We start from the raw sequence: 576,716 nt of genomic DNA on the forward strand, positions 1-576,716 counted from the left end.
GGGATTACCTGGAAAAGGAAGAAGCGATTGAAGTATCTGTATAGTGTCATAATCAGAATTGTTGTAAGGTGGCCTGGGTACTCCTTTAGAATTATCTTAGAAAAACAAGGATACAGGTGAACAGAGGGAATTTATGGGGCAAGAACATTAGGGCAGAGCAAGATGTTACTTTCATAGACAGACTCTTGAGATACCTGTTGTCCTGTTGAGAATTCCCCATACCGATCAAAAAGAGAGACCACTAGTACAAATTTTGTCTTCCATTGATTCTAGGGCTCGTTAAGAAAAAATTATCTAAAACTTGGAAATAAGCCAAAGACACATTAAGGCATTATCCAACAAGTCTCCCCTAGGGTCCTCTGCTTCTTGGGTGAGTGGAATCCCCTTGGGAGGTGGGTGAATTTGTCTTGAACTACATGTCACACACACACACACACACACACACATGCAAATAGTGCCTGACAACCAGCTGGGGGGTGGGTGCCTGTTTTCTTACAAGAGGTTAGAAAATTGCTTAAATTTTGTCTAGAATTGGGGTGCCTGGGTGGCTCAGTTGGTTGAGCGACTGCCTTCGGCTCAGGTCATGATCCTGGAGTCCCTGGATCGAGTCCCGCATCGGCCTCCCTACTCGGCGGGGAGTCTGCTTCTCCCTCTGACCCTCCCCCCTCTCATGTGCTCTCTCTCTCATTCTCTCTCTCTCAAATAAATAAAATCTTTAAAAAAAAATTTTTTTTGTCTAGAATTGCTAATTTCCTCCTATTAATGGCTTGTGAATTACATCCCTCAAAAAAACATACCAGATTTGGGACAATTTTCCCTTCACAGACATCACATGTTCAAGAGCAAATGATTCAGCCCAGACCTGCAAGTTACAGTAGAAAAGTCCAGAAGTCCAGTTTAACCCCTTCCAAATTTTAAATACCTCCTTCTCTGAGGGTCTTCTAACGCTTCCAGGATCTAACCTGTTTATAGGGTCTAACTTTTGGCAGAGACCCAATACTGAGTAGAAACTGGACTTGCTGGTCACATCAAAGCACCTAAGTTGGTCAAGGTCTCCTAATTACCAAGCAGCCATAAATCCCAGGGTGTCAGGGTCCCCCCCCAATAGTTACCTTCTGATCAGTGGGCTTCCTGCTCCTCCGTAGAGCAATCAGCAGACAGGCTCCTGAAAAACCACATTTGAGGGACTCCCAGCCTTCTGCCCTTTCAAAAGAACACCCCAATCTTCTACTTTCTATTCGTTAGCCATTTCATTTTATAACTTAAAAGAAACAGAACAAACTTTACATTCTAAGAAAAGTTAGGACCTAGAGCAAAAAATTAAGAGGGTGAGTCTTTACTAGTTCAGTAAACAGGTTATATGGGCGCCCCCCCCCCACAGTGGTATTTTAAATGAAATTGTGTTTATGTCTTCAGTGTTTTGCTGCTGTAGGTAAAGAGTACACTCTTCCTCCCATCCCCGGGGTAATGTGCAGTATTTTTGTGTCTCAGAACATGACTGCCACCCAGCATTTAGTTTTGGAGAGCTTAATCCATCAAGGGAGGTTAAACTGGATTATCCTAGCAGGGGAGGGATGGGGACTTTGAGAAGAAGGGATTATCCAAGTGGAGAGCTGGTGCTATGCTTGGGGGGCGGGGGGTGAGAATGACCAGTGTTGAACGATGAACCCATGGGTCTGGATTCTGAATCTAGGTGTACTGGACATTGGCCGGGGTGGGAGAGGTTGAAGATGGCCTTGGCCGCTTCAAGCCCAACTGGGGGCTGGCCGTGTCTCACCCCCTTAAAAGCCTCCTCACAAATTTAAGATGAATAAGCTATAGCTTGCACATCAGAAAGGTTATCCCGTAGCAGGTTACTCTGTTTATTTCCTTTTTGTCATCCCCGAGTCTGGGGTAACCCAATCCCTGCTCCGTCCCCCAGGAATTAGGGACTGGAGCAAACCCCTGGTCGCGGCGGTAGGAAGAGCAAGGCGCGGCCGCGGGGCGTGAGCAGCTGGAAGGAATGTCGGCGAACAGCCAGTTCCCTCCGGAGGAGGAGTCTCCCTCCCGCGAGAACTTCTGCGACGCGGACCGACCCGATTTTACCGAGGAGGCCGAGAATGCTGCTACTAGTGGGCGGAGCACGGGGTGGCGCTCTTCCTCGTAGGGATCTTGCAAAAGTTAACGGAGCTGGTGAAAGTAAAAAGCACAGAGTGTGGACCAATACAAGGGCTCAGCCAACGGTCTCCGTTATTAGCCCAGTCGTGAACCCGTTACTTAGCACTGGGGTGGAAAGAGAAACCACGGAGAACCGGAAAGGTCTGCAAAAGGGGCGGGACGCGGGAACCTCGAATTGAGGAAGGGGGTGGCGGGGGCGATCCCACGCTAGCAGCCAATCCAGCTGTCCCGGGGAGGAAGAGGAGGAGCCAGGCCGCCCCCGGGACTCCGCACTGCTTAGTCCCGCGCTGCCGTTCCAGCCGTCTCGGCTGCTGGGCCCCTGGAAGCCGCCACCGCAGCCGCCACTCCGCGCAGACATGGCCTCAGGTGCCACCCCCACGGCAGTGAAGGTGAGAGGAGCCGTCCCGGCGGCTGCAGTCCGCCCTGCTGTGTGCGCTCGCTCCCGCCCTGGGGGACCGCGCCCCAGGGCCACGCGCCCGGCCTGTGCGCCCCCGCCTCGGCGGGCAGGGTCTGGGGTCCGGCCCCGAGCTCGCTCGCCCAGGGGCGGGGGTTGGGGGAGAGGGAACGCTTGCAATCTCGCCTCCCCCACCGCCACCACCTTGGGCTCAGCCGTACCCGCGCCGCGCCGGGAATGGGCAAGCCCCTTTGGAGAAGAGCAGGGGGCGGAGGCTGCACCCCCCCCACCCCAGCCTTCTCCGGCACCATTCCTTTCCGGGGGCCAGCGGGGGTGCCGGCAGGGTGGGCGCCTGCAGCTGCTGAGACCAACTCCTCGTGCCTGCCGGACTCGGGCTTCCGCTCCGACTCGGCTCGCTGAGCCCACGTGAACTGGGTGCTCGCTTTTTTGCAGGCTTCCGGCTTTTTTCTTATTCTTCCCAACGTAGGGCTTTTCTGGCCTGAAGTTTTCCCTGCAGCGCAATGCTTGGGGAATTCTGAGACTTTTTGACCTCACGGAAAGGGAGCGCAGGGCCGCTCCCGGTTTGGAGGCCTCTGGGTTTAAACTGCTTTTGTTTGCAACCTTGAAAGTTAGAGATCCGTTTCCTTGTGCCCTCAGACCTCACAGGTCTCCGTACAAGGGATCATTGTTCGGTGGGAGCTTTGGCCAGAGGAGGGCACGAGTTCTGAAGGGTGCAGCGAGCTCCCCTGGGACTGTTAAACCCTTATATCCTGGTTGGTGTCTTGGGAGAGAGAGTGGGTAGAATTACAGTGCAGTGGAAAAATTGATGCTAGAACTCAGGATCTCTTCTAGGTTGTTCATGATTGGCTAAGAACTCGGTTAATTTGTTTGCTTTAGAAATTCTTGGTCGATGGAATAGGAAGGTCTGGGATCTTTCTTCGGGTATCTCCTGATTCCCGCTTTTGTGTTCAGTTCTTCTGGGAGAAGGCAGAAATCTGCGCTGTGTATTCAGCCAGAAAGATTAGTTTATCAGGCTCTTGTAGCTCTTAATGAGACACTTAGAAGGAGAAGGGGTAGGGTGGAGAGAGTTGAATTCATATTTGGGGACATGAAATTCGTTTTTCCGTTTTGAAAAGAATCTTGGATTTAACAAATACTTGTAGAACGCCTCTCCCTTATCAGTAGCAGAGAACAAGGCAGAACACTTTCATGAAGCTTATGTGCAGAGTAGGTGAGGCTTAGGTGTCCATCTCTAAGGGGGGATGTTCCTGCAGGGTTTGCTGGGATGGTTACAATTATCTGTCTGGCACACTTGAAACTTATTAAATGTTAGTGCTTACAGGGGAGGGGGAGCTGAATTAATTTTGCATGTCTTTTCTCCAGCAGTTATTGTCATAGGTCTTACTAGGCTGCGGCTTTCAGTGGGTAAGCAGGAAGTGATCACCTCTCCCTTGCAGGAATACCCTTCAATTAAAAGCAGAGAGGGATGATTTTAAAAAAAAAATTTTAAATTCAGTTTAATTAACACATACTGTGTTATTAGTTTCAGAGGTAGAATTCAGTGAGTCACCATTTGCATACAACACCCGGTGCTGGTCATATCACGTGCCCTCCATAATGCCCGTCACCCAGTTACCCCATCCCCCATCCGCCTCCCCTCCAGCCACCCTCCGTTTGTTCCCTAGAGTTACGAGTCTCTTACAGAGAGGGATGATGTTGAACACATCGCCGCAGTCTTGTTTGGCCCACTCCAGCCACACAGCTTCCCGGCAGATCAGCGCAGTGCATTTAACTGCAGAATGGGCGCTGATTAGGGCCCTGATGTAAATATTGAATGACGTTTATTTTTGGGCTTGGCGAGTTGCTGCATGTAAAATTAAGAGGGACAAATAGTGCTAGGCCTGCCTGCTGATGGCTTAGAAAGCAGCTTAGAAAGGTGACAGCTTTGCTCTGAGCATGCACGACGGCAACACCGAATCCCCCAGCCTGCTGACATCCTGTATAGGGGACAGCAGGTGCTAATGTGCAGAGCGAACCAGGCTCATAAAACCATCCCCTTTCCCCAGATCATAGCCTGGAGCGCTGGAATGTTCTGAAGACCATATAGCCACACAGACCCCCTTTTGTGGACATAAAGCTGAGGCCCAGAGAGGTCGACTAAGGTGTCCAGAACTACACAGCTGGACCTAGATAGTGATAGAATTGGGCGTAGAGCCTGGCCTTCCACCAGCCAGATGCTGTGAGGCAGTTCTGAAATCTGACATGTGGTCTTTGGGCCCCGTTTTATTGTGTGAGTGGAGAGATCATGCAGCCTGTGCCCCATGCCCATTGGACACTCTCCCATGGTATTAATGACAGCTGTTTTCTGGGAGGACCTTAGGGAGACAGCGTCCTCCACCATCAGCCGTGGGCAGGTGGTATGCGTGACCATGTGGAGGGCTGAACAGGTGTTTGGCACCCCAACAGAACATTCTAAAGGGCTCTTTCAATGGGCTGTGGCTCCCCCAGGCAGCTGCCCAGCCATTGCTCTGGGGGATTAAAAATAAGCCGTATCAATCATGGTTGTTATGACAAGGAGGGCATATGGTCTCATCATAAGTGGGTAGTGGGCTATCAACAAAATGGTATTAGGAGAGACAGACAAGTCATAGAGTCTAGACTGGGATGACTGGGCCTTCTAAACCCTCCTTTTGGCGCCTGAGTGTGGCTTGCAAAGGCCTTCAGACTGAGAGTCCTTGAGTGACCCTCAGAAACCAGGGGACAACTGACCCTATTGGAAGCCAGAGGACCACAAGCCTTCATTTTTTTGCTTAGGGCCCGGTGGCATTTTGGGCCGGACAGTTCCTCCTTTTGTAGGACTGTCCTGAGCATCGCAGGACCTATAGTGCATCCTGGACCCCTCCCCACAAAATGCCAGTAGCCCTCCCCCGAGTCATCGTGGAGCCAGAAATGTCCCCATGGGTTTCCAGACACTCCCAGGAGAGCCGGTACACACCCGGATGAGGGACCTGGGCCAAGTCCCTGAGACAGAGACTGCCTGATGAGATATAAGAGCAGCCTGGTTTGTGTCCTGACCGGCAGAGAAAGTATCTGTCACTGTTTCTATCCTCCCACCTGCAGGAAAAACAAAATAAAAATAAATCTCCTCTCCAGGCAATGACAGAAGGCCCCTTACCTCCTGGTCTAATGCGTTATTTCACCTGATTCTCATAATTCCACAGAGTAAGGAAGAATCTTACCTTTTTGGTACAGATGAGCAAACGGGATAATAAATTTTTGTGTGCAGTGGACCCTCATCCTTCACTGTGACTATGATCACCGTATTCTAGTCTGTGCCTCAGAAGCATCTAAGGCCGTAGTTCTCAAACTGGGATGCATCCGCACCCACCTGGGGATTTGTTAGAAATGCACATTATCAGGCCCCATCCCAGTCCTGCTGAATCAGAAGCATGGGAGAGGGCGGGGGGAAACCCTGCAGTCTGGGTTTTGAAGAGCCTCAGTATATTCAGATGCCCACGAACGTGTGACAACTGCTAACCCAGAGGGCTTTGAAGAGGCCCAGGCATCTGCGTTTTTAACAAGCCCTTCAGGTAATCCTTGGTGTAAGAGTTTCCTGTGGTTACTCTTAACAGTCACCACAGACCAGACGGCTTAAAACTGTGCCCAGTTCTAGAGGTTATAAGTACAGAATGGGTTCTGGTGGACTGAAACCTGGGTGTTAGGGCAGCTTCTCTTGGAGGATCCAAGGGAGAGTCTGTTTCCTTGCTTTTCCAGCTTCTACAAGTCACCAGCATTCTTTGGCATCATGTCGCCTTCTTCCTCTTATAAGGTGACCATCTTATAAGGAAGCTTATGGTTACATTTTAGGGCCTACCCAGATAATCCAGGATGATCTCCCTATCTCAAGGTCTTTGACTTAGGTAAGGTAACACGTACAGGTTCCGGGAAGTAGGACGCAGACAGGACCTCTTTCGGGAGCATTATTTAGCCTGTGACACTCAGCTGGCCCAGACTGTGGAAGTTCATGGTCTAGGCCCTAGAGTGAAGGTCTCAATGCTGGCGGCACGTTTGAACTACCTGAGGAGCTTTAAGAAAACAAACCTTGCCCTGCCCACTTAATCGAGTCTCTAGAATCTCGGACCTGAGCTTTGGTATGGAAAGCTCCCCGAGGGACTCTGCTATCCAGGGGGAGAGGAAGAGTCCTGCTGTCCCACATGTGGAGAGCTCTACAGAATACAATAAGTGTTGAGGAAAAGCCTTCTCAAAAAAACTGGCAATTTCAGGAGGCGAACTAGGTCTTCAAGAAGGGTGTCTGCCCATTAGAATAACATCCTGACTTTGCGCGGGGAGGCCGGTTAAGTAAAAACGGTGGCTGTCCCGAGCCCTAAGGTTATCTCTGACCAAAATGTCACATTCCTGTATTAGTGTGCTAGGGCCACCCTAACGAAGTACCACACACTGGGTGGCTTAAGCAACAGAAGTGTATTTCTTCAGAGCCTGGAGGCGGGAAGGCCAAGATCAAGGGGTCAGCAGGGTTGGTTGCTTTTGAGGCCTCTCTCCTTGGCTCGTGGACAGCCAGCTTCTTCCTGCGCTTCACACGGTCTTCCCTCTGTGTGTGTTTGTGTTCCTAATCTTGCTTTGTGGGGTCACCAGTCGTGGTGGATTAGGGCCCTCCCTGTGACTTCATTTCACCTTAATTATCTCATCAAAGATCCTCTTTCCAAAAATTGTTACATTCCGAGGTATTGGGTGTTGGGGCTTCAACATAGGATTTGGGGGGGGGGGGTGACTGATGCAGCCCATAACCATCACCTGCAACGGCGGCTTCCAGAGAGGAGCGTCTTGTCCGAGATGGGGCCACCAGCGATCTCTGTGGACCGTATTGCAGGTTTTGAACGGGCCACCCAGACTGAGACATTTGGCCACTCTCTCCCCACACAGCTGGGTTTCTGGGATTTTACAAGGCCCCGGGAGGCTCGAAGCCAGGTTGGCTCAATAAAAGGAGAACTTTTGTCTGTTGCGCTTGCCAAATATGTCCGTGGCAACCAGAGCTGAAGGCCTGAAGTGCTCAGATCAGGGGTCGCCGCCAGCCTGAGCTCCGGTCCTCTCCCCTCATCGGGAGTCTGAAGCACTCAGAGGTGGCCCACCTCCCTGGCATGAGCTAGCCTCACCTGCTTGGGCTTCTGTGTTCTGAGAGTGCCAACATGGAGTGCTAGGTCCTTTGAGCTAGTGTATCCAGGCCTCAAAGTGATGGTGAGTGGTTCTTGAAACCAAGTGGGATATGGGGAATCTCCTGCGTCCAGGTACTAGGGGAAATAGACACAGGGTAGGGGTTCATAGGAGCCCTTTCAGCATTGCTGGAAACAACCAGTCTGGCCAGGTTAAGCTAACATTTAGATAAAGTGCTTGTGCACTCTCAAGAAGTCAAACCCTCTTCTCTTTTTAAGGAAATTGACTCAGTGGTCTGTCAGTGGGAACGTGTGGGATGAACCAGTAGCTGTTAAAAGTCGGCAATGACCATGATTGACCAGGGGTTCTCTGTTTCAGAACTTTATCTCCTGTAAGGAAGTCCTAGCTGGGCAGGATTGGCCCAGAAATTCCATCCCAGTCCTCAAATATATTTCTGTGCAATCTAGGCTTACCTGATGCTTCTGGCCCAGGAGGCCTGGTAAGGTCTTGTCGTTATGTCCCGAGTGTAGAGGAGGTCACTGATGGAGAAGCCCCTTCCTCTTGAGGTGTTTGCTTAGACCCCCAAAATCATTGTTTCTATGCTTGCTCTGTGACCTTGACTTCTCTGAGCATCAGTTTCCTCAGTACATGGAGAGAGGAAGACTTCCCTGGTGGGGTGTGACGTAACAAAGGACTCCAGGGGATATTGGGAGACAGTTCATCGTAGCCGTTGAGTGTGAAAGACCTGCGTTCCTATTGCGGCTTTCCTTCTTATGATTTGTTCTTGGATGAGTTTCTTAATTTGATGCTTTTCTTTTGTCTTTGGGAAAATGTTATTAAGAGAGAGACAAGTCACATAGGGCGTATCTTATGGGGTGGTTGTGAAGATCAAATGGGGGAAGGTGGCTGGAGCACTTAGCACAGTGCCTGGGACATCTGAGTACTCAGACACAGTGATTTTATTACCAAGGCAGGTACTGAATTTAAATTCAGCTGTTGACTTTAGAGGCTCCCGGTGATGCAGAATTAGGCCCTGGTGCTTGGAGTTCCATCCTAGTTGTACTTTGCTGCGGAGCCAGCAGGTGGCGACATTGCTCCATCCTGGCATTGATGCTGGAAAATGGTTAGAGGTCCATTTCCCAGTGTGGCGGTGTGCAGTTGCTACACTCATCCTGGACACCGTGCAAGATATGACTTTCTATAGTCATATCTGTAGGAGCCGGTTGGGTGAGTGGACATGCTCGCCTACAGATAATTCCAGTGCCAGAGACCCCGTCCCAGCCTTTCTGGGGAGCAGTAGAAGCTCTTGCTCTCATGCCCAGTACATGTTCCTCTCGGAGGGCTGAGTTACCAGCTACCTAATGCAGTCATGCAGCCGGGGTGCTGTGGACTGAAGCTTGAGGCTGCTGACCATGGGCTCAAGGGCACTGAACTTCGGCAGGACCCCTGGTCGGCATTTCTTAATCACTGCCACGATGCTGGGCTAGCTTGCCCCAAACTGAGGTGGTTTCACAACAAAGACAGTTTTGTTGTGTATGTGCAAGTATGAGAGTCGAGTGCTGAATCCAGAATATGAGATGCGATGGCCCAGGGGACATCCAGAAACCGCCAAGTCAAAGTGGTAATAAGCCTTGAAAACTTCTGCTCCCCCCCCCTTTTTTAAAAGAGCAACCGAATCCCCCAAGATTAGTCGGCATTCGGTTTTGTGACCTGGGGTGATGACGCAGGCTGGGCAGTTTATTAGCGCCTCCCCCTGTCCCCGCCCCATGGTCTGGGGTGCCTCAGAGATGTATGAAATGAAGGATAAAATGGAGAAGCCAGCTGGAGGAAGGGTTAAGATTGTATAAAACTGATTTACAATTTTTTTCTAGTGGGTGGGCATGATTTGAGTGTACTGACTTAAACGAACACTTCTGTTGATTTAAAAACTGTAATACTGGTTAGTCTTACGATGATCTATGGTGGCAAGGTAGGAGCGAGAGGTGGGGTGGGCCCAGAATGTAGCCTGCTGTGGTTTCAACAACGTACCACAAGGTGGCACCAACTTCAAAAACTGGTTTAGCCACTTCAGGAAGTTGTGGGGACACTGAAAGTTCTGCATCGCGTAACTAGCAGTTCTTCAGTAAAACCTCACTAAATTGCCCCTCCTGCTTTGTTTTTTTTGTCTCCAGAAAACTGAGGGCTGGAGAGATGGCCCATTCATAATAATATAAAATCAACTTGTGTAAACGGATCTGAAAATTATTCAGGTGTTCAGTGACTTCTTAACCTGGAATTTTTTCTCAAGGAGCTGAGTAGAAATTTTACTCAAGTGGCAGTAGACTTAAAGCTTTTCATGGAGAAAAAAATGCTCAGGTCACTTTCCATTTGGTTTCTAATAAAGCGTCCTCTCTCTAACCTGTCACTGATAATTTAAATACTATTTTTCCTTTAGGAACTATCAGCCCAGAGAAGCCTTAATGATTTCCATCATTTAATTTTTAGTTAACAGTTCAGTTAATATTTAGCTGTCTTTGTAACTGTTCTTGTTTGTGTTTCTTAGTCATCAAATTAGATTAACTCTGGAGTTGCAGGACCAGGTTCCTGTAACTCCGATTAGCCCCTGAAGACAAGGGCTGGTAAGTTCATCTCTGGAAAATGCAATACAATACTTGAACTTAGAAAAAAATTTAGAGCTGCCTCTGCATTACCTATTTATATTTACATATATAGGAGGGATAGTTTGATTTTATAAATATACATCGGACTAACTTTCCATGCTTTTCCAGACTCTTCTATCCATGGTCTCTTACAACTGTGATTTTAGTGGCATAGAAAAGAAAATCTTTCTCGTTTCTTTACCAAATGGTATAATGAGGAGGAAACATTACGAGCTGGGTGTACAGAGTATTTTCTGTCCTAGAGGTCTTTTGAACATTCCTTATTCCATAACCCATGTAGTAGAGAAAATAAAATTGGTTAGAAAGTACTGTCTACAACCACATACCTATATTTTAGGTTTGGTTTTCTAACTTAAGCTAGCTAAAGTATCTTTCTGTGCTAATTTATTATTCGCATAGTCAGCAATAAATGTCATACAGTAAAAAACATGACCCCTTCTCTGGTTATTTCTGCAATATGGAAGGCCCTCAAATATTTATTGAATGGGTGATTGCTTTTCAGTAATGTGCAGTTTTTAAAAACGACTGGGCCTGGGAGGAGTAGGGGACCCCAAGGTCGTCTGGTCCCAGGAGTTCAGCTAGATAGCTATCAAATCATCCTGAACACCTGTGAACTCAACCGGAGATTGAAGAAAAGAACAGCTGCAACTCTGCAAATAGAAAAGCGACCACTTTCTGGAAGGTAGGAGGTGCGGAGAAGTGAATCCAAGGCAATATATGGGAAGATAAACCATGGGAGGAGGGAGCCTCCATAAGCTGGCTACTGGCAAGTGATATAACAGTGGAGTGCAAAATCAGAACTTTTTGAAGTCTGTTCTGGTGGGGGACATCCCTGCCTGAAAGGTGCCCAGGTGGTGAAGCGGGGCAGAATCCTAGGTGGGACACTGGTCTCAGGATCCCCGGGATCACAGGGAGACCGGGGGTTCCTGAGTACAGCAGAGCTCCCAGGCATCAGAGCGGGGAAGCCGGCTGCGATGAGCGAGGCCAGGAGTGGGCTCTCCACTTAGGGTTGCCATATATGGAACCCCGGCGCAGTCGGGCCACCGCTCTGCAAGCAGCAGAACCGGCGAGACCCCCCTCCCTGCGGTGTAGGGACAGAGGGAACATACCTCAATATCACCAAAGCCATATATGAAAAACCTACAGCGAACATCATCCTCAATGGGGAAAAACTGAGAGCTTTCCCCTAAGGTCAGGAACACGGCAGGGATGCCCACTGTCACCACTGTTGTTCAACATAGCACTGGAAGTCTTAGTCTCGGCAGTCAGACAACAAAAAGAAATAAAGGGCATCCGAACTGGCAAAGAAGAAGCCAAACTCTCACTCTTTGCAGACAATATGATACTCTATGTAGAAAGCCCAAAAGACTCTACCCCAAAACTGCTAGAACTCATACAGATTCAGCAAAGTGGCAGGATATAAAATCAGTGCACTGAAGTCAGTTCCATTTCTGCATACTAACAATGAGGCCGAAGAAAGAGACATTAAGGAGTCGATCCCATTTACAATTGCACCCAAAACCATAAGATACCTAGGAATAAACCTAAGAGGTAATGGATCTGTATTCTGAAAACCATAGAACACTTATGAAAGAAACTGAGGAAGACACAAAGAAATGGAAAAACGTTCCATGCCCATGGAATGGAAGAACAAATATTGTTAAAATGTTTAGGCTACCCAAACCAGTCTACATAGTCAATGCAATCCCTATCAAATACTGTCAGCATTTTTCACAGAGCTAGAACAAATAATCCTCAAATTTGTTTGGAACCAGAAAAGACCCTGAATAGCCAGAGGAATGTTGAAAAAGAAAAGCAAAGCTGGTGGCATCACAATGCCAGACTTCCAGCTCTATTACAAAGCTGTCATCATCAAGACAGTATGATACTGGCACAAAAACAGGCACATAGATCCATGGAACAGAATGGAGAGCCCAGAAATGGACCCTCAACTCTATGGTCAACTCATCTTCGACAAAGCAGGAAAGAATGTCCAATAGAAAAAAGACAGTCTCTTCAACAAATGGTGCTGAGAAAATTGGACAGCCACATGCAGAGGAATGAAACTGGACCATTTCCTTACACCACACACAAAAATAGACTCAAAATGGATGAAAGACCTAAATGTGAGACAGGAATCCATCAAAATCCTAAAGGAGAACACAGGCAGCAACCTTTTCGACCTCAGCTGCAGCAACTTCTTGCTAGACACGTCACCGGAGGCAAGGGAAACAAAAGCAAAAATGAACTATTGGGACTTCATCAAGGTAAAAAGCTTTTGCACAGTGAAGGAAACAGTCAACAAAACCAAAAGACAACCGACAGGATGGGAGAAGATATTTGCAAATGACATATCAGATAAAGGGCTAGTAGCCAAAATCTATAAAGATCTTGCCAAACTCAACACCCAGAGAACAAATAATCTAATCAAGAAATGGGCAGAAGACATGAACAGACATTTCTGCAGAGAAGACATCCAAATAGCCAAGAGACGCATGAAAAAGTGCTCAACATCGCTCGGCATCAAAGAAATAAAACCACGATGAGATACCACCTCACACCAGTCAGAATGGCTAAAATTAATTAACTTAGGAAACAGCAGATGTTGGCGAGGATGCGGAGAAAGGGGAACCCTCTTACCCTGTTGGTGGGAATGCAAGCTGGTGCAGCCACTCTGGAAAACAGTATGGAGTTCCTCAAAAAGTTAAAAATAGAACTACCCTACAACCCAGCAATTGCACTACTAAGTATTTATCCAGAGGATACAAATATAGGGATCCGAAGAGGTACGTGCACCCCAATGTCTATAGCAACAATGTCCACAATAGCCAAACTGTAGGAAGAGCCCAGATGTCCACTGACAGATGAATGGATAAAGATGTGGTATATATATACACAATGGAATATTACTCCGCCATTAAAAAAAACCCCACGAAATCTTGCCATTTACGATGATGTGAATGGACCTAGAGGGTATGATGCTAAGTGAGATAAGTCAGTCAGAGAAAGACAAGTACCATATGATTTCACTCATGTGTGGAATTTAAGAAACAAAACAGATGAACATAGGGGAAGGGAAGGCAAAAATAATACAAGATGAAAATAGAGAGGGAGACAAACCATAAGAGACTCTGAATTCTAGGAAACAACCTGAGGGCTGCTGGGGGGGGGGGATGGGGTAACTGGGGGATGGGCATTAAGGAGGGCACGTGATGTGATGAACACTGGGTGTTATATGCACTGATGAATCACTAAATTCTACCTCTGAAGCTAATTTAAAAAAAAAAAAGTGACCAGGGCTTAGCAGAAATGGAGAAGAGCATATGTATATGAATAAATGAATTTGCTTGAAATAATGATTTTATTTCTAATGAAAAATGACCAAATATGTTGTCTTTTTATTGTCTCCTTTAGATTGGAATAATTGGTGGAACAGGCCTGGATGATCCAGAAATCTTAGAAGGAAGAACTGAAAAATATGTGGATACTCCATTTGGCAAGGTTAATATCCATCCATTTCGTGGAGATATACCAGCTTTTTCCTTTCTTCTTGCTGGTTTGGTTTTTATGTTAAAATATATATATATATGTATGTATATATGTATATATTTTGGGCGGGTGGGGGGAACGCCTGGGTGGCTCAGTCAGTTGAGCATCTGCCTTCGGCTCAGGTCATGATCCCAGGGTCCTGGGATCGAGTCCCACATCGCTTCTCCCTCTGCCTGCCGTTCCCCCTCCTTGTGCGTGCACGCATGCGTGCTCTATCGCTCTCTCTCTCAAAAATAAATAAGTTCTTATATATATATGTATATACACACATATATACACATATATATGTGTATATATATTTTTTTTTCTTTTTTTTATTGCTTTTGTCCTGGCAGCACAGGGCTGTCTGCCCCGGGCTGAGAGGGCCCAGTAGTTCTGTCATTGGGTTCTACCAGCTGAGACAGTGTCCCTAAGAATGCCTTGGACCTCACAGGATTGAGAACATACTTGCATAACTTCTCAGCTTTTATCTCTAGAAGCCAGATACTAATTTCAGAGATAGCAGTGGTACATCTTCAGACCACTGCATTCAAATTAGCTTCTAATTTGGGGCCTATAGATCTTCCACATTAATTATGCAGACAGGTGGCAAACAAGAACATATAATGCAAAGTGGCCTTTTCTTAGTAAGCCCTGGCCCAAGGTTGGGGTGGATTTTCTGAGGATCCAGAAAGCAAAGCATAACTGAACTAGAAATAAAACACTCCTCCTTTTCTATTAAAAGGGCACTACCGGGACACCCAGGTGGTTCAGTCGTTAAGCGTCTGCCTTCAGCTCAGGTCATGATCCCGGGGTCCTGGGATCGAGCCCCGTATCGGGCTCCCTGCTCTGCAGGAAGCCTGCTTCTCCCTCTCCCTCTGCCGCTGCTTGTGTTCCCTCTCTCGCTGTCTCTCTCTGTTGAAAAATAAACAAAATCTTTTTTAAAAAAAGGCGGGGGGGGCTACTTCTCCCAGCTCCTGTTATCCAGCTAGGATGAGATGTCTACCTTCTCCCAATCCCATAGTGCTACTTCCAAACACAACGGTTCTTCTGGTCCTCCTCGGAGGGATCCATCCGGCAGTTCCTGCCCAACCCTCCTGTCCAGCCAAGTCCTTAGACTGACCTCATGTTCTCTAAGTCCTGCTCTCAGCTTGGCTCATCTCATGGCCTCATGTTTTCTGAGCCCTCTCCAGCTCTGAGGATCTTCCCCTCTGTTTACCTCAGGTCCTCCCATGGCCGTCTTAGACTTGGTGAACATGGCAAGCGGTTCCGGGGCTGATTTCTTAAATTCTGTGACAGTTTCCTCCTTACCGCGTTTCACTCTCACACCTCTCGGACCTGCCAAATTCTTGACACGTCTGTATTTGACCATCGTGACGTGAGAGTCCCCTGGGGTGCTTGCTACAAATAGATCTTACTAAGCGGTACCTGCCCACGCTCCTGAGGCAGGCCTCCCGCTGCCATGAACCCCGTCCTGGGGAGGGCTCAGTGTTTACTGAGGGATTACGTTGGTCAAATCTGGACCCTCTTCAAGTGCATCTTCCGAGTTTTCCATGAATCCTGTTGTGGTCAAAAAATTGAAATGGCGGTTTTTGAATTGTTTGTATGTTGAATGTTTTCAAGTCATTGCGTTGTGACCATTTTTCATTACATTCAGCCTTCTGATGCCTTAATTTTGGGGAAGATCAAGAATGTCGATTGCGTCCTCCTCGCAAGGTAAGGTATTTTAAGCTTTTTGAATGTTGCCACTGAAGGAGGGTTTAGACTTAAGTCCTGGAGAGAGTACTGGTGTGGGCCTGAGTTTTTAGTTGGAAGAGCCAGAGCATCTCAGTCACCTTTATTTACCACTTACAGTTTTGGGCTAAATTATAGTGACTTTGGAGGTCAGAGAGCTCACCCCACTCCCCTTAGGCTGGGAAAGCAGTTAGAATAATCAGTAGGCAATAGAATGAGTCTGACTAAAATTGAAGCTTCTGGTTTCAGTTCAAACTGCGAGAGGAGAGGTGCTTTCCTTTATTTATTGTTTTTCTTCTAATTAATAAGGTGAACGGCTTCATCCACGACCCCTGTGTGGTGATAGTTATAGGTTTGCAGGGAGTGAGTTCCCTTTGGTATCCACACTCTGTTTCTTGACAAAACTGGTGCCGTCCCACTGTTAAAGAGGGGGCAAACCGGGGCGCCTGGGTGGCTCAGTCGTTAAGCGTCTGCCTTCGGCTCAGGTCATGATCCCAGGGTCCTGGGATCAAGCCCCGCATCAGGCACCCTGCTCCGCGGGAAGCCTGCTTCTCCCTCTCCCACTCCCCCTGCTTGTGTTCCCTCTCTGGCTGGCTTTCTCTCTGTCAAATAAATAAAATCTTTAAAAAAAAAAAAAAAAAAGAGGGGGCAAACCATTGTTACCACACAGTTGGAAATTAGTCAGACCACATGTGTTAGTTTTCTCATGCTGTGAACAAATTACCACAGGTTGAGCCGCTTCAAACACAGTGTCCCACAGTTTCTCAGCATCGGGAGTGTGGGCACAGCTTAGCTGGCTCGTCTGTTCAGGGTTATGCAAGGTCACGCAAGGTCACACAAGGTTTACTCAGGGATTTGCTCTCATCTGGCTCCCCAGGTTCTCATTCAGGCTTACCTGCATGTTGGCAAAATTCGGTTCCTCACAGTTGTAGACCTGAGGCCTTCAGCTCCTGTAGGCTTGTCCACGGTCCCTGTCACGTGGTACCCTCCGAGGGCAGAGTTTCCATGATGGGGGCTTGCTTCCTCGAGACCAGCAGGAGGGGCTCTCTGGGGCGGGCTGGTGAGGTGGCACATGATCGTGGGAGTGACCCCCAGCCCCTTTGGTGGAGCCCATTGGCCGGAAGCAAATCTCAGGTCCACCTGCAGTGGAGGGAGGAGGGAGTTACACTGAGCATGAAAGTGGGGGACCAGCCTAGAGTCTGTCTGCCACACTACATTTTTGAAACAGAAGTGACTTTGCTGAATCCAGTAAAACTAAGTTTGAGTTGTCGATGGACACATGGGGTCGATTTCAGGCAACCCTCTTTGTTGGTCCGTGGTCATTGCTGGAGGATTGATTCATTTTTTTTCCAGGCTCTAAGAGAAAGCAGCTGGTGGTGTGACCCTCCGGTGAGGCTTTTGTTATACTCCTGCCCATTGAACTGAGTTGTGTCGGACTATGGTTTGTCCCTCGAATGCAAGTGTTTCTTAATGACTTTGGGTTTTTGAATTTCTTTTGAAAATTTTTATTAGTGTTTTGGAGACCAGCCTTAGGAAAATGCACATACTGTCTGTGCATTCATGGACCTCCACCTTCTGAGAGGTCATCTGCGCACTCAGGGTAAAAACCCTGATAGGCTATGCCTGTCTGAAATTATGTGCAAGGCATTTTGATGTTTTTCACAGTTCTGATGGTGAACAGAAAAGACACTACGTTTTTCTTCTAATAGTAACACGGGATGATACAAGGGATATTTAATAACAACCCTGTGGTGCAGGTAATATTATTCACCATTTTCCAGGTGGAAAAAATTGGCCTGAGAGCGCTGAGTGGCTATGAGGAGGTCACATCACTAGGAAATGGCAAAAGCTAGGATTTGAACCCAGCACTTCCACTCCAAAGCCCAAACTTAATCGTCATCGTAGAAAGTGAGATTTTTGTGTGTTTACCCACTTCCTTGAAAGCCTGTTTCTGCATTATCACACGTAAAGGACACTTGACTTGACACTTGGCCTTTCTGTGGTAGATCATTACACCATTATACTGGTAGTTTTTCAAGCAGAATGATTTTAACTCATTATGAAATAACACTTATATAAGTCTATCATCTAACGTGAATTTTTCGAAGTAATTTTATTTATTTATTTATTTTTAAAGATTTTATTTATTTATTTGGCAGAGAGAGACACAGCGAGAGAGGGAACACAAGCAGGGGGAGTGGGAGAGGGAGAAGCAGGCTTCCCGCCTAGCAGGGAGCCTGATGCGGGGCTCGATCCCAGGACCCTGGGATCATGGCCTGAGCCGAAGGCAGATGCCCAACGACTGAGCCACCCAGGCGCCCCTCGAAGTAATTTTAGAAATTGGGTTGCCTTGACTGGCCGTTTACTGGCTGGTGCTCCTAGTCGTGTTCTGCATCCCAGCGCGGAGCACACACAAGGGCCTCACACCCTCGGGGCTGATTCCAGTGGGAAAGAGAGACACGGGAAAGGAACTGTAGTTTGAGTTACCAACAGAGGTTAGAAAGAAAAGGGGATAGCGACGTGACTGTGACTCAGTGGCTGTGGAAGGCACTTCTCTGCGGAGGTGACATTGGAGTGGAGAGCTCAGCGGGCGGGAGACCTGAGCAGGAATGAGCAGAGATGGGCAGCGAGAAGGCCAGTGAGGCTGACTTGGGATAAGAGCTGAGGTTGCATTAGGACCCTGGTGCCCGAGTGACATGAGGGCCGTGGTTAGGTGTTTGGATTTTATTTGAAGCATGGTAGGAAGTCGGTGGTGGTTGTATTAGTTTGCGGGAACTGGCACAGACTGGGTGGACACAGAAATTTGTTTGCTGACAGCTCTGGAGGCTAGAATTCCAAGATCAAGGTGTCAGCGGGATTGGTTCCTTCTGAGGGCTTGTGGGGGAAGGGCCTATTCCGGGCCTCTTTTTTTTTTGGCTCGTGGATGGCCATCTTCCCCTGTGTCTTCACACGTTCTTCCCAGTGTGCAAGTCTGTGTCCAGATTTCCTCCTCTTGAAGGACATTGGATTAGGGTCCACCCTAATGACCTCGTTTTAACTCCATTACCATATTAAAGACCCTCTGCAAATATGATTGCATTCTGGTGTACTGGGGATTAGGACTTCAAAATATGAACTCTGGGGCGGTGGAGGGAGGGCACAATTCAGCCACTAACAGTGGTCATGCGTGAGGTGACTGGTTCTTGCACAAAACCTGCTAGTGTCAGAACAGCTGGGAACTCTTAATTATTTTGACAGTTTCACTAACATTTGGGTGATCGGACAAAGGAATGGACAGAGTCGACTGGAAACTTGAGTTTCTCTTTCTATTTTGTATCTCTCTTCACTGGCACCTCTAGTTTTCCGTGTTGTGGCTCGTGTGAAATCATCTGCCTCAGATTCTGATGTGTCCGTGCGCCAGAGGATAGACACAGTACATCTTCCTTACCAGCTCTTGATAGAAAAATACATACCATGTAAAGGTGGCCTGCACTTTAAGACCCAGTGGTTTGTATTTACAGTAGGCTAGTTATCCTCTGTCCTCTGCCTATTAAAGTGCTCTGATGGAAAGGGCTGGAAGGCACTGCTGTATGTAAGTTTTCTCTTCTCACAGCGTCCGAGCACCCTGCTCACCCCCCCCCCCCACGTATCCACTCCTTCCCACAGGCATGGAAGACAGCATTCCATCATGCCGTCAAAAGTCAACTACCAGGCGAACATCTGGGCTCTGAAGGAGGAGGGCTGTACACACGTCGTCGTGACCACAGCTTGTGGCTCCTTGAGGGAAGAGATTCAGCCCGGCGATATCGTCATTATCGATCAGTTCATCGACAGGTGAGCAGGGCCTCTGAGATGCTTTAGGCTCGGGTGAGATCGTTCCCAGCTCACCTGGAGGCTGTGTGGGGGCCTGGGAGAGGAGTGGAGGGCAGGCCCACAGATGTGCTCGAAGCTGCGTTGTGGGCAGTTTTTAAACAGGTGCCAACCAGAGTAAGCATCCACTGTCCACTGACCAGTTCCCAGCTCTGCCATCTCGCAGTTCCCTGTGGTCTGTAACGTGAATAGATAAGAACTCTCGTAGACACAAGCGAGTCGCTTCAGGTTTCCTTAACGTTCTAGACACTGCTCCCTTTTTCCCTAATGCCTCACGGGCTTTTTTGAAGTTGGTTTTTTCAAAGAAGATTCCAGAGGGGGTCCACTCAGGACACGTATGAGCTAATAATGTTTGGTCCACCTCCTTTTTTCCCTTTTTCTTGTTGTCCTGCAGTGTCCCCGGTCCGGATTTTACTGACTCCCTCCTTAAGTGTTGGTGCCTTCCCCCGTCCCCTGTGTTTGCTGTAAACCAGTCAGTAGCTCTGGAGGCCTGACGAGAACCAGGTTCACATTCTTGGCAGGAACCCTCCCTTCTTGCATCATATTGGCAGGCATGTAATGTCCAGTCTTTACATGGTGTTAAGATCGACCAGTTGGTTCAGGAGCTGGGGACTTTTTTGTTATTTAATTGTACAAGTAATATATAACGTTCCTTTGCCAAAAAAAAAAAATTCAGCAGTAATAGACTGCCAAGATCCTGGGCTTTTTCTGAATTTAGAAATAGTTGAAGAGGGGCACCTGGATGGGTCGCATTGGTTAAGCGTCCGACTCTTGATTTTAGCTCAGGTCATGATCTCAGGATGGTGAGAGTGAGCCCTGTATCAGGCTCCACCCTCAGCGTGGAGTCTGAGATTCTCTCTCTCCCTCTCCCTCTGCCCTTTCTCCCACTCTCTCTTTCTAAAATAAACAAATAAGATCTTTAAAAAAAAAAACCCAAAGAAATAGTTGAAGAAATCACAAGGGAAAGTGGTCGGTCTCCTAGGGATCCCTTTCCACTGCCCCCTGTCCCCCTACAATTCCTGGTGAAAGGAACCACCTCCCAGGGTATTCCAGGTAGAGACAGGTGGCCACACTCTGTGCCTTGAATCAGTGGTGGGGAGAAGTAGCACAGAGTTTAAGCCATTTGGTGGCTCCTGTTGAAGTCCCCAGACTGTTGCCTCTGTCCATCCCACCCTCCCCATCTGCTGTCATTGAGTTTACTCCACCCAAGCACCCTCTCACCTCTTCCATGGGAGGAAAGTTTATTCAGTCCAGTTCTCTGTGTTTTCTGTCTGTCAGGGATCTGTTCTAATTTAGAGTCCATCAGAAGCATTCTTGATTGTTTCCCGATGGAGTGAAACTGTTAGGTGGGGCTGTGTGAAACTGACCGTTTTCTAGGTCAGAAGTGGTTGAATATCAGCAGTTTCATGTGACTCAGCCTAATAAATAATGGGGGAAGACTAAAATCATTACATGCCCTTCATCTATCATTTTTGCTATTATTTTTTCAGCACCTGACACTATGTATGTATTGTTCGTCTTTCTCTCTAGAATATATGCCGTGTGAGGGCAAAGACCCTATTTGCCACTTTATCCCTAACACACACAACAGTGCATGGCCTATAGTTGCTCAGTCTTTTTAGAGCTATTGAATGAACATGATCGTTCGAAGGAAGAGGGAGGCTGGCATTCTTGATCAAGATCTCTGTGGTTGTCAAAGTCCATGTGTTTGGAGGTAATGACTTAAGAAAATGGTTGTAATATGCTTGTTCAATAGAGCAGAGTGCGTGGGGCGCCCGGCTGGCTCAGTCAGTAGAGCATGGGACTCTTGATCTCAGGGTTGTGAGTTCAAGCCCCACATTGGACATGGGGCCTACTTAAAAAAATAAAGCGGAGTACAAAACTCCCTATTCCAACTGATCCAGATTTATAAAGCATCATAGATGATCCTGGAAAGAAAAGTCTGACTTGGGTATTAAGCCTCGGATTAAGTTGTTACTTCAATGGTATAACTGTACACTCGTATTTGCCAAATCTTTTCCTCATCTATAGTAAATGTAGATGTTTTACATACTGGCTCTTTCAAGAAAGCAGTTGGGGCAGAAAGATGGAGAATAGAAAGGAGAGCAGGTGTTACATCATATCTAGTTTCATTCTCTTAGCAGTCCTTAGACATGTAACCTTAAGATCTTCTGGTATCTGTGCTTTTTTATGTGCTGTGTGGATAACCTGACTCCTTACTCTTTTTTTTTTTTTTAAGATTTTATTTATTTATTTGACAGAGACACAGCGAGAGAGGGAACACAAGCAGAGGGAGTAGGAGAGGGAGAAGCAGGCTTCCTGCGGAGCAGGGAGCCCGATGCGGGGCTCAGTCCCTGGACCCTGGGATCATGACCTGAGCCGAAGGCAGACGCTTAACTCACTGAGCCACCCAGGCGCCCCCTGACTCCTTAACTCTTGCCTTGGAAGTTCAAAGTCTCTATCAAATACCTTTTATGGGATCTAGCACCTGCTACCTGCCTAGTACATGGGTGCCATTATTGTGAATGTGGCCTGTTGGCTGGAGGGGTCTGCAGTTAACGCTGTGTGGTAACAACAGAAGAAAAGGTCTCTGAAGAGGAGGATCCCAAAGGGAATATCATTTAGAAGCAATCTCAAATTTTATATTGATGTGATATATTCCAATGGCAACATTTTGGATTTATTGGGCTAGATAAGATATTAAAGCTAATTTTACCTCTTTTCCTTTTTTAATGTAACTGTTAGAAAATTTAAAATGACATTAGGTGGCTTGTGTTCTACTGATTTTGGTCACTGTTTCTGAATGACACTGCCTCTGGCTCAGTCAGTTCACCAAGCTTGGGTGCATGCATGATTTACCGTATGTTTGTCTCAGAAGAGAAGAGAATCAGCACTTTTTGCCTTATGAGTAATGGCCTTCACGTGTTGTAGTAACACATTCTTGGAAGTGAATCTTGGTGTGTTCAGGGAGGCACCTGCTGCGTCCTCTCGGTGCCGACCTCAGGCCCAGAATGCCGAGCTGGGGGCTGTGCTGCCCACAGCCTGAGCTTCCCGCAGCCAAACACCCAGCCTCAGCTTGGGGAACGAAAGTGCAGCGTTCTGCAAAGCCACCCAGTGGATTATAGCCACGGGGACAGGAGCCCTGGATCGGGAGGTTTTGTTTTGGCTCTCTTTAGCCTCAGGCACATCTGTGGCCCATGGCCCTCTCTCTTCAAAGTCCAAGTTTGAGCTCCACCATCGCTGAGGCTTCTTCTCCCTGCCCAGTCCCCTCTCCAGCACTGATCTGGAAACACACATTTGCTTATTGCTGCCACTTTGCTGGTACATTATCTTAGGAAAAAATATCCTCGTCCTCAAGGGGTCTTCAGAGGTCGAGAGGGATCTTTTTAATCTCCCTAACATAAATTTGTGATAAAGAATCAGGATGGAGGGACGCCTCAGTGGCTCAGTCGGTTAAGCTCCTGCCTTCGGCTCAGGTCATGATCCCGGGGACCTGGGATCAAGTCCCGCGTCGGGCTCCCTGCTCCGCGGGGAGTCTGCTTCTCCCTCTCCCTCTGCAGCTCCCCTTGCTTGTGCTCTCTCGCTCTCTCTCAGATAAATAACATCTTCAAAAAAAAAGAATCGGGATGGAGTAGTGTGGCTGTTCTTACTTAATAGACGACGGAACTAAAGCATGTTACTTTCTCTGCCCTCGGTGCCCAGCATAGGGAAAAACACCACCAACCTGGTCCATTGGCCTTGCCGTGCATACCATAGAGACCATTTAGGTTGAAGAGTGACAGGTGGCTTTGACGTTAGGGTTGTTTTTAAAAACATTAGATTTCTACTCTAAAAATGGAAGACACCTTTAAAGGAGTCTGGTGTTGGGTTGGAAGCTCTTTTAAGAAAATAAGCTCATTGTCTTCTGAAAATAATTTTTTTTCTCTCTGCTATGTTCCTGCCTGTGAAAAGTTGAAGGCCTGGGCCTGAGAGAAGGGGAGTCTTGGGTGCGGCTGACCTGGAGAGAGCAGGACAACAGACAGGTGGGGAAGGGAGTGGCTCCAGGTATTTTTGGGGTGTGGGCAGTCGGGCATCTCTTCCTCAGACATGCAAGGAGATGCCTTAGCTAATATTTAAAGTGAAAGTAACCCTCTTGTGTTTGTTCTTAGGGCAGCTGTGGAAAGCAAAATGGATCTTGGTCTAGAATTTAAATACCAGAAATGTGTTGTTGGTTTTGTCATTTTCCCATTCTCACTGTAGAGGGATAGGTTACTTGACTCTGCCCTTGCCCTGGGTCCGGGGCTCCATGGGCGATGTTCCTCACGAACCAAAGTTAAAAACAGCAGCTGATAACCAAGAGCTTGGAGGAGGCTCGTCCACAGTCAGTGTCTTCGGTGCCTCATGCCTCCTGACGAATGGGGTTTGACGAATCCATTTCTTTTACCTCAACGGAGGTCCTTGTTGTCAGATCCACAAGTCATTTGACAGTCCAGGATCAAACCTGGTTAAGAATGGGACTTGTTTCACTTCTGGATGGCCATTCCACAGTCCATCGGAACTCAGGAAAGAATCTGACCTTCCGTCTGTCCCAAGAGACCATTGTGAGGCTATTTATACTTCAAAAGGATCTCACAAGGGAGATGCTCCAAGATTCATAATTTGGGGGTTCTTCTGTGGTACAGACCTTTGTATGTGTAGCGTACACCTGTCACCCCAAACTACTCTCCACGCCGTACAAGGTACACGTGGGTAGAGAATTCCAGCAGTTCCACACATGACCTCTCCTCTTCACCATCAATCCCGATTGTTACCGTGGAAAGGAATTGAATTCACCATATATCTATAAGCTGTTGGGAAAGATGCCCACATTCTATTAAATTGTTTTTTTAAAAGATGCAGATTAGGGGCACCTGGGTGGCTCAGTCGTTAAGTGTCTGCCTTCGGCTCAGGTCATGATCCCAGGGTCCTGGGATCGAGCCCCAAATCGGGCTCCCTGCTCAGTGGGGAGTCTGCTTCTCCCTCTCCCGCTCCCCCTGCTTGTGTTCCCTCTCTCGCTGCCTCTCTCTCAATGTCAAATAAATAAATAAAATCTTTAAAAAGATGCAGATTAGTAGGACCCGTTCAACTGCTAGGGCTATCAGAACTATCTCAAGCTGTGCCCAGCAAACATATCCCTTAAAGACAAGGATGGGATTCTTACTTCCTAACAGAGGTCTTTATCAGGAATGTTTTACAGATAAGGACTTTGGTTTTGTTTTTTTTGTTTTTTTTTTTAGTTTGTTTTTCTGACCATGAGAAAAATACAACCAAAAAATTAAGATGAAAAACAGCAGGGTGTGATTCCTAGTGGCAGATGTTTTCTGCGAAATGCTGTTACCACGTTGGCCTGGTATGCCTGAGGCCCCTGGTTAGGTTCTGCTTGAAGAATGCCGTGGGAGAAGCCCCAGCTTGGAAGTGCGAACCTCCAGAATTGTTTCCTGGCTCTGCCCCCAAATTCTTCTGTCACTTAGTGTCCTCATTGCAAGATGAGGGTGCTGTGTTGTGATGTCCTCCCTCCTCGGGGAGTCCTGCGTTCACTACATTAGGGAAAGTTTCGACTGAGCGTGGCTGCAATTCTTGCTGGCTTATTCATCAGGAAAGTCCCACAGTACACACAGTGGTAAGGGATTATGTCAGTTTATTTCCCCTCCCAAAGCCCTGGGCTTCCCCTCTCCACCTCAATCATGAGGTAAGATTGTTGGTCCCCGCCCCTGCCGAGGACCGGCCTGGAGGTTGAGGTGTGCGTGTGCTCTGATGCCCATTAATCACTAGTCTTTGAACCTCTGGGGCAGGGCATGGATTTTTATCCACACTCACGGGGGTTATGGTAAACAGTTGCACAGGAAGCCCTCCTTTGGCTCTTTTCCCATTCCTCTGAGCAGCTCTTTGAAACCCTTACTGTCCTCACGGCTTCCTGCCTGTCTTCTTCACTGTGGTTGAGAATGTCTCCTCTTTGTGAGAAAACAGAAGCTATTTGGCATAAACTGACCATGTTCTTTCCCCTTCCCTCTCACCAGTTACTTGCATGCCTGCCCTCTGGCGTCTTCCTGCCTACACCTGTGCTGAGAGCCGGGGTAGCTACTGCCATGGTCCCAGCAGTTCCCGAGTTCTGCTCAGCAACCTAGCTCTCTTATTACTGCCTTGCCTTCTGTCCCTTCTCTTAATAAAATTGCTGATAAGCTCCCAATTTTTGAGGTACTACTAAGTGCCACAAATCACTTAATCCTATTCACCTCGTTCAAGGGTAGTTTTCTCAGGTTATAGTTGAGGAAACTTAAAACTCAAAAATATTGGTCATTTGCCAGTAAGTGGGACCTGTGGAGTTTGAATTCCGTTAGCGTCCAATGTCTGTGACCTCACCTGCCTTTCCTCACACGCACACTTCCAGCTCTGCCCTCTCCCTTCACATTCACTCTCGCCACTAGATCCAGGACAGGATCCCAAAGATACTTCACGCTTTATAATTCAAGATTAAATTATCCTCCATGGGCAGGGGGTTGGGGGAGCGCCTGGGTGGCTCAGTGGGTTAAGCGTCTGCCTTCAGCTCAGGTCATGATCCCGGAGTCCTGGGATCGAGCCCCGCATCGGGCTCCCTGCTCAGCGGGAAGCCTGCTTCTCCCTCCCCCACTCCCCCTGCTTGTGTTCCCTCTCGGGCTGTCTCTGTCAAATAAATAAATAAAATCTTTAAAAAATAAATAAACAAAAATATAATAGAAACAAAGACATGATCAGAAAAGTGCTGGAGGGGCACCTGGGTGGCTCAGTCTGTTGAGCGTCCAGACTCTTGATCTCAGCTCAGGTCTTGATCTCAGGGTTGTGAGTTCAAGCCCTGCGTTGAGCTCCATGCCCATTGTGGAGCCTACTTAAAAAAAAAAAAAAGTGCTGGAAACGGAGCTTCTACTCCTTTCTGGGCAGGCTTGCCCCAGAACCTTTGTTGGTTGGGGTTTTTAGTGAGCAGTGATTAGTACCAGCTCAGAGTTCACAGCACAGTCCAGGGGGGAGGAATTTCCTAACAAGCTCTGTGTGTAGAAGACGTCAGCTCTTCCAGTAATATGATGTCATTTTTTCCTAGTTCCTTTTGTCATCGACGCTAATGATCTTTGACATGTACCTAAAAATATCTTGTCACCTCTGTGGTGGTTTCTTCCATTGCCTTTGTACTTAGTATCCCTGCCCATTTCCCTCTCAGTGAAATATTAGTGTTTATCATCTGGTAACATCTATTCTTCTGAACATGAAGTTGTTATTTCTGGTTAATTTTGAAGTGAAAGAAAATATGAAGCTCTTCCCACATGTCAGATGTTATTAGGTCCTGGATAATTCACATTCACATACCTATTGCTGGTAGAGATAGTTAACAACTCTTTATTTTTTATTTTTATTTTCTTTTAAAGATGTATTTAGTTTTAGAGAGAGAGAGCACGCGAGTGAGAAGAGGGGCAGAGGGAGCGAATCTTCAAGCAGAGTTTGTGCTAAGCTGTGGGGCTCGATCTCACCACCCATGAGATCATGACCTGAGCCAAAATCAAGAGTCAGACGCTTAACTGACTAAGCCACCCAGGTGCCCCTAGAACTCTTTTTAAAAGGCAGTCTGACTCAGTAAGTTTTAAAATATGCATGCCTCTCCAACAAGCCTTCCCTTTTGTGGTTTGTAGTCCTAAGAATAAAAGCACCAAATGGTGTATTTTTCTAGACACATGGAACAAGGATGTGTGTATATTGTTTCTTAAGAGCAGCCTAAGGCGGTGGTTGAACAGCTATCCTGTGGAATGTGGTGAAGTTGTGAACAGGATTTGTTAAAGTTACATACATTGACCTGGAGCCATGTCCATGATACTTTATGGTGAAACAAAGCTGCTTCTGTGGTCCTAACTGTGTTCCTGGTGCTGCTAATTATCACAGCACTAGGAAACATGTACATACCTTTTACATCCCCCTTGTACAGATGAGAAAACTGAGGTCCATCGAGATTGTTACTCAGCCCCTATGTCAGAGCCAGGATTTTGTTATCGTGCTGTTGCTTTGCATGCTCTGTTTAGCAAGACCTCATGAAAAGTAGAAAATAAGAGAAAACTGTACATGTTTATTAAACAGTGTTGCCTCCTTGTTGGGATATAAACACGTACATTTTTCTCCTTTTCTGTGGCACCATAAGCACTTATGAGATCAGAGCGATGGAGGGATCTTAATCACGGGTGTCCAAATTTAGAAGCTCTCAGTTCCTTCTGGTTAAGAGAACAGATTCATTCCATGTCATAATGGGTTGCCATTCATGTCATTCATGTCAAAATTTTTTTTGACTTTTCCTGACTGTACTACTTTTTCTGACTGTAGTTTTAATTTTTAGAAAGTACAAGTGGGGCAGGGCGGGGCGAGGGGTGGGTGGAAAGGGATGGAGAGAGTCTTAAACAGACTCTGCTCTCACCTCAAAACCCAGACATGGGGCTCACATCTGAGGACCCTGAGATCATGCCCTGAGCTGAAATCAAAGAGTCAGAAGCTTAACCGACTGAGCCACCCAGGTGCCCCTCCCCACTGCAGTTTTAAATTCTCTTCCTCCCCCTCAGCGCCCTACCTTTCTCCTCCAGATGAGAACCCTTTGTACCCTAACTCCATGACCCACATCTTCTAGGATTTGACCCTTCACTTATTCACATGCTCGCAACAGGGGCGCCTGGGTGGTGTAGTTCGCTGAGCGTCTGACTCTTGGTTTTGGCTCGGGTCATGATCTCAGGGTTGTGAGATCGAGCCCGGTGTCGAGCTCTGCGCTCAGTACGGAGTCTACTTGAGATTCTGTCTTTCCCTCTCCCTCTGCCCCTTCCACTCGTGCTCTCTCTCTCTCTCTCAAATAAATCTTTAAATAAATAAATAAGCATGCTCACATCAGTGCTGTCCATAAATATGTGTGTGCACACCGCATATATATATACACCTAGACATTTAGAAGGCTCATTCTTAATCCTATTGATCTTAAAGTTATGCTTATTTCCTAGAATATAAATATCCTTTTGATCTAACCAGTTGGTGACCTGGCCTTTTTTGTTTTGTTTTGTTTTGTTTTGTTCTGTTTTTTGCCATCTTCTATTTGTATACTTTTTAAATTTTTAACTTAAATTGTCTTTGGTGTTCTAGTGTGTGCTAAAACTAAAATGCTGTTTAACATAACCTGTGTTTTAGAGCATTTAAAGAGTAATACATATTTGTAATGAGATGAAGTGGAAATAGTAGAGGAGCGTATATGGTAAAAAGTGAAACCCTCCTAAGTTTCTGGTTACTTGAAGGGAAATTTGGTGAAATCTGTCCATTAAACTTGAAAATGTGAGACCTTTGCAACAGTTCCTTTTCTTGGTTTTTTGAGGAACATGTACAAGGTAGCTCATGCAGAGACACTGGTGGTTGTACCATTTTTAATTACCCATTTTTTGTATAATAACTTAAATATACTGATATATCCATGGCCTTCTATTCAGAGCTTGAAACAAGTAAATTTCTATGTGCTGATACAGAAAAGTCTTCAAGATCTATCATCATTAACTAAATCAAGCATATTGTGAGACAGTCCATATTACATACCATTTATATATTTTTTAACACACCCAAAAAATATGTTTGTGTGAAGGAATTCTAGAAAAAGAGGAGTTTGTCTTTTTCTTCTCTCCTAGCTCACATGAGCTAACCATCTCTCTTAGCTTTCCACACGTGTAGTCAGATCCTAACGGACATAACCCTCTGCCATTGCCGGCAGTGTGGCTTATTTAAGCTGCCTGCTAAGTGGGAAATGGGTTGTTTTCAGCTCCCTGTTTGTATTAACTGTGGTTCGGTTAACATTGGTGTGCCCAGTTATCTGTATATTTGTGAATACGAGTTTGTGGTGGCCGTGATGACTTGCTACAGAGAACACTTCCACTTGCCCTCAGAGCCCGGGCTTTAATGAGAAGAGGGATTGGGGGCACCTGGGTGGCTGAGTCAGATGGGGGTCTGACTCTTGATTTTGGCTCAGGTCATGATCTCAGGGTCGTGGGATCGAGCCCTGCATCAGACTCTGAGTTCAGTGGGGAGCCTGCTTGAGGATTCTCTCTTTCCCTCTCCCTGCTCACATTCTCTCTCTCTCTCTCTGTCCCTCCCCCCCCTTCTCTTTGGGGTAAATAAATAAATCTTTAAAAAAAGAAGAAAGAAAAGAGAGATTGGGAGGATTTTTTGTTTTACTTAGGTTTCTTAGAGACTGAGTTTGAGTTTGCCCATGCGCATTACTATTCAGGTATCTTTTAAGTGACGTGGGTAGAATCATTTCCCCAAAACCATGCTAATTATGAGCAGCCGTCGGCCCTGCTTTGCCAGTAGGTTAATTGACTCATGTGCCTGCATGCTGAGGCTTGTTGGGGACATGTGCTTCCTCAGAGATGCGCAGTTGCATTTGTTTCTGCTGTACGACAAGTGTTCTCCTTGTTGCTTGCAACTCCGCTTTTCCTCAGACGGAGATTATTAACAAATGGCTGTCTGAGAGCCGATTCAAGAGTCTACCAGTCAGTCTACCAGCCGATTCAACAACCAACCCATCAGTCTTTCTCTGGTCTTTTCTTTGTTCTGTGTGTGAAAGTGCCCAGTGTTCTCTCCTTAGCAGTCTTGAACATACTTCACTCTTGCCGGTACACAACACAATTTTGCCTCCTTCACTCTTCCATGGGCAGTTTTTGGTTCGGACGCACACTTCACTTCTCTTAGTATGTGTCCCTGTTTGATAGCTTCAAGCGGTTTTTTGTGTACCTTCGACCTGAGGGTCCATACATGTGTCAGGCTCTGAGGTGGGCGCATGAGAAGTACAGGAGCAGATTTTCCATAAATAGTAGTTGCTCGTGCTGAGCACTTGCTTCCCATGTCTCATTCAGTCTTCACATCGACCTTAGAAGGTAGGTGGTATTATTTATTCCCCATTTTAAATATGAGGAAACGGATACAAACTGAGGTGCAGAGAGATCAGATTGACTTTTCTCTGAGGCACAGTTACGGAGTGAGCGGTAAAGCCAGCCAAGTCAGTCAGTCCCAGAGTCTGTTTTCCACTGGGGTCCCAAGCTAATGGGGAAGTGAAATTCGCAGTCCCCTTGCCTAGCTGGGAGGGTTTGCTAATGAAGCAAGAGTTGGGGCTGACCTTCAGCACCATTTCTTTATTACTGTGGAAGCCATAACTGGGTTGACTATATCTTAACCCCCATAAGCACGTGTATTAGTGTCCTGTAGGTGCTGTAACAAATTACAGTTGACCCTTATACGACATGGGTCATGTTGTGCATGTTGTATAAGGTGCTGACCCCTGTTCAGTTGAAAACCCATGTATAACTTTTGACCTCCCCAAAACTTAACTAATAGCCTACTGTTGACCAGAAGCCTTACTGATAACATAGTCGATTAACACACATTTTATCTTGTTATATGCATTATGTCCTATATTCTTATGATAAAGTATGCTACAGAAAAGAAGGTGTTATTAAGAAAATCATAAGCAGGGCGCCTGGGTGGCTCAGTCGTTAACCATCTGCCTTCGGCTCAGGTCATGATCCCAGGGTCCTGGGATTGAGCCCCGCATCGGGCTTCCTGCTCTGCAGGAAGCCTGCTTCTTCCTCTCCCACTCCCCCTGCTTGTGTTCCCTCTCTCGCTGTCTCTCTCCGTCAAATAAATAAATCTAAAAAAAAAAAATCATAAGAGAAAATACATTTACATACTATACTGTATTTACGGGAAAAAATGTGCTCCATCCCCTCCCATTGTAAATCCTATGGCTCTTGGTCAGAATTTCATTCAGCATTAATCATGCCTTATCATTTTATGCTGGACAGGAATATTGCTGTATATAGTGGTTTTAGCCCTGAAACCGTTAGAAATGTTGGTATTAGAGTCTTCTTTTCTTCCTCAGGGCTCCGCCCTTCCCTTGCCCCTACAGGGCTGAGTGCACCGAGGCCCCGCCTCAGCCGTAGCTTCTCCTTGGTGCCGGCTCCGTGTTTGTCGCTAGCCCCTGACCTTGCTTCTGAGCTGCCGGCAGCCGTCTGGACATCTTGGTTGGCTTCATCCTCACGATGCCTGTACAAATGGGTGGATGAACTACATTTTATGATTGGAAATAGAGAATCGAACAGATATGGCAGTTTGCTCTAAGCCCTGTAGTTAGTAGTTAAAGAACTTTGCTTAAAGAGAAAAGTGTAAAATGTTCCACTTGACAGAGGGGATGAACTGTAGTAATAAGTATCAAGTGTATGTGATATAACATAAAGCATAATACATGTTTTGTCTTAAGGTAGACGTTCAGAACAAAGAGGAGGGATTAGGCAAAGAAGGGGTAGAAAGAGAAGAGAGAAGGACGGAGATAGGTAAGGTGCATAGACATTTATGGGGGTATTGCTTCTGGAGGTTTTTGTGGCCCTGTTTTCGTATACTTCATCATGGTTGTAAATGGGGATATTGCTAATATTTGACTCATGGAAGGCTGATACCAAGCCAGAGCTGGAGTATGTGGCCCCATTTTATTGGTTAGTTTTACAAAAAGAGGAAAGCCTCTGTTTATGTGGGCTAGGACGGCCATTTGACCTGTTCTTCAACCCCATCTGGAATTGCTTGGGGGTTAACTTGGCCTTCCCCCAAGACACATATGACAGAGGGCTGGGAGGAGTCCAGGCTAGGTTTTCATCCCTGCAGGGCACTGAGACCTCATTATGGAGCCAGGTGGCTTTGGTGCCAGCTAAGGTCACTGTTTAGTATGTGACAGGATGGAAGGAACAGGTGAATTTTGGTAGGTGGACGCGCCAGCTGTATTGTATAAATCCAACCAGTGTATTTCTCCATGGTGTTCCCTTCCCTCCCGCTCCCGAAAGCAGACATGAAGTGGCCCACCTTCCCCTGCTTTCCCTTGGGCTGTCCCTCGCCAGCCCTCCCCGCCATAGGAAAGATGAAGACTCTCTTTCCTGTATTACTCATGAGTTCAAGTTGAGAACAATATAAAGGACACAGAAAGTACTTTATTCTGAAAACTTTGGGTGAAAAATTGCAGGGTGACTTGGCTCTGGGTTAATTTTAGCCTTTCTTTTGTGGATTCAAAAATGTTCTACCAGAAATTGAACTAAGGTTTCAGAACTAATTACGGTGGGTAGAGGAACAAGCTAGATGAGGTGGCAACGAGAGTCCCGCAAGCGGGGCAGGACAAAGGGCTGCTTTCTTCAGTGGGCCAAAGGCATGAAAAAATACGGTCGGGGGTGGAGGGCGGGAATTAGCCTCATTAGAGACAGGCCAATCAAATGCAAGGTTAGGACCTTGTTTGGAGCTTGAAACTAAAAAAGCATTAGTTAAAAAATAAAAGATAAGTAAAAAAAAAAAATAGGACATTTTTGAGGACATCAGGGAAATTTGCATCTGGTCTGTGTATTAGTTGGTATGGAGGAATTGATATTTATCAAATGTGATCATGACATTACAGTGAAAAATCCACATATTTTGGTCCATCTGAAGTCGGGGTGAAACGACGAAGTCTGAGATTTGCAACCATGGAAAAACGAACAGATGAAGCAAGTTTGACGAAGTTTGAATTGTTGAATCTAGATAATGGACATATATGGGGTTCACTGTACGTCTACGTCTACAATGATTGAGAATTCTGTAGTGACTTCTTAGGGGTTTTACCCAGCGTCCTGAGCCCAGAGTTGAGTTGTACCTACAATCCGCTGTGGTTGTTCTGTCAGTCACCAGGCCACACACACCAACCCAGAGCCAGAAAAGCCACATACTGTCCTGAAGCAGCTTTTCCAACAGTTGCCTTCAGCTTATCCAGAGCTATCGGTTCTGGAGTGAGAACCAAGGTATTGACCTAGGTACTATGGATTCACCAGCCCCCAGAGGATGGAGTGAGGGCTTTTTAAAAAAAAAAAAAAAAAAACTTTTCCCTTTATTTTGTAGGACCACCAAAAGGCCTCAGACCTTCTATGATGGAAGTCATTCCAGTACCAGAGGAGTATGCCATATTCCCGTGGCTGAGCCGTTCTGCCCCAAAACGAGAGAGGTTTGTAGTCTTTCTGGAAGGTGCGCCAAAATAAGTCGTAAGGGCTTGGGGTGGCATCTAGAGTTCGATTAATTGGCTAAGCAGGTAGTCCCTCTTCCCCTCTCCAGTGTGCTTCTTCTGCAAGGTTTCTAGAAGACTTTCCCTTTGTTAGTACTGCCTCCGCTGCTCTCGGTCATCGATAAGCTGAGTCACTCAGACGTGCAACCTGCCTTTTTTATAGGTTTTGATTTTGCTGTCAGAATACCTTTTAAGTCATTTAGCGTATTAGTCCAGAGTGTACAGTCTGGAAAAAGATTACTTGGGATCAAATCTCTGCTCTTGTGCTTAATAGTTGTGTCTTGTTGGACAAGTTACTTAATGCCCTTGGGCCTCAGTTTCCTCATTTGGAAAATGAAGGAAATGGTACATGAACCTCACAGCACTGTGGGAAGGATAAACGAGTGAGCCGTTATTTATAAGTGCTCTGAGCTATGCTTGTCAGTTACGAGCCATCCAACAACTGCTTTTATGAATTCAGTTTTTGATCATCTGTAAATTGTCAGATTGGCATCATTGGCCTTTGAGGCGAGGTTGGCTGTTACTGTCCAGCCTCCTCTCCAGGATTACAGTGAAATCTTAGACCTAAGTGGCTAGCCCTTCAGTGGAAGTATGGAAGCATTTTACTCATTCAGATAATTTTAACACCTACATATGGAAAGTAGATTTATTGCAGCTTTTATGTTCAGCCCTGTGTAATTGTATAAAAGTAGTTTCCTTACAGTTTACAGCAAGGGCTCCTTAACCTCACGGTGGTCTTAAACAAAAATCTAGAATCTGAAGCCAGGAGTCAGGGGGAGCCATTTCAGATATACCACTGCTTGTTGAGTCTCTCTGATTTGTGTGAAAATACACTTTTTATTTGTTTAAAAAAAATGGCAGGTTAAGTGTGTATTTGGGTTTTTGGGATGTGTATGTTTCCAAGTAGTTATCAGCAGAATATATCAAAACGTTGCTGCTAGTCTTCTCTCTGAAACGCAGATCTGTCCACATAATAAATTTGCTTTCCAGGGGTAATAAGATATATATAAGATTCTTGTCCATTTCAAAATGGGGAGAGCTTGGGAAGAAATAGACCAGGGAGAGAATAGGCCTGAGGTCGTGTCCCACAGAAAACACTGAATTCAGGTACTAGCAGTAGAGGTAGGGTAGAAATAAATACTAATGAACTAATGATGTATACAGAATACATGCTCATGTGGTGGCTTGGCGATCAGCAGTTGGAGACCGTTTCCAGTAACAGAGTTTAGCCTCTCTTGAGCCAACATTAACTCAGCTATTCTTGGTCTAGCCAAGCCAGGGGACCCCTCCCTGCCCCATGTAAGACTAAAGGAATGCTAGGAAAGGCAGTTTAAGAAAATGGGAAATGGGGCGCCTGGGTGGCTCAGTCATTAAGCGTCTGCCTTCGGCTCGGGTCATGATCTCAGGGTCCTGGGATCGAGCCCCGCATCGGGCTCCCTGCTCAGCGGGGAGTCTGCTTCTCCCTCTCCCTCTGCCTCTCCTGCTCCCCCTGCTTGTGCTTGTGCTCCCTCTCTCTCTGTGTCAAATAAATAAATAATTTAAAAAAAAAAAGGAAAGTGGGAAAAATAAGCCTTGGAATATAACTTTATTCCTACATACTCTGAAAGAGATTTGTAAATATTGTCCAGAAATGTAGAGTAGATGGTGCTGCCCCTTGGCAATTATCACTTTAACTTAAAACATTCACATGACCTTTCATGTACGGATGAGGAAGGATTGTCAAGGTGAATTGTCAAGTGGTGAACAAGATTTCCGCCACTTGTGTTACATATAAAGAGGTAAATACGACAATATTAACCTGCAGATAGAGTGTTTTTAGAAAATTGACCCAAAGAGGGGCGCCTGGGTGGCTGAGTCGGTTAAGCATCTGCCTTTGGCTCAGGTCGTGATCCCAGGATCCTGCGATCGAGCCCTGCATCGGGCTCTCCTCTCAGAGGAGAGCCTTATTCTCCCTCTCCCTCTGCCTGCCGCTCTCCCTGCTTGTGCTCTCTCTCTCACTATGTGTCAAATAAATAAAAATAAATAAAATCTTTAGAAAATTGACCCAAAGAAACTGGTGGTTTCCCTTGGGGAGGTGAACTGGTTCGCTAGAACATGGGTAGAAAAAACATTTGTCACATATGTGGGGTTAATATTTTGTCCCATGTCACTTCTACCCCCAAAATATTTTCACCTCTAGTCATTTTAGGAGGTAATCGGAAGCACAGTCTTTCAAAGTCTGGACACATAAAATATATTTAGCTTGGTGATCTAATATTGCTAATACATTTGAAGGATGGTGGTAGATTCAGGAGTTCCATTATCATTGCTCAGAACATGCAAATGAAAGCATCTTTGCCTCAGACCCAGAGATCTCTCAGCCTGTGGTTTGTATTGCTGGTTGCTGGTACATGATGTTGGAGTTGTCCGTTCTTGTGGTTGTGGGGGTGCAAAGTGCTGGTTCAAGTGACTGAGACCCCAGGGTCTGTCTCTGTGGCTGGTCCACATCCATAATCCTTCACTTCCTCCTCCTCACCATCATGGCACCCCCCTCCCAGGGTGATGTGAGAACTTAACATGCCGCAGTCCAGTGTACAAGGTAGTTATGATATTCCTCCAGTCATTTCTGGAAATACTGAAGTTTGGCCAAGATATACAGCTTGGTTATTCAGGATTTTAAAAGACATTAAATGAAGATGGGACTGGGCTGGCTATATTTTAATTTGGGGGTGGGGGAGGTAGAGGTGAAGGAAGAGTGATTTAGGCCCTCGAATGTATAACCTGTACTCGAGGGGAAAGTTTTTATTAAGCGTAATCTTATTTTCAGCATATATAGTATAAACAAACATGATACAATATCAACTATTCATTGTGACTTGTCACGCTTCTAAATTTGGTGTTGCCAAGGCTGTTATTAAAATTCTTTCTCCCATTGCTATAGCATAATGAAAATTATTTTTAGAGAAACAGGTTAATTTGCTTATGTGGTTCCAGCATGTGCAGGCTAGACTTTGGCCTGAATTGGAGCCTTTATTGACACTGAGTCACACCATTTTATATATAAAGCACCCCAGGAGTCTGTGCCAGTTATTTGGCAAACAAGGGTGGAAGGTGCCAGTGTTAGTAATTGTTAGAAGACTGATTTAGCTTGTATCCAGTGTTTAAAATGTGCCCAACACAATTCTGTGCTGTATTATTCCTTAGCTCATTTAATCCTCACAGTACTTCTGTAATACAATCTCATTATTCCCATTTTACAGATGAGAAAATGAAAACATACAAAGATTAAGTGAAGTTTTGGCAGTGCTTAAGTGGGTTAACAGTTAATTTTTTTTTTTAATTAAAAAGGAATGTTGAAACACAGGCTAGAAATTAATAACTTGAGGATTAGATGTGTGTTATTAATTAGTCGCTGGAAAAAGTGATCAAACTTTTAAATAATGTTTTTAAAACCCATGCGTGGCCTTGCCGTTAAAGTAAGATGCCATGATAAGTTTATCCCTAGAGAGAAAAAACCAGCACATCCCCGTTCCGGTTTTGTTTTTGGGAGAGACAACAGGCAAAAGAGATTATGAAGAAATCACTTTCCCTTTTATTGGAGGTGGGGAGAGGGAGAGAGAATCTTAAGCAGGCTCCACACCCAGTTCGGAGCCAGCCACAGGGCTCGATCTCATAACCCTGAGATCATGACCTGAGCCGAGATTACGAGTTAGCCGCTTAACCAGCTGAGCCACTCAGGTACCCCAGAAATCATTTTCTAACCAAAAAAAGCTTCTCTAAAAGTCTTCAGATTTTGTGTGAAAGAGCTTGGAAACCGTTCTCAGCATGTCTTTGAGGAGATGTGAATAGGATCGGCACCTTAGCTCACCCTGGGAGGTGAAGGGCTCAGACTCAAGTCCATGTTCACAACCCAGCTTAGTCTTCTTCGAGCTGTTAAGAAATAAGTGAAATTAATATAAACAAATGCCTGGTGTAGAGAAGAAGCTCACTGTTCGCTCTGGTAGCCGGAAGCTGTGTGTGCAAGGGGCCGGGGGAACAGGGTTATGTGAGGGGGTTCGGATCTAGATCTTCCAGGCTCTGTCTGAGGGCCTGCAGGTACTAGCCATTTGTAGTAAAAATCTTGAAGTCATTAACTTGGCAACCATCAGGGGAAAAAAAACAAAATAGTAAGCTGTTAACTCATGTTTGTATTTTCTGAGTGTGTGGTTCTTTGTTTTCTAGGTCCTCATAGAGACTGCTAAAAAGTTAGGACTCCGGTGCCACTCAAAAGGCACAGTGGTCACAATCGAGGGACCTCGTTTTAGCTCCCGGGCAGAAAGCTTTATGTTCCGCACCTGGGGGGCGGATGTTATCAACATGACCACAGTTCCAGAGGTGGTTCTCGCTAAGGAGGCTGGGATTTGCTATGCGAGTATCGCCATGGCAACAGATTATGACTGCTGGAAGGAGCATGAGGAAGCGGTAGGTGGAATTCTCTTCCCAACATGTAAAGCCCCATGGGAGCCTTTGAGAGAGTGTCTTCACCATTTGTTCTACTGTATTCCTTCCAGAAAGTGCCTTTCTGCCAGGTTTTAAAGTCAGCTCTGTATGTGGTCAGGTATTTTCTTTATAGTTCTCGTTGGAAGATACAAACAAAGATCTCCACAGAGAAGAAAAAGACACTTTTATCCACGGATAAACAGTACATTGTGGACATGTAGGTGTGGTGCGAATCATATTGAGACTTGGCCTTATTTTAAGGATGAAAGTGTGTTTTGGTTCTAATTTCCTTATCCTGTGCTACTGGTCATTATGTGTGTTTTCAAAGGGAAAGACCTATTACCTCTGCCTGGTAAGAGGCCTCTATATTCATACCTGTCTGTTGAGCCTACCATGACTGCATGCTGTTGGTGTAGGAATATGACAGCCGACAGACAAGCCTGTGAGGAGCGAATATTCTGAGGCCTTTGGGGGGGTAAGGGGGTGCAGAGATTAAGCCAACCAGTGTAAGAAAGCTCAGGGTTATAAAGAGATAGTGTGGTGAGAACCACATACCCAGTTGGCCCAACCTAACATTTGAAGTCTGGGAGGCCTTTCCGGTGGAAGGGTGGTGGGAAAGACAGGCCCGCTTGGCGGGGAGTGGAGGGAGGGAGGGAGGCAGCACCGTGTAGACTATGTACGTATTTCAGAGGGATGGTCAGTGAGGGGTTCTGGGCAGGAAAGATAGCGAGGTCCAGCTGGTATGTGAAGACACTGACCACTTCAGTCAGGCTTCCAGAATAAATATGCTCACTGTGGAAAACTTCCAACATTGGCAAAAGGAGAGAGGCTAGTATAATGAACCCCCAGTTACCCATCATGTAGCTTTACCATCCACAGCCGGCCTTGTGTCCTGTGTATGCTCCTACTCACTTCCCTCTTGAAGTAAATATTTTTCCAGAAGGCCTTTTTTTAAAAAAAATAAAATAATAGGTGCCTGGGTGGCTCAGTCGTTAAGCGTCTGCCTTCGGCTCAGGTCATGATCCCAGGGTCCTGGGATCGAGCGCCGCATTGGGCTCCCTGCTCTGCAGGGAGCCTGCTTCTCCTTCTCCTTCTGCCCCTGCTTGTGTTCCCTCTCTCGCTGTGTCTCTCTCTGTCAAATAAATAAAATCTTTAAAAAAAAAATAAAATAGGGCGCCTGGGTGGCTCAGTTGGTTAAGCGACTGCCTTCAGCTCAGGTCATGATCCTGGAGTCCCTGGATCGAGTCCCGCATCGGGCTCCCTGCTCGGCGGGGAGTCTGCCTCTCCCTCTGACCCTAACCCCTCTCATGTGCTCTCTCTCATTCTCTCTCTCTCAAATAAATAAATAAAATCTTTAATAAATAAATAAATAAAATAAAATAACAAAATAACTACAATACCACTATTGTACCAAAAAATATTAATTCCTTAGCGTAACCAAATATCCAGACTGTTTACATTTTCCTTGTCTCATATAACCGTTCAAATCAGGGTCCCTTATAATCCACATATTGCATTTAAATTATCTGCCTCTTAAATCTCTTTTAATCTAATATTCCCCTGTCTTTTCACTCCTGGCATTTCACTTGAAGAAACTGGATCATTTGTCTTATCCCCTGTCTCATTTTAAAATAGAGAAAGGGTAGGGGGGCACCTGGGTGACTCGGTTGAGCGTCTGACTCTTAATTTCAGCTCAGGTCATGATCTCAGGATCGTGGGATCGAGCCCCACGTCAGGCTCGCCGCTCAGCATGTAGTCTGCTAGAGATTCTCTCTCTCCCTCGCCCTCTGCCCCGCCCTCTGCTGGTGTGCACGCTCTCTCTCTTTCTCTCTCTCAAATAAATAAAAATATTTAAAATGGAGAAAGGGACAAAATTACAATCAAGGGGTTTTAAAGTGAACAAGTGCAGGGGTGGCTGTTGGGAGCACATTTATGGGACGTGACCTCTTCTCCAAGATGGCCCTTCCCACCATCTCAGAGCTGCTTGTTGTGCTGTCCATTGTCATGGAAAACAGTAAGGTACCCTTGCTGTCAGTCCATCTGTGTATATGGAGTTTGGGTTGTACTTGAACACAGGTTCTTTGTTTTGTGTGAGTACCTTGTCCCGACTCCTCAGTGTAATAAACCATTGCTAACTACTAGGATATTTTGTGTGCAAGAAACTTCCAGATCCTGACACAGCATAATCTCTGACTTGGCAGCTCTGGTCACCTAAGGGACAGCTCAGCCTCATGGTGGTGAGAAGCAGCCTCCAATTAGCAGGAGGCTCCAGTCTCTGCCGCTCCCCGAGAGCAGGTTGCTTCCTGCCTGTGGCTTTCTGCTCAGTCTAGAAACATCTGTCTCCCCTGCAGAGCACGTGGTGCTTTCCTTTACTACATGAGGTTTGGAAAGCAGGCAGTTAGAGCCCCTTGAGTTGAAAGCAGAGACGCTAAGCTGTGTGTAAGTGGTAAGGCATGAAGGCAGATAATGCTAAATGCCACAAGAAAAGCACAGGCGAAAATCGCATCCTCAGCCAGCCGTGTGTGTCACCGTGCTTTAAACCAGATGTGCAGCGTGGCATGGTACAAACGATTTTCGAGTTGCCTACACCCACCTTCAGATTCCTGTTACTCCACTTCCTTGTAACACGGGGCAAGTTCGTTGATCCATTTACTCTTCTGTGGGATGGAGCCAGAGGTGAGGGGTGGAGGTTGTTTACTTACAGTTCTGACCTTGCGGGATTTCTGGGAGAGTGAAACCAAATTAGATACGTAGAGCAGCCCCTATAGAGCTGGCTCCTGAGAAGGCAGTCATCACATGCCAGCTATGATGCAGGGGGGTGGCGCAGAAATGTTTGAGAAGAAAACTGGACATTTGAACTGGGCATTCAACAGAGGGTTAGATTTTACTGTGAGGAGGTTAGTAGAACAGGCATTTTGGGTGGAGCCCAACAGCAGGAACAAAGACGAGAAAAGAGCAATCAGAGTCTGTATGGAAATATCAGTCAAAGGAAGGTTAAGTGTCTGCCTTCAGCTCGGGTCATGATCTCAGGGTCCTGGGATCGAGTCCCACATCGGGCTCCCTGCTCGGCGGGGAGTCTGCTTCTCCCTCTGCTTCTGCCCCTCCCCCCCCCACTCATGCTCTCTCTCTTGCTCTCAAATAAATAAAATCTTAAAAAAAAAAAGAAATATCAATCAAAGGAAAAGCATAAGGAAAAAAGTAAATATAAGGTGAATTTCTTGGATGCTGCATGAGCCTGCATCGGAAGACTGCTTAAAAACGTGCCTCTGCGTGTACTTGCGAGCACCCAGCTGCTCACTGCAGGGTGTTCCCACAGCAGTGGGACTCCCATCTGCTACAGTGCTCGTCAGTTTTTTCTGAACACACTTCAGTGTTTGTGGGATGGATCTGGACTTTATATAAACTCCAGGAAATAGAAAGAAAGGTGTAATCTTTGTGCCCCTGAACCTCAGATACTCTCTAAGTATAGTGAGGTGTGACGAGTACTCCACCTCTGATCATTTTACATTCACAACTTTTTTTTCAACATCCTTATGAAGCAATTTCAGTCATATACAAAAGTCGACGACGGTATGAGCTTTTGTAAATCAACATGCAGCTTCAACTATAAACGTATCAGCTTAGGACCAATTATATTTCATCTGGACTCTGATCCATGATTTTATCCATAAACATCTAACATAACCCCATTATCACTGTCACATTCCAACAGTAATTCCTTAATATATCGAAGCACAGTTCACGTTTCTAGCTATCTCAAATATCACAATTTTTTACTTCCAAGTGTTCTGAAAAGAAACTAGGTCATCTGCCCTGTAGAGTTTCCCATAGGAAATTTTCTGGATCACTGAAATCATCTCCTTGGGGGTAGTTTGACAGATTTCTCTGTCGTCTGTATTTTCTGTAAACTGACAGCTGGTTCCAGAGAGTTCATCCAATTCAGATGTCAAAACCAGTGTTTAGTTTTCCTGTCAGGAAGCTCATCAAAGTGGATTGTTTGTTCGGTTTGGGATTTTTTTGTTGTTGTTCTGTGATGTTAGCCGCCCATCCATTAATTCATTGGGAGCTGTAGAAATGATGATACTCTGATTCCAGCATTTCTCTTCATTAGCTCGAAGACTTCTCTAAAGAGCAATGTGCTTATCTTGTGATTGGTGAGCCAGCGTGGAAACAATTTTAAGACTGGAATCCATTTTACTGTGGACGTGAGAATTAGCCACATCTTTCCAGACCATGCTAACACATTATACATCTGAGATAGTTTCTCAGACATTATATTGAAAACAGCAGTGCTTTTCAGAGATGTCATTGGGTTTCTCCAAGGCACAACCCCCCTGCCCCCACCCCGGGAACGAGCCTGCCTTGAAAAATGCAGAGCTGGTGCTCAGGGGATTGGAATTGGAGTAAACTGACTTTACAGATCAGGTAGGAGCTCAGGAAAATGTTCTGCGGAGAGCAGTGGGATTGTAAATTGCTAGTAACATCCTGTGCTGTTGTTTTTCTAGGTTTCGGTGGACCGGGTCTTAAAGACCCTGAAAGAAAATGCCAATAAAGCCAAAAGTTTACTCCTCACTACCATACCTCAGATAGGGTCCATGGAATGGTCAGAAACCCTCCATAACCTGAAGGTGAGTACCCTCAGCCATCTGCAAGCAGACGCTTCCACAGACCATCGGCTGCCTTTTTCTCTTACTTGCATTTCATCCTTGGTCCAGCTCGTCATGTGTTTTATACTAGTCTAGAAGTTCTCTACAAGTTTTCATGCTCTTTACTACCATACTAACCATTGTGAAATTGAGTAATTATATATTTTGGCGAGTAATGCAAGACTATTGAAAGTTCAGGTGGTGAGAGTTTTAGTATCTCGTCTGCCAGGCTCTTAACATTGTCATGCTTTGCAGGGTATCCCTAAGTCATACTTCAGAAGGTTGATAGTGCTTGTTCTGTACGTGGCTTACATTGCTGACAAAGCGGTTTGCTCTTTGGCAGACCCAGGCAAAGTGTTGGCAGCCTTTAAAGCCAAAATACTAATAGCAATACCAAAACAGTGCCAGGGAATGTCTACTTAGTGTTGATGTTGTATCAGACTAAGACAATGATTAATGATAAACATGGGATGGGTTGTAGACTGGTAGCTTTTCAACTCTAGTAGTAATTCTCAGAATATAATTTAAACTGAGTGCTAAGCTCAGAGACGCATGATTTTTATTTGGACATTTTGTGACTCTCTTGACTAACCACACTGGATAAGGAGTTGCCTCAAATCGATTGGATATTACATTCCCCTAGTATCCAGAGGACGTGGCTAGCATGTCCTAAGGTCTAGCTCATACCTATACTCTTGGGTCTTATGACAAGTAGTTGAGAGAGGATTTGAAAAGTTGATAAAAGCCCTCCCTACCTGACCTGCTACCACTAAGGAGCTCTGGAATGAGAGCCACAATTTTAGTGTGGTGAAGACACTGTGTGGTGGTCAGTGACTGAGAGCTGCTGGGCATTGAGGAGCCATGATTTTAGTGGATACCGCGTGCGTGGTGGAAGTGCTCCAACCCAGCCGGTTTCCAGCTATCAATACAAAACCCCTGAGAGATACACAGGGCCTGTTCTTGCAAGCAGATACGGCAGGCTGCAGTACTCACCCCTGTAACAGGTTGTCTCTCCGCCCTACGCACTGGCAAAGTCAGGAATATTGGAACTTGGATTCCATTTTTTTCCCACCAGACTTTAAGCCCATAAGGGACAGGAAACACATGTGTTGGTTTCAACCTCTATACCTAGGAGCTAAATGTTCTTTAATGAGTAAATGATCGCCCCTCTTTCCCCCATGAAGTGTTGCATCGTAATTGAAATACAGGCAAGCCTTTATTACAAATGTGAAACTAATTTCTAAGAATTGAGGAAAGTCAGTTTAAAGTGGAAACCGTTACATTTCCCTGAATGCAGGGCAACTGGAACGGCAGGATGTTAGCTTGTCTAAATAAGCACGCTATTGATTATGGCAAATATGACTCATGCTTCTGCTGCTGCGGAGGCTAATGTCACCTGCAACATGTGATGGGTTGTTCTTTTGTTTGGGGGTTGGTTTTGTTTTGTTTTGTTTTAGGTTTTCCAACTGACCCCATTTGACCGTAGTCTTTTGAATTTGAAGATAATTTCTCAAGCAATAAATGTATTATTTCAGCTTCATTTTTAAGTAGAAAAGTGCTAGGATGGTAGAAATCCACGTTCTCCTTTCCTTCTGTGAAGTTTCTGGAAGTATGTAAAAATAGTGTGCTTCTGTATGTATGCATTTTTGAAGAGAGTTAATATGTGTAGCTTTCCTCAGATTCTCAAAGAGATACATGATCTAAAGAAAGAAAATGAAGAATTGCTGCTCTAGATGATACTGAGAATCATGGCCTCCGTTCTGTCTCATTAAGGAACACCCTACTAATAACCGCTTATTCTGGGGTAGCGTGTTCAGTCCCCTCTACACTGAAATGCGTATCGTCCATTCACTCATTCATTTCGGAAACACTCAGCACCCACTGTGTGACCAGCTGTGGTTTATAAAGATAGGTAAGGCTTGCAGTGATGAAGAAGGTCCTATTAGGTTTAGAGATACTAATGTACTAAGATTTCAAGGATTTTTTTTCCAGCGGGATAAGGTGAATGACAGAGGTTGATTTACATTAATCCAGGCTGGAGGTTGGTGTATAAAGTGTATCCTAGTGGATGTGCAAGGGGCCGGAGGTCCAGGAGAATCTGAACAGCCTTCTTGAGATAAGCACAACTCACTTTACAAGAAAGGAGAGGGAGGAACTAAGAGTTAGGGGCTATGTCGCAAGTCCCACACCTGGTTGGTTGGTTTTAAGGTTTGGTGAACAGGAGAATTCCCTGGGGAGTTTATTGAAAGTGTGTATACCGTGAGTCCTTAGTCTCTGAAATCAAAATCTGGTTTTTTATAAGTACTCCTGGTGATTATCCTGATCTTCAGAATCACTACCTATAGCAAATGCTTGGTTAACTGTGCCTGTTTTCTTCCTTTTAGAATATGGCCCAGTTTTCTGTTTTATTACCAAGACATTAAACGAGCACTGCTGCCTAGGAGACAAGAAGACTTTCTAATTTCAGCCATTTGAGAAATTTCAGCTTAACTTGGAAAAAACATGGAAAAGACATGCAGCTCTCATGCCCTCGCCTGTTAAGGAGAAGAACATGATAAGACAAGAAGACATGCACTTATCAGAGATGCCTTCTAGAAGGCTTAGGCTGCTTCAGAAAATGACCAATGAACATGTGGAAAAATTCTGACACTTTAGAAAAAAAGATTAGACCCCATTTATCCTTCCCCCAGTAAATTTGTAATAATAAAGGGTGGGAGGTAACATCCAGTTCCCTATGTTACCAAGGAAATATGAAGAAGAAATGGGAATTCTTAGGCTGTTTATTGGTGTGACTGTAAATTTGTACAGTCTTTTTGGAGGGCAGTTTGCTAAAATGTATCAAAGGCTTAAAAATACTTAGACCCTTTGTGCTGGTTACACTACTCCTAGGAATTTATCTTTAAAAAATTATCAGAGATACAAAGAATTATGTATAAAGAAGGATGTCTAATATACCATTAGTTATAATAGTAAATATTCAGAACAATCTGAATATCCAACAGTTGGAGGTAAATTATGGCCTACCTCTAATTGGATTGTGGAGCAGCCAACTGAGGATCGTGTTTTCACATAATATTTAATGTCCTAAAGAAATGGCTGCTCTATAATATGAAAGGAAAAAAGGATATGTGCACACATTTTCCATTGCTAATTTTGTTTTAAAGTTCTACATTAATGTACAAAAAGACCAGAAATGGATATATAATCTTTTGTTACTGTATTTGGGGTTGGGTCACTGAATCATTTTAATTTTCTATTTTTCTGTGTCTTCACATTTTTCTACAATGAATATAATCAAATAATAAAGTTGTCTTAAAAATAAAAAGATCCAGTTCTTGAAAACAACTGATGTGAAGCAAAGTTTAAGATGGTAATTCTAAGAGGAGTTCTGTTTGGGTTCCGTCTTCATTGTATTAAAAAAGAGGATCATTAATAACTGTACAGTGAGAACAATACTTGGGCCTGCAACAACTTGAGAATAACTGGGTGTTTAATCCTCAGAGAGTCTGAAACTCTGTAAGAGACTACAGACACACATGCTTGTGTGTCAGGTATTTTTAAAATTAATATTTGACCTTTGTTTCTACTTTTTATGAGTTGATGAATTATTTTACATAAGTTAATGGTTTGGATTTTTCATAAAACAGAAGCTTGCTTCTTTCTCTGCTTTTTGTTGTTCATTTTATAGGAGTGTGTTTTGTTTTCTCTCGCAGGGAGAGCCTTTTTTTCCCTCAGAGATACTACTATTCACTGTGGCCTGTTACTGGGTCCTTTAGTCATGTAGCTTGTCTGTTTAAAGAATCTGTAAAGTCTGTGTTTGTGTCTAGGAGACTGTCTTCAAGATAATAAGCTGCTAATTGTAAACAACAAAATAAAGTGGTTACCCCCCCCCAGCATTAATATTGAGCTGTTTGGGTTATGTGGGATTATGATTCTCGAATTCCCCAGTGCAGGGATCCAACCCCGGCTGCACATTAGAGATACACAGATGATATAACGGACCTGAACCCAGAACTCCCTGTCTCTGTAAGCCCTGATCCACTACTCTGTAATACTATATATACCTTCTTTGCTTCGTTCTTAGTACATGTCTGAGGATGTCAAGGCAAAAACATGTGGGCATTTTTCTTGCTGCCTTCAGAAAGTACAGTTCTGCCCCAGCAGCTTTCAGGGGTGTCTCCTGATTCAGTAGCCTTTTCTAGCAACCTCATTTTCAGACTTCTCATATGGAGTATACTTCTCTTCTGTTGTTGTTACCCGTCAGCCACTCCTTATACAAAGCCAATGTATTCTTCCGGACACCTCATTCTTGAGGACTTTGCTGACCATTTCTTCCTGGATTGCTTTTTACTTACATCATCTTTCACTTTTTTTTTTTTTTAAGCTATAAAATTAAGTAAACGGTGATCAGTTTGAGTATTTCAGAGTTAACCCAGTGGATTATGGGCATAATGGAAAGTTGTACCTTAGTGACTTAGCCCTTTGGAAGAGTGCCAAGTTACTGATAAGTGCATTTGCATCTACTTAGAAAATGTTATTGGTAATGCATTGTTTTTCATAATTTTGTGGATGAACCAGAATAGTTCATATGTAGAGTGTTAACCAAAAAAAGATGGAGAAGGCTGGAATACCAGGGTTATATTTGAGACCTGAAATGTTTTGCACATTAGCCCCAGTGCATCCTGGAGTTGTTTATAATAGGCAAAAGCTTAGGAATGGCTAAAATTCTCAATGGTGGCATCTAAATAAGGTGCATCAATACAAATAAATGATGCATTATCTTTATGCACCAGTATGGAATTAAGTGGAAATCAGAAAAATTATGAAGTAAAGTAAGAACGCAGTTCAGGTGTGTGGATAGCATATTTATGCTTTCTGTTCATAAGAAGTTTCTGGTAAGAAGCTTAGTAATAGGGGCGCCTGAGTGGCTCAGTTGGTTAAGCATCTGCCTTCGGCTCAGGTCATGATCCCAGGGTGCTGGGATCAAGCCCAGTGTTGGGCTCCCTGCTCAGCGGGGACTCTGCTTTTCCCTCTTCCTCTGCCCCTCCCCCCACTCGTTTTCTCTCTCTCTCTCATATAAATCTTAAAAAAAAAAAAAATGATAATCTCTGAGGTATGACTCAAGAGACCTACTGTCTACTTCATGCCTTTCTGCACTGTTTGAGCTTTTTACCATAATCATCTACTCTCTTTAAGGAGTGGACACTAGAGGAGACCTGGCTTTGTAGCAGTTCATGTAAAATAAGAAACTAATCTCTCTTAATTTGATACTGAATTTGTTAAATCATGTCTGGAACACTATCCTGTTCTGGGCACAACACTTTGAGGAGAACATTGACCATCTAAAGAGCACCAGTTTAGAAGGGTGTGAGCACTGGGAAGACCATGCCACATAAGTAATGGTTAAAGAAATTGAGTATCTTTAACCACTGAAGGAAAAACAGAACTTTAAATATTTAAAGGGCTGTCATTCAGTTAAGGACTTCCCCATCTCCCTCATTATTTGATAAACCTCCATAAAAGCATGAACTTTGTCTTTTTCACTTGGGATCCTCAGTTCCTTGTACTTAGCACAAGTTCAACGAATATTTGTGTAAATGAAAATCTAATTCTGTCTTTCCTGTGTGACTCTCACCTGTCAAAGACCTCACATTAGTGGTTGCCCATCTCTCCATGCTCAAATTTTCCCTCATTGGATCATTTCTCCCAGCACACAAATATGCTGGTACTTCTCCCATTAAAAAAAAAATTCTTGGCCGCAATTAGTGTGCTGTTTGTCTTACTGCTTTGTCTTTTATTGGGATATAGCCCCCGAAGATCTCTTCTGTCTCCCAATTCCTCTTCCTTGTTTCTTCAGCTCACTCCAGTCCAGATTTTGCCAGCACCCCACTTCTAACACCACCACCACTATTCTCAAGGTCACCACCTTACTAAATCTACTGGTCAGTTCTGAGCTTAATCTTTCTTTTCCTATCAGCAGCATATGATACATTTAATCCCTCCCTCTTCCTTGATAAATATTCTTCACTTGGCTTCCAAGGACACCACACTCAGTTTTCTTTCTACCTCAATGGTTGCTACTCAGTCTCTTCTGGTTCCTGCTGTTCTCTCAAATCTTTTAATGTTACCTGCTCCAGGGGTCAACTCTTGGACTTCTCTATCTCCACTCATTCCTCAGTGACTGGTTCCAGTCCCCACCCCCACCCCCAAATCTCTCCCAGTACTTTCCCATCTCGGGCGTTGGAAGTTTCACCCTTCCAGTTCCTCAGACCGAAAACATGGAGTTATCCTTGACTCTTCAAAACCCACACACCAGGAAGATATTTATTCTACCATCCAAAATATATCCAGGAACTGGGGTACCTGGGTGGCTCAGTCAGTTAAATGTCTGCCTTCAGCTCAGGTCATGATACCAGCATCCTGGGATCCAGCCCCACATCAGGCTACCTGTTCAGTGGGGAAGCCTGCTTCTCCCTCTCCTGCTCCCCCTGCTTATGCTCTCTCTGTCAAATTAAAAAAAAAAAAAAAAAAAGTTGTTTCTGCTCTGGACTTAATAAAATCTATTTTAAAAAAGAAAGAGGGGCGCCTGGGTGGCTCAGTTGGTTAAGTGACTGCCTTCGGCTCCGGTCATGATCCCAGGGTCCTGGGCTCAAGCCCCGCATTGGGCTCCCTGCTCAGCGGGGAGTCTGCTTCTCCTTCTACCTCTCCCCCTGCTTGTGTTCTCTCTGCCTCTCTCTCAAATGAATAAAAAAAATCTTAAAAAAAAAATGAGCAATCAACAAAAAGTTGTTGGTTTTACCTCACTCAGTAAACTGAACACACACAGAAATTGAATAGCTGGTCATATCAATAGGATCTTGAGGAAAAGATTTTTGAAAAAGTACAAACACCAAAATACCTAAGTGTTGTAGAATTCAGCATATAATTGAAAAAGATGTGTGCTTGAATTCATAGGTATTTTGTTGCAGAGCACATTTTTTTCCATAATAAAAACAAAAGCATTTGATGATTTCATTTAGGGAAAATTAACAGGAAATTGTCAGTGTTTTCAAACGATGCCCTCAGCTTTATAGATGATTCAGGTTTAAAAAGTCTACACATCGGAATGTGATGATGCGTTCGTTAACTGCTCTTTGTGACCTCACTTTAGTTTACAAATTCTCTGTAAGAATCAAGATTACAAGGTTAAAGCAGTAAGGAATAGGAAAGTCAATTCCAAATGTATACAAAAATACAAAGAATAGTAATGAACTTTATTACCCGGCTTCAAGAATTACCATCTCATAGCCAATGGGTTTCTTCTATACTCCCACCCACTACACTCCTCCCATGTTATTTGAAGCATTTCACATACATCATATAATTTCATCCATGAGTATTTCCATGTTACTTCTAAAGGATAAGTATTTTTAAGGGAGCCACGATACCATTCGCACACATTTGAAAATTAAAATTTCCTTCAAGGCATCAAATATGCAGTGAATATTCAAAAGTTCAAATATCTTGGGGCACAAGGGTGGCTCAGTCAGTTAAGTGTCTGACTCTTGATTTCAGCTCAGGTCATGATCTCAGGGTCATGAGATTGAGCCCTCGACAGGCTCTGCACTGAGTGTGGAGCCTGCTTGAGATTCTCTCTCTCCGTCTCCCTCTGCCCCATCCCCCTTTCAAATAAATAAATTTTAAAAATACATGTCTTAATATATACACAGAAAGAGTATTTCATAAAATTTAAGTCATTCATGGCAAATAAGTTTAGTAAACAAGAAATAGAAATTCCTTAGAATTTAGGAACAGATCAGATATATACTATGAAATACATATTGGATAAATGGTTAGAAACAAAGCCATAGGAAGAGAAAATATAAGAAAACAATGAGACTCTATCTTAAATACCAGGCAGATTAAAAAAAAAAACAAACTAGTACTGAAGAAAATTTAAAATACAGTCAATACAACTAAAAACTCAAAAGAGTAATTCAGAACATTAGAGTTGGAGAGAAAATTGGTTAGCTGGATTATGAACTAAAACTCAGAATGTACAGAGAAATCAAGATGGAAAACATGGCAGACAGCTTGAAATGTAAAACGCAGCAGAAGTCCCAACATAAATCTTACTGGAGAGAATACATGTTCCAGAAAGAGGAAATAAAGAAGATGAGTGGCATTTCTCTGACTCTCAGCATAACAGCATAAGGAACTCTGTGGACAAGCTCACCAGCAAAACCAGTGAAAATTATTTTAAAACAACCAGCTAAAATCTCTGGGTATGGTTGAAGAACACTTAGTAACAAAATAAACACACATTCAAGAGAATTTACTAAAACGTATTAGGAACCATGGCAGTCTGTGGTATTTGAACTGAAAGATCTGCTTCCCCCTTCCTCCCTCCCAATTCAGAAAGATGGAAAATTTACTCTAGACTGGTGCAGCCAAGAACACAGAGTTTCATCTCCCCTAGTTCCCAGTTGGAGAGCTATCATCCCAGGAGGGGCAGGATGTCAGTATTTCTCATCCTGCCCCCCTCCTATCTGCTACTGAGGCTAAGTTATAGGCAAGTGTCAATGAGGGGTGGAGTCTTTCTTCTTCTACCCAGCCCCTAAGGAACTCTACCCTGTAGGTGGTGTTGCTGAGAATACTGGGACCCCAATCATCCTTCCCCCAGCCTGTAACATGAGGAGAGTCAAGCAAAAAAAGCTGAAGGTACTGCCCCCCCCACCCCACCCCCAACCAACCACCACCACTGAGCGCTCAGCTCCTAAACTGAGAGTGTCATTCAGAGAGAAGTTTGCCATTGTCCTCCCTTCCAGCCCCATAGCCATAACTCAGAGATTTTGCCTGGAGGGAGAGTAGGCAATAAATCAGAGAACTCCAATTCTTTTCCTAAAGGAACTGACTTCATTTGCAACAGAGTGTGGAGAAGTTCAAGCCCAAGGGTGCTCCCCAAAACAGTGAAGGTAGTAGTGAAGGGCAATTGGGATGATATTGGTAGAATCATGAGATATATAACCCAAACTGGGCCAGCTCGTGTGCATGAGAGAACCTGGAAAAACATAGCTGACAGAAGACTGTCTGGGATCAGAACAAATATCAATAACTGACTTCCAGAACTATCCCTTCAAAGGAATCCGAATTTCATTGAGTTAGTTTATGAGCATTTATATTGTTGTAAGCAATGAAGAAATCACCTAGCAATAGTTTAACAGCTGGGTATGATCAGGGAAAGGGACAACCGAAGAGAATCTTGAAAAAAAAAAACACTGTTAACCCAGGGTGACTGTGTGCATAACCCAAGGATATGCTCTCTGAAGAACAGTATCAGAAGCGTACTGGTGCAAGAGACAAATAGACTCTAATAAAATAATTTGTTACTAAACAAATAAACAAGCAAATAACAATAAGGAGCACCAAAGGGGAGGCACCAGTGCCCAGATTTGCTACAATATATTATCTAAAGTGTCCAGATTCCAATAAAAATGATTAGTCATGCAAGGAAACAGGAAAGTATGACCCATACACTGGAAAAAAGCAGACAACAGAAACTGCCTGTAGAGCAACCAGATGTCAAGTTTAACAGTTTTCAAAGTAGCCATTATAAACATGTTCAAAGAACTAAAGAGAAACACAAAGAGTTAAAACAGTATGATGAACATGTTGCAGCAAATAGAGGATATCAATAAAGAGATAGGAATTATTAAAAAAATAAATGGAGATTCTAAAGTAGAAAAATACAATGACTAAAGTGAAAAATTCACTAAAGAGGCTCAGCAGCAGTAGATTTGATTTAGAAGAAATAATTACCAAATTTGAATAAAGTTCAATAGAGATTATACAACCTGAAGAGCAGAGATAAAAGAATGAAGAAAAATGAACAGAGTTTCAGAGCAAAATAAACCTAAAGCAAGAAGAAAGGAAATAGATTAGAATGGAAATTAATAAAACAGAGAATAGAAAAAAAATATAGAAAATAAATTAAAAAGCTGATTCTCTGAAAAGAGCAACAAAATTGGCAAAACTTTAGCTTGATTAACCAAGACAAAAGAGATGGCACTCAAATTGCTGGAATTAGAAATGAAAGATGAGGTCCTTCTACTGTTCTCAAAGAAATAAAGAGAATTATAAAAGAATACTATGAGCAATTGTATGCCAACAAATTAGATACCCCAGATAAAATAGGCAAAGTCCTGGAAACACACAAATTTCCAAATTGACTTGAGAATAAAAAGACAATCTGAACAGGCCTATAACAAGAGATTAAATAATAACAGATACAGAAAAACATCTGACAAAATTCAACATCCTTTCATGATAAAACTGTCAATAAACTAGGAACTTAAAGAAAATGACCTTAACAAAGGTCATATATGAGAAGCCCATGATTAACATCATATTGAGCAGTGAAAAATGGAAAGCTGTTTCTAAAACTGAAAAATCAGCAACAAGGCAAGGATGCCTATTCTTTCTACTTCAATTCAACATAGTATTGGAAGTCTTAGCCACTGCAATTAGACAAGAAAATAAAATAAAATGCATCCAAATTGGAAAGGAAGAAGTAAAATTATCTCTGTAGATGGCATAATCTTACATGTAGAAAACTCTAAAGACTAAAAAAAAAAAAAAAACCCAACTACTAGAATTATTAATTCAGTAATGTGGTATGATACAAAGTCAATATAGAAAAATCAGTGGTGTTTCTATACACTAACAATGAACTATGTAGAAAGAAAAAGTCCCATTTGCAATAGCATCAAAAAAAAAGAAAATGCTTTGAAACAAACTTAGCTAATGAGGTGAAAGACTTGTATACTGAATACTTCAAAACATTGATAAATGAGGGGTGCCTGGCTGGCTCAGCCAGTAGAGCATGTGACTCTTGATCTCAGGCTCGTGAGTTCAAGCCCCACATTGGGCACAGAGCCTACTTTTAAAAAATTGATAAATGACATTAAAGAAGACATAAACCAATGGAAAGACATCCTGTATTCATGGATTGGAATAATTGATAGTGTTAAAATGTCCATGCTACCCAAAGTGATCTACCAATTCAAAGCATTCCCTATCAAAATCCTACTGGCTTTTATTCAGAAGAAGAAAAAAAATCCTAAAATTCAAATAGAACCACAAAGGACACAGCCAAACAATCTTGAGAAAGAAGAACAAAGCTAAAGGCATCACAGTCAAGTGGGACTACATCAAACTAAAAAGCTTCTGTACAGCAATGAAAACAATTAGCAGAGTGAAAAGGCAGCTTATGCAATGGGAAAAAATATGTGTGAACCCTATATCTGGTAAGGGGTTAATATCCAAAATAGGTAAGGAACTCCTACAACTCAATAGCAAAAAAATAAACAAACAAAAAACCCCAAAACTTGATTTAAAAATGAGCTCAGGAGTTGAATAGACATTTCTCTAAAGAAGACATGTAAATGGCTATCAGCTTTATGAAAAAATGCTCCAACATCAATAATCACTAGGGAATGCAAATCAAAACCACAATGAAATATCACTTCATGTTTGTCAGGATGGCTATTATAAACAAAACAAAACAAAAACAAAAACCCACAAGTGTGGGTGAGGATATAGGGAATTTGGAACCCTTGTGCACTGTTGGTGGGAATGCAAACTGGTGTAACCACTATGGTAAATAGAATGGAGATTAAAATTAAAAATAAAACTACTACACGATCCAGCAATCCCACTTCTGGATATTTCCAAAAGAACTGAAGGAGGATCTTAAAAAATATTAGCATTCCCATACTCATTGCAGCACCATACACAATAGTCAAAATGTGGAAACAACATAAATGCTCATCAACAGATAAATGGATAAAGAAATTGTGGTATACATATACAATGGAAAAGAAGCCTTTAAAAAGAATTATGCTGAGCAAAATAAGTCAATCAGAGAAAGACATGTATCATATGATCTCAGTGATATAAGGCATTCTTAATCTCAGGAAACAAACTGAGGGTTGCTAGAGTGGTGGGGGTGGGAGGGATGGGGTGGCTGGGTGATAGACATTGGGGAGGGTATGTGCTATGGTGAGCGCTGTGAATTGTGTAAGACTGTTGAATCACAGACCTGTACCTCTGAAACAAATAATATGTTATATGTTAAAAAAAGAAGAAGATAGTAGGAAGGGTAAAATGAAGGGGGGGAATCGGAGGGGAGATGAACCATGAGAGACTATGGACTCTGAGAAACAAACTGAGGGTTCTAGAGGGGAGGGGGGTGGGGGGATGTGTTAGCCTAGTGATGGGTATTAAAGAGGGCACACGTACTGAATGGAGCACTGGGTGTTATACGCAAACAATGAGTCATGGAACACTACATCAAAAACTAATGATGTAATGTATGGTGATTAACATAACATAATAAAATTAAAAAAAAAAAGAAGGCAATTCTGCCATATGCAACAACATGGATGAACCTTGAAGACATTATGCTAAGTGGAATAAACCAGTCACAGAAAGACAAATATTGTATGATTTTACTTACATGAGTTATCTAAAATAGTCAAATTCATAAAATCAAAATGTGTAACTGTGGTTGCCAGGAACTGGAGAAAGGGGAAATGTGAATTATTAATCAACAGCCATACAGTTTCAATAATCTCAAGATGAGTAAGTTCTAGAGATTTTCTCTACAACATTATACCTATAGTCAGTAATACTGTATTGTACACTTAAAAAATTGTTAAGAGGAGTGCCTGGTGGCTCACCGACTCTTGATTTTGCCTCAGGTCATGAGCTCAAGGTCGTGGGAAAAAGCCCTGCATGGGGCTCTACACTCAGCAGGGAGTCTGCTTGATATTCTCACTCACCCTCTCTCTCTGCCCCTCTCCCCCCCACACACACTGCATGCACGAGCTCTCTCTGTAAAGTCTGTAAATTAATTTTTTAAAGTATTTTATTTATTTGAAAGAGAGTGTGAGCGCAAGCGGAGGAAGATCATGACCAAGCCAAAGTCGGACTGCTTACCCAACTGAGCCATCCGAGGCACCCCAATAAATAAATCTTTAAAAAAGATTTTGTTAAGAGGGTAAATCTCATGTTAAGTGTTCTTACTAAAATTAAAGCTTTTTTTTTTTTTTTAAGATTTTATTTATTTATTTGAGAGACAGAGAGAGAATGAGAGAGGGGAGGGTCAGAGGGAGAAGCAGACTCCCTGCTGAGCAGGGAGCCTGACGTGGGACTCGATCCCAGGACTCCAGGATCATGACCTGAGCCGAAGGCAGTCGCTTAACCAACTGAGCCACCCAGGCGCCCTAAAGCTTTTTTTTAAAAAAAGATTTATTTATTTATTCTAGAGAGAGAGAGAGCACATACAAATGGGGGGGCAGAGGGAGAGGGAGAGATAATCCCAAGCAGACTTCCCGCTGAGAAAGGAGCCTGATGTGAATTGAGATGAGACCCTGAGATCATGACCTGAGCCAAAAACAAGAGCTGGATGCTCAGCTGACTGAGCCACCCAGGCGCCCCCTAAAATTAAAGTTTTTAAAAGGAATTCTAAGATGGGTCTCACTGGGTTAGAATTAATGTGTTAACATGGTTGTGTTCCCTTTTGAGGCTGTAGGGGATAATTTGTTTCTTGCCTTTGTGGGTGACTCTCTAGAGGTCACCCACATTCCTTGATTTAGTGCATCCTCCTTCCATCTTGAAAGCCAGCAACATTAAGCTGCGTCTTTTTCACACTGCCATCTCTCTGGTTCTCTTTGTTCTGCCTCCCTCTTTTATTTATAAGAATTGTGATATGTTGGGCCCATCTGGATAATCCAGAATAATCTTTCTCTACTTGGCAGACTGAATAATGTCCCCCCAAATACCTGGACCTGAATTCCTGGAACCTATGATTGTTACTTTTATGGAAAAAGGGACTTTGCCTATGTAATTAAGTTAAGGATCCTGAAATGAGGAAATTATCCTGGATTATCTGGGTGAGCTCTAAATATAATCACAAGTGTCCTTATAAGAGAGAGACCAAGGAGATTTGACAACAGGAAGGTGAAGGAGATATGATGACAGAGCAGAGATTAGAGAGATGTGCTTTGAAGGCAGGGGAAGTCAAGCAATACAAGTAGCCACTTGTTGAAAAAAGCAAGGGATGGGACTTTCCCCTCAGAGCCTCCAGAAAGAACCAGCCCTACATTTTCTTTCTTCTTTCTCTCTCTTTCTCTTTTTCTTTCTTTTCTTTCTTTCTTTCTTTCTTTCTTTCTTTCTTTCTTTCTTTCTTTCTTTCTTTCTCTTTCTTTCTTTCTTTTTCTTTCTTTCTTTCTTTCTTTCTTTCTTTCTTTCTTTCTTTCTTTCTTTCCTTTTTCTTTCTTTCTTTCTTTTCTTTCTTTTTCGTCCTTCCTTCCTTCCTTTTCTTTCTTCTTTCTTTCTTTCTTTTTTAATTTTATTATGTTATGTTAGTCACCATACAATACATCATTAGTTTTTGATGTGGTGATCCACGATCCATTGTTTTCGTATAACACCCAGTGCTCCATGCAGTACGTGCCCTCCTTAATACCCATCACTGGGCTAACCAATCCCCCTCCCCTCTAAAACGCTGTTTGTTTCTCAGAGTCCATAGTCTCTCATGGTTCATCTCTCCCTCCGATTCCACCCCCTTCATTTTTCCCTTCCTTCTCCTAATGTCCTCCATGCTATTCCTTATGTTCCACAAATAAATGAAACCATATGATAATTGACTTTCTCTGCTTGACTTATTTCACTTAGCATAACCTCCTCCAGTCCCATCCATGTTGATGTAAAAGTTGGGTATTCATCCTTTCTGATGCCAGCCCTACATTTTCAATCCAGCCCAATGAAACTTATTTCATTCGGCCTTCTGACCTCTAGAACTGTAAGTGGATAAAATTGTGCGTTATAAGCTACTAAATTTGTGGTGATTTGTCATAGCAGCAATAGGAAACTAATACATCATCTTAAAGTCTGCTGATTACCAACCTTAATTCCATCTCCAACTTTGATTTCATTTTGCCTTGTAACCTAACATATTCACAGGTTCTAGAGATTAGGATATACACATTTTGTGGGGAGGAGCATTATACTGCCTACCACAACTTGACATACATTGAAAATAAATTCTAGGTTGATAAAATATGTAAATGTCAAATAATAACAGAATATATAGGAGAATGTGTGTGTATAATTCTGGGTGTATAAAAGACCTTAAACATGACAACAAAGTTGTAAGACATCTTTTTTTAAAGATTGGTTGGTACATTTGTTTCCATCTAAAAATTTAAATTCTGTAGGTTGAATAATACCATATACAAAGTAATAATACAAGCAACAAGCCGGCAGACATTTGTAATGTATATAACCAAGGATAATAGTCTCAGAGGAAAAGGAAGAAAGAAAAAGTGTTTGAATATATGAAACAGATGTATGTATAACTGTTCTTTAGAGCATTCAATACAAGTAAAAATTGATAACAACTTAAATGTCCATCAGTAGGGAAATGATTAAGTAATTGGTACATTTATCCATATAAAAGGATACCTGCAGCAGTTTAAAAGAACAGGGGAGAATCTTTATGACCTGCAAAAATCTCCAAGACTTATTGATATTTTAGCCAGTTACAGAACAGTGCTTATTTTATGATGCATATTATGTAAGGGGGAAAACAGCATACACCAAACAAAGCCACAAGTCCTAATGATCTCCCCCACCTTTATGAGGATATCAGCATTCACCTCTGTGGGCAACGGTAGCAGCAAAAGGAAACATTAGTTTTGTTTTATATGATTTGAATACAAATACACTCATGTATAAACTGCATAACATAGTTTAAAGCACAGAGTTTTGTCTTGCGCATCATTGTATCCAAGCACCCAGCTCAGTACTACAAAGGTAATGTTTGTTTAGTAACAGAAGTCCAAGGGGGTAGGACTTAACTGCTAATGCTAAGTCCTGTGCCGGTGAGACGTGGTGGTATGCCTAAGTTCTTCCTGCTTCAAGTCCAGCTTGGTCTTTCTCTGGGAACTATTTTGGGTAAACTGAAGGCCAAAGCCAGAGGAGTGTGTGTGTGTGTGTGTGTGTGTGTGTGTGTGTGTGTGTGTACTAGTATGTATAATAATTTATACCCTTTATGTCTAATCCAGGCAACCACTGCAAAATAGCCACCTCTGTACCCATTTTACAAATGAGGAAACTAAGGCTTAGATAAGGCCTAACTAACTGAAATACCCTGATGTCTCTTCTTTTTTTTAATCTTCCTGTTAATGCAACATTGACAGTTGCAGAATTCTTACAAAATAGAATGTGGTCAGTTCTAGAAAAACTTCCTGCTACCAGTGCTTGGCTTACTTTATTAGTTATTTATTTGTATTAGGTAGTTCAAACACTTGTGTTTTTTTTTTAATTATGTTATGTTAATCACCATACATTACATCATTACTTTTTGATGTAGTGTTCCATGATTCATTGTTTGCATATAACAGTGCTCCATGCAGAACGTGCCCTCTTTAATACCCATTGCCAGGCTAACCCATCCTCCCACCCCCCTCCCTTCAAACACTTGTTTTTAAAACTGGTAGCAAATTATATTCTGTACAAAATAAATCTCCCTCCACACAGCCCCCAGCTATCCATGTCCTTACCCTGAGGCAACAATCAACAACATTTTGCATGTCTTTACAGAAATACTCTATGTATGTACAAGCACATATACAAATATTTCTAAAATTTAATTTGAGGGGCGCCTGTGTGGCTCAGTTGCTAAGCGTCTGCCTTTGGCTCAGGTCCCGATCCCAGGGTCCTGGGATGGAGCCCTGCATCGGGCTCCCTGCACCGCAGGAAGCCTGCTTCTCCCTCTCCCACTCCCCCTGCTTGTGTTCCCTCTCTCCGCTGTCTTGCTCTCTGTCAAATAAATAAATAAAATCTTTAAAAAAATAAACAAATAAAATAAAATTTAATTTGAACTATTTTACATACATTTTCCAGTACCACTCTCTTTTTTTACTCTCACGATGTATCTTGAAAATGACTACATTTTTGCTAGATCTGCTGCATTCTGTTTAATAGCTATATATTATTAATTTTAGGGAAGCCTCATAATTTCATTAATCTCTCCTCATTTATGGCCATTGAAATGTTCTTATATCTTTTGTTATTGCAAAACTATAGTTACTATTCTTACACATGGGCCATTTTGCCCATATGTAAATGTGTCTGCAGAATAATTTCTAGAGGTGGAATTACTGAATCAAAGAGATGTCCCTTTAAATTTTTCATCAATACTGCTAATTTTTCTCTGTGGATGTTATATAAATTTACCCCCCTCAGCAATATTATCCACACTATATCTGACACTATGAAAACACTTTGCACAAGAGGAAAAGAATGAAAAGGAAAAAAAAATTGATCTTATTTGCGTATAGACAAACTTAGTTATTTTTAACTTTGCCCAGGGGTTGCATCAACGACCCATTTCCTGGAACAGTACTACCTTCTAGCTGAAACTGTGAAATCGAGTCCCTTTTCTTTAACTTTATACATGATTGATATACTTCATTTAGGATGGGCATGGAAATTATTAATTCTATTCTTCCATGTAGCAGAAAACTCTGCTTTGGGGTCGACTGGCCCCTCACAACCCCGGATCACTTTCTGATTGCACTTTGCAGAAGTATCCACCTTTGGTTCAATGGTGGACCAAGTGGACACCTGCCCCTTTCTGAGAGCTATGTATTTGAGGTACTTTCCCTGGCAGAAAGAGATACACTGTCTCCCCATTTCTCTCTTCCCTCCTTTCATCAATCTCATTTCAAGGGTCCTTAGGAAAACATTTTATTTGATTATTGTTTAGCTATATGCAAAGTAGTTTTCTCAGTGTCCCATCTATATAGATTCCTTGATGTGTAAGGCCAAATTTTATTTTACCTTGCTGTTCCTATCTAAAGCTTGAGAGTATGACAACTAATAAAAACTTTTTACATGTTAAAATAGCTTTAAAATCGTATAGCAATTTATCAGACTTGATTACTTAGAAAATGGTAGTTAGAAGGATCCTGAGATTTACTTCCTGGGTTGCTAACTTCATATTTCACCTGTAACAACAGTTTTCACACCCAAAATCAGTCCATTAAATGATTTATAATGAGAGGAACACGATTTCTCTGTCTTTCTCTCTCCTCATCTCCAATAAGAAAAAATACTGGGTGCTTGGGTGGCTCAGCCAGTTAAGTGTCTGCTTTGGGCTCAGATCCTGATCCCAGGGGCCTGGGATCAAGTCCACATGGGGCTCCTTGCTCAGCGGGGAGCCTGCTTCTCCCTCTGCCTTCTACTCCCCCTACTTGTGCTCTTTCTTTCTCTCTCTCCCTGACAAATAAATAAATAAAATCTTTAAAAAAGAAAGAAAGAAAATACTATCACTAGCTTCTTCTGGGTAGAACATGCTGATTTGATCTCTTACTCATTAAAAATTATCTTTGGTGATCTTTACCAGATCAAGAAGGCTCGGCTTGGTTGGGGAACAGGTATGGTTTTAGTCTGTTAATAATTTTTTCCCCTGCTATGGGGAGGAAGGACTCTCTCAGGAGAGAACTAGAACAGAACATGGGAAGATTTATGACCACCACACATACCTCCTGTTTTGTTTTTAATCTTTCTTTTGAGATGATGAGCCTTTTACTCCTATTGCCTAACACAGTGCCTGGTATACAAGAGGTGCTCAATGATTATTTCTGGAATGAATTAGTGAATGGGAAATTTACTTACAGTTAGAACTCCTCACTCTATCTCTCCTTCAGATCTCACATACATTTTTTCTAGTAAACAAGAGTGCAAGTACTATCTGGGGCAGCTACATTATCCATCTAAATGGAGACAGAGGTTAGGGATTGATTATTCTCAATATGTTCAGAAAAACTTTAAAGAAATCTCAAAGAGTAGTCCATAGACAGAAAACATGTAAGAGCGATTTTCTTTTCTTTTAGATTTTATTTTTTTTATTTATTTGACACAGAGAGAGACACAGCTAGAGAGGGAACACAAGCAGGGGGAGTGGGAGAGGGAGAAGCAGGCTCCCCGCCGAGCAGGGAGCCCGATGCGGGGCTGATCCCAGGACCCTGAGATCATGACCTGAGCCGAAGGCAGACACTTCACCGACGGAGCCACCCAGGCGCCCCAAGAGCGATTTTCTCAGATTTGTTCTTTGGCTGCAATCTCTCAAGAGAAACATTTCTAAGACCAAATTATCTACAGATAGGACTGGCAACACCAAAGTATTATGTCCAATATTTGATGAAAAGACAACTGAGAATTCAGAAAACTGTCGCAGGACAATTCACTCAAAAGAAAAGCTTGAGTAGGAAAAAAGGTGGCTTATAATAATGTAGTCATTTAAAAATATGTTTATTTGCTTATTTATTTGAGTGTTATTGCTTAAACCAGGTCTGTGAGACCTGAAAGGAGGTGCAAGAGCTGGGGAGCCAGCCCTTCCCACCCGGCCGCCTGGGGGTGCGCGGGGCCCAGGGAAGCTCACGGCCGCTTTAGGTCTCAGAGGCGTGGCCGCGTCCAGGACCGTTTCCCGGTTCTCAGTTTGCCGGAGCCAGGCTGCGCTCCGACCCAAGCTTTAAAACGCTGCAGTCCATCACTGCCTTTTCTATGTTTTATCTTTATTCCCTCCCACCTGCCCACTCCCCCTAGCCCTACATACCCCACGGCTTGTCGGTTCGGACATTTGGTCGGTTACCACGGGAAAGCCCCTGTCTCAGAGCTGAGCTGCGATCCTGCAGCCGCGCCTCGCTCTCTCTTCTTCTCCCTTTCTCGCACCCTCCTCTCTTTCTCCCTCTCTTCCTTTCTTAACCATGGAAAGTCGACCTCGCGTTTCTCAGGCGCACCTGTGCCACCCAGGCCCACCTGCGCGACCCAGGCCCAGGCCTGCGCTTCACTCCCAGGTCCCTCCGCGAAGGCGCGGGCGTGGGCGCGCGGGCGTGCGCGCGCTCGGCGTGCGGGGAGACGCGCACGTGGAGCCTCCGCGAGCTCCGGGCAGCGTCGGGCCTCGGAGGGAAGCGCCGCCTGGCCTGAGGCCCCGGGGCTTCCGAGTAGGCGCCAGTGCTGTTCCGGAGGCGCCCACGCCACAGCGGAGCCTGCTGGCCAAGGGTAGGAGAGTGACTCCGGGGCGAGGGGGAGGGGGTGCGCGCGCTCAGGAGAGTTGAGCAAAGAAGAGCGAGCTCCTACAAACCGGAGGAGCGGGAGGAGGAGGAGGGAAGGTGGAAAACATTTGAAGGGACATAGCTTAGTATCAGAGCTAGATACATTCAGAGAAATGGTGGGGGACAGATACCCAGATGGTGGGAAGGCCAGTAGTGGGGCACTGAATCCCAGTCAGGCGGGATGTATGGGGGAAGGAACTTGGTGCATCAGAGGCAGTTGGCCATTATACTCTAATAGAAAACAAAAAACAGAAGTGACATCAGTGCCAATAGCAGGGTTGGAAGCTCCAAGAGCCCATCCCTAAACAGAAACACCAAAAAGATTAGCGTCGGAATTGACTTTGTGGGAACTCTGGAAAGTAGTCACAGGTTTACAGCAACCAAGTGAACTCTTGATCAAGAAAAAGATGACTTAAACACAGCATAATGGGGACATCACTAGCAACCTTAAAGGAATAAAAGGGATCGTAAGAGAAAACTATGAACAATGTATGCTAACAAACCTAAATAAAATAGACAAATTCCTTAGAAACATACAAACTAGCAAAACTGACTCAAGAAAAAAAAAAAAAAGGAAATGTGAACAGACTTATAACAAGTAGAGATTAAATCAGTCGTCAAAAACCTCCTGACAAAGAAAAGTCCAGGACCAGATGGCTTCACTAGTGACTTGTATCAAATGTTTAAAGAAAATTAACACCAGTCCTTCTCTGGCTCTCCTAAGAAATAGAATATTGAACACTTCCTAACTCATTTGATGGGGCCAACATTACCCTGATAAAAAACCAGGCAAAGACATTATAAGAAAAGAAAACTACAGACCAATACCCTTGTGAATATAGATGAAAAAAAAATCCTCAACAAAGTCTTTGCAAACCAAACCCAACAGAATGTTAAAATAATTACACACCATTATCAAGTGAAATTTATCTCAGGAATGCAAGGGGTTTGACATATAAAAGTCAATCAATGTAATATATTAATAGAATGAAGGAAAAAACATACCATCATGTCAATGCAGAAAAAGAATTTGAGAAAATCCAACACTCTTTCATGATTAAAAAAAAAAAATCAAAGTAGGAATGAACAGAACTTCTTCAATCTGATTAAGGTCACTTTTGAAAAAACCATAGGCTAACATCATAATCAGTGGTGAAAGATAGAGATTTCCTGCTAATATCAGGCACAAGAAAAGAATGCCTGCTTTTGTTTCTTCTATTCAAAGTTTTACAAGCAACATTGTCCTGAAAGTTTTAACCTGAGAAATTAGGCAAGAAAAAAAGAAATGAGACATCCATATTAGAAAGAAATAATAAAACTATCCTTCTCTGCAGATATCATGATCTTATATGTAGAAAATCCTAAAGAATCCACTAAAAAACAATTAGGGTTAATAAACAATTTTAGTGAAGCTGCAGGATAAAAGACCAACACTTCAAAATCAGTTGTATTTCTATACATTAACAATGAACAGTCCAAAAAAAAAAAAAATAAGAAAGCAATTCAGTTTTTAGTAGCATCAAACAGAATAAAATAGGAATAAATTTAACCAAATACGTGCAATACTTGTGCACTGAAAACATGAAACATTGCTGGAATTAAAAACTAAATGAATGGAAAGACATCCTGTGTTCATGAATTGGAAGACTTAATATTGTCAAGGTGGCAGTAGGACCCAAAATGATCTACATATACAATGCAGTCCCCATGAAAATCCCAGTGGTCTTTTTTTTTTGGTAGAAATGGGAAAGCTAATCCATAAATGCATATGGAACTGCAAGCGACCCCAGATAAAAGCTTAAAACAGATTAAAATAATTTTGAAAAAGAACAAAGTTGGAGTACTCACAGTTCTCATTTTCCAAAACATACTACAAAGCTACAGTAATCAAATAGTGTAGAACTGATGTAAAGACAGACATATATTTCATGGAATAGAACTGAGAGTCTAGAAATAAACCAGTACCTCTATAGTCAATTGATTTTTGACAAGGATCCTAGATGATTCATTGGCAAAGCATAGCCTCTTTAACAAATGGTGCTAGGACAATTGGATATCCACATGAAAAAGAATGAAGTTAGAGTCCTACCTTATACAATAGGGAAAAACAAACTCAATCAAAATTAAAGTCTTTTGTGCATCAAAGGACACCATCAAGAAAGTGAAATGACAGCACATAGAATGAGAGAAAATATTTATAAATCATATGTTTGATAAAGGTCTAATATCCATAATATACAAAGAACTCTTACAACTTAACAACAAAAAGAAAAACAACTCAATTTAAAAATGGGCAAAGGACTTGAATAGACATTTCTCCTAAGAAAATACGTGAATGACCAATAAACACACAAAAAGATGCTCAACATCTGTAGTCATTAAGAAAATGCAAATCAAACCCACAATTAGATACTACTTTATACCCACTAGGATAGCTTCTAAAAAAAAAAAAAAAAAACAACCCAGAAAATAACAAGTGTTATTGAGGATGTGGAGATATTGGAACCCTTGTATATTGTTGTGGGAATATTTATTGGTACAGCTACTGTGGAAAACAGTTTGACAGTTCCTCAAAAAGTTAAGCAGAGTACTATTACATGACCCAGCCATTCCACTCCTAGGTATATACCCCAAAGAATTGAAAAGTATTCAAACCAATGCTTGTATACGAATATAGCCCTGGTCACAATACCTAAAAGGTGGAAACAACCCAAATATTCATTATGAGATGGAGTAAGTAATGGAATACTACTCAGCGATAAAAAGGAATGAAGTCCTGGTACATGCTACAACATGGATGAACAGCAAACACATTAAGCTAAATGAAAGAAGCCGGACACAAAAGGCAACATATTGTATGCTTCCACTTACATGAAATGTCCAGAATAGGTAAATCCATAGAGACAAAAGAAGATTAGTGGTGGCCAGGGCCTGGGGACAGGGAGGATTTAATGGGTATGCTTAATAGGTGTAGGGTCTCCTTTGGAGGTGATCGAAATGTTTTGGAACTAAATAAATGGTGATGGCTGCACAACATTGTGAGTTTATTAAATGCCAACAAATTGTACAGTTCAAAATTGTTAATTTTATGTTGTATGAATTGCACCTCAAAAAAAAAGTCATGAAGGTATGGTACCCATACTGCAGAGGAGGCAGCATGGCCTCTGTGTGTCAGCTGAGGTTGGAGCCATGTTTCTCCCCCTGCTGTGGTAGAGAAGCTGGAGCTGCTTTTGGTTCAGGTGGTGGTCAGTAGCTACTTCACAGCCCTCTGGAGCCACTGTGGGGGAGTTTCAGAAGGCTGGGTGGGGTGTAGTTGGGGGGCAGCTCTGTCAGGAACCCCCAGGCTGGCTCTGTGGTTGTGGACCATGCTCTGCTGGCTCTGTCATGCAGAGGTTAGGGGAAAATATCCTAAACCTTGAGAGGCTCAGCTCCTGCTGCCAGATACGTAATGGAAGGCCAAGCGTGAGTCTGTCAATCTGAGGTCTCCATGGAGTTTCTCTTCACCACTTGTTTACCCCATTTCATCCATCTGAAGACGCAGGTCTTGACATTTTATCATCTGAAATCCAGAAGTCTTACAATCCATGCTGTGTACTCTTACTGTGGCATGCATTTATCTTTTGGAAAAAATACTACCTTCTAGTCAATGAAATTGGTGTTAAAATTTCTAGTCATGTGTTTGTGTCTTCATTAGTTGATGTCTTTCTCCTCCCTCCCCCTGGCAAGGTGCCATAATAGGTGCTCAATAAATGTTGACTGAACAAATGAGTAAACAAAAAAACACTTTTTTTTTTTTTTAAGTGAACCCTGGCACTACCGCTTGATGGCCGTATGACACAGGAAAGGCCATGTAACCCATTTAAGTTTCGTATCCTTAGTTCATTAAATGTCTGTAACAACAACAGCACCCTGGGGGGTGCGAGGCTGGAAAGAGGAAGTGCCCACATAGGCCTAAAGTTCCAGAAAACTCCAACCCAATAATAAAAAGGCAGAAACAGTGTTTTGTTGGTTTTTTTTAATTTTTTTACCTTTTATAACAATGTATAAATGAAAATACAAATGGAAATCTAGGGGAAGGAGAAGCAGTCTACAGTGTTAAAAAGCGCTATTTGATAAATGGCAACTAAGAAGGCAGGCAAGAGTTGGGTGGGGTGGGGTTACTCTTTTGTTGACTGAAGATCAAACCATTTTGAGGTGTCTTTAGATCTCAATCATTCTTTAAGTCCGGGCTGTCTGCAGAGGGCAGAAAGAAAAAACACATTAGAAACTAGAAATGAAGGGTGTGCGACCCATCCCTCCTTCCCCTCATAGTCTCCCACCCGGTATTCAGACACGTATGAGCAACGTTCTCAGACGGCTTCGCTGGCCCCTTATCAATATCCCCACCCCTCCGCACAGGGTCTGTCCGTGAAGGCTGGACCCTGTCAGCAGCCCGACTCCCCAGCCCCGCAGATACCGCCTGCACTACGCGGCTGGCTGCTCGGGCTCGCCGAGCTCCAGGCCCGCCAGGCGAGGGCAGGGAGGGCGCGGCCATGCCGCCGGCGGGCTTGCAACAGGAAAGCCCGGGTATATAATGCGTGCTGAGGGCATGCCACACACAGCGCCAGGCTCTTCGCGTATCCGTAGGGGTCTCTTGCACCTGACGCAGAGCGACTTGGCGACACGCGTAAGCTGAGGGCACCTGAGGCGCCAGAGCGGCTGGGCAGTATAGGGACATTCGGTTCCAGTCCTGTCGTCTTTCTCCCCAGGCTCCCTCTCCCAAACCCGCTAATGGCTTTCTAAAGTTTCTCGAACAAAATCCACGTTTCGACCTAGCATCCTTTCTTTGACCGTCCTCTCGAGTGATCTCGCCGTGTGCGCGCTCCAGCCGGCCTTTCTGTCCTAAACCGCCACTGTCTTTGCACTTGTACAAAGTGTACAGAGTGCTTCTGCCTCCAGTAGCTAATCTCTTTTCATCAGTCAGGCTCTCTGACCACCCTAAAACCCCCTTCCCATTCAGACTTCACTCTTATCCTTCACAATGGTTTCACAAACTGTCTGAAAATACGTTGTTTATTGCTTAAAGTCTGTTTCCCAGAATGTAAGCTCTATGAGGGCAGGACTCCTGTTTTGTCTCATTCACTTTAAGTCCCATCTAAAATGGAGCTGATTATGTAGGAGGATAAAGGGAAAGAAGGAGGGAGGGATGGAGGGGAGGAAGAAAGGAGTGGACGGACTTGTGTGCTTGGGTCAAATCTCGTAGTTTTGCTTATAAAGCGTTACTCTATTTATTTGCTGGTTGCCGGATTCAGGCACCGAATCCTTCTCTTCAGCTCCTCCCGGTTCTTGCGCCGCGCAACCGGCCCTATGATTGGTCCCTCGCCCTGCGCTGTGTCCGGATGCGAACTTCAGTTGGTGGAGAGAGAGGGTGGGCAGGCTAAAGGAGATTCTTCGGACTTCCCACGCCGAAGGCTCAAAACTCGCTGCATCTCTGGTCTAGGGCTCAGAGCAAGCCTCTCCCCTCTGTCCTCTCAGGCCCCATTAAATCCTAGAGGGTCTAGTGCCCCAATTCTGAGCCAAAATGGGATAGATCTTAGTATCTTCGAAGTTATGGTTTACCTGAAATATTCGTGTTAATTTCATATATATATATGGTTCTCCCTTCAGAAAAAATCAGTAAAGTTGGTACTTCAGGCAGGCAGGAGTGGAAGTGGAGAAAGGGGACCGCAAGAGAAGAAGGCTTTGTGGTTGTAGAAGGAGAAGGCAAGGAGGATCACATGGCCATCTTCCCTCTCTCAGCGATCTCTCTCGCAGAGAAGAAAAAGCTTAAGAGAGGGTCTCTGTTTCTCAGAGAGTGTAGCAAATCCCTGGGTGCAGACTGCCAGCGTTGGAGAGATCTCTCTCCCTTCGGCAGCTCTGGAAAACAACACCGCATAGAGCAGAGGGTCGGATTTAGTCAAAATTTGCCGTAGAGTTGGGGGTGACAGATTTCTTCCAGACGATGCCACGCTGAAATGCTTTTGGAAATAGCAGGGTTGGTCCAGCTACCTATGTATGCTAATACGGAAACTGAGGGTAGCTGAATGGATGCTGCTGCCAGCTAGTTTGGAGGAAGAGGGGCCACTAGACCTCTAGCCTCCAGAGTCGTCGCTGTTCCATAGTCTAGGGCTTGAGCTCTGGGGAGGGTGAGTGTTTGCGGGAATAGGGGTACGGTTTGTGGGATGGGCTTTAATGTGTGGAAATCCATCTAGGCTATTTCCTGTCCGCAGCCCGAGCGAGGTAGTGCGATTGGGACAGTGGGGTTGTCCTACAGGGTGGCAGTGCGAGAGCTGAGGCAAGACCCAAGACCCTGCTCCCCTGGAGCCAGCGTTCTCTTCTGAAAAAAAGGAGTGCCCTGGGCTGCAGAAGCTATCTTGAGTTTCAACTCTTAAATCTGCCACCTCACCTGCCGGGACCTTCCGCAACTTCCGTAAGGGCGTGGCTACCACCTTCGGTGCCCCCCGCAGCTGCGCGCAGGTACCCGGCGACAGCGCGGTGGCCCCGCTCCTCAGCCAGGTCCACGGGCAGGCGGCCCCAGGCATCGCGCACGTCCAGCCGCGCGCCGGCTCGGTGCAGCAGCACGAGCGTGTCCAGGAAGCCCTCCCGGGCCGCGTCGTGCACAGGTCGGGTGAGGGTGGTAGGGTCGGCGCAGTTGGGCTCCGCGCCGTGGCACAGCAGCAGCTCGGCCACGCGGGTGCTGCCCATCATCATGACCTGCCGGAGAGAGCAGAGTGGTCAGGGCAGGGACGGGTGGCAGGGGCAAGACTAAAGAAACTATTTGTGAAGCCCCCACCCCGTGCAGATGCCGGTGCAAGCCACAGGTGTCTAGTTACTCTCTATTTGTTTTCAGTTACCAACTCCCTTAGCCAGTTCTCCTACTCATTTCATTTTTCTGTACACACTGAATTCCATTATATTCTCCAAACTTTTGCTGAGTTCCAGCCACACACAGAACACTGCCAGAGGCACAGACAATAGCAAAAGGGTGAGGGACAAAATGGCTTGAACTACAGCCTAACCTCCTGTATTTCCCCCCTCATTTTGATGCAAAATTATGTAAGGCCCAGAGATTTTGTATGGTTTTCTTCTGTATATCCAAGCCCAGGACGAGGTAATTATTAAAAAGTGAAAATGAAAACAGCAAACCTTTAATTTTTGTAAAACTTTTATTCTACACTTAGCCTCCCAGAATGTTAAAATTCACTTTCTTTAAGTATAAAATGAGCTTTGTCTAACCAGCCCCTAAATTCCTTCTTGTGGTAAGCTAAATAATGCTCCCAAAGATGTCTACTACCTCACACTTAAAACCTGTGAATATAATACCTTACATGGGAGAAGAGATTTGGCAGATGTAATTAAATTAAGTATTTTGAGGGAGATTAACGGGAATTGTCAGGAGGAGTCCAATGTAATCACAGGTTTCCTTATAAGAAGGTTACAGAGGAAAGATCTAAGAATGGAGGTCAGAGAGAAGATGCAGGGGCCATGAGCCAAGGAATGCTGATGGCCATTAGAAGTTGGAAAAGACAGAGAAACAGATTCTCCTCTAAAACTTCCAAAAGAAATGCAGCCCTGTGGATCCATTTTAGACTGTTGACCTCCAGAACTACAAGATAATAAATTTAGGTTGGTTTGAGACATGAAAGTTGTGGTAATTTGTTACAGTAGAAATAGGAAACTAAGAAACTTCCCAAGTTTACACTCTGAGAGTTCATTAAACAGGAGGTGCTCCCCTCATTTGGTTCATAAATCATCTTTGAAACAAAGTCATTACCAAAGAGGAATCTTTAAATAGTATCCACAATTACAGCAACCTTAAAATTTGAGTGTTGCATGGTGGATAGTGAAGGCAGACAATTCCTTTTTAGGGTAACCATTATTTGATTATATTAGCTAGACAACAGTGACTGTATAAAGAGAAATTCCTTATTTTTCATTTCATTCTGTATTGAAGATGCATTTTTTAATTTCTCAAAACCAAGGAAACATAAGTTATACTATAGTGGTTGATTCTTGTCTGGAAAAAGTGAAACTGATTTAATTTTCAAAAAGAGAGAGACAATATCAGTGAACCAAATTACAGCTACAAAAATAAAAACTATTGCAGTGGATTAGAACAATTCACTGTTTTAAAAGAAAAACTGGGAAAGCTCTCACACCTTTACTTAATTATGCAAGACTTCTAACAGATTATGGTGTCAATTTCTAGAACAAAGGGGCCACACCCAAGGATACCATAATCTTTTGGGAGCTCTACTGCAAGTGCCAGAGCTAGAAAACACATGTCTAAAACCTGTTCTTAGAAGAAGTCACCTTCCACATATATATATATATATAATACAGGTGAAAATATAATAGATGAAACATTGTGTTTATCCAATGAAGTACTTCATCATTTAACTGATTTTAAAGGTTTTCATTACATTTTGCAGTATTAAAGTATGGAAGGAAACCTAACATTTAAATATTTAAATCTAAATAGCAATCCAAAGCAAAAAGAAAAAATCAATTAAATGAATATTTGTAGAGTGCTTAAATCCATTTGATAAGACATTATCTTTAATTAAAATTTTCTATAAACTAGTTTTATATTAAACACAAGTTTGGTTAGGATTCTAAACCAAAATCATGCCCCCCTTTCTCTATGTTCTTATCTTCCCTATTAAAAAAAATGGTTAAAACTAATTATCCAATTTTCTTTTTTCTTTTTGTATTTAAACAAATAAAGCCTCTTCTAACATATTCCAGAACTTCAAGGTCAAACTCACAGTCTCCGAGCAAAATTTTAGAGAAATTAGGAATCATGCATGCATTCTTTTTAAAGGACTCATGCTTTTCTTCTACCATCACACAGCCTCTCTCCTCTCAAAATCTCTTTGCACTTCAAATCCCAAATAATCTCAAGTTTTAAGGCATTTTGGTTTTATTTTTATATCTGTATTTTAAAGTGTATAAAATTTATCCTATGTAGCATAGTTTCAGGAAAGGAAGACTGACTTGTGAAATCTGTGAAATGGCAGGTACAATTATTTCCTTTGTCTTGTTATGCTGGAATTTGTGCAGTAAGCTTTTGTTTCACATAGATTTTATTTTTCAGAATCAGAAATCACTGTGGACATTGGGAATAAAACTAGGGTGGTGACTGCCAGGAAGAAATCGTTTTTTTTAGCCTGGATTTAGGAAGTTAGTGAAGGCAAACAACCACAAATGCCGAACACTCCCCCCCCCCACCCCTACACACAACTGGAGTGAGGAGGGGAGAAACGACATTTTTGAACAGTGAGGAATAATAAGTCCCAAATAAGTTAATCTATAGCAAGCAAGTTAAAAATAACAAAAATTATAAGAGATACCTTCAAAATGGTGACTAAATTGACGACATTATTTCAGGCAAGATCACACTAATGTTTTTCTTCATATGTCTGTATTACCTAAATTCTTAGAACACGCATATATTTTCTTTACTTGGTTAAAGTAAAAATAAACACAATATATAGTTGCTTCTGAATAATTTCAACTGATATTTATTCAATTTACACAGCAGAAGGTTTTCACTGCAATCCCCCCCCCCCCAGAAGAGAAGATGATCAGCTCCCTTCGGGGATCTGAGTTCCGGGCTAGTGGACCCAACAAACCTTCCATTTCTTTAAAATCTTGCTTTTTACCTCAAACTTTCGCAACCGTGTATCAGATAAAGAACATACCTCGAACTGTATGAACACGAATAGGTTCACCCCCCCCATCTCCACACCACTCTAAGGATCTGCACCCCACGTGGCTCCTCATTCCTCGTGGCTTCCTAAGCCCCCACGACGTGGACACGGGGAGGTCTCGGCTCCAAACTCCACCTGAGAACTCGCCAAGAAGTCTCCCCTTTACCGAGAATCGAAACGCTGGCCTGGTTCCGACTCCCTTACAAAGCTTGTGCTCCAAAGTCGCCCGCCACCCCCTCCTCCCGCGGCAGGCCGGCTCACCCACCTGAATCGGGCTCCGACCTTGGCGGTTCCGCGCGTTGGGCGGCACCCCAGCCGCGAGCAGCGCCCGCACCTCGTCGGCCCGGCCCTGGGCGGCTGCGGTGGCCAGCCTGTCTGCGGAGGGCTCCATGCTGCTCCCCAGCGCTTGCCCCCTGGCTCCCTCCCTCCCTCCGCCGAGGTCGGGCGCCAGTGGCCCGCCCCAGCCTCTCGTGACCAGCCCGCCCCTCCTCTCTCCTCCTCCGGGGCCGGCGGAAGCCACCCCCCGACTCTGCCCCTCGACTCCTCCTGCAGGAGTCTTTCCATCCAGGAGAGCGCCGTTCTGCTGTATTCCCGAGGAGGCGCCCTTCGCTCTGAACTCGCTGTGAACGTGACACCCCCTGAAGTCGCCCCACGCGGGGCCTCTGCTGTCACGGTTCCGCGGCTCGCCCGGGGGGCTGGCGTGGGGAGTCTGACGAAGCCGTGGCAGGGAGGGAGCCCTGAGCCCCTCCGCAGCCGCCGCTCCCCGCTCCCTCCGCCCTCCTCCCGGCGCTGCGCTCCCCCCGCCCCCAACGGAGACGCTCGCGGTCTCAGAGCGAGTTCACTCGGTTGAAGCGACTTTGCTCTCCTGTTTCCTGCCTCTCTGGTACAACCCCTCGCATTTGAAAGCCACACAGGATTCCTAACCGCCAATTTCGAACCAGGGTGTTTGATGTCGTAGGCAAAGTATTGCTTCCTCTTTTAATCAGAAGAAACAGCTAACTCTTCCTCGCAGTCAGAGCCCTGACGAGGATCGGTGTCACCGGTGCCACTACGAGGCTTCCCTACTTTTAGATAACTCTCCCCCTTCCACCATTCAACACCTGGGTTCGCGTGCTGGGTCCACCATGCCAGAAATCCTTGCTCAAACATTAATTTTGGAGAGTCTGCCCACCCGCCAGCAGCCTGTCCACACACACACACACACACACACACACACACACACACACACACACCATTAATTTTGGAGAGTCTGCCCACCCGCCAGCAGCCTGTCCACACACACACACACACACACACCATTAATTTTGGAGAGTCTGCCCACCCGCCAGCAGTCTGTCCACACACACACACACACACACACACACACACACACACACACACCCCACCTGTAAAATGGATGACGAGGGCGGAGGTTTCCCAAACTTGTGCAATGCCTGGTACTAGCGCTCTGATAAGGGCTGGCTCCGAGAAGATGAGGTCTATTTAACAGGGATGATGGAGATTTCTGCCAACAAGCAGATAGGAAACTGGCGAGGGAGTCATTGGGCTGATAGACTTTGCTCTTAATAAATAATTACTCCTAGGGGTGCCTGGGTGGCTCAGGTCATGATCCCGGCGTCATGGGATCGAGCTCCTCATCGGGCTCCCTGCTCCACGGGAGGCCTGCTTCTCCCTCTCCCACTCCCCCTGCTTGTGTTCCCTCTCTCGCTGTGTCTCCCTCTGTCAAATAAATAAAATCTTTAAAAAAATAAATAATTACTCCTAGACCAGAAAAAAAGTGCTCAGAGCTCTAGAAACAGAGTTGCTTAGTGATTCAGAGTCTATCACATTCACAGCGAGTTCAGAATGAAGGGCGCCTCAGGGCGCCTGGGTGGCTCAGTTGGTAAAGCGACTGCCTTCGGCTCAGGTCATGATCCTGGAGTCCCTGGATCGAGTCCCTGGATCGAGTCCCGCATCGGGCTCCCTGCTCGGCAGGGGGTCTGCTTCTCCCTCTGGCCCTAACCCCTCTCATGCTCTCTGTCTCTCATTCTCTCTCTCAAATAAATAAATAAAATCTTTAAAAAAAAAAAAAAAAAAGAATGAAGGGCGCCTCCTCGGGAAGACGGCAGAACAGCGCTCTCCTGGATGGAGAGACTCCTGCTCCTCTCCCGTCCCCCACATCTCTTCTTCCTCCTGAAAAAGCCTCACAATTATCTTAGTTATAAAATGGGAGGCTAAGAGTGGTCCCTACTTCATAGGGCTGTTGTGAGTTTTAAATGAATTGATGAACATAAGTTCATTTAGAACAGTGTGGCTCATCTTAAGCTAATTAATACCTTAGCTCTTAAATTTTCTATTTTGAGGATTCTCTTACAATCTTGCTGTGAGTCACAGAGAATAAAAGGCTTTGGATAGAATTATGAATATTATATGAAAGGGAAGGCCAAGAAGACCTTAATCACTGAAAAGATAAAGGACACCCTCCACCTCCCTCATATTTAATGAAAAGTTAAACAGAACTAAGAGTATAACAAGCAAAAGAAAATCCAGCATGGTTCTAATTTTACCTGTGGTTATTACTTTTTTCCTGTGGCTAATATATTTTAAAATATGTATTATTTTCAAAAAATGGATCGCTCAGGCTTTGCTAATGCCTTAATAGCACATGTTTCATCTGCCTACTAGATAACACAGCTCTACTCAAAAGTTACGTTTCAATCCCTAGTTGACTTCTCTTCAAGCCCCCAAAATACTTTCAGTTGCTGTTAGTTCAGGGAAAACATGTAGTTTTAAAATGATGCCAGTTGGGGCACCTGGGTGGCTCAGTCAGTTAAGTGTCTGCCTTCAGCTCAGGTCATGATCCCCAGGCTCCTGGGATTGAACCCCAAGTCCAGTCCAGTTGGGCTCCCTGCTCAGCAAGGAGTCTGCCTGTTCAGCGGGGAGTCTGCCTCTCCCTCTGCCCCTCACCCTGCTTGCTCATGCTCTCTCTCCCTTTCAAATAAATAAATAAAATCTTAAAAAAAATAAAATGATGCCAGTTAAGGGCATGTAGAGCATGTGAGTGTTGATCTCTGGGTCATGAGTTTGAGCCCCACATTGGGCTTAGAGATTACTTAAAATTAAAAAAAAAAAAACTAAAATGATGCCAGTTAAAACTCTTATGGGATGTAAAATCTGTTCTAAAAAATGAATTGCTGTGCTTTCTATATTTTCTTCCAGGCACCTCTCTATTATCTGGGCAACAGTGGTGTGGAAAATTCAAACTGTGGTTGAGAACATAAAATTCTTTTTTTTTTATTTTATTTTTTAAAGATTTTATTTATTTATTTGAGAGAGAGAGAATGAGAGACAGAGAGCATGAGAGGGAGGAGGGTCAGAGGGAGGAGCAGACTCCCTGCAGAGCAGTGAGCCTGATGCGGGACTCGATCCCGGGACTACAGGATCATGACCTGAGCCGAAGGCAGTCGCTTAACCAACTGAGCCACCCAGGCGCCCGAGAACATAAAATTCTTTAATGTAGGTATGGTATGATAGGGAAGGGGAAAATAGTGGTTGTGGTATTGGGAAGGAGGGAACAGAGTTTCTTTATAATGTGTCTTGGTTTTAGACCAGTATCAAAATTAGCTTCCATCACTAAAATAATGGCTCTTAATCTTGGAGCAGGGGGAGTAGGGCTTTGATAATCTGTTGAAAGCTGTAGACCCTCTCCCCCAAAAATAAAGTATGCGATAATTTTTTAAACTAGTGTGCTCATTTGCATATATATTTTTAAAAAAGATTTATATATTTATTTTAGAGAGAAAGAGCTCGCTCCCGCACAGGTAAGCGAGGGGTGGGGAGGAGCACAGGGAGAGGGAGAGAGAGAGAATCTCAAGCAGACTCCTTGCTGAGCTGGGGAGGGGGGGGGGGTTGATCTCATGACCCTGAGATCATGATTTGAGCTGAAATCAAGAGTCAGATGCTTAACTGACTGAGCCACCCAGGGACCCCTATTTGCACATGTATTTCTGAATATAACTTTTAGGGAATTTAGAAATTCTTCTAAAACCAACTACGGATTCCTACTCAAGAGCTCTTTAAACTCTTATGCAATATATTGGACTACTGTTGAAGGAAATGCGTGAGGGAACCGTATAAAAACCACCTCTGGATGAATTATATACAGACATGGAGGTTGACTTTTTCCAAGAACAGGTTTTAGACAGGTATATCCTAGCTCTGGCACTTTTGCAGTAGAGCTTGCAAAAGATTATGGCATCCTTGGGTGTGGCCCCTCAAGTCTAGAAATTGATCCCATACTCTATTAGAAATCTTGTGTAAATAAGTAGTTAATAATAGTGTAAAACTTTCCTAGTTTTTCTTTTAAAGAAGCTACCATACTCGAATTTACTCTTCTATATCAGATCAGACCTTAGGGCCAGTACCAAGAAGAAATAGAATATAAAGCCCAGGATCCTGGTGCTGGTTATTCTAGCCTCAGATTGCCCATGTGTAAAATGGAATCATAATATATTTCTCAGGTTGATTAAATAAGATGATGAAGCCAAAGAGCTTTCTGAATCCTAAACTTTGTTACATATTGTTATTATCATTCCCCAACTTAATTTTCTTCTTCCTTGAGAATGTCATGGCCTTATTTAGGTTTGTGCTGCCTTGGCAGTTTTGAAAATCTATGCTATGAAATTTAAACTTGTTTCAATTTTGATCCATTTTTTAAGAAAAAGACTAACACTCCTTCATTCATTCGACAAACTCAGAGGCTAAGGGTGGAGCGTGGTGGTGGGGTGTTAAACATGTGGGTTCTAGAGTAAGACTGCCTGAGTTCAAAGCTGTACTTTTCACTTAATGCTCTATAACTTTGAACAAAGTTACTTACTGCATCTAGGTTTGTTTTCCCATCTGTATACATGAGATAATAATAGTACTTGCCTCAAAGAGTTGTTGTAGGTGTTAAACTGGCATTACATGTAATGTGTGTTGAAGAGCAAATGGAAGCAGAGGATGACACAAGAAAATGAAAAGGGAACCAAACTTCTGGTGGCTCCAGCAGAGGCTGCACAGATGCTGAAAACTGACCCGAGCCTTGGAGAGAGGTGTAGGAGTATAAAGACATAAAAGGAGGAGAAAGATGTTCCAAGCAGAGGTGAGAGCAGGTGAAAAGGCATAGAAGTTTGGGACCACTGAAAATCATTCACTGGGATGTATGGTAATAAGCTGGAGAAATAAACTCCTGGAAAAGAGCCTTCAGAGGAGCCTGGGAAGGGCTGCTCAGATGGTCAGAAGGAAAAGCAGGCGTGTATGGGATGGCAAGGAAGTGGGGACACTATGTGGACTATTTTTTCCCAGCTTAGCTGTGATGGTTCACAGCAATGTCGGGTGATGGGAGGTAGAGGGAAGGGTGGAGGAGGCCTGAGCACACACAAGGAAAGGTCCCAGGCCAAGAGAAGGAAGCTAGAAGAGAAAAAAAGGGAAGTTGAGGACCCAGGCAAGGTAAGGTATTTCTAGGACCTGAGGTTCCTAAAAAGTCAGGAAAAAATGGAATACAAGGCACAGAGAGTGGTTATAAATTTGGATGCAGGAGATATAGCTAGATTTGAGAAAGGAGAAAAGGTCAGGGCAGGGAGGAAGTTAAAGCACTTCCTCTCATGAAGGAAGAGGCTGGCTTGTTTGCAGTGAGGATAAGATGGTGGGTTAGGAAGTGAGACTGAATGGCACGTCTGATAAAGGGCTAATATCCAAAATATATAAAGAACTTATCAAACTCAATACCCAAAAAACAAATAATCCACTTAAAAAATGGGCAGAAGACACGAATAGACATTTCTCCAAAGAAGACATCCAGATGGCCAACAGACACATGAAAAGATGCTCAACATCACTCATCATCAGGGAAATGCAAATCAAAACAACAATGAGATATCATTTCACACCTGTCGGAATGGCTAAAATTTTTTTTAAAGATTTTATTTATTTATTTGACAGAAAAAAAGGGAGCAGCAGAGGAAGAGAGAGAAGCAGACTCCCTGCTGAGCAGGGAGCCCGATGCAGGGCTCAATCCCAGGACCCCAGGATCGTGACCTGAGCCGAAAGCAGACTCTTAACTGACTGAGCCACCCAGGCACCCCAGAATGGCTAAAATTAAACAAGAAACAACATGTGTTGGTGAGGATGTTGAGAAAGGGGAACCCTCTCACACTTGGTGGGAATGCAAACTGGTGCAGCCACTCTGGAAAACAGTATGGAGGTTCCTCAAAAAGTTAAAAATAGAACTACCCTGGGGCGCCTGGGTGGCTCAGTTGGTTAAATGTCGGACTCTTGATTTCAGCTCAGGTCAGATCTCAGTGTTGTGAGATTGAGCCCTGCATGGGGGTCCAGAGTCTCCTTTGAGATTCTCTCTCTCCGTCTGCCTCTGCCCCTCCCCACCTCTCTTAAAAAAAAAAAAAAAAGAAGAAGAAGAAGAAGAAGAAGAAGAAGAAGAAGAAGAAGAAGAAGAAAAAGAAAGAAAGAAAGAAAGAAAGAAAGAAAGAGAAAGAAAGAAAGAAAGAGAAAGAAAGAAAAAGAAAGAAGAAAAAAAGAATTACCTTATGATCCAGCAATCGTACTACTAGGTATTTACCCAAATAACACAAAAATACTAATTCAAAGGGATACATGCACCCTCATGTTTACAGCAGTATTATCTAGAATAGCCAATTATGGAAAGAGCCCAAGTGTCCAGCAACTGATGAATGGATAAAAAAGATGTGGTATACATACACACAGACACATACACAGGAATATTACTCAGCCATCAAAAAGAATGAAATCTTGCCATTTGTAATGAGGTGGATGGAATTTGAGAGTATAATGCTAAGGGAAATAAGTTGGTCAGAGAAAGACAAATACCATATGATTTCACTCATATGTGGAATTTAAGAAACAAAACAAATGATCATAGGGGAAATAAAGGAGAGTCAAACCAAGAAACAGACTCTTAACTATAGAGAACAAACTGATGGTTACCAGGGGGAGGTGGTTGGGGAGAGGGGTGAAATGGGTGATGGGGATTAAGGAGGGCACTTGTGATGAGCACCAGGTATTGTATGTAAGCAATCATACAATCACTAAACGTACACCCAAAACTAATATTAGTGAATCACTAAATTGTACACCTGCAACTAATATTACACTGTATGTAAACTAACTGGAATTTAAATTATGTTTAAAAAAGGAAGTGAGAATGGTGAAGATTTAGAATATGTTATGAGGAGAGAGGGATGGGCTGAGTAGGACTTAGAGAAATATTTCATCAGCCTGGAGAACCCAGCTGAGGGTGGAGATCATGACATTCAGGAGAACCTGACTATTTTACTTAAAGAAAGCCTTGCAATGGTGCTACCCCAGTAACCCTACAAATCAAAGAATTTGGTGGAAAGGGTGGGGAAGTTTGGGAACACTGAAAGTGATTCACTGGGATGTATGGCGAGAAGTTGGAAAATAAAATGGAAAAAGAGACGTCAGAGGAGCCTGGGAAGGGCTGCTCAGATTGTCATTCTAGATGTGACTATTAATTTAACACATCACCAGAAAGAGATAAAAAGATATTTCAGAAGATAGTATCTTGAAATTAGGTTCTGGTTCTGACAAGGCATTGCAGGATTGGCAAGGTACGGTATGCATTGTGTGCAAACATATCATATGATAATATTACTTTATTGGGAAAATAAAAGGTTTGGAGAAGTAGCTCTGAATTGGGACCAAGTGACAGTCCTGATGTATCTAGTGAACTGCTTTTTTGAATATGAACTCCTTTGAGACTATTTTTAGCTTCAATGTCCATATCTTTAAAGTGAGATCTATCTTGTTCTATTCTTTCTACTTCATGAGGTTATTATATCAAGTGAAACACACACAAAAGCTGTGTTTAAAAACATATATCTCTTTGCCATATCCAATATTAGTACTGTTACTAAACAGTTGTTCAAAATATAGTTTGAGGTTAAAAATAAAATATACGTAGAATATCTCTGGAAAGATACAGAAAAGTCTATTAACTGTGGGGGAAGGAAATGAGGAACTGGGATGGACATGAGACTTTCTTTTTCATATTCTGCAACTTGTAATGTTTGAATTTTGTACTATGTGCATATATTAGCTATTCTAATTAATTAAATGAACATGATACATTTATTAGAAAAGTAAGAGTTGCCTTTCTGAAAACCATCATTCATAACTTTGACAAAGAGTAACTGAAGACATATACTGTATGTCAGGTGCTTGGCTTTAAGCTATGGGTACAGAAAAAGAAGGGTCCTTAGTCAAGAGGGTGTATTGGTAACAACCATCAACATGTTTGCTTCCCTGGAGGGGGAAGGTGGTTTTGAAATGGGATGAGCCCTTGAGGGGAGTCTACATTAACAGTATAGGAGAAGGAAAATGCATTCTGATAACTGACACCTCAGACCTGTGTTAGCAGGGAAAAGATGTATTTCAGGTTCTCGAGCGGATCCCATAATTAAGGAGAGGTTCTTAGGAAATAGCTTATCAGAGCAAGGTATTCTCCATGAAAGAGCTTCTGGACACAGCTGGGTTAAGTCTGAATAGATGGGCTCTAAGATTGAATGCTGGGTGCAACAGGATTATTTGAAGACTAAGGCAATGAGAGAATAATTTCATGCACCCCTTTAATATAGAAGAAGTTAATAATGTAAGGAAAAGAGAGCCGCAGGTCTAGCTCTACCGCCTATAACCTTGAGCAGGTCATACATTATTCTGGCTTCAATATCCCCATTTACAAAACAAGTATATTGATGACTGTGCCTCAAAATATTATTGTTCAGCCAAGAAACATGTTCCCCTCTTGAAGTGCCCTTGGGTAAGAATTCTGAAGTTTTCAGTGTCCAATCTGGGTATTTTAAATGGGAAACAAGGACTTCCTTACATGAAAAATGGCAAAGAAAGACTAGGTCTTCCTTTATTTATTTTTCCACAAGAAGAAAAGGTACCTTTAACATGAAAGGGAGACCCCTGAGAAAACAGAGCAGACCTCCAACAAGTTTGCTGAGAAAAGAGGATCCCGGATTAGCTCTATGGAAAATGCAAGATGGAGGATGTTTCCTTCTCTCTTGTAATATTCTCTAATTAAATTCAATATAGCACAATTATTGAATATTTGCTATAAGTAAGGCACTCTTTAGGGACTCCATGACATCTTCGTTCACTCAGAATTACTATAATTTTTCTCTTCCTGCTCAGACAGGACTTTGGCAAGGATCATAAAACTCAAAATGACTTATTATAAACATGATGCATAATTATAGGTAGGTCACAACTTTTCAACTTTAGTTTCCAAAGTATTAACTGAGCATAGAATCTGCAGTACCTATCATCTTCCCAAAATCATTCTGAGGACAATTTAGAAATGTATTACATATTATATAGCAGATGTCTTTTCTAAATTGTGTGCAAAACAAATGTTATTTTAAATCTATGAAGGAGTTTACTATTAAAAGTATCAATAGAGTGGGTTCTTATGAAATGAGGAATCTTTGCAGGTCATGAAAACAATCATTCCAGAATTCAGCTGTTTTGTAAATGTCTGCTTTTGCATATTGAGAAGTTTCTGAGGTGAATTACTTATATCTATCTGTCGCTATTTGGCCAGCTGAGAAAACTAAAATATTAGCATAGTTTGTGTGTTCATGTACATCTATCTAAGTATCTATCTGTAGTATGTATTTGTGTGTATGTGTATAATTTGTTTACTTGCACAGATATTGAGAATTAGCCTCATCCTGAGGAACAAAATAAGTAATAAGGTATATAATTAAAGGAGAGACAGACAGAAATAGAGACAATAGGAAATTCATTCAAAATTGCCAAGAAAATTAGGGTGCCTGGATGGCTCAGTCGTTAAGCGTCTGCCTTCGGCTCAGGTCATGATCCCAGGGTCCTGGCATCCAGCCCCACATTGGGCTTCCTGCTCGGCAGGAAGTCTGCTTCTCCCTCTCCCACTCCCTTTGCTTATGTTCCTTCTCTCGCTGTGTCTCTCTCTGTCAAATAAATAAAATCTTAAAAAAAAATTGCCAAGAAAATCATAATGGCTACCATTTATTGAACTCCAACTATGTGACAAGCATTAAACAGCTTTACCTATATCATTTCTAACCCCACAGCTGTCCTGTGGGATAGAGAGTATTATCCTTTCTTCATAGATCAGAAAAGAAGCCCAGAGTGCTTAAGGAACAATGCACAAGGAGATGGGAGTTCGAACTCAAGGTTAACAGTTCTATCTGAGAGGTCAACACTCTCCCTGGTGTGTCTCCCTGTTGATTGATTTTACAGTACATGGTGGACAACACTCAGCAATGCTTTCTTTTCATTGAGAACTGTGCCCGTGAGCAGGTGGCAAATCCTGGACTAAGATGACAGGATCTCCACTTTCAGAAACTACTGTGTTTCTGAGTGATGTACTGGTGGTTAATAATACACATAATGACAGAAATTTGGATCTTCATGTCCTTTCAAAGTCACTTAACTCGATCATTTTTGAATAATTTTTTCCTGATTATAGTTCACATGTGTAAACATTTTTTAAGAAATGAGATACATAAAGAAAATGAAAAATTACACTGCACAGAAGCAGTGACTGTTAACATTTTGAAATATTTTTTTTCCTTGCTTAGTTCTTGTAGATACAGTACAATTCTGAAATAAGCTTTTCCTCTCACTTCTCATTAAAACATTTCCCTAAATTCTCTAAAATATCACTTTATAAACACCACTTTTATTTATTTATTTATTCGACAGAGAGAGAGCGAGAGAGGGAACACAAGCAGGGGGAGTGGGAGAGGGAGAAGCGATGCAGGGCTCGATCCCAGGACCCTGGGATCATGACCTGAGCCGAAGGCAGATGCTTAACCGACTGAGCCACCCAGGCAGCCCTATAAACACCACTTTTAACAGTTGCAACACATTCCACTGAGACAGTGTTATAGTTTACTTAGTGATGCCCCTGTTGTCAGATATTTTAGGGGTTTCTAATTGCTACAATAAATAGTATTGCAGTTTTTCAAAAAGTATAAGGCTCTGCCACATATTGCAATTTGCTTTTCAAAAAGCTACCCCCTTGATTCATAGATAAGAAAATGGAGGGGTGGTACATTGTCATGGTTGCACAGTTAATAAATATTTGTTGCAGGTCTTGAAATCAATCCTCTCTCCATAATCTTTCTGTGGCTACAGCTACTTACTCTGACTTGGAGAGATGTGGTTGGTGAGAATGTCAACCATATCCTTAACAGTCTTGGAGGAGACACAAATGAAGCATGATAATGAGACAGCCCCAGTCTCTATACCCTCATAGACCCGATCCCTCCTTTACTAGCTCTGTGGGCTTTAATAGTTATGGGAACTTTTTTAAAATTTCAATTCAATTAATAAACATACAGTGTATTAGTATTTTCAGAGGTAGAGTTCAGTGACTCATCAGTTGTATATAATACCCACTGCTCATTATATCAAGAGCCTCCATCTTCCCACCTCTCAAAAGTGGGGAAAATAAAGCTTACCTCATAGGTTATTATAAAGAATAAAGAATGTCAGATATATAAAATCTAAGCACACAGTAGGCTCTTAATAAATAGAACTTCCTTTTTTGGAGAATAGATATGACATTTACTATCATGTTACTCATTTAGGCCATCAAAGTCAATTTCCTCTGGGGTATTTTTGTTGTTGTTGTTACTATACATTCTGGTGGGTACCTGTGGTTTGAACAAGCCAACTCCCTCCCAAAAGGTGTGATTATCTTCTTTGAATTCTAACCCCCTGAAAACAGACCTTCTTCGTAATAAAGTTGGCTGTGTTAAAACAAAAGAACTTGCACAAAAACCTTCATTAAATCATGGGAAGTAACAATGAAGCAAGTGAGTGTTCAGTGTTTTCCCTGCATTCTTTGCCACCCACCACCATTACTTGGTGTGCAGGTCATATATCAGGTACAATGGGGAAACTACAGGCAAAATTGAGGGATTATAAAGTTTACCTTCTTTAAACCTCTATTCCCAACCTCCCTCTTTTTCCCACTCATGGAATAGATTTTCTCCTTTCAAACACATGTTGCCCTCTTAATTGCTAAGCATGAACACATATACTATTCTATTTTTGCTTATGCTGCTGATGTATGTATGTGCTACTAGAATGCAAAGGAACAATTGAAACTCACAGAGAAATAATATTCTTTTAAGTCTTCACTCTTGGGGGTGGGAATTGACTGTTCATGGTTGACTGGATTTAACAGTGACTTAGGATATTCTAATTTCAGGGGGAATCATTTAAGTTGAAGATTTCCTCTTCAAATGGAGAACTGGTTGCCCTCTTTAAGAGTAGCCTGCCTTCTTGGGGCTCTATAGTCCTACTGTTATGTTCAAAACATTTTTTTTTTCCTGGACTTCTGAAGCCAAAATGTCACCTGATACTATAAAAGATTATAATAATTCTTGTTTTGGATCGCTCTTCCTCAAGTGACATTCTTCACCTAATATGTGATTAAACTCCTCTGGAAGGAATCAATTTCATGATGATATGTATCAACTCTGAATAAATCAGGAAATACTTACAGATGTAACATCTCCACTCATGTTTTCCTTTGAGTCTCTGGGTTGAAAGTACAGCTTTGGGGCGCCTGGGTGGCTCAGTCGGTTGAGCATCTGCCTTCAGCTCAGGGCGTGATGCCAGGGTCCTGGGATGGAGCCCCACATCAAGCTCCCTGCTCAGCGGGGAGTTTGCTTCTCCCCTGCCTGCCCTTCCCCCTGCTTGTGCCCTCGCTCTCCCTCTGTGTGTGTGTGTTAAATAAATAAATAAAATCTTAAAAAAAGAGAAAGTACAGTTTTATATTTTTCTTTCTTATGGTTAAGATGATAACTTCCATACTTCATTTTTAAAAAGGCAATGATAACAGAATACAATTTATGTTTACTCTGCACCAGTTTTATACACCTAAGTCAATTTTGCCTTAAGGAAGTTTACATAATATATCTCATCTTTTTGATATCCTCCTAAATGTAAATAATTGCATGCCACCTTCCAAGGCAGAGATTCTGAAGGTTCTGAGGATGACTTTAATCTTTCTACTCCTCTTTCCTTGCATTCTCTCTCTCTCACACACAGCATTTTTATACTAATTTTTTTTTTTTTTTTTACAAAATTCTGTGCCAACACTATTGATTCAGATGTTTAGACTGGTGGCAACCTTCTGGAGGAATTAGGAGTCTACTACCTCAGTGTTCCCTCCAGAAATTATTATATTGAGTTTTTTGATAATTGAAGGCAGGTCAATAACTTTTTTCAGCTTTCTAAAACTAATTTGATTTCTTCATCTTAGAAAGCAGAGGTCATGAATATTGTTTAATATCTACTTAATGATTATGAATACTACAGTTCTGAGTCATACTGTAAAGACCATCATACAGGGTTTCTGTACAGGTATGGGTTAAAAAAAGTAGGCAAATTTACATTGATTTCACATGACACCTTGGAATGTGGCAGGGATTTGAACTGATAAATATATTTTTATTATGATATGTACATTTTTAAAAGTGGAGTTCAGGAATTTCCTGCTAATCTGAATAATTAAAGTCAAATTAAGTAGGCACTTACTGTAAAAGTAAACTAATGTGCTTTTAAGGGCATAGTTTCATTTGGCATTTTAACAACAACTGACAAATGTATGCCAGTTGAAAGTTCCTAATGTATCTTTACATATACTATTATATCTAGTTTTTATTAGATGAATACTATAGGCTACTGTCTCAGGTTTACAGATGAGAAAATGGAAACACTGAGTGCTTTAAGTACTTAGTCCTAATAGTACACACCTAGTAAGTAAAGGAAACAATCTAATCCCAGGTCATGTATTTCAAGAAAGTGACTTTTCTACTTCATGCTTAAGTGATTCTTATGCTTGTGCATAGATTTCCCATTGATTGCTCTTAAGTCAAAGTGGGGAATAAGTAATTTATACTATATATATATATATTTATATTTATATAATAAAATATATATATAAATAAATATAAAAAATATTTATATAATAAAATTATAAGGTGGTAAGTGTGGGCACTTGGGGCAAGAAGCACACCAGTTCAACTGTACGTGAATTACTGGTGAATGACTTTTGGCAGACCATACAACGACTTATCTGAACCCCAGTCTCCAGTCTATAAAACGAGAAAATAAAATCTCTAAAACAGAAGGATAATGTGACAATTGAATGAGATGATGTGAGTTGATGTGTTCTATTACTGTTAGGCCCCTCATAATTATTTTGAAAGAATAGAGAAAGCAAACTTGACCGTAGGCTTTTGGAAGAAAGTTTCAATAAAGCTTCTTTTAAAAATCGTATGTTCCATGAAATATAATCAGCTTCAATTATTCAGCATGTAAACTGAACCGAGTAAAATTCCAAGTGTCCCATGTGGTATGGACATTTAGCAATTATTCCGAAGTTAAAGTACACTATTTGTTCTACAGGTGAGAAAGATTTGCTGGGGGGGAGTCGTCGTTCTTTGGATGGCTGTTGTTTCTTTAAATTGAGTGAAAGAGTTGTAGTTGCTGAGTCAGAGGATCTGGCAGCCTCGGAGATTCAGAGCAAGAAAATGGTGGCACTCAAAAAAAAGAAAGAAAGCAAGCAAAACATAAGCTTCCCTAATACACCAGCAAAGTAGGTATAACATGAGACAAATTGTACTTGAAAGGCAGAAAAATGATAATTTGGAAGGCGTAATATTTTAGTTTTTCTTAGAATGGCTAATTATTTTTTAGCTTACATTAGTTACATATATTTCCTCTCTGGTCGTTGTGCTTTTGCAGAGATACAGAGACCCCATAATTTTGTCCACAAGTGCTTTATGCTCTTTTGGTGACATTCTATGGCAATTTTGCCTTGATCTATAAATACCATTTAAACCTGTGAAACATTTCTCTGTTTTTTTTTTCCTCTCTTACATCATTTTAGATTATCATGTTTACCAGCCTGGTTTCTGTTTGGATAATAAAATGAACTGAGAGAAACCCCTTATTATCTATCTATCTATCTATCTATCTGGAACTATTCATCGTATGTAAGCAGGGGTAAGTACGTATAGTGTTTCAAAAAGATAAAATTTCTAAAATATCATAAATGTTTTATGTGGAAATTTTCTGTCTGGTGCTACAAGCTTTAACACACAAGTATATCCTGTTACAACCTTCCCCCTCCCCAAAATATGTTCTGATAGTAAAAATCTGGCATCTAAAAGATAATCTTCCAATTCAGATGAAGGATCACATAATAATAAAGTCTCCCTTATTTAGTAAAATAGCTCCTTCATTGATTACTCAGATTCTCAGTATCCTTCCTGGGACCCAAAGTGTGACTGACTGATTCTAAAATTTAAATCTTACCTAAAAGGCCAGGGCCTTGATTTAAAAATAAATAAGCAAAAATAAGGTTTAAAAAGCAACACTGTCCATATTTGCCAAATGGTGTTGCAGAAAGGCCACCTGTAACAGAATCCCCCTCAAGCGCTTTTTAAAATGCAGATTCTTGGGACTCACGGCAAATATGCTGAATTAGATTTTCTGGGAATGGGCCCCAGAAATGTATATTCTAAACAGCAGTTCAGGTAATGATGCTCCTGATAAGCCTTGCCTTAGTTCGACTTCTCACTAATCTCATGCTTAAATTGAGAAAGTAAAGGCATATTTATTTACACCACTCTGATTGCACAATTTTATTAGTTTCAGTTTGTTTAAGAGATTACATATCTTTGTTCATATAGTTCTGAACCCCTACAGAACCTTTCTTCCTACTGGCTTGAAACCATTTAAATTATTCTGAGCCCCCCCTTTTTTTTGAGGTGAAGGGGAAAACTGAGATCTTGTCAAACAAGAATTAAAAAGTCATTTGTGATAACATTTTTATATTTTCATGAACAGAGCCATTATAAGACTTACAATATAAAAAATAAAAATCAACTTATTTTTTGAAGGACCTCTGAGGCACTGGAATTTTAAGTCTTGTGGTGGATGGTTTTAATTTTTTTCCCTTTTATTACTTCTTTCTCATTATGTAGGTCTGCCCAGTTGCAGCAATCATTCTAGGGCTCATGAAATAAATAACTGCACTGAGAAGCAGAGATTTTCTTCAATTTTCCTTTCTCTAAAAAACAAATGCTACTGACCCTTAGTAAGTTCAACAACTGTCAATGTACATACACATTGAAATAACATGAATTAGGATATGGTGAATCTGTGCAGGTCCCAAGTTGGTGGGCATTTTCTAGGATGGAGGAGAGCCTTATAGAGGCCTTCTTTCCCCTACTGAACAAAGCCTTTATTTATTCCCAAGGTTTTCTCCATTGGTTGGCTTACTGTCATAGAAGTTGGTCTTGTTTTAATACTTACTGACATTTTTTTTTTTTTTTTTTTAACTGAGGGGAAGTTCTCAAACCTGAGGAAAGCTGCAGTATGAGAAGAAAACAGTTGAGAGAAGAATTTGAGGCAACTTCTTCATCACTGGAAAAATACTACGGGTCATGCTCCTTACCCTCTTGTACCGCAGACAGAGGAACAAAGAGGAGGAGGCCTTTTCAATACTCTTTGGTCACCACCTGGCCCGGAAGGGATAAGCTGCCAAGTTTTGGACACTTTCCTCACGGTGTCTCGGAGTCAACCTGATCCATTCCCGGATTCTCCCCTCTAGAAAAAAAGGCTAGCTAGTTCCAAGCTGGGGAGGTGACCAAGAGACGTCCTCGGTCCTACCTTGCACCTCTCTTGAATCCACGAGGCCACCTCAGCCTCTGCCTGCCCCCACTTCCTCCTCCATCTAGTGAAGCCCCATTCCCGCTCTACGTGTAACCCCTGGTCTGTTACTCTGATCAAATCTTACTTGAAGAAATAGTTGGGGTGTGGGGCGAGGCTCAGGAGCGGCTAAAAGCTGAAGGGGTGCATTCGCGGAGTGGGATGATCAGTGGGCCATGCCTCTCAACTCTTGCTAGAGAGTCCTACGCCAGCTGCCAATTAAATTTCCAGGAATCCGCAGCGTCTCTAGGAATTGAGAGGCTGGGGAGGAGATAGGGTCCTGGAGGCTGGTTGCAGCCGGGAGGTGGGGGAGGCGAGGTCCGAAAAGCTTCGAGTCTCGCTTCCTGCTGGCGGGCTCTTTCTGGGGTTCTGGGGAGGCCCGTTGCAACCCCCGTCCGGCTCTGGGAGGCGGTGAGCCCCAGCTTGAAGTGGTCGGGAGAGGACTCGTGAGAGGGATTCCTAGAAGGGGGCAAGTTTTGTGACAGCAGGCCTAACGCCCAGGCACTTGGGAAATTAACACAGCTATGCATTTATCGTCTAGGTAAAAACGAAGTAGGTTGTGAATAGGCACGGTGTGCGTTAGTCTTAAGTCACAACTCTCTCGTGCTTTCTCCGGACTTTACAAGAACCTTCTTATATATGATACTTGCACAACTCAGTTTCCTCACTGTCTCCCCCAGTCTAACGCTAAGCAGGCTCTAGTTCATCCGTAACGTAGGATCATTTCAGGCTTCGAAAATGACCTATGTTTTTTACTGCTGACGGTCATCACACTTTGGAAAACTGGAAAGTATAACGAAAAAATTAAAGATTACCAATCCCAGTCCCCCCAACCTAAGGAAAGCACTATAGGTATTTTGGTACATAAACAGGGTGTGTATGTGTGTGTGTGTCCAGAGAGAGGAAAAGAGGAAAAGCAAAAATAAGAACTGTTTACTGTTTCGAATCTTGAAAAATCACCTAACCTTATAATGTAATCATTTCACATTCTATTAAATATTCTTCAGAAATGATTGTCTATAATATTCCAGAGTCCAGAATATTCCAGACCATTATTCCAGAGTATAGTTTCATGTCACAATTTAACATCTTATTGTTAGAATTCAAGGCAATTTTCAATTTCTTGCTACTATTTATCTGTCTATTGATCTTTGTCATAATCTTTCTTTCGTTGGATGATGCCTACACAGAGAATAGTTGAATAAAATGTATGAATATTTTTTTCTGATTAAAAAATTTTTAAAGTAAACACTATGCCCTACGTGGGGCTTGAACTCAGGACCCCAAGATCAAGAGTCATGTGCTTTAGGGACTGAGCCAGCCAGGTGCCTCCAAAAATGTATGGATATTTTAAAAGTTCTTCATACCTACAATAACAATGTCCTTGCCAGTGGGGTGTTTAAAAAGTGCATTAATCTCATTAGTCAATAAACAGACACAATATTAGTGATCATTATGTGAGAACGAGAATTTTGATATCTGTAGCTTTTTAAAAAAGCTATTCAATACAATAATTTTATATTTAGAAAGTGAAAGAACATCCATTGTTTACATAATTTAAACTGTAGAAATAAAGCACCACAAAAATTTTTTCTCAAGTCAGATTTTGCAGCAGACAGAAGGATTCTCTGGCCTAAGGTATTTTAGTATGGAGGGGGCAAGTGAGATTGTTATGCTTCTCAAAAAGGATTAAAAATTAAAAAGAATAAAAATACTGGGTCAAATGTTTAGCCTTCCTTTAAGAAAGTATTTTTGAGATGATTTGGATCACTTTACTAATAGGAGTCATTCACGTGTTGGAAAAGTGATTTAGCTTAACTCTACTACGGTAGTTACTAGTGATGAACTCCATGTAATTAAAGAGACTTATAAAATATTACGAACATAGACAAGGTTATGTCCTCCCTACCTTAGGATGACAATGGACTTTTTAAAATTCAAGAGTCCCCAAAGAAGTAAATGAATATTACGTTTTGCTTACTGAAAGTGTCACTGTTTCTTTAGAACATAATACAACCTGGGGATCATGTACACGTTGGGAATAATGGTTTATGCTAATGTACAGTGCTTACCTTGAGAGAACGCTATGCTGTTAAAGGTGATAAAAAACCCTAAGGGTTCCCAAATAGGAGTAAACAAATAAATACTTCATGTCATAAAAATACAACTGTTTTGTAAACACACCAAGGTAGAAGTAACAAATCAATTAATGTAATTCATCAGGCATGTGTGAAAAAGAAACTAGTAATATGGAATTTTATTATATACATTTTCCAGTCATATAAAAATAAAAAGTCATAATGAACATAGTTGCAGAAACCTTAAAAATAAAAAATAATTACATCTTATATATTTGTATTAATATTAAGTAATTCATACAAATAATTTTTTAGCATTGTGGTTCTTAAGAAATTGAATTAGTCCCAATATAATTACCATCCATATATATTCTTAAGTCAGTATAACCATAGGCATAATATATATTTATGTGAAATATATCATCAAACATCACTTATAATTAATACTTCCATATGTCACATATGTGTATAATTTCACAAGTAAAGGATAATTGCACAACTTTTTAAGACATATTCTATTCTACCTAAGTTGTGTGTCCTGTCTTCAGATATTCACTAAAAATTGGGCCAGATATTTACTAAAAATTGGGCTTTTCAAATAGTCAATACATTTTTTTAAAAGATTTTATTTATTTATTTGACAGAGAGAGAGAGAGAGCACAAGTAGGCAGAGTGGCAGGCAGAGGGAGAGGGAGAAGCAGGCTCTCCGCTGAGCAGGGAGCTGGACGTGGGGCTCGATCCCAGGACCCCAGGATCATGACCTGAGCCGAAGGCAGCTGCTTAACCAACTGAGCCACCCAGGCGCCCCTAGTCAATACATTTTTAAATAACTTTACATATTAGTCCTGAAAATTGATTTATACTTAAGTAACAAAAAATAAATGGCTACTTTCCATGAGCCTATTATTTTTATATTTTTAACATTTCATAAAAATATAAAAATACTGTATCTAACTTAAAGTAATTACAGTATTACATTGCGTAGTCCTAAAATAGAAAACACATAATTATGATATTTACATAGATTAAAATTTTCTACTTTGTTATTAGAGATTTCCAGAAGCAACCTAATACTTTAAGTAAATAGCTTTAAGTAGAGAGTAATAGTAACAACTCTGATATTCAAAAACATATGGTGGTTAAACGTTTGCTGGTCAGAATAAAGCACCATAAAAGAAACAAACAAACAGGGTCTTGTTAATGTTTTAAAATGAACTGAAGTTAAGTCCAGCAACATAGCATGAAATCCTTTACAAGCTCTTACTAATTCTTTTAAAAAACTGAACTTTCATAATAATATGAAAAAGAAAATGTGTATTTACCCTATAAGTTGTTTGTAAATTTTTTAAGATTTTATTTTTAAGTAATCTCTACACAAACGTGGGGCTCGAACTTACAACCCCGAGATCAAGAGTTGCCGGCTCTTCGGACTGAGCCAGCCAGGCCCCCTGCTTGTAAATTTTTGTGAATTGAGGCACCTAACTAAACACCCGTAGTTTTAACAGTTTTACACTTACATGACAAAGGCCTATTAACGTTACAATAAAAAAATAATTCCCCTTCTCCTGGCCTTTGCTTTTTCAAAACATCTATACCTGGGGAAAATGGATGCCCCAAGTAAGGTCACAAAAATGAAGCTTCATGAAATTGCTTTTAGATTTATATCCAAATTCTAACTAGGATTCTGCATATTGTAGCAATATAGATTTTCAATTTTTCTGGTCATAGGAAATTACACCGAGTAAAGATTTGTCTGATGTGAGGACAAAACTACCTAGGATTTTGTTTTTCAAGTAGGCCTCATTTTTTAAAAAGTGTTAATTGTGGCCTGATATGATTAAAATATGATCGGTTGTGATTGCTCAGACTCACCACAATAGATATGTTTTTTGCTAAACATTTTGCTAAGCATCATCCCGAGCAGTTTGAATCTGTTAGGGCTCCAAATATGAGATCTCCATCTTACTACCAAAGCCCAACTCTCTACTGACCACAAAAGCAAGTGTTTGCTCCTTCGATCAGTGTTACTATTTCGGGAAGTCAAACCATGTGCGAGCACCCACCCTGGAACATCCTCCACCTACTGTAAGCAGAGAGGGTTGACCTGGCAGGGGAGAAAACAGGTGGCCCACATAAAACCAACACCGTTAGTAATACTTTCCTCCAGGGCGAAATAAAGTGCCCTAGAAATACACCTTCACTGTGTGTGTGTGGGTGTGTGTGTGTGTTGTGTGCTATGTGGGGTGTGTGTGTTATGTGGTATGTGTGTGTGTGTGTGTGTATGTGTGTGTTTAATGACTCCCACCCAGGAAATTCAGGAGTGACTGACTTCTCAGGTGGGTTAGAATCTCCCGCTTCTCCCCGGAGTTTCACTGGATTGAGGAGGTGTGTGAAGGGGGCTCTGGGCTCAAGATATTCGGAGCACCGCACCTCTAAGTAACTGTAACCCGAATGGGGAAAGAGGGGAGAGAGCTTCCACCCCTAGAAACCTCCTCCTCCTATCCTGGTCCGGAAGATGGTTTATCTGTATTAAATCATACCAAACAAAATCTTCCAAGGGCCGACTGCGCCCGGGACTTTTCGAGGCCTTTCTTACCTGCTCTTCTAGGATGCGGCTGCTGCGGTCTGCGACGGCTCCTCACTAGCTTTAACACCAGGGCCGCAGCGGCCCGCACACCCGGCTCTGCCCACTCACCCGCGGGCCGCGTGATCCGCACCACAAAAGCCCTCACTCGCGGCGGGCCACCAGCGCGCCGAATCCGCACTGTGATCAAAAACGCGCGCACCATACTCTCGCCGCCGCCACCTCCTCTGTGCTCCGCGACCGCTGCGCCGCCTTTTGGCATCAGAGGTAGGCAGCGCCGCGCCCGCCCCCCGATCGCCGACTGGGACCCACGCACCGCCCCCCGCCCATCCCCGCCCCGCAGGCGCGCCCCCGCGTTCCCTGCGCGCGCTCGCGCGCCCCCAGACCTCCCCCCGATCTCAGAACCGTTCTGCGCCCGGCGCGCGCGGGAAAGGCCGGTGGTGAAGCCCGAGGGCTGCGCGCGCGCGGGCGGCAAGCACCCAAGGTTCCCCTCCCTCCCCCCGCCTCCTCTTTCCCGCCCGATCCGCGCTCTCCCCCACCTTCCCACCCTCCGCGCCGGCGCCCCACGCGGTGACAGCTCAAGGGCCTGTCGCCAGAACGCATCTCCAGGCCCCCGCCCCCTCGCAACATTTGTCACCTGACACGGCCGTAAGCAGGAACCACCGCATTGCGGCTGCTTCCAGTCCTGCTCGCGCCCCGGCTCCCCAACCCCCCTTCTTTTATTCCTCGCGCCACTCGCTAAGGGTCTTCCATCGCTCCAAACCGGATTATTTAAAAGAGAAAAAGAAAGGAAAAGCAAGGTCATCACAGCGCTGCATCAGCCATTCAGGAGGCTGGATGTCGGTTTTGAAAGAAATGGCGCTAAGCTCCACTTCTAGATTTGGGAAACGAGCGAAATTAAAGGAAACCGCTGCCTGCAGCCGACGCGACATCTGGACACTGAGTGGCGCTGGCGCCGCCGCAGCGGCGGGCTGGCCGCCCCACCAGGTAGGTGGAGCCGAACCCCAACCCCGGGGTCCCTGCTGGGTCGGGGGCACCTCTTCCACCCTCTGCTGCCCGCGTCGCCGAGGGCGCGGGGCTGGGCGGAGAAGCCGGGCAGTTTTTATTTTCGGTTTTAACCTCCGAGACGCAGCGCAACATCTGAACGCTTCTTCCTCTTTCCTCCGCCCGCGGCACTCCCCTCCCCCATGGGCTGCTCCCCGCTTTTCCCGGTTTCCCTGCGGCAGCCTGATGCCCGGCCGGCAGCCCTCCTCCTCCTCCACCCTGCCGGCGCTCCGGCACCCTTCGCTTTCGCTGCCGGACTCCTCCGCGTGGTCGCTCTCCCCGCTCCTCCCTTCCTCCTCCTGCCCCTCTTCTCTTCCACACCACTGATTCTTTATTGCTCGGCCATCCTCCCTCCTCCTCCCCCTTCCCCGCCGTGGTCCACTCAGCACAGGAAAAGCGGGGGAAGGAAAGGAAGCAGCAGCATAAAGGAGGGGTGAGTCGAGGATACAGAGGCGGCCTGAGGACAAGGAGCTCAGTTCCCAGAGCGCAGCCTGGCAGGTCCCCGGCTGCGGGGCTGGATGGAGCTCGGACGCGGGCTCGCTGGCTCCACGGAGGCGGGGAGTCGAGCCCAGGACGCCGCTTTCCGGCGGGCGGCGCTGACTCGGTGCCCCGGCCTCCCCCGCCTGCAGTCAGTCGCGATCGATCTAGAGCCTCGCCCGCTGCAGGCGCGGCCTGGCCGGCCGGGCGTGAGGCAGAGGATGTGGGACTAGCTAGGCCCAGCCTTCGCGGAACCTTAAAGGTGGCCCGCCGCGCTGTGGCTTCTACTTGTGCCCGGGCCTGGTGGTTTAGCGGCAGAAGAGGACCCTCAGCATGAGAGCCGACGGGGCCTTATACATCAGGTGCCAAGCTCCGCGGTACGTGGAGACAGTGAGGTTTGCGTTGCCCAAGCCACCGTACACTACGGAGAGGCCAGGGCTGGCGGCAGGCTTCTGCCCGTTCTCCATCCCTCCCCTCATCGCACGACTTAGCCGCCGACCAGGCCGGTTGCATGAAGTGAGACTTAGGTACCAGTCTTAAATAGCTACTCTAAATATCTAGATCTTCACAAACGCGCCTCTCCCCTCTCCTGTGGGATCCGCTCAGAATTTCCCGAACACCGTGTTCCCTGCTGGGGCTTTGTGCCACTGCCCCCCCCCCCACTCCCATAATGTCCAGGATATTAGTTTCTTCTCTCAGGTAACTCTTGATGATCAGAATTCCATGAGAAACTTGCCACCCCTCCGTCCAGAGGGAATCCCCTTTCTCGGTCTTCATAGGCTAGCTCTTTCTCCTTAAGATCTCAAGTTTCCCTGCTCAGAGACTCTCCCTCTCTCAGGCCCCATCTTATCACCATGGTGGGGTTTTTTTTTTTCCCCCTTTTTGTATAGCATTTAGCGAACAAATTATCCTATGTAATTGTTTACTTGTTTGTGGTTTGTCTCTTACAGTAGTCTGTAAACTCCATGGGAGGCAGATCCTGCTCTCTTGCACTACACCAATGACCCTCTCCCCCCCCCCCCGTCCTCCAAAAAAACCTTCATAATGTATATCATTAGTAAAAATATACAATTATAATGAGGGGATTTCATTTTATGGCCCAGAGGAGGGGCACTTTAGAGGGTGGGTAGTTCAGAGAAAGCATCCTGGAGGAAAAAGGGAGCTGCCAGATTCCAGCATGGTATTATTGAAGGAACCTGGAGAAGTGGAAGAGTGAGGGTTTCCAGGCAGGCGATTAGCTGTGGCACTAAACCATGGAAGAAGACGTGTGTTGCACATCTCCTGAAATTATTAGTTTCCAGAGAAAAATTGGAAAATTTTTATATAAAATTTCTAGAGAAATTCTGTTTCCAGAGAAACAGAACCAATAGGATGGGTGTGCGTGTGCCTGTGTGTATGATTTATTCTAAGGAACTAGCTTATCTGATTATAGGGGCTGGCAAGTCTGAAATCTGCAAGACAGATAGTTGAGGCTGGAGACCCAGGGAGGAGCTGATGCTGCAGTTTTGAGTCAAGCAGCCTGGAGAAAGAATTGCTTCTTTGGAAAAACTGTCTTTTCACTTAAGGCCTTGGTGAGTTCTGCACACATTATGGAGGGTAATCTGCTTTATTCAAAGTCTATGGATTTAAATGTTAATTATACTTAAAAGTACCTTCCCAGCAACATCTTGACTGGTATTTGACAAAACAGCTGGTACTGTAACCTAGCCAAGGTGACACCTAATATTAAATATCATATTATCCCATTATGTCTAGGGTCTGCTGAGCCTCAGTTTTCCAGACAAGTTTAAATTCAGGAATCTGTCTGTATTGATTGGACCCATATAACTTAACCTGTAGCCCTTTCATCTTCACCCAGACTTGTTCTGGGGATAAGGGAAGTTGCCCACTTCAGAGGAATGCCATTTGAGTAAGAGCATTAAGTAAGGTCATTCATTATACAATAAGCTCTGTGTTCAATGAATATAAGTTTTAAAATTTAAACTTAAATCCCATCTTGGTTTTCCCCTGCTGCCCAGTACCTGTGTTTTGTAAGTTGTGGCATGCAGGGGAATTCTATGCAATTTTAATAGTAGAGTAAGCAAAATACAATTACGTAGATGAATCTTTAGCAAAACAACCAATTTGTGGCATTACAAAGACTTTTGGAATTCCAAATGACTTTTGGCTGTGTGCTCTTCAAAAAATGTAGGCCCAAGGCCTGAGCATTATTATGTGTACACCCTTTTACTTGTATTACTTATTGTATCGTACAGTGGCCCTTTGAATTTGGGATTACTGCTTCTATTTTACGGGTGAGAAAACTGAAGCCACAGGGGCTCAAATCTTGGACAGTCTATGGCCAGCAAGTGCTAGGGCTGGAATCATCAAGAAGGTTTTTGGACTATAAGCCTTGTGCTCTTTCTGTTGTACTAAAGGCTGGAGTCAATAGGGAGTGAGCTATCAGTGGGTCATTTGTGCAAATAGAGAATCACTGAATGTGATTTCTTTTCTTTGCTCTTTTCCTTTGGCCTAAAAAACTGATCTCTTAGATCTCTCTTAGTTTTTTTTTTTTACTCATAAGTTTAAGGCATAGATCTCTCTTAGATTTTTTTTTAAAGATGTTATTTATTTATTTGACAGAGAGAGACACAGTGAGAGAGGGAACACAAGCAGGGGGAGCAGGAGAGGGAGAAGCAGGCTTCCCGCTGAGCAGGGAGCCCGATGCGGGGCTCGATCCCAGGACCCTGGGATCATGACCTGAGCCAAAGGCAGATGTGTAATGACTGAGCCACCCAGGCGCCCCCAAAAATATATATATATATATTTTTAAGAGCAGTTATGTTCACAGCCAAAGTAGCTCTTAGTTTTTTAATGGAGGAAAATTATTTTCTATTTTGGATCAGCAAATTCATCCCACAGGCAGAGATAGAAGAGGATATTTTACTTGCTTTGTGCCACTGCCCCCCCCACTCCCATAATGTCCAGGATATTAGTTTCTCCTCTCAGGTAACTCTTGATGATCAGAATTCCATGAGAAACTTCCATAATGCTGCACATGTTCAAGCTGAAAACCCCAAAGGTATAAGACAAAAGTCACCATAAGCAAGATTTTAAAACTATCATTTGAACATATGACAAAAGATTAACTTTTAAAATATATAAATACATATATGAACAAAAAGGTAAACCAATAGAAATATGAGCAAAGAATACAATGGGTAGCTTATAGTAGAGCATATACAAATGGTCAGAAAAATATATGAAAAGATACTCAGTTTTACTCATTAGTAAAGAAAGGTAACAGAAACCATGACATATCTATGGGTGTGGCAAAAATTTAAAAAGGAGCGATAATGTTGGTAAAGTCGTCAGGAAACAATCACACACACTATTGTAACTTGGTGAGATTGTTTTGGAAGGCAACTTTAGACTATTTATAAAAATTGAACATACATACGTGTCCCTTTGACTTAGCAATTCCTCTCCTATAGCTCATATAAGGATGCAAAGATACACATACATAAATATATGCATGGAAATATATATACCATATATGTACTGTGTATATATATGTATGGAAAGAGATATATGCTATGCATGCATGCATGTATTTGTGTTTATGATATTTGTATTTTTATATATACAGATATATGTTTATACACATATATAAAGATACATGTCCCTTTAACTCAGCATTTCCACTCAATAACTCATACCAGTATGAAAAGTATATATCTATTTATGTGCATATATACACACACTCATATGTAATATTGAAGATATACAGACACACATATATACACATGCACATATAAGTTTGGAAAGATTTTACACAGACACACATATGCACACACACTTTGTGTGCATGGGTGTGTGAGAGAGAGATATATTCTTTTTTTTTGAGAGAGAGAGATATTCTTTTTTTTTTTTTTTTAAAGATTTTATTTATTTATTTGAGAGAGAGAGCACATGAGAGGGGGGAGGGTCAGAGGGAGAAGCAGACTCCCTGCTGAGCAGGGAGCCCGATGCGGGACTCGATCCTGGGACTCCAGGATCATGACCTGAGCCGAAGGCAGTCGCTTAACCAACTGAGCCACCCAGGCGCCCGAGAGAGAGAGATATTCTTAACCCTTGAAGTTTCCCTCCTATAAATTTCTGCAGATAGTTCATGTAAGAATGCAAAAAAGATTCTTTATAGCATCATATATAGTAGCAAAAAAAAAGCAAGAAAGGAAAAAGGAGATAATTTATGTGTTTGCCAATAGATTTCTTTTTTAAACTGGGTTTCATCCATAAAATATAAAATTATACAGCCATAAAAAAATGAAGTGCATCTATCTGTCCTGCTAATGGAAGTTGTCTAAGATCTATTACTAATCAAAGAAAACAAATAGTTGTGGGATAGTATGATCCCATTTATGTTTTCCAAATATGTGTACTGTGGGAGAGGTGTTTACAATTATATGTACCTATATTTCTGGAAGGTTAATTAAAAAAATTTAAAAATAGTGGTTACCTCTGGGTAGTGAGAATGGGGAGGGGTAGTGAGGTTTTAGGAGATTTTTACTTAATTTTGTTTATTTTTTGTACTGCTTGAAAGTTTACCGTGAACAAAAATTTTAAAGTAACCACCACAGACATCTCAAATGTAGAGATGCTAATTCTGTAGACCTGATGGTCAGTAAATATAAATTTTAGAACATCTCTCTCTGTAGGTGATTCTAATGTGGAGCCAAGATTGAGAACCATGTCCCTATCTGTTGGTCTCCAATGACTGGCGGGGACAGCACTATCTTTTTAAAGATATAATAAATACCTGAGGTGAATGTAAAATGAAATGTCATTTAATTTTTCTCTAGAGAGAGGATGACATTACATTTTTTGTTTGTTTGTTTATGGTGATATTTAAGCAGATCAAAAGGCTCCTGCAATCCTGGATAGATTTGTATGTGATAACTCTATCAAAGGCAGTCCAGAAATTAGAGTAGTAGAAGACGACCGACTATTTCAGGGAAGGTTAGTGTTTAAAACTCTAGGTGGCATGTTGGGAGGAGATACAGGGGACTACAGACATTTCTCCTGTGCCCTAGGAGAGGTGGTAGAACCCAGCAACTCAGACCCACACAGGTATTGGAACTCTAATGCTTGGGGCTTCTGAGTGGGAAAGGGATTAACAGGTGTTTGGGGTTCCTTTGTAAACTTCCACTATAATGTAGATGGTTGTGAGTCAGCATGTCACCTTCACCTATCTCTCAGGGTTTTTCCCCCACCCCCGGCAAAATCTTTCAGACTTCAAATTAGTGAATCAGAGTTGGATTCTCAGTTTTGATGTACATGCTGATTTATATTAGTGTGCTTGGTATGTAATCCATGCTAGTTACATATTATTTCATTAGTAGCACTTGTTTCAAAGCAAATTTGTGGCAAAATTAATAAAGAAATTATAAATATATAAATATATAAAATTTAAATATTTAAATTAAATTAAAATTTAATTAAAACTTAAAAATTTAGTAAATATATATAAATACTTAAATTTGTATATATTTATAATTATATATTATACATTATACATATTATACAGTTATATAATTAAATATAAATGATAAATATAAATGACTTACAAAAGTTACCATTTCTAAAAGTAAAGTAATTCTTTTCCTTATGCAAGGAATGATATTAAAATCTTCTGAGTGGGGGAGTCAAGAGGCAAGAAAGGAGCCATCCTATTTGTCGTAGCTGAACTTGAGAAAAGTTTTATAGAAAACCAAGGCAGTAGGGAATGAGCAGATTCTGATTATTTTAGGCCTGGGAACATTTCGCAAATCCCATCAGTATGTAGACCATATAAGTTTGTTTTGATTTGATTTGATTAATTCTGTTGAATTACTGACCTTGCACAAAACACCACCAAGCTGTTCCTCCTTGTATTCCTTTTGTTGCTTTCATCTCCTTCTCTGCCCTCCTGAATAGCGACAGGTACACATTTAGGTGATACAGAAGTCTTCCCTAACCAGCTGGTTTCTACTATCCCCCAGGCAAAATTTAAGGACCTAAAGTTTCAAGGAATCCAATAGAAACAAACCAGAAAGTACAGACCCCTAGAAATGGGTCTGTAAGATCCATGACTGCTGTTTACCGAGTTACTTACCTTTGAATGACTATATATTTTAGCATTTTCTCACCTTCGCACTTTGTTCTTTCTGATATCCCCAACCTTCTCTCTCTCTCTCTGTCTCTCTCTCTCCCTCCCTCCCTCTTTTTAAGTAAGCTCTACAACCCAGCGTGGGGCTTGAACTCACCACCCCAAGATCAAGACTCAGAAATCAAGAATCACATGCTCTACCAACTGAGCCAGCTAGGTGCCCCAGCCCAACCTTTTCTCTTGGTTCTAACTCCTAAACCAACCCATTCTAGGTCAGAATCCCTTGTTATGTGCTCATTTTAAAACCACTTTTTCTTTCAGAACACTTACATTAGTTTGCAATGCCTATTTCAGCATTACTTTATAAATCTATTTGGTCTACTTGCTTATCTCACTTTAAGAAACTAATTCCTCTAGTGGCTTTGAGTGGCATTAAGAGAAATGCAAAAAGCAACAGGGAAAATGAGGTAAAACAAAATGAAAAAGACCTGAACATTTAAACTATTAATTTGGAAAGCATCTTTTCTGCTCCTAGTTCTCGCAAATTTGTCTCGCAAATTTGTCTGTAATTTTTCAACTAACTGGTGGAGGTGGTGCTTAATAAAGATTTTTTTCCCTCCCAAGGCTCCAGAATTTTAAAATATGTCTTTCCTCTCTATTCTTCTATGTATCTTTCCTTGACTCTTAGTATGGCACAATTATTACTAATAAAATGTAAGACCCCACTACATTCATATATGCCACAAATTCATAAAGGGGTAAAGCTTTAGTGATGGTAGGGAGCTTTGGAGTTATCTAGTCTAATTCCCACCTTTTATAGATGAGGGGAATGAGGCTAATCAAAGTCACAGGACTCAGGTCATGTAGTTGGAGAACCAGTACTGGGACCCAGGTCTTCCATTTTTCCAATCAGGTCCTAACTTCTCTTTCCTTCCTTCCCTCTTTCCTTCCTTCCTTTCCTTTCCTTCCCTGGCATTATAAATAGGACAGGAGAAGATCATGGAAAGTATTGTGACACAACTATTGTTGCTCCTTCAAATAATTTTTAAACTTAAAATTGTATTTTCTTATTTTCTTACATATGTTCTATCATCTATCATCTCTATGTTCATATCTATTTGTAGCTTAGTTAACTGAACACTGTGAAATTATACCAAGCCCCAAATTATTCAAGTTTTCATAGAATGACTCAATAGGTTGTTAATAATAAAAACTTAGGATGTCAGGGGCACCTGGGTGGCTCAGTCATTAAGCGTCTGCCTTCGGCTCGGGTCATGATCCCAGGGTCCTGGGATCGAGCCCCACGTCGGGCTCCCTGCTCAGCGGGAAGCCTGCTTCTCCCTCTCCCACTCCCCCTGCTTGTGATCCCTCTCTCGCTACGTCTCTGTCAAATAAATAAATAAAATCTTAAAAGAAAAAAGAAAACTTAGGATGTCAGAATTAGGTTGTAATTAGCTGCTAACATATACATGAAAGCAGATCTCTTTTATTTTATTTTTAAATTTTTATTTATTTCTTTAATCTCTGCACCCAATGTGGGGCTTGAACTCATGACCCCAAGATCAAGAGTCAGATGCTCTATCTACCAACTGAGCCAGTCAGGCGCCCCAGACCTCTTCTATTTTAAGTGACACTGACTTTTGCATTTTCTACATAAGGCAGTCCACAGAAGTGCTTCTTCAGATGACTTCTATCATTTTTCCAGATCACCGATTCTACTTGCTCTTCTTCTGGTAGAATCTTGAACTGTGTCTTGAACATTGGAAGAATTATACCCTCTTATAAAAAATAATCAACTAATATTTCTCTATCTTGTTCTCATCTGGGAAATGATACCTATCTCTCCAGTTTACGTATTAAATGAATATATTTTAATGTATGCCTGGCACAAGTTATGTGTCAATAAGTGCTTACATATTTTTTCCAATAAGAAATGCTCTGATTCTCAACTAACTTTCCCCAGTAATGTATTCATTTGGGTATAAGGAATTGATGGGGAAGTAAAGATTTTTTAATTCAATTTAAAGAAACCTCTTCTTTTGGTCTCTCAAATTAGTTTTTTTTCTGTTTCTCTCACTCTCTTTCTCACACACACCCCATAAATCTTTTCCTAGTATGTGTAGCAGTTTTTTTTTTTTTTTTTATAAATTGTTGTCGGTATCATTTATCAATAATTATTATAAAGAGTGAGAGAAGTGAACCTCTTTGAGTCTTTAACATTTCTCAGGAGTTAGTGGTAAATCCATGATCATACATTTTTAAACCAAAATATCTACATCTTTGAGTCCAATCTATTGTTTTTTCTTTATTAAAGCATTGAAGTATCAGTTGTTCCAATGCTGTAAGGAATCAAGCAACACTGGACATTAAATCCCAAAGCAGTACACCTTTAGTTTGCTCAGCAGATATGAAGACATTCCACGAGCCATCATCATATATTTTAAACAGTTTTATACTCAATTTACTCTTTCAGTAACCCTTTGGGAAATACCCCAAAATAATTTACTGGGCAAGTGCCTCAGTTTTCTAAAAGATATTTGGAATATTTCATAGTTTGACCCCCTGAGACACTCTAGTAAAGGAAACGGTCAGAAAATTTAACAAAGAAATAAATAGGTTAAGGATGAATGGGTCTAAGCTTTAGCACTGTGACAGAGCTTCATTTAAAAGCTGTATTTCTTCCTCACCGAGGAGCACGAGTTACTTTGTTATTTAAAGCCTCCCCAGTAAGAGTGTTACTGAAGAACAACTCAAAGTACAAAATATCACAAAATCTTTTCATCTGCGGGGGGGGGGTGGGGTTCTTTATCCTATCGTATATAGATGAAGCAAGTCCTTACAGTTAATCGCGACAGTTGCTCTCCCTACAATCCACCACGTCATCCTGCGCGCTGACTTCTGGAACTCCCCAAGAATCTCCCCTCGACTGAATAACAAACAGCAAGCACCTGCCCCTCTCCGGGAGCTGTTCTGTGTCGTCTTGACCCAGGGATCGTAGAACCTGTGGGCAAATTCAAGGTGGCTCTCGCATCCTCCTTTCCCGTCACTATCCGGTGGAACTGGGCGCAAGTTCCCAGGGCTTCGCAGGTGACTTGGGTGGCAACACACAGCCTATAAAGCCTTGGGCACCTGCTGATGCCCTCTACTGTCGAACTCGTCTTTGGCATCGTTGTCGTCTCCTCAGTCTTCAGAGGTTTCCTTCTAGCCCCCGGCGCCTCAAACCCAGCATAGGGGCTGCCGATATGCTCCTTCAAGGTCAGAGGGCAAACGTGCCATCTGCCTCCTGCTCAAATGCCAACCATCGCCGCCTCCCACTGTGCCGCCAGCGTCTTTCCAGTGAAGTTTGGCAGACACCTGGGGTCGTTAGGGACTTTATAGGCCGCTTTTTGCCAGAAAACCCTGAAAGGAAACGACACCCGGGAGCTTCACGTTCAGCTCCTAAATCTCTCTGGAAATCCATTTGCACCACCTCTGCGTTTGGCTGCACCGTGAGTGTGAGGGCGGGATCCAGGGGAAAAGAAGAAAGAAAAAAAAATGTATTCATTCATGGTCCGCTTCTCCTCCCCCACGGTGAGTCAAGTCTCCTGGAAGGCTTTCAGGCTTTCCGCCGCTCCACATTTGTAGCCTCCCTTGAACTAAGTTGGGGCTGGGGAACAGGGGAGAAAAGAAGTGTCGTTGTGGGCGGCTGGGGGTACCTGCCATCAGTCTCCTGCAGCTGCGCGCAGGTACCCGGCGACAGCGCGGTGGCCCCGCTCCTCAGCCAGGTCCACGGGCAGGCGGCCCCAGGCATCGCGCACGTCCAGCCGCGCGCCGGCTCGGTGCAGCAGCACGAGCGTGTCCAGGAAGCCCTCCCGGGCCGCGTCGTGCACAGGTCGGGTGAGGGTGGTAGGGTCGGCGCAGTTGGGCTCCGCGCCGTGGCACAGCAGCAGCTCGGCCACGCGGGTGCTGCCCATCATCATGACCTGCCGGAGAGAGCAGAGTGGTCAGGGCGGCGGTGGTCAGGGCAGCAAGATGCAGGCCTGGGCCGGGACAGGTAGAACCGTTTCAAAGAAATACCTATTCATGAAGTATCCACCTAACGCAGGGGAGCTTACAAGTCTCAGGAGTCTGGTTATGCTTCGTTTGCTGATGCAATCCCAACACCCTCCCCCCTCTCCCCTGTTATAACTCTACTCAGTCCTAATTGGGTTGCATTTTATTCTCCAAACATGCGGAGACAAGAAAGAGCTGATAATAAAGCTCTAATAGTCGTTGTGCGAAAAAGAAAATTTTGATTTCTGTTGGAACATGGGAATCTATTTTGTTAAATGATTTATGGGCAGAGTTACGTCGAAAAGCTTTTAAAGTCTTAGATTATTTCCCTTGACGCCTCTCCCACCTCAGCCATAATCCGGATCTAAAAATATTTACTAGGCAGTCAGCTGATATTTTTAAGAGAGAAATGCTTTAGAGGACAAATAATGTTTTATTTTTTATTTTTTTAAGAGTTTATTTATTTGACAGAGAGAGACAGCCAGAGAGGGAACAAAAGCAGGGGGAGTGGGAGAGGGAGAAGCAGGCTTCCTGCGGAGCAGGGAGCCCGATTTGGAGCTCAATCCCAGAACTCCGGGACCATGACCTGAGCTGAAGGCGGATGCTTAATGATTGAGCCACCCAGGCGCCCCAGAAATAATGTTTTAAGTTGTTTAGTTTTCCTCTTATATCCCCTGTGGGAGGCTTTTACATTTCATTGTCATATATGTTTGCGCTCATGAACTGAATATAGTCTGACAGTTTGAGCCAAAATTGGAGATAGAGGGGAAAAAGTAATGTCACGTCTAGCCTTATAAGATGATGAAAACAAGTTATTTTTTTAACAAGTGATTTACCATTTTTAATATTTTAAGTTTACATTATAGGTAAGGGATAAAGTTTAAAGGGTAATATATTTAATGTAACATAAACACTATATTTACATTGTACAGGATTTTATAATGTAACAGGATTTTATAATGTTAGATAGTAAATAATTTGCTATGTAAAAAAGAGCTCGGATGTTAGTCAAATCAGAGCAATACATAATTTAGAAAAAAGATGTTTTGGAGCTGTAAGCCTGTAGTGTCCACTTGTGTACATGTACATTATACAAGCATTTACTTTCTTATTTTAACAATAAAACAGTTTTTGATAACTAAATATCCAAAACGGAGTTCTTTATTCTTGTGAGTTTATGTATTTTAAAATGTACCATGTAATTGAAAGACAGTACTTTTTGTTTCATGAATATTAGAAACATCCATTTCCTCCCTTAAAAACCATGATATGTTATCATTTCCACTAGTGATGTATGTCAGATATTTCATATATAGAGGGAAAAAAAAAGTGGTTCTTAGTATCTCCGAAAATGATGAATTAAAACTACAATTAAAATCTCTTTTAAAATTATTAATATCATTTGAAGTCTTTAATAACTACAATATTTTTGTTGCTTTAAACTATCCCTCATTTCTTTTTCTTTTCTTTTTTTAAAGATTTTATCCCCTTATTTGAGAGCGCACGCATGGTGCGTGCACACACACAAGCAGGGGAGGCAGGAGAGGCAGAGGGAGAGGAAGAAGCAGACTCCCCGCTGAGCAGGGAGCTGGAGGCAGGGCTTGATCTCAGGACCCTAAGATCATGATCCCAGGGGAAGGCAGATGCTTAATCGACTGAGCCACCCAGGCGCCCCAAGCTATCCCTCACTTCTTGTAACACTTTTCTAAGAATGCAAAAGGAATGAACATATATTTCTTTAAAAATCTACACAATTAATAAGATTCCTTAATAACAGCTTGGTTCTAGAACGTGACACTGAGATGAATACTAACCATTATAGTCAACAATAAAGCACAAAACATTACCTTGGATTTTAAAGGAATTAAAAAAAATCAGTACTAATTAAAGGGATTCATAAACATACTGAATAAAGGATTTTAACAATGAAGAGGGGAATTATTTATGTAGACCCTCTGCCATTTAAAAAGGACCTAAAAATTGCTGCAAGCATGCTTTTGTAATCTAATCACTGTATAATTAAACAAAAATCTATGGAAGCATATTTTTTCTTATGTAACACTCAAGAGACACTGATAACATAAAAGGAATTAAGTTCTGTGGTCAAGGAATCCTGGCTTATCTCTTTGTATTCAGTTTGCCTCTATGAGAAAAGAATAAGAGAATTTCATATTGCAGCCTAGAAGTGCACGGTAATTTTTTTCATGCACTATGATTCTGCATGATTCCTCAAATCTAATCCAGATTGTGTAATTTTGTCATTTAATTATCTCTATCAATGAAAGTTGATCGATATTTATTGAAAGACAGACAAAAATTTTCCTCCCCAAATAACCCTCCTTCTCCCCCCAATTGAATTTATCCCTTGCATCTGTGATCACAAGACGGGAGAGGGAATATTGACATTTTTTCCACTACTAAAAAGAAAACCAAACTGAAGTAGTGGTTTTTTTCAATCCCTTTCTTTAGGATCCTTGGTGGGGGAGAACCTGCTTTACACCTGGGCTCCACACCTCAAGGAAGAGAGACACAGGTACGTTGGTGAAGATCTCGGTCCCAGCCGCGTCCCACGGAGGCCGCTCCCCTTTGTTCATGCGCCCCCTGCCGGCGAGGCCCCAGGGCCCCAGCTACCTGGATCGGCCGCCTCCCGAAGCGGTTGACTCCGTTGGGATCCGCACCGGTTTCCAGGAGCTGCCGCACGGTCTCCACTTGCCCCTGCGCCGAGGCGTTGGCCAGGCCCGCGTCGTCGCCACCACCACCGAGCATGCCCTTGTCCTCCTCGCGCATTTCGCAGGCCGCAGACGCAGACTGACCGGGATAATCCACCGCTGGCCGTGAGCGTCGCCACACTCCCTTGTTCCCCACCTCGCCTAGGCGCCGTCTCCCCTCCGTGGGAAAGTTCAGGTCAGCTTCAGCCCTCTTTCGCCGTCCTTCTGTCGCCTTGGAGGTCCTTGCAATGCCGTGCCACTCGTGGTTAAACCGGGCTTTTCCCGGCTCACTCCCGGGAAAAAGCGCCTCGCGTGGCCGCAGCCGAGCGCAGGGCGCCTCCGGCCGCCGAGCGCGGGCGCGTCGCAGCGTTCCCACTGCGAAGCCTCGCTCCGGCTAGATGGAGAGCCGGCTGGGAATGAATCCGTTTCACGCTGGGCGGCCGGGCAGGGCATTCCCCACCCCCTTAGGCTCCGCCCTCTGTCCGGCCGGCCGGCGCTGGCACTTCCCACTCCGCTGGCCGGGAGGCCTGGCCCGCAGATGACGTTACAGCCGACGAGGTAGGGGCGGGCGAGGGGGAAGCCAGCCCGGACTGTGCTGGGACGCATGCGCCAGACACCGGGCGTGCGGAGCTTGCTGTCCTGCTGGCCCAGTGTCCTGCAAGGCCTTAGCTAAGGTTTTGGAAAAGTTGAATTAATGCAGTCAGCTCCTAATCCCCTCCCTCCAGCAGGCGGAGCAGAGGATTTCTATTCCTTCAGCCCCCGTGCCAGCTGGTTTCACTCTGGAGACGTTAGTCGTTCCTTGTGCAATTGAACGACTGGCTAAGAGGCATTCAAAATAACTTCGTCTCCCCTAAGATTTCTGAAAGTGACATTTTTGCACCTGTCATGCAGGTTAAATTCATCCCCAGGGAGTACTTGAACTTCACTAGCTTCACATCTTGCATCAACCTTAGCAATTTTCTTTTGGGTGTGTCTTCTTAGTTGAATTAGTCAAAAATCAGTCACAGTGAAAAATCCTGAGAATCCTGTTTTGAATGTGTTTTTTATTCTTTTCATCTTTAAATAATGGATACACACACACACACACACACACACACACACAACTCCAAAAAACAAACCTAGTTTGGGAATGACAATGGCAACCTGGTACATGTGAGACTTTTAAAAAATATAAATATGTATTTTAAGAATCTGAGATTCCAGTTTCATGATATTTGAATAGTATTATTTTTGTTTGCACTCTTACCTATTTAAACCCACTTCGCAAGTATTTGATTTTTATTTATCATGAGTAATAAAGGAAATTTATGCAGTAATAATGAAGCATAATAAAACAGGGGTGTGGTGCTGGGCCTGTCATTAAACAGGCTGAACCTGTCATTAAATCCTCTTCTGAAGATTTAAAGGCCAATTGCCTTTCTTCCCAATCTTCCTAGGTGTTTGAATTAACATATGTATTGCTTTAAAGATTTAAAAAATTGCAGCTGATGTTCGATTAAAATAGGAAGAGAACCACAAGTTATGTATCTGTTCTCTGAAAGCTTTGGTGAGGAACTACATTAGACTGAGCTTCTTCTAACACGGAACAGTTCTTATTTACAAGTTAATTTTGGTTCAGAGTGCAGAGGAAGAGTGCCTAAGGAAGGGCAATTGCTTGCTTACTCATAAATGGGAGTTTGTTTCACATGTTTCTTTTTTTAAAAAAAATTTAAAGATTTTATTGATTTATTTGACAGAGAGAGACACAGCGAGAGAGGGAACACAAGCAGGGGGAGTGGGAGAGAGAGAAACAGGCTTCCCGCTGAGCAGGGAGCCTGAATGCGCGCTCGATCCCAGGACCCTGGGATCTCGACCTGAGGCAAAGGCAGACGCTTAATGACTGAGCCACCCAGGCGCCCCTCACGTGTTTCTTCTAGCATACCTTAGCTTGGGCTCCCCCTCCCCAATCCATTGAAGAATAAGGAAGAGTTCTTCAAAGACAGGGGAGCCCATAGAAGTGGTGGTTAGGGATGAAGATCTACTGACTGAGACAGAGTTGAAATCCACCTGGATAGGGAAGGGGAGGAGGCAGCATTGATAATCTTACCCCATCTCATTTCTTAGTTTTCAGCTTCTTAATTTCTCTATCTTTCCCTCTTATTTGAACCTCCACTCTTATCTGAAAAAGAAAAGTCCTTTTATTTGTTGATGGTGGCTCCATTTCTTGGTCTGGCCAGAGGAATAGAAGTCTACTTCTGGTTGAAAAGCATAGATGAGCTGTTTTTGACCAGTCTTTGGAGCTAGTCCCCACCCATGGTGTACTGGAGATTACAGGTGTATAGGCAGAATGGGAGAAGGAAGAGGAAATAGAGACAGTGGGAAGCCAGAGTTTTGAAATGGATGGCATTGTTTCTTTGGCAGTCACTCTGAGGGGCTGAGTCATCAGACTGATAGTGGTGGATGTGGTGGCAAATGGACTCAGTCCAGAGTATCTTCAACAGAAAGCCTAGCTACCCTGAAATTTAGTGCACAGCCAAATGTAAAAAGGCAGGTTGCCTTTTAAAGGAGTGTTGTTGGGGTCTTTCTTCTAACGGATCCAGTAATTAAATTAGTTCAACAAAATTTAGCTCAGTATGTCCTATATTCCAGGAGTCCACAATTGAGTAAGATATGGGTGCTAGCTTTTAAGAAAGTCTCCCTGGTGGCACTCAAAACTAATAAATAGAGAGTTTCAATTTAATGCAATAACTTTACTGAGGATGTATCTATAGGATATTTTGGGAGTAAGAAGAGGGGAACTTAAATCAAGATGGAGATGCAGAGGAGTTACCAGATGAAGAGTCTCTAAAGAATGCATCAGAAAATATTTCCTGTGTTCTAGATTTGAGCTTTGGATTTCTCTGAAACTTAACAAAAAGGTCAGAAAAAGATAGCATGAGCCAATTTTTGAGCCACCTTCTTAAGTGGTAAGCATGGCCAAAGTGTCTGAAAAAATGAAAACTATTTGGAGTTGATAAGGAGATGGAAGAAAATTGTTTTTAGTTGAAGGGGACATAGACAAAGAGTGGTAAGATAGAGAAAAAGCCAATTAGCCGAATGTCTGAGAATCTTCCACGAGGCAGATATGTGAGCTTCACTCAGTAAGTTGACTGGGAAAGAATTTTGGGCGGGGGAAATGTTGCTAGCGGTACGCGCGATTACTAGCACCACGGACAGCGCCTTCCTAGGAAGCGCATCTAGGTGGTCCTAACCCACTCCAGACTGAGAATTCCTGAGAAAGCTTCACACTTGATATTCCAAACCCCTTTTCTCCCCTGAAATTCAAAGAATCACATGGAAACTCGATGGACTAATTTACAAAACATCTTTACAACGGACTGCTTAATCTGATTTCCAAATATTACTGGATTATCTAATATTCTCTATGTAAAGAACATGAAATCGTCTCTATATTTAAAAGAAGAGAGGAGAAATATACTTAATGTCTACCCTGTTCCAAGTGATTTACAAGTATTTCATTTAACTCTCATAAAACTCCAATGCAAAATGTATCAGTTTCTCAATTTTACAGACAAGACAAAAGGATCAAAGAAATTAAGTAACTTGCATACTAGTTAAGCATTGTTGGAGGTAGGGTCTAACCTGTGTGTCTTCAGAGCCTCTACCCCTAACACTACATAGTGTTTTTAGCAGCTGTCATGGTAGGCTTCACTGGAAAAAAAAGTGCAATGAACTGGCTTATAATTATTTTCCAGCCTACATTGTGTTTTCCAGATGGTTCACCTCACAGCACACCCTTAATAGACTTCAAAGATGACATTTCACATGTAATACAATAGCACATTTGTCTTGGACAATAGGGTGAGATAATGAAACATTTTACCTCTCCCTGAAACCCAGCTGTCTCTAGGATGAAACACAACCTATTGTTAATGCTTTAAACACATTTAAGAGATGAAGTGGATGGGAACATAGCGGGCAGCTGAAACTTAGAATTGTCACAGCTATGCCATTTAATAGGGTGGATAATTTATAAGTGAGAAAAGGGAGAAAGTAAATGGTAAATTGGCATAGAATTTTGGAGGTAAATAGAAGGGAATGAGTAGAGGGGTGGCTGGGTGGCTCAGTCAGTTAAGTGTCTGCCTTTGGCTCAGGTCATTATTCCAGGGTCCTGGGATTGAGCCCCATGTCGGGCTCCTTGCTCAGCAGGGAGCCTGCTTCTCCCTCTGCCTGCCATTCCCTCTGTTCGTGCTCTCCCTCCCTCCCTCTCTTTCTCTCTCTCTGACAAACAAACAAATAAATCTTAAAAAAAAAAAAAAAAAAGAAGGGAATGAGTAGAATCGGTTTCAATATTACAAATAATGCAAATTTCCAATGAAAATGTTCATATTCTAGTTGGTGAAACTATATATGAACTCACTATCAAAGTGTGAATACAAATCAATTTGTATTTGTATGACCCACCTCCCATCAGGAGACTTGATTCTCTCCATTTCATCAGTTGAGATTTATGCTTCAGGATTCATAGTATATCTCTTTCTATATTCCCATATTTATTTCTTCCCTTTTTTTAAAAGAAGATTTTGTTTATTTATTTGAGAGAGAGAGAGAGTGCACAGCAGGGGGGAGGGGCAGAGGGAGAGGGAGAAGCAGACTCCCTGTTCAGCAGGGAGTCCCAGGGAGGGCTTGATCCCAGGATCCCAAGATCACGACCTGAGCTGAAGGCAGATGCTCAACCAACTGAGCCACCCAGGCGCCCCTCCCATATTTATTTAAGTTTAATTGAACAGTGGACATTTTAGCATCTATATTAGTTTTCCAAGGCTGCCATAAAACAATACTATAGACTAGTTGGCTTAAACAATAGAAATTTATTTTCTCAGCTTGGTTTCTCCTGAGGTCTCTCTCCTAGGTTTGCAGATGGTCACATTCCTGCTGCTTCTTCTCATATTCATCCTGTGTGCATGTAAGTCCCTGGTAATCTCTTTTGTGTGTTCAAATTCCCTCTTCTCATAAGGACACTAGTCAGATTGGATTAGGACCCACTCCAACAGCCTCATTTTAACTTAATCACTTCTCTACATGCCCTATCTTCAAATACAGTCACATTCTGAGATACTGACGGTCAAAGATTTAACATATGAATTTTGGGGGGACACAATTCAGTCTATAATGGAGTCTTTCCCAATTTCTACACATATCATTTTTATTAATTTGTTTATTTGAATAAGGGTGAAAATAATGTCAACACATTGAAATTTGTTGATATTGATACCAGTCTCTTGTGTCTCTTTTATATTTTATTTATTTATTTTTTAAATATTTTATTTTTAAGTAATCTGTACACCCAATGTGGGGCTCAAACTCACAACCGTGAGATCCAGAGTCACTTGCTCTACTGACTGAGCCAGCCAGGCACCCCAATTTGTGTCTCTTCTAATCTATAGATTCCTTTCTTTCTTCTTCCTTTTTTTCTTCCTTTCTTTCTTTCTTTCCTTCCTTCCTTCTTTCTTTCTTTCTTTCTTTCTTTCTTTCTTTCTTTCTTTCTTTCTTTCTTTCTTTCTTTCTTTCTTTCTTTCTTTCTTCTTTCTTTCTTTCTTTCTTTCTTTCTTTCTTTCTTTCTTTCTTTCTTTCTTTTTTTCTTTCTTTCTCTTTTCAATTTATTTGTTGCAGGAATGGGATTGTTAGTTCTGGAGTTTTCTGAAGTCTGAGCTTCGCAGAATGCTTCTTCATGATGACAGTTAACATTTTTCTCTGTCACCTGTATTTCTTGTAATTTATTATTTAGATCTAGAGTCTGGATGTGATTCAAGTTTGATATTTTGGCAAAAATACTTTATAAGTACTATAAACTTCTACCAAAAGGCACATAATCTGGTTGCTTCTCCATGATTATAGCAGCCATTGATAATTATTTCTTAAATCTATTATTTCCTTAGTCATGTCACATGTCCATGTCACAAAATGGTGGCATTCTAATTCTACCGTCCCTGCTTCATTTAATAGCTGAAATACTTCTATAAAGAGAAAGCTTCCTTTGCTATCTACTTGTTTGCCCTCAGGTATATATAAGAAAGGCAGGGGAAGTATTCTATTTTCAAATTTATTTATAGGTTTTAAAACTAATGATTTGAGCTTCCAGCATCTTTCAGAGGTGACTAATGATTTTTGAATTATTGTAAACTTGTGGATTTGAACATAATTGATGTGTTTTCATCCACTATAATTATCATTCCTATTGATTCTCAAGGCCTGTCTTTGGCCAGTGAGAGCCTCTGCAAGTTGGTTCCTGAGACTTTTAATGTGACTCCAGTAGTCTTTGACAGAATCCTTGATTTTTGGTATGGCAACGTATTCCAGTTTTATCTTATACTTTTCATGTACTATATATAGAATCAACCATTTCTCCAAGGAGCATTGATTCTTTTTAGTGGAGAATGGTATTTAAAAAGTGCATCGTCAGTGCTGAGGACTTTATTGCCACCCAGCAGGCCATGATATTTCAAGGCCCTTATGTTTACATGTAAAACATAAATTTAGCTTCTTTGCTCAGAATATTTACACATATTTTCACTTACATGAATGTCCAGGGGGTTGTTGAAAATTCAATGGTGTGAGTCTTTGGGCCTATCTTTGAGCCCAGAGGGCCCCCAAGTCATTGTTACAACAAAAAATGCCACCAAAAAATATCCAAAATACCCCATAGGGTGGCTCCCTTAGAAAAATCACTGATTTCAATGACACATGGATAGAAGGAGATGAGATCAAAGGGATGATTTCATTATAAAATAAAAAATCTTCTGCTTTATGATTTGTCTACCTCCCTTCCACACACCCCCAACTGAATCCAGACTTTGTGTGTGCTAGGGAAGTTTGAACTTCTTCAGGTGTACTCATGGAAGTATACTGCACTCAGTTCAGGCATAAAATCATTTATTTCTTCATTTTATCAAATTTTATCTTCCCATTGAAGCTTGTTCTTGAATAAAGTTTTCCTTTATTGTTAAATCATGGCAGAGACCCCACTTAAAAACATTAGGCCAATCTTGGCTTGTGTACCTTATAATACTAGTAATGTACAGTTCTTGTTTGCCAGAAATTTCATGATGAAAGAGCCTTCTCAAGTTGAAGAGAACTCAGTAGGCCATCACATGCCGAGGGGGAGAGCATCAGTATCCAAACATTACCTGCTACTGAAGTGACTTTATGCTAAAGTTAGACATGTTGAATAACACAGTGATATAGGAGTCAGTAATTATTTCTGAAACTAAGTTGTGTGTATCCAGACTTCTCTCTCTCTTATCTTGGAGGTCTGGCATTAATATTAGGATCAAGTGCATCTCACAACTGTTACTCTTGTAAATTGAATATTGAGAGGGGGAGTGAGAGGTTGAGTTAGTGGAAAACATTGTCTCAAAGTAGAGAGAGACTCTGTGAGCTTAATTTCTTGAAAATATGCTGAGGGGAACCTGGGTGGCTCAATCGGTTTGGCGTCTGCCTTTTGCTCAGGTCATGATCTGGGGTCCTGGGATCCAGCCCTGTGTGGGACTCCCTGCTCAGCAGGGAGTCGGCTTCTCCCTCTCCCTTTGCCCCTCCCCTCTGCTCATGCTCTTTCTCAAATAAATAAAATCTTAAAAAAAGAAAATATGCTGAAAAGAGCAACAAATTGAGAATTTTACTTCATCTTAATTTTCTTGTGAAGATTGTTATTTAGCATAAGTTACACATTTAATTTGCTTTTTTCCCCTCACAAATGTGTTACTTCTGAACTATGTTGAGTAATCTTTTTTTTTTAAGATTTATTTATTTATTTGAGAGAGAGAGAGCCCACGTGCGTGTGCTCGTGAGCGGGGGTGGGAGGGGCAGAGGGAGAGGGAAAAAGAGAATCCTCAAGAAGACTCCCCTCTGAGAACAGAGCCAGACATGGGGCTCAATCCCAGGACCCCAAGATCATGACCTGAACTGAAATCAAGAGTCAGCTGCTCAACCAACTGAGCCACCCAGGCACCCCTATGTTGAATACTCTTTCATTAGAGATAATTGATACATTTCTGATAAAGTGTATTTTCTTTCCAGGGCTCTTGCATAAAACCCATCCTAAAAAATGTAGTGATTTTTTGAAACTTTTTTTAATTTTAGGAAGCTTCTTTGTTAAGAAAAAAAAGGCATGCGCGCGCACGCACACACACACACACACACACACCTATACACATATCTCAGCAGAATCAATTGGCTTGAAGATCTGGTAATCTGATATGCTGTGGATCCAGTCCTGCAGTCAAGCTTTCATCTTTATGAGTCATTGTGAATTGGAACCTGAATTTTTTTCTCATCTGAAATTGTTGCTTTTGTGTAGATCCAATCACACAGCACAGACCCAATCAAAAATTAACTTCTGCATGGCCCAAGAAACAGCATAATCAGATGTTAAGATCCTTGGAAGAGGAATGTTATCTCTATTTCCATTCACTCCTCAATCTTCCGTAATCTGGCTTTCACACAGAATTAGTAACCAATTTCACACAAAATCAAGTAACTAATTGCCAAGGTAACCAATGGCTTTCTTCTTGCTAGATCCAGTAATCTCAGCCTTCATCTCTTGCAGTTTCTTCTGTGCAGCTTTGGATCCTGATGAACCCCTTTTTCTTGCTGTTCTTAACTTTCTTGCTTCTGATGAAGCTGTTCTCTCATATATTACTGATCACATATGTCATGTATGTGATGTAAATAATACCAACACGTTTACATCTTTCTAAAAATATATTCTTAATCTACATTTAGTTCATCCATGTTTTTAGTAACAATGCTAAAATAAAATCTTGAATTATTAGCTAGTAAAATATTTACTTATCCATTAAAAATTGGATATTGAATCTCTCGTAAGTATCAGATACTATTTGCTAGGTACAAATGATGAGCGAGTCAGAAACTATTAATTACAAAAGATGGTAACTTCCATGAAATAAAAGCCCTGGATGCTATTTGAATGCATAATGAAAGTCTGGTGGTCAAAGAGATGGAGGGTGTTGAGATCTGCAGAATTACATTGGTATTAACTAATCAAAGGTGTGGGTCAGTAGTTGCAAGGAGGAACATTCCAGGTTGAAGGAATTGCATGTGGCAACCTCTGGGGTGGGACAAAGCATGCGCATATTGAAGGAACTGTGGTTGGAGCACAGGGATGGAGGAGGAGAATATGGCTGGCTATAGTTGGAGACATAAGCACTGCAAAATCCTGTAGGGCTGTATAGGCCATCTGAAGCCTTTTTATCTTTATCTTACAAAAAGAAGCCCGGGGCACCTGGGTGACTCAGTCAGTTAAGTGGCCAACTCTTGATTTCAGTTCAGGTCATGATCTCAGGGTCCTGGGATAGAGTCCCTCGTCTGGCTCTGTGCTCAGTGGGGAGTGCTTGAGGATTCTCTCTCTTCCTCTCCCTCTGCCCTTCCCCCACTGGCACGTGTGCCAGTTCTCTCTCTCTCTCTCACTCAAATAAATAGATCTTAAAAAAAAAGAGAGAAGCCATTTATGGGTTTGAGCAGATAAGCGATATGATCAGATTTTTAGTTAAATTTAAAAAATCACTTTCCATGCACTTTGGAGAATGGTTTGGAGGAGAAGCTAGAATGGATACTGGTGGACCAGTAGTTCAAAGGATAGATTATGGTAGTTTGGACTAAAGTGTTTGCACCTAAGATGGAAAGAAGGAGAAACCTTTAAGATATATTTAAGAAATAATTTCAACAGTTTAGCAATAAACTTGAGATAACAGATGAGGCAGAAGGTGTTAGGCAGGTTTGTACAACTGGAGAGGTTGGTAATTATGGTCACCAAAATAGGGAACACTGGATGAGAATGCAGTTTGAGGTGAAGATGATGGGTTCAGGATCAGAGAGCTTGAAATTGAGACATGGTGATATATCCAGATGGAAATATTTATTGTTAGAAAGATGGGTCTATAGCTCAGAGAGGAGTGCATATTCCTAATATGGACTAATTTATACTAATAAATGAAGAAATGAAAATTTCTGGCACAAATTTTAGTATAGAAGATTAGTTTACTTTTCAATTAATTCTGAACATATTCTACCAAACAAATTTGATAATATATGTTGATACCACCTCTTCTGTCTCTCAGTTTGCTCATTCTGAAGACATTTTTCATAATCCTTTACATTGTTAATCCTGTTTTATTTAAAAAATTGCATGTTCAACATTTTCTTTGATTACTTGTATATAAGGACCAGTTCCCAAGACATAAATATAATTCAAATTCAAACTTAGAATAATCTACTGAAAAAAATTCAGAGAACTAAATGAAAGAAAAAAAAGCCAGGAGAAAGCATTTACTACATACTGTTCCTGATAAGAGTTTCGTCTAAAATTTATCTCTCTATATTCATTCTTACCAAATGAGAGAAAAATGAGCAAAACAATATTATTAGAAAATCATTTAAAAATAACACCCTTTCTGAATGAAGAATTTTTTCATGGTTGTTCTTTCCTATGTACAAGCTGTGTTGATTATTCCATTCATCTGTTAGCTATTCAGCAAATATTTATTGAGCATCTGTTATGTCCCAGTCACTCTTCTAGACCCTTAAGATACATCAGTGACGGTGGGCGGAGCAAGATGGCGGAGGAGTAGGAGACCTGGATTTCGTCTGGTCTCAGGAATTCAGCTGGATAGGGATCAAACCATTCTGAACACCTACAAACTCAACAGGAGATCGAAGAAAAGAATAGCAACAACCCTCTGAACAGAAAAGCGACCACTTTCTGGAAGGTAGGACGTGTGGAGAAGTGAATCCGAGGTGATATTTGGGAGGATAGACGGCGGGGGAGGGGGCCTCCGTCAGCTGCTTCTGGCAAGTGATAGAGCCGCGGAGCACAAAATCCGAACTTTTAGAGGTCGGCTCCGCTGAGGGAGGTCACTCCAGTGGCTAAGCAAGGGGTGGAACCCTCGCGGGACAGTGTGGTCTCAGGACCCTCAGGGTCACAGAAAGACTGGGGGTGCCTGAGTGCGGCAGAGCTCCCAGGTATCAGAGCGGGGAAGCCGGCTGCAGAGATGGAGCCGAGGAGCGGGCTCTCAGCTCGGGGTTGCCATAGACCATGACCCGGGGCACAGTCGGGCCACTGCTCCTCCAGCAGGGACCCAACAAGCGGCAGATCCGGGGAGACTCCCCTTCCTCCCCCGGGAGGAGCAGCGCGGGAGCGCACCGCAGGGATCTGCTGGGTTTGGAGACTCCACACAGGGTCAGGTGCCAGAGATAGAAATGCTCAGTCACAGGCTGGGTGAACACGGAGTGCGGACGGAGACCGGGGAGATGGGAGTGACTGACTGCTTTTCTCTGGGGGCGCAAGGAGGAGCGGGGCCCCGAGTTCTCGGTTCCTCCGGGGCAGAGATTGGGAGGCCGACATTTTCACTCTCCTCCTCCAAAGCTGTACTGAAAGCTTGCAGGGAACAAAAGCTCCCGAGAGCAAACCCCAGCAGATTACTTGGCCCGGACCCGGCAAGGGCGGGGCAATTCTGCCTCCAGCAAAGACATTTGGGAACCACAGCAACAGGACCCTCCCCCAGAAGATCAGCAAGAACAGCCAGCCAAGACCAAGTTTACCGATCAATGAGAACAGCAGAACTCCAGTGCTAGGGGAATACTGCACATAGAATCCATGGCTTTTTTACCATGATTCTGTAGTCTTTCAAAGTTAATTTTTTTAACTGTCTTTTTTTTTTTTTAATTTTTCTTTTTCCCTTGTTCAACCAACATCTTATCAATCCCTTTTTTAAAAAATATTTTTATTTTTCATTTTTAGAGTCATATTCTATCCCTTCATAGTAGTTACCCTTATTTTTGGCATATATATATAAGTTGTTCTCTCTTTAAAATTTTGAGATACAGTTTCTTCTAACAGATCAAAATATACCCTAAATCTCTAGTGTGTGGCTTTGTTCTAGTCTCCTGCCTGATCACATTCTCTCCCCCTTTTTTTCTTTTTTTTTTTTAAATCCTCTCCTTTCTTTTTTCAAACAACTTCTTATCAATTCCTTTTATAAAATTTTTTATAATTTTCATCTTTAGAGTCATATTCCATCCCTTCATCATATCAACCCTTATTTTTGTACATATATAAGTTTTTCTTTCTTTAAAATTTTGGGAGGCACTTCCTTCTAACAGACCAAAATACACCCAAAATCTAGTGAGTGGCACTGATCTATGCACCAGCCTGATCATATTTGATCATATTCTGTTTTTTTTTTTTTTGTTTTGGTCTGTTTTTGTTTGTTTTTATCTTTTTCTTTTTTTTTTCTTTTTCTTTTTTCTCTCTTTCCCTTTCTTTTCCCCCGGCTTCAGGTCTTTTCTGATTTGTTTAGAGTATATTTTCTGGGGACGTTGTTACCCTGTTAGTATTTTGTTCTCTCATTCACCTATTCTCCTCTGGACAAAATGACAAGACAGAAAAAATCACCTCAACAAAAAGAACAAGAGGTAGTACCGACTGCCAGGGACCTACTCAATACGGACATTAGTACGATGTCAGATCTAGAGTTCAGAATCATCACTTTAAAGATACTAGCTGGGCTTGAAAAAAGCATGGAAGTTATCAGAGAAACCCTTTCTGGAGAAATAAAAGAACTAAAATCTAACCAAGTCGAAATCAAAAAGGCTATTAATGAGGTGCAATCAAAAGTGGGGGCGCTAACTGCTAGGATAAATGAGGCAGAAGAGAGAATCAGTGATATGGAAGATCAAATGATGGAAAATAAAGAAGCTGAGAAAAAGAGAGATAAACAAATACTGGATCACGAGGGCAGAATTCGAGAGATAAGTGATACCATATGACAAAACAACATTAGAATAATTGGGATCCCAGAAGAAGAAGAAAGAGAGAGAGGGGCAGAAGGTATATTGGAGCAAATTATAGCAGAGAACTTCCCTAATTTGGGGAAGGAAACAGGCATCAAAATCCAGGAGGCACAGAGAACCCCTCTCATAATCAATAAAAATAGGTCAACACCCCGACATCTAATAGTAAAACTTACGAGTCTCAGAGACAAAGAGAAAATCCTGAAAGCAGCTCAGGACAAGAGATATGTAACCTACAATGGTAGAAACATTAGACTGGCAACAGACCTATCCACAGAGACCCGGCAGGCCAGAAAGGATTGGCATGATATATTCAGAGCACTAAATGAGAAAAATATGCAGCCAAGAATACTATACCCAGCTAGGCTGTCATTGAAAATAGAAGGAGAGATAAAAAGCTTCCAGGACAAACAAAAACTAAAGGAATTTGCAAACATGAAACCAGCCCTACAAGAAATATTGAAAGGGGTCCTCTAAGCAAAGAGAGAGCCTAAAAACAACATAGACCAGAAAGGAACACAGACAATATACAGTAACAGTCACCTTACAGCCAATACAATGGCACTAAATTCCTATCTTTCAATAGTTACCCTGAATGTAAATGGGCTCAATGCCCCAATCAAAAGACACAGGTTATCAGATTGGATTAAAAAACAAGACCCATCGATATGCTGTCTGCAAGAGACTCATTTTAGACCCAAAGACACCTCCAGATTGAAAGTGAGGGGATGGAAAACCATTTACCATGCTAATGGACATCAAAAGAAAGCTGGGGTGGCAATCCTTTTATCAGACAAATTAGATTTTAAACCAGACTGTAATAAGAGATGAGGAAGGACACTATATCCTACTTAAAGGGTCTGTCCAACAAGAAGATCTAACAATTGTAAATATCTATGCCCCTAACATGGGAGCAGCCAATTATATAAGGCAATTAATAACAAAAGCAAAGAAACACATCGACAACAATACAATAATAGTGGGGGACTTTAACACCCCCCTCACTGAAATGGACAGATCATCTAAGCAAAAGATCAACAAAGAAATAAAGACTTTAAATGACACACTGGACCAAATGGACTTCACAGACATATTCAGAACATTCCATCCCAAAGCAACAGAATACACATTCTTCTCGAGTGCCCATGGAACATTCTCCAGAATAGATCACATCCTAGGTCACAAATCAGGTCTCAACCAGTACCAAAAGCTTGCGATCATTCCCTGCCTATTTTCAGACCACAATGCTTTGAAACTAGAACTCAATCACAAGAGGAAAGTTGGAAAGAACTCAAATACATGGAGGCTAAAGAGTATCCTACTAAAGAATGAATGGGTCAACCAGGAAATTAAAGAAGAATTAAAAAAATTCATGGAAACCAATGAAAATGAAAACACAACTGTTCAAAATCTTTGGGATGCAGCAAAGGCAGTCCTCAGAGAAAAGTATATAGCAATACAAGCCTTTCTCAAGAAACAAGAAAGGTCTCAAATACACAACCTAACCCTACACCTAAAGGAGCTGGAGAAAGAACAACAAATAAAGCCAAAACCCAGCAGGAGAAGAGAAATAATAAAGATCAGAGCAGAAATCAATGAAATAGAAACCAAAAAAACAGAACAGATTAACAAAACTAGGAGCTGGTTCTTTGAAAGAATTAACAAGATTGATAAACCCCTAGCCAGACTTATCAAAAAGAAAAGAGAAATGACCCAAATCAACAAAATTATGAATGAAAGAGGAGAGATCACAACCAACACCAAAGAAATACAAACAATTATAAGAACATATTATGAGCAAGTCTATGCCAGCAAATTAGATAACCTGGAAGAAATGGATGCATTCCTAGAGATGTATCAACTACCAAAACTGAACCAGGAAGAAATAGAAAACCTGAACAGACCTCTAACCACTAAGGAAATTGAAGCAGTCATCAAAAATCTCCCAAAAAACAAAAGCCCAGGGCCAGATGGCTTCCCAGGGGAATTCTACCAAACATTTAAAGAAGAATTAATACCTATTCTTCTGAAACTGTTCCAAAAAATAGAAATGGAAGGAAAACTTCCAAACTCGTTTTATGAGGCCACCATTACCTCGATCCCAAAACCAGACAAGGACCCCATGAAAAAGGAGAATTACAGACCAATATCCTTGATGAACATGGATGCAAAAATTCTCACCAAAATACTAGCCAATAGGATCCAACAGTACATTAAAAGGATTATTCACCACGACCAAGTCGGATTTATCTTTGGGCTGCAAGGTTGGTTCAACATCTGCAAATCAATCAACGTGATACAATACATTAACAAAAGAAAGAACAAGAGTCATATGATCCTCTCAATAGATGCAGAAAAAGCATTTGACAAAGTACAGCATCCTTTCTTGATCAAAACTCTTCAGAGTATAGGGATAGAGGGTACATACCTCAATATCATAAAAGCCATCTATGAAAAACCTACAGTGAATATCATTCTCAATGGGGAAAAACTGAGAGCTTTCCCCCTAAGGTCAGGAACACGGCAGGGATGTCCAATATCACCATTGCTATTCAACATAGTATTAGAAGTCCTAGCCACAGCAATCAGACAACAAAAAGAAATCAAAGGCATCCAAATTGGCAAAGAAGAAGTCAAACTCTCACTCTTTGCAGATGATATGATACTTTATGTGGAAAACCCAAAAGACTCCACCCCCAAACTGCTAGAACTCATACAGGAATTCAGTAAAGTGGCAGGATATAAAATCAATGCACAGAAATCAGTGGCATTCCTATACACCCAGAACAAGACAGAAGAAAGAGAAATTAAGGAGTCGATCCCATTTACAATTGCACCCAAAACCATAAGATACCTAGGAATAAATCTAATCAAAGAGGCAAAGGATCTGTACTCAGAGAACTATAAAATACTCATGAAAGAAATTGAGGAAGACACAAAGAAATGGAAAAACGTTCCATGCTCATGGATTGGAAGAACAAATATTGTGAAGATGTCAATGCTACCTAGAGCAATCTACACATTCAATGCAATCCCCATCAAAATACTATCCACTTTTTTCAAAGAAATGGAACAAATAATCCTAAAATTTGTGTGGAACCAGAAAAGACCCCGAATAGCCAGAGGAATGTTGAAAAAGAAAAGCAAAGCTGGCGGCATCACAATTCCGGACTTCCAGCTGTATTACAAAGCTGTCATCATCAAGACAGTATGGTACTGGCACAAAAACAGACGCATAGATCAATGGAACTGAATAGAGAGCTCAACTCTATGGTCAACTAATCTTCGACAAAGCAGGAAAGAATGTCCAATGGAAAAAAGACAGTCTCTTCAACAAATGGTGTTGGGAAAATTGGACAGCCACATGCAGAAGAATGAAACTGGACCACTTCCTTGCACCACACACAAAAATAGCCTCCAAATGGATGAAAGACCTAAATGTGAGACAGGAATCCATCAACATCCTAGAGGAGAACACAGGCAGCAACCTCTTCGACCTCAGCCGCAGCAACTTCTTCCTAGAAACATCGCCAAAGGCAAGGGAAGCAAGGGCAAAAATGAACTTCATCAAGGACTTCATCAAGATAAAAAGCTTTTGCACAACAAAGGAAACAGTCAACAAAACCAAAAGACAACCAACAGAATGGGAGAAGATATTTGCAAATGACATATCAGATAAAGGGCTAGTATCCAAAATCTATAAAGAACTGATCAAAGTCAACACCCAAAGAACAAATGATCCAATCAAGAAATGGGCAGAAGACATGAAGAGACATTTTTCCAAAGAAGACATCCAAATGGCCAAAAGACACATGAAAAAGTGCTCAACATCGCACGGCATCAGGGAAATCCAAATCAAAACCTCAATGAGATACCACCTCACACCAGTCAGAATGGCTAAAATTAACAAGTCAGGAAACGACAGATGTTGGCGGGGATGTGGAGAAAGGGGAACCCTCCTACACCGTTGGTGGGAATGCAAGCTGGTGCAACCACTCTGGAAAACAGTATGGAAGTTCCTCAAAAAGTTGAAAATAGAGCTACCCTACGACCCAGCAATTGCACTACTGGGTATTTATCCCAAAGATACAAATGTAGTGATCCAAAGGGGTACGTGCACCCCAATGTTTATAGTAGCAATGTCCACAATAGCCAAACTATGGAAAGAGCTGAGATGTCCATCGACAGAAGAAGTACATTAGAAGACAGAAGAAGATGTGGTATATATATACAATGGAATATTATGCAGCCATCAAAAGGAATGAAATCTTGTCATTTGCAGTGACGTGGATGGAACTGGAGGGTATTATGCTGAGTGAAATAAGTCAAACAGAGAAAGACATGTATCATATGATCTCACTGATATGAGGAATTGTTAATCTCAGGAAACAAACTGAGGGTTGCTGGAATGGTGGGGGGTGGGAGGGATGGGGTGGCTGGGTGATAGACATTGGGGAGGTTATGTGCTATGCTGAGCGCTGTGAAATGTGGAAGACTGTTGAATCACAGATCTGTACCTCTGAAACAAATAAAGCAATATGTGTTAAGAAAAAAAAAAAAAGAAGATAGCAGGAGGGGAAGAATGAAGGGGGGGAAATCGGAGGGGGAGACGAACCATGAGAGACAATGGACTCTGAAAAACAAACTGAGGGTTCTAGAGGGGATGGGGGTGGGAGGATGGGTTAGCCTGGTGATGGGTATTAAAGAGGGCACATTCTGCATGGATCACTGGGTGTTATGCACAAACAATGAATCATGGAACACTACATCAAAAACTAATGCTGTAATGTATGATGATTAACATAACAATAAAAATTTTTTTAAAAAAAGGTAAACACAATTAAGAAAGAAAATACCGAGTCTTTAAAAACAAAACAAAACAAAACAAAACAAAAAGATACATCAGTGACAAAACAGTAAAAGATGCCTGTCTTCATGGCTCTTTTTTTTTTTTTTTTTTAAAGATTTTATTTATTTATTTGACAGAGAAAGACACAGCGAGAGAGGGAACACAAACAGGGGGAGTGGGAGAGGGAGAAGCAGGCTTCCCGCCGAGCAGAGAGCCCGATGTGGGGCTCGATCCCAGGACTCTGGGATCATGACCTGAGCTGAAGGCAGACGCTTAACGACTGAGCCACCCAGGCGCCCCTGTCTTCATGGCTCTTACATTACAGCAGGGACAGCAATTTCTGTAGTAAAGTCAATCACATTATAGTCATAGCACTTAAAAGAGTGCTTCATGTTTTTATCTTACATGATCAAACATACAAGGTCTGGCCTATGAGAAATCAATACCCACGTTACAGGAAGACTTCTAAAATAATTTTTGTTATATGAATGAATCAATAATAAAACCATTTCCTCAATAATCATAAACAAATTGCAAAGTGATTGTTCATCTCAGAGAAACCTTGGCCGAGTTAAAATAAAAGTTTCAAGAAATAGACTTTGGTACCTAAATAAGGCATGTTAGGTTTAGATTTTTTAAAAGATTTTATTTATTTGACACATATATATAGAGAGAGATAGTGAGAGAGAGAGCACAAGCAGGGGGAGCTGCAGGCAGAAGGAGACGGAGAAGCAAGCTCTCTGCTGAGCAAGGAGCCAGACACAGGGCTCCATTCCAGGACCCTGGGATCATGACCTGAGCCAAAGACAGATGCTTAACTGACTGAGCCACCCAGATGCCCCTAGGTTTAGATTTTTAATTTTGCTATTCCCATACTAAATGCATATGCATAATTCAATGCTGAAAAACTGGATATGGTTATAAACCAAGGCATAGTTGAAATGAAAGTTTCAAAACAAATTAAAATAAAGAATTAGCAAAACATAATCAATATAAAAGCATTGTGATATTAATATTCCATGATTCAGCTGAGCAATAACTTGTTTTCTGTTACAAAATGGATAGTAGATAATCTGAGTATAGAAAATAATATTTCCTATATGGTACCATTCTACCTTCTGCAGTCTCTTGAATTCCACTTCCTGGTTAGTGAGCTATACCTTTAACAATCAGTTTTCTCACAATAGGTTTTTTAAGTCTATTTTTCTAGCTCTAAAGATATAAAGCTCAAAGCTCTTCTTGAAAGAGAATGAAACACATTTCAGTTACCCTTATCACTTGGAATATCTGGTTTCAACCAAAATTTACATGTCATCCTGAAAAAAGCAAAAGTGAGATGTCATCTTCTTTTGAGGAGAGACTTTGAAGTTAAACAGCTCACCAGGTGTTTGGAGCCCATTGGTAATGCACTTCTTCTTTGCTTATAGAATTGTCCTTGGTTCGGAGGTCATTCAGGGGAAGTGGTGAGTGTGACATCTCTGCCTGGGAGGAGCCCTAGGAAGTGTCTGAAACTTATCTTTCTGTTTGCTCCTTTGCCCCTGAGAATGAGTGGGGTGAGAGTCTGGATCAGTAGGTAGTTGCTTCTCTTGTTTTATTTAGTGTATATGTCCTGTCTGGGTATTTGGCAAAAGGTGACTCATTCTCTGACCTTGTTTTGAATGCTCTGGTGTTGATGTATTTTCCTACATTCCAGAGAAAAAAAAATTGCAATGCGAAAATATAAGTGTTACTTACCAGCTGAGTGATTTTGGTCAAGTGATTTAACCTCTTTAGGCTTCAGTTTCCTTATTCATAAGCTATGATAACACAACCTTTCTCCTAGGAGAAGTATTCATTGAAATAGTATATGTACATTTTAGCACACAGTAAGCCCCTAATAAATTCAAATTATTATTAATATATTGTTAGGAAAGAAAGTGCATCAGGGAACAAATGATATAATTTTTTTTTTAAATAATAGAGCTTAAATGCCCACCAACTGATGAATGGATAAAGAAGATAAAGAAGCTGTGGTATGTATATATATATATACGCGCGCGCGCGCACACACACACACACACACACACACACACACACACAGAAGAATACTACTCAGCCATCCAAAAGAAAGAGATCATGCCATTTGCAATGACAAGGTGGATGGGAGCTAGAGTGTATTATGCTAAATGAAATAAGTCAATCAGAGAAAGACAAATACCATATGATTTCACTCATATATGGAATTTAAGAAACAAAATGATGAACATTCGGGAGGGGGGAAGGGGGGAACAAATCATGAGAGACTCTTAACTATGTAGAACAAATTGAGGGTTGATGGAGGGAGGTGGGTGGGGGATGGGGCAGATGGGTGATGGATATTAAGGAGGGCACTTGTTAGGAAGAGCACTGGTATTATATGTAAATGATTAACCACTGAACTGTACTCCTGAAACCAATATTGAACTGTATGTCAACTAACTAGAATTTAAATAAAAATAAATAAATGAAATAAAAAAATATACAATCAAGTCAGTAAACTTTCAAAGCTTGATTAATATGTTCAAGGCACTCTGTGGGGGCACTTGAAACAATAAAATGATAAATGAGACACAGGAAAAGGAGTACTAGGGCAAGGATTCTTTGTGGGCAAAACATTTAGGACTGGATTTTCAAGTGGCCATCTCTTTCACCATTGTAGTTAGGTTTGCTCTATTGGTAGCAAAGAATGTATCTAGTTTCCTTCTTAAATCGGAGTCATGGAGTGTGAGTTAATGAACAAGACTGGATGTATTTGTGGAGCATTTTACATTTTATGCCATCATTTGTGTATCACCATCATAATGTTTGCCCCATTCTCAGACCATCTATCATTACTTTCTTAATAGTTTTCATCAGATTGACTCACCTTTTTTCCAACTTCATTTAAGTCTCATTTGAGCAACATTAGCTATAAGATCATGGATTTGTTGTGCAAGTTTTATTTTTTTAATGCGCTCTAAAAACAAATACTTCAAAAAGTTCCACCTGTAGTCCATATACCACCTATAGTCATCGGAAGTCCCTCCAGCACTATATTACTGTGTTTTGGAAAACACTGCCACACATGATATTCCTTGGTCCTCATAATTGTTATGTGAGGTAAAATAGAGAAAACATAATTATCCCCATTTCAAAGATGAGGAAATCAGGCTCATGGATAAAATCTTATAGCCGGCAAATTTCCAGAACTGGGCCTGGTACTCATGCCTTCTTATTAACCCACTTATCTTATTGCTTCTGCTATACTACTAACTCTTCTAAGGAGTGCAAACTTAGACCTAAAAGTAAACTTTTGTCTATTTAGACCTGACTATTTTGGAATTTTGTGGTAATCTGAATAGAGATGAGACGGAAAAAAGTTAGCAAAGAAAAGGAGAGTCGATTGCCAAGTTGTGGTAGGCAGCCTCTAAGACAGCCCCTGATTATCTCACCATCTAGTATTCATGCCTGTGTAATCCCCTCCACTTGAGAAACTGTTTTCTAACCCAATAGAATATGGCAACTTAGAGGAGGTGTTGCTTCCCTGCTTAGTTTCTAAAAGATTGTGACTTCTGTCTTGCTAGAAGTTTCTCTCTCTTGCACTGATTTTGATGAAGCAAGCTGCCATAGGAAGGGTGACCCAAGCACAGCAGGGAACTGAAGCCCTCAGTTCAACATCCCAAAAGGAAATGAATCCCACCAACAATTCCGTGTGGTTGGTTGGGACCCAGATCCTTCCCTAGGTGAGCCTTCAGATGAGACCCAGCTTTGATGGACACCTTGCCTGCAGCCTTGTGGGAGACTGTGAAGCCGAAGACCCAGCAAAGCCATCTCCAGGGCCTTGACCACAGGCATTTTAAACTCTTCATTTTTGGATATTGGGTTGGGAGAATTAATCTGTTATTCAGCAATATAGAACACAAGTCTACGGGACTCATTTCCGGAAGTGGTTCGGTGGACGTAGGGCCAAGTTATCACCACTGGGCCTGGGCCCCAAGTGTTTGCGGTTCTGTGGCACTGTGATATCTAGCACTGGACACTTTTTCTTTCTCATTTCCTGATTCTTTCCTCCCTACCCTCTCTCTTTCGCTCTTTCCCTTTATTCCTCTTACTCTTTCATACTTCTAATTAATGGAACAGTTGGAAACTTAAAGTCAATAGCGCAAAAGAAAACTCCTCCATCTGCAAAATGTTATCAGCTACACCTTTCCCCAATGCCCTGTGCCAGGCTTCGTATGTTGGCTTCATAGTACTCATGTAGTGCACACATCTAACAAAGGTTTGGCTGTTGGTATTATTGAATCACCATGGGAGTTGAATCAATGCTATCCATTCTGTTTTGTTTTCATTTTTCTACTTATGGAAATATCTTTATTCTTCTGTGGGCTTTGTGTACTCATGTTCCCTCTCTTTTCCTTTGTAGGCAATTTATAGCACTGATCTATCAGAACCTCTCGTGGACTTCGTCAATGTGAAGGCGATTTTTCCTGCAGGTACTCTTTCTACAAAATTAAAAACATTAAGGGGCGCCTGGGTGGCTCAGTTGGTTAAGCATCTACCTTCGGCTCAGGTCATGATCCCGGGTCCTGGGATGGAGTCCCGACCAGACTCCCTGCTCAGTGGGGAGTCTGCTTCTCCCTCTGCCCCTCGCCCCTGCTCATGCTCTCTCTCTTTCTCTCTCTCTCACGTTCTCTCAAATAAGTAAATAGAAAATCTTAAAAAAAATGAAAAACATTGAGCATAAAGAAATGGCATTCATGCTTTTTAAATTTCCTCTAGTTTTTCCATCCACCACATTACCTGAAAGATTTTTGCTTTTGAGCAGTGTTTTCTTCTATTTCACATGCAGAGAGAGAGCTAAAGGGAATTAGGCAAGGAACATTCCAAGTGAGTTTATCTGTAGAAAACCTTGAAAATAATCTGAAGCTAGCCTTGATGGATGGGGGAGGGGTGAGTTATGTGAAAGGATAGTGTAGATGGTGGGGAGGTAAATATATGGACAAATTTGAATCACAAATTTTTCACTATATGCCAGGAATGTTTAATAATAGCACTCCTAAACACACACACACACACACACACACACGTAAATGAGTCACACTATAAAAACTTTTAACAAGTGCTGGCAGGTCCTATGGCAGACTCACCCCGAAACCTGTCTCTCCAATAAAAACCTCATAATTAAAAACAAGGCTGTCCGTAAATCATAACATATAATAACAATTATATGCAACTGGTACAGGACTTGATTAGAAAATTAACATTTAGCTTTCTCAGGTTAAAATTCTAAATTTCCCTCAGAGTGGAAATACCTCTATAATATGTGGCCAGCAGGTTATCATCTATCCCTGTACCGGGAAATGCTTCTTTGTCCAACTGTTAATACCCACTGACCTTGGCCTAATAAAAGACTAAGGTGATGCAGTTTTACTTGTCCCTTAAGAGCAATACTAGTGTTTGCCATGTATTGAGAAAGTGCCTACAACATGCTAGGGGTACTTTGTTCGGCACTGAATGTTTCATTTTCTCTTCTTTCCATGCAGGGAACAGTTAACTATGTTTTACTTCTATAAAACTGAGGCTTCCACTGGTTTACTGACTTTCCTAAGTTTGCACAAGTAGTAAGGGACCAAAACAGGGTTTGAACCTGAACCGGCTTGATTCCCCAAAGGTGCTCTTTCCGCCAAAGGTGTGGCCTTGAGAAAGGACATGAAATTAATGTATATATGGAAGCTGGTGAATAGGATACAGTTGTGGCCTTAAACCGGATTCTGCTGAATATGTGGTAGAATGGATGAGAAGCCTCTTCTCTGTTGCTAACCTGGGAGAAGTCAGTCACCCAGCTTTGCTGGGTTCTTGTTTTTTGTTTTTTGTTTTTTTGATAAAGTGAATCATCTCAATTGGTTATTATCTGATGTGCCTTCCATATTAAAATTATATTATTCTAGTCTATAAATTTATCCACTCAGGCTTTCATCAATCTGACAAGCCTAAACCAAGTAAACCCTGATATTTGTCATGTTTCCTTCAAATTTTACCTCTGACATGGGAGCAGGGTCTGAAAATGGAATGGAAGTTCCATGAAGCTATAGCAACACTTTTTCACTGTGTTCATCTCTCTCCTTTTCTCTTAGGGAGAAGCTGGAGCTGTCCTGTGAGAAGCTGAGGCAAGGAGAAGCTGGAGGTAGAACTGGGGAGGGCTTGAATGAGTTGGTCCGTGAAATTTAGATCCTTGTTTTCTAAAACACTCTTTCCCTGAGGTTTGAGGGACTGGAAGAAAGCTGTACGCATGGGTAGAATGTCCTAGGGTAGCTGTTCACAAAGAAATTGATTGTGGCAAACTCTCACTTGTTAGAATTTCCTAATTCTCTGAAAATATTCTTTATACTCAACCTTCTAAAAATTCTTAATGGCACATTGAAGAGCAGAGGTTGACAAAGTTTTTCTCTAAAGGGCCTGATAGGAAATTGTTTAGCTTCTGTGAGCCCATATGGTTTCTTTCACGGGGCTATTCAGCTCTGCTGTCCATAGCACCAAAGCTGCCACAGATAATATAGAAATGAATGAGAATGTCTGAACGCCGATGCAACTTTATTTGCAAAGACAGTCAGCGGGACAGATAGGACACAAGGGTCCTAGTTTGCTGACCCCTGGTACATGGAAAAAATTCATTTGGAGCTTGATGATGGCTCTTTCACTCTAGCTGGGTATTTTGGGAGAAGATACTTATTTTAGATTTATATAGCTTCATTATCTGTAAAATGGGGATAAAAAACCTACTTCATGAGGCTGTTACGAAGATGAAGTTAAGTAGCTCACTATAGCAAACTGGCCTGCTTTTTAAAAAAATTAGATTTGTTTTTTATTGTAGAGCACACATCTCACGGCGAAGTGCTGCACATACAACTGCAAATCATTTTTGGGAAAAAAGCTATAAAAAAAAACAAAAACAAAACAAACACCGCAACTGCTTTGGTTATGTAGTCCCGTCCTGAATCCATGCTGGTAAAGGAATTCTGGCCCCTGAAAGGGGCCTCTTATGGTGGCTGCCCCAGATTTCTGCAGCCTCAGACCTGGGCCTCTGTAAGACAAGGGCCCCTGGGCTGGTGGCAGCCTGGGGACTGGGAGGGCCTCTGCCCTCTGCAGGCTGGGGGTCTTGGCCCTGGCTGGCTGGCAAGGAGACATTCCTAATGAATCTAGATCATCAAAACCTTGCGACCTTCAAAGATCTGAGTAGGTGGCAGCTGCCAAAGACTTTATTGTTTGTTCCTTTTGTTATCTCTTAAAAGCCCCTTCCCCAGCTCCCATGCCCCTGAGGCAGAGAAGGCCCCAACCCAGTCTGCAGTCCTGAGCCCTGGCCTTGGATGCATGCTCTAGGCAGACAGAGGGGGTGGGTGGGCACCTTCCTATGGGAATGACTTGGAGAGAAGGCCCAAGCTGGCCAATGTAGGAGAAAGGAAAGGGTAAGGAAAAAGCCAGGAGACCTGTAATTATTATTATCATCATTCTAGCATTATTACTTTAATTTCTTTTAGGGTTTTTTGTTGTTGGTGGTGGTGGTTATTTAGTCTAGCTTATGTATTTACAGTAAACCAGTAAGTGCTGTGGAGGGCAGCTGAAACTGGGTTTTGCTGGTTCACCATTGAAGATTCTTCTGCTGGAATTAGAAAATTGTTTTAGAGAGGGTTGGTGCTTATTTCATACTAATTGAGCTAATACCATTCTCTCTTAGGCTTCGGTTTTGTACTTCAAGCCCTTTTTAAAAGAATTGTGCAGACATGGGCGCATCTGTTTGCTTTACTTCTTTATTTTCCTTGTTGGGTAATCACGCGTATATTGATTGGCATCAAACACAGATCTCACCTATCCCCATGGCAGTAAGCTTCCACTGACTTGAATTGAGACCAGCCCTGGTGGCCCTGTGAGTGGGAGCGTCTGGGTGTGTCTAGCTTGGGCTGTGGCACCAGGAGAGGGTGGATACACCTGTTCTACTTGAGTAAATTGGCACCAATATAGTGGTGCTTCTCTGTGTATTTGCCTTGGTAAAAGGTCACTGGCTGATTTGAGCTTTTGGGTTGCGCCCCACATCCTCTGCGTATGACACTGACTTTCTTTTGGTGGCAATTCTGCTTCATTTCTAGAGGTGAGTTTGACTTACAGAAGGAAGACTCTGGCTTTTTGTATTTCTAAATTTCCCTAGAAGTAGACAAGGCTATCACATCTGAGGGTCTTGAGTCATTGTAGAGAGCTTACCTAAAGAGAATTTTTCACCGAGGGAGAAAATTATACAATCACAATAAAGCAGAAGCCACAGGGCCTGGGTTGTTGACTTACTATAAATGTAAGGGCTACAGTTAACAGGCAACTTTCAATTTCTGCTATTGGAAGGGGTGGTCAGTCCCTTTCTTTTATTAAGTCCCCTTTCCCTCTTCTCCTTTTTTCTTTTTTTTCTCTTGTAATGAAGAGTAAAGACAAATAACAACAGATCTGCCTTGGGCGGCTGGTATGGGGATAGGATATCAACTTAATAATAGAAGTTGGGTCAAAATGTACTTTTATCTCTTTGAACTGAAATTAGAGTGTGCATGGGCTAATTGGATTGAAGGCTTTAAACGTGGGTTAGCTTGCAAAAGTGGCTACAGAGAAAGGGCCTAAAACAACCTAATAATATTTAGGGAAAATATTAAAAATCTTCACACCCTGCACGTCAAGATAAAATGTGTTTTTTGTAGGTAAAATAACAATCCAAACACCCCAAAAATTTTAAATAAAAAATCCACTTTAAATCATAATTCTGGAGGTATAACGTAATAGTGATAAATAAAGAGTGCATCATATCTCATACTTTATTAACATATTTGTGCCATTTTCTGCTTTTACTTAACCTTTAGAAAAAGTCTTTAAATTGTATCCAATACCAAGGCAAGTTTATAGCCTAAATTCTTTCCTCCTAGCTGTTTTCTTTCACTTCTATATGTATGGAAATGTTTCTCTCCTAGAGCTACATCATTCTTTTAAAATTGCTATATGAGAGAGTCTGTGGTTTATTTATACTTCTCTATTAATGATTATTTAGCTGGTTAAATTAGTTTACTTAGGAAGGTTTGGGGTTGCATGCTCATGACAAAGTTAGGAGTAATACGTTGATTTAATGGAGGGTGTTTTCTTCTGTAACTCCTCTGGCTTCTTGCATACTTTTGGGAATGACCTAATGAAACAAGCCCAAAATGCCATTGGAAAGGTATTTTAGGTGCTTATACCTCCCTTTCCAGGTCTATTTCCATGGCTTTAGCTGCATCAGAGACCCAGCAGTATAGGTTCAATTCAACATTCAGCAGAAACTACCGTTATGGCTGGATTCTGGTCAGACAAGTTGCCAGGAACCCAACTGTGGGATGGGATCATCCACACTCTCGCATCAACATACCCATTTGACCTTAGCTCCTTTTTGTCTCTCCCTCTCCCTTGATTAATCTCATATAATTATGTGTGTACGTGTCTGAGGGCAGGGACCATGCCTTATTCATCTTTGTATTATTCAAGGGCCTGGCCCACAGTGGTTGCTTAAGAAATGGGTGTTAGAGAAATATTTACATGTATGCTGGAAATTCTCATTCAGATTCCGGTATCCCCGACAACTGATTTCCAGCTTTCTGGATAGGATAAAACAGAATCTTTGGGCTTTAGGTACATTACTATCTTTTGAGAACTGCCCTGTGAGTTCAGAATCCCCCGCAATTGTCCAGTATTAACCTCACTTCTGTCAGTAGCCATGTCTCAATGCTAAGTGACTCTTAGCCTGGCATGTTTTGGCAAGAAAGAACTCTCTACCTGGTTTGCCTAATCTACACTGGCTTCTAGTTTCAACAAGAATTATTTACATGCATTTAATTTTAGCTCTTGGGCTATAACATGTCATTGTTCTTTTTACTTACCTCCTCCCCTCACTTTTGGAATCAGGACAGGAATCTTCAATTCTTGTTGTTCCTGTTTGGTGTGCTTGTAGATGGAGTTTAGCTTTGTCCTTCAGCTCTCATGGCACTCCAAGATATTTTTGAGTCATGTTTCCTGTATAAAGAAAATATAGACTATGTCATCACAAAAGGGAAATGGAGATTGGGGGGCATTATTTAAATCATTCAGGGATCTCATATCCTGGCTTGAAGGAAAATTAAAGCAATGCATTTGGATTAATTTATCTCCTTGGATTGTTCTTCTCTAGTCAACTGACAGGATAATGCATTCAGCTTTTATTCAATTTTATCTGTCACTGTCACGGTGAATCTAGAAGAAAAAAAATGTAGTTGAGACTTAGTTTTTATAAAAAGTCATTGTTAGTAGAATTACTTTTATTTTTTCCCGTATTTAGAAGAGAATGAACACCCTAGGAAAATAATAACGAGCTTTGGGCGAAACAATGTTTTGCTCAGTACACCATGAAATGGAAAGTCCTCACAGCAAGCTTGCAGAAGTGCTCTGAAAAGTCTCTTGGACAACTCTGTATAGTACTTACACAGTCATATTTCTTAATGACTTTCTATAAACAGTTTTTTTTGACAAGAAGCATACAGTCGTAAAAATAGATAACTTTGGTAGAAAATACATTAATGGTTTCTTACTTCTAGACTATGACAGACATAAAGTGACAGATTTCTTTAGTAGTTTTCCTGTCAATTGTGGAGGACACAGGAAATGCAACACAGGGTAGGAGGTATCAGTTCGCCACCTAGAGGACATATGTGGAATTCCACATTTCTCCAAACAGCTTCAGTGGGATTCATTCATTCATTTATTCATTCATTCACTCACTCATTCATTCATTCAGTTATTTATTTATTTAAAAATAGTTAAGTACTTATTAGGCTTTGTTGTACCAGTGCAGATTTGATAATCTAACGAGGAGCTATGAGCTCAAAAAAGCATTAAGTGTCTCTTATTTTGATTGCACAGCTGCCTCTTTATTTATTTATTTGAAGATTTATTTATCTATTTTAGAGAGAGCAGAGTGGGAGCAGGGAGGAGAAGGAGAGGGAGAAAGAATCTTAAGCAGACTCCCCACTGAGTGTGGAAATCTGACTGAAAAAGGCATCATCATAACCAGAGCCGAAATCAAGAGTCAGATGCTTAACTGACTGAGCCACCCAGGTGCCCCACGGCTGCCTCTCTTTAAAATCTTCTATTTTTAGGGTGCCTGGATGGCTCAGTCGTTAAGTGTCTGCCTTCGGCTCAGGTCATGATCCCAGGGTCCTGGGATCGAGCCCCGCATAGCATCGGGCTCCCTGCTCGGCGGGAAGCCTGCTTCTCCCTCTGCCACTCCCCCTGCTTGTGTTCCTGATCTTGCTATCTCTGTCTCTGTCAAATAAATAAATAAAATCTTTTATTTTTAAAAGACTGTAGCTCAAATATCTGGACAATTCTAAATATCCATATTTGCGATGTCTATTACTTTTAGCTCTTGGGCTATAATAAAGCCTTATTGCTTTTTATTTGTTCCAACCCTTTGCAGTGTAACTATTAGGGTCTTCTCTATACAAATTGGGAAATGGAGTCTCAGAGAAATTAAATAACAAGTTTCAGGTGTCACAGCTACTTCATAATAGTGCCACTGTCTGAACCCATGCCAGTCTAATACCAGAGCCATCACCCTGCTCCGTTCTGGTCTAGTCCAGATGCTCACAAACAGCCAGACCACAGCTGGGGGTGTGGACAGTGCTTACAGGTTGAAAGGAGATCATGGCCAGTAGCAAGTTCATAAAGCAGGCTTGGGAGGAGCTTGATGAAGCCAACCAACTGGACAGCGTCTACTAAAGATGGTAGGATTGTTCATGGGTATGAATTCCTTGTATCCAGAGGAATGAACTCCACAATTTCCCTGAGTTAGTCCAGTCCTGGCAAGAGTAGACAGAGGGCTGGGGGCAGCTGGTGTGCGTGAGTGCACCACATCATCAACCACCACATCTCATGGGGTACAGAGACGTACAATTTATAAATTAGTGCAACATAAAACTCCTGCGGTCTGATTCAGTTTAATTGTCATTTCTGTCAAGCACACAGGGCCACGAGCGTACTCCTTAGGTAGAGGAGGAAACTGAACTACTCAAGAGGTTCCCTGAATTCCAAGACCACCAGGTAATCCTTGGTGCCAGCACCAATCCCTAGATTTTCTGATTTCAATCCAGCATTGTCTCTATCATTTCTCACTGCCAGTAAGATCAGCTTTGCTTGCTGTGATGTTTCTAGTCAGTCCTGTGGTTTTATACCCCCCTCCCCTGCCGCTTAAGTAACTGTCTGTCAAGGCAGAAATAGCCATGAAAACAGAAAACAACTGTACCAGAGACGTTGATGGTATAGGAGATAAAAAAGAGATAAGAAGGCCTGTTGCAAAGTGGTATCCTTCAATGCAAGAAAGAAGGGCTATATTCGGGGGAAAGGAAATGAGAGAAAATTAAAGGCAATCAGTCAGTGCTGAGATGGTGAGGAGAATAATTCTTACACGTGTATCTGAGCTTCTTCACAAGGTGTGATCCTGAAGATTTGTCACTACGGTGGACAAAAGTGTAATGCACTGTGGAAATGGTCAAGCTGTTGGGTTCCTACCGTAAACCATTTTTTAAAGTAAAGAAAACTCTGATCAACCTCGAGTTTGTTTATGGAGAGGACTTTGCCCAGCTGCACCCAGAAAGCTTGAGAATGCCAGACAAGCATAACCCTGAGACAATTTTTCTTTGCCAGGAAAATTTGCTGAAAAAGGAACATTAAAATCTGTTTAATTCTACTGTATGGACATGTGATAATGTGCATGGTGACCTTCTATTGTAAACTTGAAAGACTTAACCTTTCTGCATCTATTACTGAGGGACAAAGGAGAACATTTTCTTAGAGCTTTGAACTACTTCAGTGGAAATCTGACTGAAAAAGGCAACACCAAGGACTGTATCTTACTTATTTTGTATCTTTCTCTGCATCTAACAATTTTCTCGAGGATTAATAAAGGGTGCTGCTTTTTATTTAGATTCCAGATATTATTATTCAATAGATTTTAATTATTTTAAAGACATTTGGAAGAGTTTACATTAAAACATTGAATCAATTTGACTTACATTTCCCTCTTGTTGAAAACTCACAGACTCTTGGGGTGCCTGCGTGGTGACTCTGTCGGTTAAGTGTCCGGCTCTTGATTTCAGCTCAGGTCATGATCTCGGGGTCGTGAGATCGAGCCCTGAGTTGGGCTCCGTGCTCAGTGGGGAGCTGCTAGAGATTCTCTCTCTCCTTCTCCCTCTGACCCTCCCCGCTGCTCACACACACTCTCTCTCTGAAATAAATAAATAAAATCTTTTAAAAACAAACAAAAAAAGAAAACTCACAGACTCCTAAGCAACTGTTTTCTTTTTGAAAAAAAAAATTTTTTTTTTCAAAAATCACCCAGAAGTAAGAGGGAGTGGCCCTGATCCTTGTGCTTTTATTTATGTGTGGTTAAAGTTCAAATTTCTCAACATACCATAATCTCAGTGTACTGGCCAAATTCCACGGTGGTTAATTAGATCGAGTTTACCGGGGCAGATCTGGATGTAGAGAGAGCAGTCACACTGTACTTCTGGGAATCTATGAGCCAAGCTGACTGTGTTTGACACCTGAGTGGTGGGACTCACCTCACCTGCTGACTGGCCTTGCCCAGCAGGTTCTACAGGTGAAATCACTGCTTGGCTGGCTCCTTGCTGGACCTGGTAGGCACAAGAGGCCATGAAATAAATGGCTTGATTTGGGGTCTCGAAAGTTCTCTTTCCTATTTCCTCTCCCAAAGCCCTTCTCCTGCCAACTCTCTAGGGACCGAAGCCTTCATTTATAAATTCATTCATTCAACACATATTTACTGAAAACCTATAATGTGTCAGGTACTGACCTGGGCTCTAGAAATATAATAGTGAACTCGGTGTTTTCTACCTTCAGGCACTTATAAATGAAGAATTATAATACTCAGTGGAAAATTTTGCTATTGACAGAGCTCAGTAACCCAGATCGTTGTTATTTCTGTCTTTAAAGAGCAGGAAGTGCACAAATGCTCTTTGGGAAGGTATGGCATAGAAATGTATTTGTAGATTTCAACACATAAAATGAATGAGTGGAGACCGGTTCATTCGTCACTGTGAGATCAGAGTTAACCCCACCCTCCCTGCTGTACCCTGACCCCACCTTGTCCAATGGTGCCCCTGCCATTACGTGCACACACACACACACACACACACACACACACAACTTCAGTTGTCTTCAGATCTATGCAGCATTCAGTTGCCGAGCACATATTAATATACTCATCTAGGTGGAGAAAGAATTTCCCCTCAAGGAACTTATAATTTAGAAAGTAAGACATTTGCCTCTTTCAAACTGTGACACTGCTTCCCCACTCCTTCGACTGTGAAAACAGTCGTTGGTGCTTTAGCTAATTGTTTCCCAAACTCCAGTTGTTCACGGACCACCTTCATAATTTTTGCTAGAGTCACATACCACCTGTGCTGTTATGCCTCTGTAAATATACTGCGATTTTAACTTAATTAAGTCTATTCAATAGTAATATCTTTTAAATCACTAGGTTGATGTGCTAGCTATAACATTTTCAAATATACTTTAATATAACTATAGGACTACTAAATTAAATAGATATCATATATTTTAAATATATATTAAATATATAAATAAAACAAATTAATTATATAAAATAAATATAAATAATAAATGATACAATATATAATACATACAAATAAGTATAAAATAAATTAAATATATAAAATATACATGTTATATTCAATATACATATTTAATTTAGTAGTCATATATTAGTACAAATAAGTACAAATTAGTACATATTTGGGCTAAATTAGTTATTTAGTAATACAAATATAATTATATATATGTATACACACACACACACACACACACACACACATATTTGTCTGTATGCATCCCCAAATCTTCTCAAGTGCTCTCAAGTATGACACATATCATATTTTGGGAGGCTTTACAAAAGTAGGGCCCACCTTTGGGCGCCTGGGTGGCTCAGTTGGTTAAGCGACTGCCTTCGGCTCAGGTCATGATCCTGGAGTCCTGGGATCGAGTCCTGCATCAGGTTCCCTGCTCAGTGGGGAGTCTGCTTCTCCCTCTGACCTTCCCCCCTCTCATGCTCTCTCTCTCTCTCTCATTCTCTCTCTCAAATAAATAAAGAATCCTAATAAATCTTTAAAAAAAAGTGGGGCCCACCTTTGAGAGTGAAGAATGGCAGGAAAAATAAAATGCATAAGTAATGATAATAATCATAGCAACGGTCATGAGAGCTATTATTTATTGAAGGCTTTACGTGTGTCATTTAATTTTATCTTATTTAATCTTTGCTCTCTCACAGGCATGCATATCACAGAGAGGTGATACAAAGGGGAGAGGAGGAGGGAAGAGCAGAAGTGGAACTTTCTCATTCCTTGCCTAGGGCAGCTATAATGAACACATGTCATGATGTTTTCATTTTTATTCTTTTCTTTAGTTGACTGAGATTTCACATCTGATTATTTTATGTAAACTGGATGTGATGGTGGCAGATTAAAAAACTTTTTTTTATCAAATACATTTGTTAATCAAACAAAATAATAACCCCAGAAAAAGGATGTTAGTATAATTACACCCATTCTAGGAATGCAGGATCAAGTGAGAGAAATCAGATTAAAACACATTTTCTTTTCTTTAGTTATTGGTTTTCTGTTTCTCCAGTTGCTAATCTCTGTCCTATTGACCCAAGGCATTTATTCAAAAGCTTTTTGCACTCTCTGGCATAAGTGCCTAACTTATTAAAGACACAATTCTTCTAGCTCTCTGCTAAAAAATAGTGAAATAAATATTGTTCTAAACATAGCATCACAAAATATTAATGCTGGAAGAGACATACAGGACCTAAGACAGCTCCCTCACTTTATAGAGGGAAAAAAGTTGAGTCACCATAATAATTATGAAAAATTTCCCTGTGTTTTCATAGCTGATATTTTCATCATAGATTTTATGACATGCACTTGGTTGTTTTTTTTTTTTTTTTTTTGCATGCCTGAATTTGGCTTCCAACAAATGGTGAGCTCCAAGTACAAACCATGCCTTATTTGTTTCTCACTCTGCGTTTTTAGCAGAGTGCCATGTACTTGGTGCTGAATAAACATTTTTCAACTAACTAAATGGTACGATATACCCCATAAAACCTGCCTTTTAATTCTTCTTTGACATGAACTTTCTAGATACACCTCATTTAGCATTCCATTGTTTATCTTCCCTGTAAAAATGTCGAAGACAGAGTATCTGAGAGATACTTTGGTGAATAATAAAGACTTAAATAGCTGGAAGAGTATGCTGTCCATTGTCCCGTTTATGTATTCTGGGCATAGATAATATATTTCAGGTCAAAACTAGAAAGATGAAACATCTAAAGGTGCTTGGACTATGTTGATTAAATATTTTCATTGGACATTTACATAAATGGTGGGAGCTGTAAGAAATAATGAATTTATCTCAGCAATTTTGATTAAATATTTTCATTGGACATTTACATAAATGGTGGGAGCTGTAAGAAATAATGAATTTACCTCAGCAATTATTATGGAACAAATTAGCTAAAGATTATAAGGTACTTAGAAAAAGATTAAAATACACTAGTTATTTCACATAATTAAACTATCAGACAATTACACTGATTGTTTTTCTTTTTTCCTCAATCTTTATTGAAATATAGGTATACAAAAACTGCACATAATTAATGCTTATAATTTGATGATTTTGGACATATGTGTACACTTGTGTAACCATACTCTGATTATTTTTCACAATAGTCTAATTAAAGTACAGCTTTGGATTTATTAGTATATTTGAACATGAATGTTTTAGAGGTTTTACCCCTGGCTTTCCCATGAAGGCTCACACAGATTTTTTGTTATTATCTTGTAGATAACTGAATTATAGCATAGTAATTCATTAAAAAACCACTTTGATTATTAACACTCTTTGGTGTGAAGTATACTTTAAGAATTGTTCTATTTCCAGGGCCCTGCTTTTACTTGTGAAGGTCAGTGCTTCCTCCTTTTTAATCCTCAAGATTGGTTTTTTATAGCTTGATGAGATATGACATGCTTCTCCAACCTCCCCCTCCTTCCGGGACCTTTTTCCTCCACCAGTTTTTTTGTTTTTTCCCTTCCGATTCCTCCTGGCATCTGGATTTCTTTTTCTGCCAGATGAGTCAGTTAGAGTGGAAATGTTGAACCCACATTTTTTTTTTTATCTTGGCTGGGAAAAGAGGTTGAAGGCAAAATGTGCCTGATTATGTTTCACGAGGATCCTCACACAGCCCTCCTGACCCTCTCCTGAGAACACTACTCTGGATTCAAGGTAGAAAGTGCCAAATGATCCTCCACTGCACGTACATTTCACAAACTCAATGCTCAGAAAGTTGTTCTTTGAAGACAGAAGTAGAAAAATATTATTTATTTGTGTGTGCTTTTTTCTTAATACCTCATCTCCCTCCACAAAGGATTTAAGTGAGTTTTACAAAACAAATAATATAGTAGGGTTAAGAGTGAAAGGAAAGATATATAGATTTTTAAAAAGGGGGAAAGAAACATGGGCAGATTTATAAAGTGAAAATGAATTGTTTGTATCCTAGCATACAGTAGTAGCTACTGTATTGAGTGTTTCTTATATACTAGGTAAAACACTAATCAAAATATCTAACCTAATTGAATGACATAAACACTGTTTTGAATTTGTTTAGATTTTGTAGGTGTAGGAATTGAGGCTTAGAGAGTTTAATTCATTCAACTCCACTGCTAAATTAGTGGTGGGGTGGGATTTGAACCCTCTGGTAGTCTCACTGAGTCACTGCTATAACCTCTGTAGCTTGCTTTTTGACACAAGTATTTATTATTAATGGTAATTCATAGAACTGTCTCAAAAATGTAGAAATAACTTAGCTTCATTAAGTTAGTCAATTATTTTTTTTTCAACTGTCAGTGCTTAATAAGTGGAATAGGTTTGGGGAGTGGTAATTGTTGGGTGCTGGTGTGGTTTTGACGGAGGAAGTAGTAAAATACATTCCCTGGTCTTTGTCATAGTGCAGGTCAAAAATTAGTTCATTTAAAGTCGCAAGTTATTCTTGGAGGTTGTATTCTTTACCAAGATCTTGGTGTTAGGGGATGCCTGGGTGGCTCAGGTCATGATCCCACCTCTGGCTCCTTGCTCAGCAGGAAGTCTGCTTCTCCCTCTGCCCACCACTCCCCCTGCTTGTGCTCTCTCAGACAAATAAATAAATAAAATCTTTAAAAAAAAGATCTTGGTGTTAGATGAGCCATATAGATTTAACAATATGTTATAAAAGTGAAGATACAACAGTAGAAAGGTCTATCATGATGTAAATTCCTCAAAATTGTGGTTTGAGCTCTTTAAAATCTTCATAAATCATCATGCACATTCATTTAACAATATTTTATACATACATACAATAATACAATACTGTATTGTAGTATCACAAATTGGACCTAAAATGAATTTATTGGCTATATTAAATATTAAATATTTAATAGGTTGAAATTTTGTTTGCTGTGGGCTGAGAACATAAGGAAACAAATTTGGGACAACTTAAATAGCCCAGCTCTCTTGAGAAAGTTCTCAGCTTCTTTGACAGCTTCTTTTCTTCCAGATAAATTTCCCTGTAGCAAATAGGAGCCATCAGAATGACTCCCTAGACCTTAGAGCAACCTCAAAGTACAGTTTATTGAGCTAGATCAGAGCAATAATTCGAGAAAAATGTACTGACTCTTATTATGTCTTAAGCACCACGGTAGGAACTTTATGCACATCATCTTGTTTAATTTAATTTTTTTTTCCATTTTTTAAAATTTTAGTAGCAACTCCATGAGATATTATTATCCCCATTTTAGGGATTGAGGAACCACAGAAAGATCAGAGAAGTAAAATAATGTGCGCTTCCAAGGCCACATCAATGATGGACCTGGAATCTGAACCCACATAGGATGTGAAAGCCCTTGTACTTAACCCCCTAGACGGCCTGCCCCCTCAAGGGACCACTAAGGTTGTCAAGGAGACTTGACTCTGTATAGATAGTTGCTGCAAGAGGAAGAAGAATGCAGGAGGATTTGGTGCATAGGTTTCAACTAGACATCTGTGCTCAATTAAAAGGTAGAACTATTGTATTCTATTTATCAAGTAGACATGTATAATGTTCCATGTATTTTTCCACTCCATACACTGTCCAAGGTGATAAAGGTGTTTAGGAAGGGGGATTAGGATATATCTGCTATGTTTAGGTCAAAGCCAAATCACAGGATTAACATCTACCTCTTCTTTCTCCTACATCCAGTCTCTATTTTGATGAGAAGAATAAACCTCATTCTTGTTCAGTCATATTGACCAGCGAAAAGACTTCTGTCTTCTTGGCACCAGATATATGTTATCTACACTTACAGAATTGAAAGCACACATCAAAGGAGGCTTCTCTTGGGAAGAGGGCTAATGAGATACAATGAAAGAGATTGGGTATTTTTAAAATCCTAGAGACCTAGGATTGAATCCTGGGGTTGACACTTTTTATTTTATTTTATTTTATTTTATTTTATTTTATTTATTTATTTATTTATTTATTTAATTTTATTTTATTATGTTAGTCACCATACCTTACATCATTATTTTTTTTTACATCATTAGTTTTTGATCTAGTGTTCCATGATTCATTGTTTGCATATAACACCCAGTGCTCCATGCAATATGTGCTCTCCTTAATACCCATCACCAGGCTAACCCATCCCCCCACCCCCCTCCTCTCCAAAACCCTCAGTTTGTTTCTCAGAGTCCATAGTCTCTCATGGTTCTTCTCCCCCTCCAGTTCCTCCCGTTCATTTTTCCCTTCCTACTATCTTCTTCTTCTTTTTTTAAAAGATATAATGTATTATTTGTTTCAGAGGTACAGGTCTGTGATTCATCAGTCTTACACAATTCACAGCACTCACCATAGCACATACCCTCCCCAGTGTCCATCACCCAGCCACCCCATCCCTCCCACCCCCCACCACTCCAGCAACCTTCAGTTTGTTTCCTGAGATTAAGAATTCCTCATATCAGTGAGGTCATATGATACATGTCTTCCTCTGTTTGACTTATTTCGCTCAGCATAATACCCTCCAGTTCCATCCACATCATTGCAAATGGCAAGATTTCATTCCTTTTGATGGCTGCATAATATTCCATTGTATATATACACCACATCTTCTTTATCCATTCATCTGTCGATGGACATCTCGTCTCTTTCCACAGTTTGGCTATTGTGGACATTGCTGCTGTAAACATTGGGGTGCACGTACCCCTTTGGATCCCTACATTTGTATCTTTGGGGTAAATACCCAGTAGTGCAATTGCTGGGTCATACGGTAGCTCTATTTTCAACTTTTTGAGGAACCTCCATACTGTTTTCCAGAGTGGCTGCACCAGCTTGCATTCCCACCAACGGTGTAGGAGGGTTCCCCTTTCTCTGCATCCTTGCCAACATCTGTCGTTTCCTGACTTGTTAATTTTAGCCATTCTGACTGGTGTGAGGTGGTATCTCATTGAGGTTTTGATTTGGATTTCCCTGATGCCGAGCGATGTTGAGCACTTTTTCATGTGCTTGTTGGCTATTTGGATGTCTTCTTTGCAGAAATGTCTGTTCATGTCTTCTGCCCATTTCTTGATTGGATTATTGGTTCTTCGGGTGTTGAGTTTGATAAGTTCTTTATAGATTTGGAATACTAACCCTTTATCTGATATGTCATTTGCAAATATCTTCTCCCATTCTGTCGGTTGTCTTTTGGTTTTGTTGACTGTTTCCTTTGCTGTGCAAAAGCTTTTTATCTTGATGAAGTTCATTTTTGCCCTTGCTTCCCTTGCCTTTGGTGATGTTTCTAGGAAGAAGTTGCTGCGGCTGAGGTCGAAGAGGTTGCTGCCTGTGTTCTCCTCTAGGATTTTGATGGATTCCTGTCTCACATTGAGGTGTTTCATACATTTTGAGTCTATTTTTATGTGTATGGTATAAGGAAATGATCCAGTTTCATTCTTCTGCATGTGGCTGTCCAATTTTCCCAGCACCATTTATTGAAGAGACTGTCTTTTTTCCATTGCATATTTTTTCCTGCTTTGATGAAGATTAGTTGACCATAGAGTTGAGAATCCATTTCTGGGCTCTCTATTCAGTTCCATTGATCTATGTGTCTGTTTTTGTGCCCATACCATACTGTCTTGATGATTACAGCTCTGCAATAGAACTTGAAGTCCGGAATTGTGATGCCACCAGCTTTGCTTTTCTTTTTCAACATGGGGCTGGCAGTTTTTAGTAGTGTGGCCTACTTTACTATTTTGAGCACCAGTTTCTTTTTCAGGAAAATGAGGGGGATTCAGATTACCTCCAGAGTTATCACAAAGGTAAAATGCAAGTTATGCAGGTAAATTTATGACACTGATAGACAGAAAACAAACTGGATGGGAAAAGAGTCTTTTTATCTCCTGTCCTTGCTGAAGCCCCTATCCCCTCCCCTTCAGCTTCTCCCCTCCCCTCTCCCCCCCTTCTCTTCTCTTTTCCTTATTTTTTTTTCTGTGCCCAATTTTGCACAAGCTCTACTGTTATGTATATGTGTCTTATTGCAGCCACTGTGTATAAAGGAGAAACTGAGTGTTTGATTTCATTTATATGCTGATAGAAGTATTTTATCCTCACAAGTTTTAGAAGGAAAGTCTGGATGCTGGTGAACTGGTGAGAAAGAAGCAGTTGTTTCTGAGATTTAACTTTGACTCAGGCATCAGAGAGACACTCTTTCACCGCTGTTGCAACTTCATGCTTCCAAGAACTGCTGAGCCGAAGCCCTTAGCACTCGTGATTAGCCAAGCAGCAAGTCTGAACCCAGCAGAGCAGCCTATAACGCTGCACTGCATTACACATGCTAAAATGTATCATAACTATTATTTAATCTGATTCATATAGCTCAAGTTCAATTGTACAAAGTTCCTTATATCATTTTATGATTCTAAAGAAAATATATTGCAAAAGAGAGCTAATTTATAACAACAGCAGCGACAAAGAAACAAGGACCTACTCTATAACTTCCTCCTAAATTTTTCCCTTTAAGGGGATTTTGAGATCCAGCTTTTCCGTGGTTAGATACTAGATGAACAAATATTAAATTGGAAACCCAAGGTCGATGTATACCGTCGGGTATATTTTGGATTTCATCAACAACTAGCTTGTCACTATCATCCTGTCAATGTCTTTCTGTACTAACCTCACTGCCCCAGGGCATGGGCCTCTACGGTTGAGGCTGGTGGGAAATCTCCCAGCGGGGGCAGGCTGTAGGAGTGAGGGAGCTGGCCAAAGGACACATACCAACCAAAGCTCCTCATCATATTGGCCTACCTCTCCTGATCTTGCATTTCTCAACAAAATCTCTTGTTTGCCTTCTCTTTTGTATAATTCCAGTGGAATACCTTCATTGAATTGCATGGAAAAGACTATTTATGGGGCTAGTCTGGCAGTTAGGGTTCTCCATTGGATTATTAGGTTTCACAATCCCTTGCATAAATTGCATGTACCCTTTTCTTGGAGTCAGAGTTCATTCTCAAGGCCTTTTAAGTTAAATGTCTTTAATTGCTTCTCTTAAGGTTTTACTGTTTTGGGAGGAGGCAGAGATAATTTCATGGAATATACTGAGTCAGCAATCCCTTTTAGCGAAGCAATAGGACAAATGAATGGATTTTTGGACTGCCTTGGGTGAACGAAGAAGATATTTGGGAGGACACTGGAGAAGTGGGGAGGCAGGAAGGGGTGGATATGTGAAAATGTTCCATGATTCTAGCCTCCACTCTACCCTCCTTTGTCATTTTGGTGGCCATTTTGACAATGAGAAATACTGATGACAAACTTTGCCTTCTCATTTGAAAATGAGAATCATAACAGTGCTTGCCTCAGAGGGATATTGCAAAATCCAAATGAAATAACTTGCGTAAGAGGGGTAGCACTATGCTTTCCATTGTGTAAGGGCTCAACAAATGTCAGCCATTCACATATTATTATTACTCCCGCTTTAAAAATGCTGTTGTTTAAACCTTCCCAGTTGGTGTTTCTAGGTAATTTCTAATAACTAAGCTAATATGCTCTGACATTCTTCTAGGGTTAAAGCATTCTGGTGAAGCATATTAGACACCTTTCCTGAGTCAGTACTGCTTTTTAGGACCAAATTTGAATGCCTATTTGGAATGTATCTAACTCCAAAGCAACCACCTGAGGTAGCAGGTGGGGATAGGAAATAACAACTTTTTAGACATTAATCCTAACGGAATAAAATTCCCAAATAGCTCATTGCCACATCTGAAGAGTAGTTTTTCTCTAAATAGAATGACCAGAGAATATAAGAAAATTTCTTCCTGTTCTATGGCACTTACCCAAGAAATGCAGCCCCTCAAAACTGGGTCCCGTAGGTGCTTTACTTATGAACCTTCTTTGTCTGCTTCTTTGGGAACTCTTTTTTCACACCTCACCCCATGTCACCCTCCAGTAACTGTCCGCTCCTAAATGAGGGGCCACAGAGGGACTGACCCACAGACCAACCAGAGCACATGGCCCAACTTGTAATGGCAAGGCAAAATGCCCAAGCCCCAAGCAGGGAAAAAAGAGAAGCCCAGTTTCCTTCACAGAGCTAGAATGGCTCTAATTAAGATTGAGGGCCCCAAAGCCAGACAGATTTGAATTTCAGTATCAGTTCAGACAATGCATTTGTTCAGAAACTTAGGCATACTGTATAATGTTATTAAATAATACACATGTCACGGGATTGTAATTGTAATGAAGAGAAAGTGAAATAATATCTGTAAAGTGCTTCATAAATTGGCCGGCATAAACAATAATCAGTTGCTCTTCCTGCTTTTCCCTCAAAATACTTTGTTTCTGGCCTCCTGCCGTCAGGAAAGCCAGTCTTCTGTAGATTCCATGACAGAGACTTGGAGAGAAAAATAGTCTGAAGAATTTAGACAACTGTTTTTTCCCCTAAAACTAAGGGTGGCGATTTTGTTCCAAAATATCTAGATCGTCTTTATCACTTAACTTACTCAGGTACTTGGTCAATCGACACTTCTCTTTTATGCAATTGGAAAACATTAAAAGAGTTGTATGGAAAACATTAAAAGTGTGTATGCACACACTTAAGTATTTATATATGAATATACACCTTCGGTAGCCTTTTGCTCATCTGTTTTCTCCTATGGCTTCAGAAGCATGTGAAGTAGGTTTTATATTTCCGATTTTATAATTAAAGGAAAAGGGAACACAGAGAAGTAATCTGGCTGAGCCAAAAGCCTTGCAGCGGATTAGGGATAGGGCCGGGGGTGTTCTGAGCCCTGGACAGTTTTTCTTCCTCCCTACCGCTCAGATGACTGTGGAAGTGAACTGCACTAGAACTTGGCTGCCAAAGAAGTCCCAGCGGAGAGGTAACCAAAGGAAGCAGCGTGGCTGACATCCAATTCAAAGTTAAAAGCCCACCAGGCAATCTCTCCTTAACTGAGGACAGGAATTGCTGTCACTGCGCAGCCTAGCCACTTTGCGAGCGGCAGCGATGTTAGCAAGCGCTCCCGGTGAACGGTGAAGGGCGCCTGCTTCCCAAGGGAGCGCTGATTGCGTTGGCCGGATTCTGCCCTGGCTGTTTTCTGGGGATGAATTGGCTGTAGTCAGACGATCAGGGGCGGTAACCTTTTCTAATAACCACCTCAAGCTTTTGGCACCTAACGCCCTGGCACTGTCTAGGGAAGCTCTTTATGCTCCTTCTTGCTACTTGTCAAGTCAAGCCGCTTGTCTCATTTTGCTGGGACATCGGCCCCTGCCCGTCAAGTCGCTCACCCCCGTGGGATCCCGCGCGTGCCCTGCAGAGTGCTCAGAGAGGGCTCTGGTCATGTCTGACACGTCTGAAAGAAAACGACCCCTATCCGTGGTTCCCTGTTGTTTGAAATCAGGATGTGGTCCCGCGTTAATGACACGAGGAAACACTTCGATGCTTGGATTGCCTGCTTGGTTTTCTTGAACCTCACATGGACTGGCTTCATCCTGCCCCGGACTCCATAGCCCCGCATGTGCTCTCCGCTTCCTGTGCAGGCCTTCCTCTGGCTTGTGGGCTGTGCCCGGCGTCTGTTCCTTCCAGGCGCTCGCTCACTAGCCGCTGCTCCGAGTTTTTGTGGGTGGCTTCTGCTGCCTGCTCATCAGCCAGCCCCAGGCTCAGGCTCCGGTCTCTTTTCCGAGTTTTAAAACCTGAAATAGCTCTCTCCCAGTTTGTCCGTAGCTTTCCCTTTCAACTCTCCCTCCCGCCTTCATAGTGAGTAAGCAGGAACTAGGCTCCTTTTCCAAACCTTGATTTTATAATACCTACATTTCTGCGGAATGATGTTTAGAAGGCTAACCGAAGTATGTTAAACTTGGTATTGATTCCTTGCCAGATTTTTGTTGTTGTTGTTGTTTGTTTTTTTGTTTTTTGTTTTCTGAAAGAGCCCGCTTAAAATCTTTGCTCATCTACTTGAATTTCCTCCTAAATGCAGTTACATAGAATGCCTCTTAAAACTAATTCTCTGCATTTGCCATTTGGCAGCCTCCTCTGGCACTCTGGGAGGGCTAATAAGTCCTGAAGATTAGGTCTTCATAAGGGAAGTATGAAAGTCCTGATGTAGGTAAATACCACTTAAGACTCTAAATTTCGAGGAAGATTGGAGATTTTTGTGGAGATCTTTAAAGTGCGCTCTGTCAGGGGGCGCCTGGGTGGCTCAGTCATTGAGCGTCTGCCTTCGGCTCAGGTCATGATCCCAGGGTCCTGGGATCGAGCCCCGCATCGGGCTCTCTGCTCGGCCAGGAGCCTGCTTCTCCCTCTCCCACTCCCCCTGCTTGTGTTCCCTCTCTAGCTGTCTCCCTCTCTGTCAAATAAATAAAATAAAATCTTAAAAAAAAAAAAAAAAGTGCGCTCTGTCAGTTGCTACCATGAACTTTCTTCCTCTAGTTTATATTATGTTCACATTGAATCGTTCCATGCATATACCATATATGTTTCTTTTTTTTTAAGATTTTATTTATTTATTTGAGAGCGAGCGAGAGCATGCAAGAGCGGGGGAAGGGCAGAAGGAGAGGGAGAAGCAGACTCCCTGCTGAGCAGGGAGCCCCACGCCCGGCTGGGTCCCAGGACCCTGGGATCATGACCCGAGCTGAAGGCAGACACTTAACTGACTGAGCCACCCAAGTGCCCCTATATGTTTCTGATCTGGGTAGATAAGCCACATTTATAGTTTAAAGAAGATTGTATCAGCTGCTGCTGGGAAGTTTTTCCTGAGTTACTTAAGAACCTGTGAAACTTAACTCTTAAGAGTTAAGTTTCACTAGCTGTAGTTTGTAATAAAATCAACTTTCGTCTAGACCATGGTTGTATGGTCCTAATAGCACGGTAGAAAGAAAGGGCAAGCCCTTATTCTTATTTCTGACATCCCTACAAGTTTATATTGTGACCTTGATTGAAGGACTTCTTGCCTTGCCCAATGAAAATCATTGCAAATTTTAACACTTGCCTCCAACCAAAAATAAAATTATAGGGCTTTATTATTTTTCCAGTGCTCTTAAAGATTTCAAGTTTGGTCTGGAGGCTTCCCAAGGGCATGGACTGTGTCTGATTCATTTTATCCACAGACACTTACATGGTGCCTGGAGCACCATTCATTCGTTGAACGAATGAAATTAATGAAAGAATGGAAAGATAGAACCAGAGTCACATTTTAGTGGCCTACCTGTATATTTTCAGGGTAATGTAGTATTTAAAAAGGGACAGAGATAACACATTTCTAAAAGGAGATGAATGGCATATTTAACACTTCCCAAGAAGGTGGAATCCAGCTTCTATCGCTTAATCTAGGTCTTCGATTACAGAGGCATTGAGAATTCCCCGTGGCGGAATATGGGGTGAAACTTTAAGGCAAGCTGAAGGCCCGGGCTGCCCTGTGGACATCAATACTCCCATGGAGCACTTTCCAAGAAGAAAAGTGTGGGCTTGCTGGTCTTTTCATCAAAACTCCTAGAATTTGGCTGAATGCCTGGTTTATCCCAGGACATTAGTCAGCCCACAAATCCCACATTTGTTTATTCAGTCCAGAGCAAGTGAATACTGCCATTCTCCCATCTCCTTTGTTAGCAAATGCTTTGTTAACCTGAATTGAGCTCCGCAACACAAAATGAAGTGACTAATCTTTCGGGGGTTTCCCCCTCCCAGATTCTTGTATGAGCAACTGAATCGATAGGCCACAAAGCCCCATACTGTCGTTTTCCCTCATGCTGCTCTTTTATTCTGATGGTTCCACATTGTACTTAAGGAAACCAATACCTTCCAGAGTGTGGTTGAAGTGGCGCCACCATTAAGAAAAGGAGGTTACGGGACTTTTTAGTCTTGTGAGAAAATGTTAGGAAGCAAAGAGAGTTTAGGTTGATTATTTATACTTAGGCAGTCTACTCCTGGGCATTGGCAATAGGTGTCACCTCGCTCACCTCGCATTCTGTGAAGTTTTCCTGATTCTGAATATGTAGGGTCTGAAAATGTAGGAAGTAGGAATCATAACACAAACATCCGGTTTGGATGATCACACAGTTAATATGTGGTGGGTCTGGAATATAACTTAAAAAGGAGGTATATCCTTAATCACTGGGCTATTTGTCTATCTGCAAAGATCTGTAAAGACCTGGGCTTTTTAGCAAAAGTATAAGGATCTGTGTTTCTGAATTGCCATTGACCATGAAAGAGTGATTAGTTTAGAAGATAGTTGAGGGGCAACATAGTGCACAATAGAAGAGGGGATAAAGGAAATGATAAGACTTGATATTCTTGCCATAGACCCCAGCCATTTCTATAGCACGTTGCACATAGCAGCTTGTCAGGAAATTCTCATTAATCGTTAGGCCTGTGGGAATTCTATTTGCTTCATAAAGCTTTGACTCTATGTTTCCCATTGATAACCTGTTTTTCTCTCTCCTCTTCTTACAACTCTTGGCCAGAGCTTCCTTCCAGATGACTTCTTTCTACCACACTCTTCCTCCCCCATGTAAGAGAATGCAAGTACATGCTGATGTTTGAAGCAAGAACACTCAAGAATCATTGCCTGACTTTTAACCCAAGGCTTGGATTGGTACAGTCTTTTTAGCTTTTTAGTGCGAGGTTCAGGGATCACAAAGGTTGTTTCATGAGACTTTTGCAAATTGTTATTTTCATACCTGAGATCTGGAGGAAACATCAGTCAAAATGGTTTTTAAAGTGGCACCTGGGTGGCTCAGTTGGTGAAGCATCTGCCTTCGGCTTGGGTCATGATCTCATGGTCCTGGGATCAAGCCCTACTTAGGCTCCCTGCTCAGAGGGGAGTCTGCTTCTCCCTCTCCCTCTGCTCCTCCCCCCCCTGCTCAGTGCCTGCTCTGCTCTCTCTCTTTCTCTATCTTGCTCTCTCTCTCAAATGAATAAATAAACCTTTAAAAAAATTGTTTTTCTTTAAATAGCCATTAGCTCAGGAGATACGTAGCCAAGGACTGTGGCCAGAGCTTTGCCGGCATTACCCTGTGTTTTGGTCATACGGTCTTTTAAAAAAAGATATTTTAAATTTGTTTTCTGGGAATGATTACTCCCGCTATAAGGGTCAGGAAAATGTGTAAAAAATCCCTGGGCTTGGGTGCAGATGACACATGTGGCAAACAGAAATCTAAAGTGATAAAAGACTTTTGTCCTTTATAGATACTTCTCCAGACTTGAGTTCTATATTTTTGGATTCGACTCATTGAAAATCTTCATTGAGCACCTAGTGCATGCCAAACCTTGTGCTACATTATGAGGGGTTGGGGGCCTTGCTATAGTCCAGTTGGGGTACAGGAAGGATGAAGAGAGAATACACATACTTATAGCAGAAGGCAAAGTAAAATACAGTGTACAGCGGGCTATGAGAGATTATGGTGGAAGAGGGCATATTTTATTAGTGGAGTCAGGAAGTGCGTTGCCAAGGTCATGGCATTCTTGATGGGTCATAAGGCTAAGATCTTGGCAGGTGAGGAGGCATCCCAGTGCAAGAGAATAAGCAAAATCACACAGTTGTGAGAAAGGGGAAGGGAACTGCGAGTATTGCCATGCACGGTGGAGGCAGGGAAATGAAGGCTGGCTGGCTTTGTATTGTGAGTACTGAGCCTCATGTGCAGAGCTGACCATGCGGCCTTCCTTGAACCCTTGTTTGCTCTAGAATCATGGCACCTCCTGGCTCTTTACCGGTCTTAGCCGGCCGATGTTTCTTGGTCACCTTACCTGAGCTCTCTGCGTTGAGGGGCTTCAGCATCCAATTGTTCCTAAATTGCTATTATTTAAATATTCAATATTTAACAGCTACATGCCAGTGGTCTCTAAATCGGTTAAGTCTCCCCATGCCCCATGCCCTAACCTCTAGGCTGTACATCATGTTGTCTACTGAACATCTCCACTTTGATGTCTAAATTTCTAGGCCCAGATTAGAACTCTTGATTCTCTGCTTCCACCGACCCCCCTCAACTTTTTGCTGCTGGAAATCCTCCTCTTCCACCAGTCTTCCCCATCTTAGTTAATGGGCCCGCCACCCACCTAGTTGCTTAGGCCCCCCAAACTTGGAGTTAGTCTTGATATGGCCTTTCTCTCACCCTTACCATTTAATAACACATATTTTGAGTTCCCCTCTACCCCACCCTGAACAAGCAGCTGTTGTTTTTTGTTATAAGCCTTATGGTAGTACGACTTGCCTCCAATTGCACATGAATCACTCTGATAACAATAAATATTACGTTAAAAAAGATTAATTTTACAGAGATTGTCTCTTGATTCCTTTCCAGAAATTAACTCCTCAGTTGTCCACAAGAACCATATGTTCCTCAGTTTGCATCTATGTTGGAATTTATTTCTCCCATGTTTCAAAATAATCTTCTCATTCTCTTGCCTTTCAGGCCCAGCGGCGATGGATTAGATACATAAATACATGTCCCCACATATCTGTTATATAATGAAAATAACAATAGTGATGCAAATGATAGTAGTACTATTACTAGTAATACTCACTAGCACCTGTTATAAGCCCTGCCATGCCCTGCAGTAAGCACTGTCCCTTCATTGATGTTTTAAACCTCACGGTCACCCTCCGGGATGCATACGTCATTGCCTTCATTTTAGACCTGACATGAGTTCAAGACATGAACTTATTCCTGCTAGACCCCAAAGCCCATGCTTTTTACCAAACGTAATTTAGAATTCTGAATCACTGAATAAAGGTAAATGCAGCTTCTAGTGCAAAGAATATTTTGGCTGACCACACTCAGAAAGACATAATGATGCAGCTCTAGAAAGATGGTGTAATAGAAAGAATAGATCCTAGTTACATCACCTTCCATAGGCTTCAGGGTGTATTCTTTATGTAATTTTCTTTTTTTAAAAGATTTTATTTATTTATTTGTCAAACAGAGAGAGAGAGCACACAAGCAGGGAGAGCTGCAGGTAGAGGGAGAAGCAGGCTCCCCGCTGAGCAGGGAGCCCAATATGGGACTCGATTCCAGGACCCTGGGATCATGACCTGAGCCGAAGGCAGACACTTAACTGACTGAGCCACCCAGGCATCCCTCTTTATGTAATTTCAAGATCATTTTATTTTGGGGGCTGCCAAAAAATGGCCATTCATTTAGTTTTTTGCCCTAACATTCATTTCTTCTGTCTCTCCAATGGATACCTTCACTGATATCAGAAGTATAAAAAGAGACCATCAGGGAGAAACATGAGCCTCATAAGAAAACAAATGGAATTATTAGAAAAAATTTCCAGGAGAGAACAATACTTTGCAGCCCTTTCAATATTTCTTTCTTTCTTTTTTTTTTTTTTTTTAAGATTTTATTTATTTATTTGACAGAGAGAGACACGGCGAGAGAGGGAACACAAGCAGGGGGAGTGGGAGAGGGAGAAGGGCCTCCCGCTGAGCATGGAGCCTGATGTGGGGCTCGATCCCAGGACCCTGGGATCATGACCTGAGCTGAAGGCAGACGCTCAACGACTGAGCCACCCAGGTGCCCCTTTATTTCTTTTTTTTTTTTTAAGATTTTATTTATTTATTTGAGAGAGAGAGAGCGTGAGCGAGCATGAGCAGAGGGGAGGGGCAGAGGCAGAGGGAGAAGCAGACTCCCTGCTGAGCAGGGAGCCCAATGTGGGACTCGATCCTATGGGATCATTACCTGAGCCAAAGGCAGACACTTAACTGACTGAGCCACCCAGGTGCCCTCAATATTTATTTCTTGTTGGATTTGATAGTGAGAGCACCACATAAGCCTGAATGAAAACAGAAAGAAAGAGATTCAATCAGTCAGGATAAGCCAGGTTATGCTATGGTAACTAGAACCTCAAAATCTCTGTGGCTTAAAAAGCAAAGGCTTATTCTCATTCATGCTCATCAATGGTCACATCAATGGCTTCTTTTATTCAGCATCAATTTTTACCCCTATCTCTTCATTCTGGTCATAGGCCCATTTTTTTGGTCTTTATGTAGAAACCACCTCAGGAGAACCTCTTGAACATAGAAGTTCTTTGAACTATTACTGATTTTGTTTGGGGCTTTAAATGCTTCCTTGGACAGCTGATTACCCCTGGTGCCTTCTTTGCTTGGGTTTTGGAACATCCTGCTGTTGAAATAGTCTAATATGTATTTCTTGGAGATAGCTTTGGCTATGAGAGTTCCTTCAAGTGAGACAGTATTCTCTAATTTCAAGCACAGCTTTGGAAGCAGATGGGAGTCTGAGGTGGCTTTGCCACCTCCTAGTTGTGTGACATTGTGCAATGTCTTAAGCTCTCTCTCAGTTCTAGTTTCCTTGTTTGAACTAAGTTGTTGTTCATTATTTGAACAGGAAAAAGTGGTTGGATTTGAGGAAAGGCAGGAGATAATATTAGTAGAAATTGTTGATGAATTGGGTGAGGCAGAGGGAGGAGGCAAGGATGACTACCAGGTTTCTATCTCAAGCAACTGGGTGGTGATACCTTTTACTGAGGAGGAGATAAGAGAATTGATTTGTGTGTGTGTGTGTGGGGGTGGTGTGGGTGAGAGAGAGAGAGAGAGCCTGCAAGCCTGAACGTACCATGGAGAGAGAGAGACTTACAGAGAAAGAGATGTCAATTTTGGACATGAGGATTTGAGGGTCTTTGTTGATATGTAGATAAGTGGAAATGTTGAGTTGAAGTTTTAATGGTGCATAGGAGAGAGGTCTAGACTGATAATAGAGACTAAAAAGTCCTTTGCATAAAGAAGATAATTGAAGTATAGGAGTAGATGAGATCTACTTCTGAAAATGAGAAGACAAGAGAGCCAAGGGTGAAGCTTGAGAAATTTTCTCTTTAATAGTCTCACAAAGAGGATAGAAGATTCTTCAAAAAAAAAAAAAAAGTTTGCTTTTATGAAACGGCAATTTTCCTCTTACATTTCTGGACATCATTTTTTTTTTCAGTGATGAAAAAGATGATGTTGTCTGCTTAGAGTAGGGGAGTGGGCTCTGGTAGGGTTCCTCAGTAGAGATGTTGAGGTTTAAAACAATGACCAAGGAAAGTAGGAAGGAGAGTTGATCAAGTGAAAGGATTGAGGAGATGTACTGAAGTCCTAAAATTAGAGACCATATGTTTGTTATGACAATAATCTGAATGGTTATAACATTTTCCTTAAGGAGTGTTCAACTTTTAGGTACCAAGATGACATTGACCCTATGCTGGGAGTTTGCCTGATGAATGTAGTGTAGGAAGAGACATGCATGGATTTGAGTGTGCTGGTCATGAGTAGTTCAGATACTCTACTACTTGTAGCTTGTTTAGAGGAAGGCTGATGGACTGTGGGGAAATGAAGAACCAGGAGCTGTAGGACTCAGTGAGTTTGAGGAGCTGGTATATGTAAGGGAAGATCCTGAGAACGCAGGAGGAAAGGCATTTGGGTCAAAGGACGCAATGTTTGCAGTTAAGATTTTGGGTGTGGAACTGTTCTTGGTAATGACAAAGTTCAGGATGTTTTCCCTGGCAGTGTTGGGGAGTCTAAGTTGAGTGAAGGTGAGATTTGTTATTGTGTATTTGAGGTCAAGGAACAGTAGATTGAGGGTGTTGGGTGGATTGCCCACAAAGATACTGAAGTTTTCTAGATATGGGCAGAAGTGGGGTTGAGGAGGAAAGAGGAATGTCATGTCCTGAAGAATGTGACTGGGAGGTCGGTAGGTGATAGAAACATAGAACTGTACATGGTAGGTATAACCTAATGGCATGGGTACCAGGGTGGAAGTGTGATGGTTCTAAAGTGTCATTAAGGATCTCATGGATTGTCACCCCTACCCTTAGTTCTATGGTAGGTGAAATACACAGCATAATGGGGGGAGATGCTTATTGGTTTTTTGTTTTGTTTTGTTTACATAAAGGAAGGAGATTCCAGAAAGCATAGTGTTTTGAAGAGAGAAGCCAGAGAGGAAGTATAGAGCATTAAGGGGTTAAGGACAGGGCACATAAATTGGCTTTCTTTTGACATTTGAGGATTATAGGAATGGAAACCTTAATTGAAATTAATTGACCACAGATATTCCAAAGATGGAGTGAGTCATTTGGTGACAAAGATGTCTGAAGATCTGAGGTGGGATCTGGCCCAGTCATGTGTGGGTGGGCTCACTGTGTGGGAACTGGGGTCACGAAGGATCTGAGCATGGGCTGTCTCCTGTGTGAAGGGTGGAGGGATCAGGCCTCTTATCCCTGGGGTGGTCTCGTGATGTGATGAGTGGCACATGCAAGATAGTTTTCATTAACATCTCACTTCTAGCCTCACGATAAAGCTGAAAGGCGGTCACAGCAATCATGATAATAAAATATCTGCCTATCTTCCATCCCCGGAGTTGTGAAGATTCAATGAGGTCATATGTGGAAACGCACTTTAAAAACTATAATCGCTGTATGTATGCTAAGTTTTGTTGTTATCCACACCTTTGATGTATTTCTCTGTGTGCTCATCCGTGTATGTGCAATGTATTCCCTAGGATAATAAGGGCTTCCCGCTGACAAAGCCAAGATTCTGTATTTATAGCATGAGGCTGGCACCTGGGCTAATTCTCTTTGGTGATTATGTAGTCTTGATGTGGACTGGCATCTTTCCCTGGAGTTTCAATATCTCCCTCAGCAGCTTTTCATGGCCAGAAGCTCCATCTCTGTATCTTTCTGTTACAAAGCCCAGATTCCCTTCTAGACCACCCACCAAGTTCCTTGCTCCAGGCTTAAGGACGCCTCCAGCTCCTGGCTCACTTGCAGAGCTGAGCCGATTGGCACGCCTTAAGCCAAGATTGCCAGGTTCCCCTGGATGATCTGACAGAAGATATCCACAGGAAAGTGGTACTAGACTCTGAGAATTGCAGTTTTAAACTGTCTAAAATCTCTCAGCTTGTCGTGGAGAGAGGCAGAAATGATTCTAACCAAAAAAAAAAAAAAAAAAAAAAAGACATTCCTTTATTAATACTGCCTACCTCCCTTTGAAATTTAACTGAGACTGTACTTGAGTTTTGAGATGTTAGATATTCCTGGAAGGGGAGCGGAGGCTTCTGTGATGGAATAAACTTTTTTAAAGGGTAATTCCCAAGCAGGTTCATTAGCTTTGTTCTATCATCACCTTTCTACCGACGGTGATTTGTTTCCTTTCATGGCTTGGGACATGTAGACTGTTTTTCTGCAGAAACCACATGCCTCGGAGTAATGGGGTGCACCTATCTCAGTTGCTTAGTGCAATACAACACATTTGGTAAACAATTAAGAAGTGCACAGATTATTGGTAGCAAAATGTGATTTCGCCTTGGGAGAAAAAATGAGGCTATATGTTCCCTTTACTGTCTTAGCTTACAACATCATGAGATCTATTCTGTTCATTGTCAGTTTGTACCCCTGCCTCTTCATTCTGGGCATAAGGGCCATTTTGAGTCTTCATGTAGAAATTGCCTTGGAGAATCGCCTAGAGACAGAAGTTCTTTGAACTGTCATTGATTTTGTTTGAGGCTTTGAATGCGCGCCTGGAAAGCTGATTACCTCCCAGGGCCTTCTTTCTTAGATCACTCGTTGAATTCTCTCCAGCTCTCTGATTTTGTCCATTTGGATCTCTCCCCACCGATCTCCTTTACATCTCCAGAATTAGCACCATCTGAGTGACAAAGGTTGACATTTACTAGGTAAACATTAATTTGAGTAAGAAAATTCTTGCTCAACTTACATTTTCTACCTTGGTAATGTTGCTTTCCTGGTTTCTTGAGAATTTCCAATACTCTATGCTTATCCTTTATCATGTCACTCTAAACTCCATGGGGTGTCCCTCTCAAAGCATAGGGGTTTGGGAGATGACGGTTTTTGTTATAGTCTCCCTCTCCAGAATCAGCTTCTGGAAGAAAGGCCCCAGTTGCCAAGGACAAACACATTTTTTGATGAGCCTCCTTTTCTTTTTTGTAAAACAGTGAACATTTAACATGACTGTTCTTTGTAGAACTGCACAGGCTCTAAAATGCAGACAGAGACTAGCATGATTTTTCTTACTGCAAGCAAACAGATCCATAACGCGTCTTTTATTTAGGACACTGGACTTAATCATTGCCATCTTCAGGACTTAGTGGTGCTGCCAAGGCTGTGTGGTCAGAATGAGGGTGGGATGTCAAATAAATGATGCTCTGGAGAAACCATGAGCTGGGTTGAGTCATGTAAGCAACCATCTTAGCTTTCTCACCTAACACAACACTGAAGTGTGTTACCGCAATCACAGAGTGCTGATTTAAAAGGAAATTGAAAAGGATAAACACACACACACAAGCATCTGTGTGTCTCGGAAGGATGTGGAGAGGTGAGATATGGAGGCAGGACAAAGCATCTGTCTCTTTTAATGTGCACAACCTACAGTGATAGGAAGAGTGCTGGCCATATAACAAGAGTTCCGTAATGTTTGTTCATTGAATTGTTTTCTGAAAGACTACAATGATATACAGAGCAAGGAGCCTAAAATCTTAAGAAGCGGGCTTTTAGGGGCCCCTGGGTGGCTCAGTTGGTTAAGTCTCTGACTCTTAATTTCAGCTCAGGTCATGATCTCAGGGTTGTGAGATCAATTCCGACATCGGGCTCCATGCTTGGTGTGGAGTCTGCTTGAGATTCTCTCTCTCTTTCTCCTTTAACCCTTCCCCCTGCTCTCTCTCTCTCTCTAATAGATAAATAAAATCTTAAAAAAAAAGGAATCAGGCTTTTATATTTCATCTTCAGCTATAAAACACAAGTCCAAAAGCAGGCTGTATGTTGGGGTACAGGTGAAGAAGGTAAAAGGAGTCAATGAGGTTGGCAAGTGTTCAAAATCTGTGTTTCTGGGGCACCCGGGTGGCTCAGTCATTTAAGTGTCCGATTCCTGGTTTTGGCTCATGTCATGATCTCAGGGTCATGAGATGGAGTGGCCGGGTGGGCTCTGTGCTCAGCGGGCAGTGTCCTTGAGATTCTCTCTCCCTCTGCACCCCCCTCTAAAATAAATAAATAAATCTTAAAAAAAAAAAAGAAAACAAAATCTATGTTTCCATCCTCCATTTCTTCATTCTCCCCAAATTTAATCAGACTACTCTACAGTTCTCTTTTCCCATTCACAGTTGTGAAGACAGCAGGGTCCTGGCCCTCAGGACCTCGCAATCAGTCAGGGAAGGCAAACACTGAACAAATAATTAGAGGTGTGATAAGGATTGGGAAGGAAACGTTCAGGATGCAAGAGGGTGTAATTGAATTCAGGAGATCACAGGAGGTATTCCTGAGGAACTGTGAGCTAAAGGAAAATAAAATTTGATTAGATGAAATTGGGGGATCAGATAGGCAGTGGGAGAAGGGTATTCCAGGCAGATGGGACAGTATGCACAAGCCTGGATTTGAGAGTGTGGTTCATTCAAAGAACCTGAAAGGTGGGGTTTCCAGAGCATAATTGTATGTTTTAGGGGCAAAATGGGAGTCAATAATGTTCTAGTTTGGAGGAACTGAAGTTCATTGATTCATTGATTGATTCATTAAAATTTATTGAGTGATTGAATGATTGCTATGTTTCAGGCATTGTATTTGGCCATGGGGATGCAATGTTGAATAAGGCATGGGTTCCTGCCTTCCCAATGCCAATAATCCTCAGAGAAAGAAGATATGCAAACATATGAGCACTATTCAATATAACATGTATGCCGGTCGAGGTAGGCAAGAAAGTTTAAGTACAATCGAGTGGTTAATTTCACCTGAGGGGAGGGCTATAATCGGGGAAGATTTCCCAAGGAAAGTGATGTTCTGTTCAGTGAGTAGACATTTTTCAGAGAGATAAGGAAGAATAAAGTCATCTAAGACAGAGGGAAGAGAGTATACAAAGGCAGAGTGACACATGACAAGAGAGTACCCGGAGGAAACTGCCATGGGGCAGGACTGAAGCATGGAGCGCATGACGAAGTGACAGTTTATGTTGTGGCAACGGCCGAGGAAGTCTAACAAATGCCCGCCTCTGGAGCACAGAGAGCTACTGAGTTTCCTCAAAACAGTTCATTTATTCTTAGAACCTAAGAGAGACGTTAATAGAAGCTCACGGAACCAGAAGTCAACACATATGTAAGTGACCTAAAAGGTATTTTGTCGAGTGTTGTTGTTGATTTTATCTGACCTAAAAGACTTGAATTTGGTAGCATATAGGCCTAGAGTAGCTGGCAGCCATCTTGTGACTCATGGGGCCTGAAAGCAGAGCCAATGTATAGGAATGTAACAGAGAGATAGGAGAATATTAGATCCCACTGACATTATTCAAGCCCCTGGATTAAGCCACACCTCAGGGGCGCCTGGGTGGCTCAGTCAGTTAAGCATCTGCCTTTGGCTCACGTCATGATCTCAGGGTTGTGGGATCGAGCCCCGCATCGGGCTCCCTGCTCAGTGGGGAACCTGCTTCTCCTGCTCCCTCTGCCCCTGCTCATGCTCTCTCTCTTTCAAATAAATAAATAAATAAAATCTTAAAAAAAAAGCCACACCTGAAACGTGTATATTTCTAAACTCTTATAAGAGATAAATCAGTTTACATTTTTTGCTTAAGTCAGTTTGAGATATATATATTATAAAATATATGAAAATTATATATATATAACATATCTAAATATATAATTTATATATAAATATATACCCTATATATAACATATATGTAATATATATTTTATTTTTTATTTTTTTTGTCGATTGTAACCTAACAGATACCCCTGGCCTCTTCATTTACAGTTCAGAAGACTACTATCCAGTATGCCAGATTGACTCACTATCAAGTGATTCGTTAAAAACTGAGAATAAAACTCAGGTCTCTTGTCTCAGAGACCAGGTTTAGGAATATCCAGCATTCTAAAAGCATCTGTATGTGAGGGCCTCAATATACATGTATATCTAGAAATCTGTTTTGCAGGAACCACCTATTTGAGAGTGTGACTGAGTTTAGTTTAAAAATGACATTTCTAAGTGACAATATTGTAGAAAAAGCATTCAACCAATAATCTGTCGTTATTGGGTCTGGGCCCACTTGCCACTAATTATCATCGTGACCTTGGGTGCATCTCTCTGGGACTGAGTTGCTCATGGGATGTGATTATCTCTAATTCCTCTTCCATTTCTATGATTTGCAGGAAAAGTACACTCAATTTTCAGTTATCCATTGTGGATCTTACATATTCCTACATACCCTCGGGAAATCTTCCTTTTGAATTGTTTTTTGATATTATTGGGTTTAATGCCACAAATATTTCCTGAACAGCGATTATGGGTTAGGGGCGCAAAAGCGCATAGTTATTTCTAGTCGGTATTACTTACTCACTTTTGTATTCACAGATGCAATCTGATATGGTTTGTAGCCCTAAAGTATTAAACAATGCCTTCTAATCCAGGGAACGTGTGATCCCAAATAAAAGCAGGGTTAGAGAGAGGGCTAGGCTGTCACTATGCATCAGTAGGAGAAGTGAGGCTATAGTGTCCAGCGGTCACAGAGCAGAGTCCTGAGAAATGCAGGCAGATTGGGAACCAAATACGTGTACAAAAACAAATTTCCGCCCACATAGAATTGGTTTTGAATCATAAGTCTTCAGAAGATCGGTACCACAGTCGTCACTGTGGATACCTATGGGTCCTTTTGGAGCGGTTGCCTTCAAGTTTGGGGACAGCTTGCTAACATTTTTCTTTGTATGATATTATAAGCACTTAATTGCTTGATGTACTCTTTTGGATAATTTTTTTGTAATATAGCAATTAATGTGATTCACCGAAGTAATTTTCTAGCTTGGATGAAGACCAGCTTTGGTCTGTTTCTTAGCCTGTCCACAAATAGTCGTATTGGCTGGACAGTGACCCTGGAGCTCTACCACCTCACTTGAGTCTTGGGAAGGGGGCAAAGATGCTGGCTCTGCATTAGCTAGTGCCCAGGTTCTGTCTCCTCCCTCACCATTTTGGCCTGTGTGGCTGCATACATGACATAAGTTCTTTAAGCCTTAGTTTTGTTGTCAGTAGAATGGGAATCATGCTATCTTTCTCATGGGATTGCCCAACACAGTGATTATTTACAGCATCAACTAAATAAGTGTTACTAGACAACATAGTGTTAGTGAGGTTTTATTTGAACTGTGTTCAAGTGATGTATTAGGTTCCAAAGAAGAAAAAGGACAGGAGCATGAGACAGTCTAACTTGTAAGGTCAATATACGGAATGAAGACACACCACAGTTTGATCATTTCATTTGACCAGAGGAAAAAAGTCCCAGGCTGTTCCAGGTTAATTTACAACTTTGCTTTGTTAACTTCGGGAGTATTCTTTAACTTCTCTAGGCTTCTATATCTTCATAGCTAAATTGAGCATAATACTGCGATCTTATTTTATAGAAAGTGAAAGGAGATAAGGAACCTGAAAGTCTTTGTGATAGAAAACACAAATGTGAAAGTTCATGTTAATATAGTACAATTAACCTTAAAAATTAATATGATTATAGACCATTCCTTTTTTTTGCACAGTCCACATTATTTTATATCCATGTGGCCTTTGCCATTGATTAAAATATTATTTTCTCTGTTTATTAATTTCTGTGGGGCTAATACTGCCTTCGTACTTTATAAAGGGTCCTAGGAAAGCAATACTTGTCAGATGTTTCAGGCAAAAGAGGTAGAAGAGAACCACTATACCACTGAAAATAGATAACTATTTTCAATATTTTTTTTCCTACTAAGAAAATAATCGCTTCCTTCTAAAGAACTATTATTTTTTAGGGCAATATTTTCACTATTCGAAAAGATTATCTGGAACATATCTCAAACCTCTACTTTCTTCTGCTAAGTATTTCTAATAGCATTTGTGCAACTAGGCTGGGAAAGTATGCAAAAATCCCCTAGCATTTTCAGATCAAGCCATGTGAATTTAATATACACCACCTCAAAGAGGAACATTACCACCCTAGCACTATGTAGTGAGGAGAGAACTGAGAGATTTCTAAGAATATATGGGTGTAATTTTCTGTTAACTGAGAGTGATTGACGGTTCGTGGAAATCTGCCTCTAAAATAACCTGTTTGCACCACCCTTAGTTTTATTTGGTATAAAGGAAATTGCTTGTTGCTTACCCATCCAGCTATCAGAAACTCTCTTTCCTTACTATCCTAACTGCCTAAATCCCTATGGATATATCATATAAAATCTATGTTTATTTACTTTAGTTTTTTTTTTTTTAAACCTGTTCTTTCTGTTTCAACTTGAGAGTTGATTGAAATAAGATGATGTGTGTAAACCTACAATGTAGTCTAGATCTAAAGTCATTATATGCACCTAGGGGATTTTAATAAAATTTGAGGTTTTAGAATTTTAAGATCCTATTTCCAAAAGGAGAAGTTTTGTTTCATTTCACATGCATGGCCAAAGAGCAACTACACTGTACTGGTAAAAATAGTAGTCCCAAGTAAGAAAGAGGACTTAGAAGAAAAAGCCAAGCCGAATTTATTTTATCTGCAGAACTTGGCTTAAGGGGGATTTTGAAACAATCGCTAAATACAGTCTTTGATGAAGGAGAGGGGGAGGGGGAGAAGCACTTGACAGACTCATCTGGTCACTTGGGGATACACAGCACACTCTAAGTAAACTTCAGACTTCAAATACTTGTTTCTTTTTGCTCCCCTCTAAAGTCTTCATCCATCCCAAGACTCTCAACATGTTGCTCATTCAGAGGCCATTGCTGGAAGCTGGAAACTGAGAATGAGGTGGGGTTGGGGAATGAGTTTTGGGAATTGTTTTTCTTTTCTTGGACTTAACCGAATTTCTATGCTTCCCTACTCCCCACCCCATCCTGGGCTCTGAGTCCAGAGAGAGGATCTGCATATCTGTGGACCGTGGTTCAGAGAAAGTCTTTGTCCTGAAGAAACTCTATCTGGTCTCCTAAACCATATGGATCGGTTCACCGTGAAATCTTCATAGGCTCGTGTCCACACTTTAGACTTTCATCTGTTCTGCCACTGACATTCTAGAACATCGTTCCTCCGTTTCACAGGCACGCTGTTGGTGGTAAAAGAGAGGATGTTAGGTGCTACGTGGGTAAATATTTTATTTTGATTGTTATGTACTTTTAATGCATGTGAAAAACATTAGTTCTCCATTTATAACAGTGATGTAAAGTTTCTTTAATTTCTTTATTTCTTCTTTACATGCATTTATTTACATTAAAAGTGTGAGTTGATTTAAAGGCAAATATTAAAAAAAGTTCTGGAGGATCTCAGGTATGGCAGCAAACATGAAGGTGATGTGTGAATAGTTGAGGTTAGGGAAGCGCTGTGATAACTCTAGGCTAGCTCCTTCCTTATTCCCAGACCCACAAACTAGTTAGACTCAAGAGTCAGGATGCCCTTTGCATGCTGGCCTTTGCTTCCATGTTGGCAATGATGGGGGAAAGACACCTCAGGAGGTGCTAGGAGATCTTTAACCTAGAGAGTGGTGATGAATAGGAAAGAAGGAGGCACAGGGAATGACACAGATAGAGAAAAGGACGTTGTGAATTAACAGTTGGGATTTGTGAAGATTTCCTGGAAGAAAGAAACCTTAACTGGCAGTTGCAGGAGCTCGCCGGGTGGAGAAGAAGAGAAAAGAAATGATGCATTCTACTCTCATTTCTTAAACCACAACCCCAAGTTTTGAGCTTTTGGTTAATTTGGGGGAGAGGGGGGAGAGGCCAGGCTGTAATTTCATTCCTGACACAGGCTTTCAAGTGTATGCAGCTTGGTAGTCACTGCTTCTCCCGTGAAGGGCAGAAAGAACAGGGTGGTATTCTCTGTGACCAGTCCCGCCCAAGGGCAAATAGGGCAACCGCCAAATAGGGCAACCACCTGAGGGACCACCACCGGCCTGAGCAGAAAGGAGAAGGAATTCCTTCTTGTATTTAATACGTTCCAGAAATGTCCCATTTCATTTTTTGGGAGTGTCTTTGAGCAGGGAAACTGTGTTTCTAAGAAAGAGGTTCTGCTTAAACCTCTGCAGTCCTTGGAGGGGTCTGGGGAGGGAGCAATGCTGGAGATCTTGCTCTTCTTGGCGGTTTTTCTTTCCTTCTTAAATCAGGCATGCTTGATAGAAAAGTCAACTACTGGCAGCCTCAGCTTGGAGAGGCTTGAGTTGTTTTTTGAACATGAACAAAGAAAAATAATTTGTTCTTTCAGAATAACATAGAACAGGGATGTCTAATAGAAATATAAAGTGAGCCACATTTATCATTTTTAATAGACATATTACAAAAATAAAAATTAATGGGAAATTAATTTTAATGATATCTTTTAACTCATGTCTAAAATATTTTAATGTGTAATTAATATACAAAACACTGAAATATTTTTCATTTTTTTCATGTAAATATTTGCTATCTGGGGCATATTTTCCACTTAGAGCATGTGCTAATTAAGATGTTTAATTGTCACTGGAAATAATGTTTAGATTTTATAATATATGCAGTTGAAAAAGTAGATTCATATATCCCAAATGTTTCAAACATGCTTAAAGTTTCCAATAACCAAATTGAATGTCAGTGTATATAATTATATTTATTATTTCAATTAACTTAAGTTAGATGAAAATTAAATTTTATTTCTTCAGTTCCGCTAGCCATGTTTCAGGTGCACAATATCATCTGAGGCTAAGTGGAAAATGTATTGGATCATTAGGATAGAAGAAAAACAATAAAAATAATTTTGGGGGGGTCACTTTTAGCCACCTTTCTTCTGTAATGATTACCAAAGTAGGAATTTCATAGGAAACTGGGTGATAAAAGCTCAGAAAACCTCATTCCAGACCAAGATCCATCATTGATCAGGTTTTCCTCTCCTGTAATTCAAGGAGAATGGTACCTGCTCCTCTGCCTTGTTGGTTTTTGCAGGAGACACTTTGAAGATTCATTGTGGCCCAAGAGTAATGGACGTATGAGGTTTGAATGGTCCTCAAATACCTTAACCAATGGTTCTCAAGTGCTTGTCCACAAACCCAGCATGTGTGCTTCCCACATGACATTCCTTTATACTTTTAAGCTTTTTTCACCAAATCTTTCTGTAACTGGGTTTAACAGCTCCAATTCCTCCAAAAAAATCTGACCCCCTCCCGCACCCCGGGTCACGACTTCAATTTCACTGTCCTGGGCCCTCTTTCCTGAACATGTTCTTGTTTGTCTGTATCCTTAATTATGGTGGCTTGAACTGAATGTACTTAAGATAAGATTAAGATTAATGTACTTAATGGTCAGTGTGAGGTAGGGTAGCGCAGTCATCTTCTTGAACTAGATACCGTGCTTCTATGAATGTAGTCTCTAGCTTTTGTATTTGCTTGCTTTTCAGTTTTTTTTGTAGCCACAGTCACTTGACTCATATCAAGCTCATCAGTAACTGAAACCCCCATTTTCCCTCTTCCTGTACTTGTTTGATTGTAGTTTTTGAAATGCCTCACTTTTTTTTTTTTTTTTAATAAAAAAGAAAGTTGATCTAGCCTCTATACTATTTGGGGCAGTTAGACCTCTTTTTACCACATCCAACATTTTAAACCATCTTGTATGCAATTGGAACAGGGGGTGTAAGGGGGTTAAGGAGTCTTAGGTAAGTACCTCTTAAACTTCAATGAACACTTTCTGCACTGTAGATCTTGTTAAAATGCAAATTCTACCCCAGTAGATCTGGGGTAGTGTCCATGATTTTATATTTTTAGCAAGCTCCCATGGATTACATTTTGAGTAAAAAATTCTTAGGGTATCTGAAAGTTTGTTTTTTTTTTTTAAACAACCAATCCTCCTTCCACATTTTCTTCATTATCAGATGAATATACATTTTCTCACTGTAAAACAGCTCTCTGGGATCCTTTTAGAATTTTGAAATTCTCAGCTCCTTAAGGGAAGAGGTGTCACGTATACTCTTCTTTTGGCTTTCCTCACAGTCTGATGAAATGAAGACTGTTGATAAATAGTGTTAATTTTTACTGAGTTTGTTTGGCTTCTAGAGCTAGGGAAGGCCATAATCATGGAGGCCTTACCAAGAACGCCGTGGCAACTAACACCAAAACGGTTGTCAATCTCTGGGAAATATTTTTTTTAAAGATTTTATTTCTTTGAGAGCGAGAGTGATCGAGAGAGAGAGAGAGAGAGAACACAAGCAGGGAGGGGCAGAGGGAGAGGGAAAAGCAGACTCCCCACTGAGCAGGGAGCCTGACATCATGACCTGAGCCAAAGGCAAATGCTTAACTGACTGAGCCCCCCAGGCACCCCTGGAAAATATTTTTCCAATTGGTTTTGTATCATATTTTAACTTTATTTTCCTCAGTTCTGATTCATTTTGTTAGAATTAAAAAGAAATCAGTGTAAAACATGAATACTGGAGGTTGTTTAATTTCATTAAAGGGTGGAAGAGAGAGGAAGGCTAAGAGAGGGTGTGGTGGTATGTGCTGTAGGTGAGGAAAACAATTTGTGGAAAAGTGAATTTAGTCCTGTTGGAAGATTTGGGGCCCCTCAACGTCACTTACATCCCCGGATGCAGACCCAAAGTGAGGTAAAATTGAGGGTTTTTTTGTCTTGTTTTGTTTTTTTCCAGAATAGAAATTTGCTCCAGGTTTTTTTTTTTTTTTTTTTACTCTTCTCTTGATTTCTTTATCATTCTTAGATCTATATTCCCCTTAGATGCCCCTATCCCTCTCCACTATTAGAGCTTTTTTTCTTCTTAACCTTCTTGGGTTCATCTGGCTTCATATTGCTGTTGGCACACTTTTTTGAAAGCCTTGTTTGTCAAAGTGTCTTTCTAGTAATTCAGATAGCCCTCAGTTGATACCTTTAATGTGGTTTTGGTATCGCCATTGCTTTACAGAAATGAATTTGACTGAATCTGTCTATTCACCAAAGCAGGGCTGACAGAAGGTGGAAAAAACCAGGTGTCTCACACTTACAGGTCTGAAAGGGGCACCGTTGGAGCGTTCTGTGCTCTCCACGAAATCTCCGAGGCCGTGCTGAGTGACTAGCCGCAGAAGGCAGGAGATGTGAAGGAGTTCCAGTTTGGCGGGCTTTGTGCAATCAAATGCAGCCAGCCCTGTTTGTGTGTGAAGGGACTGGGCTTTCCCCAAGCTGTTGGTCATGATGCAAGAACAGACTTTCCCCTCTCTGGATTCCTGGCGTAAAATGGCTGCCAAGATATTTTAGAACAGAACTTGAAAAGTATGTTCCGACCACTGGAACACGGTAACAAGAGCCCTTTGATATTTTTGTGTTTGCTGTGATGGGCTGGCACCTGTTTGTTTCCTCTTAGGTGAGGATTCTGAGGTAGCAGTGGTTGATGCAAGCTTATGACCCGGCTACTTCTGTTCAGAATACACTGTGTTGGCGGTGGTGGTGGGGCTATGTGAATTGGGAATCCTTCAGGAACAGCAGTTTACAGATGAGTTCTAGTGGAGCCCATCAGGGAGAAAAAGAAACCAAACACAACGGGGAATGTTTAACAATTGAAACCAGTCCTTGCTTGTGTGGTCCTGTGTTTCACCACATCACTGTGAAAACGGACTGCTGGGAGGAAGACTGAAGTGCTGATCGTTTATGAAGCCAAAAACCTGTTGACGGCTCTTTATAAGGTATAGGAGAAAATGGCAAAACTCTCAAAACTTCAGGGAAGTTACTTCATCGGTCTGATAACCGCAGGCCACCAGGCTGTTGGGTCACGGGATCACGGCTGCATGAGGACAAAAATAGGAGGGTGGGCTGAGCCAGACTCAGAAACAATTCCAAAGTGCTCTAGGACTTCCCAGGAGCTCTGGAAAGTCTTTTTATATTTATTTTTAAATAAAGTGTTTCTGGTTTTTTTTTTTTTTTTGCATTGAGAATTAACCTATGCTCATTAAAAATATAATATGCCAACAAGCAGAAAAATAAACAGTATAACCTCTGCTACCACTGCCTAGGGTCAAACCCGCCCCCCCCCCCAACTGTGTTGCATTCTTTTTGTTGTTATTTTGTTTCCTAAGCTTTGGACAAAAACGTAATTATATCCATATGGTAGATACAATGTTGACTCCTTTTTAAAACTTCAGCTTATACCATCAGTCTGTTTCAAAGTTGTCATGTACATTTTGTCATGTAAGTCTTAATGGCTGTTTTGTAGGTTTACGCCAAAAATTACTTATTTGTCCCTGTGCTGTTGGGCTTTTTCCCTCTTTCTTTCTTTTTCTTTCTTTCTTTTCTTTCTTTCTTTTCTTTCTTTCTTTCTTTCTTTCTTTCTTTCTTTCTTTCTTTCTTTCTTTCTTTCTTTTCTTTCTTTCTTTCTTCTTTCTTCTTCTTCTTCTTCTTCTTCTTCGTCTTCGTCTTCGTCTTCGTCTTCTTCTTTTTCTTCTTCTTCTTCGTCTTCTTTTGGATTATAACTAATGAGGCCATGTTTGAATATTTTGGATTAGTTCTCCAGAATTGATTCTCAAGGAGATTATTTACTTTTATGTGATGGGCAGTCTAGTAGATTTATGAGTGAACTCTTACATGCTTTCAAAGGACAGTGTTGTCTAAGCCAGTGTCTGAAACTGTTTTGCCAACTTAGAGGTGGGACCAGAGACACCCAATTCATTCTCTGCTCCAGTCTCACCTGCAACCCGCAGGCTCAACCCTGTCTGGCTTGAGCCAAACTCATATGTGGAATTTAAGAAACAGAACAGATGAACATGGGGTGGGGGGAAGAGAGAAAGAGAGGGAAGCAAACCATAAGAGACTTAACTATAGGGCGCCTGGGTGGCTCAGTTGGTTAAGCGACTGCCTTCGGCTCAGGTCATGATCATGGAGTCCCGGGATCGAGTCCCACATCGGGCTCTCTGCTCAGCAGGGAGTCTGCTTCTCCCTCTGACCCTCCTCTCTTTCATGCTCTCTGTCTCTCATTCTCTCTCTCACAAATAAATAAAATCTTTAAAAAAAAATTAAAAAAAAAAGAGACTTAACTATAAGAGAACAAACTGAGGGTTGATGGAGGGGGGGTGGGGGATGGGCTAAACGGGTGATGGGGAGTAAGAAGTCTACTTGTTGTGATGAACACTGGGTGTTATATTTCAGTGATGAAGCACTGAACTCTACACCTGAAACCAATTTTACCATATATGTTAACTAACTAGAATTTAAATAAAAACCTGAAATTTAAAAAAAGGGGGGAATCCTAGAGATTAAAGAAACAGGCACTAATTGCTATTCTGAGCACAGTATGCAAATTGTTTCACAAGTGCCCCTGGGACATGCCTGTGCTCAGTGAGCTAAAGTGTCTCATTCATGTGTTTTTATGACTGGGTTCCTGTGGGAGGTGGGGTGGGGTTGGGGGTGGGCTGTTTTACTAGTTGTGTAATCTTGGACAAGTCATTTAACTCCTCCTCTGAGACTCAGTTTTTCCATCTGGCACTCAACCTCTCATAGGGTTGTTGTGACAGTTAGAGAAAATGTTTGTAAAGGAATTAACATAGCACCCAATCCATAGTGGATACTCAGTAAAAGTCAGCTATCATCATCATTACCGTTGTGTGTGTTCTACTAATCTTTCTTCCCAAGGCTTCACTCTGCCTCCCCCTTGCACTTCAGATACCCCCAGCCACAGGCAGGGGTACTGCTTCAACCACAATGTACCTTTCTGAAATCAAGATGTTTCACCCTCGATAAAGAATAATGGCATTCTTGCTGATCTGAGCACCAGACTCACCCACCCCCAGAAAAGGACATCTCTCCAGACTGGTCCCCTTTACCTGAGCTTCTACCGTCTTTACTTGGACCTGATCTTAAACTTTAGGTATTAGCTAAGGCAAGAATCACCCAGAACCTTATGTTTGGAGAGGAGTGTATAATTATGTATACCATATATCTGTGGTAAATTGAGTGCTGTACAAAACATATAGAGGATTGTGCTCATTAACTTCATTTAGAGTCAGGACACTTTGCTCTGGTTAGTTGGTAGTTGGGTAAGTCAGACCTGATTAGGAGAAGACCCAAACCACACAGACTAGGTAATTCTCATTTGGCCGGACCACATAATCTGGGTAGGCCTCAGGTGTGAGCCATGGGAAGAAATCTGGAAAGACCCGTACAATATCATGGGATGCTCTGTGACTGGTTATAATTAGAGGCCCAGGTTGGAGAAAGGCAATTGGAATCAAGAAGTTCTAACTGTGGGATTTGCTCACTGAAAAAGAGGCTGGAAGCAGGAGGAGGGCACGAAACAGCAATTACATGATTAGATTTCTGTCTTGATAACAAAGACAATAATGATGATAATTCTAACAGCCCTCTGTATCATTTACAAATGATATCCCATCCAAATCTCATTTAGTAGGTATTAGTGTCATCCTCATTTTCCTGGTGAGAAAATTGAGTCTTAGAGAGATGAATTACTTGCTCAAGATTATAGGCTTGTTAATTAGTAATGCAAGGATTTGAATTTAGATCTGTTCTTCTCTGAAGCTTAGGTTCAGATAAATAAATCTGGCAGCACCGAGAAGGATAGATTAAATGTGGTGGGGGCCAGGGGTACTGGATGTAGGGTGACCACCAATGGAGTGATTTCAGTATTCAAGAGAGACCTGAGAGTCTGAAGTAGGAGAGTTGCAGTAGGGATGTGAGGAAGGTACAGATATGAGATCGGGGGATCATGTGCACTATAATAGTGGCTCCTAAATCTCAATGAACATCAGATTCCCTGTTCATTCATTCATTCATTCATTCATTCATTTAAGTAAACTGTACTCCCGATGTGGGGCTTGAACTTACAACCCTGAGATCCGGAGTCATATGCTCTACTGACTGAGCCAGCTAGGCACCCCTGTTTATTTATTTTTGAATGCAGATTCCCACGGCATACCTCAAGCCTTCTGAATCAGAATCTCTGGGGTAGGCTTGGTATTTTTATAAAACACTCTCGTTCTGAAGCTCTGCCAGATTCAAGAACCACAGCTCTGTTGACCTTGATCTAGATGTTTGGGGTGGAACATGAGAGAGGGAGGATTTTAGGATGGCAGCCAGGTTTCTGAATTTTGTGACCGAATGAATTATGGGTACCCTCAGCTAAGTTAAGAAATAACAATAGTTTTGAAGTTCCTATGGGGAGCTGGATATCAGAATCTACAGCTTGGAGTAGAGGTCAAAGCTGAAGATTAAGATGTGGAGATCATTTGGTATTTGGAGAGTGGTTGCTCTGTATTTTTCATGGAATTTTTAAAATACCCAAACCTTCAATTTTCTCTCAGTAGTCAAATAATCACTTTATATCGTAAATGCATTTCCTTTCTGCCCCTTGACTGAGTCTATTGCTTTTTAAATTTGTTACTGTTTCTTTATAGTTCCTTAAGAATCATGAACTATTATAACTACCTATTTGTACCATCTCATTGGAGTCAAACCAATAACTTGTTAAAATAAAATTTATTATCTTTATGTTTTAGATGAAAAGATTTAGGGAGGTCTTGTAACCTGCCCAAGGTAATGGGGAATCAAATGGCTGAGCCAGGACCTGAACCCAAGACTCTTTCTGACTCCAGGCTCAGAGTTTTTGGTCAGGCTGACAATCTTCATATCATCTTTGTATAAGAAACAATACAATCTACCACAAGTAACTTTTGCATGCTAATTCCAAAGTCTGTTTAAATACTGAAAAATTCATTTAGAAAAATGAGTTCAATGCTTTTTGAGAAATGGGATGATCTTTAGTAAAATGAATTTATGTACACTCTCCAGACATTAGTAGGATTAGACTGATCAGAGTGCCTTTTGACCTTTGACCAATAGCGTGTGGAGTAGACTATATTTTTTTGTACTCTCCGAGAAAGGTAGGGGGAAGGGCTGTGGCCTTGGTTTTCTGTCTCTGGAAATTCTGTTGCATGGTTTGGCCACCTGAACTTGCTTTTCAGGGTATATCCAGCTTTGGGTTGAAACTAAATGGACTCTTGGTAAGCCCACATTGAACATATGTCCTAGCACCAACATTGTTTTTCCTTAGGTTTGGATAAATACGGACATCTGCCAAGTCTTCTTGGTAGCACTGATAAGTATGAAAAGGGCTAATGAAAAATATGCAGGCCATTATGAAGATTGGCAGGTTAAAATTGATACACTAAAAGAAATTGCATTCTTTTCTACAGATGAGTCATACAGCTGAAACTGCATGGTATTATTTGGACTGACAACCGTAATAAAGATATTTAGTCTCTTTAAGTGACAGATATCTAGATAACACTGACACTCAGAGGACATCTCAGGCAACAATAGCCCCACTTTTTGTTATGTGAACAGAAGAAATGCTAAAATCTTTTTTCCAGAGGGATCTCAAATATGGTAACACTATCATAGCTTCAATAATTCCTGATAAATTTTGGTTACTAAAATTTATGATAAAAATAACTTCAACCAGTGTATAAAACATGTGACTATTTGGGCTGTGATCAAGGAGAAAAAGTGTCAGTTGATTTAAGAGTTAGATGGCTAGACTGTGCCGCCAGATCCATAGAAGTGTAAAGTAAGGGAAATCTTACCTAGCGGTGAAAAGGCAACCTCACCATAAAGTATGCTTCCCCCAACCCCACCCTGTAAAGTACATTCCTTGTTCCCCAGGTGTGCCTGTTTATCCCCACGTCCCAGCCACACCTACTCCCTGTTCTGGCTCCACACCAACGAACTTATAAAAAGCCCCTCCCTTTAGATCTCAGAGTATCTTGGAGTCACTATGGATTCTTGAGGTCCTTCCCTTCCCCCACCACGTCTAGACAGGTTTTCCAGTCTCTCTTCTGTTCCATGCTTGGGACGCAGTTGGTGTTAAATATCTATTTGTTGCTTAGATTTGTTTTTGACTTTTGGTTTTCTATTTCTCCACATCTCTTAACCTGTTCTTTCGATCCCATTTTATAACGTCTTGATTTTGTCCTTTGGTATTTGGCTGCACAAGCCCTCAGGAGGCAGGATGAGGAAAGAATATGGGATTTGGGTTCAGAAAGAACTGAACCCAAATCCCATATTTGAACCTGGGTCTTTCTGAACCCAAATCCCTGGGATTTGGGTTCAGAAAGACCCAGGTTCAAATCTTTGTTCCACTATTTACTAGCTTTGTAAACTCCAGCAAATCACTCCCCTTCTTTGGTCTAAAATTGGACAAAAGTGTCTGTATTGTGGAGTTATTGAATCAGAATAAACACAAGGAACTTGACATCCCTTAAGTGCTCAACCAATATCTCAATATTTGTCGAATGGTCTTTCCTATCTCCTCATGGCTCCGTCCAGATCCTAATTCAACCATTTATTTGATTCCATTCATTCTGGAGTGGGAAATAAAGCCAAGAATTAAGCTTAGGAAGCATTTACAACACAAATAACCCGAAGGAGGTGAGTTGGAGGCTTATATCCTATTTCATTTACTGTCACTAAAGTTACCTGTCAGAGCAGATTAAAACATTTACGAGCTCTATGCACAGGTAAGATAAGGATACCTATTGACATATTCCACAAGTGAAATTTTTTTAAAAAATGAAAGTGTCCAACGAAGTCCAGTAATGTTGTTATTTTTTCCCCATAGTAACCTATTGTGCAGCTTTAAAAAAGTAGATCAAATTCTTAAGAATAACAGCAATAACCACTTTTTTTTTTTAACTGCTGTGGGATTGCCCTTGCATATCTTTATCCTGTTCATAAGATCTGAGGGGCGAGGTGGGATTGGGGAGAAGAATTATCAGCCAATTAATGTTTTTTAAATCCCTGAGAGTAATATTTTCTTGAGAGTTTACTCTATCTGGACCCTGAAAAAAACTACCATATTCTGTGTGTATTTTGATGGCCCAGGTTTCTATTACTTCTTTGTGACGCTGAAATAAGATTTTTCTCCAATGTTAATTTTTAGTCTTCTTGCACCCCCAGACTTGTTAAAATCTTATGTTTATGCAAGCTCATGGCAAACAATGTGGATTGCCTGCCCAACAGCCATTCCCTTCATATGTGCTGCCAACAGAACCCCAATATTGGGGCACCTGGGTGTTTCAGTTGGTTAAGCATCTGCCTTCGGCTCAGGTCATGGTCCCAGGGTCCTGGGATCGAGCCCCGCATTGGGCTCCCTGCTCGGCGGGGAGCCTGCTTCTCCCTCTCCTACTCCCCCTGCTTGTGTTCCCTCTCTCGCTGTCTCTCTCTGTCAAATAAATAAATAAAATCTTAAAAAAATAAAAAAAAAGAACCCCGATACTGTTCTGTTATTAGGCCTGGTATCTTCATTGGTCCCTCCGGGGGGTAACTGGGGATTAGGCTTAGGCAATGCTGGTGAGGACTTTTTCTTGGCAATGTTTTATTCTGACACAGGCACAGGGTGGAAACTCGCCTATGAAATGTGAGAGCAAATAGGGGAAATTTGGGGGTAAGTCTCCTTTGCACTTGAAAGGGCCAAAGGACAGTGGTTCTCACTTTTCTGAATCTGGTCATTGTTGGACAAGGGGGTTGGTGTCTTGGAAGCTATCTGGAGATCGTGAGGGAATAAATCTGAAGACAACACTGACATGCTAAGAATGGCAGAGGAAAGTATGGCAAGAGCCTGGGTCTTTGATGGCGTCACAGAGTCAGGGACTGAATCTGCTCTAAAACTACCAGGAGATAGTCCTTATTGTTTAAGGTAACTTCCAGTTGTGTTTTCTATTACAAGCATCTGAAAACATCCTAACTAACTAATGTTAAAGGCATCCCTCACATATTTTCAGAAATGCTTAATAGAAATTTCTATTGTTGGTTAAAAGATTTGTCCTAACTAGACTGAATTTTCCAAAAGACAGTCAATCTAATTAAAAGCATGACTTGATTAGCAGTTGTTTAGTGTTTTCCAAATTTCTATCATTTACTTTTATGATTCTAAGTTGTCTCTCCTTTTTAAAATTGAAATACATTCACTTAAAAAGATTTCTCACTAGCTATACATTGAAAGCCAATATTATTTGCCTTAAAGAGAAGCTAATTATAAAAAGAAGTACCCTGAACAAAGAAATGTTATTAAATTCTTGCCAGATACAGTAGCCTGTGAAGACTGAGCTTGAGGCTTGCTCTCTCTGTTGAAAGGAGAGACTAGGGAGTGTTATAGAAGTGGTAAAATAATCCTAATACCAACTGGGCCTATTTCTTTGCCATAAGCAGAAGAACTAAAGAGAAGGTGAAGGAAGACATCTGTTAACTACCTGAATTTATCTAAGTGTCATGCCTGTGCCAGCTAAAATCATCTGGTATCCCACCAGTGCTCTGATGGCCCCTGGAACCCTCCAGAGGCCCTGGCACCCTGAGCAATACATACTGGAGTGAGGCTCAAGGTAACCCTAAGGAGAGGAGAAAGGCCCAAGAATCAGCCTTTGATTGATGTGATTATGAAGGGTCATAAGAAGCCAATATTGCAATGTTTCATTATACTAGATACTAAAGCAAAGACAAGTAATCATGTATTCTTCTCTCCATGTCAGTGTTTTTTTTAACTTTTTGTAGTCGTGTGCCCCATTGAGAATTCTGGAAAACCATGGTTCTCCTACTCAGGAAAATGCATGATTACACACACACACACACACACACACACACACACACACACACACACAGAATTTTCACACAGGATCAGAGGGCTCAGGGAACCTAGGCTAAGAATGAGCGTTCTTTATATTTTATGTGTGTCCTCCTATAGCTTACTGTGGGATTCAGTTGAGTGCAAACTGTGGTTGAGTGCAAAACATGGTTTTTTGAATATGTCTATAAATGAGTAAGAGTAGTAGGTTAATTTAAATGCACTAAACTGGAGAATTACTTTCCCCTCAACATCTACTTTGAATAGACGTAGGTTACACTGATACCGCCTTCCAGGAGGCTTCAAGAGATGAGGTTAGACTCTGCAAAAAGAAAATCAGCCAACCCAAAAATTCATCCTTGCAAACTTTGAAACACCACTGAATGTACCCAGTAAAATTGTCCCTGAGCAAGCAGGCTCCCAGGACTGGATGGAGTTCACAAACGTTCCTTAGTTAGAATAAACAAAAATGACTAGGAGCTTTGGATTGCCTTTGTCTGAACTTGAGTGTCTGGCTGGATCAGCAACATGTTGCAGCCTACCACACACCTGTTTGTCAAACTAAAGAGAAACCCGATAGGCACCTGTTTTTTACATTGTCGACTGAGCAAAGATACCATGTTATTCTTTTTTTTTTTAAGATTTTATTTATTTATTTGACAGAGAGAGACATAGTGAAAGAGGGAACACAAGCAGAGGGAGTGGGAGAGGGAGAAGCAGGCTTCCCGCGGAGCAGGAGCCCGATGCGGGACTCGATCCCAGGACCCTGGGATCATGACCTGAGCTGAAGGCAGACACTTAACCATCTGAGCCACCCAGGCGCCCCAAGATATCATGTTATTCTAATTTATGATGTCCCATTAGTCTTTAGAAATGCCCTCCAACTTTTTTTACAAATAACTCTTCCCTTAAAAGGGATAGGATAAATAGCAAGTCGAAATAGACCGTTTTAATCTCTAATTTTAAAAGATAATATTAAAAGCACTCAACTGCAGGGCTAAGACATTAAATATGCTATAAGACCCAAAATAGTTTTTGGAACAAATGTTCGTTGGCTGCAAAATTTTAAAAAATCATGAACTAAGCATTTAAAATTTTTTCTTTAAATTTGGCGTGAAATTGAGTCAATGGTTAACTTCAAACGTGTGTAAATGGCTAAATTAAAACATTTTACTCCCAAATATTACAAGAAATGTTTGGATTAAAAATGCTTGATCAAAATAATGTTGAAGAGGAGATCTGGAATTGGTGATACTCACCTGATATAATTCTTTGCATAACAAATGTTTGAAAAATACTAGAAAAACCTAATAAAACGTGAGATGTTCATTATCTCTGAGTGAAGTTACTTGGTTTATATTAAGAACCACTTCCTGGGCGCCTGGGTGGCTCAGTTGGTTAAGCGACTGCCTTCGGCTCAGGTCATGATCCTGGAGTCCCAGGATCGAGCCCCGCATCAGGCTCCCTGCTCGGCAGGGAGTCTGCTTCTCCCTCTGACCCTCCTCCCTCTCATGCTCTCTGTCTCTCATTCTCTCTCTCTCTCAAATAAATAAATAAAATCTTAAAAAAAAAAAAAAAAGAACCACTTCTCAATTTTCTTTAGTTTTTTAGTTTACTCAAGGTTTGGCCAGAAACAACTAAAAATTATCGAATGCCTCAAAATTTTTTTTAAGATCAGTAAAGATGAATTTATCTACTTCACTGGGTTGTGATCTTATATTTGTCTCTGGAAGGACTTTAGATTTAACTTCTTAATAATACCGTGGAAGCCATAATAATGGCCAAAAGTGAAACATGAAAATTTCATTTGTTTATCTTTAAGAGTTCTTTTTCTTTAAAGCAAACAAAGATTGGCTAAAGTCTAGTGATTTGGGCACAGAATTAGTTTGATGACAATTCATCATGTTGACTTTCTTTGTGGCCTGTGGACATGTAAACTCTTCCCCTCAACTTCTTAATCTAGAAAGTGACACTATCCATGAGTAAATTGTCTTTACTGATACTGGAACTCTTCACTAGGTGAACTTTGTGAAATGCATTGAAACATTCTTGATGAGTGTATGAGGAATAAAGTTTGAATAAAACAAAGTCGAATAAAACAAAGTTTGACAAAGACAATAAAACCCCTTCCGAGTTACAGAAAACACAAATTCATTATCCTTCTTGTAACAGTAGGTAAATATTGGACAAAACCATTTATAGGCTAGCAGGACTGAAATTTAAGACTAGGTTGTATGAGATAATGAAAATAGACTGGAAGTTCTTTTTTTTTTTTTTTTTAAGGTTTATTTATTTATTTCAGAGAGAGAGAGAGAGAGAGAAAATGCATGATCAGGGGAGGGGCAGGGCAGAGGGAGAGGAAGAGAGAGAATCCCGAGCAGACTCCCCACTGAGTGGGGGGCTCCACGTGGGGCTTGATCTCACAACCCTGAGATCATGACCTGATCCATAATCAGGAGTTGGATGCTTAACCGACTGAGCCACCCAGGCGGACCCTACACTGGAAGTTTTTTTAAGGATACTTCAAACTGCTGAGATTAATACTCACATGTATTTAAGTACACATGTATTTGTGAAAGGGGTGTCTGTTTATTTATTTATTTTATTTTCAAAAATTAAACCATGCCATGGTTGAACAAATGCTTTGCGTTGGTAAGCAGTGATAAATATTTCCTAATAAATAATCCCCTTAAAGCCACAGTCACTCTTAAATCTCACTAAAAGTCCCATTTAGATTCTTAGAAATAATCTTGGCTCAAAGCAATAAATATGCTGATTTAATCCCAGGGCAGTGTTTTTTAGTGTAATCCCAGGGCTACCAACACGATCACCTGAGTGAGAGCTGGGCCACATCCCTTTCCTGTTGACCAGAACTTGAGGGTAGTTCCCTGTTATCTGCAATTTTAATAAATGTCCCAGATGATTTTATACACTGGAAGTTGAGACTATTGTGTTTGAGTGTATTCATGGGGTGGGGGGGCATTCAAATAATTTCCCTACCTTTAGGAAGTAACAGTGACAAAATTTTCTATTTCTTACAGCCGTGGAGGGCAGATGGCAGGTTTTTTTTAGGTGGGAAGGGAGAATCAAGCTGAAAACATCATTGCCTTAATTCCTCATAATCCCCTCCTCTTCCTTATTCCCGCCATCGTTATAGATGCTATCATTTACCGAGCACTTACCATATGCCAGGCATTGTGCTAGTAGCCTTTCAAACATGATCCCACTTAATCTTACAATGGGTTTTATGATTGCTAGGTTACAGTAGAGGAAACAGGGGCTTCAGTTCACACAGCTGACAGCTGGTTTAGGACAGGGCTGGGAAGTAAACCGTGTGGTTTCTGATGGCGGCTCTCGAAGGGCTGTGACAATCTAAAAATAGAGAACTACTTGGGTGAAGGAGAGAAATGACTTTCAGTCAAACTAGATATTTTACATGTGTGTTTATATTTACTACTCTCAACAAACTGTGAAGTATCTATTTCTGTCTTCACATTATAGATATCAACACTGAGCCTCAGCAAGTTTACATATTTACCCATAGTCACTGTTAATAGTGGGAAGGCTCAGATAAATTGTCTGCTTCCTCCCCCCTTTCTGTCCAGCAAACCCCAGCTGTAGGCCGAGAGTCAGACTGCAGAGGTTAAAATCCCCACTCTGCCACATATTAGTTTTGGAATATGTGTGATGGACAAATGACTCAATTCCCTGTGCCTCTGTTTCTTCATTTATAAAATAGAGATAATAATGGTATGAATTTCATCTGGGTTTCATGGGGATTAAATGACTATATGTATGTAATACAGATCACTTAGGATAGTGCCTGACATAAATCTAGCATTTTACAAGTATTAGCTACAATACTGATAATTATTAAACCTTGAGAGCAGCAATTAGATGGCAAAACGGAAAGTGATTATTGTTAGAGAAAACTGCCAGAATCAGTTGTTTCTAGTTTTTTTTTTCTTCCATCTATTCTAGTTGGCAGGAGTAAGTTGTACACCCCGTCTTGTTGCACACAATGCCGGTAGCCAGGGTTGGAAGAAATCCTTGTGTGTGGTGGTTGGTGGCCATGATCGTAATCAGGGAAAAAGACACGTGGGCGGGGGGGAACGGCACTGGGCTTTGAGCTCTCGCTTATGAAAAGGAGACAGAGGTTATTGCAACGTTTCTGATTTTGATTCTGATACATTTTTATTGTTATAAGATCACAAATCTTAGGGAACATTGGGAGAGAAGTCTGGAAAAAGAGGCAGAAGTTCATACTTATTCATTTATTTGTCAGGCCTTTATCAACTAGCTCCATTGTGCTGAGCGCTACATAAGCATCAGGGACAGAAAGATGAATGACACTGGATCCCACCGTCCATCAATCCATTCATTAACTCATGACTAACTGTGTGCTAGGCATTGTACCCGGGTCTGGAGATATAACAATGAGAAAGCAGACACACTCCCCGCTCTCACTGAGGTTACAGTTTAGTGGGGACAGATGAATGCCTATTACAATATAGTATGGTAGGTGCCGTGGAAGCAGCACTCGAATCCATGACCTACATGCTATGAGTGACCTTCCCATGACTTTAATCTCGTTATTCTCTGTTTAAAATCCTACAGTGGCTCCCAGTATTGCCTTTCACGTGAAAATCCAAGATCCATAGCATGACCTCCCAAAATCCTTCATTGGCTGGCCATCTCTCTAGCCTCATCTTGTCTCTGCCATGATGCTGGACTTGTCTTCCTGGTATTCTGTCTCCATCACATGGAACTGTCTAGAGGTATTAAAATGCCTTGTTATTTCCAGACTTCGAGCCTTAGATTGTATGTCTTGTTTCCTGTGCCCTCCTCCCCCTGGCCATCTCCAGCTCATTCCTCAGACTTTCCTCCTATTCTGGCTCCAGCACCAATAGTAAATATATTGTGCCAATACCTTATGGTTTGTGGAGAAATCAGCTGCTAATGGGCTTCACCTGAATGTCCTAATCCGCCTCCCTCCTTCTAGATCAGCGTGTTGGATTCATTGCCTTTGCAGCTGGCTCCCATAACTGTGCACTTATTTTTCTTCGCCTGATGGATTTGCAGTATTTGTGGTCTGTAGTGTGGAGAGACGACCCAGGCTCCCACCTGCTGGGCTTATGGGTCAGACACAATTCCCTCTGAGACATCAGGAGGTTTCTGTCCTCTTCCCAGCTCATTCTTAATCTTCCTGCTAAATTCCCTGCAGTGTGTATACATGATAAATGGGGTCAGAGTGACGTGGTTTACTGGGTATGAGATGGAGAATCTGTTGTCTGTGCTGACTTCTCCCAACTAGCCTGTTTCCCTGCCCATGTGGAGAACTTCTGGAAGGACAGTGGGCAGTCAGGGATTTGGAGTGGGCAGCAGAGTGGATAAACGGGGGCCATTCAGATGAGAGTTTGGGACTTTAGGTCACCAACTCAGGGGATGGATGCCTGAGAAAGAAATCAGAAGGCAGGGAGGACATGGACAACCCGAGCCATAATTAAACTTGCCAGGGAAAGGAAGGTCTATTATTCTAACATCCTCATTTTGCCAAATGTTTAATATTCTTGTACTTGTAATTTTATCAATTATGTGATCAACAAAACTGAAAGAATAAGAACTATTTATAGAGCCCAAACCAGCCCCTTGTACTACCAGATCTTGGTTTCTAAACAGACAGAGCCTTTATAAAATTGTGGATCTTGTTCCAAACCCGAGGCACAGCCCCCAAATGGAAGCTATTTACAATTCTGAAAATAATCTTTTCTTTTCAAGGTGAAGGCTCACTGGGGGGGGGGGGGGCATATCATTTCCGTGATGAAGAACAGGTAGGAAACAGTAGGTGTTGGTGCTGTTTGCAGCATTCTTTGGATCTCAAGGAAATAATACTAAGATCTTTGTATCCCTTTCAGCCTGGTTGTAATTTTTTTGCCCGTGGCCTGATACAGCAGGCAGATAGTTTGTTGTGTTAGTCATGCAGTTACTTTGTGGTTGAGGCTGTGAGTCAGGGCTTTTACCTTCTGCTTATAGTTCAGAGCTGTGATGCCAGAAGCATCCCTCTTTCCACGACTTGTCTACTTGATGGGAATTCTTCAGGGCAAACAGTTCTTCAGGGTCACAGAATCCCTTTAGATGTTAAGTGGAAAAAGCCATCTGCAAAACAGTATATGCAGAACATGACACATTTTGTGTAAAAAGGAGGGGAATATAATATGTATTTGGCTGTGCTCGTATTTGTCTTACAAATAAAGCATGGGAAGGGTTAAAAACGCTGTTACAGCTGATTACCTACAGGGGTTGGGGTAATGCTCCGGGCATGAATTGGGTCCACGTGTTTTTGGGTCACCTGGATTTCTGAAACATGGTATCTATCACCTTTTCAAGTCTGTCAAGAGGCATGACTTTTCATTTTAAATAATATAAAATAAGAGCAGGAAGACAAAGTCCATTTGGTATTACAGCATGTGTCAGTGGTGTGTTTGCTTTTGGCGTATACAAAATCATCCAACAGCGCAGGATCTTCCAGTCACTGTCATCGAAGCTGCTGAGTTTAGAGCACCAGCCCCATGCCAGTGACGTCCTTAGGGTAATCCCTTCACCGGCCCTTCTAGGCAAGTAGTACTGTTCATGGTTCCAGATGAGGAAACCACGTCTTAGAAAAACGAACTGACCAAACTAAGACCAGCGAGTTGGAAGTGTCAGAGCCTGCCCCCGGCATCCTCTGACTTCAGATCCAGTGTACTTTCCCCTATAATAAGCTGACCACACCTCCATGATTGCAGATGTGTTGATTATGTCCAGGAGCCAAAGTACACATCCATTCAATAAATATTTATTGAATACCTGCCATGGACGAGGTACCATGGCAATCCTTGGTGATGTGAGAAAAATAAGAGTGGCAAAGACAGGCAAGAGAACAGCAAAGCCCGATACTGGGCAGGGAGTGCTTTGGATGGAATCAAGCACAAGGAGGGCGGCAGGACAGAAAAGGACATTTCATTGAACTGGGGAAGTTCGTGGCAGTTTTCCCGGAGATGAGTCTTGGAGGATAAGTGGTATTTAGCTAGGTCCTCCCAGCAAGGGTCAAGTGTATTCCAAGCAAGAGGGGACAAGATGTACCAAAGCACGTCTGAAAGGACGTTACATTTTTGAGAAAGGGTCAATAGTTGGGCATGCCTACAGCATGTGGAAAGAAATAACGCCAGCAAAGAGAAGGGTCTTGTAACACTGACACTTGTCACACTGAGTTACTTGGACTTCATCCTGTGGCAATGGGAAGCCATAAATGATTTTTAGTAGAGGCATGAAAAGATTAAACTTTGAGCTTAGAAAAATCATTCTGGCAGTAGACGATGAATTGAAGAGGGGCCAGGGATGATGTTAGAGGACCTGTTGGGACAATGTTACCGTATTTTATTATTTACATGTTTGTGCATATGTAGGCACTTTTTAGCATTATGGTTTTTTCCCCTGAAATTGAGATGTATCTTACAATGAATTTTATGTCATAGTTTAATTGGTGGCATTTTTTTTTCTCTCTTAAGGGTTCCCAAATACCAGTGTGTTTTATAACTGATGGCATCTCAAATTAGATGAAATACAGTGGTCCAAGCAAGAGGTGCTCAGGGTCCTACCCAGTTCCTTGGCAGTGGGATGGTAAAGAGGGAAAAGATTTGAGTGATATTTAGATTCTGATATGTTATTGATTATTAAGTAAAAAAAAAAGAGAAATGTGTAACACACTATGTATAATATGATGCAAGTTGTGGGGGAAAAGGGTTGTGTGTGTGTGTGTGTGTGTGTGTGTTTTGGGGGTAGAATACACACACATACATATTTCTAGAGATGCATAAAGTGTTTCTAGAAAAACATACAAGAAACTGATAACAATGCTTGCTTCCAAGGAGAGGCATTTGGTGGCTGAGGGAAAATAGTGGAAGAAAAATTTTTCATTGTGTTCTATTTTGTACATGTTATATTTCGAACTGTTATGCACTTAAAATATATAAAATGATAAAAAAATAAGAGGTATTTGGTAGGAACGATTGACAAATTTGTTGACAAATTGGTTATAGGATAAAAGAGAGAATATTTTATGTGTCAGGTTTTCTTCTCTTAATGATTCTCTAACTTTTAAAAACAACTTTATTGAACTTTAACTTACACACCATAAATTCACCCACTTTAAGTGCACAATCTGATGACTTTTAACAAACTTACTAAGTTGTGTAACCATAACCACAATAGTTTTAGAGCATTTTCATCATCCCAGTAAGATCCCTCATGCCCATTTAGTTATTCCCCTCCTCACCCCAGCCACAGGCAACCACTAATCAATTTTCTGTTTTTATGAGTTTATCTTTTTTGGACAATTCATATAAATGAAATCATATAATATATGGTGCTTTGTGTCTGGCTTTTTTCATTTAGTATAATGTTTTTCGGGTTTATAAAAGTTGTATATATCAGTGTTTCATTCTTTTTTTTTTAAAAGATTTTATTTATTTATTTGACAGAGAGAGACACAGCGAGAGAGGGAACACAAGCAGGGGGTGTGGGGGAGGGAGAAGCAGGCTCCTCGCCGAGCAGAGAGCCTGACGTGGGACTCGATCCCAGGACCCTGGGATCATGACCTGAGCTGAAGGCAGATGCTTAACGACTGAGCCACCCAGGCGTCCCTACTTCATTCTTTTTTATGGTTAAATAACATGCTATTGCATGGATATACAACATTTTGTGTATCCATTCAACAGTTAATGGACATTTCAGTTGTTCCTACTTTTTGGCTATTATTTGGCTATTATTATTGGCTATTATAATGCTGTTATGAACATTCATGTTCAAGTCTTTGTGTGGAAATATTTTTTCATTTCTCTTCAGTATACACCTAGGAGTAGGAGTGCTATGTTGTATGGAAATTAATATTTAACTCTACAAGAAATGGTCAAACTGTTTCCCAAAGTGGTTGTATCATTGTACATCTTTATCAACAACATATGAAGGAGGGTTCCTGCTTCTCCATATCCTTACCAACACTTGTCATTGTCTATCTTTTTGATGGACTTGATCCTAGTGGGGGTGAAGTGTTCCCTCATAATGGGTTTGATGTGCATTTCTCTAATGACTCATGACGTTCAACACAATGTCATATGCTTATAAACCATTTATACATCTTCTTTTGTGAAATGTCTGTGGAAATCTTTTTCCCATTTTAAAATTGGGTTGTCTTCTTCTTATTGAGTTGTGTCCTTAACTTTAATTTGACTAAGGAAAAGTCTCCACCAGTAAGGAAACTCATTTCTCTTTCTATCTCTGAAAATCTCTTATTTATTTATTTATTTTTAAAGATTTTATTTATTTGACAGAGAGAGACACAGCGAGAAAGGGAACACAAGCAGGGGGAGTGGGAGAGGGAGAAGCAGGCTTCCCACTGAGCAGGGAGCCCGATGTCAGGCTCAATCCCAGGACCCTGGGACCATGACCTGAGCCGAAGGCAGACGCTTAATGACTGAGCCACCCAGGTGCTCCTGAAAATCTTTTAAATTCTTATATCTTTTAGAGGGACCCTTCAAAAGTCTCCTATTTATTTTTAGAGTATTTCCATGGGAACACAGAGATGAATAATGAAAATCGATTATAACTTTCTTTCCTTACTAAGGACTCAACCAATATAAATATATATCAGTATTTCATTCTTACAATATAAATCTTTGCATCAAATTTATTCTTGTAGCACTTTCAAAGCTCATAACTATCTTCCTAATCACCGTCATAGACTGAAAAATTCAATCTAGTGAAACTATGTCTTACTTTATAATGCTCTGCAGGACACTTACTGTCTGAAATTAGAAAATAGCTCTAGAGATTTGATAAATGATCACAGAAGTAGCAACTTTTAATAAAGTAAATACAGTGAACAATGTGTCAATTTTATATCTTCAGTTTTATCTGACCTAAATTCCAATCCTTTTAGTAAAATATATTTTAATGCTTTGGGATAAAATAAGCACAGAAAAATGGCTTTTGAATTTTAATTCTCCCTGGTGAATAATTTTATTTTATTTTTCCTTCTAAAGTAATCATGCACCACACTGCAAAGTAGCTATCCATAATACCCTTCAAAACACACACACACACACACACACACACACACACACACACACACACGACTTCTAGATTCTAAATGGTCACAGTCCAAATTAAGCCACCATAAGAGGAGAGGCCTAGAAGGAGGAAGGAGATATACTATCTCAGGGTTCAACAGAATATTTCTCTCTGCCTACACCAACGCTGAGAATGATTTTGAATATAAGTGACCTGGGCTGCCAGACCAGGTTGAGGAGGAGAACAACAAGGCCCTGTTTTTGATTTTGTCATGAACTGTCAGTGGTACTTACCTTAAATACTGTTAGAAGGGTCAGTGGGCTCCCTGCAACTGGCCACTTGTGGTCATACTTCAGTCTTCAAACACATTTGGTTGGGCCCACAGTGTGCAGTTTGCCCATTTGGTCTTTGAACCAACACTTAAAATGCACAAGATTTTGGGGCACCCGAGTGGCTCAGTCGTTAAGCGTCTGCATTCGGCTCAGGTCATGGTCCCAGGGTCCTGGGATCGAGCCCCGCATCGGGCTCCCTGCTCAGCGGGAAGCCTGCTTCTCCCTCTCCCACTCCCCCTGCTCGTGTTCCCTCCCTCGCTGTGTCTCTCTCTGTCAAATAAATAAATAAAATCTTTAAAAACTAAATAAATAAAATGCACAAGATTTAAAGTAAAAATCCAGTAAAAATGGGAAGATGTGGTAATATTGGGTTCATGTTTTCATATGGTAACAATTAAGTGGATCTGGGTGATGGATACTTCTTTTGGCCAGGACATTTGTTCTCACTTTGGCTAAAGACAGCTTGTACTTTCTGTTATTTCACTGCCTTTGCGAGTATCAATTTTAGTTAATGAAAAATTAAATGGGATGCTAAAACCACAATTTCCCTACCTGGACTGCTTGCTCATTTGACTACCTGTATGATCCTTATAAGGCATTTGAGTTTATAACTGTATTTGTTTTCTATGGCTGCTTACCCAAACTCGGTTGCTTTAAAACAACCGAAATGTATTCACAATTCTGGGGGTAGGAAGTCCAAAATCAAAATGTTGGCAGGAGCTCTGCTCCCCACAGAGGCTCTAGAGGAGAATCCATTTCTTACTTCTTCTGGCTTTTGGTGGCTCCAGGAGTTCCTTGGCTTGTGACTCCACTTCTGCCTCCATCTTTATATGGTGTTGTCCTCTTCTCCCCCGTGTCTCTCCTCTGTGTTTCTTTCTTTCTTTTTTTATAAGATTTATTTATTTGAGAGAGAGAGAGGGTGAGGGTGGGGGAGGGCCAGAAGGAGAGAATCTTCAAGCAGACTCTGTGCTGAGCATGGAGCCCAATGCAGGGCTCAATCTTATGACCCCGAGATCAAGACCTGTGCCAAAACCAAGAGCCGGAGGCTTAAGTGACTGAGCCACCCAGGAACCCCATCTTCTGGTTTCTTATAAGGATACTTGCCATTGGATTTAGGGCCCACTTGGATCATCCAGAATGATCTCATCTCCAGATCCTTAACTTTTTCCAAATAAGGTCACATTCCCAGGTTCTGGGGATTAGGACATGGACATATCTTTTTAGGAACCACCCTTTAGCCCACTACAGTAAGCAAATTGGAGAATCTTAGAGGACATTCAAGTAGAATGGGGAGTGGAGGCTGGTGCCATCCATCAGGTTAAAGAAATAGTATGAGGGCAAGATCGCAGAGAGTGGTTTTTCCTCAACTATTAGTGTACGAAGGGAATCAAAGAGCCTTAAGCTCTGGGATCTCCACTCTTTAGCAAGTGGAATTGGGCAGACTTAGTTTCTGTGATCCATCAGTTTCACCTTGGCTAACTGCTTGCTTGGTCTTAGCCATGATTACCTTAAGTGGGCATACAGTCTACCATCTGTTGACTGCTTTCAGTTGCCCCAAACCACAAGACCCATTGCAAAAATGCAAAAAATATGAACATTTTAATTAACACAGGACTAAGACTCTCCTCTCTTAAAGGGGAGATGAGATGTGAAAGTAGGTGACATATAAAAATAGGTACTCATGGAACTAGGACTACCCACTGTGGGCAGACAACCGGCTGGGTCTCATGAGTATCCTCAAGAAGTTATTCCTCTCAGAAAGCTCTTAATTGTTTAATTTCATGCAAACATAGACCGTTAGGGCAGAAAGGACCTCGGGGATAGTCCAAGCTAGGCTAGAGCTAGATCTGAGGCTTCAGTTGAGACAGTCAGAAATGTGGGGGAAACAGATATAGATCGAATACCAGGAGTACAAAAAACACATAATCCATTTAGAATCTAGAAATTTTGCTAGTGCCTGTTTGCAGCTTTCTTTCTGTACATGTGCTGTTTTCCTTCTAGAGAAGACCTGTGTGTATGTGTGTGTGTGTGTGTGTTGAAGAGGAGCACCCAGAAAACCATACCCAATCCCCCAAATATACCCAATCCCCAAATATCTAAACATTAATCAGGCCATTACATCGGTATCCCCAGAGACACATAGCTGGAAAAGTTTATTGTTCCCCTGCCGAGAGGTGGTGGGGATTTTCTTTGCTGGAGCATGGTAACCAGGGCAGCGAGAAGCCCAACCAGGAGGCTGGGCAGAGGCTAACCCAAAGAGCTTTGCTTAATTCTGGGCTACTCCTGGGGGTTGGGTGGGAGGTGGCTGGCGAGAAGTGTCTGACATTCTTGCGTGCTGACATCAAGCTGCAAAGCTGCTGCCCTCTGGTGAGTCAACAGCAAAAGGCCCCTATCTTTCGAGAGCAGCGGCCCAATCAGAGAATGTGGTGCCACGCCTCAGAAATCTTCAGCTTTCAGCAGACTTCAGAAATCTTTGTAACTTTCAGCAGACTTGAGAGAGCTCCTTCCGAAGAAAGAATGCAGAAATGTTTAAACCTATAAAAAGCTTAGAATCTGCAGTAATAACAACAATAAGACAAAGTCCACATTTGCTTTTAAAGCAATTTATGGCTATAGACAGCCAACACCCTGAATTTTACTCATTTAATAAATATTTAAACTTTCACTCGTATGCCGAGGCAAGAGGGCATATTGAAGGACTCCCCGGGGCATTGGGGTTTTCTGGATATTGAAATTAAGGTGCTCCAGAATGACATTGGTATTGTGGGATAGCGTTGAGTTCCAACAGCCATTGGTGGAGCTGAGCCACCATATCCACAGATTGTTAGCTGCTATAATGATACTTGCATGTATAAGTATACATATATGTAAATTCTACAGTGAAAACGAAAATTAAGGGTAGACTTCTCACCTTATTAATGAAAGCTGTGTTGCTGTTTAGTAATTTCTCTCAATTTCACTAGGTTGAGCAGGAATCAGTGGGGAGATATCACGCATGAGGCAAGAGGGACTTATTTGCTAAGTACAGCATAAACCTGCTTGTCAGGTAAGAGCAGAGTCCCTTCTAGAGCATTGCCGCCATATGGCATTGCCATATCATGGAGTCCATAAAGGGGACTGACACTGTAAAAGATTAACTGCGTTTGACTTGGCATCTTGATGGCAGGCTATAAAATAGAGGAGGAAAGAGAATCTGCAGTTGGAGGCCATCTGAGATTTTGGTGCTGGTTTTCCTTATAGTCCTGGCATCTCGTTTGGAGTGTCAGAAGCAAAAAGGTTCACCTGGCCAAGGGAGGATGCTCTCTACATGGCTTTGGGTAGGAGGGAGTCTCAGAAATAATGGCTGTGGTTCTACCTGCCACTGGGAAAAGAGAATTGGTCCCGACATGAAGAAGAGCATGCAGCCAGTGCCCAAACTGATTCCTATAGGGCTGGAGATCTCTTGTCATTTTACCCCTCTTTTTTTTTTTTTTTTAAAGGTTTTAAAAGCTTATTTATTTGAGAGAGAGCACAAGCAGTGGGGAGGGGCAGAGGCAGAGGGAGAAGCAGACTTCCCGCCGAGCAGGGAGTCCGATGGGGGGCAATCCCAGGACCCTGAGATCATGACCTGAGCCGAAGGCAGATACTTAATGACTGAGCCACCCAGGCGCCCCTCACTTTAACCCTCTTACACACTAGATCTGAGGAATTGAAAGGAGGCTAGATTATACATACCTGTTCATTTCCTCCTTCCTTTGTTTTCTTCTTTATTCATTTATTTGTTTCTGTATTTAGCAAAAATGTTTTTGCCTATCTTAGGTGCCAAGGCATTGAGCATACACTGTTCTTGTTCAGAAGAGGAAACAAAAAAAATAGATAATTGCAATGCAGTATGATTAATGCTCTAATTACAGCAACATGTATTGAACTCTTACTAAATACTAGGAATTTTGCTAGGAGCTATAAATGAATCCCTGTAATACCAAGATAGGGGTTTGGTTATCACTCCCTTTTGTAGAAACAGGTTTGGAGAGATTAAGTCTTACAGCTTGGAAGCAGTGAACAAAAATTTTAAGCCTAGACATTTTGACTAGAAGTTTGGGTCCTTAACCACTCACTTCCAAATTTGGGAAAGATGACTAAAACTACAACACCTACAATGACTCTTGAAAGCCAAGTCACTCTTTAAATGAGGGCGTGTGTGTGTGTGTGTGTGTGTCTGTGCTGGGGCATTGTGGGCTGGTGGTGATTTGTAGGCAAAAGCGATCACTTGTGCAAGGGCCGTGAGAGGTGTGTTGTCAGGGGAAATGAAAGTGATTAAACAGCGTTGGAGGTTTCCGTGGCTGATCTGGTTTTCTATTAGGGCATAACGAAGCACTCCAAAACTCAGTGGCGTCAATAATCACGATCATGTCTTTAATTCACAAATCTGCGATTTGGGTGGGGCTTGGTGAGAACAGCTCCTTTCTATTCCATGCAGCAACTGCTGGAGATGCTTGAAATATGACTGGCGGCTGGGGCTCCAGCTGCTGGTAGCTGACCTTCTTAATGGCAGCTTAGGCCTCCAGAGGGGCACGCTCTAGAAGAGATTGCCAGACAGAAGCTTCATTTCTTTTTATGAGCTAGCCTCTGAAATCACATGGCTTGACTTGTGCCAGACTCAATTAGTTGAGGCAATCCACAGGTGCTGCCCCCGATCAAGGGGAGATGACATAGATTCCACCTCTTGATGGAGAAGCGGTGAGGTTCTGGAAAAGCATGTAGGACCAGAAATACCATTCCAGCAATTTGGGGGGAAATAAGGTGGGATACACGCAGCAGAGTGTAGTCATTAAAAACAAAACAAAACAAAACAAAACAGATTTGGAGTATGATGGACTTTGATTTCAACTATGGGCTCCTGCTTCATAGCTGGGTTACTTTGGCCAAGTTGCTTAACTTTTCTTTCTTTCTTTCTTTCTTTTTTTTAAAGATTTATTTAATTTATTTATTTGAGAGAGAGTGTGTGCGCATGCACCAGTGGGGGAGGGGCAGAGGGAGAGGGAGAGAATCTCAAGCAGACTCCATGCTGAGCATGGAGTCAAACTCCCAGGTCCATCTCATGATCCTGAGATCATGATCTGAGCCAAAATCAAGAGTCAGACACTTAACCCACTGAGCCACAGGCACTCCTTAACTTTTTTGAGTCTCAGTTTCCTTATCTGTAACATGAGCATGCTAGTAATGATCACGTGGAGTTGTGAATGATTAAAGAATATATGTAAATCCTTTAGCATTGGGTTGTGGCATAAAGTGGGTCCTTCAGATACAAAACCTGTGGTTACCAATGAGCTAGTAGCAAGATACATAACTGGAGAGGAGGAAGGGGCCATGGTGGGGAGGGCTATTGTAGCTAATAGTAAGTTGGTAAAATAACAATAGCCATGATAGCCAAAAGTTACTGAAAACTAGGCAGTGCTAAGCTCTTTGAAAAGGGTATCTCATTGATCTTAACAACAAACCTATGAGGAATGACGGTTGTTACCCTATTTTATAGATGACGAAACCGAGGACCAAAGAGGTTAAGAAACTTTCCCAGATTGGTAAATAGCAATGACAGGATATGAACCAAGGGAATTGTCTTATCAGAACCTGTATGCTAAGACAGTTTGGATTTTAACCTGAAGGCTATTGGAAGCCACTAAAGAATTTTTTAAATTGGGCAGTCTTAAACCTGTTCTTTCGAAAGCAGTATGGCATATGGATCAGGGGCTCTAATCCATGTGAGAAATATTGAGATAGCTGATGTATTGCAGACACAGGTAGTGTGGGAAAGGTGGAGGAGGTCCAAAGAAGCAAGTGGCAATCATCCTTGGTTCCTGATTGGATGTGGAGAGAAAGGGCGGGAGCTCCTCCAGCCTTTAGTCAGCTCTGGTGCAGGCACCAGCATGCGCGATATTACTCAGGGCTCCGAGTGGAGAAAGAAAACAACCCCAGGGTGTCTTCTAACTTAACGCATATTTCCTAAGCCCTTGCACTCTCAGTCTAGACTAAAAACAAACAAAACAGACTCCTCTTGAAGCTCTCAGATCTCGTACCTTGCTATTGTAGCTTTCAAATTCCAGGCTGCCCTTCCTTTCCCACACCCCAAGCCCTCGTACCGGGGATGACAATGATCGTTTGTGTGTGCTCGGTGATTGTTCCTTCCACATCAGGGGCCTTGGGAGGATGATCTAAGGCTGCTTTCTGCTGTCCTTGTTTCCTCCACCCAGCACTGGAACTACACATACAGTTTGTTGGTTCTTGTAAAGGATGACCGACAGGGGCTCAGATAGGGTCTTCAGGCAGCCTGGGGAGGGAGGGTCTCCGTCTGAGGTCCTTATTAACTGTGTCATTTAGTTTCATGGTAAAGTTCCTTGGGGGGGGGGCAGTATGTGCTTTAAAGGACAGAGAAAGAATGAGATGTCATGAGATACAGCATTCCATATCTCTGATTAGGCACTTGAATCTATTGCCGGGTCAAGGTCAGAGGCACCAACTGGCCCTTGATAGGAAAGTTAACTAAAACAAGCAAAACTAAACCAACAGACAACCCCCCAAACCTAGTTTTTCTGACTATGAAAATATTTATCTTTTCAAATTATTTTGTCTAAACTGGAATAATTTCTGAGATTAAAAAAAATGGCCGTGACCTTGTCTGATGGATGTATTTATTTACTGTTATTTGTTTGTGCTTTCTATCTCTTTCTTTCTCTGTTTTCTTTAGAAAAGGGTTAATTTTTGAAAAATAACTTTAATCTGATACTACATTTTGAGTAAATTCCTGCCTCTCCCAATGGACTATGGAGGTTGACATTTGATCAAACAGCTTTTGTCCACTGACCGTTGCCTTTAGATATAGCGGGTGCTCCATTTAACTCAGTGTTTCAGACAATAAATCACTTGAGAAGAGGGTATCACTCTAGTTGTTTGGACTCTGTGCGCATTGCTTGGTCATTCAGTAGACAGTCATTAACTTCACCTTTTGCTGTCAGTCTCTGAAGTTATAAGCTGGTTAAGTTATGCCAATGCATAAGGTCACTGGATGCTCACATAGTTTGGTCACAGTGCCGTGTTAGGATCTTAGATCTAGCTCCCTTTAATAAACAGGGAGGCTTACACTTGGCTTTGTCTACTGACTTACTCCTTTAGAGAAATTATCCACTATACTTTGATTACAATTCAAGTTTTTCATTGATAAGTAACAAAAAAGAGTTATTTTATAATTTAGAAATTTCCCCTAAAATGGGAATTTCCAGTGAAACTCATTAAATTGGTGGATGGTAGTGAGTGAGTAACGGATGAGGTCATACTTTCTTGTTATGAGCTGCTACAAACACTGCGGAGTGGCAACAAGTTATGATATAAAAGTTAGAGAGGGGTCTGGTTTCTTTTTAGAGGTGTTTTTGCTTGTTCAAAAAGCTCCCAAACCATTAAACATCAGACCCTCCCCCCCCAAAAGGCATAGTTTGATAATCTAGGCTACATTTTCATTAATTAAACCTTGCTTTAGGGGATGAATATTTTTTTTTCCCCAGAAGGAACCTTCTTGTTTGGGACAGCTTCAGCAATTTAGCCACATTTTCCAGCATATAGAGCAAATAAGAGGCAATCATTTGTCGGTCATAAAGATAAGCCAAGGAGTGGAAATATTTTTTGTAGGTCACGTCACCTGACAGAAACTTTGGACTGATCCTTTCCTGGTTCAAGAGTTCAGCCATAAGACCTACTTTCCCTATCAGCTGGGCTCAAGCTGATAAAGTTCCGAAGTAAGCAAAGGTTCTTTATGAGCTTTCATTTAATTGTCTTGTGACAAAAGGGTTGAGGGGCATTGTCTTTATCCAGTTACTTCTGGTTGATACGTTCTTTTTTTGAATAAGTCACTGTCTCCCATGATTGGACAGGGTAAATGGAGTTTGATTAAACACTTTGCATCAAATTTCTAGTGCCTAGTACAGAGTCTTCATCCCCGGGAGTACTTATTGAAGGAATAATTGTGAACTTAGCCTTAGATAGGTGATTGGCTTGGGATAACCATGACTCAAGAGAAAGCTAATCACGTAAGAGCAAGTATTGTATTGTAAGCCCATCAAGTGCATTAGATGCAGGTGATAGAAATGAGAATGAGCTTGAGATAGAAATTTCCCTGAAATTGCATATGACATATTTTCTGCTATGAGAATTAACTGAGTCTATCTTCTTCCCAGGAATTTGTCCCCAGAAGAGTTCATTCAGAGGTGTCACTCAAAAAGTGGTGTGTTAGGCCTACATCCATGGGGAGCTTCAAAGGATTCCAGCTTCTCTACTCCTTTGAAAGGAAACCAGTGCTGAATTTTCCATACCTGATCTCACTCACTTTCCCTTCTAGTCCCATCTTCCCTTCTAATTGGTCTGTGAACACCCAATAGCAGGACATTTTCTGCAGCTTCCATCCTAACTTCTGTACTAGTCCTGACCCCACCACAAAGTCACTGTTGACCTTGAAGAGTCCAGATAACCTCCCTGAGCTTTTCCTTCTTCAGCTGTAAACTAAATAGTTGAATGAGATGATGGCCAGGGTGCTTTATGAATTCCACAATTCTCTTATTTTGTGAATAGACCCTAGTTAGAATAGCTTGAAGCTGATACTTGATCCATTGTTTATTATTTTCTCTACTAAGATGCCATATTAATCAATTGTTTTTCTTTAAATGTTGGGCTAATTATGTGATATCAGGTAACTAAACACCTTAACACCTTAGATTCATTAGTATGGCTATCCACTGGGTGCCTGATACTAACCAAGTAAATTCTTGTCTGTGGCTGTGAATCTGAGAATCTCTTCTGGTACTATCCCTTAGGTGAGTGGAGGTTGAAAACCACGAAGTTCCCATCTCTAATAGGGCTGTGGTTCTAACAGATTTTCGGGCATCTTGGACTATATGGTGTACACAGATGAAGACATACTTTTTGGTATTTTCTTCTTCTAGGTGGTACAATTATCTGCATGTGATAATATTAGTATTATGGCTCATATCATTTCTTAAGAGCTTACTATATGCTGGACCCTGTTTTTAAACATCTGTTTAATCATCTCAAAATGTGGTAGTTAGTTATTATAATAATTATTTTTGTTTTAAAATTATCGTATATAAGTGAATTCAATATATATGCATGGAATTAGGAAACACCCTATATAATAAACACCTCTCAGTTTAAGAAATTCAACTTTCTTAGTCCTTAGATGTCTTTGTGTGTCCTCTCCAGTCACACCCCCCCACCTCTAGAAGTAGCCACTATCCTAAATTTTGTGTAAATCATTACCTATTTTCCTTTAGTTTTGCCATCTCTGTATGTATCTCTAGATAATACATGGTTTAGTTATACTTGTATTTGAACTTGATGTGAATGGAATCTTATAGTATGAGTTCTTCTAGAACTTACCAGTTTCCCAATATTTTATTTTGAGATTTATCATTATTGACATGTTTAGCTGTAGTTTATGTAGTTTATATGTAGTTTATGTAGTTCATACATTACATAGTTTATAATATTCCATTGCATGACTTTGCTATAATTTATTCTACCATTGGTAGATGTTTGGGTTGTTTTCATTTTACTTATTTTTGCTGTTATGAACGATGTGGCCTTGGGTATTTTTATACTATACAATGATAGATATTTTTAAGGGAAAACAAAATTAAATTTCTCTGTTGTGTGAGTCACATCTCTGTTGGTTACAAGTGACTAAACCCATCTTGAACTAGTTTAGGTAAAATGAGAAATGCTGAGCAATCAAACTATGGGAACTATAGGGGTACAGATGGACTTCCTGAAAAGCTGAAATAAGGGGTCAAAAACTCCCTCCAGGATCTCCCTCCAGCTCTTGCTTCTGCTTCCCTCTCTGAGTTGACTTTCTTCTCTTTCACTGTAGATTGGCTTCTTCTAGGTGCAAGAAACATTGCTGTCAACATTTCCTGAGTTCTACATCAAAAAGATCTCATACAAGCCTTTGGACCTAATGTAGCATCAAATATGCAAATGAATAACTTCTGACCCGGACTATTCTCACCTCCACCCCCACCATCATAACCACTTCTGTCACAACTTATTCTCCGAAACTTCCCTTTTAAGTCTTAAACTCTTCGAACTTCTTCTTTTATCATCACCCATTACCCTTCCTCTTACTATTAGATCAAATTAGCCTAAATGCATCAAATGGCCTAATTCTTCCTGTCCCTCAAGTAGATCCCTACCTGGATCACTGTGTTAGTTCAGGTCTTCTGAGAAGCAGATGCCATGATGAGAATAGACATGTGAGAAATTTGTTGAGGAAAACCTTGTGGGAGAAAAATGGGGAGGGCACTGGAGGAGGCTGGGAGAGCTGTCAGACCACTATGCAGGACTGATCCCTGTGAAGGAGAGAGGGAAAGAAGGCAAGGAAGAAACGCCTTAAGATTTCAATTCTGGGGTCGCCTGGGTGGCTCAGTCGGTAATGCATCTGACTCTTGATTTCAGCTCAGGTCATGATCTCAGGGTCGTGCTGAACAGGGACTCTGCTTGAGATTCTCTCTCTCCCTCTCTTTGCACGCCCCCCCCGGCCCCACTCTCTCTTTCTCTAAAATAAATAAATAATATCTTAAAATTTTTTTTTTCCCTCAGATTTCAATTCTGAGGAAGTTTTGGCAAGGCTAATTTGGAGTTCTCAAGCCGATGCTGCCCATTAGAGGAGTCCTGCGTCTTTCAGGAACAGGCCTGCCTTAAGTGGCCGTGCTCTGCTTAGTCATGGCTGGGAGCCACCACAGAAAACATGGACTCAGAGCAAATGTGGTGATGGATTTCAGAGGGCAGCAGCTGGGACCATTGGTCTATTCTGCTTCCCACAGTGGCCACCATAATTACTATCCCAGCAATCTTTTTTGGTACATTCATGGGATAATGGTCTTCTTTTTTATGCCTTCAAATGCCAGGTCATTGAAAGGGCTGATTATTCAAATTCATGTGGCATCTCTGACTGCATACTTTCTGTTCATCACATTTTATTTTATTTTAAAATGCTTTTACTAATTAACTCAATTCACCCTTACCATCCTAGTTGTTTCTTTTGTCTTCTTCCTATAAATATTATTATTGTAATGCATGCATGATGGCTTGGATCCTGATTCTCCAATCCTCACTGAACAGCCCATAGTAATGACCAATTCCTAACTGCAGAAATGTATTAGACAAAGAAAATGTTATTGCTAAAACCAAGGTTTGGACCCCAAATGCTTTTGTGATTTTTCTCAAAGGATCAAATGGACAACTCATCTGAGTCACAAGGACTCCTTTTTCTTAGTGGGTTGATGTTGGACTGGAAGAAGATTTACATCATGTTGTTTATGACTCCTTTAGAGTGGTTCCTGCTTTTTCTTTTAAGTGGGAGGGAGAGTGGGGAAGACATCCCTTGGAGTGACCATATACTATACAAATGGAAAGGGAGCATGAATAATACTGCCATGACAACATAGTCATAACCAGGATGGTCCTGGGAAAAGTGCATTATATGCTCACTCTAGGCTCTCTCCTCCCAAGAGCAAGGAGAGCTTGTCCCTCTCATCTCACCAAGCACATGGAAAGAAAGAGAGCTGTGAAATACTTTAAAAGCGATGTCTGAAAAGAGAGGGATGCAGAAAGATATAACTTTTAGTCTCTTTCCTTCTCAAAACTTGACACCCCTTAGGACTCAAGGTTCACTTTGGTGTCTTTATTCCCGAGTTCTTCCACGCTGGGGTGAAGATGGGGTGAGGATAACAAAGGATAGGTAAGGGCTGTTCTCCCTTCAAGGCTCCTCCAGAATTATTTCTAGATGATTATCAGCTTGGATCATATGTACCTGGGGATTCTCAGTGGTTTTCCAGAGTAAATAGGACACATCTTCTTGGAGGGCATATTTTTTCCAACAATTTGAGGGGAAATTTCTTCTATGCTAAATCAAACCCAGATATGTGATTATTAGAATGCAAAATTCATCTGGATTTTATTTTATTTTAAAAGATTTTATTTATTTATTCATGAGAGACAGAGAGAGAGAGAGGCAGAGGCAGAGGGAGAAGCAGGCTCCCTGCAGAGCAGGGAACCCGATGTAGGACTCGATCCCAGGACCCTGGGATCATGACCTGAGCTGAAGGCAGACGTTTAACCGACTGAGCCACCCAGGCGCCCTCATCTGGATTTTAAAAACATAATGTATGACTTCAAAGATATATTGTCCTTGGGGGCCATTTTATACTCCTGGTCTGATCCCCTTCTAAATGTTATTATTCACTATTCTAAACTATTAGTTGTATTTTGTTGGAAAAGTTTGAAAAGAACTACCCGAGAAATTAGAGTGTGTCATCAACATTCTCTTAGCTCTTTTGTCTCTTTCCAAAATTGGATGGAATGACATTGGACATTACCAGCTTTTTACTGTTGTGACAACTGTCTGAGGATATCGTTGTAATTGATAATTCAGACTGGATTACCCAATGTGTAATAAGACTCAAGGCAACCAGAACTCCCCATGATAAATGGAGATGAGCTTTAAGTAGGTATGGAGATGAGCCAGGGTTTCTTCCTTCAACTGTATTTATTGAGTGCCGCCTATGTGTTGAGAGCTGTTCTGGAAACGGTGATAAAGCAGTGAACAAGACAGATAAAGGCTTTCTTCTCCTGAAGTATAGCAGACCTGACAGAAAATGGATATTGACAAAAACTAATAAATAAGGAAACAAATTAAAGCATTCCAATCGTGCTTTAACTGCTGGGGAGAACACAAAGCAGGAAAGTAGTTACAACCTGTTTGGTGTGGGAGACATTGATGGCTTCTGTGAGGAAGTGACATTTGACCTTAGAACTAAATAGGGAGAAGGAGGCAGTCAGATGAAAATGAGGGAAGACTCTTTCAGGAAGTAGCAATGGCAAGTGCAAAGAATCTCAGACAGCCTGGCCCTTTTGAGGAACAGAGAGAAAGCCAGTGTGTGGGCCACAGTGGAGGGGGGAGAGATTGGTTGGAGAGAAAGGCAGGGAATAAGCCATATGGGGATCTATAGGTCATGAAAAGGAGTTTGGCTAATATTCTAACTATAATCAGAAGTTACTAGAGGGTCTTAAGCTGGGGAATGTCCAGATTTAACCAAATAGTAAAACCATCTCTTCCTGAATAACTTGGCTAAAAAGGGTATGATGGCTATGGATATGCATGGAGATTAAGCAAAACATGGAAGAAGGGCCTCAATGAAACTGGACCTCACTTAAATATGAGAGGACAAAATGGTGGCTGTCAGTGTTAAAAGGATTTAAGGATCATGGTATTTATTTATTTGTTTATTTATTTATTTATTTATTTAAAGATTTTATTTATTTATTTGATAGAGAGAGACACAGCAAGAGAGGGAACACAAGCAGGAGGAGTGGGAGAGGGAGAAGCAGGCTTCCCACTGAGCAGGGAGCCCCGTGCGGGGCTTGATCCCAGGATCCTGGGATCATGACCTGAGCCGAAGGCAGACACTTAATGACTGAGCCACCCAGGCGCCCCTAGGATCATGACTTTTAATAATGAATGGAAGTTTCAATTTTTTATGAAGAAAAATGTTTTGTCTGTTATATATTCAGAAGGAATTCCCATTCAAAATAACTGAAAAAAGGGGCATCTGGGTATCTCAATCGGTTAAATGTCTGCCTTCAGCCCAGGTCATGATCTCCAGGTTCTGGGATCGAGTCCGCATCAGGCTTCCTGCCTAGCAGGGAGTCCGCTTCTCTCTTTCTCTCTCCCTCTGCCCCTCCCCACCACTTGTTCTTACAACAATAAGCCTTTTAAGACACATATAGGAAATTTGTATATCTAGAGCTTGATTTTTACAAAGTTCCAACTTCATTATATATAATATGCTATGAAATTTTGTTTATAATTTAACCTACTTGAGTCAAAAAACACAAGAAGTTTAAGAAATACAAATAACATTTAAATTGACCCTTTAAGTAGTTTTAAAGTCATGTATGAGCACAGTGTTTTTTGGATATGACAACCCCTCCACCCCAGGACATTGAAATGACGGGGGGACCTCAACCTGGAATGAAAACGGCGCCATCATGTTTCCAAGGAAAGTGCAGTGAGATAGGAAAAACAAAAACAAAAATCACCAACTCATTTGGAAGCTGATGAAAGGCAGAGAAGAGTTTGCACATCTCAGCCCGATTTGCCTTGGCATGTGAATCATTTAACAGGAAAAAACACGGGACTGACTCAGCTTGAGCAGGCTCTTATTGTCCCTGCTGAGGTCCTCATTTGGTGTGGCCCCCGCCACTCTCCTCAGACCTTGCTTCCCTCCTCTTTTCTCACTGTAGGGAAACAGGAAGTCATGTTTATTAATAAGACTGCCTGGGATCACACCCAACGCAATGTCAAATCTTTACCTCTTCCGGGCTTGGGAAGAGGTGCAATGATCAAGGACAAGCTTCTGGTTAGAGTGAGAAGCAAGGCCAGAACTCCGAAAAATCAACCAACAACCGTCGTTGACACAGGCCCCTAGAGTGACCTAGAGCATATCTGCCTGCATGAGATCTCATCAATTCCCACTGAACCCTCTGGTGAGGATTTATCCCTTATAAGAGTGAGGCAACTGGAGCCTCAACAGGAAAAGGAGCTTGCCCAAGATTACAGGGTGAGCGGCACTGGGATCCAGACCTTCTGACCCCTAACTAGGGCTGTGCCATTTGTCATGCCTCCTTGGCAGATGGTTCTAACACAGGGAAGCATTACCCAGGGTGGGGTCTCCTAGGTGCCTTGTTATAAGCCCTTATCCCCCTTTGTCTTTCAGTTGTATCTTGTAGCCACCTACAATTAGCTCCTATAATGGGATCCTCCCTTGTGTGACATAAATTGAGCTGCATTAAACTTGGAAATAGGGAGAGAGAGAGAAAGAGAGACAGAGAAAGAGAGAGAGAGACTCATATGTTTCTCACTCCACCCTACTTCACTTCCTCTCAACAGGGAGAAAGTACCTAAAGAAGATTATTACTATGAGGGGCATAATGAGCTAAATGGGTGTTACCCAGTCTGAAAAATCTTAGCGATGTCAATAAGCCACTTGAGACAACAAGGCACCTGTTGTTCTGTCCTCATTCCTTATCGGTTCTTGGCTTTGGGAAGAGGAACTTTCTGGAAGGAGAAGGACCTTTGTGGAGTCAGGAGGGGAAGGTTTATGAACTCTAGGCTCTGAAACAAACCAGTGACAAGTTGTTCCATGGGCTGACAGTTTTCTTTTTACCTTTCCTTTCTAACAACTATTCATCTCATTGTCAGAGACTTCCAGTAAAAGTCATAGTAATAATCAAATGTAATCCCCTAAGTACACTTACCACCAGTTAGCTCCAGCCATGCCAAAAAGTCTCAGTGTAATTCCAACTCAGGTGTTGCGTGTGATCAATCCAACAGGTAAGCGAAGAAGTGAACCTACGGAGGAAATTCATGTGATCTCCGTGGCTTGGGTTTGCTTAGCATATGCAGATCTTGTTCATTTTCATAACAGTAACTGCTTAGTACAGGGTTGTTTAAATGGATTGGGAAATCTCATGAAAACTATTAAACTAAACAGTTCCTGTTTATGGGCAGGCACCTAAGTAACTTGCCATTTTCCAGAGGCAATCAGAAACTTGCTTTGCGAAAGCATGGGCGTTGGAGTTTGGCTGCTGGGGTGTGGATCCTCATGCTACCATTGTTTTGTTCTCTGACAATAGGAAAGTTACATAACATTTTTGTGCCTCAGCTTCCTCATTAAATATGGGTATAACTATTGTGCCTACTTCACAGGATTATCTGTGAGGCCCAAATGCTATAATATATAGTGTACCATGCCTGGCATCTAGTAACTGTCTATTGAAATGACAATGAAGATAATGTAGATGTGTCTTAACATATAATTGTAATTTCACTTATTTAAGCCAAGTATTCTAGTTCAGTGGAGTTGGCCAAACACAGTGAAATCCTTGAGATCTCAAGACCGTGACTTCATTGCTCTCATTTTCATGCTACTTCCTTTAAGCAAGTCTGTTGACTGACTGGAGACTTTTTAGCAACGTATATTATGCTGACTTCACCTTCATGTGCCCTCAGGGCTAGCAGCCATCAAATCAGGGAGCAAAGAAGTGTGTTGGTGGGAAATAAATGAGGAAGAACAAGAACAAAAAAGTGGCCTGAGCTCACTCAATGACAATATTTATTGTATGGAACAATGATCATGCTTCAGACGTGTTTGTTCTCTGTTATTCTGTAAATATGGAAGAAATGTCATTGCTCAATAGCTGTCTCGATCACTTACCTGATAGACTTGTGAGGTAGAGCCGTCTCTGGGTGCCTTCAAAATACAGTGATATTTTTGCTTTGAAGCTTTTATGAGGAGCGCCAGATTGGGTCAGTCATGGAGTGAAAAATAGCACCACCTATTGGCTAGTTGTGTATAACAAAATACCTCATCATGTTCTTGGCACCATTTATGGAGAATTTTCCACGGGCTTGAGATTTAGTGGAGAAGTTAAAATGACAACCAACACCCCAATCCTAGTAGATTGCAAATCTCTGCGAGGCAGCATGGAACTTTAGCATGAGCTCGAGCTTCGGGCTGGGTCAGACTTCCGTCTTGGTTTTAAAGTCAGTAGCTGTGTGACCTTGGCACTCCTGTTGAACTTCTCTGAGGAAATTACCTCAGAAATATGGGTAATAAAACCTTCCACCTAGGTTGTTGTGAGGACGCCATGGGACCAACATTCTGATGACCTGTAGTGTAGTGTAGTATAGTGTAGATGCTCCATAAATATGATTGCCTTGTTTTATTCTTTGCATGTCTCTTTCTTTCCAGTCTCTTGGTGCCATTTGGGAGTCCAGATTTACAGGCCTGAATTATTTTGCAGATAGCAAGTCAGATACTGGAGGAGGCATAAGCTATTTGAGGACTTTGGCTCTTTCTGCTAAATGGAGGCCCAGGCCAGAGTCAGTATTTCTGCTTTGCAGCACATTGGCCGGCTGTGCCAGCAGGTCGGATATGCTGAGAGCAGGGGATACCAGTGAGTGCTTCCCAGTGACCCGCTGCGTATGGATGTGCTTCGAAAAGTGGCAAGGGCTCTAGGATCATACCGTCATCACTACCATTGTTGTCAGCATTTATCCTTTTTCCTTTTCATTTCACAGATTAGGAAACTGAGACATGGGAAGACGAGGGTGATTTTCCCTGAGCACATACATCAGTATCCTCCTCCTCATCATAGCAGCAAACATAGTGCTTGCCTCATGCCAACTACCGACCTAGGCACTTTACATGCATTACCGGTAATCACATAATCTTCGGAACAACCTTATGAAGTGGTTTCTATTATCCCTGTCTTATAGATGAAGACACAGAAGCTCAGAGAGGACACACAGCTGTTCAGTGACTGGGATTTGAGCCCTAGCTCAATCCTGACTCTAGAGTAGTCACTTTGGCAACTATGTTATACACATACACAGGAAAATAAAACCGAGATCAGAGGATGAACACAGTTCTCTCTCAAACAAAACACCAGCATTTCAGCAACAACGGAAAGGACTACATTCACAATTATGTGGCTCCTGGTCACTGCTGAGATATATAAGCAGAGGCGGCATTACTGATAACATTGTAAAGGGAAACAAAGCAAACTGCACAACAAGAAATATTAGACTATGTTCCCACTTCATAAAACTTATATATAATATATGCACACAAAATACACCGAACAAACTCATAAACACTTGCCGTATATAGTCATTTTTTTTAATTTTTAAGGAACATATATTAAATAATTTAGGACAACCTACAGTAATTTTTTTTTTAATTTGGAAAAGCTTAGGAAGATTAATTACATTTTCTGAGGTCCCCACTAAAAGCCAAGATTTGAATCCATCTCTGTCTGACTTGAAGTCTAGTCTTTATTTCAGAAAACAACGATCCCACTTTTTAGGGGATTAAGAAGGGAATCAGTAAACAAAACCTGGAAGTAGTAGGCATAGAATACTAAGTTGTAGGAGACAAGAAGCTTCTAAAGTAGCAAAGAGCAGATTTGGGGAGTATGACTCGATAGTGACAAAGGGCACAGTTAAGTCCGTTGGAGCTAAATGGTGACAAAGCAGGGTTGTTGAAGACGGATGACCACACCTTGGCAAGTACAGATGTGGAATCAAGATAGAGTTGCTGCCTTTCTCTTTTAAAAGCCCTCTGTAACCGACAAATATGCTCCTAAGCCAATATTATGCTTATTTCTGTCTTTTAAGCTATTTTGATTTTTTAAGTCACTTTTTATCCTTTCTCAATATTTGTCCTTTGGGGATGAAATTTCCTTCTTTATTTTCCCATGTAAGCTAGAAGTCATATTTGTTTTTGGGAATAGATTCTGTGGTCCTGGCTACTTGGGTATGGCATGGAGTCTAGCCACGTTTAGGGCCAGCGGTGGTCTTAGCTGACTTAGAACCTGATAACATTATTTATACAAGTGTAGTCTGCCTCCAAGATAGAGGGAGGTGTTTTATGACCACAGGCTTTATGAGTTGTAGCTATAAAATAATCAATCTTTTAAAGCAAACAGAGCACAATGTCTATTTCCAAATGTGAATTGTCCTTCAGAGCTGTGACCCTTGGAAACTTTTCACACATATTGGCATAAAACATATTTAAACTTTTCAGTGGAAACATCTTTCAGACCCAGTTTATCTCTCTCTCTCTCTCTCTCACACACACGCACATTATTTTAAAGTACACTTTATTTTTTAACAGAAAATGCTTTATCTTGCTTGATAACCAATTTTATTTCCCAGAGGGACTGGCTGTGACTATCTCTTGGCGATCCGAAAAATCAGATCCATCATTAAAAGACAGAGTGTTACCACTGAAGAGGTAAAAAAAAAAATGGGGTGCTGATTCTGAAGACCCTACCCAGGGAAGAACAGCAAAGTATTTGGAGTATGTGCTGGGACAACTGAATGATTTGCTTATCGTTAGCCAGGAGCTGGAGAGAGGTGGACATGTGGCTCCTGGACTGAGTTGAGAGATACCATGCAAGAAAAGAAGAGGAGCCCGAGAGATTTCTGCAAGTTCTGATGGATATAGCAGCTTCACTTATGGGGAAACAGACTGGGCTAAGACAGGAAGGACCCCTTCAGGATGCAGATTATGGCTGGTACTTTCACTGTTCTTTTTCCTGATTCTTCCTTATTCTTTTTATTATCGTTTCACTTCGGTTAGATGTTGCTTAGTAAAGCTAAATCTCAACACATATCATTCCTAAAGAATTTTGGCGAGATTTCCAAAGAGTGTCCCAGAGGTTGTTCGTGTTTCATGACTTTCTGGTCTGATCTGAAGTCACCACCCATCTTGGAGTTTCAAGGGAGACATGGTGCGCAAGGTGTATGGAAAGGGGCAATCTTTAGGTAGCACTGGGCTTCCCTGTCTAGTTTCTGGATCAGAGAAGTGCAAATACCCACTTTTCATGTGTATCCTATGGACAGCGGAGCTGACTTGAGGAGCAGATGATCTTTCTCTTTCATCTCTAATAAATAATGGTGCTTAGAGCAACGTGGAAACAAATTCCACCACTGGGTATGGTGGAAAAAGCTGAGCCCTGTGGACTGTGTGGCTTCTGCTGTTGTCCACAGCATTTCCTCTCTTGTCTCAGACGTTCCTGCCTCCTCAGGTGGGAGCAGTTGCAGGTCCCGGGACATGTCTGGGTTCTCCCGCTCCGAGGATGAGGTGGCGGCCATGGTGGAGCAGTCTTTCTAGCAGGGATTCCATGATGCAGAAGGTCTATCTTTACCACGGAGTAAGCTGGGGCAACCAGTCTCAGCAACTAAGTGATTTCCTTGTTGATATGAGGTGAGGAAAAGATGAATAGCTTTGGGGAAAGAAACTGTGAGGCTAGAAAGGAAGAAGAAAAAGGAGTTAAGCATTGGGGAAGACATACAAGCTGGAAGAAATATCAAGGTAGACGAGTTGCTTTTTCAGTTTGACATGGAGACACGGTGAGATAATCTTTCCATCCTAAATTAGGAAAGCCCTGGTGTCTCTCCCGCCCCGGGGAGCACCAGCCATTATATTGAGCCCGTACATAAAGATAGCCAACTTACGTGCCCTAAATCCCATCCTGTGGTGAGAGGCCCGAAAATTCTAGGGGCCAGAGTCAATACCTGTAGCGTACACATAAGAGGTGGTGCCCTCAAATAGGATTAGGGCGTCTCGCCACCTTTGGTTATGGGTGTTTCTCTGTAAATGTGGTATGGGATCCGACCAGTTCACCCGATTTTTTTTTTTAAACAAAACTGCAGGCCATCTTTGAGAAAAACTCAGCCTAAACAATGGAAATATATATATATATTCATCTGCACATTGAATTCACATCGAGCAAAGCCAACACATACCATGGAGTGGTTCTGATAACCCGCAGTGGCTTGTCTTCTATTCCAAACCATTAGGATGATGATAATTATGGTCCGGCGAATGCTTGGTCTGGGTTGTTCCGTTTGTGGGTTTGTTTCTTCCTGTCCTCTGGTTTTGAGTCACCTGCTGATCTGTGTCAGTATCAGGGGGCTGGGGTCACATCATGCACTCTCCAGGTTTTACGGGTCACCTTCTTGAATCAAAGCTGATTTTCCACAGAAGAGGTTTCTGTCTCCGGCAATTGTTCAAAACTAACATCTTAAATGTAGATGCTTCAACTGTGTTTACGGGCATTGTGCAGGCTCTTACTTTTCTTAGCTTTGAATTCTTCAGATATGGGCTATGCTGGGGTGTGATTCCTGTGTTTTTCAAGGGTGATTTGCCAGTCGTCTTGACCAATGTGCATGCACAAGTTGCCTGTGACTGGGGCTGTGGTGGCAAGGGCTTTAGAGACGTGTGACTTTTAATTTTTATTTATTTTAAATTTTAATTTATTTAAATTCAATTAATTAACATACAGTGTATTATTAGTTTCCGAGGTGGACGTCAGTGATTCATCAGTTGCATATAACACCCAGTGCTCATCACATCACGTGCCCTCCTTAGTGCCCATCACCCAGTTACCCCAGCCCCCCACTGGCCTCCCCTCCAGCAACCCTCAGGTTGTTTCCTGTAGTTAAGAGTCTCTTATGGTGTGTCTCCCTCTCTGATTTCGTCTTATTTTATTTTTCCCTCCCTTCCCCTATGATCCTCTGTTTTGTTTCTTAAATTTCACATATGAGTGAGACCATAAAATTGTCTTTCTCTGATTGACTTATTTTGCTTAGCATAATATCCCCTAGTTCCACAAATCATCTTGACCAACATCTGTGCACAATTTGCCTGTGACTGGGGCTTTAGAGATGTCCATGGCTTTTTTTTCTAAGATTTTATTTATTTATTTGACACAGAGAAAGAGAGAGAAAATGAGAGCACAAGCAGGGGGAGCAGCAGAGGGAGAGGGAGAAGCAGACTGCCCACCGAGCAAGGAGCCCAATGCAAGACTCGAACCCAGGACCCCAGGATCATGACCTGAGCCGAAGGCAGATGCCTAACCGACTGAGCCACCCAGGTGTCCCCGAGACATCTGTGACTTTTGATGGAAGGAAACAGTTTCCTACTGAGAGTCATTTAATCCTTAAATCCGTCTAGTCTGTCTGTGAGTCCCATGTTGCCTTTATGGTTGCTCAGCTCTGTTGAATACCATCCTCTTGCTATTTAGTGAAGATTCTGCTGTTTTTTGAAACCCTACAAGTGGGTCCATCTCTGTGTCTCTCTCTCTCTCTTACACATACAAATATAACAATGAGTGACTCATAAATATGAAAAGTAAAATTTTGAATTTTCATTCAGAAAAATCAACATTATTGGCAAGGAGCTGGTATCATATTTCTAAAGTGGAAATTCATGAAGAAAATAGATTCTTAAGCACTTACTAAGGCCAGGGACATTTTACCAGCATTTTCTCATTTAACTTCTGACAACTTTTAAAGACAGATTTGCCTTACTCTAGCGATGAAGCTCTCAGATGTGAAGTAGCTTGCCAAGGCCGCGGTAAGCGCAGGGCCCTGCTGCCTCTGACACCCGAGGTCCCACACTGTTAATTATTCTCTATCCTGGACTTGAGCTAATTTGCAGCTCTTTATTGCATTAAATTTATAATCCTGGTTTCATCATCGTAAAAACAATAATAATCACACAACATGACTATTATTTGCAGTGGCCTCTGGCCAAGGCTGTTTGATCCAGAGTCAAAACCTCATATTTGTATAGTGCTTTTACTTTGTCAAAATCTAATAAGGGTGGTTTTCATATCTGAGGACAACCAAAGCGATCTCTCTCTGTTTAGTATAGTGACATATCAAATTGTTAATTTCATATATTTGAGTCAGTTTCTAGACTTCTCATTCTCTGTGTCTTAGGAAGTTGGGAGCTTAAAAATGCTTTTGAAAAATGTCTTCTCCAAGGACAGGACATGGTTAGGTGTCCCTTTTAAAGGAAAAGCTTCTTAGTGAGAAAGTGGAGATAAGAATTCATGTCCCTAACTGAGAGTTTATTGTCCTTTTTAATAATGCCCTACAATCTGGTGTCTATTCTGTCTAAAGACATGGGATCCTTGTCTATTAATAGCCCTGCTATTAATAATGTGCAGTGACTGGCTAGGCCAAGATTTTACTGGTGTTTTGGAAAACTGAAAAGATTTCAGAGTTCTATCTTAGAAAGCCTTTGGAGTTTCTTCAACATGTTATATGATTAGCAACTGAAACTATGACAAGAAGGAAGGAGGGGCATCTGGGTGGTTCAGTCGGTTAAGTGTCTGCCTTCGGCTCAGGTCATGATCTCAGGGTCCCGGGATCAAGCCCCATGTCAGGCTTCCCCCTCGGCAGGGAGTCTGCTTCTCCCTCTCCCTATGTCCCTCCCCACCATTCATGCTCTCTCTTGCTCTCTCAAATAAATAAATAAAATCTTTAAAGAAAATAAATAAAAATAAAATAAAATATATTAAAAAAAAAGAAGGAAGGAAATGAACATGCATTGAGAATCTATTATTTGCCAGACATATGAGTAGGCACTTTTCCTATAATAACCTTGTGAAGCTGATATGAACTCCACTTTGCAGGGGATGAAAGGTCAGAGAAATTAGTCATTTCCCCCAAGTTGAACCCTAAGAGGGTTTGAAGGTAGTCTGTGCAATGCCAAAGACTTTACCCTTTTTATTTCTTTGCTTCCATGTAGTTTGAAAAATCAAATATATAGCATTTCATGTGTGGGCCACCTCAACAAGAGAACTGGGCACTCACTAAAGTAACTCACACTAAAAATAAACACCCCTCTTCCACCCACGAGCTTCCCAAGGTTGCAAAGAGGAACACTGGAGGTCTGCTGAGCATAGGAATGCTTCCTACAGTAATCTGACATCAGAGGATGATCGTTTAGATGATTTTTTTTTCTTTTCTGAGTTTGTCTCTCTGATGTCATATACATTTTTGAAGTTTTTTTATGATGAAAATTTTCAAGCACACACCAAAGTAGAGAAAACAGAATGTGGAGAAACTGGGTGCCTAGACCTGGCTTCAATAACTTCTGTTGTAATTGTATGCTCTATATCACACTGACATAAATTATGGTGTGTCTGCATTTGGTGGTGAGTAGATAATGAACCATATGCTTTTAGGCCCTCGTTCTTACCCCAGTACAGGATGGATATTTGTTCCTCCAATACAAAGTCTTAATGGATTATCAGTAATGACGTCTTAAAAAAGCATAGTGAGAGACAACAATAAATCAGCTATCAATATAAGGTACAGTAGGGATATAAATACTTCACTTTGAAGGCCAGGAGAAGAGTGTGAGGACTATGAGAATTAGGAGTGTGGGAACAAAGGGCCATTTGGAGCCATTCTTTTCCCGTGGGTGCACGTGTGTTGATTCCATTCAATGTTGGGAAGGGCATCGAAAGGGCACAACTATCAGGAAAAGATCCCTGGATTACCCGAGAGACGCAAGACGCAATTGTCCTTTGTTACGTGGGGTGTTTGCCTTTGGTATCATAGCTTATTTGCCTTGAGAGAAATGGAGAGTCAAGGAAAGAAATGTGTTATGCTGTCATTTTTCAGTTATCCACATAAATGTCTGGGAACAGGGGCATGGATTCTAGACGACGATAAAAAACATTTGTATTTGACTTTGGAGTGTGTTGCCATACTTACCTACGTTTGTCTGTGAGGTGTGTCCGTCCTGGAAATTCCCTTTAAAAGCCATAGAAGGCCATTCTGTGGCGGCCAGTCTCTGTTGGAGCTGCTTTCTTGTTCTACCAACCTGCAGCCCTACACCTCCCCCGCCCCCCTCTCGGTCTGTCCATCTCCTTCTCTGGTTTGACCCAAATGGTTGCAGAAGGTCCTGGTTCTTATACTAGAAATACACATTTAAAATATTGACAAAATTGGAATTAGGCAGATGAGGTTCTCAGCGTGTAGCTGGGATTTTCCAAAACAATCCAGTTAACAGGCTTGAAAGCGTTTGTCAAGTCTGTTCTCAAATACAGTTACTGAAGACTTTGGACATCATAGACCTTCTGCCCATTCTCCTTGTCAACAGGGGTTCCAGCTCTATCAGCAACTTCCTCCCAGCTCCAGTTTTCACATGATAATGCGTCTATCTCACCCGCTGGGTTCTGTCTGCTGGCCCCTCCCACCCTGGTACTGGGAAGGTTTTTTTTTTTTTTTTTTTCCTGATATTGTCCTCACAACAAATTGTCGGAAGAGAAGATAAGGTTTTCTCTAACAGCAACAACCTAGGACACTGCACAGGTGTTTCTGTTTATGCATGTCATGCAGGGAGGGAAAAAAAAAACTTGTTCTAATCTGCCTATGAATTCAGAATCCAAACCCAAACAAATTAGTCCTTTACTTCACTGTGTAGACCAGGCATGCTTTTATTTGAGGACTCAAGCTATTAAAAAAGCAAAGCACAGGACTTACGGACACAGAGATTTTCCCATCCCGAATCACCTGGGACTGTTTTTATTTCACTGCCTCTGTTTCTTTGCTGCGTGAGTGCGTGTGCTTTGCTGGATCATTTGTCCTGATTTTAGTTCAAATGTGCAGTCATCATACTTATGGGGTAATACAAAGTAATATAAGATACCTTGCTTCTGCATTGAAGAGAGTTGTCTCTGTGTGGGTGAAATAATAAATACGACAAGAATAATAAAAACCAGTATTTCTTAGGTGTTTACTCTCTACCAGCACTGTACAGAGTGCTTTACTTGCATTACCTCAGTCTATCCTCACAATATCCCTATTAGGTAAATTCCATTATAATCCTCACTTTACAGAAAGGGGCACTGAAGCTTAATGGAGTTAGTTGACCCACCTCACAGCAGTAAGAGCAGAGCTGGGGTTTGAGCACAGAGAGAATGACTCCAAAACACAAGCTCTGACACACACACACACACACACACACACACACACACATAGAACAGCTGCTGAACATGGACCCAAGGCAAAATAGCCTTGAGCAGAGGAACCATGCATGAGAGTGAAGCTTGGGGATAAAGGTGGAGATGGGCATGAACCAGGCTGGTTGGGGTTGGTCAGGATGGGCTCAGGGGGCAAGATCAGTTTGAAGGAGGCAAAGGAGATAGGAAAATAGTGGTAGAGATGGGGGGAGGGGTCAGCGGATGAGGTAAGTAAAGGTAGCAGAGGAGATTTTAGGTCCAAAAAAGAAGTTGGGAACATTTGGGGACAGTGGAAACATCACTAGGCTACATGTCATTTAAGAAAAAATGGTGGTCTATTGCTTTGCTTTTTAATAGCAATGTGCCTATCATATAGACTAATGGGAAGCTATACAATCTACAGGTTTTAGAGGCTTCCATCTCCCTGTTGGGTTAGAATTGGGGTCTTACTTCTTTATCTGCTCTTTTGATGGGAGAAGTTTTCTTGAGATTTATTGAAGGAAGTGAAGCCCATGTATGCTTTTGAATTTGATGACTATTATTTATTGCCATATCTTACTATAAATTATTCTTTTTTTCAGTCTTATTTGAAACACATTAGGAATCTAATGTATAAAAGATAGTAACCATGAGGGGTGCCTGAGTGGCTCATTTGGTTAAGTGTCCGACTCTTGATTTTGGCTCAGGTCATGATCTCTGGGTCCTGGGATCTAGCCTTGCATCTGGCTCCATGCTCAGCTCAGAGTCTGCTTGGGATTCTCTCTCTCCCTCCCCCCGCTGCCCCTCCCCCCACTTGCACTCTCTCTCTCTCTCTCTCTCAATCAATCAATCAAATCTTTAAAAAAAGATAGTAACCTTGAAATATGAAGGTGTCCTCTATAGTGAGTCCTATAAGATTTTATGATTTAACATGTACTTAACATATTTGATCAAAGGGTTTATCTGCCATGGTTTTATTGGAGTAGATAACTTATCTTTTTTAAGGTAAATTTTACCTTGGTGCTGGGGTATTTGCTACCAAGGTAGACTGTCATAACTAAAACAATGTCTAAATAGGAAAGAATAATATTTGCATAAACAATGTGGTATATAATTATATTTAGGGTTGAATCATATTCTGAAATATATTCTATAAGATAAAAACTAACACATTTGAAAATCACTTTACCAAACTCTTTAATAATACCTGTTCCCCTTTAAAATCTTGGTCTGTTTCACTAAAGACACATTATTATTCTTTTAATTGTTGACCCTTCTGACCATACAAATTCTTTTTTTTTTTCTGATCATACAGATTCTTTTCATGTTTCATTGTAGTCATGTAAAATATTTTACTTCAAAGGAAAAATGCTATAAATTTACAGTGATTTCAGAATTTAAAAATCTGTTTCCTATTTTGTTGATTAAGACTGAGGAGCATTGATTGTGAATAAAAAATATGCTATGTTGAAAACAAAATTAAGGATCCTGATGTTTCTCTGCCAGATAGCACAAAAACTAAAAACACCACAGGAATTTTTCAACATTATTAACCTCTTGACAATGTGTGGGTCGTATAAAGGACAAATGAATGTTTTGGAGGGACTGAGAATGCCAATTTTAACAGACTGTCCAATCACTGTAGATAAATATTTGTGTTCCTGGGGATTATTTGATTTTTATCAAAGCAAATTGAATTGGAAACATGGCATGTATTAAGTCACTGGTGCTTATTGTCTAATTCTTTTTCCCATAGAAGTTTCTATGCACTGAAAGAACACTAAGTCATCAGTTAGACATACCATGTAATGATTCTTATCATATCCAGACAAAATAAAAGCCTTTTAAGAAGCTACTTCACAAGACAACTGCATAGCTTTCCTCACAGGAACTTGTTAAACAAATAATGATTATTAAAGCTTTTGGGTCAATCGCTTACACCAGTTTAACGAGAACAATTCCAAGACGTCTAGCCCATTCCACATTCCATGTGACTAACTATGGTATCCAGAGCTTGGAAAATATCCAGGCAACTCACAGTAGCTTTTCTCCAATGCTTTCTGGACACTGGATTTTAAGGAAAGTGATAGAATTAGGTTTGCAGAGGAGTCTTCAAGGCATACCCATTGTCAAGGCTATAAATGGTCTCAACTGTATCTGAAAGTTGTCTAAAAGTACCCAAACTTGACAACGTGGCTGGGGTAGCCCCTATCTATATTGGAGTTGGCAAATGCATCGATCCTAATTGTTGATGTGGAGATTAATTATATTTAGTGAGACGATGTACTAGCAATTTTGCACAAGCCTCCAATAGAGGTTACTGTGAGTTGGAATGATTAGGTTTTAAAACCGTGTTCATAGGAACCATGCTTTTATGCTTGTCGTCATGGTCTGATTGGGGTGGAAACAAAAGAAGGAAGATTTCGAGTGGAAAGATAGGTGGGAGAGAGAGAGAAGACAGGAACTGAGTCAGACAAGGAGGGCTTTCGCAGGTTTGGGGTCAGTTCTGTGCTTATTAACTAAGCCAGGTAGGAGTAGCAATTATCATATTCAGCTCACAAAAGCTCGAGTGCAGGAAGAGGCAGGGAGAAGCCTAGCTGATCCTCTCGGTCCCTGTCTCTTGTAAACAGGGTCTGGAATCCAGAACTTTGGAACTAAGTCAAAAAGCCAAGATAAGGGACTTCAGAATAAAGTGTCAGTAACCCAGCAAACAGAATCAGAAGTCTGGGACACTGGCACTAACAGGCTGCTAAGGCAAGTGGCCTACATTTCCTGCTTAGAGCCTAAACTTGTGAAGATTTGGAGAAGGCCTGAGCCCAAAGTTTTATTTTTCTCATTTAATTTGTATTTATGAAGCACCTATTATATGCCTGGTACTGTATGAGCAGCAGAGGTTTTACTGAACTAGGTAGACATATTTGCTAATTTTCTAAAGAAGACATACAGTAAGCCAGGAGATCATGAAATGAACAAATAATTCTAGAAGGAAATAAATGACACAAGAAATCTGAGAATCTGAAGAAGCTGTTCTAGAGAAGAGGGGTAAGCCAACCTCTCCAAAGAAGTGCTATTTGAGAATAGAGTGAAGTTTGAGAGGGGGCAGACATTTGAGGAGCTGGAGGAAGAACCTTGCGGAGTGGCCTGGAGATAAAAAGGCCATGGGAATGTTCAAAGAACAAAAGGAAGTGGATTTTCAGAATAGGGATCAAAGGAAAGAATGGGATGAAATGGCAGGGGGATAGAGAAATTGACAAGAGCTAGATGGTTCAGTTGGAGGGGAGAAGCATTTGGCTAGGACAAGGGATGGGCCAAGTGGTCTCAGCACTGATTTGAAAGGACTCACTGTTCTTTATAGTTGTAAACCGGAAAACAGATTATGAAGGATGGAAAATTCTGCCCATACATCATGAAGAGCTCACTTAGGAAGTTTCTGAAAGCGGAGATAAACTAGGAAGCATATCGCTGGTGCTGGATATTGATGTGCAAGTTTGTTTCTGAAGAGCCCAGGGTTGAAAATTAACTTCAGGGCGAAACACTGCAGTCCAGAAGAGTGGTGGTAGTAGCCAGAGGCTTTTTTCTTCGGATGACAAAACTGATGGGGCAGGATGGTGAGTCACCCTGCGTGGGCTGCTGTGAGGCCAAGCATAATGGGGGTTGGGCTGGGAGGCGCATGAAGAGTAAAGTGGAAGAAACGCAGAAAGCACCATCCATCTGGTGATTTCCTTCCTTCCACAGTCAGCTAAGTGAGGGGTCCCCTGAGGAGGTCTTTCAATTGGTTAACAATATACTATGCTCTTCCTTTGCATTTTTTAGGAAATACAAAAATTTGCTGATAATAATAGCTAAAAAATAGTAGCAACTTCTTCTGGGTTAAATTGTGTCTCCCCAAAAGATCTGTTGAGGTCCTAATCCTCAGTACCTCAGAATGTGATCTTTTTCGGAAATAGGGTCATTGCCGATGTCATTAGTTAAATTAAGGAGAGGTCAAACTGGAGTAGGGTGGGCTTGTAATCCAACATGACAACAAGTCCTTATGAGAAGAGGGAATTTGGACATAGAGACGGGCACGGTGGGGAGATGGCCATGTGAAGGCAGAGACACACAAAGAGAATGCTGTGTGAATGTAAAGACAGAGATTGGGGTGATGTATATATGAGCCAAGGAATGCCAAGAATTACTGGCCCTCGCTGGAAGCCTGGACAGAGGCATGGAACAGATTCCTCTCAGAGCCCTCAGAAGGAACCAACCGTGCTGATGCCCTGACCTCAGATGGAGGACAGTAGAACAATACATTTCTGCTGTTCTGAGCCACCCAGTATTTATTTGTACAGCAGCTCTACAAAACTACTACCATCCCTTCCTGTTCCTCTGTCTTATTCTCTTCTACCATCCCCCTAACACAATATTATCCATTAAGACCAAGTCATTTTTCCTACCACGTGTCCTCTTTCTGCCCAGAATATCCTCCTTCCCTTCTCTGTCTGCCAGGCACTGATTCTAAAATAATGTATAATTTTTAATTTTTGATTATAAAATAGTTCACGCATACACAGAAAACAACATAACAGACTCCATTTTTTCAACATCTGGACTTATCAGATGACAACTTTGGTTTTTGCCGTATTTGTTTCAAATCTTTCCTCTTTCTAAAAAGGAAATGTTCCTGATAAAGTGAACGCCTCCTCTCTTCCTACACACTTCCACTTCCTTCTTCTCCACAATGGTTGCCCTTCCTTAATTTTAAAGTAGCTTGCAGAACATCATGAACATCACCCAGGCCAACCTTATAACTCTATCCCGTGTTCCCACAATATTTTATACACTACTTGTGTGAAGCAATGATCATATTATATTTTGAGTGTAGTCTTTTTTCCTAGAAGAAAAAGAAACTGACTCGTCATTTCCAATCGTTATCTGGTGCCAGTACAATGTCTAGCTCTTTGTTAAACAATTTTAATTACATAATGTCTACATAAGAACATTTAGCCCTCAGAAGAGCCCTGTGCTTATCAGGACTGGAATTGTCATTCTTTTTTTTCCCCCAGAAATTGAAACTATGAATTTTGCTTGTCTAATGCGATAGGTGATATTATTTATCCACAATTCTCCCTTCCCTCCTCATCCTTGCTGTGGGGTGGCGTGTGGAGTCTACTTCTCTGCCCCCTGGAGTTGGGCTTGGCCAGATGATTTGTTTTGGTCAATGGAATGTAGGCAGAAGTGACAGTGTGTCAGTTCCAAGCTGAGGTTTGAAGAGGTGTATGTGTTTCTGCTCTCCCCTTCGTGCTTCTGCCATTCACAATGAAAACACGCTCCAAGTAGAAGCTTGTCCCAAAATGAGGAGATGTGGGGAGCCAACCTGACTCCAACCCGAAGGCTGGGCTGGTTGTAACCAAGCCTAGTAGAGCTTCAGCAAACATGCAGACTTGTGGTGTGGGCAAAAGTAAATGCTTTCCCATGTAGGTTACTAAGATTTGGGGTGGATGTTCACATCATGGTGGGAACTTCATTATTACACCTCACAGTTGATGATTGAGCCAGACTAGAACACACACTGTCTGATTAGTAATCCAGTGTCTTTCAACTATTATTCTTTTATTCATCTATGTATTCAACAAATATTTATCATGTATTTACCATAGAAAACAGTACACACAACAAAAACTAAAAACAAAGAGACCATAGTCTCTGCCCTCACAAAGAGCATATTTTTAGGAAGGGAAGTAGACAAAAACAAGTAAATTTAAACCAGAATACGATGACAAACTTATAATAGCACAGAAGTCCTTCTGAGAGAGGATAATGGATGGGGTGAAGGACAGGAGAGGATGACCTTCGAGGGGCTAGTGAAGCTGAGCAAATGTGTCTTTCTCTCCCTTGAATGGTCTCAGAGAGCGGCTTCATTTTCTTTATTTTCCTTTATTTGCACGGTGTCAGCCCAGCTGTGTGCCCGTGCTCCGGGCTAACTAGTTGTCCTTGGTTTGTATCCTGTGTTTAGACGCCCACTGGAGGGTTTGACCGAGAAAGGCTCCCTTTTCCCTTTTCCAGAGGGAGCCTTTACACACCCTCACTAGAACAGCAAGCCGGAGTCCTCGGCTGTGAATGCAATCTGATTTCTCTCAGGTGAGAGGTATTCTGTAGACGGAAAGTCAAAGGAAAAATGTGACTTTAGCAAGGCTGTAGGGACTGTGGTCAGCACTGAGCTTATAAAGGCCTTTGTTTTCCATGTTTTGATTGGCCCCCGGAAGAGCCTGGAGCAGCCCGCACACCCATCTGTATCCATGTTAGTGGGACTAAAAAGTGCTGACACGGGATTGCAGATCAGGGCCTGTGGCTTGCCAGGGTAAACTTGTGTAATGCACTGCACATCCCTCCTAACAACACTGGGTCTTTTGTCACTTAAACAGAGGCTATTAAGAACACGAGTCATTAAAAAGAGCTTGAGGAGAGCAGGCAACATTTTCCAATATTGTGGCTGCAGGCGATCCTCATAAAGCTTCAGAAGCTCTGGAAGAAGTGAAACATTTCATGAATAACTAACAATAGATTCAGAACCATAATGTGAATTGATTAGAAGGAAGCAATATTGCAAAAGATGGCTTCTGAATGTCAAAACAAGTCCATTATTAGGGAGACTTGGGTGAGGATTAACTGAAGTATTTTTTTTTTTTTTTTTTTGAATGGATATAAGTATCACCAAAGAAGAATAGTTCCAAATCTTAAATTGGCCTGGGAATCTCTGGCTTACTGATGAAAGTACAAATTCAGAGACTGGTTTTAGGATTCCTTTTTTATATTTTCAGTACACAAAAAGTGCAATGGTAAGAATAAGGAGGGGGCAAAGTTCTTATTCTACCATCCAGGGAAAAATCTGGTTGACATTTCCAAGCAGTTTGTGCTAACATTTTTCTCTACAAGTACTTCTTCCACAGTTGAGCTCATACAGCACATGTAGTTTTGTTCAAGCATTTTCTTTCACTTTTGTTATTCTGTAGAAGAGATCAGGGATTGGCAGACCTCGGGCCAAGTCTGGCGCTCTGTCTGTCTGAGTGGATCACTCACGCTCACTCATGGGCTCATTGATAGCTGCTGCGGAGCCACAAGGGGCGGAATTGTGTCGCCTCCACAGAGCCCACGTGGCCCACAGAGCCTAAAATATCTGCTCTCAGGCCATTGCAGAAACAGCTTGCCAACCCCTAGGATAGATTATTATTATTTTTTAAAGATTTTGTTTATTTATTTGACAGAGAGAGACACAGGGAGAGAGGGAACACAAGCAGGGGGAGTGGGAGAGGGAGAAGCAGGCTTTCCGCTGAGCAGGGAGCCCGATGCGGGGCTCGATCCCAGGACCCTGGGATCGTGACCTGAGCTGAAGGCAGACACGTAATGACTGAGCCACCCAGGCGCCCCCTTAGGGTAGGTTATTAAAGTCACATATCAACAACGTTGTAAGGCTCTTGTGAACATATACTAAAGGGTTATGCGGATACGTTCGCCAGCATTTGTTTGATGAGACTAGCTTTTCCACCTAACGGGAGTTCCTGTTGACGTTTCCGACTCCAATCCATTACCACTTGTACCATTTTAGCCACCCCCCTTGCTTATTGGTATGTTTCCACTCCACCAGTGCGAAAACTTTCTCCCACCATCTGCCAAGTCCAGGGTTCATGTACCGCAGTGATCAAGATTGGGAACCCTTGTTCCTGTGGAAAAAACTTGATCAACTGGAGTCAAGTGCTTATGTACAGTACCTTTTACTGTGAGTCAGAGACTCCACTCATTTCCAAAGTCATTTGGTCTGTCCACTGATTTTTAACTCTTCCTTTACTACGTTTTCTACCCAGGTTTGCTTCTTGTTCCTGGTTATCAGTTATGATGTTGACATAGTGATAAAGGGAACAGGTGGTAGACGGGAGAATTTTCAAATTCCTTGAGGTCATAAAATATGTATGTATGTGCATATATGTAGGATGAAGCCTTGATCAAGCAGAAAAGCTGCTATTAGATTGCAGGTAGCAAATAGTATGAAAAATGTCTCTGTGTGATTAATCCCACCGGTATATATAAAGGAGTAAGGTTGGGTGAAAGTTGTGGGCTTTATTATAAAATATTTCTCTCCCTTTAAGTTTGATGTTCTCAGCAAAGTAAGTGCAGCTTCTGTACCATTTATTTTCTGCCATGACTATTGCTTATATTAAATATTATAAAGATATGTGTGGGATTTAGTTTCACAAAGCAAGTAATGCAAATGTCAGGACACAAATATTACGGACGTCTCATGCTGAGTCACCTTATAAAATGGTCCGCAGGGCGCCTGGGTGGCTCAGTTGGTTAAGCGACTGCCTTCGGCTCGGGTCATGATCCTGGAGTCCCGGGACTTTACTTTATGTTCTCTTTATTCATTATTTTTCTTCTTGCTTCTGTTTACTTTCCAGTTTTGTTGGCTGAGTGTCTGTTTGACCGCTTCGAAGTAAAATGTTATCCTCCTCATCAGATTCACAAATTTGTTGAATTTAGACATTAAAATGGTTACCAATGCTGACCTAGAAGATGACACATTTTGGTACTTAAATTTATAGAACATCATGGCTAAAAAAATCTTTTTTTAAAAAAACAGGCCAATAAGTAAAAAAAATGCCAGTTCAGTTTATTGCATACAGATATTAGTAACTTACACTAGAGACATACTATTTTTGGTTCACAAAACACATACATATTAGACATAGAGCACACTTAACAAATATTTATTAAATTAATAAATGCATGAACAAACAAATAATATCTATCTCAACGCTATCCTGTATATGTAATATTCCCCCCTCCCTTTAACACTGAGAAAGTTGAGGCTCAGAAAGATTAGGTGAATTACTTGAAGTTATACTGTTAATTAAGTGCTAAAGTAAGATACAAATCTAGGTAATTACCATCAGAAGGCTAAGTACCATGTCTACAGTATGAATGATAATATCAACAACCCTACCACAGTGATACATTGTAGCTGCTCATTAAATATCATTGACAAAAAATAAAAAAAGAACAGTATGGGGCTAGGTATTTGAAGGAATATATATCCCACGAAGGAAATAAAAAGTAGCATATAATCTGATAAGTGTTCAAATAATAGCTAAAGAGATGCAGAGGATAGCACAAAGCCACATCGGAACTGATAAACCCCGAAACTAAAGGGTTTTATAGACTTACTTCTACCTTATATCACTATCTTATGAGGTGATAGACTTTGATGCTTTCAGCATTTTGGTGGCATTTGGTTTGTTCCTGCAGGAATTCTTTTCATACATTTTTTTTTACTTCCTTTTATATTATTTATTTTTTAAAAAACCCTCTCTTTCAATTATATAACATTAAATTTTCTGGGCATAAGAGACAAGATTTTCTCTCTTCTTCTTTTTTTTTTTTGCATATATCTGTGTGTATATGGAAGAAGTTCTATTTCTTTTTTATTTTTGATGTCTTCATTCCCCCTGCCCCTAATTCTAGAACCTAATATAGACTATAGATCTCATGTTGAAAGATAAAAATTCCACAAAGATAATAATTTAGAAAATGAAAGTAAAAAATCACCTCAATTTCTCCTCTACCCATCCCCTTGGAAAAAACGACAGTTAACACATGAGTTGTTCTCTTTTTCCTGTGCACATGCTATGACTGGCCTCATGATCCCTTCGTTGGCCTAAGCTTGAAACCCCATTGACTGTACCAACAAACTCTCCGCTCCCTCCTCACTGAGAGGTAATGGCTGGTTGCTGATACTTTGTTAAAATCGTATTTTTGAGCAAATTATCAGTGGGAAGCTTTTCCCAAATTTCCCTCCATCTCATGTAGCTCATTAATTCCCTCCTTCTTCCTTCTTCACGGACACTGCTCTCGTGCACAATCAGCTAAAGGCAGAGTCTCCAGAATGTTCTCCTGTACTTTGCCATCCCATTCTGTGCCTAATTCATCCTCCTCAGCATCTCAAGTGTTATCTGCCTACAATACAAACCTAATTGTCAGTCTTGTTCTTAAAACTCTTTGCTATATGCTTATGTTTTACCGAATTAAGTTCCAAACTCCTTGAGAAGCTCATAAGGACTCTATCAGAGCCTCTGAGACCCCAAACCACATCTTCTCAGTCTCACCTCTGATTCCAACCTAGAGGCAATGGGAATTCTGGATTTGACTATATTGCAAAAGAGTCTCATCTCAAATGAACACCATGCATCTCGAGGACTTCTCCCATGCTGCAGCTGGGAATGAGATCCTAGTTGTAAAGCTCACACATGGAGCCCCAAATTTATAAAAGTTAACTTCGAGACCAATCCTCAATCAACAAGGGATGGAAACCTATGGATTAATGCTTTCTCCAGTTGTCCTTCAGGAGGACAGCTCTGAAATACTTTCTGTATGTTCCTTAGACACCAGAATTAAACCCTAGTGCCCAAGAGCTGTGATCTCAGAAATGCACCTTTATATAGACATTTTTCCCTTCCCCCATTTCCTCCGGCCCCCCACTTGTACTCTGGGATTATCTCCTTGACTAGGGCTTTGCTTTCTGGTAGAACCCAAGCTACGATATATAGTCCTAGACTCCCAATGGGAGTGATTTAGGAAGAGGAGACCTGGGAAAAGCCTTGGGCAATTTGACGTGGCTAAGGCACTGACAAGGTGTGGGTCAATCACGGACATTTCTTGCCTTTCACATGCCTGACTATAACGCTGAATGCCAATTGCAGCAACCATGGTCTGACACCAACAAGATAGCCAAGAGTTCAGCCCACTCAGGGATGAAGGTTGCATCACCCCACTAGGCTGGGAACCTGGACAAGTAGGAGTAGTGGCTGGAGGAGAGGGAATTTTAATACAGGTGGTGGAGGAAGGAGGTGATAAGATATCAATGATAACTTCAGGACCAGTTGCAGCAACGAAGGCTGTAGATTACTGTAGTAATCTTTACCTGTGAAATGGTGTAGAGATTGAGGCTGACCTTGAAGACTTAGAGGCAGAGGTATTTCTGAGGGATACAAAGGATAGACTGTGTGAATTGCTTCTGGATTCCTGACTCACATCCTCTAAGTCCCGTCTCTGATTTCAGCACACTAAATTCAGTGGGTAGTTTGGCTTACCTCGGGCTGACATCTTTTCTCAAGCCCTGGCTGTTTTGCACTTTTGCCCCTGGGTATTTCCAAAGACCAGCTATGCTTGGTCTGGAAGTGTATAGGGGTTGATATATCCTCAAGTAAGTTTCAACTAATGTGGGATAGGAGTGGTGGCTGAGAATCATCAATTCTCAGGTGAACAATTCCAAAAGGTATTCTATATCCTCTTTAGAAAATTCTATAAAACTGACTGAGCGCCAGTTGCCTACAGTAGTTACTTTAATAACAAAACTGTATGTTTGCTTTTTTCCACTTTCCTTTGTTCTTCCCTCACTTCTGCTCCCTGTTTGCAACTTCTTGCCTCAAGCACTACTTTTGGGAAAATTCAAGCTAAGAAAAAAAATCCTTACATTCCAATATATCTCTAGCTTCTATTTTCTATCCTATTTTATGCTGTCTGTCTTTGCTGCTTCCTTCGTATGTGCGAAGGATAAATGGAGAAATAAAACAAATGCAACAAACAATTGAACAGAATTTCCACAGGACTTAAGCTGCCAAGTTGAAAAGGTCCCCTAAGTAGCCCAGAAAATGGCTGAAAATAGATTATTTTGAAGTTTTTCTCCATGAAAAGTCTGTTTTTAACTCTACATCTGGTGTACAGCTGTTCTGAGATTTCTCTTTGTGATCCTTTTGTGCCAAAACTTCTATTTCTTATAACCCATGCTTTCTTTGAGCACTTCCTCAATAGTCTTAGGATGAATAGGAGGTAATTTTGTTTGAGTCTTTGAATGTCTGAAGAAGTCCTTATTTTTGCCTTCTACATGATTGAATAGATATGGAATTACAGGTTAGAAATAATTTCCTTCAAATATTTGAAGGCAATATCTTCATATTTTCAGTGTAATTGAAAAATCCCCAAGCAATTTTGTTCATAATCTTTTATATGTGATTTCTTTTTCCCCTCTCTGGAAGCTTGTAGAATCTTCTTTAGTCCCCAGTGTTCTGAAGATTCAAATGAAGTGACTTGATGAAGCTTTGTTGTTTGGTTCTGATCTCTATGTTAAAAATTTCCACAGATGTTTGGTAATCTTTGGAAGGCTTTAAATTTTTCAGTTGTCTTTTAAATAAATTAAAAGAAGAAAAAAGACAGTCTTCCTATTTACTCCTATTTACCATTTCGATTGCTCTTCATTCTTTCCTGTAACTACTGAGCTTTTATCTGATGTCATTTTCTTCAATCTGAAAAACTTCTTTTAGTGCAGACCGGCTGGCTGGTAGTAAATTTTCTAGTTTCCATTCATCTCAAAAAGTCCATTTTATCTTCCTTTTCAAAGGGTATTTTCACTGGATATATAATGCTGGTTTGATAGATTTTTGTTTACTTCCATATGCTCCATTTTGTTTTGTGTCCATTGTGAGTGATGAGAAGTCAGGCATGAGTTGTATCCTTGTGTAATATGTTCTTTCCCCTCTAGTTGCAATCAAGATTTTCCCTTTATCTTTGGTTTTCACTAGTTCGATTTTTGATGTACTTAGGCCTAGTTTTCTTTATATTTTTCCTGCTTAAGATTCACCAAGACTCTTGGATATGTCAGTTAATATTTTATTTTATTTTATTTTATTTTTATTTTTTTTATTATTATGTTATGTTCATCACCATACATTACATCATTAGTTTTTGATGTAGTGTTCCATGATTCATTGTTTGCGTATAACACCCAGTGCTCCATGCAGAACGTGTGTCAGTTAATATTTTAAACAAATTTGCAATTTTAAGCCATTATTTCTTCAAATATTTTCTCCTGCATTTTCTTGTTCCTCTCCATGTAGGGCTCCGATTGTATGCATGTGGACCTCTTGATATTATTGGTCCATAGTCATAAAGGCTCTGAAAAATGAAGGCTTATTTTTTTCAATATTTTTCCTTTTAGCAAGTCAGTCTTAAAGTTCACCCCCACCACCCTCCTCCCACTTTCCCCCTGAAATCTTCAGTCTCCAGTTTTTAAGTTCATTGAGGAGTTTTCCACTTCAGATATTATATGCTAGAATTCTAGAATTTCCATTTTGTTCTTTTTTTATAGCTTTCATTTTTCTGTTGATATTCCATATCTGTTCACTCTTGAGGACCATAATTTCTCTTAAGTCTTTGAACATATTTATGATACCTGCTTTAAAGTCTTTTTTGCTAATTATGGTGTCTGCATCATTTCAGAGTTTGCTTTGTCTTGACTATTTTGTCTCTTGACTACGGTCGCATTTTCCTTTTCTTCTAGTGATTTTATATATAAGGCATTGCACCTAATTTGTTGTAGAGATTTTGGGTCTTTTACCTTTGTCTGAAGAATGCTGATTATTTTGCATGGGGGCATGGTCAATCAACTGAAATCTCTGCTCAGTTTCTAATGGTTGCTCTCTGCTGGGCTATTTGGAGCCTCCTCCATGGATGCACGGTTCAGTAACTAGTCAAGGATTTGAAGGGAGTTTATATTGGAGATCTGGGGGCTTTCTTCTCTGTTGTTCCCTCCTTTCAGTCACTTTGGCATCCCTGATGAATCCCTGATTCATTCTCTGACTCCTTCCGTCAGAAAGACAATTGCTCTCTTTATGAATTTTAGCCACCCTGAACCACATGGATTGAGAAATGCCCTCAGAAGAAAAGCTTTTTAAAAGTAAGTCTCACCCAATGCAATTGCCTTCTGTGAAGGGTTGAATCACCTCTATCTTGGACTCCTTTTGGTTGTTCTGAAGTAACTTCAAATAATTGCTTTTTCTACTGGTTTGGAGTTTATAATTGTTATCTGTGGGAGGGTTAGTCTAATACAGGTACTTGACCATTTCTAAAACTAGACTCTTCTATTATATAGCTCTTACTCTGTCATGTATCTCTTTAAAGAACTTCAGTGGTGGGGCACCTGGGTGGCTCAGTTGGTTAGGCGTCTGCCTTCAGCTCAGGTCATGATCCCAGGGTTCTGGGATTGAGTCCCCCCATTGTGGGCTCCTTGCTCCGCGGGGAGTCTGCTTCTCCCTCTCCCTCTGCCCCTCCCCTGGCTTGTGCTCTCTCTTGCTCACTCTCTCTCAAAAAGATAAATAAAATCTTTAAACAAAAACAAAACTTCAGTGGTTATTCCTTGTCTATAGATTAAAAACTGATTCTTTAGACTGAATACACTCCATTTTTTTTTTTGTCGGTGTGTTAAAAAATTTTCCCCATGGGGCGCCTGGTGGCTCAGTCAGTTAAGCGTCTGCCTTTGGCTCAGGTCATGATCCCAGGGTCCTAGGATTGAGTCCCGCATTGGGCTCCCTGCTCAGCAGGAAGCCTGCTTCTCCCTCTCCCACTCCCCCTGCTTGTGTTCCCTCTCTCACTGTGTCTCTCTCTCTGTCAAATAAATAAATAAAATCTTCTAAAAAGCATTTTTCCCCACAACAGACCCTATATTCCAGCCAAACTGAACTGTTCTCCAAACATTCTATTTCGCTATGCTCTTTGTTCACATAATTCTTTAGAATAACATTTCTCGTAAATTTGCATGCCCCAATCCTGACTGTTCTTCAAGGTCTAACACAAATGTCAACTCCTCCATGAAAGCTATCCTAATCTACCCAGTGTGAAGTGACTTCATTCTCTACTAAATGCCTCTTTATAATTATTTCATTCATTTAATAAGCCACTCAGGTGGCAGAGTGATATGAGTCGAGTGATTGAAAGAAGAGTAAGACGTAGTCCCCACCCAAGAAATCTCTGCTCCCATAATGGTAGAGAAAGCAAAGTCAACAGGAAGGCGGTAAATGCTGCAGGCAGAAGTTGCTGTGGGAAGCTCTAAAGAGGAACTCAGGCTAGGGTATCAGGGACAACCTCTTGAGTCAAGTATTCCTAGATCAGAGTCTTGAACAATGAATTATCTGGATTAGATACACAGACCAGGAGAGGAGAAACATTCCTGAAAGAGAAAACTACAAATTTGAAGGCACAGAAGTATGAATTCCCATTAGCACTGAGCATTCTGTCCTTAGCGGATCTGACCTCATAGTAGATGGTAGGAGATGTGACCATGTATCCATAGTTCCTGCCCCTCCCAAGCATCTGCCAGGTGACTCTCCACTCCTGGCTTCTGCAGGGTCAAGCCCTCCCCTGAGGTCCAGCTCTCTCAATCAACCTAAGTTTGCACAGTATAAGTAGATGCGGGAATCATCTACACAGGATCTTTTTCATTCTAATTAGTTGGCTGTGTGTCTTGTTATGACCTGCGTGTGGGCAAAGACAATGCTAAATGCTTTTAGTTCTTATAACCTAAAAGAGAGCTTCAGTACTATATAATCCCTCATTTAATTTTATTGAATGAAGCAGGAAATTCTTCATGAACTTTGCACCAGCTTTATTAAAGTTATAATGATGAGCTAGTTCACTCAACACATGCTCTGGATTGTGAAACTGAAGGAGAAATTTTAAAACTTGGAATAAATTCAAAAAAATTACACATAACATTTACAAGGATGTTGAATGTGTATGGAAGACGGGCGAGAGCAAAGAAAATAAAAAATAGGTTGCTTTAGTGCAGTAAAGTTACTGGCTAATTTTCATTTCCTTTGCTTTTTGTAAATATCATTTTGAAAGGATATGTGAAATGAATGTAAGGTCGAAGGAAGAAAACTTGGCAGAAAATGATAGGTGAGGAACAGCAATGATTTAAGAGCTGTGACAAAGAGCGTTAGAAATCAAGGGGCTTCTGGCTTGCGGGATTTGAGAAGAGCCTCATGCGAGAAGGCTGATCTATGAAGGGTGATGACCATCTCCATCAGGGACCAGACAGGAGGCAACAGGCTTAAATTTCAGAATGAGGGATTTAGATAAGAGAGAAGGAAAAATTTTCAGACAGTGCAATTTGATAGACACAGGAATGTGTAGTTGGGGAAGCTTGTGGAATTTCCTTCTCTAGAGGTCTTTTAAAAATAGAACAGTGTTTCATCTGCCTGAAGGATGGACTCTGTTTGACCTTTCAAAGTGTCCATTGAGCCCGGAAGGTGCACCATACCTCAGAGAAGAAAGCAAACCTGAATCATCCTGGGTGGCTTGATTAATGAGAATAGGGTGCATAAATTTCATATTTGATTTGATTTACATTAAGTCACATATGTAAATATGGCTGTTATAGTTCTTCTTTCTTTTCCTTTTGGTTGAATGTTTTCATTTTTAAGGCTTGGAGATTAGGGTTTAAGTAAAAATATTATAGAGAAAGGAGGAAGAATGCTCATCTTACTGTAGGGCATATTTTTTTATAGGAACATAGGCAAGAAGAAAAGGATATTTTGGACATCTTTGATTTTGCTTTCACTTCCTATTCTAAATAAAAAAAACACTGCCTTTTCTGTTGGACTTGATATTTTGAGGGTAAAATTTTAAAAAATTAACTTAGTCTAAATGTTTCTATGGTGTTTTTGGTATCTCAAACTGGGAGAGGTCCTCTGTATATTTAATTTCCTCTCAGGAAGTTTACCTTCAGAAGTCCAAGTGTGAGGTCAAGCTTTGGGTTGCCGGAAATGGTAATGTCCTTTACTGTCTGAGCACCCAGACAACACTTAATAAAACATCCTCCTTTGTGGACATTGGTAAGGATTAAGGTGCTTTAACCATTTCCTCTCATTTTATAATTGGTGAATTCTGTATTCAGTCTTCTAAAACTCAGAAATGAAATTATATGTAAGTAAGAGCTATATTCTCTGGATTCAGCTATAACTACAGTTTTCCAGTTATAGGTGATATCTATCTTTTTTCCTTTCTAAAAACCAAAATGTTGTAAAGGCCAAAAGGGATGTAAGCTTTAGAACTCATTATTTACCTCAAGCAACAATGCCAGGGTGTTCTAAACTTGATTTCTAAACTGTTTCAGTTGACATGAGGACTTTCACAGGATAAAGCAGTGAGTCATAATACCTCATATTCATATAGCTCTTGTCAAAATGCTTACTCATCTAATATCTAATTTGATCTTAACAAGAGCCTCATCAGTGTCATGATCTTACAGGTGAGAAAATGGGATCTCAGTAAGGAGATGTGACTTGCCCAAGATCACAACACTAGAAAACGCAGGGTTGGAACACTCCTGATTTCAAAGCCTGTGTCTTTTTCACTGCATCATGCTATGCTGTCTATGAGAATCTGTGATTTCCTGGTTTGTTTGTTTGTTTTTCCGCTATTGATGAGATCTTTGTCTCTGATTCATTCTGAGCCAACATCATATTAGAGACCATGACACTCATGTTACTGTCACCAAATAGAAAGTTGCGCTAGCATTCTCATGGAGTGAAACACCAAAGGTTTTAAAAAATCCTACCATTCCACATAGGTCATGCAAATTTCTGATAGGGCAGTCCATATGGAGATTACAACTTACTCTAATTCATGCTAGCTTTTGGTTATTAAGCAACATTTTGTTTTTATGACAAAACTTACTTTAATTCTTGTATCCATCTCTGACAGAAATTAAATATTAACAACTCCCATAATCCCTGGCTGTCTGTCCTGGGTATCTTTGGGGGTACAGTGGCTTTATTTCCTTTCCTAACAGTTCGGAAGTTTGTTTAATACTGACTCAGAGGAAGCATTCTAGCTGAGTCCTCACATGGTCTTGTTTACAGCTCCGGAGTGCACATAATAGATAAGCTACCGATTTCCACAAGAACCCCCACATTTCCTGGGTGTGTGGGTGTGTGTGCTTGTGCTTGTGAATTACGGTTGTGCAATCCGCCTGCTAGCTGCATCAGGTTGCAAAGCCATTTCTGACCTCTGAAATATTTCTCTCCCAAGCCTAATTTAATCAACCAAAAACCATTGTGTTCCATGAGAGCCGTGCTGGTAACTAATAATTAACACTGAAAAGCCCATGAGTTTATAACAAGATCAAACTTGATATTGAGGCAGGGAGTAGGGCAAATTTGCCTGAGGAAGTATTGTGAAATAAAGCTGCAAATGGCCATGATGAACGCTGTTCCATCCGTAGGATTTCTCTCCTTGATTGTAATTATAACTATCACTTACAGAGAGCCCAGTTAGGTCAGTATCATCTTATTTGATTCTAACTGTAGCTCTGAAAGATAAATATGGCTGAAGTACTTTTATAGAAGAAAGGTGACCAGGGTGCTTGTGTTACGCTGATGGTAAGTGATAGAATGATGAAGGGGGCCGGGGCTGTTGGACTCCAATGACCAACTAGGTTCCAAAAATCTCTCTTTGGTTCCTTTTTTGATGACTTTGCATGAAACTTAATTGTAGGTTACATAAGGTATAGAATTTACTAGAAGAACGGTCTCTAGTAAGGGGATTCAGCCTACAGAGGTTTGGAAGATGATGGTGGCAGGCTGAGAATAGCTCCGTTAAACTCTTGAATATTTCAGGGAAGGTGATCTGAGGCAGAAACGTTACAGAGACCTCAGATCATTCTTTCCTGGAGATGGCGAATGGGTACACGACTGTGCATGTAATCTACCTTGGGTAGAGCGCTGAAATTATTAAATCCATCATGAACAAGTATTGGACACTAAAAATGCAGAAGCAGATTTTTTTGAATCAATTTTTATTTTTTATTAAAAATTTTTAAAAGTTATTTATTTATTATTATTATTATTTTGAGAGAGAGAGCCCAACATGGGGCTGGATCTCAGGTACACGAGATCATGACCTGAGCAGAAAGCAAGAGTCAGATGCCTAACCAATTGAGCCACCCAGGCGCCCCTTGAACCAACTTTTTGCATCAAAACTAAGCAACCTGTATTATCTCGATTGTGCTTACCAAATTTAGGCATTCTTTGTAACTTTCATTTTTAAAAGCCATCACAATTCTTTCCCTTTGTTTTCTCTTTCCGGCTGCTGGTGCTACTGAATTTAAGGCATGCCATGTCCCACTTTTGCAGTGATAGTTTTATTTTTACAAAGTGAATGGAATAGAGTTTGTGGGGATATAGAATGCAGGCACTGAGAAACCTAAATGAATGTGTAAGAATGACCACAAGGCGCCAAACGTGGGTGTATTTATCTGCTTGTCTCATTACTAAGAGGTTTTAGTTCTAACAAATATCCGGAAGGATTTAGCTTTGGGGAAGTGGGAAAGGAGAAGGAGTGGAATAAGAGTTTTGAAATTTTAAACAATTTATTTGAGCTTCCAACTGATATACTCCATTGTCTTTACATCAGAAACAAGATTCCTTAAGGGACAGTTATACCACGAGTGTACGTAGGCATTAGAAAGTTGATCTTACAATTTATTTAGTATATTAACAGGAAGACATTTCATTGCAAGAAAAATTGGAAACTGCAAAGTTTAAATATTAGTTATTAAAACAGCAATTAAGACTTTTTGTAGCACAGAAATATGTCTGTCTTAGTGGCATATGCTCTGCTCCATTTGCAAGTTAATTGTGTTGATGCAATTCTATCTGATGTTCTATTCCTTAAATAGGTCATGTGGTTTCATTGACAGAGGGTAAGTGAAGCTCCTTTTCATTTTCTTTAAAAAATTTTTAAAGTAGGCTCCATACCCGGCATGGAACCCAACATGGGGCATGACGCGGGGCCTGAACTCACGACCCTGAGATCAAGACCTGAGCTGGGATCAAGTGTCAGATGCTTAACAGACTGAGCCACCCAGGTGGCCCTCTTTTCCCCTTTCTTTCAGAAACAACATAGGACAGTGTAGATATTCAGTTCTGGGGTCAGACTACTTGGGTTAAATCCAAGCTCTGCCTCTATCAAGTTTTATGACCTTAGGCAAGTTTGTTAACCTCTCTGTGTCTCAGTTTCTTTACTTGTAGAATGGGGATGATAATAATGTTACTTATCTCATGGGGTTATTATGAAGATTAAAATGAAAGAATTATAGTACACACACATAGTGAGAGAACAATAAACGTAATGCTTTTTGAAATTTTCAGATAGTAATAGTCACCTTTTTTTTTGGCATACAGTTCTATGAGTTTTAATACATGCATAGATTATTGTAACTACCCACATACCAACACAATAGGATGCAGAATAATTTCAGAAGACTTCCCTTATGCACCTTTCTGTGGTCAGATGCTAGTGCCACCCAGCCCCTGGCTACCACGGATATGTTTTCTGTCCTTATAGTTTTGCTTTTTTACAGAATGTCATATAAATGGAATCATATTGTATGTAATCTTTTGAGATTAGCATCTTTCACTTAGCATTATGCCCTTGTGGTACAACCTGATTTATAAAGGAACTCCATCTGAAATTCATCTGACTTCATAGAAAAGGGATTAGATAAGACTTTTTTTAAGGATCATTAAAGAGAAGAAAACACACAGATTAATATTATCCAAAAGGAGACTTTGGTCTAATATGAGAAAGGAATTTTTCAGAGTTATCAAAATAGCAAATATGGTGCATCTTTAAGAGGAAATTCTCTCCCTGTAAGAGTGTAGACACAGAAGCTGAAGGGCCATTTGGAAGGCCAGGTGAAGAAAATGCAAGAGTCAAACGTAAATTGACCGAGAGAAAAGTTGATAATGGTGGTATGTGGTGTTTTGTATGTGGGGGCTTGGAGTGGGACAAGGCATTGGAAGGTCATGAATAATCCCAAATAATCTGTAAATGTCATCATTTTGGGTGCCGGCTAACTGTTGTTGGGTGCAGGGGGTGCTGGGACCCTTGTCACCTCTGCAGATGAACTGTATACATGGGCAGGTTAGGTAGCAGCCATCACAGAAGAGGGAGAAGAGGTCAAATCCTGACCTGGACTAGAAAAGAGTGATGGGGTCGGATGGCAAGATTGAAGGAAGGGAAGGAGCTGGACCTAGGCTGAGCAGACAGAGCCACTACTTTGCACTGCATGCTTGATCCCAGAGGCAACAATTATCACGATATTTTACAAATAGCATGTGTATTCTCCTAATTTACACAGATGCACACCCATATATAATTATGTGTATTATGTATGTGAATGTATGTGTTTAACTTGATTCATCTTCATTCTGCAAATCAGTTAATTTGCTCCTAAAAACCTGAAAGTTCACTATACCAGCTTATGATTTTCTGGCTATGTCCTAGGGTAATTATGTGGTATTTGATTTAATCCTTGAGTCAAGACTCTGTGGGAGGAATTATATTTTTCACATTCTAGATGAGGAGGCCGAGGTTCAGAGGGGCGAAGTGACTTACTCAGAGAAACAGAGATAGTAAATACAGATCCAGAGCTGCTTCTCAGAAATGTCTGTTTATCTTCAGAGTCTGGGTGTTTCTCTTCACTCTGCTTTTACATGTTGATGAGAATGGTTGGATTTTGGTCTTTTTTTCTACTTGGAAATCCATGATCCAATTTTATGTTATTTATTTATTTTTTTAAAGATTTATTTATTTGAGAGAGAGAGAGAGCGAACAGGAGGAGGGGCAGAGGGAGAGGAAGAGAGAGAATCCCAAGCAGACTCCCTGCTGAGCGCAGAGCCCGAAGTGGGGCTTGATCTCATGACCCTGAGATCATGACTTGAGCTGAAACCAACAGTTGGTCACCTAGCTGACTGCCCCACCCAGGCGCCCCTCCAATTTTAAATACAAGGGAAAACAATCTGACATTTTAAAGTATACTCTGTAATGATACTTTACGTATTTGTTTTTATTATGGTGATAAAACTTTATAACCAGTTACTCACTGAATTTAGCAAGGATTTCAGGAAAGAAAAGCTAAGCTGTGGAAAGGTCTTGGAATCAGAGGACCTGAGTTAAAACTAGTTCTGTTCATCATAGCTGCCTGGTCTCTCTCAGCTTTGTGTTCTTTGGTGAATTCAAAATGTAATACCACGGTTATTGTGTCGTTTAATGGCAACATGGATGGGCAAATGCCTGGCTTTGTTTATCATGTGGTAGGCATTTAGTAGGAATTTGAGAAATTAGGAAAGATAATTAAGAAGCACGTCTAATTTCATGACTTAAGTATGAGAAGAAGGACTATGGCTTTATTTGTTTGGACTGTAGTCAATTTGGGGTTCTGGTTTGTGCTTGGTGGTTTTATAGTAGGATGTACAGGACTATTTTGTTTACATTCAACTCAATCTTACGCACCTAAATATGAATCTAGATTAACAGGGAATACATTGAATGAATTAAAGTATTAGATGGTATATAGATTTTCAGGATAGTTCACACCTATATATATATATATATGGCCTTTATGCCATTCTTCTCTTCTTTTAATCGCTCTCATATGAAGACTAGTAAATCCCTCTGGAGATTACATTACTAAAAGTGAAAGAAGCCAAGCAGGGCTGAGAAGTTATTTGAACCTGTTTCATTTTAGCATACATGCTTTTCACTTGAGCTCTTCTCTCTGATCAAAGAGTAATGCAAACGTGAGCCGTCAGGGAATCTGTTCCACTAGGATTCAACCTTCCTATCACTTATGGCTTTGGTTGCCCTAAGGCTGCATTCTTCCATTTTGAGTCTGGCCGAAATTCAGTTCTACTCATCAAGTTTATTTATTGAAAGTTTGCTCTCCTCATGTCCCACGTGCTGGGGCTTGTTGACCTAGGGAGGAAGCCAAGACACAGCAAGTGAAGACGGCCGAAGTTGGGGAAGCCAGAGAGGAGGCAGAGCCTGGTTGGGCAGAAAAGAAAAGAGAAGCCATCATGGGGAAACCTGAGGCTCGATGACGAGGACAGCGGGGTGCTCAACTGTAGGCAGCCGCCATGTTGTTAAAGCAGGAGGAGGGAGGGCAGGCACTCCAGATCATGCTGGAAGCTTGGCTGCTTCCCCAGGTGCCAGCTGTGCACCAGTCCTCCAAGCTGCACTGGTGGGTGCTGGTTCCATCCTTTTAAAGGCACAGATCACGGCTGCACTGGTGAGTGCTGGTTCCATCTTTTTAAAGGCACAGATCACAGCTTCTGATATTAGAGAAGAGAGTTTAGACAAAGCTTACTTGTTGAAGTATGTTTAAGGTGGCTGTTTGTTTTTGTCCCATTTGTTTACAACTGTGGTGGCGAGTTTTTCTCTTCTACTCTCAACTCCTCAGTGTGCAGGTGAAGCCATGTTGGTAGTGGCCAAAAGGCACAAAGTAATGAGTCCATCCTACCCTTCAGTCAAGTTGATCAAATAGAGTCGAAGTTAACTGCAAAATTTTTAATTCCCTTAATGATGCCACAAGCTAAACAAGACCTTTTGTGCGTTTTCTAACTCCCTTCAGCATAGCTGACACATTACATAATGCCCATTTGTCGTAAAAGTGGACATCTTTACAGCAGAAATTATTGAAAAAGACATGGCAAACATCTCCAGCATCTTCCCAATGGATTGGTGGTTCCTTTTTTTCACAGTATCCTGGGCATTATCAATATTTTTGTTTAAAAAATGAAAAATACCAGGGTGCCTGGGGGGCTCAGTCAGCTAAGGGTCCGACTCTTGATTTCCTCTCAGGTCATGATCTCAGGGTCGGAGATCGAACCCCATGTTGGGCTCTGTGCTGGGAATGGAGTCTGCTTGAGATTCTCTCTCTCCCTCTCCCTCAGCCCCCACCCTCCCCTTAAAAAAATAATGAAAAATACCTCTCACCTACATTTGAACCTTATAAGAACCTCATGTTATAGATGTTATCTTTGTTTTGCAGTGAAGGATCAGAGAAGTTATTTACTTTGTCCAAGAACATATGGCTAGTAAATAAATAAAATCAGATTCTGTACACCATCTTAGGGGCTTTGCTCTTGTTCCTAGAGCACACAACTTTTGTATAGTTGCTGACAAAATATTGAGTGATATAGATGATATACACTGAAATGAATCTGTTGTTCATGCTGTAATAATCTCTTGCCCTCTCCTTGTTTCTCTCATTTCCTATCTTAGTTTAACAACCCTATCTCTTTTTTTAAAAGGGTAATTTTAAATCATTTTTTTATTATTTTAAAAATTTTAATTCCAGTATAATTAGCATACAGTGTTATAATAGTTTTAGGTGTATAATCTAGTGATTCATTGATTCTATACATTACTCAGTGCTCATCACTATAAGTGTACTCTTCATCCCCTTCACCTATTTCAACCCCCCAACCACCTGGTTAAGAGTCTGGTTTTTTTGTCTGTCTCTTTTCTTCCTTGTTTTGTTTCTTAAATTCCACATATGAGTGAAATCATGGTATTTGTCTTTCTCTGACTTATTTCACTTAGCGTTATGCTCTCTAGATCCATCCATGTTGTTGTAAATGGCAAGATTTTATTCTTTTTTATGGCTGACTAGTTGTCCATTAAACATATACACCACATCTTCTTTATCCATTCATTTATCAGCGGACACTGGGTTGCTTCCATAATTTGGCTATTATAAATAATGCTGCAGTAAACAGGGGTGCATATATCTTTTCAAATTAATGTTTTCATATTCTTTGGGTAAATACCCAATAGTGGAATTACTGGATCATATGATAATTCTAATTTTTATTTTTTGAGAAACCTCCATATTGTTTTCCACAGTGGCTGCACCAGTTTGCATTCCCACCAACAGTGCATGAGGGTTCCTTTTTCTCTACATCCCTCGCCATCACTTGTTGTTTCTTATGTTTTTGACTTTAGCCATTCTGATAGGTGTGATGTGATATCTCATTGTGGTTTTGATTTGCATTTCCCTGATGATGAGTGATGTTGAGCACCTTTTCATGTGTCTGTTGGCTATCTGGATGTTTTCTTTGGAGAAATATATGTTCATGTCTTCTGCCCCTTTTTAAATTTGATTATTTGGGGGTTTTTGGTGTTGAGTTGTAAAGGTTTTTAAATGTATTTTGGATACTAACCCTTTATTGGATATGTGATTTGCAAATATCTCTATTCACCAGGTGCAAAATCATAATCATATGGTGTAGGCACAAAATTCAATAGTAAGAGGGAGCTGTGTTATCAAGAAGGTCAGAAACATACAAGAGTATATGGAGAGCTTTATTATGTGTCAGGAGGTATCTTAAACCTGAAAAAGGAAAAAGAAAAGAAAAAGATGAAGAAGAAAAAAAATGACTGACTTACTATTTGAAAAAGACTAAAAATCCCAATTAACACCATAAGCCACATGCCAAGACGAAATCCAGATGGATTAAAAAAATAGAAGTAAAAAATCATTTAAAAAATTATAAGAACATGAGTATTTACCTGATCTTAGGAGAGGACAGGAATTTTTAAGCATAAAGGCAGTGAAAGAAAGCACAAATGTTTATAGATTTGATCACATAAAAGTTGACTTTTGAATTGTCATAAATGAAAAAAATGAAAATCAAACAATGGATGTGAAAATATTTGACATCAGATTAAGAAGGGCTGTCATTTTTAGTATAAAAAAAATTCTGGGGCACCTGGGTAACTCAGTCATTAAGTGTCTGCCTTCGGCTCAGGTCATGATCCCCAGGTCCTGGGATTGAATCCCACATCGGGCTCCCTGCTCTGTGGGAAGCCTGCTTCTCCCTCTTCTACTTCCCCTGCTTGTGTTACCTCTCTCGCTGTCTCTCTTTCCGTCAAATAAATAAATAAAATCTTTTTTAAAAAAGTTCTTACAGATCAAAGACAAAAATCTCTAAGACTGCAATGAAAAAACGGATAAAAGGTTTAACCAGAAAATTCAGTGAAGACAAAATATAAGAGGCTAATTTTAATTCAAAGATTTCAACTCATTTTCTAAGAAAAGCACTAATTAAAACAAGATAGCCTTTCTCTACCAAAATAGAATGAATGTTTAAAAATATATATTCAATTTGATAATAGTCTGGCGATGGACACATCAGTGGGGTCGTAAATTGTTGTATGAACACTTTCTGGAGAGCACTTAAAAATTTTTTTGAGAACCTTAAATAAGTTTGTGCCTTCTGACCTCATAATTCTCTTTCTAGGAATATACTCTGTGGTTTTAGTAAAAATTTCAAACAAAGATAGATAAATATCACTGAAATATATCTATATATGATATATATATTACAAATATATATGCAAAGATTTTTATTTCAATATTTTAGGAATGCTTTTTATTATGGAAAATTTTATACCAATATAAAAGTAGAGAGAATATGACAATCAATCTCTATGTACCCATTACCTGGCTTCAGAAATTATTAATATTTTCCCACTCCTGTTTCATCTGTTTCTGTGTGCTTTCTGTCCAGGACTATTTTAAAGCAAATGAAAGACCTCTTATTATTTTATTTGTAAATACTTCAGTATGATAAAACTTTAAAAAGTTCCAAAGGCCATTATTAAGTCTAAGGGAATTAAACAGATTTATGTTCACATTTCTTCACTGACTAAAGAATGTCTTTTGATAACAGTTTTGCTTACATTAGAATCCAAAAGAAAGGTCTGCACATTGCACATATTGTTGTTACATCTCTTAAGTTAATGTATAACAGTCCCCCCTTTCTCTTTCTCCTGTTATTTATTTGATAAATAAACTAGGTCATTAGTCCTATAGAATGTCAGACTTAGATGATGTCTGCCTCATGGTATCATTTAATGTTTTTCTCTTTCTCTCTTATTTTCTGTAAACTAGCACTGAGAATCAGGCTTGATTAGTCAAGCTCATTTTCAGTTTTATTTTTTGGCAAGAATACTGTATGTGTGGTGTTTTGTACTTCCTGTTGTATTATATCAGTATGCACATAATTACTGGTTGCCCCACTTTCAGCGACTCTAAGATGGATTTGTAGTTCTGATGAACCCTCTTTATCAAGGTTCCTATTGACTTTTTACATAATTGTTAGTTATAACATTTATTAGTGATCATTGCCTAGAGCCACTATTTCATTAGAACTTACAAAATGGTATTTTTCTAATTCAACCAGTCCTTTTGCATCAACTGGAAATTTTCTGTAAAGAAAAGCTCTCTCTCCAACAACTTGATTACCCTAAAAGAGTTCATGCTGGAAAGGCATGATACATGCTTGATTCTTTTCCTTATTTTCAGTTTTTCAGAGTAATGTGTCAATACTCTTGCTACATTTACCTCATTGGTTATTATGGTGCAAGCTGGTAACAACATAAATAATGTCCGACAGTAGAAGATATCCTGTGGTATATCTATGCTATAAATACTATGCAGCTTTAAATTTCAAAGAATATTCAATAGCGTAGGAAAATATTGCAAATAAAATGTTAATTGAAAAAGACCCAGAAGTGTATATATAGTGTGATATAAATATTATCTAAAATGCATGCATTGTAAAATACTATCTCAGCCTCAGATATTAACGTGACCACCACAGGATAGTAAGTTTTAATCTTACAATTTTAATCTTTATTTTCCATAGACCCTTTTAGAAGATCAATTATTTTTATCCTTAAAAGAAAATGTAAATTTGTTTGAAGGAAATATCTCTGGGTAAGTTGTTATACTTAGAGAGATTCATGGATGCTGATTTTGGCTCCAGTTCTGACTTCTATTGTAACTTCTATTATAACTCTCTCCTACATCTAAACAAGTTTTTAGGGTGCTAACCAAACAATTGGAGTGATTTAAAATGTGCTCAATTCTGCAGATTCTGAGACATCTTTTTCATTAAACATAACACTCTCTGTTGACTCACATAATCAGTAGAACGGAATCTATTAAGTTACGCTCAACTAAATTTGACTAGTTCAGAAGACAGCTGAACTGAATTTCCTGTTTTTGTTTTTTTCGTGTGTGTGTGTGTGTGTGGCATGTTTTATCAAGTGATTCATTGGTCCATATCAGATAAACACATGGACCATAATCTCAAGATCACATCTTCTTGCCAGGGTCTGTTTAATATACTACATTTGTTTGTTGCTTAGTTTCAAGATGAATGAAAGGAAACCAGCACACTGGCTCTGATTTTGACAAGCTCCCCAGGTAATCCTCAAGAAAGTACTTGATTCTCCAGGGACCTCCCTGAGGCCTAGTTTCTACCTCCATAGAATGAGGATCAGATGGTTTGATTCAGGGGTTGTTTCCAACACAGTGTATGTAACACTCTTGGCATAATCCCCAGCAACTCACATTTGCCCAAGAAACACTAGTTTTCTCTTCTCTCTTCCTAAACAGAAAGGGAAGCAGTCTTTTCCAGTTTTACTCTTCTAATATTAGAGAGCAGATCCTGGGGGCACATATCTAGAATCAAGTCCATCTCCACTCCTGGTTTTGGGGCCAGTGAAATAAATCTTTTGTACTTCAGTTTTCCCTACCTGAAAATGGGGAAAATAATAGTACTTACTTATAGGCTGCTATGCATATTAAATGGGTTAGTAAATGCCTAGCACTCAGAACTTTTCCTGGCACAGAGTAGGAACTATATGGGTGGGAGCTATTATCTTTATTATCTGCCTAGAAAAATGGTATGTCCAAGTTCAAGTTTCAAGGCACTTCCCCCTTGGATGATGCGTGAGATACACTGACCACTTCTTGCTTTACTTCTCGATTTCTAGGTCCTACACAGAACCTCTTCCTTCTGTTGATTCATTTAATACTTACGGTCACAAAATCCAAACTTTTCTTTTTATAATACTGTGATTATACTTGATTAGGATTATGTGAGACTTGTCCCTTTTCGTTGTTGTTGTGCTGGTGGTGATGGTACGGTGAGGGTGTGTGTGTGTGTGTGTGTGTGTGTGCACGTGTATTATAGCGTGAGATATGGTGGCATAGCCAGCGTGATGGATGTGGGTATAGCTATAACTTTCTACAGATTCATTCTATTTCTAGTTTTTATTGGGAAATTTCCACAGATTTCTACTTCTGTTATGGGACATTTTATTGGCATATCTCTCAAAGAGTATGTAGGATATCTCTCAATCATGCTTGTTGAGGGGTGGGGATGGGATAACCTCAGTTCTTCCAATATTTTGACAACAGAGGTTATTAGACAGGTTTAAGGGAAGGTGCTGAATGACTCAGAGATAGGGACAAACCATATGGCCATATTATTCAAGAATGGGACAACCTAATCAGGGCACAGGGAGCTCTAGATCCCGCAAGGGAACATTACTCTCAGATTATAGGGACTGTGTTAGAAAACATTTCCCACTCAAACTGAAGAAAATAAAAACACAGATCCAAAGTAGATATAAGGTAGCTTCTGTGGCAGTAACCTAAGAGGTAATTTTGTAAATGAGCTGCTAATGAGACAAAGACAGAGGCACCAGGGTGTTTCTCAGGTTCCATCAAAGTGATCAGGGTGTGTAAACAGGACAGTGTATTGTCCCCCTACCCCCAACCTATGGGGATGTTGTATTGTCAAAACAGATTGAGTTATGGAAATGGGGTCTGGAGAAATGAGCGCCCATGAGGAAAGCCTTGTCATTGGCAGTTAGCAGTTCTCAGAGTAGACAGTAATCTGCATCTGAGGGCAGGCCCCTGTTGTCTGGACAGAAATACTTAGCAAGTAATAGAACAATCCACTCAGATATTCCACTGAGACTTTTAAGAGCATCTATGCCCAAGTGCTTTAATTCTGTGTTCACCAGGGACAGACTGAGACATCCTTTGTTCCGCTGACTGTCATACCCAACAGTAGGAAGTGATGTCTGTGAATCTGCTCAAATGAACCTCCTATCTGGGGCAGATCACACAGGGCGTTGTGGACCATGCTAAGAATTTTGGAGGTTGGGAAACCATTTGTGGGTTTTAAAAAGGAAGTGAGAGAAAATGTGGTGATATTTATAGGTTTATAAACTATAAAATCAGAGAAAAATCACTTACTTGAACTACTTTAAGTTTTAAAAAGAGAGTCACTTACTTTCCATTCACAAAAACTTTGGAAACACTCTAAGATATTATATTACTCAGGATTCTCCAGGGAAACAGAACAACAGCATATATATCTGTCTTTATCCTGAAACCTCAGTCCTAGCTCTTAAGGCCTTCAACTGATTGGATGAAACTTGCCTACATTATGGAGGGTAATCTGTTTTGCTCAAAGTCTACTGACTAAATGTGAATCACATCTAAGAAATAGCTTCGCAGTATCACATCTGGATTGGTGGTTGACCAAACAATTGGACATGACACTAGCCAAATCGACACATTAAAATTAACCATTGCAGACAGAGAGAATTTATGATGTCACCCTTAGTTGAGAGGTGACTTTGTTAGTTCAGGAAAGTTGATTGGCCATTTCTACTTGAGGCCTGCAATAGGTAAGAGAGAGGGCCACTCTCCTTACCTGCTTCACACTTGAAGGGAGGCCTAAAGTAGCAAGAGCATTTTATAACCCCCCTGGAAATCCAAGGTGATAAGTACCATTATTTGAACACTTCCCTTCTTTGTCCTATTATCATACAATCCTTTTATTGACAACTTTGTGATAAGGCTAAAGTCCTTTAGCTTCACTGTTGACATTGTGGAACCCTATCAATTGATGCTTTATTGATTCACTTAAATTTTCCACCTTAGAAAAAATGAATGCCTCCATTTCTTTTATTTTTTATTAACATATAATGTATTATTTGTTTCAGGGGTACAGGTCTGTAATTCATCAGTCTTACACAATTCACAACTCACCATACCACATACCCTCCCCAATGTCTATCACCCAGCCACCCCATCCGTCCCACCCCCGCTCCACTCCAGCAACCCTCAGTTTGTTTCCTGAGATTAAGAATCTCATGGTTTGTCTCCCTCTCTGGTTTTGTCTTGTTTCATTTTTACCTCCCTCCCCCTATGATCCTCTGTCTTGTTTCCCAAATTACTCACATCAGTGAGATCATATGATAATTGTCTTTCTCTGATTGACTTATTTCGCTTAGCATAATACCCTCAAGTTCCATCCACGTCATTGCAACTGGCAAGATTTCATTTTTTGATAGCTGCATAATATTCCATTATATATATATAATGGAATATATCCATTCATCTGTTGATGGACATCTAGGCTCTTTCCATGGTTTGGCTATTGTGGACATTGCTGCTATAAACATTGGGGTGCATGTGCCCCTTCGGATCCCTACATTTGTATCTTTGGGGTAAATACCCAGTAGTGCAATTGCTGGGTTGTAGGGTAGCTCTATTTTCAACTTTTTGAGGAACCTCCATACTGTTTTCCAGAGTGGCTGCACCAGCTTGCATTCCCACCAACAGTGTAGGAGGGTTCCCCTTTCTCTGCATCCCCGCCAATATCTGTCGTTTCCTGACTTGTTAATTTTAGCCATTCTGACTGGTGTGAGGTGGTATCTCATTGAGGTTTTGATTTATAGTTCCCTGATGCCGAGTGATGTTGAGTGAATGCCTCCATTTCTAATGAGCAGTCTTTCTCCTTACAAGGCAGTGTTTCAAAACCCCAATGACCAGGTTGAAAGAAGATGAAAAAGGGTATTGGAATCGATTCTAGCAGATTGCTAACAATCTTGTTTGATGACAGAAAAGGGAAAGTTTCCTTTCCGCTTTCTAGTTTAAAGTCTTTTCCTGTACATTTTGGAGCCATGGTGATAAAGGCACCAACCTATATTTAGTCCCAAGCTCAGCCTTATCATCTAAGGCTGACAAGGAAAAAATTCTAGTTTCTAGAAAATTCTAGAAAAATTGACTCATCATTTAATTACATGAAAGTTAAAGGTCACCTTGTGATTAATTATTTGAAATAACAATAATCATAACAATTTCACATCATCTTTGTAAATTTTCATCTAAATTCTGACTCTAAAACTCATTCAGATCAGGTTTAAAAAAAAAATATCACCAAGGGCAAGTCATTTATTATCAATTGCAAGTGTCATGGCCAATAAATATGAGTTGGATTCCGCATGAGCCATTTAGTTTTAAGGCCCATGTTTTAGATTGTATTCCAACGTTTTAAGCTCGATCTCTAACCCTCTGAAATATATTCTTACTTACTAAGGGGAATGGGCAAGAGGTATGGGAAAATCAATACACACATATGCTCCTGTAAGAAAACAACTCAGAGTTGCAGGTTGTTGCAGTGTGGTAGTGGATAAAGTATGTCCTCGCCCTGGCATGGTTGGGTGTAAAGGGCCAGCATCTTTCTGTCTGCATCACATTTGTTTACTTTCATTACCAGAAAAATAAATATTATAAAATGGAAAACAATACAAAAGAACAAAAATAAATTATCCAACATTCTCAGGAAACCAAATAAAATTTTATAAAAATAAAAAGCAAAAACTTTTAAATTGACTTTTTGAAATATTATGCAATTTAAAGCTAAGGATTTTTGCAACTTAATCCCAGACACAATAATTACTTTTACTATAATAGGTCACAAGTCTATCCTCCTCCTCATCATCACCATATATTATTAGTATAAGTGCTTCTTCAAATAAGTGTCTTTTATGATTTCTAGTGACTTTTCGCATTCTTTTTGCATAATTATAGCAAATGGGACATATTGTTAAAATATGTGAGACAATCATGTAAATTTGAATATGGATTGACTATATTAAAATTGTTAATTTTGTAAGTTGTGATAATGACATGGTTTGCACATAAAACATACTCTTTCAATTAGCCATGCATAATGAAGTATTTATGGGTGAAATGACAATGTCTAGAATTTGCTTAAATACTCTAGCCCCTCCACACACACAAAAGTGAGGGTCTAAATGAAACAAGATTGTAAAAATATTTATAATTCTTGAAGCTGGATGATAGGTTCATGAGAACTTACACTTCTTTCTCTCTGATGAATCACAGACTTGTACCCCTGAAACAAATAATACATTATATGTTAATAAAAAATAAAAATAAAAAATAAAAGAAAGAGAATGTTGGATAATTTATTTTTGTTCTTTTGTATTGTTTTCCACTTTATAATATTTATTTTTCTGGTAATGAAAGTAATTCGTGTTCCTTATAAAAATGTTGGAAAATCAGTCATAATTTCATGACCCAGTGATGACCACTCAATATTCTGGAATATTTCCTGCAGTCTTCAGTGTAGCTATGTGCTTGTGACACATACAGTGTGTATAATGTGTACAAACAGGCTTTCATTCATTGTAACCCACTTTTTGCAATTTATGTTTTATCTTATGCATTTCCCAAGTCATTGAACAATTATTATTTTCACAAATCTGTGTGAATCTATGACTACTCCATAGCATAAGTCCCTAAAATGGAATTACTGTGTTCAGAGTATGAATACTTGTAAGCTTCTTAGTATTTATTGCTTCATGATCCATCAGAAATTATTTTCCAATTTCCAGAAAATTAGCACTTATTTTAATTCTACTTCATTAACATAAAATATTAACATGCAACTTTTTGGATAAATTGATGTATGAAATATTACATCTGTCTTCTTTTTTCATTTAACTTTTTGTGAGAATGAATTATGTTTCAGTGCTTTTTGGAAATATTTTTTCAAATGTTTATAACTGTAAATTTTTTTTTAAAGATTTTATCTATTTATTTGACAGAGAGAGACCCAGCGAGAGAGGGAACACAAGCAGGGGGAGTGGGAGAGGGAGAAGCAGACTTCCCGGTGAGCAGGGAGCCCGACGGGGGGCTCGATCCCAGGACCCTGGGATCATGACCTGAGCCGAAGGCAGACGCTTAACGACTGAGCCACCCAGGCGCCCCTATAACTGTAATTTTTTGCCTATTAAAATGTTTGACCAACTTTCTATTTCAGGACCCATCTTACTGAGTTGTTAATATTTTTCTATAGTAAAGATACAAATTTTTTCTGTATTGCTGCTTATGTTGGCAAATATTTTTCTAACTTGTTCTTCTAAGTTCATTTGTTTTTTCCTAAAGAGATTTTACATTTTTATAGTCAAGCCTATCAATGGTTTTTATTGTTATTTCTTTCAAAGATTTTACTTAGTCCTTCCCATTCTCAAATAGTAAATATATACTTAAATTTGCTTCATGTTGATTTATGATTTTTAAAAATACTTTATTCTTTATTCCTTCTGAATTAAATTTAGGAGTATGGTGTGATGAGAAGCACGGACAGGACCTTTTCCAATCATTTCATTTTCATATCATGTAAGGGATAACCTTTCATTTCCTTATTAATTTTTGGTCATAACTTTATCACACACTAAACTTTTATGTCCACTTTGTCACATTAATGATGCATTGATTTAGAATTATCTTTTCTTGGTAGATTTTTAAAAAAGATTTGTCTATTTATTTGAGAGCGAGAGAGAGTGCAGCAATTTATTTATTTTAGAGAGAAACAGGGGGAGCAAGAGTGGGGCAGAGAGAGAGAATCTTCAAGCTGACTCCCCGCTGAGCACAGATCCCACTGGGTCTCCATCCCAGACCCATGAGATCAGACCTCAGCCAAAACCAAGAGTCAGATGCTCAACCAACTGAGTCATCCAGGCGCCCCCCGCTCCCCCCGCCCCCCCCCCCGGGTAGATTGTTAGAAGACCCTCTTTGTAGTCTTTTTTTTTTTTAATCTCCTACATTACTTTGAACATGACAGTCAATGAAAATGTGTTGTGTGATATAAACGATTGAGTCATTAATACACCTGGGAAAGTATTAACTTTAAGATAAATTACGGTCTGTTTTGACTGTTTTAAATATTTAATTTTTGAAAAAAAGTGCTGGGCCTGATGGGTTTTTAAATGACCCCTCCATTTTATGATTCTTTCATGTAACTTTACTCAGGCACAGTCATTTCCTAAATCAGAACACCAAGCTAGATTCTCATGTTCCCCAGGATCAAGATTAACATTGGGAGCTAAGGCTTTTTAATCCGTCATTCTTCCAAAGCAACTGTGGTGCAGGCTGGGATTTCTGAAACCTTAACAATGTGCAGACACCTTTTGCAAAAGACCTTTGACGACTGCACTGTGTCTCGTCAATCCAGCCGGATATCCATATATACCAACCCATTCTGGAATATCTCCACCACATTCTCCCTAAGAATTGGCCCTTGGGGATTCTTTCTTAGCGCCCCCGCGATCCCGCGCGCCCACACACACGCACAGCGATCCTAACTCTACTGTAAATTGCAGCCCCGCAGGGACCCGATCTGCTTTTGCAACCTCCTGCCGCCCAGCATTCACTCTCCCGATGTTCGCTCCCGGAATGAGCCCGCACCTTGCTGCTCTCCTCCTCCCACGCGAGCGGCGAGCGGCGGAGCGGATCTCCAGCTTTCCGGCCGCCTCCTGCCTCCTCCCAGTCTCCTGGAGGCCGCGGCGTCTCTGGCGCTGGGCGGCCGCCTGTCTGCGCCCAGCTCGGCCCCGGGCTCGCCGGCCTCGGTCCGGGGCCCCCCGCCCGCCAGGGTTCCGGGCAAGCGGCGCAGAGGATGGATACCGCCTCCTCACCTCCTTCCCTTCCTCCTTTCCCTCTGCCTCCCTTTGCAGCAGTGTAAGAACGGATTGAGAGAGTATCTTTACTTCGTTACTTCATTAAGTAACGTCTCTGCTTCTTAGGGACCTGGGTGTCTGGCCTTCAGTTTCCATGAAATAAAACAAGGGCTGAAGTAGACGGGGCTTTTCACGCTGAGTCCCCGGGAAAGAAAAGGCGCCTCAGGGGGCGCTGTTTGAACCGATCTAAACAAGCAAAACCAAACCAAACACTTCTCCCCTCCCCCGCAAAAAAACACAACCACAGAAGACCCAACAACAACAAACCGTTGTAAAAACGTTGAAGCAGATCACCTTCCAGGATTTTTTCAGTGCTAACATGCCATGCTTTAAGAATTTTTCTTCATTTTCTTCACAATGCATCACTTGCCTTTGTTTTCATCTGTAATGATTTTCACAAATTGGTAATTTTACCTCAACAGTTTCCCTATATACATTTAATAACTTGTGTACATTCCAACCATTAGCTGATTAAAGCAGCTTACATTTAAAAAATCAGCATCACACAAATTCTGTTCCAGAGAAAATTCTGGAATCTAGACCAAAGATTAGAGTTTTAGTCCTAGGTGTGCCACTGTTTTGTTTTGTCTTGAGCAATTCACTTCACCTCACTTTTGATCTCTGAAGAATGAACTAGTAGACGTGAATGGCCTCTTTCCTGTTTTGAGTTTTCAGGACACCCACGCTTCCTGACCTGCTGGCAAACTATGTAGTCAGGCTAGGTAGAGTGTAGTTAAGTTTAACTGCCTAGGATGGTGCCTTGGCTCCCAATTAGGGGTTTTTACCCCTTGGGGCTTTGGCCACTCCTTTCTTCACTGACCTTATAAATAGGAAGCAGGTTGAGTCATTTGCTGTGGGGGTTAGCCCAGGTTTGAAGGGCTCCTTCCTGATAGCATCTGAAGGTAGGTCCCATGTGAAACCTATGGTCCCACTTCATTACAGGAAGAGGATGAGAAGACCATATACTTTTTTTCCCTTTATGATAAGGCGCTCTTCACAATCTACTGGTCTCGTAAGGCTGCTATTTTTGGTAAAGAAACTGTAAGTTTGGTGCCAAAAAGTTAAATCAAGTGAAATAGGATGCAAAACAGGAGGTTGCCTGAGGTGACCAAAAGGTGTACAACTCTCCTTATATGGTCAACATTCTTGCATTAAAAAAAAAAAAAAAGCTCAGTTATTCTCAAGCTTAGAGGTTAGAAGAAGCGTTAATGACAGACCTTTGATTTAACTCATAGATCACAGATCTTCCTGAATAACTACCATCTAATCTAGGAAAAGTTTTTGTTGAAGCAAAAGATAATGTGTTTTCCACATGAAGGCTACTCTATCTACAAGTTAATTTTTTAAACAGTTTCTTTGGTGACATGGGTATAGACAGAGTCTTAGGTCTGCTAGCATTCTGACATTTTTGCTATCCCAAAACCCAGTAAACTCATACCAATAGCTCATTTCTGTTTCGAATTATAAGATAGGGGCCTTCAAAGATTTTAAGAAGTTATTTGCCAAAAGACTCTAGGAATTTGATTTGATGTTAAAATATTAAAGATTGAGGGTCTTTATATACCTTTCAAAAGAACATGGAGAACATTTGGAGATCTTTAATCCTTAGTAATAACTATTCATTTTAAAAGTTAATTAAAAAGTTCCAGTTTGAGCAGTTAAATGAAGCTTGGTATCAGGGAAACTAGGATTCCTGGTTCCCTTTAGTGAGAAATGGTATTTGAGATTAAGATCTGGGCACTAGGGGTGTTCATTGCTACTATGATATCCTTTAAGCCTTTCTGTAAATAGAATCTTAATGTATACATATAGATTAACATATATATATGTATATGTATACGTATAGAATCTTAGTTCTATTCACAGAATCTCTATGTACACACATATGCTATACATATACACATATGCACATATATAAATTACATAAATACCTGCTATATATATACACATACATAAATTCCACAAATACATATGTATGTGCCACATACACATGCATATAGAAATATGTGTATTAGAGATCTTATGCCCATGCTGATCCTGCCAATTCAATTCTATCCTCACAAGGTTTTTGCCTTCCCTGTTCCACATTAGTTTGTCCTTCCTTCCACAGTGAGAAAACCAAGGTTCCCAGCCATCTCCATACCTTAGTTTATTTGCTAAACCCTATAATAGGTATGAGATAATTTCAAGATCTCTTTGCCCACACCGTTAAAAAACAAACCTGTTACTAAGAATTCAGAATGTGTTTGCTGTTCTCCAGCCCCTGCTTTATGCCAGGCCCAAGGCTGGGATTCAGACGCTGTGGCCGTAAGGGACTTGGAGTAGCTCTTACTGCCATTTCATCCCTGTAATATGATGGGTGTGTTGTTGTTGTTGTTTTAAATAACATTGGATTCATTTGTTTCAGTGTTAGTTTTTTCCTCTTATCCTTTCTTTAGATTTTTGTGTATTCTTTGAGTATATAGAATATTAACATGATTTCAAGTCAAAACTCTAAAAAATAGGATTTCTCAGGGAAATGTCACTGCCTTGCATATTCCTTCCACTCTGTTCCCCTCACCCTTTGCAGGTAACCATTTGCATGGTTTTCAGGTTTCTCATTTATTGCCTTTTTTTTTTTTTTTTTGGTAAAGAGATGCAGGTATATGTATGATTCGCTACACAAAAGACAGAATAATGCATCTGCTGTTATGCATTGTGCTGTCAGTCACTTCACGATGTCTTTGGGAAATTGCTTCACATGAAATCATAGTGATCTTCCTCATTCTCTTTTATAGCTGCATGGAAGTTAGAAAGCAGCAATGAGCTAGAGATTCAGAGAGAGAAAACGAGAGAAAGAGAGCGAGGGACAGAGAGGGCTACTGCTGTATGATGTGGGGATTTGGGGGAAAAAGATGAGTAAGAGACATTTTTCTTTGGAAGTTTTTCTCTGGGTTGTGAGATGTAATCGCTGCACTTTCTAACCCCTAAGAAAACTTCAGAGAAGGCCACTTTTCTCTTACATTGGATATGTCACTTTGCTGAAGTAGATATGAAAGTGTAACAAGAGGGTTGATCTTATTTTAGTTACAGTAGAAGGTCAATGATATCATACAGTGGGTCATTGAAAAGTCCTGTTTCAACAGTGGCTAATGGTACAGATCTTTCCAGGTCTGGCTGGGCTGTATGAAAAGAGGCAATAGAACAGTGTCCCAGGAGATTTGATGACATTTGTTGGCTTGAGGTCTGATTTTTTTCCCTAATAGATTAAAGATTTCTATCTAATATTGAAAACTGCACAAATTTGTCTGGAAGAAAGCCTAGAAAAATTAAAACTATAGATTAAATAGTAATTGAAATTAATCCTAGTGTGTATGATAGAGGAGGGAAAATTTTGGTGCCATTATTTCTCTCTTCATGGTGTTGGACTTAAATCAGTTGAAATGTATTTCTGTACCACAATTTAAGCTTCAATAAAAGTTTGCTTAATTCAAGAAAGAAAGAAAGAAAGAAAAGAGGCAATAGATGTCCACATCCCTGTCCCCTGGGAATTTGAAGGCTCGTCCTAGATAGGGGGATTTCTCACTCAAGGCAGTAGAAACTGCAAAATTAGTGTGGAGAGCACAGCCCCAGAATCATCACGGCATAAAGCTTTCAGTGACAGCCTGGAATCCAGACGGTTGGATGCTGACGTCAGAGAAGAATCCGAGAACTGGAGATGAAAGGAGGCCCAAACATCTCAAGAGTAAACAGGGAGGGACTTAGGATGATGTTCCAGCTAGAACAAGTGCGGCTGTTCCCAGCTTCTTTTGAAGTTCTGGTTGGGGTGGGGTAGGTCAGCTGAGTTTACTGAACCTGAGACACAAACATGCAGAATTCCAAGGACTAAGATAGAATGCCATACAAAAGGGCCAGAGAGGGAGTTAAAGTGAGTACAAGATCAGTGGGAAGGGAACATATTTAAATTTCATTTCTACATTTTGGAAAGAGATCTAAGACAGGGTGTGATAAAGCAGCCTTGTTAGACAAGCCATGGAATACCCAAACTCAGACACACATCTGAAAATGAAATTCTATTTTACATGCCAGGTTGTAAGTTTAAGTAATTTACTTCCTCAAGAGATTGAAAATATGCTTAGTAGAAATTTCTAGATGGGTGATGTGGAAATGACTAAGAACGTAGAGGCATTCAAATGATTTTTTTTTTTTTTTTGGTTTTTGTTTTTTGTTTTTGGTAAGACAGGAGGTAAGAACTTATAGCTTGATAGATTGCAAAATGTGTCTTCCACTTCTTCTTTTTCTCTTTACTCCTTTCCTCTTTCACTATTGAATTTATGACAAACATCTATATAAAAACTTGAAAGCCAAAACAAAAATATGCTTAATAAAATTTGTCTAAGTAACTTACAAAGATCATTTTCAGAGTTAAAAAATAAAAGGGAAATTAATTATTTTTTTTATTATGTTCAATTAGTCAACATATAGTACATCATTAGTTTTTGATGTAGTGTTCAACGATTCATTAGTTGCATATAACACTCATCACCACACGTGCCCTCCTTAATTCCCATCACCCGGTTACCCCATTCCCCCACCCCCCGCCCTTCCTAACCCTCAGTTTGGTTTCTGGAGTCCAGAGTCCCACATGGTTTGTCACCCTCTCTGATTTCTTCCCGTTCAGTTTTCCCTCCCTTCCCCATGGTCCTCCATGCTATTAAAAGTAAATCAATTTAAACTTAAATTTTCAGAGTCATAACATTTTTTTCTGAGTTTTTGTGTAATATTGTTCTTAATCTTATTTGTGTCATGGACACCTGTGGTTGTCAGATGTAGTCTATGGACTTCTCTAAATAATGCTTTTTAAATGGATAAAATAAAATACACCAGACTATAAAGAAGCCAGTTATAAAAAATGAGCCAATTATCTTGAAACATAGGTATCCAAAAATTTAAAAATCATGATCTAGTAATACGTACACCCTAAAAATACCACTTTATAACAGGGAAGTCACTATAGGTCTATTATAATGAGTAGTATGATTCTAATGAGATGAGTATAAATAATATTTTGTGGTATCTGAAAAATAATTATAATTATATGATGTAAAAATATCTGCGATTCATAATGGTGAAAAAGTCAGTTATTGTTACAGCTACTATTCTTTGTTGTTTACACTTAAAATGGAAAGAAATGCTAGATTCCACTAATGAAAATAAATATGAAATTTTTTCCTATTCAAGTTCATAGACTCCCTGAGTTCTAAGGATTATGGCTTCACTTAAGAACCCTCGCTCTAAGGAAATCATTATATTTTATGATATCTTCATAGAAAAGGTATGGATCACACTCCACATTATTGTAGTATTATTTAGAATAGCCCAAAATGGAAACAACCAATGTGTCCATCAACGGGTGAATGGCTGAAGAAAATGTGGCATATACAGACAATGAAACATTATGTAGTCTTAAAAAAGAAGGAATTCAGCCAGCTGCAACAACACAGATGAGCCTGGAAGATTATACTAATATTAGTCATAGAAGGACAAATACTACATGATTCCACTTATATAGGGAATCTGAAATAGTCAAACTCATAGAAGCAGAGAATGCAATAGTAGTTTCAAGGGGCTGGGGGATGGGGAAAATGGGGAGTTATTGTTCAATGGGCATAAAGTTTCAGTTATGGGGCCGCCTGGGTAGCTCAGTCGGTTAAGCGACCGACTCTCGATTTCAGCTCAGGTCATAATCTCAGGGTCATAAGAGCAAGCCCTATGTCAGGCTCCTCGCTGAGTGTGGAGCCTGCTTGACGTTCTCCCTCTCCCTCTGCCACTGGTGCACTCCGGCACGCTCTCTCTCTCTCAAAAAAGTTTCAGTATGTGTATACATCTTCAGCAAGATATGTAAGCTCTAGAGATCAGCTTACAACATAGTAACTATAGTTAACAATACAATACATAACAGTAGTAACTATAGTTAACAATACAATACATAACAATAGTGCACTTCAAAATCTGTTGTGATGACACCACAGGTGTTTACATCTGTCTGAACTCATCAAATTGTACGTTAAATATATGCAGTTCTTTGTATATCAATTATACCTAATAAAGCTGTTAAAAAATAAAGATGGAAAAAAAAGTATGGATCATTGATACCAGCCTATAAAAATAAACATGACCCTATATATTGGCTAGACACTTCCCCTGGTGCATTTCTAATTTCAATGATTATAGTTTTCATTTCTAGGAATTGTACTTTTAAAACACCTGCCTGGTAATTTTTGTAAATCTCATTCCCTTTTACATGTTTTTGCACTTATTTATTTCTTCGTAATATTTACTATACTTATTTAATATGTTGACTACTTGTTACGATTTATTCTTTCTACTGATTTGCATGCCTGGTGGCTGGTTTTATTGCGTGTAAACACCATGTGCCTTGCCTCCTTATCTGTGGGAGCTCTTTGAAACCTGAGTTTAAAGAGCTTTCCTCTAGAAAGAATTTATATTTACTTCTGTCAGGTGCTGGTAGGGAAGGGGGTGGGGCACAGGGGAGAGGCATCAGCAACCCAGGAATCTTGTAAATTAAATTTTCAGCTTTGTTTTTGTTTTTAAGGTCCACACAGGTATTGAGACCAGAAGGTCCTAAAACTGGGTGAGTGCAGAATTATGGGTAGTAACTTTCTGGGTATTTTGCTCTCCAACCAGATCTAAGGATGAGACACACTTTTGAGACACCTTTGAAAGTGTGATCTTGGGGTACCTGGGTAGCTCAGTCAATTAAGCGTCTGCCTTCGGTTCAGGTCATGATCTCGAGGTCCTGGGATCGAGCCCCACATCAGGCTCCCTGCTCAGCGGGGAGTCTGCTTCTCTCTCTCCCTCTGCCACTCCCTCTGCTTGTGCTCTCTCTCACTCTCAAATAAATAAAATCTTTTAAAAAAGTGTGATCTTTGGGGAATCAAGGCTTTAGGGTTTCCCCCCCATTTTGATGGTTCCCTGTTCCTGGGTCCAGTGTGGGTTGACAGATGCCTGCAAGACAAATGTGTCAACACTTGCTTATATATATCTCTACATGTGTTGTTTTCCCATTGTTTCTGGTCTCTGAAAATTTCCCTTTTTTGCATATTTAGCCATGCATTACGTTAAAAAAATTACTTTATATATTACGTTTGTGTGTGGAGGGGGTGGGTATTCTCTACTGGGAGGATTTCTTTGAACACCTAGAACATTGTATTGTCAGATTCAGTTCTGATTGATTTTTTTTATCTTGTTTAATCTTTATAATAATACTATGAAATAGCTCATATCCCCCTTGATTAGAAATGTAGAAAAGAGAATCAGCAAGAGCACCTGCCTGCTGGACATTATATAAGTCAGGAGCAGAATTGAGATTTAAAACTGTGTCTGCCAGGCCACCACAACTCATCTTCTTTCTTTTTTGTTGTCTTGGGTTTTTTTTGTGGGCCTTGATATAGCATTATATTATGCACATTATACTAGAATGTTCGGTTCATTCTGACAGATTTTGCCTGTTTTACCCCCTTATGCACACCTAGCACATAAAGCAGAGCTGGTACATAGGAGGTCAGTAAATACTGATCAGATCAATAAGTAACTATTTATGCTACCATATAATCTTCATAATGACAAATTTTGAGGCTGTGTACCATGCCATTTATAACTTAATATTAAGATATTGTAACATCTGTCTTATAAGGGCAAACATTCTCAGAAACTGATCCATCATTTTCTTTTCTTGTGCTATCTCTGTCCCATGGTACCCCGATTCTTTTCAGTGTTTTTATTTTTTGTTTTCTTTCTTTCTCTCTCCCTCTCTCTTTCTTTTCTTTCTTTTCTTTCTTTCTTTCTTTCTTTTCGCAAGTCTCATCACAGATGCCTGCATTTCAACTTTCCACATTGAGCTAGTGGGCTTCTTGCTTCTAATTTGGAGAGCTCTAGAGATGCTTTCCCTTTCATCTACTGCACTGTTCTTGCAGATTAGTCACAACAGCAACGTGATCTTAGGCATTTCTTCTGCTGTGCAGCTGACTGTGAAGCAAAGTAAAAGGGCAAACTATTTATAAATCAAGCGGTTACAGGTGCAGGGAATAGATAAGAGTTTAGCTTTGTCCAGGTTGGGAGACCATTCTTATTGAATTTCCTTGTTTAGGGTATTCCAGTGCAGGCTCAAATTTAGAGTCAGGTCTAGGGTTTTTTTTTTTGTTTTTGTTTTGTTTTGTTTTTAAGCATGTATCAGTTTTTTTTTTTTTTAAAGCTGAACTTCCACTTGAGCTGCTTGAAAATTCTGTCATTGTCAGAGGCTATATCATTGGTTGATTTTTTTTTTCATTCAACAACTGTTTATTAAGCACTTGCTATAAGCTAACACCATGATAGGAGGTGATAAAATTGGCAAGGAAAACAACAAAATCAGTAATATATAAGAATACTCGCTCTGGCTTCTATGTGTGAACAGAACTACGTGAGCACCCAGGAGAGAGCTGCCCCCTCAGTGTGGGCAAGGGAGGCTCCACACCCTTGCCTTTTAGTTGACATGGCCCTTGCCTTCCCCTGTTATCCCCAAATGGTCTTGCCAGACTCACTGTTTCTCAACATTTTTCTTTCTCCATCATTTTCCACCCAATTTGGACTTGTAGCTGTTACTTGTTAATAAATACTATTAATATTTATAATATAATATTACTAATTATCATTTACAGTTAAGAGTCACTGATTTATCCAGGAAGGGAGAGGGACGGTTCTGGTTCTATCTCCTCCTCACTCCCTGGTGATGGCTTATATTAATTTAAGTCATTCCACACGCATGCGCCTAGGAAACACCATTCCCAGTTTGGTCCCTGAAATTCTCTCTTTTCTATTTTGTTTGAGTCCCCTAAATTCTTTGAGGCCTACGTACTTTTATTTGTTTTTTTGTTTATGTAGGGTATTTTGTGTGTGTGCTCTTGCCCACCATAGCCTTTCTTGCCTCTTGAATTATAGAAGTATTGAATATGCTAGTTTTTGGTAAATTAGGTTTGTTTGATCCTACCACACGTTCAGTATTTTTATCTTGAATAACCTGGGTGTTTTTTTTTTAACAGTGTGTGTGAAACTTTCTTTCCCCAATTTATTCTTTTGAGTTCAAGGGTTAGATGTTACATTCCCCCCCCGCCCCCCCCCCACACCCTGTACACAGAATTGGACTTCAGAGGCTCATTTTTAGTATTAAGATGTTAATTCACACAAAAATAACGCAAAGTTCTTATGCTCATAGAATAACTGTTGATTCGCCATAGGTTTAGTCTTTCTTTTTTCTTTCCCTTTTCATTTCCTTTCTTCATTTCTTACTAACCTCACATTCGTCCATTCTTTATTTCTGTAACAAAAAATCCAAAATATGTATGTTCCTAGCACTTTGCAGGCATAGTGTGTACACAAACAAATAAGACAAGGACTCTGCCATGGTAGATGGGAAAGCAAAAGGTCTGAAATATGAAGAAACACGAGCTGGCTCTATGTTATTTTTGTCCAATACATATTTCATGTTGGGTTTGACTCTTGATGTCTGTGAAGCATCTATGACTTTGGGAGAATTTTATTACCAATTTAGATTTTCTGCCTTGGAGCCTTAAGCTCTGTGCCAGGCATGTTGAATTTTTTTTATAAAGCTTGAATAAAAGACACAGTATCTGTATTGAGGCTTACCACTGTGCATTTGGGAAAATTGCTTTTTCTGTAAAGAAACCACCTCCTGTCACCCTGGCGCCGGGTAACGGGTTTTCAGATGTATTTAGGAAATCTGGTCATCCTTGCTGCCTCTTATCTCTGAGAGTGACTGAAATGAGTTGGATGAATATTTATTGAGAGCCCACAGGGAGGAGCCCCCCAGCTTCTGCATTAGGTTTGATACCGAACTGGGCAGTGATGGGGGAGGAGAGCCATCAGAAGAGACAGGAGCAAACTGACGGTGGCCAGAGAATTCAGGAGTCTGCGGTGTCTATGGTCTTAGAAATATTTTAGGGTATAGTGGGAGAGCAAGGTGAGCTTTTTCTGCAAGGGCTTGGAATACTTGGCTGCAAATGGGAAGCTACATATGACCAACACAATTAGGCCTTGGCTCTCCATCCAACAATGAGTCAGTGTCAGGTGAGGCTCTGACGCACTGAGAGTTCTGGGCCAGCAAACATGTGCAACCCTGAAGCGTCTCTGTCTGATCTTGGGTTCTGATATGACTGGGAGGGAGCAGTCTGAATCGCGGTGCTCCCTGATGTCCCCAAGCAGAGTTCTGTTCAGCAAGTTTTCTCTGGGACGGTGTGTGAGGAGCTGTGAGGGGCCATACCTGTCCAGCCCCCATCCCAAATCACAGAACATTCCTATTCATTTTTTTTTTTTTTTATGGTGCTTCAAGAGACGCGGGGAGTACAAAGGTCATATAGATATTTTTGCTCTCATTTTTTGAAATGACGTCTATTGTGGGTAGGAAGTATGGTTTCTCAGGTCCTTTGACCCCTTGGTTTCAACTCAGGATTGAAATCACTTGCAAAATTTCAAGACAATGCAAAAACAAAGGGTAGTCTGTTGCTTAAAAAAAAACCAAAAACAAATGATGAGTTGGGAAGAAGTTCTGTATCTATACCACAGTCACCTTTTTAACCTTTTGTGAAGGTGCTAGCAGTTATAGGCACATAACTCCTGGAGGTCATCAATGGCTGTGCCTAAGTCTGTGATTTTCAAATTAGGGATGAAATGGGTGGGAGTAGGGATACAGTGGTGTCAGTTAGGGGCTGGACACAATAAATCCGAAAATCTTTAATTTATGTCGTATCCATTCTTTTAACAAATACGTCTTAAGCACCTACTATGGGTGCTAATTATTGTCAAGAGGACAGAAGCATATAGTCTTGTATGCTTTTTTAATCACATGTCAAGATGGGCAAGTTTCAAATTCTTTCTCTCTTTGGGACTTGAAGGCTTTCTCCTGTTTCTTTCCTGCACTGCTCCTTAAAATGAGAATCTTTATGTCCTTTGAGTATAGAATAAGCAAAGAAAAGGAAAGTATATTTCTGACTCTTAACTCTGGCAGAATAGTTTTGAATAAGCTAGTCAATTAAAGTGCCATAACTGTTTAAAGCATGCACATGAATAGAACATACTAAATTTATGAAACATGTCTCATACTTGTTTCCATGTAGCATTTGTAACAAGGCAGAAACTGCCCCCATTTTATAGATGGCAACTCAGAGGTTCAGCAACTTGACTCTAGTCAGAGCTTGGACTGGAAAGGGGAGTCCGGTGCTCTTCCCTCTGCATATTACACTTCTTCCACAAATGTCCAGGGCAGCTGCATAGTGGCGTTCCTTTCAAACTCCAATCAAAGTGACTCCTGCAATGGTGGTTGTTGTTTGAAATATTAAGTTGTTCGTTGGTATCTTTCCTCTAAAACAAAAGGGAAATATGACACATAAACATCATTGAAGAAGACACGTACCTTGATCTGAAAAGACATCTGCAAATAATTCTGATCACCTTGTAAACTGCGTCAAATATATTTTTTTAGTTATTTATTTTTTCAGGTTTGGGTGGCTTATGTGGATTTAGTTTTAAAGAGTCTGGCATTGTTAACATTTGTTTTACTCTAAAATTTGTTTTTGGTCGAACCAGAACTTCTCAATTTTGGTGTGGTAGTATTTATTGATTAGTTAGTACATGCCAGGCACTGTTATATGTTGCATTTTTGTGCTGTCCTAACAACCCTGTGAGAAAAATACTATTATTATTTTGCTATTATACATAAGAATGTTGAGGCACAGAAAAATGAAGTGACTTGCCCAAGGTTATTACAGCTAGCAAGTAGGAAAACTGAGGCCTGAATTGGGCTGTTTTTAACCACAGCATTATAATGCTCTGTCTTGGCACTGCAGGGATGGGTGTGTGACTGTTCCAAGGTCACTTAACGGCTTTGGTCTTCAAATTCATTGTGAAAAGAGATCGCACTAGATAATTTACTTAGCAGTACTCCTTATTTACGTACATTCCCTATTTAATCCTCACCCTATGGACCTAGAATCCTAACCCTAAATATAGACAGGATTATTTATCCTCCTCATTTTACATATGGGGGAAATAGGACTTAGGTCAAGTACCTCCTAAAGGTGCCATAGCTGGTGTGAGAACTGAGATTCAAATCCAAGATTTTAATCAATATAAGTAACTGCCTTTCCTTTGTAAGGGCTTGTGTAGCTGTAAAATTCCATACATTGAATCCTGGCTTTTTATTTCAAAGACACAATAATAATATGTTTGTTTCATAAAGCCATGAATTTATAGTTCTTCCAAGAGATGACCTTAGTCTACAAATGGCTGCCAGTGTTTGGGAACCACTGACACAGATAATGGCAGTAACAATGAAACATTGTGCTATTAATATTATATTATTATTTTTTCGAGGAGTCACATGTGTAGCAAACAGGATGTAACCGGACATGTTAGGCAAGCTGTTGCTAACTCAGAAGACTAAAGGGGATTAAATTCTCATTATTACTCACAGTTAGTCCCCAAATATCTGTGTATGTTCAGTTTCTTCAGTTTGGCAGGAAGTTTTAGAGAACCAAACAGCATGCCCTTCCGCCCCTGGCATATTCATAAGCTGTTTTGGGGTGAGTCATCGGAATTCTGTGGTTTGTATATCCTGAGGGAAGAGAAGAGGCACTGTATGGTTAGCATTTATTTGAAACTGTTAGTTGGGGGGGGGGGAATTCTTTGATAAAAGTTCAGCATTAGGTAAGAAATGCCTGCGGAAGGATCTCTCCATTGTTACAAGATTCGGCTCATATTCACGTCTCCGGGAGTATCACACAAATTTAAATCTTCAGACTGTGCATATGCTTAGCGCGTGTACCCAGAAGGCCGGGTCTGGTGTTTAGTTGGGGGTAATTACAGAGAATTCACAACCGGCTGAATGACTCTTCCTCTGACCTTGGAGCCTCTGCTCCCTAATGTCAGAGTAATGTTCAAAGTTGCATAGAGTTGTAGATACATGAAAACCAAGAGACCAAGCCAAACCCCTGAGGTCCGTCAGATGTGACCCATATTGTAACTGTGGATCATGATTTTTTTGTGTGTGTGTGTTTTAAGCCATCTTTGTTTTGTGAATTGTCTAGTTTAATCATAACATCTAACTTCTGGTGGGTTCTGTAAATATTTTTGTGTATCCACCATGCAAAATATTCTCTTTGAAAAAATTGTGGATTGTGATTAAATCACTCCAACAGTAAAAAAAAAAAAAATAAGTGGGTAAGAATTAGTTTTTCTCCTTGTAACTACAAGGGAGCCTGAGGGGGAATTCCAGCCTTTAAAAAATATTTTTCTCCTCTCATCAGGAAAAGAAACTGGTTATTATTGGAGGAAGGAAGAAAATACAAGTTAGTTGGGTGCTCATGGTGTGTCAGATGCTGCAATCAGAATCCAAAAAGTCTCATAGGGGCGCCCGGCTGGCTCAGTCAGTAGAGCACGGGACTCCTTGATCTCCAGGTTGTGAGTTCAAGCCCCACATTGCATGTGGAGTCTGCTTTAAAAAAAAAAAGGCTCATAAAGACTGTATAGATCTTTTTTTCTTTTTTAACATATAAAAAAGACTGTATAGATCTGAGGAGAGTATTACTTTCAGAATTGCAATGAACCTATGGTCTACAGCATCAGTGGTCTGTAAGACAGGGTGACCAAGGAAGGGAAGTGGTGACATCTGATACCTGTGTGCAGTTATCCATGTGATTAGGACCACCTGATGGGTGACTGTAGGCAGACATAGTCATGGTGGACAACTTGGATGGTCCTCATATGGGGTGAGTTAAAATACTGCCCTGTTTTCTGAAGAATAGGGAAACTACTGTTTGATCCTTAAAATGGTTTTAGATGGAACATAATTGGGCATTACATAGCATTGAAATACATAATGAGTACAAGTTCTCTTTAATTTACTCTCAGTTTCCTGATTAGGTCAAATAGGAAGTTTTTGTTCTGCATTAGTAACATTTGAACTCTTCTCAGAGCAGGCCACCATCTCTCTCCCTAGACTTGAATAACAACTTATTCATACCACTTCTTTGCACAGTTACATCTCATTTATGGCAAGTGAAACTGATTTTCTACTTATGTGGAGTAGACATTTAAAAAATGGATCCATATCAAAAGTGAGTTGGTTTAAAATAATATTAACTATAGAATCATACAAGTGATTAGCCGAATGGGCCATGGCGGCTGACCTGAAGAGGTTACTCAGCATATAAAACTTTTATAACTTTGGTGATTAAGAAGCAGATGGTTTTACAAAAGAAAATAGAAAACTTAGTTTGTATTGGTCCTCCCTGCTTGTCCAGAGTAGTCCTCCTCAAAGTATTGTCCATAGACCAGTGCTGGTCTGTGAACTTTTGTCCACCTGGAAGGAGAGAAGTACAGAAGTTGCAAATAATCATTTAGAAACTTTTATAGCTTATCACCATTGCTTTGACATTCAATCACATGTAATGTCTTTCCAGTAACTTATTTTTATTGTACAATATTTTACAAAAGCACTGGTCTGGAATGGATTAGAAAAGAAACGTGATAGTTTCAGAAGCACTGATAAAGAGTGTATGTTTAGAACAAAAATATAACTAAGGAAAGTGGCAGCCTAAGCAGTCCCAATAAAGGAATATGTGCTGATGTAAAGTACATGATCTTCGTGGAATCTAGAAGAATGAGAGTAAAGAGTACGTTTGTAAGGCCTGGGACTGTCTCAATCTTTTCATTATTGAATCCCCAGGATCCAGCACTCTACACATATTTGTTGGATGAATGAATGAATGAATGAATGAGTAAATGAATAAATGAACTATGGTGTTTGGCAGGGGGGTCTAATGCAATCACCGGAGAGTATGCTCGATTATAGTACAGTAGTAGTTCATTATGTTTTCCCAGGCATCTCACAACACTGTTCAGTTCCCTTTGTTCTGATTATATAAACAAGTCAACTTCTAAGTATTAATTAGGTTGTCAATGTACCTCGACTCCAAGAAGGTGGTGCCTTAATTTAAAATGATTTTTAATTCCAGGCTATATACCACAACAGGAAACATAGGTTGGGTTATGTTTCAGTAATAAACAACCCCAATGTCTTAGCAGCTTAGCCCAAGAATTATTTCTTTCTTTCTCACACATATGCCCAACAAAGGTTGACAGAAGGCTTTGCACCTTCTGCTCATCTGATAACCATAGCAGGGGATGTGGCAAATCACACCCTGCCTCTTGGAGCTTCAGCCTGGAAATGACACATTTCACTTCTATTTATATTTTCTTTGGCTAAAGCAATGAGCATGTCTAATATCAATGGGGTGGGGGAAATATAATCCTACCATGTTTTAGGAAAGTGAAAAGCAGGAAATATTTTGTGGAAAGTGTTGACATATACACTCACCTATTGTGAATTATATTAACAAGCATTAATATAAGCGTTCCCTCTTTGACTGGTCTTCTGTGACTACCATCAGCACTGAGTTTCTGCCCTTTCAGATCTCTGGACTGAATCTTGAATGTGGTGACCCCTTGAACGTAGGGCTATTTGTATCCCTTTGCCTCAACCATCAGCTCACTTACTTAAGGCCCTCTCTTCTCTGTTTTTTCTATAATTTCAAGTAACCTCTGCCAGAGCATACCAACTTCTTTGGTTCAGATTCCTTCTCCACTGACCAGACTTTTCTGCTGAATACATCTTTCCATAAGAAGGCAGGTGATGGGCCTTAGATCTTGGTCAGGGAGATTTCTTCTAGTGAAATTTTAAAAGGACTCTGAATATAAACATAAATATTCTTACATGGGATTGTTAGACTGAATCAGCTTCCAAGCACTAATCAATCCTGAGAAAATCAAGCATACCACATTTCTAGATCTGCAAAACTGAGTGGTAGGTCCTAGGTCCTTAGTGATCTATAGATTCTTCTTTCCTTTCTTTTTTTCTTCCTTCACTTCCTTCCTCCCCCCTCCTTTCCTTCCTTCCTTTTTTTCTTCCTTCTTTCCATCCATCCATCCATCCATCCATCCATTCATCTACCTATCTATCTAGTCTATCTGTGTTCTTCCAAGGCAGGACATAATTACATATCTAGATTGGGCTAGAAAGGATACTTCTGAAGTGCATGAAAACTTTTACTATCTAATGGAATATAAAAGATCTTCATCCCCTTGCCTCAGTCGTTAAGCATCTGCCTTCGGCTCAGGTCATGATCGCGGGATCCTGGAATCAAGTCCCGCATCGGTCTCCTTGCTCGGCAGGGAAATTGCTTCTTGCTCTGCCTGTCTCTCCCCCTGCTTGTGCTCTCTCTCTCTTTCTCTCTCTCTGACAAAAAAAAAAAAAAGATCTTCACCCCCTTAAGATATATTTACATAATTTGCTTGCAAATTTAGCAGGAAATAAAGGATTTTCTTTTATTTTTGTTTGTTTATTTATTTATTTATTTGACAGGGAGAGAGAGGGAGAGAGCAAGAGAGAGAGTACACAAGCAGGGGGAGCGGCAGGCAGAGGGAGAGGGAGAAGCAGGCTCCCTGCTCAGCAGGAAGCCCGACATGGGGCTCCATCCCAGGACCCTGGGACCATGACCTGAGCCAAAGGCAGACGCATAACTGACTGAGCTACCCGGGCGCCCCAGGATTTGATTTTAAAAGGTGGCCTTTTTGCTAGCATTATGTGGACTTCCAAAATTAGTGGAAGCCAAATCAAGATGAATGAAATCTGACAGCATACTTGAAAAGCCCATGATTTTCATAATTGTAAATCAAAATATAAATATTTGCCTCTCTCTACAGACAGATGAGAGAGGGAGGTAGAGGTTTGAGACGTCTAAATGTGATCAGTAGAAACAGTCAAATATTACTGAGCTTCTTTCTCTAAACCCTTTCGACCAGGCTTTTCCCCCAGCTGCCTATATTGAACACATTAACAGAATGGTTTCCAGATCTTTACAGCACTGTGCCGGTGAATACAGACTAATTACCCAGATGAATAGTAAGGAGGGAGGGATCTTTTATTACTCCTCAGTCAGCTGTTGCCCATCTAGACATGTAGCTAATAATTTATTGGCCTCTAATTTTGGAGGCTGGCTCTAGATGATAAGCCTTATAAAAAGCTAACAAGGAGATGCTTTTGATAAGGTGGTAAATCATTAAATGGAGAAATGACCAGTTGATTTATGACTTACTGGAATACTTTAGACTGTGAAAGATAAACCTTTCTGTTTTGCAAGTGATATCCCAGCTATCCCTTAAAAAAATTTAAACTTGGATTACACAGTGCAAAGGAAAAAACACATTCTGGCTAACTTCAGACATTTTCATTTAGAATAAATGCTCATTACTCAGTACTGGTGTCCTATTTCCTCTCTTGACCACATAGGTAGTTGGTTCAGAAATATTTGTGCCAATGTTTCCTTGGGAGCTGATAAAAATGATAGAATTTATGGAGATAAGCACACAGGAGAAATATAATTTTTTTATAAATACGATTATAGCAGTATTTAGCTGAGAATTTCTTAGGAATATACATAACTTTGTAATAATTTAATTAGGCATACATAAAAGAAATTCCTGTAAGTAACTATAATAATAATAATAATTATTATTATTATTTTTAAAGATTTTATTTATTTATTTGACAGAGAGAGACATAGTGAGAGAAGGAACACAAGCGGAGGGACTGGTAGAGGGAGAAGCAGGCTTCCCATGGAGCAGGGAGCCCGATGTGGGGCTCGATCCCAGGACCCTGGGATCATGACCTGAGCCGAAGGCAGATGCTTAACTATATAACCCAGGCGCCCCTAACTATAATTATTATTTACACTCTTAGGCCAAGTTCTTCAGGGGTCACTTGGGGAAAGGTATGTGGAGGAGGATGTCATGATATGTGAAAGCAGGAATCATGTGGAAGACACATTATATAGACATGGCACAGTTACAAATTAGTGGAGTCAGATTCCACTAATAGCTATAAGACCCTGGGAAAGACAGCTATTCTCTCTGGTCCTCATTTGTCTGGAGAGTGGAGATTTACTAAATATAATATTTCCACACTATTTAACTTGCTATGGTATATGATTCACTTTCTGAGCAAGACCATTTTTATGTGTGTAGTTGTATCCAGGTAGAAATAGATTGCTTCTTATTTTTTCCTTTATTTTTATAACTAACATTTTTTTCTTTTTTTAAAAACAGATTTTATGAAAATAGTTGCTTCAACCTGTTATGGTAATTATAAAAATTACATGCATTATACAACAGAATATTATTCAGCCTTTACAAAGAAGGAAATCCTGTCATTTGTGACAATATGGATATATCTGGAGAATATTATGCTAAGTGAAATAGGCCAACTGCAGAAACACAAATATTGTATGATCTCACTTATATGTAGAATCTAAAATAGGTGAACTCAGGGCGCCTGGGTGACTCAGTCGGTTAAGCGTCTGCCTTTGGCTCAGGTCATGATCCCAGGACCCTGGGATGGAGCCCCATGTCGGGCTCCCTGCTCAGCGGGGAGTCTGCTTCTCCCTGTCCCTCTGCCTGCCACTCTGTCTGCTTATGCTGTCTCTCTCTGTCAAATAAATGAATAAAATCTTTTAAAAAATAAAATAAAATAAAATAGTTGAACTCATAGAAATACTGAATAGAATAGTGGTTGCCAAGAAATTGGGGAATGGGAGGATAGGGAAAGTGGAGAGAATTTGGTGAAATAGTACAAAGTTTCAGTTATGCAAGATGAGTAATTTCTGGAGCTATAATGTACAGCATGGTGACTATAGTTAACAATACTTCATTGTATACTTTTATACCTTTAATTTTGCTAGGAGAGTAGGTCATAAGTATTCTTAACGCAAATAAGAAAAAGGATGTATGAGGTGATGAATATTTTAACTACTTGATCATGGTGATCATTTCACAATGTATATGTATATTAAAACATCAAGTTTTGCCCTACAGATATACAATTTTTACTTGTCAATTACATCTCAATAAAACTGAAGAAGAAAAAATTGCCTAACTAATCTGCTTACAAGCAGACTTTTTAAAGAGCTCAGCTAGGGACACCTTGCAACATCTAGAGACTTTTTTTTTAACGACCCCAGAAAAATGCAGGCAGTAACAAGAATGTAAAAACATGCCAATATTTTTTTAACTTTTATGATTCAAATCCATTCAGGTATTTATTTGGCAATTACTGAGGAGGTCCCTGCTAAATTCAGAATGTAAAGTTATTGAAGAAACACATGTGGCTCTTGACCTTCTAAAAGTTGCAGTCTAGTCTTAGCTTTATTCTAATTTTCATTATGACTTTTTCTTTGATCTTTTAGCTGTTTAATGAAGCGTTTATGATTTTCCCCAAATCTATTTTCTTGTAATAATTGTTTTTACTGATTCCAAATATAATTTCATTGAAGAAATAGAACATGGTTTGAATGATACTGACTGAAATTTACTGAGAATTTATTATGGTCTGATATGTGGCCAGTTTTCATCAATGTTCATGTGTGCTTGAAAAGAATATGTATTCTCTGATCATAATGTGTATAGGGCTTAATTTGTGCCCATTACACAAATTATTAATTGTATTATTTAAATATTCTTTATTCCCATGATTATATTGGTTTACTTTATTCATCATATAGAAGGTATGTTAAAATTTTCCCCACTGATGGTGGATTTGTCAACTTTTCCTTGCAATTTTATCAATTTTTTTTTTTAAGATTTATTTATTTATTTATTTGAGAGAGAGAGAATGAGAGACAGAGAGCATGAGAGGGAGGAGGGTCAGAGGGAGAAGCAGACTCCCCGCCGAGCAGGGAGCCCGATGCGGGACTCGATCCCGGGACTCCAGGATCATGACCTGAGCCAAAGGCAGTCGCTTAACCAACTGAGCCACCCAGGCGCCCAATTTTATCAATTTTTTGGCTTTATATGTTATGAGGCCTTGTTAATAGCTACATACAGGTTTAGAATTTTTATATCAGTCTGGCTAATTGAACTAGTCAAACTCTAGGTGACTGCAGCATTGGCTGACAGCAGGACTGCAACCTCCTGTGAGACCCTGAGCCAGAGCTACTCAGGTAAGAGCAGCTTTCAGATTCCTAACACTGAAACAGAAACTTCCTTCTGAAACTGAAACTTCTCTCTGAAACCATGAGAAACAACTGTTTGCTTTTTTAAACAGCTAAGTTTTAGGGTAATTTTTCACATGGTTATAGATAACTAACACTATCTGATTTTCTCTTTCTGGAACTCTAATTGGCCAACTATTAGCCTTTTTTCATTCGATCCTCCACATCTCTTAACATAACTTTTCCAACTCTGTCTCTCTGTGAAGTATTAAGAATAATTTACTCAGACCTAGCTTCTAGTTTTCCAGTTCTTTCTCTGGCTCATTCTTACCTGCTATTTAAATAATCTAGTGAATTTTTAATTTTGGCAATTACATTTTCATTCCTGGAAGTTCTGTTTATTTTTTTCTCACACATTTTTGCTCATTTTGGTAACATCTTATTCCTCATATTTGGCCAATCAGGATTGTTTCAGAATACTGAAGAGACTTAGATGAAGATGCCCAAAGTTCCAGAAAAGATTTGTGTTTCATTTTGACAAGATCCTGGATGTTATCAATCTAGAGGCACATTTAATTCAATATATTTGCTTTCATGTTCAGGGCTTCCCAGAGGTATAAATTAAACCTCTCACCCCTTACTTTCCTGATGGGAAACTTAGAATTTCAAAATTCATCGGGGAGATATTTTCTTCACTGAGCAAAGGACTGAGGCAGGCAAGTTATAAATGACATTTTCTCACCTTCTGGTCATGGTTAGGTACATACTGATGGAGAGCAATGAGGATTGTTTCCACAGCCTCTCTATCTCCAAGAAGACTGGGTGAATGCTCTCCATCCAGGCAATTCCTGGAGCTGGTTTCTATAGGGATTATTGAAGAAATGCCCACTGGGTTCTTTCTTTTTTATAGGGCAAGCAGGAAATGGCTCTAACTCTTATCAAGCATGACCAAGCACTCTGTGGCTGAGCTGCCTGAGCATATGAAATCCGCCATTCTTTAAAACAAATGTAGATAGTGGCTAATCACACTTTTGTATTTCATCTCAAATATAGCATTGAAATCTAAGTTCAAAAATTACTATTATTGGTATCAATTAGTTTTATTTTCAAGACCTACAGGCTTCAAAAACTTTAGAAAGTAGTCTGTTGACTGAAGGAAAATGTCTCTTTACAAATTGGCTTTTGTTTAATGATTCTTAGGCTTTATAAGGCAGACCCAGAGATGCCTACCAAGACCTTAGTATAGTAAACTAGTGCTTCTTAAACTATTTGTGGTGTATGATAATTTTTTTAACCAATTCTTTTTCTCATTCCTCTGTTTTATTACTTCATTTTTCTTTTTCTCTTAGTTTGTAACTTAAAGGGGACAAAATTTATCAGGTATTGACTTAATTTATTGTTTCTCTTTTTTTCCTCCCTAATATAAGCATTGAGAGCAATAAATCTCCTCTAAGTACTGCATTGGCAGCATTCCAGATTGAGATGTAGACTCTCATAATTTTGTTCTTTAAATATCTTAAATGTCTTCCAACCAAAAGTTTATTTAAGAAGAATTCATTCTGCTGAATACAATAAGAAAAAGAGGTACAACTAGAGGAAGGAAATGGCACAAGATAAAGTGATCAGTTATTGATATTATGATATTATGCCCAAGATAATCAAATAAAAATTTCTTAGAATCAGTAAAAATTTATTGAAAATGAATGGAGGCAAAATAAACATTCACAAAATTATTTCTTTCTTCCTTTATACCAAGATTTAGAAAATAAAAGTTTAGGAAGACCCCATACATGATAACAACTATAAAAATAAATCATCCTAAAATTAGCTTACCAATAAATATGCAGAAACTATATGAAAACCACAAAATTTACTATGAGTTATAAAAAGATAAGAAAATAATCAGACATATCATGCTCATGAGTGAGAAGACTCAATGTTGTAAAGTTGTGTATCTTTTAAAATTAATTTATATACTTAGTGTAATGTCAATCAGAAACTTAATGGACCAGTGTGGACAATATGCCCAAATGATCCTGAAGCTCATGTGGGAAAATAAATGGCAACAATTTCTCCTGCCTCTCCTCCTGAGGAGGTGGAGGTCTGGGCTGGGTGAGGGGTATAGATGGGAGGAAGGTGAGGAGGCAGGCTGGGTGCAGAGGACCAGTCATCACCTGGGTCATCCTGTGATCCACTTTCAAAAGGACGAGGGCAACTCTTGGACAAGACCTTGGGCATTTCTCACTGGGAAATGAGTGCATTTCCACAATCAACAAATACTCATTGAACATCAGGCACGATTCTAGGAATCAGGGATGGAGCAGTGGACAAAACAAAATTCCATCCTTGGGGAACTTAGGTTCTATTTGGAGAGGCAAGCAATCAACTTGAGTTTTGCTGAATGATTCTTAAGCCTTAGAAGAGAGACCTGGAAACACATACCAAGATCCTAATGGAATAAATTAGTGATTCTTAAACTGTTTGTCTTGATTTTGTTTTTATTTGTCTTTATTTCCAATTCATGGCAGTCAGATAGTTTTGGACATCTAGAATCTTTTGCTTAGATGTTGTGATACTACCAAAGCTTCCTACACACTCTCAATTTTTGTCCTTATTTCATTCAGAGGTTCTTGGACCACACTGAGTAGCACTGAAGTAAAAGACCTCTGGAAACATCTTGTGGATAGACTACAGTCCTATAGACAAGCTCATTTCTAGTGCAGGTTGGCTGGAGCGGTCATTTTCCTCCATCCCACTGGTATTTCACTGTTTTTCCCCTTCATTCACACAAGAGCACTCAGATTTCTAAAAGTTATGTTTCCTCTACCCTTCAAACTCAGTCTCCATGGCAGGAGCATGAAGAGTGCCAACAGTGACAGGTCAGCCTGGCAAATGAATAGGAGTCCAGCCTTTGACCTACATTGTCTTGGGTTCAAATGCTGAGCCTTTGTCTGCTAGCTCTGTACCCATGGCTATTTTGAATGAGGAATGGCGTCTACTGGGAAAGAATATGGGTAATCTTCTAAAAGAGAGAAAGCCAAAAGCAGGGGATGGTCAGAACATACGTTTCCCTATTTTGTAAAATGAGAAATATTAGGCATTTTCATTTTTGAAGGTCCAAAAATTAATAAATGATCTACTTTCTTAAATTCTAATTCAGTTTTTCCTAATACCCAGGTCCCTCAGGCTCTCAGGCATGCTCAGGGCCTTGGTCAAATTATGTCAGAGGAAATTGCTGTTGACTTCAAGAAAAGTTTCAGACCTCTCTGAGCAACAGTTTCCCTATCTGTTAAAAATATAATAATGATACATATGGTGGTGATCCCACTGCAGTCTATAAATGTATCAAATTAACATATCATACACCTTAAACTTACACAATATTATATGTCAATTATACCTCAATTAAAAAGTGATATACGCCTTTTAGGGTTGTTGAGAGTATTAGATTAATTAATGTTTATAGAACCCCTAACACAGAGCCAGGAGTATTTGAAGCACTTGATAAATATCAGCCATTATCTTAGAAACAAGAGTTGAACAAGCAGTTACTGGTTTATACAGACCAGCGATTTACTGGTGATTATGCTTTACCTCTACGGCTAGGGTTTCTAAATTCAGGACTCTCTGTGCACTTCCTGAAAAGTATTTTCTTGATTCCTTTTCCCTTCTGATTTTCATACAAAAAGAAGGGGCGAGCCAGTATAGGATTGTTTCTTTGGGTTTAGTTCACATTTAACTTTTGAATTAGACTCTGTGGACCCCACTTTCCCTTTACCGTATGGCTTGCACTCAGAGAGAATTTAGTTACAGATTCTCTTAGTTTAGGCTTTTATTTTTTTTTAAGATTTTTATTTATTTATTGAGAGAGAGATAATGATAGAGAAGCATGAGATGGGGGAGAGTCAGAGGGAGAAGCAGACTCCCTGCTGAGCAGGGAGCCCGATGTGGGACTCGATCCCAGGACTCCAGGATCATGACCTGAGCCGAAGGCAACTGAGCCACCCAGGCGCCCTTCTTAGTTTAGGCTTTAAGGAGATAAAGACGATGTGTCCCCGAAAAGCGAACTGGGGCCACTGAGGCTCTTCAGAGGAGGGATGTTTTGAAGAGCCAGAGGCAGCTCTGCAAGCAGACAGCGTGCCCTTCCACAGAGATCTCAGTTCTTTCTGGCCCCAAATAAGGCCATCTTTGGCTCATTTCAGTTTCCCTCCCCAGGCAGAAGCAAGCCCAGTCCATGGTGGTTTATCACTTCATTTGGGAATTGTTTTTGACTCTCAGACATAACTATGTCTGAAATCAAGATTAATGTCTGTGAATCTGGTGAACAAAATGGAAATAAGGGCTGAAAATTCCCCTACCTACCTTGAAAGGCTAACCTGGAGCGAGAGATTGTTTTCTGGGTCAGGTTTATCTTTCCAGGTGTTTTGCAGAAGCCCAAGGAGCCAGTCAGTGGGTATGAGTCATCTCTCTGTGGTAAGATCAGAAATTCCTACAACATGATATAGGAGTCCAGCATTTGAGGCAGGGAAAGCGAAGGGAAGCGGCCCTCTAGGCTTGCATCACTCCCCCGCCCCCTCCCCCCACCCCCCGTGGCCTAATTTCCGTCTTAAGTTTTGGGCAGGGTGCAGATCGAGACACCTGTTTTCTAAATCTTGTTTTTCTCTTTTCCTCTTCTGTTCTTTTCTGTGCCCCGCCCCCCCGACTCTCTAAAGCCAGGGCAAGCACTTACTCAAGTTGAATGTGTAGAAGCTCATAAACAGAAAATTGATCGTGTGCGCGCGTAAAAATGGTTAAAAGCGAGAGAAAGTGGAAAGAGGAGAGACAGAAGAGGTGGGGATGGCAAAAAGCCCTGGGAAGGAGAAGGGGACCCGCGGGCAGGCGAGGAGGGGACGCGGAGCCTGCAAAGACCAAGGGGAAGAAGTCCGTGTTTATAACTTCGCCAGCTGGGGACGTTACTTGGCCAGATGGTGCTTTTCTATTTGCCCACGCCATAGCTAAAGAAAACAGAGACGATGGCACCTGCTGTGTTCAGGGAAAAGCAATTGCTGCAATTCGCCTAATTTAAATGTTAAGATGTTTAGACATTAGAAACCCGCCGGGAGCACAGTTCCGTGCATTTGAAATTGCTCAGCAGCTTGGGCAGTGCGGGAGCTCCGGGGTCCCCAGGGGTTCTGTCCCCTGCAGCGCCCTGCAGGGAGCCAGGCAATTTGGGTGAGAACAGCGTTCGCCCGTCCCAGGCCTCCGTGGTCAGTCGTCCTGAAGCCGAATGATACAAACCCTAATTGAAAATGAAAATGAGCAGCTCCAATGCCCCTTGCTTGACAGATACACCCTTTCATTCACGGAGGTCGGATGTTCCTGTTTCACTGCTCAGTACCGCTCTGTCCCTAAGAGCGCGGGAGTCCAAGAACCCGGACAACTTAGGTTAGTTCTCAAAAGCGACTATGTTAAGTCCGGTGGAATGAAAAAGAAAAGCGCTCAAGTACCTTTTCTCTCATTATTTTTACTTGGAGGACACCTAGCGGCAGTTTATTGGCTGTGTTCTTCAAAGGCAAACGGAAAGAAACCAGGACGCAGTGCTGGTTGGGGCGGGCGGCGGGGAACCTAGTTTTTCAACGCCCGCGCGCGCGCAGCAGGGACTTGCCTTCAGTCTGCGGACACGTCTGCCGGGGCCCTGGGTGACGCTGGGGCCCTTGCCAGAGTCTGCAGCCAAATCCTCTGTCCCAGCCTCCACGCTTGCCAAGCGAAATTCCCGTGGCCTAATTGTTTCCCAAGTGGTTCTTAATGAGCTCATTGTTAATTTGACACCAATGACCTCTTTTTAAGACTGCAGAATGGCCACAATCTGGTCAATCTGGTCACTTCTTCAACTAATCAACAGATATGGATGGTCTGCCTTAGGCCGACATTTGGAGGGCGTTGCAAAGACAAGATAGAGATCTGCCTGAAAGGGAACTGTTTTTTTCTCCTCTTAACTTCTGGTGGCCAAGGTGCTTTCCCAGCTGTGTCCTTAGAGTCAGTGACCTGATCTGACTTGCCTTTCCCTCATCTGTAAAGTGGAGGTGAGTGTACTTAGTTCATAAGGTGGTTGTGAAGATGACGTAAAAACTCGAGGTAACTCACATAGAGCCTAGGATCTGGTTGATACTAAATAGTTGTTAAGGCCCTCCCCTCTCTTCCCCTAACCCCATCTATCCCCACCTGAGTCCTACAAGCTAAACATACTGGGTTTCCCTCCTTCCGTGCCTCACTCTCCCACTCTCTCTTGAAATCACTTCCCAAATAAATTACTTACGCACAAGTCATGGTTTCAAAGCTCTGCTTTCTGGGAAGACAACCCAAGACAAAATGATTCCTATTTTAACTGTAATGTGAGCAAGTCTTCAGGCGAATACCAAATTTTAGAAATATCTTAATACTTCTCATAAGAGTTCAGTGATAGGTAGGGCTTCGTCACGTACAGAGTAAGGACTCTGGGATTGTGCGTTATTTACGGACTAAAGAACAGACTTGTATTTTGGGATTAGTTCTCAACCCACAAACTCCCAGCAAGGGTTCTCACTTGCAATTCAGATCTGGCTTGCCCCAGATCTGTCTTACAACTCTGTTCCATGAAATCAAGGTAAATCACATGGAGTTAAATCTGGGGAGGCAGAGTTTCCTGTTAATATATCCAGCATCAAAACTGGATGTTTTAATAAATTCCCTGGCAGCTGTGGTTCAGGAAGGGATGACATGATCTACTGTTTGCCAGGAAGGCGAGTGATGCCTAATTAAATTAATTAATTAATTAATTAATTAATTACAGTTGGCTTAAGTTTCCTTGAGCCTCACTGCATTTACTATAGATGGTTTCCTTGAGCCTTACTGCATTTACTATAAACTTCAAACATTTTAATATGACCGTCAAGGAGCCGCATACCTAGTCTCTGCCCCCTCCTGCAGCTTCCTCTTGCACCACTCTTGGTCTTGCTTATGTTTTTACTCATTAATTTAAAAAAAATCTTCCATGAACCAACTGAGCTCTTCCCCCCGCACCCCCAGTGAAATCAGCACACGAGTGTTCTTTTTGGACCCCTCGTTCTCCTACTTTTCATTTGGCTAACTCCTTACCACTCATTTTTTAGGATTCAGCATCATCTGGCTTCCCGAGAGTTCTTTCCTGACCCTAATCTAAATTTGCTCTTTTCCCCTATCCTCTCTCCTTATACTACTTCCTAGCACCTACCGTAATTTCTAGTTATGTGTTCCTTTTGTATTTGTTGGTTTATTGTCTATGTCCCCACTAGAAATATATGCTCAGTGGAAAGAAGAAGATGCCCCTTTTGTTTGTTTCCTGTACTTAGCAAGGTTTCTGGTTCATGCAGGGCACTCATTATTGAGTGACTAAAACCAACTCTGCTAATAAAAAAAGTTCCTGGATCATTTCCACACACGAACACACCCAACATTTCCCTTGACAAAGCTTTTGTTTTGTTCAGCAGCCTTCTGGGGAATCCCCTCTGCCTCAGAGATTTCTGGCTACTGATAGTTTCAAATGAACAAAAATTGGTTCCTAAGAAGAATCTTTATCTTCCTACCATTCAGAAACATAATTTTTCCCTCCTTAAAACAGGAATTTCAATGAATGTTTCTTATACATCATGTATGCAGACTTATAATAGCTCAAATTCCACTGGGACAAATTCCCATCACAACACATAGCTCCGTGTCGTGAAAAGATTTTTCATGTCCTCAGCTTGTGGGCTGAGAACTAATTCCAAAATACAAGTCTGTTCTTTAGTCAGTAAATAATCCACAATGCCATAGTCTTTACTCTGCATGTGACTAAGCCTTACCTAGCAGTGAACTTTTATGGGAAATATTAAGGTATTTCTAAAATTTGGTATTCACCTTAAGACTTACTTGCTCACATTATAGTTAAAATAGGAATCATTTTGGGGCACCTGGGTGGCTCAGTCGTTAAGCGTCTGCCTTCGGCTCAGGTCATGATCCCAGGGTCCTGGGATTGAGCCCCGCATCGGGCTCCCTGCTCAGCGGGGAGCCTGCTTCTCCCTCTCCCTCTGCCCCTGCTTGTGTTCCCTCTCTCGCTGTGTTTCTCTCTGTGTCAAATAAATAAATAAAATCTTAAAAAAAAATAGGAATCGTTTTGTCTCGGGTTGTCTTCCCAGAAAGCAGAGCTTGAAACCATGTCTCGTACGTAGGTAATTTATTTGGGAAGTGATTTCAAGAGATAGGGAAGGAGGGAAATCCAACATGAGGGTGTATTATTGAACTTGCTGCTGTGATCAGTGGGGCTAGATTCCCCCAGATCTCTGGAGAGCCTTAAAAATTCATCTATTATAGAACACCTTTGTGTTCTATACTAAGTATTAAGAAGGCAAGAGTTCATTTTTTGATGGCTGCGTAATATTCCATTGGGTGTGCGTGTGTGTGCGTGTGTGTGTGTGTGTGTGTGTGTGTGTATACACACCACCTCTTCTTTATCCATTCACCAGTCGATGGACATCTGGGCTCCTTCCGTAGTTTGGCTATTGCGGACATTGCTGCTATAAACATTGGGGTGCAGGTGCCCCTTCGGATCACTACATTTGTATCTTTGGGGTAAATACCCAGTAGTGCAATTACTGGGTCAGATGGTAGCTCTATTTTCAGCTTTTTGAGGAACCTCTATACTACATTGACTTTTTTTTCCCATTTTTATTTTTTTATTTTATTGTTATGTTAATCACCATACATTACATTATAAGTTTTTGATGTAGTGTTCCATGATTCATTGTTTGTGTATAACACCCAGTGCTCCATGCAGTATGTGCCCTCTTTAATACCCATCACCAGGCTAACCCATCCCCCCACCCCCCTTCCCTCTAGAACCCTCAGTTTGTTTCTCAGAGTCCATAGTCTCTCATGGTTCGTCTCCCCCTCCAATTCCGCCCCCCTTCATTTTTCCCTTCCTGCTATCTTCTTTTTTTTTTTTAACATACAATGTATTATTTGTTTCAGAAGTACAGGTCTGTGATTCAGCAGTCTTACACAATTCACAGCACTCACCATAGCACATACCCTCCCCAAAGTCTATCACCCAGCCACCCCATCCCTCCCACCCCCACCACTCCAGCAACCCTCAGTTTATTTCCTGAGATTAAGAGTTCCTCATATCAGTGAGGTCATATGATACATGTCTTTCTCTGATTGACTTATTTTGCTCAGCATAATACCCTCCAGTTACATCCACGTCATTGCAAATGGCAAGATTTCATTCCTTTTGATGGCTGCATAATGTTCCATTGTATATATATACCACATCTTCTTTATCCATTCATCTGTCGATGGACATCTTGGCTCTTTCCACAGTTTGGCTATTGTGGACATTGCTGCTATAAACACTGGGGTGCATGTACCACTTTGGATCACTACATTTGTATATTTGGGGTAAATACCCAGAAGTGCAATTGCTGGGTCATAGGGTAGCTCTATTTTCAACTTTCTGAGGAACCTCCATAACTGTTTTCCAGAGTGGCTGCACCAGCTTGCATTCCCACCAACAGTGTAGGAGGGTTCCCCTTTCTCTGCATCCCCGCCAACATCTGTCATTTCCTGACTTGTTAATTTTAGCCATTCTGACTAAATGGTGTGAGGTGGTATCTCATTGAGGTTTTGATTTGGATTTCCCTGATGCCTAGCGATGTTGAGCACTTTTTCAAGTGTCTGTTGGCCATTTGGATGTCTTCTTTGGAAAAATGTCTGTTCGTGTCTTCTGCTATATGTGTATTATAAAAGCATTTCAGATTCCTCCAAAGCTGAGCTATAAAAATAGAAAAAGGGAAATAAGTATTAAAAGGATTATGTGAAATAATACTTATTTTCCTTTTTCTATTTTTATAGCTCAGCTTTGGAGGAATCTGAAATGCTTTTATAATACACATATATATTACTATTGGTGGAAAAAGTAATACATAGAAATTTGGGGGGTCAAACACAAAATTCTTAGCATAAAAATTATTATTCTCTGGAATTTTGATCTATTCTCTTTCTCTTTCCTTCCAAGTTGGGTTTTTACTCTCACATAAGTCTACTATTTGGTCCTATTAGGAAAAACAGTTGTGCATGTTTTAAAGATGTTTTAAATTCTTTTAACCAGGGAGACACCTTTGTGTTCTATAATAAAGTTGAGGTTTATAAAGCAATCCCCGGGAGAAATAACAAATGAACTTCATTGCACCTGTGAATGACTGTATGTATATTTCACAGCAGCGGACAGTTCCGATCTTACAGATATTCATTGTCTGAGGATAGTGAAGATAAGCAGTTAAACTCCAGTCAACATAGTGACAGCCAATAAATAATACATAAATAAGAGGAGAGGTTCTCAGGAAAAAATTAGATTTCTTTATCCTTTGTTCAGGAATAATTCAAATTAACTATCATTTCAAAAGTCAGATGTTTCTGGAAGGATTAAGTGTTGGGGTGTGTGTATGCGTTCTGCTGGGAGAGAATTATAACCCTTCTTTATCTTAATGCCAATTGGGTTAAACACAAACACATATATCTTTTATTGTCTAGCTGAATTCAGCCATTTTGTAAGAATATCCATTTTTTAAAAAGATATTTATTTATTTATTTATTTATTTATTTATCAGAGAGAGAGAGAGACTGAGCAAGCAGGGGGAGTGGCAGGCAGAGGGAGAGGCAGGCTCCCCACTGAGCAAGGAGCCCAATGCTGGACCCTGGGACTATGACCCAAGCCGAAGGCAGACGCTTAACTGACTGAGCCACCCAGGCGTCCCAAGAATAGCTATTTTAGACAAGGTCTGGGTAGGGAGGAGGAAAGAGAATTTTGGAGCATGGAGCAGCTCAAGAGGAAGGCATGCCTGGTTGCCTTCATGCTGAGGGCCTTCAGGAAGCTGGAGGGTACATATGGGTACCCTCATGTAGGAGATGTGATAGAATCCCAGCTTCGCCACTTACCAGCTGTGTGACTCCAGTAAATTGTTTAATCTTCCTGGGGCTTAGAGTGTTTTCTCATTTGTAAGATGTGAATAATAATAGAACGGTCTCCCAGGACTGTCATGCTAATTAAATGAGATTAATACATAGAAGATGCTTAGGGCATAAGCACTCACTAAATATTAGTCTTAGTCCTCCTCCCTGTCTTCCTCCTCCTTGTTTGTCCTCTTCTTTTTCTCCTTTGACTTCTTTTCCGCCTTGGTCCCCTGGTGGGGAGAAGACAACAATGTACCCGGAAATGCAAGACATCTCAGAAAAAGGAGGCAGAGAGATAGAACAGATAATGCCAATGAGCCATGGTCTTTCTCCTTTCTCTCACATGTCTCCGTCCACCCTGTCAGCCATCCGCTGTCCTGACATGGAGAAGGCTGCACACAGAGCTTCGCCTCGTGTAACCACTGAGCCCCTGGCACCTGTGAGGGGTGTAGAGATGTTTAGGCAGCACTTCTCCTACTAGGGTGGAAAGGTGAACACGATCACCTCTTTGGCACCTGGTTCTTTACGCGACCCCATCGTGTCCTTGGACAAAGGAAACAAACATGGTTGTGAGCACCCCTGGGCTGGCTCCACTATGGAACATGTGTGTGGCAGGGGAGAGGAGTCTCGGCTCACATTTGATCACAATGTCACCATGTTTGGGTCCTTTTGTGACTGTCTGCCTTTCCAGTCCCTGAGCACTGACACTCTCAGCCGAGAGCTGTTGAACGCTCACTAGGAGCAGGTGCTCTTCTAAGTGTGTTCTGGGCATTACCTGCTTTCATTCTCAGTCTCCTGAGGTGGGAGACATGGTTATTACCCCAGTTTGACAAAGGTGACACCAAGGCACAGAGAATTAAAGTAGCAGGATCGAGATGAAACCAGGCCATTCTGGCTTCAGAGGCTCCTTCTGAACCACTGACCTCTCAGGGCCCCCCTATATTCCACTCCTCGTGCGTGGCCTTCCCATCTGTGCTTACAAGCCATTACAAGGCTGTGAGTTCTGTTACGGCATGTCTTTTCCCTGGATTCTTCACTGGGATGCTTCCTGTTATTCTTAAAAGTTAATTCAGGCAATAAATGCTTATTACACTCTATTGTATTTCATCACTTATTTCTCTCTTCCACCAGACCCTTAGGCCTTGTTTCCTATCCCTAGGCAATTGCACAGGGCATGGTACAAAGGAGGTGCTCACTAAGGTCTGTGGATGGAAAGAATGAATTGTGTATGGGGTTGAATTTGTTTTTTTTCAGGAGATGAGTGTGTAGACACATTGAGATATATATAGTTGTGGTAAGCCTTGAGGATCGCAATGAGTTGAAACACTTCACAGCTTCTCTTTATGGTGAAAAGGCTAACAATTTCCCAGGTGGTAGCTTGCTTTTAAGGAAAAGAAGGAACCTGCAGTTTTACGCTAGGATTTCCAAGTCATGTGTATAGTGTGAATTTTGATCCGTTGGCACTAGGTGGCGCCAAGGAGCCTCGCAGGAAAGCTCAAAAGAAACGTGAACTACTGCAACCATGCCTCAGATTGTGCTGGGAAGAACTTTAAAGATTATTATTTTTTAAGATTTGCAAATGGGTGCATTATTTGAGCCAGTTAGCTGGTGACATTTATTCTCTGATGCATTTTTTTTTCTCCACTAGTTATCTTATTTTTTAAATGGAAAGATCTTACACTTTGTTTCTTCATGTTTCCCAATAACCTAGACCATTTTCAATATCCAGGTGAAGGCTCTATTTTGAAGAGTTCTTTCTTTATTTATTTGAGAGAGAGAGAGAGAGAATGAGCAGGAGGGGCAGAGGGAGAGAATCTCCAGTACACTGCGCATCCAGTGTGGACCCAATGCAGAGCTCAAGCTCATGACCCTGAGATCATGACCTGAGCTGAAATCAAGGGTCAGATGCATAACCCACTGAGCCACCCAGGCGCCCCTGAAGGCTCTGTTTTGTAATTGAGACTCAGGATCGCTGATCTTTCTCTGTCTCAACCCCCAACTCTCTCTCTCTCTCTTTTTTTTTTAGTACAGTGTAGTTACAGACACCAAAGTTCTGGCATGTTAAAAGAAAAAAGAAAAAACAGAACCCTGGACTAGGGAGTTTTCTTTCCTTTTCTTTTTCTTTCTTTCTTTTTTTTCTTCCTCTCTCTGTCCCTCCCTCTCCCCCTCTTCCCACCTCCTCCTTTTTTTGGTATTTTTGTAGGTCAAAGCAGTGAATACCCGCAGTTGGTTCAACCTAATAGTTCTGCCTCTGCCTTTGACTTGCCTTATGACCTTGGTAAGTCACCTATTCTCTTTAGGCCTTACTGTTTTCATCTGTAAAATGGCAGGAATGGGTATTTCAAGTCATACTGACTTAGAAAGACCATTTTCATTTTGATTTTTCATAATTTCAACCCCTAAATTCTCCTGGTCTATGTCATTGACTGGTTCTTTATGTCTTTGCCTAGCATGTATTCTGGACTTTTATTAGCCGATGTTTAATTATGGACTTTTATTAGGCGTTTGTTAATTATGGACTACCGGAGACCTAAACTGCCCTGTTCATTGCCCTGAGTATATTGTTACTTCCCTGGAATAAGTTCTTTACAGGAGGCAAACTCACTGCTAAACCTATTTAGTCCAATTAAAGGAATACAATAATAGAAATTTATGTTTCATTATAGTATCAACCTAGGTTTCTCCCTTTATAATTAGTTTAGTGAGGCAGTTTATGTGGCCTCTAATCACTTCTCTGGAATATATGATGATCTCCTTGCAGAGAGGCATCCTACTCTGGAAATTTTGATCTTTCATGGTAGGATTATTACACAGGAAAGTTGAACCAAACCTCAACTTTTTATAGTGTCATGCATCCTGAGCGGGATGTTGAACCATATCAATTCCAAAATAGCTTTCCCAAATTTCAGTGTTTGTAGCAATTAATAGATTTTTATACCATTTCTCTATGGTACTAAATGCTAAAAACCAGATGATGTTTCTCCTTAACCTTGTAGGTGTTTGTAAATGAGAATAATACCCCCCGCTAGACCAATAATTCCCCCCATTAGGTTGCTTGACATGTGAATCCTGAGCCGACTCCTTAGGAAAATAATCTGATGATTAAATAGGAAACACTGCATATTACCTATGGAGTTTCACAATGAATAAGATAGTAAAGGTTCTGAGAAGGCCAGCAGTGCTCATTCTTATTTGGCTTTTAACTACCATTCCCAAATTTCTATGACTCTTTCTTCCCATAATACTGTGTAAAGCTTGGGATCCATGGAACATATCCTTATGCTTTTTTCTCTTATTAAAGTTTTCTCCAAGGCAGGTGTTTATATTAACTTCCTATAATAGGCAGTATCAGTATTTAACTTCAGGACCAAGAAAGAATACTCAGAATTTAACTACTCTATGATTTTATTTACTTAGTAGTAAATAAAAGTGAAATGACAGCTGGAAATGGTGTTTTGAAATTGTAGTTTCTTCTATTTTGAGGAAGATTTTAATGTCCGAAATTCTTGCTGCTAGTGGACCAGGTAGATTTGTTTTCTACTCTAAACATGCTGGAGGAAGGCACACAATTCTGGGCCAACACCATTAAATAACTTACCCATGCTTCTCATTTCCCGGATGCAAAAACATTTTTGCTTGTATCGAATTGGTTTTTATTGTCATCTACTCTTTCTGAGTTTAAATCCTGACTCCTTGCTTTATGCTTTTTTTTTTTTCAAGTTAACTAACCTCTCTTTGCCTCATTTCCCTCCTCTGTAAAGGGATATAATATTAGTATCTAAGTTTTGAGGTTGTTGTGAGGATCAGGTAAATGAATGCTCAAAGTACAAAGCACAAAGCACTTGGAGGTCTGTCTGGAAAGCCTTCCATGGTGTGAGTTATGGTTAACGCTCATGATGCTATGCTTAGGTAGTGATGGAGAGATGGTGCATCAACCTCTCCCCACACCCTCATCATCTAGATGGAACATTTTTAAGAAGTAGGTAAGTCTTAGGCTCTGTGTCATCAAGGCAAGGATTTCCAGGTCATATTTTTTTATTTGGCCAACATTCAATTTTGCCTTCTCTTCTGTACTTTTAAGACAAATTGCTTATTCGTTTATTCAGCCCATATTAATATGAATTGAGTAGCTGGTGTTTTCTGGGCACTTGTGCTAATTATTGTGGATACAGTGTTGATCATCTTACCTGTGGTTTCCCTCCTTATGGACCTCAAGATTACAGAGGGACGAGCAAGGAGTACCGTGGGTGCTATGAGAAGAGAAGTGGGTGGACAAATAGGAGTTATCCAACTTGGGCAAGGAGCTTATGGGAATTTTGGGGGAGGACATGACATCAAAGTTGAGATCTTAAAGGCTAATCTGAGGTACCCACGTGGTAGGTGACAGGAACAACTTATGTGATGGTGACAGGGCGCAAGCCATATTCAAAGCACCGATAGATATTCCACAGGGCAGAAGAACAGGCTAGATGTAGTTTTTCCACATTAGTTAGGGCTTTTGTGAGCTCTATGGTAGAGTGATCATCTGGTCAACCGTTACCTGTCATAGCTGGGTGAGATTCTCATCAGAAAACCTTCCAGATGGCAGGACATCCCTTTTTCGAGGTAACAGTTTTGATACAGTGTTTCATAACCATGCTGCTGCCTACATCTCTAATGGCGGAGGCTAATGTATGTAAACTGATAACCTGGAGACTCTTATCACTGGGGTTTAGCAAAGCTGGCCCCAGGATGAAGTCATTCACGGTGGTGAGCCATAGACAGCAGCTGGCCCCATCTCAGCTCTGTGCTTGGAGTCAGGAAAGGGCAAAAGCTCTTAAGACTGTGCTCCTGTGAAGGGATCTGAAGGGAATCTGAAAGCTTTGATCTCCTAAGTGCCTTCGTAGTCAGAGAGACTATGGAGTATCACAAAATCACACCTGGTCTCCATTGGTATTTTCACTAAAGAGATGATTTCCTTTGTTATTAACCTGGGACAAGAGTTAAAAATTGCTTCAGAGTCTGAGTCTTAGCCTCTATTTATTTATTAATTTTTAAAGTAATCTCTACGCCCAATGTGGGACTCAAACTCATGACCCTGAGATCAAAATTCCCATGATCTATCAACGGAGCCAGCCAGGTGCCCCTCTTAGCCTGTTTTTACAAACAAACACACTGACCCCAATTTTAGTCATTTGCATCAGATGGCCTCACCCCACTTCCTAGTATTGTAACTGTTATGAAAGATCAATTCATAATGAACCACGGTGTATATATGATCATGCCAGGGGAAATCTCGTCACAATGAAAGTAACAATCTTTCTCTCTTTTCCCACAACTGAGGTGTAGATCCTCTTCACACTTATGTTGGTATCTTACTTTGAAACGTTCTTGTTTGAATCATCAAAATTAACTCCTTGCAGAAAATTCAGCCATAGCACTACGGTCAGTTTAAGTAGTGAGGCTTTACTTGTTCTATCAAAACATGGGACTTACATTTCCTGAATGTGTCCTGCAAAACTTCTGCTGGTAAGGACAAGCTCCTGGCAGTGACTCTCCATTCTCATGGTGCTGTGACTTCCCTCTCTAGGTGTCTCTTTCCTGATCTGTTCTGCATTCTTTTTATCATACAGTCATTATATGAAAGGTTTTATCCCATTTGGGGTTTTGAAAGGAAGACTGCCTTTCTGACTGAGCCTGAGTTTAAAGGCTCATTCACCTCCTTGCAACACACCCAATTTATTTCCATTAAATAAAACTACTGGCTGCGTGGCCCTGAATGATATTATAACTCCTAAATCCATTCATTTCTTTCAGTCAACATGTTTAACGAGCACTTTCTATGTGCTCGGCACTGTTCTAGCACCTGGCAAACATCTGTGGACAAAACTGACAATGATACCCGTTCTCATACGGCTTATTTTCTAAATAAGAGAAAAAGACAATACACCCTGTAAATATAATAAATCTAAAAATTCTACTTTAGAGGTCTAGAAGAAGGGTAGATGCAAGGATATTCTAAATTTGAAAATACAATCCTTATATTAGGAGGTTAAAAACATGGAGTTCACAAAATTACATAAAATACCAGTGCCCAGAATCTGCCTAGGACTGGACTTCCGTATATAAATTCCCTTGATTATCTTAAAATATCTCAGTTTGTCCAAATCAGGATCCAAACAAACCACTTGCTGATTTGGTTATTTCTCTGAAGTCTTTGACAAATTTCCTTTAGTCTGGAATAGTGCCTTTTCTTCACTCCCTTTTTTCTCTGATTTGGTTTCCGGTGCCCTATAGATGATTTCACTGTGGCAGGTGCCCTGCTCACATTCCTTGGGCACTCGCTGTTCTCATACAACCTGACCCAATGGCTTCCAAAAGAAAGTTACTGTGACTCTTTGGGCTTTCTTGCCTCTTCCCCCCACCAGCGATGCATGAGTTAATAATGCCACCCCCTGCCTCCAAATGACTGATGAGAGTGGGTAAATGATTGCGCTTTCAATCTTTGGGATAACTCTGAGATGCATTCTACTCTTTCAAAGCTCCATAGTGAAATTGAACCCCAGTTACTTGCAGTCATAACCTGCTCAATAATACTCGTATGGGTGGCTTCCTTTCTTTCCCTGGCTTATGTTGCCTCCTCATTTCTCTGCCAATGACATCCCACAAATAAACCATAAACCTGGCTCAAGGTCTACTTTTGGGGGAACCCAGCCTAAGATATCTACTATCTAATTTGAGTTCAATAGTTCTCACGATGTCATTTAATGTGTTTGTCTATTTCCATAGATTGGAAGTTAGAACTAAAGGTTTTCTTAGATTCAGTGTTTTTTCGGGGGAGGGGTCAAGAATTCTTCATAGACAGTGCTGGGTACCTCAATATTACATCACATCAGGAATCAAATTATGTGGTTATCTCACATTTAGTGTTATCAGTAAATTGAGACAGTAGAGATGTGTTCTTCTCATCAAACTTGTGCCTCATGATTTGAATATCCATTGGTGACCATTGCCTGAATCAGTTATTTCATTTGGGATTGTAAAATGATGGTTTTCTTAATTCTGTTATTTGGAGAAGAAGGCCCCAGGCAGGGAGAACAGCATGTTCAAGGAGAGAGAGGTGAGGCCAAGTATAATAGAATTAGGGAAATAAAGTATGCTTAGTTTGCAGGGTGCATTGGTGGGTTTGGAAAGGTAGGTGAGACTTTTTATTATGTTAAAGACTTAGGATCTTGTACTAAAATTAATGGAGGGACACTGAGAGATTTTAAATGTGTCCATCAGCATGAACATATTTTTTGGAGTGATCACTCTGTTAATGTGGTAAAACATAGATTGGTGAGAGTAGCTAGGAAGATGTTGCCATGGTCAAAGATAGTGGGGAGGGGAAAGATAAGTTATATACTTAAGACCATAGACTAAATGGGATTGACTGACTGATTAAATGTGGGGTGAGGGAGGGGAGGAGTCTAGGATCCTTTCCCTCTGGGACAAATGGTTTGATAGTTGGTATCCTTCATAAAGATAGGGAATGTGGCAAGAATAGAAAATCTGATGAAGCAAACAACTGAGTTTGGCTCTGGATGTCTCGAGGGGATTATGGAACACACAGGTGTAAGTGTCCAATTGACAGTTGCCATTTGTGTAGGAATTCAGGAGGAAGGTTAGGGGTAGAGGTAAAGATCTGGGAGTCATCAAAAGGCAGTTAGTGGTTGAAACCATTAGAACAGATAAGATCATTTCATAAAGTGTGCACATAAGAGAAGACATGAATGAGAAAAGAAGAGGGCTAAGCATATATTCCTGAGCTACGTGAACGTTTACAGGCAGAGAGTAGGGAGAGAATCTCAAAGAAGATTCAAAGGTAGCTATCAGATGTTCATGAAAATGGTGATACAGGAGTCAGATTTTGGAAATGTTAGAAAGGTTTGTATGAGATGTTGCAGAGAGGCCAGGCATGAGAGGACTGAAAAGTTGCCAGTGAATTTGTTAATAGAGGTGGGTCATTATATATTTTTTAAAGATTTATTTATTTATTTGAGAGAGAGAGAGAGAGTGCGCGTGTGTGTGTGCATGTGTGTGGGGGGTGGGCAGAGGGAGAGAGAGTCTTAAGCAGACTCCGTGCTGAACAGGGAGCTCAACCTGGGGCTCGAACTCATGACCCTGAGATCACGACCTAAGCCGAAACCAAGAGTCAGACACTTAACTCACTAAGCTACCCAGGCGCCCTGAGATGGGTCATTAAATTAGTAGGGATAGTTCTGATGGTGTGGCAAGGATGGGAGCCCTAATGGAGTGAGTTGAAGGGTGAATAAGATGGGACAACACAGAAACAATGGATGCTAACTATTCTTAAAAAAGTTTGGGTTGAAGATCTGGGAAGGCTTTTCATTCTCCCTTCTTCCTTTCTTTCCTTCCGCCCCTTTCCTCCCTCCCTCCCTCTCTCTCTCCATTCCTCCCACTCTCCCTTCCTCCCTCTCCTGTCTTTCTTTTCTCTTCTCCTTTTTCTTCTTCATCATCTTCACCACTCCTCCTCCTTGTTCTCCTTCTCATTCTCTTCCTTCTCCTCTCTCTCTCTCTCTCTCCCCCCACCCGTTCATCTCTCCCTTCCTCCCTCTCTCTGCTAATTGACTGCATTCCTGGATTAGTGCTGAGGGTAATAAGGCATTAGTGGCAGAAGTATCTGAATGTGAGGGTTTCCTGAAGATGCCGGATTCAGAGCACAGGTGGACTCTGTCTCCTCCTTTGTAAAATACAGGACAGCGCTAACATCACATTGTTGCTCTAAAAATTGAGTAGAGCTGCGTGTTTGGAAAAGGATTTTCCCACAGGGAAGCCGTGCATCAATGTTAGTCATTGGCGCTGTTGCCGCAGGAACCTGTCACTCTGAAGACTAACCTGAACTGTAGAGCTACTTTTCCTTATATTTAATCTGAAAATATTTTCTCTTTAAAACTCATAGTTATGGAAATGGTTTTCAAGTTCTATGAAGTTTCATGTAGAGGCAAAGAAGGAAGTGCCTCTAAGAGGGAGAAAAATATTTTTCCTAATCCAAAATGACTTCATTTGCTGCAGTTCCAGAGAACTTTATTTTAACTTTAGTCCCTGAGTGCTTTTAATAGGGTGAAGCTGGAGCAATGGAGACAGCTTTATTAATTGGAATCTTTCATTACAGTCATGCTTTCTTTGCTAGCGAAGCAAGGAGCTTATATTTTAAAAAAATTCATTACAATGTCAGTATGCAACCATCAGAGAAATCATTTCAAAAATCTTTTAATCTTAAAAATGGGATGAAAAGCACCTTCATATTCGGTTTGTGTGTGTGTGTGTGTGTGTGTGTGTGTGTGTGCCCACAGTTAAGAGCTGAGTGGAGCAAAGTCATGAGGTAGAGCCCAGATTATATACACCGGCTGAAGAGCTATGCCTGGCTGATTCTGTTTAATGCATAATTTGTCATCATCACTTGAAATTAAAGATCCAAGGCAACGTTTAAAAAAGTACTTAACATAAGGGAAGAGCAGCTTCTGCTGATTGTTTACCAATTTGTCCTTTACAAGATGCAAGGCATATTAAAAAAAAAAAATTCTACAGGAGCTTTGATTGGCCTGAAATTCTCACTCTTGTTTAGCCAAAGGTAGTGGTTTTTACTACCTTTGCCTTAGTTCATCTTGAGGGCTGAATGACAGAAACAGATTCCCTCCCCAGAAAAATGCTCATATTTACAAATTTTTTATATATGGTTTTGGAGCATTCTTGACATATTTCCTCCCCTGAAGTTCATGGATTTCAGATGATGCACTGCTAATTTAGGCGATCAGCCCCCAGAGACAGTCATCTGAAGGACAATTTGACTTTTAATCTTGAGTTTGAACCTGATATCACATAAAGCTGTATTACACCTTTTTTTTTTTTTGAAAGGGGTCTGACTCTCAAGGGATGGTGTGATCAATACACTGGTTTTCACACTGGAATATATCCGCTCGTTCTTACATCTTCTTAGAAAACAAAGCAGTCTTTCAATTCTAACTTAGTTCAAAAAACCTAATGAATGAGAAAACACACTCCCTAGAAAATTAAGGATTGGCATTAGAATGATGTTCAAGAAGCAGATAGCCATGGAATTGATGAAATTCATATTTCCATGAATGTCCTAGTTCCCAGTTGGATAATGAGCGCCGGAGCCCTCTGCTTGCAGAGCAATGTGAGGGTTTTGCATTTAGAGAAGGCAGCACCATGTTTGTTCTCGAGCACACATTCTCTGTTTCTCAGTGCACGTTCTTTAATTCAGGAATCTCGTTTCTACTTTTTGCCTCAAAATAGGTCCAGACGCTTCATGTCTTGATTTGATTTTCCAAATTCCTTCTTTAAAAAAAACCATTCCTTCTCTTCATCAAGCACAGTCAATACCATCTGAAGTTTAGCTCAGGGGACTTGAGGGTGGGTATATTCCTAAAAATGACTTGTGTGTCCGTGACCCTTGTACTATTTTAAAGTAAATACATGTGGTCTTCTTGGAAGATACCCCTAATGGCAGCCAGTTTGCTTGCCCACATTTGTATGGCTTTTAATAATTCACAAAATGCTCCCATATTTATGATGTTATTTTTTTTATTGTTTTGTTTTTTAGTTAAAGAATTTGGAACCCAGATAAAATACAGAAAATAGTAGAGTGAACTTCTTGTACCCAACATCAATAATCAGCAGCTCGTAGCCAGTCCTGCCCCATCCATTTCTCGACTTTCCTGTAGTATTTTATTTTTTTTATTTTTTAAAAATTTTATTTATTTATTTATTTATTTATTTGACAGAGAGCGAGCGAGCGAGCAGGCACAAGCAGGGGGAGCAGGCTCCCCACCTAGCAGGGAGCCCGATGCAGGGTTCGATCCCAGGAGCGTTGGGATCATGACCTGAGCCGAAGGCAGACGTTTAACCGACTGAGCCACCTAGACACCCCTTTCCTATAGTATTTTAAAGCAAACCCATTTAAAGCATGTATTTTTACCCATAAATATTTGTGTCTTTAAAGTTCAGAAATCTTTTAACCTCAATACCATTATTCCACCTTAAAAAAAAAATCAATCTTATAACATATGATCTGTATTTTGAATAAAGGACAAGTATTCCTATGTCAAACTCCTAGGTGAGGGAATGAGGCTTATGAATTGTTGAGGCTTATAGATAGTAAATGAAAGCTTAGATTCACCCGATACTCTTGGCTTTGATTTGGGTCCCTAAGTTCTCAAATGTGCTTAAAAAATCTGTTTTGTTTTTGATACTTATGTTGATAAATTGAATGATTATTTTAAGCATATAACTGACAATATTTGTCATTGTGGTTTAATATCAAGTTGGGTCGATTCCTGGTCGTATTTCAGTCTTGTTAGTATTTAACCATCTATCCCTTGGGTGGATTTTAAGCCAGAACTAACCTGAATTCTACTTCCAAATCAGTTCATCTCATAAAGAAAGTAGTTCTTTTGTTTTTTACGATCTCTATGTGAATTAGTGCTCTGTGTGATGTGTTTTTCAGAAGAACAATTCATCCATGAAAGCTCATTTCACATTAGCCTTACAAAAGAATAACCTTAATTTTGTATGAGTTAGTTATATAACGGGTTGTATGCCTCTTGCTCATACACAGTGTCCTTTCTATGTTCCTAGTGCTCCACCAGGTTCATGGCACTGGGTGAGTGCGTGTTTGGTTGAATATTTCAAAATGTCACAACAGAGGTCTTGTAGCAGTAAAATTTGAATCAAGAAACCAGTTCCCAAAGTTCCCAAATTTTACAGAAATCCCGGCCTCCATAAAGGAGAAAATCTTAAACTGGAAAAGTATTAAAACCATAGAACTATGAAACTATAAAACTTAGTTAATCCTAGTGTTGTGCATGAAACATGATTAGAAAGAAGTAGAAGGAAGCTCACCAAATGCATAAATGTGCGAGGCACTCAGCTAGACTTTTCAATGACCATGAAAATCAAGGCCTCTCCCCATTTGTACAACTTTGCTTCTAAATGTTGACTGATTACCTTTAGATTAAATATATTTTTGTTGCTATATGTTAAAAAACAACAGAAAACTTGGAATGCTGACAGCGGAAAATGCATGCTTCCTTGCTCTTTAACAGCTTAAGCACTACCTTTCTCTCAATTTTATGTAGGTTAGAGCTGTACCCTTCTTCTATATCATTAAGCACTAGTTGCCCAATTATAGTGCTTTGGGACACTGTTAAAACTGTGCCCAAGGCTTTTCAGCAAATTCAGCTTTAAAGCAAATGATCCCAGTAGTCAAAATTATTTACTAAACACAGTACAGAGTTTCTTCTAGAAAGATTATTTAAGGCCTATTACACTTGCTAGATCCTTATATTACAAAATACTTGGGTACTTAGCAAAGCTGTTGCCTTTTCTCATGAGGCCTTTTTTTTTTTTTCAGCACCAAAATGTAAAAGGAACATTATATATTTGGGTAGAGCAGACTCATGTAGATATTCTTAATCTGAAAGCAGTTTCCTTTATTTTAGGCCATTTTCAACAGGGACAGTGAGTTGTTCTGTATCAGGGCATTATTTATAAATACAGAATTAAAAGGTTTATTTTATTTTATTTATTTTAAAGATTTTATTTATTTATTTGAGACAGAGAGAGAGAGAGAGAGCACGAGCAGGGTGAGGGGCAGAAGGAGAAGCAGACTCCTAAAAGGTTTATTTTTAAAAATATTCTTTTTGTGTTAAAATGTATAGAGCTATGTAAGTTATGAGGGATTTGGATGTGTCCTCAATCATCCCATTGTTTAGATGTCTTCCTTTTTAAATCTGTGTGTAAAATGTTATGGAACCTCTTACATTATTGACATCCAACAATAAGCATTGAGAACTCTGAGGCATTTTCTCATCTATTTCTCATTAGTTCTCCATAGTTCTCAGCTAGCTATTTCCAACTCCATTTTGCAGAAGAGGAAATTGAGGCTTTGGATGGATAAATGGCTCTTGTAAAATCACACTGCTGCTAAGGGGCAGGAGTGTGAATAATATGTATAGGTTAAGCTTTTGAGTTCTTGGACCCAATTCCTGTGTGTGTGTTGGGGGGCTCCCCCAAACAATTCTTGGATACCAGCAGGCTGTTGGAGAATCCAAATAATTCCTACACTACCCAGCGATAGAATCAGGGTCCACAGATTGAGGGCTTAGTGCTACAAGATTCTACCTGCCCCCCATTCAGAGATCAGGTGCAAGTCCAGGTTGTTACCTGTATTTCTGACCGATTGGCTATAAATCAGAGGTTCCCATGACCTCCTCCTTGGGTTTAATTAATTTGCTAGAGCAGCTCACAGAACTCAGAGAAGCATTTTATTTACTAGAGTACCAGCTTATTACAAAAGAATGTAATTCAGGAACAGCCAGATGGAAGAGATGCATAGAGCAACGTATGTGGGAAGGGCTCAGAGCTTCCACACCCTCTCCAAGCACACCATTCTCCGCAAATTTCCATGTGTTCACCAACCTGGGAGCTCTCCAATGCCTGTTCTTTTGGGTTTTTATGAAAGCTTCATTATATAGACATGATTGATTAACTCATTGGCCACTGGCGGTTGATTAAACCTCCCACTGCTTCTCCGTTGGTCAGGAGGTGGCACTAAAAGTTCCAACCCTCTAATTACATGATTGCTCCTCCTGACAGCCAGCCCCCATCCTTAGTTGGGGTCCAAAAGTCACTTCATCACATAGCAAAAACCCTTTATTGCTCTCGTCACTTAGAAAATTCCCAGCTTTTTTGGGGATGCCTCAGTGGCTCAGTCAGTTAAGCATCTGACTCTTGATTTTTGGCTCAGATCATGATCTCAGGGTTGAGGAATCGAGCCCCAAGTTGGGCTCTGGGCTCAGTGAGGAGTCTGTTTGAGGTTTCTCTCTCTCCTTCTCCCTCTGCCCCTCCTCCCTGCTCACGTGTGTGTGTTCTCTCTCTAAAATAAATAAATCTTTTAAAAAAGAAAAGAAAATTCCCAGAGTTTTAGGAGCTCTGTGCCAGAAAAGGGGATGAAGACCAAATATATCTACTTCTTATTATAGATCACAATACCACAGGTAAAAAAATGAAGGCAGGAATACAATTTATAATGTGTACAGAAGATAGGGTCCAAATAGGAAATATCCAGTACGAAAACAGAGATCTCTAAGTTATGCTGATAAAAAGTTAAATAACATATGTTTTAAAATTTGGGACATATTTTTGTTTGTTTGTTTGTTTTTAAAGATTTTATTTATTTATTTGACAGAGAGAGACACAGTGAGAGAGGGAACACAAGCAGGGGGAGTGGGAGAGGGAGAAGCAGGCTTCCCGCTGAGCAGGGAGCCCGATGCGGGGCTCGATCCCAGGACCCTGGGATCATGACCTGAGCCGAAGGCAGACGCTTTAACGACTGAGCCACCCAGGCGCCCCTAAAATTTGGGACATATTTTTAATGAAATATTTAAAAAATCCTGTAGCATATTGTTCTTTAAACCACTGCCATCTAGTGTAAACTGGGTTTTCATAGATCAGATTTACTTAAGGTGGAATCCATCTGTATAATTTGGAACTGTATTTATATAACACTTAAAAAGTGGCCTATCCTTTACCATAAATGATCCCTGCAGTTCACCACTCTTGGTCTTCATAGATAAGAGAGATCGTGGTGTCTTTTATTGTATTGACAGAATATAATGATGTTTATATCAGATATCACCTTCATAGGTGGCCTATAAAATCCTTTTATGCTTCCTCCGATCTATATGAATATACAGTTAAACTTTGTGCATAACTACGTAGTTCAAATGGAACATAGAAATGTTATGGATTTTTATCATAAACAGTTTCTTTTGGGGGCATTTTAAATTTTTATTTATTTTTACTTACTTCTTAAAAATAATCTCCATGCCCATGCAGAAGAATGAAACTGGACCATTTCCTTACACCACACACAAAAATAGACTCCAAATGGTTGAAAGACCTCAATGTGAGACAGGAGTCCATCAAAATCCTAAAGGAGAACACAGGCAGCAACCTCTTCGACCTCAGCCGCAGCAACTTCTTCCTAGAAACATCGCCAAAGGCAAGGGAAGCAAGGGCAAAAATGAACTATTGGGACTTCATCAAGATAAAAAGCTTTTGCAAAGCAAAGGAAACAGTCAACAAAACCAAAAGACAACTGACAGAATGGGAGAAGATATTTGCAAATGACATATCAGATAAAGGGCTAGTATCCAAAATCTATAAAGAACTCATCAAACTCAACACCAAAAGAACAAAGAATCCAATCAAGAAATGGGCAGAAGACATGAACAGACATTTTTCCAAAGAAGACATCCAAACGGCCAACAGACACATGAAAAAGTGTTCAATATCGCTCGGCATCAGGGAAATCCAAATCAAAACCTCAATGAGATACCACCTCACACCAGTCAGAATGGCTAAAATTAACAAGTCAGGAAATGACAGATGTTGGCGGGGATGCGGAGAAAGGGGAACCCTCCTACACTGTTGGTGGGAATGCAAGCTGGTGCAGCCACTCTGGAAAACAGTATGGAGGTTCCTCAAAAAGTTGAAAATAGAGCTACCATATGATCCAGCAATTGCACTCTTGGGTATTTACCCCAAAGATACAAAAGTAGGGACCCGAAAGGGTACGTGCACCCCGATGTTTATAGCAGCAATGTCCACAATAGCCAAACTGTGGAAAGAGCCAAGATGTCCATCAACAGATGAATGGATAAAGAAGATGTGGTATATATATACAATGGAATATTATGCAGCCATCAAAAGGAATGAGATCTTGCCATTTGCAACGACGTGGATGGAACTGGAGGGTATTATTTATGCTGAGCGAAATAAGTCAAACAGAGAAAGACATGTATCATATGACCTCACTGATATGAGGAATTCTTAATCTCAGGAAACAAACTGAGGGTTGCTGGAGTGGGGGGTGGAGTGGGAGGGATGGGGTGACTGGGTGATGGACACTGGGGAGGGTATGTGCTCTGGTAAGCGCTGTGAATTGTGCATAACTGTTGAATCTCAGATCTGTACCTCTGAAACAAATAATGCAATATATGTTAAGAAAGAAAAAAAAGAAGAAGAATGTAGCAGGAGGGGAAGAATGAAGGGGGGGAAATCGGAGGGGGAGAAGAACCATGAGAGACGATGGACTCTGAAAAACAAACTGAGGGTTCTAGAGGGGAGAGGGGTGGGAGGATGGGTTAGCCTGGTGATGAGTATTGAGGAGGGCACGTTCTGCATGGAGCACTGGGTGTTATGCACAAGCAATGAATCATGGAACACTATATCTAAAACTAATGATGTAATGTATGGGGATTAACATAACAATAAAAAAAATAAAAAAAAAAAATAATCTCCATGCCCGATGTGGGCCTTGGATCAAGAGTCACGTACTCCACTGATCGAGCCAGCCAGGTGCCCCCTCTGGGGGCATTTTTGAAAAGTCTGTGTTACTTTTTCACTTTAGACTGTGAGAGAATGCCAAAGAAGATCATTTTACTCTAAGAATCACCTTAGAATTTAGTGTCTGTATTTTTGATTCACAAGACCAAACAAAACAAATAAGCAAACAGTAATTTTAAAAATTCTCAAGGGAAAATCTCAGGAAAAACTTATTTTGGTATAGTTTCAGACTTGCCTGGCACATGGTGGGCACATCAAAAATATTTGTTAGACTGACTTTTCCTTGCGTCAAGGACGTTTTTCTGTAGCCATCCTGACACCGATGTGTGATTTGACACTGCTGCATGTTGGATTCTCTGGGACGTGGGTTCACATAGCAGTTAGTGTAGGGGAAGGTTACTTGGGAGTTTCCTCAGGGAAAGAACCAAGGATGCGCAGAGGGAGAAGCTGGTCTGCATTGCTCCAGTCCACACCTTAGGGAGTTTTCAAGATGGGGTGGCCCTTCCAATTCCTGTCTTGTTCCGAGAGGGGCCTTTTTAATCTGGTATTGACCAGTCATTAATGTGGGCTGCCTCCTTCCCTCCCAGGGCAGAGAGCCTGACTTGGGGAGAGGGTTGACTGGGAAGATAGCAGTACTTCAAGTGGCTGGAGTAATAGGAATGAGTCCTGGTACCCTGAAGGGGCTTCTGAGAGGCGTCCCACGGTGTCCAACACAGAGACTATGGCCAGTGAGCTAAATGAAGCCAAAATGGTAAAAGGAATATTTTGACTATGCTGTGCCTTCTCCACACCCCATTTTTCAATCTCTAATTCTGTTGAAGGACGGGCATTTTTTTGTTTCTTTCATGACTTTCAGCTCCCAGGTAGACTTGCGAGGTCTGACTTGGCTAATTATTCTGAAAATTTCCTATTCATTATCTCACATAGCAGGGAGCCTCTTTGGACTGTCAAGCCTGTAAATTTACGATTGCACATTAATCAGTGAAATATAATTGCTAGCTGCTGCCTTTGGGCTTGGGGCGCGCTGTATATGCTGGGATATATATAATTAGCCCCAAGGTTTGCTCAGGAGCACTCGCGCATCCAACAAGAAAATGAGCATTACGATAATTGAGAAAATGAACATCTTGGGTCGTTTTCTTGCTGGCAGTGGTTAGAAACTCTTATCATTGAATTGCCCTGCTTTGTTTTTCATTATCTCTCAAAAGCATTGGTAGGCAAAAAACTACAGTAGTCCCCCCTTATCCACAGTGGATATGTTCCAAGATCCCCAGTGGATGCCTGAGACTGTGGATAGTACTGAACCGTATATATACTATGTTTTTTCTATACATGCATACTCGTGATAAAGTTTAACTTACAAATTAGACACAATGAGAGATTAATGACAATAACTCTTAATAAAATGAAACAATTATAACAATATACTGTAATAAAAGTTTTGTGAATGTGTTCTCTTTCTCTCAAAATATCTTGTACTGTACTCCCCTTTCTTCTTGTGATGATGTGAGTAATAAAATGCCTAGGCGATGAGATGAGGTGAGATGAGTGATGCAGGCATTGTGAAGTAGCTCTTTCTTTTTTTTAAGATTTTATTTATTTATTTGACACTCATCAGGAGAGAGAGAGAGCGCACAAGTGGTGGGGAGGGGCAGAGGGAGAAGCAGGCTTCCCAAAGAGCAGGGAGGAGCTCCCTTGCTCAGTGGGGAGCCTGATGCGGGGCTCCAACCCAGGACCCTGAGATCATGACCTGAGCAGAAGTCAGATGCATAATGATTGAGCCACCCAGGCGCCCCTGTGAGGTAGCTTTGAGCTACTACTGACGATATGTCAGAAAGAGGATCATCTGCTTCTGGGCCGCAGTTGACATGGCGGATAAGGGGGTACTGTTGTATTTGACACACACAGAACTGTAGCTTGTTTGGGGTGAGGAAGATGAAGTTCAAGAGGAGGAAATACTAAGTGGTAAAGCAGCATGCATTCAGTGCTCTGACGTCTCTGTTTTGTGGAATTCCACTAGGTGGAATGGGATGGTAGAACTTGACCTGGCAGTTCTGGAAGTCTTCTAAAAGTGTGTACATGATTTTAGCTGTGTATACTTGGGAACATTTCTCTTTTTTTCCTGAGTGCATATAGCTGTCATTAGATGCGCAAAGTGATCCACAATACCAAAAAGTTTAGGAATCATTTCACTAAAAAAAAAAAAAAAAAAAATTTCCCTTATTCATTCTCTGATTTAAAGTTATTCTCTCTATTATCATGTTGAAACATCTATTTAGATGCTGCACAAACTTCAACTTTTCTATAACTAATTTATCACAAGCAAGTCCTGTCACTGTTTTCCCTACGTCTGTTAATAACATCACATTCACAATTATTAATTGTTCCATGTAGAAGTCTAGGCATTTGTTTTCCCCTCCCCTCTCTAGCCCACTTCTGAGATCCCTGTAATGAAGTGTCTTCTATTCTAGAAATCATTTACCTTGCCGGACTCTTGGTACACACCTGCTCCGATGCTTCACGAAGCCCTTGTTCAAGGGCAATAGTTCTGGGTCATTAAAAGGGAGGAGTAGAAAATGTTTTCTTATATCAGGAGAGAAAGAAGGAGTCACTGAGGTCTAGTTAGTGAGAAAATACCTACCTAGCCTTTTGCTTTGAGGTGATAGGTGAAGGAAAGGGCCTTTCCCAGACCAGTCTGAACCTTGTTACCTTAGCACAGTGATGGCATCGGGGGAGATACGTGAGCTGGAATCAATTGGAAGCCAATAATCTTTGAGATGACCTGGTGTGAACTCTGCTTGGTAGCAATGCTTCATACCTGGTAGGGCAAAAGAATCCACTCAAATTCACAATTTTGGAGACATACAAATGCCATTTAAGCAAAGAAAAGGCAGGTCACTCAAGCAAAATTTCTTGTCCCCAGCAAAGTTAGGCAGCTTTTCCCCGTGTCTGAAGAAGTCTGCCACACATTATTGAGCAAGAAATTGTTCTCCTAAGACCTCCCTTTCTATTCCCCATGTATCCTTACAGTGAATTCATCCTTGTGAGCAATTTGTGTATCTCTTCCTTGGAACTCTTGAGAATGTGACTTGCTGGGCTAGAAAAACCTCTACAGCTAAAAAGAAACATTTTCCTGCCGATGATCTCACAGGTATTTTACTGATGCCTAAAATTCCAATAACTAGATACAAAATGTGTCATTCCATGAGGAAGGATGAGGAATAAGGGAGGAAAAGAAGGGAGTCGACTAATATTTACTGTGCATTTGTCATGGGACAGGATCGGTGCTAGGCCTTTATTCAGATGATCCGTTTGTGTACTTGATCCTACTTCGCAAAGTAGACGTAATTATCCCAGAAAAGGACATTAATGTCAGTGAGTTTATGTAACCTGCCCAAAGTCAATCACCTTGTCCTTAGGGGAATTTGTCATGACTAGGCTACCAGCATTGTGCCCCAGGACAAGCTCACAGGGGCTCTCACCCCAGTCCTAGGGTGCTAACTACTTCTGTTCTGGGCTACTTCAGAGCTCCCTTTTTCATCTGTCAGGGGTCCATCGCCTGTTATAACTAATTTCCTGTACTAAAACCCTCATATTTTGAAGTGTCACAGTGGTTTCTGTTTTCCTGACCAGAATTTGATTGTGTGTGTTTGTGTGTCGAAGCTGTGGAGGGGACAGACACACAGTTGAGAGTACCAAAGGCTGGAGAAAAATAGAACCACCTCTGATCCGGTCTGGCAAACTGCTGGCTGCCTCAGAGGATTGTTAGAGAAGACATTGTCTTGACCAAGAAGCTCTTGGAAGAAAATGTCTGAATTTCATGTTATCCACGATAAGCACATTCCTTAATGCATGGAAGTGTGAGGTTCAGAGAGAGGCTCTAGGTGATGTTTCTGTAAAGCAAATGCAAAAGGCCACCCAGAGGAATCAGATTTTTATCCTGTGACCTCTTTTCACTAAGTTAGGTGCTCAAAAAGGACTCATTTGCAAGTTGATTCCTTTCCCTAGAGGTGCTGAAGCGGTCTGCCCTCCTGGGTCCAGTCCCTCTCTTACCTTCAGAGGGCTTGAGATTAGATGGTACACCAGATTTGAACCCCTCCTCCCAATTACCCAGTTTTTCCTTCTACTCAAATGTCAGTGAATGCTTTCAACTGTTTTCTTTTTTAAAATTTTATTTTATTATGTTTTTCAACTGTTTTCTAAAGAAGCAAATTACCTATTTATTGAAAAGAGTTAACTGTAGCTTGCTGACAACAGTATTTAATTCTCAGGAGCACCTGTCAGACTGTGAAAACATTAAAATCTCATCGAAAACATTTCAGGATGTATAGCCAAAACCTCGTAAGTGACTTTCTAAAACCTGTTCTGCTCAGATGTATTCTAGATAATTAACTGGTGCAGTAGTTTTCATATTCTGGGTAAAGGTTGTTTGTTTCTTCTTTTTTTTAATTAAGTTAATGGGTTTCAGAAGTTTTTGTGTATTTTTATATACTCATCTTAAGTTCCACAAATGGATACAACATGAAGCAACAAAGACGAAATGACCATATTACGTTGAAGACCTACAATCTGTCCAAAGGTGAGGAAACCTTGTTTTATGTTGGATGGTGGCAAGTGCACTTATTGATAACTCTTCTTCCACCCTGTTCTCCAAACTCGTTCTCATGAGGAGCCCTCCTGGGATGCACCAGATGGAATGATCGAAAGGCCCAGGTGGGAGAAACAAAGTCCCCTGAATGCAAGGCAGTTTCGAATGGAGTCTGAAATTCCAGCTGGATCCCCACTTTCTGGGATGTATTTCATGTAATCTTGTCCTATAATTACTCAATGAAAATAAGATTTCCACAACCAAACATACTGGGGGAATCAGGCATACGGTGACTCTCTCTTGGAGATTTAGCCCATATATCATATGTTAAAGACTCTGAGAAGTCCTGCAGTAAAGAAACCAATCAAACTTTGTGAGAGGAAGTAATTTCCACATTTATGTGACCACAAAGCATCTTTTTCCTTTTACGTTTTACATGGCACAGCAGTCCAAACTAATTTTCCTTGGAATGTGTTTTTGGGATACTGTGTATAAATGAAAGAAAAAGGTGAGCACATTTAAAGCTTCTTCAGCAAAAGAGTGAGGCCTGGAGAAAGATTAGATTTAGTCATTTTTACTTTCTGAAAAATAGAAGGCATCTTATATCAATTAGGACTTTCTGTTGAAAAGGATAGAAAAACTTTCAAAGTCGTTTAAAGCAAAAAAGGTGTAGTTTGTCATTCACAATACTGAAAAGTCCAGAGTAGACTTGGTCTTGAACACTGCTAAATTTCGGGATCAAGCAGTGTTTTACTCCACCTCCAGTCCTACCATTATTCTCAGAGTCCTTCTGCGGTCTCTGGAAGCCCTCTGTTTGTGGCAGCTCAGTTGGTAGCAATGGAAGCTCCATTTGTGTTTTCAGGGTAGAGTTCAATGGGAAAGAGACCGCTTCTTTGTAAGACTAGTGAGCAAGCCCCTTTCCAGTGAAAAGAATTGTGAACAGAGGCAGGGAGAACCCACAAAAGAAATTGAGGATTGTTGCGAGAAGAGGCAATGGGTGCTGGGAAGGCACACAAACAAAATGTCTGAAGAATAATCTAGTGCATCTCCATGATCTATTTTTCTGTTGTGGTACCAGGAAAAAACAACCCTTAGGATATGCTCTAGAGGTTATGTGTGCTTACTTGAGTGACAGGAGGAGGGGAGAAGCTTGGAGTGTTGGCTGGATTCCCGTACTGTGCTGGAGCAAATTGGAAAGAGATTTTGGTTCGAAGCAATCATTGATGGGGTGGAAAAGAAAGCAGTAGCTCTTTGAAGAAAAGAATGGGTATGACCATTGAACTCCCCTGGACTCAAAACGTGGCCCAAGTAGTTTGTACTAAGGAGCCCCCTGAGCCAAGGAAAGAAGAGGCCAAAGAAGACAGAGAAGGAAAAAGTGAAGCCATGACCAGCCCTTGTTGAGTCTCATTCTTCTGGTCTTTAGCATTTCTCCTCGTCCAGTGTCTATTTCCTTACAATTTCCCCTCACTTAGAGCGTTACCCCCAATTCTTCACTTTGCTCGTCCTTCTTTCCCTTCGAGACCTCCAAGAATCTCTCTTTCTACAAGTGATCACACAGCGCCTGACCTCTGTGGCTTGGATCTAGGAGTCTCCTCATATCTCGTGCCTGGATGAGAGGTGGGATGGAAATGATTATTTATTGTAAGTAGGGAAGATACTTTCATTGTAATCCAAAGTGGTATTCTGAGTGATTTCTCTTCCCCCTCACCCATGTCAATACTTTATGTGTATTGAAGTTCAATCTGTGTGTGTGTGTGTGTGTGTGTGTGTGTGTGTGAACTGTGGTGCTTTTATGGATTATTGCCCACAGTACCTCATAGGCCTGCTCCTCCCACCCCTCCAGCTCCCTCTCTCATCACTCTCTGACGTACACCTTATGCTCCATCAATGCAGACCTCCTGCAGTTCCCCAACCATTCTTAGACTGGGCGCCACTGTCCTGGGTTGGGTTCCCTAGAAACAGCCTGATATGTGGATTCTGTGCTAGTGATTTACTGAGGGAGTGCTCGCAGGAGAAACCTGAGACAGAGTGGGGGAACAGGGTAGGACAGAGAAATGTGCCAGACAAAGATGTGAGTTCAGCTGATCCTATAGGGAGCTCTGGAGTACGAATTATACCACAGAGTTCTTCTGTTTTGAGGTAAGGGCGCTGGCCTTTTATATCACCATACCAGTCTGTCATTGGCTGTTGGCCCCTTTCGGAAAGGGCATAGTCTCCCAGGCATTCCCAGGTAAGTCATAAGTCACCTCCCTTAGGCTGGAACCGTTCTTAGAAGAGTGCAGCGGTGAGCTGCTAACAACCAATGCTCAAAGCAGCCCAGAAATCTACTACAACTATTCTCGGGGTTCGCTCACATAATTCACTCCCAGAAAAATCATCAGCCCCTCCTCCCGCTCTACTGCCTGAAAACTTGCCTCATTGTTAAAACTCAGATTGCTGACTCCCATCCTCAGAGATGCTGAGCCGGTCACTTTGAGGTGGGGCCCAATAATTTATATTTCTAACAAGTTCCAGGGGCATGTTGATGCTGCTGGTCCAAAGCCCCCACTTTCTGAGGACCGCTGGTTTAGTAAATTCTCTCCATCCTTCATAACTCAACTGAGCTATCATTTCCTTTAGGAAAAACCTTCCTATTCATTTGTACTCCCATCACCCTTCCCCATCTTGGATGACTACCCTTTTTGCTTCACTAACACCCTATGCATTTATCACCCTGCACTGGAATTATATATAGGAGAGTCTCTGCTCCAGGTGGCAGATGGAGGGCTATGAGGTGTCCACCAGCAGAGCGAAGGATGATATGTGTTCAGACTTCCAAAGAAAAGCTTTGAATGGATTTCCCATAAAAATAAATTCTGTCTTGTTACCTTGTAAATTCTTGAGGACAGCACCCTGTCTTCCTCATCGTAATACACCTGGCTCTTAGAACCTCACCTGATGCTTCGTAGGAGTCCAATACAGGTTTGTGGAACTACACAATATCAATCTTGGTTAGAGTTGGTTTCACGGGAAAATAGGTTTAACTTACGTAAGTTAAATACTTGCATAAATTATGTTTAACTCACTTAGGGGACATATATCAATTTGCAAATAAACTTTTGGAAAACAATTTCTTTTTCAGTTGAGGTTTTCCTTCTCTGGTACACTACGTCTGTCCCTAAATGTGTGTCGAAAGGCATTAACCTGACTTTTCATCCACACACAAATGAGTCACTTCCAAAAATAAGCACCGTTTCTGGCCCAACACTTACTTAATTCATGAACCTGTAATTTTCTTTTGGAAAAATCATCTCATAAAATGATGATGGCTTGAGGTCGAAGGAGCCTGGCACAGAGCTAGAAAAAAAGGTAAACTTTGTGCAACACTGCAAAGAACAAAATGTAAGCAACGTCCCCTTCAGTAGCTGCTAAATGCAAGCATTCATATAGCAGACAGGCGTCCTTTAGAAAACATGGGCCAGTGACAGAAGGTAACAAATAGATGCCGTTCTTAGTGAAAGGATGCATGTTTTCTCCAGAAGAAACATAATAATTGGGGAAAAAATTAGCAAAAGGGGACTTGGGAAGAGTGGGTAGGGAGTATATAATGGCATGGCTGTTCAGGTATAAATCCATCAAAGCTGTTGACATAGTTCTCTTATTAGCTAATATTTAAAATGTTGTTTTAAGGAAATGTTGCATCTGTAAAGTACCAGAGGCAAGAGGGTCTGGAGTGGTTGCCATTAAACCTCTTTGCTAATTGCACACACCAGCTACTGCTACGTCAACCCGAGGCCTCCCCTGACAGGCCAAGCAGCCTGAGCTAACCGAACATTTGGAATTAATGTGTTTACTTTAAGAAACACAAAGTCTGATTCAATTAGCATCCAAAGTGAGGGAGGCTACAGAGTTTAATGTTGGAGGTTTTTCTTTCCTTTCTTTTCTTTTTTTTTTCTTTTTTACAGTTTATACTCCAGTGTTTACAGAACTTGAATCAATGATGAGGAGATTTTTTTGGGGGGGGGTGGTCTTGGAGGCTGAAAACATAAAAAATTAGATTAAAATTATGGAGCTACTTTGACATGATATATTAAGAGCTCTGAATGATGCCTAGGGATGTGGAAGAGGAGAAAAACACTTGAGTAAGTAAACAGAGTTTATGAGACTTGTTTATGCCAGGAGAGCAGGATGAATATTTCTGACTAAAAGTTAATTAACTATTTTGCCTCAGCGAGCCAATTTGTCGTCTTAAACTTTGATTCATTAACTGCAAACTGAGAGGGTTGCTTGTTCCTCGGTGTACTTGTGGGCTGAGTTTGTGTTAAATGGTGCTGTGAGATATTGTCTGTTCTTTCCAATTGAAACTACTCGAAAAGGCTATTATACTGAAAGTAAGACTTTTTAAGTGGCAGTAAGTAGATGGGTACTCTTTCAGAGCAAAGCCTACGAACTATATGGCTTAATTGCAAAGCTAATCAACCCTTATTAAATAAAACAAGGGTAAATCCAGGATTTACTCGAGTCTGCACATTTAATGGGGCATGGAAGTTGCTCAGTTGGCAATATTGAAGTCTTAAGACGTGTGAGCTTATGGGTGATGTCTGGTGTGGCCATGCGGAGACTATAACTTTTTAAAAAAAATCTGTTGTGATGAGAAAATAAATCTCCATTTGTCAAGATATTGGCTTTGTTTCTAATTGTCCCATGTGTTGTGAAGGCCCATTTGCTGGATATGGAGCATCTTTGAGCTCATGGCCGGGCAAATGAAAAGTAAAGCACTTAGGGGAAAAGAATCCCAGCCATCCTCCTAAGATGATGATCTTTAACATTTTAATCACAGCTGCAGAACATATTTGAAGAGTGAGCACATGTTTTTTAAAGGGAAAGTTTGGACACAATTGCACAGTCACATACATGACTAACTTTATAACATAGGACATTTTTTTTTAAGATTTTATTTATTTGCCAGAGAGAGAGAGAGGGAGAGTACAAACAGGGGGAGTGGCAGGCAGAGGGAGAAGCAGGCCGATGTGGAACTCGATCCCAGGACCCTGAGATCATGACCTGAGCCGAAGGCAGACGCTTAACCATCTGAGCCACCCAGGTGCCCCTAACATAGGACATATTTAAGAATATTCGTGAAAATTCATGTAACTTCAGTAGTTTGGCTCTGTAAGCCTTGATCCAAATAGAAATACAGGAAATGTTATTCTTCACAGGAGTGATTGCTTTTTTCTATGGCACGGACTGTGGACTCTCTGTCTTGCTCTGGTTCTTTCTCTGTGGAGGAGAGAGCAGCCTGTCCCTCTCCGCGGGAAGCCTTTCATGGGTGCAGATATGAAGCCCCCTTGAATAAGGACTAGACCATAAGTTCCATGAGAGTAGGGACTTGGTATGTACGTAACCTTATACCCAGCACCTGGAACAATGCTTATTGAATGAATAAAGGAATGAATGAGTGAATGAACAAATGAATGAATGCATTGGACATTTTAAAATACACCTAGGAGGTTATAGTGTTGTTCTGGTAGAATGAATAATGGGTTAATCTGGGGTTTCCTACAAGGCTTTGGATACTGGGTTTATGGGCGGTACCACGGTGACTAAGCATAGAGTGTGTGGTCAGAGGAGTTAAAAATCTTTGCTCTTCTACTTACTGTGTAACTTTGGGCAAGTTATGTAATCTCTTTAAATCTTAATTTTATCATTCATAAATTAGGGTTAATAATGATAATATCTTTTTCATAGGCTTACTGTGAGGAATGAAAAAGGTAATGTGTAAAGTGCTTTGCAGAGTCCCTGCTACTTAGCTGGAAGAATTTATGAAGCTGCCATATGCTATGAGGTTATTGATCTAAAATGGAATTTGTCTCAAAGAGAGTAAGAAAATATCAGTATTTAGAGTTGAGGCTTTATAAGGACAGACAAATTCAACTAATAGAACTTTACAAAATGACTTTTGCATTTCCGAAGATTCCAACTTGTGATATATACTGTTAATGACTTGCATTCCTGCCTACTGTCTTGACTCAAGAAGAAACAGAGAAGTTGAGCAAATTGGATGTGTCTCATTTTAGAAAATGAATATAAGCATGTCTGGCATTAGCACACATAGCAAGAACATCAACAAAAATGGGCCAAGGCATTATTGGGATTAACTGTCCCAAAGTTATAAAGTTATCAGCAATGTAATCACAGTGGTGAAATAGACTTTTTCCCCAAGATTCCTGAGATGTTAAACTTCAGGATAGGAGTGTGTGTGTGTGTGTGTGTGTGAGAGAGAGAGAGAGAGAGACAGAAACAAAGAGGGACAGAGAGAGAAATGAGAGAGAGAGACAAAGAGAGACAGAGAGAGGGGCTTTTGGGTGATGGGTGCCTAAAGCTTTCTATTGGGCATACCGAAAAGAATGCAGCTTGGACCCTGGTGGAGAATATATTACGGGATAGGAATACTCTTTATTGTTTACCAAGCAGTTTCACATGTTAGCATAAGTAACGAGGCCTGCAATCACATATATGTACTAATACATATATAGAATCTTTGTACCTTGGCACCAGGGGCTCTACCTTTGGTCTACTCTGGGTACCCATTAAGTTCTTCTCTAAGGAGGGAGAAAGAGAGGACTGTCCTTCATTTCTTCCAGCTGGATTATCTCCATGAGTGGACTTCTTGCCCCTTCATCACCCACACTAAAGTTGTCATGACAGGCTGCTTTGTTTGGAGTAGTTGTGGCGATTGGATGCTGTGATTTACTCACTTCTCTCAGCTAGAAGAAAACACACACACATGCACACACACGGAATGCTGAAGAAGATTCAAGCAGCCATTTTTTTAAAAAAATTAAAACACATAACATCAAATTTACCAGCTGAAACATTTTTAATTTTTATATTTTTAAAGATTTTATTTATTTATTTGACAGAGAGAGACAGTGAGAGAGGGAACACAAGCAGGGGGAGTGGGAGAGGGAGAAGCAGGTTCCCCGCTGAGCAGGGAGCCCGATGCGGGACTCGATCCCAGGACCCTGAGATCATGACCAGAGCAAAAGGCAGACGCTTAACCAGCTGAGCCACCCAGGCGCCCCTGAACCATTTTTTAAATGGTTAAGAACTTTAAAACAGTTTAGTCACTTAAGTATATTCGCATTATTGTTTAACAGATCTCCAGAACTTGTTCATCTGAAAAACTCTCGACCCATTGAACAACAATTTTTCCTTTCCCTCTCCCTACCAGCCCCTGGAAACCACTGTTCTCCTTCCTGTTTCTATGAATTTGACCACTTTAGATTCCTTCTTTAGTGGAGTCATATAATATTTACCTTTTCATTACTGGCGTATTTCACTTAGCACAGAGTCTCCAGGCTCGTCCATGTTGTCGAATATGACAGGATTTCTGTCTTTTTTAAGGCCGAACAGTATCCATCCTATGTATGTACCACATTTTCTTTCTTCATTCATTTGTCAATGGACATTTGGCTGCTTCCACCTGTTGGCTCTTGTGAATAATGTTATAATAAACGTGGCCGGATGCAGAAATATCTCTGGTTGCAACAGGCTCTTTCATCTTCAGTTGTACCTAAATAGATAAAAAATGAACGGATGAAAAAATGAATGACCAAATGATACCTCTTGTTGTCGGGTTTCTGTTGATCTGACGTATACATTGGATGGCTGATGTCTGAAAAGTATGGAAAAGGGTTAGTCAAACAGAGATCTTGAATTCAAGAGTCAGTGCCCACATCCTTGTCCTGATTTTCTGTAGAACCTAGGAGCAGCCACATAAGGTGGTACACGTGTAGTTGGGATTAGCTGTACCAGGGAAGATGTGGCCTGGCCAGTGACCAGGGCAGTGGAAGTCAGCTTAGCAGGAAAGCTCAGCTGGGCACCATCTGCCATCACTGCTGAGGGCCAGAGCAGATGATAAAAGGTAACAAAAATCAAGAACAAAGTGTAAAAGACCAGGGCAACTGTATGTGAGCAGAGAGAGGTCAAAACTAAGCAAGATGTGGGGCGCCTGGGTGGTGCGGTTGGTTAAGCGACTGATTCTTGGTTTTGGCTCAGGTCGTGATCTCAGGGTCATGAGATTGAGCCCTGTGTAGGGATCCTCGCTCAGGTGGAGTCTGCTTCAGATTCTCTCTCCCTCTGCCCCGCCCGCTTGTGCTCTCTCTCTCAAGTGAATAAGTAAATCTTAAAAAACCCCAAAAAACTAGGCAAGACGTTTGGATACCAGGAATAAGACAAAAGCAACAAGAAATGGGCACTACTGATGAATCACAGACCTGTACCCCTGAAACAAATAATACATTCTATGTTAATTAAAAAAATTGAAAAAAAAGAAATAAGACACTTATACAGCTTGTAGATTAATAATATTAACAGTACTACTAAGAATTACATTTATGGACTACTTAATCTGTGCCAGATACTAAGTACTTTCCATGAATTGAATCATTTAATCCTTCCTACAACCCTAATGAGGTAAGCTGTATTGTCACCTTAATTTTACATGTGAGGAAACCAAGTCTCAGAGAGGAAAAGTAACTCACTCAAGGACACAGTCAGTAAATGGAAGAGTTGGTTTTCATACTCTATACTGCTTTCTGGTTGTAAGTAGATATGAACTAGACTGGGTAAATAAGGGGATAAGTAAAATGTCACTTATCTCTTTGTAATGAGCCTTGTAATGCATTTTCTGGTATGTAACGGTATCATTTATCATTTGATTAAGATTCAGTCAGTGACCTGGTTTGGAAAAATGAGATTTCGACATAGTTTCCCTCAAATTCAATAGTTGTTTCTGCATTACCAGACATGAAAAGGATACAGGAGTGGAAACCTTACGTTCCAAATTTTTGAGAGACTCTGTTTTCAAACACTTTGTCCCCAAATGCAGTCCCATGCCTACCATGGTTATCTTAAATTCTTGTTAAAAATATTGTCACTGTGGAGAAAGATATTTGTGTTAACTGATACACATTTTTCGGGTTAGAAACATCTGGCTTCCAAGCCAGATGATTTGTTTTAATTTTGCAATTATACATTTGGCCTGAAAGTTTTGAAGAAGGAAGCATTGAGACAATGATCTGAGACTTTGAAGCTTGAGGAAGAATCCCCTTGGGAGAAGGAACGGCAAGATTGTAAAGTTGGAAGGGCAGGGGTTGAGCAGGATGGAAGGAATGTTAGATTTGGTGCCAGAAGATGCAGGTTCACGTTTGTCCCCCACTGACTCCACATCTGAAACTGAGAGTTTTACTACCACATTTTCAGTTATGACGTGGTTCACATGAAATCATGTTATGTGACTGTACTTTGTTTGGTCACAACCGAATTACCGATCTCAAGAATCAATATAAATAAACCCTTTATGAAAGTTAAAATTTTGTAATGCATAATAATGGTTCTAGGATGGATTCGAAGCGTTGAGAGAAATCCCCCAAGCCACTAAGCATAGCTTGAAATGGGGATTGATGAATTGGTGAGGGTGCGACAAGGTGTCACGCCTTCTCTTGGAGGCCAGGACTTTAGAAATTCACCAACTTTTTGAGTGGCTGGAGCTTCAAGTTTCAGAAGTGATTTCTAAGCCCCACGAGAGGGAGCTCATGCTCTTCTAAGGCATTGCTGGTTAGCTTTCCAGTGTCTCATTCAAAATAGACAGTAGTTTGGAAGGTGAGGTGTGATGCAGAAAATGGATCATGAGAAATGAACTCCTTCAAGAAAAAAATCTTTGGAAACTGCAAACTAAAGTTTCTTCAGTGTGTTTGAAAGTTCTTGAGAAAATTCTGGCCAGAATCCCTTTTAACCGGCTCCTTAAAGGAAAAAGAACCACTGCTATCATTTTAGATGAATCTTTCTGGCTTTACATCCATTCCAAATATTCTCTTCCTGGAAAAGAGCACTGAGAGATGAGGATCCAGTAGAAAGGATGCCCAACTCCACTTAGCCCAGGCAGCTTTGTGAGGCAACCAGGAATTCTGGCACTGGTAATCACAGCCTGTTTCAGTTAAACATTTAGGGAACAAGGAGTATACGCATACAAATTTAGAAACATGCTGATTGCCTGGAATACTTTTGTAAAGATGATCAGGAGGGGTGTGTGTGTGTGTGTGTGTGTGTGTGTGTGCGTGTACGATAGAGCGCTAGGATGGGTAGAAGGCAGCATGGAATGAGGGCAGTGAAGTCCTCGGTTTTGATGTTATTCATTTTACGATGTGGCACACTTCTCAGGGCTACAAAATGTGATCAGAGGAGAGATGTCTAAAAAGCACTAACCTCCCTGCTTGTGAAGCAACACAGACAATGGAAGATACGAGTTTTTTGGCTCCCAGTACCTTATTGTAAATATTATATTACAATGGAAAAGTAGGTACAATTACAAATTCAGTCAATGTATTATAAGCATTAATTGTTTTGTGTAGTGCTAGTTTTCCAGAAGAGCTTCATGTAAGTGGAATTGATATACATAAAATAGTTGTTATCCTTAAATCTTACAATAAAATTGAAAATTATTTCTCTGTACACGTTTTTGGTTTAGTGCATAATAAAATTGCTAAGGCAGTGAATCTTTTAAACACAGACAATTAAAGGAAAATAATGATTGTTTTTAACCAACGGTTAACAAGAAAATATTTTACTATCCATTAGTAAATCAGTAATGAAACAAACCACGAAATGCCAATTCATAGGGTTGAAGTTTAAATTGAATGAGATGTGATGGAGTCAAGTTGTTACCAGCAGAGGCCAACTGGCTACTTCCCAAAGGGACTATGCAGGGGGTATTCGCTGTCTGCAAAATCAGAAACTGGACTGGATAACCCTTTCAAAGTGAATCCATCTTGTAGTGATTGATATGTGAATTAAAAAGACAATGAGAAATGTAACTTGCATTTTCAAATCAACATGATCAGAGAATTATTTTCTAATAGGAAAAACTTAAAGGGAAGTCACATTTCATCAGAAGATTGTTTGATTGGCATGAAGTGAGAATAAAAGGGCTGACTTGGATAGTTTGAGGGTTTTTTTCAGGGAAGCTGTTTGAGTTACTGTTCCGTGGTGCAGGGACAGTTTTTCCAACAGGATAGAAATGCTGAGAGTAGATAGTAAATAGGTAGTGCATTAAATGTTTTGATGAGGGTGTTAATGGGATCGCATAAGAAAGGGGCATTTCATCCTGTCAGGGGAAGGGGGAAGGATGAAGGAATATTTTAGAAGGAAACAACGTGAGCTAAGCTCTTGATGATCCAGAGACTTGCACAGTTAATAGTATCTGTCTTCAAGGATGTCTCAAGTCCAGTTGGCAACAACTTTTACCTTCCATGTGATTTAGGATGTGAGCAATTAATTATTCAGCAAGTCCGGGCAGGGTCAGCTCATTTGGAATCCGTTCAGTCTTTATGGGAACATTGTTCAGTAATTCACCTCAGTGGCATTTTTTTTAAACATGGCCTCCTGAAACTTGAATGTGGTTTGTATTTCAGCTTGACTTTTTGGCTTTTGTTGAGGTGGTAGTCAGCTTACTGCACAGCCACTGAGGTATTTTCCATTGTTTAGCGTGGTGTTGATAGGCATTACTAGTTTGGTTAGCGGTTTACAAAGGGAACCCATTAATCAGGAGACTAAAGTTTATTAAGGAACATAAGACTGATAATGCAAAATGAAATTTTGGATTACAACAGGAACCTTTCTGCAAGGACCACATAAAACATATAGGACCAAAACTGAATCATCAATATATTTGATATTTGTCTGCAGATAAGCTCCAACAAGGGCATCATCATCATTCATTCTATTACTCAGGTCGAAATCCTAGGAGATATCCATGATTCTTCTCCTTCCTGTATCATCTATACTTAATCTCTCAGCCGATCCTGTTGGTTGCACCTCCAAGAAATATCCCCAATCCTGCCACTTCTTATGATCTCTGTTGCTAAAACTCTAGTCCAAGCTGCCCTCAGTCCTCACCTGGATCTTTGCAACCAGTTGATATCTTTTCCTTCCATCTCCCCTTACACTTCCTCCCCTGTTCTAATCTATCTTCTTTACACTAGTCAGAACGAAAATTTCTAAATGTAAACTGGAGAACGTTATCTCAGTCCATTTAGAATAAAATTCCATCCTTACCATCGCCTAAAAGATCTCACCCAGATCTGGGTCCTCACTTCCCATCGTTCACAATGGCCACGTTAATCTTTCTGACTTGAGAAACCTCAGATCTTGTCTTCATCTGAGTCTTTGCTGCAGCTCTTCCCTGTGCTTAGAACATTTCATCCCAGATCTCTGAGCTGGCTGCTTTTTTTTCTCAACATTTTGCTCACTCTGTATTTCCAAGATTGGTCTTTCTTGGCTATCCTAGCTGAATTAAGCTTTCTTCTCTTCCCCAGTAAATCTAGGATATAACCTTTTCTTTCACCTTCTTTATAGCATTTATTAGTGTTTATAGCTGGGCAAAATATTCTACTTTTAAAGACTTGTGTGATTATATCTTTTGTGATTCTTTATCTTAATCACCTCTGCAAAGTCCCTTTTCTCCTTGAAGCTAACATATTTTCAGGTTCCAGGTTTTTAGGATGTGGACATCATGGGTGTGTGTGGGGGTTCATTATTCTTCCTATCACATCCCTTTGGCGGGGGAGTCTGATCCCCTACCCCAAGTAGCTGAGCAATGTTCTTCTTCCATGAAAAGAAGCCTGTTAAATTTGTTTTTCTTCATCTGGTTACATTTTTGTAAAATTTATATTTAAGATTTTATACTTACAATAGAGATTAGGAAAGTGCACAAAATATAAAAGAATAGCTCAATGAATTATTAGAAAATGTTTCTAATACCGCTCAAATCAGAACATTTCCATCATCCAGAAGCCCCTTTATAACCCCTCCAGTCACAAATACCTTCCTTTTCCCAGTGTTATCCAAGGTCACCAAAGCTAAGTTTTGCTAACTTCTGAAATTTACATAAGTGGAATCAATTGTATAGTATAAATTATTTGCTTCTTTCTTTCTTAACATTATGTGTGTGAGGTTTATCAATATTGTTGCACATAGTTGCAGTTCATTTGTTTTCAGTGCTAAAGAGTATTCCACTGTATGAATATACCCCTCAAAAAATTTAAGCTAGTATGCTGTAGATCAGGAGTTAGTAGACTTCTTCTGTAAATGGTCAGATAGTACTTTAGGCTTGGTGGATCATATGATTTTTTAGAACTATTCAACTCTGACATTGTATCATGAAAGCAGCCATAGACAATGGGTAAATGAATGGATGTGGTTGTGTTCCAATAATTTACAAAGTAGGGAACAGGCTGGAGTTGGCCTTGTGGGCCAACCTTGAATATTTAGATTATTTCCAGCTTGGTGCTGTCATGAGTAAAGCTGTGTACATGGCTTTTGGTATTTATATGTATGTGATTCTGTTGGATACCCAGCAAGGAATGCATTGCTTTGTTCAGCTTTAGTTGTTGCTGCCCATTTTCCCAAAGTGATTTTCACAAACAGTGTAGGTATTCCATCTTCTTGTCAACACTTGGAATTTTCAGTTGTTGAAATTTTAGCCATTTTAGTGGGTATGTATTGTTATTTCTCTAATGTAAGCCTTTTCTGATATGTCATCTAGGAAAATCAGTAGACAAATTTTGTCATTTGAATACAGAAATTGCACTGATTGTTCCAAGGGTTAGTTTTATTTTTATGAAAAATATTATCTGAAATGAAATACAAATCAGAAAATTTAATTATTGCAGTTAAAAAAAAAAACACTAGAATTTGACTTGGCATTTAGAACAATGGGGTTTTAAATTAAATAGAAGGGTGAAGAGCCTTTAAATTGTTTTTACCTGAAATATTTTTAGGCTTTCAGTGTGACTTTGGCTAGAGCAAAGAGTTCTATGCTTAGAACTAGTTCTAGATTTATGACCAGCTAGTATCAAATGGGTTATGATGATTATGAAGGAAAACAGAATATATGACCCCAAAATATGCCACTTTAGCATATGGATTATTTTGAGCAAAAGGCAATCAAGACCAAGTAGACTCAAGAAAAACTTTTACCTCTCCCTTAACTACCTAAAAGAATTTATGTAGGGGACGTGGCTCGGAGAGAGAGCTATTACCAGAAATAATTTTATCTAAATGAGCTATCTTATGGCAGGGCAAATATCTAATTACCAAACACCTGCTCTTCTTACTGTCCTGTGAATTACCCTCTGCCCCTTTGAAGCCCCAGGCCCCTATCCCATTCCTTAGCTCCGGATGGCATATAAGCCTCAATTTCCTGACTTGTCCTTGGATCTCATATTTTTATGGGGCTCCTATATGTATGAAATTAACTTTGTTTTTCTCCTATTAATCTCTTTTATGTCAATTTAATTATTAGACCAGCTGAAGAGCCTAAAAGGATAAAAGGAAATTTTTTTCTCCCTACACTTATAAACTGTATGAGCTTGAATAAGTTCCTTTAACAGCATTGTTATAAAGTAGAATTAGTAATATCTGCCCCATTGATTCCACATGAATTTTGTGAATACCAAATGTGATTATACTTGTGATAATTTAAAGTATTCAGAGAGAATTAAACTTCATTAAGGTTGCTTTATTTATTTAGGACACCAAATTTTAACTATTAAGAATCTCCCAATGTCCACACAGTTCACATCCATCTGTAAAAATAGTTGAAGGACTTCTTTAAGTCAGAATTCTCTGAAGATAACAAAAGGGTAAATTGAGATTAAGGGAAGTGTGATTTTATGATTCATAAAAAATATATATTTGGTCTTCCTCCCCCTTTCTGGCACAGAGCTCCTAAAACCCTTGGAATTTCCTAAATGCAAGAGTAATAAAGGTGTCTTTTGTTATTTGATGAGATGTTATTTAATGAGACCTAAGGATGGGGGCTGGTTGCCAGGAGAACCAACCATGTGATTAGAAGGTTGAAACTTTCAGTCCCGCCCCCTGACCTCCAGGGAGGGGAGAGGGCTGGAGGTTGAATCAATCACCAATGGCCAAAGAGTTAACAATAATATCTTTGTAATGAAGCCTCCATAAAACAAAAACAAAAAACAAAAGGAGAGGGTTTGGAGAGCTTCTGGGTTGGTGAACACGTGGGGATTTGGAGAGAATGGCATACTCAGAGAAGGTATGGAAGCACCAAGCCCTTTCCCTATCTTGTTCTATGCATCTACTTCATCTGGCAGTTACTGAATTATATCCTTTTATAACAAACCAGTGGTCTCATGAGTAAATGGGTTTCCTGAGTTCTGTGAGCTGCCCTAGCAAAGTAGTCAAACCCAAGCAGGGGATCACGGGGACCTTTGATTGACATCCAGTCGATCAAAAGCACAGGCACAAACCTGGGCTTTTGACTGGCATCTAAAGTCCAAGGAGGGGGTTGTGGAACCCCCAGTCTTTAGCTGGTGGATCAGAAGTAGAAGTGATAGCCTGGTTTGTGATTGGAATCTGAAGTGCTGGGAGGAGTGAGTCTTGTAGGACTGAAGACTTAACTTGTCTGATTTGATGTTGTCTCTGGGGAGATAGTGTCAGAATTGAGTTGAATCATAGGACACCCCAATGGTGTCAAGAGAATTGCTTGTTGTTGGTGTAGGAGCTCCCTCCTACCCCCAACACACGCACACACACACACACACACACACACACTGAAATTGGTCTCAGAACATCAAAAGAGAAAGCCATACTGCCTAACAGGAAGGTTTATATAATGACACAGCTAGCCTAGACATAGATACATTATTCCACTATGAAGTAGAATAGTAGAGTTTGGCATTTTTCTAGTTCTTTTTTAAAAAGAAGGTGAAAGGGGCGCCTGGGTGGCTCCATCGTTAAGCGTCTGCCTTCGGCTCAGGTCATGATCCCGGGGTCCTGGGATCGAGCCCCGCATTGGGCTCCCTGGTCAGCGGGAAGCCTGCTTCTCCCTCTCCCACTCCCCCTGCTTGTGTTCCTGCTCTCTCTATCTCTCTCTCTGTCAAATAAATAAATAAAATCTTTAAAAAAAAAAAAAAGAAGGTGAAAAAGTTGGTAAGGGAGTTCAGGGATGGAGACTAAAGCAGTGCTTTTCTTTTGATTTGGGCTCATCTTCTCCCACATGCTAAGAATTCTTTCCTGTTTTCTATTTCACTGGAATGGGATGCCTCCTTGCTTCATTGGGTCATAATGCTTTTTGCAGATTATTCTTAGATTCTGCTCATGTTATTGTCCAAAGTTCAAGTCTTTATCATTTAGTTTTGATGAAGGTGTGGTTTTTCCATTAAGTTCTACATAATAACTGACTATGCTTTTTAACAACAAATGACATTCTTTCTCCTAATTTTCTTGTTTATGTTGGCTGTCCTACTTCGGTAATAGGAAAGTCCACATATCTTACTCCTTTCAGCAAGAATAATAAACTTTTTGTTTAGGAACCAACCTGGTAATTTTTTTTTTAATCTTCCATTGGGGGAAAAATTGGATGTCATACTACTTCAATAAAAAAATTATTAAACATTTCTCAGCTCAGAGTGTGTTTGTTTTTGACTGTTTAATCCCCAATTGCCCGACCTTCAAAAGTAGTTTGTAAAATGTAAAGTGCTATACAAATATTAATTTATAATATTGTTTATCTTATTGAACCATGAAGGACACATTCCTTCTTATTTTGCCCCTTGCAATTCTTTGATCCTCCTGCAAAACCAAGAGAGAACCATGGTGATGGATCCTAGACAAACAGGAAGAAAAAAATGTTATGTTGTCTATTTCTATTATTTCCAGATTTTTCCGATGTGAATACCATAAAGTAAATCCATCTTTCAAAGTTTCTTTTTTTAAACAGGTTTTTTGAGGTATCATTGATACACAGAAAAATGAACATTTTATGCACACAATTTGATGAATTTGGAGATAAGCATACACCAGTGAAACCATCACCAGAATTTTGCTTTCCTTGCATCTACTAATTCTACACGTCCTTGGAGCACAAAGGAGTCTGAGTCGAGGTTTCTAATCTTGTTCTTACATTTTAGCTCATTCTTGATGAAGCATTCTAAGTTTGTACAGTCAGGCTATAGACTCCAAGAACTCTGGACATAAAGTCTAACTTGGTCTCAATATATAAAATTTTATTTTCCCCCTTCTACCTCCTTCCAACCCTAGTATCTTATTTCCCCCCCTTATAATTCGCACTCAGATTGTGCTCTAATTAGTTTCGATTTTCAGAGTCTAATATGGGATCATCAAAGTAATAAGTCTCAACTGCACAACTTGGCATCCCTTTGACACTTGGACTACGACGTATGATTTGGGTGATTTGAGTTAATGTGGGTGTCAGCAAGGTAGTGGAGGTGGGGTATAGAGTCACATTTTCCTGGCATTTAACATGTTACTTTAAGGAAAATAGTAGTTACATTTTCTGTGCACAGTAGATGATCATGAATGTAATAAAATCTCTAGGTATAGCAATTTAAATGAATTACTGTGTAAATACTTCTGAAATTCAAGTTAAAACATGTCTGACACCAATATAATAGAGCACAATACAATTTGATGGAGAGTTGCCATGTTTTGGCATATTTATTACAAAAGTAACTGTGATTTAATCAAGTTCATTACCTGCAGATATAGATATAGTGTTTATAGTTATTACTTTTCTATAGTCTCTGCAAAAGCTCAAGTTCTTTCTTCAGTCCTAAAGTTCAGATATTTTGACAGCCACAATTTAAATAAGTTTACTGAACGAACCATATATTTATTTGAGATATGCCTTGTTTTGTGGAAGAAGAGAAGAATGGGAAATCTTTGTATTGCTCATTTAAAAAATTTAGCTTAGACTAGCGAAAAATCTAAGTGTTAAGGTGCTTTTATTTTAACTTATTCATAAATACTTTTTTCATATTCATAAATACTGAAATACAGTAAGTATTTCACTGAACTCTATAGCCTGAGGTGACCAGATGGTAGAATTACAGGATTTGGAAATCAGAGAGACTCAGGTCGTGTAATTCAACGTCTTAACTTTGCTGAGGTGAAAACTAAGCCTCAGAGCTGGGGCTTCTGTTTTTTGTTTTTTGTTTTTTTAAAGATTTTATTTGTTTGACAGAGAGAGACACAGCGAGAGAGGGAACACAAGCAGGGGGAGCGGGAGAGGGAGAAGCAGGCTTCTGATGCGGGGCTCGATCCCAGGACCCTGGGATCATGACCTGAGCTGAAGGCAGCCGCTTAATGACTGAGCCACCCAGGCGCCCGGGGCTTCTGTTTTTTAAACAGCAGTTTCTTCCCTTATAAAATAAGAGAGCTTTCAGACAGACAAATTAGTCTGTGATGACTAGATGGAGACAACTGATTTGCTCATGACACTGTATTTAACATTCTAAACAAATGAAAGTAAAACCCAGAGGAAGAGTTATGATACAAAATGCATTAAGGCTTCCTTGTCACAAGTCAGGCGGTGACATTGCTGGAGGTAGGGATTCCCAATTCCCAGAACACGAAGTGTCATTTCCTAACTCACTATAATTGGTTTTCAAACTGAGACCTAGAATCTTCAGGTGTATGTTCTGCAGAGTGGTCAAACCACCATGGATAAAAGTTACCCTCCTCCACCATGCTTTCTCATCTTTCTGTTTCACTGCCTTACCTGCTTAAAAGCTAGGTAATCTCTTCTCTTAAGCTTTTGTACGCTGTAAGCTTGCTTTTTAACACCTTTCTTTTTTTTTTGATACAACCTTGTTTTCGTAAGAATATGTAACAGAATTTTAAAGTGATGTTTAACTTGATCACGATGTTGCCTTATTTTTCTATATTTTGTATAGAAGTTACTCTTACGGATGGGTCGTGGCATGGGGAAGAAGAAAAATAGACAAATACCACATGATGTCCTGAGTTCTTTAAGCTTAATTCATGTAGTATTTGGTAATATGGAAACAAAAAGGAAAATGTAAGAACATATAAAGGTTCTCGCAGATTGTTATCACTTGGATAAAGTAAAAAAGTGTAAGAGTAATCATTTGATTTTTGTTTTTCTTTCAATTCCTTTAAATTTGCAGTTATTTTTTGTTTTCCTAGTGTTATAAACAGTATATTTTCATTGTGAGGGAGTCTCAAAAGTATAGGCTACTTAATCAAATATATGTTCTGTAATTATAAATATCAAGACTAAAATCCTATTTAGTGATGTCTTGAATTATGATGAAAACCTTGGCATGTAATAATTTCACCCCTTTCTTCTTTATCCTCTCAATTTTGTTTGTTGTTATTAATATACAGACATGTCTTCCCATTAGGATCTAAACATTTTAAAGGCAGGTAGTATGACTTGTTCAATCTTGTATCCTTCACTTCTAGCAAAATGCCTGATTCACAGAAGGTACTTGTATGATTAAATGAAGCAATTCCCGTCATGAGCACTCTGCTCAAGCAAGTCAGTAAATCATGTTAAAATGCTGAGTACGGAATGGTGTGCTTTGGTTGTCAAGTCACCTGGGAAAACATCTCGATAAACAAATCCAACTATTGCAACCAATTATTGATCTACTCTTTAATGGATCAACTCTGGAGATGGAAAGTCTCACGGCTTCATATCTTTCCTACATCTTTCAGAAGCCTCCAAACTCTTAGAGTAAACATTTGTATTATAATCAATATGGAGTTTTAATTTTATTTTTTTTTAATTTTTTAAATTTATTTTTTGACAGAAAGTGACAGCAAGAGAGGGAACACAGCAGGGGGAGTGGGAGAGTGAGAAGCAGGCTTCCTGCTGAGTAGGGAGCCCGATGCGGAGCTTGATGCCCAGACCCTGGGACCATGACCTGAGCCGAAGGCAGATGCTTAACCGACTGAGTCACCCAGGAGCCCAGGAATTTTAATTTTAGTGAGTAGTAATTTTGAATATACATACACATATATCTATCTGTATGTAATGAAGTTAAATCTCTAATACAATGCTTTACATTGGAGTGGCATATTGGACTAAGGAATCTGATTGACCTTTCATTCAAATCCCACATTCAATATTTACTGGTTGCATGGCAGTAGGTAATGCTTGAAACTCTCTGACCATGAATTGTTTCATTTAGTTTTTAAATTTGTAAATGAGAAGAATCATGATCAATACATGGGATGACTTTGAAGTTTTCCTTCCCCTTAAACCTATGTAAATATGTAGGAAAAGTATAGCCTCTCTTCATATTAATTTTGTTAGGAATTTATACTTGAAAATAAATAAATTTAATATGACAAAATTAGAGAGATAACTCAGTCAAATCTTAAATTTGACTTAGGCTTTTATGGCTAGTGGGAAGAGCAATCAACATGTATTCTACCTACGATGTATATACATAGTATTCAAAGTTTATTAGTCACTAAATATTTATTGGTGAGGTTTCAATGGCCTGTCCACTTGGCACATCTTTTGATACTAATAATGGAAATAAAAAGCTACCTTGTTTCATAACTTTACAGTTTGCAAACTTTCACACACATTTAATCCTTTGTCACCAGCTGATAATGAAATGCTTTCCGATTATTATGCATCATTGGACAGGGTGAGCCTGAAGGCCAAAAGCAGTTAACAGGTATTAATTATAGCCATTTACTTTCCCCTGAACTTTAATTGACATTCTCTCAGGTTAAAATCCTTAAGTATTCTATACGTTTGCTTCCTTTGGTCTCTCCTCTATTCATTTGTCTTTTAAACATATCATGTATTGTCCAATTTATAAAATTTTGTGGCTCAATCTAGGGTGTCTCCTACTGCAAATGATTATAGCAGGTTGCTAAGATTTCCTTGTTTTTTATTGAGCATATAGTAATCTGTGCTGGAAACAGAATAAATAAATTCCAAAGCTGGTTATTGAAACTGAAAACAGTTAAGAAAGACTATTTTTACCCAGTCCAGTCATGCAGGTATAGTTTGGTTGGCTAATATTACGTTGATTTGGAAATCATAAAACATGTGGATCATTGTGATTTGGGAACCTATTAGAAATTGAACACCAAAGAGCTTTGCAGAGTTTTGTGAGGGCATTGAGTTCAGTGGCTCTGAGCCTTCCTCATCTTACAGACCCAATCATACTGTCAAAGAAATTGAGTCTCATCATCATGAGAACAAAAACTCTTTTCTCCTTAAGAAGACGATTGATATTTACAGCTAATCTTTAAATACATATAGTAAATTATATATAATTATATATATATTTAAAATATGTAGTAAATTATAATGACATGAAGTTGAAGGGGAGTAATATTGGGATCAGTTTTATTTCTATGATTTAAAACACAAATTGAGGGGCACCTGGGTGGCTCAGTCCGTTAAGCGGCCAACTCTTGCTTTCAGCTCAGGTGATGATCTCAGGGTCCTGGGATCGAGCTCTGCAACAGGCTCTGCCCTCGGTGGGGAGTCTGCTTGTGGATTTTCTCTGTCCTTCTACCTCTGCCCCTCCCCCCACTCATGCGCATGCTCTCTCTCTTTCTCTCAAAATAAATAAATAAATAAATCTTAAAAAAAACACAAATTGACAAAAATGGCTATCCCATTTGTAGTTGAAGACTAGAATAAGACAGCACAATATAAATTTCTTCATACGTAAGTATAAAACGAAAAGACGATATAAGCTGTCATACATGGTATTTGAAAAACAACAGAAAACAGGATGACGTAGAGAATAAATTCTTTACAAATTCCATAAAAACCCTATCTAATTGGTAGTATACATATACCCTGCTTTAATATTTACATTTCCTATTTCTTGTAGTACATTGCATATTTGTCCCAAACCTTGACCTTTACTCTTCCCTGTATATAAGCACTTTGTACATGACTATGGTTCTTCCTGTTAGAGAACATATTTCTCTGGCCCTTGACTTAGGTTCATCCATGTGACATGCTTTGGTTAATAGAATAAGGAAGGAGTAACGGTATGCCAGCTCTAGGCTGGGCTTTAAGTGAACTGGCGTGATGTCTCAGCCACACCCAGCCCAGATCAACTGACTTCCAGTGGACCCACAGATGTATGAGTGAACCAAGCTTAGATATACTGGTTACCTTACACTGGTTACCTAGCTGTTTTCTGTCTGACTCTATTTCTCTCTCTATTGATCTATCAATCTTTTGATGTATCAGTTTATCCTATCTATCTATTATCTATCTATCTATCTATCTATCTATCTATCTATCTATCTATCTATTGATCTATCATCTATCTATCTAATGCCATGCTCTGTTGTGGATTAAAGTTTGAAATATTTATGGATCTAGATTAAAGTTTGAAATATTTATGAATTTTAGATTTCTTGTTTCAGGGAAGTGAGATATTATTTGTCCAACACTCTCTTGTGGACTATGGGTAGAAAGAGGGCAGAAAAGTGCTGCAATATGACATTAGTACGCATCTTCCTCTATCAAGATATTTGTTCTAATTTCAAAGTAACAAGGACTAGAGGCAAGAATTTTTTTTTAATGTTTCAGATAGTTTTGATGTGCTTCATGGTATGGAAAAGAATCTGGAAAAGCCCATTAGATCTCAGAACTAATTAAGCCAATATTTACTGATCACCTACTGTGGGCCAGAATGTACTGGAGATAATGAATATACAGTAGTAAGCAAGAGACACATGATCCCTGCCGCCCTGGTCTGGTGGAGAAGACTGATATTATTAGTCCACGTTGCACTAGTAGCTACATAATGACTAATTATGACAAGTAACGTGAAGGAAAAACACAAGATGCTGTGGGAGCACATAATAAGGAGTTCTTATCATAGACTGTAGGGTCAGAGACGGCTTGTTATGTGGCATTTCAGCCAAATGTGAAAGATAAGTAGAAATGAATCAGGATAAAAGAAGTAAGGTTTAGAGAAAAGCATTGCATTCTGAGGAGTAATCTGGGCAAAGATTCAAAAAAGGAAGGCATGTGGTATATTCTTAAAAAAAAAAAAAAAGCCAGTGTGACTTGGGAGTGAGCAAGAGAGGCCTGTGAGGAGGCTGGACACAAGGCAGGGAATATACTACATAGGGCCCCGTAGGCTTTTTAAAAACTGGGGGCTTTATCCTACGTTCAATGAGAAGATATCCAAAGACTTTTAAACAGAATTATATTCAAATTTGTATTTTAAAAGATCATTCTGGATGTAGTATGGCAAAAAATGAGGGAGCGGAAAATGGAGGCAGGGAGGCCAACATGGTGGTGGCCCATGGGTCAGGTGCGAGATGAAAGTGGGTTAGATTGGGACTGTAAGGGAATTTTGAAAGTAAACTTCAGAATGTTACGGGGGATTGGCTATTGAAAGTATTTAGATTAGCCATTAATGTATGATAAGTATCCCCAAATCTCAATGACATACAACAATAGCATTTGCTTAGCTCATACACCTGTGGGTGGGTTATCTATGCTGGGCCTTTAGGCAGCTGTGCCCTGTGCCTTCTTGATCCTGGTCCCATACACACTTTCGTGTGCTGGCTCTTTATTGTTGTTTCATAGTGTGATCCTCCCGTTTCACTTGACTAGATTGTAGCTTCTTGAGAATATGCACTATTTTTCATACTTTAGGAATATTCCCCAAAATATAGTTAAGGGCATGACTACATAAATGGTAGAATCTTAATAAGTGTTGGCTTATCTACCAATTTGTATAAAGCCAGGCTAATTGCTCAGAATTTGGAAGGGGTATATTGAATCACTTTCTAATTGACTGATTGATTGATGCAATAATGTATTAATTTTCCCAGCCCTTTATTTAGCAGTCAGTTTACTAGGACCTGAGGATTCAGAAAATTCCAAAACCTTATCCCTATTCTCTTGGAATTCAGTCTAGTAGGAGTGAGAGACCTATAAAGGAAAATAATTTGTGCCTTTCAGTCTACATTATCATTGAATACCATTACCAGACCATTAAAAAAAAATCACCTGTAAAAAATATATTCTTGCAAAATAACCATGAAAATTTCAGACTGATAAGTCTGAACTATGTAGTATGAACGCAGTGAACTCTGTCCATATCCTTGCAAAGATCAGTTAGCCTCATTCCAAACTCCAAAGTGTAGCTTAATTTAACCAAAACAATCTTCCCACTTCTACCTTCCACACACAAACCTGTTCTTGCCTCTGGCCCATTCATTGCAGCTTCCGAAGACCAATATTCAGTGAGTAATGTTGAAATGAATTTTATCCTTCACAAGGAGCTCAAAAATCTAAATGTAAGAAGAGAAATAATTTGACAAATTCTATTTTAGCTCCCATTTGTCTCCTAATTCCAGACATTATATGAGCATTGTGGAGATCCTTAAAGCTAATACTCATAAACAAAAAGAGGACTTGATGGCTTCTGGCTAGAATTAAAGAAAAACAATCTTTCTCTTGAAGAGATTTTATAATGGAAGAGAAGGACATTCTCTGCTGTTTTGCTCCCAGTTATTATTTAGCAACTGAGTGCTGATACGGAAACCATAGAAGAGCTTATTTTAAACTATTTTTAGTTCTGAAGACTTACAACAAAATAAAGAGATTACTCCGTCTTTAAATTTTTTTTTAAGATTATTATTTATTTGACAGAGAGAGAGAAAGAGTGAGAGAGTATAGGCAGGAGGAGCGGCAGGGGGAGAGGGAGAAGCAGACTCCCTGCTGAGCAGGAAGCCCCATGAGGGACTTGATCCCAGGACCCTGGGATCATGACCTGAGCTGAAGGCAGATGCTTAACCAACTGAGCCACCCAAGCACCCCTCCAGCTTTAATTTTTTAAAGAAAACTGTAAGACTCCCCCATCTTTAATATTATTTTATAACACCGGTGAATAGATTATCTCTACAGAAAAGTGTCAAATGCATCAGCTAGCTATATATGAGATTATGTTAGGAAATCTTGCCAAATATGAACATGATGGTTTTCTCAGCCAAGATAGAAAGTCTGCAGTAATTATTTTTGTTATTCATACTTCAAATTCACTTGGTCTCAAATATCCAAGTAATTGAAGCAAAATTAGAAATTTTACCCATGGAATGAGTGCTAAAATGATTTAAGGTCTAGTAAAAAGCTGTGGTTAAACTGAAAAAGAGACATTTCCATAGTTGTTTTTAGAGTCTTTTTTTCCTTCTACACCAATGTTTTCGTTTTAATTTAAATATTTTGCTCTCTTGGTTTGAAAGTAGACAATAAAAAAGTGATTCCACATAACTGAATTACTAGTCGAACTGCAGATGTTAGGTTTTAAACAAAATTATTGATCACCTAGGTGTAAAAATGTTGTAATTTCTGGGGCGCCTGGGTGGCTCAGTTGGTTAAGTGTCTGACTCTTGATTTTGGCTCAGGTCATGATCTCAGGGTCCTGAGATCAAGCCCCGCATTGGGCTCCATGCTCAGTGTGGAGTCTGCTTGTCCCTTTCCCTCTGCGCTTCCCCAGCTCTCTCTTTCTGTCTCTCAAAAATAAATAAAATCTTGAAAAAAATGTTGCAATTTCTTTTTATGAAATTTCCATGAGGAATAGGGAGAAAATTTTTTTTGCTAGGTTAAACCTATAAAATTTGAGAATTTTTATTAGCTGATATTCAAAGGCAAATTTAGGCCTGTAGGACAAAGTTTGTGTACCTTAATTTATAATCATACACAGAGAGATGATACTTAAAATTTTGCTGCATGCCTTATAAGAGATATTTCCCTTCTCAAATCCAGCCATTTACTACCACCGAAAACTTAATTCAAAATAGTCCACTCTCTCTGGCATTTATACACACACTCCTTTTTATACATTATATACACATGTACATGTTTTGTTTATTTGTTTCTTGTTTTTAGAGAGAGAGAGTGCACCGATGGAGAGAGGGAGAGAGAGAATCTTAAGCAGGCTCCACACTCAGTGTGAAGCACCCCGTGGGGCTAGATCTCAGGACCCGAGCCGAAATCAAGAGTTGGTTGCTTAACTGACTGAGCCACCCAGGAACCCCTCACGTACATACATTTTTTAAAAATTTAACGAGATCTTACCACAAACATTTACACATTATGAGATGGATTATCGTTTTAAGAGTTTGTCTTTGTGACTCTTTAGTGTCATTCTATATAGATATACAACATTATTCATAAGTGCAATGTATTCCCTAAAACTCACATGCCATGACTTATTTAATTATCCTGACAGCAATTTGATTGATTTGGTTTATTTGCTTTAGAAGAATACAACAATGAACTTTCTTACACATGAATCATTGAACAAATATGAATGCTATAAGCTAAATATATAGAAGTAAAATTCGTGCATGTGGCTTACAGAAATGTTAAGTTTTGATAGATATTGACAAAAATACCCTCTGAAAATGGTTAGTGACTTCAAATTCTCACCAGTGGGTTATGAAAGTACCTGTTCTTTAATATCCTCCCCAAAATAAATACTATCAAGCTTCAAAAGTTTATATAACCTGAGGAGTAAAAACTATAGTCATATTGTTTCAGTTTCAATTCCCCTGATTGCTACTAAGGTTTAGCATAATTTCATATATATGTAGTAGGCAGTTTTTCTTTCTGTGAATTCTTTCCTTGTATCTTTTGTCTAATTTTTTTAAGATTTACTTATTTATTTGAGAGAGGGGAGGGGCCAAGGGAGAGGGTGAGAGAGTATCTTCAAGCAGACTCCCCACTGAGCATGGAGCCCAATGTGGGGCTTCAGCCCCACAACCCAGGAGATCATGACCAGAGCTGAAATCAAGAGTCAGTCGCTCAACTGACTGAGCCACCCAGGCACCCCTTTTATCTAATTTCTTATAAGATCGTTGCCCCTTTTCCTAGTTATGTGGGAGATCTCTCTGTACAATGGTCATTACTACTTGTTTCTTAAACTTTTTTGCAAATATTTTCTTTCAGTATTGTCTTTTATTATTGCTATTGTTATTATGATCTTTGCCAAAAAGAAATGTGAAAATTTTTATATAATTTATCTGTTAATTATTTTCTTTAGTTTGTGGGAGGCCCTTTCTCATTACTCAAGATTAAAAAACCATTATTCTATTTAAATTTTTTTTTAAATGTTACTTACATTCGCACTTTAATCATTTGGTAATTTATTTTATGTATGGTGTTCAGTAGGGATCTAATATAATCTTAAAGGGCTAGTTGCACCTTTTAAATAATCCAACTTTTTCCTGCTAATTTAAATTTCCATTTTCTCTCACATATTAATACACACACAAATGCACATGTGCACACACGCACATTTGCCTCTTCTGGACTCTCCGATTTGTTCCCTTCATCTACTTGTCTATTCTATTCCTGTGCCAATAAACTGCTTGCATCCTCATAGCTTCACAGTAGGTTTTGATGTTTGTTATGGCAAGTCATCCCTGTTGTCCCTCCCAGATAGCCTTGTCTAGTTCCATAGAAGTCCTATTATGAATTTGACTGAGATCATATTGAATTTATAATTATTTGATGGAGAATTATGGTCTCTTCAGTGTTGAGTGTAGGGATTCTTAGTTATGCAGTCATTGTGATATTTGGAATTTCCCCTTTCCTTGTCTATGGATGATATTTCTATTTAGGTTGCTTCCAGATTGTGGGCAAGCTGTGGAACATGCTGCGGGGTTTACCCCTAGCTCCCTTCTGGGCACTCACCTGCTGCTTTATTCAGGGCCAAATGTGACGTCCTACATCTATTGATTCTGGCTCTGAAGATCTTCCAACCACGCCTAGCTCTGTAGCAGTTCTCACCTCTATGTGTTTTGAAAAAACCATGCTTCCCTCTGGTTTTGATTTTCTGAGACACAATCCCATTGACTTTCTATCATGTAGGAATGTCTCCCATTTCTTGTTTCTCAACAACACTCTGGATTAAAACATAGTCCGCCACAGTTTTGGTAATTTTCAATCGAAAGGTGATTTACCCACTCTTGTCACATTTTCAGCAAGTTCTTGAAAATATTTTCTGGGAGAAAGAAATTAACAAGGCCCCCGTGAGATTCTGTTTCTGTATTTGTAAGGCCAAGGTGATGAAACCCTCTTTTACAGGGCTGTTTGGGAGTTTTAAATGAGACACACACGAATCTTAATCTCCTACCATAAGATACATTCAATAAATATCAAAGAACCTCCCTTTTCTTTCATGTTAACAAAAACTCACCTCATTAAAAAAAAAAAAAATTCTGACCTAAGGGTTGTGGAAATGTTACCGGTGCAAAACAGAACCATCCTGCGCTAGCATCTACAGCATCTGAAATTTCTCAGGTACACGTTGCCTCCAGCAACGCCACGGGCAGAACGATAGGAACTGGAATGTGGGGAGCATTCTGGATGTGTCTGGCCTGATGACCGGCATGTAATAGCAGCCGGAACACTCGGTGAGAAAAATGATATCGGGATATTCCCAAGAAATGACAGTGACGCCGTCTGCCCTGTCGAGCTTCTTAGCTGTTGTGTGGCTGCTGTGGTGGCAATTCATTTCCTCCGCGACATCTCAGCGAAGGTAGATCGCAGAGCAGCCACATCACGGACAAGGTGGCCTCATTGTGCTAATAGCCTCGTAGCAGCTTTCCAAGCGCTGACCGCTGGTTGCGCTAATTAGAATGTAGTTTTAAAAAGCGATTGGCTGTCCTGTTTGTAATTATAAGCAATTATTGCGTGCGCTCTGTCAAAATCAAAGTGAAAAATTTACAAGGACCTGTGAAATACTAAGCTTTTTGCTTATTTGTTCGTTTTTTTGTTTTTAGCTCGTACTTGAATGCCTGTAAAAAAGTAGAGGCTGGTAGCAGGTATTAATAGGGCCATCACCGATGAGAAATAGAAAAGGTGAGTGATGGTCTCTGAATAATATGCGGTAAGTCAGGGTAAAGCACGGATCTATGATGGATTTTTCTGGCATTTAGACTAGTGTTTTCCTCTCGGGTCTGTAATGCTGCTTTTCTTTTCCCTTTTGATGTACATGAAGGGCATTTGCTCTGATGCTAAATTTTGCTCTTTCACAGCAGCGTTGGCATCCAAATCAAAACATAAATAAACAAAGAAAGAAGTACTGTCCGTGTCTAGAAGCATCTACAGTGAATTTGAAATTTCAAGGACAACTTGGAGGTACCAGTGATTCATGAAGCAGGAATGTTAGCCAAGCCTGATGTAATATTTTATATGAAGGGCTTTTCACTCACAAAGGGCTCAGTATTTAACAAAACTAAATATCCAAAGGCATCCATTTCATCCTACACAGACTAATGATGTGCAAATCGGATTGGATGGACCTGAGAAGTTATTTAACATACAGCAAGTGTTTATAGCAACTGAGCTAAGCGGATAAAAAGACCCTGTTCTTTTGAAATACAGGGGAAGGCTCTAAGCAGGCGGCCCCAGGCATCTAGCTCAGCTGGCTCTGTCCAGGTCTCCGGGCTGTGGGGACACGACCATGGGCCAGCTATATTTGCTAACCACACATGAAAAGTTATGAAATGTTTATTTTTGGCTTCTCGGGCTAGGGAAAGTTAAAGATCATATCTGTAACCAAATAAGCTTATGAGCCCTCTATACTTCAGGCCTTCTCTGTAACCTTAGTCTGCGCAAACAAGCTCAGATTTATCCCTTTTATAAGGGAGAAGAGATTATCATTCCTTATCGGCGAGCCGCCACAAGTCCTGAATTATATACAGCTGCTAACATCAGAATTATTTTGAGCCTTATGCTTTTGTGAGATTAATGTTGTGAAGACCAGCACCACCATCTGTCTGCCTCTTGGAGACCATGATCTTACTTGCTTCTGTTGGAACTGTTCTTTCTCCTAGGAAAAACAGCATGCGAGTACCACACAAGAAACTCCTGGTGTCAAGTTTTTAAATTGTTTTGAGGAAGCCACTCTGTTACAACCCATCCCATGTCCCTGTTGTGTGGGACATAGGTAAGCTATACAACTTGTTCATATAGTCCATCTGGTCCTCAAAAAAGATTTGGACATTTGCAATTAACACTTTCTTCCTAGAAATATTTAACACATTGGCTTTTAGAGCTCTTCGCTCTATTCTGGATTCTATTCCTAAGGCCAGATTAAGTTGGAATATACATATGATAAAATCTCATTGGTCTGAGTTTATGGAAAAGGGAGGGGCAAGAATGTCACTGGGAAGTATAGATTATTTTAGGTGAAAATAATGGTGAAAGTACATTTGACGACTAGAGTCAGGCTAACAGCGTTTGCCTGTGCATGCTTTGATAAATGAATAAGAATACACTGCTATTTCCTCATAATTCTGTGCTTTTGCTACCCTGGCAAAAGTTATGGCAGCACACAAAATTTAGCCTAGAGTTTCCTGACAGCTAAGACAAGTGAAAACCTTTGGCATTTGTGGTGATATTTGTCAGATAAGAGGAAACACACAATTTTCTGAACAGGGATAACATTTTTACTGACATTGAACTGAAGGTAAGATTATTGCTCCTTATATAGTTACTAGTCCAAAGTAGTTAACAGATTTTCTTCTTTTGTTGAGCACCTACTATATGATCAGACCCTGCTAGGTATTGAAGTTTATAGACCAATAAGACAAAGTCCCTGTACCCAAAAGGGCTAACAGTCTATATAAATAAAATGATGCATAATGATTTTATAAAAGTGTAACTTTATTCAAATCATTGTATTTTTCTTTTTCTTTCATAAACAGGGGGGCATAATATTAAATCTTAATCGATGCATGCTATCCCTTGGACAGTGCTTTCAGGACCGCTCACTTAACCCAGACCAGAGAGAATTTGAGAACATGTCCATTGCACTGTCTTTCTCAAATCTCACATGTATGAAGTGAGCCTTTGGCATATCTTGGGTCATAGGCTCTTCGTGGCTCATTTCTGAGATAAGAGTCTTGGGTCTTAAATACTCTGTGTTGTTGATTGAAGAATTTAGAGGCTAGACATTTAGGACACAGACTTTTAATTTTCTTGTGAAACCTTTAAGCATCCAATTAGAGTTTTGTTGTTGTTATTTTTTTGGCAGATATTTGGCCAGTCACCGTCTGTTCTTCCTGGAAATCATGGAGGCCAGCAGAAAGGACCAATATTTTCCACCAAGAAGATCTCTGAAACTATTTGAGCCCTTAGGCAGGCACTTGGCTGAATCCCAGAAATCTGTGCCATCTAGCACAGTGAAGGTGATTTGGGATAACTCGTGATAGACCTGCTTCTTGAGGGCAGGAATCTACAGCCTATTCACAATGCAAATTACATATTATTATCAAATAACATATTGCCAGGCATGCAGTGCTCAACAAGTGGTTGTTGAACTAAAATAAAACCAAAAGTAGGCATTAGTACAGTATGGGAATTACCACATTGAATGTTCAAGTAACTCAATTGTTGTAGTCCCTAGGTTACAAAGATCAATGCCCACAGATCCTACTCACAAGGAATTTACAAGACTTTTTGGGAGGCGAACGTTAATCACTACCAGATGCTGGAGAAGAACAGAAGAAAGTAATTGATTTTGCCTCAGCAGATTGGGGAAGTCTTTATACTCTTAAATGAGATAACCTTTGAGGTGTATCTTTAGGAATGAGAAGAAATTAATCAGGCAGAAAAAGATGGAAAGGTATTTCATACTGTTTTGGGTATTGTCACATAACAAAACACCCCCAAACTCAGCTTGGAACAACAATAATGGTTGATTTTGCTCATGACTCTGAAATTTGAGCAGGGCTTGACAGGGACAGCTTATTTCTATTGAGTGTGTCTTCAGCTGGGTGGCTTGGCCATTTGTTGGCCATTTGTTGGTTGGTAGACCAATCAGGGCTGCCAGCTGAAGTCCTTTCAACACAACTGCTTGGGCTTTCTCACAGCATGGCCGCTGCATTTCAAAAGCCTGTGTTCCAAGAGACAGGAAGCGGAAGTCTCTTAAGTCCTGAGCCTAGAGATTGGCACAGCATCACTTTTGCTGCCTGCCAAAGTTCAAGGAGAGGGAAAGTAGACTCCCAGAAATTTTGTATCCCTTCTTAATCCGCCACATCTACAGATAACCTACCACCAGCAATGGCATACTAAATGCACGATTTGGTAACGTAGATAAACCAGTTGCGACAAAGGAATATAAGGTGACAATCGGGGGCATGGGGGGATGATGGTAGAAGGGGGGCATTGAAGCAGATAGCAGAGAGCCTTTTATACTGTGCTTTTGGGTTTTACAATCTTCTGCCCCCAGAACTGGCCTGATCATTTCTGTGTTTAGGGAGATCAGTTGGGTAGCTCTGTGAAAGCCTGACTAGAAGCAAATGGCATTGCAAACAGCATAACTGGGCAGAAACTCTTGTGATAGTTTACGAGAAAGTTGATAAACTCAGACATAAGTGGGAGCAGAGTACTAGAAAAAGAGCTGCATTTCAGTGAATTTTCAGTTACAGATTTAGAAGAAACTGGTTCCTAAATGGATGTATAATTAAGAGATAATGAATCAGGGTGGCCTTCAAGTTTCTAGCTTGAAGAGTGGGAGAGACTATAGAACACAAAAAGAGAATCACCTTTGGGGAAAGAGAGAGAAGATGGTGGGTTTAATTTTTTAGGACATGCTTGATTTGAGATACAGCTGGCATTATTAGGCTAAGAAGTTTGATCAGCAAGTGGTTATATGAATAAAGAACTTAAAAGGGAGGTTAGGTGTGAAACATCTAAATTTGTAGTTATAAAGCTTGAAGCACTAGTTGAAACTAGAGGAACACATGAGATAAAAAAAGAACCCACTATTTTTTGAGAAAAGAAGAAAACTGAAGGCAGACTCTGGAGGACAGAACCAAGCGAAAGGATAACAAGACCAAAAGAAACGGAAAGGCAATAGAGGTAGAGTAAATGCCTTCTTGATCTTACAAATCAGAATGAGCAAATATTCTCAGATCTGCATCACAAAGCAAGTTGGGAAACATTATTTCCCAAACTGATTTTTATGATCCATATGTTTTGTTCAAGGATACACAAATGAGAAGGTAGGCGTACGATTTGTCTTTTATTTACCAACAACATACATTTGTAGCAGTTTTACAGAAGGTGGGGCTCACTGGTTACAAATACAGAAGCCTTCTCTTTTTCTTTCTCTTTGTCTCTCTCTCTTTTTTTTTTTTTTTTTAAGAGAGCAAGTGAGCGTGCAAGCGGGGGTGTGGAGGGGCAGAGGGAGAGAGAAAGAGATCATCTTAAGCAGGCTCCAAGCCCAACACGTGCGGGGCTTGATCTGACAACCCTGAGATCATGACTTGAGTCGAAACCAAGATTCGGACGCTTAACCAACGGAGCCACCCAGGCGCCCCAGAAGCTTTCTATTTTTTAATTATAAAACTATAAAAGCATTCAAAAAGATTAGAAAATAGATTCTGTTTCTTCATATAGAATATGTGTGGTCTAGCCCTTCTAGAAGAGCCATCTTTCTTAAATAGCTCCTTTCATCTCTAGTTATCAGTGTCATTTACTTGGCTATGAAGTCACTAATTCATCTAATACCTACTAGCCTAGCACAGCAGGGTAAGTAAAATGTACCTAGCTGTAAATTTGGGAAAGAATGTCATCACTTAAGTTGGTTAAGGGCTTTCTCTAAACTACCGTAATTCTTGGGTCATAAACTATTAGAAATTTGAATGTTTACTTTGAATATTAATAATGAAGGCAACTCAAGATCTCTTTTAGTTTTTACTTGCATATCTCTTGTGGGGCCATTGGGAAGACATAATTTACACTTGATCCCCTGTGATCCATAGGAAAGTCTACCGATAAGCTCCCCGGAAAGATGTGAACAACTTTTGTCTGTACCTCTAGGTCCAATACTGCAACCACTGAGAGCTAGCTTTACTATGTATAGAGCTAGTGGAAGCCAGAGGTAGTGGATCTTTGCCCTCCTAAGGGGAAGGCCTGGAAGAGACTTGGCATAGTTCTCAAAAGATGGTGTTACATAGACTCATTTCCCTGACCCAACCTTAGAAAGCTATGTAGCTGGGATGCCTGGGTGGCTCAGTCGGTTAAGTGTCTGCCTTCAGCTCAGGTCATGATCCCAGTGTCCTGGGATCGAGTCCTGCCTTGGGCTCCTTGCTCAGCGGGGTGCCTGCTTCTCCCTCTGCCTGAACTCTCCCTGCTTGTGCTCTCTCTTTCTGATAAATAAAATAAGTAAAATCTTAAAAAAAAAAAAAGAAAGCTATGTAGCAACAACAATTATATACAGCAAATATCTCATTGTAGCTTTGATTTGTACTTCCCTGATAATTAATGGTGTTGAGCATCTTTTTATATACTTGTTGGTCATTTGTAAGTCTTCTACAGAGAAATGTCTATTCAAATCCTTTGTCCATTTTTTAAGCGTTTTGTTGTCGTTGTTGTTGTTTGGTTTTGGAGGTTTTTTTGCTATAGAGTTGTGGGCGTTCCTTATATATTTTAGAAATTAACTCCTTGTCAGATATATGGTTTGCAAATATTTTCTCCCATTCCATGGGATGCATTTTCGTTCTCTCGATTGTTTTCTTTGCCGTGAAGAAGCTTGTCAGTTATTATTCATTTATTGAGAGGGGTGATTTAGTTTCTAAGTCAAGGGGATTGCCCAACATCATGGCAATTACCTTTGTGTGACTTCAAGTGGCAGTGTTCAGAGGTAGCATGTTCTCTAAAGTTGTGTTACCTAGCAGATGGTACTGACTTTATATTGAAGGCATGAGAGTAATGAAATGATGGAAAATCGAAAACAATGATAACCACAAATCCATGCTCCATGGGAAAGGCTTTATTTTAATAAAGGAAGAGGGTGTAAATCTCTGCAAAATGTGGGGAGAGGTACTCTTTCCCCAGAGTACTTCCTGGTAGAAGACATACCAGCAAACTAACACTCTGAAGTCCAAGTTGTCAAGAAGCCTGTGTCCCTTGTAAAGTGGGAAGAAACCACGCCACAATTCTACTATTCTCTAAGCTTAATGAAATGCTAGCAGGCTGCCCTGCTGTTCCCCGAATCTTATATTTCCAGGCCTTACCACCTGTGCAACAAAAGCAAGCAATCTATTTAGAAGAGTGTTTTTCATTCTCTTAACTCTGAAGGTCTTTATTCTCAGCATGAGATTATTGCAACAACTTAACAAGCCGTGTTTTCTCCCCCTATTTTCCTTTCTTTTCTTTTTGCACCTATGTCCTTTTAAGTCCATTCAGGCCTTAGGGAAACATTTAGTACTTAAGCTTTGGTTTTTCAAGCTCAATCGGGTAGAAAATCTAACACAGAATGTGTGCACAAACGATAGCTCTGGACAATAGAGACGAACAAATAGCACAAAGAGGAAAGAAGAATATGAGTGTTCAGGGAGCAGGGCTGCACTTGAATTCAATTTCCCAACAGCAGACCTGATGCTTGCTCCCAAGATTCCCAGGTTTCAAATTGGTCATATACTGAGGGCCAGTTACCTGGACAATGGAAGGAACTGGCAGTCAGTCATTATGATCTTGGTTTCTAGGTTGTTAGGAGACTAATATTAATCCTGAAATTGTATGAGGAATGTGTTCATTTGGCCATAATTGTATAGTCTTCTTGAAAGCATTTACCAGCAATGCTAATTTAACGCAAATCACCCCAGGGGAGTATTTCTGAGCTAGAAAATTGCCAATTTATTGGTTAACTCAGGATAGTTTCTCCAGATCAGAAAAAGCAACAGGAAACTCACAAAAAGATACAGGTATATATTTTCATTTTCTATCAGATGAACAATTCAGTATAAAGATTATCAGAGCACACATTGTTCTTTGAAAAACCAAGTGCCGGTGTTGGCCCCCTGTCAAAGGATCATGAATGTGACTGAGTTACATGCAATTAAAAGCATCGTAAGATATTTACACCAGGAGATAATAATGCTGTTTTCAGAAAACACTTCAATTTGAATAAATACATCAGAATGTTTCCTTTCACAGGGAAATATCTATGTAAAATAATTATCCATTCTATACTCTTGATCTCCCTCCAAATTAAAGCATAGATTATAGGTGGCTTATTTGTGTTTGTTTTTGTTTTGTGAGAGAAAAGAAGAGTGAAAATCCCAAGAAGATTCCAAAAGTGTTACATCTTTAGAAGCAAGACAAAAGAACCATAAGCATTTACTTAAGCTTGTTTTTTAGAATTATTTTTACTGTTGGTAAAATTTTTACTGTTTTTCATTCCTCCTTTTGATGTTCTTCAGTCATTTACTTATTCCCTCATAGTTGTCTGAGAGAAAAAGCCATGTTTCCAAATTCTTGGAAGTGAAGTTCCAAGGTTTCATTTTTGAGACAATGTATTTTTAAGCTTTATGGAGAATGGTATGATGGTCAGTGATTTCATGGATCCCTGAGCCAACTCTGTTGAGCATGATTGGTTAAAGGAATAATTTCTCACAAATGTTAGAGATCTTAGGTTGGAAGTGTAGACTTTTTTTTTTTTCCTCAAAAAAGAGGTTGCTTTCTCTATTGACATGATTATGATATTCAGTTTTTTACCACTGATGGCAAAGATTTGGCATCTTAACATTAAATAAACACCAGGAATAATGGGGATAGAATATTAACATAACTATTAAAATAAATAATTTAAAATTTTAAAACTTAAAAAAAAAAGACTTTTCCTTCAATGAGTTGTTTTAAATGTTAATATATATTAATACATATTAATATAAAATATATTATTAAAGTTGTCAAAACAATTTTTATATGTAGATAGCTGAAATGTTGTATAGCAGGTTTGCTTGAAGAGAGTTGGATAAGATTTCAATAGTTGTCCTAGTATGTATAATTTATGCAAGTATACATACATACTTGGGAAGATAGAATTGATCCAGTCTCTTAGATGTGGTTCATTTATGCTATAGTTGGACCCTATTCTGAACAACTTGGTGTTTCTAGAAGGCTACATAGTTGTAGTCACATGTGACTTTGTTATTAAATAAGTCAACATACTTCTTACGGTCAATGATCTGAATTTCAATTTTAAGAAGTTAGATATTGAATTGTATGAGTTCCTTATATATTTTGTATATTAACCACTTATCAGATATATGATTTGCAAATATTTTTTTCCCATTCCTTAGGATTGCTATAGGTTGCCTTTTTATTTTGTTTGTTTTTTGCCATGGAGAAGCTTTTTAGTTCAATGTAGTCCCACTTGTTTATTTTTGCTTTTGTTGTCTTTTGTGCATTTGGTGTTTATCCAAAAAAATTATTGCCAAGACCAATGTCAAGGTGCTTTTCCCCTATGTTAAGGTATGTTCCCTCCATACTCTGTTGAGTTTTTATCATGAAAGGATGCTGTTATTTTGTCAAATGCTTTTTTTGCATCTATTGAGATGATCAGATGATTTTTATCTTTCATTCCAATAATGTGATGTGTCACATTTATTGATTTGTGAATGAATTACATCCCAAAGGTCAAATTCACTCGAACATAGTGTATGATCTTTTAATGTGCTATTGAATTCAATTTGCTAGTATTTTGTTGAGAGCTTTTACATCTATTCATCAGGGATACTGGCCTGTAGTTTTCTTTTCTTTATCTGACTTTGGTATCAGGGCAATGCTGGCCTTGTAAAATGAGTTTGGGAGTGTTCCCCTAAGAGAGTTAATCCTAAGTGCTCTTGCCACACACAAAAGAAATTCATAACTAAGTGAAGTCATAGGCATGTTAATTAGCTGATTGTTATAATCATTTCACAGTGTTTACATATAGCAAAACTTTGCATTGTACATCTTAAATATATATAATTTTATTTGTTAAGTATACCTCAATAAAGCTGGGAAAGATAAATAATTAAATGAAAAGAATTTATGCAACATTAAATAAAAAATAAATCATTATCATGTTTAAAACTTGAAAATACATTATTGTGACATTGCCAGATTTAGCAGACCTAAAATTAAATAGTTTGTTTTCTTTAAAAAACAATGGAGATTGCAGTTTGCATCTATATCTGGAATAACAGACAAAGCTATCATAATAATTGAATACAGTTATGACTCATGTTCTCCTTCCTGGCTTGCTCAAACTGTGCTTCACGTGGCAGTGTCTATCATTCACCTGGTCATAAGTTCTAGAAATCCAAGAATTACATCAGACTACTTCCTACCCCCAGACCACTACTCCTGGTTTGCCATCTGACTCTAATTTATTTTTTTTTTTTAAAGATTTTATTTATTTGACAGAGAGAGACACAGCCAGAGAGGGAACACAAGCAGGGGGAGTGGGAGAGGGAGAAGCAGGCTTCCCGCGGAGCAGAGAGCCTGATGTGGGGCTCGATCCCAGGACCCTGGGATCATGACCTGAGCCGAAGGCAGACGCTTAACGACTGAGCCACGCAGGCGCCCCTGACTCTAATTTATTTTTTTTATTATGTTATGTTAATCACCATACATTACATCATTAGTTTTTGATGTAGTGTTCCATGATTCTTTGTTTGCGTATAACACCCAGTGCTCCATGCAGAACGTGCCCTCTTTAATACCCATCACTGGGCTAACCCATCCCCCCACCCCCTCCCCTCTAGAACCCTCAGTTTGTTTCTCAGAGTCTCTCATGTTTTGTCTCTCCCTCCGATATCCCCCCCTTCATTTTTCCCTTCCTGCTATCTTCTTCTTCTTTTTTTTTTAACATATGATGTATTGTTTGTTTCAGAGGTACAGGTCTGTGATTCAACAGTCTTACACAATTCACAGCTCACCATAGCACATACCCTCCCCAATGTCTATCACCCAGCCACCCCATCCCTCCCACCCCCCACCACTCCAGCAACCCTCAGTTTGTTTCCTGAGATTAAGAATTCCTCATATCAGCAAGATCATATGATACATGTTTTTCTCTGATTGACTTATTTCGCTCAGCATAATACCCTCCAGTTTCATCCATGTCGTTGCAAATGGCAAGATTTCATTCCTTTTGGTGGCTGCATAATATTCTATTGTATATATATACCACATCTTCTTTATCCATTCATCTGTCGATGGACATCTTGGCTCTTTCCATAGTTTGGCTATTGTGGACATTGCTGCTATAAACATCGGGGTGCACGTACCCCTTCGGATCACTACATTTGTATCTTTGGGGTAAATACCCAGTAGTGCAATTGCTGGGTCATACGGTAGCTCTATTTTCAACTTTTTGAGGAACTCCATACTGTTTTCCAGAGTGGCTGCACCAGCTTGCATTCCCACCAACAGTGTAGGAGGAACCCTCCTTTCTCCGCATCCCCGCCAACATCTGTCATTTCCTGACTTGTTAATTGTAGCCATTCTGACTAGTGTGAGGTGGTATCTCATTGAGGTTTTGATTTGGATTTCCCTGATGCCAGGCAATGCTAAGCACTTTTTCATGTGTCTGTTGGCCATTTGGATGTCTTCTTTGGGAAAATGTCTGTTCATGTCTTCTGCCCATTTCTTGATTGGATCATTTGTTCTTTGGGTGTTAAGTTTGATCAGTTCTTTATAGATTTTGAATACTAGCCCTTTAACTGATATGTCATTTGCAAATATCTTCTCCCATTCTGTCAGTTTTCTTTTGGCTTTGTTGACTGTTTCTTTTTTTTTTTTAATTCAAAGTGTCTCATATCAGCTTCTGGTCTCTTCTGCTCCCACTTACCCTGACATAGTTCAGTGTCTTGTCCCAATGGCCTTTTCACCAGCCTTCCTCTCTCAACTTTATTCAACCCCATCCTAAGTCAACACTGCTTCTAGGATAGCCTTTCTGAAATACAAAATGTATTTCCTTGGTTATCAACCTTGATGACTGTCCATTGCACATAGAATCAGTTCCAAATCTGATTGGACACCAAGCTCCTGAGTTGGGACTGAGCCTGCCTCCTTGTGATCATCAACCACCATGCCCTTCTGTGGACCTTACACTTCATTGTATTTTTCTGAAGATACTTTGTAATTTCTTATCTGTAGGCCTCAGATTTGCCTTTTATTTTCCCTGCCTTGACATTTTCTCCTTCATTTAGGGAATTCGGATTCATCCTTCAAAGTTCTGTAAAACATTACCTTCATACAGATTGTCTTTCTGATTCCTTCAGACAAAAGAACCAATCTACTGATCTGGATTTAAGGCATATAATTTTTTTATAAGCTTTATTTTCTTTTAATGTTTGCTACATCATAAGAATGAGCTCCTTGAGAGATAGAACCAGATTTCATTCATTTTTATGTCCTATTATCAAAATAGCACCTGAGACATGGTGAATGCTCAGTAAGCATTTGTTGGTTGGATGAATGGGTGAATGAAAACTGATCAGAATTGTTCACTACCAGATAAAGTTATAAAGTGAACAGCAGGCCTTGCTGGTTATCCACATAGGGATTTTATGCTGCCTTCCAACCACTCATGGTATTACTCAAGTCTCTTCTTCTTGGTGAAGAACTCAAGAGGCCAGGACTTTGATACCTCTTTTTTTTTTTTCCCCTCCAAACTTATTTGGCAGTAAGAGGTAGTAGCTAAAAACATGGGTTTTAGGATCGAACTACCTGCAACCAAATCCTGCGCCCTTATTTACAAGCTGTGTGAATCTGTTCAAGTCACTAACATCTTTGTGTCTTAGTTTACTATAAAATATTTAATTATTGAACCCATCTCATAGTATTTTGGTGGAGATTAAGTGAGTTAATGCATGTGAAACAACCAGAATTGTTCTGGATTTCGGTTACCTAGGGCTTTGTTGATCATTGACTAGTGGGCCTGACAAATGCACCCCTACTGAAGACTTAATGATGTGAGCATAGTATGTGGTTCTCTACTTCATCATGGAAATGTTTGGTCTCAAATAGCCTTAATGAGAAATGCCAAAGAAATGGTTAATGTGTGGGAATTTTGAGCTCTATGAAAGTTTTTAGGTGAAGTTACTGAATCATCTTTTGCCATCAAATCACAATTTCCAGCCTTAGGCATTTAATGACGATTCTCTCTGCCCCGTATGATGCTACTCACATACTGAAGGTTACTAGGGCAGAATAAAAGAAAAAGATAAGATTTTAATAAACAGACAGTTTTTTAACCTAAGGAACATTATATATTTTTGTGCAATATTGGACTTCAAATGTAAAAACTCAGAAAGGGCATATACTAGGTTTGGGATAATCATTAAAAGCTTCTCGGCGGTTAAGAGAGAACCATGATTGATAGCTAGATTTGGATGGGAGGATAAGAAACAGAGAAAAGAAAAGGCACAGTGTTGGTTTGAGAGAATACTTGTCTGTCTATTAAATGTGTGCACCTTACTGCCAATAGAATCTCTTGGGGTACATTTGAGTTCCTATTTCTTATTCAAAAGTCTCAAGATGAAATACCAGTTCTTACTCACATAGTGCCTTCAAGTATCAAATGTAGTTACTGCAGTGGGACTGCAGAGGGTGGAAAGCCTCATGTAAAGAATATCGTACAGAAGATGGATTCATGGTTTATTTGTGGTGGATAGAGTGAGTAGGAGGAAAGGGATAAATATTGGATAATTGGTCTTCAGAGACACCTTCAAACTCTGAAGCGATGAGTCTGATAATGAAGGTTAGTTTGCAGAACTATACATTGATATTTCTGGACATACATTGCATCTTTGCCTACCATTCAAAAGAATCTTCATGTGTTGTTCGGGAGAACTTTTATCCTCCTTATCCCCTAAGGATAATCTATCAGGGCAAAATGACTCTGGAAGTGAGCATTTATTTTTGAAAGATAACTGAGGAACTGGGGTGGATGGTCCTTTGTATGTCTATAGCTTCTGGAAGGCCTTCAATCTTTAGGGAATGCCCAACATCTCCATAATTATTGCTGAAAAAAATTGATTTTCAGGATATATTAATAGGTGAAAAAATCACCTCAGTCTTCCATAATTTTGACCACGTATATCATTCAGTTTATGTTGGCAGTTTCTCTCATCAACAGAGAGAATGTCTTTTATGGTGTAATGGCAAAATCACATTGGATCATATTCTTCCGTTCAAATGATGTTCTGATTAGCTTTGAACATTCTTATTAACTTGGGAGTTAGCATAAGCTGGTAGCCTTATATTAGGCACCTGAAAAAATCTATTGCTGTACCTCTGAAACAAATAATACATTATATGTTAAAAAAAAAAGAAAAAGAAGAAGATAGCAGGAAGGGAAAAATGAAGGGGGGGAAATCGGAGGGGGAGACGAACCATGAGAGACGATGGACTCTGAGAAACAAACTGAGGGTTCTAGAGGGGACGGGGGTGGGGGGATGGGTTAGCCCGGTGATGGGTATTAAAGAGGGCACATACTGAATGGAGCACTGGGTGTTATACGCAAACAAGAATCATGGAACACTACATCAAAAACTAATGATGTAATGTATGGTGACTAACATAACATAATAATAAAAAAAATCTATTGCAGCATGAGTATCAGCAGGTTGATCAAACAGGACATGAAAAGAGTTCTGTCGCTTTATAGAATCTCTAAATTAAAAGAAGTATAAATGCTTTTCAGTTCTCTGTACTCAGACATGAGCTCTGAGCTTTTTTTTGTATGATTATATATTTGGTAGAAAACTGTTTAGGGAACAGACTTGCAAGTCTTATAGCTCTGAGTTTGAATCCTGTTTCCACTCATACTGAGCCATAGTCTCTCAGTTTTTTCATCTGCAAAATAGGATTAAATAAGCCAGTGCATATAAAGCACTAGTAAATAGGACTTGTCAGGGAGGAGGACTGATATAGATATAGTGACCTCTGTCTACCTATTCATAATTTGTTTTGTGATTAACTGCAACTATTTATAAAATAAACTACTTTTCCAAAAACTCTTATTCATTTGATCCTCAGGGCCTGAGACTCTATGAATAAAATGGAAATGCTACAGGCAAAACTCTGGTACAAAGACCTAACTGTGGACTCTATCAGGGTGTTCCCATTTGGGGTGTCTTCACCATGCCAACAGGAGAGAGATACTTTCATTATTTGATGTACCCTTATTATTCCCATGTACCATGTGGTCAAAAGCCTCATGGAAGTGGGTTTCTAGTTATTAGAATTCAGTGACCTTTGGAACGTGATTAATCTTTCCTTTATGTCCCTGCCAGTAAAATTAAAATAATATTTACCACCTACTGCAGCCTGGGCGTAAGGATAAAATGAAATGATATTAGTTATCACAAACACAGAATGCTTACTCTGTGCGTTACTGCTCTGAGCATTCTACATACATTAACTCATCTCTTCTTCTAAAAACCTTTGAAGGTGGGCACTACTATGTATTTTACCAGGACAGTTGCAACAGCTTTCTTTTCTAATTTGTCTTATATATTCCAACCAAGAATCTACACATTTAGCCATGTATACACAAAAGTCATGCAACTTAATGATAGCGCAGGGATATGGATTGAGGCAGTCTGGCTCCACACAACATAAACATCTCAGAGATTTGACAGCACTTTGCCAACAGTAAATGATAAAGGTCTGGAAGGATCACGTATACTTTGGCTTTCTACCTGTGGGTAAGAGGAGTCTCAGTGGATTGGGAATCCCTACTCGGAACCCAGGGAGGGAAGGAACCAAAAGCTCATTTCATTTTGTAATAAGTTGTTTGAGGAAGTCTGTGAAATGCAGTCAGCCTGAGAATAAGATGCAAGGAAGATGGAATTGAAAACTAAATTTTATATGCAGCAGAACCGGAAACAGGGGGCCATTTATTCATTCATCCATCCATTCAGTATCTGGCATTATGCTAACAGTAAAACACAGATAAAAGAGATGCAGTTTTTTTGTTTGTTTGTTTGTTTGTTTTAAAATGCCCACTGTCTAGTGGGGAAGACAGCGCTTGGTTGTCATTCTGCCACCTACTGTCATGAGCTTGAGTGAGTCACTCAGTTGCTCTGATCTACTCTTCCGCCATTTGCAAATGAGGATACACTCTCCTACACCGCAAGGTTTCTGGGGGTTATTAGAAATGGGCTGTATCAACAGTCTGCAGCCAGTCATCACTGAAAAAATAGATGCTACGGTCACGAAGGTGGAGCATGGAGAGAGCTGAAGTTGGAGAACCAAACTGCACATTCTAGTAACGGTCACACAGAGGATATTTAGCAGGGACATGGGATGGTCAGTTTTTCATATTAGCAAATTCCCCTTGGTAACAGGATGGAGGCTGGGCTGCACAGAGACTAAGTTGAAGAACAGAACATCCTTTAGGAAAGTATTAAAAAATAGAGAATGAGGGCCTACAAGGTAAAGAGAGGTTGTGGATTTGGAACAGAGACAAGAGAAATTTTGGAGATAGGTAGATTTTCCTACCTCTTAAATAGGGCTATTTTGTGGGGTTTAAAAATGGAATCTTAGGAAGGAGCAAACATGAAAATAAGTTGTTTTTTTTTTTTTCCAGACAAATCCTATTTAGAACATTTCTCTTGATTTTGAGGCAGAGGAAAGATAGGTATTTGGGGTGTTAGTTTTCTGTCTCTGAGCTCTCCCCATCTCCCCTTCCAAAGGGTCGGCAGGGATCACTTTATTTTGGGCCTTTGGCACCCTTTGACAACAACTTTCTAGAACATACCTCACCACATTGCACTTATTTTTTATGATGTCTCCCCCAGTAGATGGAAAACTCAGTGAATGGAGAGTGTCTTTTTTTCCTAATGCCCAATATTTAGATGATGTGTGGCACAGAGCAGGTATTCAGTAAATGTTTGTTGAATACATGAATGAGTAAGCAAATGAGAGCATAGCAGTTAAGCATAAGATCCCTGGAGTAGGACTGATAGGTTTTGAATGCTGATTCCACCACCAGTTACTAGCAGAACAACAACCTTCTAAACCTGTTTTCTCATCTACGAAATGGAAATTACAATATCATACTGTTTCAGTGAGGTTAAATGGCACAAATATATGCAAAGTGCCTCGCTTACTCCCTGATACACAATAGTATTTATTTAATTAAATGAGAGCTACCACTATCACAATCAATATTATTATCATGAAGACAACTGGACTTTTAATTCCTAACCATTTTCCCCCATCCCTCTACTCTCTGCTGCTCAATATAGCTCTGATTTGAAAAATCGAGTTGATGGAACCAGTGATTTTAACTAAACTTGAAAAGCAATAGGATAGATTGATTTTTCTTTCTTTCTTCCAGCTTACTCTCTATTTGCCCTCATGCAATCAAAGCCCTAGCATGTATCTACATATCTATCTATCTTATCTATCATCTATCTCTCTCTCTATCTCTCTATCATCTATCTATCTATCTATCTATCTATCTATCTATCTATCTATCTATCTCTCTATCATCTATCTATCTATCTCTCTATCATCTATCATCTATCTATCTATCTCTCTCTCTATCATCTATCTATCATCTATCTATCTATCTATCTATCTATCTGGGAGAGAGATGTATGCATACATCTATACACACTCTACACACACACATACACATCTAGGAGATATATACGTGTAAATACATAGATCTCCTACATTACTTATATGTCCTAGTATCATATATCTACATAGGCATTGATATTTCCTTGCCATAGAGAAATATTAAAGGAGGAACATCAGCTCACTGGGAACCCAGAAACAGAAACAGCTTGACCTTAGTGTGGTGGTAAGGCAAGTGGCTGTCTTTGAAGAATTAAACCAATATAAACAGGAGTCACTGGGACAATTGGAAAGTAGTTTTCACAGCTTTGTTTTCTTACCAACTGACCAAACATAAAAGATGAAACTCAATATGTGGCAAGGCTCCCCTTTTGTATACTCTTCTCCAACACCTTCCACATTTCTAAATAATTTGTTTGAGAAGCACACTTTGTGCTTTTTATTAAGCTCATGATTGGGGGGGGATTTCTCTGTATTAGGAGACTTAATTTGTCAGTGAACTATAGCTTCAGGTTGGCCATCTGGAAAAATAAACTCCTCAACAGCCATGTAATTTGTCTTTTGTCTGGTTTCAGGCAGTGGATTTTGGGGGATTAGTTTTGAACAAACAGCAAGCAGGCGCTTTCTTGGCTCCTCGAAGCCCTCTCCCTTCTCCAAAGGGGCATCTTGCTAAGTTACAAGTTAACAAATGGTTCTTACTCCTATAATGCCTTTGTCAACACTATGTATATAGGAACCTAATTTTCAATAAAACAAAACAGCTTTCCTTTTCTACTTGGGGAGGTAATGCCATATGGACCAAAGCCTAAGGTCAGGAAAAGCATATTGCCTGGAACACAGGCCAACACCCCAGCTGTGCGCTTGCACCAGAAGGCGAGGGGTGTCAGGAGGAGACCTTTCTCTCTCAGCTCATGATGCTCGCCTCCCACCCCCACCCAAACCCAACAAGTGACTAGTCTGGTTGTTTGGGAAATGTCGTGAGACACAATTCCCATGTTGTACTAAAACTAATTGTAAGTTTTTTTCCCAAAGCTTAAATACCAGATCACCTGTTTTAGATCTCAGCAAGTAAGAGGTAGGGCTTGGCAAGGCCATGTCACACATCATATTTGCTTAGATAAACACCATAGTTCCTGATAACCTGTACTTGTTACAGTTCCAAGTACAGTTACAGAATGATTGTCCCCTTTCCTTTCCTTGATAAGGAAGCAATTTCCTTGATCAGGAAGAGGAGCATACATGGTAATTGTGGTTAAAATATGGGATAAGGGGTCAGGTAGGTCTGGGTTCCTGGTCTGGTTCAGCTACTTATTAGCTATATGGACTTGACGAAATTACTTAGCTTTCTAAGCCTCAGTTTTTCCATATGTATTTTGAGATAATGTAACTAATAATATGACTAATAATTAGGGGCTCCATCTCGTAGAATTATACTGACTACATGAGACAATGTAGACTTGTGAGGTGCTAACACAGGTCTGGCAAACGTACTCGATACATTTCAAAAACTAAAGTTAGTTAGGATAAATGTCATTTGTTAGGCTCATACCACATACTCCCCCACCGTGCTAGGTGTTTAATATAATAATTATACCTACATTTTACAGTAGGCGTTGTGTGCCAAGAACTAAGCCAAGGACTTCACAGCTACTATTTCTATGATACAGGAGTTGTTGAAACTCAGGGAAGTTCACTAGTATTTTTAAACTCACTTGTGGATTTAAATTTGGATGCTCAGACTCTGCTTTTACTAAACTGCTAAATTCCTGACTATAGGAAACCATGGAAAACAGTAACTTACTTATGTCATATGATTTCTCACACTCTTCATAGGACATAGAAGTGTCTTTGCCTATCTCTGCTTAACATGCATGCTTAGCGTCTTTATCCAGGTCTAGTGTGAAAGAAACCAGTTACCTTCAGGTGTCCCGTCGAAGAGGTTTACCATCAGAGTCAAAAGCTGCTGTGTTCTACAAATCTGTATGAGTTTGCTAGTTTGCTCTCGCTGCTCTAACCAAGCACCATGAACTGGGGGTTTAAACAGGAGAGATTTATTGTCTCACAGTTCTGAAGGCTAGAAGTCTGAAATCAAGGCGTTGACAGGATTGGTTCCTTCCGAGGGCTGGGAGGGAGGGATCTGTTCCAAGCCTTTCTCATTGACTTGTAGATGGCTGTCTTCTTCCTGTGTCTCTTTATACTGTCTTCCCCCGTGCGTATCTCTGTGTGCAAGTTTCCCCTTTTTATGAGGACACCAGTCCTATTGGATTAGGGCCCATTCTAATGACCTCATTTTAACTTGACTGTAAAAGCTCTATTCTCTGAACAAGGGCAGATTCTGAGCTAGTGGGGGGTTAGAATTCTGACATATGAATTTGGGGGTGGGGACATAATTAACTTATCAGTGGAAATATGTCTTGTCTGCTGCAAAGTTCACTAAGTGTGGGTTGAATTCGAGAAAAGAACACCATCAGCCTGAATCTTTTAACCTCAAAGCCATTTTTTTCTTGCTTTCACTCTCTTTCTCTGTTACCTGCCATCCCACCAGACCCAACAAACCTAATTCTTCCTACGCAAATTATTTTTATTTGGCACTTTTCATTTTTCTTTATAACTTCTTAGGGAAGGCACTTGTTATACTCTGTAACAGAAAACATAACGCTTTAGTAGAAAATGTTGCTTGCTTAACCTGAAACGATTCTCCCCAAAAGGTTCTTCCTTCTTATGACAACTTGTCCCCAAAATGCCAGATGGATGTTTCTCTTTCTCTCTCGCTCTCTTTTTTTCCCCTACAGCTCGAGGCAAGAGTTCTCAACCTTAGCACTACTGACATTTTGGGCCAGATAATTTTTGTTGTTGAGGGCTGTCCTGTGCATTGTAGGATAGTTAGTAGCATCCCAGGCCTCTTCACAGATTCCAGGATCACCAGCGTAGTTGTGACAAAAATGTGTCCAGACATTGACAAATATCTCCTGGGGGGTGAGGGTGGGGGACAGAATCATCCCTTTTTGATAACGACTGAGCTAGAATGGGCATGTTTGTATGGCAGATGGTAGGCACTCAAGAAATGATATTTTCCTTCCTTAACATTTCCCTAACGTTAGACCTTCTCCAAGTCTCTGTTTCAGCCTTCTTTATTATCCAGTAGATATTGCCCATTAAAAATGAGTAACATAGGGCGCCTGGGTGGCTCAGTTGGTTAAGCGACTGCCTTCGGCTCAGGTCATGATCCGGGAGTCCCGGGATCGAGTCCCACATCAGGCTCCCTGCTCAGCAGGGAGTCTGCTTCTCCCTCTGACCCTCCTCCCTCTCATGCTCTCTGTCTTTCATTCTCTCTCTCTTAAAATAAATAAAATCTTTAAAAAAATAAAAAAAAATAAAAATAAAAATGAGTAACATCCACAGGGCGCCTGGGTGGCTCAGTCGTTAAACGTCTGCCTCGGCTCAGGTCACGATCCCAGTGTTCTGGGATCAAGCCCCACATCGGGCTCCCTACTTGGCGGAAAGCCTCTCCCACTCCCCCTGCTTGTGTTCCTGCTCTCGCTATCTCTGTCTCTGTCAAATAAATAAATAAAATCTTTAAAAAAATGAGTAACATCTTAAAATTTCAGCTTCATCCAAGATGTGTCCCAAAGATGTCCTATTGACGGGGCGCCTGGGTGGCTCAGTCGTTAAGCGTCTGCCTTCGGGTCAGGTCATGATCCCAGGGTCCTGGGATCGAGTCCCACATCGGGCTCCCTGCTTGGCGGGAAGCCTGCTTCTCCCTCTCCCACTCCCCCTGCTTGTGTTCCTGCTCTCGCTATCTCTCTCTCTGTCAAATAAATAAATAAAATCTTAAAAAAAAAATAGCCTGTGGTTCCATATTTTAAAATACAGAACTTTGTTTAAAAAAAAAAAAAAAAAAGATGTCCTATTGACCTCTCGTCGGGGTCTCTGATAGACATTTCTATTAAATTGTCTAACCATCATCTTAAAATAAGCATAGCTAAATGATACTCATAATTTTTTCCACTCAAAAACACTTCCATTCCTAACTTTATTATTTTAAATAATGGAATCACTTTTTGTAGCCACTAAGTTTGTGAGATATAAGTATATACAGCCTCTTAAACATTGTTGCCTCTGCTGGACCTAAGGTTGTATTCCGTGACTTATTACAGGCAAGTCATGTGAGCTCTCCGAGCCCATTCACACATTATATAAGTATAGTTTTGAGGCATAGGGCTAGTACATATTAAGAAAATGACATACTCATTAGGGCCTTAATAAATGTCAGATAGCACTGTTTTATTAGGAATAATGAGATAAACATGCCTTTATGGGGTAGTACATTGGGAGAGAAGGGGTGATATAGGCCTTTTGGGGGAGAGTAAATGTTTTTTAGGAAAGGTGAATAAGCCGTCAGAAGAAGAGATAGGAGGTTTATGGCAAAGTTTGTCTGGGTGTGGCATCAACTTCTAGTCTCCCCTCCTGTGACAAAGGTCTATCTTTCCTGGTTGATGGAACTCCTGAGTAAGGGTTTAATGATAGCTGATTTCCTTTTGGAGTATCTATCTTTAGGCAGATAAGGATATTCAGGAAAAGTTCTTTCCTGCATTTGCTGTCTTTTAAGTGCCTACAGCTCAAAATAATCAATTATCAAAGCAGCCTATTTTGGGGTGTCATGTCATGAACTCCTATAGTCATATTTTGGGATAGCATATTAAATTCAGAAACTATAGGATTGGTGAGCTACTTGTCCAGCCTGAAACTGGATGTTATCTAGGAAGTGAGGCCACCATCTGAAGCTCAGAGAGTGCTAGCCTAACTACTGATTCTTTACAAGAGACCTCATATACAATGTCTGCCTGACATGGACAAGCTTCAAGAGATTTTCAAATCCCAAAGGTAGTACTGGCTACTCCCAGACAGTGTTAGCAAAGACTCTTAGAAGACCACATCTTTTGTTTGAATAAGAAAGAAAATGACAGGGTGTTATTGCACCACAAGCCCCTAATGCATCTAAAGTGAATCTTCAGAAGATTCACCAGGAGGCAAACTTCATCCTGAGGTGTGCAAACAGAGTTTCCGGAGGGAGTGAGATTTGTTTGAATTTGTATACTGATGGATTTCTCGGATGGCATTGGGGGTGGGGAATTGGTGGGTGACAAGGAGTAGGGAGAATAAAAAGGCAGCCTTTCTTCTTATAAGCTACAGCCTGTCACTTAAGGGCATGTGCCTGATTATTTCTCTTTCACGCATGGGTGCCCTGTTTGCTGAAGGTGTTGTGAAAAGTTGCCAAGAGATAAATTCAACTGTTTTTGAGAATCATTACGCGGCTCTCTCTTTCTTTCCCTGGCACCCTCCAAGATCTATAATTTGAAGCTGAGCAGCTGTTTTCTGGTGCTTGCAAATAAGAGTATTTAAATATGTCTTAAATACATCTCTTAGAAAATGTACACAAAACAGGATACCTTTCTAGCGCTAGGGAATCTACAAGAAGGGAAAGGAACTTCTTTCATCTGACTACTGCTGACATTGTGTGATGGGGCTAGTGTTACAGTCTCTCAGTGCTGGTTATAAAGATGATAATTAAGTAGGCGGTCCCTTAGGCTTCTTACCAACTTAGAAGCATTTCTCTCTTCTCAGGTTTCAGCTACTGCCTCCCCTAAGTGGGAGTTGGAAAAGCAAAATAAGAAGACCTTTGAAGCCACACAATGTCTGGTCTGTCTTGGCTAACTGTGTCGTAATATAACTAACATTACAGCAGGTAGCAGGGAAATACATGTCAGGAACAATACAATTCCACATTCTGCATACAGCAGGGAACAGAGCGTGTACCACCAGCCTCGTGGGCAATCGTCTTCTCACCGTGTAGAGAAGGTAGTGGCTGGTCAACTGTTGACTGGAACTTATCACCAAAATGGCTATCATGCAAGTACTAGTTTATCAAAGTAATATTAAAAAGCTGAGTGTGTTAACTCAAAAGAGTATGCTCTAGTATTCCTCTTTTCCTCCCTGCATGCTCCCAACAACTCATCTCTAGACTCCTAAGATGACATTCAGTCTGGTTCTCCAACAAACATGTGAAAGGGGAGAGAAAGCCTAGTAGTCATTGGAGTAGGTTTGTAAGACTATGACTTATCTACTAAGTATGCATCTGTGTTTAGTTGAGAAGCCATCACTCTCCCATTCTCTATGAAGAAAATCATTCCTTTATCACTCTGGTTAGGTAGGCAAAGGAAAGATAAGAAAAAAGAAGTCAGGATTGCCACATTTTGTTGTATAAGAGGGGGAAAAAAGGAGTTCCCTGTGAATTTGTGTCATAAAAGCCTATGGTGGGGGGTGGGAGGGATGGGGTGGCTGGGTGATAGACATTGGGGAGGGTATGTGCTATGGTGAGCGCTGTGAATTGTGTAAGACTGATGAATCACAGATCTGTACCTCTGAAGCAAATAATACATTATATGTTAAAAAAAAAAAAAGAAGATAGTAGGAAGGGAAAAATGAAGGGGGGGAAATCAGAAGGGGAGATGAACCATGAGAGACGATGGACTCTGAAAAACAAACTGAAGGTTCTAGAGGGGAGGGGTGGGGAGATGGGTTAGCCTGGTGATGGGTATTAAAGAGGGCACATACTGCATGGAGCACTGGGTGTTATACGCAAACAATGAATCATGGAACACTACATCAAAAACTAATATTGTAATGTATGGTGATTAACATAACATATAAAATTAAATTAAAAAATAAAGTCTATGGATTCAGTTGCCTTTCTAATAAAGCTGCTACATTTTGCCACAGTGCCCCCTTTCTTTTGAAATTGGAGAGTTTCAGCTTTGAGTCATTTCACTGGGGTATAGTCTCGGTCTTCAAGATTCCTGATACATCCTGAAGGCACCAACTTACCTTATATCCAGAACCATTTGCCAAGACCTGAGGGAAATTTGCTTAATGAAGGTAACCATTTTGGGAGCCCCTGCATCCAAACTCATTTCAGGCCAGTGTCAAAGACCACAAAGTGTCAAATGCTAAGCTGTCCAAGTATTGTGCAAAGACCTGACTGAACTCTTTAGTTCAAAAGGTTGAGCTTAAAGAAAGAATCAAGGGGGAAATCATCACTTCCTCAAATCTGATTGAAGGTTGAGAGGGATCAAGTAAAACCTCAATAGCTTGGAAACTAGTCCTCAGGAAAACAATGAATAGGGCCTGGAAGAAAAGAAAGGAAGGTTTGCTGATTAGCTCCCCCCATGGAGAGAGTCTCTGCCACTTGGCTTCCTTTGATGAGATTACAGACTTCTGAAACTCATTCCCACCAGGAAGGTAGACATGTTGAAAGAACATCCTTCTAACTAGGCAGGGACACATTCCTTGTTCTTGGGAAAGTACGTTATTTTGTTCTCTGGAATGACTTAATCATGTTTTCATCCTTGAGACCAGAACTTTGCTTCACGAGGAGATTCTGAACCAATCTAGTCTAAGGAGTTTAGGTTTATTTGAGGAAGTGGCAAGAATTCCAGATAGCCAAATCACTGTATTGTTATCTTTATACAATATTCCTCAACAGGACAGAGAGACCTTAATGATCCTCTTACATTTCTTGTCCTTGAGATTGTTCCAATTGCATTTTTCCATGGTTCCCTGCACCCCACTCCAATTGGGAAAGGAGGATACAAGCTAACTTTTTATTGGTTTGAATACCATAAACTAACAAATAATTTCTGCCTCCTTTCTTTTCATATGCCCTCAACTCTCACTGCATCCATCTACTCCAATTTATGCCATCACAATTTAAGGTACTTAGAGTTGAACAGGATTTTAGTTTAAAGTTCCCAAGCTAAGCAGGAAGCCCTATTCCTGACTTACGGTCACTACATCTTCCTTAAAATCATCAATCTAAGGGGACCTTCTTGGTTGAGCTGATGTATTTGGTATATCACGTCTTTAATTCACCATCCTCCACATACACCTCCCCTTCATTTCTCTGTTTATTCCAACCTCATATATCCTTCAAGGCCAAGTTTAAATCCTACCATTTCCTTATCAACTTCTTAGACTAAAGATGATCATATAAACTTATAAATCTAACAGAATCATAGACTCTTAGTCATTTAAAACCCAAAGGGAATGTACAGATGTTCTAGTATAGTCTCTTCATTTTACAAATGTGGACCTGAAAATGAGGAAGGACTGATAGGAAACCAGGCCATATACTACATTTTGACATCCTCGTTAATGCAGCCATGAACATTTTTTTTTCTTTTATAAACACTGCAAGTCTGTATTTTTTCCCTCCCATTTATTTGCAAGCTTTTTGAATGCAATTATTATAATTTCTATGTCTATGTATTTTGCAGCAGCGTTTCATACATACCAGGTTGTTTTAACTCCGTGCTGTCCACTAGAACTTTTTACGATGGTGTAAATGTTCTATAACATCTGCACTGTCCAATATGGTAATCACTAGCCCCATGTAGCTTTTGAGCACTTGGAATGTGGTTAGTGCATCTGAAGAAGTGAATTTTTAAAGTTATTTCATGGTCATGACCTTGAATTTAAATTTATATAGCCACATGCTGCTAACGATTACATTGAACTTGGCGGCTCTCATTCATTTGTTAATTAACGGCAACTGAAGAAAAATTACAGCACATTTGTTGACTTGATAATGTCTTAATATTGTTTGAATCAGAATAATAGAGGTTTAGAGATGGAAGGGGCCAAGTTGCATCACTTCAATTAATACCCCCAGAAAAGTGAAAGCCTTTGTTCAAGGTCACATGGTTAATTAGGAACAGAGCTGGGACCAGGGCCTAGGCTATATTTTTTCTTTATTATTTTTTCGTTCTGTCATAATGTCTTGGGTAAAGTTGGAGGAGGAGTCAGGTAGTAAGTACGTAAGAAAAGAAAAACCAACAGAAAGTTAAAAAAATATGATGAGGATGAGTGAGGATTATAGATAAGGAAGAAGAGAAGAAAGGATGTCATACAAGAGTGGAGAAATCTGTCAAAGGATGGAGATGAAGAAAGGAAAAAAAAATTAAAAGCTCATACTTTCAACCAGGGGCTGGTGTAAATGAAGAATTTCCTTCTCAATGCAAAACAATGTTACTGTAATACATCAGGGACCATTTCATAGGTGTACCCAGGATTACACAACGAGGAGAGTTTAGTGGTTACTGAACCATGACAAAGCCCTAATACTAATGAATTACATTCCTCCAAACCTTTGTCAGACCAATCAAAGAACTCTCTTTGAATGAGCATGGAATGTTAACATCTGGTTCACCAAATGGAGATAACAGTTTCATCCAAAGCCTCAGTTAGTCAAACTTTTATCTCTCTCTATTGCCCCTGATCCCACTTGATCCTTCCTCTTGCTTTGCAGCTAAATGAAGGAAAGACATCACTGAAGAGTGTTGGATTTTGTGGTGTATAAGAGACCTGGATAGTAGAAACACTGGTGGGGGTGAATTAAATCTAAAGAGCGCTCCAGATGCCCCTTCTCCATACAGAGTTAGCAGGTCCAACAACTTTTCAAGAGAAATAATTTGTGCAGAAATTGTAATTAATCATTAAATAAGAGAAGCAACTGGTTTCCAAAAGATCAGTGGTGTTCAAAACAGGATGCTACATTTTTGTTTGTTTCTTAGTATTTTGTATTTCATAGGAGGAAGGAAAAACTAAGACTAAAATTTGAAATATCATGCTCTGTAAACTGCACTTTGTTTCTTTGTATCTTTTCCCTTTTCTGGCAGGGAAGCGAAATGACACAGATTTTCTGAGTGTGTGGAATATTTATTTTCTTACTAACTTAATGGTTGTTCAGTTAGGTCATGTACATAGCAAGTTTTTCTCTTGCACGACAAATGCTACTTTACCTGTTGACATGGCATCAGTCTCCAAGTCATAAGCCCAGGTTAGAATTTATTCATTTAGGGGGCTCCTGGGTGGCTTAGTCAGTTAAGTGTCTGACTCTTGGTTTCTGCTCAGATCGTGATCTCAGGGTCACAATCTCAGGGTCATGAGATTGAGCCCCGAGTCAGGCTCTGTGCTCAGTGGGAGCCTGCTTGGATATTCTCTCCCTCTGTCCCTTCCCTCACTCATGCTCTCTCTCTCTTTCTTTCTCCCTCAAATAAATAAATCTTTAAAGAAAAAAGAATGTATTCATTTAGGATTCTAAGGTGGGGCCAATCATCAGTCCCTTATTCTCTTATTCTTATCTAATTCTTTCTCCATTCCTCCCACCCATTTTCTTTTTCTGAGGTTCTCTGTTTCATATTAATACTACCACCCATCTTCGTCAACTGCATTAGGGGTCTGTGGGAGGCATTTTGACTGTCTCTTTTCTCTTATACCCTACCCCTAGATAATTGCTCCATTAAGCAGATTTCTTTCTACACTACGTCACATTTGTCTTCCTTTTATTTCATTGCCTCTACCCTAAATCAGGGTGCTGTTAGTTTTCTGTCTCTCTTGTCACCAGTGCTTACTGAATCATTCTAAAGATTGGGACTAATTTTATCAATTTATATCTCGAAAACTTTCAATTGTATGAGACACTTAAAAGGAAGAAGGAAGAGAAAGAGAAGAGGAGGAGGAGAAAGAGGAAAAGAGGAGGAGGAGAAAGGAAAAAAAGAAAGGGGGAGGAAGTTGCCAGTGGAACAAAATACAAAGCTAAGAAGCTTTACTATATATAAGAATTAAACGTATAGTACTGATAGCAAGTCAAATCAATGGAAAATGAGATTTCATGCAATAGTTGTGAATAGCTGCTTTAAAATATTTAAGTTGGATTGTTACCTTCCAGCATACCAAAATGACTTTCAGATTGATTAGAATGTTAAATGTAAAAACAAATTCTAAAAATAATTGAAAAATATGGGAAATAATTGTTTCAGGTCAAGATTAGAAAGATCTTTCTAAATAAAATAAAAGCAAAATAAGAAAGAATAATGTAAAAGATTAAACATAACATAAGCACTAAAAAAAATCCAATAAAAAAAAATCCATTCCCAAAATTCAAAAGCAAAAGGCTATCTTGGAAAAAATATTTCCAGGATATATGGCATACAAAATGTGAGTGCATTGAAAATATCAAGGTCTCTTACAAATCAGCAGAGAAGAGAACACTCCAAAAGAAAAAAAATTGCAAAGATTATGGAGAGGGAATTTACAAAAGAATATATATGATCTATATTATGAAAAAAAAAACCCATCAGGGCTTTTGTGCTTTTTTTCTTTGTGTGTTCTTCCATTGTTTAAAGCTCATAAAAATCCCTCCTCATTCCAGGATTAGTCAGTCATATTTTTTCTAGTTTATATTTTCAGCTTGTATTTAATATTTTAATTCACTCAATTTATTTGGATGTATGCTCTGAGATATTAGAATCAATTCAATGGTAATCTCTTCCCTCCTTCCTAGATGGTAAGCTCCTCAAGGGCAGGAACAATATGCTATTTGTTTTTGTGGACCCTGCAGTGAGTAGCAAGTGTATTGCCCACAATAGTCAACACAGGAAGGGCGAAGAGGGAGGATCAGAGAAGTTTTGAGAGAGGAGGCATCTTATTTTTTTTTTAAGATTTTATTTATTTGAGACAGAGAAGAGGAGAGAGAGAGAGAGAGAGAGCACGAGTGGTGGGGAAGGGCAGAGGAGAGGGAGAAGCAGGCTCCCCACTGAGCAGGGAGCCCGATGCGGGGCTGGATCCCAGGACCCTGAGATCATGACCTGAGCCAAAGGCAGATGCTTAACCGACTGAGCCCCCCAGGTGCCCTGGGAGGACACATCTTTTAAGGTTAGTTTTAAAAATCTAAAATGTTTTCAAATGCTATAGGTTTTCTTTTTTTCTCCATTTGTATGTCTCTTTTGAGTTAAACATGGCTTAAAGGCAAGGTTATGTGGCTGAAGAGAAAAGGGTACCGAAGGAAGACAAATGAGAATTCGAACACTGAGGCTACTGATTGCTTCACTCTGAGCCTCAATCCCTCATCTATAAAATACGTATGCTGCTTACTACTTGCAGGGTTATTAAGAAGATAGAAACCCACTTTTGTAGAGTGATCAGCTTACTGGTTCCATTCCCTTTTTACTCCCTTTTCTGCTATTCTGAAGGAGAAATGTGGTAGTCTGTGTGAAAACATCTCGTAACGTGGGATTTTTTTTAAATAGCATAAAGTACTATTAACGGAAATTTTGGTATATATTTAAGTGTGAATCGCTTGTTACACTTTTGTTGATAAATTGAACGGAAGTGATGTTTGGGTGAGAAGATTTAGAGGAGGTAAATAAAAGTAAGAAAACAGAGCAAAGCGAAATGTGAAAAACAGGTAATTAAAGAAATTCTAATGGGGTGGAGTCATGTGGTAGAAATGGCATGGATGTGGGGGTCAGGAAAACTGGAGTTTGAGTCTCAGCTCTGCACAGACTCTCCGTGCAACCTTAGGCAAGTTACTTGTCCTCATCGAGACTCGATCTCTCCACCTGTCAAGCTGGGATTGACAACACTCCCACAGCAGGAGTGTTTGTGAAGACCAACAAGATGAGTAAATGAAAGCATATGGAACATGGTGATATTTGATAAATGTTTCCTTTTGTTCTCTTTTTTTTCTTTCCTCTCAAAGATTAAGTAGCCAGCCTGATTCATCATAATATTCCTGGGTATTTATATGTTTAAAAGACCTGAATGTGATTTCTTAAGTACCTAACCAACTCTCAGTGAGTGGCTTAGCTGTCAGAGAGAAGAGACCCTACTTTTAAAAGTGCCTTCAGACTTGCCCCCTGTGTTTACAGTCGAGGTTTTGGATCCACGTATGTCTCATGACACACAGTCTAAATCTCCATTTTGCTCTTGTGAAGACTGAGAACATTGTGTATCAATTCTTTTGTTGTAGGAGTCTACCATTACTGTTACCGCTGCCTGCTTTTTAAATTTTGTGAGCTGTAAAATGTAGTACTATATATTCCTGGGAAGTTTTTTCCCCACTGAGAGTATTTAAGTTGAATGTGTTTTTAATAATCTGGGCGGGAAGATACTGGTAATAAAGCAAAGCATTTGAAATTTTAAAAATAAGCAGTACATTTATAGCAATTGCGGAGGTCCCTTTATTAGTGTTTAAATATAGTATTATAGAATAGAATATCTAGAGTGAAAAAATGCTAATCATCAACCAGCAGTAATTCTTTTTGTTTTTTAATAAAAGGATGTTTATATTTTAGGGTGAACAAAGCGTGGCCTACTATATTTGCATCAGTGTATTTCATGTAACAGGATACAGGAGAGTATTTATATTGCTACTTTGTCCTTAAAATTGCTACGTAAGGAATATGATTCCAGCTTCTCTTATATTCTCTTCCCGTATGGTCTTGAATGAAAAGAGGCAACATCCCTTTTCTCCAATGATAAAACACTCTCTACACACCATTTTCTCTTCCTTTTCTAGGCTAGGGAGATTGAGTTTGGTGTTTCCTTTACCTCTCTGTCCTGTGTCATAACTATCATGCTAGAATTAAAACTCGGGAAATTAACCTACCTGTCTTAACTTCAGATTTGTTTCTGTTAGGGAAGAAGTTTCATGTTGATTTAAGTCTACTATGTCCATTTATGTACTTTATAGGAATTATCTCATTTAATTAATTTAGGTGATAGAGATTTGATTTTCCCCATTTCAGAGCTGAGGAAAAGGAGGTCCAGAAAGTTTCAGAAGTGATTCCACATTCTTATCTACTGAGTGGGTTGAAATCATAACCTAGATCTGAATAGTTGTCGATATAAGTTCCTTCTGATTCAGTAGGCAGCTGAACTTTTACACTGATCTGTAAGAGTTCTTAAATGGCCTTTTTATAATGAAAAGAGTATGTAAGGATAATGAGTCATTCCTCTTGTATATCCCCAAACAGGGAATACAGGTGCAAGAAGAGGCTTTTGAGGGAAGACATGAAGAATGTGGCTTTCAACATCTCTTTTTTAGGTATATGTCATACATCCAGGTGGAATGTGGGACCCAAACTCCACAGAGAGACACCAGGACTGGAGGTAAAGGCCTGGGAGCATCAGTAACATGGACTCAATAGGTGAAAGGTACTTGCAATCTTGATTCTTTTTTGGCCTGTTTCCCCTATTCTTAGAGTGGTTTGTAGGGTTGTAAAACTAAGAGTGGGCTGGTTTGACATATAGGAGGTTCTGCTCTATGTAAGACAGATGGAGCCAGGGAGACCAGCCATTAGGAGATGTGGGTAAACTCCGCCTAAGTATTTAACATTCGTCTCAACCTGAGATGCACAAACTTTGGTGTCATCACTTGGAGAGCTCATGAACAATCAGTGGCCCACTTGGATAGGGAAGGCCTGGATCTCTGTGCTTTTATTAAGTTCTCAAGAAGATTCTGATACACTCCCGAGTTTGAGAAATAGTAGTCTAAACCGTATTTTGAAATTCCTATCTCATCCCCAAGTAATGACTATGAAAAAGCAATTGTATGACTTTTTTTCTTTTTTAAAAAAAATTTTTATTGTTATGTTAATCACCATACATAAACAATAATTTAGAAGGGTCTGCAGCTGATTTGAGATTTGACTTTAAAAATATTTGTTTTTATTTTATGCAATTTTCTGAGGCTGACAAATGCATTCCCATCATGAGGTCTTTCTAGGTTGCTTCTATCTTGCCCCTTCTACAGAAGGCAAGAATGAGCATGTCAAGGACACCGGAAAGATTCTCCTTCTCAAACTGTGCTTTCCCTGTGGGGGACAGTGTGAGGGAAAGGAAATGAGTCCTGACCCTCCCTGGAGGCAACGCTTACACATATTTTGGAATCTGAGGGGCAGGTGCCAGTTTCACCTGCAGGCAGGAAGTCCACACCTGTTAGCTATTTTTTTAAAAATAGCCTGTACTTGGCCAGATTACAAGGAACACTGCTGTTACAGCACCAGAAAAGGAAGCTGACTTACTTGCAAGTAATCCTTATTAAAGGAGACTTTAAGGAAGTTGGACACTTGAGAAAAGCAGGCAACTGTGAAAAGAATATCTCCTGCTTACCTTTGTAAAAGCCAACAATTACCCCCAAATTGGGCTAGGATTAGATAAGGCAATCAGTTGTAATAGAGTTGATATCTGGGAAGGGGGGAAGTTGGAGTCATTCAGAGATAAACCTCTTATGCTTCCCTTTCCTTGATCATCTTTATCCCTGCACCCCACCCCTACCTTTATACATAACAGTTGCTGGTGGGGTGAGGAAGGAGTGACTTTGGGAGTGCTCCTTAACCAGGCTTTTGTGTGCATTGTCCAAGGCTCAGGGCTTTCTCATCGGCAGGCTTTCCTGCCCTGTCATTAGTCCTGGTGGCAAAAGAGCCTCATTCTCATGAACTGACCCATGCTGCGAGCAGGTCATCTCAGATGGAGGCTTGCTGCTTTATTCAAAGGCTTCTGAGATTCCCAGATGTTGGGGCAGGATGCAAATATGGGGACATGCTTTCATTGCTCCTCAGTCCATTTTTTGACCATTGGAAGTGATGGGGTTCTATCCGCTGACCAAATGTATGGTTTCACGTGGGCATGGTAGACTCTCAGCTTCCCCAGTTGCAATTCCAAAAGAGTCTCTTTGTGGGAGCAACAGTTAATTCTCTCTGAATGTTACTACAGCTTAGGGAGAATAAGTATTCCCCCCCTCCCGCCTGCCCCTTACATTTCCCCTTCACTTATGCTTAAAAACAAGTAATTGGAACAGGGCTTCGAAGTGTAATCTTGCCCAAAGGCTAAGCTTGCCACCTAATGACACATGGTTGTTCTTCTTTAGTGAGGCGGTCTTGCACTCATTATCCCTAAATTAGTTCCCTTTTCTCCTTTGCATTATTATTCATCCATCAACTCCCTTTTTTCATTTGGATTTTTCCAAGTGAACCATGGCAAAGTGTGTCTTTGTGAGGTTGTGTGTCTGGGCAAAAGTGCCTCTGTGTGACTGGGCGAGCCCCCATCCTCCCCACACCCCTCGTTTACATTTAGTGTTTATTTAAGCCAAGGCAGTTGAAAGTGGACAACAATCTTTGGCACTGATTGCCGCACAACGATCTCGCATCAATCCCAGCGAGGAAAATTTAGCTGAAAGCGGCGAAGCTGAAGTTCAGTTGCAGGGTTTCCCCTGGTCACAGCCGGGAGCAAGCAGCACCACTCAGAGAAAAACGCTGAAACTGGGTTTTCAATGAAGTTGAGAATGTGTGTTTGTTTCAGACTTGAACGTCCTGTCGGGTCAAAGGAAGAGTTTCAAACACCACTCACGTGATGTTATGTCCAGTTGGTCATATAATGTGGGTAAAGACAAGAAAAACTGACATGGTTTTCTTTGTGCAGACCTGGATTGGAATCCCTACTTACCCCTGGTAATCGAGTATTCTTTAGCCTGCCGGAGTCTCAGTTTCCTCACCTCAAACAGGGATAATAATATCAACTTCACTAGTTTGTGGTGAGGGCTACAAGAGATGATGTTCAAAGTGTCTCATATGGTTCCTGTCACATTGTAGACAACACATCACCTTAAAAATTTGCCATCCTTCTTGAGTCCCTTAAACTGAAACACAGCTTGGAAAAATTTTGGGTTAAGAGCCTAAGAATCTGAGTTTAGATTTTTTTCTCTCTCTCTCTAGGATCATTTCTTTTGTCATCTTGAAAAGGGACCTGGCATTTCAGTTATGTACCGGCCATTCTGTGTGGTGGTGTAATCTTATCCAATGCTTGTATAAACTCTGTGAGGGCTAATTATTATTCTCATTTTGCGGGTGAGAAAATGGAGGCTCAGAGAGGTTAAGGAACTTGCTCAAGATTTCAAAGTTAGTGGTGTAACAAGTATGCAGACAAGAGTTTGTTCAAGTCCCAAAGGGTCGAAACACAATTGAGAATTAGGGTCTTTTTCATTTGCCTAAATTTGCTTTAAGAAAATTATTCCCTCAGATATGATGTAATGAAATCTTCTGATTCAGAGGTTTAGTGGACTCTTTTAGAGGAGTGAATATTAGCAACTTTGCCAAACTGCTTGATTGCGAGGGTGAATATGTGATCTGTGTATTCAATATATCAAATTTGCTCTTGATATTATTGAACGGATTCAATCATTTCTGCCTCTTTGCCAAGGTGATTTCCTCCAGGCACACATCTCATAGATGACAGCGTTTCCTTCTCATCTTCTTTTATCCTATCTGAACGCTCCAGAAGTAGTCTTCCCTCCTTACCTTCCCCATATTCCAGCTCATATCTCCTTTGTCCTCATTAGGCCATGGGTCCCTGGGTGTCCTCAGCCTCTATCGTACTGCTAACCCTGGGTTGGTGGATATGTTCTATTACTTCCTATTCCTTCCACATGCATCCTCTTTCTTATTCTGCCAAGTCATTTCTTTCTCCTCTATTTTTCATCCTTCTTCTGTGACACCAGAGTTAGCAGGGGGAAAGTTCAGTAAAGTGGTATAGGGTAAGCCGTAAATGTTGTAGTGCTAGCTCCAATGATCTGATAAGTGATTTAACATCTCTGTGCCTCAGTTTCCTCACTAGCACAAACAAATATCCCAGGTGTAATTTCTTTGATTCTTTCTTGACCGTGGCTCCAAATGTGGCAGATGCAGTCTTTTGTGCCCTGGCTTCCAACAGAGGTTGTTGCTTCACAAACTGGCACCCATATGTGGAGGGCAAGGAAAGACCAAAGAAGCAGGCCATTCCAGACTGGTAGGTGACCAGTTCCATAAGCAAGGGAACTTACATACAAGGTTTGTCTTGGGCAGCTGCCAGACAAGTAGATCTCTGCACCTGCCTACCAGAATTTTGAAAGTTTATATAGAGGACTTAATGGGGTTTTTAATCACATCTTCCGTCCTGATGGTCTCAATAACACATTCCTCTCTCAAGGTTGCATCCTTGAAATGCATCCTTGAAAGAGCTCCTACTGTGGGAACGGTGGGCAGATTGTACATTCCAAGGAGAGGGGAGGGGATGAGAAGCTTCTGATTGCCCAGGTTCAGCACATAGGTCACAACCTCTTGATGACCTTCTCCAATGGGGAGGTACGATCTCTGATCAAGGACAGGTAGCAATAAGAATATGTATATAGAATACTTTGTATTGAGAAGAATGATATGTAGACATCATTTTACTTGTTTCTTCCAACACAGCAAACTGAGCCCAGTCACCCAACCACTCAGTAGCGGAGCCAGGGCCTGAATATGGTCTTCTCAGTTCTGAGTGCTCTGCTCTGTACCTCAGCGGGGTGAGGTAAGCTGGCTGGGCATGAGGAGAAGGAGATCAAAAGGTTTCTCTTGTCTGTGTGTCTGTGTGAGCTGTGCTGGGGGAGTGAATGGAGAGTGTGGGTGGAGAATAGAAATTTAAGGGTAGAAGTGGTGGTATGAATTTTTCAAATGGAAAAGAAATCTTCCGGATTAATTATTGTTTCAGGACTTGTGGTTTTCCTAAACAGCTACTAGATAACATCTGAGTAAGAGAGTGTGCTGGGAGTGAACAAAAAATGCAACTTTGATTTTAAAATCCTAAACTCCAATACTAAAGAATGCAGTGCAAGTTATAGTGACTTTGGGGATTTTGCATGTTTTCTGGATGGTATTTTCCCTAAAATGAAAAATAGTCCTTATTTGAAAATCCATTCTGTGGTTAGAGCTAAAATTAGCTTATACAGTTCCTTGAGTTACAAGGCTAGAGACTTGTAACTTTTTTTATGTGAAAATCAACAACTCCTTTTCAGGTTGACCCTGTCTTGCCTTTATAAGATTAATCAAATTTAAATCTGTCCATTGTGTATTCAGTGGCCTCTTTTGGCCATAAACAAGTTCATTCTCTATTAAAAGGCCAGTGACATATTCCAGATTTTTTGTGAAAGAATCAAACATATGTCCCTTTGTTTAGGAGGTGATTTGTTAGTGGGAGGAATGGAAGGGGAACAGGGCAGTGTTGGGTGGTTTCATCATATCTCCCAGAAGTCCAATGTAATGCATTTGGCCCAACCCTTTCTCACTTAAGATTTAAACCAATATTTATTTTTGAAAGGAAATACAACCCACGTGCATCTGCCTCAGTAGCCTTGTTGGCTTTTATTGATAGGAAACAGGAAGTTACTTTTTTACCAAACATTACAAAAGACCTAAAGATCAACTGAATTTTAATCTTGGCAAATGTAGCTTCCACCCTGAAAGGTGGACCATAAATTCCAGGTAATAACAAAAGAAAGATAAATATTATCTTTAAGTGTCTTCCAAGATAAGAAAGGCGGAGGAGGCTGCGCAAGTTCTAAGAATTACTGATTGTTTCATTTTGTCCCAAAGCCAATTATAATTTGTTCTTGAATGCAGATTCTCACATGTGTAGGTGATGGTACAAATCATTCCAGTAATTCTGGCTGTAGATGCTAAAGGCTTAGCATAAAAAGAAAAAAATGACTGTAATAACATCTTTGATTTTGATTATTTGTGCCTTTCAAAACAAAAATTATCAATGCATGCTGTTTATCCCAAAGAGACTCACTATTTTGATCTATATTTTTTATATAAAATAGAGAGGTTTTGAAGAACAGAGGAGATATTTTTAAACATCATCCTTAAAAAAAGGGTCTTATACTATCTTCTAAGTAGATTAATTCAAGAAAAAATTGTCTCATGGATCATATTCATTACTTTTTCTCACCTACTGTAAAAATTTGATGCTGTGAACTTTTCTGATTTTCTGTGTTTAGCTAATTCAGCCTAAGATTTACCCATGAGAAAGTGCTCTCTTTTGACTGACTGTCCTTGGCCCAAATACAGGCCCCCAGGGGTGTTGGGGAATCTTGGCAACCAAGTCTATAGGCCCAGCTCAAACTGAGGTTATAGCAAGTGGTTTTAAACCTTCTGTTTTTGTACATGTTCTGTGAGTCTGTATATTTGTGCAAAGGTCGCTCATCTAAAGAGACACAAAACTATTCTTGCTCCTACTCTGGCACCATAAAGTCAGCCCTGACTTTGACCCCTGATGGATATGTATTTCTCAGGAGTTCCTAAAGGAGGCAAAGGAGTCATTTATGGTTAGCTTGACCTTATTTCCAAATCCCTATATGGCCATGTACCTGGGAACTGGGACTATGCCACCTGTGACCCCAGGGATCCCTAGGTCACTTCTAGCCTAAGCTTATCTCCTTTTCTCTGAGCCCCACCTTGGCATCCAGTTCAACTCATAATAGGAAAGGTGCCTCCTTTCAAAAAAATGTAATCTGAGCAGCAGGTACCAAGTGATACTGGTATGAGGTAACTATCTGATAGAGGTAGGCAGCTCTTTGTAAACTTCCTGCTGGGCAAGGAGCCAAATCCTACAGTGGCCAGTTTAGGAATCTAGTCAGTGGGCGTATTTGGTTGGAGATGGATACTCTCAGGGAGAGAGGTAGGTTTTTAAAAGTCATCCAAATACTTAATGGGCCATTTTCTACCATAACATATGCTTAAAGAATGGAATGCCAAATGTTTGTCAGATATATGTATGTGTGTGTATCTATCTAATCTATCATCTATCATCTATCTATCTATCTATCTATCTATCTATCTATCTATCTATCATCTATCTATCATCTATCTATCTATCATCTATCTGTCTAAAACTTAAGGTATTTAATTTGATCATTGCATCAATCTAGTGAGATAGGAGTTATTAGGATCCTTGGTTTGCAAGATGAGTAAATGAAGGCTTACACAGATTAGGTGAATCATGGTCAAAGAGCAAGTGAATTGGGAGCTTCATTCCAACCCTGGACTATTCTTTTATAAATTCTGTGCTGTTAAGCACGATACCATTGGTTCTCAATCTATCAGACCCAATCTCCTCATCCACATTTATAAAAATATTTGAAGGTTCCCCTTATTATCGTGAAATAAAATGTATAGATAATGTAACCTATATACATATAAAACTTTAAAATTCATAAGATGGAATAATGCTCAACAATAAAAAGGAGAAAACTACTGATTATACAAAGTAACATGGATGAATCTTAAAAACACTAAGTTGAGTAAGTTTGGGCACAAAAGAGTATATTGTTTGTGATTCCATTTATATTCTATTCAAGAATAGGCAAAACTGATCAATGGGATTTGGTATCAGAACACTGGTTGTCTTTGTGTGTGGAGAAGGGAGAGCATCCACCATAAAGATGCATGAGGTGAGCAGAGTGATGGAAATGCATATCTTGATGGGGTATTGAATATGGATTGTGTATTTGTCACACTCATCAAAATATACGCTTAAGATCTGTGCATTTTATTGCTTGTAATTATAACTCAATAAAATTTAAAGTCAATATAAAATTCCAACAGTAATATGTAGGAGAAATAAAAGGATTTTTAAATAATGTATATTTTAAAATATAAATGCTTAAGGTCATCTATATCCAAAGACATAATGAAATAGATGTGTGCATCTAATGTTAATAAATAAATTTGGATTTTCAATTTTGAATTGAATGTTGTCAAGAAAAATTTTTAAATCACATTTTGAAGATATTATAGATACATACATATACACATAGAAATTCAATTAGATTGGGACAGCTGCAAATGCAGGCAGATATGATTATTGGGTTCACCAAAATTACTAGTAGTGAGTGCTTTTTTGATGGAATCGAACTAGTTTTGGTAGGGATCCTCCCCAACATTTTTTTTCCCAATCTTTTCTCAATTTACACAGTAGTGTTAATTCTGGAAAATTCAGTGGATAAACTATGCAAAAAAGTATTTTTGTGTTTCCATATAAAACAGAGTTGAACTTAAAGTTTGGATGATTGTATATTGGGTTTTGTCTGTAAGAATGTCCAAACATCAAAGAACTGTGTGAGGGGCGCCTGGCTGGCTTGGTCAGAAGAGCATGTGACGCTTCATCTCAGGGTCATGAGTTCGAGCCCCACGCTGGGTGTAGAGATTACTAAAACTGAAATGAAATGAAATAAAGTAAAATAAAACTTAACAAAAACTGTGTGAATTACAGAATGCTTCTTCATTGTGTAGGAATCTCCTCCGCCAGCAGGACGTTTTACACCCCTGGCCCTTGTCCACCAAATGTATGTAGGACTGTATTCAAACATTGTGAAAACTCAAAACCTCATGCCTATCCCAGTCTCCTCAAGCAGAACGACATTGGCTGAGTTGAAAGCTCTGTTCCAGACAGTACTACACATTTCCCCAAGTGATACCTCTTGTGCTGAGCCTTCTTTCACTTTTTCCAGGGCCATCAACATGTCCTTCTGTCCTCCTAGATTTCCAAGGATATTTCTATCTTTTAATTTTTTTTATATTTTTACTTTTGGTAATTGCTAGTATACTGACCTATGTCTACCCTGAAATTATAAGGTCCTTGATGTTGGAAATGTTTTTATCTCCAGCACGGAGCACAGTTCAGGCACTCAGTAGATGTTCAATGAAAGCATGAATGACTGGATTAATGAAATAACAAAGGCAAACATCAAATCTGAGTGCATATGACCCAAGCAATGAACTGAATTTATTTTTCTTTTTATTTAATTATTTATCACACACATACTATTATATTGTACAGCTGGGATTTACTAGGATTAGGGAAACTTAGATTGAGAAACAAATAATTCTTTCAATAAGATCTTTTTTTTTTAAAAAAAATGTGCTACTGGCATCAAAAGGTAAATAAATAGGTGTATTTTACATAAAGACCTCCTTCTTCTCATTTCCTTTTACTGAAATTAAGATGTGGTAGGTGCTGTATTCATTTTTAATCCCAAACTATCTCACTCTTATTTAACAAACAAACAAAGAAAAGGGGCAGATTACATAAGGACATCTACATGTATTTTAGAAGACAAAATATGATTCTTAAAATACTGCTCTTAACAATGGGAAAGAGTTCCCTGCAGCCCATTATGCCCAGAAGGGCAGCTCTGTTACCTCTGCACCTGAAGTCTTATCTGGGTTCCTACCTGTTGTTATCTGCAAACAATCTCAACAGGGCCTGCATTCATAGCTGCTAGGGACATAGATATGGGACTTTAATAGTCGTGAAGTGGCCTCCAAAATTGTGATTAGATAGACTTGTCTCATTTCCAATCCCTCTCAGCTGTTAAGAACACTGGATGACTTTTCAGACCTCTCAGCTCTTGGGAAACAAAGAGGTACAGTGTAAGTATCCACCAAATCTCAGCCTAACTACCAGGGCTTTGCTCTGCAAATATGAAGAGTTGGGCTCCTTGTATTTATTTTTCTCATAAACCAAAAAGGGCTAATAGAATTAAGATTTCCAAAAAGACCCAGGCTTGGAGATCTGTTTTACTATAAATACAAACAAAAATAAAACACTAGAAGTCCCTTTTGAGTATTTTGTTTCCCTTATATATGAAAGCACAGAATTCAGAACTGGTTGGGGAACACCAAAAGCAAAGGCCAGATTTTTAAAATCTGTTATATCCTTTTTTTGCGTGGTAGGAAGAATTCTGATGAAGCCCTGCCTGGGGCATTTTGAGGAAGGTTTAGTGGACCGTTTGGGACTTCCTTGTATTTGGACTCCCGAAGGTAGGATAGTCTAGTTTTGTCATTGTATTGGGACATTTTACTAAGAAAGAACCTTCGGATGTTTCTTGGAAGAGTAGTTTTGAGGCCAATTGGGAATACTTCAATATATAACTTCAATAGGTACTGAAAAAGTCTCTTCTTCCGAAGAGTTCAAGGTAGTCTTTGTTCAGGTGTTTTAATTCTCTGTGCAGTATTTCTTGACCCAGAAACATTTGTAAATATTTTTATTTTTTTTTTATTTTTATTTTTTTAAGATTTTATTTATTTATTTGAGAGAGAGGATGAGAGGAGAGAGAGAGCACATGAGAGGGGGGAGGGTCAGAGGGAGAAGCAGACTCCCTGCTGAGCAGGGAGCCCGATGTGGGACTCGATCCCGGGACTCCAGGATCATGACCCGAGCCGAAGGCAGTCGCTTAACCAACTGAGCCACCCAGGCGCCCTATAAATATTTTTAGAAGACAAATTAAATACGGTCTGAAAAGTATATTATTACTGAATATATATATATATATATGCATTCAGAAATATATATATGCTTTCTGAATATATATTCAGAGAGATGCTCTCTATAGATAAATAAGTAAGACATAGATAATAGATAAATAAATATAGAGAAACAGCATCTCTCAAAAAAGAGGAACTGACGACTCTTTTTAGAGGAAGCCTGATCTCGCTGGACGTCGCGAGTTCTAAGGGCAGCAGGGGGGTCCTGAGGTGAGAAACACCCGGGTGCTTCGGTGCGCTGGAGCCCTGTCCCCCAGACTTGATCATAAGGAGTCTGGCTTATGCCACCACCTAGCAAACCCGAATGCCAAGTGTGTGAAGAACCGGCTCTGACCCAAACGCTCTGCGGGACCGCTCGGGACTGGGGAAGTGAACTGCGCATGCTCCGTCGCAGATTTCTGGCCTCCCCCAGGACGAAGGAGCGGCGCCGAGGACTCCTGGTGAGTGAACCCCGGGGCCCAATCCCATGTCTGCCAAGGTCAAAGGCCGCAGCAACCCGAACCATTAGTCTTGGGACCCGTTGTATCTCCCCGCGGCTGTGAGGAGTCTAGAATTTGTCGCGGGAAACCACTGCTTCCTGTCTCTGGAGGCTTTACCCTGAAGAGCAGCCTCAGAGCTGTGCTCTCTCGTTCAGGCCCAGCCCGACAGCCAGCAGCCGGCGAAGCGGGGCGCTGGCTCCTTCACCCAGGCCCCTTCGTCAGTAAATGTTCTCTCTGGAATGCCCGGCGCCCGAGTGCCCCGTGGGGGGAGTGCGGCGTTTCCGAGGCAGGCAGACAGGGCACAGCTGGAACCTGCCCGGTGTGTGTGCTACGTGGCTTTGGTGGAATATCTCTGTCACCCGCTTGACCACTAGTAATAAACTGTGTAGGAGAACTAAGAATGAGGCTATAAAATTGCATAAGACCAAGAGTTGTAAACATACAATTACAGGATGGAAACGAGAAAAGAAGATATTAAAAAGTAAGATTATACAAAAGATGTTCCAGGACACTTCCCGGTCACATGACACACTGCGATACTACGGAGATAGCGCTCCCTTTACATGACACCACACACAGTCAATCTTAAAAGAAATGGGCAATTCACAGGAGGCAGAAATGATAAACGCAAAGCCGGAGTTCCTAGTGTGCACGTGGTACTGTGACTGACCAAGATGGTGCCCGTGGTGTATGAAGGAGAAAGACCAGGGACGAGGGATTTAATGCCAAGGAATGGAGTCCTGGCCAACAAGAGTTGAGGAGTTGAAACTAAAATCCTAGAATAAAGCTGGAACCGTAACGGGCTTTAAGATCTTAAAAAGATTCTTAAAAAAAAAGCTCCTCAGTGGAGCTGAAAAGTAAGGTTTGGAGTTGAGGATGAGGAGAAAGTAATTCTGTAAGAAATTGAAATCCCAAGCATTATCCACAAATGAGGCCCATATTCACACGATTTGCACTGTACAACAGTTTCAAGCTGAGAAATTACCATACTTTCCTGGACCGGTGAAAACTCCTGGGATTCATGGCAGGATTAGGTACAAAATGAGGATGTTTCTACAATTTATAGTCACAGAACTCATAAAAAAGGTACTCTGGACTGAAGATGAGTTCATAGCAACAACAAAAACAAAAATACAAGCCACATAAGAAAAGAATTTACTATAAAGGAGATTCACTGGAAACTTTAAGAGGAAAATTAGCACCTCAAAGAACATCAGGAAATGTAATAACTTGAAAAGATTTGAAAATAAAATTCAAGAGAGAAAGATGGAAATTATAATAAGGTAATAGGATATATATAAAAAAGAACTGGCAGATTTGAAAAAGAACCATATAGAACTTCCAGAAATAGTTTTTGAGTTTTAAGCTAAAAAATACCCTAAAAAATAATCACATAGCAGATTACACAAAAGTAGGACAAGAATTAAGAGAACTAAAAATAGGCTTGAGAAACTTACCAGATGCACAGAAAGAGATATAAAAGAATAGATCGAGATATAAAGGATACAAACGATAGATTGAGAAGATTTAATGGCAGAAATGACATTTTTAAAAAAATCACTGAGAATTTTCCTGAATCAGAATTTTCCAAAAAAAATCATCAGACTGAAGACATACACTGAGTTCCAAACAATATAGAGTCCCAATCTAATTCTCTCTCTGTACATCACTGAGAATAATAAGAAAGTCTTAAATGGAACAGATTACCTACAAAACAACAATTATACTTAATGTGGACCACTCATAAACAACAATAGAAGCCAACAGAAAATAAAATAATATATTAAAATGTTAAAAATTCTATGCACAGCAGAACTTCTATATAGAGTAATGCAGAAATAAGAGACATTTTCAGACAAAGTCTGAGAGATTTGATCACTAACAGGCTGTCACTGAAAGAACTAATAGAAGATCTCATTCAGGAAAAATAGAATCCAGAAAAAGAAGCAAGGTATAAGAAACATGTGAGTAGATGTGAACATGCATTGATAAAATTAATGACAGCGATGGGTAATTTTGTGGCATTTAAAAAGACACTGAAACTATTTATATACTAGAGAACAATGTAATAAGGCATTTCATTGTTAAAGTTCTATGGTTTTTTAATTGTTTAGGAGGGAGGCAGAAATAATTATTAAAATTATGGGGCGCCTGGGTGGCTCTGTCGTTATAAGCGTCTGCCTTCAGCTCAGGTCATGATCCCAGCGTCCTGGGATCGAGCCCCGCATAGGGCTCCCTGCTCAGCAGGAAGCCTGCTTCTCCCTCTCCCACTCCCCCTGCTTGTGTTCCCTCTCTCGCTGTGTCTCTCTCTGTCAAATAAATAAATAAAGTCTTAAAAAAAAAAAAAAAGAAAGAATTATTAAAATTAGATATTGTTAATCAAGTATGCAGATTAAAATTTAAACCTAAACATTATGAAGAAAAGACTAAAAGAGTTTTTAAGTTGTAAAAAGTAAATGAATACAGAAAATGTAATTACAAAGACAGAAGGTGGAGAAGGAGATGAAAATCAAGCAAATAAAAGTTCGGCAAATTAAAAACACAAAAGAAATGATGGTACAAACATGTGCAAAATAATAGTAATTACAATAAAAAGGAAATAGATTGAACTCACTCATTATAAGACATTTTCACATAGAAATCCTTTTTGAAATTTCAGGGCAAAAATTGGTCAAGAACTCTTCTCATCCTTAGGCCAGCTCATGTTTGTAGAGTGAATTTACTCAATTTGAAGAACACTGTTTCCATCACTCCAAGCCAGGACTTTCACCTTTTAAAAAGTCCAGTGAAAAGGGATTGGTAACTAATTTAAGTTGATAATTGCTTTTTTTAAAACTGTACTGACTTTGGGTTTTCTAAACCAAAATTTGTATCTTTTTTTATAGGATCACAAGTAATTGATCTCTTCATGTGTTGAGATGTTTGGAAGTAGTTAGACACAAAGATTTACAGCAAAGATTTTGGAGCCCAGATGAGGTAAGTCGTGCCTGTTATATATTATGGGGTTGAATTAAGGCCACTGTATGTGTGTGTTGAAATACCTCTAATGAAATCTTATCAGAATATTTGGTAGGGTGAATTTGCATGTTCTCTTCCCATTGTACACATTTATTTTTTTTCTTTTCAATGATATTTGAATTTAAAACCTGAATTTAGAATTTCACAGTATCAGGACTATCTTGTATTTTTTTATTTGGGAAATTTCAAGTAGGTTGGTCTCATTTTCCTAGTAAATATTTTCTTTCCTCCATTGAATATCTAGCTCTGAGATTATTCTCTTATTAACAAATTTTGTCATAAGCTTACTTCTTTTTTTAAATAGTGCAGCCTTAAAACAAGGTCAAATCACTCTCGATTATTTAAAATATTATGTAAATGGCTTCTTTTCCATTTGAAAACTTTTCTCCCTCTAGTAACTGATGTGACATCCTTAGATGTAGACCCTAAAAACCTCTGGAGAATTAAGGCTTATCCATAGTCCTTTTCAACTTTCCACTTCAAATATTCTCTTTTACTCTGAACTGAGATTATATGGATTTCAAAGGGGATTCTGCATGAAGTTTATTTTAACCTCCAGAAACACAGTCTTATTTAGAATATTGTGTATAATTTGTTCCTTTAATTCAAAGATTGCAGTTGGATTAGCAAAATATTATATTACACAATTTTCTCTTTTGCTACGACAAACATTTTCTCTGTGGTCATGCAAATATGACTTCATGTTTTCTTAATGAGATGGAAGAAGGAACTAATGTTTACTGAACATTGGCTATTTTACCAGACTGTAGCAGACACATTACATTAACAATTTAATGTTAACACTTTCAACTCCATGAGTTAGTTTTAAATTTCCCCATATTCTAGAGGAGAAAAAGGAGTATTTGCTGAAGTCACAATACTTTTGTCTTCCACATCCTAGTCTAAAAGGTATGATGTTGATTTCATTTATGGGGTGAATGAAATTGTTTTTTCTTTTGTTGTCATAATAGTCTTTTTATAGGTACTTGACTTTAAAAGCTGGAGAGTTTATTTTTATAAGGCGTTGGTATTTAAGAATATTTTCTTATTTCTGTATCTTCTACTTTTTATAAATACACATAACATTTCTATTTTGGGATAGTTTGTCCTAAAATGTATTATTATATGTTCTTAGATACAGGCATCTTAAATAGTATTTTAAATAGTTATTATAATGAATTATTTTAGAGAACATGAATATAGAATCCATTTGTTGTATATATGTGTGTATGTGTATGTATATATATTTGTATTTATATATGTATAATTATGTGTGTATATATATTTATATAAAATTCAGATAAAATTGTCATACAAAAGACTACAGATTTTAAACAGTATAATTTGATAAGATCGACATTTGAACATACCCATGAAACCATAGCCACAATTAAGATAGAGAACATTTACATCCCCTCCCTAAAATTTCTTCCTGCATCCTTGTAATCTCTTTCTTCATCCACCTCTTCTCTCCTCTCCAAAAAACCACTGATTGGTTGTCACTGTAGATTAGTTTGCATTTTCTAGAGTTTTAATAAATGGGATCAGACAGTGTGTACTTTGGTTGGGAGGTGGTGGATAGGTTCTGGTTCTTTCATACAAAATTATTTTGAGATTCATCCATATTGTAGTATGTATCAATAGTTCATTTTTGTTACAGCTGAGTGATATTCTGTTATATAAAAGATACCGCTGTTTATCTGTTTACCTGTTCATTGGTATTTGGTTTGTGTTTAGTTTTGGACTATTACTAGTGAAATTTCTGTAGTTGTTCATGTACATGACTTTGTATGGACATATGCTTTCTTTTCTCTTTATCAAATATCTGGGAATGGAATGGGCTGGATCATATGGTATGTGTATGTTTAACTTTTAAGAAATTGTCAAAGTGGTTTCCAAAGTGGTTGTACATTTTACACTCCCCAGAAGTTTACAGAAGTCCTAGTGTCATCACAGCCTCACCAAAACTTGGTATGGTGAATCTTTTTCATTCTACCCATTCTGTTAGGTATGTAGTGGTATCTAACTGTGGTTTTAATCGGCATTCCCCATGGCAAATCATGTTGAGCATGTTTTCGTGGATTTATTACCATCTACACATCTTCTTTGATAAACCCATCTGTTCAAATTTTTTTCCCATTTTGATTTCTTGCTGATTTTTGATAGTTCTTTACCTATTCTGGATACAAAACTTTTATCAGATATGTGCTTTGCAATTATTTTCTTCATGTCAGTGGCTGGGTTTTTTTATTCTTTGAACAGTCTTTTGAAGGGTAGGCCTTTTTAATTTTGATGAAGTGTAATTTATTTTGAAGAAAGTAGTTAGTCTTACAATTTTGTTTTTCTTAATTATCTTGGTTCCTCTATTTCCTTTGTGTTTTTATATGAATTTTTTAGTCAATTTGGCAATTTCACAGGAAAGCATACTGGAATTGTATTGTCTATAAATCAGTTTGCGAAGAATTGACATTTTAACAGTAGTATTGAGTGTTCTGAGCCATGAACCTGACTCATGAACCTTTATTTTTCAGGCCTCTTTAATTTCTTTCAACAAAGTTTTGGAGTTTTCAAGTGTACAAATCTTTCATATATTTTTTTTTGCCAGATTTTCCCCTAAGTATTTCCTATTTTTAATGCTTTTAAAATTGTATTGTTTTGCTAAATTTAAATTTCTGATTATTTGTTATAAGTTTATAGAAATACAATTGATTTTTGTATATTAATCCCGTACCCGCAACCTTGTTAAACTTGCTTGTTAATTCTAGGAAGTAGCCTTTTTGTAGATTCCATTGGCTTTTCTACCAAGATGATCCTGTCTGTGAATAAAGACAGTTTTTCTTCCTTTCAAATCTGGAGCCCCTTTCTTCTTCCTTTTTTTTTTTTGCTTGATTACACTGGCTAAAACCCCCAGTACAACACTGAATAGACGTGGTGAGAGCAGACATTCCTGTCTTCTTCCTGATATTAGGGAAACAAGTTTTTTATAATTATGTTGTTACCTGTGGGTTTTTTTGTAGATATCCTTTATCACTTTCAGGAAGTTCTTCTATTCGTAATTTCTTGAAGAGTTTTTATTAGGAATGGATGTTGAATTTTGTCTAATGCTTTTTCTACTTCTGTTGAGACAATCATTATGTTGTTGGTTTTGTTCTGTTTTTTAGTTTGTTAATATAATGCATTATTTTGATTGATTTTGCAATGTTTAACCACCACTGCAATCCTGAGATAAACCCCACTTGATATATTATCCTTTTAATTTATTTTTGGATTTAATTTGTAAAACTTTATTTTGAATTTTCTATATTCATGAGGTTTGCATTGATATTTATGTGATGTTTTTGTCTGTTTGGTCCCAGGACAATGTTACTTCATAGAATGAGTAGAACAATATTCTCTCCTCTTCAGTTTTCTGGAAGTGTTTGTATAGAATTATCTTTGTCTTAAATGTTTGGTAGAGGGATGCCTGGCTGGCTCAGTTGGAAGAGCATGCAGTTCTTGATCTGGGGTCGTGAGTTCAAGCCCCATGTTGGGTATAGGGATTACTGAAATAAATAAAACTTAAAAAAATATTCGACACAATTAACCAGTAATGCCATCTGGTCCTGGGGTTTTATTTAGTAATAATTTCTACAAAGTCAATTTCTTTAATTTATACAGGGCTATTTGGATTATTTATTTCTCCTTCAGTGAACTTGGCTAGTTGTGTCTTTCAAGTAATTTGTCTACCTTATCTAAGCAGTCAAATGTATAAGCATAAAGTTGTTCAAAATACTCCCGTATTATCTCTTTATTATCCGTACAATCTTCAGTAATGTTACTTCTCTCCTTCCTGATATTGCTAACTTAAATCTTCTCTCTCTTTCTCTCTTTTTTTCTGTTCACTTTGTCTATGGGCTTTTTGATTTTCTAAAAAAGTCAGCTTTTGATTTCATTGATTTTTGTTTTTTTTTTTCTTTTTTCTATTTAATTGATTCCCTCTTTGATCTTTACTATTTCCTTTGTATTGCTTAATTTGAGTTTAATCTTGTCTTCCTTTTCTAGATTTTTGAAAAAGATTTATTTATTTTAGAGAGAGAGAGAAAGACAGCATGGGTGTTTGAGCATGGGGAGGGGTAGAGGAAGAGGGAGAGAGAATCTTAAGCAGATTCCCTGCTGAGGGCGCAACCCAACTCTGGGCTCGATCCTGCGACCCTGATATCATTACCTAAGCCAAAATCAGACTCTCATCTGACTGAGCCACCCAGGCGCCCCTCATTTTCTAGATTTTTAAGGTATTATCTGAGGTTATTTATTTGAGACATTTCTTGTTTTCTAATTTTGGCATGTAGTGCTACAAATTTATCCTGTAAGTATTGCTTTGGTGATGTCCTACAAATTCTGGTATATTATGATGTCATTTTGATTTGGTTTAAAATACTTTCAGATTTCCTTGAAGTGTTCTTTGACCAATGAGTTATTTAGAAGCATATTATTTCCATTTCCAAATATTTGGGGATTTTCCAGGTTGTTTTCTACTCATGATTGCTAATTTAATTCCATTGCAGGCAGAGATCATAGGTTGTATGATATAAATACTTTAAAATTTTGAGAGTTATCTTATGTCCCAGAATATGGTCTAATTGGTAAAATCCAAATGCACTTGCAAAGAATGTGAATTTTGATAATGAACCAGCTGTTCCTGCTGATTAATAGCATCATTCAAGTCTACTGTATTCTCACCAATTTTCTGTTTATTTCTTCTGGCAATTATTGAGAACTGGGCATAGACATCTCTGATTGTATTTGTGGACTTGTTTATTTTTCCAGGCAGTTCCACTAATTTTGGTTCATGTATTTTGAAACTGTTTTTAGGTATATAAATATTTAGGATTATGTCTTCTCGATTAATTGACCTTTTTATTATTATAAAATGAAGTTCTTTATCCTTAATTGTATGGTGATATTCTCTGTCCTGATACTTACTTTATCTGATAATAATATACAGCCATTCTCACTTTGTTTTGAGCAATGTTTGCATGGTATCTTTTCCATCCTTTTAATTTTATCCTATTTGTGTCTTTTTATTTCAAATGGATTTCTTTTTTCCATTCATATTTTTTCCTATTTGTATTTATTAATGATTAATATGGCAACAAACTTGGTTTCTACTCTTTAAAAATTTTTTATTGAGGTGTAATGTACATATAACATTGATTTCAGGTGTATAGCATAATGATTCAATTTTTGTATTATCATGAGTGATCACCACAGTAAATCTAGTTACCATTTGTCCTCATACAAAATTAACTTTTAAGATTTACTCTCTTGACAACTTTCATCAAGTGGATTTCTTTTAGGAAGCATATTGTTTTTATATCCAATCCGACAATATCTGCCTTTTAGTTGAGGTGTTCCAACCACTTACCTTTTATATGATTAATGAAAAGTTGGGGTTAAGTTTATCATCTTGCTGTTTGTGTTCTTATTTGTGCATCTGTTCCTTGTTTTTTGATCTTTTTCTCTGCTTCTCTTAATTGAATATTTTTATAATTTAATCTCCTTTGTTGGTTAATTAAAACTATTTATTTTCTTATTTTAATCGTTGCTTTAGATTCTCTAGTATACATCTTGTACCTGTCAGAGTCTGCTGCAAGTAATATTATATCACTTTATCTATTGTTTAAGAAGCTTACAATAGTATACTTTCACTTTTTCCTCTCTGGCCTTGTTTTTATATATTTTATTCATATATATCATAGAAATCCCATAATGCTTTATTATTTTAATTTAAAGTAAATTGTCTTTAAGAGATTTTAAATAATAAGAAAACAAATCTTAATATTTACTCATGTAATGACAATTTCTGTACTCTTTATTTGTGTAAATCTGTATTTCTATCTGGTATCTTTTTTTTCTGCTTGAAGACTTCCTTTAGTATTTCTTTTTTTTTTTTTTAAAGATTTTATTTATTTATTTGACAGAGAGAGACACAGTGAGAGAGGGAACACAAGCAGGGGGAGTGGGAGAGGGAGAAGCAGGCTTCCCGCGGAGCAGGGAGCCCGATGCGGGGCTCGATCCCAGGACCCTGGGATCATGACCTGAGCCGAAGGCAGACGCTTAACGACTGAGCCACCCAGGCACCCCTAGTATTTCTTATAGTATGGGTTTAGTGGTGATGAATTCTTTTGGCTTCTATAAGTCTGAAAATATATTTGCTTCATCTCTAAGTATGAGTTTTATTTTGAAAGTATTTTTCTTTTAGTACTTTAAAATTTTGTTTTACTTTTTTTCCTGCTTGCGTTGTTTCCAGTGAGTAATATGCTGTTACTTTATCTTTGTTCCCTTGTACATATTGTGTCTTTTTATTTTCTCTGGTTGCTTTTATGATTTTTGCATTATCACTGGTTTTGAGAATTTGGTATTATGTACCTTGGTGTGGTTTTCTTCATTTCTTTTTTTTTTTTTAAGATTTTATTTATTTATTTATTTGAGAGAGAGAGAGAGAGAGAGAGAGAGAAACAGCATGAGAGGGGAGAGGGCCAGAGGGAGAAGCAGGCTCCCTGCTGAGCCGGGAGCCCGATGTGGGACTCGATCCCAGGATTCCGGAATCATGACCTGAGCCCAAGGCAGTCGCTTAACCAATTGGGCCACACAGGCACCCTTCATTTCTTATGTTTAAGGTTGTTGAGCTTCTTGGACCTAAGAGTTTATAGTTTTCACTTAATTTGGAAATTTTTTAGCCATTATTTCTTTAAATACTTTTTTTTGTCCCTTTCTCTCCCTTGGGCACTCTAATTATACAAATACCCAGCTACTTAAAGTTGTTCTGCAGCTTACTGATGCTCTTTTCACTTTTTGGACTTTGTTCTTTTCTATGTTTCATTTTGGGTAGTTTTCATTACCATGTCATCAAGTTCACTAAAATTCTGCAAGGTCTAATCTACTATTAATCCCATCTAGTGTATTTTTCGTGTCAGACATTATATTATCATCACTAGAAATTTTGTGTTCTTGTAATACCCTCTGATTCTCTAGCTAACTTTTTAAACATATAGAATGCAGTTATAATAATTTTCAGTATCTCAATCTGCTAATTTTAACATCTATTTTAATTCTGGGTTGGTTTCAATGGATAGATTATTCTCTTCATTATGAGGTCATGTTTTTCTGTTTCTTTGTATGCTTGGTATAATTTTGTTTAGATGTCAGTAATTTTGAATTTCACCTTGTTGTTGTTGGATATTCTTTATTTCTCTAAACAGTCTTGAATTTTCTCTTGGGACACAATTTAGTGTCATGGAAACAGTTTTATTTCTTTAGTTCTTTTATGATTTGTTTGGGGGGCCCAGAGCAGGCTCAGTGTGGGGTAATTATCTCCATCAATGAGTAAAGATGCTTCTGAGTATTTTACCCAATGACCCTTGAATTATAAGTTGTTTCATTCTTTCTTATGGGAACAGGCACTCTTCCTTACAGTGTGTGAATGCCCAACACTATTCCCTTCAATTCTGTTAGATGGTTTTCTCCCCAACCTTGGGTAGCTTCCTTACATACATGCCCTGATCAGTAGACTCACTGTAGATCTCTGGGGTTCTTTCTGTGCGAAACTTTCTCCGCCCTGATATTCAGTCTTGTGAACACTAGCTCCACATTCTCCCCAGATTCTCAACTGGAGGAGTTTGCTTGCATTTTTCATTCTTGTTTCACGGCCTAGAAACTCCTATCATAGTAAACTGAGACAATCAAACATAGGATTCATCTCATTTACTTTCCATCTCTCAGACATCATTATCTTTTGTTACTTAGTGTCCTGTGTATGGAAAAGTCATTAAAAATTAATTAATTAATTAATATTTGTTTTTTTTGCTTGTTATAAGTGGGAGTATATTTGATTCCTGCTACTTTATCTTGGCCTTGGAAATGACATCCATTTGTGGTTTAGAAAAAAATCTTAATTAATACTTTGTGAATATTTAATGCATATATAGGATGCTATTACTTAATAGGTCCTCAGTCCCTCTTTGTTGGGCATATTTGTTTTCTCTTGCCTCTATAACAAATTACTGCACATTTAGCAGCTTACCACAAATTTATTATCTTTCAGTACTGTAGGTCAGAAATCCAGCAGGTTTCACTGGGCTAAAAATCAAGGTCTGAGCAAAGCTGCGTTCCTTTATGTTGCCAGAATTCAATTCCTGTGCTTGTAGGATTGAGGTCTTTTTTGCTGGCTGTAAACTGAGGGCCATTCCCAGCTTCTTCACCACATTCTTTGTCTCTTGGTTTATTTCTTTTACTTTCAAAGCCAGCAATAGCAGGTTGAGGTCCTTCTCACATTGCAGTACTGTTTTTTTTTTTTTTAAGTTTTTATTTCAATTCCAGTTAGTTAACATACAGTGCCATATTAGTTTCAGGTGTACAATGCAGTGATTCAGTACTTCCATACAACACCCAGTGCTCCTCGAAACAAGTACGTTCCTTAATATCCATCCCCTATTTGACCCATTCCCCCCACTCACCTCCCTTCTGGTAACCATGTTTGTTCTCTATAGTTAAGAGTCTGTTTCTTGGTTTACCTCTCTCTCCTTTTTCTTCCCCCTTTGCTCATTTGTTTCTTAAATTCCACATGAGTGAAATCATATGGTATTTGTCTTTCTCTGACTGACTTCTTTTGCTTGGCATAATATTCTCTAGCTCTATCCACATCATTGTAAATAACAAGATTTCATTCTTTTTTATGTCTGAGTAATATTCCGTTACACACACACACACACACACACACACACACACACACCCCACAACTTGTTTATCTGTTCATCTATCGATGGTTACTTGAGCTTTTTCTATACTTTGGCTATTGCAGATAATGTTCATATAAGTATCAGGGTGCATGTATCCCTTTGAATTAGTATTTTTGTATTCTTTGGGTAAATACCTAGTAGTGCAGTTGCTAGATCATAGGGTAGTTCTATTTTCAACTTTTTGAGGAGCCTCCATACTGTTTTCCAGAGTGGCCACACCAGTTTGCATTCCCACCAACAGGGCAGGAGGGTTCCTCTTTATCCGTATCTTCACCAACACTGTTGTTTCTTGTCTAGTTAATTTAAGCCCTTCTGAGAGGTAGGAGGTGATATCTCTTTGTAGTTTTGATTTGCATTCCCTAATGATGAGTGATGTTGAGCACCTTTTCTGTTGGCCGTCTGTATGTCTTTGGGAAAATGTCTTTTCATGTCTTACGCACACTTTTAATGGGATTCTTCATTTTTGGGGTGTTGAGTTTTATAAATTCTTTATATATTTTGGATACTAACCTTTTATCAGATATGTCATTTGCAGATATCTTTTCCCATTCTGTAAGTTGCCTTTTAGTTTTGTTGATTTTTTCCTTTGCTATGCAGAAGCTTTTTATTTTGATATAGTTCCAATTGTTTGTTTTTGCTTTTGTTTCCCTTGCCTTGGGAGACATATCTAGAAAGAAGTTGTTATGGCCAATGTCAAAGAAGTTACTGCCTTTGTTCTCTTCTAGGATTTTTATGGTTTCAGGTCTCACATTTAGGTCGTTAATCCATTTTGAGTTTATTTTTGTGTATGGTGTAAGAAAGTGGACCAGTTTCTTTCTTTTGCATGTTTCTGTTCGGTTTTCCCAACACCATTTGTTGAAGAGACTCTCTTTTTCCATTGGATATTTTTTCCTGCTTTGTCAAAGATTAGTTGACCATAGAGTTGAGGGTCCATTTCTGGGTTTTCTATTCTGTTCCATTGATCTTTTTTTGTGCCAATACCATACTGTTTTGATCACTATAGCTTTGTGATACAACTTGAAGTCCAGAATTGTGATGCCTCCAGCTTTGCTTTTCTTTTTCAAGGTTGCTTTGGCTATTTGGGGTCTTTTGTGGTTTCATACAAATTTTAGGATTGTTTGTTCTAGCTCTGTGAAAATGCTGGTGGTACTTTGATAGGGATTGTATTAAATGTATAGCTTGCTTTGGGTATTATAGACATTTTTTTTTTAAGATTTTATTTATTTGACAGAGAGAGACACAGCAAGAGAGGGAACACAGCAGGGGGAGTGGGAGAGGGAGAAGCAGGCTTCCTGCCGAGCAGGGAGCCCGATATGGGACTTGATCCCAGGACCCTGAGATCATGACCTGAGCCCAAGGCAGACGCTTAATGACTGAGCCACCCAGGGGCCCTATTATAGACATTTTAACATATTCTTCCAACCCATGAGCATGGACTATCTTTCCATTTGTTTGTGTCATCTTCAGTTTCTTTCATCAGTGTTTTATAGTTTTCAGAGTACAGGTTTTTCACCTCTTTGGTTAGGTTTATTCCTGAGTATCTTATTATTTTTGGTGCAGTTATAAGTGGGACTGATTCCTTTTTCTTTTAATATTCTTTTTTTATTAATATATATTATTTGTTTCTGTGATTCATCAGTCTTACACAATTCACAGTGCTCACCATAGCGCATACCCTCCCCAATGTCCATCACCCAGCCACCCCATCCCTCCCACCCCCCCACTCCAGCAACCTTCAATTTGTTTCCTAAGATTAAGAGTCTCTTATGGTTTGTCTCCCTCTCCAGGTTTCGTTGTTTCATTTTTTTCCTCCCTTCCCCTATGATCCTCTGTCTTGTTTCTCAAATTCCTCAATGGGACTGATTCCTTAGCTTCTCTTTCTGTTGCTTCATTATTGGTCTAGGAGTACTAGATTGCTGTACTCTTAATCACTTTTCTACCCTCCTCTTACCTACTTTTAAGGATCCATATGATTATATTGATATACAGATAATCTAGGATAATATCCCTTAGTGTCCTTAATCTTAATGACATCTGTAAAGTTCCTTTTCCTATGTATGGTAACACAGGTTCTAGGGATAATGACCTATTCTAGACTACTTTATCTAAACTAACTTGTAGAACATGGGTGCCCCATTGATAAGGTCAGGACAGGCCATGGTCTCTGTATGACTAGACTAGGATATCTATAGAATGGGAGGCTCATTGAAGGTTTCACCACCTCAGGAGAGTTCCTGTCAATAAAAGAACTCAGCATTGATAAAAATAGAATACTTAAGCTCTAAGGAAGAAGAAAATTTGAAGATGATATGCACATTTTAAAACTAAATGTGTCAGTTGATGATGATGCTCTTAGTCAAAAGAACCTCCTAGAATTTTAAAATATTGTTTGGGGAATAATCACAAGGTATTTCAAGAATATAAGGTATGCAAAAAAGAATCTTGTCTCTTAGGGAGCATTAACTACATAGCAGGCGCTATTCTAAACATAATTTTTGCATTCAGGGAGCTCTCATTCTATTGGAGAAGATACCTGGATAAAAAATCATATAAGAAAGATTATGATAATTCTGTAAGTAGGCATGTGGTTTGCATTTGAGGCATGAATTTAAAAATAGAATAAATTAGATATCAGGGAGTTTGATGAAACTAACCAGATAGATCAAGAAAACACAAAGAGGTCACAAATTACCAATGTCATGAATGAAAGAGGGAAATCACTACTGATCTGACAGACACAAAAGAATAATAAGAAATATTATAAGCAACATAATGTTCATAAATTCACAAAGTAGATGAAATGGATAAATTCCTTGAATGACACAGACTATCAAAGCTCATTCAAGAAGAAACCCATAACTTGAACTATTTCTATTAAATAAATTAAATTGTAGATAACTCCTGCCCCCCTTCAAAGAATCTTTTTTTTTTTAAATACTTTATTTGAGAGAGAAAGAATGCGAGTGTGAACACAAGGGGGTTGGGGGGGTGAGGACGGAAGGGCAGAGGGACTAGCAGACTTTCTGCTGAGTGCTGAGTGGGGAGCCAACGTGGGGCTTGATCCCAGGACCCTGAGATCATGACCTGAGCAGAAGTCAGACGCTTAACTGACTGAACCACCCAGGCGCCCCTCAAAGAATCTTTTTTTTTTTTTTTAAAGATTATATTTATTTATTTGACAGAGAGAGAGACAGCGAGAGAGGGAACACAAGCAGGGGGAGTGGGAGAGGGAGAAGCAGGCTTCCTGCTGAGCAGGGAGCCCGATGCGGGGCTCGATCCCAGGACCCCGGGATCATGACCCGAGCCGAAGGCAGACGCTTAACAATGGAGCCACCCAGGTGCCCCTCAAAGAATCTTTTTGATCCAAGATTGTTTCCCTGTCGGATTCTATGAAATAATTAAGTACTAATACCTATTCTATGTAAACTCTTCCATAAAATAGAAAAATAGAGAATACTTCCCAACTCATACCAAAAGCAAAGATAATACAAGAAAAAAGACCAATATTTCCTATTATTATAGTCACAAAAATTCTTAACAAAATGTTTTTAAATCAAATTTAGCAATATGTGAAATAAATAATAAATCATGACCAAGTGGGCGTTGCCTCAGGAATATAAAGTTGGTTCAGCATTTTAAAATCAGTTAATGCAATTTGCCACCTCATTAGACTAAAAAATAAAGAGCATATCATCTCAATAGAGAAAGAAAAATCATTTGACAAGAGTCAAGATATATTCATGAAGAAACTCTCAGCAAGAGGAGAGTCTTGAATCTGATAGTGTGCCTACAAAAAACCTATAGGTAATGTACTTGATGCTGGTTGAGGAAATTGTTTTCCCTCCAAGATTGGGAAGAAGATAAGATTGTTCTCATTGCCCTTTTTCAACATTGGAGAGCTAGGCAAAGTCTAATAAGTAATAAGGCATAAATAAACACATACAAAAGGCACATAGATTTAGAAAGGAAAAAATAAAACCATCAGTGTTTAAAGATGACATAATTGTCTACACAGAATTGTAAATTCTTTGCGAACTAATGCATGAAATTAGCAATGTAGTAGGATACAAATCCAATCTAAAAAATCAATTGTATTTTATATAATGATAACAAACTTGCAATTTGAAATTTAAAAATATCTTGTAAAAGAACTTTAAAAACTTTGAACTTTGTAGGGATAAATCTAACCAAATAGTTGCAAGACTTGTATGTTGAAAATTACAAAATTAAGGCATACATGGAGAGATACACCATGGTTATGGATCTAAAAACTGAATATCTTTAAGATGTTCATTCTTATCAAATTGATCTATAGATTCAGTGCAAGTCCAATAAAAATTTCAGCACAGCCTTTAAAAAAATAGATAAGCTAATTTCAAAATGTATATAAATAACAAAGAACACAAATAGCCAAAATAATTTTGTAATAAAGACCAAATTTGGAAAACACACACTACTTGATTTTGGGACTTACTGTAAAGCTACATAATCAAAAAAGTGTGGTATGGTTTACAAATAAGCATAAGTCAATGGAATAGAGTAGAGGTCCTTAAATAAACCTAAACATCTTAGGTCAATTAATTCTCAACAAAGGAGCAAGGTAACTCAATGGGGAAAGGAGTATATTTTCAGTGGTTCAGGGACAATTGGGCATCCATGTGAGAAATAAATCTTGCACCAAAAAAAAAAAGTTAACTTGATATAGATAATGGACCTAAATTTACAAGATACACTTAAGAAGAAAACAGGAGAGAAATCTTTGTGAGCATGAATTAGGTAAAGATTTCATGGCTGGTTCCCAAAAGGTCAAACCATAAAAGAAAAATTGATACATTGAACTCATTAAAATTTAAACCCTCTCTTCTTCAAAAGAAATTATTAATAAAATGTAAAAGCAAGACAGAATGGTAGAAAACTTTGCAAAGTTCCTATTTGATAAAGACTCATGTTTAGAATAAAGAACTCTAAGTCAAGGAGATAACCCATTTAAAAGTGGGTGTTTGAACAGTACTTCATCAAAGAGATATGAATGACAAACATAAAAAAAGATGTTTCAACGTTATTGGTCATTAGGGAAATAGAAATTAATAAAATCATTATGTGATTTTATTGAACACCTATAAGAATTGTTGAAATTTAAAAGACTGACAATGCCAATTGGTGGTGACTATGCAAAGCAAATGGAACTCTTATACATCCCTGGTAGGGACACAGAATGGTGCAGGGCCTTTAGAAAACTGACAGTTTCTTTTACAGTTGAGCATATACTCGCAATGAGCCAGAAATCCAGGCAAAAAAAAAGAGAACCGAGAAAAAAAAAACAACTGATTTGCACACAAAGACCTGTAAAGAATGTGTATAGAAGCTTTCTTTTTAATAGTCCCAAACTAAAAACTACTCAAATGTTCATTAACTGGTGAGTGGGGAGAAAATGTATATCCATACAATGGAATATACTCAGCAATAAAAAGGAACAAACTATTGTTACATGCAGTAATGTGAGTGAATCTTAAAAGCACTGTGTTAGATAAAAGAAATCAGATACAAAATGCTACATATACTATGTGTCCATTTACATAACATTCTGAACAAGGCAGAACTACAGGGACTTTAACCAGATAGTTGGTTGCCAGATACTAGGGATGGGGCTAAGGGGTCGATTGCATAGGGCCATGAGGGAAATTTTTGAGGTGATTAAAATATTCTATATTTGGATTCTGGTGGTGGCAGTTATACAACTATATACATTTGTCAAAACCTACGGAATTTTATACTAACAAAGGGTGCATTTACCTCATCTTTATCCTCAAAAAGCTCACAGCTTATTCGTATGTATTATAGAAAGAGTTCAGACACTTTGATATACTTTCTTTTTTTTTTTTTTTAAAGACTTTATTTATTTGAGACAGAATGAGAGAGAGAGAGAGAGCACATGAGAGGGGGGAGGGTCAGAGGGAGAAGCAGGCTCCCTGCCGAGCAGGGAGCCTGATGCGGGACTCGATCCAGGGACTCCAGGATCATGACCTGAGCCGAAGGCAGTCGCTTAACCAACTGAGCCACCCAGGCGCCCCTGATATACTTTCTATACTTCAATAAACCTGACAAATAAAATAAATATCAAGAAATGCCACCACTATTTCTTCTCAGTTGTTTCAGTGTAGACACAAATATTCTCTTTAGTTTCATAAATAACTTAATGATGTTCATAAATAACTTCATGATGAACAGTCAGGGGACTACATGACTCCTATGGCCACATATTTTAATATAGTCACCTAGTAGGTTTATATGGATTTGGGAAAGAGTTTGCAGATGTAAGATCAAGAGCTAGCAGTAGTTTCAAAGTGCAGGAAGCATAGAAAATGCCTCCCCATTGAATATCTCATATCTAGAATCCCCCAGTTGGGGCATGGTGCCACAAAGATAAAAACAGGATGCAGTTTCCATTCTCGTTGGAAGAACGGCTGAATATCTAACAGTGTCTTGGCTCTTTCTCTGAAAAAATCTCTTTTCCTAGAGCAAGGGAGGCTCCATGTCTCAGGTGTTTTTAGAAAGGATATATCACACTCCACAAGACATCTGGAGTTAGGGGAGCTAAGTCTGCCCTGATGCATATATACTTTCCATCATGCTTACAAGATAATACCCCTGTAGAATGCAACAAATAAGCAACCAGTTGTGTTTGTGATTAGCCTGAATTTTTAGAGAATGTTTCCATATACTTTGTTGAATTTTCCACTTTGTAAATGTCCTCCAAAGTGATACAGATTATATATATTCTCTTTTCTAGCTCTGGAAGAAATTCAGTAGGTTGCAAGCAAGTCTTTATCATCTTACTCTTAAATATAATCAGTTCAATTTAGCAATTATTTCTTTGAGCCTTTACAATGTTTCAGACAGTGAAGAGGAAAGGGCAAGGGTTCAAAAGATGAAAGACTTGGTCCCTATCCTCAAGAAGCTCACACTTATTAATATGCATGAAAAGAAATTGTCAGACACTTTGATGTACTCAATATGGCTATGATTATATATGTGACAATTTCTTGTTTTGACTCTATTCCTTTGTTTTCTTTTGTTTTTGGAGATAAAGGAACAGAAACTACAGATACTTCTTACATTTCATCTTTGATACCTTAACTTTCCTAAATTTTGTTTCTATTTTTTCAATAAAATATTAATTAACTATTTATGGAGTATATAGTATGTACCAGTATTCATTAAAGAAGAGCCTTATTCTGTGTGCTTACATTTTCATTGAGGGCAGGTAATTTCTGATGCAATCTCCACAGGTAGAAGTATTGGAATGAATACTTTCATATTATCTATCCATTCATGTGATCTTTTCCTCCCCTTAGAAATATGAATAAATTCTCTGGTTAAATTGGAGAGACCCTGATAGCTATTGGGTAAAATATTGTAGAGGCAGAATTAGTCCATTGAAAGGCAATATGGTGGTGGTGGTGGGGATTGCTTTTCTCTGGCTTTATTAGATCTGGTTGCACTCAAGTGAGGCAGGTACTTCTGTGTCATCCAACTACACTGTGTGTCTTCTAGACCTGGCTTCTCTGTGTTGGGAGTGTACCATTCTCCAAAATCTCTTCTATCAACTGAAAATGTGTATCAGATCATACTTGTCTTCCAGCCTGTTCTCTTCAATTGAAGAAGTAAGTATGCATTCACCAAAGGAGGTGCCTTTACCAATTTAGCTCTATGGGAGTTTTGTGTTTTGGGAGTGATTGTCCCACCATTAATAAATATTATAAATATTTTTATTTTTATTTGATTCATTAAATAAACTTTCACTTAGCATCTACTATGTGCTAAATGCTTAAAATACAGTGGTGAATGAGATAGCTTTTCTGAAACATTTAAAAATGAAAAAAAGTCAAGAAGAAGTAAAAATGAAAATTAAAAAAAGGCCATGTGATAGAGAGAGGCTGAAGAGCTCTTTAAGTGGCATGGTTAGGGAAAGCCTGTCTGAGAGGTGACATTGAAGTTGTATCTTGAATGACGCAGCTCAAGATGAAGCTTGATGGGAGGAAACAAGTGTGTATGGGAAAACTTAGAGGGCAAATCCAGAGGAGGAGTCACTGGTGGAGAAGACAGAGTCTGTCAAAGCCTCTACAGTTCCTACAGTGGGAGGGTGGAGAGTAGCCAAGGGCGACTAGTGAGTAGGTCCCTGAGGGAAGGAGATAAGGGACACCCTTTACAATAATTGGGAGCGTCACTGCTCACTCTCCTTTCATCCTCTTCGTGTACTTCATCTTCACTCATTTCCTGTTAACACTTTTCACCATTCTTTGTGAGGCTCAGTTTCTTCACCCAATATTCTAGAACTCTCTGATACAACTAGTATTATTACTGTTATTATTTTGAAGAATGTAAGTCTTCACCTGAAGTCAGATGAGTAATATTTTTCTTTCCTGAAAGATTCTAACTGGAGTATAATCATATGTAGTTTTTGAGGTCTGTACTTATATTCATTTGTATCACTGAATCTGAAATTATCTGTGCTATTTGAACCCACAATATTCTGTTTTAAATTATTTTCACAAGGAAGCTTTAAAATAGTTGCACATTTTAAAAAACTCTGAGTTATTTCATGAAACCCATGATCTTCCTTGTATTTTGTCTTATATACTTAATATTTGGGGCTTGCTTTCTTCCTTTTTTTCTGTCTTTAGGTTTCTCCGGGTTTTATTTTAGTTCTATCAATAGCTAGGCATTCTTCTTAGCAGTCACTGCATTATACAACTGCAGCAACTGACCCTTAACATACTCATAACATTTACAGAATAAATGGTTCTTTATCCAGTTATTTCCCAGGGGAAACTAACCCTTGGATGTGGAAGTGGGATTCCTCAGCTAAATGCATGTTTGACATAACCAGGTACCTAAACAGACGGTTGTTCCACTACTGAAGATTGTCTGAGTGGAACGCCTAAGCACTCATGGTGGTCTTAAAAGAAAGTAAGAGACATCTGTCAGGATCCTCCAAGCAGTTCAGCTTTCTAATCAGACCATCTGAATTCCTGAGTGAAAGATAGGAAAAAAACCCTGCCTACCCATAGGGCAGTCACTCAACAGTAATAAAGCAGATGTTTAAACAAGGTACACTTAGCCATGTCTGTCAGTCTGTCATTTAGTGAAGAGGTGGGAGCACAGTGGAGAGCGAGGGGGGGGTGGGGAAGGAGGAACAGATTAAGGAGAACAAGCAAAGAATCCTGCTAGACCTGAGTGTATAAGCAGTTGATTTGCAGATATAGACACAATGGCTTAAAATAACAGTGTTGCAGCCTAAGACACTTGTTATAAGTCCAAAACAGTAGCTGCAACTTAGTGATTTTGAAAGATATCCAGAGAGAAAAGACTGGGTCAGTGCTAGAGAGCCATGGTTGAGAAGGAGAATGTATGTTATGTGTACTGTCTTTCATATGCATTATTTTGGTGAGCACTTGGGGCATTTGGCCAGGGTATGTAAATTTTTGTGGTACAAATCCAGAGAATAATTTTCATAAGGACCTATTTTTTTAGTTTGTTTGTTTGGCAGTGATGTAATAGAAAGTATGTGTTGGGTGTTTGGTACTGGGTGAATCTGAGATCTGATTTTCTCATCTGTAAAATGGTGGCAATAATATAACCTTTGAAGAGCTGTTATAAGAACTGGAAGTTAAGTAGATAAAATCTATGACAAATATAACCATCATTAGTTTAATGGTGTGTTCTCTTGTAAGTTGCAGAGATTGTTACTGGTAACCTATTTTGTGGTTGGAGTGGAAGCATGGGACTCCAAGGGGAGAACTCTTCACGGAAATATAATAGGAATACCTGAAAACCGGGAAAAGACTCAACCCAATGTTGTTGGGATGAGAGGCTGTAAATATGGCACCAGTGGAGTGTATACTAGGGGATATTTGCAGTTAGGTGTATCTAAGCAATGGTGCAGGCTGCCTCACAGTCCGTTTTACCAGGGGGTTGCTCAGGGAGGAGGTAACGTATAGATTCATGTGTATGCACACATAGATGTTTTATAAGTTGGTGAATGTGCCTGGGGAGAGGGCTACGTTTGCCTATGTGCGACATCTGTTCCATGCAAACTGTTTGTCTATGGGAAAATATAAATCCAAAACAAAGTAATAGGACAACTTTCAGGTATACTGTCATGTTCAAAATTAAAATTTTAAAATCTGCTTTCAGTGCAGCATCAGAGAATTCATAGATGGGCTCGAGAGGATCCTTGGAACCCACTGATACCAAATGTGAAATTTTGTATGTACATTTTCCTGGGCTGAGTTTTCATAATCTCTATTTTCAGAAAGGTTTTCTGATATTTATAGGAAGTTAAACATCCTTGTTTTATGCTATAGAATTAGTTAAGATAAAGAAAACTAACTGATGGAATGGGAGAAGATATTTGCAAATGACATATCAGATAAAGGGCTAGTATCCAAAATCTATAAAGAACTCATCAAACTCAACACCCAAAGAACAAAGAATCCAATCAAGAAATGGGCAGAAGACATGAACAGACATTTTTCCAAAGAAGACATCCAAATGGCCAACAGACACATGAAAAAGTGTTCAATATCGCTCGGCATCAGGGAAATCCAAATCAAAACCTCAATGAGATACCACCTCACACCAGTCAGAATGGCTAAAATTAACAAGTCAGGAAATGACAGATGTTGGCGGGGATGTGGAGAAAGGGGAACCCTCCTACACTGTTGGTGGGAATGCAAGCTGGTGCAGCCACTCTGGAAAACAGTATGGAGGTTCCTCAAAAAGTTGAAAATAGAGCTACCATAGGATCCAGCAATTGCACTACTGGGTATTTACCCCAAAGATACAAAAGTAGGGACCCGAAAGGGTACGTGCACCCCGATGTTTATAGCAGCAATGTCCACAATAGCCAAACTGTGGAAAGAGCCAAGATGTCCATCAACAGATGAATGGATAAAGAAGATGTGGTATATATATACAATGGAATATTATGCAGCCATCAAAAGGAATAAGATCATGCCATTTGCAACGACGTGGATGGAACTGGAGGGTATTATGCTGAGCGAAATAAGTCAAACAGAGAAAGACATGTATCATATGACCTCACTGATATGAGGAATTCTTAATCTCAGGAAACAAACTGAGGGTTGCTGGAGTGGGGGGTGGGGTGGGAGGGATGGGGTGACTGGGTGATGGACACTGGGGAGGGTATGTGTTCTGGTAAGCGCTGTGAATTGTGCAAGACTGTTGAATCTCAGATCTGTACCTCTGAAACAAATAATGCAATATATGTTAAGAAAGAAAAAAAGAAGAAGAAGAATGTAGCAGGAGGGGAAGAATGAAGGGGGGGAAATCGGAGGGGGAGAAGAACCATGAGAGACGATGGACTCTGAAAAACAAACTGAGGGTTCTAGAGGGGAGGGGGTTGGGAGGATGGGTTAGCCTGGTGTTGGGTATTGAGGAGGGCACGTTCTGCATGGAGCACTGGGTGTTATGCACAAACAATGAATCATGGAACACTATATCTAAAACTAATGATGTAATGTATGGGGATTAACATAACAATAAAAAAATTTAAAAAAAAAAAAAAAGAAAACTAACTGATGTCCAAAGATTTTGAAATCTGATGTTTAGTGGTCAGGTGGTGTCTTTCAATTGGATCTATTTATATCCTTTGAATTATCATCAGCAGCAAGTGAGTAATAATAGTAGACAGGTTGTAAAATATCAGGTTGAAATTTTCCCTCCAGTTCCTATCTAACATTTTTTTTTTCAGGCTCTCTTCCTTTAGTTTCCAAATTTTCTAAATTGAATTATGATCATTTTTGGGGTACTGGGTGAAACTGATGGAGATGAGTCATGTAAGAGCAAATAGAATAAAAAGATAGCTAGCTGGCTGAAAGGCTTCTAGAGAGTTTGTGAGAGTTTATGAAGAAATCTGTCATGTTAGATGTAAAATAGTTGGAGGGTGTATGAAATAAAGGCTGACTCATAGAAGTTCCTACAAGGCAAGTTTTATGCCAGTTCATTACTCTCGAAGAATCAAAAGAAGTGATTCCTACATTATAATTTTGAGGCAAATATCTCTTTAAGAATGCAGTCATCAAATATAGAAACTGGCTTTTGGGTTTTTTTGCATTGAGATGGTAAAAGTGGACATATATTACATTCCAGGCGTTTATATATGTTATTTATTGAATCTTCACAAATACCCAATGAAGAAAATACTATTTCAATCCTATTTTAACGATGAGAAAATTGATGATTAAATCATGTAGGCAACTTGGTACAAGTCTCACCATAAATGGTGGAGGTAGGAATCAAACTCAGTCAACTCATTATGCTACTGACAAAGAAAGGACTGTAAAACATCAAACTAAGGTACGTAGTGTAGTTGTGTTGATGATTAATACAATACTGCCATTACTAAATGTTACACTAATAAGTGGAGAAAGCATTACTGCTGCTGTAATAATACAGGCTCACAGACATTCAGAGCAAGAAGTTATTCACAGTCTGTGCCTTTCTGCCTGCTATGGCCATTCTCACCTTGCACGGTGGATGCTGTATTTATTATTTTTAATTCCTTCCATGGATTTCAATATAGTATGGTTTAATTTTAAGCAGCTCTAACATGGTTTTTGGAAGGTACATTTTAGCAGTTGTCCTGGAGGCTTTAATAAATTTGGCCAGTCATTCTAGACTTTCCTTTTGGTCTGGGAGACATGTACTGTGAAGTCCATGGGAGAGACTGGCATCACAAAGCAAGAGTCCTATACATAATGAAATATAAAGGTAATGAAGTGTCACATTGCTCCATTACAGAAAAAAGGAGAAACTTACCTTTTGTGATTGGTATATAACAAGGGACATGGGTGTTTTTCATAAATAAATACTAGTGTATTTTTATGAAACACTGTACTAGTGTATTTTTATGAAACCAAACTGCTGACTCAGGTTTTATTTTATTATTTATTTTTATTATTTTTTTATTTTTAAAAGATTTTTATTTATTTGTCAGAGAGAAAAAGAGAGAGCACAAGCAGAGGGAGCGGCAGGCAGAGCAGGCAAAGGGGAAGCAGGCCCCACGCCCAGCAGGGAGCCCAATGTGGGGCTCGATCCCAGGACCCCGGGATCATGACCTGAGCTGAAGGCAGACACTTAACTGACTGAGCCACCCAGGCGTCCCAGAAGAATGTTTTAAAGCATGATTAAATATGAAGATAATAATATAACTGCAGACTCCAAGCAGTAAGGCATAGTTGAACATTAGTGAATATTTTTAGTATCAATGACATCTACTTAATTCTTTCACTCATATATTCATTCATATACTTCACAAACATTTTTTTTAAAAGATTTTATTTATTTATTTGATAGAGAGATAGAGAGCACAAGTAGGCAGAGTAGCAGGCAGAGGGAGAGGGAGAAGCAGGCTCTCTGCTGAGCAGGGAGTTGGACGTGGGGCTCGATCCCAGGGCCCTGGGATCATGACCTGAGCCGAAGGCAGCTGCTTAACCGACTGAGCCACCCAGGCGCCCCTACTTCACAAACATTTAGTGAGCACATATTATGTAGCAGGACCTGTGTTTGATATCACAGTAATTTAAAAATGGAATAGAGAAGATCTTTAAAAGAGCTTTAGTTTCTCCCAATCACAGATTGTCTGTCTGTAAGTGAGAACATGTTTTTCTATGTAACATTATGAAATTATGTGACTGCAGAATCAGAGTTGTTTAGTTGTGTCTGGATTTCTGATGAAAACTGGGTGCATTCAAAAGGATGTAATGTCATATGTTGCTGAGGTCCTAATCTATCCACATCTTACATGATGCCTCCACAATGTTCTGATGAATGATTATTTCTCTCTTTTCTTCCTTTTCTTTGACCTCCTGATGTAGCATTTACAATCAGGGTTGAAACTTGGAATGAAAAGTAGGTACGGGGTTTTGCCTAATTTATTCCTGGTTTTTCAAGAATGCCTTTCCCCCCCTAAAATCAGTGAATACATTTTAGTCAATTCACTTGATCTCTTTGAATTTTGACACTTTGACTATGTCCTCATTTTTTTCAAATAGTTTTTCTTTGGCTTTAATAAACACTCATTCTCAGTTACCTTCTGGCTGCTCTTCCTATTGTCCAATGTCTGAAAATCATTGGTTTGTATATTTTTGTCTGCTTTATGTCAAGAGGTAGGATAAATTTGTCCTTGTTACAACATCAAGGATGGAAGCAGAAGTTTGAGTATTCTTTTAAAGTATTAACAGTTGTATTAACATAGAAGGAACATTCAGCCTGAAAGTACTTCCTGTAGCTATCTTTTGGTTAGTGTTAGCATGGTAGATGTTTTTCCACCCACTTACTTTTAATTCATATGTGTCTTTATATTTAAAGTGAGTTTCTTGTAGAGAATATATATTTGGGATTTGTTTTTTGATCCTTTCTGACAATCTCTTTCTGTTGATGTATTTAGATTCTTTTTTTTTTTTTTTTTTTTTTTTTTTTTTTTTAAAGATTTTATTTATTTATTTGAGAGAGAGAGAATGAGAGAGAGCACATGAGAGGGGGGAGGGTCAGAGGGAGAAGCAGACTCCCCGCCGAGCAGGGAGCCCGATGCGGGACTCGATCCAGGGACTCCAGGATCATGACCTGAGCCGAAGGCAGTCGCTTAACCAACTGAGCCACCCAGGCGCCCGATGTATTTAGATTCTTGGCATTTAAAGTAATTATTGGTATAGTTGGATTAATATATGGCATATCTGTCACTGTTTTCTATTTATTACCCTTGTTCTTCATTCCTATTTTTGTCTTCCACTAATTTTTGCCTTTTGTGGTTTTAATTGAGCATTTTATGATTCCATTTTCTTTCCTAGCTTATTCATTTTACTTTTTTTCTTAAACTTTTTTTAATGGTTGCCTTAGAGTTTGCGATATACATTTACAATTAATCCAAGCCACATTCAGTTAATAGTATACCACTTCACAGATAGTGCAAGTACCTTATAATAATAAAATATTCCTAATTTCTCCCTCTCATTGCTGTCATTCATTTCTCTTATATATAAGTATAGCAATCAATTACATTGCTGTTATTATTATTATTTTGAAAAAAATATTGCCCTTTAGTTCAATTAAGTATAAAAAGATAAAATTTTTAGTTTTAACTTCACTTTTTTCTCTAATGCTGCTGAGGTCTGAGTTGCTGATCTATATCATTTTCCTTTTCTCTGAAAAACATTTTTTTTTTTAACATTTCTTTGAAGGCACATCTACTGGCAATAAATTCCCTCAATATTTGAGTAAGTTTTAATTTCTCTTTTCCTTTTGAAGGATAATTTTGGAGGATACAGAATTGGAGGTTGGTGGTTTGTTTCCTTTTCTTTTCTTTTTTTTTTTTTTTAATCTCAACACTTCAAGTATTCACTCCACTCTCTTCTTGCTTGCATGGTTTCTGAGAATTAGGACATAATTCTTATCTTTGTTCCTCTGTATGTAAGAGAGCTTTTTCCTTTGGCTTCTTTCAAGGTATATTCTTTATCTTTGATTTTCTGCAGTTTGAATGTGATATGTAGGTGTAGTGAGTTTGTTTTTAGTTTGTTTCTTTGTTTATTTGCACTTTCCTAAGCCTCTAAAATCTGTGGTTTGGTGTCTGACATGAATTTGATAGAAATTCTGTCATTATTACTTCAGATATTTCTTCTGTTCTTTTTTCTTTTTTTCCTCCTTCTGATATTCCCATTACATATATGTTATACCTTTTGTAGTTATCCCACAGTTCTTTCCTTTTTTTTTTTTCCAGTCCTTTTTTTTCTCTTTCCTTTTCAGTTTCTACTGACATATCTTCCAACTCAGATTTTCTTCCCTCAATCTCATACCAAAGATATGCTTCATTTCTCTTATAGTGGTTTTGGCTTCTAGCATTTCTTTTTTATTCTTTCTTAGAATTCCATCCCTATGCTTACATTTCCCATCTGTTCTTGCATGTTGTATACTTTTTCCTTTAGAGGCTTTAGCATGTTAATCACAGGTGATTTAAGTTCCTGCGCTGATAATCCCAACATTCCTATCATATCCCTTTCTGGTTCTGATGCTTGCTCTGTTTCTTCAAACTCTGTTTTTTGCCTTTTATTATACCTTGAGATTTTTTTTTTAATTGAAAGCCAGATGTGACATACTATAGTAAATAGGTCTTTAGTAATTTGGTGGGAAGATATGGGAGGAGGAGAAAAGATCCATAGTCCTGTGATTAGGTCTCAGCCTTTTAGTGAGCCTTTGCCGCTGGGGTTGTGAGCTTCACAAGTGCTTCTCTTCCCCACCTTCTTAGGTCAGACAGGATGGCTAGAGAGTGCTGGAGTTACATATTTCCCTTCTCCCAGGTTGTTTAGGCTCTGATATTGCCCCGATAGTGTAGGTTATGCTAAAATAGTTTCTCTTGGGGGTAGGCTTTTTAAGAAAATAGAATACTTCGACATATATCAAGATGCTTCTTTTTCTTCTACCCCTGCTAGAAGCAGAAGGGGATTTTCTCTGGCATTTGCTGTGAGAACATGATAGAGCTCTTGGAGGTAAAACTCACAAAAGTGTCTGGTCTTTCTGGAATTTTTAACTCTCAGTTTTGTCCATGTTGAGCCTCCAGCAATTTGTCAATGACAGTTCAGGTTTTCCTACCCAATACTAGTTCCTAGGGAAGTTTCTGCTCATGAGTTTCTCTCCAATAGTGATTCTCTGTATCCACCTGTTTGTCTCTCTAATTTTTGTGGGCAGCAGTTTGCCTTATGATCTCACTTCAGTAATGAATCTAAGAAGAGCTGTTGATTTTTCAGTTCAACTTTTTAAAAAGATTTATTTATTTTGGGGGTGAGGGGCAAAAGGAAAGGGAGAGAACCTCAAGTAGAATCCCCACTAAGCATGGCACCTGATGGGGGGCTCGATCCCATGACCCTGAGATCATGACATGAGCCGAAATCAAGAGTCAGTTAACTGACTGAGCCACCCAGGTGCCCCTCAGTTCAAGTTTTTATTTGTTAGGACAGAATGATGACTTCCAACCTTCTTACATGCCAGAGTGGAAATTAGAAGTCTCTGAAAGTACACATAATTAAATATAAATTATTTACATCAAATGCTCTTCTAAAATGCTGATATTTCGGGCGCCTGGGTGGCTCAGTTGGTTAAGCGACTGCCTTCAGCTCAGGTCATGATCCTGGAGTCCCTGGATCGAGTCCCGCATCGGGCTCCCTGCTCGGCAGGGAGCCTGCTTCTCCCTCTGACCCTCCCCCATCTCATGTGCTCTCTCTCTCTCTCTCATTCTCTCTGTCTCAAATAAATAAATAAAATCTTTAAAAAAAAAAAAAAATAAAATGCTGATATTTCTTGTTTGACCAGACTTTTAGCATCTTAGAGAATCTTCTAAGAATCCTCTGTGTTTTGAAAAGTTTTGCAAAGGGAATAGCATGACTGGCACTGTTAACATCATTGAACCAACTTGCATTTTCTGAATGCCTATATGTCAGGCATGACTCTAGGTCTTTTGACATATCTTATTTAATTTTTATGTACACTTCCTGTTTTTACATGGGAAGGACATAGGTTGAGGAGAGTTATGCTGTTATTTGCTATTAAGTTATGCTATTGGATGACAGGTTTGAACTTGTCTTTCTGACTTATGTTATTCCCAGTTGATAATCATGCTTTTCTTGTGAGTATTCTTTCTTCTCCAGATGCTAAAATAGTCAGAATTGTCTTTGACCTTCCAGAGGAAGAGGCATTATCTTGAGAAGCATAAGTATATTGGGAAAAAGAAAATTCCTTGTCATGCAATTCCTACATCTTGTCATGGTTATTAGAATGGGGAATTTTGATGGGTACTAAACACAAATGGGAAATGTTATTTCTCTAAAATTATGTCAATGGCCTGAGCACCTTGAAGACAGCTACCAATATTCTACACTGACCCCTAATTAATCTATCTAGTTTGCCTCTATTATCTTTAATTACTGAAGGATACATTACTGTGTTATTTTTAATTTCTCTTCTATGTGTCTACGGTGGAAGCTCAGAGATTGTAGACTAAAGATAGTTTTAGCCTAAGGAGATTAATAAGAGCTCAGAGGAAAGGTGGGCAAGATAATGTGATCTTCAGCCTTTCAGAAATTATATACCAGTTTTCAATTAAAATACAATAATATAAATTATTTATTAATAGATATTGGGGAAATTTGATGGATATATGTATATATAGTATTATGAGGCAGATATATAAATGTAGGTTGATATTTAGACAGCCAGATTTCATTTGAGCTTCTCCAGATCAAATAGAAATAATTTTGAAACTAATAGATCATAAAATTAGGGGTTAAACTGAAATTCACTCTAAGTAAATCTACAAAATATTTATAGTTGAAACAGACTGATGCTATTAGTTTTATTTTGGTATTACTATTATTTGTATAGAATATTATGAGAATTGAATTTAATTGTTATAAAGCAAAAGATTAAGGTAGATGTCATAATTCTGGTTATCATAACATTATCACACTTTATTGAAATGTCCATGAGTTCTGAGGAGTCTTATTCAGGAAACTTTGTTTAAGGAAGATTCTTTTAATATTTGGGATTAGATGGCCAAGAGCCAAGAGACTGGAATAGGAACACCTTTCTAGTTCTGGAATTTCTCCTAAGCTCTGAACTAGAAAATGTGCCTTTCTAGTATCACGATGATTTAATTCTGTATTTGCTGAAACATGGATCACCTTAAGTTGCCCTCCTTCCTCAGTAAGCTCAAATAAATAGGCAGGTACAGTAGAAGTAGCATGAGCTTTGGCATGATCAACTTACTGCATCTGGATTTATATATCAACTTACTGCATCTGCTTTGTCATTTCAAAATAGCAAGCATGATAATTATCATACAGGAATGTTACAAGGATCCAATGAGATACTATAACTAAATTACCCAGCATGGATTTTGACATATAGTAGATATTTGATAAATGTTTGTTGATTAAATACATTACTGAAAATTTTATATAAAAATTAAGGCAGCTGTCTTTCTCTCATCAGAGAGAATACATAAGCAGAGTTAGGACTTAAAGAGCAAGGTAAGGAAAAAAATAAACAGTAATTTGAAGAAACACAACGATAGACATTTTGACTTAAAAAATAAAGTTCCTGAAATCCTCACTGCCAAGTTCATAAGATAGAACGTTTACTCAATCTCGAATATAAGTGGAACCATTTGAGAAAGAACTAGCCTCAGAGAAGCCAAAGATTCTGTCTGTATCTTAGCCCAATTCTGGCACATTGATGTTCCACAGATCTTTAAATAAACTCTTAGGAATTAGAAAGGAGAAACAACTGAACTGCCAAAAAAAAAAGCTGTCATGTGTTTGTTAATTGTGGGAAAATTTTATAAATTATTTTGACAAATAATAATGGGGTCAATTTTAAGAATATACTTCCTTGGGAATGCAAGCTGGTGCAGCCACTCTGGAAAACAGTATGGAGGTTCCTCAAAAAGTTGAAAATAGAGCTACCATATGATCCAGCAATTGCACTCCTGGGTATTTACCCCAAAGATACAAAAGTAGGGACCCGAAAGGGTACGTGCACCCCGATGTTTATAGCAGCAATGTCCACAATAGCCAAACTGTGGAAAGAGCCAAGATGTCCATCAACAGATGAATGGATAAAGAAGATGTGGTATATATATACAATGGAATATTATGCAGCCATCAAAAGGAATGAGATCTTGCCATTTGCAACGACGTGGATGGAACTGGAGGGTATTATGCTGAGCGAAATAAGTCAAACAGAGAAAGACATGTATCATATGACCTCACTGATATGAGGAATTCTTAATCTCAGGAAACAAACTGAGGGTTGCTGGAGTGGGGGGTGGGGTGGGAGGGATGGGGTGACTGGGTGATGGACACTGGGGAGGGTATGTGTTCTGGTAAGCGCTGTGAATTGTGCAAGACTGTTGAATCTCAGATCTGTACCTCTGAAACAAATAATGCAATATATGTTAAGAAAGAAAAAAAGAAGAAGAAGAATGTAGCAGGAGGGGAAGAATGAAGGGGGGGAAATCGGAGGGGGAGAAGAACCATGAGAGATGATGGACTCTGAAAAACAAACTGAGGGTTCTAGAGGGGAGGGGGGTGGGAGGATGGGTTAGCCTGGTGATGGGTATTGGGGAGGGCACGTTCTGCATGGAGCACTGGGTGTTATGCACAAACAATGAATCATGGAACACTATATCTAAAACTAATGATGTAATGTATGGGGATTAACATAACAATAAAAAAAATAAAAAAAAAATATACTTCCTGCCCATAGAGTAAAGTTACATGCTGTCCCATTTAAGACAGTAGTTAGACATGACTTATAGAAACTTTCAGAGCACAACATCGATGAAAGTGCACCAGTCAGCTCTCCTTTTGAGAAATAACCTGCTACAAGGAAGTGTTCACCACAGTGTTCATACTGATGTCAGACTCTCCTCAGGCTTCTCCCAGCCAGTGACTAGAATCAGACCATTTCTGCCCAAAGCAGGATTCCTCTAACAGGTAGTCTTTGTTCTGGGGATCCCTGCTGGCCTGATGGAGACATTCTCAGAACACTATTATAGTCTGAGGCTCTTCCTACACAACTGTCCTCTTGTTCCTGTATCTGCTTGCAGGGGTCAGACTGGCATCATGGTTTAAAGCTCTTCTATCTACTGTTGCTCCCTTTCCCCTTATCCTCCATAGGTGCCCCCCCCATAAATTTCTTGCATTTCTAATTATGTCTTGGTGTCTGCTTCCCAGACAGCCTGAATTGACACACAGAGAATGCTAAACAAATGTGTTTCTATAGAATTAATTACCACCTAGTAATTAATTATATTATTCCATTTTCCCATGTATCTAGAAATACCTCTTTATACCAATAGAGTCTTTATAATTAATGGATTATGGATTGTTTTTTCTGATCACACACTTGAAGTGTACTCTGTAGTGAAATGAACTGTTTTTTGTTTTGTTTTGTTTTGTTTTTCACAGTCCCCTAAAACGATCCTAGATGCCCATGAGACCTGTCATACCTAGATCCCTTTCCAGGCCTTCTCCGTTCATTTGTCTAATACATATTTATTGATTATCTATTAGGTAATCAAGGCACTGAGAACACAGGAAAGAAAATAGTCCTGTTTCCTATCCTTATGGGAAGAAATAGGCATTAAATAATCATAAACACAAATGGACCAAAACAGGCTTATATATGGAAAAAGGAAAAGTGGAGGAATGAATAAGATTGAGAGGAAGTAGAGAAGTAGGAGAAAAAACAGGAAATTATGGTATCATGGAAGTCAAGAGAGAAGGATTTTAAGTATACTTAATTGTGTTGAATACTTCTGAGAGGCCAAGCAGGTGAAGAATGAAAAGTGTCCTTTGATCTGGCAGCATGGAAATCATTGGTGACCCTACTAATGTTGCTGGTGAACTGAGGGAATAGAGACCTGTTTGATGAGACTGGGGGCTTAATATTAGATGAAGAAGTAGATCCTAGATGAAGAATTTAGACAACTCTTCCTGAGATTTGGCTATGAAGGAGAGGTAAGAAGGAATGGTATTTTAATGTGGTTGAAGGAGGACTTTGCAAGAGAGCAGCTACTAGAGCATTTGGTAACTTATGACAAGGGATCAGTTAAGAGTACAAGACTACAGAGATAGCAAAGAGACGGGATACCTGCTTTCTTTTTGTTAGCAATTTCTCCTCTTGCTTTCCATCCCAAATCAAATTCCAAATGTCCATAGCTTGATTGAAAATCTAACAGTCCACACCCCTTTATCTGAACAGCATGTGAAGTCTGATAAACCTTTCACTGAAGAGGAGAGCACACATTTGAGTGGGGCAAAAACTTCCCTCAGCTAAAATGAAGTTACACATATATTTAAAAATACAGAAGCTTAAATAATTTAGGGTGGTAAGTAGTGTCTAAATATTCATATCACTCAATTGATTTTTTAAAAGTTCTACAGATGCAGAAAACATTAAAAGGAAACCCCTGAGAGGCTTGGAATTTTGAAAGACTGTAGGACCTGACTTTACCTGCTTTAGGATTTCAAATGATTTAAGCCATTATGATAATAATGTGGATTTTGCTTTTAGAATTCATGCTTTGTGCTTCTGAATTCATTATTTAGGCATGAAAACTTGAATGATCTCTGAGGAATTTAACCTTTGTAGTGTGGTGACTACCAAGTAGGGAAAACATTTTTGTTTTGTCCCCTTAGTTAAACATTTCTTAATTCAGTGAGAATTTTGAAGATGATATAAGAAGAAAATAAATTCAAGAATATGAATTACTATTATTGAACCAAAATGGCTGGAGGTGTTACTTTTTTCAGGCTTATTTTCTCATTCTGTTTCAGAGCATTGTTCTTGGTAAAACATGAATGTAGATATTATGACTTGTAATCTATCAGTAGAAAACTAATCAATGCTAAGGTTACTTTGAACTCTTAAGATTCCATAATTCTGTATTAAATTCCTTCCAAGGTACACTTCAGAGACCTTAGAGACTTGGTCTCAGTTTTGTAGATGTGCTTTAAAAATTTTAGTTTAAAAATTAAAGGAAGTTTTGTATTGATATTAGTTATAGAACCATAGAATTTTAAGCCAGGAAGGGACTTTGGGAATCCTTTATGGTTCCCAGTCTAAAAGGCACTTGAAATGCTATGTAAATTTTATTTATATGTGCACAAGTCAGATTCTCAGAGATTTCATCAGATTCTTAAAGTGACTGACATAGAAGAAACAAACATCTGAAACTGCATTTTATAGAGGAAAAAACCCAAATGCCTTGAGAACTAAGGCCTTTCCCAAAATCACACAAAATTTTAGTGGGGGCAATTTGTATTATTACAAAATTCATTTCATTCTGAAGCCCATAAAATCAAACCAGACATATTCAGACTTTTTTTTATTGCCCAACTCATTTATTAGGCTCAATGTGCATTACTCTGTTATTTAGGTGCTTTGGCAAAGTTTTAATTTTATTTATAAGAAAAATTCAAAAAGTAAGGGGAGATAGACATCTTTGCCATCACTGGGAAACATAAAGAAAAGACTATTAAAGTGAAATTAATTAGATGCTGAGAGGAAAGGTACATCAGTATTTCTCATTGCACTAGCCCTATGCTAACATGATCAGTTCAAATCTGAGAAGAAATGGGATGTGTCCACTATTTTTGTGTTTTTCTATTTCAGAAGTGAATAGACATCTCTATAGAGCCCAGCTGCTATTTCCATTGACTTAATGAGTTTCTTAATGCACCCCATTGTGCCTCAGTATTCGAGAAACATATGGTACATTTAACTCTTAACTGTGGATTTGACTTTTTTGTATATTTTCCACCTGTGACTTAATAGTTTCTTTAAGAAATCATATATATACACATATATATATGATATATATCATATGATATATGACAGTTGTGCTATTTGTATGGATATATGAACAAAATAGCTTTTTTCTTAAATGTTACCAATAACTCTGTTCTAGAAAAGGAAAAACTAAAAATAACATAAAAACCCACCCTCATTTTAAAGCAACTGTAAATGTTTAAGGCTTTTTGGAAAAGTGATAAGAATCTAGGAAAAGTTACAACAAAAAGGTTTAAGGTCAGTAACTTGATCTACTAGGCAGGATATCATGAAATAATTGCATAAATGGCCTAAAAAATTAAACATGGGCGTTCTTATAATACAAAGATATTGAGTCAATAAAAGATGTCTTAAGAACAGAAATGCAATCAGTCAGGGATTCAGAAAAAATGGGAGGAGAACATCAATAAATGGGTAAGTTCCTTTATTTTTCTTCTGGTAATGATTTTCCTGAACGTCATTTGATAATGAATCTCAAGTTATAAGTCTTCACATAAATCTTAGTACACCATTATAGATGACTAATTATTGTAAAGCTCAACATGAGCATTAAGTAATTCCCTGGGGCCACCTGAAAGAGCCCGATGTGAACTGCATTATGGCACTGGGTTTTGATGTGCACCTATTATTTTCCAAGCTTTGACTTTGAAGACATTGATCAAAAACTCCCACCTTCTACCATGCACAATAACCCTGTCAGAGGCCTGACAACACCTCGTAACAACCACCTTATGCTCACAAAGAAATGAATTTCAAAACCAAAAGATGTGAATGGCTGAGAGCCAGGGAGGTACTGATTTACCAAATTTACTTCTTATTTAGAATCCTTGTTGTGAAGGGAAGCCATTTTTTTTTTTTTTAAACTCACACAGCTTTTTAATTGGGATACTTCTAATGAAAGCTCCAGAAGACAGACTCTGGCATAGCAAAGGATAGAAGAGAAAAAGGCAGAAATGTGTAATTCCTTTCAAAGTTAATTTCATCATATATTATAACAATAACTTACAAAAAATTATTTTCTAGGTCCTATGGCAATTCTTCATGAAGAAATAGGGAGTTGAGGATATTTGAAGAATTGATTTACATATCCTTTTTGTGTTCAATCAATGGAATACAGTAGGAAATAGCACATTAAAATGTTTCTGCTTTTTTTTTTTTAAGATTTTATTTATTTATATGACAGAGAGAGACACAGTGAGAGAGGGAACACAAGCAGGGGGAGTGGGAGAGGGAGAAGCAGGCTTCCCACTGAGCAGGGAGCCCGATGTGGGGCTCGATCCCAGGACCCCGGGATCATGACCTGAGCCGAAGGCAGACGCTTAACACCTGAGCCACCCAGGCGCCCCAAAATGTTTCTGCTTTTTAAAGTTAACTATTTTGTTTTCTAAATGGACATATATGAACTTTTCCTTTGTAAATTTTTATTTTGGGAAAGCCTTTAACCATTTTTTTCTAATGCTGAATGGCAGGTCTTACAACACTTTCCTTGGGAGGAAAAGATCACCTTTGAATTGAATGTCAGTTTTGAAGGTGTAAAATTTGATATCTAATTTGACTTTGTGATGCTTGAGAGTAAAAGGAAAACATGTTTGAAATTTCTGGTGGTATAAAAAAATAATGGTAAAATTTTTTGCCTTGATTTATTTTACTGTTATTTAGGTGGAAAGATAAGAAGGTGGGGGAAGAATGGGAAAAACAACAAAAACTTCATCATTAAACTTTTCTAAAAGAAGATGTGCAAACTATGGCACTTTTAATTTTCTTTTTTTCTTCACACTTTTTTTTTTAATGGGACTGTTGATAACTGAAAGAATAGGTGCATTTTCAAGATTGCTCCTGAGTCATCCAATAAGTATCCCTTCTGAGTAAGTACATCATGGGCAACTTTACCTAATGGGCGGCTTTGCAAGTCTGTACTACAGTAAAACTAACCTGATTTCTGGGGAGAAGTGTGAGTGTAAGGAGTCTGAACATTAGACTATCTTGAGAACTTCTTCTCTTTGAAACTTTTTTTCATTTGTAAAATTAGGATAATATAATTGGCCTCAATATGGTGATTAAGACTATTAAATGACATAATACATAAAGCCCGAGCATGGTGCATGATACACAAAATCCAACTCTTAAGAGGTAGCTATAATAAGAGAGATGTCCTTCATATAAAGAAGTTCCTTTAACATGGTAACATTTTATGAGGGAAACTTATTGATTAATGGTTGTTTTTAAAATTAACTTATCTGGGGTGTAATTTTTAATTAGACTTCTTACTAAAAAGCCTCAGTGTTTAATATGCGCTATTCATTCTGTTACGATCTTTAATAGCCACATAAAGGGCTTTCACATACTTCCTGAGTGAAACTGTATTGCTGTTTGTTTAAGGACTGAACTCTGAGGAAATGTTTTCACATACATTAATTTATGAAAGTGGGTTCATTCAGTGAAGACGAATCACAGAGCTTATCTCAATCCCTGAGCATGAATTAACTTTAAATATCCTGAGTAAAAAAATAAAACAAGAGTTTCATAAGTTCTGAGCCTGTTTACATGATAGACTTAGCTCCATTAGCGTGAACTAAATAAAGAGCATAGCTTTGAATATGTGCTTATGCAATTAACCACGATGGCACCAAGGTTTCTTGTTATAGTCTAAGTCAACAGCTCTCTTTTATAAAGAATTGTTTAAATCAGCAAGCTTGTGAAAGGCCGTATAATTTACTCAAGGAACCATTAGGGTATGTTACAATGATTGGATCTTTTGCCATGTTTTCCTTTAATTCCTCCCAATATGCAACCAAAGATTTGCCAAATGGTGATTATTTTTCTATGAATTGAAACCTTGTAGAATTATTTTCCTAAAGAACTCTGGCTTATCGCTGTTATTTCAGGAGAAAGCAGCCCCAATTTCATAGTAAGAAAACCATTGCCATTTAAAAGAAAACCAAAAGAGAATACATGGGATAATAATGAAATGACCTGCATATTATAATTAAAATTCGTCTGATGTCTTCAGGAAAAAAGTTAGTAACCTAAGTCAAAAGCTTTAAAAATATTCAGAACCTTTAATTCAGTACTTTTATTTATAGCAATTTATACTAAGGAGGTAATTTGAAATATAGAAAACATTTTCAATTCACATATTCATCCTTCCCCCCCCTTTTTTTTAAAGATTTTATTTATTTATTTGACAGAGAGAGAGACAGCGAGAGAGGGAACACAAGCAGGGGGAGGGGGAGAGGGAGAAGCAGGCTTCCTGCTAAGCAGGGAGACAGATGTGGGGCTCAGTACAGGGCTCGATCCCAGGACTCTGGGATCATGACCTGAGCTGAAGGCAGACGCTTAACGACTGAGCCACCCAGGTGCCCCTATTCATCCCTTTCTGTTTGAGGATTTTCTTTTTGCCCTTTCCCCTGTCGTGTTCTCTCTCCCTCTCTCTCAAATCAATAAATCTTTAAAAAATGGGAAATGTTGGGGCGCCTGGGTGGCTCAGTCGGTTAAGTGTCTGCCTTCAGCTCAGGTCATGATCTTAGAGTCCTGGGATTGAGCCCTGCGACTCCCAGCTCAGTGGGGAGTCTGCTTGTCCATCTTCCTCTGCCACTCCCCCTGCTTGTGCCCCTCTCTCTGTGGGTCGTCTCAGATAAATAAATAAAATCTTAAAAAAAAATGGGAAATGTTTATCACATTATGAAGTTAAAATTATTATATATAAAATATTACAAAGTTTTTATATGCAGAAAAAAGAGTAGAAGTAAAGATATGCGTTAATCATTCACATTCATAAGCAACTGTATATGCTTAGATCTAAACATATTGAAAAGTACTGAATACGGTACAGTGGTATTAAAAGTGTAACTGTAGAGTTTCATAAGACTTTTTCTTTATGAAAACATTGTCATAAAGTACCTTATTTAATATTAAACAAAAGTACAGAAAACAAAGTAAACAATAAACCATACTTAAAAAGAAATCACACTCTAGTTTATATAAACTCCACAGAGGTAAACCTGGAAGAGATTAATTTTTAGTGCACTGGAAATTGCAGAATACAAAGGAAAAGTAATGTGATATTAGTGCCTATTCAGCCAAACTACAAGTAAGTTCTGTAGCATCCATTCTTTATTTTCAAAAATGTATCGAGTGTTTACCATTTGCTGGGCACTTAGAAATGGATACAGAAAAAAAAAATAGGTAGTTTTCCATTCTCTGTCTTTGTTAGTTTATTATGATTCCAGGTAAACATCATCTTGTATAGAAAGAGCTCATAAAGCAATAAAGGAAAACACTTTCTACTCTATTTTGTAATCTGTGTCCTGTTGATGGTGGGGGCATGGGGGGGAATAATGTGTATGGTCTCCAACTGGCTTCTTGGCATCTCAGAGCAAGGGTTCAGAGATGATGTCCTCTAATGAAGTTCTATTTCCTAAAATGCACAATGCTGTGGTTAGTTACAGCTCTGGTATAAAGAATGATCTCTCCTTAGCTGCAGGGTGTTTTCAGGAGGGAGCATTTACTGGTAGATACTGGGTTTCGGATAGTAACATTTCTTGGCCAATTATATGTATCACCAAACATGTTCTTCCTTCTCCCAACAATACTCAAGGAAAGGCTATGTCCCAGAGGAGACCTGTTTCTTTCCAGACCTGGGATGCTTAGCCATTTGATGAACCACAGTCCAATGGCTGAAATTTTTGTCAGTCTGCGGACTGGTCTCCCAATCAGGATTAATGCTCAATTACTTTTTGGAGAACCCCAGGCAAAGAGATGTGTAGTTCAGACCCCTCAAGACTGACAAAACATGATATTAGCATACATAGTATGGCTCTGGAAAACCTTGGAGTAGATGGACTATATAAGGTGTGCTCATCTTTATGCTGAAGCCATGGAGTGAATTGTACATGTTTATGCATGAAAGAAGAGACAAATTTGAGCTTTTCCTTCCAAATCCACAGTCCTCTTGCCAAAAGCTTCCAGCCAAGCTAAGCACATATACTTTAACTTTCCTTTACTAGCAGGTTAGTCCAGGATATTCTACCAGCAAGAGAGATGCTTTGACAGAGGCTTTAGAGGGGGTAGTAATGATGTTCTTTAGAGATTAAGAACACAGACTAGACTTGGCAAATGAAATGAACCACAGACGTGGAACTGTCCTTGAAAATGACTTAATGTTTTCAGTTGTCAGTGGGAAAAGTGAAGCTGAGAACCTAACTATCCAATTCAAGTTGTAAGATCTTAGTTAATTAAGATCAGAGCCAGGCCTATATTTGCAATTGCTGATTCACAGTTCCACTCCTCTATGCTGATTCACTGTTTTAACGAACCTACAAAAAATGGCAGTTGACTGTAAGAGTTTAGGTTGACAAGGAATTCGAGTATAAATGAATGATTTAAAAGGGAGGTACATTAATGTTTTTGGACTTGGGAGAGATTCTGTTTATTAGATCCTTTTCCTTCCTTCTGATAATGCCTCTACAGTTCCCATTTATTAGACCAGTCTGGTTTTTTTTTTTCTTTTTACTTTGTTTATAAATTTGTAAGTGACGTATTTGTGATACTTGCACACACTTTAATTAAAAACATGTTTCTTCTTTCTCATCACCTTTTCATTTGATGAAACTGTTGCCACTGCTAAATTGCAGCTGTTAATATCTTCTCAGTGACTTATAAGAACAGCCACAGTACTCAATTGCTGTCAGAGTAAAAAGAAAAAAAAAGTATACATAATTTGAGAAAAAGAGAGAACATGTCTTAAGAGAAGAGATTTAAGCTTTCCAGTGTGTTTGAGGAGAATTACAAGTGTTTAAAATCATTGCTCCAGTTTTGGGCGCTAAGGTTAGGATTACCTTTGCTTCCAATACTTTCACATTATTCTATGCCTTTCTTTTCCAGAGCAACAGGGGTTTTATTTTTTATAATGACTTTATCAGAGTATAATTGACAAACGATAAACTGCAAATATATAATGTACACAATTTGATAAGTTTTGACATATGTATATACACAAATCATTATCACAATTAAAATAACTAATGTATTCATCATCTCCAAAAGTCTTCTTTGATCCTTTGTAATCCCTCCTATCCATCTTTCACTGTCCCTTCACATTGCATACGGATGTCTAGTTGTTTCAGCAAAATTTGTTTGGAAAAAACTATCCATTTTCCGTCCACTAAATTGTCTTTGTACCTTTGTATAAAATTAGTTGTCTACTTATGGGTAAGTCTATTTCTAAACACTGTTTTGTCACATTGGTTGATTTTTCTATCTTTTCACCAATGCTACACTGTTTTGGTTACTGTAACTTCGTAATAACTTTTGAAACAAGATACTGTTAGCCTTGCAACTTTATCCTTGGTTATTCTAGGTCCTTCTTTTGCATTTCCATATGAATTTTAGAATGGGTTTGACAATTTCTACCAAAAAAAGTTTGCTGAAATTTTGATTGAAATTGATCTATAAATCATGTAGGTAGAATTGTCTTCTTAACAATATTGAGTCTTTGTCCCATGGATATGGCGTATCTCTCCATTGATTTAGATCTTTAATTTTTGTCACCAAAGTTTATTAATTGTCAGTCCTTCACACATTGATTATTTCTCATTTAAATAGACACATGTCTTATTTAAATACATTCACTTAAAAATTATTTTCACTTCCTTGGATGAAAACCAGTATCACTTGCTGCCATAATTGGAAGGTAACTTGATAATCAAATAAAAACAGAAAAACAGTGTTAAATTCCAGGTAAACAATGGTACTTGAAGCTCTTAATTTTTGTTGTTGTTGTTATAAAGCACAATAAGTCTGTAGAGATTCTAAAGACATACTTTTATCAAGTTGATCCTTTTCCTTTAGCTTACCAAGTCTTAAAAATAATAGAGAAAAGGAATTGTTTTCTCACTAGGTAATTGATTGTACTTTATTTATTTTCAAAGATTTATTTATTTATTTGAGAGAGAGAGAGAGCATGAGCAGGGGTTAAAGCAGAGAGAAAATCCTCAAGCAGACTCCCTACTGAGCACGGAGCCTGGTTTGGGGCTCCATCCCAGGACCCCAAGATCATGACCTGAGCCAAAATCAAAAGTAGGATGCTCAACTGATTAAGCCACCCAGGCACCCCTTCATTGTACTTTAATGATCCACATAGCACTAAAAACTCATTTCTTAAATGTTGGATTTGTGTTCCACAGTTAGGGAATAACTAGCTATCAGACAGGAGTGGATTGAACAAAGATCTAGAAGTATGAGAAAATTTGAGTATTATAGAATCTGCAAAGGGTAGACGTTCCTAGAGTCTTAGTTTTAAAGCTTGGTTGTATATAATCATCACCTTGAGAGTTTAAAGACTCAGACCCAAAGAATCAGAATACTTGGATTGGAGAATCTATCTTTTAGAAGTTCCCTAGGTAGTTCCAGTGCTTGGGAAGGGGTGCAAAATCTCTATGATAGGATGTTAGGATGTTGATATGGGAGGATGGTGTTGGTGGGGATGGTGTGAAGTGGGCAGGCAGGAGAAAACCCACATTGATTAGCAGTGTCTGCTTTGGATGTCCGTGGTTGTGATGGTAAAAATGTCATTGTTACTTACCATTTTAGGGCTAGAATATGAATTGCCTGTAGTTGAATATTATTTTGAAGAACTGACAGTCCTGACTCTCCTTTCCATTAAGAACAAACACTCATGAATTTTCTGCCTCAAATGCTCTTTTGGTTTAAAAGCAATATGATCTTTTCTTAAGATTAAGGGCATTAAATGCGTATTTTAAGAGTGCATATTATGATGGCATATTTAAAGAATGGTCTAAATGGCCTTTCCCAGTATTTTACAATAGAAATGTGAAGTATTTTTGAAACAGCTTGAACACAATTGCTGCTTATAAAGACTTCCACATAAGAAATGCATAAAGACTTATTTGGGTGGTCGCATTTCAAAATATAATAATGCGTGCAATCCAAAATTGCATTTGTAAATAAACAGAATGAACGAGAAGAATCCGTATGTGAATGAACTCCCTTCATTATTTATCCATTGTTTTGATGCAGTCCTAAGACCCGTTTAAAATAAAGCATCTTTCAGGTGCATAATATTTGCCATCTGTCAAGCTGTGCTTTCTCATTAACACTGGCCATGCTACCATCCGGAAAACTTCACCAGGGAAAAGGAAAAGGAAAAGGAAAAACAACTCCACATCCAAATTTTCAAACTTGCTTGGAGAAGTGTGGGACTGAGAAAAGAACTTCCAATCTTGCTTAATTTAAGAAGGGCGGTAAGAGGCATGGCAGAGGGCTTGGTTATTTCACAAAAATAGACGTTGAGGAATTCATGGGGAGGCAAGTGGGAGAAAACGGCTTTTTTGGGGAAGGGACCTTGACAGCCCATCAAGAGGTTTCTTGTGTCTCCCACCGTCCCTCCTCCCAGGCGGTCCCACTCCGCCCGCCCGCCCTCTCAGGGCTTCAGCGCTCGGCGGGGAGACCCGGTGGGCGGGGTAGCCTCTCCAGCCGTCCCTTCACCCACTGAGGGCTGAGCGCGCGGAGCAGAGGGGCATTAACTTAGCGCCCCGGGACTCTTGAGGCTCACTGGGCATCTGCGCCTCTTAGCGTCTCCAGCCCCCGGCGGGAATTCTGTCAAACTTTGTCCGTGTGTGGGTGGGAGGCAGCGGGACCACGGCCGGTCCTCGCGGCCCCCGCTCCGGCAGGGTTAGCTGTGGACTGCGCACTTCGCTCGCCGGACACTTCTCGGGAATGGAGCAGTCACAGTGTGGCAGCAGAGACCGCAGCGGCAGCGGCCGACCCCACTTGGCCCCGGGGCTGGTGGCGGCCGCCCCTCCGCCCCCGTCTCCGGCGCTGCCAGTACCCCCGGGGATACCAGTTCCTCCAACTTTCCTGCGGCCACCCAGCCTCTTTCTGCGGGCAGCCGCAGCCGCCACGGGAAGCGGAGGCTGCCCGTCGGCTCCCGGACTGGAGAGGGGCGTGGGTGCGGTGGGCTGCGGCTACCCGCGGACCCCCAAGTGCGCCCGTTGTCGCAACCACGGCGTCGTGTCGGCACTCAAGGGCCACAAACGCTTCTGCCGCTGGCGGGACTGCGCGTGTGCCAAGTGCACCCTGATTGCGGAGCGCCAGCGCGTCATGGCCGCCCAGGTGGCGCTGCGCCGGCAACAGGCCCAGGAAGAGAGCGAGGCCCGGGGGCTGCAGAGGCTCCTGTACCCTGGACCCTGCGGGCCTGGGGGTCGGACATCTGGAGGCCCCGGCAACCGAACGGAGAATTCCCAGGCCTCCGGCGGCCCTGCGGCGGTGACGGCGCTGGGACTGGGTGCCTTGAGGCAGGCTGGTCTGGCGACCCCTGCTTTCCAAGTTGTCCAACCAGATAATACGGAGCTAAAACAAGGTAAGTTGGTCTTTTCATTTACCCTTTGCAAAGAAAAATGGTTGTTTTGGAAAAAAACTCTTGGAAACAAGTAGCCATGCGTTGGTGGTGGGCAAGAAAAGTTGTTTAAAAGAAGCACTCATTTAAGTTCTGGGAAACTGCTCTGTAATAGAAATGTTAATGAGGGTGTTAGAGACACATACCTTGAAAGGGCGTTCTGCACCCTTAGGTGATAGGATAAGATAATGTAAAAGTAAAGCGAGTGATGGATGAGCAACTCACGCTAGGAACAGAATTTGCATCCAAGTCGCTATTACTTTGGGTGAGTTAGACCTTGAAGCGGGCATTGGGTGAAAAGCTTAGTTAGAGAAGCTGGGTTTTGGGCTTGCTCTGTACTCTTTTCAGCTATAAAACCACAGTTAATCTTCCAGTATTCCTGGGAAATTCACTGAGGTTTGAGAGTACCGTTCCTCATCTTTGGGGCAAACCTTTGGTGCCAGCTAGAAGTGGGAAAGAAATCTGAAATCTACCAAACCGTTTTTTACCTCCTTTCTTTCCCTTAAAAATGTTAAGCACCACCCCATGACTGTTTGTTAACCTCCAAAAGTGTAGAAAGCTCTAAATTTAAAGTTTCAGCTCTTTCCCATAGGAAAGGAATTTAGGCTTTCCAGATTTGTAAAACCATTGGGAGGAAGAATTTCAAAGTCCAGTATCTTATCCAAGGAGTTTTAATTTTTTTCCTCTTATTTTTTGACCGCAAATCACCATCCCCTTTGTTATGTAAAAAAGATATGAGCATTTTTTTATTAGAGTTATCTCAAATTAAGTTTTCCTGCTGATGTAAATCTCATTGTATTTTAGTGAATTTCCCAGCCCTCTACAGGTAACACTAGCAGTGTAAATGTCATTTCAGTATTTTTTTTTTTTTTTTATAAATTCAAGCCAGGTTGTATCATATGAAATTCTCTGGTAATGAAAAGTAAGTTATTAATTAGAAAACTTCCCTGAATTGTGAAAATTGCAGATCTTTTGGATCACAGGATGTACTTTTGAAAAAGACTCTCTGTATTTAAATAAGGCATATATGATTTTGTGTTCACCTATGCCAATGTTTTGCCCATGTTCTAGTTCTTTTCAGTGGACAAAACATTAAACATTTCTCATGAAAAATCAAAGAGTGCTGAAGAACAAAGTCATTAAGCAAATAATAACTGCTATAAAAAAGAAAAATTCTGTAAACTAAATTGACCATGAAATCTGGCTGCTAACTCTCTGTTAGACATTGATTTATATGATTTTGGGGGGAGTACCCAAAGTGTTCTCTTTTTATTTTATTCTTTGCCTCAGTTGACCTACTTTTTTGAAAAGCCACATCTATAGTTTTTCTAAACTGACTGCATCCTCTTACCCAATATCCATGAGCTGCAGTAGTCTATTTAATTTACTCACTCATTAGACAAAGACTAACAGTGATTCAGAGGCGAATAAGATTTTTCTGCGCACAAAAAAACTTATGTACAAAAGAAGGAAGACTATATGTATCCAATATAAGACAAAATATACAATGATAAAAGTAAAGAAATAAAACCAGATACAGGAGTTGAGAAAACAGAGAGATGATGCAAATGATATCACAGTATCTTAAAAATACCTTATTCTCCAGAGTCTTATGCAATCAGTACTTTATTGCATTATATTGTACTCTATGAGTACAGTATACTAGTAAAAATTGTTTTGTGCGTAAATTGCTGTAGTCATGAAGTTTTGATACCTTACGTGTTTGGGGGGGGTGCGTATTTAGTGGGTCATAGTTAGAAATAAAATGTGATGGTGGACCAAGGCCAATCTCTCCCCACTTGGTAGACTTCATTAGAAAAGTTTCATTGTTTCTTTTAAAGTTGAAAATACTAGAGAGTCTTTGTAGTTTTACAGAACAACATCTTTTCTTTTGTTATCTGTTTGATACAATGACAGAATTTTAACCCTCAAAGTGTTAAATTGCACACACTTTAATTTTAAAATGAAGTATAGATACTTCTTTAGAATTTAGGACTGCTTCTTGAGAAACCATAGGAGCATTGCAAATTGTGTGTGCAAATCACTGCTTTAGGCAGTATTTGTTTTGTTGAATTCATAACATTTATAGAAAAAGAAGGTTTGACAGAAATACTGAGTATCCCACTTGACAGTTTACTCTTTCTAATGGAAATAGAGGTAAAATATGTTTATAGGATAAGAGGAAATGTAAACCAAAATAAAAGTTATTTAGTGAATGTATACATTATTATTTTCCTGGCATAAACTGTGCAAAAGGGCATTTAAAATGTTACTGTTTTATTAATATTAATATGCTCACATGTTGAGGTATAAAATCAGATTTTTGTGTACAAATATTTTTGGAAAACTGCCCTTAATATTGGAAGGGAGTTGTGATTTGAAGCAAATAACTAGTATGTTGGTTTTACAAGATACTTTGAAGATACGTACAGATTGCAATGGTGCAATAGTGCAGTTTATAATTTTCTTTTAGAAACAACTTGACTCTAAACTTTTAAAAAAATATTTCCTAGGGATTGAAAAAGAAAGTCCATATTTCATAGGGGATTATTGAAAAATACCAAGTCTGTATCATCTCTCAAATAAAATGAAATATGTAAGCTCTGGTATGATTTGAGATTGGTACAGTAGTGGTGATTATTGGTTTAGATTTGAGGTGAAATGAAGAATTTTGTTGTTTTTCACATTATTCAGGTTACGTAATTGGAACCTGAAATGTGAGCATTAAAAAAAAATTGAAACGTAGTATTATTTATTAAATAGAATGTTCATTTTCATACTGAGATTGTTCCTTCCTTTGACTTCTTATCTAAACAGTCATTTTATTTAGTTCTTTTTGCATAGTGTCATTTTGGAAAAAAAAAAACTCACCAGGATAACAATGAAATTTGGGTAAAATTTAGGAAAATCTCAAATCACCAAATGGGGCAAATAACATGAGATATTGGTTTCGCGTTAATAGCTGGGGTAATAATAGACTTTTATCTTCTGATTCCTAAATAACTACAGCATTTATATATTATATAATTTTGTGATCTTGGAATGACCTAATAGCATTTTCCCACTATTCCAATGCCTTTACTTCTGAAGGACCTTTTAAAATTCTTATTCATTGAAGTCTCTTGCAGCAAATAAATATTACCAATATATTATGAGTAAATGAATTATTTTATCCAGCATTATCTTCAAGTAGGCAGTACTGTCTGTGTTTTGGGAAGTTTTCCTTTATTTGATTCTTTTTTTCTTTTCTATCCCCCAGAACTAAAAGCGAGTAAATGTGACCCAGGCCAGAGTGGACAAGAAGAGCCAGTCTCTAAATCCCATCAGTGTACTCTGGGATCATCTCCTAAGTCTAATGGTGTCATTGGAAAACAAAACATCAGGCCATCTATTTCAGAAAGCTTGAATCAGGAAGATAGTATTCAGCCTCTTCACCCTGGGGAGCTATCAGGAGGGGAAGAGAGTCCCAGGTCCCTGTCCTCATCTGATCTGGAATCAGGAAATGAAAGTGAGTGGGCCAAAGACTTCACTGCTACCAGAGCCAGCCTTCCCACACCGTCCTCAAGACCAAGAGACCCTCTTGATATCCTTACCAGGATTTTCCCAAGTTATAGGCGTAGCCGGCTAGAAGGCATTCTGCGCTTCTGCAAAGGGGATGTGGTTCAAGCCATTGAACAGGTCCTAAATGGGAAAGAACAACCAGACGCCAGGGACCTAGCAAACTCAGGAGAATTGGAAAATACAGCTTTTCAGAGAGCTTCAAATTTTAGTTTAGGTGGAATTGGTTTTGGAACTCTAGGGAATAAATCAGCTTTCTCTCCTCTTCAAACTGCTTCTGCTTCTTATGGAGGTGATTCAAGTCTCTACAGTTTAAATCCTAGACTAGGTATCAATCCATTCCGGCTGGCATACTCCTCTCCAGGAAGGGGGCTCTCTGGCTTTATGTCTCCTTACCTAACTCCGGGGTTGGTACCAGCATTGCCTTTTCGACCAGCTTTGGATTATGCATTTTCAGGAATGATTAGGGAGTCTTCCTGCCTTCCCAGCAAAGACTCAGTAACTGGTGGCAGATTGTATTCCAGGCCAAATCAAGACAGTCTGTAATATTTCGCCTATTCTCCCTTTTTGGAGTATTTCTAGAAGCATGCAATACAACCCACATACCCACACCTATTAGTGTGTACACTATGGATGTGAATGGCATACTAGACCTTAAAAATACTATTTTTTTTTTTTTACAACCAATATGATAGATTTGAGATCGAAAGATTCTTCTTTAGCATTTACTAAGTGAAAGAAGCATTTACACATTATATGTGCCTTGAATAAAGTCATTTCAGGAAATATTTTTACTTTTATGAATTTTCTCCCTAAAATATCAGTTGTAGAATTCCTGTAATTATACTTGTTTTTATTTTGTGGAAAAATGGAGTTTATAGTTGTAAAATACATTTATAAGTGTACAGCAACCCAGCATATAAAATGAACTAAAAGGAAGAATTGAAAAGTTGAGGTAATTCTAAATGACTATTACTCTGAACTTTTTCTTTCCTTCTGTTCCTTCATCTGTTCCTTGTACATGGGAGAGAAAAAAAGCTATTCAAAGTATTTTAAAGCATTCTATTCACATATAAGTGATTAGTAATAAGTAAAACTTTTGAGAAATTTAAATTCCTTACTGTTTTCTGAATGTCTTACTTTTCGTTCATATCAGCCAATTGTGATAACAAGTGCCATTAATAAAACATTTCTCTTTAAAGTGAACTTTGTACATTACACAAAGCCTATGAAGTAAATTTTAGGAAATGAGACTGCACCATCTCCTGGCCACTATCACTAATTGCATCTAAGTTCTGGTAGAGTGTAGGAATTAGAAATGAATGGTTTCCTCATAGTATAAGTTAATGTTGTTTTGAAACCGTCATTTTGAATCATGCTACATAGAAACTTTCATATCATAAAGTGAACGTCTACTGTGGGTTAGGATTTTAATCTTTGTATCTGGAGAAATATTCCTTTCCATATGTTTGTGGCAAGAATAGGGCAGCCATTCTTAAAGGTAAAAATAGTCTTACTCAGAAAATTTAAATACTTGCTCAGATAAATATTGATTGACTGTAGGTAGATGATGCTTAATGCATTGAGGAGAGCTATAAAATTTCCAAAGGGGAAATACTGTCATTAAATTTTAGAGGATTCCATGAGATTTTAATAATACTTTTTGTTCTCCATCTGGAGCATATGAAAGCTGTTTATTTCAGTAAGTGGAATGTCCCTGAGAAAACTGCTTATAAATAACAATTTCATGCAGTTTTCTTTATATGTCATCATTTTTTTTTAAGGACAGTATCTTCATTGTGATTGTTAGAAATAAATGAAAACGCAGCTGTGGTGTAAGATAGTTGATGAATTAGAAATAGTTTAAACAGCTTGAGCAACATGATTCACTAAAAGTTTCTTAAATTATACATATGTGTGTATGTATGTGTGTGTATATATATGCATATATATTTTACCAGCAAATATCATAAATGCATAGAATCTGATGATGATTTAGGATGTAGATATATTTAATACAGTATGCGTTATTTTTAGTGGTGTGAATATGAGAAAGCAGATCTTGTAAAGATTTGTTGTAATCAGTATTCATAATTTATAAAAAAAGTTTTAGATTCTAAGCCTAAACCATAATACAATGCCGGGCAAGTAGTTGATATTCAATTAATATATACTGAATGGAGGAACCATTTTGGATAATAGATCTCTCTGAGACTCTGGTAAAACCAAAGAATTCCACACAATGGCCTATGCCCAGTTTTGCATATAATTTCACGAGGTTCTTGGATCTCTAAATGCCATTCACCATTCAGTTTAGGATCCTTGGTGATTCTTAAATTGTTTCCATTGCATTGATTCATTTTTCAAATGCTATTTTTTTGAAAAGTACTAGATCCTATAGAGGATACCAAATGTAAAATATTGTGCTCTCAAAGAAGTTACATTTTACAATAGAGACCTGCTTTAAAAATACAACAATGCTAGAGTCATTGGATTCTTTATGTGGTTCATACAGTGATGTGCATGTATCCATTTGAGAAGCTGAATTGCTTTTGAACTGGGGGAATATCCATTTTGAGTCATATTCAAGTTAAAAAATAATTTTATAATCTTAAAACTTAAGTTAATTTACATAATGCTTTATACATTTCGTACCCTTTACAATAAGTTAGAACTAAATAAGCTTATAGAGTAGGTCATTTTGTCCAACATTAAATTGAATGTGAGGAAATTGAGGGTCAGCAGTAGTGTTGTCCATCCCCAAGGTTACCATAATAGTGTCAGTCATCAGAAGTAGAAGTTATGTCATCAATTTCAATTAGACTATAAGGTCTGAGGAAGGATTCCTGTCTGTCTACTCACAGCTTTGTAGTATCTGCTACATAATAGGTGCTCAAGTGATAGTTTTCCATGACTGAATTAAACATAAGGAAAAAGTATTAGCTTAGAATTTTGTTTATTCAACAACTATTTATCAAGCCCCTACTTTGTGCCAGGCACCCTGCTAGACACAGGGAATAAAGTGGTTAATAAGATTCAAGACCTCACCTCAAGTTGCTCATAGTCTCTATTACCATGTGTACAAAAGCAACAAATTATGCAGTGTTGGTACTGTTTGACAATGTTGGTACATCAGTGAGTTCTGTGTAATCATGAGGTTTATGCCCATGAATACTGCTTGAGGCCTGAACTCCTAAACCACTCATTAGGAAGAGGGACAATATTTGCTTCCATGTAGTGTGTTTAGGGAAGTACAATTTGTTTGTCTGAGAAGTAAACAACTTTCAGGTCTATAGTGAAAGAAGTGGGCAAAGAGAAGCTTTTGTTCCCTTGAATGGAGTGTGTGGAAGTCACCTTAGCTTCCTCATGGCCTCTGGATCAGAGATACTTCCTAATCCCAATTCCAGCGGTGAGTTTTTGGAATTCCTCTGAATCTGTGCATAGGCCTCTTGGTCTAAGCTCTCATCTGGCTATTCTATGAAAATGGGTTAGAGTAGAGGGGACAATTGAAGAACATGTGATTCAAATGATTTACTTTTTTCTCTGCAACTTCTACTGAAACAAAAAGATTTTGGGGATTTTAAGACCTTCCTTCCTAGAAATTCCTAACTGTGAACTTAGAACTAAGAAAACATGAAGTGGCCTATTCATTCAACTCTTTATTTTTTTAATTGCAGTTTCCTTAGACATTTGTTTTTCTTTGAAGTTAAAAAGCCTTCACAATACAAGAGAAACTTGGCATAAAGCATCTAATTATTTACCATTGTAAATTCTCTTATGTACAAAATGAGATGAAGTGCATCATCAGCTTCATAAAGGCAAAGCTTTTCCTCTGGGCGATGTGATTCTGTTTTTTTATTATTATTATTTTTTAAAGATTTTATTTATTTATTTGACAGAGAGAGACATAACAAGAGAGGGAATACAAGCAGGGGGAGTGGGAGAGGGAGAAGCAGGCTTCCCGCGGAGCAGGGAGCCCGATGCGGGGCTCGATCCCAGGACCCTGGGATCATGACCTGAGCCGAAGGCAGACACTTAAAGACTGAGCCACCCAGGCGCCCCTGGGTGATGTGATTCTTAAGTGTGGATGCTCATCCTTTAGGTCAAGGGTAATGGGAAAAGTTCCTGCTCAGATCCTTTCTTCTCCCTCCTCACACATCTCCAAATAATCCTGTTATGGATGCCTGCCTTGCAGAGCTAGGCCCTTAGTTCTTTGGCATTGCCCCCTCCAAAATGAAGCTGTTTTGGTGTAACACTTCACAGCAGTTGTGCCGAACATTAAAATAACTTTTGTGTTTTGTTTTGTTTTTGCTTACTAAGTATTATTCAAATGAGAGAAATTCATTACCATTTCCCCTTTCTAAACTCCATGTTAGTGATGGGGAATTCAAGGGATGACAAGATGACAGGGAAGAGAACTATGAAGATATCTGTGTCTTACTTTTGCTAATTTGGTAATTTAAAAGAACTGACATTTTAATTTTTTTAGACTGTCACAGTATCCTTGAGTCATAATGGCCACATTATATAGTCTTATGAGGATGCTCATAGTTTTAAAATGGGTACACAAATGTGGACTTAACAAAACATCTATGTCAAAAAAATTGCTTTAAAATAGCAAATATTTATTAAACTCCATCTTAGTGACAAGTTCATTCAAGAAAAAGACTAGATAATAGATACAATTAGGAGGAAATACACAGAAAGTTGAACAAGCATGCTAAAAAATATTAATTAGAAAAAATATGTCAAGCAGGAAGTGTTTTAGATTCCTGTCCTTGACATTTTATAAATTTTTTATCAACCAGTTAGATGAAGGAACAAAGGTATAAAATTCATTGTTATCTTATTCATGGACAACACACATCTGAGAAGGGCAGCTGATTTTTTGGAGGACAGAATTAAGTTTTAAATGATTGATTTTCATCCTCTATCTCTCATTCAAGTGAACTGATAGAATATTCAAGATCCTAGGGTTAAAAAAAAAAAAATCAACTGCACACATAGACAAGGAAGAGAGACCTGGATTTACAATAAATTTTTAGGAGAAGAAAAAGTAGTGTTATTTACTGATTGGTAAATTCACCAGGAGATTATCATGTAACATGCCTGTTCTAAAAGTCCACTGAAATTAGATTACATGAATAGGAATAAAGTATGTGGAATGAGGGACGTGAGAGTACCATGTACTCTGGAATATCAGTTGGCCAGGAATTAGCTAAAGTCATGTGATCAGTTCTGAGTGCCATACACTAAGAGTAATTCTAAAACTGGGAACAAAACAGAGAGGTATAAGATGCTAAGTGGTGATTGTGGTGGTGGTAGTAGTGTTTTATGAGAAAGTGTTAGACATAGGATAAATGAAAACATTTTAAAGAGCTAGCATATGACAAAAATGAGTTGGAGTCATTCTGTAGAGTGTAGAGGGCATGGAAAGTAAAAGTTACCTGGAGAGAGAATTCAGAGGAACATAAAGAAGGACTGTTTGGCAGTTAGCAACTGTCCAAGAATGGAATGGCTGCCTTGTATAAAAATATATCCTCTACTCATTGAAAATACCACGTAGAAATTACCATTTGGAGACTTGATTGATGAGATTTTTCAGTACTGCCTCAGTGTTGGAACTCAATCATTTCTATTTAATTTATTATTTCATTTTTTAAAATTTAAATTCAATTAATTAACATATAATGCATTATTTGTTTCAGGGGTACAGGTCTGTGATTCATCAGTCTTATATAATACTCAGTGCTCATTACAACAATATATACCCTCTCCAATATCCATCATTTATAAAGCAAACCAGAAAAATGATATTTGTTGAGTAAATGACTTTCAATTCTAAGATGATGAAAACGAAAACATCCAACCATTATTTGTCAGTAAAACACATAGCAATTTTGCTCATCAGAACTTTTCCTATATGATGGTCTCAGGAGTAGATACAAAAGGAAGAGACAGAACAGTGCATGACTTACAAGGGGTTAAGAGGTATAGAGATGAGCTAGAGGTCAGTTGGTATACAAGGCATAAGGAAGAGGAGGACAGCTCAAAAAGGACATGAAGAGCACTGAAGATAAACTTTAATATATTTTTCATAAAGTATACATCAGTATGTTTTTCTGAAAGAGCACTTTTCCAGAGTTGAAGAGACTTAGGATGGATTTAGCTAAATGACTTGCGCAGGTTAATTAAACTCCTGGTCACTTGTTCCCTTACAGTAAAATAAGGATAATAGTTCTGAGATACAGTTAACCACTATTAATAGATCTTACGTTAGAGTAGAGAAATGGGAGAGAGGAAAAATTGGTCTGTGTATGCATGCACACACTTAGAAGCAAGGAAGAAATCCTCCTATGTATCAGTACCTTCATATTTGTAACTAATAATGGGATCATGGTGGTATTGATAACTTCCTTTTTCCACTCCCCATTTCATATTCTTTGCCCCCAGCAAGTGTCTCAGTTAACTGTGGCTCCTTACTTGGTGGGGTAACTCATATCTTCATTCCTGAAGAATCTGTGCCCTTACAGCCCTGCCTTTATTGAGTTGCTGTAACTACTTACTAACTTTTACCATAAAATATGGGAAGACTAAGTAACACTCCCGAGGATCTCTTGCATGCTGGAAGTACTTCCTCTGCTTCTTCCCTGTTATTTCAGTGTCAAGAGGTGCCCCAAATAGCCAATGATAGTCTCAGATTCCAATATAGGTGGTATTCTCTGGTGGAATCCTTTATCCTTTGGGAAGGAATACTTCTAAAGCAAAAACGCCAAAAGTTGTAGAGAAAGGAAACAATAAAAGGAAAGTTTCTAGTGAATCATTAGCATTACTATGAGAAGAGCCATTTCCATATGTATCTTGTGATTCCTAGACTCATGAGTTCTGGGTATAGGAGAAACATCACTACATGTTTATAGCTGATTCAAAGCATATCTTACATCCAGGAGGACATTATTCCAGCCCCATAAAGTGCTGTCACCAGCTGGTGCCATAACTGAGTCTTCCAAAGGCCATTCCATAATTTTATTAAGCCAGCTGTTTCAGGATGAGGGAAACATAATGATACCAGAGAAGTCCATGAGCATGAGGTCAATATTGTACTTCATTTGCTATAAAGTGAGTCTCTTTGTCAGAAGCAGTGTTATATGGAATACTATGAAGGTGAATAAAGCATTCTGTAAGCCCACAGATGGCAGTTTTAGCAGAAACACTGAGAGTAGGAAAGACAAAACCATATCCAGTATAAATGTCTTTTCCAGTGAGAACAAAGAGCTACTCCTTCAATGATGAAAGTGATCCAGTGTAATCAACCTGATACCAGGTGGCTGGCTGGTTCCCCTAGGGAACGGTGCCATTTTAGGGGCTCAGTGTTGATATTTACTCTTGGCAGGTTGGGTACTCAGCAGTGGCTCTATCCAAATTGGCCTTGGTGAGTGGAAATCCGTGTTGCTGAGCCCATACACAAGCTCCATCTCTGCTTCCATGATCATTGTCTTCATGAGCCAATTGAGCAAATATGGGGATAAAAGCATGGGAAAAGAATGATCACTTTCTGCATATGAATATTAAGATCTTCCTCTTCTAAGATTGCTGTTTGGTGAGCATCTGTATGGGACAAAAAGATTCTCGTATTTGTGCCCACTTGGAGAGGTCTTTCCCCATACCTCTTCCTTAAATCATGTTTTTTCATGTTTCATCCAATTATGTTTCTTCTGGCCATAAAGCCAAACTGTTAGCTACTGCTCATGACTCATTTTTAGATATGTACCTCTATCTATCTATCTTCCAGGCAAAATGAACAATCAGGTGCACAGCTTGAAGTTTTTGCCATTGGAAGGATTTTCTTCACTGCTCTCCTTCAGGGCCATACCTGGAGTACTGCAGCTTCATTCCAGATAGTGCCAGAATAGTGTGTAGAATCTGTGAACAAGGACCAAATTGTTCTTTCTTATTCTGTCATAGACAACCACATGAAGGAGAAAGAGAGGAGGAAATGTGGCAGGAGTATGAACCATGGAAATCTGAGCCACTTTTCATTCAACCTATTTGTGACTTCAAAACTTGTGGAGAAAAACCTATATATCACTTCCACTTGACTAAATATTGCTGTAGAGGGCTTGATGGGTCAGAAAACACCCAGTGAGTATTTAAGGTCACATGTTTATTTAATGGCCAGTATTAAGTGTTAGGACTCTAGTAGGATCCAGTAACAAGGCAGAAGCTGTTTCTCAAATGAGAATGATTATCTGCAGAGGAAGCATAACTTTTCTTCGAAGTCCAAGAAGACAGCCAAAGCTTTGCCTTAGGATCCCCAACTGCCTTAGACACTTCAAGCACTATTGAAAATGCAGAGTCATGTGACCCAAGTGGTGAGACAGGTTGAATGGAAGACTTGCTTTGTTGCAGAACTTCCTTTTGATCTGGAACCCAAGCACACCATTTACTGGGTTATTTGGTAAATAGGTTGAAGTAAGATGCTCAAATCTGGTATCTGTTGCAACCAAAATTCAGAAGTCCATCTCTTAGAGGTAGCAGGTGCCAAATACAGAAACATGCTTACCATTTGTAAGACATATTTCAGCATGCACCAGACCACTGATACCCTGGAAATTTCACAGATAACATACTTTTGAATTTTTATGGCGTTTATTTTCCCATTCTCTGGCATGCATACATCTTAACCAGATATCTAGCATATTTACTTCTTTCTACTCAGCTGGTTCAATCAGCATGATATCATCTATGTAGTGGGCTTGCTTGATGTCCTGTAGAGAAGAGAAGCAAACAAGTTCCCAGTGGACTAGACTATTGGAGACAGTTGATAGAGCTCTAAGGAGGAACACTAAAGTGGATTACTATGCCTGTGGCCTTTACTAACAAGTACAGAGAAACAAGTATTTTTTTCAGTTTTGTTATTTATTTTTTAATTGAAGTCTAATTAACATACAGTGTCATATTAGCTTCAGGGGTACAATATAATGATTCAACATTTATATATATTACTTAGTGTTCATCATGATAAGTGTACTCTTAATCCTCTTTATGTATTTCATTCACCCCTCCCCACCCACCTCCCCTCTGGAAACCACCAGTTTGTTCTCTGTATTTAAGAGTCTGTTTATTTCTTTCTCATTTTCTTTGTTTTATTTCTTAAATTCCACGTATGAGTGAAGTCATATGGTATTTGTATTTCTGTATGATTATTTCACTTAGCATTATACTCTCTGAGCCCATCCATATTGTTGCAGATGGCAAGATCTCATTCTTTATGGCCAAGTAATATTCCATTATATATATATATATATATATATACACACACACACACACATATATATACACACAAATATATATACACATACACACACACACATATACACACACACACACATATATATATGCACACACATATATATATATACACCACATCTTTATCCATTCATCTACTGATGGACAATTGGGTTTCTTCATTTTCTTGGCTATTGTGAATAATGCTGCAATAAATATAGGGGTGCATTTATCTTTCTGAAACAGTGTTTTCATTTTCTTGAGGCAGACACCCAGCAGTGAAATTACTGGATAGTATGGTACTTCTGTTTTTAGTTTTTTGAGGAAACTCCGTACCGTTTTCCATAGTGATTGCACCAATTTATATTTCCACCACCAGTGCACAGAGGTTCCCTATTCTCCACATCCTCACCAACACTTGTTATTTCTTATCTTTTTGACACTAGCCATTCTGACTGGTATGAGGTGATATCTTATTGTGGTTTTGATTTGTATTTACCTGATGATGAGTGATGTTGAGCATCTTTTCATGTGTGTCTTGGCCATTTATATGTTTCCTTTGGAAAAATGTTCAGGTCCTCTGCCATTTTATTTTTATTTATTTTATTTTTTAAAATATTTTATTTATTTATTTTATTTTAGAGAGAGAGAGGATGAGCAGGGTGAGGGGTAGAGGGAGACAGAGTCTCAAGCAGACTCTTCGCTGAGTGCAGAGTCTGACACAGGCCCAATCTCAGAACCCTGAGATTATGATCTGAGCCAAAATCAAGAGTCAGACACTTAACCGACTGAGCCACCCAGGTGCCTCAGCCATTTTTAATCAGATATTTTGTTTTTTTGGTGTTGAGTTGTATAAGTTCTTTATATATTTGGTATACTAACACTTTTTCAAATATATTATTTGTAAATATCTTCTCCCATTCAGTAGGTTGCCTTTTGTTTTATTGATGGTTTCCTGTGCAAAAGCTTTCTATTTTGATGTAGTCTCAGTAGTTTATTTTTGCTTTTGTTTCCCTTGCCTGAGGAGACATATCTAGAAAAATATTTCTATGGCCAATATCAAAGAAATTATTGCCTTTATTCTCTTCTAGAAGTTTTATAGTTTCAGGTCCTACATTTACATCTTTAATCCATTTTGAGTTTTTTTTTAAAGACCTAGTTATTTTAAAGCGAGAGTGAGAGAAAGAGCACACATGAGCTGGGGGAAGGGCAGAAGGAGAGGGAGAGAGAATCCCCAGCAGACTCCCTGCTGAGCGTGGAGCTTGATGGGGGGGCTCGATCTCACGACCCTGAGATCATGACTTAAGCCAGAATCAAGAGTTGGACGCTTAACTGACTGAGCCACCTACTGCCCCTTGAATTTATTTTTGTGTATGATGTAGGACAATGGTTCAATTTCATTCCTTTACATGTAGCTGTCCAGTTTTCCCAGCACCATTTGTTGAAGAGACTGTCTTTTCCCCATTGTAAATTCTTGCCTCCTTTGTCTTAGATTCATTGACTATGTAAGTGTGGGTTTATTTCTGGGCTCTATATTCTGTTCCATTGATCTATGTGTCTATTTTTGTGCCAGTACCATACTGTTTTAATTATTACAGTTTTGTAGTGTATTTAGAAATCTGGAATTCTGATATCTCCAGCTTTGATCTTTCTCAAGATTGCTTTGGCTGTTTAGGGTCTTTTGTGGTTCCATGAAAATTTTAGTATTATTTATTCTAGTTCTGTGAAAAATGTCATAGGTATTTTGGTAGGGATCACATTGAATCTATAGGTTGCTTTGGGTAGTATGGACATTTTAACAGTATTAGTTCTTCCAATCAGTGAGCATGGAATATCTTTCCATATTGTGTGTGTGTGTGTGTGTGTGTGTGTGTGTGTGTGATCTTCAATTTCTTTCATCAGTGTTTTATAGTTTTTGGAGTACAGGTCTTTCTCCTCTTTGCTTAATTTTGAGGAAAAGTATTTTTGAGATCAATAGTCTCAAACTAGAAAAAAGGAACAGTTGTTGATTTGTTCCAATAAAACAACCACAGCTGGAAATACAGCTCCAGTTATGGTTACCACCTAATTAAGTTTATGATAGTACACTCATGTTTCAAGACCCGTCTTTCTTATCCATAGGCCAAACAGATGAGTTGAATGGGGATGTGGTAGGACTCTGTCCTTGATGGTCACAGAAATCTTGGCATTCTCTCCAAGAATGTGCTATTGCTTTTTTTCACTACTATGGTGGAGAGTGGAAGTTCTAGAGACTTCTATTTGACATTTGCTACTGTAATCATCCTCAGTCCATAGGTCAGAGATCCAGTGTGAGGATTCTGCCAATTGCTGAGTGTGTCTCTTCCAACTATGCTTTCCAGAGTAGAGGAAATATAGGGTAATTTGGGGCACCCATTGGCTTCACTGTGAGACTGATCAGAGCCAAAATGTCGTTGATGATTAGATCTCATTTCTCTTCCTTAAACCTTATGTAGCCTGGTAGATCATAGTGGTAGTTTGGATTCTCAGGGAATAGTCACTGTCTAATAAACACTGAAAAATATGATTACTTATCTTTCCCCAATGTGTATCACTTTGTAAATTGGTTCATGTCCTTTTGGAGAAAGCTAGGAGGAAGATGTGTAGTTTAAATTATTGAAAGTGTAGCAGGATCCCTACTCAGGTGGACCCATCCTCAATTTCTATAAGAGGCTCTAGGTCTATAAACAGGTTCAAGCCTAGAAGTTTGTTGAGGAGCCATCACTCTTTTATGGTGATTCAAGAAAGAGTTAGTTTTATCAAACTTAGAACTTTTCTATTTAGACAAATGAAATATGGCTTTTTCAGGTTTCCTACCTATTTTAGTCCTAGAGACACAATGATTGGTCAATGCCAAAGAGCTCTGCTGGTCAAATAATTCTGGCTACTGTTTCAGTTCTGTGTTGTTATTTTCTTTTAATAGTATCCATGCCTATCCAAGGTGCTTGAAAAAAGTGTGTTCACTGTTCTGTGTTGTATATTGCGGTGTTCTCTCTATGTCAATTAGATACTGTTGGTTGGTTGCATTGTCCAGTATGTCTGTATTCTTGCTGATTTTTGTCTAAAAGTTCTATGAATTGCTGAGAGTAGAGTATTAAAGTTTCCAGTTGTAATTGTGGTTTTTGTTTCACTGTTTTGGCAAAACATACACAGCCTCCCACCCCTGACACACACACACACACACACACACACACGCACACACACACACAACTTGTACTCCATGAAGAAAATGTTACTATTAGTAAATCAGGAAAAGTATGACTTGGTGATTGTTGAAATTCTGAGTTTTTGTCATTTTCTTTCATATTTTGAAAACTAATGCAGATACTTTGGTTCGTGTATCACATTCCATAATTTATAATTTATTGATTCTTTGATTTGAAAATTTATATTTTCTTTTTTTTAAGATTTTACTTATTTTATTTTATTTTTTTTTAAGATTTTATTTATTTGACAGAGAGAGCACAAGCAGAGGGAGAGAGAGGGAGAAGCAGGCTCCCTGCTGAGCAAGGAGCCCGATGTGGGACTCGATCCCAGGACCCTGGGATCATGACCTGGGCCGAAGGCAGCCGCTTAACCAACTGAGCCACCCAGGCGTCCCAAGATTTTACTTATTTTAGAGAAAGGGGGGGGGGGGAGGGCACGCACACACATGGTGGGATGGGCAGAGGAAGAGAGAATCTCAAGCAGATTCCATGCCCAGTGCAGAGCCTGTTGCAGGGCTCAATATCATGACTTTGAGATCAGGACCCTGAGATCATGACCTGAGCCAAAACCCAGACTGTGCCACCAGGTGCCCTGAAAATTTATATTTTCTAACATACTCTCAACACTTTCTAAAAATACCAGGATAAATGAAGTCTTGTAATTTTTGGCCTTTTTAGTCTTTATTTTATGGACGAATATAGAAAGCTATGGTTATTTCCCTGGGTGGAACACACTGTGGCTTTTAAATGTATTAAGATAACTTTGATTTAAAAACAGCGTGTCTTAATATCTGGTCAGGCAATAGCTATGAATTCATAGTTTAAGCCAATTTACCCTTCCTGTTGAATACACATAGCAATTATAAGTAAAAATACATTTATTTAAAAATTAAATGCAGGGGTACCTGAGTGGCTCAGTCGGTTGGGCGTCTGCCTTCAGCTCAGGTCATGATCCCAGAGTACCGGGATCGAGCCCCGCATCGGGCTTCCTGCTCTGCGGGAAGCCTGCTTCTCCCTCTCCCACTCCCCCTGTTTGTGTTCCCTCTCTCGCTGTCTCTCTCTCTCTCTCTGTCAAGTAAATAAATAAAATCTTTAAAAAAAATAAGTAAAAATTAAATGCACATAGCTTTGTTCAAAAACAAGATAAATATTTTTGTAGAAAAGAACAGAAATGGCCAGTAGTTAACAGAAGGCTAATGGTACATGTTTCTTGGGCTTTAGGGACCCAAAAGGTGAAAGGCAATGGGAATTCAATTGTTTTGGACTAATGTCAGTCAATATTGCCTTCTGTTTGTGAGTAGTTAGAGAAAAAAGTTGATGAATGAAAGTTGGAGGCTGTGGCTAGGGTTCCTTGCCAAGGGAAGCAGGCTGAAAAAGGCTGCCACAATTGCCTAGCGTTATACTTTGGTTGGGATGATAGGAAAGAGAAAACAGTCATGTAACCAGGATCTGGATCATGCTCTATTACGGTCTTTGATATCACTCCAGTACTAATGTGAAATAGGAGCCTTGAGGTGCCATTATAATACATGGTTGTAGATTGGAGGTCTTGAGGGTACAATGTAGGCAAGCATAAAGCTCTTAGATACTGAAGAATGAACACAGAATAAGAAAGGAAGCAAAGTAAACTACCACTAAAGATAGGCATGCAAATTAAAATTTTAATGCATATGAGGAAATCTATTTCCAAGACATGACCATCTCAAGGAACATTTGGGACATGAGTATATACATGTCCATGAAATTCAAATAACAGAATGATTTGAAGATGACATTAAAATTAATATATTTAAGATCAAAGATAGAAAAGTAGAAATACTAGTTAAAAAGAAATTTATGAAACAAATTCAGACTGATAGGTATTTCTGTAAAACAGATGGAGATAGTAAAAACCAATTAAAAATCCTAGGAATAAAAAGTATTGAGAAAAGAATGAGCTAATTGGAAAATTGTACTGAGAAGTCATCTGGAACCTAGCATCGAAATAAAGAAGTAAAAAAGATAAATGGGTATTTAGAATGATGGTGGAAAGTAGATTGAGGGCTCCAACATATGTCTTATAGGAGTCCTAGAGTAGAGAATTGAGGAAATTGTATAGAATAACAGCTACAGTAGTTTCAGTTGTGCAGTAGTGGGAAGAAAGAGAAAAAGAAACAGTTAAAATATGTGAGTAAATGTTATTAACTACTCTGTCTACTTTTTTAAAAATTAAAAAAAAATTTTTGGGACTATAGATCTAAGCAACAACAACATGGAAAATATAGGTGGGGAAAGGGTATTTGTGGTAAGATTTTTGTCTTTTTTGGGGGGGAGAAAAACATATTAAACAATTTTAGGACTTCTTAGAAAAAAATATTTTCTTAAGTATGCATGTTGAAAATGTAAAGGTTATCACTAAAGAATAATAATAAAATTTATAACTTCCAAACCGTGAGATGTACTGATATACATTTTAAGTCATTTTTCTTCAGCTATTCTACTCCTAGAATAGAGTCATGACCTTACTCGCCTTTCCCCCTCTGATGTCCTACTGGGACTTCTCACTGAGTAAACCCAATTGGATACCAGAGGGAAAGGAAGCTGGATGATGTGCCCATATAGATCAACATTTTGGGACACAGAGTAGAATGAAGAAGTGGGAGAGTTGATCTGAGGATTTAAAGAAACATATCTGGTATGACCTCATTGCAAAAATAAATCCCAGATAGAATAAAGGCCCATATGTGAAAAGCACAACTTTGAAATTATTAAAAGATAATATGAGACTATCTTTATATCAAGGGGTATGGGAATATTTCTTTACCAAGATCCCAAAAACATACATTGCAAAAGACATACGGATGAAACTATTGTAAAATTAATTTTTTGAACAGTAATATGCAGAACAATCAGAGGTAAATAACAAACTACCTATATAACACACAAAGGATGGCTATCCACGATATGTAAGTATTATGAACCAATAAACTTGGCCAAATAACCACTAGAAGATGTAAACCATTACATGGTAGTTAAAGTGAACTGCTTGGATCTTTACATATCAACATGGATAAATCTCAAGACAAAAATACTGAATTAGTGTGCCTGGGTGGCTCAGTCGGTTAAGTGTCTACCTTCGGCTCAGGTCTTGGTCCCAGCGTCCTCGGGCTCTCTACTAAGCAGAGTGGGCTTCTTCCTCTTCCTCTGCCCCTCCCCCTGCTCCTGCTTGCATGTGAGCGTTCTCTCTCTCTCAAATAAATAAAATCTTACAAAGATATTGAATTAAAGAAAACTCATGAGATGATTAGGTATGAAATACATTTATTATGATTAGGAATGGAATAATTCCATTTGTGAAAATTAAACTAAAACTACAATACATGCTATGTATTGTTTTATAGATAGATATGCAATAAAAGTACAAACAGATTAGTTATAGTAAAGAAATCACGTTAGTTACTTGTAACTAGGATTGGAGGGGAATGGGAGTGGGGAGTGTAATGTAGGTGCTTGAACGTAATCTCTAATGTTTTATTTCTTAAAACTTAAATATGACAAAATGCCAGTTTTACTTAATTCAAGTATAGGTACATTGCATTATCTTTTTTTTAAAATAATATTCTGGGCTTTAAAACATCTAAAAAATAACAAAAAGGAAGAACACTCTATTCATGCAATACAAAAATACTTTCTCAGATATAGGAGAGTGATTAGGGTCATCATGAGATCACTAATTTTAATTCTGTAGACTGAGTTCATGATGAAAGTTAAGGAATTACCTTTGTGCTTTTTCCACTCTCACTGTTTCTCTGGTAGTGGATGCAAACAAGCAAGAAGTATTTCCCCCCTGTCTTTCCCTCCCGTAGCAAAAGAGTATTAAACATATTCCCAGGAGTTCAGGAACTGAGCAGCCAGAAAGTGGTTCTTAATTCATGCATAAGAGTTAACTGATTTTTTAATTCAATAAGCAACATGTACAAAACAATATTCTGGGCTATGTAGGTAAATACAGAAATGATCTTAGAGGAAAAGCAGGTGGCAGGAAGTGAACATTCACCAAACACCTCTTGTGTGGTGGGCCCTAAACAGGAATGTAAGTGCACAGACTACTAATGTAGAGTCCTTTAAATCTGTTTTAAAATATATACTTAGTATTTATTTAATTTTGACAGTTAGAAACTTGTTTCTGATCAATGAAAGTGGAATTCTTATCTTCCAAGTAGGGGACTTATTCCATAAACTAATTACCACAGCACTGAACTTGTTTGCAGTTGCGTCTGTTTTAGTCTTTTGTCGTTCACACAGCGGGGAAAGAAACACCTCTCTTGGACGGCGGCGGGGAGCGTCACATTTTGTTTAGAGTGTATTTGAAATTTCTTTCTTCTGTCTTTTCTGTTAGCAAAACATTTCCTATTATTTGTGGGATTTTATTCTTTCTCCAGATTTCTTTTCTTATTTTCTGAACTGTAAAGCTAATTGGGTGACATCAAAACTAAAAGCAAGATTCTAAGGCTCAATTCTTGATTTTGTTACTTCCTGTTTGACCTCTCTTGGGCAACATACTGACTTTTTAACATTCCAGTTGCCTCGTCTGACAATTGAGATGATAATAATACCACTTAGCTCAGAGAGTTGTTGCCTGTGAATTAAAAAAATAGGAAACAACACATCTACGTCACTTCAGCAAGGAACAACATTAAACCTGCAAGTGAAACTGATGATTTTTTTTTTTTAAGATTTACAATTTAGATGATAAAGCAACTCTTTTGTTCTTGGAAAATAGTACTAGGCCACATAGCCCTGTGCTTCAGATTTTGTGATCTGACACCTGAGGCCATGTCTGCTGTTGACTCTCCAGCCTGGGGTGTCTTTCCACTTGTACTATGCCATTTTCATCCGGCTCAAAAGGGGCCCATTCTTTGGAGAAATGTCTGTTCATGTCTTATGCCCATTTTTTGACTTGATTATTTGTTTTTTAAGCATGGAGGACATCAGGAGAAGGAAGGGAAAAATGAAGGGGCGGGAATCGGTGGGAGAGATGAACCTTGAGAGACTATGGACTCTGAGAAACAAACTGAGGGTTTTGGGGGGGGGGGATGGGTTAGCCCGGTGATGGGTATTAAGGAGGGCACGTACTGCATGGAGCACTGAGTGTTATATGAAAACTATGAATTGTGGATCACTACATCAAAAACTAATGATGTATTGTATGGTGACTAACATAACATAATATAATAAAATTAAAAAAAAAGTGGCCCATTCTCTAAGGAGTGCTTTTTAAAACTTCCACTTGAGGGCACTGTCTACTTCTGTGGGAATTGGAATACCACAAATGTCCAGTTATATCAAGAACCTTTTTTTGGATGCTTGATTTAATTCATGCCATATTTCCAATGTATTCCGGGGTCGTGTTACTTCTCCTTATTGATTGTTGCCCCAGGCGGATGCCATCCTGACCTATGCTAAGCACTTTATATTAGACATTTCATTCCATTGCATTAATCTTCTCAAATATCTTGAGGGGAATACTTGTCCCAATTTTATAAATGAGCAAATAGCCTGAGAAAGGTTAAGTAATTCTCCCAAGTTGTCCTAACTAGTGTGTGTAATAAAACCCAAACTTAAGCCTCAATCAGTCTAACTACAAAACTAGTTGACATTCTTTCATGGTGTCTCTCTTTTTAATGTATATACATGTTTACAAATATGGGTGTGTATGTATATATATAGATTATACATCTATATGTGCATATATATGTGTACATGGGTGTGTATTTGAGCATTTGTGTATATATTTATAATGGAAGTGTAATTTAAAAATTTAGTGGGCAAATATTATATATAATTATATTTAGACTACATTTTAAGAAGTAAATTTAGATTATACTTTAAAACCAGTCCAAATTAAGTATCCTAATAAAGAAAATACACAGATACAATTGTTTGTCTGCAGAGGAAGTTCTGTTTTCTTGCTGAATAATAATGCAATAAATGTGCTAAAGCAGGGCCAGCACACCCAACTGTTTTATCACATTGTCAAGCTATAATAAAACACCAAGTTACTGTCTAGAAACAAAAAATATTGTTATTGTTACCAAGAGTTGCTTTAACTAATAGGAAAGCATCCTGGCCCATTTAATAGGTGAGTTTCCCCCCCCATTTCTTGTAAAATTGAATTAGGTAAAAACTATAATATTATTTGTGTTTATAGAGAATTAGTTCCTGGAGCAGACTAAGCCACTAATTCACATAAAGTTAACTATTTCCCAACGTAAGTAAAAGCAAAAGACATAGTATGCGTTATTATTCCATTTGTATGCAAATATGTAAAAATTCCTCCAGGTAACCTGGTTGGTATTTGCCACCTCTCCTTTTTTAAATGGTGCCAAATCGAATGCTCTTTTTTCAAAATTTTCAAACTTGAACAATCTTATTAACAGAAAGTTGACTGAGAAGAGCATTGAAATAATTATCACAATAATTATCACTTGAGCTGTATATAAGTGAGCAGTTTCTTCATAACCAATAATAAGCATTTATCGAATGCTTGTTGTGTCTGGGGCATTGTGCTGAGCAAGTGTGCTGCCCTATTTGAAAGGAGGGCTTCATGTGGGAAGAATAGAAGGTATTCCCCGTCTGAGTTCGGACTATGGGATGAGGAAGGTGGACAGCAGAGAAAGGGTAGGCCCTGACTGAGATGTCCACATTTCTCAAGACTTTGCCTATATGATGCTTTGTTACATGCAATATAGTTAATATGCTCCAGGCATTTCGAGGAGAGACATGGTCCTAGGTAGACACAGAATTGCCTTTCTTCCCATGTCTTGGTAGTTTAGCAAGAAGCTTGGCTCAGCAGCTCTGAGTTAGTACAAGCAAATGGCTGATGCTAGAGGCTAAGGGCCCCTCCCATACCCCATCATTTCTAATAGGATCGCTTCTCTTACCAGGAAGCCACTATTGGTTTTTGGTAACCTGTATGTTGCCTGCAGTACTGTTTTGTCCTCTTTTCCTGTATGCAGAGGATTGGGAAGTTAGATTCCTTCTCTGGAGCTTTCCCATGTTGCATGCAATATAGCTCTGCCTGCCCTAAGCACAGCCACCTCTGTGCGACAAACAAGAGTTTAAGAGATTGTGTATGTTCTGCTACTTCTGTGTTTTTTTAATTAAAAGGAACCATCATATTAATGCTGCTGATGGTGCTAATGGTGTGTGTGGTTGTGATCTCTTTACATTGACACATTTATTTATAAAATGCCATGTGTGAGCAGTTAGGGCAAAGACCACCAAATCAGTTATAATTAGAGTCACAACAAAAATAATCTTTTCTTTGAAGTCTGGCTTATCACCTGTGCTCAGAACCAAAGGACCAACTAATTCACAACCTGTGAATTTGTCTGCATAAATATTCCAATGAACTGACTGTTCTGTCCATGCTTGTTGTGAAGGGACATGTTGAAGAACCCAGATTGTGAAACAGACTTTAATTCAGGCAGATCAAAGTGGAAATTTTTTGAGAATACATCAGCAGAAGAGTTAATGTTAGATAATAGGTTATAAATTTTAGCAGTGACCTTTAACACTCCAAGAGCAGGAATTGCCGGAGGCTTGCTACTGTCTGTCGTTGCCTCAAGTTCTAGGTGAACAAGCTTTCATTTGGTCCTCCAGAGGGACTACTGATGAAATCGCTTTGAGAATGTCAGAACCAGATAGAACGTTTCACACACATTACCCCTGACAGGCAGACCTGGCGGGCTGATGTCAAAAACATAAAACCACATCCTAGACTTTTTTTGAAATGCTTTGTCTGTCCCCTCTACAAATATAGAGCCATTTAAGATTAAATTCCTGGCTGAGACCTCGATGCCAGAAGACACATAGGGTTGATAGCATTGGTCACTGCTGGGGCTTTGAGATGGAGATGTTGTTTTCCAGAACCTGGAGACCAAAAGGGAAAGTTATGACATTTACTTTCCATAGAGAGAGATATAGTTCTGTGAAAATTTGAAGCACAGGGTCAAACCAAAAATAAATATGCAAAAAAAATTGCTTGGATTGTAAAGCCTCTTTGGCAATGACAACCATTTTAGCTCAATGAAATACATAACTGAGTTTTCCCGCCATTTAAAAATGTACTTGTTTAAAAAAATTAAACAACATAAAAAGACATATAATAAAACATAACTGTCTTGCCTCCTTCTCTTAGTCCTTTTTATTAATTTCTTTTGTATACTTCCATAATTTTTTAATGCAAATATAAGCAAATAGGTATTCTATTTTGTTTTTATCTTCACTCTCCTTTTATATGATTCGAAAGGTAACACCTTGTTTTATTCATTTAACAATGTATACTGTATATTGTATATTTCCCTATCAAACTCAAAGAGATTCCTTGTCTTTTCCCTTCCTCCCTTTTAAAAATAACTCCATAGTATTTCAGTGTATGGTTGTAACAATTTAAATAGTTTCTCATTGAAAGCAATCTGTGTGGTTGCTAATTTTATGCCATTGCAAACAATGTTGCAATGGATAACTGAATATATGTCATTTTGCTTGTGTACAATTATATCTTTAGGATAAATTCTGTAAAATTGAATCCAGGTAATTTATAGTTTTGAAAGATCTTGCCAAATTGCTCTCTAGGTTAAGCTAATTTGTGGTCTCAGCAACAATTTATGAGCATCTTAACACAGTGTGTTAGAAATATTTTGGTTTTTAATAGATATTTGAGGTATCTGGATAAAAATCATATCAATGAAATTTTGATCTGCATTTCTCTTAAGAAAGTTAAAAACCTCTGTTCAGATGTTTAGGGGCCATTTGTAGTTATTTCTTTTTCTATGAACCATCTGTGCATATACTGTGCTCATTTTTCTATTGGGTCATTTTTTTTTTTCTTACAAACTTTTTGTAAAGATTTTATTTATTTGACAAGAGCGGGAGAGAGAGAGTGAGAGAGCGCACAGGCAGGGGGGAGTGGCAGGCAGAGGGAGGGGGAGAAGCAGGCTTCTCGCTGAGCAGGGAGCCCCATGTGGGGCTCAGTCCCAAGACCCTGAGATCATGACCCGAGCCAAAGGCAGACCCTTAACCCACTGAGCCACCCAGGCTCCCCCTCTTATAAACTTTCTTAAGAATTCTTTCTATATTAGAAAGATTGATATTTTATTTCTGATGTATAACTTTTTCATCTATCTTTTGACTTTACTTAGGGTGATTTTTTTGTTTTGCAGATTTGTTTTTAATTATAATTTTTATATGATAAAATACATTAATCTTTTCTTCTATGGCTTCTGAACTTAGAGTACAAGTTAGAACGTTTCCTAGAAGGGCGCCTGGGTGGCTAAATGGGTTACGCATCCCACTCTTGGTTTTGACTCAGGTCATGATCTCAGGGTCTTGAGATCAAGCCCTGCCCCAGCTTCACACTGGGCATGGAGCCTCCTTGAGATTCTCTTTCTCTCTCTCTCCCTCTACCCCTCCCCACCCTGCTTACTCTCTCTCTTTCTCTCTCTCAAAATAAATAAATAAATAAATAAAATCTTTAAAAAAACACTTCAAAGCAATAAAATAATTGTCCCAAGTTTTATTCTACTGGCTTGATATATATAATAATTATAATTATTAATATATATAATCTTACGAAGATATTAAAATAAAATATGTATATGTAAATGTAAATAATATAAAAATAAATGTACAGATATAAAATAAAACATAAGAACACAAATAAACTGGGGCACCTAGATGGCTCAGTTGGTTTGGTGTCAGACTCTGGATTTTGTCTAGGGTAGTGATCTTGAGGTGATGGGATGGAGCCCCACGTCACACGCACGCTAAGTATGTATTCTTTCTAGTTTTTAATATTTATTGTTTTTTTTTTTGTGTGTGGCCTAATAATGTTCTACTACTAATATATTTCAAATTTTTGCTTGTATCTCCTGTATTATTTTGTGCTTTAAAAGGTTGTCATATTATGCGGTATGTAAAAGTTAATGACTTTAATATATTCATTGTAATTTGTATTTGTTAGATTTACAAAGTATCCTTTTTAACTTTTTTTTGGACTTTTAATACATTGGCTGGAATTCTAGTTCATCTGATTCATCGATAGTTATATCACAATCCCTATCTTTTCTTTTTTCCTGCATTGTGTGGTTTATACCTTTCACTATACTTTTATTTTCAAACTTTCTGAATCACTCGTTTTAGCAGTATCTGCACATGCGGCACAGAAGTAAGTTCATATTTGTAGTTGGATATGAAGATTGTGTTCTATTTTTCACTGAGTTATAGACTTTTATGTTTGTTAAAATGGGAGATATATTCGGTTTCATTTTAGCTAATTTTAATAAAATCTTTTGATTTAACAATGACTACATAAATGAATTACCTCTAGTCTGACTTTGAGGCAGAATAGAGAATCACTGGCCTTGGTAGTAAGAAAAACTATGTTGAATCATGTGCTGGCTTATAATAAACCTTTCTGCCTGGAAGTTTTCACTCATATTTTATTGGCGCAAGTAAATTATTACCACATTGAAGTTGAAAGCAGAGGGAAGGGGTGAACAATCTTATCTTTGACCTGGAAACATGAGACCAGGAATATTTGTGCATAATTTATGATTACCATCTGAAGTTGTTTGACATTTTGATTTGTGATTTTCAAGCTGACTACATAGGTAGGTTATTTAAGAGGTCTTGGTTTGAGGACTAAAATATACAAGAGAAATATGGTCTAAATACTTTTTGACATTTTCATTCTGTCAATGAATGACTTGTATTATATTCTTTACATCTGTGGACAAAATATATTTTGGATATGGAGAAATTTTGAATTTCTAAAATACTTGGTCAGTGGGAATAGTGATGATTATAACAATGATAACAATGATGGTAATAATAATGGAGAAGATAATGATAGGAAAAATATTGCCTGAGAAATGTAATTATAGTATGGAAAATGGCAGAACTTCATTTAAAGGCCAATAAGATTTATTTTACGGCACTAGGAGATAATCTTTTTGGAATAACAGCTTGGAGCATTGACCAGAATGCTTTTACTCCTGGTTTATGGAACAATCTCTTTCTTTGGGCTCACTTTCTTACAATACATAATTTATGTTTCCAATTCACATTTTTCTTTTTCTTATTATTGTAAGTACTTTTGTTGGAATTTACTTGTTAGTATTATTTTAAACACAAGAGCCGTTAAAACTGTACATCTACAGCCTTAAAATTGTGGTAACCTTAAATAACACTTTGCATGGTACCTTCACCACAGTAAGTGCTCAAATTTTATTTGTTGAATGATTCCCTGTAAAAAGGAATTTTATGACTGAAGAGGAATTGTACTCTAGGTCTTTTATCATCTTCCACCTAACAGATAAACCAGCAAAAGAACTAAAATTTCAGAGAAAACATGTTCGTACCTTGTGTTCGCTAATTGAAATTAGTCATAATGAAATTCTGGGTTAGGTCAGACTTATGTAATGATACAGAAAACTATTTTTCTCTAGTGAACCTTAAAGAAACTGAGAGAAAGTATCAATTTGCTATTATTGATTGAGCATTTGATATGTGCCAATAATTTTATCCTATTGATAACTTAATGAAGTAGGAATTATTGTTATATTTATACCCGTTTTCTGAAGAGAAAACTTTCTTGACTATTCAGCTAGCAAAATAATGGAAGTATGATTTGCACTCAGAAAGTCTAACTCCAGAACCCATTATGTGAGAGATGACCTTGCCACCATGACTGAAAAAGTTTGCATTTTATTCCAAGATAAAATTTACAAAGCTATAAAAAAAGAAACACTATGGGGAATAAGGACCTTCGTGTTCACTTTGTAGGTTTGAATTTATAAAGCTAGCTGTCTGTTTTTTTCCTGTGTGTTTAACATGCAGTAATATCTCAGTGCACCTTAATTATGTACCAATTGCTAAGCTCCTGATAACTAAGAACCTGATTAGTTTAAGGGAATATCATACTTTTTCACTCACTGAGACTCTAACCTAGTAAATTGATATCTTTTATTGTTTATAAACTACTACATCTGAAAAGATTATATACATTTTATTGCAGATGTAAAGACTGGGGAACTACTCTCAGCTATAGTAAACAGTGGATTCAACTTAATCTTATTAGTCTTTTCATGCCAGAAAAGAGTTAATTTTTGTACATGGTATGAGGTAGGGGTCCAGCTTTATTTTTTGCTTGTGGCTATCTATTTGTGCCAGCACCATTTGTTGAAGACTATTCATTTCCTATTGAATGGTCTTGACACCTTTGTAAAAAATCAGTTTACCGTAGGTGTTTGGGTTCATTTCTGGATTTTCAGTTCTTTTTTTTTTTTAAATATATTTTTTTTAAAGATTTTTTATTTATTTATTTGAGAGAGAGAGAATGAGAGAGAGCAAGCACGTGAGAGGGGGGAGGGTCAGAGGGAGAAGCAGACTCCCTGCCAAGCAGGGAGCCCGATGCGGGACTCGATCCAGGGACTCCAGGATCATGACCTGAGCCGAAGGCAGTCGCTTAACCAACTGAGCCACCCAGGCGCCCTGGATTTTCAGTTCTATTCTATTGATCTGTATGTCTGTCCTCATGCTAGTACCATAATGTTTGATTACTGTTGCACTGTTAATCTTGAAATTAGGAGTACAATTCTCTCTTCTTCCTTTCTTCTTTTTAGTTTTGTTTTGGCTATTCTGGGCTTCTTGCAATTTCATATGAATTCTAGAATCAGTTTGTTAATTTCTTTTTTTTTTTTTTAAGATTTTATTTATTTATTTGACAGAGAGAGACACAGTGAGAGAAGGAACACAAGCAGGGGGAGTGGGACAGGGAGAAGCAGGCTTCCCGCGGAGTAGGGAGCCCGATGCGGGCCTCGAGACCAGGACCCTGGGATCATGACCCGAGCTGAAGGCAGACGCTTAATGACTGAGCCACCCAGGTGCCCAGTTTGTTAATTTCTAAAACAAAAATCAGCTGGTATTTTCATAGGAATTGCACTAAATCTGTAGATCAGTTTGGGGTGTGTTGCCTTCTCAACAATGTTAAGTGTTCTGATCCATGAACATGGATGACTTTCCTATTTATTTAGATATTCATTACTTTCTTTCAACAATGTTTTATAGTTTTCAGAAGTAAGATATGAGTTTGTTTGGTTAAATTTATTTTATTCCTTTTGATGTTATTGTAAATAGAATTTTTATTTTCACATTATCTGTTGCAAATATGTAGAAATATAAATGATTTTTGCTTTTTGATATTATATCCTGCAAACTTGATGAATTCATTTATTCTAATAGTTTTTTAGTGGATTCTTTAGGATTTTCTCTGTATAAGATCAGTCTGTCTATGAATAGTTATAGTTTTACTTCTTCCTTTGCAATCTGGATAGTGTTTATTTTTTGACCTATGAGAACTTCCAGTATAATGTTAAATAGAGGTGGCAAGAGCGGGTACTTAGTCTTGTGCCTGATGTTGGGGATAAATATTCAGGTCTTTCATCATTAAGTATGAGGTTAACTGGGTTTTTTCTAGATGCCGTTTATCAGGGTGAGGAAGTTCCTTTCTATTCCAAGTTTGTGTAGTGTTGTTATCATCCAAGGCATTGGATTTTGTCAAATACTTTTTCTCTGTCTATTGAGATGATGGTGTGATTTTAAAAATTCTCTTAATATTACATACTACATTAATTAATTTTCAGATGTTACACCAGTCTACTGTGACGGGATAAATCCCACTTGACCATAGTGTATAATTCTTCTCATATGTTGTTGGATTCAGTTTGCTAGTATCTTGGGGATTGTGCATCTGTATTCATAAGAAACATTGGCCTATGGTTTCTTCTTTTGTGTAGTTTTCATTTCTTCTTCTTTTCTGCTTTCTTTGCCTAATTTTATTATCAGGGTGATCCCTTTCAAATGAGTTGGGAAATGCTACCTCCTCTTCTGTTCTTTGAAAGAGTGAAGAATTGGTATTATTCATTCTTCTTTGAATGTTTGGTAGAAATCAGCCATATTGGCTTGGGCTTCTTTGTGACTAGTTTTTTTTTTTTTTTTAAATTATGGACTCAATCTCTTCACTTTTTATAGATCTATTCTGATTGTCTATTTCTTGTTGTGTCAGTCTTAGTAATGTGTGTCTTTCTAAGATTTTCTCTATTCTAAGTCATCTGATTTGTTGATGTGCACTGTTCATAGTGTTCCTTCATACTCCTTTTTATTTATGTTAAGGTTGGTATTTATGTGATGTCTGCTCTTTCATTTCTGATTCTAGCAATTTGAATCTTTCCTCCTTTCCTTTTGGTCAAACTAGGCAAAGGTTAGTTAATTTTTTTGTTGATCTGTTCAAGGAACCTGATTTTCTATTCTCTGTTTCATTAATTTCCATCCCAATCTTTTAACTTTTCTCTTGCCTGCTTTAGGTTCAGTTTTCTCTCCTCTCCCCAATATCTAAAGTTAGAAGTTTAGATTTTTGATTTGAGATATCTGTTATTTCTTTTTTTAAAATATAGGCATTTATAGCTATAAATTTCCCTCTAACAATTCCTTTAGCTGCATCCCATAAGTTTTGATATGTTGTGTCTTTATTTTCATTCGTTGCAGGGTATTTTTGGATTTACTTAATTTCTTCTTTGACCTATTGGTTGTTTGAGAGTGTGTTTTTTGATTTCCATATATTTGTGAGTTTCCTTAATTATTTTTAATGATTTTTAATTTTATTTCACTGTTGAGAGCACATTTTTAGTATTATTTCTATCCTTTAAATGCATTGAAGTTTCTTTTATGACATAGCATATGGTCTATTTTGGAGAATGTCTCATGTGCCCTTGAGAAAAGTATATTCTGTTGTTGGATAGAGTGTTCTACAGATGTTTGTTAGATCTAGTTGTTTTATAGTGTTCAAATCTATTTTTTGGTTGATTTTCTCTTTAGTTGTCTTTATTATTATTGAAGGCAGGATATTGAAGTCTTCAACTGTTATTATTGAATTGTCTATTTCTCTCTTCATTTCTGTCACTTTTTGCCTTATATGTTTTGGTGCTCTGTGATTAGGTGCATGTACATTGATAATTGTTGTATATTCCTGTTAGATTGACCCTTTTATCATTATAAAATATCTCTATCTCTAGTACCATTTTTTAAAGTCTATTTTGCTTAATACAATAGAGCTACTCCAGTTTTTCTGTGGGTTGCCCTTTGCATGATGTATCTTTTTCCATCATTTTACTTTTGTGTCTTTGAATTTAAAGTGCTTCTCCTGTAGACAACATATAATTGAATCATTTTTTTAAATCCAGTCTGACAATCTCTACTTTTTGATTGGCTTGTTTAATCCAGTTACATTCAGTGTTATTATTGTTACAGTTGCATTCATGCCAGCTATTTAAAATTTTGTTTTCTATGTGTCTCATGTCTTTTTGTTCTTTTATTTCTTCTTTTGCATTGAGTATTTTCTAATGTAACATTTAAGCTTCACTATTGATTTTCTCACTATACTTTTTGAGCTTTAGTGATAGTTCTAGGGTTTACCATATATATATATATATTTAAACTCATCAGAATCAGCTTCAGGTTATGCTAGCTTAACTCCAGAAATATATAGAAAATACTACTCCTATGTAACTCTATTTCTTTTCTCCCCTTTTTGTGGTATTATTGTTATACATGTTATATCTATTAATGTTACAAACCCCAAAATACTTTGTATTAATTATCAGTTTAGCATCTTTAGCTATTCCTTTAACCTGTAACATTTTTGCTCTCTTCTACCTCCTCTGTGTTGTTATTAGAAAATATATATTACATATATATAAATAATTATAAATAACATATAAATCACATATGTATAAAAATTGGTTTTTAAAATCAGTTAAGAGAGGAAAGAAGAAAAGAAGTAAGAAGAAAAGAGAAAGAAAAGAAGAAAGTTTAAAAAATATGCAGTAGTAATGTCTTTTACTATTCTATAATTACACCTACTGGTACTCTTTGTTCATATGAATGTGAATTACCATCTGGGATTACTTGCTTTCAGCAAGGCAGTTCTGCTAGAAACAAACAATTCTGGTTTTTTTTTTTTTTTTTTTTATTATGGAAAATCTTCATTTCACCTTCATTTGAGAATAAGTTTTGCCAGATATGGGATTCTTAGTTGACTTTTCTAACCATTGCCTTTTGACTTCTGCTGAGATTTTTAGCTGTTAATCTTATTGGAGTTTCATTTAAGTGATGTTATTTTTTCTCTTGCTGCTTTCAAGATTTTCTCTTTGTCAGCATTTTTAGTAGGGTGTGTCTGTGGATCTTTGTGTTTCTACATGGAGTAAGTTGACCTTTCTAGATGTGTAGGCTATAGTTTTTCAATAAATGTAGAAGTTTTTAGCCATTATTTCTTTGAATATTTTTTCTCATTTCTTTCCCTCCTCTCATGATATTCTTATTATACATATTTTAATGTTCTTAATGTTGTCCCACATTTCTCTGAGTCTCTATTCATTTATCTTCATTTTTTTTCCTTCTCTGATTAGCTTGCATAATTTCTGTCAACCCATTTTCAAGTTTGTTAATTCTTTCTTCTGCCATTTCATATCTGTTGTTGAGCCCCAGTGAATCTTTTTTATATCAGTTATTGTACTTTTTAGCTCCATAATTTCCATTTGGTTATTTTATTTTTTATAATTTCCGTCTCTTTATTGATACTGATATTCTTTATTTGATGCAACATTGTCATTATATCTCTTTTTATTTCTTTAATCATGCTTTCTTTTAGTTCTGTGAACAAATTTTCAATGGCTACTTTGAAATCTTTTCTAAGTGGTGTAAGTCTTTCATTGGCTGGGCTGTTGCTGGGCAAGGAGAAAATCTTCCTCCTCCCCCTCCTCTTCCTCCTGGTAGAAAGCATAGGCTTCTCCCTGTTTGAAATGCAAGGTGTGCCTCTTCCTGTTGATTGTGCAATGGGCTACAAGAGTGGGATGGCATGAGAGCTCCCCCTTCTGGCTTCCCATCTCCATTTTAAATGAGGTTTATTGTATTCATTTCCATAACCACAACCTCCATTATTCTTGAGGGCACCCTCAGGTTTAAACTTCTCCATGTGCAGTTGCAAATGAAGCCAGTTCCTCTGGGAGGAGATCAGCAGCCATCTGTTTTACAGTCTGTTCTTCCCCCAGACAAAATCTCTGAGTCAGCGCTCTGGAGCTGGTAGTGGAGATGGTGGAAAGTGTTTCTCTGAGTGACACTCTTGCTCTTGGAGCTGAGTGCTTGGGTCTGTGTTTTGTGGGGTGCAGACAGCATAGAGATGCAAATAGAGAATATGGAAAGCAAGGGGGAACTCTGTGGCATTGGATCAGAATTACAAATATGAGGGTAAACATCATATACACACATATTAATACACACACATCCCTATACATACAGGTTCATTTGTTGGTTTTTCTGGTTCTGTTCTAGTTTTGGAACTTCAGTGAGGCAGAAGAGCTCCTATATAGTTGTAATAGTTGGGCTAATAATATGTGGCTGACTTACTTGATGTATTTTGCATTAAACCAGAGGCAAAAGCTAATTCCTTGCCATAAGACTGTTTTTGCAAACTATATTCCCTTATGGGTGTAGAAGACCAGATAAAAAGCATGAAATTAATTTTTATTAGAGAGGGCAAAAACTATAACCTCTTCCTGATGACTTTTTCGAAGACCACATGAGTAGAGTTTCAAGGTTAAATATAAATTGAATCTTGGAGAAATTGTCAGGTTTTTACAGATACAAATTTTTCTTTTTGTGTAGGGTTGGTGATTTGCATGAATCCCAATTTGGCATATGTTTTTCACTACACATTAATGAACCATTCACACTATATGTGGCAGAAAGCAGTGGAAAATAGAAAGTAATTGACATTAAAATGAAGTTTTTAATCTATGGTGGGTATAGATTTGCATTATTGTCCTTGTATGAAGAATGAAGGTTACTACTTCTTCCTGTCTGATAAATTTTCACATACCTGAGAGAGGGAGAAAGATAAAGAGAGATAGACAGAGAGAAGGAGTATCAAACCAAGTAAAAAAATTTTGTATAAAATTTTGAGGTAATAAAGGGAACTTAAAAAAATCAAATTACTATTGGGGCGCCTGGGTGGTTCAGTCAGTTAAGCATCTGCCTTTGGCTCAGGTCATGATCCCAGCATCCTGGGATCAAGCCCTGCATCAGGCTTCCTGCTCAGTGGGGAGCCTGCTTCTCCCTCTCTAGCTACCCCCCCCACTTGTGTTCCCTCTCTCACTGTCTCTCTCTGTCAAATAAATAAAATCTTTAAAAGAAAATCAAATTACTTTTTTGTGATATAGTTTATATAAAACAGGTGCTTCAAAATGATATATGATACATAATGAATATTATTCATATAATTTCTTAGTTTTGTTTTATTTATTTATTTAATTTTTTTTTTTTTTACAAGTTGGAAAACCGTTTAATGATCACTCACTAAAATCCATAAGAGAACTTTAAATGTTTACAGGGATAAACTTTTCCACTACTCTTGCTATCACTATGTTCTTCATTGTAGAATATCATAAGTCAAAAGTTTCTGGTTGTTTCATCTACTTAAAACCGGATGGAAGAAATAACCTAAGTCATAGCAACTTCATGCTTCAGTTTGAAACTGCCCAAGCTCTCTTGGAAATGCTTTCTCTCTGAAAGCTGCTTCCCTGTCTAGAAGATGCTTAAGGCCCATGTACCTTTTTTCTTCCAAATAGCCAAGAGACCGTTAAATGCCTCAAAATGCCCAAAGAGGTCCCAATATTTAGTCAAGGCAACTATGAAACAGGTCGCATGCTTTTTAGATATGATGAATATCAGAGTTCTGAGAAAGACATTAAAACCATCATGGAATTCTTGGAGGGCTGAGATATTAAAGCACCAGGGCAAAAGTCTCATGCAATAGGAAGGAGTCTGGAACCAGTATTTCTTCCTTCAGTACGAGGCCTTTGTAGGCTCTGGTCTAGAAGAAGATGATTTTTTTGTGCTTTGAGTTGGGATTGGTATTTGGCCCTTTGACTTGAACCTCCAAACAGCCTCCCTCCTGTGTTTGGGTTGTAGTGGTGGCATTTCTCCCCACTTTTCACACACATCCAGTGCTTCTTCTATCACCTCCTTGATGAAAACCCTGTAAATACCAGACATAGCAATAACAACATTCTGAGACACAGGTGCCAGTGATGGACTGGATCAGTCATTCATTCATTCATTCATTCATTTATTTTAAAGATTTCATTCATTTGAGAGAGAGAGAGAGCAAGCAGGAGGAGAGACAGAGGGAGAGGAGAAGCAGGCTCCCTGCTGAGCAGGGAGCCCTTAGTGGGTGTTGGGGAGCTGGATCCCAGGACCCCAGGATCAGGACCTGAGCCAAAGCAGACTCTTAACCGATTGAGCCACCTGGGTGCCTCTGGATCAGCCTTTTAATGGCTGCCAAGGGGAAAGCTGACTGGTGATACATTTCATAAAGGTTCAGTAGCTTCTCAGAAAAAGAAAAAAACAGGATTTATATCTTTTAAATCTCATCTTCACTTTTTGCTTCTTTTCTCTTTTTTCTTTGGTATCTATTTTCATTTTTTTGGCTGCAGGAATAAGTAATGATGAGTCTTCCTTTTTACTGCTGTTAAATCTAGGATGTCCTGACTCTTGAGCTTTCCTTCAGCCGCGGCTTTTTTCTAGTCCCCATCTCCATTCCCATCAGTTTCCTCTGGGATTCCATCTGTAAATGTAGCCCCAGGGCCAGGGGCAGGGGCTGGTTCATCTGACTTTCCTGTCTCTCCACCTTTCTCGGTGGGTGACTGGCAGGCATTATCTATAGTGGCAAGAAAAAGAGGGGAGAGGTCATGGTTCTGTCAGACTCTGGAGTTGGGGGCACGCCTGGCCTCTTAATTTCAAATAAAAATAATCCACATAATATGCTAATCATATGGAAAATGTAAACATACCACATTTGTTGTTGAGGAGTTTATTAGTGCTCAGATATTTCTGCATATCAAAAGAAAAATAGTAAGTAACAATAATTGTTTTTAATACTTACCATGTTCATTGGTTGGAGGAATTAACTTACTTGTTAATCATATTCTGGAAATATTTGGGGCTTATATTTGGAGTAGCAAATTTCTGTCCAGTGGAAGACTCTGGAGGCCTATGAAGTATGAGCTAAGAAAAACAAGGTTGTTCAGTACAAGTATTTCCATGATTAAACCTTTAAAAATGTCAATCAAAATCGAGTTATTATTTCTGAAACTGGAAAGATACAGTGTGGCAAATTCCCCATAGTACATACTCTAAATTTTGCCATTCAGGTGGAACTGTTTGAACACCCACATTTTGTGCTTTACTTTCTTCCTGTTCCTGAGTTCATTCCCTTTTATTTCTATTGGTAGCTCTTAGATTGATCCTCCCTGCTTTGAATAATTCACTATCTAAATAAAAGTAACAACATCAAAGCCTCTCAGACTTAATACACTCCATTCCAGCTTGGGCTCCCACGGGTTGATCTGAAGGAGCCTGAAGAATTAATCACCCAGGATAAGAGCCTCAAGGTTTTCATACATTTAATGCTCAAGTAAGTCACTTTCAGAAAAAAAAAAATTCTCTTTCCCTTTTGTTTTTGTGTTTAGTTTTCTAAACACTGTCATTCTGTTTCCACTTCAGCTCCGGATCCCCGGGATGTCTTGGCACCAAACACATGTAAAACAAATAAACACCTTCTTGCACACTCTAACAAGTGTAGCAATTAGTCTCTGAGCACAGCTTGCTCTCCACCATGGCAACTCATTTGGTGCTGGTTGTTATCGTAGGAGAACAACTTTGAATCAGCAACATTTGTTTGATTCTGTAGTTTTCACCCCTGTCTGGGTGGTGGCTTCCTGTACATTCCTTTCAAAATAGCAAGTTCTACACTGGTATGAAATGAGCTGCTACCCAGCATACAACACTTAACTCCTGTGTGTCACCTTGTCACACTTTCATGGAACTTTCAGCAGTGGGTGATCTTCACTCCATATGGGCTGTAATAACTACTTGCTGTGGTGTGAATTACAGATGAGTTCAGTCTGAGTATTTTTTCCCTTTTCGTTGTATGATAGTATTGGCTTAAAATAGGATTAATAATCCTTGGTATATATTTATAAGCAGCCTGCATTCTGAGATACAAAATAGTATTTGGAAGTACCCAAGTGGTATCTTTAGTGGGTAAGTGAGAAAACACTTGCTTTCATTTTATGTATGCCACAGAGAGGCTAAAGATTTTCTTTGAGTTGGTGCAGAAATTGGAAGGTTGAACATAAAAGTCCCTGTCTGTGGCATTATTTGATATATTATCCTACCTTCCTAAATGATTTTATTTCAGAAATGATGGATTCTTTTTGTGGGGGAGGGGCTAAGGCATGTTAAAATATGTCTTTTGTTCTGAAATACAGTGTTGTAAGTTATGGCACAGAATGTGCGTTTTCATCAGTAATATATAATATACCGTATTTTTTTGTATGAATTAGTATTATTTGGAAACTGAACCAAATGTTTCTAGCTACAAAAAATTGCTATTGAACTTTGTTTCAGGGTACTAACTTCTACCTTTTCTCAACATTATTAGTCAAATTCCCTAGATCTTTTCTTCAGCAATACAGGGTACATGTGAATAACAAAATTAATAAACTCTCACTAGGTTCTAGTCCCAGCTCTGTGGCTAAGTGTGTGACTTTGGGTAAGCTGAGTAGCCTTTGGGATTCAATGCTTCACCAGTTATACAAAATGGTTACACTAAGTGGTTTTCTAAAGCTCTTTACGGTTCTAAAATGCACTGTTTTTATTCCTACCAAACAATTCTTGCACTTGGAGGATTTGATTCTAAGTGATATCATATGGAACTCTGCTTTATTTTTCTGTGTAAATTATGAAAGAATTGAACTGTTAACATCTAACAACTATTTACTGTAACTCTACTTATGCTAGTCATTGTGCTCAAAGCTAGATACAAGTGAGTACAATAAAAACACACTTGCTGCCCCACTTTCAGGGAGATTATGTTCCAGCGTACAACAGATAAACAAGTAATCAGGAAAATAATTACAGATCGTGGTAGGTGGCAATAAGTAAATAAACAAAGAGCTGAGATTGAGAATAGTGGGTATGGGAAGGTGATCCTTTCCATAAGGTAATCAGGGATAGCTTTGCAGGTTTTGGTTTCTTTAGAAATTTTGGTCACAAGAAAAGCCACACCAACTACTCTTGCTTGTATGATACCATCTCTTTGATAGGAGAAGATGGTGGTGTGGGAGGAATATGAGATGTGATTTCAGAGAAGGTAAATGGCAGTGTACTGGTGCCTTGTGCTCACCATGTGTTTTGGACAAGTCTCTTTGTTCTTCTGGAAGTGTTTCCTCATTGTTATGGTGCTTATAGGAGCACTTACCCACCAAACTCCCGAGGGATTCAGAAAAACTTTGCAAACTCTCAAATGAGTGCTCAGTTTTTTTTTTTTAAACATATCAGTGAGAGAAAGATTTAAAAATCATCAAACACCTTTTCCTCAATTCTTAATTTTAGCAAGAAGCAAGAAAAGCCATGAGGTAAACAGGCACAGTGGAAAGGCCAAGCAGGAATGCAGAAAAGTAGGGTGGTGAATGAAGACAGGTTTGCTGTGGTCAAGTGATATCTACAGTTTTCTTCCTTCTTTAGTCCCATTTCTACCACTATATCCGAATAGTGTTCCTTTTTCAGTGGAAGGGATTTTTGCTCTTTTATTCCATAAATTGTGAATAAGGCTTTCCTTATAATTTCCTTATTGGAATAAGCTAGAGTTTAAGTAGAATGTAGTGCTGGGATCTTTTGTAGTAACATTGAAAGGCCTGTAAATATCACTTGTGAAATAGTCATGTAATGGACAGCCCTTTAATTGGAGTGGCAGCATAAATTCAGAAATAGCTATTTAGAGTGTTCATTTCCCCATGTGAGAATTTATCATAGATACCATCTCTTATGTTTCTTGTTACAAACTTCATCAAGTTTTCTCAGTTGCTAAACCAGTAAGAGAAGCTTCTTTATTATATGTTTGCAATATAAAGGAGAATCTCATTTCACTCACTTTCTTTAAAATGTTACTATCAAAATGCCAAGCCAAGTGTTTAGTCCTGATAGGGCTGCATTTGATAACAGCATTAGCACATCCTTATTGGTTCTGCATATATAGCAAAAGCTACAGAGTCCCTTGGCAAGACTTATCCAGTTTAGTCTATGGTATCTTTAGGATGTCTGCATCTATAAATATATAAGCCAGGCTTAGGCTTTTAAAGATACTGATTAAGAACCACAGCCATATTTGCTTTAGGAAGAGAGGAGTGATTTTTGTTGCCATGTTATACAAAGTTGTAGGAATCTACAAACTTGTGGGAATATATAATAGAGCAAGTTGTTTCCAAAAAGTTTCCATTCTGGTGGGTTAAACATTCCCTAAATACACACTAGCATTTCAGAGTGCTTTGTTGTTAGGCAGTGTTCTCTGGATGAGGATGTTTGATGAATACCTATCAAATGCTATGCAGAGAGATTGCATAACAAATATCTGATTTCAAAGATGGTAGGAAATTTTAAAGCCTGCACCCAACAGTTATAAATAGAAGAGCTCATTTTATAGGTGGTGGGTATTTTTCTGGTTGTCTTAGGCAATGTCCGTTATGGTAATCACAATTTATATATTTGCAGTCGATTGTATCATTAGTGATACCTTCCCCCATTCATCCTTCCTTTTTATTCCCAGCACAATGATTCTATGATAATGTTGTACTTTTGCCATTAAGAGGTTAAAATTGTGATTCAGCCAAATACTTTGAGACCTGCAAAAATATGATTTACATTTTCTAAAGCATCCTTGGGAGGTTTTAACATTTGTTGATTTCCATAAAAAGTACCTGTTACACATAGATACATATTCTAGTTCTGTATATTACTATAGAATATCTTTAAAAGACTGGTGAGAAGAGAAACAAAAGATTAGTCAACCATGTAACTATGTACAAACATTTCTCTGTATCCAAGAATTAATTACTTTTCCAAGACTTCACTTTTTTTTTGGACAAATAATTTCCCTTCCTAGAGAAAAGTTAGGATTTTATCATCATGTGCATGGGACAGGAAAGGGGGTGAAGAGATATGTGAAATAAAACGTGAATCAGAATTTTTCTAAATTTTAAGAAATTTTGACAAAACCAAATAAAACATACTTACATATTTATATTTTCTAGTCTTTGTAAAAAACTAGAAGAGACCATTATCTTGGGGTTTTAAGTGGACTCTCTTCAGAGCTTTGAAAGTGCAGATGTGCATTTGAACTCAACTTTTCAACACAGAAAAGCTTAGTCTGCAAACCATTGGTGTTCAACTTTTGGGGATGATCAGAACTTTACATGCTTTCTCTTTTAACTGGCCTTAAAATAAGATGGTCCCTTAAGTCATCTCTTCTGTTTGTGAAAGGGGACATGTATAGATGTCTCAAGTGAATTTATCTTTCTAAAAAAACTTTATTCTACTATAGTTAATATACAGTGTTATATTAGTTTCAGGTGTACAATACAGTGATTCAACAATTCTATACAATATTCAGTACTAATTGTGGTATTTGAGCCCCTTCATCTATTTCACCCATCCCCCCACCCTGCACCCCTCTGGTAACCATCAGTTTGTTTTCTGTAGATAAGAGTCTATTTCTTAGTTTCTCTCTCTCTCTCTTTATTTTTTCCTTTGCTCATTTGTTTTTTCTTAAATTTTGCATATGAGTGAAATATGGCATTTGTCTTTCTCTGAATGACTTACTTTGCTTAGCATTATACTCTCTAGATCCATTCATGTTGTTGCAAATGGCAAGATTTCATCCTTTCTTATGGCTGAGTAATATTCCATTGTATATGTATACCACATCTTTTTTAAAAAAAATATTTATTTATTTATTTTAGAGAGAGTGCACGGGGGTAGGGGCAGAGGGAGAGGGAGAGAGAAACTCAAGTAGACTCCACATTGAGCACATAGAGCCCAATGCAGAGCTCAGTCCTACCGCTGGGAGATCACAACTAGAGCCAAAACCAAGAGCCAGACACTCAACTGACTGCACCACCCAGGTGCCTCAATACCACATCTTTATCCATTCATCTGTCGATGGACACTGGGCTGGTTCCATAATTTGGCTATTGTAAATAATGTTGCAATAAACATAGGGGGCATATATCTTTCTGAATTAGTGTTTTCATACACTTTGGGTAAATACCCAGTAGTGAAATTACTGGATCATATAGTAATCCTATTTTTAATTTTTTGAGGAATCTCTGCACTATTTTCCACAATGGCTGCACCAGTTTGCATTCCCACCAACAGTGCATGAGTGTTCCCTTTTCTCCACATCCTCCTCAACACTTGTTTCTGTTTATGATTTTAGCCATCCTGACAGGTGTGAGGTGATATCTCATTGTGGTTTTGATTTGCATTTCCCTGATGATGAATGATGTTGAGCATCTTCCCCTGTGTCTGTTGGCCATTTGTATGTCTTTTTTGGAAAAATGTCTACTCAGGTCTTATGACATTTTTAATCAGATTCTTTTTTTGGTGTTGAGTTGTATAAGTTCTTTAATATCTTGGATACTAACCCTTTATTGGATATGTCATTTGCAAATATCTTCTCCCATCTACTAGGTTGTCTTTTAGTGTTTTTTTTTCTTCCTTTGCTGTGTAAAAACCTTTTATTTTGATGTAGTCCCAATAGTTTATTTTTGCTTTTGTTTCCCTGGTCTCAGGAGACATATCTAGAAAAATGTTGTTATGGCCAATGTCAAAGAAATTACTGCCTATGTTCTCTTCTAGGATTTTTATGATTCAGGTTTCCCATTTAGGCCCTCAGTCCAATTATTTTTGTGTTTGGTGTAAGAAAGTGGCCCGCCCGGTTTCATTCTTTTGCATGTAGCTGTCCAGTTTTCCCAACACCATTTGTTGAAGAGATTGTCTTTTTCCTATTACATATTCTTGCTTCCCTTGTCAAGGATTAATTGACCAAAAAAGTGTGGGTTTATTTCTGGACTCTCTTTTCTGTTCTATTGATTTATGTGTCTGTTTTTGTGCCAGTACCATACTGTTTTGATCACTGCAGCTTTCTGGTATATCTTGAAGTCTGGGATTGTGATACCTCCAGTTTTGTTCTTCTTTTTCAAGATTGCTTTGGCTCTTCGGGGTGTTTTGTGGTTCTATACAAATTTTAGGGTTGCTTATTCTAGCTCTGTGAAAAATGCTGTTGGTATTTTGATAGGGATTTCATTAAATATGTAGATTGCTTTGGGTAGTATAGACCTTTTAACAGTATTTTTTCTTCCAACCCATGAGCATAGAATAACTTTCCATTCATTTGTGTCATCTTCAGTTTCTTTCAACAGTGTTTTATAGTTTTCAGAGTACAGGTCTTTCACCTCCTCAGTGAAGTTTATTCCTAGGTATCTTATTATTTTTGGTGCAGTTGTAAATGGGATTGTTTTCTTAATTTCTCTTTCTGCTACTTCATTATTAGTGTATAGAAATGCAATAGATTTCTGTATATTGATTTTTATCCTGTGACCTTACTGAATTCATTTTTTAGTTCTAGTAGTTTTTTGGTGGAGCCTTTAGGGTTTTCTATATATAGTATCATATCATCTGCAAATTGTGGAAACTTTACTTCTTCTTTACCAATTTGGATGCCTTTTATTTCTTTTTGTTGTCCGATTGCTGTGGCTATGACTTCCAGTACTATGCTGAATAAAAGTGGTGAGAGTGGACATCCTTGTCTTATTTGTGATCTTAGGGGAAAAGCTCTCAGTCTTTCATCATTGAGCTTTCACCATTGAGTATGATGTTAGCTGTAAGTTTTTCATATATGGCCTTTATTATGTTGAGATATATTCCCTCGAAACCTACTTTGTTGAGGGTTTTTATCATGAATGGATGTTGTACTTTGTCAATTGCTTTTCCTGCATTTATTGAACTGACCATAGGGTTTTTATCCTTTCTCTTATTGATGTGACATAGCATGTTCATTGATTTGTGAATATCAATCCATCAATCCATCTATTCCATCCAGGAATAAATCCTACTTGATCGTGGTGAATGATTTCTTTAAATGTATTTTTGGATTTTGTTTGTTAGTATTTTGTTGAGGATTTTTATGTCTATGTTCATCAGAGATTTACCCTGTAGTTCCCTTTTTTGTAGTGTCTTTATGTGGTTTTGGTATCAGGGTCATGCTGAAATAGATTGAATTTGGAAGCTTTCTTTCCTCTTCTTTTTTTTGGGGAGGGGGGAATAGTTTGAGAAGAATAGGTATTAACTCTTCTTTAAATATTTGGTAGCATTCCCCCTATGTAGCTGTTTGTTCCCGGACTTTTGTTTGTCAGGAGTTTTTTGATTACTTATTCAATCTCACTGCTAGTAATCACTCTGTTCAAATTTCTATTTCTTCCTGGTTCAGTTTTGGGAGGTTTTAAAATTCTAGGAATTTATTCATTTCTTCTAGGGTGTCCAATTTGTTGGTGTATGTTTTTTTCATAATATTCTCTTACAATCATTTGTATTTCTGTGGTGTTGGTTGTTTTCTTTGATGAGTCTGGATAAAGATTTATTGAGCTTTTCAAAGAACCAGCTGCTGGTTTCATTGATTTCTGTTCTATTGGTTTGTTTGTTCGTTTTTGTTGTTGTTGTTTTAGTTTCTATTTTGTTTATTTCTGCTCTAATCTTTATTACTTCCTTCTTTATACTGGTTTTGGGTTTTGTTTGTTCTTATTTTTCTAGCTCCTTTAGATGTAAGTTTAGGTTGTTCATTTAGATTGTTCTTGCTTCATGAGGTGGGCCTGTATTGCTATGAGCTTCCTTCTTAGAACAACTTCTGCTGCATCCCAAAGATTTTGGGCCATTGTGTTTTCATTTTCATTTGTCTCCATGTATTTTTTTATTTCTTCTTTGATTTCTTGGTTGACCCATTCATTGTTTAGTAGCATGTTATTTAACCTGTATGTATTTGTGGTTTTTCCAGATTTTTTTTCTTGTGGTTGACTTCTAGTTTCATAGTGTTGTGGTCAGAAAACAGGTATGGTTTGACTTTAGTCTTTTTGAATTTGTTGGGGCTTGTTTTGTGCCTTAATATGTGATCTCTTCTGAAGAATTTTCCATATGCACTTGCAAAGGATGTGTATTCTTCTGTTTTTGGATGGAACGTTCTGAATATATCTGTTATATCCATCTGTTCCAGTGTGTCATTCAAAGCCATTGTTTCCTTGTTGATTTTCTGTCTGGATGATCTATCCATTGATGTAAATGGGGTGTTAAAGTCCCCTACTATTATTGTATTAGTGTTGATTACTTCACTTACATTTGTTATTAGCAGTTTTATTTATTTGGGTGCTCTCATGCTGGGTGCATAAATATTTACAATTGTTATATCTTCTTGTTGGATTATTCCCTTTATGATGATATAGAGCCCTTCTTGGTCTCTTGTTACAGTCTTTGTTTTAAAGTCTATTTTGTCTGACAGAAGTATTGCTACCTGAGCTTTCTTTTCACTTCTATATGCATGATAAATGTTGTCCATCCCTTCACTTTCAATCTGCATGTGTCTTTAGGTCTGAAATGAATCTCTTGTAGACAGCATATAGATTGGTCTTGCTTTTTTATTCATTCAGTCACCCAACTCTTTTGATTGGAGCATTTAGTTCATTTATATTCAAAATAATTACTGATAGGTATGTACTTACTGCCATTTAGTTACTTGTTTTATGTTCATTTTTGTAGTTCTTCTCTGTTCCTTTCTTCTCTTGCTCTCTTCTCTCATGGTTTGCTGGCTTTCTTTAGTGATATAGTTGGATTCTTTTCTCTTTATTCTTTGAATATCTATTACTGGTTTTTGATTTGTGGTTACCATTAGGTTTATATATGATATCTTATGCATATAGGAGTCTATATTAAGTTGATGGTCACTTAAGTTTGAACCCATTGTTTACTCCTCCCCACTCCAGGTTTTACGTATATGGTCTTATACGTTACATACTTTTATTTTGTGAATCCCTTGACTGTTTTTTTTTGAATATACTTAATTTTACTACTTTTGTATTTCCTACTTTTCTTACTCTTACTTATGATCTTTCCTTTCCACTCAAAGAGTCCCCTTTAACATTTCTGGTGGGGCTGGTTTAGTGTCATGGATTCCTTTAACTTTTGCTTATCTGGGAAACTCTATCTCTCCTTCTATTCTGAATGATAGCCTTGCTGAGCATTCTTGGCTATAGATTTTTTTTTCCGTTAATTAAAGCCACTCTCTTCTGGACTGCAAAGTTTCTGCTGATAAATCAGAATGGGGTTTCCCTTGTATGTAACTGTTTCCTTTACTCTTGCTGCTTTTAAATTTTTCTCTTTATCATTACTTTTTGCCATTTTAATTACTATGTATCTTGGTGTGGACCTCTTTGGGTCGATTTTGTTGGGGTCTCTCTGTGCCTCCTGGACCTGGATTTCTGTTTCCCTTTACAGATTCAGGAAGTTTTTAGCTATTATTTATTCAAATAAATTTTCTGCCCTCTTTTGTCTTTCTTCTCCTTCTGGGATCCCTATGATTTGAATGTTATTATGCTTGATGGTATCAGTGAATTCCCCAAGTCTATTTTCATTTTTTGTATTTTTTTTCCCCTCTCTCGTTCAGCTTGATTGCTTTCCATTACTCTATCTTCCAGGTCAATGATCTGTTCTTATACGTCTTCCTGTCTGCTCTTTATTCCATTTTGTGTATTTTTAATTTCAGTTATTGAGTTCTTCATCTCTGGTTGATTCTTCTTAGTTTTCTGTCTCTGTTAAGGTCTTACTGAGGTCCTCCAGTCTTTTCTAAAGTCCAGTGAATATCTTTATGACCGTTACTTTAAATTCTCTATCAGACATATTACTTATCTCCATTTCATTTAGGTCTCTTGCTGTGATTCTGTCCTGTTCTTTCATTTGAGACTTATTCCTGTGTCTCCTTGTTTTGTCTAATTCTCGATGTCTGTTTCTATGTGTTAGGAAAGTCAGCTATATCTTTTGTTATTAAAAGTAGTGGCTTTACGAAGAAGAAGTTTTGTAGTGCTCTGCAGTGCAATGTCTCCTGTTCACCAGAATCTGGTGCTTCAGGATTGTCTCCTGTTTATGTTGTATGTGCCTTACTCTTGTGGCTGAGCCACTTTTGCCTTTAGTCCAGTTATCTGCAATGGCTCTCTTTGCCTGTTGCAGGCTGGATTTATTCCCTATGTTGTTAGTGGGCCAGTCTGGGGCTGGCTTGGTCATGAATTGAGTCAGACCAGGTGTTTGCTAGAGATGCAGTATCACTGAACTATAAGGCACTTTCCCTGTGTTGTTCCCTGGGGAGCTTTCATTGGTGGGCAGTGTCTGCAGTCATGCCAGATGTCTGCCCCCAGCTCACTGCCCTAGCCCACTGGTTTCAGTCAGACTGATGTCTGTGGTTATCTTCCCCTCTTCCCTGGGCAGGAGTCACTCTGGAGTGGTGCTGGCCCTTGTCGGGGTTGCTTGAATACACTGCCAGGTTTGTGGCACTGCTTTGGAGGGCTCTGGCTAATGGCTATCTTAGAGGGAGCTCTGACTAATGGCTATATTAGAGGGGTCAGATCCACAAGAGAATGCAGGGCAGGGTGTGCCATTAGCACATTAAGTGTAGAATGTCAGTGCTGTGCTGGTTCCCACAGGTGTTCGTGTGTCTAGGCTGGGGGGAAGTGGTGCCTGCCAGCTCATTTGTTCCTGGTGAATCTTCCCAAAGATCCCTGCTCCCCAGCACAGGCTCTGATACTAGTACACAAATCTCCCTCCTGTATACCCCAGGTGTTTTTCAAACTGCTGCTTCAATGCTGTATCTCCAAGGGGCTGTTTGTTATGCTGTCTCTTCAAGTGCAGGGACTCAGTTTCCCCTCAGCCTCCCAGCTCTGCTCGAGCCCAGCCTGCTGATTTTTAAAATTCCAGGTGTTAAGCCCCACTGATTATAAGAACACTGATTTTAGACTCCTCTGGTTTGCAAAGCTAAATGTTGTGGGGATTCATCTTTCCTGTGGCCTGTGCTTGGAGTGCTAGGTGTAAGGGTCTTTTTCTCTCCCCTCTCAGTTCCTCTCATGTTCCTCCCTCCCTTGGACAACCCTGCAGTCTCTTTATCCCTTGACCACATCTCTGCTTTTCCTACCCTCTTCAATGTTGCCTCCTCTCTACATTTAGCTGTGGAGAGTCTGTTCTGCCAGTCTTTGGGTCATTTTCTGGGTTATTTACACTGATGTGGGTGTTATCTGGTTGTATCCATGGGATGAGGTGAACTTAGGATCCTCCTACTCTGCTGTCTTATACTGAAGTCTTTCAAATGAATTTTGCTATAAAACCAATTCTGTTTAACATTCTGGTCCTAGCACATTTTGTGAAGGAAACAAAACAAAACAAATTTAAGCTAATTTTTCAAAAGGATTAATTCCTAAAATCACTTATTTTGCAACACTTTAATCTGTATATAAAAAATAATCTTCTTTCTTCTACTTTTCTCAAAGATTTTTTTGAGCAGCTGGTGTATGTTGTGTGTGTGAAGGTCTACTATATGTATTCAAGTGTTGATGCTTCTGCTTAGCCTTAACTAGTTTCGAGCCATATCTGTTTACCTTGAACTTAAGTGTCAAAGGGAATATACACAAAATTTTGAAGTTTATTCTTTGGGAAGTTAAAAAAAAACCCTGAATAAATGAAAAAAAAATTTATGTAGGGAGTATTGACTTTGTTGCTCAATAGTCTTCTGCAATTTGATTCTTTTAGTTGGCTAATTAGTAATTACTAGCTACATTAAGTAATTTATTGTCATGCAAAAGCATCCCTGTTTTCATAATTAAACTAGTCAGAACATCATTGGTGTAAAAAGAAGCACAGTTTTGGAATTCAACACATACTCAAAGGAGAAAAGCTTGAGTAGGTACATTGCATAAACAATAAACAAAATTTAGACTAAAATAGTTCTGATATACTGTCTGATCTTTATAGGACTGGATGAGCGTACCTCTCAAAACAGTTTTGTGATACAGCAAATTATTATTTGCCTAGTTGAAGTAACTATGGAATGGAGAAGAGTTTGGGGGAAATTTATACTTGACAGAAGATGTTCTCAATATTTCCACAACATCTATTTATAAACTCAGTATTTTTATGGAAAATAATGTTTATGGGAATGTACTGTTGTTCTATGAAACACACACACACACATACATATACATATAATAAGTCTGTTGTAAGCATAAAATGAGGGCTAAAATTATTCTCTGTACTAAGCAATACCAAAGCAGAGGGCAAGTACTATTAATTAAGATGGGTGAGAAGGTCCCATGGACAAAATAATTGAACTTCTACTTTGGCTAGGAAGTCTTCTCGGAAGTCTTAAAGATTAATCTTAAATAATGAAGATGACATCTGAGAAGATGTCACATGGAGAAGGGCGTTGCAACTGACTCTACGTTTGGATGTTAAAGGGCATATATGAGATAGTATTGTAACACTCTGTGCATTCAATTATATATCAGTGTCCTTTAAGGTTGGGGTGGGGATTGTTTTTGTTCTATAAAGTATTTGCTGATTCAACCACCCTGAATAAAGACATAGGAAATATTTCAGGCCAAGGGAGACCTGACTTGTACCTGTTTGTCACATAATCGCCCCAATCAGCTCTCTTTTTTGTTCAAATAAAAGCAGAAATGAGTATTACTGCCATTTATTGAGTAACTAATATCTTCCAGGTACCTTGCTGTGACTTTTTCAAAGGACTGCATAATTTCCCTTATTCTCCAAATAAGGAAATAAATTTGTCCATGTAGCAGAGACCTAAGATAATATAGGTTGCCGATGATAGTACAGAAACACTATCAATGAATTATGAAACCTAAACTCAAGCTGTATAAAGTTATATTCAGTCTCTGTTTTCAGATTCAAGAATGGGGAGTGCAGATGTTGCAGGAAGAGAAGCATCTTGATAAACCTCTATTTTAATCATCCTTAACATCCTGGTGACATTTCCTTGGCTTCTATAAAACTGTACTTTTCTGGTTATCTTTCTCCTTTCTGACTGCAATTTGTTTACCTTGGATTTTGACTGTTCTTATTTTTAACATCTCTACCAACCCAGTGTATTCTCCCAAGGTGATATCAATCATTTTGCAAAGAGACAAAACCTATTTTATGTCTTTAATTATCATTACATTTGTAGAATTTAAATTTTTTCCCAGGTCTTGGCTATCACCTGTGCTGCTATTCTTTATTTCACAACTGTGTTCAGAATAAGCCAGCAGTTACTCCAGCAGCTTCTCAAATTCAGTAAGTCCGAAACTGAAAATATGATCCCCACATCTTCCTATTTCCCAATACAAATATTCTCTTTTTTAGTTTCTCTGCTTTTGTCTCTGGTACATGGAGACATTTTCTCATGTCCCAGAACATTTCAAGACATTTTTGTTTCTTTTTTTTTTGTCTTCACATTATTAAATCTGTTTCTAAGTTCTATAATTTTCCTGTCAATTACATCATTGATGTACCCATTTCTTTCCTTTTCTAGCTCCAAAATTTAGGACTTCCAAATCTATGTCCAAATTATCTTTCAATGAGCACTCTAATGTCTTTCCTCACTCTTTTTCTTATAGTCAAAATATCCTCCTTTCTCCCCTAAGAATATTTATATATATATTCATCTCCCAAAACTCAGCTTAGTTCTATAGATTCTTCTCTGATGATGCCTATACACCTAAATCTTTGCTTTGTGTAACAGAATCCTAGATCTTAGAAATGAGACCGTGTGGTTTAATCCTTGAGTTTTTATTTCACATTGTCTTCTCAGATAAATTGTAACCTCCATTAGGTCATGAACTGTGCTTCTTTGTATCCCTTTGATAATTAGAAAAGAATTAAAGCATTGTGGGAACTTAATAAATACTATGAATTGACCAAAGGACTTTTTCAAGACTACAGAGGAAGAATAGGAAATATAACCAGATCTCAAAATTGGATTCCGCATTGATTTAGTATGATGTGTGGCAGTTAAAAACATAGATTATAGAACAAGGTATATCTCAAAGTTTATACCTTGGCTCTCCTACTTGGCTGAATTAGTTAAATCCTTTGTGTATCAGTTTTCTTATTTATGAAATGGGGATAATCTTATCAATATTCTGCTATCATTGTGAATATTAAGTGTGATAATAATATAAAATTACTAAGATTATATATCGCTAATACTATAACTGGATATTTTACATGGTATCTTATTTACTATCTTTTTTTTTTTAATTTTTTTTTAAAGATTTTATTTATTTATTTGAGACAGAATGAGAGAGAGAGAGAGAGCACATGAGAGGGGGGAGGGTCAGAGGGAGAAGCAGGCTCCCTGCCAAGCAGGGAGCCTGATGCGGGACTCGATCCAGGGACTCCAGGATCATGACCTGAGCCAAAGGCAGTCGCTTAACCAACTGAGCACCCAGGCGCCCCTATCTTATTTACTATCTTATTATAACCCTTTGAAGGACATTGAGTTAAGTGCTATTATTATCATCTTCATTTTACAAAGAAACTAAGGTTTAGAGATTAAGCAACTTGCCCAAGATTATAACTCATAATCAGTGGGATAAAGATGTGACTTAAAAACTTAGGCCCCAATCAAAAAACTTTAATGTATGTAAGCATTTAACACAATGACAAGCTCATATTACATATTCAATGAGTGATAGCAGTTTTATTAGCATGAAGAATGTCTTTGCGTAAGATTTGAGGGTCTGCTATTGACTGCTATTGAATGAATGCATTCTAATCTTTCTATTATTATCACATACTTTGATAAACTCTATGCTAATATTTTAGCAAGACTGTCCTATAGTGTATTCCCCAGTAAATGAAACAATTAGGAAATTTATCATTCCCGGTCCCATGACCAAACAGGAAATCAAACATACTTTTCTCTAACAACTTCATAGCATCAAGAATAAGTATTCCATATACTCATTTGGTTTCTATTTTTTTTTAAGATTTTATTTATTTATTTGAGAGAGAGGGAGAGAGAGAGAATCTGAAGCAGACACCGCATTGAGCATATAGAGTCTGACGTGGGGCCTCAGTCCCACTACCATGAGATCATGACCTGAGCTGAAACCAAGAGCTGGATGCTTAACTGACTGAGCCACCCAGGCGCCCCCCTCATTTGGATTCTAAAGGAGAAATACTTAGGTTGCGGAATCTAAATCTTAGTTGTGGAATTAGCTAATATTGTGACCATGAGTATGTTATTTTTACCACTCCAGGTGGAATTAGCTAATATTGTGACCATGAGTATGTTATTTTTACCACTCCAGGTTTTATTCTTCCCATTCCAAAAAAGGGGCTTGAGTTACTTATTTTCTATTACCTCTTCCAAATATTTTATAATAGGCCTAAATATGGAATTAAAACTCTGGGTAAAAATACATATTTGTAATCATGAAAAAGAAAGGACAACTGTAGGAACATTAGTTTTGTGTTCAAGTATTTCAATGATTATAGCTCTTTAACATCTGTCTCCACCAACATTTTTTTCCTTTAATTATTCCAACTGAAAGCTTTTTCCTTTTATTTTTTTCTGAAAATAGCCTGCAACCATCTCAGAGGAGGGCTTGCACATCTATAAGTTGTTTTAGTCCCCACCGCACCCCTTCTCTTGTGATCAAGAGAATGAGAAAACAGAATGCAAGCATTTGGCAGGATTGCCATATTAACACTATTTACTGTTTGCAGCATAGTTCTCCAACCTGTTTCAAAACAAAATTATTAATAATTCATTAGAACCTTTCTCTTCATGAGTAATTAGTCAAGTAGCACTGGAAGAGGTTCTAAGGGGAAGATATTCACAGACCAAGAAGTCAAGGGTGTAAATTATGATCATGATTATTTTATTTCAGAAAGTGACAGCATGTACTACTTATTTCTGCCACTCAGAGGCCAACAAGGCAACACTGATGATTTACCTGAGATGTGCTCATCTGTTTACACTTTTACATTCAATAAAGCTGCGCAGTTACTATGGCAACTGGAAGTCTATAGGGTCTGTTTCAAAACCTGTGTTTGGCAGTTTATGTGCATAAATCTTCTATACACTGATGTAAGACTCCAGTCCTGTGTTTTATTAATTTGTATTTTCTTTGTATCTCAGATGGTGTTTTATAAACTATGAAGTCCAGAAGAGGTTGGCTAAAGAAACAATTTGTCCTGAGAGTCTAACCTTGGAGCCTTAGAGAAGTCTGTTGTATTAGCATGAAAATAAAGCACAAAGCTTGGCATTTCAGATATAGAAACATTTACACTAATTTCTTCTACAAACTGGGCCAAAGCATTGGATCTTTTGCAGTTCAGTTTCCTGAGCAGTTCAGTGATGACTCCTCTGACCTGGAAGGTGGAAAACCAAGTACTGGTTTCCAAAGGAGAATGAGCAACAATGGAGGGTGTTTTTCTTCTTAATATTGATACATAAAACTGTATACTAATAGCTGTGAAATGATGAACTATTCTGGTACAGATGAGGTTACATCATTGCTACCCAGAAGAAGTCATTAGAAAGAGCTCAGCTAACACATATGACGAATACAGCATCAATACATCAGACTTTCTCAATAGACTCTTTTATTTTTCAAAGTGTCTTATAATTTTCAATACTTTCTCCAGCAAATATTTGAACTATATTGAGGAAGTGTGGTCAGTGCGGGTGAGTGTGGCCTATTTGAACATGCAAGTCTTTAATGTGAGATAGACATCGATTTGAAATCTCGTTCTTCTACTTCTTACAACTTGACCCTTCTGAGCCTCTGTTACCTCATCTGAAAAATTCAAGTAGGAATATATATTTGCTGGGTTATTGTTAGATTTGCTGTATAGATTAAATGTTTTTCAATTATGAAATAAACATAATACAAAATTTACGATTTTAACCATTTTTAACAGTGCAATGACAGTAAGTACATTTACATTGCTGTACAACCATCATCACCATCTATTTCCAGAACTTCTATCATGTAAAACTGAAACTCTGTACCCATTAAACAATAACTTCTCATTTCTTCCTCCCCCCAGCCCATGGCCACCACCATTCTACTTTCTGTCCCTATGAATTTAACTATTTTAGGTATTATATATATGTGGATCATACAGTATTTGTTCTTGTGTGATGATTTATTTTACTTAGAATAATGTCCTCAAGGTTCATCCATGTTGTAGCATGTGTCAGATTTTTCTTCTTAAGGTGAATACTATTCCATTGTATGTATATATTACGTTTTGTTTATTCATTCATCTATCAATTGACACTTGTGTTGCTTTCACCTTTTGGCTCTTGTGAATAATGCTGCTGTGAACATGAGTAGAAATATCTCTTCAAGTCCCTGATTTTGGTTCTTTTGGGCCTTACATCCAGAAGTGAAATTGCTGGATCATTTGGTATTTGTACTTTTAATTTTTTGAGGAAATGCTCAACTGTTTTCCTCAAATGTTTGCCCCATTTTACTTTCCCACTAGCAGTGCAACACCAACACTTGTTATTTTCTGCTTTTTTTGATAATCACCATCCTAATAGGTGTGAAGTGGTGCTTCATTATGGTTTGATTTGTATTTTCTTACTAACTGGTGATGTTGAGCATGGTTTTATGTGCCTATTAGCAGTTTGTATGTCTTTTGAAAAAAGTTTTTCAGGTCTGTTGTGGGCTGAATTGCTTATATGTTGAAGCCCTAACCCCCAATGCCTCAGAATGTGACCATAGTTGAAGATGAGGTCTTTAAAGAGGTAATTAAGTTATAGTGACATCTTTAGGGTGGGCCTATTTCAACATGCCTGCTATTCTTACGAGAAAAGGAAATTGGGACACACATATGAACACACAGAGGAAAGACCATAGGGGGAGAAGATGGCTATCTATGAGTCAAAGAGAGGCCTCAGAAGAAATCAACTTTGCTGACACCTTGTTCTTTGACTTCTGGCATCCAGAAATATGAGAAAATAAATTTGTATTGTTGAAATTACTCAAGTATGTGGTTTTTGTCGTGTCAGCCCTAGTAAACTAATACAAAGACTTTAGCCATATTTTTAATTGAGTTGTATTTTGTTGTTGTTGTTGTTGAGTTATAGGAGATCTTTGTATATTCTGGATATTAACTCCTGATCAGATGTATAATTTGCAAATATTTTCTATATTTCCATGTGTATAGGTTAAAATTTAAAGATGTGTATAGATTTCATAGCTCATAGGTAACAACAAATGATAGCTGTTGTCAGTAAATGTACAAATGCACACTTACTACAATTTGTAGTCTTCTTCTTTCTCTATTTTCCTTTTTTACTGTGAAAATGATGGAACAAATGAAAAAAGAATATTTTAACATAATGGAATCTGTGGATATCCATAGAAAAAGTATTGTCCACTACAGATGACTTGGCACAAAACAAGTTGGTCAAATATAGTATCTGTTAAATATTAGAGTCAAAGAATATATCAAGCTGAAAGGAAGAAACATTCTGGGATATGTACAGACCAGTCATATAGATAAGCTAAGTGAATAATACATAGTGTCCTACATGATTCAGTACTGTAGAAAAATAGTTTTAATATGACTCAAATCCTCTGCTTTGATTATGATGTGACCAATTTAATATACAGACTATAGTAGACAAAATTAATATGATAATTGGAGGGAAAAAAAAGACACCAAATCTTTAGCATTGAAAGCATACTGTTTTTTCTCTGCAGAGAATTACAAGTACAAAAGCTTATATGTGAAATTTATTTACTAGTTTGTGTGAATATTTTCTGTTGGGGAGAAATGTGATTAAGTGGTCAAAGAAGTTGAAGTTAAATGCTCTTATGCAAAACAAAGACAAAAATAAGACAAAACAAAACAACCAAAATAAATAAATAAGCAACATTTCTAGCTTTATATTTTAAGCCACTTGTTTTGCCCTGGGTGAGTAAAGTAGAAATACTTATTTTGAAATTGTTAGTGAAATATCACTTTAAAAAAGTTCTTTTTATATTTATCTACTTGTAAACTACAGAGATTACTTTTAAAAAAAAAGGATTTTGGGGGGCCACATAACAAGTAATTCTATTTTAGTTTTGTCATTTGAAATTAGAAATTTAATAATGAAACTTTTTTTTAAAGATTTATTTATTTGAGAGAGAGGGAGTGAGAGAGAACATGAGAGCAGGGGGAGGGGCAGAGGGAGAAGCAGAGTCCCTGCTGAGCAGGGAGCCTGATGTGGGGCTCGATCCCAGGACTCTGGGATTATGACCTGGGCCGAAGGTAGATACTTAACTGACTGAGCCACCCAGGTGCCCCAATAATGAAACTTTTGAAAAAAAATTGATAAAAGACTAAGATGAATAAGATGAATTAAACCTTATTGCTGGAAAAAGAAAAAAAAAAAAAAGAAGACCAGGGTGTCTATTGTCACCACAGACAATGCAATAGGGGAAGAAGTAGTTAATACTGGCTTGAAAATGATGGAGAGTTCATAGGAAGGGTGGTTCGAAAAATTTAGATAGCATTGGAAGGAGATGTTTCAGGGTGAGAGAACCAAGGTGTGAAAAATACAGAGGTAGGATTTAATATGATGAGGTTGATAGAGTTTGATTCCTAGAAGTGCTATTCTGAATTCCTCAAGGTCATTCTATGTGAAGAGCTGAAACTGGCAATAATGTTGTCTTTTGTGTGTATTTTTATTTCTTTAAGGGATAAAATAGTAGCTAGAGAGATTAAATTGTGCTATTTATTTAGTGTCTAGATTATTGTGGGTCAGGATTTAGTGAGTTGTTATTGTGTTTTACTGTATGTTGTAAATATTTATCTCAGCCTGTTTGCACAGTTCTTTAGAAATGTTTGATTTAGGGGGATGGGGTAAATGGATGACGAGCATTAAGGAGGGTACGTGATGTGATGAGGACTGGGCTTTATATGCAACTGATGAATTATTGAACTCTACATCTGAAACTAGTGATGTACTATATGTTGGCTAATTGAATTTAAATAAAAAAAGAAATGTTTGATTTACGTATGTCTTTCTAAGATAGGATTGCATAATTAGTCATATATGACAAATGGATTTCATTAAGTATTTCAATATGTGGTAAATCGGTTGTATGAGAAATATGATTGATTTCTTTCCATCTGAGGTGTATTTCAGTTGACTATTCATTGAAACCGTGGCTGACATGAGTTGTCTTTTTTGTTTTTTCTTATCTGTGCGTACTTTGTGGTTGCATATTCAGTGATAGGAGGTATGCTGTACCAAGTGTGTTTACCAGATTGTGTATGATAACTCCATTAACTACACTCTTACATAAATTGGTGTAGCAACAAGTAAATATTATCTGTTTGGTAAGTACAAGGACCTAAAATCTAGAAAAAGATAATTTAAAGAAAGCTATAGCTTGAGATAGATTTAATAAAGAAATGAGTTATTATATATGTTGAAAAAAACCTTTAAGTAAAGTGCATTTGGCTTTAGTTTTTGAGCTTTGATTTGGTAGCTTTATTTTAATACAACCTTTAGTAATTCTTTTAAAAATAAAAGTTGAGAGTTAAAAGAAATCCACTTTACCAAAATAGAGTAATTTTAAGAATTACTTTAATTTCAAATTAAAACTTAGTAGTGAAAGAAAAAAAATTCTCTTATGGGTTTTTGTGGGTGTTTGTTGCCACAGTGATGAAGCTCTGGCCTGAAGTTGTAGTATTATATTTACTATAAAATTATGGATGGTGATGTACATCATAGATGATGAACTTATATGAATATAAAATTAACATTTTTAAGTTTGATAAATTGATTATTTTATTCTAGGAGGAAGAAAAGTTATGCTACTGCCTTCCTTTGATTTGACTGTCTTATTGCTTTTGCCATTCCTGATAATGTTTGGAAGAAACAGACTAATTATTTAGGAAAGCATTCAGTTTGAGTAATGTATGCTGAGTTCTCCAGAGGGAAAACACATTTAATTATTTTGACCAGAATAACACTTAGTTTTATCTTATCACTGATATCTTCTGAAATTTCTCTGGTCATAAATTATTTTTCTCAAGATAGATAGAAAGTATTAGAGCATTTACCGCCTCATTAGGAATTCTATCTCAGAACATGTGTGTCAATGTGCTCCTAGCTAAGGTCAGTGCTGGAGAGTGCTAACCAACTCTATATTCTCTTTGTTGTAATAACTCCCAGCAGATAGAAAAGAACCATAGTCTTAATCTTAATTGACTTTTCTCTTTAATACTCTAAAATCCCCCAGCATCATCTAATTTTAAAGAAATAGGTGATTCAGTAGTCAATAGCACTAAAGATATCTGTCCCCAAAACGACTAGTCTGGAACTATATGAAGAAGTCAACTCCATCTGGAGTTCAATCACACTTTCCCATATGGTTAATCACCAGCTGCTTATGAAGGAGAGTGTTGTCAAGGCTGGTAGGCCTGAAATTAGCTGTGCATCTGCATTTTGGCTATAGGCAAACCCTGTAAGATTAGAGTGTATGAAGGCAAAGATAGCTATGACTCCTTTATTCCCTATTTTTTTCAATGTTAAAAGTGCTATATTAATAAAAGAAAATGTATCTGAGCTGGTAAGCATTTTGTATCACTTTCTGAAATCCATACTGAGGATGAATATAATTAGCATGTGGCTAGGCTTGAGTATATTAACACACGTCTTGAGACTTTAAAGCTGGCATATGCAAGTTTCTGAATTTTATTTATGTGACTCATTTTCCTCTGACACATTTTTTTTCCTGATAAGGATAATAGGTTTTGATTGTTTAAAATTATGTTTGCTTTGTTTATAATTCACAGGTTATATCCTAAACTTTTTGAAAGCTAACTTGGTATGGGGACCTGGTTGCCTTAGCCTATTAGAGAATGTTTTTGAATGCCTGGAAGTTAGTACCAGTGATGTTTTTTGTTTGTTTGTTTGTTTTTTTAAGCAATGATTATTTTTGATTGATGCCTATTTGAAGATATTTAAAACTTACAGACCCTTAAATGATGATTACTGAAATTATCAATAACATCTCTATTTTGAAGTTTTAGCTTTTTTTTTTTTTTTTGAGTGGCATTGGTAGTCTTAGCCATAGATAGGAATAGGAGGCAAACTATTATTCCATTTTACCCAAGCAGAAAATTGAATTTAATATCTGGTGTATGTTACACAGTGACTATTTGGTTAGGGATATTGGACCTCGTTTCTTATCCCGTGAAGTATTATGGGAATTAATGCCTTTAGACATTTGCCCTGAATTTCTTATGATGAAACACTAGACCAGATCTTTTGGAGGAATTTTTATCCAAAGTGGCCATGAGGATGGGAATCATTTATCTGTATTTTGACCAGTAATCAGTGTCCATGTTTATTGTTTTCAATGGGAGATTCTCCCCCACTTAATGGTAAGCAAAAATCCTGTAATGGAATTGGAATGAAACTGTGATGACTTTTGAAATAAATGATTTCCAATGGGAGTTATGATTTAATACAAAAGGATGCACAAATCTTTGAGGATACAGCTTGGTGATCTAGACACTGATGATTTTAAAGTATCTGTGGGCCATTCCACTCATTTGTGGAATGTGCATAGGAGATGGAAGGAAGGAAAGCTTTAACAAAAATTACCATAATGAGAGCAACACAATTTTTGAATGAGAATAATTTGAGGATACATTTTGGCAGTTTAGGTGAGCATCCATATGTCATGTCAAAAACTTGTCATGCATATGCATGTTGCTAGATGGTTAAAACACTTCACCAGGGGACTTTTCTTCTTCCAGTGGTCAGTCTTCAATGATAAATTCATACAGGCTTTTCCAAAGAAGAAGCAAAATTTTTTTGAGTAACCAGTTCTAACATTTTTGTATAAAGAATGTGACATAGTAGCCATTAACCGATTTGGATATACTTTAACATTCTCACGTATGTCACAGTAATTTCATTTTTGTGTAGTCACCTTTACTGCTACACTATATTGTGTGCTATTGCTGTAATATTCCCATAATATAGACTTCATCCAAATCCCCAACACCCCAAATTCTCCTTATTTCCTTTAGATACTTTACCTTGGAATTAGGGCATTCTGCCAAAAAATAAGTGGCATAATTTGGTTTTGATCACATGATCCAAATAAGCAAGTTTCTCGTGCAGTTAACTAATAAAGGTATTAGCACAGTTCCCACTCCTGTTACTTTCCTAATTATTTAAAAATTTTTTCTCTTTATTTAAACAATTGGCTGTAAAACCTTAGAAGCAAAATCATTTATCTATTAAATAGGAATTTAAATGCTGGAAGAAGGAGAAAAAAATGAAATAGTTTTAATAGGATTTTAAACATTTTGCTTCTAGATAATATCCTCTAGGGAAATGTAGTGTTAAGAAATGATCCATGAGTGGCTTCTTTATCCATTCTGTTACAGTGGCTCAGCCCCCTTGACATGAGCTGATGTCTACTGATGCTTACTATATGCCCTGCACATGTATTAAATCATTTAATCCTCAAAACAGCCTTCTATGATAGATACTATTATCATCCTCCCTATTTCACAGATAGGGAACTATGGCACAGAGAGTTTAAGGAACTGCCCAGTGTCAGTTGATTAGTAAGCAGAAAAGCTGAGATTTGAACTTAGGCAGTCTGGTCCCCCAGCCTATGCTGGATTTTGATATTGTAGATGGCAATGGATGGATTAAAAATGATTCTTTCAGAGGTCATTTTAGTTTGTGAAAATTCTGGAAATACAGAAAACAAGGGTCATTTACTTCTGAGCAGGGGATACTTCAGATATCCATGTAGAAAGAAAAATGTGCCAAAGAAAGGCTCAGTAAGAGCAGGTGTGAGACACAGGAGGATTTTTTTATAGCATTGTTGCATCATCCTTTTCACAGGTAGCTGCTGTAACTAACCCTGATGATGAATGATTTTGTCACATCTCCTTGTAAAGATTAACTAGGATTTCGCAGTAAGCAAAAGTGCCCCATGATGCAGTCAGCTTTAAACATGCTGCAGACCCAGATGCCACAAAACTCAATTGTGAGAGTTCCAGTTGTAGTCTTTTTTGTTTGTTTGTTTAGAGCTCTAAATACTCTTTATTTTTTTTCCAAGTTTTATTTAAATTCCAGCTACTTAACATAGAGTGCAATATTAGTTTCAGGTGTAGCATTTAGGAATTTATTACTTACATACAACACCCAGTGCTCCTCACAAGTGCCCTCCTTAATCCCCATCGCCCCTTTAACCCATCTCCCTGCCCACCTCCCCCCTGTAACCATCAGTTTGTTCTCTAGAGTTGAGTCTGTTTCTTGGTTTGCATCACTTCCCCCACCCCACTGTGTTCATTTGTTTTGTTTCTTAAATTCCAATATGAGTGAAATCTTAGGGTATTTATATTTCTCTGACTGATTTATTTCACTTAGCATTATATTCTCTAGTTCTATCCATGTCATTGCAAATGGCAAGATTTCATTCTTTTTGATGGCTGAACAATATTCCATAGTAATACATACACCACATCTTCTTAATCCATTCCAAATGTCTAGCATGTCTTTTCTTATCTTCTCTCTTCTTTCTCTTTGTGCCACAATCATGCAGAGGCCTGAAGCCAAGGTTAACATGCTGGGAGAGGAGCATTAGAGAAACAGAGGAAATCTAGTATTCCCCCTTCTCCAAGGCTCAGTATCAGTCAGGGCTGCAGGAGGGGAGACAATCCTATTTTAAATTAAGTTCAGTGTATTGATCATTACATGGACAGGATGTTCTAATTTTTTAATCTATCCTGTGCTTTGAATTTAAAGTGGTTGTACAACTGTTGAAAGTCATGGGTCCTACAGATTTTTAATCTAGGGTCAGAAAAAAAATCTTTCACTACTGAATAAATTTTAAAGGGGCAGTGGGAGTCAAAAATAAAGATGTATTTTGATTACATCCCATATGTCATGCTTCATTAACTTGTGTAGAAAGAAACCATCAGGGGAAGCAAAAGCATCTCTAACTACATAACTAATAAGCTAAAATGTAGCTACATCAGATAGGAAGGGAGCCCAATAGACTTGTGGATGCTGAGCTGCATGCAACCAGGTAAAAACTGTGGCTGCTTTTATATCTCCATTCTTTTAATCAGTATTTTAGATGGAGTAAGGTAATATATATGAAAGTACTCTGCAAGTTATAAAGTTGACAGAGATGCAAATTGCAATTTTGTGTATTTTTTATATTGAATTATTCCAATAATTATCTTTATTACATTTATTTCACAAACATTTGTTTTCTGATGCAGATTCTATCCTTTAAAGGACTGCATTGTTTCATTTATAATTTCTGGCTTGTATTAGGGACATAACTTTTTTTTTATGTAACATTTTACAGGAGATCTTGGTAAGGTTTTCAGATGTGGATTTTTAAGTTTAATTACAACACTGATGAGGAGACTGAAATAATTTTGAATCCTGTTGAAAGAATCTAGACAACCACAATCTAGATTTTTCTAGTGAAAAATCACTACAATAAAATCCATATATTTTTAGCTGAGATTTTGTATATCCAATGCCAGTAGAGTTGACCCATTAGAAAATAATCAGATCACAGATTTTTTAAAAAATTCAATATAAAATTTTAAATTCAATATATAACTTTTGGTATAATCTAAATTCCTTTGTGGAACAAGGTGAGATAAATAAATACATAAATACATCAACTAGATCTACAATATGGTGGTATTTGTGTACATTTTGAATATACAGAATTATAATTTTGCATATATTATATATAATTTTTATAGATTATATTAGAAGAATACACAAATAAATTAGAAAGTTATATATCAAATTTCTGGTAGCAATTACATAGGATTAGAAGGTAAGGTATTGGGAGGGGAATGGGACTGGGGGAGAGTTTCAAAAAAAGACTCCAATTTTATTTGTAATATTTTCTGTCCTTTAAGTAGTGAAATCTTGAATGAAAAGTAACAAAGTACTAGTAATTAATCCTAGATGGTGGAATCATGGGTGTCTGTTATTTTTTTTTTAAGCTTTTGCTTATTGCTTATTCTTGCTTATTCTTTGCTTATATTGCTAATTCTTCAGAAGAGTCAAATAAGTGAAGGCACTATGAAACATAGTGTATAAGCTGTGCTTTCTACTTTGGAGGAATTTATAATTTAAAAATGAACAAGCCAGCCTGAAGTGGGACAGATGGATGGTGAATGAAGACCTGAAAAGAATGTCTAGGTTGTACACACCATGAGATATAGAACTGTTTTTGTCATTGAATCCTCAGCACCTTACACAGTGCCAGATATATGGTAGAGGATCAATAAGTACATATGGGTCTGATCTGAGGTCAGAGATCCAAAGAAAAAGATAGACTTAATTAATAATCCTTATGCAGGTTATCAGTTGCCATAGCATGTATATAATCTGTTGCCATAAGGTTTGAGAAGCACATAATGAACTGCAGTCTCCCAGACTATAGAAAACCATGAACCTGTGAAAGATGAAAAGAATAGTTAAATAAGTTACTATAAATGAGAGAGCTATAAGGTATTCCTGACTCACCTGCAGCCTTTGCATATTTTTACTGCCAGAACGAAATTGCTCCATGTCACCTCCTGGCTTGGAGGTGATGTGTCCTGTTGGAAGTGTTCTTTGAAAGCCACTTGAATTGGAAACACCTGTAGTGATTTTAAAACATGAAGTCTTCTGATCGCATTCCAGACCAACCATATCAGATGCTCTAGGTGCTTCTTGTTGAGAACTGTTTGGTATGGAATAGTGATTTGATAGTAGATCCTAGCATGAAACATTAGAATGGCACAGCCTCAAAGTCCTCAATTGTGAGACTATATTTCAGGAAGTATGGAACAGAAGTCCTATAGAATTAAATAAAAACCTAATGATTTAAGAGAGTGAGAAGACAAGCCACAGATTGGGAGAAAATATTCGTAAAAGATATATCTGATAACCGTTATCTAAAATACATAAGGAACAACAATAAAATTCAACAACAATAAAATCAAAACCTCAATTAAAAAATGGGCAAAAGACCTAAATAGACACCTCAACAAAGGAGATATACAGATGGCAAGTAAGTATATGAAACAATGCTCCACATCATATGTCATTAAGGAATTGCAATGAAAAACAATGATGAGATGCCACTACACACCTATTAGAATGGCCAAATCCAAAACCCTGACAACACTGAATTCTGGCAAGATATGAAGCAATAGGACTCTCATTCACTGCTGGTAAGAATGCAAAATGGTCATTTTGAAAGACAGTTTAGTGTTTTCTTACAAACCTAAACATACTCTTACTACAGGAAATGGCACTCCTTGCTATTTACCCAAGTGAATTGAAAATTATGTCTACACACACAAAACTATACATGAAAATTTATAGAAGCTTTATTTGTAATTGCCAGAACTTGGAAGTAACTAAGATATTCTTCAATAGGTGAATGAATAAACTGTGGTACATCCAGACAATGGCTTATTATTCAGTGCTAAAAAGAAATGAGCTATCAAGCCATGAGAATACATGGAGAAATTTTAAATGCATATTACTAAGTGAAAGAAGCCAATATGACAAGTCTACACACCTTATGATTCCAACTATATGACATTCTGGAAAAGGATGGAAAAATGTCAGTGGTCTTGGGAGGAGTGAGAGAGATAAGGAAGGATGAATAGGTGAAATACAGAGGATTTGGGGGGCAGTGAAACTATTCTGTATGATGCTGTAATGCTGTATACATGTCATTAGACATTTGTCCAAACCAATGGAATACCAACAATACCAACAATAAACCTAATGCAAGTTATGAACTTTGGGTGATAATGTGTTAATGTAGGTTCATTGATTGCAAATGATGTATGACTGTGGTGTAGGATGTTGATAGTGGGGGAGGGGAACATAGGGAGTACATATACAGGAATTCTCTGTACTTTCCACTCAATTTTGCTGTGAACCTAAAACTACTCTAATTAAAGTCTGTTATTTTAAAAAGCCCAATGATTGATTCCTTCATTTATTTATTCATTCATAAATATTAATCATATGCCCATTGTGTGATTGGCATTCTGTATAGTATTAGGCAAACAAAGAATGCCAGTTTAACTGAGAGAGAGATCAGTAGATTATAATGTGATGTGATAAGTACTGCAGTTGAAATAGAAACACAATGTTTCAGTGGTCACTAACCCAGCTAAAGAAAAAAGAAAGGCGAAAGGAAAAAAAGCTACTAACTCAACTTCAGTCAGTTGGAGAAGTTTTAGAGGAAGTAAGAGCTGAATTGAGTATTGAAGTATGACTATGAGTTTTCCAGTTGAAGTCTTTCAGGGAAAGGCAATAGAAGCATTAAAATATGAAGAACTCTAGCAGTCATGAAATAATGATTGATCAACTCTCTTGAATGTCATCTACTGGCCCGCTATCATCATTCTAATTGTAGTACCATCGGTTATTTTCTTGATGGTGAACCTCCACATATGTAATGGGTAAATGAAGATACTGATGATTATGAAAATTGGTATTATCTGGCTTAGGTGTAGAGAAGAAATTTACATTAAGATATATTAAAATATTGTCAATTTTTTCTTTTAATAAATCTGAAATGTATGTTTTTCTAGCTATCCTAATTAATTTACATAGTTTAGATTTAATTAGACTAGAATGGAATATAATGGAGTCTCTGCATTTGTTCAGTAAATAAATGTTTTAGTCAATAGATTGTTTTTTAGCAGGGTGTTTGCTTATGATGCTCTTTACATCAGTGATGAATCCAATCTAACATCTTAATGGAAGGGACTGTTTCCTTTCCAGCTAATGTGATAAACACCAACAGTTCAGTAATAACACCTTCATTACATACAGTGAAGTCTAATAGTAGACCAGTTGTACTCTGTTGCTTATCTTTGGTTCAGTGGACTTCAGCCATTGAAATAAACTCTTTAAAGACAAATAAATGGTGTACCTGCAGTGTGTGTGAATGCTATTACCGTCATAAACTTGGACATAGCTTTTCACAGAATCATTCAGGGTGGCAAGGGCTCTAAATTTGATTTCAGTTAACATTTATTGCTATATGCTTGGCTGTGTGGTGGGCACTTACTATTATTTTTATTCTTTTTTACTGTATGTTATCAGTAGGGAACTGATGCTTTTATATTTAATGTAGTCTTACATTATGATTTTGGGAGCTGAGTGTGGTCACCTTCCTTTACAGAATAAGTTTCCTCAAATACCTCTCTTCCCCACATTCTCTTATGCAATATCCAATCTATGCAATATCATAAAGATGGTGATTAAAAGGGAAGACTGTTTTCCATAATGAGGTATTTAGTGAACAGAGTACATGGTGGATGTTGAAAAAATAAATTCTAAGCAAAATGATGAAAGAACACAGGATACGTTAACTCAAGGAATTTGGGGTAAGCTGCTGGGCAATAATAGAATAAAAAATAATTAATGAGGGCTCAAGAGATGTCTAGACTTTTTTCAGTTCAATTTTACGGAGCATCTTTTTTGAAAAATTACAAAAACATTTTAGGCATTTTAGGATCCACTATCAAAACAGTTAGTGGTAAACCAACAAAGCTAACTTTGTTTTACAAGAAGTAACAAATACTTCTTGTAAAAGAGTCTTGACTATCCTTGATGACTTTCACAAATGATTTTTAAAGAACCGTTTTAACCCATTCACAGAAACATCTGTTGAGTAAGCACCTGGCACTGTGGTACGGAGGTGAAGGTCAGGTGCCCGGCCTTCAAGGAGCTCACAAAAAACTAAACTGATCATTACAATAATGTCCATAACAGCAGCTTACTGTGCACTCTGAATACACCAAGCTTCATTCCAAACATTTTACACTTATGTCCTTTCAGCTTCACAATAACCCCAAACTATAGGAGCCATATTAATTCCATTTTGTGGATGAGACTCACAAAGGCACAGGGAGGGTGAAGACACTTGCTCAAGAGCACACAACTAGTATAAGACACAACTGAGAATTCCACGAGAATCTCTCTGCCCCCAGGACCCACATGGCTTACCAATTTGTTCTTCCACCTTCGTATAGGATATAGAGTTAATGGCTGTGATACATGAACTCCCACAATAGTGAGGCTACCTAGAAGAGAGGTACCTAATTCTAGACAGAAGAAGTAACATGGGGGTATATAATACATTAGAATTTAAGGGGAACTCTAAGTAGTTCATGTGGCTTAAGTATAGAGCTCATGAATGTTAGGAAAGGGAGGAAGAGAAGTTGGCTGGGGCTGGATTATGAGGGTTATGGGAAATTGTGAAAGACGGGTAGGAGAGTAACATGTTTGGATTGCATTTTAGATAAAAAGGGAACAAAACAGGGAGTCAAGTGGAAAGGCTAGTAGCATCCAAACCAGTCAAGAAGTGGTGAGGGCCCAAACAATAGCAGTAGAAATGAAAAGTACAAAAAACTTTTTTCAGACATAGTACTATGAAAGAAGCGACAAACCTTGGTGACATATTTAGTTTGAGGTGAAGGGACAGAAAGCAATAGTCTCTCAGGTTTTTGGCTTGGAGGACTGGGTGGATGGTGATGCTCCTCCCTTAGTAAATCTGGTGTGGGGAGGGGGAAGAGAAGGTGCTGGTTAAACTTGGAATTCACTGGTTTGAGTTGGCTGGTTATGTCGATCTGGAACAAAGACTACCCCAGCCATCATCAGCATATGGATGGTAGTTGAAGCCAGGGGTTTAGATGAAGTCACCCAGGGAGAATTCATAGAATGCCAAGCATTGAGGCCCCATAGAGGAACCCTGTGCAATAGTAAAATTATCGAAGGGCAGGAACATGAGGACCCTGGGAAGGAGTGGCCTGGAAAAGGATGAAAAGCAGGAGGAAGTAGTATTGAAACAGTTCCTCTTGGTTGAGCACAATAGCACATACAGAAGAGGTGCTAGTTCAAAAGCCCTGAATACTAGTTATAGAAACTTAATTCTATCTCTAATTTCTTTAAAATTACTTTCCCACACGTTCCTGTACTTACTCATTAAAACACTTCTGATCTCAAATCCTCTGTGATTCCTCTCAGGTCAAACTCTGGATTCATGGGAAGGTGAAGTTATGCATTCGTAGGAGGAAATACCATAAGCCCCAAGTAGAAAATGTCTTAACAGAGAGCATTCTACGTAAGATACCCAGAAGAATTTTCCTTAATTATCCCTGCACATTTATAACCTTTTCTCAAGTTAAATGACATACTCTACTACCATGTTAGGTGTAGACAGAGGCAACAGATAGGGAGAAAATATCTCACACATCAGGAGAAAAAGAAATGATGAAAGGCAAAGTTGGGCATAATTTTCTTTTGGAACCTGAAACACCTGCTACATTTCCTGGAGCCTAAAATGGCTTCTGTTGCTTTCGCTACTGCTCTAACCATCTGCTGAGCTGCAGAGAGGTGGTCTGCAGCAGCTGAAAGCCGCTACAAATGCTTCAAGTCAGGCTTGTTGGCACAGTAAGGAAGCCAGCGATGTGTTGGTGCCAAATGCAGGTCCTGTTTCTTTCCCTTTGCTGCCATGAAAAAAATTAACCAAGGCCTTAAGAGCTGCCATTGACATAAATATGATTTAATGTCTTTTTAGCATTTTCAGGACCACAGCATTAACAGAAGCCTTGGAGATGTTTAAGAGTGGAGTCTCGAAAGTAGTTCTCTGGCAAGGCATTTTAAAGCAGATGTCGTGAGCATACTTCAGTGCAGCTGCCTATTAGGTGACAGCACTTCAAATGCATAGAACGTGAAGGAAATGTACATTCTGTCTTCTCTATAGGATGGCAACCAACACCTGCCTTTCTTAAGTGTGGGACCAGATTTCCTGGTCGTTGCCTGCTCTGCCTTTCATGTTCTATGCTTCTCTCCGGCGTGAAGAAAGCCCTGATTAAATTAGGAGAGCTGTCAGTATGAACCTATAGATGCAGTATCTGTGCAATCGTTTATTTACATAACTATCTCTTTGATTATACAGGGAGCCTCTTGAGACTTGGGGCCAGATCTTTTTCGGGTCTAAATCCTGATTGCACTTCTTACTAGTTGGCGAACTTGGGCAAGAGGCTTAGATGCCTTGAGTCTCAGTTTCTTCATGTGTATCTCACTGGCTTTGTGATGCCGAAGGATGCTCCCGTCTTCAAAAGTACCTAATTGGGTGCCTTGCACATGGTAGATGCTCAAAAGATGTCTATGGAATAAAAGACATAGAAGCTCCTGTTGTAGGGTGAATGCGAAAATTTGCATTACATGTTTGCCTTGTAATTGTTTGAAGGCTCTTTCTTCATCTGTGAAGCAAGGCTGTGGCTAAAATGTGAAGGGATATGCTGGCCTGCTAGCTATTTGGTTAGTGAGAGAATTCAGAGGAATCTTACCTTACCGATCCTTTAAAGAATTGGAGAGTTTGGACATGATCCCTGTTTTTACTCTTTATTTTTTATTTTTATTTTTTTGAGAGAGAGAGAGAGGGTGGTGGGTGAGGGACAGAGAGAATCTTAAGCAGGCTCCATGCCCAGCACAGAGCCCCACTGAGCTCAATTTCACAACCCTGAGATCATGATCTGAGCTGAAATCAAGAGTTGGATGCTTAACTGACTGAGCCACCAGGGTTCCCCATGATCCCTGTTTTTAGATCTCTATCTGTATTCCCTTTTCTCTGTCTCACCAAAATGTACTTTTGTTTTAAGACACTGTGCACAGCTATCTGCTTTTTGGAAGGCTAACTTAAAAACCAATTCGTATTGGTAAGTGGCTAAAAATGGCTTAAAACACTGCTTTTTAAACTGTGTTCTGATACTTCCTAGGGATTCTTCAGGGAAGTCTAATGAAGAGCTGCAGGGATTTGGAGTTTCAAACCAGTGATTCTGGGTACTCCACCCCTAACCCTAATTTTAATCAGAAAAGTTCTACTTTTTATAAAATAAGTTACACATATATATGTATATTTTCTGCTTAAGTACATACATATATATTTACTTTATTAAAGAATACATTTTACTGTTTTTAAAAAGATTAATCTTTAAAGATGATTTATGATTACTGACTGGCTTATCTCCTTTCAGCTCATGTACTTTTGCCATGAGACTCAATAATTTTACTAACAGGGATTCTAATCCTAGAATCCTAGAAAATGATAGGAAGTGATAGTCACTAGGGATCACCATGTGGTTGCTAACATTTACTTCAGTTCCTTCTTTGATAGGGTTAATAGATTGGTAATAAAGCATTTGACATGGAGCGTTTGAACTTAGCAAAATATATCATGTATTCTCATGGATAAGAAGGATAGGTATGAATCAAGTGTCTTATAATTAAGTGAATAATTGACAGAATATTAACCAAAGGACCTGATTTATAGATAAACACCCATCTGGAGAGAAATTTCTATTGACAGTCTTAGGGTTGTGTTCCATAGTCTTGTCATATTCCCTCCTTTCAGAATTTGTGACTTGGGTGAAGCTAAAGAGGGAAGTCTCATCAAATTTGCAGATAACAAAGCTAGGAGGGATAAAGAATGTGTTGGATGGCAGAATTAGGATCCCAAAAGATCTTGACAGGGTGAAACATTTTGAAGTGAAAAAACATAATGAAATTTAACAGGGATAAATATGAAGTCCTGTACTTGGGTCAAAAAACAGAAATATAACTGCACTTTCTGGGGATGATGAAGTTGTAGCTTCTGAGCAGAATGTGTAAAAATGCTTAGAGGTATTAGATGACAGTCATATTTCTAGAAGTCAACAATGTGATGTGGATGTCCCCAAAGCTACTGTGAGTTTAGGGGATGCATCAGTTGAATAAACAGAATGTAGAATGAAGATGGGCACATACCCGCTTTTCTTAAGACTGCTCAGATTTTGCAGGAATAATGTACTTCTCAAGGTAGACAAACTGAAACACGTTCAAAAGAAACTGAATGTAAAGCCTTCAAACTCTGTTGCATGAGAGGGTTCTGGCCTGAACTTCAGGGAATAGAGCTATATGGCCCAGAGACAAGAATAGGATGTATCAGGGACTCCTAGGTGATTCAGTTGGTTAAGTGTCTGACTTTTGGTTTGGGCTCAGGTTGTGATCTCAGGGTTGTGGGACTGAGCCTCGTGTGGGGCTCCGCACTGAGTGGGTCTGCTTGGGATTCTCTCTCCCTCCTCCTCTGCCCCTCCCACTCGTGCTTTCTCTTTCTCTAAAATGAATAAATAAATCTTTAAAAAAGAAAAAGAATAGGATGTACCAAAGGCATCATCTAAAAATATTTAAATTGTTATCATTTAGAAATTTTTGGTGTGACCAGTGGGGAGAAGTCAGATCAATGAGAAATTTCAGATTGATGCACAGTAACTCAGTATAAGGAAGAATGTTTCAGCAATAAGAACTGTTTAAGAAGGGTGCAGTCTCCATGAGATAATTTGTTCTTTTTTATTATTATTTATTTATTTGAGAGTGAAAGTGAGAGAGAGAGAGAGACTGGTCATGAGTGGGTGGGGGGGGGGAGCAGAGGGAAAAGCAGACTCACCGCTGAGCAGGGAGCCCAACGTGGGGCTCCATCCCAGGACCTGGAGATCATGATCTGAGCTGAAGGCAGACGCTTAACTGACTGAGCCACCCAGGTGCCCCTAATTTGTTCCTCTCAATGATGGTACTGGATTAGACTGGACTGCCAGTGTCCAAATGTAGAACAAATACATTTTAAAAGATGGTCTAATGTGGTAACTTGTGAAATCTCTCCTAGCTTGAGATTTTATGACTTATAAGATAATTTAAGACACAGTAACAACCAGGTAGGATGATGTTTTAAGGCAAAATGGCTCTTCCTTCACTTTTCACCTTAGATGCAACTTCATAATTGCCTCTTTCCCATTTTAGCTAAAAACGTATTCAGATTTTTAAATTTAGGATATTATCAAAATTACCTTACCTTTTGGGGTGCCTTGGTGGCTCAGTCGTTAAGCGTCTGCCTTCTGCTCAGGTCATGATCCCAGGGTCCTGGGATCAAGCCCCGCATCGGGCTCCCTGCTCTGCGGGAAGCCTGCTTCTCCCTCTCCCACTCCTCCTGCTTGTGTTCCTGCTCTCGCTATCTCTCTCTGTCAAATAATAAATAAATAATCTTTAAAAAAAATTACCTTACCTTTTTACTTTTCAAAATTTTATTTTTATTTTTTATTTCTTTAAGATTTTATTTATTTACTTGAGGGAGGGAGAGAGAGAAAGAGAGAGCGTGAGGGGAGGAGCAGAGGGAGAAGTAGAGGGAGAATCTCAAGCAGACTCCCTGCTGAGCACAGAGTCCGAAGTGGGCTCTATCTCATGACCCTGAGATCATGACTAAAATCAAGTGTTGGACACTTAACCGACTGAGTCACCCAGGCTCCTCTACTTTCCAAAATTTTAATTTTAAATTCCACAATAGAAAAATGTGACTGAATGAAACAATTCTCAGATTCCAGACAAAGTTGAGTGCTTTAGAAAGCAAGTAATAATAAAATTTGAAAGAACCGCTTCATGAAAAACTCTGGATAATTAAATAAGCAAACAAAAACAAACCACAATAGTGTTGCCTTCTAAAATGTTTCACTTCACAGACTCAATTTAGAATAAAAGATATTGAAAAGAAATGTCTTTATTTATTTTCTAGGTAAGAGGTACTCTGATATCTTTCTTTCTTTTTTTTTTTTTAGTTTTTCTTTGACTCTGCCAAGCCATTGAAACACCATAGATCTTTAATTAGGTAACCCAGCAAAATGCAGTCTCCTAACAAAGGAAAGTAGTGATTGTAGATACGCCAATCAGGACTCTTAATTGCAAATAGTAGAAGAGATTCATTAATGGTGTGGAACTTGAGCATGCATTCAGAATTACCTGGAAAGGTTGTTTAAACACAGATTGTTGATTCAGTAGGTCTAGAGTGGGGCTTAGTAGTTTAAATTCCTAATAAGTCCTCAGGGGATGCTGCTGGTACTGATTTTGGACCATACACTGAGGATCATGTGTTAAAAGATAGCAGAGGTTTTCAGAATTCTTGGGAGGTCTAGAGGAACAGACTGGAGGCCAAACTTTTAAGAACAATGCCTCATACTCTACTGGGCTTGATGAGGAAAATTTTGCCTGTTCTGTTGGTACCATCAAGCTGTGTATTTCAGGAATTAAGTTTTTCTGCAACTACTAGTGATGCCAGGGATGATGCCAATTCTGGAGCAGGAATTCAACTTGTGTCCAGTGGTCCCTCCAAAATCCAGTTGTCTCTGATTTTACCCACCCCATGTTCCTGTAGTAATGAAAAGTCTTCCCCACGAAAGGTCAGGATGACCTGACTGTTGGAACCAAGATTACATAAGGTTATGTGGCTGGGTAGGGGAAAGAAAGGGGGCTGGAGATTTTGGTACTTTCTCCTACATTGGAGAAGCAGGACTCATGTTTGTAGAAACATACATGTCAATATTAGAAAATTCTACTACTACATTAACCTCAGTAGTATACTTTAAAGCTTAGGTTAATTTATGGACTTCAGATTTCTAGTTCTGTGGGACATCTGAACTCAGGGTGAGCAAATCTCTTCTGGAAACTGACATGGGTGATGCTATGCAAGTGAAGCTATGCAGGTTCTTCTAAATGTGACCCAATTGGTATTCTATAAAGGCTTTTATAGTGAGAAATGATTCTGCATACCAGGTATTGTTCTGTGTGCTAAGATATAAGGAAATATAAGACATGAATCTTGAGTTAAGGAGTTTGCAGTTTAGTAAAGGAAATAGTCAAGTAAATGGAACATTTCAATGTAGACACTTACTATTTTTATATATGCAAAGATTAGATGGCAGAGAAAATATGGGCTTATGTAAGTTCGTTTGTTCAGAATGGTTTGTATGTACATACCTACAGTTATTGTGAGAACTGTAAATGTTGATTGGACTGACCTTAACTCTTCTTGCTTCTTTTCCATCCTATAAAAACTGTGAATATGGATGTATGTATTTTGGATTTTACTTCTCATTATAAGTAAACATAGAACACTGCTTCAGATACAATGCACATGCCATAGACCAATAAACTGTTCAAAGGCTACATCTAAACTGGGAGAGCACAATCACTCATGATATGGGGATGATGAGTCAAGTTGGCATTCTTTTCTTTGTTGTGTTCCATTTCTTATATTATTGAGTTCATGTAACCCGAATTTATTAAGCAGAGGAGCACTCTTTTTAATGTGCAGAGTGTAATGACAATGATTTGATACTAAGAGAGTAGAGAAAGGTCTTGTAGTTTAATCTGGAGAGTGTATGTGTGGGTGCTTTGTTGAAGGATAGTGCACCTAAGCAGAGTTTTCAATGAAGACTATCAGTCAGGAGAAATTAGGGGACAAGAAATTCATGGGCAGAAGTCTAGAGGTGTGGAATGGTATGTTACATCCAGAGGAAATATAGGCACATAAAAACCTTGCATGACGAGGGTCAAGGGAGAGGGAAGGTGAGACAGAATGAGCAGAGGCTAGATCCCAGTGGGTCTCTCTAGCTATAGTAGAACATCAGAGAGCACGCTCCAATATCCCACTGACCTTCTGATGGGAGAACAGTGAAACTGCAGAGGTGAGCAGAGACAGACCATAGAAGACCTCATCTGCCACATGAGGGTCAGTGTGTGTCCTTCCTGTGGTGGTGGCTAATCATCCTCCAACATGTGTTGTCCCTTATTCCTTTTGATATTCCAATCCCCAGAGGGTTAGCTGGTCATGTGGCTGCCCGTTGAGGTGCTAAATTTTCTGTTTTTCATTGAAACTAGGTATGGTATGGATTGAATAAACAGCAAAGTTTGTGAAGTGCCTACTTTATGCAGGGCCCTATTCTATGTCTTGAAACACAGAAAGACCAGAAATTGGGATTTTCATACCACTAGCCTATTTTTCTTTTAGCTCCTCTTTTCGTCTTCCTTTTCTTCCTTCCACCATCTTTCCCTTCCTCTCTCTTTCCTCCCTTCCTTCTTTTCTTCCTTCTTCAAGGGTTACCATTTAAAAGGATGAAATGAGGGGCACCTGGGTGGCTCAGTTGGTTAAAAGTATTGGACTCTTGGTTTCAGCTCAGGTCTTGATCTCAGGGTCGTGAGATTGAGCCCTGTGTAGGAGCTCAGCACAGAGTCTGCTTGAGATTCTTTACCCCTCCTCCTCTGCTTCTCCCCCTGCTCATGTTCTCTCTCTCTCTCTCAAATAGATAAATAAAATCTTGAAAGAATAAATAAATAAACGGACAAAATGAACAGATGGAATTATTAAACCACTAATATTCCCCATCCTAATCAATGGGCTATCTGGAATTGCCTTTTATATATTCACTAATAAAGTTGACTTTATGAGACTACATCATAAATGTTTCCAAGAAAATACTATCTTGCTCTACTATTTCTTTTTAGTTACTTATTTAGTATTTAAGGTTCTAAGAATTGAACAAAGAAAGAATATATATTTAGTGTTTCTCATTGTATACATCACCAGTGACCCTTTAAACATTTTTTTTCATGGTCAAGAACATTGGTTTCTGTAAGTAATGAGTTTGCCATTCTTACGTTAAAAGTGGATGCTTTTTAAGTTCCTCTACCTTTATCATTTTCTGAGTATGTATAAGCTCTCTACAGTAGTAAGATTTATTTAAACATATTACACTCTAATTAATCATTTATGTTCCCGGGCTTAGTGAAGATTGTTCCTTTTGGCAGTTCAGTTTCAACCAGAAATTTACAAATGGAGAGACTGGGTGAGTCTGAAGTGGCTTTGTTTCTTTACATGGAGAAAGGCAGCTTGCTATGCCATGCTTCTGCCACACAGGGGCACTACCTGCCTTCTCTTTTGTATCGGTCCTCTACAGCAAGAGAATAAACCCCTAGAAACTCATTTTTCATTACCTTTAAAAGGAAAACAATATATGAATACACAAAAAACCCCTCAGAGCTAGTGGCCACTTATAAGTTATACGTGATTTTTAAGCTAGAGAAATATTTTCCTGAGGAGATTATCATAGGCCAGCAAATCCTTTACATCTTCTCAAGACAGAAGCAATTATTTTTTTCTAGCCATATCAAATTTCCTTATGTAAAATACTTCGATATTTTAAGAAAAGCTATGACCCTTACTTTAATAGAATTCTGGGCCGAATAGGACTTGGGGAAACAATGCATCTCATTGGCAGCAACTGCCTTCCGAAAGAGAACACGCGACTCTCATCAGAGAATAGTTGCACTAGAAATATGTTTTGAAAACGTGGTCTCTATTCCCTGCTGTTACTCCCTGTCCCCGTCTTCTTCCCGCACCCTCCCCCTCCAAATTGCTGATGCATATGCTCTTGCTGCTTCCTGAACACACATAATTTCAGAAAGAGGAAAGAAACCAGGAAGAACTAGAAAGAACAAAACACTAATAAGATCCTCTGTTTGTACAATACTCCCAGTACCAGTGGCACCCGCTTGATTCCTCATATCTAATACAAGGTAATGGAGATGATTATCCAGTCCAGTTTGAGCCTGAATCTAAATATGATCCTAATTAAGATCATGATCACAAGATTCACACACGCACAATACTTTCAAGCAGAGCCTAATTAAAATAGCACTAAAGAGACAGTCTTCTGACATTTCCTTTTAGAAAAAAAGCATCAACACAGCTGCAGAGAGTTGTTCTCTAGAAGTTCCTGTAAAAAGGAACAGAAATGCAATGGCCCCCATGCAAGTGGGTAAGCCACAAGCTCAAATTAAAATGGGCAAGTGTCTTCTTTTCCCCCCATTCCTGGGGTTAATCCCGCCTTGGCGTTTCCATTGCCCTTCAACCACCCTGCGAATGAACAGTTGATCACATATTCAGTTCGGGTTTGGGGGAGCTGGTTAATTTCCTTACATGACCTCAAACTTAGTATCCCGCTTCAAAGATATTAAAATATTTTCATGCCAATTGACACTGAAAATTTATGATAATTACAATTTCTTTTTGCTTCCCTGCAATTCTTCTTTTTTCTATTTCAACAATTTCATTCCTACTTCCCCTTCCACGGTTTGCCATCATTTCCCTTCTAAACACTTCTTCTCATTGTGGTGTTCGAAGTCATTACTCAGCTCCTCTTTGGAGAAGACGCAGAACTTGCCCTGAGGCTATGCCAAATCCCTCAGCACTTACTAGGGCCACAGATAGGCTTAGTGCTGCTCCATATCTGGTACTACTGTAGGGGAATGTTTATCAGTGTAATCCTAGACAGATTTGGGAAAGTGTGAGAGCATTTATGGCACCCTGTTGGATTCTAGTTTGATATCATGATGAACATGGGAAGTTCTTTGGTGCTTAAATGGGCTCCCAGTCTATAGGCTGGGCAATCAGATCTGGGGCACTCCCTGAGGATTCATAGGTGACCAAAAGCATTTGAAGGATTTCATTCTCTAAACCAGATTAAAAAAAATGGAATTCTTTTCTACACTCTGGTTCCATCCCAGGAATTCTTGGATTTTACAGTGCCTGATTCTGGCACAGATTCCTCCGCTTTCAGCTTTTATCTTGTTTCTCCCATGTCTGATTCCCCCAGATTCATGTTGCAACTGTATTCACCAGACTGCTCCCAAATACAGGCTCAAAAAGACCTTAGTTTCCAAGCCCATCTGGATAGACATATTTATAGTTGTACCACACCCCCACCACCTTGGAATTAATTCATATACCAGAATCTGGAAGCCAGTCTGCCCAGCCAGCCTTCTGTGTTACTCTTCTAATTTCTTTTACCACCAACAAACATTGGATATCGACTCCTAATTTTCAGTACTTCCCTCTCTCGCACGTATCCCAGTAAAAGTTTTAGACGTATGATGCAGGGCGAGGCTTCTAGCTAGTCCCTCTTCCCACCTAGTACCCTATAAACTCTACCCCCCACCCTCACCCCCGCCTAGTCCAGCTCAACCTCATCAAGGAATGGAAACCTGCACTGAGCTCTGAGTGATTGGAGTTGGGACCATATTTTTCTTCCTTCCTTCTTTTTCTCTTCTGTCCTTGATAGTATATCTACTATGAGAAAAGCTAATAGTGACCAATAGTGACTACCATTTACAGAATATTTACAATGTATCAGGAACTGTATACAAGCTACCTCATTTAATTTTCCCCCTAGTCCTCCACTAGACAGTGGAGGTTATTGAGAAAAGTCCTTGCATCTAGTAAGTCACAGAGCTGTAAGTTAACTTTAGTTCTCTTCCAAATCCCACATGCTTTGCACTCTGCAACACTGTCCTGGGACAAAGGGAGAAGAAACTGACAAGACCACAGTCTAGTCGAGTCAGGCATAGAACATCTCACCATATGCAGTGCAACCTGAAATATACTCTAATGAAAAAGTAGATCCAATGTGCACAAAATGCTTTAGGAGGCAGATGAAGGAGAGAATTCTTGCTGGACCAGAGAGTGAGGGAGGGTGCTGTCATGGTGGTAAGTTCTGAGAAGTTTTATTTGAGTTGGCCTTTGAACAGGGAGATGAAATTCATGAAGTGGAGAATGGAGCCAGTATTTAGGGTTGTTTGTACATTTGTGTGTATTTGTTTTTCTGTATCTTATTGCCATTCTTCTTAAAGACCTTTTCAATCGCCTTCTAGATAAGAAGTTTCTTTCCCTTCGCATTTATGACCTCTTATTTTTCCTCTTTGTTCTATGTCACTGTGTTAACCTAATGTTTCAGACCTAAAACTACTTAGTTTATAACACCAAGTTACCAGAGAAATGGAATAGGACAATTATTTTGCACTCCACTTTTTCTTTCCTTTTGTTTTGTGTGAATGTTCTGTGACATTGACAAAGAATGGTATATTTTCTAATTAGGTATGTTGGAAGAGACACATAATGAAGGTAAAATTCAGATGGCATGCATGGAAAACTAGACATAAAATTTTCAAAGAACAAAAACTATTTTAGTTGCAAATCTCTCTGTGATAAACTATTAAGCTGGATGAGGTGCCTTGAATCATGAAAAATTATATTGGAATTTTGGAATGGCTAAAAAAGAAACATGATTGAAGTCAATGAGGTTGGAAAAAAAAGATGGAGTACGACAGCATGAATTATTAGGGTTATTTTAAAAAAAAGAGTCAGATTATTGAACTGACAAGATATAGATAGACAAACTACATACTTGCTGGGGAAGAGTGTCCAATTATATTTCTGAGAATCAACATATGACATTTCTGTTTCATTGTCTTACATGAAATACTTTTACATGGATATTATTAGATATCTCATTAAAGATGGGGCCCATGGTTGAAAAAGTGTGGGGTTCACCAGGTTAAATAAATTTAAACAGGTTTCTACAGTTTACTCTGAGGCTTTTTTAAAGCTTTGTATTGGCTAATGAACTTAATGGTTGTCCAAGAAACAGAAATAGTTTGTAATATGTTTGACCCAAACATATTTGTAACTTAAAATCTGTGTGTGTGTGCGCGCGCACGTGTGTGTGTATGGAACATCATGCGCCGCTAGTACTCCTTGGTATCTCACTTTGGGAAATGGCAATATAAAGAAAAATAATGCAAAATAGAGTTGAAAAAAGAAACTCTTTGAGGAATTATAATTGTTCAAAATAAGAAAATATTGAAAGGAGGATTAATAAAGCATGTACCTCATCTAAATCTAACTTGTCAATCTAAATATATTGTAGAATCTCCTCTTCTTCCTTCTCAATGAAGCCTGCCATGATTATGTCAGCCTATGCCAATATCTCAAACTTCTGAATTTCTGTAGTCCAAATGATTAATCTGGGCACCTAGCATATGTTGTATATTTACTTATCTTTCCATGTGTACATTCCATTTTGCCAGTTGGACTATGAGATCTTATGGAACAGAAGCCTTGTCGTGGGTTGATAATAATAATTTATATTGATTTTCAGGTCAATCACAAATTCAAATATTCTATTCCATCAAATCATGTGTCAGACAATGTATTCCATTTGATGTCTCAGAACAAGGATCATTTCATATACACATTTTGAAACTTAAATTTCTAGTATATAAATTGAGACCTCAGTAATTATCTGCTAATTATAATTTAAACATGGTGATAGGTACTTCCTGGTTTCAGGAAGGAAAAAAAGAAGGAACTAGGGTAGAATTTAGCCATTGAAACCAAATCATATTAAGCTATCTATACCCATAAGATGCAAACCCAGATGTTAATAGTGATGATCACTTTTGTTCAGTCTTTTTTTGGGGGGGGTAAATTTATTGTTTTAAAATTTCTATATTTTCTATGTGAACATGGCTCACATTTCTAAGCACAAAAACAAAAGTATTTCATTTCTTTAATCATTAAAATATACTCATCAAGTGCTTACTAAGTGCCAGACAATATGCTTGACACTGCTGATTCCTCAGAAATCAAGATAGACATGGAGTTCTTGGCTTCATGAAACATACAGTTTAGTGTGGAAGACTAATGTTAAATGAATAATTAAGTAAAATTGATATGAATGCTGCATGGTTCTATCAAATCACATATATGAGATATCAAGAGTAGCTTCCCTTAGGAAATGATTTTTAAATTATGACCTAATGATAGGTAGAATTTAGCAAGGCTGAGACTTGATTAGCATCTTCAAGATCTAGAGTTAGGAAGAAAATGTTGTATTCAAGAAGCTGATACAAAACCACAGTGTAGGGAGTCAGCCAGACAGTGTCAGAAGAGAGGCCTGAAGAGGCTGACAGGGGCCTAATCACATAGGTCTGGCTAAGAACTTTTTCCTTGATTTTAAAAGCAATAGGATGACATTGAAAGATTTATTTTTTTGGCTAATGTACATCTTAGCTAGATTTTAATTTTAAAAAGCTCACTCTGCTTATAATGGAGAATAGATATGGGATGGACATAAAACAAAACAAAATAAACCAAAGAACACCAAAGTGGATAAAAGAGAAGACAAGTTAGGATGATATTGAATAATCTAGGTAAGAAATTCACTAAAATGAAAATGTCACATCTGAACACCAAAAGCTTCCACAGATAATTTAAAGTCCTCTATATGCTCTTTGGGAATTCCATGTTCTGGTGTCAACTCTGGCTGGGGTAACACTAGCTTAGGTGGTTAACAGCATAGGACCTGGACCCAGATTATTTGGTTTCAAATCCTATTTCCACCAGACCACTTGGGCTGCATTGGGGAATTTACTTATCTTGGCCTTAATATCCTCTTCAGTAAAATAGGAATAGTAACAACAATAATACTTATTCATGGGGTTATCGACAGGATTAAATGAGTTAATATATGTAAAGTACTTAGAACAGGGCTTGTCACAGAGTAAATGCTATATAAATATTTTCTCTTATTATAATTATAGTCATGGATACATTCAAAACATTTAGAGGAGAATATGTGGATTTGGTGATTAATTAGATGGGGCAGGGGGTAGGATGGTTCTGTAGAGAGAGTCAGAGGTAACTGCTAAGACTGTTAAGAAAGTAAGTGCATGATGCACCTGTTTGTAGAATGATGGAGACTGGAGGAGGAACAGGCTTGGGGATCAAGCTCATGAATTCAGTTTGGGATATGTTGGGTATGAAGTGCCTGTAAGACATCCAGGGGGATAAATTGAGGAGGCAGTGGAATATATAAGGTTAAGTTTTTTAGAAGAGGAGCCCTGATTGGAGATATACCACCAGAGAATAGATTGTAATTTGAGCCATGAGATTATAAAAGAAATGAGAGAGAGAGAGAGAGTGAGAGAGAGAGATTGAGAATAATTACAGAGGAAGAAAATAAGTTGGCCTGGGATTTAGCAAGAGTTTTAACAAGAAATGGGATGATATCTTTAGGAACAATGTAGATTGTGACACAACTAGCATGGATTTATTTTTAGAGGTACTTCATAGAGCTTTAAATTCTGTGTTATTATTTAGAAACATTTTGTAGGGGAAATGTCTTAAAATCTATTGGTACATGATTTAATTTCTATTCCTTAGCCACGTCTGATTTGAAATGTACAGTTACCTTTCTACAGACGTGCTACCAGTCCATCTAATGGAGATCATGACTGAACACAGGCAAACAAATTGCTCCAAGGTGGCTGGCCTATGGATTCGGCTTAATTGTAGGTGGGACAAATAATTTCTGTAACTACCCATTTATCACCCATCGATGGTATTCTGAATGTTTTTTCTAAACAAAAAGTTTAAATGAATTGTTGCTACATTATGATCTTTTCTTGGACATACCTTTCTCAGCTGCTGATTATGTTGAGAAGGTTCAGTGTTAGCTGATAATACTTAAAATTTATATATTGTGGTAACTTTCTTCTGAAAATCTCAAAGCACTGTGTACAATTTGCCTCAATTATCTGATTCTATACTTGCACTTGTAACTATTCCTCTCATTCTATTCTCTGACTTTCAGATGCTTGTTATTCTCTTCCCAACTGCAATTTCCTTATGAATCCCTTTGCCTTGAAATTTTCCAAGACTGCTTAACAGGAATGCCATATTTAGCTTCTAAATGTGTCTAATTCTCCTATACAAGATTGTTCTCTTTTCACTTGGCGTCAAGGGATTGACTCAAAATAACTATCCTTTTGTTACAAAGAAAGAGGAGCAGAACCAAAGAAATTCACTAAAATGGAGGCTTCACAATCAATTTAACAAGAAAAGTCATAAAATGTCTGAACACCAGCAGCTTCCAAGGATGGCAGTGTTGAGGCCCTCTATTTGCTCTTTGGGAATTCCATTTGGAAAAACTGATGGATTTATGATGTCACATTGTGTGAGAGGGGAGGGGATTAAGTACTAGCTTCAAATTTAGATTGGAGTCATAGCGATCGAAGCTATTTTGGCTTATTTTTAGTATACACTCTTCTATAGCTTTCTTCTTTAGTGTCTTATACCATCGATGCAATTTTTATCATATACTTTGTTTTTTATACACTTGTTTTATCTCCCTTACTAGTTTTAAAATATCCTCTTTTAAGACAACTTGCATTTGTTTGTTTCTCTAATAGCCTGACACAGCCTTTTAAAAAATACCAAATGAATAAATATTAATTATGGAGCTGCAAATCTTTGTTTTGCTTTCAAAATCAGAACTAATCCAAGTAATCTTAACAAAGAGACTTAGAAAAGGCACCAACATAGCTTGTTCTTCCAGACATGCCTTTTTAAGCAGGTTGAAGTAATTTTTACTTACCACTCCTCTCTCTTCAACAAAGGGACTCTTGAAATTGCAATATGAATAATTATTTGGAATGTTTCTCTACTGGCTTTGATAGGCTAATGCTGCTGATAATAAACTTAAAATGGTTAGTATTTACTGAGAGTTTACTGTAGCTTAGAGTATGGATCATAGTAGGAACTCAATAAATATTTGCTGAAAGAATAAATATACAAGGCAGTATATTAAGTGCTTTGTAGACTTGATCTCATTTAAGCCTCAATAAATTTGCCAAAAAAATACAATTTCATACCCATTTCTCACATTAGGAAAATAAAGCTCAGAAGGGTTATGTGTATTGCCCAAAGTTACACTGTTAGTGACAGAGATGACTCCATGAGCCATCTGGTATGACTCCACAAAATCATAGAATCTGGTTAAATCTTACATAAAGGCAGAGTACTCCCGAGCTGCAAATGTCTTCTCAGTCATAGATCCAGGGAAATTAATAAGAATCTTGTGCTCCATCTTACTCCAATCCTATCCTGATCTTTTGGGAAGCAAACCAGGTGATTTATTGTTTCACTTCCAATGGGAACAAGATCAAGTATGAAGGGAGAAAACGAGAGAAGAAACTAAAGCTATAGAATAAAGCAGACTGAAAGCATGCTAGGCAGTGTAATGTATCTCTCCATTCCACTTTATCTACAACAAAAATATTAAAGGACCTGTCAGCTAAATCATGAAAATTATTTCCATCATGACTAACCTGTAGAATCTGTCAAATTCTTTTCTTTGTCTAGGTTATAAGCCACATGCTGTGACCCAAGGCAGTTAGACGGTTTATTACATTTTCTTTTTGTCCCTGTTTAAATAAATATGCTAGTTCTTCCAAGGAAGTACTTGACTTGTTATTCTGGCCTAATCTTTTAAGCTATTATTCTCCAAAGAGATCTGGGATTTTATAAGGGTAATTTTCTGCTCTTTGTTTGTTTGAAGTTTCTGGGTATCTCTTGATACTGTTTAAATTCTTAAGAGTATGTGCTTTATCTGTGTGCGTGATCTTAACATCTCATATATATTTAATTGAACATTTGTTATTGTGTTACTAGACTTCTATAAACTACTCCACTGAACACTTGATTCTTCCAACTAATTGATAAAAATAAATCCATAATCAAAAGAATTTGATGAAAAATAATTACTAGACAGTCATTAGTTTTTTTCCCAATTAACAAAAGGAGAGGACACCTTCACTCTCATCAAAGTCAAATAAACAAGTTTCTTGACTGCAAAAAAAAAAAAAAAAAAAGAAGAGGAAAAAATTGGAGCCACAAAGATGCCAGATTATTTTAATTTTAGCTGAAAAAATACAGTGCAATGATACTATATATTCTCAATTTATAATTCATGGTTATTGGTTATGACTATTACTATTAATTACATTAAAGAACCTTTGAAAGTGGGAAGTCTTAGAGGTCATTTATTCTAACTTTTTAATTTTATAGGTAAAGAAATTATTAAAGGCAAATGCTAATAATCCCATAGATAATTATTGGTAAAACAAGCTTTGCAGTTGTGAAGATGACTGATATTCCTTAGAATATTAAATTTTTACATATTATACACGTTACATTATTAGTACTTTGGTTGGGAAAATAGTGGCATGATTTGGGATTTCTGTATGAAATCCTCCTATGGTAGGTGACATCTTTTGGTAAATGAGATATCATCTTCTTGTGGCCAATAGGAAACTTTAAGTATGGAGTTACCCAATTAGTGTGGCTGTGAATCAAGTAAGAAGAGAGAAAATTATATAAAACAGGATTATTTTAAGGAAGTTGTAGTCTAGTAGAGAGATCCTCAAGTGAATCAACAAAGGGACCAGAAGGTAAGCATTGTGGAACACTATTCTCCAGATATGAGCAAGGTTTCCTTGAGAAGGCAAAGCTGAAAGTAAATTTTGAAGTACAAGCAGTTTGCTCAAAGAAAGAAATAGGAAATGGTATTTTTGGCAGAGGGAATAGAGCACATAAAGACAAAGGAACATAAAACACTTCCGTGAAATTCTAAATATTGTGTATGACCCTGTGCACTGTTAATTTATTTAACAAATTTTTTTTGAATACCTGTCATGTGCTGGATATATTTTAGGCTAAGATATAGCTGTGTTCAAGACAGAGAACATTTCCTGCTTACATTTTAGTGTAAAGAGGCTAACAGTGAACAGATATGATATGTTAGATGGTAATACAATGAAACAAAAAGACAGAGAAAGGGGGATAGAAAGAACCAAGGCATGGAGGGGGTGCATGAATTGCTATGTCAAATAGAGTGGTCAGGAAGGCCTCTTGGATAAAGTGACTGTATCCAAGAGTAAATACCTGAAAGAAAGAAGGAAGATAGCAGATATTTGGTAAGGACCCCTCTGGTCCAGGGGAGAACAAGTACAGTGACTGAGAGACAAAAACATGCTTAGTGCATTTGAGTAACAGCAAGGCAGCCAAGGGCTCCAGAGTTGAACAAGAGAAGAGGTGATGAGTGAGATGCTGAGTGAATGACAAGGAGGATAGTAAAGCATGAGGTGCAGGGGAGAGCAGCGGAGCCAGGCCATGTAGTGTCACACAATCAGTTGTAAAGATTTATGCTTTTACTCTGAGTGACGTGAAGTCTATCAGAAGGTTTTAAGCAAAAGAGCATTGTAATCTGAGTTATGTTTTAAGTGATTGTCCTGGCTGCCATGGGGGCAGAGTGGAAACAGAGGGTCCAGGTGAGAGGTTTTTTCAGTAATCCAGAAGAGTGATGATGGTGTGTTGGACCGTCTACCATCTACCAGGTGGTAGCAATGGAGGTATTGAGAAGTGGTTGGATTCTGGATGTATTTTGAAGATAGAGCCAACACGATTTCCTGATAGACTGGACACAGAATGTGAGAAAAAAAAAAAAAGCCAAGAGTGATCCTATTATTTTGGTTTGAGCAATTGGAAAGATGATGAGGCTCTAAGGACAGGTGCAAGCAGGAAGAGGTGGTGCATAGAAACCAGGCATTTGGTTTGGAAGAAGCTATTTTTGTGATGACTGTTAAGGATCCAAGTGAAAATTAAGTTACCACTTAATATTTGAGTCTAAAGTTTAGGGGAGACTTCAAGCCTAGATATTTAAATTTAGAATTCCTTAGCCTATAGATGTTATTTATGTCTATGGAGCATATTCATGTGAAAAGCAGTATGGTACCCCATGCTATGCAGCCAGGTTGGCTCTGAACATAGTCTGTGCAACCTTGAGCAATTAACTTATCTGTGCTTTAGTTTCTTCCTCTAAAAAATAGAAATGATAACAATTATAATTTTGTTGGGAAGTTTATAAAGCACTTTATAAAACACTTTTAAAAAGCAGTGTCTGGCACAGAATAAATGCTCAAAAATATTACCTGCATTTATTATATGTGGGCGTTACAGCATGAAATGAATATATTGGGGCAATATTTTTAATATTAAAATGATTTATATTTAATTTCCTCTAAATAATAGGACCTTGCACCTTCTCCATGCCACGTATTAAGAACATGATGCCCAAAACAAATGAATCTTTATTGGGCTCTGAAATTTAAAGCTGATTTTCTTGAGTTCTTAGTGATACCACGGCCTCGTTAACTAAACTTTGGTGAAAGAGAAAGGGGATTTTTGCATTCCAAAGCTTCTCTTTATAAATTAAAAATAAAATTCTAGGAGGCCTGAACATAGAGTCATACTATAAGCCATTTTCAGAGATGATATAGGACTTAAATGGATTAAATTGCAATAACTGTCTGGCTTCAGGGGATCTGCAGTGCCAGTTAGATGTAAGGGGAAGACCTAGTCAACAGGGAAGGTGGCTGAGTGCCTTGGGAGTAATCATCTGGCATTGTTCGTGCCAAGATCAAGGCTGCTGATTTATACCAGCTGTAGACACTCCAGTGGATTTTAGAGGGACAGAAATCAATGCCCAAATACTAGATGAGATGGGGCAGCAAAGGAGAACAATTCCAGGATCAAGCACATCTATTCCCCTTCCGTGATGGTGTATCTTCTCCCTTCATCCAAGTCCATTTTGGACTATGAAGTATAAATTATCTTACTATTTCCATGGCAGAGACTGATTTAAACTTGATTACACTAATTTAAGTCTAAGTTGTTTTTCTTTTATATTGGTGGGAAGGGAGGCAAGTGGTGCTTTTATTTAAAATAAAGCAAATTTGATATATTATAATTTAGTGTATATGTGTGTGTGTGTGTGTATTCACTTCACTAGACAAGACAAGGAGAATAAGAGGAAAGTATACAAAGATGATTTTGGACTATTTTTTGAACCATTAAAGATAAGCCATTTGAAAAAGATGAGTATATCTCAGATTGTAGCATGAAGGAAAGACGAGAAAGAAATTGATGTTAGAGATAAGGAGGCCAATAGAAGTTATAATAGGTATCAATTTAAAAAAATCTTCTCACAGTATTAGAATCTCTGATATTTGAGTGATGTATGTTTATCTAGAGTAAATACTTCATTTTCCAGCCCACCTTACCAGTCAAGTGGTTAAAGGGAATGTTAGCATTAATTAAGTAGTGTGCTTAATTTATGGGGAATATCTTCACCGGGAGATTCTGCTCCTCTTCCTTTTTCCTGCTTCCTGGAAAATCAGTAATGACGGGAGCCCTGGCAACCATCTTGTACTATGAGATGTCCTTAGTGGAAGGAAACCATACACATCTGAGCAGCAAGATAGGACAAATGCTAGATGCCTTACATTTTGATATTCTAACATCCCTTGATGACTACCTCTATACTTTTTGAAGAACTTCTATGTTATTTTAGTCACTCTTGAGGTTTTTTTTTTTCTGTTCTTTATAGTCAAGAATAATATAAATATTTATTGGGGAACATTTAAAAAACACAAAGAAATATATAATAAAATGTAAAACATGCATAATTTCACCATGAAGAAGTTTCTATAGTTATTCTTACTGTTTTTTTTACTTAATTTCAGTCTTTTCTCCTGAACTTTTGTAAAAATAATGTTTTTAACCCTCCACTTTAATCATTGATATAGCTTTTTTTTTTTTTCCTTTTAACAGCGATGTGGTCATCATTAATGCTGCTTACCAAGTATTACCAGTGTTTCTGCCTTCATGGTAGGATTACATTTCTTTTCACACTGTGATTGGGTTTGACTGTGTGTCCATTCTGCCCAATAATTGTGAGCAAGAGCAATCTGTGCTGTTTGGGCCTTAGCATTATATTGTCAATTTGAGTCCTTTTAGAACTTTCTTTACTCTCTGCCACAGAAACATATAATGTCCCAGCTAGATACAGCCTTGGCAGTCTATATCACAAAGTGAACAGGGTCTCCATTTTAACCTTGGTGGACAAGTAGTGGGGATAAGAAATAAAAAATGATAACTTTAAGCCACTGAGATCTGGTGGTTTTTTGTTATTCAGCATACACTAGCCATGACAGCAGGATGAATGATAATCAATAATATAGGCATATTAGAGTTCTCAAAAAAAAACCCCAAAAACCCTGAGGTAATAGAATTGAAATAGATGTAGATACAGATATAGATAAAAGGAGATTTATTATAGAAATTAGCTCATGTGATTATAGAGGCCAAGAAGTCACAGGCTTGACCTTCTGCAATCTAGAGAAATAGGAAAACTTGTGGTGTAATTCAGTCCAAGTCCAAAGGCCTGGGAAACAGGGGTGCTGATGGAGAGAAGGGAGACCTTAAGATGCAATAAGTCTTAATCCAAAGGCCCTATATCCAGGAGCATCAATGTTTAAGGACAGTAGAGGATGGATGCCTCAGCTCAAGCAAAGAGAGCATATTCCCCCTTCCTCCACCTTTTTGTTTTATTCAGGCCCTCAGTGAATTGAATGATGCCCATCTGCACTGGCGAAGGAGACCTTCAAATGCTAATTTCTTTTGAAGACACCCTCACAGACACACCCAGAAATAATGTTTACCTGCTGTTTGAGCATCCCTTAGGTCAGTCAAGTTGACACACAGCATTAGTCATCACAGTGTGTGAAGTGTTATTTGGTATAAATTCTGAAATCCTCACAGGCATTATTTCACACAACTTGCCTTTTTGCTGCTGCATTCTAGCAAGCTCTGTGGTCCCTCAGTTGTACCGTGTGCCTTCCTATAGCATTGCTCTCAAACACACTGTTGACTCGATCTGGAACATTTGCCCTTCCCCTCCCTACCAGGTGTGTCTTTGATCCTTGCGATTTAAATTTAAATTTCAGTATTATTTACTTGTCAAACCTTTCTCTGAACTCTAAGTTCTGGCTGCCTTTAACAGTCTCTCTGGATACCTAGCCATGCTTCTTCTGATTAGTTGTTACTACCATGGTAATTAAATTATTCATTATGCAATTAAGTGTTTAACTCTTTATCTTGCATAAAATATAAACTTTATGAGGGCAGGAACTATATGTTTTGCTTACTACTTTATCCCTGATTTTTAGAACAGAGAATGAACACTAGAGTTTACAACAGAAGCATTGTTCATCAAAGCCAAGGTTACTAAGAATTTTCCTTTTTAGAAAACCTTTGTCTCTTCTTTTCCTTTGTTTTGAATTTCTAAATTATAGTATCTTCTTTAATTTGGTGTTAAGTTGCCTTTTAAGAAAAGCTGAATTTATTCAGTTTGGAATAAATAAGAAAGATGTGTTAAAAACAAGTTTCATATTTACCTGAAGAAAAATGATAATAAACATGATAGTAGTTCTGTAGTATCAGTTTTATTGGTAGATACTGAGAATGAGACAATGTTGATTTTGGAAACCAAGGATGGTTTGCTTTCCAAGGAGTAACCAATAAACTTTTAAGTAAATGAAAATCTGAATCACATATATAGTATTGACCTATCAGATGAAAGAGCACTTTGTTATTTTAGATGTTCTATAGACATAATCTCCAAATCTTATGAGAAGCATCTCATTTTTGCAAACCACAATCTGAATTTTAAAATATGAATACTACAAAGATAGAGTGGCCAGAGAAGTTGTTCTAGCTTTGTAAGTTTCTGTTGGATTTGGTAAGTGGTTTCCTATGCTTACAAGCTTTTTAAAAAAATTATATTTTTAGCTTTAGGGCAGATGACAATGATTTAACTGGCATGCCTACTGAGTGACTTCTACTTTCATCTCTTTGGCCGGGACAGTGTCAAATATTTATATCTAGTTCCAAGGGTAGCATGGAGGTTAATGTTTTTAACTGAATACTTTGCCATATAGAATAAAGTTGAAGTTGTGAATTAATAAGGAGGGAGAAAATGATTATTGGGCAGGCAACTATCTATGTTTGCTATCATATCTTTTAATAATCAATGATAATTTTTAATAACAATAATAGCAACAATGATAATACTTGTCAGAAATGTTTTATTGTTTATTAAACCATTCAGCCTGCCCAACAGATTAATGAAGAAGGAATTCTTATTGACCCCTTTTACAGATGAGGAAGTTAGACTGACAGAATGATTAAGTGACTTGCTTTATTTCACACTGTTATAGGTGCTACAATCATGCCACGTTTTGAATCTAGCAGCCTGGTTCCAGATTGTGATCTTAATAATTCTACTAAAAATGTTTAAAAGTATGTGAATATATGTCTTAAAGCCCATGCAGGTACATTTGTATGTTTTAAGGCTAAATATTAAGCCTTAGCTAGTCTTGAGAATGCAAAGCTCATTGGAAAAAGCCATTATATGTTTTTATTTAATTTTAACTCCTTTTAAAAAATATTTTATTTATTTATTTATTTATTATTTATTTATTTATATAACAAGTGGAGGGAGGAGCAGAAGGAGAGGGAGAGAGAATCCCAAGCAGACTCCATGCTCGGCACGGAGCCCCCCACAGGGCTCAACCTCACGACCCTGAGATCATGACCTGAGCCGAGATCATGACCTAAGCCGAAATCAAGAGTTGGATATTTAACCGACTGAGCCAACCAGGTGCCCCTAATTTTAACTCTTTTAAAATCTCTGTTAAACTATTTTAAAGAACAGAATTTTAAGCGAAATAACTAAGAGAATTAAAGCATACAAAGAATAGAATAGGTGCTACCCAAGATGCAGTATGGAAATACAAAACAGTTGCCAGGAAAGCACGTCTTTCTCTTTCCCATATTCGAAGTCTCTAGTCTCCCTTCCCAGAGGCAGTTACTTTCCTGTCAGAGACTGTTGTTATCTACCAGTATCCAAAGTTGCTTTCTTCCCTTCTGTAACTGACCATCTAAATTTTGCCTGGCCACATGGAAGCTTGATTCAACACTACTCTTTCTAGCCTTCCTAGCTCGTAGCTGTGCATGGACATTTGACTAAACCCCGCCAATGGGAAATTAGTAATGTGATGTGATATGATGTGTGTAAATTCCAAATTATGTTTTTTAAAAAAGGAACATATTTTCTTTCTCTTCATGGGCTATAATGTGACTGAAGTGGTGGTGATCCATCTCAGTTATGCAGAATAAATGGAATTGTCCCTGGTTTAAAGCAGAATTTACCCATTTCCTATCTACAGCTCAACTCTGGACTGTTATTGAAGAGAGAAATGAGTTTTTCCACTGTTTAAGTTAATGCACAGACTAAATTGCTATAACAAAAGGTCACCAAAATAAAAATAACTTTTCTTTGTCTTTAATTCCTAAAATTATTTCTCAGTTCATTTGACAAAGACTAATGATATTATATAAATACATGTTTTAGCTTCATAAATATCTTTAAATTTTACAAGCCTTAATTTCCAGCAGGAAACTTTATTGATCATATTTCTCACATGTCAACACTCTTCTCTGAGGTTTATTTTAGCATGTTCTTTTCTTAAAGATAACATGTGAAGAAGCAAAAATTAATAAATTTGATTTTGATTTTCTGGATGAAAATCTGCCTTTAACATTTTTAGAGTTGGATGTTATAATGTGGACTCTTAATATGGATTGGGCGCTGCTTTTTAAATCTTTGTACATGGTACAATCTAAGGTTCTTGTATTTTCTAAATAAAGAGAGTGAACTGGCTTTGTGGTGTGTGTGTGTGTGTGTGTGTGTGTGTGTGTGTGTGTGACTTTTTGTAGATGCTTTAAGTGACCGAAACAAGACAAATGCCTCCTGCACTGAGAAATTTTTTCCCTTTTAATCAGTTTTATGAATATAGTTCTGGAGATTATTTTGTAGTTCAAATGAGTCTCAAAACAGCAAATTGACTGACAAAGTTTGAATTGGTTAGACCCACATTTGTTACAAAGCTCATGTCCAAGCCCATTGATCCCATTTTCTATTATTTCCCACATTTCTATGCTGAGAGAATGCAGGCATTTACTCTCTAATCTCTGAGATCCTGCATAAATTCCATGGGAAAGTAGGAGGAATTAAAAGACATGGATCAAAATATGTTCGATGTCTTTTATACACTCTTTTATTTCTTTCATCTCTATTTCTTTAAACTTTTATTACATGAGTTAGTGTTTATTTTTGTAGTGGTTGCAATTGCTCTTCATATACAGCCAAACACCTTGTAGAAAAGAAAAATGTGGTTCAAGGTCAGTGCAGGATTATAAAGACTCCTTAGAGAAACCATAAGGAAAACAAGAATCTAAAGGCACATGGCTCTTTCATTCTAGTGCAGAGGATAAACATCTCTTTTTGTTTCTCCCTAAGTACAGTGGGTTTTTTGTTGTTTATAATTTACTAAAATCGGTTGGCAAAGCTGGTTGAGAAAGTAAAGTTCAACTCTCTCTCTCTCTCTCTTTTTTTTTTTTTTTTTACTTTTCTATGAGTTCATATTTAGGAGGGAGTAAAATATGTACATTTGATGGGCATAACAGTGAATATTACAAAGCTCCAGAATGTGATGTATAGAACTGAATCATTTTTCACATCCACTGATACTCTTGGTAGTGGAATATATAAAGTTGAGGGAGGGAAGTCAGTCACACTGAAGCTTCTAAAGCAGATGTCAGTCCCAAATTTTGAAGAGTTACTATAAACATGGTTAAGAAAGGGCATTTTTAAAGAAGATCTCAACAGTCTCTCTTCATATATTTTGGCTTCAAGTATGGACATTTCTGGGTGAGCTTTAAGTTTTCTTAATGACCTTTTTCCAAAACTCTTGTTACCATGGAGGGGCCATGAACCTATTATTTATGAATTTAGCCACCACCTGGTTTGCACGAAAGTCAGGAGGCCCGCATCTTTACCCAGAGGTTTAAGTTTACAGAGTAAGGAGGAGTTGACCTGACACTTTCACCATCTTTGCATCTGCCCTGCTCTGCCTCCCTGCCCTGTGGTCACTGTCACCACTGTCCACCATGCCTCCCAGCACCTCTTAGAGATTTTAAGTGAGTTTTAAGAGAGCCATTTGCTTATAACTCAAAAGTTAGCAATAGTGTTCTATAGGAGTGAACATTTTAAAGTAGTGCTCTGTAGTTTTGGTGTTTAAAATAATTTTCTGTAATTTTTCAGTATTTATTTCTTAGCAATATTGATATACATCCATCTCCTCCCTACCCCCACCCCCGTCTCCCCCTCCTACCCTCAGCTCTTGCATACCATTCCCTTCTTCTCCTCTGTGATTTATCTGTCCTACATCTGTAACTATAGTACCTTCATTTCTCAGTATTTCTCAATAGGGGTTCTATTGGCAGTTTGGGTGAGCAATGCTTTATTTAAGTGAAGAATATTGCTTCTTGATTTTTGATATTTAGGAACCCTGGCTCCCACTCACTAAATGCTGTAGCACTTCCTAGACAGTGTGAAAAGCAAACATTTCCTCACATTTCTAGGGAGAAAGTGCCATTCCTTGTTAAGAAGCACTGATAGACTGTAGCTCCGCAAGGACACTGGTGGGGTATATGTATTTCTGCTCATCAATTACTAATGTCTACTCTGTGGCTAGCACGGTGCTGGATTTGGAAACGTATCCAAGTCATGACATGCATGCAAGACAATTAGTGAATAAGTTGAGGCTCCAGATTTATTCACACTGTAATTCTCACATGGAATAAATATATCAGTTCTTCATATTTCCTGCAATTGTTCTGACTGTTTTTTAAGAACTATAATCCACTGGGTAACAGAGAAAGAATTTTAGTCCCATTCTATGATCTCACTGTAATCCAACAATGTCATTACCTTTCTGTGTAACCCAAACTCTTCTTGGGTGGCTCAGGAATCAAGACTTTCAAATTTGCTCCATTGCTAAGAAGTGCTTGGATATACAGGGAGAGGGAGTCTGATGGCATCCTCACTGGCAGCAGAGAAGATAGAGGCCTCCTATCATCTTCTTGTTTTTTAGATACTCATCACGGGGGGATTTGCTCTTGGGACTGATGCCTGCTGCACTGAAACTGATCGTTTCTACTTGTCTGGATAAACATATGGTTTTTCTCGTAGAGCCCAGGGCTCTGGTACCGTTGGTCTTTGAGCTTGAAGTCCCCACCAGATACAGCTTCTTTTCTCTGGGTCCAGGTGTTTTCTTAAAACTTCCTGTCTTGGGGCCACTGAGTAGCGCAGTTGGTTAAGCATTCAACTCTTGATTTCAGCTCAGGTCCGGATCTCAGGGTCCTGAGATCAAGCACTGTGTAGGGCTCTGTGCTCAGCTCGGAGTCTGCTTGGGATTCTCTCTCCCTCTATCCCTCCCCCTGGTGCACTTTCTCTCTCTCTTTCTCAAATAAATAAATAAATCTTAAAAAAAAAAAAGAAAACTTCCTGTCTTTTCCCCACATATGCAAAGACTTGGTTTCTTACGCATAGGCCATTGAAAACCAGGACTGCTTCAGCTTTCCCTGTCTATCTGCCTTGTAATCTTAACTCAGCTCTGATGCCCGGGTGCTGAATTGGGAATGTCAGCGTGCAGACTTCTAGAGGCTTACTCCCTCCTTGCTACTGTGCCGCCACCAGAATGTTCTTGACCACCACTGTACTTGTCTTGGAGTTTCTAAGTTTTACCGCTCTCCCACATCTTACTCCAAATTCCCTGGCACTGCAAAAGGTTGGAATTTTCTTCCTTCCTATCCTTCTCTGGACTACCCTTATATAAACTGAGAAGTGTGCCAAACATCTGTTTCAGTCATAGCAGGATTTCAAACATATTTCTTGTTGCAAAATCCTATTTTAAGCAAAAACAGCTGAATATTAACTATTTCTTTCTATTTTTGTTCTTCTTATTAATTTTATTTTATTTATTTATTTTTTTTTTAATTTTTTTTATTGTTATGTTAATCCCCATACATTACATCATTAGTTTTAGATATAGTGTTCCATGATTCATTGTTTGTGCATAACACCCAGTGCTCCATGCAGAACGTGCCCTCCTCAATACCCATCACCAGGCTAACCCATCCTCCCAACCCCCTCCCCTCTAGAACCCTCAGTTTGTTTTTCAGAGTCCATTGTCTCTCATGGTTCTTCTCCCCCTCCGATTTCCCCCCCTTCATTCTTCCCCTCCTGCTACATTCTTCTTCTTCTTTTTTTCTTTCTTAACATATATTGCATTATTTGTTTCAGAGGTACAGATCTGAGATTCAACACTCTTGCACAATTCACAGCGCTCACCAGAACACATACCCTCCCCAGTGTCCATCACCCAGTCACCCCATCCCTCCCACCCCACCCCCCACTCCAGCAACCCTCAGTTTGTTTCCTGAGATTAAGAATTCCTCATATCAGTGAGGTCATATGATACATGTCTTTCTCTGTTTGACTTATTTCGCTCAGCTGTTCTTCTTATTAATTTTAATAAACACATCCCGGAACAGATGGGCTACCTTTGGCTTTCAGGGGAGAAACTTATATTAGGGAAATGCATATATATGCAAATGTACATATGGAAATATATAAGAGAAAAACACACTGATTTATTTTTTTACTATTAACACTATATGTGTACATAATTGTGTATACAGTGAACAAGATCAGGTGAGATCTGCTAGTGTTATCTGTGGGTGCTATGGAACATGAGGAAATTAAATTAAATCTGACACATGGTATAGTAGGAATATAAATAAAAAGGAGAGAGGTGGCACAATGAGGGCAGTGCATGTATCCTGAGTATTTCTAACAACATGATAAAATTTTAAACCATATGAAGAGTGACTGTTTATATAAAGGTATATAATGGCACAACACTATTATAGGAACTCATTTTATTCTTTCTCCAAGATGTCACAGAATATGTCCACAAACATGTAAAAACAAGAAAGACAAGATGTAAAATTAAGGAAGACCTTGTGCTCCTGGTAGTAGTTATTTTACTGTTGTTTAAAGTGGATTCTTTTTTTCTGATGAACAGTGGCTTTGTTATCTGCTAGTGCTTACCACTGAAGTGTGGAAGTAGGTGCCAAAAGGTTTGCAAGCTTTTTTAAAAGGGAGAAAAAGTTAAAATTGGAAAAAAAATCTCCAGATAACTTGCTTTCCCCCTCTACAAACTGGAAAAAGATCATCCTTATTCAGTTTTAAGAGCAGAAACCTCTCTAGAGCTTGTGAAAGACTAGGGTTTCTGGAGACTAGATGGAGAGTCATCACACACGGTAAAGTTTCTTCTCAATCATTGCCTATTTTAAATTTAAGAACATTGTTTTTTTTTTCCTTTTCACTTAATTTTGTACTAATCCTGTTGAATAATGTTTATTTCTTTATTTATTTTTAAAGATTTTATTTATTTATTTGACAGAGAGAGACATAGTGAGAGCAGGAACACAAGCAGGGGGAGTGGGAGAGGGAGAAGCATGCTTCCCGCGGAGCAGGGAGCCCGATGTGGGACTCGATCCCAGGACCCTGGGATCATGACCTGAGCCGAAGGCAGACGTCTAACAACTGAGCCACCCAGGCACCCGAATAATGTTTATTTTTAGGCTTGGATTTAGATATGAATTTTGTGATTCAGGAAATATGAATTTTCTCAAGAATTTTCTATATGTATGTTTTTTATGTATCTGCTTATAATGTAAAGTAATATATATTTTCAGAACTGTTTCCACATCCCAAATTTTCCCTCATTAACTCTTAAAGTTTAGGTGGACCATTTTAAGATGATGTGATGGACAGAATAATTAAAGATAATTTGGTTCATTAAGTACCAATAGAGTTGATACATATTTTTAAAAAGAAATAACATGTAATAAGAAATCTATAGAATGGGAGAAGATATTTGCAAATGACATTACAGACAAAGGGCTGATATCCAACATCGACAAAGAACTTCTTAAACTCAACACCCAAAAAACAATCAAGTCAAAAAATGGGCAGAAGACATGAACAGACACTTCTCCAAAGAAGACATACAAATGGCTAACAGACACATGAAAAAATGTTCATCATCATTAGCTATCAGGGAAATTCAAATCAAAACCACATGAGATACCACCTTACATCAGTTAGAATGGCAAAAATTGACAAGGCAAGAAACAACAAATGTTGGAGAGGTTGTGGAGAAAGGGGAACCTTCTTACACTGTTGGTGGGAACGCAAGTTGGTACAGCCACTTTGGAAAACAGTGTGGAAATTCCTCAAAAAATTAAAAATAGAGCTACCCTATGACCCAGCAATTGCACTACTGGGTATTTGCCCCAAAGACACAGATGTAGTGAGACGAAGGGCCATATGCACCCCAATGTTCATAGCAGCAATGTCCACAATAGCCAAACTGTGGAAAGAGCCGAGATGTCCTTCAACAGATGAATGGATAAAGAAGATGTGGTCCATATATACAATGGAATATTACTCAACCATCAGCCATCAGAAAGGATGAATACCAGCTTTTGCATCAACATGGATAGGATTAGAGGAGATTATGCTAAGTGAAATAAGTCAAGCAGAGAAAGTCAATTATCATATGGTTTCATTTATTTGTGGAACATAAAGAATAGCATGGAGGACATTATGAGAAGGAAGGGAAAAATTAAGGGGGGGAAATCAGAGGGGGAGATGAACTATGAGAGACTATGGACTCCAAGAAACAAACTGAGGGTTTTAGGCGGGGGGGGGGGGGGGGGGGATGGGTTAGCCTCGTGCTGAGTATTAATGAGGGCACGTATTGCATGGAGCACTGGGTGTTATACGCACTCAATGAATCATGGAACACTACATCAAAAACTAATGATGTACTGTATGGTGACTAACATAACATAATAAAATTAAATAAAAAAGAAGTCTATAGCTTTATTAGTCTTGACCATTATTTCTTAATCTTGGGCACTAGAGAGTATTTACAATTATGCTGGAGGCCTAAGACTAAACACAATAAAGATCTCTTTTTTCCTTTATAATATTATCAAAATTAGAATGCCATCTATCAATTATTAATTGTAGACAAAATGAATTCTTTTTTGAGTAATCATGGTGTTTCTGTTGGTACTTTACTATTGTTTCTAGGATTTCATTCCCATTTTTTTTTTCCTTTAGACTTTAGATCTAGACTTCTTTTTCCTATGCATTTTGTTTAACTTTTATCCATGTCTACTGAACTGATTTAACTAAGTCCACATGGCCATGGCTTTTAAGAGTCTTCTTTCTCTTTCCAGATGGTTATTTCCTTAGTACTATTTCTTACTTTTTCAATCCTTTGATTCTCATTGGAATCACGCTTAATCTATCCTCCTCGCCCCCAGCTTTCCTGGCAAACTATCTCCTCTTTCTTGGGGATAAAATAAATCATAGGATCATATGAACTGCCAAACATTTACCTCTGGATGAATGACATAATGATACTTTTAAGACTCAGATTTGCCAAATGTTCAATGTAAAATCATCAAGCAGTTAGAATGGAAATCATCTTTAGAGAGTTTTGTAAGTATGTCTGCCCATTATTTACAGAGTCTGATAATGTTTTACTTAAATATATGCATTATATTAATGCATTAGTAAAAACTAAGATATAAACTTCAATTCTCATGAGATAGAAAGATAGAATAATAAAACAGAAAGGAAATACAATGACCTGGATGTCTAAATGCTTGCCTCCCATCAGTGTCAATGATCATTTCCCAGAATTAATTTCTTTCTAATTGTTTCTTCTAATGTATTAGATTGGCATCGCCTTGGTCTTCCACACACAGATTGGAAATGGCCAACCATCACAATTCCAATAAACTTCAATTTCAGTGTTCTTACTGAGCAATAATGTCCTAATATGATCTACCATGACTCACCAATCAATGGGAGACAGATGAAGGTGTTTTAATGTGGCTCTGACTTGGATTTTCTTTAATACAAAAATAATACTGAGCATTGCAAACACACATGCGCACGCACGAGCACACACACACACACACACACACACACACACACACACGGCTCTTCTTTCTCAGGTTCACAACTTAATTTTGGGACCTAAGGAAATATTGAGAGTTAAACCATTACCTAACATAACTAGTTTTAAGTACTAATGGACTAACAGATAAATTGACTTGCCCAACCAAAAAAAAAAAAAAAAAAAAAAAGAAGAAGTATGTGGGAGTGTAGAAACTAAGACTCAGGTTGCCTTGGTTCTAATTCCAATTTTGTCATGAATTACTTCAGCATGTAATTTATCCAAGTATGTTACATCATCTCCCTTGGTCTCTTTTTACATGTTTAAAATGAGTTTGCATTAGATAATTTCTGTGGTTATTTACATCTCCAATATTCTATAATTCTGTAAAACATGTTCTCAAATATTTGAGGGAATTTTTATGAAATATCTTCTTTTTTGGAGAAAGGTGCATGTTTCAGTTTTTATTTCATACTCCAGTTTAATTTAGTATTCATATTGATGAAATAATTTTATAATCAGGAAAATATGTCTACTAGCTGGTAGCAGGGATGCAACAATCCTGGGAGTAAGCCCAGTGAAGTCACAGCTACATTTAATATCATTTTATAAAATGAATCGGAAGTGTAGACAAATTAGAAATCTATTTCAATATTTCAGGTAAAAGTAATAGAAAGCACAGACTAGGGCAATAGCTATTGACACAAGTAGGAAAGGAGGGATGTGAAAATATGTAAAGAAGATTCACTAATTTCTTTTTAAAGCCACAATGTGTATTTTAATAGGAATTGATATTTAAAGAGAAGTACATTTCTGGTTTAAAGTTATTAAGGTATCTGATGATATGTTGAACAAAACCAGTGTGCTGATATTTAAGTTCTCTTTGAGTATTGATTTAAGTTTATGTAGAAATCACTATCAGGGGGCGCCTGGGTGGCCCAGTCGGTTAAGCGTCAGCCTTCGGCTCAGGTCATGATCCCAGGGTCCTGGGATCGAGCCCCGCATCGGGCTCCCTGCTCAGCGGGAAACCTGCTTCTCCCTCTGCCACTCCCCTTGCTTGTGTTCCTGCTCTTGCTATCTCTGTCAAATAAATAAATAAAATCTTAGGAAAAATAAATCACTATCAGATTTCTTGTAGTTTTTATAATTATCACTGTCACTCTATTTTTCCATGAGGTGGTTCCCTTCCTTTGGGACATTTTGAAAATTGTTGGGAGGATATTCACTGTTCTCATAATTGGAGGTGGCACTACTGGCGTTTAATGGGTGGTCCTAGGGATACCCGATGCCTTGAATGCTCAAGAGATGTAAACAATAGATTGTGTTCTTTCTTTCATGACTTTTGAATGTTCCACATGACGTTAATGTACATGAAACACCTGTTTATAATTTTTGAGCTGAGAAACAAACTCCATTTTATGTATAAATGCAAAACAATTTTACATAGTTTAAACATAAGTGATTTTCCAGGAATTCTGATATTGTGAAAATTGGAGAAGGCTGTCTTTTATCCTGTTCCTTACCTAGAGTTACTCATCATTTTAGAAAAGCATGTGACTCTCTATAGTGCTGCTCATGATATTGTGACGCACCTGAGTCAGTCTGCATCTGTAATTGTCACATTCCCAGTAGTTCTACACGTTCTACTAGTGTAGCCCAAACATTTATGTTGAAATACATAATATTTTTAAATATATTACTTTATATCACAATTATATTGCTTTTTAAAAAAGTTATGTGTTTGGTAGATTGCATTATCTATGAATTCCATTTTAGGAGAGTAAAAGTTAAGTTAAATGCTTCTCATATAAAGGGACATTGAATCTGATTGAGTTGAGAACCACAGTCTTAGGGTAAAGAAAAAGTTCATAGCATTTTAGTGCTGAAAGAAAAATTAGAATTCAGTCTACATAGTAGGTAGAGCACTACGTAGATAGTGGATAGACCACTTCAGGGTTTGAAGACTTGAGTTCTAATACCAGTTTTGACATGAGCCAGATTACTTCTGCAAATTGTAGTTTGCTTATATGTAAATTTTAAAAGTTGGGGTGACTTACAGTGGAGGGAATAGACTTTCTCTGTGTTGCTCTTTTTTTTAAAGATTGTATTTATTTATTTGAGAGAGAGAGAGTGTGCATCCACGAGCGGGGGCGGGGAGGGGCAGGCAGAGAGGGAGAAGCAGACTCCCTGCTGAGCAGGAAGTCCAACAGGGGGGCTCAATTCCAGGACCCTGGGATCATGACCTGAGCCGGAGGCAGCTGCTTAACGACTGAGCCACCAAGGTGCCCCTGTGTTGCTCTTAAACCAGGGTAAGTAGCTAGAAAATACAGGGAAATGGAATGTTAATTAGCATGTGGATGAATCCTCAAGTAATTAGAGCTGTGCAAAAATGGAAATGACATAAGTTTAAGGTATTTCAAGCTATGTCTGATTACCCATTTGCTGTGGCTGGTATGTTGGGAGGAAAACAGATTCAATAAAGGTTCTCAATCAGTGATGCACATCAAAGTCATTAATGGAGCTTTTACCTATCAGAGACCATGGAGGTAAGTGGCATGTAGATATTTCTAGAGTTTCATGTATAATTCTGGTACCCAGTCCAGATGAAAAACAAAGGGGTTAGTTTACCTCTGGTATTTTCTTCAGTAATAAATTTTTTTCTTACTACTGTGTATAGAGTTATCTCCAAACTTAGAAATCTTGTTTTAGAGACAGATTAGAAAGAAATAACTCACCAAGTGGTATTTAATTCATATATCTAATGCAATTGCCAGATGTAGTGGAATCTTAGAAGATTCAGAATGATTTTAGAAGATTGGAAGATTTAGAATGTTTTTCTAGTCCGGGTTGAAAATCAGAATTCACTGATATAACCAAGAATCCCAAAGAATTGTTGAAGTTTATGGAGTTCCATTATTCAGCCTTGTTCTTCAAGTTCACCATTTATTCTATAAACTGGTCTTTCTGTTAATCGTAGCCATCCCTAATCAGGTCACAATGAAGCCACTGTCTATAATTCCATGGTACCAAGTCCCTGAAGCTGTTGCCTACTCTTTATTAAATAGGTCCTAGTCTTATTTTAGATTTTTTTTAAACTTAACTGCAGTTACTCACAGATTACTAGCTTGTGGGTACCATCAGGATCACATTAACAATATCACTTGAATCTTATTAGCCCCTGTTTGTGTAATAATAGTTCAGTGCCCATTTCCAGAGCTCCATGTTCTTCCAAATACTTTGGGGCATCCCGGGGGCATGACACACCTTCTGTAAAGTGAGTCTGAGCCACTGCTCACTCCTGAACTACTTTTCCTTCAACCATTAATCCCTGTTGCTCACTTTGGCTCATCATGCTGATACCATCTTCACATAGGACATTTATTTGGGGTTGGAAGGAGGAAGCATTCTTCAGTATCCTCTGGCAATTTGCTTTCTTTGGATATACATCCTTTGTGTCAGGGATTTTTTACTTTGCTGTGTACTTTGCTATGCTACTTTACTGTGCTATCAGAGTCCAGCCGTGGATGTGACTGCTTCATTCATACAGGAGACTCTTCGGCCTTCCTGGAAAACAAAGTGTGTGTGGGAGAGCGGTACTACTTAACATCACTCAGCAGATATATTCACAGCTCAGTTCTGCCTTGAGCAAGGACTACCCTACACTAGCCCATGTACATGACTTACCATGGTGAAGTGGGGGGAAAAAAGGGTGAAGGGTTAGAACAGTTGAATTTTAGACCAGATTTTGTGGCTAACTTTGAACCTTAAATAAATCTTTTTATTTATGTGACCTTAGTTTCTTTATCTGCAAAAAAATCAAAGGCCTGGGGTAGATTATCTCTAAGTGCACTTCCAGATCTAAGAGAACATCATTTTAGGTATAAGCTCATCGACAGCAGAAAAATAATACTATTTTTCTCACTCTCCTCATCCCTCGCTAGCACAGTGTTTTGTGTATCTCAGGACCTTGCATGATAGAGTGATCAAAGTTCTGAATGCTGAGTCCAGAGACTTCAATTTGAGTTCCAGCCCTGTTCCCAATGAGTTCTGTAACTACAGACAAATTACTCACTTAATTGTTTTACCTGTAAGAGAATGCTGTTGAAGGTGCTTTACACCTGTGAGGGGAAAATGGTTAAGCTATTGGCTATACTATTTATATGACAGTGTGAGAAGATATCTCTTGAATTTTTTTGTTTGTTTCTGTTTAGCTTCTTACCTTGTCAAAGGATATCTCCAGAGGAGATTTGCTCAGGTATCAAATCTCCACTATTTATCACCAGCGTGAAATCTTTCACTGAGTGGGAGAAGGGCAATTTTAAATTCTGTGTGTGAATTATGTTTACTTAGCAAGGCTTTGCCTTTTTTTTTTTTTTTCCCCCGGTTGTTTTCCCCATGTCTCTCTATGATGCACTCAGGGGGCTTGCATTAAGCTTATGATGCCTGGCATGATTGATTGTGTTTCCAGTGGTTGGACACTTTGCTGGGAGCCGTGGTTATGTCTTGGAAAATCACACTAATCGAATTTGAAGACGCTGATGTGCATTCTCAAGAGCCTGGCTCTTGGGGGTTTCATCTAGGTCAGGCCTTATAAATTAAGTGATGATTTTTTTCCGTAGTCAGTAAATAAAATTCATCAGTAGCCTCACATTGCCTTCACACTTCTGCAGCTCAGCCAACCTATGAGTCAAGCAGCATTTTTATCCACTTTAAAGCTAATGTTTTGTGGTACTTGGCAATCCATTTATTAAAGGCAGAAGACGGGAACACAGAGTAATTTGAGAACAATTTCTGAGATCACTGAAAAACTATGGAAAAAGAATCTTTAAATGTATATCTTAGAAATTGTTGGGGAACATATGTTTACTGTAATTTCTTTTGTGCAGAAAATAATGTCAAATTTTCTAAAAGCCTCAGATCAAAAGCAGTTTTAAAATGGCAAAATGATGTTGTCTTTTAAATTTTATTTATTTATTCATCCACATATTTGAAAATATTTATCAAACGTCTACTCTGTACCAGGCATAGGAACTACATGGTATACGAGGAAACTCATAGGCACTGAAGCCACAAACCCATATATGAATTCTGTTTGCCACTTATTAGGTGAGTGATAACACATAAAGAAAATAACCTTTAAAACCTCAGAGTTTTTGTTTGTTTGGGTTGGCTTTTGTTTTGTTTTTTGTTTTTCTCTCAGTAGGGGTTGGAGAAAACAAAGCAGGCACTGAGAATCAGTCCATAGGAAGGGTAACAACGGTAGGGTAAGAAGTGGGTACTTCGTGTATGCCTCCTTCATGGTATCATTGGGACAATTTTTAAGAGCTATGACAATTAAACATATGGTACCTGGATTATTATAGGTGCTTGATGTGTTAGTCACTTTTCACTAGTGAGAGATAAAGTTGAAAAATGTGGATTGTTCTCAGACCACAGAAGATCTTGAATGCTGTGGGACTGCTATATTACTAATTGCTGTATACTAGTACAGGGCCTAACTAAGCACTTGTGGGTACTTAATAATTTCTTTGTAATGAATGACAATGAATAAATAGGCAATAAGGAAGTTAAAGTTATTGAAGATAAAAGAAATCTGTTGAGGATGCTTTAGACAGAGATTTTGCATTAGATAGGATGTTGCTCTAGGTCATCTTTATGGGAAAAAAAATATTTGCAGCCAGAGAGTAGGGACAGATACCACTTGAGTGTAAAGTATGGTTTATTGGGGAAGAAGACCTAAGCCAGGAGTCAGCAGGACTCCCAAGCTCTCATCCCATAGAGAGGAGTGCTTGGCTGGAGTATAGCTAGATACCCAGTGGATCCTGCTGCAGGAGAGGACCCCTATTCCCATCCTGATTTACACTTCTATAGAGAAGCCCAGGGAGGGGGCAGAGAGCACCTGATCCACTCTGTAATAAAGGGAGGTTTCTAGTCAGGAAAAGTTGAGCTTTGAGCTTGGGGAACTCATACAACGATTGTCTAGGTTAGTGTGCATACTGTCACCAGTATTGATGAGAGACCCCGCAGAAATAGAATGCTTCTAGGCACCTAAGGGAGAGAGGAAGTCACAGGGATTGTCCAGTGAATAAAGAATTGCCTCTCTTCGATGTCATCATTTGTGCTTTGAAACTATTACAGTGTCCTCGTTGCTGCTGGACCCAGGATTCTTGGCTTCAGAAGAAGCCTTAGCTTTGGTTTTTCTTAGTTGTTTTGTTCATAATTGTATGAAAAGCATTAATTACTGTAAAGAACTGCTGTTTATGGGGAATTTCTTAAGGTAATCTGAGTTTAGATTCAGTTTAGGAAGGAGTTCTTAGGAAGTCACAAAGTAAGGGTGGACAGAGCCACATGGCTGTTGAGAAGACATCTCCAGGAAGGATGCTAATGTTGGTGATCCCTATTTTGAAAAATGATGTCTATGTTAAGATAGAAAGAAAGAACAGACTGATGGCTTTGACTAGGGCTGGGGTACCTGCCAATGGTGGGAGTATATAGTAGTGACTTGGAGGACAGAGGGTTAAGATTATACGTGAACTTACTGGGTTTGCCTTAAGTTTACAATTCTTTAATTAGGCTATTCTCTCATTAGTTGCTGCTCTGAACTGGGGTGGGGGAGGGGGGGAAGAAAATATAAAACATGGATTGGATGCTAATGTGTTCCCCCTGCAGGTTGGATTTGTCCTGAGTTCTGGGAGCTACATTGTCAGTGAAAGCCCAAGGAAATCAGTGATATTTCTACATTTCCACATAATAGATTCAGTATAATCTTGGACATAATTTGTTTCTCTTGGCTAACTAAAGCTAAGCAAAACCCAAATTTCTACTGTCAGACACTTTTTCTCTTAATTATAAGTACTTGTATGGAAAGTTAATTTGTGTGGGTTTAATTTATTTACATATATTTACATTTGGCTCATTAAAATGTTCCTTCTAAGAGTTGTTTGCAACTGTTTGAGCATTTTAAGTCCTTTTGGAAAATGAAAACATTCTTTTTGCCAAATAAGAATAAATTTAGAAACCCCAAAGTTTGGGTTATAGTTTGACTAGCTTCTAAATATGGGAAAATATTTTATGCTGTCCACCAGTACATAGCCAACAAATAAAAACAGAGCACCAAATTGAGCAGTTAATCTCTTCTCTTTTTTCTGCATGTACCCCCACCACACCTTAACGAAATTGGTAGACTCCAGATAAATGTGCCACCACAACACAAAAACTTGCAAGAAAAATGCAAGATGGACATAAATTTAAGTTTCATAATTGTGAAAATGTAGTCACTTGTAAAACATTTGTTAAATATCTACCATGTACAAGTCATGGTAGTTGGTCTAAAACACCCAAAATTTGTATGAAACATGATCCTTACTCTCAGAAAACTATCAACTAAAACTTTAAAGAGTTAGTTATTATGACTCTGATACAAATCTATCATTCCTAAACCTTCCTGTGTTATTTTTTTATCCTATCATGTTCTAATAGCAGTTGTCATTTATTGAACCCTTACTTAGCCTTAGGCTGTGTACCTAGTGTTTATATGCACCAAAATCATATGGCCACCGTTTACGGTAGATGTTATTATACCCATTTAACAGAAGAAAGAGATTTTGAGAACTTGATTAACTTTTCAAGACCTGTCTGAATTGAAGCCATAACTATTATCATTGCCCTCTTTCAAGTAGTTGAATAAATTAATATATCCTTAGGAGTGAGGCCTAGGTGATAGAGGATTGTAGAGGATAATTTTTCATATCTTATCTGGAAAATAGTGGTATGTTATTTAAAAAAAAAACCAGAATGGGTAGCCCCAGTAAATTATACAGAAAATGATTCATTAGTTAATAGAATAGAAACAGTGGGTTCATGAAACCAAGTATTTAGAGGAAAGGATAAAGTTTAACTGTTTTTTTTGCAATATCTTAATAAAAATATCTAGTCTGATGCCACTGGATGATTTCATACTACATCCAAAGAGGTTTTAGCTGATTGAGTTAGTTTTTTTTCTTTAATTCTGACCACTTGATAATGGCCAGTTAAGAAATCCAAATAATTAAAATAGCTTTGCTTTTATCTAAGCTCTCATATAAATAAACCACCGCATTGGCTCAGTGAAGAGTGAACATTATAATCTGGAAAAATAAAACTCAATTCTGTTAAATTCATTATCTACCTTTTGCCAGAAACAGGATTGGGCAGAGAAGCTGCTTGTTTTCACTCACATTGTTGGATTCTGGATCAAGGATGATTTAGGCTTTAGAAGTTAGATCTCCAAACACAGAACTTGAAATAGGCCTTAGGGAATGAGAAGAAGCTGTCACTTTCCACTAAGATGAAAGAAATAGTGTTGGGCGACATTGTTCTTTAAGAGACTCAAATAATTTTGGCTGCCCCAAAGGGTTTTAGTCTTTGTAGTTTCATCCATTTCCCTTCCTAGTGATGATATTTATTGAAATAAATGCATCATCCTATGTCCAAGGAATATCTGTAATCTGCAGTTATGTTAATCTTTCTTTGATTTCACTGGAGTTTCCCATTATGTTTTAAACTTTGGTGCATACTATTATAGAAGAAAAACAGATTACATGTCAGTCTTAGCCTGTGCCTATTCCAAAAGGAATTAACTCTAACATTGTTGAGTTACTCAAAGGAAAGTTTCTTTAATAATAAAGCAAACAGACACCTGCCTGGTTAACATGCATCAGTGGTGTGGAGTCATTCTATCACTTAATCATTTTATTTTGTTTTTTTAAGAGAGGAATGATCAAAATTTCAAATGAAACTTTACATATTTCAGTAAAAACTAAAAAAGTGGAATCTCTTCAGAAATTAAACCTTCCGTTAATCTTGACTTAACAAATCATACTATCTACCAGCAGTAATAAAAAACATGTATCATTTTACCATAAATATAACAAATTATTTGCTATATGGAAATGTTCTTTTCTTTATCAATCAGAATCTTAGTAGTTAAATAACAAAATAACAAAGTGCTCACATTACTTTTCCATTATGGGTAAGTGGGATATTCTGTCACTGTCATCATTCAGGGATCCAGACAGATGGAGTAGTTACCTACTTAAAATTGCTGATCCCCATGCCAGAATGAAAAAAGAGAGCTCTAGAAGGTAAGAGTAAGTTCTAGAGTAGATTTTAAGCTATTCTAGTCTCTCTGTCTTTTTTTAAGGTTTTATTTATTTATTTGAGAGAGAGAGAGTGAGTGAGAGAAAGAGAGATCATGAGCAAGGAGGAAGGGTAGAGGGAGAAGCAGACTCCCCGCTGAGCAGTGAGCCAGATGCAGGACTCCATCCCAGGATCTTGGGATTGTGACCTGAGCCAAAGACAGATGCTTAACTGACTGAGCCACCCAGGTGCCCAATTTTAGTCTCTTTTATGTCCAAACTGACAGTCTTTTTTTTTTTTCTTTCTCTCCTTCGAAGCTCCCTTCCTTCCTTCCTTCCTTCCTTCCTTCCTTCCTTCCTTCCTTCCTTCCTCTCTCCCTCCCTCCCTCTCTCTCTCTTTCTCTCTCTCCAAACTATCCCACTCAGAAATGTGTTTAGCTTTTCTTTATTTGATTCCAGTAAGAAACATGTGCCAATAACCAACCCATGGTTCTCTTTGTAATATCTGTTTATTTTTCTTTCTCAACTAAATTGTAGGAATCTTGAGCCTATGAGATTTTGGTGGAGAAGCACATTTTTATCATCTTTTCCAGAGGGCATTTTGTAGAACTGCTAGGATTTTAAAATACAACCTTAATTCATTCAACCTGTTAATTCATTCAGACCTTTAAAAAATGTCTATAATGACCAGGCTCTTGGTTTGATCCTTGCCACAGGCTGAGATTTGATTGGTCTTGTCATCCAACATGTTTTATAAATTTTCATTTACTTCTACAGCAACTTTTACAGTTGCTTTTTCCAGTGTTACAAATCTCTGATTTTGGTCCTGTCCCAATCTTTCTCATTCCTGCTTGCAAACTGGCCATTTTTTTTCTTTTTATTTTTGTAACACTCTTCAAATGCTGCCAATAGTAGCTACCACATCCTATTAATGTTCAGTTTTTCCTATAAAGCTACAAGTTCATTGGGTACACTATATGCATTTCAGTCACCATAAATGATGCTTTTACTAAATGCTATAATTTTGGATAACATGAACTACCATCTTTTTACCTTTTGACATCACTATTTCCTCTTTCCACACCACCTGGTCATGTACTTCTAGAGGAAATTTTTTTATTAATACGGAAGACTATGGTATTGTGCTCTAAGAATCAGCCTTCAAATCTTAGTGCTTTAAACAGCAAAGAGTTCTCTCTCTCATACTACATGTTCATCGTAAGTCAACTGGGGGACTTTTCTCATTTAGTGAAGAGGGTCACCATCTCAAACACTGCTGATCTCTGTGCAAACTGAAGGAACAACCAAAAAAACCAAAAAACAAAAACACAAAAAACAAACTGCTCTTGAGGACCACCAACAGTTATTTGATGAGCCCAGGAAAGGCTTCCACTCACTGATCAGAATAAAAAAAGCATCTGATCACAGAGAAAATTGTACCACATGCTCGAAGAATGGAGAAAAGAAATCTTTGTAGAACATTCTAATAGCATTCACACTCTCTTCTCTCATATCTTATATCCAGTCCCTCAGCAAATACTGTTGGATTTTAATTTTAAAAATTTCCAAAATTTGACTGTTTTTCATCTCTTCTGTCACTACCATCTTGGACCTATATTATTTCAATAGCTTCCTGACCTTCTCTTTGAAGCATTGTTATATAATTTCCCTGGCTAATGAAAATGGCTTCAATTTAATTGGATAAACTTTGACTGTTTCTTAGATGCAAGGCATTACTTTAGTTACTGGCAGGAAGAGTATTGTTAGATAAAGGAGAGAAGAAGGCAAGGTATAAAAGATGAAGTAAAAAGTCCCAACCTCTAAGATTTTATAATAATAAATAGAAAGTATATGGCTTAGAAGAAAAAACATAAAATCTAAAGGAACACTTGGGAGTTACTTATTAGATACATAATGCAATGTTGTGAATGAATTTCAAAGTTTAAAGGATGTTTTTCATTATTTTGCCCACCTTTCTTATTAAATAGGTGAAGAACTCAAGGTTCAAAGCATAAAGTTGTCATAAAGTAGATGGGTTCTGCTATGAGGTATGCTGGGATGATGGAAATAGGTCAGTGGGGAAGGGAGAAAAGTAAGGCCAAGGAGTGACCTGGATGGGAAGAAAATGACACAACTCCTAGTTTTGGTGTGGGAAATACCAGCAGGGAGATATTGGGATAGGCTTGCTTCAGACTAGAGACAATATACAAGGAAGTCAAATATGCATGCCATCAGGAGATGCAGTTATCCATGAATCCTTACAGGCAGCTGGTGCTATTACTACGTCATAGTTGGTCAGTCCATAGGAGCACCAACTTAGAGAACTAGGGGTATAGGCATGTATTTTGGTCTGTCTTGTAGAGTAAAGACAGGGCAGGGTAGGAGCAAGGCAGGGATTTAAAGCTTGAGCTAAGCTCGATAAGATTCCACAGTTATCAAGGCCTTTGAGCCTAGTACTCTTGGTCACACTGGAAACCAAGCTTAGGATGGGAAAGCCTCAAGTCCTGTCTGTTTCTGCTAATCCTTAAGTAACAGCTGCCTGGGTCATAATTGGGCCAAGTCCGTAAGTTGAAGCAAGGAATTGACGTTTGGAAAGGCAGTGACTGACTCAGTGATTTGTCCGAGATTAGATGAAGAGATGGTGGGATCAGAGCTTGATTGTCTGGCTATACTTCATCTTGGCATTTTCTATTATAGCATCCTTTTAAAAGACATTTAAAAGAGAGAGACGGCCAAAGCAGAGGAGAAGGCAAACTAGGAATGATTAATTTGCTTAACTCTTTCGTGACATTTTCAAACATCTTAAATAGGAGGGAATGGAGTCCCCATGGGTTTCAGCGCTTTGCTCCAGGCAGGTCGCATCACGCAGATGCTGATTTGCTCAGGCACGGCCGGAGCCTGACTCTCTAGCCTGCCAAGACAGCACATCCACCTACTGTGCTGCCTCTCCCAATTTTAATTAAATGTACATATGTTCTTGTTTTGTTTTTGTCCTTTTTCTGTCTGAACTCATCATTCCCGTGTTTGGGCCCTATTTATTATTCCGAAATGTCCTTAGAGTGGGATAGCTTTAGAACACTCCATTATGGGCTTTGGCCTCAAATCCACAGGTTTGATTTCAAACCCACTTGAGCAAAGTATTTGGGATTTTGGATCCGTTTTTCTCAAACAGAGGTAATAATACCGTGAGGTACGGAGGAGTACTGCAGAGAGGAGGGGGCTCTCATGTTTAGGGGGCAGGGGCACCTGGGCAACAGTTCAGTTTTCTTTTTCCACATCTTAACTTTATTCACGAAGAAGAAGGTGTGGGTGCATTTTCTCATTTTTGAGTGGAAAAAGGAAACTTAATCTGCAAAGTCATCTCCTGCCTTTTCCTAGGTTTGATTTGGCCTGTTCTTAGTATGCAGATTTTCATCTGTTTACTGGGTCAAAATAAACTCCACAGTTTGTTCTCTGCAGTGAAGAAATGGGGGCGGGGGTGTCAAGGAGGAAACGGCAGTTACTGTGACCTTGTGAGGAACATGGATCCAGGGGGAAGGAGTAGAAAGACTATCTTGTCCTTGGGCCCGAGCTGGATATATGAGCCCCCTCACCCCACAGTAATCTTATATTTGAATGTCTATTTGACTCCTGTGTCTCAAAGTTGCAGAATGTAAAGGACAAAGGGCTGTCAAACCCCAACAACACACACCAACCCAAGGATTGACTCTTAAAGACAAAGTTTATGCAAAGTACCTAAATGATGGAATATGTTCTTTCCCCATCATTGTTTGCCTATAACTTCCTCATTAATGTTAGTGCGTTTTGACGTTGGTTAGAAATTGCAAAGAGAAAGCAGAAAGCGTGCATTAAAACCTTGATTAGATACCACCTGCTATGCCAATTCTGATTTAGATATTATCTCAGAAACATTTGCTTTTTCTTCTGTCAGGTAAGTAGGGCTGGTCACGACTGCCCCGGAGTTAGTGTAAGCTAACTAGTAAGCAAAAACTAGCTGGTGAACAGGAGCAATACTGATTCAGGTATCCTCTAAGTAGACCTATGATTCTTGAATCTGGAATTGTACTAATTAAGGACTTGGGATACAAATTAAAGAAACCAACACAAGCTAACTTTACAAAAGTGGAATTTTTTGGAAGGTTCCTGGAACATCTCAAAGAATTCAAGGAAAAGTTAGAGAACCAGACCTCAGGAAGGGAGGAGGCCTGTGAACAATAGCAGAAGGAATAGGTGAATGTTGATTTTAATTCTGCCACCATGTACCTACTCTCTCCTCCAAGTCAGCCCACCAGTGCACATCCCCCTTTGTCATAGCTTGAATGTCATGTATCTGGCACAGGTCAGTAGAAATGTAGTCACTAGCAGCTTGACCCTGTGCTTTACATGTTAAGCAGACACACTCAAAAGTCGTTTCCCATACATTTTTAAAAAGACAGAGATGATGTGAAAATAACCTGATAAGATCGTTATGGAGGAAATTATTAGTGCCTTCTTTATGTGGCTCAATTTTTCTTGTATGAAGATGCCAGTGGCAAATTCCTCTTAATGCTTAGATTGAAAAAAAACCCCATATTTCTTCTCATTAAATGGATTGCTTTTCTGGTAGACAGTGAGAGCTATGTATCATATCTTATATCTTTCTTTGCCTTTGTTTCTACAAAGCTCAGAAAGAAATCTTATTCTCTCCTTTTTTGTAGCTCTCCTGAATCAGAATTTTTGACGCTTCCCTACTGTTATTGTTTTCCGATGCTTGTTTTGTTTTTCTGGTGCTAAATGATTTTGCTGTTATTATCATCCTTATTTAAAGTGTTTCAAATGTGTTTTGGAACAGATGTCATTTAAATAAGTAGAACTCATTCAAAAAGTTTTGGGAAGTTAATACACTGCAGATCTATGGGAATGCTAAATTAATCGGTTATATTTATTTAACTTGATCTCTTTGTAACCTATATAAAGTCAACTAAATTTGAACACCAACTCTACCTGAGTGGCAAACTAGTAAGAGAGAGCTCATGTACTTAGAGACCCAAATATCATTGTATTTCCTCTGTTCTCTAGTCTTCCCTCCAGTCCCTTATATATTTTTTGGTTCTGCTAATGGAGCTGGCTATTGAATCTTAAATGTTATTCTCCATTTAGTTCTGGGGATTGAAATATAGTATGCTGGTCAACAGAATGAACTATATACTTAGTCTGATATAAATTCAACTCCTGGTTTTGATATTTGCTAGCTGTTCTTGGGTAATTTACCCATGTTACAGTTTACATCCCTATAAATAGGAGATGTTAATACTCACCCAATCAAGTTATTATATAGATTCAAATAAAATCTTTTGTATAACACTTAGCATAGCATAAATCAGGAGCTAAGTAAATGGTAACCATCATATTACCATGGTAGTGTTTTATGTACTTCTACTTAGAATTCCTTGCTGTATGTTCCCATGGCACCCTGTACTTTTTATTTAATTTAGAAAATATTTATCATATGTGTTTATCTTCTCAGGTAAGAGGGAAGGGATCATGAAGGCTTTGTAGTTCTCTGTGTTATCACCAGTACATAGCATGATGCCTGCAGCACAGTAGGGGCTCAACAAATATTTATTGATTTGAATTGCATTTCTCTGTTACTTTCTCTACCCTGCACCTGACACATCTGTGGTCTCACCTTACCTTAGGGTAGTTCTTACAGTTTTTCTCCTACTCTCTTTGTGTGCTGTAATGGCATCCCTTTGTTCCGAAATCCTTGGTTATTGTTATAAATCTTAGAATAAGGAGGCCCACAGGAAATCCTGTCATCTGAGTGAGAAAGGACTGACTTTCTGCAGTGCCACTAGGAAGGGAGTCCTCCCAAGGAAACAAACAAACCAACGAACAGACACGTTTATCTTGAGTGCCCACTTTCTGTTGCTTTAAAATTTTCTCCCAACTGCAGCCCAAGAGGAAGAACATCCATGTCTATAGGCCGAGTCAGGGCTGCTGTGTCAGCATTCTCACTTATAACCTTTTGCTGCCCACCGTCTGGGTTCCGGAGGCACATTATCATCTTCACTGCCCTTTAATGGTAATGACAATGTCCTGCACATTGAGAAAAAAGAGTTTGGCTGTTAATTCCAGGGAGATCATGGACCCAATAACTGCTCTTATTAGTTCCAGGATGATTGCCAATAATGCAGCACATTATACATTACGTACAATCTTTATAAAGCTCCTAGAATCATTGAAATCCCTAAACCGTTATGTTTAACTTAGACCAAGACAGCCATGATGACAAGCACAACTGGGGTTCAGTCACCAAATATCTAAATTGGGAAATAATTGCCTTTATAGAAAAAGACTCCTCTAGAAAATAAGTCAGAAAGGGTTTCTAAAGGTTAAGAAATGGTGGAAAAAATAAATGCTACTCCTTTTTTTTTTTAATGCTAGTTTTTAGCCATTTGTACAGAAGCAAGATGCTGAAGGAGCCTCAGCATGCTGTCTAATTAGGGGCCTTAACATTAAGCCTCAGAAACCCCATAGTCACTCTTACATGCAGAATGTAGAAGTTTCGGTCTGTTCTATGGATGCTATCAAGCTCAGTTCATACAAAGCATCAGTGTGAACTCCAGTGATGTTCATGATACCAACTAGCATCTTTTGATTATTTTAATTTGATACTTTTTCCTTCAGTTTAGATTAAAAGACATTATCCCATACACATATGAGATGAACTGTTCAAAAGGGAAAACATCTAAAAATCAAAAATTCAGATTTTCTATAGTAGCTTCTAGGATTTCTTGATCTGTACAACTGGTAGTGTGGTATAATGGAAAGGATATGGTTTTGAAATTAGATACATCTGCTTAGCCATTTTCTAGATGTGAGGCCTTGGCCAAGTCAGTGTCTCGGAGACTATATTTATCTTGCCATATTTTTATTAGGACTAAATAAGATAATTTATGCAAAGATCCTTGGAGCTTGGAAATTCAGGACAAGAAGGAAAGACAAAGAAGAAAGAATCATGTGTGGCTTAGGGCTGGGGCTAAGTTTTGCAGAGACATTGGAAGTTTTGATGCGTAGGAGCAGCAGTAATATATATAAAAAAAACAACCTCATCAGAGGCAAAAGAGAAATTTCAAAGAAGCACTGCTATGGCCTTCAAGTCCCTTCATTATGCTAGTAAAATGGAGGTAAAGATTTTAAATTGTTTGGAATTTTTAAAAAATTTTTCTAAAATGTGTTCCTTTGACTAAGACATTGCCTTGAGGCTGGATGGTTGAGAGTGGTATAAACTCTTAGATAACCATAAATGCTTTCTCCACCTTCCCAAATATTGATTGGTTTACAGGACTCCAAAGCAGAGAAGAATCCATGGTACAGACACTGGTTTAATTTCACAGGATCCCAGGTTCAAGTTTTTATCTTATTCTTTCACTTTCTCACTTAAAACCTTAAAAAAGTTATTTAACCTCCCTGCTATATATATATATATATATATATATATATATATATATTTTTTTTTTTTTTAGAGAGGGAGAGAGAGGTGGGGGAGGGGCAGAGGGAGAGGGAGATCTTGAGCAGGCTCCGTGCCCAGTGAGGAGCCCTATGGGGGGCTCGAATCTCACAACCCTGGAATCATGACGTGAGCTGAAATCAAGAGTCAGATGCTTAACTGACTGAGCCATCCAGGCACCCCTAACCTCCCTGATTTGTATTGTCTATTCTATAAATTAAGGAAAATAATACTTCACTCATTGCTATAGGGATTGAATGAATTTATACATAAAAACATGCAGCATGGAAATTATATTACTTGATAGTGTTGATGTTGTGAAATTTAATTAGTAAAGTAGGGCAAGAGGAACAGCAGCAAGAACCATTTCAACTCATTACCATTGTGTGTGAGAGTTGTCACTCCAGAGAAGAATTTGACAGGGACTCCATCTCTTTCTTCCTTGAGTTTTCATTCTATTATTTGTCTCTCTTGAGATGTGTGTGTGTGTGTGTGTGTGTATTTAAGTTTCTATTCCCTGTGCCCTTCCTCCTTAGGGTCATAAGATATAAAGAATGTACTAGAAATGAAAGTAAGAACACATCTACATTTTGACAATTTTGTTCATATCTAGAACAATATTTTCTTCCTTCATTTATCCCAGAGGGTTTTTCTTCATCCATTTTATATGTATCTATAATTATGTGATACACTCTATAAAGTGAGATGCACAAAGATAGAATCAGGGCTATTTTCTTAATTAGTTCTGTTTATAACGGCACAAGCCTGTTATTAATAGCACTGAGAACGAAAAGATACTTGTTGAAAATGATCAGTAATTTTAAGATTGTTTGCCATATTAATATGAAATATGATGGAAGATTGCTAAAGATAGATGTTTTTCGAAAGGAAAAAAATAAGTTGTAAAAATTTGCCAATATCACAACTCGACTCTGAACTAAGAATTGTAAACCCAGCTCTATCGTCTGTCATTGGGCCTGTTTTCAGGTAGATTTCTTATATTTCCTGAGACTCAATATCCTCATCCAGCAACTGAATTGTATCATAATTTACTCTAGATGTCACAATTAAGAGGCAGCCCATAATTACCATGTTTGGGGATAGTAGAAAAAGCAAAAAGCAGAGGAGAATCACAATTGTTGACCTGAAACAGAAGAAACAGGTCATCAACAGGTAAACAACAATCAATTGTAGGAAGGGGCCCAGAGATGAATGTGCTATTTCCTCTAACCCTTGAAGTACTGTAATTCTGAAAAAGGGGAACAAAACAGTAAATACAAATTAATTGATTTTTCTGATCTGGAAGCTCATTTGATGACAACATATAATAGATATGAATGAAATATATCACTGAGAGCTAAATGGTTGCCAAAAAATAAAAATCATGAAGGTCAAAGAGTAGTTGAGTTACAGTTATTCTTTGACTCTGAAGGAAAAGCTTCATTAGAGAGAGCTTCCTAGAGTGAATAATTCCCAACTTTGGGTCCACCTATTTAAATGTAATTCTCATCCATTTAAAACACCCTCACAGAAATATCCAGAATGGTCATAGCCAAGTTGACACCTAAAATGACCGTTATAGGTTGGATGGAGATATGTTAACAACTTCATGTGTCTATTATATATTGTACATGCAACATATAATTTAATATAATCCATAATGTGTAGCATATAACATCCAATGCATTGATTTTATTTTTATCTACCTACATCTATTTATTTGTATTATTCTCTTTATTCCTTTTCACTAATAATTGGTGAAACTCTAGCCAAATATTCTGGTCTATTTGGATCCTATTTGGACAAAATGTGTTATCGTGGGAATGTGTCCTTAATCCTTTTTTAGAAAATATATACCTGCTTTATATTAAAATGATTTTTTTTCTTTACATGAAGACTCTATCTATCTATCTATCTATCTATCTATCTATCTATCTATCTATCTATCTGAAGGTTTTCTGTCATTTCTTTATCGGGGCAGGGAGTGTGTCATTCATTCATACAGACCTCTGCTGGCCCTTATGTGCAGACAGGTATGCATACTCCTAGGCACCCACACCCTTTATATGAAGATTTAAATACAGGCATTATGACATAGTAGGCTCTAGACTTCAGTTGTCTGTTTTCAAATCATAGCCTTAATCCGTGCTATCCTGAAAGCTGGCTTGCCTTGGCTTGCAAGAAGAGCTTGTGGGTATCTCTTCCTAACACTGGGCTCAGAGACCATGTTTGATGGTAGCTTGAAATCAGCCTTGGTGGGAGTATTTATAGCACAGAAATTGGCAAATATTACAAAGCAGGGATTTTCCTCCATCTAGGAAGCCAGTTGTTAAACATTCACTGTACTCTACTGGCCTTAACATGTATATATGATGTAATCTTAGGCAAATAATTGTTCTTTTTTTTAAAACATTTTTAAAATTTAAATTCAATTAATTAACATATGATGTATTACTGGTTTCAGAGGTACAGGTCTGTGATTCATCAGTCTTATATAATACCCAGTGCTCATTACATCACATGCCCTCCTTAATGTCCATCACCCAGTTACCCCATCCCTCCACCCCCCCCTCCAGTGACCCTCAGTTTGTTTCCTATGATTAAGATAGTTTTTTTTTTTATGTCAGAAATAAAGAAGAATATAATTCTTTCTTAGCTGTTTTATTTTTTAAATTAAGAGAATGTATAATAAATAAACTATGGTGTCTTAACAAAAAGTACTCAATAGATGTTTTCTTTTATTAATTGTAAAGAATTTTAATATCTGTATTTAGTTATTTAAACTTAACACTTTAAATACAAATGTTTAATCACTTTATGCATTTTGTTTCTGTTGCCTGTCTCTGATTTCCTGCTTTCTGGACCTGGACAATGCTGGAGCTTTAAGATACTCATGTTTTTCAATAGATTCTTTTCTATATAACCAAAATACAATGCTCAAAATTGGGAAAATGTCATTTATTTATTACTGCAATCATATCTCCTGTTCAAGTTTTACCTGTTGTCCCAATAAAGTTCTTTATCACAAAACAAAAACCCTTATTGTGTTTAGTTCTCCTGATATTTAGTGTCTTCAGATGTGGAACACTTTCTCAGAATTTCCTTAATTTTTATGATCTGGTTAATTTTGAGGATTATAGGTTGGTTGTATTGTAGAATATGTCACAATTTGGATTTATGATGTATCCTCATGAAAGAGATTCAGAATATGTGTCTTTGGTAAGAATATCATAGAAATAATGCCATATTCTCATCCCATCATGTGGGACACATTTTTTTATTTGTCCCATTATATGTGGTGTTCATTTGATTACTAGATTAAGGTGGGATATGAAAAGCTTTTCCACCGTAAATATACTCATTTGTCCTTTGTAATTATAAGGTCTTTTGTGAAGAATTACTTTGAGGCTATATAAAATTCTGGTCCTCATCAAAATTTCAATATATTCATTTATGCTTTATAACAGTGTGGGTTTATGAAATACTATTTCATTCAATGGCTTATAATTTATAATTATTATTTTTATTGATGCTCAAATTATCCCAGATTTGTTTAGTAGGAGCCTCTTCATAGGTTCTGTATCCTTTTGACTTATCCTCATCATTCTTTGACTACTTCCTTACTTTCTAGCATGAAAATGGTATCTCAGAGTCATCTTATATTTGCCTGTCCCCATCCTGAGACCAACTATTTTTCCAGGGATCCATGGTTTCTTATTTTGTAGGATGGCTTTTAGAAACTAAGATATGGAAAGTAGGTATGCTTCTTTGTTGGGGGGTATTGTTCTCTCAATAGACAGAACTAGAGAATATTACATCTACACTTACAGATTTTATATATCTAGCTATAAATATATTTGTATATATTTCTATATATCTCTATCTCTGTATATTTTAACCCATATGGTAACTCTAATGTCTGCAATTTAAATCCAGCACCACAGGGTTTATTCTAGTTTCTCTCTTCTTTGACAGTGAGAAAATTGGTTCCTATTATCCTCAGTGTAGTTACTTGATGCATTCTTCATTTTGGTTACATATTCAAGTATTTATCCAAACTGCCATTGTCACTGCTTGTCTGCTTCACTGTGCATCTATCTAGATGCCTCCTTACCTTGCTTGGGCTTTGATACCCTGCACCAGAATCCCTACAGCACCTCTCCCCTTGAATGTACACTCTCTTCACCTCATTTGGGACCTGAACACCAGGCCATTTTTCACCACTGTCCCTTGAGTGGATAATCTCATCCTGAGTAGTCTCTGACACCCCACCCTAGGAAGCTATCCTGCATAGATGCCCTAGTTCCTCTTCTTGGTTCTGGGCCATTTTCTTGCCGAGATGCCATAGCCATCCCTCTTGAGTTCCAGCACACCATGCCAGGCTGCTGTGACTTCCCTCCCACCACATGGATACCTGCCTTGCTCAGTTCCACCAAATGGCCTTTGAACTAAATTGTTCAGGAAGGGGAGGGAAGGGAGAGAACAGAATGAAAGGGAAGGGAGGAAAGCAGGGGAACAGATACAATAATTCTTAAGAAAATTTGTAAAAGAATTTATAATGCGCAGAATGGTGATAGTCCTTGATTTCAAATTATCTGGAGTTTTGTTTTTAATTGTGTTGTTTTTCATGAAGTTGAGGGAATTGGTATCATGGATAAGTAAGGCAGGTGGCAGAAATTAAGGTCTGCATTCTAAATATTTACTGATGCAGGTAGTGCTCCAATCCTATCCCAAAAGATGTCAAAATCAGTAATTTATCAGATAGGGTATTTTAAGAAAACAGCTTTCCTTGGTCACAGTAAATAGTAGTACTTGAATCAGTCAATAGTCTGGGAACAAAGCTAGATCTGATAATCTGTGCTCACAGATGGAGTTGGGTAAGATCCTGGTCCCCTTGGAGCTGAGTTTATGGAGGCCCTGGCTAAGGCGGAGTCTGTGGTGCTCTTATACCTACAGTTTGTAGCTGAAACTAGGTCAAATTTTAGCCCAGCTCAAATTTCTCTGATAGCCCTAGGAGGGACTAAATGACTTAGAGTTCCTGACCACAGCTAATCCAGCAGGAGATTACCCTTTGCCTTTCAAGAAGTCAATTAGATTATCTTTCCCAGGAATTTGGATCTGAGGTACAGTTACTCTGTTTATTCTTTTTAGGGCATTTAAATGAGCAGGGACTGACACAGTGGTGGCTCAAGAAAGATATTAGAAAAAGCTGGTCTGTAGAGAAAAAAAGAACAAAGCAGAGACCTCTAGAGAAAAGCAGGAGAGAGAGAGAGAGAAAGAAAGAAAGAGAAAGAAAGAAAGAAAGAAAGAAAGAAAGAAAGAAAGAAAGAAAGAAAGAAAGAAAGAAAGAAAGAAAAAAAAAGAAGGGAGGGAGGGAGGAAGGAAGGAAGGATGGAAGGAAGGAAGGAGGAGGGGAGAGGCGGGGAAGGGGAAGAAAAGAAAAGGAAAATAAAAGAAAAGAGAGAAGAAAAGAAAAGAAAAAAGAGCAGCCCCAGGGAGTTGTTACTTTGGTTCTGGCTAACTTTGCATTCCTAGTTTTCTCCCTCTTCCTAAGGTTTATTGAGATGCAATGTTCTCCCTCTCCCCCACTGCACTTAGCTGATGTGATAACTGTGTTTCTCTTCCATTCAACTCGATGAGTCCTAACCAAGAAAACCCTCTTAGGCATGGGTAAGACTTGAGCCATGCTTGAAGGGAGACCACATTCATGGGGCTTAAACAGCACCCTGACTTGTAGAACTTCCACTTTGTCTCTTTTAAGCATGGAGAATTATTCCAAGAGAAGTGGGAGAAGGCTAAAGTTCTGCTGGAGTGGGCAGGGGTGACCAATCCTTCTTCCTCTACCATGCTTGAAGCTCCGTTTCCTATTTTATTTGTGCCTCCAAAGACAAGTATTCTACTAATGGAGTCTATCTTTTAAATTTTATTATTTTTGATATTTTTGTGAATATTCTTTAGTCTCTCTTCTATTTACCTTACTGCAGTTCAAAAGCTTTAATGAAAAAATCCTAAAAAAATTGTTATGAAACAATGATTTAATAAAATTAAGTTTATGTAATTCTTTTAAGCTGCTCTTGACTGTACATATAACAAATGCATATTAATAGAAAAAATATAGGAGGATAAAAGCAAAGGTAAAATAATGTATTTTCATCTTCGCGTACTTTCTGTGCCTAACATCCAGGATTGCCACAACATCCTAAGCCTGATTGGTCCTTGCTTATTAAATGTTTTCTCAATTCCACAAACATGTGTTTTCAGAAACAAATGAAACAGTATTTCCTTGTCAGATCTAACATTTTACCGGTTTCCCAGATTTTCGCTAATTAATTATATGCATTTCAATAATATTGGGAGCATGATCCTTGTTTGGTTACATACATTATCCCAGCTATTTAACTAATCATGGTAAAGTACCAGACTGTGAGTAAAATAAGATAAGAGTAATACCAACAGCAGCACAAAAATTCACTATGCTGTGGTGCATAAGATATCTAATTTTCACTTTAATAAATCATAATTTTGGCAACACGGTGAATTTGTTGTTCAGGGAAAGACTAGACCAGGTTTTAAAAATCATTTCCTGGTATCATTTAATGGGAAGAGGAAAATGATTATTCTGTAAAAGTGCTTATGTGAATTGGACGTATTAGCTGAGGGAGGACATCCCTTCATATGATGTGTAAAGCAGTTTTCAACATAATAACCTGAAAAACAAACAAGCAAAAAATTTTAAATGTGATTACATTTCAGGAAAATATTAGGCATTTATTCATTCTCATCAAGAAATGTTTACTGAATACATGCTCGTTACAGAGCAGTGTGCTACCCTCCAGGGTCATAGAGCTGATAGAAATAATTTCATTGGTTGCTAACTTCATCTCATTTCTGAAAGATACAGAAAAATAAGTAAGACAGTGGGCTCAGAAAACTTAGGCTATATTAGAATAAGAAATGAGTCATGTGTCCCGCTGGAATGAGTAGTGAGACTACACATATACCTAAAACCAGAGTAATAGCACAAGATTCTCTATGCTAAGTGCCTACCTATCACAACAGATGATGAGCACTCAGAGACTTCAAAGAGGGGAATATTCATTTCACTATTACATAGTTGGGAAAGACTTTATGAGGGAGAAGAGTCCCCAGCTAGGCCTTACAGGGATGGTACACTGAGTGGAAAGAAGTAGTGTGCATATTCCTAAGAATATTTGTCCCATGAGAATCCATGTTCTTTCTTCTCAGAAAAGTCTTAATTGGATACCTTGATATGATTGTCATGTGATAAATAATAGCCAGTATGAGCCACATGAGACAGTCTTTGAAAAGGGAATACAAATTTCCTGAGGAACAGCATTTTGGAGTGCAAGGATGTAAACAACCAAGATCAAAGTTGGGAGACAGCATGCTGCTTGGACTGCCTTTACACATCTTCTGAACATAGATGTCAGCACCTTTGGAAAGCACCTCTCACCCTCACATCTGATTTAGAAATCCCTGTTTTCAAACTCTGTCTTCACACTTTTATCAATCTATCTATCCAGCTCTCTATTTATTTATTTTTATTGAAGTACAGTTGACATTCTGTATTATATTAATTTCAGGTGTACAGCATAGTGATTCGACAATTCTATACATTACTCAGTGCTCACTGTGGTTAAGTGGAGTCACCATCTGTTATGACAGTATTATTGACTATATTCCCTATCCTGTGATTTTCATTCCTGTGACTTAATTATTCTATAACTGGAAGTTTGTACCTCCTAGACTCCTTCACCCATTTCATCTACCCCCTCCCATCCCCCTCCGCTCCTGAAACTGCCATGTTCTCTGTAGTTATAGGTCTGATTTCTGCTTTTTTGCTAATTTGTTCATTTGTTTTGTCTTTTAGATTCCACGTGTAAGTGAAATCACATGGTATTTGTCTTCTTCTGTCTGACTTATTTCACCCAGCATAATATCCTCTAGGTCCATCCATATTGTTGTGAATGGCAAGATCTTATTCTTCTTTTTTGTGGCTGAGTAATATTCCATTCTATATTCACAGTTCTGATAAGTGCATGCTGCCATGTCCAGTATAATGTCCACTTCTGAGCCTCTCCTCCATGTCAGGTATTTTATACTATATGCTGGGATTACAAAGATGTGTAAGGCTTCTCAGTCTCCATGGACATTTTATCTTATTAGATTGTATGCTCCTTGAGGACAAGAGTCATGTATAATTTTGCTTTGTATCTCATCATCTAGCACATAACAGATGCTAAATAAATATCTGTGAATAAATACATACATTAATAAATCAAAGCTAATAGGAAATCTATGGGTGCTAGAACAACCAGAGTTTGAATTAAACTCCAGTGCTTAGAAGGTACACAACTTGGCAAATCAGTTAACTCTCCTTTTTCATCCAGCTCTATTAAGATATAATTAACATATAATATTGTGTATGTTTATGGTATACAAAGTAATGATTTGGTACTTGCATAAATTGCAAAATGATTATCTTAATAAGGTTAGTTAACACATCTATTATCTCACATAATTACAATTCAGTTAACCTGTTTGAACTTTGGTTTCTTTGTAAAACTCTTACAGAATTGATTAGATAGTATGTGTGTTAATATACTATTTAATATTAATCAATATTATAGATTAATATATTAATATGACAGTACACTGATTCAAGAAAAATAATACTTAGAACAGAACTGGAAAGTAAACACTCAGTCAATGCTCATTCTCATCATAGATACTAAATAAAACACAATCTGATTTTATTGGTTCCATGATCTTTTGAATTTCTTCAGTGGATTTTTAAAAACCTCATTCTCTGATGCCATAATCAACATCTATTATATGCTCCACTTAATTTTTTTAATCAGAAAGACAACTGAAATATTAAGTATTTCTGAGTTGTACCAAGTAAAATATTCATGAAAAAACATATTTAACCATTTTCATCATTTCCCAACAGAAGTCAAGTCAAGCCTATTACTTGTCTATGAGTTCACATCTCTGAGAAAGACCTCATTCTCTAGAGTAGATTCCTATATAGCATAATCAAGGAACTGCAAAATAATTTATAGTAACTAAGGATATGGCAAATGGGGAAGTTTGTTTTCTAATCAGTTCTACCCTGACACTATGTTGGCACAGTGAATTGTAATAAGGCGTTTGATCATTCTATGTGCTGATGATCTTTTGTTGGCTACAGATACATCTCAAAGAACCAATACCTTCTAATCAAGCTGTCAGTACAGAAACATGCATTCAAACACACTCTTCATTTCTAGAAAGATTTGAACATTTCTGTATGTCCAGATTTTGAGTGGAAGACTGAACCTTTATGATTTAGAAGTCTTAACTGTCAGTCTTTCTTTTACTACTAGTCTGTGTCTAGCATAGGTCCTTTAACAGCAATAAATTTAATAGCCTAAATAAACTCATATAATAATACTCATACAACAACACTAAGCACAATTCAATCTAGGCTTTGGATTGTGTATACTTATCTCTCTCACTGAGCCTTCAAATCTTTCCTTCATTTAGAGTTTGAAAAAAATCTCAGAAGAACAAATAGTAATGACATCTGAATGAATGTTGATCAAATAAGAGTTTGGCTAAAAGAGGGGCACATAGGTTGCTCAGTTGGTTAAGTATCCAACTCTTGATTTCTGCTCAGGTCATGATTTCAGGGTCATGAGATTGAGTTCTGTGTAGGGCTCTGCACTGGGTGTGGAGCCTGCTTAAGATTCTCTCTCTCCCTGTCCTTCTGCTCCTTCCCCACCTCTCTATAAAAAAAAAAAAGAAAAATTCAGGAGTTTTGGTAGAATTTGTAACCCTTGTGCTTTCTTTGCTCAGCACTCCTTTCTAGGTTCTGCAATATTCATACCTGGAACAAAGCGAAGAAAAGAGAAGTATAATTTTATTATTAGCTAGAATAACATGAGGCCATACATAATCAATAGAGACTCTTATTTTTCCTTGTATTACTAATGACTTCAGAGATTGCTGGTATAAATAGCTTATATCTTATGGTAGAAGAGATGTTGTGCTTTACCAAATTCAAAGGAAGAAGTTTGAAATTGATGATTCACTTTTGGGAACAGTTACAAGGATGCTATCTATATAAAATACCAAAGGATTAATATGGACCAAAGTCCATTACTGGCCTATCTGTGATGTGGAGAGTATTGATATTTAGGTTTTGGGGATTTAGAGATAGAAATGCTAGAGAGCCCAACACAGAATTTGCAGAGCATTGACAGTCCAGTGGAACCCTGGTGTTAGAAGGTGGAGGAGGGACAGTAAGGTATCCTCCAAACTGAGAAGGCACCTTGGGACCAAAAAGCAAAACAAGCCACCCCATGCTATTTACAGACTTTTATTCAGGGTAACTTACTGATGGGGGGTGGGGGATGGGGAGGGAGTTGGGGGGCTGGGCGGATGGCAATCCAGGCACTATGCAGCTATGATTGTGGTGAGGTCAAAGAGTAGGTATCCAGAATAGAGCCATCTGTGTGCCGAGTGATCTCTACTAGTTATCTAAAGTGGTGTCACCTGTGCAACAGAGGGATGATCAGAACAAGCCTTCTAGTATTCCAGTCAGGGCATACATTAACCTCCAAGGGGCTGGAACAAGTAACCCTAAAGGATGTCATTGTGTGGACAGGAACAAGATGGAGGGCCAAAGCTGGAGTCAGTATGGTCGGCACTCTTACACCTCTATCTTTTCTAATCAAAGGGGTAACTAAGGGGGGTCAGGACCCTATTTTGGAAAAGAAGTAGTTAGGACAGGAGAATATTATAGAGCAATAATGCTTCATCCCTCCTATTTCTTTCATCTTTCAGGGAAAAAAGATGGACATGGCTTTATCTTTTATTGAAGTTTAAATTCATATCCAAGATGAGGAACCTGGTTTGCTATTCCCTATCTGGACTTTTCTGATTATTAGGAGATAACCATTTCAAAAATCCAAGCATGGGGGAAAATGCCAAAGGGATGGTGTAAAGGGTGTAGCAAAGAAGGGGAAAAGAAAACCTTCCCTCCCTGCACTCCCTACAACTCCTCTGAGGTAGGGAAAAGGATCCCATCAATCTGTGTTTACCTTCAAATGGAACCATAGATAGCAGATGAAGTTTCATTGGCTTATCAGAGGCTACTTCAGTGAGGAGCAGATAGGCATTTTCATTAGAAGAATGCATATGTGTGGCTATCAGTTGGAGTGGGGACTAGATGGAAGTGGCACTTGGTTCTCTCACGCAGACCCCTGAAATCGTGGGAGCTGCATAGGGCTGGGTCTGAAGTATTTAGACAGTGGTTCCCTACATGCCCATACGGATTCTATAGACAAGATTGTGACTTGGACTAGCATCAGAAGCCAGCAGAGAAGGACGCAAAGCACAGTCTCCCCACCAAGAATGTGTGATGAATATCATACTTATCAACACAAGCAAGGGCAAGGGAGGAGAAAAGGAAGTTAGGAGAAGGAATAGATCTTTCCCTTCCAATCCATAGTCATCTCTGACACGATTCACCACAGATATATGCATTTTCTTCATGGTGGGAACTCAAAAATGACTATAAAAATATCAAAATTACTGGGACTGACATATTACTAATTGCTAAGTGTGGGATGCATGTGTTGTGGGTATGTAGATGATCTTTGAAAAAAATTGATACATACTAGAAAAAATAAAACTTGTGTATGTTTATCATGGCTGAGTTGATACTTTGAATTTCAATTGTGACATTAAGTTTGGATCCAAAACTCCAAGATAAAGTGTTCTTTGTTAACCTAGGCCAAAGCAAACTACTTAGGCTGAAAGCCTAAAAGGCTTTCACTCCCTGACTCAGCCCAAATCCAGACTTCACCATTGGCCAAGCTTCAGGGAAGACAGGAAGCAGCAGAAAGGAGAGTGTGTTCCCATGTGAAGAAGGAAGATTGATTTGCTGCTATTTGCTGGCTTTTTCATTCATTAGGAAACAGGGATCTGTTTCTTTGTTTGTTGTTGTGTGTGGTTTTTTTTTAAAGATTTTATTTATTCGAGAGAGAGAGAGAGATCAAACAGGAGAGCAGGAGGAGGGGCGGAGGGAGAGGGAGAAGCAGACTCCCCGCTGAGCAGGGATCCTGATCCAGGCTCCACCCCAGCACCCTGGGATCATGACCTGAGCCAAAGGCAGACGCTTAACTGACTGAGCCACCCAGGAGCCCTGGATCTGTTTCTTTGGATCTGACTAGTTCTTCCTCTTAAAGGAGAATTAAAGTATAATTCAGAGAAGGGTATATTTCCCTTCCTTAAGGGCCTAAAAAAGAGAGACTATGTAAACCATAACCGTGGTTATGTTTGAGCTATCAGATTATGAATTATTTTTGTTGTCTTCCAAAAGGCTAGATAATACATATTTTAGGCTTTGCTGTCCATCTTGTCTCTATGACGACTAGGCAATCCTCTGGTTGTGGCATGAAAACAGCCATAGACAATAGGTAAAGAAATAGGCATGATTGTATTCCAATCAAATTTTACTTATAAAAATTAAGCAATGGGCTGGATTTGTCCCATAGGCTATAATCTTCCAATCCCTATTTTAAATAATTGTCCATATTTTCCCAAGTTTCTACAATAAGCATGTATTAGTTCTACAAATACACATACACACACATACACATATACACACAACAACAACAAATTATAGAATAAAAAATTTCTAAATTAAGTTGCTCTGATTTTTTTTTTTTAATCTTTAGTACCATTGAGTGTTTTTTCCTACCCGTTCCATAGGAGATCATTGGTTATTTGAATCATCCTTAGCAGAAATATTGGTAAATTGTTTGCCTTGATAATTTGTTGTGGTTCTTTGGATAAAGAGGAGAAACCTCCCTTTTCAGGATTACTTCTGATGGGTTTTATTCTCTTCTCTGCATTACTCAAAAGGAATATATGAGCAGCGGTTGAAAGAATATCCCAATTACAATGTGCTTAGAGCATCTGCAGAGTTGGTCCTGGAGGCTTGTGCAAGGGAAACCACAGCTGTGAAGCTTTGCTCCTACTCGTAGCACAGATGCCAAAGCAGATGGAAGGGCAGGGATCGTCTGCAGAAAGGCTCCAGATCTACCACGCGAGTGGAGAGTGAAAGGCATAGCGGACATTGCTGAAATGGCTAGATTGATAGGCTCTGCACTCCCAGGAGCAGCAGAGGCGACAAACTCTCTCCACTCATGCCTCAGACAGAAACATGATGGATGGTTTGCGTGCAGTTGTCTTCAATCCCTTTACAGCTCGTGATCCCCTATTCCGACAGGCACTCATTTGGTACCCTGCCTGGAAATTGTTCTGATGCTGTTTGTGTTTCAAATGCTTAGGAAAACATTTCTATTAAGGTCACATGCCAAAATACAAGGCTATACTGAAAAGCATGAAGGAAAGAGTACATTTAGTGCTGCTAATCTGCAAAGGAAAATATTACATATGCTCTCCCTGGAGAATAACAACACTATGCATGTTGCTGTGCTAAATTTACTGCAGGACTATAAGTGTTAAAACAGCAGCTGTGTAAATGGGCCATGGGGTGGTAAAAGGTTGACAGGATGATTATGCTTGAGGGGCCACTGTTATGTATGTCCTTTGGACAGTAGCTTGGAAGAGTTTCAGAGACACTAATTAATTCTGCCCCACAGTGAGGGGGTAGTAACCAGCTAGCTCAGTGGGAGGCTGTGCTGGAGAGCTCTGTCTCAGGTCAGAGGACCAGGAAAACACTTCAGGGTATGTCTAAGTTGATCCTCTAGAGAAAAGCTCTTTAATCTTACTTAAGGTTACAAAGTCTTTGGCCTCATGCAAAACATTTCATCTTGTGCAATTTGCAGCTGTTCTTATTTTTCTGAATAAAGTAATAGGATGAATCAAGCAGCTCAAAAAGACCGGTAGAATCTTATTCTTTTAAAATGCTGATTATAGCTTAGGAATATTAATTTTTTGGCTCTTCTAATCACCAAATCTCTTTCTTGTACACATTTCAGATTCCCCTATTGTATTTCTTACAGTTTCGATCATAGACCTCATTGGATTTTTTTCTTCCCTGAAATTTCTAAACAGGGATAGCCCTGATTCCTGAGGAAAGTAGTAGAAAAACTAATTTTCTATGAGAAATAGTGCCATCCAGAACCAAAGAACACTTAAGAACAGGAAGCAGTGTAGCTTCTCACTAAGTGAGTTTTTTGGTTGAAATTTTTATTCTAGATTTTAAAAATATATGTACTTTTCTTATATCACTTAATAAAGATAGCTAATATTTATTGGGTATTTACTTTGTCCTGGCATTGTGCTAAGCACTCCATATAAACTGATTTATTTTTGACTCTTAGGAATAAATATGAGGATTAGGGGATGAAACTTACGTAAGACATATTTATATAATTGAAGTAGAGTATTATAGTATGTTGTGCAGTGTTGTGGCAAAAAAAATAGAGTGAATATAATTGGGATAAAATTATAGTAATATGCTTTTATTTGGTATAGTGGTAGGGTTTTATGAATTGTTGGTGCTCATGTCTTTCCATTTTACCTATTTATGTCTCTGAGGCAGAGTTAATAGGTGTGGGTGGGGAGGAAGGAGAGAATGGAAGGATGAAGTAAAGAGGACAGGGAGGGAAGAAGGACTGAGTATCAAATTAGTGACACAGGAAGAATTTCTGAAAAATGAGTGATGCCTATCTTTTAGAACATAATAATTTATAGATAATGATTAAGAGCACAGTAGGACAAAGGATTTTTTATCTTTAAATGTCCTATAAATTAACCTTCACAAATGAATTTCCATTATGTGCCCTTTGACTGATTAATATCTTGCCTTCAACAATTTGAAAAAAGTTGAAATTCTTTACTTTATTTGAAACTTAACAAAATTGACTGAAATTGTGATTTTATCTTTTCTATAACATGGATGTTTAAATTTGGTATAGTCTGATGAGTGAAATTTTGGTGTGATAACTGGCATTGTACTGATTTAGTCTATGAATTTGGCCTACCCACTTAAACATATTATGACATAATTATTTTATTTGTAAATTGTAAGGTAGGTTAATAATATCTTCTTTAACCCCTTTCATAGTGACATCATTAGAATTTAAAAACATACACTCTCTCAAACAAGCTATTCCCAGGAACTATTTTAAGATGCTTTGGAAGATATTTTTACCCATTGAGACTTCAAGAAAACAATTCCGTTTTCAAAACATTATAGGAATTTGTGAAGTATAGTTTATTGTATCATACGATCTTAACAAAAAATCTTGAAGACTAAAAAATTGCTTATGATACAATATCAAACAAATAAAATCAGACTACAACTGTAATGAGTCCTATGATTCCCTCTCAAGCATTCAGCTGCTGCTTTTCTTTTCCAGAGCACTCAGCCTCCTCTGGGAACCTATCTAGGTTAATGATGGAGCATGCAAACTAGATTAAACCAATCATTGAGTTCCGTGTCAAGACTTTTCATGGAAATTTTGTTACACAAATGACCTTTCTCCTTCTAGTATGGTGTGAGGTATAGATGTAAAGCTTAGAAATGCTGTGGTCATGTTGCCATCATAAAGGAAGTTAATTAGGCAATGAAACTGACACACAGAAGAATGAATCCAAGAAAATCACAGAGCCAGAACTCTGATCTAACATAACTTGAGATTATACTTCCTTTAGGTCTTTACAATTACATGAAATAAGCTTGCTTTGAAATAAGATCTATCTGAAAGTGAAAAGAGAAGAAAATTCAGCATTTCTAAGAGCAGTCTTTTCCATCTACAGCTTGAAATTCACATTGACTGAAAGGCTGTTGATTTAGAGCTTGGAGATTTGGAAAAGCCAAATACTCCAACTGAAGTTAACCCAGCACTAGCAGTTGTAGAGAGATTGAAGATAAAGTACAATCTAAGACTGGGGCTCCTATAAAATGCTCTTTGAAGTAGTTTCTTTTAAATCTTCTTTGCTTGATAAAGGTAACAATCACTCCCATGGTGAGATTAAGCTGCAATTCAGTTTGGGAGTGAGAAGAAAATAAGCCACTTATCCTATGCTTTAAAATTGTTTTAAGGTGGACTTCTGTTCTGCCATGCTGGAATAATGGGTATTGGTCTAGCCCTTCTCATATAAACAGCTATATAAAACTGGACAGACTATGTGAAGCTTGTTTCAGGAACTTTACTGTAGACAGTGGAGAACTATGATTCCTAAGAAAAGGGTAAAAGGTGAAAGATTTATGTGATCTGAAGAGAAACCTAAGAAAAGGGTAATCTTCATGATTTCCCAAGATTTTACCCTGGATGCACTTTCTAGACCACAGTGCAGGAAAGTAGAGCCCAAGTACATTTTGGTGGTCTCGCTAAACTGAGAAGTTAAGAGACCTGAGTTTGGGGCTGCTCAATTTGGTGTGGGCAGAGTCTTATAGATGTGAGAAGAACACAGAGAAAGAGCTCCAAAAATTATTGTAGCAGTAGCATTAATTCTTTGGATGAGTACTAAGATCATAAATACAAGTAAAATTTTTGTAAAGCATGGCAGAGAAGAACTAGTGGAAATATTAGCTGAACAGAAATTCCAGAGGTCTGTAGTACTGAAAAATGTAAGAAGTCTAATCAGCCAGGTTGGGGAAAACTTTGAGACCCCTGAAAAGGCATGTATTATGAATAGAACTACTCTAGTTCTAGAGTGTGGTGACACTAACCCCTTCTTGACCAAGTTTAAAACACAAGTTCATCTACTGGTAAATTAACTGTCCTCATGAACAAAACTCAACACTTTAAAAAAGAAAACAACAAACATCCACCAATGTACCATTCACAAGGTTCAGAATACAATAAAAATTACTAGACCTGCATAAAATGAGACTCAAGAAATATGATCTAAATCAAGAAAAATAAATAAATAAAATAGAATAATAGAAATGTTAATGTTAGCAAAAATGAACTTTAAAACAGTTATCTTAAATATCTTAAGGATATAAAGGAGGAATGGACACAGTGAACAGATGGGTAATTTCAGAGATATTAGATTGGATAATCATGAAAAATTAAATTAAAATTCTAGAACTGAAAAGTACAATATCTGAATTGAAATATTCATGGATGAGCTTAATAGCACATTGGATACTACAGGAAAAAAAGATCAATAAACATGAAGAGAGGGGAACAGAAACTCATGCAGACCAAAAAAAAAAAAAAAAAAAGTTTGTAAAAATGAACTAAGCCTCAGTGATTTGCAAAACAAAAACAAAAACAAAAAACAACAAAAAAGTTAATCAATTTAATATATATGCTGTTGGAATTTAAGAAATAGAGGAGAACTTAGGGAAGGAAAATTTTGAAGAAGTAGTGCTGAATTTTTTTCAGGTTTTATGATAAATGTTAACCCTCCAAACCAAGAAATATAAGGAATATCAAGCAGATAAACAAAAAGAAACCCACATCTAGATCATCAAATTGTTGAAAATCAAATATTAAAAGACAAATTTAAAAGCCATCATAGAAAAAAGATACATTGTATGTAGGAGAACACTGATAAGTAATTACATTGATTTATCAGAAAATCAATGCAAGGTTCAAGACAATGGGAAGGCCATCTCTAACTTGCCAAAATAAAAACCAAATTTGTCAACCTAGACAATGTCTTCACCAAGGAAGGCAAATTAAAGACTTTTTCAAATATATAAAAGTTATATGAAATTTTCACCAGCAAAGTTACACCCTAAGAAGTGTAAAATTAATTTCTGGGGCCTGAAGGGAAATGATAGCATATAGACATTTGGATCCACATAAAGGAATGAAATGAAATGGTAATGTGCAGGTAAATATATTTTATTGTTGTGTAATTTAAAAAAAATTGGCTGTCTGAAATAAAAACAAAGCATTATGGGATATCTAGTATATGTAGAAATAGACAACAATATTACCAAATGTGGGAATGTAAGAGAAAAAATAAGATGTTTTGAAACTGTGTCTTCTGCCTTGAGTTTCTTGGGCCTGCAACCTCTTAATTTTCATTAAATTTGGCAAATTTTGTACATTATTTCTTCAAATACTTTTCTTTTGTCCTCCTCATTTACTATTCTTTTGTGCCTCCAATTATACATCTATTAGGTAGCTTGAGACTTCCCACATGTTATTGATGCTCTGTTCATTTTTTTTTCAATATTTCACTTTTTCCTTTGTATATTAAATTTGGATTATTTTTTTCACTAGGTCCTCAAATTAACTGATCTCTTTCTTTTTAAGTCTCTGATCTTATTTCTTATTTTAAGAGTCCTATGGGACATTGTGGAGAGACTATGATGCAACTTGGAGAGACTCCAGTTCTTACAACTTTGGGGTCATAACATTCATATTTCACAGAATTATTATAAATTTAAGTGACTAATTGATTTATTTTTATTTTAAATGCACAACATAACAATTTACTCCTAACCGTATTATGTTTTTACAATTTTAAAATGAATGTGCTTGGGTGACCATAACATTTATCATTCAAAATGGATACTCTTGTGAGTTCATGACACAGTATTTGAAATTATGCCAAACAGTGGCAAAAAATTGATATGGCTATGGATAAAGTAAATCCTATGGTCACAATAGTTACAATAGGTAGTTATCAATATTTACTACTATCAATATTTTCTATATCAATATAGAATGTGTATGAATACATATATGCTAAATATATATATGTATACATACAAATATACATATTCTAAGATGACTATATATATACACATACTCTTTTTATATATACATATATACATGTATACACATTATATGGGCTATATATATACACACACATACACAGATACATTAATACAGTGGGTTCTTATTATTGTGTGTGTGTGTAGTCTTAGAAATATGGACGTTCCTCTTACAGTGAAATCATGTGACTTATGGTAACTGTTGAGAAGATTTTTTTTTTTTAATCATTTTCTTATACTCCTTTCTCTCACACAGTCCTTCAGTGTTGGACTCCTAATCTCTTTCTTAATATTATGGTAGACTTTCTGGTTTGGATGGAGTGGCCAGGGATTTGGGTATGACTGAATCTTTCTCCATAGAGTTATTACTTTTCTGATATCACCGTTTGATCTGAAGCTCAAGGGCTGTGAATAATTTGGCATTCTATCCCCTCTGTCTTAAAATATAGTTAAAAAATTCAAAATGGCTTAAGCCAAAAAAAGAAAAAATCCTGGGAATCTTATAGAATCTAAGAACAACTAATCCGTCAGGAATCTAGGAGGCTCTTCTCTGTTCCCATCCCCTGTCTCTGAATCTCACTGCATATCAGCTTCTTTCTGCCTAAATTTGCTTTCTTTAATCTTTTGTGATACAGCCACCCCCAATTTATTAAGTTTCTCCCCCATTCATGAGTTCAGCCAAGACTGGCATATTTTGTTTTTCTTAATTGCAATTCTAAATTTATAAGAGAAGAATAGGTTTGGCTAAATTTGAGTCCAATTTGATCTCCTGGTTCTATAAATGGTAAGTACAATCACAAGGACACAACTCTCAGAAAAAGGGGTCACTGTGAGCTGGACAGGCACCCCAAAGGAATTTTCAACTGTAGCCCAAACTAAGAAACACAGCTATATTCTCATACCTTAAATACAAGCTTTTAAAATATAACAAGGGGTGACTATACTATAAATGATATTTTTAAATTCTTTTGTTTAGAGTTCAATATATACTATTATAATTTTTTGTATTATTAACCTTTTAAAAATAAACAATAAAATATAGTCACACATATTAGATTCAATGACAAAAGGAGCACCAAAATCAAACAGTATCTCACTGAAGAATTCTTTGGGATAAGAATAGCAATCACTGTGCATGAAAAAGAAATTCAGGACCTTGAAAATTGCATTACTGTAGCAAAAAAAAAAAAAAAAAAAGAATAGATAGAAGTAAATCCACTAGACGGAAGAATGTGAAAGAATAAAAAGAGCTGAGAAATGTGTCACTACCAACAGCAGCCAACTGCATTTTTTAAAGTTTAAATCATGATGCCCAGCTGACAGAGATGCTACGATTACATTTGATACAAATGCCATTTATATTGCCTGGTTACTAAAAAAAATTCTTTGGGGAATGTGGCTGAATAAATGTTTTGTGGATGGTAGGATTTTCAAATAAATTAGCACAGGATTCTTATTTCAAAATGGAACACTAATAAGAACCTAGGTGATGTGAATGTTTTTACATTTATGTGGGTCTAGTTTGCAAGTGACCCCTGGGAACAGGACCCATGTGCCTAACAGATAGCAGTTAGACACTGCTGTAAGCACGTAGATTGACTACTGAGCCTTTATATTGCATCGTCCAATGAAGAAATTAGAGTTAAGAAATTTGATCAGTAAGCCTATGAATTTGAGATTCGTAGGTACACATTGGGAAAAAAAAAAGACTACAGACTTTTATAGGGAGCTTTGTATCAGGCAAGCACTGAATTTCTTTTTTCTATTAGGCACAAACATATTTCAGAATTTTCTATAGAAAATCCCTCTGAGATGAACTGAGAAAGTACTTTAAATAAGAGAACTAACAACATAAAAATGAAGGTTAAGGGAAAAAGGATAGGGCCAGAAATGGCCCATAATGTGGGGGTCATAGTCCAATAAGACGCTCCATGCCACTGGATACATTATCACGCTATTCAGTATAAATTAATTTAAATGATCACATTAGCCTTACAAAATCGTGTGGTATTCATTGGAATATAAAGCTCTTTAACTTACTATTTAAGACAAAATAAATGATGATATAGTACGTATTTTTTTTTTTTTTTTTGGTAGGAGACATGGCATGTATAGCTCTTTTCCTTAAACCAATAGTTCTATTTTTTAAAAAACCCTTTAATTTTGAAAGCATCACAAGCTTAAAGAAAAATTGGAAGTATAGCGCAAAGCACTTTTTTCTTCTGAACCATTTGAGAGTAAATTGCCAACTGAACGCTCTAATCACTCCAATTTCCTACAAATAGGAAATTCTCCTACATAAACACAACACAGGCATAGAAATCAGATAATCAAAACTGATATATTACCACCATCTAATCCCCAGACCCCACTCAAGTTTTGACAATTGTCCCAATACGGTTTTTTGTTTTTGTTTTTGTTTTTAATAGCAAAATGACCCAGTCCAGAATCTTGTGTTGCATGAAGTTGTCATGTCATTTTAGTGTTCTTTATTTTGGAAGAGTTCCTCAATCTTTCCTTGATTTCATAACCTTGAAACTTTTTGGCTTGACTCTTGTTTCCTCATGCTTAGATACAGAATATGAAACTTTTGTAGGAATATCACAGAAGAGATGCCACATTCTCATGCACCCTACCAGGTGGTGCATACTTTCAATTAATAAATATCTGGTGGGAAACAATTCTGAGACTATGAAAGTATCCTCTTTTTCATCAGATTTCCAATTAATTAATTAATTAAATTATATTTTTAAGGATTTATGGTTTCCCGTTTTATTCAATAGGTTACAATCTGTTGCTATTGTTATTTACTGTTGATTCTCAATCTTTGTGGTAGTTCTGCATTCCATAAAGTCACCATGAACACTGAATTGCAAATATTCAAACATTACTCCTAGGGAAAATACAGGCTAGGTTCCTGTGAGCCTCTGGTTAGAACATTTTAATTCACTGATCAATAATCAATCTTGTTGTGTGGTGTGTGTTTGTTTAAAGGGAACTTAGCTGCGGAGAAAGGGGAACCCTCCTACACTGTTGGTGGGAATGCAAGCTGGTGCAGCCACTCTGGAAAACAGTATGGAGGTTCCTCAAAAAGTTGAAAATAGAGCTACCATATGATCCAGCAATTGCACTACTGGGTATTTACCCCAAAGATACAAAAGTAGGGACCCGAAAGGCTACGTGCACCCCGATGTTTATAGCAGCAATGTCCACAATAGCCAAACTGTGGAAAGAGCCAAGATGTCCAACAACAGATGAATGGATAAAGAAGAAGTGGTATATATATACAATGGAATATTATGCAGCCATCAAAAGGAATAAGATCTTGCCATTTGCAACGACGTGGATGGAACTGGAGGGTATTATGCTGAGCGAAATAAGTCAAACAGAGAAAGACATGTATCATATGACCTCACTGATATGAGGAATTCTTAATCTCAGGAAACAAACTGAGGGTTGCTGGAGTGGGGGGTGGGGTGGGAGGGATGGGGTGACTGGGTGATGGACACTGGGGAGGGTATGTGTTCTGGTAAGCGCTGTGAATTGTGCAAGACTGTTGAATCTCAGATCTGTACCTCTGAAACAAATAATGCAATATATGTTAAGAAAGAAAAAAAGAAGAAGAAGAATGTAGCAGGAGGGGAAGAATGAAGGGGGGGAAATCGGAGGGGGAGAAGAACCATGAGAGACGATGGACTCTGAAAAACAAACTGAGGGTTCTAGAGGGGAGGGGGTTGGGAGGATGGGTTAGCCTGGTGATGGGTATTGAGGAGGGCACGTTCTGCATGGAGCACTGGGTGTTATGCACAAGCAATGAATCATGGAACACTATATCTAAAACTAATGATGTAATGTATGGGGATTAACATAACAATAAAAAAATTAAAAAATAAAGGGAACTTAGCTAATATATTTTGTTGACTCATTAACATTGAACTCACCCCAACAGTACTATAACTCATGACTCACTGAAACTTATCTAACACTGTTTTCTACTTAAAGGCATTTTGCAGCTTTCTTGTGCCTAGGAACACTAGACAGCACTTCAGGACTATGCTTGGGGACCACTTTAAATGATATATTCATCAACAAAAAGCATAAAATGTGAAAATCATAGCATTAAATACACTGTGAAAGGATACTTTTTTATAGTATAAGAGCTCAAACAGGAACTGGGGTGTTATGTTTAACCTCAGATGGGAAAATGTGCATCAAACAACACAAAATTTTTGCTGTTCTTTGTATTCCTGTGAGTGACTGTGAAAGTGCAATGAATATTGATTTGGGGGTTACAAATAAATTTTAGGGAGCAGGCAGATTTGCAAATATGGAATCTGTGAATAATGAAGATTGGCTATAGTTTGATATTAACAAAGGAACATTTAACAGTGGGAAGCCCATTGAAGTTGGCTTCAAAGCCCTTTTGACATGCCCTCATTGTTCTTGAGCACTTCTTTGCTTTCTGGCATAAAAAGGTAGAACAGGTCCATATTATCTTACACAGCTCTGAAATTTGCCATTAATCCATGGATAATTATTTTTTTTAGTGGAAAATGGTATTAGGAAATCAAGATCTAGCAGCCAGTTGTGTTCATTGCTAGTGCTTACTCCTATCCCCAGCCCTTCTCATAGGACAGTTCTAGGAAAGATAGGTAGGTAGTGTTTAAGTACAGTGTAGGTAATAGGGTTGTACCCAAGGAGATCAAGTCTAGGAACACTGAAATTATATACGGTGGTGATGAGAGTTAGGGTGGAGGGAAAATATGAAGGCCAGATGCCATGTTCTTAATAAATATGAGGAACTAATAAGAAACTTAACAGATGGTAGTACTGAGGAATGATAAGCTAATAAACCCTGATTTCATGAACGCCAAATAAGGAAGGTAGATTGGCTTGAATTTGGTTTAGAATCAGAAAGCTGAAAGTACAAGATTTTGATTATTGTGAAGTAATAATTTGTAAGTAAAATTTTGGAGGTCATCAACATTCTAGGGAAAGTAGGGCAATCCATTGTGTCAGACTTCATAGATCTTACTGCTCTTCCACCTGCATCCTCCATGCCCAAGTTCACTTCATGATCTCAGATGCTGATCCAGCTCCATCCACTTCCTAGCTAACAAGAAGGAGGAGAGTGAAGGGGCATACTACTCCAATTAAGAAAACTTTCGGTAAGTTGGAAATACATACACTTCTATTTAAATGTCGTTAAGTCAGAATTGATTCACATTGAAATTTACTTTCCATTCCAGGTAGGCATGTGCCAAAATAAAACGTCAATATATCTCTTTCTTTAGAAGGAAAAAAAAATCCCAAGAGATAATCAGCAGCATCTATCACAGACAGGGGTTCATACAAGATGGAGGAAAATGGATAGCTTAAAAAGGTAAAGGGGAGCTAGGAGCATGCAGAACAAGTCCTTCTGGCCCCATGTAAGGCAGAATGAATAGAGCTCTCCTATTAGGAATTATTTCTTCTTTCATCTCTTTTGTATTATGCTTTGCTTGTTTTGTTTTACAGTTTGTTTGCATCTATGATTTGCTGTCTTCATTAATGTTTGCTTGCCTCTGTGTGTCTGTATCTATCCATTTCTTTCATTGAAAATGAGCTTGTAGGCAGAGAACACAACCTTAGTGGTTGCTATTCTTTAGGAAAACTGTATTAGAGTAGCTGTTAAGAAGCCAGATCCCAAAGAGAAACTCTTCTGTGTTCAAATCCTAGTTCTGTCCCTTGCCAGCTATATTACTTGGGCAACTTACCTAAAGAGTAGCTTCCTCGTCTGTGATAATACATGTAAAGTTCTTAATATGTTACCAGGAAGGTAATATACTAAATTAATATTAGCTTTTATTTTTTGGTAACGACTACCAAAGTACACACAGTAAATGCCTTTTCAGTATTTATTTGATTTGATGGAAAGCTTCACTGGTTATTTTCAAATGAAACAGAGCCTGCAAAAGCGAGAACCCCGTTGCCATTTGACTAGAAATGTTATTAAAAAATTAACTTCACAGCTCAGGAACCCAGACTCACTATCAACAGATTACACAGCATTTCTGCTGCTAAGCCACTGACCTCCAGATGCTTGATTATTACTAGATTCTCTTTTCCAGTTATTTCACACCGAGGTGAAGCAGTGGGCAGGAGTGTAATGCATAATTTCAAGGACTTTAAGATGAGAGAAGGGAATGCCATGTTCACATCACAGACCAGTGGTCAGAGAGTTATTTACATGCTTGTCCCAATGTACATGGTCATCTTCTAATCTGGTAGATCTTCCACCCCAAGTTATATAGTAAACATGATCAGTGTGCAGAGAATTCATAGGGATAACTGCATTCATCTGCAGTTGGGATGAGGTGGAACACGGCAGCATTTTCTTTTTTTTTTTAATTTCCTTTGGGAAAGTTTGAACTTCACCCCGCAATCTCAGACAAATGTAAATGGCTCAGATCTCCCATTCATAGCTAGATGGGTCAGATCACAAAGAGTTTCTCTTTACCCATTTCCTTTTCTTATTTACATTTCCTACATTAGGGACTTTCTTTGCTAGGTGCTTGCCTTTTGGCTGGGACAGAAAACTAGACACAACTGAGGGGATTTACAAGGAAATCTGTAACTGTCAAATGCAAAAATAAGAGTAAACATTCAAAGCAGGCAAACAGTAACAAAAAGTCCAAAAGCAGGAGCTATAAATCAGATAAGGAAACTGAGATAAGGATGCTAGATGCCAAAATACTAAGTGTAAATAAGGTACAGCCTCAGCTCCAAGGTAACTGGTATTCAAGGAAGGACTTGAAGTTCTTGTTCAAAAAATAGCAATTGAATGAATTAATTAAATTCATGGAATCTAGATAACATATTGCTTGAAACCATCTCTCTCTTTTGTCAAAATTACCTCACTTTTAATGTGTTTTTAGTTTTTGATATGAGATTACTGAGAACTTATTATAAATTGGGCAAATTGCAAATCTATTTTTGAGATTCAATTGCACTTAATCTTAGTCATTGTTCCTCATTTGAGTTATACTCCATGGTTGTTGAGAAGATGAAATGGGATGATTTAGGTAAAGCACATTGCATGGTACCTGGCACATGGGAAATCCACAGAAAGTGTTTGCTTATTAGTTCATTTAGGATTTACACACACAATTATTACATGTGTGTACTTCAGTTAAGGTGGAGAGAGATTTTTTTTTAAGAAGTGAAAGAAATGGCTTCTCTAAGGCCAGCATGTTAGATGAATAAGAGCCATGTAGTTTCTTATGATCATCTGGTAACTAGAAGGTGTATACCCCAAATATTTCTAGTCTGCCTTTCATACTGGAGTAATTATGTAGCCTGGAAATCTGCCATGTAAATTAAACCACGTACCTTCCAAAGAGTCAGCATCCTCAGATCATTCTGCAAGAGTGATGATATGTTGAACAGTGCTCATGATTCCAATTTTAGTAATTATAGAGCTTTTAATAGAAAGATAATTGAAAATACTGCCTAATATTACTGTAATCAGGATTTCAAACAGAAGTAGAACATAAAGTGAGAAAAGAGACCCTACTTCTGAGAGAGACAACTAAAATCCTTTATACCCTTGGTACCTAAAATTAGCTTCTGTTTGTACTTGGTGCTGTTTTTATATCTCCCAGGAAGTCTTAACACTGATTGTCTGCCTCATCCCACTGAGCAGACTTCTGGATCTGAAATTTAAATTTTTAAGTAGTCTTTTCCATAAAGAAACAGAAAACACAACATAGTCTGGTAAAATAATGGACAGTTTGCAGTGATGCCTGGGACCCAGGGCTCTTTATCAAGCACTCTTGTCTCCTTTTCTCCTTGGTAAAGTCACTTTTGATATCTTCCATATTCTGCATATAGGGAAAGAGCCATTTTCCTTAGAATCCTCATCAAAAATGCATATAAAGACAGCTGAGATGGATCTAGCAAGGTACTTACAGCTCTTTGGAAAACATCTATGAAATGCATTCATGTCAATATTTTATATAATGAAATTTTGAAATATCACAAGAGTTTCAAATGTTTCCCACAAAATTTAAAACCAGAAATTGTTACATTATGTAAAAGTGGGACTTGAATACCTGAGAATAATTTTCCAGGTCATGCAAATATCCACAATCTTACTTCTTCTGATTAAAAAAAACTATACCAAATCTATGATAAGGGCACAGATTTGAGACCGAGACTGACCAGGATTCCAGTCTGACCCATTTAGCTCCAAGACTCAGGCAAATTGCTCAATCTGAAAGTCATTGTTCCTCATTTGTCAAATGGGCAGTTTTAATTATATCCCATGATTTTAGGGAAGTTTAAATGATGTGATTTATGTAAGGCACATTGTAAAGTACCTGGTAAACAGTAGATGCAAAACAAATATTTGATTATTAGAAGTTAAATTTTTGGGGCACCTGGGTGGCTCAGTCAGTTAATTGCCCAACTCGGTTTTGGCTCACTTGGTTGTGGGGTCGAGGCCCACATGGGACTCCACACTCATCATGGAGTGTGCTTGAGATTCTCTCTCTCCTTCTTCCTCTGTCCCTTGCCCTGCTTGTGCTCGCTTGTTCTCAAAGTAAATAAATAAAATCTTAAAAAAAAAAGAAGTTAAAATTTTGACTCATCTATCAGTACTCCAAAAAATCTAATGGAAGCAGAAAAATAAAACACAAGGTGCCTATAACTTGCTAGTCCATAAAGTAAATATTAAAATTTACAATACCTAATTCTTTCATTTTTTCCATTTTTAAAGTTTTTAAACTGTTAATGGTTATATATACATTTATATACATATTATTTTCTTTTATATGTAAATATATTATTTGTACATTAAATAGAAACCTATGTTAAATATATGTATATATATACTTAAACTTGGGTGCTACTGGCAATTTCAGTGATCAAACTTGAGATTTTCACATTTCAACCATCAGCACCCACTGCTGATAATGCATTCTAACAATTTTGTTTCAGGAAAATGTTATTTGTTTTACCACTACTAACTTGTGACCTCAGTTTTGACAGCCACTATCTCAAAATCATGTTTAAAGTCATCAGAGATCAGAACTCCAGCTAAGTCATTTGAATTCATTTTTCAAATTACTTCTTTTCCAGGCTTCCCAAGATACTCATAATTGTTAAGTACCTTCAGTTATTAGCCAAAAATTTTAATATGGAACTCATGGAACATATTCATTAATATTCTAGGTATTAAGTTCTCTTCCCAATCAAAATGATGACATCAGTAGATTTTTTTTTCATTTATTAATCTGTTTATCTGCACTGGAAAGCTATTAATTTTGTTCTAGTGAAAATTTAAGCATAAACCAATATTTATTGAGCTACTATAAGCTCACCATTGAGTAAATTTACATGCATTATTTCATTTAAGTTCAGATTAGCTACTATTTTCAGACTTTTCAGATAATGATATTCAGAGAGGTGGTAGTCTTGGCCTCACACATGTATGCTATTGTGGAACTGGCAGTTGAAGCCAGATGTTTCGACCGTAGTCTCTACTTTTAAATACTATCCCTGCAAAGCAAGAAATCTATATGGATTCCAGTGAGAACTGTCTAAGAATATCTTCCTTGACCACATGTTCTTACATTAATGTTTCTTCAAGATTATTATATCAACTGAATTTCTCCCACCCATTCACCCTTACCTCCCCACAGTCAATTTAAGATCCTTCACCACCTCAAATTTGCATAGTTTCTCCTCCCTGGGCTAGAAACCACAGCATGTCTCAGTAACAGCAAGCAGTATCTTATATGAAAAATGGTATAAAGAACTGCTGATATTTGTTGTAGAGAAAAGTAAAATAACTCAGAGACATAGGAGAGCGTGATCTTTAATATTTTAAAGGGCCTATCATGTAGAAAACAGGCAGCAGAACTGGAAGCTATGTTAAGAAAATAAAAGGACAAAGATTTTAGTTTAGCACAAGGAATAACTTTTTAAAAAGAAATATATTAGTTTTATCTAAATCAGAAATGAGCAGTCTTGGGAAGCAATGAGCTCCCTGCAGATCAACTCATATTCTGGAAGGCAGTAAGGCGAGGAAGTTACAGAAGATCATCTAGCGACAGATGGGACTAGAAAAGATGCCAAATATAAGCCTGGAGCTATATAGTTGTGTCAATTTCCTCCTGATTATCAAGGGTCTGTGGAAGAGCAGAGGAGGTCACAGGACATCCAAAATCCCAGATGAGAGAGGACAACACAGAATGAAAAAACATAAAGAACAGAATAGGGAGCATGAAGTTAAACTTTGTTGACTTGACAATTACACTTGATGATAGACTATTCCCCTTTTAACTGCTCATTCATCAACAGAATCTGGGAATATTTTGTCATATCTTGCTACTTGTGAGCAATTTTCCATAGAGGTATCATAATTAAGCCTGTGATAGGCCCAACCTTTCTTTGTTTGGCTTACAAAGCTTTCCCTTTATGGGTTTTCCTTAGCATGGCTGATTTCCTTAGGTCAGGAACACAGCAGGGATGTCCACTATCACCACTGCTATTCAACATAGTAATAGAAATCCTAGCCTCAGCAATCAGACAACAAAAAGAAATAAAAAGCATCCAAATTGGCAAAGAAGAAGTCAGACTCTCACTCTTTGCAGATGATATGATACTTTATGTGGAAAACCCAAAGACTCCACCCCAAAACTGCTAGAACTCATACAGGAATTCAGTAAAGTGGCAGGATATAGAATCAATGCACAGAAATCAGTAGCATTTCTATACACTAACAGCGAGACAGAAGAAAGAGAAATTAAGGAGTTGATCCCACTTATAATTGCACCCAAAACCATAAGATACCTAGGAATAAATCTAACCAAAGAGGCAAAGAATCTGTACTCAGAAAACTATAGAATACTCATGAAAGAAATAGAGGAAGACACAAAGAAATGGAAAAACATTCCATGCTCATGGATTGGAAGAACAAATATTGTGAAAATGTCTATGCTACCTAGAGCAATCTACACATTTAATGCAATCCCTATAAAAATACCATCAATTTTTTTCAAAGAAATGGAACAAATAATCCTAAAATTTGTATGGAACCAGAAAAGACCCCAAATAGCCAGAGGAATGTTGAAAAAGAAAAGCAAAGCTGGTGGGTGGCATCACAATTTCAGACTTCAAGCTCTGTTACAAAGCTGTAATCATCAAGACAGTATGTTAATGGCACAAAAACAGACACATAGATCAATGGAACAGAATAGAGAGCCCAGAAATGGACCCTCAACTCTATGGTCAACTAATCTTTGACAAAGCAGGAAAGAATGTCCAGTGGAAAAAAGACGGTCTCTTCAATAAATGGTGTTGGGAAAATTGGACAGCCACATGCAGAAGAATGAAACTGGACCATTTCCTTACACCACACACAAAAATAGCCTCAAAATGGTTAAAAGACCTTAATGTGAGACAGGAGTCCATCAAAATCCTAAAGGAGAACACAGGCAGCAACCTCTTCAGACCTCAGCTGCAGCAACTTCTTCCTAGAAACATCGCCAAAGGCAAGGGAAGCAAGGGCAAAAATGAACTATTGGGACTTCATCAAGATAAAAAGTTTTTGCACAGCAAAGGAAACAGTCAACAAAACCAAAAGACAACTGACAGAATGGGAGAAGATATTTGCAAATGACATATCTGATAAAGGGCTAGTATCCAAAATCTCTAAAGAACTGATCAAACTCAACACCCAAAGAACAAAGAATCCAGTCAAGAAATGGGCAGAAGACATGAACAGACATTTTTCCAAAGAAGACATCCAAATGGCCAAGAGACACATGAAAAAGTGCTCAACATTGCTCGGCATCAGGGAAATCCAAATCAAAACCTCAACGAGATACTACCTCACACCAGTCAGAATGGCTACAATTAACAAGTCAGGAAACGACGGATGTTGGCGAGGATGCAGAGAAAGAGGAACCCTCCTACACTGTTGGTGGGAATGCAAACTGGTGCAGCCACTCTGGAAAACAGTATGGAAGTTCCTCAAAAAGTTGAAAATAGAGCTACCCTACGACCCAGCAATTCCACTACTGGGTATTTACCCCAAAGATACAAGTATAGTGATCCGAAGGGGTACATGCACTCTAATGTTTATAGCAGCAATGTCCACAATAGCCAAACTATGGAAAGAACCTAGATGTCCATCAACAGATGAATGGATAAAGAAGATGTGGTATATGTATACAATGGAATATTATGCAGCCATCAAAAAGTGAAATCTTGCCATTTGCAACAACGTGGTTGGAACTAGAGGGTATTATGCTAAGTGAAATAAGTCAGTCAAAGAAAGACAAGTATCATATGATCTCAGTGATAGGTGGAATTTGAGAAACAAGACAGAGGATCATAGGGGAAGGGAGGGAAAAATGAAACAAGACAAAATCAGAGAGGGAGACAAACCCTAAAAGGCTCTTAATCTCAGGAAACAAACTGAGGGTTGCTGGAATGGACGGGGGTGGGAGGGATAGGGTGGCTGGGTGATGGACATTGGGGAGGGTATGTGCTATGGTGAGCGCTGTGAATTGTGTAAGACTGATGAATCACAGACCTATACCCCTGAAACAAATAATATATGTTAATAAAAAAAATTATTTAGGGGCACCTGGGTGGCTCAGTCGTTAAGCGCCTGCCTTCGGCTCGGGTCATGATCCCGGGGTCCTGGGATCAAGCCCCGCATCAGGCTCCCTGCTCAGCGGGAAGCCTGCTCCTCCCTCTCCCACTCCCCTTGCTTGTGTTCCCTCTCTCGCTGTGTCTCTCTCTGTCAGAAAATAAATCTAAAAAATCTTAAAAAAAAAAAAAATTATTTAACTCAAAAAAAAAAAAAGAACTTGGCTTTCTAGTAAGGGATCTAAAATTCAACTAATTTAAGGCTTTATCAGCAAATAGTTGGCAACTAATTTTCTCCTTCACTTAGTAATGAAGGGCCACAAAATTTATATCTTAAGAAATTTCTCAGGTTCTTTTCCTAATTACTAAACTTATTTGGAGCAGTATTATTTTTAATTTGACAATATTCATTGCATTTTCCTATTTAGGTTTTTTTTTTGGTCAGCAGAGATGTCATTAAACTTAAAGCTAAGGAGAGATTTTATATTGACATATAGTGATATTGACATGCTGGAAAGTTTATAGATTTAGTGATCAGAAATGCATCAAATTTTGTAAACAAGATCTGGAACTGGAAACACATGTTTTGTGAATATAACTTAGCATTGTATAGTATTCCCAAGGAGCTGTCATTACAAAAAAATCAGAGGCTTGCTTATAGTCTAAATTTTACAATCTAAAATTGCTAATACCATTTAGTATTTTCAACTTTTTTTTCTAATAGTTTCATACTGGACTGCTGGCTCCAAATGCATGCATTGACCTAATAATTTAAAGCTAGTGGAAAGAATGATCATATAAAAGCCTAAATTTCTACCAACCATAAGTTAATAGAGAATAAGAAGTGTAAAGAGAGGCACCAGGTGGTTCATAGGACCTTCAGGTAAAACAAATGAGATTTTATTAGGCTTACAGATAAATTTGTGTGTATGTGTCAAGGGATAACAGGAGTGTTGATTTGAGTGGCTTATTAAAGAGGCATGTTTAGTTCAGCAATATTTCTCATCACTTGGCTTTTTAATCTACCAAGAAATGGGTACTATTTGCACTTATGAACTGTGTGTAATTATAGTGATTCAGATTTCAGCTTATAATGCATCCTCCATCACAGGCTGCTCTCTTGGTCTTTTCTTTTTTGTTCCTCTAAGTGAAGAGAGATCAAAGAGAATTCTACCCTGACCCACTTAAGAGTAGAACATATATAGCTATAAAAATATTTAGTATGTACATCTATAAAGATTTTTACCTGAGTTTTCTCTAGGCTTTATGTTTTTGGTGCCAAGAGAGTAAGTTGTGAATGCCCATCCAAGATAAATAGATGAAGATAGGGGTGCCTGGGTGGCTCATTTGGTTGAGTGTTGGACTTTTGATTTCAGCTCAGGTCATGATCCCAGAGTCGGGAGATTGAACCTCGCACCTGGCTCTATGCTAGGCACAGAGTCTGCTTAAGATACTATCTCCCCCCTCCCTTTGCCCCTCCCCACCACAAAAAAATAGATGAAGACAGTTCACTTCTTCCAAATTATTTTTATACTGATAGGTGAAGCACAGTAGAAACAAATCTGTATGTAGCCTTGACCAGCTGTGACTAAGGAAATGGAAAAGAGGTAACATGTGTCTGATCATACTGCACATTCCTGTTAGGTTTCTCACTCTACTCTCAGCCTCAACAACTTAAACTACAGTTCCATCTCTGTATTTATTTCCAGGTACCCTATAATTGGTGGTTAGTATTGGAGGGAGCCCTAGATCTCAATACATTCAGTCCTCCAGTCTTTATAGCCGAGTTAACAGATGTTAAGCAAACTATCAATACTGTCACTAGGGCTCCTGACCCAGCCCAGTGATCCAGTTATTATAACACTTTATCTGGTCTTCATCAGTAATCTAGTCACTTTTATATTGCCCTGTCTTGTCCCTCTCTTTCTTAAGGCTGCTCTAATCTCTGCTAATATGGTAAAGATCTTAGGAGTGTTGTTTTGACTTCCAGGGTCATTTAAATGAAAAGGAAACTCTGTAAGGCATCTTAATTCAAAGGAATGAACCCCTGCTAGTGGATTTTCAGAAACCATGATAGATCAAGCGGAGAAATTCTTGTGTATGGGGATTTTGTGTTGGGGGAAGGGTGGAATTCTTGCCCCAAATACTGAAACTCCTTTGCAAGTGAACATAGCCTTCCATGTGTTACACAACTTGCTTCTCTCTGCTCCTTTATTCATCACCCACCTGGAGTGGCCGAATGACTGATAGATGAATTTGGAGAGATTGAATTAGGCATGCTCAGATTAGTTCCATTCCTTTTGTCTTGAGAGACAGCTGCCTGTAGGGAGCAAGATTTTATCTGACAAATGGATATACATGTCCTGGTCCAGCATTATGTGTAAATGGAAGAAGTCTGCCTAAGCTTTCTTGCTAAACTTTGTCCTCCGGAGTATTTATTTTCTATAATAAAATTGATGTTTTCAGTTTCATTTGCTACTGCTTGTCAATTTGATAGGTAAAGAATTGATACTACATTATGGTTTCTAATTAGGTTTTTTGTTACTTACAATATAATATTTATTCAAATATATTGCCTGTTTATGTTTTTATGTGAATTTCTTTGTTATGCCATTTTCCAATTTTTCTCTTCAGGCTGTCTTTTAAAAGTACTTTGATAGGAATGTATTCTAACTGGGCAAGGGACATGGAGTAGTTCTGTTTGACTTTAGCATGCACTTGTAGGAATATGTTCTCTCATATAAAATATTGAACACAACTCTGTGGGGAGAGGGAGAAGGACAAATGGACACTTTAAGGAAGAGATTGCTACTTAGTAATAATGCATGAATCAAATGGAAATAAATGACCCAATTTGTTGGTGTGAGGTGGCTAGAATACTATCGGTTGACATGAAGGTGTTAATCCAGCCATGCTGTAGAGAAGTTTTAAACATTGATCCTGTGTACCTCTTCTCACCCTTCCACCTGGTGGAAGCCCCTTTTGAAAAATCTTATGGACATCCCATATATAAGTGAGCAGCCATGCTTTTGGACTATGAGGTAATGGATTCCTTCCCCTGACTTCCTCATTGCTCCCATTTTGCCTCTCTGATGTAGCCGATAATGCAACAAAGAAGAACTTTAGGAGTGCAGAGAACTCAGAAATAGCCCATTCTAGTAGAAGGACATGTTTGCTTATAAATTAGGTCCTGAATAGTCAATTATGTAATCACTTAGCCCCCAAACAGTGATTTTTGTGGACATGCTGTCCTTGGGCCTGACATACTACATTAGATTGGACTCTTTTTGGAATACCCAATTCTAAGCTTAATACTATTGGTGACTCCCATTTCATTATTATTGAGTTGAGAATTGATGATATAAAAACTTTAATCATATAGACCATGAAGGTTCTTAGGAAGAAAGATCTGGCCTTTATACAAATATTACTGGCATCTTATAAAATATTCCAAGTTTAAGAAGGTAACTTTCTGGCTAAGACTTCTTCAGCTACCACCAAGTCAAGCTCACCCATCTTTTCTTCTTAGTTGTCATTATTTTACCCCACTTCCCAAAGCCTAAAGGAAAAATTTGAAAGAGCTATAACTTTATCGAAATATGAAGCCTTTGGACTTCTCAGCTTTCTTTAAAGAAATCTCAATGGGCTCATTGCTAGCCTCAGAATCATTGACACTTCATAATGAAAATGTCTAAGTATAAAGATTCCAGCTATTGGAGACTTACATTTTAAAGGAAATTCTACTTTTTATACACTGTAACTATATTTGGCCAAGAGAAAGAAAAATTGTTTAACTGAAAGCATTTAGTGACAATGTTGTGATAGGAGCCAAATTGTCTCCAGTTGACACTGTGCATAGAAAAAGAACTTTGTTGCAAAACACTTGGCGCTGTGTTTGCAAAATGGATGGTTGGTAGATATTTTTGTTCTCTCTCTGTTATACTAACTCATAAAGGCATTCTGATAAGTCACTGTAGTTCTATGGGATTCATGCCAGAATGGAATTCCAGGGCTGTACTCTTTCTGAAAGGATAGCAGATTCTTATGGACACCATTACAATGTACTTTTTTTTTAAGAGAGAGAGAGTGAGCACGAGTCGGGGGGGTGGGGGTAGAGGGAGAGAAAGAATCGCAAGCAGGCTCCATGCTCAGCATAGAGCCTGACTCGGGGCTCAATCCCGTGACTCAGATCATGACCTCAGCCAAAATCAAGAGTCAGACACTCAACCAAATGAGCCACCTAGGTGCCCCACAACATACTTTTTATAGGAAAACTACCTTGCTTCTGGAATATATAATATAGCTCCTATTCTCCGCATTTTGGCTCATTACAATGATCTTTCCCCAGAAACTTCTCAATTTTAGTAAAGCCCATCATGGAAAAACTCCTTTGGGGTTTTTCTCTCCTGATATCTACTCCTCTGCTCCCCCCTGTCCCCCTGGCCAGCTTTCTGGTAATCCCCTTTCTTCATTTCTGTTTGAAGAAAGCACATTCTTTAGAGCCAGGCAGCCATCTTTGAGCTCAAATTTTATCTTGGTCACACATAAAAATGTGTCAGGAAAAGTTATTTCATTTCTACAATCTCTCTGCTTCGTCATATAGAATATGGAGATAGTATACATTCTATAGGGTTAGACTTAATTGCAATAATGCATGTAGAATGGCTAACACATGGACTAATATGTAGAAGTACCTGGCACGTTTTCTTCACTTTTTTTTTCCTTTTCAATCAGCTTAGTTCCCTGGAGTATCTGAGGCAGCTAGCAATTAGGAGAAGCTAGGAGTTGCCTAGCTCAGCAATTTAATGCTTTCAAGAACTATATAATTATTTCAGGGGTTCCTGGGTGGCTCAGTTGGTTGAGCATCCAAGTCTTGGTTTCGGCTCAGGTCATGATCTTGCTGTCATGAGATTGAGCCCCGAGTTGGGCTCTGCGCTCAGCATGGAGTTGGCTTCAGATTCTCTCTCCCTCTCCTTCCCACTCTCTCTCTCTCTCTCAAATAAATAAATGAAATTAAAAAAAAAAGAACTATATAATTATTTCATATAATTACAAATACCTAAATAGCATGCAGAGTAAGAATTATGGTTAGATTACTCCATTACATCTTTACAACCACCAGTGGAAGTTCTTTAATCGATATAGGTGCTACCTTGAACTTCTAAATAGGCAGCCGAGCTTTGGTCCCATCACTAAACCCTAAAACTGTGATAAATGACAGATCCTGAGTAACAGTGTTCATCTTCACTGGCCCTTTGAAATGGAGCAGAGTCTCATTTTAGAAAATATTCTTAAGGCAAAAGCTTGTGGCTCCATAATTCAGAGTTGTAGAGAAGATACTGGGTGTGTCTGTAATATAGAGGAGTGGGCTTAAAAGTCCCCTCAAGCTTCCTTTTTGGATAAAAACATTCAGGATTCTTCTAACTGTGTGAATCCCAGGTCCATCTTTTCCAAATAGCACACCTGTAGAACTTAAAAGGGCATGGGTACAGGTTACCATTTCATACTGATAAACCCACAAAGAGCAAACAAACAAACAAAAATACCAAAAAACAGTTAAAGAAAGTGTTGCCCAGATGGGTTCCCAAATCTTTATCACTTCTGTTAAATTGGTAATTCTCAAATTTCTGCATAAATAAAAAGCATACAGAACTTTTTAAATGCAGATTCCTGAGTCCCATCCTTAGAGAGCCTGATTCTTTAGCTCTGGAGTATAGCTTAGGACTGCGTTTTTACAGTGCATTTTAGGCGATCCTAATATAAGTAGTCCTTGGACTTTACTGTAAAACTTTGCCCTACACCCTGCCTTATAAATAAGTTATACAATTGCTTCTTGGGGGCTGCTAAGCAGTAGAGTCTAGTGAGATAGTTGCAATTTCTCATGCCGAGAGAAAGAAATCCAATTAAGAAATGTAAATTCTTCTTCATGCTGAGAGAATATGAGGCAATAAAAATATGAACTTCTTTATGTTGCATGGAAGCTTCTGGGAGCCCATAAAGGCTGAGCAATCCTTGTCGAGCAGCTGGACTGTCATCATCTTCTCTGGCTTTTATGGGAGAAGATGAGACACTTTTGGCACTTTTCTGAAAACAATCTCTTCGTGAGAGTTTCTGTACAGGCTGCAAGGCTCTCTCTTTAATGCTTGAAATCCATAATTAACACTTTAGAATGAGGGGGGTGTTAAAGTATGTAATGAGTGCCATCCTTTCTTAGGATGATTATCAGATTTCTAATCACACTCTCCTCCCTGTGATACATTTGTGCAGAGAAGCTGGTGGTTGGTGGTGAGGAGAAGGTAGTTCAGTACCATTGGAGGGAAGTAATTAGTGCTCTAACAAAGAAAAAACAGCTCTAACCAATAGTCTTGCTCCAACACAGTTGTGTGACCCTGACACGGGCCATAGAACAGGGCTGAAGCCCGTGAGCTACTGCTGAAAATGGCAGAAAGGAAAAAGAAAGATGAAAAAGTAAGTGGGGCTTTGGCATGAGTGATTCTATTGCCTTGATGTGCCCATGGCAGCAGAGTTGAGTGAGAGGAGCTGTTTTTATTATTTGGAGGATTCCTTTCATTTGGTTTTCTGAGAGGATTCTATATGATCCTGGCTGAATCCTACCTACCACTTCAAATACTGTCTTCTTTTCCATTTTGCTGTTACATGGAGTGAACTTGTTCAGATAATCTTTTCAAGTGGATTCCTTGTTATGTTTTCCTCCTTGTACACCAGCGTTTGTAAATTCAATCTCTAACTCAAAGATTCTAAATCCACATCAGTTGTACCCTGTATCAGTAAATATATGTTGTTCAAGACAGGTCCCTAAGCAGCATTCTCTACATCCCTTCTCTCTGTTTTTCATTATGTTCCTGATTCTTGATTTAAATGATGTTATTTTGGGAAAACTAATGTGCACTAGGATTAACAGCAATTCCCTTTGTAAACCAAGCCTGTTAAAAAATGCATTTCCAGGAGCTCAGTATAACCTGCACCAGCAAGTCTGAGCTTTTGCTTTCTGCGTGGAGAGAATTCTAGGCTCCTATATTCGAGGATTGCTTTATTAGCTACAGAAGAAACAGCCAAAAGTAGAGATTCCCAGAACAATTGTAAATTAATCATTGAATTTAGAATACCATTTTCAAATGATTTTCAATCAATGAACAGACTTAGTAAGTACAAAGACGACTCAATTCTGGTGTGTATCTTAGCCATTTAAAGATATTCATAGGTTTAAAATTTAATGTTTTCTTTTCATTTACAGTGAATTTATTGTTGGCAGAAAATTCATGAGCGTCCAGCCTTGGAGAATTAAGTCTTCTGTACCTTACATAATGGATCTAGCAGAAATGGTTAGCTATTTGGGATTCACTAGCGCTGGTCTGCCAGTCCATATTAGACATGATATGGGAGCGCCACTAGAAGCATGTATGTATTAAACTTTGCAAAGCATATCAAACCATCTTGTGTCGAGACCTGGTTTAAGGAAGGAGAGCAGATTTTGGCTAAAAGTCCTTAGAACAATGTAAGGATTGGATACCTCAGCACTTTACTTCAACCATATTATCTCACCTCTTTTGTCCCTTAGGTTAAGGTCCATCTTCTAGCTTAGTGACTCTATGTACCGCTAGTCTTTGACATATCACTGATTCTTATAAGCAACCATAGGCACATTCTCACTGCTATGCTCTTTCTGGAGGAGGAATCTTACAGTGTGAAAGTAGGAAAATCCCACTCGATCTGAGGTCCAGAGTGGTGCTGTTGCTTGCCTAAGGTCACATCCCTATTTTGTAAAAGGATAGAGACTTAAATTCAGATCTTTGGAAGAGAAGGTAAGGTAAAGTTCAACCAGAGGATGTAATGTGTGACATATACCGGACTTGTTGTATTCACATTAGATACTGGAAGCTTCTGTTGATTTCTTCTGGAAAGGAAGGAGGAAGTATTTATAGAGCACATGGATTCTGAGTCAAACAAACTTGGGCTCAAATTCTGTCCCATCGTTTAGTAGCTGACTGATTCGAGGGAAACCACTTAAAGCTTCATTATCATCTGTTATAAAAGGGGAATAATAATATTAAACTTTATAAGGATTTTCAATGTCATTTATAAAGAGGTTGCCTAATGTAGACTTAGTAAGTGCTCATCTGTAAACCTACTCTCTCGACCATGCATATCATTGATCTTTCCAATTGGCAACATCACTATGTTTGTCACTATGTATTTCCCTGTCCACTCTAATGAGAGTCACAAGACAATTTCTATTACAAAACATCAAAATTCCCAGCTGGGAGATTACTTTAGCCAATACAGTTAGAAAGAGAAAGAAAAATGCCATTATATATTTGCAAAGTAGGATTTAAAATGAGATAATTGAAAGTCAGCTTGTTTATCTTTAGGGGACAATTGGTGATTCTTTTTTCTTCTCAAGTAATGGATTGTTATATATTTAATTGCTATTTTGAGAAAGGTATTCCTCCAAATGGGCATTAGGGAAAGAGGACAGATTTTAATTAAACCATTTAGCACATACTGAATAACCCCACCAGGAGGCATGATAAAGGTATGCTTAATTGGCTTAGAAGGATGGTAGCAATGTGAGAACTTCAAACACAAAGTTAACTGCAGAGATAATTCTACATTTATCTCCTAATCAACAGCAAGAGAAATTATTGAAAATTTAAAAAGCAAGGCAAGAAAATTAAAAAAAAATAGGCTGACTTTTATCCAAGTTGTCCCCAAGCAAAGTTTCTCTAGAGTATGCAGGTATGTTCCATTTTGTGGGTAAGTCTACATAAGGAGGGGGGCTACTTTATTTATTCCTAAGGCTGTCTGACAGCACGTTCCCCCCCCCCAACAATACTTTGTATAGTGTATTTTATAGTGTCTCTCAATCTCTCATGCCTTTCATTCTTTCCTCTATCCAATCTCCTAATTAAGGCTTTTCTAAATGTCAGTGCCAGCAGGTGGGCACATAAAAACAGGATGGCGAGTCTGGGTTGTATATCTCTCACGCACCTATTTATTGTCTTCAGACGATATAATAGGTCAGAAGATCAAGTGCACTGCTCAGAGAATGAGGCAGTCTTAGGACCAATTGCAGGACAGGCAGACAGACAGATAGCAAAATAGCTATCTGAAGTCAACTACATCCTGAGATCTGAAAACCCGAAGGCCATAGGAGATCAAGGAAAAGAGCAATAGGATTGAGGAGGCAGGCGAAAACCAATTCAGCTCCATTTAACCAGTATATAGAAAATGTCAGTTATATGCCAGGATTTGTGATAGATCATAATACCTTTGGGTAAATGTTGGAAGATAGACGTAAAATATGCCTACACTGGTTCTTCCAAGAGATATTATCAATTACCAAAGGAGACATGTACGTGAACAGATGATATCAAAACATAATGGAAAGTCCCATGATAGAGGTTTGTATAAGGTGTTAGGGAGGCATAACGTGGCCACCTCTCCCACTGTTCTTTGATTTTTTTTTTTTTTTGCTTTTATGATTATTGTTATTTGGGGAATATAGAAACTTTACAACATCATTCTTTTATTTTACTTGAGCTTTCTAGCAAGAGTGTTCTAAAGGTGGGCCTTAATAGGACAAAACTTGTGAGCTCTGAATATTGTCATTTTGAGTTCTATTTTCCATACATTTTAGCTTTGATTTATAGCTTCCCTCTTTTTATTTTTTCCTTCAGTTTTCCTTTCCTTTTAATTTTTCTATTTATGTATTTATTCCTCAGTTGTATTATCTTCTTTTATCAACTCCTATATTCATCATTTCCACAAATTTCTTAAAAAAGATTTCTTGTTCTTGCTTATATTCATAATATCTTCCCTCATCTCCTAAAGTTACACGCTTATTTTCAATTCTCCATCCATCTCTTCCAGTGCTCAGATGGTTCATTCAGTTTGTCTTTTTCTCATGGGCCTTATAATCCTTTTATATCTGGTCATCTTCCCTGGGTGCTCATTTTATCCTGCTGGTAGCTATTCTCTCTGGTAATGTGTACTATGTGAGGCTTAAGGCCTTGCCCTCCTCTGTGCATGCCCACGTGAATTTAGGAAGGGAGGAGGGCTCATTTCCTGTGTAGAGAGTTCAGGAGTCCAGAGTCTCTCTTTGCTGACCTTCCACCAGGCAACTCTTGTGGTTGGGATTTGTCTTTAATAACTTGGGAAGATGCAGCATTTAGAGAAGATTATGTGTCTAGCTTGTTATCCGCCATCTTGGAGTTTAGAGGGAAAGGGACAGAGAAGAGAGGCGATGATCAAGTGGGGCTGATCTCTTCACATGAGTAGGACTTTTTTACCGCACTGGTATTGCCTAGAAAACAATTCGATGGCCTGGCCTGGACCAACAATGTGAGTGAACTTGGAAGCAAATTCTTACCCAGCCAGACTTCCAGATAAGAACGTGCGCTGGCTGACACCTTGCTTGCAGCCTTGTGAGAGCCTATGCAGAGGACCCAGTAAAGTTGCATTAGGACTCCTGACCCACACAAACTGTGAGATAATAAATGTATGCTGTTTTTTTAAGTCTCTGAGTTTGTGGTAATTTGTTACACAGAGACAGATAACCCATACAGCATTCCTCCCGGAGGGGATGGCAGGTAAGGAAGAAGAGATGTGTAAAAGCATGGCTGTCTTGTAAATGTTTAAGTAGTTTGTTATAACTAAACCATAGAGGGCAAGGTGAGGGAGTAGGAGACCAGAATAATTGAGAACCCACTCTATGCTGATCAGTGTGTCAACTGTCTCTCAGGCATCTCCCTCTCTCCTCTAAAACCAGGTGCATTTGATACCATTGTTGCCTTTTTACAAATTGGGAACTTGGCTTAGAGTAGATCTGACTTCCTGTCGTGCTGCAGCCCATGCCAACGCTGTGCTGACATGCTGGTCTCACCGAGTAACAAGGGCAGTAGGGTGAGACGTGGCGGGCTGGCTGCAAACAGATCCTTCCATTTACCTGAGTGGGCCAGAAAGCACTCCATTAATTTCTGTGTGCTTGTATGTGAGAAAGTCTTACAAGTATTTAGAGTGGCTAACCAATGTATCTAAGGTTACCCATCTCCCAAGTGGGCGAGAGGTCTTTCCAACCCAGGCATTTGGCTCCAAACTTTGTGCTCTTTATATTATATTGCACCATCTCAAGCAAAAGGTGGACTTCCTGATAGGAGGAGGTCAGATCATTCAGGAACTTTTAAGGTATTCTTGATATAATAATTGAATTAGTACCATAAACTAGGTTTTGAATTCAGTATTTTATATCCATTATCTCAGTTGATCTTCACAATAAACCTGAGAGATAAGAAATAAAATATCTCAATTTTAAAGGCAAGGTCATGAATTTAGAGGGAGGTTAAATAAGTTACACAAGGTTTCAGAGTTACTAAATAGTAGGAGAGTATTTAAATTCATGTCTGTCTATGGGGTGCCTGGCTGGCTCAGTCCGTTAAGCATCCGACTCTTGATTTCAGCTCAGGTCAAGTCTCAGGGTTGTGGATTCAGCCCTGTGGTGGGCTCTGCACTCAGTGGGGAGTCTGCTTGAGATTTCTCTCCCGCTCCCTCTGCCCCTACCCCCACCTGCGTGCTCTCTCTCTCAAATAAATAAATAAATCTTTTTAAAAAATAAACATAAAATAGACTCATGTCTGTCTAACCCTAAAGACAGTAAGCTTAACTATAAGATAAAATGACCTGGAAATGGCCAAAGTCTGAATGAAGTATGGAAATCTACTCTACTAGTTGTTTCTACGTGATGTATTCAATTGTACATACAGTGTTTGTAAATCAAATTTTGAAAATAACAGCTCTTTTTCACAAGGCAAGATGAAATGAAACAAGATCATATCCTGGCCATCTATTACTTTTTGTATATTTAGATGTCTTTACAAAGTGCTGAAGATACCAGGATTAGCTTAAAGATAGAAAACTGCAAAAATAGCTTGTGGACGAAAACTGCTTATGTGTTCATAAAGGCTGTAGAAGATTACTTAGTGGGGATGGAGGTGGGGAGGTTTAGGCACTTGGGGCAACAAAGTTCATTTTAAATTTAATAATGGGACTGAAAATAATAAACCAACTGAAAAGGAAAATTCAGACTGATGAAATATCTTTCGTTGGTGTCTTAAACAAATAAACAATGTGGTAACAA

The 576,716-nt window shown here is 39.1% G+C and overlaps 4 protein-coding genes and 5 long non-coding RNA genes across 22 annotated transcripts; 4 read left to right on the plus strand and 5 right to left on the minus strand.

Annotated features, from left to right (window-relative positions):
* Nucleotides 1–2,190: 2,190 nt before the first annotated feature.
* Nucleotides 2,191–46,599, plus strand: MTAP (methylthioadenosine phosphorylase). 3 transcript variants are annotated; one of them, XM_078061293.1, is made up of 9 exons: nt 2,493–2,546; nt 13,795–13,881; nt 15,566–15,624; nt 18,981–19,128; nt 19,288–19,455; nt 33,445–33,547; nt 37,805–38,044; nt 42,568–42,690; nt 45,093–46,599. In XM_078061293.1, exons 3-9 carry the CDS (start codon nt 15,600–15,602, stop codon nt 45,129–45,131), a joined length of 846 nt encoding a protein of 281 aa, XP_077917419.1. In that variant the 5' UTR covers nt 2,493–2,546; nt 13,795–13,881; nt 15,566–15,599; the 3' UTR covers nt 45,132–46,599. The 3 variants fall into 3 exon arrangements, with proteins under 3 accessions (XP_077917420.1, XP_035938551.1, XP_077917419.1); XM_036082658.2 differs by lacking the exon at nt 18,981–19,128 and having other exon boundaries at nt 2,197–2,546; XM_078061294.1 differs by lacking the exons at nt 18,981–19,128; nt 19,288–19,455 and having other exon boundaries at nt 2,191–2,546.
* A 16,098-nt stretch (nt 46,600–62,697) lies between these two features.
* Nucleotides 62,698–90,615, plus strand: LOC144380007 (uncharacterized). Its single transcript, XR_013443665.1, has 3 exons — nt 62,698–62,820; nt 87,579–87,694; nt 89,040–90,615. It is a non-coding gene; the product is annotated as an uncharacterized LOC144380007 (long non-coding RNA).
* Nucleotides 66,874–94,302, minus strand: LOC118529721 (cyclin-dependent kinase inhibitor 2A-like). 3 transcript variants are annotated; one of them, XM_036082663.2, is made up of 3 exons: nt 94,178–94,302; nt 69,298–69,605; nt 66,874–67,106 (listed from the first exon to the last, which is right to left on the minus strand). In XM_036082663.2, exons 2-3 carry the CDS (start codon nt 69,600–69,602, stop codon nt 67,085–67,087), a joined length of 327 nt encoding a protein of 108 aa, XP_035938556.1. In that variant the 5' UTR covers nt 69,603–69,605; nt 94,178–94,302; the 3' UTR covers nt 66,874–67,084. The 3 variants fall into 3 exon arrangements, with proteins under 3 accessions (XP_035938556.1, XP_035938555.1, XP_035938554.1); XM_036082662.2 differs by having other exon boundaries at nt 94,079–94,217; XM_036082661.2 differs by lacking the exon at nt 94,178–94,302 and adding an exon at nt 72,870–73,029.
* Nucleotides 94,303–94,840: 538 nt separating this feature from the next.
* On the plus strand, nt 94,841–341,873 carry LOC144380006 (uncharacterized). 2 transcript variants are annotated; one of them, XR_013443663.1, is made up of 8 exons: nt 94,841–95,053; nt 97,020–97,158; nt 108,216–108,279; nt 119,016–119,217; nt 130,570–130,639; nt 132,281–132,330; nt 333,308–333,420; nt 334,510–341,873. It is a non-coding gene; the product is annotated as an uncharacterized LOC144380006 (long non-coding RNA). The 2 variants fall into 2 exon arrangements; XR_013443664.1 differs by lacking the exons at nt 333,308–333,420; nt 334,510–341,873 and adding an exon at nt 138,194–139,231.
* Nucleotides 98,409–108,935, minus strand: LOC118529722 (cyclin-dependent kinase 4 inhibitor B). 4 transcript variants are annotated; one of them, XR_013443661.1, is made up of 4 exons: nt 108,378–108,935; nt 104,555–105,676; nt 101,464–101,534; nt 98,409–98,633 (listed from the first exon to the last, which is right to left on the minus strand). XR_013443661.1 is itself a non-coding variant. In XM_036082664.2 (2 exons), exons 1-2 carry the CDS (start codon nt 108,531–108,533, stop codon nt 105,416–105,418), a joined length of 417 nt encoding a protein of 138 aa, XP_035938557.1. In that variant the 5' UTR covers nt 108,534–108,935; the 3' UTR covers nt 103,994–105,415. The 4 variants fall into 4 exon arrangements, 2 of the variants coding, with proteins under 2 accessions (XP_035938557.1, XP_035938560.1); XR_013443662.1 differs by lacking the exon at nt 101,464–101,534; XM_036082664.2 differs by lacking the exons at nt 98,409–98,633; nt 101,464–101,534 and having other exon boundaries at nt 103,994–105,676.
* Nucleotides 133,653–139,445, minus strand: LOC118529725 (uncharacterized). Its single transcript, XR_004914263.2, has 3 exons — nt 139,247–139,445; nt 136,082–136,214; nt 133,653–133,803 (listed from the first exon to the last, which is right to left on the minus strand). It is a non-coding gene; the product is annotated as an uncharacterized LOC118529725 (long non-coding RNA).
* On the minus strand, nt 192,898–206,204 carry LOC118529724 (uncharacterized). 6 transcript variants are annotated; one of them, XR_013443657.1, is made up of 6 exons: nt 206,129–206,204; nt 201,004–201,159; nt 196,891–197,166; nt 194,486–194,591; nt 193,683–193,938; nt 192,898–193,274 (listed from the first exon to the last, which is right to left on the minus strand). It is a non-coding gene; the product is annotated as an uncharacterized LOC118529724 (long non-coding RNA). The 6 variants fall into 6 exon arrangements; XR_013443656.1 differs by having other exon boundaries at nt 194,486–194,596; XR_013443655.1 differs by lacking the exon at nt 193,683–193,938.
* Nucleotides 262,680–276,157, minus strand: LOC144380125 (uncharacterized). Its single transcript, XR_013443940.1, has 3 exons — nt 275,995–276,157; nt 264,061–264,203; nt 262,680–262,951 (listed from the first exon to the last, which is right to left on the minus strand). It is a non-coding gene; the product is annotated as an uncharacterized LOC144380125 (long non-coding RNA).
* A 75,435-nt stretch (nt 341,874–417,308) lies between the features above and the next one.
* On the plus strand, nt 417,309–422,321 carry DMRTA1 (DMRT like family A1). The gene is made up of 2 exons (XM_036082659.2): nt 417,309–417,951; nt 421,247–422,321. The coding sequence occupies exons 1-2, from the start codon at nt 417,309–417,311 to the stop codon at nt 422,089–422,091; spliced, it is 1,488 nt and encodes a 495-aa protein (XP_035938552.1). The 3' UTR covers nt 422,092–422,321.
* The last annotated feature ends 154,395 nt before the right edge of the window (nt 422,322–576,716 follow it).

This window comes from Halichoerus grypus, chromosome 14 (genome assembly GCF_964656455.1).
Source record: "Halichoerus grypus chromosome 14, mHalGry1.hap1.1, whole genome shotgun sequence".
NCBI classification, from domain to species: Eukaryota; Metazoa; Chordata; class Mammalia; order Carnivora; family Phocidae; genus Halichoerus; species Halichoerus grypus.

Bases quoted from the DNA above. Each gene is read 5' to 3' on its own strand.
- MTAP (XM_036082658.2), top strand. From the start codon at position 2,514: ATGGCCTCAGGTGCCACCCCCACGGCAGTGAAG. The intron at 15,625-19,287 runs GTAAGGTATTTT...TCCTTCCCACAG, and splicing joins GATTGCGTCCTCCTCGCAAG to GCATGGAAGACAGCATTCCA. The intron at 38,045-42,567 runs GTAGGTGGAATT...TTGTTTTTCTAG, and splicing joins GGAAGGAGCATGAGGAAGCG to GTTTCGGTGGACCGGGTCTT.
- LOC118529721 (XM_036082661.2), bottom strand. From the start codon at position 72,995: ATGGAGCCCTCCGCAGACAGGCTGGCCACCGCAGCCGCCCAGGGCCGG. The intron at 69,606-72,869 runs GTGGGTGAGCCG...TCTCTCCGGCAG, and splicing joins AAGGTCGGAGCCCGATTCAG to GTCATGATGATGGGCAGCAC. The intron at 67,107-69,297 runs GTGAGGTGGCAG...TGCCCTCTGCAG, and splicing joins GTTGCGGAAGGTCCCGGCAG to ACAGCCCGGACTTAAAGAAT.
- LOC118529722 (XM_036082664.2), bottom strand. From the start codon at position 108,533: ATGCGCGAGGAGGACAAGGGCATGCTCGGTGGTGGTGGCGACGACGCG. The intron at 105,677-108,377 runs GTAGCTGGGGCC...TCTCTCCGGCAG, and splicing joins TCGGGAGGCGGCCGATCCAG to GTCATGATGATGGGCAGCAC.
- DMRTA1 (XM_036082659.2), top strand. From the start codon at position 417,309: ATGGAGCAGTCACAGTGTGGCAGCAGAGACCGCAGCGGCAGCGGCCGA. The intron at 417,952-421,246 runs GTAAGTTGGTCT...TCTATCCCCCAG, and splicing joins TAATACGGAGCTAAAACAAG to AACTAAAAGCGAGTAAATGT.